Source organism: Chironomus tepperi, unplaced genomic scaffold (assembly GCF_022539635.2).
Source record: "Chironomus tepperi strain 1889 unplaced genomic scaffold, CSIRO-AGI_Ctep_v1 contig_163, whole genome shotgun sequence".
NCBI classification, from domain to species: Eukaryota; Metazoa; Arthropoda; class Insecta; order Diptera; family Chironomidae; genus Chironomus; species Chironomus tepperi.
The window spans coordinates 1,732,281-2,180,560 of record NW_027226285.1 but is presented as its reverse complement, the minus strand read 5'-3'; the positions used below and the strand labels follow the sequence as shown (position 1 = coordinate 2,180,560).

General features: G+C 31.6%; 46 protein-coding genes, 2 long non-coding RNA genes and 1 other non-coding gene across 81 annotated transcripts; 26 read left to right on the top strand and 23 right to left on the bottom strand.

The window, feature by feature from the left end:
* The first annotated feature begins 927 nt into the window (after positions 1–927).
* On the top strand, positions 928–72,140 carry cpx (synaptic transmission protein complexin). Its single transcript, XM_070637748.1, has 5 exons — positions 928–1,105; positions 3,938–4,155; positions 37,370–37,533; positions 47,406–47,538; positions 49,911–72,140. The coding sequence occupies exons 2-5, from the start codon at positions 4,101–4,103 to the stop codon at positions 49,982–49,984; spliced, it is 426 nt and encodes a 141-aa protein (XP_070493849.1). The 5' UTR covers positions 928–1,105; positions 3,938–4,100; the 3' UTR covers positions 49,985–72,140.
* Positions 72,141–81,260: 9,120 nt separating this feature from the next.
* Vps24 (vacuolar protein sorting 24) lies at positions 81,261–83,092 on the bottom strand. Its single transcript, XM_070637619.1, has 3 exons — positions 82,588–83,092; positions 82,277–82,517; positions 81,261–82,216 (listed from the first exon to the last, which is right to left on the bottom strand). Exons 1-3 carry the CDS (start codon positions 82,630–82,632, stop codon positions 81,846–81,848), a joined length of 657 nt encoding a protein of 218 aa, XP_070493720.1. The 5' UTR covers positions 82,633–83,092; the 3' UTR covers positions 81,261–81,845.
* Positions 83,093–83,389: 297 nt separating this feature from the next.
* On the bottom strand, positions 83,390–119,085 carry cher (filamin protein cher). 3 transcript variants are annotated; one of them, XM_070637568.1, is made up of 22 exons: positions 118,945–119,085; positions 114,993–115,238; positions 111,035–111,545; positions 110,688–110,964; positions 110,542–110,562; positions 109,858–109,949; positions 109,578–109,793; positions 108,287–109,517; positions 107,977–108,227; positions 105,512–106,580; positions 105,243–105,449; positions 105,041–105,173; positions 98,612–98,767; positions 98,322–98,550; positions 86,709–86,849; positions 86,481–86,650; positions 86,296–86,421; positions 86,124–86,237; positions 85,344–86,052; positions 84,760–85,284; positions 84,140–84,697; positions 83,390–84,076 (listed from the first exon to the last, which is right to left on the bottom strand). In XM_070637568.1, the coding sequence occupies exons 2-22, from the start codon at positions 115,047–115,049 to the stop codon at positions 83,892–83,894; spliced, it is 6,978 nt and encodes a 2,325-aa protein (XP_070493669.1). In that variant the 5' UTR covers positions 115,050–115,238; positions 118,945–119,085; the 3' UTR covers positions 83,390–83,891. The 3 variants fall into 3 exon arrangements, with proteins under 3 accessions (XP_070493669.1, XP_070493670.1, XP_070493671.1); XM_070637569.1 differs by lacking the exon at positions 110,542–110,562; XM_070637570.1 differs by lacking the exons at positions 114,993–115,238; positions 118,945–119,085 and adding an exon at positions 113,212–113,392.
* LOC139088373 (uncharacterized) lies at positions 111,634–112,240 on the top strand. Its single transcript, XR_011544212.1, has 2 exons — positions 111,634–111,826; positions 111,894–112,240. It is a non-coding gene; the product is annotated as an uncharacterized lncRNA (long non-coding RNA).
* LOC139088588 (zinc finger protein 25-like) lies at positions 117,556–121,870 on the top strand. The gene is made up of 6 exons (XM_070637856.1): positions 117,556–117,565; positions 117,699–117,732; positions 120,140–120,239; positions 120,294–120,393; positions 120,455–121,604; positions 121,666–121,870. The coding sequence occupies exons 1-6, from the start codon at positions 117,556–117,558 to the stop codon at positions 121,835–121,837; spliced, it is 1,566 nt and encodes a 521-aa protein (XP_070493957.1). The 3' UTR covers positions 121,838–121,870.
* A 1,320-nt stretch (positions 121,871–123,190) lies between these two features.
* Positions 123,191–124,325, bottom strand: LOC139088372 (uncharacterized). Its single transcript, XM_070637573.1, has 2 exons — positions 124,195–124,325; positions 123,191–124,134 (listed from the first exon to the last, which is right to left on the bottom strand). Exons 1-2 carry the CDS (start codon positions 124,197–124,199, stop codon positions 123,291–123,293), a joined length of 849 nt encoding a protein of 282 aa, XP_070493674.1. The 5' UTR covers positions 124,200–124,325; the 3' UTR covers positions 123,191–123,290.
* Positions 124,326–124,622: 297 nt separating this feature from the next.
* Positions 124,623–126,511, top strand: mEFTu1 (mitochondrial translation elongation factor Tu 1). Its single transcript, XM_070637618.1, has 4 exons — positions 124,623–124,802; positions 124,863–125,006; positions 125,065–125,307; positions 125,369–126,511. The coding sequence occupies exons 1-4, from the start codon at positions 124,763–124,765 to the stop codon at positions 126,340–126,342; spliced, it is 1,401 nt and encodes a 466-aa protein (XP_070493719.1). The 5' UTR covers positions 124,623–124,762; the 3' UTR covers positions 126,343–126,511.
* A 68-nt stretch (positions 126,512–126,579) lies between these two features.
* LOC139088518 (host cell factor 2-like) lies at positions 126,580–128,827 on the bottom strand. The gene is made up of 2 exons (XM_070637777.1): positions 128,710–128,827; positions 126,580–128,652 (listed from the first exon to the last, which is right to left on the bottom strand). Exon 2 carries the CDS (start codon positions 128,650–128,652, stop codon positions 126,622–126,624), a length of 2,031 nt encoding a protein of 676 aa, XP_070493878.1. The 5' UTR covers positions 128,710–128,827; the 3' UTR covers positions 126,580–126,621.
* Positions 128,828–128,990: 163 nt separating this feature from the next.
* On the top strand, positions 128,991–136,605 carry rin (ras GTPase-activating protein-binding protein 2). Of its 2 annotated transcripts, XM_070637829.1 has the most exons (4): positions 128,991–129,132; positions 129,753–129,883; positions 129,983–131,315; positions 131,376–136,605. In XM_070637829.1, exons 2-4 carry the CDS (start codon positions 129,786–129,788, stop codon positions 131,676–131,678), a joined length of 1,734 nt encoding a protein of 577 aa, XP_070493930.1. In that variant the 5' UTR covers positions 128,991–129,132; positions 129,753–129,785; the 3' UTR covers positions 131,679–136,605. The 2 variants fall into 2 exon arrangements, with proteins under 2 accessions (XP_070493930.1, XP_070493931.1); XM_070637830.1 differs by lacking the exon at positions 128,991–129,132 and having other exon boundaries at positions 129,636–129,883.
* A 663-nt stretch (positions 136,606–137,268) lies between these two features.
* On the bottom strand, positions 137,269–139,086 carry His2Av (Histone H2A variant). Its single transcript, XM_070637660.1, has 4 exons — positions 138,982–139,086; positions 138,742–138,819; positions 138,524–138,637; positions 137,269–138,202 (listed from the first exon to the last, which is right to left on the bottom strand). The coding sequence occupies exons 1-4, from the start codon at positions 138,982–138,984 to the stop codon at positions 138,017–138,019; spliced, it is 381 nt and encodes a 126-aa protein (XP_070493761.1). The 5' UTR covers positions 138,985–139,086; the 3' UTR covers positions 137,269–138,016.
* A 460-nt stretch (positions 139,087–139,546) lies between these two features.
* Positions 139,547–141,530, top strand: ball (nucleosomal histone kinase 1). Of its 2 annotated transcripts, XM_070637735.1 has the most exons (4): positions 139,547–139,775; positions 139,836–139,924; positions 139,988–141,241; positions 141,304–141,468. In XM_070637735.1, the coding sequence occupies exons 1-4, from the start codon at positions 139,640–139,642 to the stop codon at positions 141,322–141,324; spliced, it is 1,500 nt and encodes a 499-aa protein (XP_070493836.1). In that variant the 5' UTR covers positions 139,547–139,639; the 3' UTR covers positions 141,325–141,468. The 2 variants fall into 2 exon arrangements, with proteins under 2 accessions (XP_070493836.1, XP_070493835.1); XM_070637734.1 differs by having other exon boundaries at positions 139,988–141,530.
* A 74-nt stretch (positions 141,531–141,604) lies between these two features.
* Positions 141,605–145,429, top strand: Lerp (lysosomal enzyme receptor protein). Of its 2 annotated transcripts, XR_011544228.1 has the most exons (8): positions 141,605–141,855; positions 142,023–142,245; positions 142,304–144,016; positions 144,111–144,169; positions 144,234–144,411; positions 144,471–144,604; positions 144,671–144,808; positions 145,032–145,429. XR_011544228.1 is itself a non-coding variant. In XM_070637725.1 (7 exons), the coding sequence occupies exons 1-7, from the start codon at positions 141,784–141,786 to the stop codon at positions 145,116–145,118; spliced, it is 2,466 nt and encodes an 821-aa protein (XP_070493826.1). In that variant the 5' UTR covers positions 141,605–141,783; the 3' UTR covers positions 145,119–145,429. The 2 variants fall into 2 exon arrangements, 1 of the variants encoding a protein (XP_070493826.1); XM_070637725.1 differs by lacking the exon at positions 144,671–144,808.
* LOC139088490 (speckle-type POZ protein-like) lies at positions 145,427–146,719 on the bottom strand. The gene is made up of 3 exons (XM_070637736.1): positions 146,262–146,719; positions 145,714–146,204; positions 145,427–145,656 (listed from the first exon to the last, which is right to left on the bottom strand). The coding sequence occupies exons 1-3, from the start codon at positions 146,658–146,660 to the stop codon at positions 145,533–145,535; spliced, it is 1,014 nt and encodes a 337-aa protein (XP_070493837.1). The 5' UTR covers positions 146,661–146,719; the 3' UTR covers positions 145,427–145,532.
* Positions 146,720–146,798: 79 nt separating this feature from the next.
* On the top strand, positions 146,799–150,341 carry LOC139088485 (RNA-binding protein 25). 3 transcript variants are annotated; one of them, XR_011544229.1, is made up of 11 exons: positions 146,799–147,087; positions 147,163–147,295; positions 147,355–147,463; positions 147,527–147,789; positions 147,855–148,116; positions 148,177–148,413; positions 148,472–148,627; positions 148,699–149,692; positions 149,826–149,926; positions 150,030–150,115; positions 150,288–150,341. XR_011544229.1 is itself a non-coding variant. In XM_070637729.1 (10 exons), exons 1-9 carry the CDS (start codon positions 147,031–147,033, stop codon positions 149,913–149,915), a joined length of 2,298 nt encoding a protein of 765 aa, XP_070493830.1. In that variant the 5' UTR covers positions 146,799–147,030; the 3' UTR covers positions 149,916–149,926; positions 150,030–150,231. The 3 variants fall into 3 exon arrangements, 2 of the variants coding, with proteins under 2 accessions (XP_070493830.1, XP_070493827.1); XM_070637729.1 differs by lacking the exon at positions 150,288–150,341 and having other exon boundaries at positions 147,166–147,295; positions 150,030–150,231; XM_070637726.1 differs by lacking the exon at positions 150,288–150,341 and having other exon boundaries at positions 150,030–150,231.
* A 356-nt stretch (positions 150,342–150,697) lies between these two features.
* On the bottom strand, positions 150,698–154,050 carry jub (LIM domain-containing protein jub). Its single transcript, XM_070637732.1, has 10 exons — positions 153,393–154,050; positions 152,510–153,325; positions 152,389–152,433; positions 152,183–152,328; positions 152,003–152,119; positions 151,877–151,939; positions 151,790–151,805; positions 151,661–151,731; positions 151,526–151,604; positions 150,698–151,465 (listed from the first exon to the last, which is right to left on the bottom strand). Exons 1-10 carry the CDS (start codon positions 153,808–153,810, stop codon positions 151,230–151,232), a joined length of 2,007 nt encoding a protein of 668 aa, XP_070493833.1. The 5' UTR covers positions 153,811–154,050; the 3' UTR covers positions 150,698–151,229.
* Positions 151,190–153,894, top strand: LOC139088493 (uncharacterized). Its single transcript, XR_011544230.1, has 3 exons — positions 151,190–152,415; positions 152,519–152,560; positions 153,423–153,894. It is a non-coding gene; the product is annotated as an uncharacterized lncRNA (long non-coding RNA).
* Positions 154,051–154,329: 279 nt separating the features above from the next.
* Positions 154,330–155,592, top strand: Polr2M (RNA polymerase II subunit M). Its single transcript, XM_070637823.1, has 2 exons — positions 154,330–154,629; positions 154,687–155,592. The coding sequence occupies exons 1-2, from the start codon at positions 154,469–154,471 to the stop codon at positions 155,471–155,473; spliced, it is 948 nt and encodes a 315-aa protein (XP_070493924.1). The 5' UTR covers positions 154,330–154,468; the 3' UTR covers positions 155,474–155,592.
* On the bottom strand, positions 155,476–168,996 carry unc79 (UNC-79 domain-containing protein). 3 transcript variants are annotated; one of them, XM_070637820.1, is made up of 22 exons: positions 168,841–168,996; positions 168,503–168,632; positions 168,171–168,290; positions 167,900–168,024; positions 167,799–167,835; positions 167,290–167,739; positions 165,912–167,216; positions 165,569–165,852; positions 165,409–165,516; positions 165,209–165,353; positions 164,608–164,640; positions 163,245–163,300; positions 163,162–163,185; positions 162,965–163,018; positions 161,872–162,220; positions 161,700–161,808; positions 161,307–161,646; positions 160,490–160,889; positions 160,082–160,423; positions 158,036–159,569; positions 157,296–157,979; positions 155,476–157,238 (listed from the first exon to the last, which is right to left on the bottom strand). In XM_070637820.1, the coding sequence occupies exons 2-22, from the start codon at positions 168,549–168,551 to the stop codon at positions 155,546–155,548; spliced, it is 8,241 nt and encodes a 2,746-aa protein (XP_070493921.1). In that variant the 5' UTR covers positions 168,552–168,632; positions 168,841–168,996; the 3' UTR covers positions 155,476–155,545. The 3 variants fall into 3 exon arrangements, with proteins under 3 accessions (XP_070493921.1, XP_070493922.1, XP_070493923.1); XM_070637821.1 differs by having other exon boundaries at positions 165,409–165,507; XM_070637822.1 differs by lacking the exon at positions 162,965–163,018 and having other exon boundaries at positions 160,352–160,423; positions 165,409–165,507.
* A 680-nt stretch (positions 168,997–169,676) lies between these two features.
* On the bottom strand, positions 169,677–175,990 carry LOC139088488 (uncharacterized protein KIAA0513). Its single transcript, XM_070637733.1, has 6 exons — positions 175,599–175,990; positions 173,556–173,778; positions 172,328–172,839; positions 171,551–172,209; positions 171,283–171,377; positions 169,677–171,146 (listed from the first exon to the last, which is right to left on the bottom strand). The coding sequence occupies exons 1-6, from the start codon at positions 175,737–175,739 to the stop codon at positions 171,067–171,069; spliced, it is 1,710 nt and encodes a 569-aa protein (XP_070493834.1). The 5' UTR covers positions 175,740–175,990; the 3' UTR covers positions 169,677–171,066.
* A 2,591-nt stretch (positions 175,991–178,581) lies between these two features.
* LOC139088492 (uncharacterized) lies at positions 178,582–250,952 on the top strand. Of its 5 annotated transcripts, none has more exons than XM_070637737.1 (9): positions 178,582–179,113; positions 179,790–179,938; positions 183,699–184,071; positions 190,761–190,975; positions 194,319–194,454; positions 217,817–217,950; positions 243,860–243,937; positions 244,004–244,130; positions 249,415–250,952. In XM_070637737.1, exons 3-9 carry the CDS (start codon positions 184,005–184,007, stop codon positions 249,522–249,524), a joined length of 867 nt encoding a protein of 288 aa, XP_070493838.1. In that variant the 5' UTR covers positions 178,582–179,113; positions 179,790–179,938; positions 183,699–184,004; the 3' UTR covers positions 249,525–250,952. The 5 variants fall into 5 exon arrangements, with proteins under 5 accessions (XP_070493838.1, XP_070493841.1, XP_070493840.1 ...); XM_070637740.1 differs by having other exon boundaries at positions 183,636–184,071; XM_070637739.1 differs by having other exon boundaries at positions 179,790–180,005.
* Positions 202,314–210,027, bottom strand: LOC139088486 (uncharacterized). Of its 2 annotated transcripts, XM_070637730.1 has the most exons (8): positions 209,470–210,027; positions 208,935–209,364; positions 206,980–207,137; positions 206,237–206,305; positions 206,017–206,115; positions 205,444–205,604; positions 205,257–205,377; positions 202,314–204,130 (listed from the first exon to the last, which is right to left on the bottom strand). In XM_070637730.1, exons 2-8 carry the CDS (start codon positions 209,014–209,016, stop codon positions 202,592–202,594), a joined length of 2,229 nt encoding a protein of 742 aa, XP_070493831.1. In that variant the 5' UTR covers positions 209,017–209,364; positions 209,470–210,027; the 3' UTR covers positions 202,314–202,591. The 2 variants fall into 2 exon arrangements, with proteins under 2 accessions (XP_070493831.1, XP_070493832.1); XM_070637731.1 differs by lacking the exon at positions 209,470–210,027 and having other exon boundaries at positions 206,017–206,064; positions 208,935–209,368.
* LOC139088569 (uncharacterized) lies at positions 221,848–241,552 on the bottom strand. The gene is made up of 2 exons (XM_070637840.1): positions 241,523–241,552; positions 221,848–222,901 (listed from the first exon to the last, which is right to left on the bottom strand). Exons 1-2 carry the CDS (start codon positions 241,550–241,552, stop codon positions 222,260–222,262), a joined length of 672 nt encoding a protein of 223 aa, XP_070493941.1. The 3' UTR covers positions 221,848–222,259.
* A 7,652-nt stretch (positions 250,953–258,604) lies between the features above and the next one.
* On the top strand, positions 258,605–260,363 carry LOC139088501 (uncharacterized). 2 transcript variants are annotated; one of them, XM_070637754.1, is made up of 2 exons: positions 258,605–258,700; positions 259,300–260,363. In XM_070637754.1, the coding sequence occupies exon 2, from the start codon at positions 259,300–259,302 to the stop codon at positions 260,212–260,214; it is 915 nt and encodes a 304-aa protein (XP_070493855.1). In that variant the 5' UTR covers positions 258,605–258,700; the 3' UTR covers positions 260,215–260,363. The 2 variants fall into 2 exon arrangements, with proteins under 2 accessions (XP_070493855.1, XP_070493854.1); XM_070637753.1 differs by having other exon boundaries at positions 258,623–258,721.
* A 17,621-nt stretch (positions 260,364–277,984) lies between these two features.
* Positions 277,985–279,850, top strand: LOC139088414 (uncharacterized). The gene is made up of 4 exons (XM_070637631.1): positions 277,985–278,226; positions 278,286–278,755; positions 278,813–279,024; positions 279,082–279,850. The coding sequence occupies exons 1-4, from the start codon at positions 278,013–278,015 to the stop codon at positions 279,740–279,742; spliced, it is 1,557 nt and encodes a 518-aa protein (XP_070493732.1). The 5' UTR covers positions 277,985–278,012; the 3' UTR covers positions 279,743–279,850.
* Positions 279,851–290,222: 10,372 nt separating this feature from the next.
* LOC139088448 (nuclear envelope phosphatase-regulatory subunit 1 homolog) lies at positions 290,223–290,909 on the top strand. The gene is made up of 3 exons (XM_070637672.1): positions 290,223–290,457; positions 290,521–290,653; positions 290,712–290,909. The coding sequence occupies exons 1-3, from the start codon at positions 290,309–290,311 to the stop codon at positions 290,805–290,807; spliced, it is 378 nt and encodes a 125-aa protein (XP_070493773.1). The 5' UTR covers positions 290,223–290,308; the 3' UTR covers positions 290,808–290,909.
* Positions 290,910–290,934: 25 nt separating this feature from the next.
* MED4 (mediator complex subunit 4) lies at positions 290,935–291,940 on the top strand. Its single transcript, XM_070637671.1, has 2 exons — positions 290,935–291,139; positions 291,201–291,940. Exons 1-2 carry the CDS (start codon positions 291,072–291,074, stop codon positions 291,880–291,882), a joined length of 750 nt encoding a protein of 249 aa, XP_070493772.1. The 5' UTR covers positions 290,935–291,071; the 3' UTR covers positions 291,883–291,940.
* A 719-nt stretch (positions 291,941–292,659) lies between these two features.
* On the bottom strand, positions 292,660–300,774 carry LOC139088459 (uncharacterized). 6 transcript variants are annotated; one of them, XM_070637691.1, is made up of 5 exons: positions 300,524–300,774; positions 295,145–295,232; positions 295,021–295,089; positions 294,260–294,364; positions 292,660–293,492 (listed from the first exon to the last, which is right to left on the bottom strand). In XM_070637691.1, the coding sequence occupies exons 1-5, from the start codon at positions 300,530–300,532 to the stop codon at positions 293,437–293,439; spliced, it is 327 nt and encodes a 108-aa protein (XP_070493792.1). In that variant the 5' UTR covers positions 300,533–300,774; the 3' UTR covers positions 292,660–293,436. The 6 variants fall into 6 exon arrangements, with proteins under 6 accessions (XP_070493792.1, XP_070493795.1, XP_070493791.1 ...); XM_070637694.1 differs by having other exon boundaries at positions 292,660–293,291; positions 300,524–300,765; XM_070637690.1 differs by having other exon boundaries at positions 295,012–295,089; positions 300,524–300,757.
* Positions 300,775–305,879: 5,105 nt separating this feature from the next.
* Positions 305,880–307,017, bottom strand: LOC139088458 (globin CTT-IIIA-like). The gene is made up of 3 exons (XM_070637689.1): positions 306,547–307,017; positions 306,418–306,483; positions 305,880–306,163 (listed from the first exon to the last, which is right to left on the bottom strand). The coding sequence occupies exons 1-3, from the start codon at positions 306,877–306,879 to the stop codon at positions 306,095–306,097; spliced, it is 468 nt and encodes a 155-aa protein (XP_070493790.1). The 5' UTR covers positions 306,880–307,017; the 3' UTR covers positions 305,880–306,094.
* A 4,850-nt stretch (positions 307,018–311,867) lies between these two features.
* Positions 311,868–326,181, bottom strand: Lpin (phosphatidate phosphatase LPIN). 4 transcript variants are annotated; one of them, XM_070637766.1, is made up of 8 exons: positions 326,017–326,181; positions 317,834–318,154; positions 317,604–317,773; positions 316,557–317,536; positions 315,520–316,493; positions 315,135–315,455; positions 314,945–315,048; positions 311,868–312,979 (listed from the first exon to the last, which is right to left on the bottom strand). In XM_070637766.1, exons 2-8 carry the CDS (start codon positions 318,014–318,016, stop codon positions 312,769–312,771), a joined length of 2,943 nt encoding a protein of 980 aa, XP_070493867.1. In that variant the 5' UTR covers positions 318,017–318,154; positions 326,017–326,181; the 3' UTR covers positions 311,868–312,768. The 4 variants fall into 4 exon arrangements, with proteins under 4 accessions (XP_070493867.1, XP_070493864.1, XP_070493865.1 ...); XM_070637763.1 differs by having other exon boundaries at positions 315,520–317,536; positions 326,017–326,180; XM_070637764.1 differs by lacking the exon at positions 326,017–326,181 and adding an exon at positions 321,342–321,703 and having other exon boundaries at positions 315,520–317,536.
* Positions 326,182–326,433: 252 nt separating this feature from the next.
* Positions 326,434–328,817, bottom strand: RagC-D (Ras-related GTP binding C/D). The gene is made up of 5 exons (XM_070637768.1): positions 328,507–328,817; positions 328,414–328,442; positions 327,435–328,171; positions 326,864–327,372; positions 326,434–326,805 (listed from the first exon to the last, which is right to left on the bottom strand). Exons 1-4 carry the CDS (start codon positions 328,684–328,686, stop codon positions 327,224–327,226), a joined length of 1,095 nt encoding a protein of 364 aa, XP_070493869.1. The 5' UTR covers positions 328,687–328,817; the 3' UTR covers positions 326,434–326,805; positions 326,864–327,223.
* Positions 328,818–328,837: 20 nt separating this feature from the next.
* Exo84 (exocyst 84) lies at positions 328,838–331,255 on the top strand. Its single transcript, XM_070637767.1, has 3 exons — positions 328,838–329,094; positions 329,202–330,844; positions 330,943–331,255. The coding sequence occupies exons 1-3, from the start codon at positions 328,893–328,895 to the stop codon at positions 331,111–331,113; spliced, it is 2,016 nt and encodes a 671-aa protein (XP_070493868.1). The 5' UTR covers positions 328,838–328,892; the 3' UTR covers positions 331,114–331,255.
* LOC139088513 (mitochondrial import inner membrane translocase subunit TIM14) lies at positions 331,118–331,905 on the bottom strand. Its single transcript, XM_070637770.1, has 3 exons — positions 331,752–331,905; positions 331,625–331,655; positions 331,118–331,508 (listed from the first exon to the last, which is right to left on the bottom strand). The coding sequence occupies exons 1-3, from the start codon at positions 331,752–331,754 to the stop codon at positions 331,183–331,185; spliced, it is 360 nt and encodes a 119-aa protein (XP_070493871.1). The 5' UTR covers positions 331,755–331,905; the 3' UTR covers positions 331,118–331,182.
* Positions 331,906–331,935: 30 nt separating this feature from the next.
* On the top strand, positions 331,936–333,621 carry LOC139088512 (neuralized-like protein 2). Its single transcript, XM_070637769.1, has 4 exons — positions 331,936–332,092; positions 332,517–332,614; positions 332,750–333,076; positions 333,136–333,621. Exons 1-4 carry the CDS (start codon positions 332,061–332,063, stop codon positions 333,441–333,443), a joined length of 765 nt encoding a protein of 254 aa, XP_070493870.1. The 5' UTR covers positions 331,936–332,060; the 3' UTR covers positions 333,444–333,621.
* Positions 333,622–333,679: 58 nt separating this feature from the next.
* On the bottom strand, positions 333,680–337,943 carry LOC139088417 (uncharacterized). The gene is made up of 4 exons (XM_070637635.1): positions 337,671–337,943; positions 337,505–337,585; positions 335,290–337,445; positions 333,680–335,229 (listed from the first exon to the last, which is right to left on the bottom strand). Exons 1-4 carry the CDS (start codon positions 337,778–337,780, stop codon positions 333,764–333,766), a joined length of 3,813 nt encoding a protein of 1,270 aa, XP_070493736.1. The 5' UTR covers positions 337,781–337,943; the 3' UTR covers positions 333,680–333,763.
* An 89-nt stretch (positions 337,944–338,032) lies between these two features.
* aux (cyclin-G-associated kinase) lies at positions 338,033–342,329 on the top strand. Its single transcript, XM_070637659.1, has 5 exons — positions 338,033–338,216; positions 338,566–340,743; positions 340,801–341,717; positions 341,778–341,939; positions 342,007–342,329. The coding sequence occupies exons 1-5, from the start codon at positions 338,093–338,095 to the stop codon at positions 342,109–342,111; spliced, it is 3,486 nt and encodes a 1,161-aa protein (XP_070493760.1). The 5' UTR covers positions 338,033–338,092; the 3' UTR covers positions 342,112–342,329.
* An 833-nt stretch (positions 342,330–343,162) lies between these two features.
* On the top strand, positions 343,163–364,670 carry wts (serine/threonine-protein kinase warts). Of its 2 annotated transcripts, XM_070637577.1 has the most exons (11): positions 343,164–343,910; positions 351,458–352,915; positions 352,983–353,045; positions 359,896–359,985; positions 360,053–362,087; positions 362,157–362,277; positions 362,341–362,456; positions 362,517–362,598; positions 362,657–362,721; positions 362,784–362,914; positions 362,988–364,670. In XM_070637577.1, exons 2-11 carry the CDS (start codon positions 352,754–352,756, stop codon positions 363,411–363,413), a joined length of 3,291 nt encoding a protein of 1,096 aa, XP_070493678.1. In that variant the 5' UTR covers positions 343,164–343,910; positions 351,458–352,753; the 3' UTR covers positions 363,414–364,670. The 2 variants fall into 2 exon arrangements, with proteins under 2 accessions (XP_070493679.1, XP_070493678.1); XM_070637578.1 differs by lacking the exon at positions 359,896–359,985 and having other exon boundaries at positions 343,163–343,910.
* Positions 364,671–364,967: 297 nt separating this feature from the next.
* TRNAL-CAG (transfer RNA leucine (anticodon CAG)) lies at positions 364,968–365,065 on the bottom strand. The gene is given in 2 exon segments: positions 364,968–365,014; positions 365,028–365,065. It is a non-coding gene; the product is annotated as a tRNA-Leu (tRNA).
* A 194-nt stretch (positions 365,066–365,259) lies between these two features.
* On the bottom strand, positions 365,260–369,364 carry LOC139088461 (WD repeat-containing protein 44). Its single transcript, XM_070637698.1, has 5 exons — positions 369,193–369,364; positions 368,880–369,027; positions 368,655–368,747; positions 368,198–368,596; positions 365,260–368,126 (listed from the first exon to the last, which is right to left on the bottom strand). The coding sequence occupies exons 1-5, from the start codon at positions 369,255–369,257 to the stop codon at positions 365,589–365,591; spliced, it is 3,243 nt and encodes a 1,080-aa protein (XP_070493799.1). The 5' UTR covers positions 369,258–369,364; the 3' UTR covers positions 365,260–365,588.
* Positions 369,365–370,241: 877 nt separating this feature from the next.
* LOC139088505 (organic cation transporter-like protein) lies at positions 370,242–372,889 on the top strand. Of its 3 annotated transcripts, none has more exons than XM_070637759.1 (5): positions 370,242–370,259; positions 370,952–371,097; positions 371,163–371,175; positions 371,232–371,608; positions 371,666–372,889. In XM_070637759.1, exons 2-5 carry the CDS (start codon positions 370,997–370,999, stop codon positions 372,810–372,812), a joined length of 1,638 nt encoding a protein of 545 aa, XP_070493860.1. In that variant the 5' UTR covers positions 370,242–370,259; positions 370,952–370,996; the 3' UTR covers positions 372,813–372,889. The 3 variants fall into 3 exon arrangements, with proteins under 3 accessions (XP_070493860.1, XP_070493859.1, XP_070493858.1); XM_070637758.1 differs by lacking the exon at positions 370,242–370,259 and adding an exon at positions 370,377–370,603 and having other exon boundaries at positions 370,962–371,097; XM_070637757.1 differs by lacking the exon at positions 370,242–370,259 and adding an exon at positions 370,377–370,603.
* A 344-nt stretch (positions 372,890–373,233) lies between these two features.
* On the top strand, positions 373,234–376,087 carry LOC139088504 (alkylglycerone-phosphate synthase-like). Its single transcript, XM_070637756.1, has 7 exons — positions 373,234–373,453; positions 373,509–373,537; positions 373,594–374,244; positions 374,314–374,894; positions 375,220–375,249; positions 375,313–375,604; positions 375,663–376,087. The coding sequence occupies exons 1-7, from the start codon at positions 373,398–373,400 to the stop codon at positions 375,854–375,856; spliced, it is 1,833 nt and encodes a 610-aa protein (XP_070493857.1). The 5' UTR covers positions 373,234–373,397; the 3' UTR covers positions 375,857–376,087.
* Positions 376,088–376,503: 416 nt separating this feature from the next.
* Positions 376,504–385,359, bottom strand: nau (myogenic-determination protein nautilus). The gene is made up of 5 exons (XM_070637614.1): positions 384,827–385,359; positions 384,490–384,612; positions 384,330–384,410; positions 377,795–377,876; positions 376,504–377,733 (listed from the first exon to the last, which is right to left on the bottom strand). Exons 1-5 carry the CDS (start codon positions 385,175–385,177, stop codon positions 377,507–377,509), a joined length of 864 nt encoding a protein of 287 aa, XP_070493715.1. The 5' UTR covers positions 385,178–385,359; the 3' UTR covers positions 376,504–377,506.
* A 5,548-nt stretch (positions 385,360–390,907) lies between these two features.
* Positions 390,908–392,726, top strand: LOC139088474 (tubulin beta-1 chain-like). Of its 4 annotated transcripts, none has more exons than XM_070637712.1 (3): positions 390,908–391,078; positions 391,221–391,472; positions 391,547–392,726. In XM_070637712.1, the coding sequence occupies exons 1-3, from the start codon at positions 391,022–391,024 to the stop codon at positions 392,570–392,572; spliced, it is 1,335 nt and encodes a 444-aa protein (XP_070493813.1). In that variant the 5' UTR covers positions 390,908–391,021; the 3' UTR covers positions 392,573–392,726. The 4 variants fall into 4 exon arrangements, with proteins under 4 accessions (XP_070493813.1, XP_070493814.1, XP_070493815.1 ...); XM_070637713.1 differs by having other exon boundaries at positions 390,920–391,078; positions 391,149–391,472; XM_070637714.1 differs by having other exon boundaries at positions 390,934–391,078; positions 391,129–391,472.
* A 121-nt stretch (positions 392,727–392,847) lies between these two features.
* On the top strand, positions 392,848–395,508 carry LOC139088380 (protein lin-54 homolog). Of its 3 annotated transcripts, none has more exons than XM_070637581.1 (6): positions 392,848–392,995; positions 393,534–393,592; positions 393,658–393,771; positions 393,843–394,656; positions 394,841–394,974; positions 395,036–395,508. In XM_070637581.1, exons 2-6 carry the CDS (start codon positions 393,571–393,573, stop codon positions 395,365–395,367), a joined length of 1,416 nt encoding a protein of 471 aa, XP_070493682.1. In that variant the 5' UTR covers positions 392,848–392,995; positions 393,534–393,570; the 3' UTR covers positions 395,368–395,508. The 3 variants fall into 3 exon arrangements, with proteins under 3 accessions (XP_070493682.1, XP_070493685.1, XP_070493683.1); XM_070637584.1 differs by lacking the exon at positions 392,848–392,995 and adding an exon at positions 393,079–393,148; XM_070637582.1 differs by lacking the exon at positions 392,848–392,995 and adding an exon at positions 393,309–393,424.
* Positions 395,406–397,110, bottom strand: nclb (no child left behind). Its single transcript, XM_070637580.1, has 2 exons — positions 396,931–397,110; positions 395,406–396,865 (listed from the first exon to the last, which is right to left on the bottom strand). Exons 1-2 carry the CDS (start codon positions 397,033–397,035, stop codon positions 395,549–395,551), a joined length of 1,422 nt encoding a protein of 473 aa, XP_070493681.1. The 5' UTR covers positions 397,036–397,110; the 3' UTR covers positions 395,406–395,548.
* Positions 397,111–397,216: 106 nt separating this feature from the next.
* Positions 397,217–406,016, bottom strand: Myo95E (Myosin 95E). Its single transcript, XM_070637585.1, has 22 exons — positions 405,714–406,016; positions 405,460–405,590; positions 405,132–405,250; positions 403,862–404,891; positions 403,410–403,473; positions 403,278–403,291; positions 402,996–403,083; positions 402,332–402,574; positions 402,064–402,269; positions 401,753–401,989; positions 401,543–401,679; positions 401,064–401,200; positions 400,818–401,004; positions 400,273–400,642; positions 400,074–400,130; positions 399,536–399,760; positions 399,369–399,475; positions 399,170–399,305; positions 398,945–399,097; positions 398,733–398,792; positions 398,480–398,607; positions 397,217–398,417 (listed from the first exon to the last, which is right to left on the bottom strand). The coding sequence occupies exons 2-22, from the start codon at positions 405,565–405,567 to the stop codon at positions 398,291–398,293; spliced, it is 3,933 nt and encodes a 1,310-aa protein (XP_070493686.1). The 5' UTR covers positions 405,568–405,590; positions 405,714–406,016; the 3' UTR covers positions 397,217–398,290.
* A 240-nt stretch (positions 406,017–406,256) lies between these two features.
* LOC139088377 (ribosome biogenesis protein BOP1 homolog) lies at positions 406,257–409,021 on the top strand. The gene is made up of 3 exons (XM_070637579.1): positions 406,257–406,428; positions 406,513–408,719; positions 408,781–409,021. The coding sequence occupies exons 1-3, from the start codon at positions 406,315–406,317 to the stop codon at positions 408,932–408,934; spliced, it is 2,475 nt and encodes an 824-aa protein (XP_070493680.1). The 5' UTR covers positions 406,257–406,314; the 3' UTR covers positions 408,935–409,021.
* Positions 409,022–409,133: 112 nt separating this feature from the next.
* Positions 409,134–413,919, top strand: Nelf-A (Negative elongation factor A). 2 transcript variants are annotated; one of them, XM_070637566.1, is made up of 7 exons: positions 409,134–409,372; positions 409,475–409,623; positions 409,806–409,938; positions 410,013–411,860; positions 411,925–412,343; positions 412,404–412,559; positions 412,635–413,919. In XM_070637566.1, exons 1-7 carry the CDS (start codon positions 409,297–409,299, stop codon positions 412,812–412,814), a joined length of 2,961 nt encoding a protein of 986 aa, XP_070493667.1. In that variant the 5' UTR covers positions 409,134–409,296; the 3' UTR covers positions 412,815–413,919. The 2 variants fall into 2 exon arrangements, with proteins under 2 accessions (XP_070493667.1, XP_070493666.1); XM_070637565.1 differs by having other exon boundaries at positions 411,919–412,343.
* A 286-nt stretch (positions 413,920–414,205) lies between these two features.
* Positions 414,206–430,678, bottom strand: e (nonribosomal peptide synthetase ebony). Its single transcript, XM_070637567.1, has 7 exons — positions 430,361–430,678; positions 417,717–418,062; positions 417,466–417,542; positions 416,783–417,403; positions 415,947–416,721; positions 415,323–415,866; positions 414,206–415,227 (listed from the first exon to the last, which is right to left on the bottom strand). Exons 2-7 carry the CDS (start codon positions 418,039–418,041, stop codon positions 414,900–414,902), a joined length of 2,670 nt encoding a protein of 889 aa, XP_070493668.1. The 5' UTR covers positions 418,042–418,062; positions 430,361–430,678; the 3' UTR covers positions 414,206–414,899.
* A 3,934-nt stretch (positions 430,679–434,612) lies between these two features.
* Positions 434,613–437,578, top strand: LOC139088406 (microtubule-associated protein futsch). Its single transcript, XM_070637621.1, has 4 exons — positions 434,613–434,869; positions 434,929–435,012; positions 435,077–435,683; positions 435,750–437,578. The coding sequence occupies exons 1-4, from the start codon at positions 434,800–434,802 to the stop codon at positions 437,389–437,391; spliced, it is 2,403 nt and encodes an 800-aa protein (XP_070493722.1). The 5' UTR covers positions 434,613–434,799; the 3' UTR covers positions 437,392–437,578.
* The last annotated feature ends 10,702 nt before the right edge of the window (positions 437,579–448,280 follow it).

The window sequence follows — 448,280 nt, the reverse complement described above, 5'->3', positions numbered from 1 at the left end:
GAGTAATGTAACAAAGCAGTTCCTTGATATTATCATCTACAATTTCCTAGCGAGAAATTTTATGTTATGTAATATGCTTTGTAATTGAAACACGAGAAATGTGTCCAGAGACTTCTTCTTTCACTCTTTAAAATAAAATTGCTCTTAATAGAATTCCTACGAAAAAGGAAACGACACAATTTTACTAGGATTTATAAAAGCTTTTCTTTAAAAATGGAAATATTTCACATTTATAAAGCATTTCGCTTTTCCAAGAAGTAAATGTTGTTGCGAGATTTAATATTAAATGTTACGCTTTATTTAAGCCACTTGATTTAATATCAACGTCAATTTTGTTAAATTTTCAATTCATGTTTATAGGATTTGAATAAATTGATTTTTCTTTATCAAATTTTGTAATGTTGTTGACAATATGTCAACTGTCGTTTAACATTCAAATTGTATTTGCAACTAAAATGTGTTGATTTTCCCCGTTTATAGTTGTTGACCCCTTCATGTAAATATTAGTCTGATTGTGAAGTTCAAATAATAAACACATTTATTTTTAATTCCGTAAAGAAGTTCTTATAGTTAAAGTTATTGGGAGTCGTCCACTTATTGGATTCAGGAGGTAAATCTGATTAAAACAATGGGAATTGAATTCAAAATATTGAACACTTGAATTTATTAAAAACAAATTTCAATTCAAAGCTAATCTGATCGAAAATAGCATAAATATCTTGAAATTATAAAATTATAATAATCAGAACAGTTCTTTTTATGTAACGGCTAACAATGTAATGACTAGTAAATTCAATTCTCACATAAAGCATTCTCAAAAGAGAAAAAAAAAGAAAAAAATCAACGGCAAACGAAAAAAACATGCAACGTTGCCAAATTTCACGTTGTCTTTCTACACCCACAGAAGTATAAGTCAGAGTCATATCCAAAAAATATCTTCCGTATTGACAAAAACAAAAAAAATCACAAAAAACTGAGGAGAAGAGAAAAAATTTTTGCAACTCATGTAAATTGAAATTTAAAGCAATTAAAAAGTTGTGAAAGTGAATTAAGAAAGTTCTCAAGTGTATTAATATTCTAATTACTGAAATTCAACAAAGCAATTGTGAGTAATTTCAATGAAATATAAATACGTGCAGAAAAATTTATCGACAAATGAGACCATATAAACAATAAAAATCAATAAATATGGGAAGACTGCTCAATCTGCGGTGAATGATGAAGTTCATGCATGAGTCATGCTGAATAATTGATGATGCTAAATAGAATTAATTTTCAATGCTAAATTCCGCATATTTTTAGCTTCTGTAATGAAATTTCTTATTTACATGCAAACAGCATTACAACTTACATCAAAACAAAGAGAACAGAGTGATTTAGTGTATTCAGTAAAGGTTACAAGTCGCTGATAATCACCACGATCAATTAAAAATTTGTTGCAATTTCTTGCCATAAGTTAGTTCTACAATCGGATTTTATGCCTGCGGAAGGCTGTCATAAAAGAAAAAAGCGAGAAAGGAACATGTAAAATCCTCGCCTCGAATGTGAACGAAAAAAAGGAAGAAAAAAGGGAAAAATCGATAACTTTGAGGTTGAAAATGCTTTCTCGTGTGCTACTCGCCTTTCTTCACACGAGGATGGAAAGGAAAGGAGGCAATTTTTTCTCCCCCACAATACAGTAAAAAATTTATTTATAAAACTAGTTGTGAGGAGAGCTATGAGAACTTTTTTTTTGTTTTTGTTTTGGAACTTCCCTTCATATTCTTTTGAAAGTTTAATAACTGCTTAATAAACCAAAAACTTTCACTATACATTAATGCCATGTGTATACTTCTATGTATTGTATCATATCTATTACATTCACATGTTTATAAAAGAGAAAATTATACACTTATGACAGGTAAAGATGACATAGTGGTGATATTGAACTTTAAGTGTAACAAAGCGATGTGCATGAAAATTTTCCTATGTCGTAGCACGATTGATTTTTGTTCGTGTTCACGTGTGAACACCATAAATAATTCAAGCTATCATTCTTCCATATCTGGCTCAATTTCTATGAGACTACTAAAGCAGACCTACCTAGCATAACCTCAGCTATACTTTATTTATATCCTAGACAGGCAATAGAAGTTGATTGAAATATCAAGATTTACTTAGTTTGATGATAATGAACTAGTCACGAAAGTGTCTAAATGCCATTTGCAAAATTCTTCTTATTTTTAGAATTGTCACAGTCTAGACTGTAATCTGTGAATGGTTTCTGTACTGTGGAATTCTGTACCATATGTACGACTATTATAATAGCTCTAAAACAGTTGTGGGTAACCTGTGTGCCACGGTACACTAAAAATTCTTGAAAATGTTGTGAAGCGTATGCTGTGTGCAGTTTTGGTCGAGAATGGGCCGCGAAAAGTATTCGGTTGTCTACCACTGCTATACATTACCATTAAAGTTAATTAAATTTACAAGTTTTTTAATCTGAAACTTTTTCTTTTAGATTTAAATTAAAAAATGCAAACTGAACTTCGAATAGTTTTATGAATAGCTATAGAATTATTAAAAAGTATTTATAAACTTTTCTAAAAGCTATTGAAAAAATTCTTTTAATTTTTGCAAAAGATGTTTTAATTAAAGTTTTTCTTACTAGTAAATTGAAAATCATCATACAAAGTTATAAATTGCACCGACCTTATTTGATATAAATTTCTAGGTGCTCTTACAAAATTGAAAAATCAATTTTGTCAATATTTACTGATCGAGTGTTCGACAATAAAGAACGTGCTTCCATTCATTTCGGAAAAAATATCCCGCAGGTAAAACGAGAACGGAGACGGAAAAATTTACTAGTTTGCTACTTTATTATCAAGATTGCGTATTTTCATGAACCTTTAAGGAGTAAATCGAAAATCGATTGTCGAGCTTGTAAGTTTGAGGAAATATTGCTAAATAAGTGGTGAGCAGCGAAAAAACAGCAGTGGCGTAGTTGTTTAGAGTGTTGGCCAACTGACACTCACGAAGTTGGCTCGATTCTAGACTCTAGTGGGTTGTGTATTCGCGACTCTGGGTTGGAGCTGGATTTCATCGAATCTGACCTGGGGACAAAATCACGCTGACATGGGGTCAGATTTTTGGTCATTGTAACGCTGTGTACCTTCTAAGTAAATTGACCGACCCACTTTAAAATGTTCTAACAAATTTCAAAAGACGACACGAAATCAGCAATTGAAATATTTATAGAACTGATAAATTATGAATTCATGTAACTCTGAAAATTTTTTATTTGCGGAAATAACGAAACTAAATTAACAATTCGTTCTGAAATCATTCGACTTATTTGACTTTCTGATTTTATTTAAATTTTTTCGTCCTCCTACCAAATCATCTTCCATAAACATGGAAGAAAATGATGATTACGTAAGAAATTATGCTATCGTAATGGAAATTGTAAGAATAATTGGCATTACGGAGGGCTGATAGAACTAGAAGAACAAGTTTGAAAATTATTGAGGAATTAATGTCTATTATGGATGTTGATTTTAATAGAATTGAGTTTAAATTTTATGTCAACGTAGGCTTTCAATTTAAAAATTGAACATCAATTTAAAGCTGAACTATTATAGACATAGCTAAAACGTTAAGCAAATTGACAACAAATGCTTTCTTGTCACTCGAACTCTGTTCATAAAAGAATATTCCACAAATTGCTTATCTATGATCCCATTAAATTGGGTAAAAATCATAGCAAACTGAATTTTTTGTTGCAAAATCATCAAAAATTGTTATATTATTTAATGTTCATCAATAGCTGCGAGAATGATGACATAGGGAATATTTTAAAGGGTGCTAATGGCTGATCGATTTGATATTTTGTGTTATTTTCTACTCTTATTTTGAAAAATACCTAATTTTCTTCAATTTTATTTGTCTTTTTCAGATTCTATCACTTCTTCAAAACTGAATCTCTTCTCAACGTGCTACAAAACATAAGTTTTATATATAAAACGTGCATTTAATCCCAAAAACAAAATTCTACAAAAACAAAAAATCCAATTAGTTTTATTGTAAAGAAAGCAAAGTAAAAAAAGCAAGTCAGCAAAATGGCAGCATTCGTGGCTAAACAAATGGTCGGAAATAAGCTCAGCGCCGTTAAAGGTAAGAAAATGATTTTCTTGCAAATTTTTTTTGTGCTACTTGACAATTTTTGACAGAATAATTGAACAACGTGATAAGAAAATTCTATAAGCTATACAGCAAATAATCAGGAATCAAATTTGTTTGATTTCGTTTGAATTTTGTCTTCGTCGTAGTATCCAAAGTTACTTGAATATTGTATACTTGTGGTCTGTTGTGACTACGTATTTGTTAAAGTTTAATCGAATTTTTCAACAATTTTGATACAGAGACATTAACTTGTTACGTACACTCTTAAGAATGGGGGTGGTTGTTGAAATTTTGTTACGGAAAAGAAGCGTGGGGGGAAGGGGGCATGTTGTCGAAAATCCAATTCTTCGCGTTACGCAATAATCGAAAATTATCTACTCTTTATAAACTACTACAGCTCCAACTTTCGATGCTTTATAAGCCAAGTGAAAAGTGCTTTTCATTCAAAAAAGTTGGAAAGTTGATCATGCGAGAGTTTATTATGTCTAACTTTCTGACATAGAATAATGAACATTTTATAAATTAAAAGTGCATTAATTGAAGATTGTTTGCATTGCTATTGTTTACATTTTTTTAGGTTAAGTTATATAACCGAAATTCTGTTAGTTTGGGCTGCTAAAGAAGGAAATTGAAATTTTCTGCAAACAATTGATTTTAAAATAATGAAAATCATGCAGCTTTAATTATGACTAGTGCAATTGGCTATAAAAATGAAAATCATAAAACTTTCAGTTTTTTTCATTTCACTAAAATTATGAAATCGAGAATCATCCAACATAAAATAATTCCAGCAAAGCTTGTCTGTTCATTAATAATTTTTTTCAATCTAACTATAACAGAAACCAGTTTATAAAATTTTTAGTTTTTAATTTATCGGATACTCACGAGAAAATTAAACTTTTCTCATCTCTTAACCAAAAGTTTATGGAGCTAGTTTTGTATGCCCGAATAAATTTTTTTCGTATTTATAGATTTTTTTCTCATCTCTTATGGAAGATAAACAGTTGGAAATTCATTTCCAGAAAGTTTTCTTTATTTTTGTTGGAACTAAATTCAATTAAGAGAAATAAATTTTCGATAAACAAAAGAAAAATATCTTTTGGAATGCATCTGGCAGAAATTTATAGTGCAGGATAACGTCATGATTTATATTTTGGACACGAATAGTTTATAGAGTTGCCAAAAAATTAAGTTTTTAGAGCATGTTTTATTCACTTTGATCATCTAGATGTCAAGTGCGGAATCTCAGTAACCATACATCCATTAGAGCTTAGATTTGAAGCATTAGCTTCTGAACTGGAAGCTTATAACTATCTATAAATGCTTAAATTAATGATTTTTCTATGAATATTTCAATTTATTTACAAAACCACTCAAAAATTACCAATCGTTCAAAATTTGAAATTCTTTTGACCGTTAATTTTCCAAAAACATTGGCCGTTTTTCATACAATGCAAATCATATCCAAAAATATCTCGTCAAAACTCTTTTGACTGATATTCCTTTCATCAGTTCAATGACTTTTGAAAAGCACGAGTTATGAAATGAAAATAACCTCTTGACATTTCACAAAAATAAGAACATTTGGATTTTTTTTTTTGCTCTCTCTGCTGTTTTATTGAATTTGATATTTAAACTTTTCTTGCGTGTTTCTCAATATGCCCTTGATTTCCTTCTTCCGCTCATCACCCACGATGAGGATATTCTGAGAAATATTATCATCACAAAAATATCCTTCATTTTCACTGCTGTTATGAGCAGTGGCAAGCCGAAATGATTCTTATCTTGTTTTTTGGTCATGAAAACACGAAACAGTCGGCGGAAGGAAGCTCAAAATAGAAACAAAATTAAGACAATAAAATTTGATTTAACTAAAGTAAAAACGCAAAGACGCGCACACATTCTCAATTCATTACCATAATATTCAAATTTCAACCTTAGTCGCATGCTAAAATCGAAAAGTGTGTATATATCTTGGGTAGAACATCCTTGAAAGTTTCATAAAAACTTATGAGTATATGTCATTCAGTTCTTTCAATAAAAATGAACAAAAAATTCGGAATATATTTCATGATGAAGAGCAATAAAGATTGAGAAAGGAAAAGAATAAATTCTTTTATTGCCAGTTGGAAGGGATGTATGTTAATCATGAAAGAATAATACTACCAGCCAAATCTATTCTTCATGTTATATTCCAATGCGACATAATTTCATGAAAATTGGCAATACAAAGACTTATGAGCCTATCTTGAATTAACAAGAAATAAAGCTTATTATTGAATAGCAGGAAATCATACCCGAGCAACACAAATGAAGAAGTTTCAGCCACGGAGCTTTCAAGGCTTACATTTGACGTCCATGTGTCTGCCAAAAATAGACAGATTCCATTTGGTGCTAATAAAAGAGGCTTAGAGGAGCCTTCTTCATTTGTATCGCTCGGGTACAAATACCTGCATGCAAAAATAATCATTTACTACCATCAAAATATCATAAATTATATCTGATTAAAGCTCCTTTTAATTAACTCAACAACAACGTAATTAGTCAATTAGATTTTCTATAGAACTTCTAATTTATTCACTTGAGATTATGGAATTATAGATTTTGATAAACAATGTTTCCATAATATCAATTCAATTCTAGGAGATTTGGATTTTGGCACTTGGTAACGACACTGAAATTGCGTATTATTTTTATCTAGTACACGAGCCTCCTTTGAGGTATTCTTACATGGCATGGTAAATGTCAATATTATTGTATGCACACGATTTTTATATCCTTAATTTGTAAATCATAATCAATTGTTTTATGTGGCATGTGATTTTCATTTTCCACCGGAATACCTTTCTGTGTTTATTGAAATTATGCCATTTTTCAATTTCTTTTCTCTGTTGAATACTTGCAAAAAATAAATAGCTTAGCATATATCCTCGGATTTTATTATTTTCTATTAAATTTGGAGACATACATATATTCAGCATAACTTGAAGAGATCAGACATGGATGGTTTTGAAGCGCTTTTATAGACAATAACTTTTCCGAGCTCCGGAATGTACTGATTGAGTAGACTCATGAGCAGATTAATTGAGATTTAAATGTAGTTTGTCTATCCAAAATTAGATACATTCTTTCGGTATTACGAGTTAAGGTGATTATGTCCAATCTCTTTTTTTGCCATGATGTGCTTCCCAGAACAGAATACACACGAAACTTTGCTAAAAAATTGAATTTAAACTTTATTTAGATTCATTGAATGCTTTCATATTTCATCCTTTCCTTCTTTTTGTATGCCAATTTTAATAAAGTGAAGGAACATCAAAGCCAATAAAACAAACGAATGCGCATGAGTTTTCGTACTATGTATTAGGCATAATCCATGAATTTTAAACAAAAGGAAAAGCTTTATTAGATTATAGGCTCGATTCCTTCTACACAAAAGAAGTCTCAAAAGACATCAATGGAAATCTTTTGAAAATAAATAAAATTGATGATGCAAAATATATTTTATGTCATTCTACCCCACAAATAATGCCTACTCAACATTAGCACTCATCGTATCCAATCTTGGCAATATCTTATTATTTTTTCATGCCTCGTATTCGGTTACTTACTAGATTTCCCTCCTCGTATTTTCTTCGGCCTGTCAATTTAGCTCTATCTCTCTCTCTCTCTTCTTCTGCGTGAAGGTCTTGGATGCCATTAACAAAATGAAATTCTTTGGAAAAAAAAAACTTATTACTGTTTAAATACATATCCAACAAGGAGATAATAACACAAACAGACCCACAAAAAAATACGAATAAGATAAAACATTGGCGAGAAATTTCATTTTATTTTACAAGCATAAAGGAAGAATCATTGATCACATCTGATAGTAATGGAAGAAACTTTACCACATGAAATGTATTTATTTGTGGCTGACATTCAGTCTTAATTCTCTAAATCAGTTGTGGGGAACCTGTATTCTGTGACAAACTGGATGTGGCAAGAACTGTATGCTTTGTACGATGCCAGTCTAGGCTTAATACTAAAGTAAAACGCGGTTGTCAACCACTGCTCTAAATTCCCAATTTCGACACATAAAGACATTATTTTTCATAAGTTTAAGGAACTTCTCCTCGTGTCTTTAATTTTTCATTTATCGATCAATCAACTAAAGCAAGTTAAAATGTTATTTACATTGAGACAAATTGATTGATGAAAACTGAGCACCAGATATAATCCTTGGATCCTTCTGTAAATTTGATTTATGTCGAAAATTATTTTACTCAAAAAATAACTTTTTTTTTTGTGTCAAATATTTTTTTGTTTATCGACGTTTATTATTGAAAGATGCTGCAGACTCAGAGTATCTCTAAATTGATTGATTGACTTAGTAATTAAATAATGTTCAAAGTTTTTAAAAATTTCATTCTAAATTTAATTTTGTGCCAAGACTTTTTATAAGATTCAAAATTTTCATGCGTCATGCTTCATTGGAGGATTCTTATTTAATGGATATTTGAAATTATTGAACTTTTTTTCAATTAGAAATAATCATTCAAAAATAGATTCGTAATTTGAAAAATGGATTTTCATTATCCTAGCCACAGAGGCGTATTCAGGAGTGTCATACCCCTCAACCCCTTTTTCAAAACGCATCCCTTAAAAATATTTATCACAACGCCCCTGTCTAGCCATTAAATGAATATGGCTTTATTTCTCATTAAGCTATTTTGGTCGACAAATTAAATCGGTTTGTCATAATTGCCATATTTTTGCATAATTTGTCGTAAACTCCCACTCTTTTGTGTAAATGATTGATGATTTAGTTTTAGAAATTCAAAAATAAATCATAAATCCTCAAAATTTATGCATTAACCCATCACCAAACTAAAATATTTAATAATATGAAAATGTTTAACCAAACACAAAAATGATGTAAAACCCATGAAAATTAAAACGTGCAAACATACGAAATTGTAATTAATCAAAGTATAAGAGTAAATAGCGCCATAATATACATGAAAATGTCATTAAGATTATTCATTTACATCAGTCATGGTAGCGTACATGTATGTTGTAACTAAATAGCTAACATAAGTATTTCTGTCACTAATGACTGAATTTCAAGTGCAAAGCAAGTAGTTGGGGGGTATTTTCTGATAAATTTGTGGTAATCGTTAGTGCTGAAGTTGATGGAATTATTATTAACGAGGATAATGAGTTCTCTATCTACTACTGTATAAAATCGACTATTTATTGGGGGCACTTAAAGGTAAACCATCAAATTTATGGAAATTTATTTTAAAATACCCAAGTGGATGAAACCGCATCTCATGGTAAATATACAAAAGTTCAGTAAACTATGAAAGCACGTGCCATATATTTTTAATCAAGCACAACATTAAGCGACGGTTGTCATGTACACAATCAAGATAAACTTAATAAGAATATAAACATAAACAAACCAGATACTGATCCAAGCTTTAAGTAGACCAATTCCTGATTACTGTAAAATCTCTTTCTGATATTTTATACAGCAATGTTAAGCAATAGCATGTACTCGAAGAAAGCTGTAAAATTCTTTAATGTTTTATTGATCACCAATTTTCCAAATCATTTCCAAAAAGCTATTATTTACAGCTTTATGTGGATATATGTATAAAAATCTGCCCAAAACCAACATGAAACTTTACCATATGTTACATACATGAAAGGAGCATTTGTTTGGTAGTGAGAATGCTCAATTTCCCCTCGATTTGTAATTATTCAATTATTTTCCATCAAAAATATTCCACACATGTGCTCACATAAATCAATACTTGACGAGAATATAATTTTGAATAATAGTTTGACTCAATGTATAGAATTATTGCATATTAAACAATATAAAAAGCCAAAAATGCGCTACCTGCTTTCTCGTTATAGAAAAATACCCAACTTGACCATATCATGTAAGTATAGGAGTGCTGCAAATGATTGCTATTTTATTAAACTCAACTGCCATATAAATTCCAATTTCTTATGTATGTCTCTGTATTGTTGTGCTTTATTTTTATGTGTACGGGAGGGTCTAAAAGCATCATAAATTAAATGGCAACTTATGGTCGTGCTTTCATTCTTCCTTCTTCCATAATTGATGGATGTAAGGCTAATTGACTTTGTAATTTTTCCTTCCTTTCATCTACCCAATAACTGATCTTATGATTTTATTACTCATAGCTATGAAAAAATTTCCAAAAATTTAGGCCACAAAATTTAATGGTAGCTTCATTTCTCTCCTCGTGCCGTCATGATTTCTCGACTTTTTAAAAGATTTACTTCAATCTTTCTTGAAACAACATCAATTAGTAGGAATTTAAGAAGAAACTAAAACAAGGGTGGAACAAACACACATCCATTTAGCAATGTTGAATGTTTACATTGACCTTCATCCACATTTACTCTTCAAACTGTTTCAAGTATCTTTTTTTATCGTGCACGTGAATGTTATAATGGATTTTTCTAGTGCGAAAGTTTTTACTCACTGGTTAGCCAGTAGAAATGTTCTATGAACGTTGATGATACAGAAGAAGTATATTTGCGCTCGGTAAATTCATTTCTTCTTCCCTAAATCTAAATTATTAATTAAGTTTACTCTTTTCATAAGCTTTTTGAAGAAAGGAAATGTTACGGATCTTGAAAATTTATTATGCTCTTGAAAGGTCGCTTTTTTGGCAAAATTAAAGCATTTAAAATGTTATTTATGCCTCTTTATTTTTGGCAAATTTTAGGAAGTTCAAGGTATTTTTAACCTGCGAGTATATTTACGTCATTGAGTAGAAAAAGATTCTGAAAAAATATGAATTTAAAGCTGATAAAATCATGAAAAGTCAGTCATGCGACATTATCACAAAGCTTTCCCCACATCGATAAAAACCAACATTCGAATCATCTTGAGTAGAATGTTTTGATAAAATTTTATTTGCTTTCGCAAAACCGTCAGAATCTTCGAAAAGACAAATAACAAATATTATAAATAAAGCACGTTCTATGCTCTATAGACAACATTATAAGTATCACATTCTCCGCACAAATTTTCCTTTTTCTCAACAAAATATTTTTATTTTTTTTTACTTGTGTTTTGTACGCGGCACAAACAAAATCCCTAAAACAACAAAAGGAAACATTTGAGACTTAGCGATGCCACAGCACAAAAAAAAAAATAAAGATGTTTGCAATGAAAGTTTTTATCAGGTTTCGAATCCACTGTCATACTAACAAAATGCTTTAACATTTTTACGTTGAAGGGAGGCAGAAAAATAAACACACCGTAGGTTCTATTGCCTTTGCTATTCTTACGAATGGTTGTCATAATCACATGGTGTTTATACACAATCTCGTTCCTTTTACTACGTTGATTTTTGAAAATACAAAAAACAAAATCATATATAGGATTAACATTAGGCTTATTGGGTGTATTGTATACACCTATACGTTGTATGTTGTATGACTTCATTCATTTACTATCACAGCAGAGGCGTAGCCAGGAATTTTTGAAAAGTAGGAGGGAAGGGGATATGTAGGAGGGGGAATTCGACCCCCCCAAAATCCTCCCTAAATACGTGACTAAACCAAACTTAAGCACTTCACTTCCAATCAATCATTAAGAATGAATTCTAATCCAGTATAATCAAATCAAACAAAATAGGATTGTAATCCATTTAACCATCATCAAAAGGTTTTAAAAATACCACATAATAAGCATTACTTGCTTTACCTTCTGTTATTGCTTCATAAATAAATTTTATTGATTTTAATTCTGATGTTATGTACACAGAGTAATTCTACTAATCTTTTTTCATACTCACATTCTCTGTCTCTCCATCTCTTTATTCGCCTTTCATGTGGCTGTCTATGTATAAAACATGAAATTAAGTAAATACAAAAGAAAATGGCAAGGAGGCGAAAAATCGACTATAATGAAAAGGAATTAGGGATGGGCAACGGTGAAATGGAATGAAGAAACTTTTCTACGTGCAGTTTATATTTATATATCGGTAATCACACAGCATTAACCCATAAATTGAGGCACCTTAAAGCTTCCTTTACTTTCCGCATATATACCATGTAGATTAATGAAGTTATATATTTTATAGGCTTTAATTAAGGAAGGGAAAAATTTTTCCATTCTCTTCTTCTCTTAATTTTTACACAATATTCTTGTTCTCCATTTAAACAATTTGTGGTTGTAGGTGAAAATTAAAGCATGTTGGGTACAAATTTATTGAGGATTGTTAAAGAGGTTTTCCTTTTTCCAACACATTAACTTTCGATAGAAATTGAGCAAATGCTGTCACTTTGACTCACATTGTAATATCTACTCCAAAAAATCTGCTATTATGCCCAAGACATGTCGGTCTGGTGTCGGGTTCTGGATCGATTAACCAATAAGTGCTACTTAGGTTAGTCTTCTTCCGAACTTGACATACAACTAGTCCACTCCGGTATGCGCCACATTCTCTACTTGTAAAATGCTTCATTTTCAAGTTCACGACCATGAACTTTCCGGACTTACTGCTTTGAATAGGAAAATTAAGTAAATTTGAATACATCCTTTATAAAAGAATAAATAACATGAAGATGAGGAAAATTGAGAGTTTTTGAATTGTTTTGGGACTAAGTCTAATGTATGAGAATTTCATATGTGATGAAGATCTTTAGGATTTTCATATCTTCAACAATAATCATCATTATTTTCAGAAGAAGCTCTAAATGTGAATGATTAAAATTAATCCCATAGAATTAATATGATTATTATTTTAGAAAATTCAATTGTTTCTTTCCACACGAGGAAGATTAGACTGGAAAAATAGCAAAAAAAAAAAAAAGGAATTGACGATAAGCAAATTTTCTATAATCAAAAAATTTTAATTACGTGCAATTTTTTTTTAAAAGATAATAATTATTTTTTCAGTCGTGATAAAAATAGTACAATGTCTGGTGTCTAAGTTTGCTATCTATACAATTTCATCTAATTATAATATGTGCTTGAAATGTAAGCCTTTCAAACACGTAGATACACGGTTATTATAATTTTATGTTGCACGTTTTCTAAACCATAATTTTTTCAAGGTATAGGAAGTCTTGTGAATCAGCAATTTTCAGAAGGTCGATAGTTGGATAGTCGATGTAGAAATAATTATGTATGTCCTGTTATTAGTAAATAAAGAAGCTATAAATCACAATTAAATAGGGATATATGGACTTTTTCAATACGGGGGTAGTTCACTTAGGGGGAGGGGGGTCAAGTTTATATTACACCTCATACAAATAGAGTAGGGGTCAAAAAGTTGACAGAATACAACCAGACTAAAGACACGTGTTGGGTTGACTTCTTCTTGAAATGTAAGAAGTGTCATTGACCTTGAACTAAAGTAAGGATATATATTTCAGAAAAATCTATGAAAACTAATAAAATTAAATCAAAATTACACGCGAAAAGCTTTACAATGTTCATGTTACATTGTAATTACTTAATAGACAACAAAAAGCCAAAAAGGTCTTGTTAAAATGTAGGCTCACATGTGGAAAATTATCTGCTTTTGAGGCATGTAATTCAATATGATCTCATGTAAAATATATAGCGATTCAATTTTCATTTTAAAGCTTTTATTTTACAACAGAATCAATTTCAAAAGGCAACTCGAGCCTTAAAAAATGTTCAAATAATCACATTTTAATACAATGAGAGCTCATAAATTTCTTCTTTTTTATGTTGAGCTAGCAAAAGCATAACATTTATGTTCAGTCGAGCCATCACGAGGAAGAAAGCAATTTTTAGACAACTTCAGCTTCTTCTTCGCTAAATTATTCCTTCATTTATGCTTATTTGATCTTTTCTTCATATTCATCTCATGCTCTATGCTTTTATACTTACCAACTTGAAAGCTATGATAATGCAATATGTGTGTATTGCTGATGTGTATCTATATACATATTTCCAAAAATATTTTTGTATTCATGGTATTCTTTCACGCTTATGTGCTTCTTTCATATACATGTCTGTTCAGTATACACTAAGATTGGTAATATAAAACAAAGAAGAGAATAAGCACAACAATAAATAGATATCTTAAAGTGTAAATAGTCGAAGATGAGTCAGATGCATGGTTTAGATATATAAGCGCATTTCTATTTGATAGACAAAGAGAATGTTAGGCAGTCTTAGTATTTCTTTCAAATTGCTGTTTATCAAAGAGAAGTAATTTATAGAATTGATGACATGATGGAATGTTTATCACATACTACCGCAGTGGTGGACAACCTTTTATTTTTCGGGGTACACCTTTGTGGTAAGCCTAGAAACTGAACACAAAATATGGTTTATGACATTCTCATTCATAGTGTGCCGTAGAACACAAGTTGCCCACCACTGTTTTACCGAAACAGATGACAATTACTTGCGACCAAAAACAGAAGAATTTCTCTTTAACCACAAATTATTTAATGCTGAATCTTTGTCTGTTTTATGTGCTCACATTCATTCCTCTTCGTCTCTGCCATTCCTCTTTTTATAAATGGCCCGGGGCTTTCGTTGGAATTTTTACTGCAGGCGTATTTTTATTTTTTATGCTTTTTCTCGATCGCTCTCAAATATGCCAATGGATGTATTGATTTTGTCCCTTTTTCCATCTCCTTTATGCCAATGACGACAATTTTTCTTTTCCTCTCGAGCCTTTTTTTCAAATATCAATATACAAAGAATCAAATAACGAGCGTGGAATGTCGAAAAAAGTAGAAAAGAAGAACCACACACCAGCAAGCGAAACATTTTTCCTTCCTCTTTCCACCTCAAATGAATTAAAAATCATTCAACAATAGCTGCTGATTTCTTTTTTTCCTTTCTCTAATTTTATTTTTTTGTACAAGATTTGCAAGAAAGGGTTTTTTTTTTCGCTATGCTCAGCATGTCCTCAAATATTAAAAACTTTTTTTTTTTATTCGTAACAAAAGCAAAAGTTTTCTTTTTATTTCCTTTAAGCAAAAATTACTTCACTGCTTTGTCATTGAAATTTGATTAAATGGAAGTAAAAAAAAGAATGCTCTTAAACTTTGATAAGGGTTTGGGGAAGGGGCAGATATAGCATTCTTCTTGGCCAAAGCAATACACTTTTCAAATTAATGCAATTTCCTTAAATGAATAAAAGAATAAGAAAAGAAATTTCCTTTGAAATGATGGGGAAAATTTACATGTAATAAGTTGGAAATTGCTTTCTGTACGGAAGGGTTTATTTGAGGAGGACTGAACATTTCTTGTATTACGACATTATTGTTTCTAATTTTAAAGTTAAGGGCAGCATATGGTTCAGCAAACTTGATAGTGTGTATCACAGGCGCGTATTGATGGGATGGTGAAGGGAGGTCAAGCTATGCCAGACACTCCTGTATCTGGCTTTACTCCTCATCACCTCTTCATCATATTCCTCTTATCAATTAAATTATACTCAGACCAGTCAAATCATTCAACCTTTTATGTCCATTCCACTGTATAATTTCTTTAAAATATCAAATTATTCAAATTTACTATCTCCAATTCCATAGAATTTAATGAATTTGCAATCCTTTTTTGTAAGTATCTAATACAAGACTAATGTATGAAAACATGTTGAACCCTTTTCAAAATTGATCCCTTCTTCTTCCTTTAATTCTTTGTTTTTTTTCTTCTCTGGAACCTTTTTAATACATAAAGTTTGTCGCGTAAGAGATCCAATATCTACTTTTTACTTATGAATTTCCATAATTTTACATTTTGCTGATATTTGCAACTTTCTTTTTTTGGGGAAATGTGAGAAAAATGACTTTTAAATGCGACACTCAGGGGCCAGTTGAAGAAGAGAAGCTGAATAATAAACCTCAGATTTTATTTTATCTCTATACAACTGATACTCAATGCTCTATGGATATATAAAAAGAATTAGCAAAGAATATAATATACAGACCTTATGAAACAGAGATTTGAATGCATAATACTATGAGAAGAATTGTAATTTTGTGCAAGTTCCTTAGTTTAACGATCCATTCACTTGGAAGCTGAAATGAGGTTGATGAATGCACATATGTGCCATAAAAACACTTTTCATGCCTTTTATTCTTCTTTGTTTGCAGATTTTGCGTTTTTTTAGTAAAAAAATGAGAGCTATTGTGATAGTCTTAATGACTGCCCACATCTTTAATATACAAGCATGTAGTTCAAATTATGATGATTATTTTAATGAAAAATCTATTATTCGGAACTCTATGATGTCATTAAAAATAATAAGCGTCTAAAATAAAGCAAATCATATAGAAATTCAACTTGAATTTCCTTTAATCCTGCCATATTGTTTCATATAGCACTTTTTATGGAAAAAACAACAAGTGAGTTTATGGAGAAAATAAATTTCACTTATAATGAAAGAGACTGCTCGCATATAGTGCTCTGTATTCATTAGAATTATGCAAAATATCAAAGTAAATGTGCAGCATATTGTAAGGATGAATATGTTCGTTAAAAATGCAGTTTCAGGGCGTAATGAGGGTCGGATTGGTGGTTTTGGGGGTCCTACCCTCTCTCTTAGATCCATACAAAAATCATTTCAAACTCTCTCCCCCTTCAGAAAATTCTTTATACAACCCTGCACCCCTATGTAGTATAATACGCTCTTAATGTTGTACATTAATGTATTTATGCAAGAAAAGTGCATGATGTGTATTGTTAATATATTTTCCATTACCATGATTATAACTAATGCATTTTCGCAAATTACTCCTCAAATAAAGGCATTAAATTCTGTAAAGTACTTATGCTAATTCTAAAACTTACTGAACTGAGCGAATTTAATGAATGATAAAAAAATGACGATCATACAAATAGCTTAAAAATTATCACGTAGGTTGAGAAAAATCATTCCAGCTGAAGGTTTTAACGATCAAAATGTAAAGCTAGTCTCAATTTAATGGTGAAAAAAATTAAAAGTGTGGAAACAAAAGTAGGTAAAAAGAAGAAAGTTATGAATAATGAATGAAATCTTTCACTGCTCAACTTTTCATTCTCCCCATACTAATTTTCTTTTTTTCTTTGCCTTATTTAAAGCTATCCGAGTAGCAAAAAACAAACGAGCAAACAAGCAAATAAAGAAAGTTTTTTGTTTCCCAAAATGACCTGATTATTATTTTTATTGCCATTACTCTTAGTGATTTAAGTATGGACGAATAGATGCTCTTTTGTTGAAATAAAAATCACATTTTCAAAGAAACGAGGGCATGAAGTTCCCTCAATGGTAAACTTTTTTTTTCCTCCTTCTAATCTAAAATAACAGTTTTTCCTTCCTTTAACGACATCAAATGGAAATTTTTTGCCATATTTTTGAATAAGAAAGTTTCTTTGTGTTGTAGAAAAAAAAACGTAATCATATTTCTCTGCCAATGGGGTTGTTCTGTTATTTTGTCATGCTCTTCCCCACGATCCCTCCTATCTTTATAGTGATTTTGCTACGCATCAAGCAACTTAAAAAGCCATTTAATAGAGATTTTGTTACTAATGGATGGGAAGGGGACGGGGCGTTACCTAATAAGTGAACGGCCCCCGTTCTAGTGTATTTCTTTTTTTTATAATAATCTTATTTTGCGGTCCATCGTCTTTTATGGAAAAATATATTTTTATATTCCTTTATTCTCATTCTGTGTTTCAAAAAAAAACTGTTTGTACAATGCACAATACTGATAGAGTGGAACTAAGGTGATTACGATGGGAAAGAGGAAGAAAATCTTATCAAGACTTGATTGAATAATTTATCAAGGAATAACGTTGCAAAAAAATATTCAATAAGAGACTGAATTTGAGTCCCGAGTACTAAAAGTTTTATGAATATTGATGGCAAGTATCTATTCCAATTTTCGACATGATTCGTCGCTCATTGTTGACTTTTTGTGTCTTGATATACATCCTGAAAGTATATTAGCAATTCGAAAACATCCCTTGAAAATTCCACAAATGTTCTTCAATCAGATATAAGCAATATCGATATTAATGTTGCTGCAGTCATACCCTGCGGTGCATTATCTCAAAACATGTTTTATAACAATTTTTTGGAAAATTTGATCAAATATCTCAATCGAACTGTAGCAATAACTAGAGCTGAAAAGTTGCAATAAAAATGATGATAAAATAGAAAAATTGCTTAAAAAAACTTTCAAGTTAAAAAGGCAAACAACATAAAGATTAAATTGTATTACAACATATGGTTTTACATTTCTTACAAGAAAACAAAGAATTCAATAAAAAAGCTAAAAGCTTTTACAACGAACAACATAACAAGCTTGTAAGACGATATTTTCCTTTTTGTTTCCTTTCTTTATTTTTCCCCATGTTTAATGCTGCAAAATGCATTGTTTGAATACTTTTCCTTACACTTTTTTCTTTTGTGTACGGCATCTAGAGCTGGTATTGAAGTTATTGAAACTTTTCCATCATCATCCAAAGCAACGGATTCATTTGCATTTACATTATTTGATGGAGGAAATTATTTAAAAGCATTGTTGCTTAACATTAAAGTTAGATGGAATTGTTAAGTAAGCAGAAAAACTTTTAAGAATAGAAAAAGTTTATTTTAGTATTTTGAAGCACTATTATCCTTAAAATGTAGTTTTTAACTGGGTTGTTCGGAAATTATATTTAACAATACTTATTCTATATTCAGAATTCATTCCTGATGATCCTTAATGATTTTAGTCAATTTATGGATCCTTTATATAATTAAAATTATGATAATTTAGTCAAAATGAATGCCAAATTCCCCATTAATGTATGCTAACACAATGAGTAGCAAACATGCTCCTACACAGCAAGACCAAAAGACAAAGAATTCCATTAACAGAAAACACAATAGAAGCTTTTCGATTTATCATTTAACACAAACAAAATAATTCATTGCCAAAAAAATTATTGATATCACTACTCGTCGATTAAACACCCGCATGCGCCTGTAGCAAAAATAGTTTTTTATTCTTCCTCGTGCTTGACTTTGAGTAGGGAAAAAATCGTAGAAAAGAAGAAAAATTGTCTTGTGTGCCATCGTGACGCCAAGTGTGTGACTATGTTGCTTAGCAATAAGCTCATATTTAATGAGAATACTGTATTTTGTTGTTCGAGATTAGGCGTTGAATCACAAGATACGAGGAAAAAAATATAGTCAATATGTTCGATAATGACTAAAACAAGGAAGGGGAATGTTTCCAAATTAGCAGTAAATTATTCATTCAGGAGGGACTGTTGTTTACCGACAATTTTGTTTATCTTTCTCGGAATTAACTTTGACAAAGTTTCTGATATTATCGTCAACATAGGAACAAAAATCAATAAATTTTATGCGTTCTTATCAGAGCTCGAAGTTGACTCGGATTTTGTATGGAAAAGTCGACTCGTCTTCATACAAAATCCGAGTTGACTTCAAGCTTGATTCTTATAAATTATTACGAAAATTCTCCTAAGAATAGAAACAGTTATTAAGCAATTTAAATTGCTATGAACAGCTCTAGTTAAGAATTTATGTATGTAAATCGATATATCGACTCTCATGAGAATTCTCGTCAAAAGCTTTTGATGACTTTATACAAAACTTAAAAAAAAGAGAGGAAAAATTTTCTCACATAAATGATTTTGAAAATTTTTTACCCCTTCCACCCTTAATTCACAAATGCAATAATAGTACACAATTTCCTTCCAAAAGAGAAACCAAAAAAGCCATAAAAAAAATCTTGGCAACCGTCCGATTCTGTGTACTCATGGCAAATTATTGCGAGAGAGGAAAAATTTTTCATAATGGATTTTCTGGAAAGGAATGAAACAGTCGTGTTTTAGTTGTGAATGTCCGCAGTAGTGCTTTAGTGGGAGTGCAAATTACACTAAAAGCTTAAAAGTTCAACTTAAAATATGGAAAAATAATTCACAATAAAAATAATAATAAGTGCTTTTGGATATTTATAAGTGAGCTTATTGCCGAAAAATACAAAAAGTGTACAATTTTACAAAAGTTTTATTGTTTTAGAAATCCGAAATACCCTCCAAATAAAATAAACTTTTAATAATAATTGAAGGAGAAATAAAGAGAGCAAAAGTCATTAAAAGTTATTGTCGCAACAAAAGAATAAAAAAAAGAACTCTTGCCTTGTTTACTTTATTTAAGGTTCCGCAAATAATTTATATTATCGAGTGCTGCACGAAATAGGAAACCAATAAAATTATGGATTTCATGGGTATGAATAAGAACATAAAGTTTGAAGAAAAATAAATAAATAAATTATTCAATCCACAGTCAGTTTCTTGGGAATGAAATAAATAAATTTTATTGTTGGTGCTGTACGGAGTATCGTACATGATTATATTAATTAGAGTAAATTTGACTTTTACTAGTTTTATTAATTTATGCCTTATCGTTTATATTAATTCTTTTTGTGAAGGTCTCGGTGATATTAATGGTGTGAATAGCTATGGGAAAGTGACATATGGGAAAATTATTAATCGTGATTAGCTTGAAGTGAAACTACTTTAGATGAAATTTTGGTGAATTTCTCCGTCAACATAGTAAAACAACAGTTTTATGATGTAATAAAGTCTAAGTTTTGACGAATTTTCAAGACCGAAATCGAGACTAGGAAATCTTTGGATTCTGATTCAAACAATGTAAATTTAGAAAACTTCATGGTTTATTTTTGATTTTGTACCGTAACAACTGATCGATCCCATGGCAAAAATCTCAGTTTTTATGTTCTCCATAAACTTCATTTCATTATCCTCAACTATATACTATTTTCAACCAATTTCAAACTTTTCCTAACAGCTTGACTAGTGTTACATCGTAAACATTTGACTTTTTTCCGAAACTTATTTTGTTTTTGTATCAAATTTATTTTCACACGTTTTTTATGTGAAAAAATCTCGTAATTTAAAAGCAAACTTTCGAAGCTATTTTTTAGTGAAAAGAAAAGTTTCGCTAGAATGAAAAACTATAAATTTTCATTTTATGTGGATGCGCTGTTTCCTTGTAGCGTAGAATTTTATACTGCATTATTTACTCTACTGCATCGAATACACTCTATAAAAAGTAATGCGAAAGAAACAATTTATTTTGTGCTATTTGAGCTTTTAGAAGCAAAAAAAAATTTTGGAAGCATCATTAACTTAATAAATCTAAAAAGAACAAGAATTTATTTATCTTGAAAAAATATTTTTTCAACTCAGTGAACTCAAATTTAATTAATTAATTTAATTTTCAATATTTTACATTATTCCATTAATAATCTCCAATTTTTCTTAAATATCATCGAAATATTAAATAACATTAAGTGACTTAAATTTCTTTTTCTACCCAAATTCTCATGGTTAATTGGAGCACATTTTAATGGTTTAAATTTCTCGACTCAAGAATATATCATTGGCAATAGCAACGGATGAAATGTGAAAAAAACGTTTCCATAACTAAATCATATTACTGACAAATGAAAAGGAACAGAAGAAATATGACGACGAGAATTGTGACTGTATAATATTCTCAATTTTTTCTCTTTGGGTTTGTTCACTTATGACGTAACATGTTCACTTATCGAGTTTTTGAGAACCCCCCTCCCCATTCTTCGTTACAAAATCTCTTCAACCCCCTCCCCTTAAGAGCATTACTTAGTAAGTAAACGACCCCTTACACTGTATAAATGTGAAGGGGATGACGGAAAAATCGATGGAATATTAAATTTATTTTTTGGATTGTAAAAAAAATACTAGTAAACGGCAGAGTGAACGCTATTAAGTTGTAATCCGATTCATTGAAAGAAGAAAAATTGGAAATTCCTCTTGGTATTTTAAAAGGAAGTGGTGGGATGAGAAGCGGAACAATTTTTTTAAAGTAAAGATAATTTTTATATTTTCGATTTCAAAGTATAAATTTTTATTGGATTTATTTCTTCGTTTATGCAGCTAGCTTGTTGTTGATTTTATAAGATTTTTTCAAAAATCCTTAAATGAGATTGACTTAATAAGATTTACAATCAGAGATTTTTTAATTAAATTTATTGTGTTGAGATGATGACTAAGTGAGATAATAATTAATGTAGATGGATTATGCAAGAAGTAATTAAATTGTATGGCTTCAATCAGTTTCGATATTCATCTTTGTCTTGTAGGGGGGATGTGGGATGGATTGCAAAAATTTTCGGGCGATTTGGGGATTTTTTATGAAAAATCATAGCAAAAATGAAGAAAATTTCTCAAAAAATGAGGGTCAAACCCCCAAAAACTCCATGAATACGCCTCTGTCTCTCCTTAATATTTTGTCACTTCTTTAATTTTAAAGTTTCTTAAACAAACTTTTCCTTATTTCATTTAAGTTTCAAATTAAATTTTAGAAATCTCCAAACAGCATTGAATGTTTTTCTAAACAAGAAAGTTTATTTATTTATGTACTATCTTTATCTAAGTTTCAACAACATATTGCACATCCTGAAGCTTTTTTGTGTATTCATTGCGTCTTGTGACTTTATGAATGAAGAAAATTGTTCACAAAAAATTTCCTTTAATCTTCCTCCTGGCATCATAAATGCATTAAAATCTATAGATTCTACATGCTTCTTGCATTCTTGTTATCTTTCACATCACAATCAATAAACGGAGCTTTTATGGTGTGCCATTAAATTTCTTTCCATTTCTTCATCTCTCCATCTACATTTGCCATTTTCCCGTACATTTTAGAAGAATAAAAAAAATTTAGCTTTTTTTGATATTTTTATATTTGATAAAGAACAGCATAGAATTTTTTTAGATATGTAGTCGCTATGTATAAGAAAAGGAAGTGGCATTAATTTATCGTTCTGGAAAAGGAGAAACGAATTTTTTTTCTGTGTGCTTGCTTTGCTTATTTTCGTGAATGTATATATATGGGGGAATTCCTTAAAATATATATAAGTGATAGAAACATCAACATCAGCAGCAACATTAATAGTGGTGGTAAATACATACATACAAAAACATTTTTGGCATTAAAATGAATGGATTTTTTCTCTTCCTTAAATCGTACATACATATGTATGACGTCAGAGAGCAGAGAAAGAAACAGTCAGTGCAAGCTAATTCTTTTTAACAGGAAAAAGGAAAAGAATGAAAGAAATACGAACTGAATTTTAAATTTATTTATTATAAAACATTGTGCATGAAATGCTGCTAGATAAAACATTATAAATTACATTTGGTGTACTACCAAGGGTGTATTGAGTGGGGTGGGGGGTCATGAAAGGCATTTTTCCCATTTTTTTGGAAAAAAATCTTAATTTGCTCGAGTTTTTTGTGGCTCTTTTTACTATGCTCCTGTATGCTGCAATGCTGTTTATTGTTGTCATATTTCCCATTTCTCGGAAGTCTATTGAAGTTATAAGAAGAAATCAGAAACTTTTGAATGAAGATTATAAAGATTGAGTTTCATGAATTAATGTATTAAATAAATCATTATGGAATTCGAGGAACACCATTGGGAGCAAATAAAAGCAATTTATAAAGTCATAAAATTTGATACCATTTTTCCATCTTATTAAAATGAAGAGAAAATGAATTTATTCCAAAAAAATAAAGATCATGCCAAATTTTTTGACTGAAAAATCCAAAAAGCTTTCATGTATTTATCCAAGAATTTACATTTAAATCAATTCAATTGCAATGCTTTATAGCTTTTGCTGGAAAAGATTGCCTCAGCAAGTTTCCATTTCATATTTATTTTCATGAATCGAAATAAATCCGAATATATTTAAATTCACAATCCTATACAATTATATTATTTTCAATGATCCAATCTCAAACAAGGCATTGAAATGTCAAATTGGAAGACGAATATAGTAAAGAAGAAAAATTTCATTCATGATAAAAGAAAATTTTTAGCAAATTGAAAGCAAACATGAAAAGAACCAGCCTTGAATGCAATTTATCAGATGTGGATTATATATAGATTCAGGTTGGCAACGTCTTGATTTTCTCTATATTCATATGAAAATTAATTTAATTACAATATCTCAATTCCAATAAATCTTTTCTTGCTATTCATATGGATTTAGCATCTATGATGAACTTTTAACCCATTTAAATTCAATTGGATTTATTTGTTCTACATAAGAATATGATCTCAATAAGAGCATACGTATGTAAATCAAAGGAATGAGTTTTTTATGCACTCGTCAGCACAAAAACTATGCTTCGTTCACAAAAGAGAAAAACGATAAAGTTTTTATCATGAAAAAAACTGTGATAAGTGGAAAATGTTTTACCATCTGTTGTAGCTGTTTAAATTATATTCGTACGAGAAATTTTGTAGCTTACAATTGCATAATAAAGGTGTTGGGTAGAAGTTAATGAGCCACAAGAGATGACTGATTAAACTGCAGGTTTTCAATTCAAAAGTGTTTGTGGTTTTCATTGAGGGACTTAAGAGCATTTTTAATATAGAGCTAATGCTTCAGAGCAGAGTGATGTTTGGTTTCAGAGATATCCTACCTCACCTAACAACCCCTACCTGTCAAAGTGAAGTTACAAGCGTCATTTTCCTCAATAATTCTCTAAAAAGTCAGATTTATTTGATTCCTTTTTGAAATACACAAGGCTGTAATAATTCTGAGCAACATGCTTCATCATAAAACACCCCCCACAAGGCATATGTTCAACATACTCTCATAGAATCGCTTCGTAAATAAAAAAAAGTTGAAAAAAAGTGTAAAACAGCGATTAAGAGATTTCTGTTCTAAGCCATTTTTTATCTTTTTCTGTCTCTTTTGGACAAACAATAATCACACATAAAAAAAGCATGAAGTGCTTTTTTAGGGCTGAGTATAAAATTTTTTCATCTTTATTTATTTACCTTCGAGGTAGAAAGCTTAACTGCAATATAAGAAAATCCCCCCACGAAGGCACATTAAGGAAAAGAAGAAGAGCAATGAAGTTTAGACCTTCCTTTTTTTAAAGCTTTCCTTTTTTTGTTCATAATGTACACAACTTTGTACATATGTACTGAATTCAACAAACGCAAAAGAATAAGATGGAATTACTGTCAGCCATTACCTCCTTACAAGATGGATATGAATCCTTTCTCGCACAAAAAAAACTATACAATGTAAAAAAATGGAAGCAGTAAGAAGATAAGTTAATATTATTGTATATCATACTCATTTTCTCATCTGAATAAAATGAATGAATAGAACACAATGGAAGGAGCATGACATGCACTACATTATAGTGATAGTTGTACAACTACAACATAAATTATAGCTACTCTTTCACAAGAGGAATTCCTTTTTATGAAACCTAATTTTTCATCTTGTTCTTAAAATGTGAAGCTTTGTATTCAGTCTACAAGATTTGTTAGATCACAAAAGTTCTTCAGGGTTAAAAATTCTTTTTTTTTCTTGCGGTACCGCAGCAGTTCACAATTCATTCTTTCCCATTAGTTTCTACTCTACCTTCCCAAATGTTTCTGAAACATTTTTCAATGCCTTTCGTCTTTACCAACTTTTTTTAAAAAAAGGCTCTTCTACTTCCATCTTTTTCAAGCTTCAATTACAAGTACATAAAACAAGAATTTAATTATAACCGAAAGGAATACTTTGAAGTTTTGAGCTATTGAAAGGTATCTTTTTTGTTTTTCGTATATACAACTTAAAGCGGATTTATGTGCTTTAATGTTTTTTTTTTCTTCCTTTTGTTTTCTTACGAATTTTCTAAAACGGACACTGCCACTCATAATAAAGTCAACAGAGTGTGTGAGACATCAAGATAACTTTTTTTTATGAAACTTGAAATAAATATTTCATTGGTTGTTATCGGAAATTACGGTTTCGCTCAATGGGGGCTTATGTTGTTTACTGGCTATATCTCAGTTGTTTTCAAAAATTCTAATCCAAAGCATTAAATTGGAGTCTCAAACAAGCTACCGACGATTTGTGAATTTTAAAACGCTTATCCATAGACTTAGTGTGGATCTAACGGAAATAAGTATATTTCTGATCAATAATCTGAAATATCGTTCCACAAAATTTCATTCCAATACCAAGTATTAACTATTCAAAAGCTGATTCTCTTTTTCCAACTTATTAAACTATACAGCAGTAATTGAAGTTTTCAATACTTTTTCTATGTCAAATAAGTTTTAAACAAACCAAATATCAATCATGCCAAGCACTATAGTCATAATCATACAGAAACTTCAAACTTTGACTACGAAAAATTTATTAAATTATTCAATAAAGTTCACAACAAATTTTCATTCGCTTTAATGTTAATGAACGCCTATCAACATTAATCATTTATCACATTAATTACACTTTCATGCATAAGATAAATCAGATGATTAATAAGTATCAAGCATAATAATAAATATTTACTATCTCTTGCCACCCATTAATTTATTTTGTAAGATTTATGATAAATAGTTTATGAAAATCGTAAAAATTTACGAATAAATAAATCGACTAGCATTGCAAGTGACATGAACTGAAAATAAAATTAATATCACTTAAAATATAGTCAGAGAATACAAAAAAACATTAAGCTGAAGAGCTATGGCTTGTATAAAAGCTTTTAAGCGATATATATTAAAGTCCACAAACAATGGATGTGAATAAGAAAACATGAGAAATGATAGGATAGAATATTTACTGTGAACCGAGTCTCGCCATTCAATTTATTTTACCAAACACACCATAAGGTGATTTAATACTGTTAATAACTCGAAATAGATGAGTGCATTATACAAAACCATGGTATTCTTATTACTTCTTGGATTGAATTAATTTATTGCGTGTCTATTATCCTTTCTTTAGTGCTGCTTACTGCTTCATTGTTACATCAAATTAAAGGCTTTAAGTATGTGCAATTAGAAAATCATTGCTGACAATGGAAGTTGCTGCAGTAATTAGAAGTAGTAATAACGCTACGAACAAAAAGAAAGAGATGCATTGAATGACGAAATAGAAATAAAATGGAAAAGCTTTTAAAGGAAGAGATAAAGTGCGATAAAATTGGAATGAAAAAAGTTAAGCTTTAATGCTGAAAGTTCAAAGATTGAACATAAATCCATCATTTTCATAAAACTCTTTTATTGGATGTAGTAAAGATACCTTCAATAAAATTGAGAAATTGAGCATCCGGATTTACTTCCGAAAAGTAATACATTTAAATCCTAGAAATTCTTAATTGGCACCAAACTGTCAACAGTAATTTCGAAAGCTTTTAATTAATTCCCATTTCAATCCTATCAAAATATTGCAGATGAGAATTTCAATTAATCTCCCAAAAAAATAGCATCAAAAGTGGATGAGAGTTTGTTTGTGAAATACAAAGTGAAATAAACAAGCAGGATCGTCATTTGATTAATCGTGTGTTGAATTTTGTTGCCAAGTGCGTCATAAAAGAATTTTTATTGGTGTCCATATGCATTCGTATTCCCTCTTATCTCATCAACAGCTACTGTTGGTGTTGCCTTTTTTGACAATTTTCTTTTTTTACGATGCAGTGACGAATGTCAACAATGTGAAAAATGCTTGTCCGCTCCCCTATGTGAGCTTGTTTTCGTATCTGTTTGAATGTATAAAATATAAAAAATTTATTTAACATGGACAATGAAAATTCGATCATAAAAAAATGTAAATTGAAATGGACATAAAAAAGAGAGCTTTCCATTCTAGTTATTGTATGAGCGCGTCTCTATTTTAATACAAAATGTATAAAATGTCCATCAAATGGAATTGACCTGAATTATTTAAACTTTCTATCTATTCAGAATATTTGTTACGTCTTCTATCATGTATAAGGCATTGAAATATTCAATACTCTTGTAATAGCTCAAAAACAAAAGTATTTTTATTCAATTTTCATCCATTTCCAAATCCTTGTATTTTTTTTTTTTCACATTGTGCCAATTTAAATGGAATTTCATCGGATAAAATGTGGATATTTTATGTATTTTTGAGTGCTGAAAAAGTTTTGAATAAAAATTGCATAAAAACACAAAAGTTTTATCTTGTACCGAAAAACAGGAGTGTAGTTAGGAGGTTGGCCAAGAATTGCAGTGTTAAAGGTCCAAATTTAAAAGGGGAAGAGAAGCTCCCCGAAAAAAAAAAAAAAAAAAACGAAAAACACAAACAAATTGAATTTTTTTTAACAAGAAGAAGGGGGATGTTGGTAAGACTACCCACCTCTGAATAAGCCCCTGCCGAAAGGATATGATACTGTGGATTGTTGCTATATGAATCTCATTCGCAAAAAAAATTTTTAAAAATTGCACACAAAACACACAAAAATTGTCATACAAAAAATTTATTCATACGCATCGACACGGTGAAAAATTGAAGGAAACAGACATAACAGAAATGCATTTTTAGATAGTCTATGAATTATTGTCTACAGATAATTCGAATTAAGCTTTTGTTCAGTGCCAGTGTTAACTGTTCACAATTTCCTTCTTTTTTGTTAAACTGGCCAATTTTTTCATTTATTTTTCCCTTTTTAAATATTTATCGCATGCTGTGCTGCATATTTTACCAATTATTCAAATGCTACACAATAGAATGCAAACGCGGGAACACTAGACTCTCAACTTATAGAAGAAATAAAAATTGTATAAATTGAATGAAATGCTTGAAGACAACAACAGCTTGCCATAATAATTCTGTTTTCTGTTGCTGTGATTCAATCTCGAGAGAGAATGCGAATTATGATAAAAAAAAAGCAAGAAAAAATTCAATTGAATTTTGCATGTGAGGCATTAGCAATGAGCTTTTTATGAATAATACAGCATAGAAATAAGACATTGAGTGCAAACTAGTAATTGAATTTCTAGACATAAATCGATGGTTTGATGAGTAAAATAATATATTGAATTATTGCACAGACATAGTCAAGTGAAAATGACTGGGGTATTCAATTACATTGCCTTGTCTATCCGTATTGATTTTTATAGTAAATATACCGAGTGGAAATTTTTTCATGAAATACCAATAAGCTTACAAAATGAGCAGCATTTCTATAATTGAAAATCAATTAAATCGTCATTTAAATAATGATGCGCTATTAAGTATAAATTCAATTTGAACATGCACAGAACTTCAGATATAGCTCCAACATTTATTGATTCTTTCATCTGTCACTCAATGATGCTCATCATTAGCTATTTTTTTCCCATTAACTCCAACTTTTTTATGATGCATTCGATGATGAACTGAAGAAAAATAAGAGCTGTGATGGGATTTCAATTACATCGTCAACATTATCATCCATCCATTCCACTTCACTCTGTAAATTTTATGATGTTCAGAAATGGGGTTCAATGTGCAGATATTCTATTTACTGAATCCAATTATTGAGTGATAAATTTCCCATTAAAAAATGTCCATCTCTATATAAAATGGCACAAATGATGTTGATGTCGATGAGATTCTTATTTAGGCATACACTTGAAATTCTTTGTATAAAGTGAATCACTGCATGATGTCTACATATGTGGTATTGTACATTGTAATAAAATTGAGAATTTTATTCAGCTATCTACGGATTATTACTCATGAGAATATTTATATTGATCTATTTATCGTCTTTGTTGTATCTACATCAGTGGTGGGAAACCTCTGTGCCTCGGCACACTACTGTCATTTCGAAAAGCCATGATCCGGACACCGATTGCGTTTTCACTCGAGGCATATCATCAAGATGTGCCGTAAAAATAAATGGTTGCTCACCACTGTCTCTTTATTGAAAATTCTCTGTGTAATTCAATCATTTTATAATTGACATTTTCTCAAATTTCCTCAATTTCTGAACATAATAAAAAAATATATTTTGTGATCAAAATGGGACACAAAACCATAGCCAATGTAATAAAATGAAGATCTCATTGGATGATGTTGAAGGCATCCAATATACAATAATTAAATTTTCTTTTCGGAAAAGATAAATATTAAATTTTATATCCCATTAAATCCATTAAAATCTCATACCTTTTTTCATTATTATCCCCCATCAAGCTAATATAAGTTTTTTTATCCGTAAATGCTTGAAATATATTTCTACTTTACATAAAATTAAATTTTCATATAATACATGGATATCTCATCGTCGTCACCACCATCATTATCATCTCATATGGAGAATGAAATTGAAAGAAGAGAAAAAAATTACCAAATGAAATTCTATATTCCACATATCTTGGTAAGGAGTGTTAGGGGCTTCAAGCTATTGCACTTACTTACAGCTGGATGTTAACAAGATCGAAAAATGAGATTACCGTTGGGAAAAAAATGGCAATATATTTCAATAAACTCATCCTATATGACTGCATAACCATCACCATCATCATCATGAGCATCAGCAGTAAACTATATCACAGAAAGATGAAAGGGAAAATGAGAAAAGAGAAAAAAATTCAATTTGCTTTTGTCCATTACAGTTTGCATCCATAGCAAATGCATTTGTGTGGAATGTAATCGAAATTTCTCTTTTAGACATCTTGATTAAACCACATTGTAATAAATTTTGAGGCTGCATTTCAAGCATACCATATGCTGCCATTTTTGTATCACATACTTTTGACTATTTTTCATCCTATGAGCTACTTAAGAGCATCATGTGACAGACAGTTTTATGTAAATGCAATGATAAATTACATTATTCTTGGTGAACAATGAAATATTTTGTAATTTATAGAGACACTAAGTAATTTACTTATAATATAATCATTATGATGCAGTCGGAAAGGAGAATTTATCCTTTAATGTAGTGGTGGACAACTTTTTATTTTTTATGGTACCAACCCTCGGCGCATAGGTTGCACACCACTGCTTCTTCTCTTTTTTCCCATAAACATTCTTGATTATGCTGAGCTGCAAAAATTTTTAACGAATTTTAAATTAAATATTTTCAAGGAATAAGAATTAAACTTGCAATAATATCCCGAGGCTTAACACTCAAGTCTATGCTTTTTATCACATAATCTCATTTAATAAATGCAAATATTATCATGAGAATATGATTAATATTCTTCTCTAAAATTTAAAATAATTCTTACATGCTCTTACTCCTCACAATTTCGTACGCTACAAAATTTAGAAAATGTTTATTATATCTCACATTTACTTGCATGCATCCACGAATTATATTTCTACTTTTCCTACATGAACGATGATGAAAATTTTCATTTTTTTGTTTTTTCATCATTTCATTCTGAAAACAGGAATACGTAGAGGAAGTTTTGATGTTGCTATTTTTTTTATAACATTTTGTATGCAAATGTTGTAACTTGATAAAGAAAGAGAAGTTTCCGGCACTTATGAGAGAAATGTTTTAAATTTTTATTTCCTTGTGGATGTTGCGTTTTGCAATCATAATTTAAAACTATTTAGAAAATGCTGTATATGAATAATAATAAGCATTATCATGGGATTTGAATTACAGGACATGGTAAACATGTTTGCATGGATTGTAAAAGTTGTTGAGTACGAAAGGTTAAACTTGTATAATCCAATGAAATTTTCTGTCTACTTGATATTGTCTAGCACTTAAAACGAGAATCTATAAAAATTCTTTATGATTCCTAAAGGAGCGTAACCAGACATTTTTTGAGTGAGAATTTTGAAATTTTGTATCGGCCGCAATCCTAACAATTTAAAGAATTCTTTGACACCAAAACACCACTCAGGCTTTTACCACGAGAAGGTATACACTTAGCATTTGATCAGCTTCGGAGTCAGACTTCTGCTTCCCCAATTCTCCAACGTCCCTTACTACATACCCAAATATGTATGTATGAAGTAAAGTCATGGATAAAAATATCCTGCAGGCAATAAAAAGAAAAAAAAAAAATGTTTCTTAAATATTGAGTTCTTTATAGAATATACTGCAGAATGGCGCTTCATCAACTCATCATTGTATGATGAGTTCTTCCTTTTATGTCTCCATGTACTCACATGATGCTTTTATGTCATCAGCTTTGTGTCTTTTATTATTTTTTCCTTTGATTTAAAACTTAAGAGAAATTTTCCTTCTTCTTCTCCATATGAAAATTTTATAAAGTCTAATGATGGTAAAATGACTTTTCCAACTCAATTTTGTTCATATACCGTCATTTTATGAGATGCTTTTTGATCTTCTTAAAATATTCATTTACGCTCTTTTTTTCGGTGCGATTTTTCTGGGGAACAAATTATGTATTCCTTTTGTAAGTACACAACAGAACAGAAAATTGTACGTAAATAAAGGACTCAAGGTCACTTTCAATAGATCCTTTACTCAACAACATTTAGAATCAAATTAATTAATTAATTACCTTTTTCGTTAGGCTTCGCGATACCAAATTTAAAGCCTTTACTTTTTTATTTATTAAGAAGATCTTTAATAAAGGCAAAATTAAGGAACCGCTGAAGCAAAAAGCTAAAGTTGAATGTTTAAAAATAGACATGCGATAAATGAGTTTTTTTATGTTTGAGATAATGAAGAACGGAATTACAAAAAAGTTTGTAAATTTAAATATACCTACACGTGTTGAGACTGCCTATTTGCAAGCCTTCGAAATGATTTAAATTAATAATGATTTGCTACTCTTAAATTGGTCTTTATAAAGAAGTACAATAGTAGACAACCTTTTTGTGTCACGATGCACCTTGGTGATAAGGCATGAGCCGAGACACTTGGGTTGGCCACTAATGGTTTAAAGAGAAAGCAAGGGTAGAGAGATACTGGCCTGAAACTGAATTCTATTGAATCAGGCTTGTAGCCAGACTCAATCGACAAAAAAGCCTTGCTCCGAATATTCGGCCATTTTTACACAATTTGTCTTCCCGAATTACGCAAAATTCATCATGTCAAACTTTATTTACTTCACGTTTCCATTCGCAACATTGTATGTAGACGAATAATTTTATTGCCATACAACTTTTGACTCATTGAATATTTACAAAGCATAGTGAATACGTGAATATGACATTTATGTAAAAATTCAATTATTATTCCCTCATTTAATGAAACTTTCATAACCTTATGCTTCATAACAGCTTTAAAAATACATTTTCATTGTAGATGTTTCGTTACCTCTGAATTTCTCTTATTTTGTATCTATTGAAGATGAAATAAATTCAATTGGAATGAAAGAACACATCCTTCGACATTTAACCAAATAAAGGAGAATACGGAGAAGACAAATCTGAAAGAAGAAGAAGCACCAAATTTGAATTTTTCAATTTTTTTCCGCAACTCTTGTCTTTCTTCTTGATCTGTATTCGTGTTTGCAGAGCTTATTTCCTTGAATTGTCTCTCAACATTGTCTGATACTAACCGTAATCTGAATAATCCCTTCGATGATTGGATTTCGTGATGCACATTTGCTTGCTTTTATCCTTTTTATTGTTTCGATATTTGCTTGGCAATTTTTTCGATTCCAATTTTGAGATTTGAACTTATTACTTCTTTATAGTTTGAGGAATAATATTGTCCAATCTGGGATTATTGGTATTTGCTAAATAAGTGTTATCAATTGAGATTTTAAGTACATAGTTCAATAATCTGGCAAGCAATTCAATTTGAAATAACTTTAAAGAAATCTCATTTCAAATGTGTACCTTGTCAAGATGATTTCTCATCGGTAAACCTTTTGTTGTATTTTTTTAACAAATAAACTGACCACAAAGTCTGTTGAATGGAAATGTATTATGTCATTCAAATGTTTAAAAATTCTTTTTCTATCATCCCATTGAACCGTAACTGAATCACATTAAGTTACTCACTCATTTCATCCAATTCCTTCAAGACATTCTTATTATTTTCTCCCTCTCATGTATGTATGAGAATATTGGATTTGAAGGACAAAGAATAACGAAAATCCACAATTGAATAGACAAACAATATCAAATGTGAGTGTACACAATCATGTCGTTGTACTTCTTCCATGCGACACACAATGGGAAGAAAAAAAACATTACATAAATCATTGTTGACAAATTTAATGGAATAGATGATTGAAATGAATTTTTTCCTACATCTTATGATCTATTTTTTGTATTATTTATCAGTGAAAAGGAAGTGGAAAAGTGTTTTCTATTGAATTGGATAACTTGAGTCTTATTGATTCATACTATTGTTAAATACGGTCGGTCAGCATGTGATGAAGATAGTTTTAATTCATATTTAGTACTTTACTAGTCGATTTCGAAGAGGGATGGGAGGCGAGAGGTGCTCTATTTTTTGCATCCCATAATCAGTGAACATCTCCTTATTTACAAATTGTAAAATCAATATTTGCAAATATAATTAAATTATTATGCAAATATATTCGTACGAATTTGTCAATTTGCAAATATAAATCTAATTAAATAATAATTTTCAATATTTAAATTGCATCATAAATTAGAATTTTTTGATTACATATTCGATAATGAAATTATTTATGTCAATTTATGTAATCATAGATAATCAAATAAATCTAGTTTGTTGAAACTAATGACCATGATTGCTGAATTTTTGGTCATTGTAACATGTAAGGGATCATTCACTTATTACATAACACGAAAAATTAACTTTACCCCCTTTTCTAATTTGATTTGAATTGAACCGTAACAAAGCCTCAAGCCTGACTCTTTAAAGACAAATCAAAACTTTGAAGTCTCATGTACAAATGTCATTTTTGCACCACTTGTGTTTTCTTATGTGATCTAATTCTTTAACAAAAATAACATCAAAAACGTTCGAATTTTTTATTACACATGTTCAAGTTTATATCCATTTATGCCTTTAAGAGACTTGATGTATCCTTTCCCTCTTTCTTGGAATTCCTTTCATACATGCATACAACAGCAAGAGAGTATAAAAATAAATAAAAAATATGAAATCTAATAAAAACCGACTAAAGGATTGAAAGCTTCCGAGCGTTTGTAAACAAAATAAGTAAACGAAGAATGAGCATAGGCATTCCGGGTAGCGAAGGCATCAACAACAACAAAAAGCATTCTATCATACCGAACTCAATTTGTGTACTGTGATCATCTCATGAGAGATATAGAAAGAAACGGAAAGGAAAGTTTATTATGCCTGTTTATCAAAATAAGAAATAAGAGCGAGAGATACAAACGAGTTACAATAGACATAGTAACTTCCTGTCACTTACAGACGCTCTTCAATTTGATGTAAAGGTTGTTGACATAGAAAAAGGAAAATTGAGTGAAAACATTATAAACGAAACTGACTTGTTCCATAAATTTCAAATTCTCGCTTGCATTTTTAATGCAGCATAAATTCTCATAAAGCATAAATCACGCTAATGTGACATTAAATGCTTGTTTTGAATTACAGTCAACTGCAAATCAACTTGCTTCCTACTTTATGTCACTAACTAGAACACAATTTGTATGTATCCCTTTATGTCATAAAAGCCAGACAGGCAAAATGAGAATGAGTCGTAAAAAAATCTTGAAATTTTCTTGAATTTCGCAAAAAAATTTATTTCTTTCTGAGATATACGTTGAACATTATTGTATGCAAATCTTCATCGTATGTGATTTCCCTATGTGATACAAGTTTACACAAAAAAAAGGAAATGAAAAAGAGACAATTGATTTTGAGTGACTAATGCGCATTTCCAATGTCAATTTGAATCCCCCAAAAGCTCTTAAATAATCTAAGCATTCTGATACTGATTCAAAAAATATTCATGGTTGGTAATGATGTGAAACCACCATACCTTTAGTTAAATATGTCTGAATGTGAGAACATGCTGATAAATTGAAAGCTTAGCAATGATTTTGCACAAAAAGAAGATTGTGTGTTTTGGAAATATTTACTCAGATCTGTTAGATTGAAACAGAGTTGTTCAAACTGTTTGTCGTGGCACAATGGTGTGCTGCCAAAATTGAAACCACATGCCGTGTGCTGAACCGATAATGGCTTACAAAGCTTTGCTATGACACAAAAAGGTTGGACAACACTGTATTTAAATATAAATCTCATTGATCTTTGTACAGCATGTGCTTAAATTTGACGAAAAAATTTAATCATGCTGCTATTTTCATTGAGCACACGAACATTCTGCTAATCATCGTCTTATAAATAACATTAACATAAGAACTTCCATAAGAACAATCAGATACATTAAGAATTTTTTCTTGATTGACTGAGCACATGAAAGTTTGGTTGTTCAAAGCCGACATTAATCTTAACTCATTCGAACCCGTCCTTCAGAAATGAAACTTTTCCACCATAGAGCTGCTAATTCACTTGAATGATTAATGCTTATATCATAAGCTCTTTCTACATTTTTCCTCATTGAAAACAGAATCGATGAAGAAAATTGGAAAAATTTCCATATTCATTCGATACATGAATCTTCACATAATGTATACGCACACAATATTCGATTTGAAATGAGATGGGAAATACTGCGAAGAAGGCAAAAAAACAAGAAAAAAATTTGTATGCGAGTAATGTATTCGATTTATGCATGAGATACCGTGTGACACAATATTGGAATTGCCTCTGCGCCATTGCTCTTCCGCAATGATAGTTCATTAGATTCACATTTGTATATTCGGTTGTTTCCTGTTTCATTGGAAATTACTTATTTTGTGCGTGTGGATGTTTATTCATAAATTGCCTTACTTATTATTGATGTCATACATTTTCTCCCTACATTGTGGTTTACATTCAGGCAGGATATATCGATATGTTACTTATGCATTTCAATGAGAGTCAAATCGTAAAGTGTGGAGCTAAAAATTCATGAAATTGAGACTCAATTTACCAAATTTAAGGCACATACATTTCTTGAAAATATTTTAGAATAGAAGAACTAGAGCAAAGACAATATAGGCTATAAAAAACACAGTTACAGTAAAATTATGATGACTTTTATGTCATCCCGACACATATGTACGAATGATCAATGAATGTTTGTATAAATTTCAAAATATATTCTACAGGATGTTAACAGGCTGATTGAGGTTTTATAAACACTGATATATATCATATTATTACTACTATTTTTGTTTTATTGAGGCATTATGTCAAATGCGAATATTATTTTATGACTCTATATACATCCCAAGAGACATGCTGTATAGCTTACTACAGACAAACTAATGTTAAATTAATTCAAAAACATGAGAAATTTTAATTGCTTAATTTTCCATTTCTTGTTCATTGTTTCAGGAGCTGTTGGTGGTGATGATGCAAATGATGACGATAAGGAGAAAGCAGAAGAAGAGGAGAGAGAGCGACAAGAAGCAATTCGGGAAGCTGAAGAGCGCCGAAAAGAGAAGCATCGTAAAATGGAAGAAGAACGCGAAAAAATGCGTCAGGAGATAAGAGACAAAGTAAGTATGGGCAAATATATTGATGTACATGGGAATACCATTTATGTACAAACGTGGGTTTGCGTTAATGAACCATTTATTTTCATCTTCATATATTTTTTTATGGCACACATTTTTCTCCATCTCATAACTCATTGCCGAAAAAATGAATCTCTCATTCCTTAGTTGAGGAATAATGTACATAATAAAGAAGTCTTTTTTATCATCGGTATATGGCTCAATTTACTTGCCTCATAATGAAATGAAATTTTTCTGCATCAACTATATTATTTTGGGGGCCGATGCTAAGCATAGTATCCATTAGATCTTTGTTGTCCAAACTATATGCCACGGTACACATTGGTAGTAACATGGAATGGCTAAGGCTACACAGGTTAGACAACACTGCATTAGAATTTACTGCAGCCATATCATATGCCATTATTTCTCATTATTTTATCTCAAGATCCTTAAAAGAGATGTCCATAGAAGTGACTCAAGAATAAGTAGAACCGCTATTCAAAAGTAAAGAAAAGAAAATTATTAAACTGCGAAAAATTATCGTAAAGAAATCTTTTTACTGTATTTGTGGTAAATGCTGTGGTAGGAGGGACGGAGATTTCAATTTAGTTCTCTTGCTCATTTTATTGCCGCTTGAATATAAAGTTTGTTGTGCAAAATTGCCCTAAATTTAATGACTCAATTTCTATCGCTTGAGATAAGCTAACCAGGATTTTTATTTTTGCATACAAATGAAGCCAGATGTGATCCTGTAATAGGGTCTCGTATTCGAATATATTCGAATACAAATATTCGAATATTTTATGCATCCTTTATCTTGATATTATGACTCGCCTATGTGAATGAAAATGGAGGAAGGTTTAAAGAAATTCCATTGTACGGTGCCCTTTTTCTGGCAAATATTTTCAATTCAAAGTCTGTACAAAGCCAAACAATTTAACAAAAATGAGAGCAACAGCCATAACATTAAATTTATTCACGAAAATTTTCCATTTATACATGAATGTGAAGAATCTTTAAGTCGAGGAATGAAAAATTGTAAATCAAGAAACAATCATGAGGCATAAGCTAAAAAAATGATGATAAAAATGTAATTTTATTTCAAAACAGCTTTCATCGATCAAGTACAGACAAGCTTCCCCATCATTTCCATTTTCTTATGTAACATTTTTTCATTTTTTTTTCTCATTCTCATTCCACACATTCAACGTTATTATGAATTATTTTCATTCATTCATGGGTAGACATGTCACATAGAAATATATTATAAAGTTGCGTAATAGATGATTCATTATAATTCAACGCTTCAACTCTTCACTTATTCAAGTCACTTCTTCTCGCCTTCTTTAGAGCACTTGTTTCTATCCTTTTCAAAGATTTGAATAGTGAAAGTTTCTCAAACTATAGTTTAGAAAGCGCAGTTCCAATAAAAATATAAAAAGACATCCGTTTGTAAATCATAGTAAAATTCGAGTGGATAAACAGACATAGCAGTCGCAGTAAAGCTTTGCTAAGTTGGCATCTCACATAACGCCAGAAGCCTTTTAATATTTCACACCATAGTGGCACCATCTGAACATAGAAGTGACAATATAGTATGTGTGTATTGTGTATCAGCGATAAATGAAAATTGACGTGCCAAATACATTTTTTTTAGATTATCATTATTGCTGGGATGTTGCCCTCCACATGTACACATGAAAATGGGAATCAATATTGAAACATAGTTACATGATAGACATACAAACGCATTAAATATTCATTGCGAAATTGACAAGCTACGAAATGGAAATTTCAATGATACCTAAAGTCAGCCATAAAACCCATTCAATATTTTTCTGTACTTCCGTCCGCACACACATGACAAAAAAAATATTCTCTTTTTATATAATAAAAATGGATTAAAACTTCAATTTCATATGTCAAATGGTCTATATGTATGTATGTAGCTTGATATTCATCTCGGATATATTTGTGTATAAAAATAAATTGAATAGGAAGAGGATGAAAATGTTCTATAGTCATTGTCTTTTTCCTACCATTATGTGCCATTTTGTGCGTTGAGCTGAGCTTTCTTCCTCGCTCTGCTGACAGCTTTTCATTGTCACGTAGTGATTATTGATCGCCATTTTGCAATGTCATACTTGCTTCGTACGATGCTTTTATCATTCCAAATTTTTGTCTTCCTCATTTTTATATTTGACTTTACATCTACAATAAAACGTGAAAGAATTTTTAAAATTTACTAAGAATTTGTTTGAGTAATTTGAAAAATAAACCACAAAATAACTTTTATAGCCTCTTTAACCAAACATCTTTAACCCCTCCAGTTGGGCTGAGTGGTAAATTCTATTAGAGTTTCGAACATACCATGGCGCCTAGCGTATGTTCAAATCCTTTTAGAATTTTAAACTCAGGGTAACTAAGATCCTAAGAAAATAAGAACGTGAACGTAGCGGACGTTATATAAACATAATCCCTCTTCCAATCATATTCATCTGATGGGTCATTGGTTATCCTTTTTGTTGTCACCTTTTCTTGTGAAGTATATAATTTCTTACAAAATTCATTAAGTTTTGCTTTACTGCAAAACATATCTAAAATTGAAGCTACACAAAATACAGATTTACTTTGTTTTTGTAATTTTCATTAAAATTTCGTGAATCTTTTAATAAAAATATTTTCAAATTCATTTCCAAAATTGAAATCGCTTCCGTTATAGTCAAATATTATATTAAGTCTTCATTATATATTTCCACGAGCACATTAAGAATTTTCAAAATAAAGAGACAGAAAAATAAGTAAAGTATGAATGAATGAACATTTCCTGTGTACGAAAATAAAAAATAAAAGAAAACAATGAGAAAAACTTTTTTAATGAAAAAAGTCTCGCGATTTCGCAATTTCTTGATGAAAAATATGAATGTACAAAAACATGTCAGAAGTTATTTGTTACCAGGAAATATGATATTCAAATGATATGATACATGACAAAGGAAATTAAATTTCGTTTTCTCTGAATTATTTGTGTCATAAAAAGTTTGTGAAGAGCATAAATATGTCAACATTTCTTCATAGTTTTCTAATTCCAAATATTAATTTCCACATTAAAAATTAATGTAAAGTATCATCGCCTATAAGACTGCTGTCTCAAATTAAATTTATTCCTTAGTCTCCCTTAATTATTGTCACCATTGAAAGAAATACGATGCTTGACTTTACCTTTAGTTAAGGAAATTTTGATATGTTTCATAAGCATTTACCACAGGCTTGACTAAATTTGACTTTTTCACCCCTCAGCAACGACACTTTAATAAAAAGTTTCATATTTTGTGTCACTAATTGTGTAATAAAGTATGAAACGTAATAAATTTTCATGTCATCTGGTTGATTTTAAGCTTGTCACAATATAAATTCGAAATATTTGAGTTCTTACTTTGGAAACGTACGTTTTATCGAAACTAGGTCAAAATCTCCGAAAAATACTGTTCATATGAAGATGAAAACATGATAACGCGACAGACAGTCTCCAATAGTAAATAAAATCCAAACTTTTTCAAAACAGAAGCAATGTTATGATAAATTATGTATATAAAAAATAAAGTGAGGCTCCACAAGTCTTCAAGGACATTGCTGCACTAAAAAGTTCTTTTCTACCCGATCGACACAAATTATACATGGCGGCCATTTTTCATGTTAACTGCTACTTGGATTTCATGTGGCCGCCATTTGGTTGTCAGATCGGGCTAACACTTTTTTTGATTCACCAAGTTTAAAATAAAAATGTTTGTAAAGGATATTAGAATATACAATCCTAAACAGAATCAGCTAATTTTCTTTTCACAACCCGTAGTGCTTGTCAAAAAATAGAGCTTAAAAAAATCTCTGTGCATGCACGCGTTAATTCTTTTATTAATAAAAATTTCTGTTTTAGCTGTTGAAAAGCATATAATTTTCATTTTTTATTTCCTTCATGGCGTGACGCATAAAAACAATGGCACGCATATATACAGCTCAACTTGTGTAATTGCGTAGTTACTATGTAGTACATGTTAGAATCTTAGGCATAGACGCTTATCCTGAAGTCAACTGAGTTGGTTGAACTGAGAGTAAAGTTGTCAGGCATTCGTGTAGTGCTACATCCTATAAAAAAAGTGTCTGCAAAGGAAACCACATTGAAAAATGTGTCTGCCTTAATTTTACTATATTATCTCTTGAATGTAGATATGAAGAAGAAGCAAAAACAACAATGACACTAGTAAGGCTTTCTTTTTTCTATTACATACCATAGTGATTTCAATTTGTATATCGTTGCCCCAATTCTTTTCCCCTCACTTCTTCTTTTTCTTCATATTTATGTATATGTACACCATTTATACTTATTATACAACGATTTCATGCCACAGCCCCGTTTCGTCATTCGCTTTTATGGTTTTATATATATATACATAGATGAATATAAAGATATGGAATAGGAAAAAATGCCCGCAATCTTATTTTTTTCCTGAATAAAAGCTTTGCGGTTGATAAAGCATAGTAGAATGTTGTTAAATGAATATTAATAGAACTCATTTTTGAAAATTTCTGTTTGGTGCTTTCGACCACAATATTTTGAGATCATACACACGATTTCCTAGTTCACTTCTTTTTATTACATTTTTTTCCGCTCGTGCATTTTTTACTCGTATCGAAAAAAATGTGGTTTTCATGCTGAATACGTAATCAACGAGACGATATTGGGAAGATAAAGACAGCGAGTTTTAAATGGATAAGCATTGCTTTAGAATATTTTAAAAATTAATGAAAAGTTTACCAGACATTGTTTGTAATTGAAAACTTATTTTCATGGATTGTGCTTCATGTGAAGCTGTGCATAGCTTTTTGTCTTAAAAATGTTTTCATAAATAACCCCGATCGACACAAATTATTCATGCCAGGCATTTGGTGGCTATATGACATGTGACAAACATTTAACTGCGATTTAGGCGTCATTTGGCTGTCATGTGGGCGTCATTTGGCTCCCATGTGACCATCATATGACTGCCATAGACAACTTGTACCGATCGGGATCAAGATCAATTCATTAAGACTTAAATGCTCTTTAATGTAATTATTGTAAAAAGTAATGTAGGCAAGCAAATCTTATCTCAAGCATAAACAGTATGAGCAGCAAAAAATAGCATTAATTATGCATAAAATATCTAGATACGTAGAAAGCTTTAATTAATATATTATAGATTAAAGGTTCTGGTCAGTGACTCTAATTTTAAATCCTTAGCAGTTTCAGGAGGATTGAATAAAATGTAAAAGCTGTGATGTACTTTATATTTCATTTCCAAAGTGCTTACACAGGATGTGTAAAAAGAATGCGGAAACGAGGAACTCCCAAAAGTAAAATTAATTTTAAGAATTCATGCTGATACTTTTTGTCATGTAAAATTCTCTGCTGATAAAGAATGACAGATAAACTTTCGTACTCATGTTTCTCATTTCTGATTGATGATGCTGCAGGCATTTTTTGTAAACAATACACACAAGTTATTTTCAATTTTCGTAATTAATTATAGCCCGGGAAAAATTTAAAGAATTTTTTCTTATTTATTTGAATTTTTCTTGAACTTTTTTAATAAAAAAATTCAAACAAAGCAGAAAATTTTGAATAAAGTAAAGAAAGAAGTCTCTTATCATAAAAATTTTCTCATTACACACATATTTAAGATAATATACATATTTGCATGAATTTAAAAAGAAATCGTTTTGCATACTAGAAGAGAGGCTTCGTTGATATTGTGACTAGAAAGTAGGGTTCATCCAAATTGTTGGCTATAAAAAAAATATTACGTAACGCAAAGGGGGGAAGGTGTGAGATTTTATTAGGTCACTAGCAATCGTGCTCCATAATAAGTAAACAATCCACCAGCATGTTTCCAGTACTCTTGAAATATCAGCTCAAGGCTCGTTCTCATTAAAAAGACAATTCAAGATAATTTTCTCAACACTGCATCAGAATACATTAAGCTACACTCAAGTTTTGTTCTAACAATACCTCCTACACTCGTTTATTTTATTTTTACACTCGTATGCTTTCTCTCATGTATAAGATATCCCATATTCATAAATTAAGAACGCAAAAATTACTTTTTAAAAAGGGTAAAAAAACTGAAAAAGACAGATAAAATTAAAGCTATGGAATTAACATAAGGAAACTCTGATAAGAGGGAAGGAAAATTTGCGGTAGTGGTGTTTGGAATTAAAATAGGCAGGGGTGTAGTAAGGGGGTTTTGGGTGCCAAACTCACCTCCTTTTTTGAATTTCTTCAATTTGCTAAGGTTTTTTGTAAATAGAATCCTTTAGCCCTCCCTAAATTCGTGAATACCCCCAACCCCCATCAAAAAATGTCTGACTACATTCCTGACATGAGAAGATATGTAAGTGAAAACTTTACAAAATAATTAAAACGAAGAAATTCTCCCAGCCTTAAAAAAGATTAAAACACGATTTAATTGCCGGAAGATTTCCTTTATATTTTTGCGTCTTCTTTCTTGTGCTGCTTGTGCCAAATATTTTATATTTTTATTTTCTTATCATATAAACAGCTGAATGGTTTCGTTCTCATAATGATCAGTTTTTATGATTCTCGCCAGTGGAAATGAATTCAATCCTTGTTATATCCTTTTTTTCAGTAAAATTTGTGCCTTCGATTTTTATGTACCCGCTGGGTAAAAAAAAAAATCTTTTTAAAAAGAAATTTACTGTTCTTTTTGGAAGCACAAATTTTGTAGGAACATGAAGAAGAACAACATAAGCACCATTTTCTTCGTATGGCAGAGATAATTTGCCTTTTTTAATTAGATTTTTCATTACGATGTAATATTTACTCTGTCTTTATTGCAAATTTCCATTTTTTTGGCTCATTCCATTTTGTTCACCGTTTGACATTTCCGAGTAGCACACCGTGTTCGCTAGGGCTCCTTCAAATCTTTAAGTCAAGCAATCCTTATTTTAGTCAGACTTATTTCATGATTAAAAATATCAATAAGCACACCAGAAATATTTAGACACATTTAAGTCAATTAACTTCAATAAGTGGCTACTAATAAACAGTTATTACAACTAATTTTCTTATAAAATATAGTGTATGCGTGGCTAAAAGCCATAAAATTCATTTGCTCTATATTTTCTCAAAACTTCCGCTACATAAAGTGGACTTAACACTTGTTTATGTATATTAGCTAGGAGCTATTTATACTTTAGAAGTCAGAATAATTTCATTTAGTTTGTTCCTTTTCCTTCATTAGCTTTTCTACACAACGCAAAAAAGCCTTTTTTGAAAATTCTTAAAGGGCATTCAATGGTATATAATTGAGAGTGCAGAACTTTGCCATATAGGCGTGTAGCCCCCAAAAGCTACCACCAGCATTTGCTGTACATTCAAATGACTTGATTAAAAAGATGTCATCTCATCTTTTAAGAATATCAAATTTTATTTCCATTAGGGTTTGTTTCATCAATTCACATAAAACCTAAAGATTAATATCAGTATAAAAATATTCTATGAAGGCTCATGTCCCCCACTGAAGCAAAAATGTGATAAATGTGGACAGAGATTTATATGAAACATATAAAAAAGAAGCAGATTTGATATGTTCGATTGGCATTAACGCAGAGCATTGTGCTTTGGGCTTTGAGTAAAAAATAAACAGCTCATGTAGGTTGGAATTGATGGAGTATTTTTGATTAAGAATTCATTTTTCAAAAAATCATTTGCGTTGGTATTTATCTATGAGAATTCATAACTAAACATGCGTAAATCATGATTACTGATTGATGTATTATTTATAGTGATTAAGTCCGTTACAGCCATTATTCATATTTTCTTTTATTTACCTACCAATTAAATTCATTGTTAATTGATCAAGAGCTGAACATAATTAGACGACAAAATGTCCTCAACCTTTGTATTTCTATGCTTGAACTTCAATTGATTATATCCAATAAATTGACAAAATATGATCATATTTTTGAAAGGTTAAAAGCATGACTTTTGAGTTTGTGACAAGGCAAACCTTTTTTGATTCCAAATTGCATTTACTCCTCATCTTGTAAACAATTATGATTATTATTATGGGATAAAAAATGATATGGCTACATCTAACACATTAAAATGATCAAATGTCATTCAAAAAATACATCCTTCTGAGAATCGTTTACCTTCTTAAATGGCCCACATGTAAGACAACTGAAACAAGATCATTGAATAATGTCCAAGTACACTCCGCAAAATGTGGAAAATATTCATCCCACACAACATTCATCTGAGAAAAGAAAATTGAGTGAAATGAAAAGAAGATGCACATAGAGTTTGTGGAGAAAAAAAGGGAAAGAAAGTGAATGAAGCAAAGCGTTATGTTAACTGAAGTGTTAAAATGTACATATATATATGAAATAAGTCTGTGAAGCCCATTAAAAGCCTTTAAAGAACAGACCTGGCAAAAATATATGCATAACTTGATATGTTCATTGAGCTGTGAATTTCAAAAAAAAAGAACGTAAAATGTGTATCATAAAAAGTTCTATTTTAGCATAAATTTCATGATCAAAGGATGTGAAAATTGGTATTTTAAAAATAGGAGGCAATCGATAATATCAACATATTATGTGGTGGAAACTCAACCGAATGAATGCTGTCATCAAATACATTTTATCCGATTGGAGGTCAAATTGACTCTAGTAGGGAGTCTATTTACACATTGTAGTGACTCCCTAACGGAGTCAGATTGATTTCTGATGTCCGGACAATCATCTGTAAGCATTAAGAACAGTTACAAATATGAAAGCTGAGTAATGAGCACTGGATAGAGAAAGAAGGTTTAATTGCATTTTATGCCACGCTCCCTAACAACCCCCCGTTAGCTCATTGGAAGGAGAATTCAATTGGAAATAGTATTACGTGGGTTCGAGTCCCACTTACTCTATGTTGTGAGAAAATAGATCTAAAAGTGATAATAAAAGCAAGGATAAGTTCACACTGCAAAAACAGCTCGAATTCATTATGTATATATCTTCAATCTATGAAACTTTTATTTAAAGAAACTCATTCAACACTCTCTGAATAAAATGAAATGAAACATTTTTATTTGTTTCAGTTCTTCAAGTGAAATTCTAAAGCTATACTACATCTCTATATTTGTTCTCTTTCATTTTTATAACATTGAGAATATACTTTTTCAAGTTTATGCTTTTTGACATCGTAAACAGCAAAGTAAAGAGAAATGAGAAATGAAAAACTACATTCATCTCTCGCTCGGTAGATGAAGTGAAAAGTGCTCAAAGCCAATATCACCGAGAAAAGCTTTGAAAAGCAATACAAAATGAATAGAAGTGTTTCATTTTTAATGACACAAGTCCCTTTTTTCCCCATCGCAATGCGTAGTCAGTGAATAGCTATTCATACAGTCGTGCACTGTACTCGCTTTGATGAAAAAGCTTCGAATAATTGAAAAAAGGCTTCATGTTGACTTTCGGAATTGTAATTTACAGTATTATTTTTATGTATGGGAACTAAAATTATGGACGAATATTTTTTGAGTTATTCAGGCAATGATTGTGATCACAATTTTTAATAATGCAGATGCAAACTACTGAAATGCAATGTTGGTAGTGATATGAATACTTTACAGCAATATCAATATTCAGAATATTTTCATGATAATTTTATTATTAAAATAAAACCACAAGTTATAATATAATCATATTGTCAATTGGATTGATATCATGTGGTAAATTGATATTGCAGACAAAAAGCATTTGCATTCCATTTCCATGACTGGAATTTTTAATTAAAATTTTCCAATTTTTTTGTATCTTTACAGTACAACATTAAAAAGAAGGAAGAAGTTGTAGAACAACTACCCCAAGAAGAGCCGAATCCTCTGATGCGAAAGAAGAAGACTCCAGAAGAGCTGGCAGCTGAAGCCGAAGCTGAGGATCTGGACGACTTTACCAGTAAGTTTTTGTCACTAGATTTGTATTTCCGCTTTCTTTTCAGCTGTATTCTTTCCTATCTATCTAATCTATTCTATAAACTTACACATTTTTCTTTTGGTTATCTATTTAATTATTGTGGAATGGGGAGAATTGGGAACAGTTATAAAAAAATCGATATTTAATTACAGTTTTCAGTGACAATCATTCATATAATGTCAATAATTCAAACATATAGCTTATAGACTTATTATCCTGAAACATACTTAAATACAATCGAACCCACTTATTATTTAAATGCTCACCTTTAATGCCATCCTACCCACTTATTTATTCTGACATATGTAAATGTTCACGCACACATGTGCCACTATTAAAATGGTCTATTAATTTCATATTGATGTCAAAAATGTCAATTGACTAGTATAAGTAGTCATAAAAAATTTCCATTCGATGAATTAAGGTACTTTATTTCACATTATGACAAGTATTTAATGATGATCAGCCTTCCATACAATGGAAGGATTTACCATTCAATTAAAGCTGTAGATTACCATAGAAAATATGAAAAGTATTGACTATAGCTGAATGTTCTTCGAATTATATGAATACTTTTCATCGTACACAAGTCTTTATAATAATTCTTAGGTAAAGGCAATTGGATAATTCGATTTGTCTTAGAATTGTTGTGCAATATTGACAAATACTTGTAATTTATGTCTTATAGAAGTACTGAGAATTCCCGTTCATTGTTTATTTTTATTCGATACTCGATATAAATAAGCATTTCAAATTACATGCTATTTGATCATATAATCAAACTTCTCACAAATTTCAAACTAACACAGCAAATAAACTTTTATTTCTATTGATGTCCAATACCCAGTAATTTTGACGAATTGTTGTCGCATGAAAGAAATTAAAGTTAATTGATAAGATGTGACATCAATATGAAGTTATGTGTAGGAACGATATCATATGTCGAACAAATAGTTATATGGATGAGATATAATAACAGGATTCACATACATACCATGAATGACATTCTTTTCATTCTCGAATTTTTCATATAAAGTTTTTTATTATTTCTTTATTTTGTTGAGCTCATAATAAGCTTAAAGTGCATATATGCACATCTCTTTCAGTATATAAGACTAAGTTTATCCCATAATAATAATAATATTATATTTTGACTTTTTCATTTTATTTTGGGGCTGTTCACTTATCACGTAATCCAATCAAGTTTTTGAGACCCCCTCCTCCCCCCTTTCCTCCTTACTACTACTTCGCATACATCTATTGTGATCCATGACCTCTTATGATACCCCCTTCGCCCCTCCCTCCTTAAGTGTGCTACGAAATAAGTGAACGAACCCCTGTTTCTCTTTGTATGAGTTTGTTTAACCAACTTCCTAACTTTATGAGGAAAAATATTTTGAAAATATGGTAAAGCAAAAGATAAATTCATGATTGGGATATGAAAAATATTATTTTTAGTTCCAAACTTTTAACAATTTTTTTCTGTTTAATGACGAAAGTTCTTTGACTTTATTCTGTAAACAATTACATTTGTTATGAACAAGAACTTTCGTTTATTAACTTTATAATTTTCTTCTTTCAAGTGTTTTTTTTTATTTCTAAATGTCACAATGTTGGTGGATGAATGACCGTTTCGAGCAGATGTGACAAGAAGTTATAAGCATTGTTATGAGAAAATATTTATGAAACTTGATGCCACAAAGATTCGCCAAGTATTTCAATTAACTAGATATCTGTGACAAGCAGATGTAATTGTTGTTGCGAATCTGTGGTTAATGCGGTCACTAGCTTTATGATATGAAATTAGAGAAACAGTCATTCATCTGCCAAAGGGGTTGTTCGCTTAGGATGTTATGCAAGATGTCTTTCCAAGCGACAGAAATCGAGAAGGCTCCGCCATGGAGCTTTAAAGGTTTCGCTATACCCTCAAAATAGACCAGTGTTGAGCATCCTTTGAGACTTCAAAATTCCGTGTTTGAGCCTTCTACATTTGTGTCGCTCGGGCCTAAATTGCAAATGTACTACATGAACAGTCCTCAAGAAATGAAACTTTCTATTTTCATCTTGATCTGCTAACTTACTAACTATTCTACTCTATCCTACTTAGCTAACCAAACTTACTCACTTTACAAATATAACTATCATTAAAAGAAGATTAGGGTTCGTCGATATGCGCACATTGTACATTTTATGCGCGCATTTTAAACAAGTATTGTATGAAATACTTGTATAAAATGTGCGCATATCGCGTACAAGCGGCGAACCCTAAAAGAATCCTTATTTTAATTTACACTTTATTTTTATCAAACACATAACGAATCAAAAAATCCATTTTCTCTCTTCATATTTTACAGAATTGAAAAATTCAATAGAATCACAAGTGAACGAATTAAAAACACAAATCGAAAGCAAATGTGTTATGCAGTGATATGTTAATTGTTATTCATTCATATTATAATGTTTTTAACAATGATGATGAAAAAAAATGTTCATTAAAAAAATACAAAAAAAAAAATGATTGATAATGAGTTTAATTCACATGAAAAATATGCAAAAAAATTCACATAAAAAAATAAAGAAAAAAAAAAAAGTTGATTGAATTATATGATGAAAAATATATAAAAAAATTCATTAGCAATTAAATTAATTGATTGAGTAGAGTTGATTATTATATACACATACATGAGAAGAAATAATATTATTAAAAAAATTATATTTTCCAATAATTGGTTGAGGAAATTTACATTTACATTAATTCATAAGAGTGCATCTGTAGTTGAACTAACAAGAATAAAAAGTTAAATAAAATGAATTAAAAAAACCAAAAAAAAAAAAAAAATAACAAAAAATTATCTAAAATGTAGGAAAATTCATAAGAGTTGGATTGGTATATCGACTATATTCGTTGGAAGTGAAATTGCGGTGAAATCAAATGTTACTCTTGGGCGAATTTTTGAATCTTTAAATTTCTTAAACTTTTGAAATTCGCTGAAAGATTTCAATCTTAAGCTATAGATTTGAATAGTTTTAAGTTGAGTAATTTTCAACATTTCTCTAACTTAAAGCTTTCAAAAAGTAAGTTCGTTGATGAAAATTGTTAAATAATGATAAAGTTTGCTGAGCCTCACACTCATCAATGGTTAACCGTGGAAAGGAGGAAATCTCGTAACTCATTGAATTTCATGATGTCTTTTAAAGCCTGGTAAACCCAAAAAAAAATACACGCCAGATGGAAAAAAGGACACCAAAATCATGACATGCCGCATTTTGGTGAGTGCAAAAAATTATCAACTTTGGAACAATCCACGATGCAAACATAACAAGTTAATTAATTGAGTTGCCCAGCGGCATGAAAAAATGTCATTTCAACGTGATATCATAAGAAGAAGTCGGTACGGTTCGATAGTAGCCTAAGGTTCTTCATTTAATCTCATCAAAATGCGAGAAAAAAAAAATTGTTAATTTTTATCCTCTTTAAATATTTTATCATTTTGAGAATATACGTAGTGTAAAGTTTAGAGCAGAAATTCCTTAAAAAAATATAAAAAAAAACACTCGTACACACATGACATGACATACAAATACATCAGCCATAAATTCGACAATTTACATTGCATTGGTAATACAATGATCAATTCGATTGCAACATTTTTGTGTAATTGATGGAATTTAATACTATATGTGCTCAACTTTTGGTCATCATAGAAAGTTGACTCAATTTTACATTCAATCAATTGCACATTTTCAGATCACTCAGACTCTAAAAAAAAATTGAATACGACTGCTTAAAAAAAGATGATAAAATACACAAATAAGAACTACATGGTAAGTACATCAACATAAATACACACACATATAAGACATACCTATATAAATTCATAGGCCTGTGTACAAGCCTTAAAATGAATGATTCATCCACTGTTGAGAATTTTATATAGAAAATTTCATTATAAAAAAATATTAGATGATCGCGGTTATTAAAAAAATTAATGAAAAAAATGCAAATCTAATTCGTAGGTACGATTATAAGAGTATTTATTGTTATCAGACTTAAAAAAATAATATTTATGAAAAAACTGAACAAACGCAATAAGATTTATTATTAAAGTGGACAAAATAGAATATCAGATGTTGCTTATGGCTCCTTCAACTTGAACTCACACTAAATGCTGACCAATAATTCTATTAAAATTATACAATTATCCACATCCACAGATATTGACCATGCTTTAAAATTGCGTAATGTGTCCCACATTTGTGGAAAATTCAATTTATCCATAGCCTGTGTGGAACCAACTGATTAATTGCTTTATAGAAAACTTTTTAATTTGGAAAAAATCAATTAGGTTTCTCGCATAAAGCATTGCCTTTGATTCAACCAGAAAAAGTGGCATAGACCGAGCTACACAAATGAAGCCATATGGGCTCCTTTCGTGCTCGGGAGAAGATTTTATTGGAAATGGAAAAAGTTTAATAGTTTTCAGCTCATCTATGACTTTATTACAAATAAATTTCTCATACTTAAGAGTGCTTAAAACTCAATCGCTTGTTAGTACTGACTTGCAATTCTACAAACACGTATGTAGCGTATACGATAAAAACTTTTCCTCATCGTCTCTCATAAATTTCGATGAAAATTGTGCTCAAATTAAAGTCTTTCCAAAAAGCAGCAATGTGTTGAGCACGGAAAAATTCAATTTATGGTAAAAGTATGAACACACAAATGTTTCTGTTTCTCTATAGGTAGAAAGTGAGAGGAATGAAAGGCGAGGTAAATCAATAAATAATCTCACATTTTCTCAGTTCCATAGAGAATTTTTTAGGAAGTAGCCGTGAATGATAATATATTTCTCTAATGGCTTTAATAACCTGAATCTTGATATACAATATGCTATGCTGTGAATGTAGATATCATAAATAGTATGAATGTTAGATTTAATACCTAAATCGCAACAGGGAACTTCACTTTCGTACAATTTTTGAATTTTATATTCAAGTGGATTAACCCAAAAAGTCTGTCCAATCTACCCACAAAATCCAAGTGACTCTTTCTCTCTTTTTTAAATTTTAATATTATTCCTTATTTATGGAACTCACATAAAGTTTTCTTGTCATCTCCAGATGTCGTCGTTGGAAAATTTTCGATGTAAAATATTGACAAAAAATATACGGAAATTTCTTCGTGACCTCTTACAATAATAATGAAAATTCCACGACTTCATACTGTTAGGAAGGAATAAAAATCCAATTCAAATAAGAGAAAAATTGATTTCGAAAAGAGTCCTTGGATGAAAAATAGAAAAAAGGCAGATGTTGGCAGTGAAAGGAGGGAAAAAAATGACAATGAAAGCGTAAAAAATCCTAACGAAGTATCACTTGAATTCCACAACATCATCCTTGGGTCGTTTAAAAGTCATTTTTTAAATTAAGAGCCATCTCCATCTTTCTCTTTCCTACATTTATGCTTCTACATGTACATACACATATATATATGACCATGCCTATGCTAAGTTATGTAAGCAATGTGATGATTGCGAAAAAAAGAAGGAACGAGATGATGATGAGAGAGAATTAGAGTAGATGGGAAAATTTTAGGGCACACACATACACAGACATAGAGATGGGAATGGATGAAGAGGAAGAAAAAAATCATAAAGATTTTTAGAGAGATAAATGGGAGGACATAGCAAAAAGAGGATGGAAAGATTGGAATTTATGAAGAAAGACATGACCAACTACAAGCATTCTGAAGACGAACGTGTGGTAGGACTTAAAATGAGAGAAATAGAAATCTAGAAGGGTTGCAGACCGATCTGTGGATTAAAGTGAGACACGTTGATACCATTTTCAAAGAAGGTATAAATTGAATTGCAGCTGGAGACTGATTTGTTGATGAGCAAAACTTTGAGATGGATTCATACCTTTGAGGCATCAAGCTTATCTCAAAATGTGCTTTATTTAATAACTTTTCCACTTTCATATCATGCTATAAGGGAAATAAGATTTCATGTGCAAAGCTCAAGATTAAAATTCACAAATTCTCCGGAATCTCAAAACTTTTCATATTTCCTCCTTTTTTGTGAGGATGGAAATTGTCTTTCAAGTAAAAACTTTAATCCAATAAAATTTCCAACATTTTTTCTTCTATTCTGCTCTTAATGGCATAGAACAGTGCTGAACAACCTTGTATTTGTGCAGCATATCTTGGTGGTGAGCCTCAACTGAAACTGCTTACAGCAGACGGTTCATGGCATTTCACTAATGTACCGCGGCACACAGATTGTCAGCTACTGCCAAAGAATAAAAGGCAAAACATGAAAAATGCTAGATATTTCTTCTATATAGATAGGAATCAGACGAGAATGAGAAACGATTAATCTCTCATGGCTTTCCCATTTAAGCCTCATATTGTGCTTGATTTGATTTATGAATTTCATCAAATAGAAGAAAATTTAATAGCAAATCTTCTCTCAATCTCAAATTGTCCTTGTTTCTACATCAATTCACTGACATTCTGACATTTAATCCCCTTTCAAACACAATGATGATCCAATTAAGTCTAAAAGCATGAGCAAATTATTTTCGATGGATAAATAAATTTAGCAAATATTCAACAACTCTTGCACGACCGAGAGAGCAGCAGCAGCTTAAAAGAAGGCAAGGGAAAAGGTTTAATTGCAATGATTTTAAAATTATTTGCAAGAATCATGATCTTTTATTTTTTTGAAGATGTCCCCTTGAGGAGAATCACAGTAGATAAAAATAAATTGAGCAATCGTGAGCTTTTAGGGATTCTTAATCCCCATGTAACCAAAATATTCCATATATTTTCCTTCGACATTAAAGGAAAATAATATGTACTATCTATTTATATATCAAATTTTTTTTGTTGTCCTTTTATGTTCTAAAAGTATTCCATTGATGGACTACCGCAACTCGCGAAAGTTCGAATCTCAGTTTTTCACCATAGAAAAATTTTTTTGGCAAGAAAAATAAATTTTGTTCTAAATTTTGAATTCTATATACTTCACAAGAGCAAACAGAAATCACTTTTATAAGTCCGACCCAAATGTATATGGAACTTATAAATATTTAAGAATGTGTTCGAGACTTAACAGTCTGCAGCTTAATTAAATTAAGCATCTTTTGTCATTTTTTCATGGTGTTAGTGTACTATAATTAAGTGCACACTAATACTTTAACAATAAAAATACATAAATATTCATGGAAAAAATACAAAGAAAACATGTGAATATTTATATGCATTTTATTGTCCATCAATGTAATACTTTTGTATTACATTGGTTTTCCCTTTATGTTCTACATTGATGTCATATTGCATCTTCCCTATTATCTTCCTTTTCCTAACGACAAGGAACGTACATGGAATGTACAAAAGTATTATCCATGGAAGATTCTTATGTAATACACAATTCTTCCTTTTGGTTACATGGGTCAGATCCTTTAATCTTGAACAAGTTGTTGACGAATTTTTCAGACCGCTATCATATAAAAAGGGGGAGACATTTTGAGATACAAATATTGACGTTTATTATTTACCTTAAGAAAAAAGGAAGCGAATCAACTTTCAGTCATTTCTTATCGATATTTCATTGCTATGTACTTTGCTGTTTATGTACAATTGTTTATTGTAACATTACTGCAGGCTATACATTCCTTCTTACTTTCCTTACTCTGACTCAATCATTCAGTTTCCGCATTATCGGAATATAAATCGAAATTGAGAATATCCTCGGTAAGAGAAGTGAAATAATAACAAAAATAGCATTAATATTACATCAGTGGCTGTATAGCTTTCTGGCAATAATCATCCATTCACTTATTGAAAGCAGAAAGAAAACTTTTTTCTGTTTATTTGTGCCTTTGAGGAATTTTCCACTTCTTCTTTCTCTCATTCTTCCTTTATGTTGTGACTATAAATACTCAACTGTTTATTTACGTTTGATTACAGTTGATCAAACTAAAACACAAAAGAAAGGCTGTTAGCTTTTGTAGTATAATTACGACGTGCCTTTACTACTTCCCCTTCTAATCTGTTTAATTTTACCTCTAATTAACTTTCATTAAATACTCATGCTAGGATTATAAATCTAATGAAATTTATTGTCCTTCCATTACACATTTATCTTCATATCTCAAGCATTGCACGAGTGTTAATGCCATTTATCAATTCATTTCCATTCTGTTTTCCTTCAGGATATTGTCCATTGTTATTTCAATTGATGATTATTATCTACTTTGATGCAATGTCGATGTGATTTCAAATTTATAAGCTGAATGAGAATGCTTTGAGCACACTTAAATCCCATAAGTAGTTGTAGCGTGATGGACACGACCTTCAGTCATCCTACAATATTAAATATAGAAAACATCAACTGATTTCTATGGGAAAAAATATAAAATGGAAGAAGTTAGTAGAATTGATAAAATTCATGATTGATTAATTCGTATACCTATGTCAAACATGTGTAACATCCCAAAATATGAGAGGACCGTAAAAGCCATTGAACATTTTTAATCGAATGAATTGATTTTGGTGAATTGAATTAGAGCTGAAGGCTTAAAAGCTTCAATTAAGCTTGAAGCGTTTCAAGAAATTAGATCAGACTACAAAATCATAACAAAGTCATTGGAGTAGCAAGTAAACAGTTATCTAGAATGTTTGTTATAACTGCAAACAAGGACATGATTCTCGATCGGCACTGGCTTTTCATGGTAGCCAGGTGGTGGTCACATGACATCCATGTGTCAATTTTTAAAAAGCTTCTTCCTTTATATAAAAGGATATAAATTCAAGTCATGATATATTGCGCAATCCAACATGTTCCTACATTTTTCGCATACATAATGAATTAAAAGTGTAATTTACAATTAAAATGAACAGCAATTAGCACGACAATAACTCAGTCGCTTTTGCATTGACCTGAGTACTGCAGTGGCAACTATACACAAAAAAGTTCTCTTTGATGCTGCAATTTTTACATTTTCTTTTTCAGCAGCTCTCTATCTACTCGAATTTTCTGAATGACGGAATATTCTGATTTAAGTCAAGAGTATGTCAAGTATGAACGAGAACTTCAATTACACCGCAATTAGAGCGAAATATTTAAATGAATGCAATTCACTTCTTCCTTTACAGCACTTCTACAACTTTTCACAAGTGGTAAATTTTCACGGTTGATGGATTGCTATGCAGTAATTATTTGAAACTTTTGAAAGAAGTCTGACAAGAAATTTCAATATAATCTCAAAATAAGTGTTATGCTGCTCTTTCCAACCCTCAAAATAAATCTCAAGGAAATTTAAAATTCAACATCACGTATAGCTTATGCAGCCCCAATTTTTTCCCAAAACGAAAGTAAAAGGAATCAATCAATTATTCACCAATGTCGTAATTTTCTGCATGAAAACGTTTAAATTTTAAAGTCAATACATCAATATAAGCCTCACATACGACTGTTTGTGATACATTTTCAAAATGGAGCTTCCCCCTAAGAAATGATGAGATAAACAACATTCGACGATCTCACGTCGATGAAAATAAGTATATTTTTGTGTCTTTTTCTTTCTCCTAAAAATATCATACTAAAGAAATGTAAGCACAAAATGGCATGAACAAAGATATTTTTTCATATTATTGAAGTGTGTTTGGAAGCTCCGACTTGGCAATAAACTTTCCATTTTGCTTAACAGAATTCAATAAAAAATATAGAAGAAAAGCAGAAAAAATTCCTTTGACGAAGCATTAATGCTCTAGGCACAAGGCATTACTTTTAACAAGACATAGATACTTACTGGGATGTAGTCAGGAACAGAAAGAATACCACGTAGTATAGAGGGAGTCAGATTTTGTCACGAAAAGCCCGTTTTTCCAATTAAAAATTGAAGCAGCAGGAGTGGGAGTGGGGGTGTGTTAGCTTTGAACCCTAAAAGGGGATCATCCTCCTGAATACACTCCCCGATACTAACAACAATTGATTCCGAAAATGTGAGGAATTTCCAAACTAAAATCATTACAAAAGAGGAATTGTTTAAAGCTCAATAAACGATAAAAAGAAGTAAAGCAATAACATCAATGAAGGAAAGAAAGAAAAAAAAATTGATGAGATGAGATGGCGAGAGCATGTGTGCAGGAACAAAGAATAAGAAACTTAAGAAATACAAAAATAAAAGAAAATACGAAAAACTTTTTCAATAAAAACAAAGAGAAAATTTCTCAATTTGAAATGTTTTTCCTCAATTCTTATATTATGGCATACAGCACAGAAGGAAACAAAGAAAATTGGAATGCAATAGCAATGAAACCATAACAGAAAAGTAGCAGAACATGCGTATGGAAAAGTTTGGCTTATGCCTAACGTATGTTTAATGTATTTTTTATGGTATATCTTTGTTGTGCTTGTGAATTTCCAAAAGATTCTCTTTTGATTGTTTTCTGTCTTATAGACTTAACATGCTACACTGGATGTTCCTCATCATTTCTATCTATTATTGATTATTGAATGCGCGTTAACTCTAAACTTTATTGAACCTCAAACTTTGCACATCTTCTTACATCATTTGGAATAGAATAGAGATATAGACACCCAAGAGAAGTAAAATTCATTTCTATTTCATCGCCAAATGATGATGTGTTTCGGGGAAAATAAATTTTTTTCCTATCATTCTATGGGTTGGTGGATTATTGGCTTTACTACACCAACAAGATATTTCCGATATCATGCTATAAAAACTGATGATGATTATATCGGGGAAAAAATGTAAACGGCAGTGGCACCATGTTACGCTGTAAGCCTTGAAGTTACGCAGATGTTTCAATCTTTTGTGAGCATGTTACAAACACCATACGCTGTGGGAGGGAATGGAACGAAAAATAATGCCGAACATAATGTAGGCATCAGGATGAAAATTTTAAATATTCTATCCCTTATTTTGGGAATCATTACTCAATGTGAATATAAATAAATTCAAAGGATTTGCTAAGGACTGCTTTTCCCATTATCGACACTCTCAGCAGTTTAGATAAAGCATTCTTTCTGGACTGAACATTGAGAATCTGTTTCAAAATATGTCATGGCTTCATATCAAATACTCAAGGAAATTTTTAGCAGTAACATCATAACAATTTCTTGTGAACAATAGAAGCACACAATCAGCACGATTTTGAGTAAACGTTTCAGCACTCGTAGTGATGCTTTCAAAAGTCCCAACATCTTGACTCAAAAAAAGGAACAGAACATTCCCTCTGTCATTTTCAATTTCAACATAGTTGATTGAAAAAATTGCACCATGAAAAGCTATAAAATGAAAAATGTTTATTGCTATACGTGAGGGCTTCAAAATAGTAGTACAAATTGATTTCAAATCATCACTTTTGGAGCAATAGGAGACGAAGAAAATTTTCTAGTAAATTTTGAAAGCTTTGGAAAATGCATAAAGGAAGGAACATTTTATGGCAACCTTCTCGTCTGTCGATTTCTGACAGAATTTTTGATTTGATGCCCGATTGGCACAAGTCAAGTGTCTGCTATATGGAGTCGAGTTGGCAATTTTTAAGTCCACTTGAATGTCACGTGGCCGTATCTTGATACCAGATGGCCGTCATCTGAATACTACATAGTCACCATTTAGTTCGATGTGGTCACCATCTGACTGCCATGTGCCGATCGGGAAAATGCTTACGATAAATAAATTCCAAATTTGGTCAATTTATAATGCTTGGATGAATATTTTTTGAGGATGAAAAAATAAAAAATGCCAAATATCTGGTTTGAGTAACAATGAGATCCACAAAATTGAATATTCTATCAAGGGAGCATTACATCAAATCATTCAAAATCGTAACATGAATAATAAATTTATCTCAAAAAGCTATCATGAATATTATTCATGCGATATTGGATGAAAAAATCTAAATGTGTAAAGGCACAGATAAGTTTTAGATTCATAAGGCATAGAAAATTATCTTTCGGTCAATCTAAAACTCAAATAAAATTCAATCATATAATGAAATGAAGATGCTTGCTCATACATCTATGTAGGAACAAACAACAAATTCAATTTGGCTGCATCTGAGCTATGACCATCAATCTAATAGCCAGTTTTACCAGAACAAAAGAAATTCTTTATAAAACTATGGATATGCTGTAATGCCTGCCTTTTCGAGATTTCAGAAATGCATCTTTTCAATTTAAAAAGTCGGAAGTAGGAACAGAAAAGATGAAAAAAATCAATTTGTTCATCGCTTCTATCATATTTGCATATTTATGTTGATGTTTGAAAAATCCCCTCCTATTCAAAACTCTGAAGAAGCATGAAAAATTCCTACAATATGTCGGAGGAAATTTTTTTATCTATTCAATCGATAAGCATGAATCTTTCAAGCTCCATTCAATAATGAAAGGAATTTTTCCCTCAGTTAGAAGTCGAAGAGCGATGATGGAATGCAAGTCTATATATATACAGTTGATGATATTTTTCCACATGCAAAAGTTCAAAATGATGAATGAAAAATTGATTTGCCTTCAAGCATACACGACATCAATGGTAAAAGATTAAGGATGGATTTTTGCCTTTTACATCTCATTTCTTACTGTAAAATGCAAATTCTTCTTCCTTTTCGTAATTTTACGCTTCATTTAGATTCTTCATTAAAATTATGAGATTCTTACTGTCTCATTCATCTAATGCCTGATGCAGAGGAATTTGTACGACGAGGAAGTTTGCTTCTTTGCCGAGGCAAACGTGAATATATGCGAATTTACGGGATTTACGTATTCATGCTTCATTTGTAAAATGCTAAATGTTTAATTTCTTAGCATATGATCACTATATACATTGTTAGGGTTTCCCCTGCAGTTAAATGGCATCAGTTGCCTAAATGGTAGAATCTTACGTGTCATAGTTCCTAGGTTCAATGTCCCAGGTCATGTCTAATATCCAAAGCTCTTTTTCCATTTCGCCGTTCTAGTTACAGGCCAAAAGTTCGTCTTCTGACTACGCTCCAGACTTCCTGATTCAACGATTATAACATTCACGATTATCATAAGAATCGACAACTCCCCAACTCGTTTCCTTCTTGATCTAGCGATTACGACTTTGTAAGACAAATTCTGTTGTTTAAAACTTTTCCACCTTTCCATTCTTCTGGCAAGAAGCAACGACTTGTTCATCCATGGAACCAAAAAATTATCATCATTATCGTAAAGTTTAAGAATTTTCCCTTTCTATCTACCATCTTCTACTCCTTCCTCATACATTCTATTCTAATGCCATCTTTAGCCTCTGTTGAAAAGTTTTATCTTCTTTCTGGTGTTTCATGGCAATAAAAGCGAATTAGGCTCTACCTTACCGCTTTCAATTGCATCTTTAAAGTCTTTTTGTAATATACAATAATTTCCATAAAAGAGGTATAAAGAAATTTTTGCCTTGAAAAATTGAAAGAGGAACCGAAAGAAGAGCCAAAAGGTAGACTTTTTCTGTAGAAATTTATATTTCTTCTATTTATTCTCAAGATAATGCAAATACTTATCATACAATGAAAATAAAGTCGAGAAATTTGAAACAAACAATTTGAAATTAAAATCGAAAGAAGGCAGCAGCATAAAGATAAACGATCAATTAAAATGACATCAACATGAAGACACAATTAATTAAAGCTGTAATTGAAATGCAAATGAAATTGTCTACTGTGTTGTGAGAGGAACGAGAAATCATGATATTCAAATTATTGCACGCGACACGAGAACTTGTATAGGATATCGCTTAAAATTATGTATACCAAGATAATGTAGATTGAGGCTTTTGTTTAACTTACTATACCAAACAATATACAGTGGCAGAAATTAATGAGTCTATGTAATTGAAAACTCATGAGCATGTACGAAGAAAATAATGTATAATTGAATCATGAAATGCGCAATTTTATAGGAAAATCATAGGAACATTGTGAAAAACTCTCTATAATTTAAGCTATAACATAAAAATTATAAACACATTTGACATGCTATTGGGATTATGCTTTGCATGTTAATAACGCAGTATAATTTATGCGTTCTACTTGTATTTCCTGCATTCCATCCATTAGTCCAGTGGTGGACAAACTTTTATCACGGCATACCTTGATGGTAAGGCTCGATCAAAATTCCAGTACCGCAGCATTCAGGTTGCCCACCACTGTATTAGTCTAATAGCATTCTTCACATGAATTAGAGAATGAAAAAACTTTAAGGAACAAAAGAAACTTCCAACATGACTCGCTACATAATTTTTCATACATTATGCCGCTACACAACATTTTAATTATAGTTGAAAAGTCACATGATATATGAGAAAAGTTTCTTATACACACACACAAGTCTATAGAGTAGCTTATATGATGATATTAATTGCAAGACTTGGTGCTGCTGCTGCTGATAATTATTATAGGGCATCTAATAACTTCCAACATTTAATTATGATGGGGAAACATCCAAAATCAATTAAATTCTCAAAAAGGGTTAGTAAAGCTAAAAGATATAGGATTTAGATCTATTACAAAAGTTTCCAGTTCCAAGAAAAGCGCATTACATCCAACAAATTTGCTTTTGTCTACAAGCAAGAAGGAACTGACGACTGAAATTTCATCTCTTTAAACTCTGCGGAAAATTTTCCATCAAGTTAATGTATATCTAATAGAAAATACAAGAAAAGTAATTCTTTACTTCCATTCCAATTCATTTCTCTTTTTTTCCACAACGTCTATAAAACTTTTCGTTTCGCGATGTAAAGGAATTGAAAGAAGAAAAAGTTTGAGCATGAAAATTGAAATTGAAATACAAAAAAAAATGAGAGAAATGGGAAAAATTTTTATCACGTCTTGAATTAAAAGCAAGGAACTTTTTCATTCCACCAGTTTGTGAAATAATAAATAAATAATTAAAATTGAGATTCATGATTGAAGATAAAATGGAAAGGAGAAAAAAAAATAAATAATATAAGAAAGTTAATTGAGATAATGACTGTTTAACGAACAGCAATGAGTCATGATGATGAGAAACTTTAACATTAGAAAGGTGGAAGTGCTACCTGATTAAAATTTCTACTATCTGCACATAATTTCCTGATTGACAATTCGAATGAAAATTGTCACATAAAGGTCATATGGCAGCCACTTGGGTACCATGAATAATATTTGTGGATCGAAGTTGATTCATACGATCCTTTTTCGAATCAGATGAAGCAGAAACGTGCCCCACAGCCACTTGATGTCATCAATGAAGTGGATCGGATTGCATCACACTGAACCAGGATTTGTGGGATTCAATTATCGCACACAGAGACGCATAGAATGTGCAGATATGAATCTGAGAAGTTTGAATCGCTAAAGCATTACAAAAGTTAAGCATTTAGACCTCAAAAAGAACTTAACATCCAAAAAACTCATTTCTAAGAGCTTTCAGAAATAAAACATGGGCAATAACTGAACCATAATGTCATCCATAAATCATTTTTAGAATCTCCTTTTCCATTTATCTCTCTGTAATTCCTTCTGGGGTGGAAATTATCATACAGTTACAGACATAAAATCTCTTTTCACTAATTGATAAAAATAAATTTTGAGTAAACAGGTAAACAGCAAAGTAAAGTCATTACGCAATTTTAATGCCAGCATCGTCAAATAAAAGCCATAATTCAATTTTGAGGTAAAGGCAAATGTTGGAACGAGAATGAGAAAATGCGAAAAAAGTTTCATGTTATGATAAAATTATGTAAATTAATCTTCTCAGTTAGGATGCTTTATCTCAACAAATGTGTGTACGAATACGCATAATTAAGATGCGCTAAAAGTACTTAGCATATTTATGAATTTTCATACATGAATGTATGTTATGTTGAACGTTTAGCTTATGCCACTCATGTAAGCTCCCGCAAAGCCACACCTGGTTGAGATGAGATAAAACTTTTCTAAAATATTTGATGAGTTAGAAATGTTAAGAGCTTCAAAATCCATGAGTGGCGGTTAGTTAGCATTTTCATCTATAAGCATACTCGATTTTCAATTCACAGAAGACTTAAAACAATGTCTAGACAATGTCTGAACGTTTGAAGCTTACAAACATAATATTAATGTTATTGGTACACAATTAAAATAACCCCTAAGGTATCAAGTCATATATTTTGACTAAATAATTATGGAATTAGCATCTGTGAGTTCAAGTTGAATAACAAGAATGGAAACAACGATTATATGTAGCGTCAGAAATTTTAAATGAATAAATTTCTTTAATTTTGTAGGTAAATAGATTGCGTTTTTGTGTTACAAGCCCTAACAGGTACAAGACATGCTCTTGAGAGACTTGCTGACCTTACATATACTAGATGAGCATGCTCTCAGACTAAGACTGCTCTTTGCCTGTAAGGGATAATAATTATAATTTCCAAAGTGAATGCTTAAAGTGCCTCGGTAGTTCAACGAACTTCCGATGCTAGCTCTCCCAGCATTAGATCCTAGAAGACTCAAAACTTCTAGATTGAGCAGAATGTAGCGAAAATGATGGTGAAAAAAAAATTAATTTTATCGTAGTGTGTAAGAGACAGAAACAAAAAATCTGGTAGACTTAAAAATTAATATTCACGATGGACATAAGATGATGATGAAATATGTTAAAAGAATTAATTTATTAAGTCAAAAAAAGTGAATTTTAATGATGAGACAAAAAAAAATGTTGTTAAATTTCTAAATTAAACCCATTAAAAAGTTGTTAATCTTTGTATAATTAATAAAAAGGAAAAAAATACACACACAAATAAAAGAAGATATTCATAAGATGATGGAGACGTAGAAATAAGATAAAAATTAATAACGAGGAGGAAGATAGAATTTGATAGCGAAAAAGGAGGCTAGAAAAAAACATGAAATATTAATTAAAAGTGTATGGAGAAATTTTTTTTAGAATCAACTCACGAATTTCCAGTTGATGATGATGATGATGCTGATGGAATGGAGAAGAAAGTTTTGAGTGCTTTAGGATACCATTGAATGGATTATAAAAATTTCCGAGAAGGAAAAAATTAAGCTATGAACAAATTTACCGAGTTCGTTTCATAGCTCGAGAGAAATACAGCAATAAAGGTTTACAAATTGGCAGTCAAATGGTATCAGCTTTCCCGGATATCAAAGGTTTCACTTAAGTATCCAGAACTAAGGTTCGTCCTAAATTCCAGTTCTGAATCATTAGACAAACTCTAACATATAGTTGAAATCTGAAGAGATGCACATCAAAAATGCAGGAAATTCAGGCTTGCTAACCTAAAACGCAGAATGATGCCAATCACTTTGCTTCCAGTTTGATACAATTTGAAGTCACAACTTCATAGGACGAAGGATAAGTTTTTAATGGAGTTGGATGTAATATCAGTATTCATAGGAGACTACTAGATGCTGTATACTACATGCAACTTCCCATACGCAAAGACAATATAGTAAACTATTCGCAGAAGGTAGATCTACTTTCATGAGCTTTTTGTGCTTCATAACTATTAAAAGAATAAATGAGTGCTATTAATTCTTCTAGCTTCAGGGTAAAAGAAATCTATGAAAGCAATAATACTAAGAAAAAAGTTATTATTATTGAGACAAACAAAAAATACAACATAGAAACACAAACTTAATGTATATAATTAATAGAGATATTGCTAGAAGAAGGAGGACTACAATAAAGCATAAAAATAGAGTTGAAGTAATTGAAAATGGTGGGGGAAATAAGAGACAGAGAATTTCATCTGTTAATTAAATTACGCTGTATCATATCACCACCCTTCTCATTCCAATTAGCATCGTCATCATCTATATAGATGTATGTCTCCTTCCGTATTTCTTCCTAATTGAACACTTTTCTGTTAATTGTTTTTCATCTTTCTTCCTTACTTAATACCCTTGAGGAATTTTCATCAGATTTTAAGGGCAAATGCTTAATTTAGATGATAATAAAAACAGCCTTTAGTAGGCAGAGAGCATGCTCATTTACCCGATTGGCACAAGTTCTTCATGGCAGTCTCATGACATCCAATTGACATTTTACATGAAAATTGCCATTTGTATGCCATATGCCAGTCAATTGGATGCCATGAATAAATTCTTGAGATCATGCTCTTTGCCTGCTAAGGCAAGTATGTAACCAATAGCTATCTGAATAAAATAAATCAAGGATATTAATCTCTCCTTCAGTAACTTCAGCACCGCTAGCTATTTTTTTCCTTCTATTGCAATAACAAAAAAAGTAGAACTTACATGTGGAAGTAGCATATGATGATTGCTTTTCTTATAATAAGTAAAGAAGAATAGATATGAAACTTAATACGAAATTCTAAAATTAGAACATGAATACCGCAATACTTCCTAATAATGTTACTTGAATCCAATTTATTCTTCTTACATCCAAAACATAAATTATTGTAGAACAAAAAATCGAAAAAAAAAATTATAGCAGAAAAATAGAGCAACAAAAACTTTATAATTAAGCTTTTGTTACAAAAAAAAACTTTTCCTACTTCCTTCATTTTCACAACTTTTATCAGATCAACTTTATACTTGAAAGTGCTTGTCAGTGCTTATAGATAGTATAAAGGTAGTGATTTGTACAAACATCATTGAATAATTGTTAGGTGAAAATGGAAGTAAAAGTTGGAAAAGTCGAAATGGAAAGAGATAGGAACATAAAAAGTAACAACACACATTTGCTATCTTGAGATGATGATTATAATGATAAGAATAATAAGAAGAAAAAAGTTATGAATAAAGTGTTAATTGAATTTTGTGTTTTTTGCTATCGCTATCTATTCACGAATGTAGAGTGTCTCCCATTGTTCTTATGTGTGGGAGCATGATGGAATTTTGATAATTGTACCCAAATTTAATTCTGAGATTGATGATGATTTTAATGGAATCCCGATCGACACATGTTATTCATGGCAATCAAATGATGGCCACATGGCCAAGTAACAATTCTTATGAAAATTGTTACTAGGAAGTCATACGACAACCAATTGGATGCCATGAATAATGTGTACAGATCGGGAATCATTTTCGAAAATTTCTAATTGGATGGATTATGGAGCGAGTTAATTGAAAATTGCTGCTTCCTTTTCTCATTAACAAAATTTTGTTTTTTCTTTGAGGCAGTGGCTCATTTCCTGAATAGATTGTGATGAAACTTCCTTAAAGTGTTGAAATATAATAATTTTATTTGATTTAATTAAATAAAATGGAATAAGCTCATTTAAAGAGTCTTCAGAAATGGAACCAAAGGACTATTGCCAACCATTGATGACTGTTTTTGGAATTGGATTCCTGCAATGGTGTATCATTGGGAGTGCAGTAGTAAGGGTGATACAGAAAATGTATAATTCATGTATGACACTTTGCCATACAGTCGAATAATCCGCAAAAGCTCACTGATATGAGCAGGTAACCAGAAATCATACAACGTGGCTTCAAATCACCCACTCTGGATTCGGCATTATACTTTTTCTGGCATTGAAAATCCACTATACTAAATTGAAAATGAAGTTTTATGTCCAAAAATTGAAGGCTATAACCAAAATAATCCATTAAACCATCAGATTCTAATTTTAATTCGACATAAAACTTCTGTGACATAAATATTAAGCATTTAAATGAGCATAAAATTATTCATCTGTTTAACCATGCTATTCAAACATTCCATAATTAATGTTGACATGGAAAAGCTTATTCGGTAATTATTGAAAATTGAAATTTTATTGGGAAAATTAATGATAAAAAAAAATTCCAACATGCTTTCCACACAATATGTTAATAATATATTTTTAAAATCTGTTGACACTTTACATTTCACTGTGTATTACTACGCTATCTATCTCTATCTATCTATATCTATATCTATCCTTTCCAATATTTGCAAGTTTGTTGAACAAAAAATATATCTGTGTGTTTGCTAGTTTACTTGTGCTATTTTATTAATTTGTTCAGTCGTAATACCACCAAGCAAGAAAATGAACATAGAGTTGACCTATTCACTTATTCACATACTTAAAAGTTTTCTTAAAAAAATGCACTATGTATGTGTTCAGCACATTAACATCACGCATCAAGTATGTGGATAAATGAAATAACTGAAATCATAATATTACTAATAGTAATAATGATAATGGCAAGCAACAAAGAATAATTCATCTTCATGCCAGCCGCTCCATCCACAATATCATCGTACAAATGTGCGATGATCGATGACATATACATTAAGAGCATCACATCATAACACATTTTCCTTCTTTTGTTGTTGTTGGAATTTCCACTTTCTTATTTCACTTGCTAGCTCGCTGAGCTCAACTACCAAGTCATCGTATGCAGTTTGAAGTGAGGAAGGGATAATATATCTCGTAAAAATGTCACGAAAATAAAAGGTGAAATGTGAGCAATTCTACTTTATATATGTATACTCAGCACCTCTCAAATTTCCCCTACTTCTATCCACCACAAACACTTTACATCATCCATGCACATCACAATATTACAATTTTTTTATATCCTCAATTTAAAAAAAGATGCAAATTTAATTGAAAGGAACAAGTTACAATGTTAAAGTGAAATATGAGATCATTTGGATGTAAAAGCACTCAAATCTATTTCCACCCACAAATTTATTTTCATCAAATTTAATTCAATCAATAGAAAGCGCAATCCACTTGAATAACAAAAAAAAAAGAAAGCAAGAACTTGTTCCTTTCACAAAACAAAGTATTTCTTTTCTCTTACTTTTGTTGAACGATTGCATCATCAATCAATGAGACGGAGAAAAATAACAAGCAAAAAAAATGAAAAAGGGCCTCTCTGTTCATAAGGAAAAGAGATAAGAGCAAACATGGTAAGATGAATATTTATGGATGAATGTGAATGTAAAAAGGATGATAGTCATTGCTACTACAATTCATCAAGTTTTTGAAGATAACTTACAGCATATATGCTTTTGTATGTATATGTAAATAAGTGGCTTCCCCATGTGACAAGTAAGGGATGGAATATTGATCGAGGAATGGAAAGCAGCAAAGCTTTAAAGCATGTCAGGATTTGTTTAGAATATTTGCTTAACAAAAATTAATGAAAACAAGAATAACACATAAGTTTTATTACATCCATTCCGTATTATGTCGTAAAATATAGCATAATAAATTTTATGCTTTAATTAAACATAAGTCCATTATGAATGAACGTACATGAGTTTTTACGGTACATTTACGTGTGACATAATATGAAAACAAATTGACATACTGTTTCTTTCTTTCCATTCCTGAAAAATATTCCACCCCCGACGAAGCCTTAAATTATTTCTGTTCATGCCAACAATGAATATTATAGACAAAAGTATATAATCTATGAATGTTTATCATTTTCGCGACACTTTCAACAGCTGTGTCATTAAAGTAGGTGATAATACTAAATGATGATGGCGATTGAAAACTATATTAACTTATCTATGAGTCACAATCAGCAAAACAGCGCGGAATGAAAATCGATACAATTATTTTTTTCATGTATATTATGTATATCTATCTATATATGTCTATAATTTTATTTTATATCTCTTTTTTGATGTATATTGTCATTGTGTCTATCAAGAACACCTTACTATACTATACAAATCCGAATGTTTATAGCTTTTCATGTGTTGTTTATTCATAGTTTCTATTTTTAATCAACATCGTGTCTCTCAATGACTCAAGTTTTATATTATTCCATACTTTTCCTCTTTTATCTGTCGCTGAAAATGAGCAGGGCTTGAGAATTTGAAATTTATATGATTCATGTGTCACTTCATAGACATAAAATGTATAAGCAATCTAGAGACAAAACAAAAATTTAAGGAAAATCATGGATAAAAGTTTCAAGCCCGAGCAGCACAAATTTCTACCATTACGGTGCCGTCAGGGTAACCTCATGTCTTTCCGTCAATGCGGTGACAGACCCGAACTCACAAGGAGCATGCCCATTTAAGTGAGTATGCTCATTGTCTGTTAGAGAGAGCAGTGCCCTGTCGAACACTATGTGCTGTTCGGAATTCATTCAGCCCTGTCTCAAAATACTTCAAGCATTTCCTCTATCTATCAATCTAAAATGTTAAGTATATACTTTAATTTTCTGTCTAGTTCTATTTCCCTTCCCTTTTTTTTCATTATTTTATATTTCTGTATTTTATATGATGAATGGAAAGTAATAACAATGATGACATGATACACCACAAAAGTCTATATGTATACAGTATAAAATTTATATTGCTTTTCTTTTTTTCCATATTTATTATGTATGTTGTGGCATGGAAATGAAAAAAAAAAAACATATATTAAATGTTCAATAAGTTCAATGAAGTTCATATGACATAAAGTTTAATTTCGATAATACAAAATTGTGATATTGTTATTCTGATTATTGAAAAAAAGAAAGTCCAATTGAATTCCTGACCTTAAAAAATGTGAAATAATGAACAAAAGAATCTGGAAAAGATCAAAGGTTCAGTTAGGGAATAATAAATCAGAGAACAATGAAAGCCAAAGGTGAAATTGAAATGTGACATGGAATCGAAATACTAACTGTGCTCATGGAAGCACATTTCATTTGTAGATGTCAGTTCCATTCTTCTGGCATATATAATAATTGAACTTAATTCGAACAAAATGAAATTTTTTTCAGAGCTTTTGAATTTTACATTTTTAAGGGCAGGAACTATGAGCATAATTGAAAAAGGATTTGATATGAATTTTTTGTATCCATGACGAAAATTATTCACAAAATTCTGAATTGTGATATGAAATTCATTGAACTTGTTGAAATTGCCAACAAAAAAAAATATCATCAAAGATGAACAAAAAATTTAGAGAAATTTAAGCATATTTAAAAGATGAAATAAAGACAAATGCAACAGAGATTAGGGAATTTTACATTTTTGGTCAATGTCAATTCATATTATTGATATTGAAGTGCTTTTTAAGTTTAGATGAGATTTAAAGTGATTAGAATTAATGAAAAAAGATGATGAAAAATGCTATTTTAATCTCCTCTATTTACATTTAGTCGCTATTATATACTTGATGCTATATTAATTATATTAAATTTTAAATGGCTTTCAATCTCTCATAATTCTCATAAATAAGAAAGTAACAAGTAGAGGAAGTAAAAGACATGAAAATTAGAGATTCCAAGATATAAACCAGTGGTGGACTACCTGTGTGCCGCGGTACACCAACATGTGCCGTGGTACAAAAAAGGTTGCCCACCACTGCCATATCCTCAAGAACACTGGAAGAGAAAATTTAATTTAAACAACGATCAACACTTAGTAACTTAAATGACCGTCTAATTAATGGAAGCATTAAGTTGGGATGGCATTAAAATCTTTACTCATAGCTCTTTCAATGATGGAGATTAAATGTCATTTATTGCTTATAGCTATCCACATTAGATGTTACAAGTTTGAGCAACATACATTTTTGCACCACTTCCTTCTCATATCTTCACCATATACATACCTACCCTAACAACCTAATCTATTTATCTCAATATCTATCTTTCTGTCTGTCACTCTATCATTCTATCTATACATAACGAAAAACTTCAATAACCTTTATTATTAATTATTAAGATAGTAAAAGAAAATTTTATCGGACTGTCTTGGACAATTGTCCCTTGAGTGACAATCGACACATGACAATTATTTTTCTTTGTTGCCTATTGGATTTTATCGAATAGAACAGTGGTGGACAACCTGTGTGACATGGCACATTAGTATGGAAATGCCATGAATAATGACATACCACCAAAGTGTGCCGTGACATAAAAAAGGTTGTCCACCACTGGAATAGAGCATTACATGTCAAGGAAATTATCAAGTGACCATTACTTCTGTCAAACTTCGATAGTGGCTAGTTGACTTCTGATATTTTTTGAAATGTCAATAAATTTTAAGCCTAGATAAAAGACTACAGGGACATTTTTCCTTAATGGGAAAAATTTGTACCGATTCATGATTTTCAGCATATAAATGCCCACACTAAAGCCATGTCACTCAAGCTGTTATAACAATAAAAAATATTTCAAGACATTCGTCTAGACATGTCCATTAAGGCAATAATAATCAGAAAAAATTTAAGTTGATATGGTACGAGCGGAGGAAGCAGGAGTATTGTGAATATGGTATGAAGTTTAAATAGGAAGAAGTATTTAAAAATCATATATGAAAAAAAAATTATTGTACTAAATGTCGTTTTTCTCTATATTTAATCTCTCCCTTAATGAAAAAATTGAAGGCATCATTATATATTCAAAAGAAAAGTAAATCCAATAATATAAAAAAATCATGTTAAAAAAAATGGGAATCTAATAAAATAAAGTAAGAAAAAAAAAATGATAATGAAACAATAATTATGTAACAACATCCTTAACTTGTGAAATAAAAACAGAAAAAAGTATATAAACATAAATGAAATGAGATGAAAAAAAAAATGAAAAAGAAAAACATTAATAAAGATGATCATGATGATGATGGTAAGAAGTTTTTGTTGAAGTTTTTCTTTTTATTTTCTTTTGCTGTTTTAATGTTTGTTCTTTCAATCATAATATTGTCTTTATCCTTATCACCATGCTAATCTACCAACTTCCTCACACTCTTATTCCTTCCTATCATACAACACGCAGAGTCTTCTAATTCCAACTTCTTCTTCTTCTTCTTCGTTATCTCCAGCCAGCATTCACAATTTTTTATGTATAAAATATCAATTAATTTTCGTTTAGATGAAGATTTTGAATAATTGAAATTAGAAATACATTAAGCAAGCTTTTTAAGTGAAAAGAGCTTTTTTGGAGCTTTTATAGCTTTTTTAGAGGAAGGAGTCAAGATTTTGTTAAGCCTCAAAGAATGATAATTTGCTTGGAGATTTTGCTATGGAGGAGTGTAGGGTTGGCTCAAAAATGACGATTTTTTTGGTACCTAGCAAGTGAACGAACCCCAATGACTTTTTCGTTTTATAGATTCAATCTTATTTTGATTTGAATATTCAATTAAATTCCAAATCTAATTTCATCGTCAACCTCAAAGTCGACAATTTACAAAAAGTTTCAGGTTAATGCGATTATCCTGTGAAATTGGATGCTTTTATCAGTAAGTCTCAATCTTCAAGAGGATTTTATGGATATCAAAATAGATTCTTTTGAGAAAATATAATGTGAATTGTGATTTCCTGAACTTTTTCAATTTTGTTACAACGTTCATTTGAGATTTGAATAATATTTATGGTACTTACATAGTTGAAACCCCTTTTTCATATAAAATGTTCAGTCTGTTTTTGAACTTCAAAGAATAAACATCATTGTGAGTTTATTAATACACTAGGAAGTCATTTTAATTAAACTACACTGATCAGAAATACAAAAGGATTTTCTGTATCTACTAAACATTAAAAAAATTCTGAGATAATGAATAAAAAATCAAATATAAACTTTTCCAAAGCTTACTAATTCAACAAACTAATAGAGTCAATAAACACAATGTAAAATCATTGTATTAATCCGTCAATCAGTTAAGAGCTTTTAAAACAGCATCAAGTATCAAAACAAACAAAACTCAAATCCAATTTAAACACTAGCTATCCAAAGCACACATTGATACCATTTCAAATTTTAATTCCATTAAAATATCTTCAATCCAACACTTGCATCGACAATTAAATGAATGAACACAACACGCAATTCTTCTGCATTCAATAAAATTTTTTACATAAAATCAACATTAACGAATTAACATAGAAACATCATTGTTGTTGTTGATTCTTTTTTTTTTGTGCTATACTGTTCTGTGTCGATGTTCTTTATATTATCATGTCATGTTGACTGAATTAAATCTCGTTGTTTAAATATTTGATTTTAATTAATGTCAGAGGAAAATTGCTCAGTGCCTTGAAATAATAGGAAAGGATTTGAGAGAATCAGATCGATTAGCACAAAAAGTGCAAAATGAAGCAATTTTCTGTTTTCGAATGTGAAGCGCTTGAAGCGAAAAGGGTGATGAAAAAGGTTATCGGTAGAGCTGGAAAAAAAATGAAATGAAAGGAAGTTCTTAGTCAGGTAATTTTTTGTTCAGTGATATTTGTTTTTGGAGATTTACTTTTCAGCTTGCGTGATATATTTTATGTTTGGCAAGGTAGGACGAAAATCCAAATAACTAGCTGGATTATTGTGTGATTCTTAAAAATACATCCACTTTAACCTTTATTTTAAGTTCATGTCTGGAAAATTCTAACCCAGCTTTTAAAGACTCGACATCTTCCAAGTAAATCATTAAATTTTCTTGGAAGTTACATCATTTAGTTCTAAAATTTTGTTTCAGGAAAGCCTTGAAAATCACTTCCGATGAATGCATCACAAATTGAATCGTAAGTAATTCAATTAATTTTCAGACAATTTTTCTCTTTTTCCCTTTGTGCCTGTCTCCAAAGAAAATTTGATTATAATACATCATGTAACATTTACTGTGCTTACACTCCATGTCATTTTCTTATCATGTTACTTTCTATTTTCCACTTCGCTTTATTAAATGTTTATGGCTGTATATCGCTATTATACTCATAGTGATGAATTGAAATGGAAAGAAAGGAAAAGTTTTTCTTATTCTTCATTTCACTTCATGTCCTCTTCAAAAAAATAAAACTCTCACTGTTCATGAGGAGAAAAGATGTGACAGAGTAAGTGAGAAAGAGAAATTGATGCAATTTATTTTGCGGTTATCAATGAGACCAATATTTTTTGATGATTCTTCTTCTTCTGTTCTCGATAAAATGCCATCATTTATTTGCAATACATATACACAAAATCACTTTTATGCTTACGCAAAGGAAATGAAAAAAAAGTTTCTGTAACTTTCTGTAGATATTGAATGAGGATTCGTCCATGAGTAATGGAGATTGATTTTTCACAAAGCATTAACTATACTATACTTTGGAATCCACTTAGTTGATGCGACCGCTGGATTCTGCTTGTAAATTGCAGATACCATGTTCAATTCTGTCGAATATCAAGTCCTGTTGGAATGCTTTTACTTTCTTTGTACACAATGTGTGTGGAGATATATAAGATTGATTACTCTCTTGACTCTGGAGCTGCCACTCTTCAGGCAGGGTTGTTTGGATAGGCATTTAATCTATCCTTCTTCTCCTAGCAGGAGCTACACTGAGAAGGTGTACCATTCGAAACTTGGTCGTTTCAGTGTCGAACTTCAGCTTTCTCAATCCCTCAAGATATGTGAATCATAAGCCATACAAACAACACGTCTCTTCAAGCAATCATGACTATAACATTCGAACAAACCCTAAATACATGGTATCGACATTCGCTGCGTAAAGTTGTAATGATACAAAAGTTTCATAAACCATACCATAGCAGACACACTCGCATCGTACTCTCGAAGAATATTTTTTAACGATAATGAGAAGAGTTTCGATGAAATGCGAAGTGACCTAAAAGTAAATCATCCTCATTTTCAAGCTTCAATGAATAGAAAAAAGTCATTAAAGAGGATTTTCTTGTATACTTTCTCGCATCAATGGTCTGAACTCTTTTTCATCCTTTCTTTTTGTTTCAACTTTTTTTTAAAACATTTTTATGGGTCATGGTTCAATGCTGTTCGCCAAGATAAATACATGAGATGAATCTTTTAAGATTTGTGAATATTTTTTTTTTTTTGTTTTTGAAGATTTTTGTTAAAGGGAAATTGTTGAAAGAGTTCTTAAGCATGCTTCAAGAATTCATTGCTAGTCCAAGCTGAATAAGTGACTTGAGAGAAAATCGATAATTGAAAAGTCTTCACAAACAGTAAGTTTAGATTCTTCCCCTTTTTTTGTCATTTGTCATTAAGTTTGTCCTGATTTTGGTAAGATGAACAGTCACTGCTACTAAGTTTCCGCATTCTTCCTGCATTTTGAAATGTCGTGAACATTATCTTTAGCTGATTAAGAGCGTAATTTCGAGTATCGAGCTTGTTGTCTGATCACTCGGCCACAAAAGTCTTACTGTCTAAATGGAAGAGTCGCCAATATATGACTCGATACCCAAAATCTCTCTCATACTCTAACATAAAAGTAAAATCCAGTCTTAAAGTAGCTTTCTTAAAGTTCTAGTAATCAAGTCATTTGAAGCAGATTTGGTCGTCAAATCACCAAGAAGTCATCATCTCAAGTTCATTCACTCAAAAGTTCTGCTTACCTAATTAAGATAAAGATTTATGACATTAATTTTTCTTTATCATAACTCTATTATCTTTGCAAGAATGGAGGAAGCATATAAATCATAAAAGCAGACGTGATTAAACCTCACTGTGTTTTATTTTTGTATTATATGTATAATAACACGCCTCGCAAAGCGATGACTTTTTTACAATTCGCTGCCTCTTTTCATGAATTTACTTCTTATGTCTTTTTTTTCCTCAATTTTCTTCGAGCACTTTTCTTATTTAATTTTTCGCAAGATTTACTTGTGATTGTGAATTGAAATTTTTTTCATGTGAAATGTGCACACAAATATTTGCTCGAAAGCAAGTACATGGAATTGTATACATTCTATTAAACTACAGCAGCTACAGTACTCTGTTGTAAACAGTCTGTGTTATTATAGCAAGTCATTTGCTGAAATTGCCAATGACTTTTCTTAGACAGCGACCCCTTTTTCACAATTAAGTATCTTTATTTGTGTCAACACTTGTTTACAGTTATTTCAAAATTGCTTGAAGCCAAAAAAATATGCAGCAATGAGCTTTAATGTCATCTCATTAAAAACTATGGAAAAATTAAGTATTATTTATGCTTTACTATTTTGTCCCTTTTGGTATGGATACTTTGTAGTAAACAAGTTCCATCTTGTTCAGTGGTGGACAACCTGTGTGCCGGGGCACATTACTGGTGGTAATCCCCGACCGAAACCCCACATGGCATGGCATTTTCAATATTGTGCTGTGGCACACAGGTTGCCCATCACTAGATTGTAGTTCTTCCTGGAGTCCATAATCAGCAACCAACCAGAAATGGGATGTGAATTGAAAATTATTTTTCGAGATTTTTATCAGAAATTTAAAAACATGAAAAATTTAATTCAATTAAAATGTGAAAATTTTCCTTATTTTCTCTTCAGCCACAAGTAAAAACAGCATAAAAATACCCGAAAGAAATTTTACCATATTTAGCATTGCTCATTGAACAGTAAATTAATTGAAATTCCGTTTCCTTTTCAGATGGGAGAGATATTTTCATTTTTCGTGAGAGGGAAAGTGCTAACAAGACTGCTAAGAGATTGTAAATTTATGATGAATTATGTGCATGTTTAGAAAAGTTTAAAGAGAAATTTACGATGTTAGAATTTTTGAAATTCATAAATAAAAGATTTTTGCAACAGAAATATTTTCTAATTCAAGCCAATAATTTGGGAACGTGGGAAAAGGGTGTGAAAAGAGAAGATCATTAACAAATGTTTGGGTGGAATTTCAGGATCATTTATTAATTACGTCATACTTTAAATTTCAGACTATTGCTCTTTTTTTAGACGGATTTGCCCCTACTCCAACCTCTTGTTGGGTTCAACCTCTCTAATCAAACCACCCTGCTTACCATCTAATTGTGAATCTGATCTTTAACAGAACCTTTTATTCCATTCCCTGTGAATATCCAGTGAGACATCCTCCTATGACTTCGATTGGCCCAGTTCAAAACCTAGAAGTTTATCTTAGTCTTGTCAGACGCCAAAGTAAGTAGACCTGCATGAATAAAACTCCTCCTGACGTCATTTCCAAACGATTCCTTCGCAGTTCGTTGAAAGCTCATTGAATAAATTAGAGAGAAAACTTTACGGAATTTGTTACAAAAGAAGCTTAAAGAAATTACCATACACACAGACACCAGACAGGAATGAAACTGTCATATCAGATAGAATTTATGGATATACAAATGAAGCAATATACTCAAGAGCAATCGAACAAATTGATGACGAATAAGTCGTCAAGTTGATAAGTCATGTAACTCAAAATGTATTTCTCTAAATCTGGGGTGGGCAACCTGTCAGCTGCGGTACACTAGAGTGCTGCCAAAAATTCTTGGAAGTGCCATTAACCGTATGTCATGAGTGGTTAATGTAAAGGCTCATTAACAAGGTGTGTCGCGAAAAATAAAAGGTTGTCCACCACTGGTTTAGATTCTCTGAAAAGTAAGCTTTACGATTAATATGAAGAAGTCTTGAACATTTTGTAGCAATTTATGTTTACAAGAAAATTTATGAGCAAGATTTTATTTTTCGGAAAATTTACATTTTCTTGTAAGAAAATTTTTTAATCAAATCTGTATTGAGCAATATTATATAGCAAGTCAACAAGAAGACTTAATTTTTAAATGGAAAAGGTCACAATAAGTTCAAAAGGAGCGTGAACATTTCAATTAGAATCAAAAGTAGTATCTTTTTTTCGATTAAATTTCAAAACAAATTTAACCCCCCATATACACAGTTTTCCAAATTTTATTAGGTATGGAAGTTGAGAATGAATTGAAAATTAATTCTTCTTGCCCTGTCTCTTGTTTTAAAAATAGATGCGTATAATTTGATATATATATACATGTGAACATTTTTTCGATACTCCGTAGGCTTAAATTATTTCAAGACCTAAGATTACATTTGACATTTGCAGCAACTTTTTGTTCAATTCCTTAAAAGTACACATTCATTTGTGCTTTATCATTCCTTTAATTAATTGTTTAATGCAGTGTTGTTCAACCTTTGTTGCGCCACGGCGAACAATGGTCGTAACCCATGACCAAAATCGCACACAGCATGCGATTAAAGACATTTCCCAAAAAATTCGGCAATACACTATTGTGCACTGTAAAATGCCGCGGAACACAGTTTAGACAACACTGGATTATCGGATGGCATTCAGGTAATCTTCTTTAACCTTTTATAATAATCAAGATTAGGGAGGAAGGATGATGGATGGTAGCATATTTAGACAAAGTTCGGTTGCCTAGAAGTTACAAGAACTAGCCAAGTATCGAAAATTTGATTCTTGCTCAACGCAATTTTTTAACGATTTTCAAAAATCCAACATAAAATTTAATGAGTTTCATGAGTCATGACTTCATAAATTAGACGTAAAATGAAAATGAAAATTGATGAGCATTCAGACAGAGAATGATGAAAAATTTGTAGCATAAACATCTTCACTGATTAAATAGAACAGCAGGGTGGCTTTATTTTTAGTTTATAGTAAGGTTGTTCAAATATTCAGGCCAGAATAGTGTTGGACGAGCTAATACAGCCGATGATACAGCCAAAAACTTGTGGCTGGATATGCAGCACTGCGGTTCTTGACTGAACCTTAGTTTAAGCACACATCATTTCCATTCATATCAAGTTGTTTCGAGTTCGCTTTCATGTTCAATTCAATTGATTACTTTGAGAAGTTCCATCTTAACATCATCGACATCCTATTCAGCCTATTAGCGAAAATGGAAATATGAAAATAATATAATTAAGATAGTCAGTTACAGACCGAGAAGTTTTTACAGCAGTTCTCTATTACAAAATACAATTGATGGGTTTTTGATGAGCACAAACTTTCAGAATCAATTCAAACAACTTTCCCGTACTTGTCATGTAGACTTTTCTTCCAAGTCATGCATATTTAACGTGACAAAGGAACTTTTCTGGGGGGAAATATGGTAATTTTTTTTGTTAAATTCATTTGAAAACATGTAAATTGGAAGAAAGGAGGGCTCTACTTTTCAAAGAGAATGTTAATTTCCTCGACCAAAAAAACCTCACTAAAATGGGAAATCATTGTTGAATATTAAATATTCAATGTTTCATACAACCTTGAAACGTGAGTATCGATGGTGGATAGGAAGGTATATTTTACGGCTATGTTTGTTGAAGACAATTTCTAATTATCAACGAGTCCTATACCGTCATGTCTTTGTTCTTTGTTTTCAATACGTACCTTTTTGATCAGTAGAAATTATTCTGCGCTATATCAGGGGTCGATAACTCCGGTGGAAGGACACTCTGGCGTGATTTGTCTTTTTCCAACTCTGCACAATTACATGATCCAGGATATACCAATTTTCTTAATGTACCTTGCTACAATTTGTGTGCAGCGAGAACAAAAATCAAGTTAAAGTGACTAGAAACTCGGATTGAGCAAATATACGTATGAATGGGCTTACAAACGATATGTAATGGACAAAAAAAATTGAAAAAAATCTATATAGGTATCCAGGCATTAGTCAATATACAATAAAATTTAATTTAAATGGCTTTTCTTCCAAAACGTAAGCAAAGAACAGCAGTGGCGTAGTGGCGTAGTGGCGGAGAGACTAGACCATGTCGGCCAACCGACCCTAACGGCACAAGTTCGATCCTATCATTCGGATGCTTCCGTGTGTGTTTTATAGTTGAAACTGATTTTACTTATAATATACATTGGGGAGCATTCAAATGACAGGAACTAACGTGGTGCCGTTTAGGGTCGTTCAGCAGACTGACGTCTAGTCAACTCGTCACTTCGTCACTGCGCTACTGCTTTTCTTTTGCTATTTTTTGTACTGAAAATGATAATAATAAATAAACAATTGTAGGTAGTTCCAAATAATATTATTTTGCATAATGCAATGTCTGTAACGGACAAAAAAAATTTGAAAAATCTATGGTCAATTTACAATAAAATTCAATTTAAATGGATTTTCTTCCAAAACGTAAGCAAAGAACAGCAGTGGCGTAGTGGCGTAGTGGCGGAGAGACTAGACCATGTCGGCCAACCGACCCTAACGACACGAGTTCGATCCTATCATTCGGATGCTTCCGTGTGTGTTTTATAGTTGAAACTGATTTTACTTATAATATACATTGGGAAGCATTCAAATGACAGGAACTAACGTGGTGCCGTTTAGGGTCGTTCAGCAGACTGACGTCTAGTCAACGCGTCACTTCGCCACTGCGCTACTGCTTTTCTTTTGCTAATTTTTGTACTGAAAATGATAATAATAAATAAACAATTGTAGTTCCAAATTGATATTATTTTGCATAATGCAATGCCTGGATGGGAAATAAATTTAAATTGTATGTGTCAACATCTAATAATATTGTTGAAAATTAATGAAAAATTAATAGGAATTTCGATGACATTTAATTTTTTTTCTCTCTTTTGATTTATGAAAATTGGAAGCTGTGTATCAAAAAAAAAAAAAATAGCGCAAAACAGCACGATATTCGTCAATTTAGAGCATCCTATTAAATTAATTTTCACAGCGTTCATCGATTTTTTTCTCACTCTCTTATCAGATGATTGCATTTTTGGATGTTTTCGTTGCCTCGTTGCTTCCATTAATCATTTTTGAATTTTTTTTCAGCAATGATCGGAAGCAAAAGCAATCAGCAGAGTGAAGCATCAGGAGATATAGGTAAAAATGCATCAGATATACGTAATCAAAAGATATAAACGTTCAATTTTCGCAACCTAATTGCTGCAGCTTCCTTCGGGGTATCACATTTCATAACTCTAAAACTTCAAGCATTTAGTGTAGATGTAACTTAGTGAAGTATAAAGCAATTAGCAATAAAGAGTACTAAACCTTAATTAACAGCATTTACATGATGTAGCTTTTAATACTTTATTTTTAAGCACAAAAAATAATATTTAAAATTTTTAATCACTTTTTTGACATCATCATAAAAATAAATATATAGAATCTTAAGTTCTATGCTCTCAATAGTTTCGTGTTGCTTGATTTATAAATTATTGGATTAAAGGGATAATTTGTTAATTATTCATGTCATATCATCTATGTATGTATGTGAATAAAAAGGATATTATTAATAAAATATAAATTCATTTTTGAGTTTTTTTGTAATTTTAATATTTCATAATGTACATAAAGTGTATATGTACGGCTACAGTACATTAATATTGAATGTATGTATCAAAAATTTTCAAGCCACTTAAAGAAAGTTTTATGAGTTTTAAGAAAATAATTCTTGCTCGTTAGGCATACAAGGTCAATTTTTATGTAAAGTTAATGAAAATGAAGCACAGTTTGCGTACAATGCATTTCCTTTCCATTCACACGACAGGTGAGTTTGATTTCATTCCAAAAACGTGACGCAATAAAAAAATCTATTAGACAGTTGGGTAATTTTATGTATTATATAGTTATGAACGTATAAGTTAATGACTCATTTATGATCTTAAGGCTTCAAGCCTAGTTTTCATGTCCTCTAAATCTTCTTCCTCATCTTCTTCATGTGCAACTCTACTTGTTGAGGCTTCTGCAGGTGTTGTTGATGGAACAGATGGAGCTTCTCCTAATTTACCATCTGTTAGTTCCCATAGAACTTTATCGACTTCACCTTGAGCTTCTTCCTCAATTTCCTCTGAATCTTCCAGCGACTCCATTGTTTCCTCAATCATTTCCTCAAGAATGCCGGCTTTTGTCATTTCTCTTGACATATCTCGCATTGTATCAGCAATTTCAGGCAATCGAACAAGTTTCTGCATTGCAGCCATAACTTCTGTTGACTTTTGAAGCGATCCAGAAACCTTTATTGTAGCTATTTATGAAAAAATAAAGTAATTAAAAAGTCATGCCTCAGTTAAGATGCTCAACAAACCTAACTGCTGTGCCATTTGTAGTTGAACAGAGCTGAGTGTTGCTTTACTAGCATAAATTCTATTTACAGCCTTTCTGGATCTCACAACTTCCTTCGCTAGAATTGTACATACTTGCTTATCGTTTTTCTTAGCAGCCTCTTTAAGCGATTTCTTAATTTTATCTTCTTCGCGTTTAATAGATCTTATCTGTCGGTCGAGCGCGTAGCCCTCTTTGCGTAATTTCGCGTTCCACTCTTTTACCTAATCATAATTTATACACATTGAGTAATACATTTTCTTGTAACTTAATGATTTTCGTATAATTACATACCATTTCAGTTGGATTTTTCTGTTTACTCTGCCCAAATAATCCCATTTTGTATTGCAATCAATTCTTTTTTTAGAGCACTCAATAAATTAAAAGAATAGTGTAAAAAAATTTAGTTCCTCTGCTGTTTGTTTTCTTGTTTCTCAATTAAATATGAGTCATCCAGCTATTTTAAGTTTGATGTATTTTCACCACTTTTTCAACGTGATTGTATTTGATTCCAGAAGCAATCTTCACATAAAGACCTTTTTACTCCAATTTCAATCTATGCAAGTGTTAAAATCACTAAAGAATTAAGTAATTTGTAATTAACGAATAATTCCGACGAATTGTATCAATTTTATATTTTTCTGCAATAACAAATTGATTTTGTTTAAATCATCGAGCAGATTCACTATATTTTAGGATGTTCTATTTATTTTTGCCTCAAACACTTTAATTACTAAGCCAGAAACGCTTAAAATTTAATTAATTTAAGTGAATCCAAAATATAAACAAACTTTTGCAATCGAGGGGAAAACAACTGAAATGATGAATTTGGCAACGCAGCAATTTTGTATTTCATGCAATTGGCATGCTTTTACATACTTTCAAGCATGCGACTGCTCTGTATTTCCTTGCTTTCATACTCTTGTCATTTATGGTGAAATTTAGGGAATTAAATATTGTTTTTGACAATCAGAGATTACTAGTTAACAATATTTTTAAATTTAAATTTTCGACATTCACACGTGGAAAATTTGAAAAATGACCGTTAAATTAATCGACAGCATGTCCTGAAATCTCGAAGAATATCAAAGAAACATTAATTTTTGTACAATTTTATTGCAATTTTTTTTCAAGATTTTTCTCTTTTTCAAAAAAATACATGATTTCAAAAAAAAATATGAATGAATAACTAAAGGTAATAAAAACACAATAAAATGTATTGATAATTAATTAAGGAAAAATAGAATTGAATACATACATTATATGTTCGCTTTAATCATATGGCATAAAATTTTTATATAATAAAAGTGGAGAATGGGATAAAAACTCAATGACGCATAACTTCATAGTTTAAAACTTATTCAATTTTCGCTTACTAATAATGATAATAATGAAGAGATAAAATACAATGCAACTGATAACGAAGTTCAAAAATTAATAAAAAGTTCTCTCATGCAAATTTATAGAACACCATAGGATGAGGATAAACAATGTCTCTCACATCAGATCTGTTCTTCATATTTAATTCAATAAAAAAGAAATTTAATTGTCTTAATAACTGATGACTAATCTGCTAACATTTATTCCATCTTCATCGTTTAACATTCAACTCGATATGGACTGCCTGGAACATGTTCTTCTCCCCATTTAACCATCAAAACGTATTCGCCTTTTTCACGTACTACATAATTGATGCTGTAATTGTTACGACCTGTATGCTTGATATAACATTCCTCGCATGGTCCTTTAGGTCCGTACATTCCTACATAAAGTATATTGTTTCCTGTGGACAAAATAATTACATTAATATAGTTATTATTACATGACATAATGACGATGAACTTACCAGCATTACTACAATTAACAGTAAAATTGTTTTGTTTTCCTATGTAGGCTTTTTTAAGTGCTAAACCTTTAGCTTGAACTTTATTGGCATCCGAATTAAAAACAGGCACAAATGGACCAGTGCTCTTTCCAGTTTTAGCAAATTTAACGACTGTATCAACATTTACAGTTGTTGTTTCTTGTCCACCGCCATCAGCAAGTTGATCACCGCCAACAACAATTTTATATGGAGATCCAACAATATGACAATGATTATATTTGATAGTGCAATAATAATCTCCTGGAAGTAATGGCGTATAACGAACTTTGTATCCTTCTTCGATTTCAGTACAATCCATTGATACTTTTGATGGACCATCCATTGTTACTGACAACAAACCACATCCAGCATTGCATGTATCGATAATAAAAACTCCCTTTTGACCAGTTTTACCTTCGTGCAAACCATCACCGCTTGCATGAACGGCTGCTGGATCTGCATCATCTTTTCCTACCTTAATACGGAACGGCGAGCCAGGAATGTGAACGCCGTTGAACTTTGTATGGATTGCATGAATACCTGTGACATTAATTACCTCAATTAAGATCAATTACATAAAATCAGGAAAGTTAATAAATTACCATTTTCGCGTGGATAGAAACGAACTGAATAATTGTCAGGATCCATTAATTGAATAAAGCAGTCATCTTCTGTGTTTGATGGTGCAACGACCTTTGCATCTAAGGCACCTTGAGCACCATTCTTACGGACAATAAATTGAGCTGGTTTATCAGGTTGAACTGGACCGTCTGGAAATTGTGCAACTTCTAATTTGTGTGCTTCAATCATCGACGGTTGAATGTAGACTTTAAATGGTGAGTCAGGTATATGACGATCATTAAACTTAATTCCGACACGATAATCACCAAGTTCAGAGACAACATATGATACATCACATGATCCATCTTTACGATCTCTAAAATCAATTTCAGCTTTACTTGGTCCCTCAACAGAAATTGCTAAAGTTCCACCGCCAGCTTCACGGGTCCAAACATTGAATTCATTCTTTTCACCAACTTCACCATGATCTAAGCCAGGTCCACCAGCTTTGACCAAATGAGAACCAGTGTCACGGAGAGGACCGACGGTAAATTGGAAAGGCGAGCCTATATAGACAGTCATGATCAATGATTTAGTTTGAAATATTCAAAACTGAAAATCTTACCTGGAATATGCATTTCCTTGTAACGAACTGATACTGTATGAATTCCCAATTCTTTCGGGACGAAGAAGACTGAATACAATCCATCCTCAATTTCTTGCATTTCAGCATCTTCCGTTACATTGCCAGGAGATGTGACTTGAGCCGATAAATCAAATGATGTGATTCCGGGCAATTTAAATGACAATCTGCACTGACTTCCAACTTCTGTAACTGGAACTGCTTCACGTTGACGTTGAATCTTTTCTCGCTTTCTATTAGTTCCATCTCCACCAACTTTAACGGTAAATGGAGATCCTTCGACATGATGATCAGCGAATTTCAAATTGACAACATAATAACCAGGTTCAGTTGGTTTGTAGGAGATATTTAAAGTTCCATCTTCCTTGTCTTGACAAACAATTTCAGCTTTACTTGGTCCTTCAATTGACAATGACAATCCACCATAACCAGCATTGCGTGTATCAACAGTAAAGAAGTTCTCTGCATGCGTTACACCCTCTTCTAATGCTGCGCCTGATACTTTAACTTTTTTCGCATCACCGACTTCTCGTTCAGCTACATTAACTTTAAATGGAGAATTATTAATGTGCTTTCCCATACGCTTAACAGACACAATATGTTCGCCTGCTTCACGTGGTGTAAATGAAATGCCAATGTTTCCTGATGGCATACGTTTCAAGAAGCAAGGTTCTTCCAAGCCTGATGGTGACTGTGTGTGAAAATTTTAAAATAAATTTATGATAATCTCTTCTTAAAAGCTATTAACCGCTCATTATTTACCTGAATGGAAGCATTAAGAGAACGAAGATCATTATCAGAAATTTTGCCAGGGAAAGTTACTTCCGAGCATGATCCGACTGAAATTTGATTACGTTTACGTCCTTCGCCAGTAATCTATACAATTTAATTCCATTAAAATCTTCTATTGATAAATGTTTCGGATCTTAATTACCTTAGCAAAGAATGGAGAACCTTTAATGTTCTTGTCACCAAAACGGACAGAAATTTTATATTCTCCTGGTGCTGTTGGTAAGTAACTAACTGATACAGTTCCATCCTTGTTGTCCTTGTAGCTTATCTATATAATTAATTAAAATATTAAGTCTTGAAAATCTAGGTTTGAAGTAATTTTTGTACCTCAGCTTTGCTTGGTCCCTCGACTGCCATTGAAAGACCTCCAGCGCCTGCTCCCTTTGTTGAGATTGTAAAGAATACAGATTCGCCAGTAACGCCATGAGTTAATCCAGGTCCGTAAGCAGTGACAAAACCAGATGAAATGGAATCAACGTAAAATTTGAATGGTGAACCTGTGGATAAAAATATATTAATGAAGTTTCTCCTGAACAGGCACGTAAGTGAAATTACCTTGAACATTTTCACCGTTATACTTAAGAGTTAGTTCGTGAGCACCCTCCTCGCGTGGATCATAACGAATGGATACTGTTCCATCGCGATTATCTTCAATTGTTGGTTTATCAATATTTCCACTAGGCATTGTAACGTCAGCTGAAAGAATAATAATAATCATTTAATTATGACATTCTTAATTAATATGATGAAGGATATTGAGCAAATCTTCTCATAATAATAAGTCATCACCATTTGTCGAAATGAATATTAGATTCGAAAACCATAAAAAGGAGATTTTTAAAAAATTAATTTGCATTTTCATTGCTCCCGCTTCCTTTCACATAGTAACAGTTAGGAATTAATTAAGCCACGAGATTACAAAGCGTCTTCATTTCCCAAAACGTTTATTATTTTTCCCATTAAAAATATTTATTTCATTTTGTACAATAATTTTCATTTAATTGAAACACTTTTCCTTCCTTTTGTCGTGAAGCATCCCGTAGCAGCCAGCAATGTCACTAACCACAATCTTTTTAATAAAAGAAAAAAGTACGCGAGCAGTGAGAACCCAGAAAGACAGATCATAAACATTAATTTTACAACTTTTAATAGTCACGAAAAGAATTAATTTTCCTCTGTGGAAAAATTGCAGCGATAAAGAGACAGAGAGAAGAAAAAGGAAGTAATACCAAGAATGTTGATTGGATGAGAGACGAAATGAACGAATTTTTTATCCAGTATTCAGTAGGTGCGAAGAGCAAATTGTATATTTTGTAATTGATATAATTTATTGCTTATGATACGCCATTCATTGGAGACTTGTTTGAATATTTAACACATGTACAGTCGGTCAGGATGTGATTTAATAATTTTATTTTCTTCGCTCATTCACGATCAAGTCGTAATAAATATAATAATTTTGTAATTAGATAACTTATGATGTGCCGACAATATTTTTGACTCAAACAAATTTAATTCATCCCAAAAGATTGACTTCATACAGAACCTCAAACATCAGCAGAAATACTTTTTTACAATCGATTTACTTCAAATCATGTGAAAAAAATTAATTATATTTGTGAACAAAGAAAAAGGAGAACAAAAATCATTAAAACTAGTTCAAACGGATGTGGATTTTTATGATATATAAAACAATTTCTGTAGCCTGTATCATTAATGGATTTAATGACTTTCTAAATAATGCGTTTAGGAAAATTTCTTTTCAAAGAAAAAATGACTGTCACATTTTGAGGGATAGTCCGTAAATGACATATACTCAAAAATTGTCATTAGCCATTGAATACTGAGCTTTTATCCTATAGGACTGAACAATTTAATAACTTAATTCAAGTATAAATCAGTAGTGATATAATTGACCCATAAAGCTTCATGCTTGTAACTGAAAATTGAAGCAAATGAAGCAAATTATTATCCGTTCACAATCATTAAATTTCTCGCTTACAATAACAAAAATGTACGTACTATTAATTCTTTGCTTTCCTTTTTTTCTCCCATTCCATTTAATGAGCAGATATCTGCGGTTGTAAAATTTTCACATTATACTATTAACAATTAAGAGAAAAAATATTTTTATTGTGGCAAGTATCATGCGCAGTTATTTATTTTCTTATTCATTTAATTGTGAAAATGTTGCTGATTTTGATAAAAGTTGATGGCCCATATGTTGCGGATAACGTTGCGTTATTCGAGTAAATCGCGTTGTTACATAACAAAAGAAGAACAAAGGAAGTGTGAAAATATTAAAGTTTTTCGTACAACCGTATAAGGATGTGATAATTTATTGCTGTTCTCCTTTTTTCGCTTATTCATAGTACAAGATAGAAATATCTCGCAACATAAATGGGCTTGTGTACTTATGACGTCAAGCAATCATTTGGGAAAAGATTATTTAAGGGATGCAATCCTGCATTCATTGAAGTAATTTTTGAACTACCCCATAACTAAATTCATATCATGATTTATTAAATGTATGACCAATAAATTAATTTTCATATTAGCACATTTTTAAGCCATGCATGGAATCTTCCATATTTCATGGCACTTTTTCCCATCCCTACGGATTAAGCTCTACATATATATTTTGAGTAGCAACCAGCATCTTCCAAAATATTCAATTTATTTTGTATAATAAATCAGAAAATGTATGACACTTAAAATTTTGTATCCACCATCCATCACACATTCCATTTGAATTCATCCATAAACTAACTTGTTCCTGAAACATTTCATTTCAATTTTCTTTTTACCATTTGTTCTATCGCGATAGAGAATAGTGAGAAATTCATATATCATAAATATGCAGAACTATGCATGAAATTTTTGTAAAATAAAACAGAACTTGATATCGACTTGGATTTTGTATGGAAAAGACTACTCGAATCTAAGGACTTCATAGAGGGATGGGACTCTAGTCGAGTAAATTTCCCCACACAATATCCAAGTCAATTTCGAGCTCTGGCAATAATAGTTGGGAAAATATTTCACGAACAATAAATCAAACTGTTACCTTTATGAGTATGTAAGAAAAGACTTGATATGAAATTTAATGGTACAAAGTCGAGTTCAATTGCACCACCATAAGTTGGAACATCCTGTTCTAAATAGAAGTAACTTGCTTTTTCTTCCTGATCAAATTCAGAAAATGTTAATGAACGAAATATTTCCTTATGAAATGAATTAAATTCCTCCCAGGTTGCTTCAATTGGTGGTTCTATATAATATGAATCGTCCGCATCAAACCACATAACTTAGCAGAGGTAAATTTGGTTTAATTGAAGTTTTGTTTTATGTAAAATTCTTTTTCACTCGTTAAAAACAAAAAAGTAAAGTTTTAGGTCAACATTAAGATATTAAATTATAATTTCTTGAAACAGCTTTTGCTAATTAATTTAATTAAAAAGCCATTTGTTCCTTTGCAGCACACAAATTAATATTATTTTTTTTTTAATCTGAATCCAAAAGCCTTCATACAACCAAATTAACTTTCAATATCCTCAACTTTATACACTTTTCATATTCTTTTTAAGGAAATGTAAAACTTTTTGGATATCCCTAATGCACTATTTTGTTCCACAATAAGCACGCGACTGACACAACCGCTCTACACCATGAACGATCTGTGAGTGACACGAAACGTTTTCAAATGAGATCAGATTCTATTGATTCCACATTTAACTCCTGCCTCCCCTACTAGCATATTCGGTTCGGTTCCTCCTATATACTTTATAATCTTAACATATACATCAGTTTGTAAGCAATAGCGAAAAATATTTTAAAAAGCGACTAAATGAAAAAAAAAATCTTAAAGATCATCATAATCGAATCAAGTAATAAGCACATCCATCCACAAATACATCACGATCCAGCTAAAAAATGTGAAGAGAAAATATAAAATTCGGAAAAAATAAATGAATGTTTTGGCAGCACAGAAAATATACAGCAATGAGAAAAATATTCGGATATGATGTTTAGAAAAAATGACAACAGCTGTACTTGCAAAATAATGAAATTTTTCAACCAATCTGCTCGTTTTGAAATAGCAATGAAGAAGATAAAAGAACTGAGCGGTCAACAAATATTTTTACGATTCTAAGCTGTGCTTTTAAAAAGCAATTCAATCTGGCGAAAGAAAAATTCTCAAACAATAAATGTCATTGGAATCAACAAGAGAATTTTTAAAATTTCATGGGGGCAATGAAATATTTAAAAAGCCATGATCAGCATAACAGCTAGCCTGTCAGCACGAGAGAAATCAGAAAAATATAAAAATATTTTCCACAAAGTGAATGTTCTGAATATTTCATTCAAATATCTATGAGATGAAGTTAATAAACTTAGTTGAAAGAAGAAGGAAGGCAATAAAAGTCATCATGTCCATCATTTGGACGAAATCGAAATCATTCATCAGGATTGATGATAACATTTTTCATCAATTTAATTCTCACTAAACATTTGATTTATAATTGAGGGTTAATGGCCGTTTTTACATCACCTACCATAAAATTGTGTGACTATGAGTCAAGAAGAAAATTGGTTGCTATCTCAGGAAATGCTTGGCGACTTAAATAATCTACAAATTAAGTTTGAATAATATTTTCCAGAAGAAGCAACAAATTAATCGAAAACTCCTGTAAGAGCCACCTGTATACGATTTATCAAGACATCACAAACTTCACATGTTGTGAGCAAATAGCTTAAGAAAGTATTTCCATCGCATTTAATATTCATCGTATACATAATCTCTAATTTTCCAATGTGTCATGTAGTAATTATTTGGAGAAAAATCTTATGTGTGTCTATAGAAAAAGAAATACATAAGCATGTACATGAAAGAAATATAAGAAGCAGTCATAAGATGATCATGAAAAAATAATTTATTGAATTCCAAACATTTCATATTTCATGTATACACGAATTTTTCCGCTATTTATTAAGCACTCGAGCATATAACAAGAAATTAAAGATGAAAACAGGAATAGATAAATGTATGAATGTGTTGTAATGGATCGTCTGTAGAATAATAAATTGAACATAAGATGCGACAGACAGTAACGTACAACATACACAACTCTGGAATGTCGAACTACACAAAAATATTTATTTTCAATGTTCCGAAGATTTTTCCAGCCAGAACGTCCAACTTTTTTTTCATGCATGTAGAGAATGAAAAAACATCCAATTTCTTTCCTTTTTCCACATTTCACATGACATGAATTGATACAACAAGAGAGGACGGCATGAAACTACTATAGGATATTCAGTCATATGATGCTTATTGCGGTTTCGAAATGAATTAGAGCATACATAATGTTATATGCGGTTATTTTTGTTGTGTGTGCGGGATAAATTAAAATTGTGTAATGTCACTGAACCGGAAGTTGCACTTTCCCATTCACTCACTCATGCCTGCCATTTTTTTACAAACACAATTGCAGATTTTTCCCTCTAATTTAGTTAGTCACTATGCGGCAGCATTGTGGCACGAAGTAAAAATCTAATTATAAATGAATTTGCTTAGGATATACTGGATACTACGATGTATTGCATTACAAAATTAATGGCTAAAATTAATATTTTTAGTTACATTCATTATGATTTTAATTAGTACATCTTCCGTCTTAATTATGAAGATAGAATTGTAAAATGGAGCTATTAAACATTTTTTAATTTCCTAGCTTTCCTCACTTTTTCTGTGAGAAGATGCTTTTCAGCTTTTTCTATCATTCGTGAAGTCACCGAATATTTTGAGAATTTCTAATTCAGGCTACCATTTGGTTGGGGCTAAGCTACAACAGTGTTGTCCCAACTTTTTTACGCCACGGCATATGTTGGTGGTATGCCTCGACCGAAACCACACACGGCATACGGTTCATTTGTAATAAATTTTGACAGAACAAAGTTTGAACAAAACTGTTAAAAAGATAATTTATATTATTTATCGCAGTCTAAGTTGTTATCGCTTCCTTTTATAACTAAATTGCTTCATAGTCTTCACCATATAATAATATTATCAACACGTGTGTTAAAGTTATGAAGCATCATCGTTCAGCCATGAAGTGAAAAATTGATATAATTATAAAAATAGTTTGCTGCTAATTTTTTGTGTTTATAGTGTCACACACCATCAAGATTATGTTGTACGAGAGCTTGACTACAAGCTACAAGATATTTTCCACATTTTATTTTTTTGACGAGTGGAGGAAGGAATAAAAAAAAATATTTTAAAAGATTGAGACAATTTATAGTTTTCAACCATAAAATATAAACATTTCCCATGAGTATCCATCGTACATCATGTTAGCCTTCCTTTCATACCAATCAAGTTGATTCATAGGAATAAAAATATGAAAACTTTTTCTAGTTGTTTTAACAAGACAAGACGATGTGAAGAAGTCAAACAATCAACAAAAAAATTTGTTGGGAAAATTTATGAATCGCTTTAGAAAGGAGATTTTTTATCGAGTCAGCACAGATGGGTAGCATGAAAAAGTGAAAAATAATTTTTTTAAAATTTTGGAAAATAAATTTTTTCTCATCACATTTTATTTATTTGTTGAAGGAACGAGAAGATAAAATATTTTATGAATGAGAAACAGCATAAAATATGAAATTCTAGGTCGAAAGTGGCTCGTTTAGACATTTTACAGCACAAAATTAATTGTCTTTATGTGTGGTCGCTAAATCCACAAAGATTTTGATTGTCAAGTTCACTGATCTCATGGATAATAAAGAAATCCATCTCATATTCATTATTTTCTGGTCAAATTTTCTTTTCAATTCCTCATTTTTCTTTTCAGTCTTGACTAATAGCATCATCTAACATTCATGAAATGCCATTCATATGGAACGAGGAATTTTCATATTTTATTTCTACATTTTCATCTCTCTTTCAAATGCGACTGGATTTGACGTCATTTAATCTGTTCGTGATGTTGGCAATAGTAAAAAGGCGACAGTTGGACGAATTTTTTTTAAAGAAGAAAATTGCTTAAAATTTAATATTTTAAGATTTACTAGAAAGAGATGAATTTTTAAAGTTATAATAAGCTTAACTGAAATGGTTCAAATACTTCGGTATCGTAAGGGAGGTCAAGGATCGCAATTGAACTGTACGACCAGCAAAGTAAGTAAATAATTCGGTATCGTAAATTGATAAGATCTAGACAGTTGTAGTTAATAATAAATTCTAGAAAGAGAATCTACGAAAACATACTGATTCCAACCAGAATTTCTTAAAAACTACTCGTTTCCTTCCTTGATATTACTTCCTTTCTTCGTGACTGAATTTATAGCTTTTCCTTGTTTTAATCATTCACGCTCATTGCTTTTCAACAGGATTTAACATGTAGATAGAGAAAAACATGACCCTCAAAATTGAGAGATCCAGTTAATTTTAAATTCTACCGTAGGGATTGTTACGTCTAGTTACGATTCCGGCTCTAGAAAATTTAATTCTCAGAAAGTTAATTTGGTTCATTGAGCCTTACTTTGTGAATATGAAATAGTCTTTGTTAAAAGATTACTGTATCCTTCAATCAACGCTTGGCTTTGTGCCGTTTTGTGGATACTAAGATCATATAAATATATTACTCAGTGTTATCAAAAAAGGATTAATTTCATGTTGCGCTATACACAGCAAGTATTGTGTTATCAATGTTATGAACAAACGCAGCAAGATTTAGCACAACAATAAAATGTTCTATAGCATTAAAAGCTGCTAACTAACTTTAAGAGTTTTATTCTTATCAAAATATTTCACTTCTTAAAATCCAGCCAGTTGACGCATTGCTTATGTCATCACGAGCATATGGCATATAATAGCATTTTTTATGAAAGAAAAATGTTAGGAAGAGAAAAAAAGATTGGAAGCAGAAGAATGAAAGTCTTTTCACTATGCATTCCCTCGCAATAAAGCTGCTTCATGCCGCGATACTTTTGTACATACATATACATATTGCGTGAAAAGAAGATTATCGTAGACATTTCTCGCTAGGCATTGAACAGAAGAGGGAGGAAAAAAATGACAAATTTCATAACATTTTCACACTTCCTTACATCGAATGTACATTTTTCCTTCTTCCTCGTTTTCATGACTACAAGTTGTCGCTAACTGAAAAATGAAATATAAAAGCGTAATGATATAGGATAAAAAATGAATATTTTTTTCACTATGTTAATCTGACTGGAAATTTAATTTTCTCATGGAGCATTTTCGGTATTTTACTTCTTATTCTTTTTTATAGCCAAAAAAAATGGTGAAAAAGTGAAAATTTTCCATTTGCAAGGTAATGATGAGGAATCAAATGGAATTATATTTTAAAGGAAATGAGGAAGATCAGTGATAAGAACAGCCTCAAGCATTAAAGACAGAAATCTTTAAAATCCTACACTTGACATTAAGAATTCCCAGAGAAATTAAATAAAAATCTTTAAACATTTCATCACATGTAAATCATTCTTTAACTTCAATGTGTTAAGCTTCTTATAAAGCATCTCATTAATCTTCCCGCGTTTTAATTCCATGTATTGCTTAAAAGCAAAAATTTTATTTTTATCTCTCATCCTTTTGCCGCAAATTATTTGCACAGCAGAAACGTGATAATACAAAAAAAGCAGCAGTAACAGCAACAAAAAGGCAATCAATCTCATTATAAAGCAGCATAAAAAGAAGAGTTTTTTTTACATTAGATGGGATAGAAAAATAAAAAAAGCACTTTAATTAGCACAAACGAAATCTAATTAAGCTATGTTTTAATTAAATTTGAAGTTCCCTGTAGGTCATCGTTTTAATTGAAAAGTAAATCGAATTCAATGGATTAATCCAGAAAAGGGGAAATATTAACCACCAACACATTTTCACAGGAAAACTACTAAACTCATAAACTACTAGTCATTTAGGTTATTATGTATTCTCTTTAATTCAATTATATTCTTCTTGATTTTTAATTTTAGAAAAAGCAAGCACCAAGCTTTTATGTTTGTGTCTCTTCTTTTTAGTACTATGTAATATATATATATATATATATATGAAGCAGAAAGTTTTCAATCTCTCATATTTTAAAATGGTGAAAAAAGATGTACAGAAGGGAAATTAAAGCGACAGGTGCTGCAAAATGAACATATTTAAGAAGTATCGTTTATGTCATTCCGCTGAATCTATGACTTAGTACAAATTACTTTTTAACTCTACACATGTATGGGAAGAAGTGTGTCTTGTTGGGATATAAAATTTCTCTTTTAAAATCAAGTCATTTAGTGATGATTTTTAGAACTTTTTTAAGTTCTCATAAATTAATTTTTTAATGTTTACGCATCACTATGCTCATTATGGATTATTAAAAATTATTATTTCCTACAGCATTTAACAATTTTAATTTAATTCAACAAAAATTTTGCATAATATTCATGAAAATTTCTGTTAATGTATGATGCCCTATATTCAATGGAGAACGAGTACTTAAAGCACGGCTTATTCTCATCATTTGTGGACTAGTCCGAATTGGCCTTGCAACAAAAATATTTAAAACCACAGGAACAACTTTTTTTTGGGTAAAATAAAAAAAATCTGTGACCAAAATGGAAATTCAGTAAGTGTTTTCAATTTACTCATCCATTAAGCAATTCACAGTAATGTTATTGCATGTGATGAAATTAATTTCGCTAATGGAGGAAAAATTGGTATTAAAATTAAACTCTCCCGGACATGAAAAAAAAGTTTTTCAATATGAATAAAAAAGCAGCTTTTTGATGTTTCTCATTTCATGTGGTTTTCGTGAATGTTTCAGTGAAAAAAAGAAATCCGCATTCATAGTCATTATCCGAATGTTACTTTATATGTAATTTTTTAATCTCATGCATACATATGAACTGAAATATGTGCGGATTTTTTTGTAATTTTAATATCTTTGTTATTCTTTAAATTCAATGAACATGAATGCAAGTTTGGAACTGCTGGTATGCTTTTGTAGACTGAATGGAATCTGTATAAAAATATTCCGCTTTGGAAATTCCATTTTTTCAAAAACATTCATCAGCATGGATAAGTTGCAAGAGAGAGTCAAAAAAAAAAGAATTTAATTTTAAATTATTTAGTCAAAAAATTTCATCCTTCTACATTTACATTTTTATCTCTTATTTTATGTGTATCCTCTCATATCAAGATGTTAGCAGAACCAGGTTATAAAAACCAGGAAGCAAAAAAGTCGAACAAAAAGTTTCTTTAAAGAATGTATATGAAGTTTTCTCATACATATTCGGTTTATATCTAGTTGAAAAAAAAGTATTATAAAATTATAGCTGGAAGCAAGAAAAGTTTGAGAAAGAGAAATAAAAAGGCTAATGATACTATAAAGGAGATAATTTTTTTGACAATTGTCTGCAACATGTTTGCTCCTTTTTAAAAGAAAATCTTGATTATAAAGAGTTTTTAGGTAAAGGAATAACTTTTTCTATGTAAAAGAAATTGTACATTTTAATTAAAATGTCGTTCACTTAAAGAAGGGCTTTCCTTTCATATCGTTTTGAGTCGTATTTTGAAGAACTGAGAGAAGCAATTCAATTCAAAATAATGAAATGCTAATTGATGAAAAGGATTTAAACACTCAAAAAAACGAAGAACTCAAGATTGATATTTAAAGAAACAAAAAGTTGTTCAGGTAGACATACTTCCAAAATTAGTATGCAAATAAAGCCCATTATGAATTATTCGCAAAATATTTAAATTTTTAAAGGAGAATAATTACTAAATTTATGATTAAATACAGCAGTAGACAGCAAACAAATGGAAAATAATCAACACTCCATGATACTAAAAGCTTTGAAATCTACATAATCGTTAAAAGCTTTTCTTTTAACATGACAAAAGCATTTTTAATTCTTTTCAAACTCAACAATAAATTTCTGACTCGCGACACGAACGAGATGAATTAAAAGAAAGTGTAAGTTCTGTCATATTCATTAAGTGACAAAATGAAATGAAAAAGGAGTCACACGTTCCGTGTCGCATTCGTATAAAGTTAATAATCAGAACGTGTAAATTCTTATTAGTGAAATGCATGGCAGTGTTTCATAAAATGACAAGCTTTTTACATGACGCTTTATTACAATAAAGCAAATTGCAATGTATATAAATTTTCATCAAGTACGGTTGGAGATTAACTTATTAATACCACATAATCCGGATATTTTTACCCAAAAACAATTTCATTAAGAGCATAACAGGCATTTGAAAAGTGGAAACATCATTTATGATATTTTGTTAATTATCATTTTCTCATATTGTTTAATGTCCAACGCTGAACACTGCGATGTAGCATTAGTTTAATGACAAATGTTTTACCTCTTTACAATCCTCGAAAAACATTTAAAATTATTGCTCACCATCTGCTAATAATTTAAACAATTTCGCACAAGCCTCCAATTACTTTTTTCAAGACACGAGTAATGGATGCTCTTTTATTTAGAATAGAGTAAGGTATGAGGAATAACTCAAGTCAGAATTATATTTTTGAATTGTTTTGCACACGTAAAAACTTCAATTTAATAATGCAAAAATTAAACGTTGAGATTTTCGGGAATAATCCAATTTTAATCGAGTACTCTGTAGCTTTAAGTTTAACGCTATAATAATTTAATAAGCAAAAAGCCCCAATTATTTACAGTTTTCACAATCATGTTCATATCGATCAATCTAGTGGTGATTAAGGCAGACAAAAAACAAACTAAATGGAATGTTCTTTAACCACAGAATTGCAATTAAGTATCCCCTCAGATAATAATAAAAAAAATGTTTAAACATATTTAATGACCGTATATTTTATCGAGATATGAAACATCATATTTCTCCCCTTATTGTACACAAGAGATTTGGATGAAATATTTTTAAGGCATAAAGAAAATTAGCCAGAAAGACAAGCTAGCTTTAAAATGTCTCAAAGTAAATATATGTACTAAATTGTCCGACTCTTTTTACTTTGTAGTTTTAAAAAAATATTATTTTACATCTCCACACAACATTAATCTATTAAACGTGCGGTATCGAATCGAAGCATAATCTTTGACGTACTAAAGACTTAAAATTTGCTCAATTTAAATAGTTTAAAGACTTACCTTCAATATTATGAGTTAGGGAATTAACTGAATTTGATATTACAAGTTTATCAAGCGTGAAACTGCGGAAACTGTGTTCTTCTTCCTTATGTGAACTATGAAGAGTCTCTACAACTTCTTGTCTGAACTCTTCTTCCTCTTGTTTACCGTTTGTATAATGATGGTGTCCGTTTTTCTTTGTTTCACCGTTTGATGTTATATACTGATTTGTATGATCTCTTTCAGTATCCTACAAATTTATTTGTATATAAATTATATGGAATCACACTAACATCACACTTATTACTCACCAGGAACTGATCTAATGAAGATTGGATTTGAGTATATTTGTTTGTTTCTGTTACAGTTGATTCAGTGTACTCTTGCTTTGTATAGCTGACTTTTGTATGCTTTTCGATGGCAGTCACTTCTTGTAGCTCTTCACTCGATGATAGACTTTCTACAGCCTATAATTGAAATAAAGTAGACGATTTTGATATGAAATAACTGTATGCAGGTAAAATCTTGTTATAAGACTAGACGACACCACGTGTTTACGGTGATACATGTAGATATTTGCGTATATTGCGCCAACATGAACTCTAAATTTCCTTATCACATTCAATCATGATCAACTTTTCATCATTTGTACTATTAACATCTTTTTCACAATGTCTATATACTACATCTCAAAACAAGCTAGGTTGGCCTTGTTTTTTCTATACACGAATGTATAGGCTTATATAAGCATATAAGAAAATTGAAAAAAAAAACCGAAAATTAAGTGTGTGATGAAAAGGATGAACAGGAGATATCTTTGGTATCTAATAATTTACTCCACACATCATAAGAGTATGATTTTATTGAGATTCAAATGATTTATGATAGCTTATCTGAGATATACGAAAAAAGAAGACATAGCTAAGGTATAGAGATAAAAGTGACTACCTGCAGTTTAATTGTAATTTATCTCTTACATCAATAGTAAACAGAACCTTACATCGTTGTAAAAACTTCATATTAATTATGTCTAGCAGCTGTTTGAAGTAATTACAGCTGATTACTTGAAAAATACGCCTTAATCAAGTCACTAATCGTTTAAACAGCAAGATAGCAACACATATGATATATTTAATAATTTTTTTTGAAGAAAATCACATATAAATCCTTTTAATGTAGCCAAATTAATCCACAATTTAAGCCATTAATCAACTCTAGTGCTGATTTTCTCGTTTCATATTTTTTTCTCACATAAAAAAATTTTCACGATTTTTTAAAACCACGATATTAATTATCGTATATACTTTAGTGATAAAAAATAAGTTTATGCCTTTACAATAATAATTTGAGGGATTGTTGTTGATCCATTAATTCCATAAATTCCAATTATTTTATTTATTTTGTGAGATAATGATAATAAATCTATTTTGGAATGATATCAACAAAAACATCGAGATCGGTCCTTGCTAATAATAATTAGCACTTAGGATGTGGAGAAAGAAGTAAACGAGATGAAAGAAGATGTTTGCGGATTATTAAAGAAAAAATCAATCTCGTGCGAATTTTATAAGCATTTAAAAATTCTTATAGGCATTTTGTTGATCAAACAAATTTAAATTATGAATAATGGCTCAATAATTTTGGCATATTTTCCACAAAATATGATTTGTGTGCTTATAATCATCAAGATTTTATATAAAAATGAATCATACGATGAAAATGTGTGTGCTATAAAATCACTCTAAATTTTACATCGTCAAAAATATGTCGCTTCCATTCTTCGCGCTAGGAAAATTCTTTCAACTTTTATTATATTTTTCACATGTTTTTCGCTAAACGTATAAATGGAAAGAAGAATAAAAATACTTTTGTTTATCACTCCTTCTCAATCTTTTAGCTGTCAAAGTCATTTTTATAATAATTTCCATCGTGAGTCACATGGACGCGAATCATTGAGAAATATCAAAAAAGTTTGGAATTTTTACGATCACGGATTTTTACAGCATTTTATAATTAACTGAAGGTCTAGAGCTCTAACTCTAAAAAAGAGTCAAATATTAATTTCTTCTGTCCGAGTCATTTTTAAATTAAATGCTTGATGACATAGTTATGGAAGCATAATTCACGTCTGTCGACTATAACGGACTAAAACGCAAGAAAAGGTTCCACTCCTAGAAATTACTTGACTCAGGGTAGATGCTTTAATAAAAATAAATCAAAGGCATATAAAAATGCGAATGTTGCATGCAAGTTGCAAATGCAATGATGTAAACGAATGCGTGCATAAAGTGCACTTCCTCAATAATATTTTACACTCATATTCATCATTCCTTTCAAATTCTAAGCGAAAGAAAATGTGAATTAAATATTATTACAATATTTATTGCCTTACAACTGAAATTTCATGCTTAATGTTCCGAAATTTTATGACAAACATCATTCATCTTAAATTGTATCTGGGAGTTTTTTACGAATGAAGGAGAAAAATTTATCAAAATGAAAAAAAAAAAAATGAAATGAAATGAGTTGAAAAATTCTTTTCAATCTAAAATTATAATTCCCTACCGAGAAATATGCCTCATATTTCTGTGCTCCTCTATAAAGTGTGATATGTACGACATACTGAATTAATAATGAACACTTTTATGCTTTCTCATCATTTCAATTTTTTCTTTTGGATCCACTTAAGCACTTCGGAACTGTAGTTTTTCTTTCTATTTAATTGATATATAAATTTTGTTCTCAGCAAAAGCAAAACTCAACAAGTCGCTTCACATATATTTGTTTGAACAGAAAGGAAATTTCATTAATAAAAAAAGTAATTTTCACAATTTAATAAGCTACTCAAATGAGTGTAGCGTTAATTTTTTTCAATCTAAATTCTTATACCTTCAGAGTACAGAAGGAAAATAGAGAAATTCTCATCTAACGCGATCGATGTTGAAGTGAGGAAAAGGGGGGATTTAAGAGCAAAAAGAAAAACATGACAGAAAATTTCAATAAAAATTCCAAAATGATGTAAAACAGAAAAATTATATCAAGCGGGTAAAAAAATGTCTCATCCCAGGTTGTATAGCTTACTGCTTGAATGCAAATTCATAAATTAAAACATAATAATTTAATTAAAGTAGACTTCAAATATATTAAATTCTTTAGAGAAGTTTTCAACACCTTTTAAAAGCTCTGTAGTTTAATCCAGATGAGCTGTTGTGGATTTGTCACGTATTTAGATCTGTGAAATAATTTTATAGCATTCTCTACGTCAGAGTCTGTCACATGATCAAATGAAACAATTCTAAGAATGCTATACTCTATCCAAAATCGACTAAAAAGAGAAAGCTCATTTTCAGATCAACCAACTCTTTTAAATCGTGCATAGATACAAGACAACATGTTCCTGCCTTAGACCAACAAATCAAGCGGAAATTATCAAAATATTATTACAGAAGCTTAAGCGATTTTATTTGAACACATGTTCAAATCATTCGGACATGATTCTCAAGAATTTTGTTCAAGTCATATAATTTATAACATTCAAATGAGTCCAATTACTATAAAATTATTGATTATTATAGTATGTTGTGTCAAACAAGCAATTACTCATAATAATAACTAGATGTTGAAAAGGAACAAGAATTAAACTTTCTAAATCTTTTCGTTCATCCTCTAATCCCAAAAGTATATCGAGTTTCCAAAAGAAAAAATGAAAAATGAAAATTATTAATAATAAAATAATAAGAAAACTCCGAAAATTTGTAACATTTAAATGTTTCACTTTTTCCGGTGATGAAAATATTTCATTCATATTTTGTCATGTATATTTAAAAGACGATATTGCCGACGATTTAACCATCAACGATTAATAAATCATAATTTTCATCATGATCGTGTGTTTCTTAATTTTTGAATATTATTAAAGAAATTATATTTCATAAATTTGCTTTTCGTAAAATTTATTAGGAATAAAAACGAGGGATCTGGAGAAAATATCTGCATGTTTTACATCTTAATTTAATATCTTTTAATCAAAATGTTATAGACTTGCAAGATGAAATGAAATGAAATTATAGCATTGGTGATAAATTAGCGGATATTTGTTTATAAATAATCTCAATATCTCTTTTCTATACCCAGATTATGACGTTCAATAAAGACTATTAAGAGAAACCGTATCCCTTTGCAAGTCAACAACAGATATGGTGTGATATCATCACATACCACTTCCATCATCCAAAGCATCGGATCATAAATTTTCAAAAATAAACATTTTCATTCAGAGTGGCCCTGTCAAAATATATGATTGTACTGGATGAAAGATATTTCAAATCTTTACGATATCCATGATGATGTGGTAAGTTGGAAACGAGCACGTAGAAATATAAAAAAATATTTAGGACTATACACTTCACGCATGTATGGCATTTCAAGTTAGACCACATGGCATGATTAATTAGGAAAAGGTATTTGACGTAAGAAGATAGACATCGATTTGAAAGGTGTAGCATGTCCTTTTTCATAATCTGATTTTATAAATATTTCAATCGTCTATAAATAGTCAATCTCATAATAGCTTATCATGTGTATAATTGTATATTTTTATAGTTTCAAGAATATAGATCCTTCAGACGGAGCTCGAAATCGAATCAGATTTTAAATGGAATCGAGTCGATTTTTCCACACGATAATTTTAGCGATAATTCTTGTTAAGAAATTATTCAATTTGCATTCCATAACCCGAACAGACAAGAAGCGTGCTCACAAAATTGAGTATTCTAATTGTCTGTTAGGGTAAGGCAGAACATAAAAAAGATAGTGGGATATCAATTTCATCCTTAATTGTAAGGTAATTCTATTCCACGTCTAATTATGAAAATTATCATTTAATAAATTATTCAATAGAATCTCCACGATCTTAAATAGCAAGAATTTCTACATTAATTATTCATGAAAATTGTAGCAAAATTATATCAGCTTCACGGAAGTTTTATTTTCCGTCTTGCTCCTTAACTTCCTTCAAAGACTTTTTCACAAAGAGAAAATCTTCTTTTTATGCCTCTTTTAAAAAACTTTCCTGTTTAATTAATTGCTCACTTCTTTCAATCATCCGTTATTAATTAAGATTTTAATTAATAATTAACAAAATACTAATTTTAAGAATAAGAAGACGAGGAGAAAATGTTCCTGCAACAATATTTCAATTTCCATTTCCACAATCTTTTTAAAAATATTTTTTTTTTTCATCGTCGCATCACTGAAAATTTCAGCATGAAAGCATAAGCTAATTTTATAAAAATTTATCTCGATGTACTCAAGGTAGATTGACATTTTTTAAGGATTTTTCTCTTACTACTACTACTGGCTGCTTCGGAAGAAATGATATTTCATAAATAATGAAGTGTGGAATTGAGTATGAATTGCTTAATATGACTAACGATCAATGAATTTGTAGAATTTTTTCAAAAAAATAATTTTAATTAATGCATCGACTATTAAAAATTCCAGAAAATCATATTGAATTTCCTAATGAATTAATCACAATTGTTGAATATCTCACTAATTGAATTTTCCACTCAATTACTTGACTAATTGTTCAAAATTTTAGCACTTTGATTGATTGATCATTTCGCTAATCCTTTTCATCACAGTATTAACACTTGTTGCTTATTTATAATAAGAAGCCCATTAGTCCCATTAAAATAATCAGAAACATACTTAAAAGAGCACTTAAAACTTGCGAATAAAAGAGTATATTTTTCTATTTTCCAGAGGAAAATTTTCCAAATTGATTTCTTCTCGTCACAAGCAAACAACCAACTAACCGATCTTCGTGAAAATCAACAATATACTTCACTGAGTGATCACAATTTTTGCCTCGAGATCAATTTTCATTTCAGTTTTTTTTTTTTTTTTTTTTGAGAGGGAAATCAAAACCGTGCTTGTGACTTTTCACGGGAAGATGACGCTACGTGTCGGAAAATCGGAAAACTAGAAAATTTTTCTTGTTTTTCCTTCCGCAAGAAGATGCTTTCAGAGCTTAAATCTTTTCTTCGCTGAAACTTAAATTTTCATTTTTCAAAAGTCGTTAAAAATTTCACAAAAAGCGCTTCCGATTAAAAAAAGCATGAAACTTTGCAAAAAGAAAATCAATTTTTCTACAAATGATTTAAGTTTGGTGATGAATGTTAATGTCTGATTTTAAGTTATTAGTAGAGCACAAATAAAAAACACAAAAATGTTAATTTAAGTAAAACATTAAAAAAGAATAAGCCACGAAAAATAATAGCAAATTTACCACAATTTCACACGCATGCAGATAAAGTTCGAACAAGATTGGCTGTTTTATTGCAATAAAATAAATATTTAATATTTTCCTTTTTATCATTCACCATTTAACATATCTTGTGTGTGTATATGAATAAATAAATAATTTTGTGTAAATATGTGTTTGTGTATATTTTCCAAAAAGAATTTCAGAACAACCATCACCAATCAGTAGAAACGTTAATTTTTTTTATTACAAAGTTCATGAATTTTTTTGATGAAAAACATTTTTATGACATTTTTTATAAATTAAATAAATATACCAACACCGAGAATAAATAAAGAGGTATGCGACTTCATGAGAAAAATGAAGATATTAGAGACGTCGTGGGACCAAAAAACAACTTGTTATGACTCTTCAGTCGATAATATAATAGTAATAAACGAAGACTTTTAAAAAAGTTTAAAAATTATTTTACCGTCATTCGCATCAAGCCATTTGGAACTTGCTTTCCTCCAAACTTGACATCAACATCGTATGTGCCTGGTTCTGTGAGCATGTAGAAAATATCGAAGAATCCGTCTTTCTCGACAATCTCTGTATCAATTGCTCTGCAAACAAACACAAAATGGTTAGCATAAAAATTCTAGCAATCTTCTTTACAATTTATAAAGTCTTACTTTCCGTCAGAAGATTTATTGATTCTGCAAGTGACATTTCCTGCACCTGCTTCTCTTGCGTCGACTGTCAATCGATTTTTCTTGCCAAAAATAACTTTTTCTGCAGCATTGTTAACAAACTTGCATTTGTTGGCATCTCCTGATGAATTTGATTCTAAAATAAACGGTGAACCTTCAATTTCCTTACCAGCGTACAAAACGGAAACACTAGATGTAAAAAATACATTGTAAAATTAAAAGGTTAATAAATTAATAAACATTGTAATTACTTGTATGGACCCAATTCATCGGGAACGAAGCTAACTGTATATTTTCCGTCAGGTCCACGTTCCAATCTTGGTACCAATGGCTTGCCTTGTGGACTAGCGATAACAACACGAATTTCACCATTTCCAGCTTTGCTCGTATCGACTTGGAAGGATGCAGGAACTGAAGCTGGTAAACTTTTCTTTGAAATATCTCCAGACATGACCAAATTTCCACTCTTAATTGCAACTGGGGGTAAAACACGCATAACAAATGGTGAATGAGGAACATTGTGCTTTGCAAATGAGACTTTAGCAGTGATTGTTGTATTTTGTTTTGGTGGGATGAAAGTTACTAAATAATTGCCATCTCCACGTTCTTCTACTTCGTAATTTTCAACAGCACCTCCTTCGCTTGAAACCATTTCAACTCCAATTAAACCAGCACCAGCATTTTCGACATTGATGAAGAAACTAGCTGGAATTCCTTCGTAAACTTGAAGAGTTTCAACAGCTGGTCCATAAAGCTTAACGCTACGATAATCACCAGTTGAAACTTGTTGTGGTCCGTCAATAGTAACTTTGAATGGAGATCCCGGAATGTGTTTATCAGCAAAACGAACTGAAATATCATATACACCGGGTTCAGTTGGTAAAAATTCAACATCGCATGAGCCATCGCGATTATCAACACATGACATTTTTGCTTCTGATGGTCCTTCAATTGCAAATGATAAACCCCCAATACCAGCTTCACGAGTTGATACTGTAAATTTAGCTTTTTGATTAATTTGTCCTCCTTGTAATCCAGCTCCAAATGCTTTGCAACGGCTTGGATCGCATCCACTTTTAACATGAATAACAAATGGTGAGCCAGGAATTGGAACATTATCATAGCTCAATTCAATTGTATGACGACCAGCTTCAAATGGAGTATAAAGGATTTTAAATACTTCATTTTGGGATATGACTTTGCTTGGAACATTTTTGCCACTTGGTGCTGTGATTGAGCATGTCAATTTGCTGGTATCAATTTTTTGTCCCAATTTTGCCATATCTACTTGGAATTCAGTCTTTCCATTCATTACGACACCTACGAGAAATAAATAAAAATCAAACTTTTTAATGCCTGTATGATATGGGATTAATTCACTAAAGATAAGAATGGTTATGACGAGTTACGAATCAATAATGAAGAAAAAAATATGTTATGGTAAAACAGCAAAGTCCAATAAAATGTGAAACAACGAAGCAGAATGGAATGTTAAGAAAAATGAAAAAATAAAAATGAATCGTCAAAAAATGGTTCTAGTAAAAGCACGGCATTGTCTTGAATCGTATTATTGCCAGTAGTAGTTAATAGAGATAATAATAAAAATAAGGGAAACAACAGCAAAAATTATCCATGCTGGAAAATCACATCGCAAAAAAAACGACAAACTCAAAAACTACAATACACAACTGCCGAATTGGATTTACCGTGCATTTCAATTCCCGTGCCACAGACGGTAACGCGCTCTAAATTTGGTACGGGATAAATCATAACTTGAAACGGAGATCCTGTTATGTGATAATCATTAAATGTAACATTGACTGTATAATGTCCACATTCTGTTGGCCAATATGCAATATTGCATGTTCCATCACCATTATCTCTACAATTTAAGTGACATTCGCTTGGTCCTTCAACAGTCACGCCTAGAGCTCCTTGTCCAGCAGCTCTTGTATCAATAATAAATTCGGCAGGTTTATTTACTATTCCGGAATGAAGGCCAGGTCCAGTGGCAAATACTTTTTTGGGATCACTTTCTTTTAGGCAGTGTAATAAATATGGTTCAGTCAATAATGGAATTCCTCCAAATGTAATAAATAATAAATACTGTCCCACTTGAGTCGGTGTAAAGTTTACTAAAAATCCATCTTCTGTATTGATTATGTGGGCTTTTAATCTATTGCCCGACGGACTTGTTATCGTCACTTGTAAATCTGCTGCCTTTACATCATTTGTCACAATACGAAATTGTTGTAGACTATTCACTGGTGCAGCTATTTGTATTTATAGTGAATTCATTAAAATATCATGTCAATTGAGAGACATTGTTACTTTTTCATTCATCTTCTTTTTTTTAGGTTTAACAGAAAGCGACAATTAAGATCAGAAAAAAAGGAATTCTGGCAATAATAAATGAATGATGGGAAATGATGCATAATGCTTTTGAAAAATTTTTCTTCAATTTATAAAAAATAAATTGAGACTTTTTAAAGACCGATCAATCTGAAATCCATCATGAAATCCCATCATGTTGCTGAATATTATGTAAACAATATTAACATTAGATAATGACTAGTAAAAAAGGCACCAAGGCTTCAAAAGAAAATTTCGAATGTTCTTTTTAAAAATGATTTGTTTGTCATCTAGCAAATGAATGTCTCATATATCTATGCATAAAAGTTATTGATAAAAAACAACTAAACAGTTTTATACTTACTTTGTTCCAATCCTTCAACTTGAACTTTTGAGACATCGACTGTGCTAGTTTGAGCACTTGTAATGACTGTTTTCTTATTGAATGGCACTTTTAATCCTCCATAGTTCAAATTTGTTGTATAAGTTCCTGGAGCTTCAGGTGTGATTTCAACTGTATAAGTGTTATCTTCATTGTCGATCAAATTAATTGGCACTGCTTGTTTTGTGGCATCATTGACTACACTGACTTCCAAATCGCCATTTCCAGCCTCACTGTTGAATTATATTTATTTTTATATAAATCATTAATAAAATTAAAAAGTAGAACTTACGATGCATCGATAATGAAATGAGTTGCTTGATTAGGCTTGACGTCTGGGTTATCAATGAATGGTCCAAATACTTGAACTTTTGATGGATCTAAAGGAGCATTAGCATAAACACGGAAAGGAGAATTAGGAACTGCAACTCCTCCGTAATTGACTTCAACAGTTAATGGCTTTGTGGTTGTAGCTGTATAATAGACTTGCTTAACATTCTCAGATGTTTCTACTACTTGTACTGGTACTGGACGTCCAATGCTGTCACTGACTTTAACTTCCAAAGGTGCAACACCTGCTTGTTTATGATCAATAGTAAATTGAGTCTTTTTACCGATATCAACGCTATTTGGTTCAATTCCTTGACCATAAACTTTAATATTTTCAGGATGAATATCAGATGGAGAAACAATAACTTGTGACATAAATGGACTCTTTGGAATATCCTCTTCATCGCACAAAATGTGAACAGCATATTCACCAGGAGCTGTTGGATGATACGTAACTAAAGCACTTCCATCACCATTATCATGGCATTCAATCTTAGCTTGACTTGGACCGGCAACTGAAAAACCTAAAGCACCAGTTTCGCCATTTGTTTCAACTACAAAACGTGCTGGTTTGTTAACAATTCCACTGTGAAGACCAGGACCGAAGGCTTTAATTGATGATTCCTTCTTTGGTCCAACAACAACATCAAATGGTGATTTTGGAATTTCTTGACCAGCAAAAGTAATCATAACACGATATCTTCCTTCCTTTGTAGGTTTATAAAATCCATCAAATGTTGAGTTGTTAATAGCTTTAAGCTCAAATTGTGTATTTTGACCTCCTGGTCCAAGAATTTGAACATGTGGAACTCCATCTCCTGCTCCTTCAGTTGAAATTCTAAAATCAGCAACATCTCCAACTCTAACACCTGTTGGTTGTAAACCACGTCCGAAAGCACGAACTTTCTTAGAATCTGATGTTGGTGAAACACGAACGCCAAATGGTGAATTTGGAATTGCCTTTCCAGCATAAAATACATTAACAGAATGTAAGCCAACGGCACCGGGTGTGTAATCGCATCGCCATAAGTTATTTTCAATTTGACGAACTTTAGCTGCAACAGATGTCTTATGACCTTGAGGATCTAAGATAATAACTTCAGGCACGCCTTTTCCAGCATCCTTTGTGTGGATATCGAAGTATGTTGGACGTTTGACCATAACTCCATCAGCTTGTAAGCCAGGTCCGCTAGCTGCATAAAATTATATAATAACAATTTCTGGAAATTTGAAATAGTTTTAGTCAAATTTACCTGTTACTAATTCGGCATTGCCAGCAACTCCCTCAACTTTAACATCGAAAGGACTTTTTGGTACATCACGTCCATTAAAGTTGACAACAACTTTATGTTGACCTTCCATTTTAGGGATGTATGAAACAGAATATGTCAATGCCTTGTCATTATTGAAACGACAATCAACTTGTTCTGGTAAACCATTTGGATTCAAGACTGTTACTTCCACAGTTCCTTTATAATACAGAAAGTAATGTTACAAAAGTGTCTATAGAATTTAGAATTAGGAAATCCTTACCCTTTCCAGCAGAGAAAGTTTCGACAGTAAAGTTAGCTGGAGCGCCAACGATTGGTCCTGAAGGCTCAATTCCTGGTCCATAGCAACGTACTCTATAATTTTTTAGCAAATATTTTTAATATGCAAAAAACATCAAAACACAAAACGTGCATAAATTAAGATGAAACTCTGACTATGATTACCACTACTGAATTAGTTAGTCCATTTTCATAACATTTATAGAGAAGCAATTAGAAATAAAAAGTAATTTTGAGAGAGTTAGGTTTAACAACAAGAGAATCCGAATGAGAGAAAAAAAGAGTTCAATCTTCATGCGAACATCAGACAATTAGTTGCCTTCTTCTTCTTTCCTTCTTAAAATAAATTTTAACATCAATTTGTATTTTTTATTCACGGCCATTCAATATCAATAAAGGGAGAAAAAAATCAATTCATGAACCAACAAATAACGTCATTTAAGCAGACTGCATGGAATTAGTAAACGTCAATGAACCTCATACTTATTACCATAAAAAAATAATAATAATAATTCTTGGCATCAATATTAATTAACTTAATATACCAATAAATTAGAGAATATTAAAGATGTAAATAATTATAAATGAATATAGCAATTAAACGCAAAAAAGCATTCGCATATCATTCGCCTAGGTTGTCCACTTTGTTTCTAAAAACTTTACTCACCGCATAGCCGGCGGTGGAACACTATGTGTTTGATAATAAGGATTGAGATAAGAGAAAGATGAATAGATGGAAAGTATGTGAATGTAATGAATTACTAAGTTTTCTTTCAATGATCATTTGAGGATTGTAGGGATATTAAGCCTTACCTATTTGGATTAGTGCGTTGTCTAATTGGAGCACCTGGCTTCAATTTAGAACTTGGATATTGTGAAAGATATGTCATCATTGACTGTTCGTCAATATTTGGATTTGTCATTTCATCAGGTTTAATAAGTTGACGAACACCGAGCCAGTCATCAGCTAATCCCATTGCTTCGGTTGCATTTTGAAGAGCATCCTTTGGATCCCATGAAGCCCAATCAGGACACAAGCCAGGAGCGACATTGTCAACAAGGGCACCGATAGCTTTACCGTCATTCCAGTCTATAGTTTTATAGACACGACAAAATTTGTAAGAAAACATTAAAAAAATGATAATAAAATTTTTAATTACCCGTTGTAAAGTTATGAATGGGCAAATCAGGAACTCTATTTTTAACCCAATTAAGTAAACGTTGTTTTGGTGTTTGTTTGTCATTTGGTGCCTCAGTGTCACTCTCCCACATTGGCATTGAAATTGAATAGTGAAGAATCAAAAGCCAGATAAGACCAAGGATCAATTTCAATTTGCAATCAACAATATCAGTGGAATCGATATTGATGATCTTAATTCCTTCACGTTCAAGGAACTTCAATGCAACAGAGACATTCTCCAATTTTTGTGAGCGAAAGGTTGGTCGTTTATTGTGCTTGCTCATTTTCTTCTGTGACAAGACTTCAATGAGTGCAATGAGCGCAAGACCATCAGATAAATCAGTCTCCAAACTCATAAGAGTCTTATCGATGATTTTCAAGTGTTCATTTGCCCATCTTGTAAATGTATTTTGTTGGATGCGTTTCCATTCAGCATCTTCTGCTAAATCACGTTCAGCTTCAATCATTTCGTCTTCTTGATCGCAATAGTCCTATGAACAACAAAAAAATTAGTAAATTTACTAATAAATGAGTCACACATTTAAAAAGCTATTTCTCGACTCAATTGTTTAACACATTTTCACCTGCTCGCCTGAAATATTTCAAGTACATACATACACAAAATATTTTTCTGTTGATAAACAAAACGCCAAGCAATAAAAAAATTTATTTGTACAATAGAGCTCAATTTGTTTTGGTCTATTATGGAATGATTAAACGACGATGCGTGAAACTTATTAATTTTTGTGTTCATGGCGAGTAAGTACGAAAGGTAATTGTTTTATTATACATCCCCAATATTTTTGCTTTATTGGTCTTTTATGTCTCACGCTAAAAAGTATCATCGGCTGATTCACATGGAATATTTTTGGTGCAAAGCCGACACTAAAATTAATAGACATTAAACGAAGAAGAGCAAGAAGAATTCACCTAATTAAATTCTTTGCATCCACCAATAATGAAATATTTGATCTTATTATTTAATGCTATGTTAAATAATGAAATTTTTTGACTCTAAACTCAACACACACTTTAAGCATGGAATATTACTGAACACAGAATGATGTTCCATTGTTTCCCAACTTTTTCATTCTGTTAATTACAATTGGGAATGAAAGAAAAGAATGGAATTGAATTGAATAAATTAAGTAAGCATATTAATATGCATACAGTTTTGGATCGTGTACGATTAATGTCGCTATTCATTTATTTTTTTTAGTGCTATTTTTACAAGCATTTGACAAAAGAGAATCACTTCCAGCTACAACTTTAATGTTGTTTTCTTCTTTTTACACAGAAAATGAGATCATAAAAATGACGTAGTTGAGTGTGCTTGTGTCTGCATGCTTAACTCAAAAGAATCTATAGAAATACTTTGGAATAATGATGAAGCAAGAAAGAAGCACTAAAATGAATTTGAGGATTAAACACAAAAAATACGTAAAATAAAAATCGCATCATTGTCAGTGTGAGTTTAGGCAACTAATATTTTCGGTTCCATCTAAAAACAAGTTATTGTTGCATTAATAAATGAACGGCGGGATAAGGAAAGGAAAGGATGAAAACAAAGTATAAAGATTCTAAGAAAAAATACTTTTCACGGGTGTGGATATTATTAGCATATACAGGTATATCTGAATATTTCACGGTCAGATGCAAAGATAGAGTAAGCTTGAACAGCACAATATATTGAATTAATATTTCACATTCACTTTCATTCGATATGACGAATGCTTAAAGAAAATAAAGAATCGCGATTGCTTGAACGTGATGTCAGCGACAAGTTATTTTTAAAACACCAAACCAATCGTTCTTAAAAAAGCAATTAAAGCTGAACGATGTTGTTGCTTGTTATTTTATTGTTTTATTTACATTGTATGTCACATACGATTTATTTCATCATACTGCATTGGACATGAAGCAAAAAAATGATCGTGCTGATGAAAAGGTATTATTCATGGGAAAACGATTCAATGTCAAAATAAAAAGAAATCAAAATTAAATGTTCCTTCCTTCTTATTCTCTTCGTATACATATTTTAATAAAATGGAACAACACGCAGCCTTTCTTACTGTAAGTATATCAGAAAGGTTTGAGAATCACACCGGTATTTTTTTCTCGCAATTTATTTTGACTAATAAACATACATATACTCACAAACAAAAATCAAGCTGCACTTTATATACTTCGTTTATCGCTATTGGAATGTTACTGGATGTTTTTTTATTAAATGTCTAGAATAATTTTGTAATTCAATTTTCTTTTTAAAACTGTTGCTTATAGCCAAGATTTCAATACACCGATATATTAAAAGATTATTCCTTATCACGACTGCAATAAAATTTTTATATTTAAGCTAATAAATCCACACAAACATGCGATAAAACACTTTTTAACTTAATTTTGTTTTGATATCAAAACCGTATAATTTCCATCAAGTTTTCAAATGTTTTCAATTTGAAATTGAAGGGTTCTCACAAAATTATTTAAATTCAAAAAATTAATTAACGGTAAAGAACTGTAATTTGAGAATTAAAAACCAATTAACAAGTGGGCACTTCAAAGATAAGTTATCACACTCGCGTTTTTAATGTTAATGCACTTTAGTATTTGCGAAAAAAATCAACGGAACAATTTTTCATCAATATATTTTTTGAATGTGATGGAAACACGTTTGCTTAAGAACTGACTATTTGAAGTATAAAATTCTACTGCTTTAGTTGCAAAAAGGCACTTTTTATGTCTTTCATTTATTTTTCTCCAAAAAAGAGCACGACTTGAGCACGACACAAACATTCAAAAAAATTGAGAGAGGTATCGCGGTATTGATTGTTATGTTATAACTTCTTTTTTTCACAAATATATATTCCATAAACATTTACTCTTTTTGCACATATAATTTGAGATTAATGTATTTACACATTTATACAATTTCATTCTATCTTTGTTGGATACAAGACGCAAATTTCTAAAGAGAAGCTCTTTTATAAGAAAAAAATCGTACATCCAGAAATGTGTATTAAACAGGTTTCAAATTAAAAAAATTTCCGAAAAGGAATAGTTGTTGTTGCTTATTTTATCTTTTTTGAGGAATACAATGAAACGAAGAGGAATTCTCAAATAATTCTCACAATGATAATTGAATTGCATGGGCCTTGCCATTTAAAAAATATATATAAGGGCATGGCCGTTTAGAAATTCACACTCAGTAATTTGAAGTTAAAGGCATTTTTCTCCTTAGTTGGACTTTTTAGGATCACTTTTGATAGTTATAATTGTAGAAATTCATAAAACCAACATTTTGGCATATAATTTGCTATGATTAGTGCTTTAATTAATGCAAAAATTCAAAAAATATCTCAATTACTGAGTGTGAATTTTTGTTCCATTTTTTAAAATTTTTCAGAAAAATTAATAAAAAACCCTAAATTTATGTGTTTATTATGATTTAAATTGTGGGAGCATAAAGATTTTATGTTCCTTTTTAAGATTAGATTACTCTACGGAAGCAAATCATGCTTTAAAATAGTTTAATTAACATAATTAGTATTCTGTTTTTGAAAAAAATTATTTTTTTCCGTTGAAATTTTGAAAAAATGGAACGTTATTTGTAAGCCCATAAATATGAAGACGATAAAAGATGATGTCATTAAAACGTTGATTCAGTTGAATCAATAATAAGGAACTTGATGATTCAAGCAGTATTCACAATTTCAATTTTTAATTGATTCACTCAACAATAAAATAAAAACCGTTTAAATTAATCACAGTAGCTACTTTTAAAACCATTTTAAGCTCAATAAGAATGACATCATCACACACTTCCAACAAACACAATACAAATTGCTTTACTATTTCAATCAATTCCAATTAGAAGCCGAGAAACAAAAACTAAAAATCATATAAATTTATTAGTAACTTAAAAAAGATGTGCTTACACGAGGCTGTATAGATTGACTCTGAAGAAAATCGCCTAATGCTTGTGCTTGTGCCATTTTGCCGGTTGAACTTTATTCTCTCCCTCTTTTTACTTCTACTTCAAACTAACTTTATTTTCTCACAAATCCCCGGTCTGTCTCTTCTTTCTGAGTAGATGTACTCCTCTCAGTACACACAGTCTGATGTTGTTTATGCTTATTTATGTGTAAATTGTTGATTGTGTAGTAAATCAGAAGTCTCGCTCTCTAAAATTTGTCCAGAAAGAAGAAAATAAAAAGAAATAAAAATTAATAACTTCAGTTTCAATTTGAAAACATTGTCGCTGCGATGACCATATATAGATTCAAATAGTCAGCATGTATGCATGAATGTGAGAAAGTCATGATCGAGATGCTTATACGCTTCAATATAATCAATGTACGCATAAAAATAGAGGAGGATGAATAAAGTCTTTTAAAATTAAAGATTATGTCAATGAAATATGCTTTTGGAAAGTACAAAAGTGATCACGCCTTACACATTAATTGCTTGATGTATTTACAAAATGGGTTGGAGAATTATACACTATTAAAAATTAGAACTAGGTAGTAAATTTGGAATCTTTCAACGCTTAATTACTCAATTTATGATCATTGTTCAAATATTGCATTGAGTGCTATGATTAATCATAAATTTCATATGAACCAACTTCAAAACTTGAAAGTAATTTCCTCAAATTTCATATGACGTTGCCTATAACACCGTCTTACACATAGCAAAAAATGATTCAGTACCGACTGATTTCTCGCTCATTCGATCATTGAACTTTATTACAAATAAGAACATTATTATGTTTCCTTTGTAAAAATGACGTAATACCCCAATCTACATTATCAATGGAAGAAATTGTTTCCCAATGTCCATAAATTCGAGACAGCACGTTTAGCCAATTCAATTTTTTAAATTGATTTCAGAATTCAATCATCGATGAATTTATAATCAAATTGTCAATCATCATTTTGACACTTTAAGGTATCCGTTCACGTCTGTGGAGTAAATAAATTTATTTTTTTGACATGAGAGGAAGTTCGTGCTGTGTCCGAAAGATTCATGATAGTGGAAATAAAGTTGTCGGCACAAAAAAGTCAGCCAATGTGAAATCTTGTAATGGATTTTGATAACGGCAAAAGATCATAGAATTTGCGACTCTAGCAACTAATTTTTAAAATACAGTAACTGTATGGAGAAATTAAATTTAGAAACATTGACCTATCAAGAAAGCATATTATATATTCCATAAGTACAATAAGTATCAGAAATCTCGACTCGACCTATTACTCGCATTTCAATATTTCTGATGTCTCAACAAGCGTTCCAAATTTTGTTATTAATTTTTTTTTTCATATCACGTTTTACACTCTCGACTCAAAAGAGAGCGCATATGTTCGAATATCTTTCTCTGAGAGGTCTGTTAAGACATACACTTGCGAAAATGTTCGTTCGTTCGCTCAACAGGTAAGTAAGTAAATTGAATGAGTTAGAAAAAAGAAGACAAAAAAGATTTAACTATAGTGTGCAGGCATCAAAAGGAATTTTTTCATATAGTTCATGAATTTTTATGACACATATTATATACTATGAAGCCGCGATTACGAAATAAGCAAATGGTAATAAAAAAGAACTTATCATCCACGTTCTATTAGTTATTTCATTACTACCAAGAATTGAGCACGTCGTTAATATTAATTCTAATGATGTTTACATCAATAAGTCTATATAAATCATAATCACGTAAATATTTCTCTGATGAAATCATACTTGACATTTAATGTCATCATTAACGGCTGAATGAAGTTTTTTTTACCGTTTGTTTGTGATCTAATTATAGAAATTTATTAAAAAGATTTTATCATCACAGATTTGCACACTTGTTAAAGTGGAGAATGAAGAAGAAGATTAATGTTATTTTAATCACAAAGAAGCTGTCATCAGGCACTAAACTTGACACTTAAAATTTTCAGATTCACTGACGCCACATGATTCGTTTCAATAGATTTCTTAATGTTCCTTTCCCAAAGCATTCAAAGATGATCCGCAAAAATTTCATTCATGCTATTTCTCTAATCTAGACTAGAGTATGTATATACGAACAGTTTCATTATACAGACATAAATGCCCCATTATTTACAGATGAAACGAGTGAAAGATCAAACGATAAAAGTAATCTGATCGTCCACCACCCATTGACTTTTGTCAAATGTGCAGAAGGAATGAAATTTATTATGGACGGACTTTCATAGTTGGAAAATTTTGATGAACATAGTTTTTATAAAGTTGATTTAAGATTTAAATAATATTTATCAGACATAGTTGAAAACCCCTTTTCATACAAAAGACCAGTCTGTTTTTGAACTCCGAAGAATAAACATTATTGTGAAATTATAAATTTGTAAGGAATTCGTTTATTTAAACTACATTTACAAGAGTAGCAGTTTTGATCCTCGAACTTGAAATCATTTAAGTCTTTATAAATACAATTATAGATTCTATAGCTACCTTGAATTGAAAATATAAATCGTGATAATGATTGAGGGTATCGCTAGAATCATTATATGAATATAAATTAAGCAGATAGCAAAGTAATATCTGCAAGCAAACTACAATCTTATAGAAATTTCACACATCAGCTCTGGATGAAAAAGAAAGAAATGAATGAAAAATTGGAGAAAATTATTCGAGGTCATGCAAAGGACAAGACAGGTGTGTGAAAATTTTATCATAAAGTCTTCTATTATCTGAATCATCGAAGATATCTAAATTAAAGATTTTTCATCCAAAAGACTACTTTGTCTTCGTCAGGTGTATATTTATAGCACCTTCTTAATTAAAATCGTCACCAATTTAATTTTCTTGGTTTAGTCACACTTATTATTGTCAAGAATGTGACTGACTAAAAAATAGTTTTAGTAAAATTAAATAAGTGAATAATCTTACATATGGCGTCTCAAATTTTAATTCACTTGCTAAAATAAAAGTTTGTCGTAAAGTTCGTGCATGAATATTGATTTTTGGTGAAATAAATTGTTCGCGATCATTCATTTTAAATTTGAAGCGAAAAAGTTAGTTGCTGAATAAAGTAAATATTTATGTGAAAGAATTTATAGAATGTGGATTGCCCGAGCGACACAAATTAAGAAGGATCCAAAAAGGAGCTTTTAAGGCTTCGCTAAACCAATTTTATCAGCACCAAATGGAAGTCGCCTTCGTTATTTGACTGGGAGCCTTAAAAGGTCCGTTGCGGATAATTTTTCATTTGATTCGCTCGGGTAGTCAGTGATCACATTTCTCGTACAACTTATTGGGTATCTAAGTCTGATAAAAATTAATCACTTTCAAATTTGTTTATAATTGCCATGACCAAATGAAATATTTTACAGAAAAATATGTAAACATGGGCAGCAATAAAATATTTCCTAAAAAAAGAGTTTGAGTACGTCTTCTTGATGTGATAGAATCACATGATCTATAAATAACTTTTATGAATTTTTTTTTTTATTTTTAAAAGGAAAAGTCATGCTGTTTTGTCAATAGCGTCCACGCTTTTCCTAATACTCTACGATCACTCATGAAAATGTATGCAGCACATCACTTAGACTTTAGCCCCGATATTCTCCAACCTCACACTTTTATTTTTTTTTTTGCATGCACGGATCTCACGAAACAGAAGAAAAACACATTAAAAAGAAAATTATGAAAATGAAGACGAAGAATTTTTCTTAAATAATTACACGAAAGAAAGATGAGAATGGATTTTAAAAATAAATATTTTTTCTTCCTCCGTGTGAGATCTTTATGGCCACTTTTCTAATATCACATAAAGTGTATGAAGAAAATTATAAAAATTTCCATCCTATCCACTTTCTTATTTAATTAATCGACTTAATATCAAAATTTCCCTTATTGACTACTTACGATTTATTAAGCACTTAAATTATAGTTTTTCAAATGTGCTAAACAAATTAAAGATTAAAGAATAAAATTTCCAAAGATGATGAAAATTTGAAAAGAAAAGTCTTTTCGCTCTTAATTTTTTAGACCGTTCAGAGCGAAGTTTTCCCGACGACTGAATTTTCGAAAATTCACTTTTCATTTCTCTTTTCTTATTTTCACACACAATCTTGGCGAAAATCCTCGAAAGCATGTATTGACGATATTGTACGCACGATTGCATTCGATCGTGTCTTATTGTTTTCAAACATTTTTTTTCGACTCTTTTCTCTTTTGTGGCTGGCGCTTAAACAATATTTTTGTTGATGCCGACTTTATAGTCAGACATGTGATTTTTTTATATCTCGTCTAATGCGACATTTTTCATGTTTTTCCTTCACATGTGCTGCTTTATTGCAGTTTTATTTGTTTTCAAGGATATAAAGTATCAACATGCCAATCGTCTGACTGTTATGCAATTGCCTTTATTGAATTAAATAATCAGGGCTGCTATAAAGTATCTCTACATAGAATTGAACGCAATAATCAAGTGACCGTACCAATCAAAACGTCTGAAAATTGCGGTGAAAAAAATGATGTTAAGTAACAACAAAAGTACAATCGTAAAAGACAAATATGGATATAGGCATGTGAACCATTATTTTTAACCATTTAAGGAATTATTTTTAAACTCGAAAATTTCACAACAAATTGTTATTGCTCAGCCTCAGACACTTTAAGTTATTGTTGTCATTTTTGTAAAATCAAATACGACATCAATTAATCTTTATTGATTGATGCTATCATAAATTTGCACTCAAAATGATCATGCTGTATAGATCAAGAACGACCGTTAAAAAATTACCGGGAGAAATTTTTGAAAATCCCGGTAAAACCAAGTTTTCAGTCAATAAAAGTATATTTTAAGTATGTCTGTTTGTCATAATTACTCCATTTTAAATTAATTTATTGCAATTATCTGACAGTATACTTACCTTTTTTGATAGTATATAATATTTTTTGAATTTGGATTGGCATATTTCTATCAAATAAATCATAATTGACTGCAATGCGCTTTAGTTGATTTCAAGTTACAAAACACTTTGTTTACTATTTACAAAACAAAAAAATGAGATATTCGGATAAACTTAATAATGTCGCTTTTCTTTGAATTGTGCAGGCTATGCTTAACAAATTGTAGTTCTAATTGCAATGGTGTAATAATTTACGAGAATGACGAGATCCGGCGACAAAAAATCAAAGATTGCTTGTCTATAATTGTAAGTTTTATTTCTCACAAAAATAAAAGAAATCAAATTAATTTTTCTCTTTAGATTCCAGATATATTTCAAATATGCAGTAATTGTGATGGTAAGCTGAATTGCTTCTATCAGTTTAGATCAGATTCAGTGCGATGTCAGCATGAATTTAATGGTAAATCTAGAAATTGCAATTGTCTTCCAGTTCCAATTTATTAACTTAAATTTTCCATTAGATATCATTAAATCAGTTCAACCGCCACAGAATGTCCAGTATGAACAAGAATATTACATTCCAATGAATGAACAAAACATGTATATTCAACATCCAGCACAAACAAATGAGCTACAGGAAGATTATCATTATATGGCACATGAATTACATTTGGCATTAGAAGATAATCAAAATGATAACAACTCACTGATTAGTATGCCGACTAATAATGAGCATATTTATGAGCAAATGCAAACACCGACTGCAACACATCATCATATTCATAGTGAGGAAGTTGAACAGACTTCACAGATAATAGATCATCAGCCTCAAGATATTATTGAAGTTCCAAAAATTGAAAGTCCTGAAAATTGTGCAATATCAATTGAGCAACAAATCAATGATCAGCCAGAAAATATTCTACAGAATGACGATTTTACATATGATGATTTTGACGAATCCTGTCAATCATTTCCAAGTGATCGGAATAATATAGATAATGCTATTGAAAAGAAGATAGAAGAATTTATTCAAAATAAGAGAAATAAGGCAAATCCAAAAATCTGTACAGTGTGCAATAAATTGTTTAGGACCAACTATAAATTAAGAGAGCACATGCAAACGCATGAAAATAATCCAAAATTTGTTTGCGACTCTCCAGGTTGTAATAAAAGCTTTAAATCCAAAATTGGTCTTAAGGAGCATACTGCGAAACATACTGGACAATATAGTTATTCCTGCGAAATCTGTGATAAAAAGTTCCTACTTCGTTCTTACTACTTAGCTCATCAAAAAATTCATTCGAATGTCAAGAACTTTGCATGCACGATGTGCTCTAAAACCTTTAAAAATAAGCAGAACCTTGTAAATCACGAGAATTATCATTACGGACTTAAATTATTCGCGTGCGAGGTCTGTCAAAAAACCTTTACTACAAAAACCAATTTAGACGTACATGTCAAATCATCGCATACTCAAGTCGAGCAGTTTGAATGCGAAGTCTGTAAGAAATATTTCAAGACAAAAGCGTATCTCAAAGTTCATCAAAAAACCCACTTCAAAGAGCTTCAAAATTATGCCTGTACAACTTGTTCTAAAACTTTCATTCAGCTTTGTGATCTCAAAATTCATGAAAAAACTCATACAAATCAAAAGGACTTTGTCTGTGAAGTGTAAGTCTATCATATATCCAAATTCTTAATTACAATCTTAAGTTATCTCTATTTTATACAGATGCGGCGAAGCATTTACAAGAAAAGATTCGTTGAAGCTTCATGTATCGTCCGTTCACACTAAAGACAGCATTTTTAGTTGCAAGTTATGTCAAAAGACTTTTACAAGAAAGAACTCACTTAATCAGCATCGAAAGAAATGTATTAATAGCGCAAGTGCTGTGAAATTTTAGAATAAAGAATCTCATTTATTCAATGCAATTTAATTACAATGGACAGGATTTAATAAGGTTCGTCAAAGAAATCATTTTTGTAATGAAATTCTCCTTTTCAGTTTCCTTTTCACTTGCCGTCATCTCTAATTTAGACAGCATTTGAACTTTTAAGATTTCATCTAAATATCCATTAGCGACGAATCTTTCAACGGTACAAGTTTCAGCTCCATCAGTAGTAATTTGAAGCTTCATTTGTTCTTTCGTTTCTCTCATTATATCATCACATCTAGTTCCACGTGATCCTGCAGCTTGGATCATATTTTTACTAAACCCATATTGATTATGCTTAAGGATGTTATTGTCTCCGAGATATTTTCTCAGACAGTACTCGAAATCAACAGTTAATTGTTCACTTTTCTTTTGCTCATAAAAGGAATCGAAAAATTCTCCATACTTCTTCCTTCCTTGGCAGTTTATTAGCCCATTATTTTCATATTCGATTGCCTTATTCTGATTATTTTGGATGTACTTATTTTTATCACCAGATTTCCAAAATTTCAATCCAACACCTTTCATCTCGGCAGCAAGTGCTGCTAAACGATAATTTTCAAACTGGCTTTCAGCTCTAACTTCCTTAACCACACAATCAGCATATTCCTTTCGAGCTATATGATTAGCAAATTTTGTACGGACTTCATTATAAAAGTTTTCATTTTGCGATCTTATATCATTGGTGCAATCTGTAGGATTTCCAATATACTTATCAATCGATGAAAAATAATCAGTGTCAAAATGCTTGAATTTAAGGTAGTCCACAATGCATTCGACCGAAAGTTTTGCTTCAGATTTGTGTAGAATGAAGATTAATATAATTTGTATCAAAAATAACCTACGCCTATAAAACAAAATATATTTATATTTTTGATGATAATGATTCATTTGTTTATATTTATAAATCAGCTTTACTGCTGATAATATTAGAACTAAGCATATAAATTTGAAAGTAGAGGCATATAATTATATTTTCAACGGTCAAATATGATTCAAAATTTATGCTTTTTATTTAAATCCTTTTTGAATTCTTAAAAAACCGTTAAATTTTGAAGAAAAATAAACTTACATCATGTTGAGTATTGCCAGTGAACTTGCTCTTAAAAGAGACGCAAAACAACTAACAAGAATTAAAATTAATTTATTCCTTTATACTATATTCCTAGAATTTTTTTCTTCTCTCATAAAAGCTCTCTCCCGAAAAATCATTTGGATTAACATTGTCAGCTGGATTAAACTGTGTATTTAGAGTTGTTCGGGCGGAAGCGTGTCAAGGTCGAAATTAAAGAGCAGCTGATAAGAAAATTTTAATAATAGCAATTAAATAGAAATTTATTTTATTTACGATTTGTAAGTCAGATTACATGTCAATTTATAATGATCTCATGTTAGGTATGATAAAAGAAATTTCCTATTGTATTCAGCAGTTCTTTGTATCAATGGAAATATCAACCATAGCATTGATGAAATTCTGCTTTTCCTTTGACTTGTCTGATCTGGTTAGTGTCAATTTTGAAAGAACTTCTGCTTTGAAAATATTCTCAGCATATCCATTTTTGATGTATGCTTGAATGAAGCAATCATTAAGATTCTTTGAATTTTTCAAATCTTCATAAAAACTGTCTTTGAGGCCCTTAAATATTTTCTCGCAATTAAGAACTTCTTTGACATTTCTTGGATTTTCACGGAAATTGTAGAATGATGGATTTAACAAAGTTTGATTGACGAGGATTTTACGGATACAAAATTCTTGTTCTCCAGTTCTCTCAAATACAATATGCTGTTCATTTATGTTGGTAAACAAGTCACCGAATTCTCTATGACCTTTGCACTTCAGTAATGATTTCTTAATCATATCGTCTGCCTTAGCTCTTAAACTCTCCAACGTTGACTTTTTGTCAAAATATTTCCAAAATCTCCAATTACTAATCATTTCAATTGCTACTTCCTGTAATATGATATTCTCATAACGCTCAAATTCATCTTCTTCCTCAATATCCTTCATAACACATTCAGCATGGGGTCTCGATTTTCTATCACTTTTCAATTTATCCCTCAAATCCTCATTAAGACTTGCAATTTTCGTCCTTACTGAACTTTCACAGTCACTTACTGCACCAACATAACCGTCTACATAATCGAGTATGCTGTCATATGCTCCGGCTTTTTGTAGATGGTATTTCAGACATTCATGAGTCAATGGTAAGGTACTCGCATAGCATAACGTAAGCAGTGCAGTAGAGTATAAAAATAAAGTCAATCCTCTAAAAACAAAAAAATTTAAGAAATGCAACTGATAAGACACACATAACTTTAACTCTTACTTCATTTCTGTCTATTTTTGTGGACTTCCCTCAATTCCCGACTTAATCACTCTGAGATTTCAAGTTATACTGAGCATAGAATGATTTACTAAATTAATTTTTTACTCTAAAAATTCATAAGCAGACTGATAAGGCTGAGTTAATTGTTTTTATTTCATTTCACTCTCTCTTTCTCTCACTTAATCATATTCTTTAACTAATATTTTATGATTTCTGTTATTTGATGTCAAAACGGAAAGCAAGGGTATTATTAATCAATTTAAATGATGTAGGCAGCATGAACATTTAGTTGACATAAATTTCCGTTAAAAATAAATTTAAAATTTGTTTTATAGAAATGTGTCTCGACTAAAAAAATCAGAGGTCTTCGATTTGAATAATTTTGATTTGGACTGAATATTTCTATTAACAAAACAATTTTTTAAATCGAGGACCTCTTGTGATTTTCCTTCGAAAAAATTCAATAATTTAAAAATTTTCTAATAATTACTTAATAACAACTAAGGATAATATTGTCATCGTTTGCAGCAGTCGCCAATTTCCTAGTTTTTAATAAAATACATCTAAAATGTCGGCTTTTGTAGCTGCAAAACATATTTTATCGTCTTGTAAGTAAATTTTTGGTTATTTTCTTTTCACTATTATTCAATATTTTTCATCATTTTTAGCTCTCAATACGACATTTAGAAGCATAGTTCTTAATAGTACAATTAAATCACCTGCATCATTGTCTGTTTCACCATTTTTGATTTCAAAGAGATTTTATGCAGAAAAGGAAGTGTTTCAGCGAACTAAACCGCACTGTAACATCGGTAAGATCCATATTAATATTAAGTATATAATTTAAATTAAATGAATTTTAATGTTTAGGAACAATTGGCCATGTTGATCACGGTAAAACGACACTTACTGCAGCAATTACAAAAGTTCTAGCCGAAAAGGATCTTGCAGAGAGCAAGGATTATGCTGATATCGATAATGCTCCTGAAGAAAAGGCTAGAGGAATCACAATCAACGTAGCTCATATTGAGTATCAAACTGATAACAGACATTATGGACATACCGATTGTCCTGGACATGCTGATTACATTAAAAATATGATCACTGGTGCCGGTAAGTATTAGTTCAAATATATTTATACAGTTTTATTAATCGAATGTAAATTTTTGTGCAGCTCAAATGGACGGAGCTATTCTCGTCGTCGCAGCAACTGACGGAGCTATGCCACAGACAAGAGAGCATCTTTTGCTTGCAAAACAAATTGGAGTAGATCATATTGTAGTCTTTATTAATAAAGTTGATGCTGCTGATGCTGAAATGGTAGAATTAGTCGAGATGGAAATTCGTGAATTATTAACTGAAATGGGATATGACGGTGACAATGTTCCTATTGTAAAAGGCTCTGCATTGTCTGCATTAGAAGGCAAGGACCCAGAAATTGGATCTAAAGCAATTTCTGCTCTTCTCGAACAAGTCGACAAAACTATTCCAACACCAGAAAGAAGCTTAGACAAGCCATTCTTGTTGCCAGTAGAAAATGTTTATAGTATTCAAGGTCGCGGTACTGTTGTTACAGGGAGATTAGAGCGTGGAGTTTTGAAAAAGGGCCAAGAATGTGAATTTGTTGGATATAACAAAGTCATCAAATCAACAATCACTGGTGTTGAAATGTTCCACAAAATTCTCGATGAAGCACAAGCAGGAGATCAACTTGGTGCCTTAGTAAGAGGTATTAAGCGTGATGATATCAAGAGAGGAATGGTTATGTGCAAACCAGGAACATGTAAAGCAAATGATCACTTTGAAGCTAAAGTTTATATTTTAAGTAAAGAAGAAGGTGGAAGACACAAGCCATTCACGAGCTTCATTCAACTTCAAATGTTCTCAAGAACATGGGATTGTGCTACACAAGTCGTTATTCCAAATAAGGATATGGTTATGCCTGGAGAAGATACACCTCTTCAATTGAGACTTTTCAGACCAATGGTTTTAGAACAAGGTCAACGATTCACACTCAGAGATGGCTCAATCACATTAGGAACAGGAGTTGTCACCAAAATCCTAGCTCCATTATCAGAACACGACAGATTAGACCTTACTGAAGGTAAGAAAGGACGAGAAAAGAAAGAGAAGACAAAGAAAAATTAATAGTATAGCTTAGTAAACATTAGTGATACAAAAATAATCTACCTTAACAGAACATTTTGAGAACACAACTTCTGTATCATAAAATTGCAATTATCTTGAAGTACTGCTATTTTCATTTGTAAGAAAAGAAACTGGATTTAATTTGAAAATAAAACTTGATTAAAATTAACTGTTGTTTGGTTTTAAATCATATCATTTATAAGTTTTCGAGACATTATTTTACAATTGAAAGGTTCTTAAATTCAAATATCGTTCCTTTAATTTCACATCACAGTAAGATTAAATGCTGCATTGTAATTCAGTTTCATGAAGAATATGCCCATCAGTAGAAATTGCACGAATATTGATTGTAAATTCATTAGATATTCTTGTCTTTTCTAACAAATTTTTCGAAATCTCACATTGGTTGGCAGTTCCTTTATATATAGTCACAGAGTTTACGTACTGTTCTGTATTAATTTCGAAAGAAACTAAAAATTCGACATCTGTAAAAGTTGAATTCCACTTTAAGATATAAAAGTCAAGGTAGCTTAACAATTCTAAATTGTATATCGGCTCATCCTCTTTTGTTTTAACTTTAACCATTTCACTCATTTCTGAAAGTCCTATTGAATTCAATGCGCTAACACGAACACAGTATGTTCTTCCGGATTCAATAGGAACTAATTTTGAACCAATTAAATTAGGAATGCAGTCAGATGAAATTGTTTGTTTGTTAAGAATATGAGAGTTGTAGTTCTTGATTTTACAGGAGTTATTCTTGAAAATTCCAACAAGATACCAACAATTTTTTCGGATATTTTTATTCTTGCTCGATGATGCCAAAAATGTTTCCAATTCAGAGTCTGTGGTTTCTGACTCAATCTGTTCAATCTCAACATCTGTTGCTCCATCCAATTGATCAATTTTAGTTGACTGATTATCAGACACAATATTAATGATTTCACAGCCATGAGATGATGAATTATTAAATAGGTGCTCAGTGTCTATTGTATTTGGTGGAGTTAACAAGATATTTTCATGAATTATAATTTTGGGCTTTGTGCTTGTTACTTTATCATGTTTTTCAGCCTTAGCAACTACAATATTTGCTGGATGATCCTCAAGGATTATTATTTCTTCTTCTTCTACAATCATCGCCTCAATTTTAGTTTCCATTTTCGGCTCTTCAATTTCCTTTAATTCAACAACATACAGTATTGCATTAGTTGACGGTGACCATTCAAGTCTGAATGATTTTCTGTCTTGTTTTATAACCTTTAAGTCAGTTACTCTTAACGGTTTTCTTGTCTCAAAATACCAAACATCATTATGGCATTTTATGGGTTGTGTCTCATCAAATTCACTATCATCTCTTCCTGACCAAATATGGATTCTTCCATAATTCTCGATTGCAACATGACCCGCTCGTGCATTGGGTCGATTCGAAGACGGAAAATTTTTCCATTTGTACGTTTCCAAATCTAAGCATTGAATGCTACTTGTACACTTCCAGCTTTTCGATCTTTCATGAATAAAGCCTCCAAAAATATACATTTCATTATGAACAAGTGTTGCTGTATGCATTGATCGGGCCAGTGGAATAGTCCCAGTTGTATTCAATTTTATCCATGTATATGTATTCAAATCTAACATCCAGAGATCATTTAATCGCTTTTTTCCATTCATTCCACCATAAATGATCAATTTATTTTTATAAAGAACTGTTGAATGTGATTCTCTTCCACATGGTTCCTCAAAATTCTGTTGTTTAATTTTTTCCCAACGATAATAGCTTTCATTGATATGCAGGATATATATATCATTCAAGAATTTTGGAATAATTTCATAGCGAACGTTGCATGTATTTTCTACGCCTCCAAATAAAACAATTTTCTTCTCATTAACTTTTGTGAATGTGTGACCTATTCGCGGGCTAGGAGCATCACCAATTGTCTGGATGATTTCTAAATCGGCATAATTCTCGAGCACATATAGTGTGTCTGAAAAGCCATTTTCTCCTGTGATTCCTCCATAAATCAAAACTGTATTATCTTTCTCTATATAAGCCATATCAAAAGCTGCTAAGCCGGAAAATTGATTTTCCTCAACATAACTCTCCGTGTAATCAAAATTAAACTGTTCCTTATTTAACGCAAATTTTTGGTAAGAATTCTTCGGAATGTTATAAATAACAACTGAATCTCGAAATTTATTGCATCCACCGCCGAAGAACAGCACATTATCATCCTTAATTTTGACAGCTTTCGAGCCATAATTTGGAGTCAAAAATACTAATGAAGGAGAAAACGGAGCTCTTAGAAAAGACATCTGGAAAATTGCATTTGGTTATAATACATGAAAAATGAAGTAAATTAGTTTCATTACCTGCGTTTTAATTAATTAATTTAATTTTAATAAAAATGTTCTAAACCTGTTATTCTCTAACTTTTGGTCCGCTACGATCTTGCACAAATCATCTGAATTTTTACAGCATTTCACTGTAATTAACTATTGATATACATAATTTGAATCATAATTAATGTAAAAATTGCTATTATTAATGAATTAACAATCTAAGTGGCCTTAGAAAAGTTTGAGAATCACTGAATTGAGACCAAAAATATTAACGGTTAAATGAAATTTGAAAATTTGACAAGGCGATAGAAGCTACGAAGAGAAGGGCAAAATAACTACGAGAAATTTTTCAATAGAAAAAAGTGACTAAAAATTTATTAATTTTAGTGAAAAAGCACGATTAAGAACTTGTCTTTCAGTGAATTAAACTTTATATTTTGATTTTCCCCTGCCGTAAGTATTGAAATAAATTGAATTAAATGTGAAAATAGTACAGTTTAAACAAAAGAAAAAAATCTCCATTTACACGCATTTTTAAGTTATTTTTGTGAATTCGTTAAGTTAATTTCATAAAAATCGGTAATTTATAACTAGTAAGTCATATTAATACAATTTCCAAGCTAAAAAAGCATCAATTTGAAGGTAAAAACTAAAATTGTACTTTTTGCAAATTTTGACGCGCTTACTGTGAGATCCATCCAACATGCGTTTTGAATCAATTAAATTTTATTTACTATCGTCCTTTTACCTCGAAAGTAGCTAAATAGTCATTAACCTTACAAGATAAATAAGTCGCTTAATATAAAAACTGATTAATCTATCAATTTTTTAATCATATTTCTGCGAATTCGCATATTTTTATTACATTACAAAAGTATAAAGGCACGAAACAGAACCTTTTTTCTTCATATTTCTTCTGCTAGCTAGTGTCTCGGAGAGAGCGAAAGTTTTTTTTTTCTTTGTTGGTATTGTTTTGCGACGCATTAATTTTTCTTCATTTTCAAAAATGTTTGATAAGTTAAAATGCACTTAATAAATCCATACTGTATCTTTATTTAATGGCATTTATTTAGGCATAAAATTCTGAGATCACGACGAATCACAATATGGTAATGGAGGCCAAACCATCTCCTTTAGTTGTTGGACGCGAATTTGTTCGTCAATATTATACTCTTCTTCATAACTCTCCTGATCATCTTCATCGGTAAGTATTATAAATATAAATATGTATGTTTATATATGCTCTTATCTCTCAAATTTAGAATAGCTTATAATGTAATATTATTGAAATTATTTTCTTTAGCTTCTACAATCAACATTCAAGCTTTTCTCATAGCGGATTGGTTCCAGACAAAGATGATGGATTGGTTATTGGCCAAAAGAACATCCATGATAAGATTCAGCAGATGAATTTCCGCGATTGTCATGCCAAGATTTCCCATGTTGATGCGCAAGCAACTTTGGGTGACGGCGTTGTCGTGCAAGTTTTTGGTGAGCTCTCTAATGATGGCCATCAAATGCGCCGCTTTACGCAAACTTTCGTACTTGCTTGTCAATCGCCCAAGAAGTACTATGTCCATAACGACATTTTCCGTTATCATGACATTTACAGCGAAGAAGATGAAATCCGTGAAGATCAAGCTCCAATCGATGTTGTTGAGCCAATTGTTGTCGCTTCACCCAACAACGTTGCTAATAATTCGAGCAACAATTCGGAAACTTCGCCTACAACTACAACAATGATCGTTCAACCAAACGTATACTATCCAGCACCTGCCAACGTTATTCCTGTTAATCCAACGCAAATCGTTGCAGCAACTTTCGTTCAAGCTCCGCAAGTTAATGGTGTTATGCACGAGGAAATGCTTAAGAATATGGCTACTCAGACGTCTCAAACACCACAAATTTTGCCGCCAGCTCAAGTTCAACCTCAAGTTATGACGATTCCGATCGCACCGGCACCAACTGCTTTGCCAATTCCCGTCGAACCTGTTGCCCAACCTCAACAGCCACAAATTCCAGTTACAGCAGAAGTAATTCCCATCGTTCAATCAGCACCAGCAGTCATTGAAGCCGTTAATCAATATGATGCTGATCAATCGAATGGAGAGGAATCTGATACATTGGATAATAGTAAAGAAACTGATCCAACCTCTTCAGAAGAACCAATTCAACAAAAACCAACGGCGATCTCTCCAATTCCACCAACTACAACTCAATTACCACCAAAGAATTGGGCAAATTTGGTTAAAGCTGGACCACAAATTGGATATGCTCAACCAGAAATTCCCGTCAATCCACAACCTCAATCATTTGTTTCCATCACTCAGCAACAACAACAACAAGCTCAGCAACAGAAACAAGCTGAAGTTTATCCTGAACGTCGTCCAATGCGCGATCAACGGGAACGTCGTGTAAGCAATAACAACGATGGAAGCTGTCAATTGTTCTTGGGAAATTTACCAACAAATGCTACTGAAGATGAACTTAAACAATTGTTCAGCGTTTTTGGAAAGATTGCAGACTTACGTATTCACGCAAAACCGGCACAAAAAGGCGGCAATCGACCAGTTCCAAACTATGGTTTCATCACCTTCGACGATCCAGCCAGCGCTCAACGATTGCAAGATGCACAGGTAGATTATTATTACTATTTTTTTTTTTGTTTTGTTTGCCTAATGAGAATTTTTCTTTAGCCTATTTACTATCCGGTTCTAAACGACAAGAGCGGCCAGAAATTGAACATTGAACAGAAGATTCGTAAGAATGTTGATGGACAAAATACCGGCGGCATGAATCGATCATCGACCAATGGACAAAACATGGATCGCGGACGAAATAATAATCCTTCTTCAGGTATGAATCGTAATGGCTCTGGCGGAAGATCAGATAGACGTGATGATCGCGGTGGAAATCGTCAGTTTAATCGCTCAGACAGAATGGGACCGAGACCTACAAATGGAAATTCTGGCACAACATTCACTAATTCACGTCGTTAAGATTGGAGAAGCATCTCAAATGAAGGGATGCAGTAAAAGACAAACAAAAACACACACACACAGAATAATTATAATAATCGGTAAATTATGGGGGAAAAATCAAACAGAATGAGGAGAAAGATGGTCCTCATAAATTAAAGTAAATATTTTAATGAAGAAATTTTATAAAAAAAATGCGCAGGGGAAGTAACATAAAATGAATATGACAACAACAGAAAGTAGAGAAAACGAAAATCGCGGGGGAATTTTCAACATTTTTTTTTAAAGAATCGTCGTGCTTTAAAAAATCCTAAAAGAATATAAAAGAAAATTTTGTGAAAGTGAGATTGATAATGTAATAATGTTTTTTTTAAGCAAGGAAAGTGGATTTTTTATTAGAAAAAAGGTAGTTTCAGAAACGAAAATAATTTTTTACTTAATTATTTCATAATAATTACGATATGTAGCAGAATTTATATTTTTCCTGGAAATGAAAGACGCGACTCAACACGAATTTATTTTTGATTAAATAATTGAACAAAAAACGCAAACAATAAAAGTGGAAAATTTAATCGGATCTTCATCATTCCTCTCTTTAGTGCATTTCTTCTGTCCACTGTCTGGTCGTCTGTCTAATAATCTCTATACTAATTCAACAAGGTTTGATGGGAAACTTCTAGTGTTTCAACATAAAGTCCGTTTTTCAATATTTCGAAAATTTGGATAGAAAGATGCGATTTCAATCACGTACCGAGAGAATGATGAATTTTTAATATGTTTATTTCGACTTTATAAACAATTAGGATGTATGTTGTTTTTAAATGTGAGTCGTGTATTTTTTTCATGGGCGTAAGTCTTTCGACTGTTAATTTATATAAAAAAAAGATATATGATGTGAATGTAAAGGAAAAACAAAAATATGAAATTGGAAGCTAAGAATCTATTGAATCCTTTTTGTTTCAAGAACCAAAACAAACTTTTTCGTGTGTGCTAGAAATTTGAAAAATTTCTTTCGTAAAATTATGATAGTTGCTTATCAAACAACAACCTTTTTAGCTACTTTTAAAAGTATTTTTTTAGAAAATTTAAAATGCATGGAAAAACCCCATCATCAAAAAATTACTTCTCGTCATATCTTCAAAGATTAATTTTAATAGATTTTTTTTGCATTCTTACAAAACTTGCATTTTCAGTAATGCGCTAAAACTTTTTTCTGAATCAGCTGGCTCATGAACAATTTTTTGTTTTCAATTTTATAGCTTATAATTTCTTTCAAATTATCTCGGACGATACAAAACTTATTTCTTGATGTCTTAAATATCACAATCATCTTATTCTTTGTATCACTTTTTTAGTTTGTTTTGTACACATTATTATTATTATTATTTGTTTTTCGCATATTATTATTCTCTCATCTTTAAATCTATCAAGCTGTTACTGAAAAAAAAAATGAAAAATAAGTTCGCTATCAGGAACTCTCTGACTGTAAATCTTGAATTAAAAGAAAAAAAATAAAGAAAAGATACACAATGATGGAAAATTAATTTTATAAGAAGAAAAAAAAAACAAGAAAAACCTATATGGAAAAACAGTTTTCAGTTCTATTATGATTTCAAAAGTAACAACACAAAAGAAAAATTGTGTAATGTGAATATGGACGATCATTCATTGATGAGAAATTGTATGCTGATGAACGTTTGTCCATTTTCCAAGTATATCTAGTTGTATGATAATTTTATACTTAATGAAACCTTCTAAAAATTAGGAACAGAAAAAATACAAAAAAATTGTAAAATATTAAACAAAAAAAATCCCAAAAAAAAAAATGAAATAAGATTTAATGAAACTACAACTTAGGATCGTAAAGAACTTTGATGCTTAACTTTTTTCAACATTAAAATTCACATTAATGAAGTAATTAAAAGAAATTCGAAACATAAAGTTCAGCATCAAACTTCAAAATAATGTTAATTTAAAGAAAAAAAAAACTTTTTTGTTAATTTTTTTTATGAATTTTTTGTTTCCTTCTTAATTTTATCAAAACGAGTTCAACCAGAAGATTACAAACCGTAAAAATAACATCCTTGAATGTTTATTATCCCAAATACTTCCAAATTAACAAGAATGAAAAGCTCAAAGCTTTATAACTCGTAAATAACTAGTTTATGTAAGAGTAAATGACTGATTTCGGTCATTTTACTATCTTTCTAGCATAATAATTTCAAATCCAATAGTAGGTATTTAATTTAATGTGTCAAAAAAGTCTCTTCACTTTGTTCATTCTGACTTTAGTTCTATAGGTTTTCAATATATGGATTAGTAATCTTCAAATAAACATTTTCAGTTGTAAAATCTAAATTGACTTTTTTTTCTTAAAAATTCTATTTCCCAATACAAATTATTAGAATTTGTAGTGTTTTGGAATTATATGGTTCTCCAACACAGACTTCTAGCATTTATATGGTTTTGAAAAACTTTAAAACTATGTAAATGTTAAACTATTGTACGGTTTTAAAAATTTTGGTTCAATTATTATTTTAATTAAACTAAATTTAAAGTAAAATGAAATGAAATATAAAGAAGTGCTAAATAGTTTCTTTTTATAAAAATGAAATATAAAAAATCGGTGGTAACATAACTTCTAAATTTATTGAGAATATATAAGGAGAATGATGAGGTGAGCTTAATAAGCCAGGAAGATATCGATGAAGTGGGGCATTCAAACATAATGATGCTTCGTTTCGTTCAAGAACTCTCTGGCTGATTAAGATCAGTTAATCCAGATAATATAATACTAATGAATAATACTGATTGAAATCGATGTCAGATACACACTTTATAATTGAGAAAAGAAACAGAAAGATTAGGAATACAAAAAAAAAATTTAATGATTTAGAAATTTATTCATAAAAAAGAGTTCATTTGTGACCAAGGAGTAAGAATGTGCATGAACGTATAAAAGGAAGTAAAAAGCTGTCGAAACCCGAATTGAATGAGACATGATCGCAAATGAATTTAAATTTACTAATGAGAATAGAAAATATGTGTCCTTTTTGTATGTAAAAGTTTTTAGGAATGAAAAATATGAGAATTAATCTTCAAGGAAAAATTTCAGTAAATTAATCAAAAAATTTACATACATTAATATTATAGTTGTAGAAGCTCATGGCATCTCCAAGCTCATTGTATTGTCCATTGTGATTGGAGATGACTTGAGAGAAATACATAAATTTCTTTTGTGTGCTTAAAAGCTTTTATTACTCTCTATTTCTGGAAATAGCCACGTCAAGAGCATGGGAATCTACTGAGTTATATGCAATAGATTAAATCTTGAGAGGATGTGCAAGGAACAGCCAACCTATCATCATTTAGAGTAAAAAGGTTCTTTAAGCACACAAGCAGCTTCTTATCGTAATCTTCAATTTACACTGCAAAAACTTTCTTACTCTTAAGTTTATGCTCTATTATTTCAAGAAGAAAAAAAGATTAATTAAGATTAAAAAATCATCATTAGGTAAAAAAACAATATTAAGCTAGAAATTTTTTCAAATTCACTGACAATTTTTGAAAATTTCCAGCACAAATTGTTGAAAAAAAAAAAATAAAAAAGTGAATTAAATTGATGCTAATATTAAGAAACAAAAAATAGATAATGATTAAATGCAAAAAAGTAATAAATTAATTAAATTCATTTTTGTGATAACCAAGGAAGTAAAAAATGAAAAAAAAAAAAATCACTTTTGTGAAGCGAACAGAAAAAAAAACTTTGAAAGAAGCATAATCAATGGTAAAAATACATTTTATTTTGAGTATGATTAATCAGAATACGAAATTATCATTAAATACACTAACTTAGTGATTTGCGGTTCATAATTTTTATGTTAATCAATCAGACATAACACAAACACACACAGATACACAACATACATACATGAAGAAATCTAGGAAAACATAAATAATGAATAGATAAAAATTTAATTATTTTGCAATATTTTCCAACGAGTGTATTTTTTGACAGAATGACTGTTTAGGCACTGCCGAGAAATATGCAAAAATGGATGTTTTCGTCTTTGTTTCTTTAAGTTTTTAAATTAATCTTAAAAAAAATTAATTAAATCTAAAATTAATATGTGTATTCAATAACGTGAATTCAACAAAAATGGAATTGGAAGTGATTGAAATTTAATTTTAATACTAAAGCCATATAATTGTTGTGGAAAACATTTGTAAGGTTTTACTTAAAGTATTCGGAATTTGTAATGTTTTATAAGAGAGTAAATGTCTGTTGTATGGTTTTATAAGAGAGAAAAAAAATGAAAATTGTATGGTTTTCAGAGACGTCAAACCATACAAATCCTAATTACGTCAAATGAGATTAAATTTTAATCACTTTCAATGCCACAACATCAATAATGAACTTTCAGTCACAAATAATTTTTAATAGTGATTTTCCATAATAAAAAACTGATTTTTGTGTATTGAATAATAAGAAGTAATGTGAAATCATATAAGAATTTTTTTAGTAGATTTCAAAAACAAGGAATAACCTGACTAGTAAATCCTTTTCACACATTATTACATAATTTGTGCTTCGTTTAACCATCGTTCATAATTATTTTTATCATGCTTAACACACATTAGATTATAAAAAAAACTAAATAAATCACAACAATGCGGATAGTTTTCGTTTTTTTCATGATTTTTCTTTATAAAAAGCAATCCCCCAACTCACAATTTTTTTTTATTTTGAAATAAAGTTTTTATTTTTATTTAAACATTTATTTCGAGATGAAGAAGAAAAAAATTCTATGAAAATCATAATAAACTGAAGAAGGTAGTGGATAGCGATTGTGTAATGGAGAAAAGTCTACAGATAAATGAGAAACTACAATAATTTAATAATTATTAAAAATTAAAATAAAAACAGACTTTATTTAAAACCAAGAAACATATATGCCTAATTATTTAATTGATTTTTTCAGTGGTTAAGGAACAGCTGTTGTAGGGTTTTAAGCATCACCAAGTCATCTGTGCGTCAAAACAAATGCATGCATGCAATTATATGGAAAGCAGTTACAAAAAGCATAACGTACCGAAAAATGCGTTAGAAGATTACAAAGCGCAAGCATGCATGCATGCATTGTCTTTCCTAAACATTTCCTTATTGGTGCAATATTTCATTTTGATAAACTGTTTCATACATTCCTGTACATTTATTTTACATTTTCACCCCTCAAGGAACATTATTGTAAGGCTTCTGCTCCTCGAATAAGCAAGAAAAGGACAAAGGACGTTTATTGCTTTTATCTAATACTTTTCTTTCAAAACTTTTTCCCCTAATCGTGTGAATTGTCTTTTAAGGCACATTTGTGACAATTTTAATGAGGATGAAATCTGTAAGTTAAACGGAATTGAATGCGATTGGATGTGTATTTTACTTATTTTTTAAATTTTTATTTATTTTTTACATCATTTTTATCAATTATCATTATCTAATAAAAGAAAAGTTTATTCAAACTTTGCTTATATCTCTCATCATTTGAAACTGTGTCTAGAAAATAACTCAAAAAACATTTTAGACAATTTTGACAGAAAAAAATAGTAAGTAGGGTAAGAAAAGAACAAAAAGCAAAACTTTCTGTGACAAAAAAGGCAATTTTAAATGAACTCATGTACTTAATAATCTATTTATTCTATTAAGCATCTAAATTAATAATTAATCGTGAGGAAAAACGTATTACTTTTCAATATTAATGAATTTTATGTATTTTTTTCTTTTTTGAACCTCTCTCTTTTTATATTTTCTCTCATTAAAATGCATTTAAAGAAATATCGATATACATAAAGTTGCATATGGCAAGGAATCAAAGAAAGGATATTTAATTATATTTTTTTTATATAAAAAATGAATGATGTTTAAACTTAAATCGTCAATAACTCAATATTATTATAATTCAACTTATCGTTTCTCTGATTCCATTGTCTGTCTCTGTGTATATATTTTTATGTATAATATTATGTTGAGAAAAAATTAAATCTAAGTTTCTCTATGATTCTCAGTTTAAACTTAAAGATTTTTTTTATAATTTGTAATTAAATTTAATGGTCGTAGAAAAATAAGAACTGTTTGAAAAAAAGAGGACCTATCCTTAAAGTCCTTAAAATATGTATATATAGTTAATGTGAATGTTATGGTTTCCTTTGAACATATTATTTTTTCGTTTTCTTTTCATCATCTGATGTTGTTAAGTTTACTGCTGATAAAATTGGATTTAGGATAATCTATTGTTTTGGTGGTTGTTGTATATTCAAATTATAAATGAATAGTAAAAAGGCGTCATTTATGCAGCTATAAATTATTATTCTGGACCTCCTTTCTTGCCAATGAGCGACTTATGGATGTGTGGAATAACACCACCACCAGCAATAGTTGCTTTGATCAAGGAATCGAGTTCTTCGTCTCCACGGATGGCTAATTGAAGATGACGTGGTGTGATACGTTTGACTTTCAAATCTTTTGATGCATTTCCTGCCAATTCGAGGACCTATAAAATAAATCATAAATAAGTATATGTATTGTAACGGATGAAAAGAAGTAAATATTATTTTACAGAATCTTAATTTTCATAAATTTTGCAAATAAATGGGGAATTGATTTATGCTGAAAACATTTTAGATGTAAAATAAATCAATTGAAAAGTCAATAACATACAGAACATGTAAAGAAACAGAATGAGAAATCGGAGAGAATGTTTATGGAAAGAAAGGAACAGAAGAATAGAGTGAAAACAAAATGGCGTTGTTTGGCGCGCGTCGGTTTGTATTTTTAAGATCCAGTAAATTTAATATGAATGAATGATAATTACCTCAGCGGTCAAATATTCCAAGATAGCAGCGGAATATACAGCAGCAGTAGCTCCAACTCGTCCATGGCTAGTAGTGCGGTTCTTCAAATGTCTATGAATACGTCCAACGGGAAACTAGACGAAAATTGACAACAAATAATTTTTTATGTGTTAAAATTTTTGTTTTGTACCGCCAAAATTGATGCTTTTAAAAAATTTCATCATTTTTCTTTAATTACCTGCAAACCAGCACGTGCGGAACGGGAAACTGCCTTAGCTTTAGCTTTTCCTGAATCTTTTCCAGCTTTACCACCAGCCTATTTTTGGGCAAAAGATGTTTAATTATAGTGATGAGTTGAAGGTTAGAATGATTTGTTTAAAAAATTCGAGAAAAATCAAGAAAATCCTGATTTTTGATATATACTTGTGTAGTTTTGGCTCTTAGCCATCAGTTAATGTATTTAACAACACTCTCTTACCATTTTTAATATTTATTTTCTGCTTTAAAACTTTAAATTTAGAAAGCTTGACTACTTTTCGCTTTGAATTCTTCTTCTATAATGAGCGACGTTCAGAACATTAAATTTTTTTTCTTTTAATTTTAGCATATTTTTCCAAATAATCGACATTTACCTGCACTTTGTCTGACTGTCACATATGATTAAATATTCTTAATTAGAGTTATTGTCTGGCAGTTATTAACTTAATTAAGCAAGTTATTAATAGTTTATAGTTGTTAATAGATAGTTATTCATAATCGCATATTCGCTTCTGTCAAGAAGAGTATTATAATTTTTAAACTTGCTTGGAGTGCGTTCAGAAGAGATTTTTAATTTTCGTTCAGTTTGTGATTGTGCAATTTTTTCCACTTTTCTAAATGAAATTTCGCATAATATATAACAAAATTTATATAATATCTGTCAATACATGTATAAATTAATTAATTAAGCAGTATCATAGCGTGACAATTTATGAAAAATAGAAAAATATTTTGGCGCGAAAATTCAAAATTAATTTTTCCGTTTTCAACGGCTTCCTGTTATTTTTGAATACAAACATTGTTTTTGTTAATTTTCATAAAAAAGTTAAAAATTTAGTTAAATATATTAAATACAGTTAAATTTCTATTAAATAACAATGGCTTCTAAAGATAAGCCAGTGGCTAAGAAGGCTAGCAAGAAGAAGAATGCATATGAACAGCCAAAACATCTAAAAACCGGATCGATCATAGTCGACAATTATAAAAAGCAATGGAAAATTGGCGTTTCGATTGGTAAATTTCTTAATTATACTAATTAAATGACTAAATATAACATATAAAAATGATTTATAGGAATGGGTGGCTTTGGTGAGATTTATTCAGCATGTGATGCATCTTCAGGAACTAAGAAAGTTGATGACTACCCATATGTTGTTAAAATTGTAAATATTCAGCATAAACTCTTTGAATTTCATAAGATTAAGAAATTTGTATCAATTCTTTAGGAACCACATACCAATGGACCACTATTCGTAGAGATGCACTTTTATATGCGAAATGCAAAAAAGGATGATATTGACAAGTTCGCAAAGGACAATAAAATTAAATCATTGGGAATGCCAATATTTATTGGTAGTGGATCACATGAAATTGAAAGCATTAAACATCGATTTCTCGTAATGCCTCGTTATGGCAAGGATATTTGGAAGATATTTCTTGAACAGAATCGAAAATTTCCATTACATACAGTCTATAGACTTGGTTTACAACTCATAAATGTGCTAGAATATATTCATCAAAGAGAATACGTTCATATGGACATCAAAGGAACCAATATTTTACTTGGCTTTGGATCAAATGATCATGTATTTTTACTAGATTTTGGCTTGGCATGTCATTACAGTACAAAAGAATATAAAGTTGATCCGAAAAAGGCTCATAATGGTACTATTGAATATACTAGTCGAGATGCACATAACGGAGTTCCAACAATGCGTGGAGATATTGAAATTCTTGCATATAATTTGATTGAATGGGCAGGAGCAAAACTTCCCTGGACGACATCCAATCAAATCCTTCAAAAACCAGTAGAAGTTCAAAAACTAAAAGAAAGTTTTATGAAAGACACAGAAAAGTCATTAAAATCAGCCTTTGGATCGATTCCAGTTCCATCACAATTGACAGCATTTATGAAGTATGTTGAGTCAATGAAACATAATGACGTTCCTGACTATAAAAAGATTCGTAGCATATTTGAAAGTGGATTAAAAGAGTTGAAACAATCAAATAGTGGAAAATTAGATTTTGTAAGTAAATCAAAAGACAATGAAAAGGCTGCAAAATCGCCGATAAAGAGAGCTCCAACTAAGGAATTAGAGAAAGCTGCTAAATCGCCAGTCAAACGGGCTCACACATTGACAAAAGATCCTGCTGAGAAAGCTCCAAAACAACCTAAAGTTTTAGCATCAGCAACTACAGAAAGTACAGACGATGATCGACCATTGAGATCAAAGCGTATTAATGACAGAAAGCGATATGCTGAATTGAATAGTGATGATGAGGTAGAAGCTACTGTTACTAAAAAGACTGATAAGAAGAAAGAAGAAAAGTCCAAGCCGACTCCTGAAAAGAGTGAAAATAAAACCGATAATAAGTCACCTCGCCAAAAGAAAGCTAAGGATGACAAAAACGAAAAGGTGGCAGCTGGTGCAAAAGGCAAAGTAATCTTAAAGTCGTCGGCTGGATCTACTAAGAAAACGGTACAATTAAATTTTGATCTTGATATATCTTTTGATTCTGATTTAATTGTTACGGTTAATAGAAAAGACAAAAAGAAAAATAATAGCGACGAAAAGGTACAGAAGGAAGAGGAGAGCAACAAGAATGAAGCTGGGTATTATAAAGGAAAATATGCGAAATAGTAACGATATTAATGTTTAAGATCTAATCATTTACCTCAATTATAATTTGTATTGTTTTGTTATCTACAACAGACTTAACATAATTAATAAGCAACATTTTGGCCATTTAATAAAGTTTTTTTTGATAAGAAAATATTAACGATTTTTGTAATTTCAAATCAATGCGCTTATTTCGCAAGTATTTTTTGAAAGTGATTTTTTTACTGGCATTGAAAATAGAGTGAATCATTGCTCACAAAAATTAATTGTTTTAATATAATATAGGGCATACAAAGTATCCAGAATATTTTTATACATTATTTATTCATTAAGGAGCACCCGTACTTGATAGTTGGATAGATTAACAGACGGAACTAGTGAAATTTTTAAAGCAAATAGAAATGACGAAATTATTACTTGTAATTTCGATTCTATTAATGAATTTATGCAATCTAATTGCATTAGATATCAAAGTGAGTAATACGCACATAAATAAATACGTATTAATTAGTTCATATTAACAAATAAATTGAGGCGAAACTGATCAATTCTGTTGATACGGTTATCTCTTCTATTATTAATTGTTTTTCTTTGTTTTCGTTTTGCCATGTAATACATATATTAATCCTGATAAAAATAGAAAGACATACAAGGTGAAAAGTGTGCAGTTATTGAACCTGTTAGAAATTTCACTTTCGATTTCACCGAAATTGTTAGTGAATTGGGATATCACATAAATGGAGATGATGATGATCTCGGGCAGTATTTCTTCAACTTATGCAAACCATTAAATAGAAAATGTAAAAATCAAACAGTTGCGGCTTGCCTTATCAAGCATAGATCAAAGGAGGAAGTTATCATCGGTATGTAGTGAATTTATTTGATTGATTTGTTCTCAATAAAACATAATATTAATTATAGGATATGATAGCAAGTTATACTGGAACGATGGACAATTGAGATTTAGTTATGTAGGCGAATCGTGTAAAGACAAGACTAACTACACCTTGAATGTGATGCTACACTGTGATTATCAAAATAATAAGAATGATTTTCTTGGAGTTTTCCACCTTGAAGATCAATGTGAAGTCAATATATTCATGAAATCTCCTAAAGCATGCTTGCCGGTTCCTGAAAATATAAAAAGTGCTAAAATGTTTGTAAAAACACCATCAAACAAGACACTTAATTTTAATGCTTTAAAATCATCAAATCATATCGCTAGTGCAAAAGAGGGTTCCTTTGTTATCGGATTTCCAATTTTATATTCTCACGACGTAATGTGTGAAGCAGGTTCTACTGTTTGCTTTGTTAATAATACAGAGACTGATATAAATAAGAAATTTAAGAATGTTGGTATGATGACGTCTGATATCAAGTTTGAAAATGATCATCCCATACTTGTACTGACGAGTAATGAAGAATGCAAAGGAACTAAGAAATATTCATCAAAAATTACGTTCATTTGCGATAAATTTATTAATGAAGGCTCGCCAAAATTCATAAAAGAGGATGATTGTACAAATTATTTCGAATGGGAAACAAAGTATGCCTGTCTCGATGAGAAATCTTGCCAAATTTCTGGTCCAAATGGAGAGCTTTATGATTTTAGTACACTTGTTGGATTACAATATTCTGTTCCTCGATCAAATAAAAGCAACGAAGTAATACATTTCTCTTTGTGTTCACCGGCTAAGGAATGTGACAATGAAAATTGGGGAAGTTGTATTGTCAAAACAGACGAGAATGGCGTTAAACAAACAACTAATATTGGAGATTTCAATACAAAATTGCAAATTGATAGCAAAAATGTTTTTCTCAAGTACGATGGCTCCAAATGCAACGGAAAAGGAGATTTATTTTCAACAAGAATTGAGTTTATTGTCGCAGACGAGGCAAAAGATGAGGAGGTTGTGCTAATTGAAGACAAATGTGAAGTTGTATTACATTTAAAGACACTTCTCGTTAATCAAAATGTCAAAAATTGTGTCGTTAAGAATCGCTATGATGTCGAATTTGATTTGAGGCCATTGATTGATTACAATGGAAATTACGAGGCGACGATCGATACAAAGGAATCAACTGATGCACGTTATTTTATCAATGTTTGTCGTCCACTAAACTCAAAATATTCACTTGATTGTCATGGAAATAGTGCAGCATGTAGAACAGTTGTTAAAGACGGTAAACATGAAGAGGAATTGAGTTTGGGACATTTTGAGTATGCAATGTCTACAGAACTTGGAAAAGATAGAACAACAAATGTCTTGATGAAATATTTCCATGGTTCTAAATGTCCAACAGACAATGAAGAACAGATTACGACAACAATCACATTCTTTTGCGACGCTTTAGCTGGTTTGGGAAATCCAATTCTAAAATCAACGGAACATTGCGAATATAACTTTGATTTCCCCACAAATATTCTGTGCAAGGAACAACATTTAACATTAAAAAGCAGTGATTCATGCGAGCTACTGAATGATATAGCAAAGAAAAGCATAAATTTAAAAACGTTTGGCATTTTTGAGAGCGATAATGTGAAAGTTGATATTTGCGATAACGTCACCAAATTCTACACGCTAAACTATAAAGACTCGTTGGTTGTCATAGAATATGCTAGTAAAGATAAGGGTAATTAAATTTTTTTTTTTCTAATTTGATTAGAGCTTTTTAACTTTAAAAAATGTTATTCTCATGTCTATTACTGATTATCTCTTTTGAATAGATATCCAAGTTCAATTGAAATGTGGCGTAAAAAATAACACGAAAATTTATGTCGGCCAAGTGAGTCAAAACTAATTGCTTAGATTAATAGTTTGTTTAATACGTATTTATATTTTATTTGTAGGATGAAATATTAGTCATGCATGAGTCGAATTTGATTTGTCCGTTTATGAACATATCGCCTAGAATGATGGAGTTTGATGCAAAACCAAAGAGTGAGTCTGAAGTAAAAACCGTTACAGATGCTCCCACTAAAGATGAACAAAAGAAGCACGACGACAATACTGCTGGATTTTCTATGGGTAAGTTGTGCCTTGATTGATTTAACTTTATGTAAATAATTAAATAATTATTATTTTAGGATACGTTTTCCTGATAATATGTTTGGTTGTTGCATTCGGAGCATTCTACCTAGTAATACGACATCCAGAAAGACGTGAAATAATTATGAATATGGTTAAATTCAGATCGCGACGTAATATCAGATACGCTCGGGTAAGATCGACGTTGATTTTTGATAAATTTATTATTTCACATGATTTTTTTATTGAACTTTTTCAGAATCTAGATGATGATTTAATTTTAAACTAGTTGAATTGAAAGACTTAATAGATTTTCACACAAAAAAGTTCCTGTAGAAAAATCAATGTGTGCTTATAATCCTTTTTGTTGTTTAATTCCTAAAATCAATTTGTAATCGTAAGACTTTTATAAATTTTATTCTTTGTGGTGATGGACATATGTAGACATTTCTATCTTTGACTAATCGTATGCTTTCAGTTACTATTCATAAACCAAATTAACACTTTTGAGATTGCCATCTAATTAATAACTTGCTTCTGTTCTACCCAATTCCCTAAATGTATTAATTTTTGAATGTTCATTATCTAGACTTAACTGTTTATTTTTTTCTCATTCGCAGGTAAATTTAAATGAGGAATCAGCTCTTCTAACAGATAACAACGACTTAATAGCGTCGGACAGTGATGATGAAAACATTTTACTTTAAGTTTAAAAGATTATTAATTATTTATTAAATTTAATTTATACCTAACCGTGAAGTAATAATGTGATTTTGAAAGCCGTACTTAAGTGCTACCTTTCTGCTGGTTCTAAGTCATTAAAGTTTGTTTTTTAATTTAACATAATTTATATAAAAATTGCTTTAGTAGATAGAAAAAATGCCAAGCTATTTAGTTTCAATCAAAGACACAACACCATAAATTGTACTTATATCCGTAGATTTTCTAAATAAGATATCCCAAAAAGAATTGTATTTTTTATAATCGAGAATAAAGATTGTTAATTTTTTGTAGTTAATTTTGAGCAATAAGAAACAATTGAGACTAGAACTTTATTACTTAATAATGATATTAATTGATAAACAGGACAAATTATAACTAATTTTTTAGACTATAGATACCTAATTTAAAGAGTTTTTCATTTCGATATTGATTGGATTCCTTTCCATGGAGTCCATTATTTTCAAAGCTTGTCTCATATTCAACTTTGTCCAATCTTCAGAATCTTTGAGCTGATGGAACTTCCTAAAAGTTAATAATCATTAGTAAAGTTTCAGTCATGTAATGCTTAAAAAATCTTACATTTTAATGAAGCCAATGCAATTTTCTTCCAAAATCTTGTCATCGTAATGATCAGCTAAGATGAGTGTTTCCAAGACATTTTGAAGGTTGATATAATCAGACAGGCAGGAAATACAGACAGTTTTCAAGTTGTTCAATTTGAACTTTTCAGCAACATACAAAAGTCTTGAAGACAGATTTTGATTTTTGTCTATAAATCCGGTGTATAGGTATAACAAAAGAGCTTTCATGGTTTTAGGATCAATATCGTTAAGCTTAATTGTGTCGGTTCCTTGGTCAGCAGTTTCGTTATCAATCAATTCCATTAATACTGGACATTTTAATGCTATTACAAATTTATGAGCTGGAATTTCTTCTAAATTTGAACAAACTATTGTTACATCACTCAAGTTTTCAATTCCGCGGATTTTTTCATAATCCGTAAAACTTAAAAATTTATCATCCTGACAGTATCTTAATGATGTTTCTGAACCTAATTTTTGAATTTCCAACTAAAATTGTGATATAAAATTAATATTTTATAAATCTTAAAATATATAACAGCTTACCTCAATAACAAACGTCAATGTGTTATCTTTAAGGAATCTGTTCTCTGTAAGCATGTCTTGTGGTCTAAACATGTTTGAAAAAGAAAATCCTTCATTTTCATCAAATTCGAAAGAATTTCCTTGGTCAGCATCAAGGAGTTGCATAGAACCATCGAATTTTTCAACATACAGGCGTGCCTTAATTGATATATTATCGTTATCTATACGCCATTTGAATAAATAGAATCCACAAGGATCAGTTTTTGGATAAAACTCAAGGATCCATTTACTTTTATTGTCCTGAATATTTATAGAAATAATTCTGCTAACATTCTTATTTTTAGTGCACCTAGTTAAGGATTCTCTAGTAATGTTTTCAATCTTCCAATTTATTTTACGATACACAATTAAATTTGACATTTTAGTACTTTAACTTAACTTTTAAACGTAGAACAAAAGACTATCACAGAGCAATGCGGTAGAAAATATTAACGGTCAAATTTTTTTCAAAAATTTAATTTTCATAAACTTTACAAAATTTAGGGTTTTTAAATTTCTTAAAAACGAGAAAAACAATAATTTCAAAAAATATAGTGTATTTAAGGATTTTCTGTAAACTTAATGTATTTAAAGCGATAGATAAGAAATTGTTGAGTGCAAAAAACAACAAAGTAACTTGAAAACAAGTCAAGTTTAAAGAAAAAGCTAAAGATAAAATTCTGAAATTTAGTTTCCTTATTTTTAATTCATTTTTATATAAAGAAATAGAGCAATATTTTAACAAATAGCTATGTACAGTAACAATCAGACTCGACATCCTCCACCTCATCAAATGTACACATCCAGTGTAAGAAAAACATAGATTTTTGTGTCATAAAAATTTCATCAAATAATGTCATTTCTTTTTCTTCTTTTAATCCAGCAGCAACCGCCTCGAAATGATTACAATAAATCTATTGGATCAGGACCTCAATTTTATACAAAACCTCCATCAAATCTTCCGTCTAATCAAACAATCGAGTTCGATGAAGGTCCCAAAATTACAGTTTTCATCGGTGAGTTATATTAAGTCGGCATTATTCAATTTTATGCTAATTTCTGTTTACTCAATCAGGCAATATAAGTGAAAAAGTCCCAGACGCTATGATTAAGAAAATTGTTGCTGCTTGTGGACCTGTCGCGAATTGGAAAAGAGTTTCAACATTTGGGTTCTGTGAATTTGAGTAAGTCATTATTCATTTGATAAAAAGTGTGTATGAGTAATCAGTATGTGTTTCATTTTATAGTGGTCCAAAATCTGGAGCCAGAGCTGTGAGATTATTACATGGATTTGAAGTTGATGGAAAGAAGCTAGTGGCAAAAGTTGATGCCAAAAATCAACAGTTACTTGATACGGCAAAAGATGAAGAAAATAAAAAATCCGATGCAAATAATACAAGAAATTCAGATGCGGCAAATGAAAAGAAAAATGACGAAATGACAATTGAGAGATTAAGTCAGATAGTTGACGAACATAAAGAGGAATTAAAGGCAGCCAATTCTGGTGAAAGTAAGTTTATCTATTACATCGAGTAATATAATTTCAAATTTATAATGCAAAATAATACATTATAGATCAGCAACATCATCCAAGGAGTAAACAGACAGTGCCATCAATAGAAATTGAGGAGGGAAAGAGAGATTTGATTAATAAAGAAATTGGTCGATTTCGTAAAAATGCTGAGGAAGAAGAAGCTAAAAAGGAAAAAGATAAAAAGAAACGTGAAGAACGCGTAGAAAAAGATCGTTCCGAAAAGAGACATACTCCATCACCAGACCGAAAAAGACGTCGTTCAAGATCCAGGTCCAGAGATAGAAATCGTGAAGTCGCAGCAAGGTAAAATTAATAATGTAAATACACAACTTTTTTTGATAGTAATATTATTAATTTGTTTAGGGAAAGGGAGAGAGAGCGAGAGAGGGAAAGAGAACGACGTGAGGTTGATAGACGTCGTGAACAGGAAATGAGAGAAAAGGAATCAAGGGATCGTGATAGATTTCGAGAGGAACCAAAGGTAATGAAAAATCCAAAAGAAATTCAACGGGAAAAAGAGATTGCTGAAGAGGAGTATGAACGTCGTCGAGCACAAAAACGTGCCAGAGACAAACATGAAGACTATCTAGCTCGATTAGAGTAAGTTATACATCAATTATATATCATCAAAACAGATTCTTTTATTAAATATTTTTAGAGCATGGGAAAGCAGAGAACGTAAAAAAGCTAAAGAATATGAAAAACAACGAGAAAAGGAACTAAAACGGGAAGAAAAACGAGAACGGGAAGCTAAAATCATGAAGGAGTTCCTTGAGGATTACGATGACGAACGAGACGATCCTAAATATTACAAGTAAGATCTACATTTTAATACTTAAATTTACTTTGACTTAAATTTCAATACTTAACGATTATTAATTACAGAGGAAAGGCTTACAAAACTCGTATGGCAGATAGATTGGCTGAAGCAGATGCTGACTTAAAGGATCGTGAAGATGAACGAGAGGAATTAGATAAATTAAAGGCTGAAATTTTCAGTGGAAAATATGACAATCCAACTCAAGAATTTGAACGACAGAAACAAGAGATGGAGGATAGGTATAAACCGAAAATTTTGATTGACGTAAATCTTGAGGAAAATCAACAACGTGAACAAGAATATCAGAGGGAAAAAGCAAGGGAGCAAGATCGTATAAGAGCAAAAGAACGTCGGTTGCAACAAAAGGAACGTTATGTGAAAGAAAAATCAGCACGAGAACTTTCAACTATTGATGTCGAACCAATTGACTCCGATTCGAGCGGTGCTCATAATTTCTCGCCATCAAATGACAGGGAACAATCAAATTCACGTGATGGAATGGACGATGAGTTATCAAGAAATTCACTTTTATCAAATTCAAATACGCCAACAACACCCAATAGTCCTGGACAAAATAATTCATCAGGTGGTAATTCAACAGGAATCGGAATGGGCTTTAGCTTAAGTTTAAATAAGAAGCGCAAAATCGATCCTAAAAGTGCTTTCAGCATGGATGATGATGGCGAGGAAGCAAATGGACCAGCCAAGAAAAAATTGGTACCTTTAGATTATGAAGATCCAGCTGCAAATAACAAGAAATCGAAACGTGACGGTGATGCACAAAAGAAATCGGAAGCAGACATAGTTCGATCACAAGAAGAGAAACGAAAATTGCATAAACAAATTATTGACAAAATTCCCATAGATAAGGAAGATCTCTTTAATCATCCACTTGACCGTACCGAAATTGATGGAACTATTAAGAAGAAGGTTCAATCATGGATCAATAAGAAAATTATTGAATATATTGGTGAGCCCGAGCCAACTTTAGTCGATTTTATATGCTCCAAATTATTAGCAGGAAGTTCTCCGCAATCAATTTTGGACGATGTAAAAATGGTAAGTTTAATTACATTTCTATAAAGGTATTGACCTCGATTTGAATAGGAACAAAACAATAATTCAAGTCAATGACTGCCTGTACCATAATATTGAATAGTTTGTTTAATCTAAAATTGTTTTATGTCGACAGATATTAGACGAGGAGGCAGATATATTCGTGGTGAAGATGTGGCGCTTGATTATCTTCGAGGTGGAGGCAAAGAAACTTGGAATAAAATAATAAGTCATATTGTAAGAATAAATACCTACTAACATATTTTTTGCGTACATTAGAAATAAAAGAAAAATCATCTTTTTTCATACAACTTATCAAACCAACTGATTCGAAATAAAGGACATTAATTAAAGAATGGAAAGTCTGGTTACTGTGTAAATCAATCGAGTGTGCATGATCGTCGATGACTTGTTATCATTTTTTGGGTAAATATTCAATTCTAAGTATTTGATATCAGAACATAATATGCTATTTGGAATTTTTAAGAAAGATTAAAACTTACTTATTATAAACAACAACAAAACAAACAAAAAATTATTAGTAACTTTAAGTCATTAATTGATTATTCCTTCATCTTAATCTTAATTATTATTGAAGAGATGAAAAAAGAATGAAAAATAAAGAAATAATTTTGATGGAATTTGACACGGATTTTGGCTTCGTCGTGGGATTCATTACCATATCGATCATTTTCTTTGGTAAGTTTAACTTAAACCATGCTTTATTGATTGTTCGTTTTCATCCTTTTCGTTTTTTACAAGTAGGCAACTAGTCCTAAATGTATCACTAAATTTAGTTAGGACTCTAGTTCATGAAGACTTTAACGTTCATTTAAAATTTGAATTCTAAAACCATACAATTGTTTTTACTGAAAACTTTTGTATGGTTTCATAATTTAAAATTGAAATGAACGTTAGATTTTCAATAATTTTGTGCTAGACATCCACTCGCGTTTGTCTCTTTGCAAAGCATTAAAGAAAGTCAATAAAAACATTTAGTTTCAAATATTCTTTTGTTAATATATTTTTATTCATACTCATAGATAGATAATCGCTGCTTAGCTCACACTTATTAAATGCATTTAATAATACTTCAATTTAAATTTATTCCACCTCGTCTTATCAATCTTAAGATGTATGTACTACAATCATGTACGTTTGAGAGAAAAATGTCGTAAAAAAAGTATTTGATATAGATAGATTAAAAAATGGAATGTTTGAAATTGCAGTTTGATTTCAAAATAATTGCCATTAAAATACACCATAACTCGTTATGATGTTCATATTAATACTCATATCACAAATCATATCTATGTATAAGAGTTTTCTTTATAATACTTGGTATAATAGAAACTTATAAGAACTTCATTAGATATTCTGAAGTTGTCATTTTAGCAATCATAGATAATTACACATATATGCAGATGAAAAGGTTTTTTGTTGATTACTATAAAAATTACTTTTACTATTTCTAAAGATTATTCCCGAAAAAATTATTTAGAGTTTTTGGATTACCTGAAAATCATCTCCTGAAATTCATTTAATTCATAAACTGATAGCTAATTGAAGCCGGCTCAATCATGCGACCGTGTGTATTGATTCGTTGCAAATGACAATTGCGACATAACAAGTGCCCGTCGAGGGGATAACAGCGTTTATCCGGTTCATCTGTCAATTGCATCTGACATGCTTCGCATTTGTAACAGTCAACATGATAATCCTTATCCATTGAAACAACGCGTACTGTTTCCTCACTATCTGATAATGGCGTTATACCTAGAAAATGTGTAAACATTTAAACTTTTATACTCAATTTTTCTTGATTGTTGTACTTACTCTTTTTACAAGCATGACATTTAGGTGCATATAAAAAATGATAATCATTCACACAATAAATTTTATTGTCCACGTCCACCTAAATTAAAATGAGAAAGTTTTTATTATGCCATGAATTATGAATGTAAAACTTACTGTAAAAGGAACTCCATCCAAGCATTCATTGCATACACAACATCTAAAGCAGCCAGGATGATAAGATTTACCTTGAAAGAAATTGCACTTTTAGTGCCTTGAATTATTTATAAACAGTTTATAGCTTACCCATAGCATGCAAAATCTGTAAATCATAAATGAAAAGATAAAGATTAATATATCAGTAAATGGATATACGTGAATAATATTCATTACCATTTCCATAATTAAATGTCCACAAATATTACATTTTTCTGATGTCTGTTGGAATCCAGAATACTGTTAAATGATTAATATTTTTATTGACTAATTTAATACTTTGCAAGATTGAGTCTGACTTACCAAATAATCTTCTTCACAATAGACACGACCTAAAACATTATAAAAGGCCTTTCCACGTAAGGCTCTTCCACATTGGCAGCAAATGAAACATGCTGTATGATACAAATTACCCATTGCCTATAAAATGAAAATTAAATTACTTCCAGTCGTAACTAAAAAACTTTTTTTTGAGCCTCATACCTGACAAGCTTGTCCTGCTCCAGTGACCTTTAGCTTGCACGTATGACAAATTCCAAAATATTCTCCTTGCTCCTCATTCTTCTCCATCTCCTCTTCTAATGCACGCGTTAACTCTTCAATCTTTCTTTCAGCATCCGTTTTGCCAGCTATAGAAAAGCCAAAGATCCATGACGAATTATTTCATGACAAAATATCCCATAACTTACCTGGACGTGATGTGACACTATATGGAAGTAAGTTTTTAAATTTAACTGTTGAAATAGGATAATAATTATTAATAAAATAAAAAAGAGGTTCCAACAGAATTATTTGTAAATGACATTTCACCTTTTCCAGATGAGCCAATTGATGGTGTTGGCGACGATGTTTTATTGACTGGTGAGTTTGATGATATTTTATTTAAATTAACAGACTGCTTGGCAGCAGCAATCGAGTCAATTTGTTGATTGGCTGCAGTTGAGTATTGTGCTTGTGGAAGCTCATTCGCTGGCGTTGTATAGTTAGTCTTTAAGTCTATATTTGAGAGAGGCGGAATAACAGGAGAACGTTGGATAACAACTTGAGAAGCCGGAATTTGGTTTGACGCTGTCTGTTTACCATTTCCATTGCTGCTTCCCTGTAGTTTCTTTGAGAGAGTTCCACTGTTCATGCATACATAGTCAGATCCATTAATATCATCCATTGCTGTACGAGATCCAGCGCTTCCGATTGATTTTGTTGGCGATGAGTGTTGGTATGAACGAGTGAGTGATTTTGATGGTGAAGCGCTTTGGGGTGGTTGTTGCTGCTGCTGTTGTTGTTGTTGCTGAATTTGATTCGAATAATTAATTGGCGGATTGATTTGGACATAATCCTTATTTGGAGACTGAATGATTTTAAGCTGCTGCTGTTGATGCTGTAATATTGTTTTCGGTGGCAAACTTTTTTGTGCTGGCAATGACGCTGAAGCGGCATGATAAATAGCATTGCCACCACTCGCAATATTAATATATTTTGAGCTAGCAGACGTATTGAGAACTAATGAATCAGACGCAAGATGTTCTCGTTGTAAATGATATGGAATTTGTGGACTATTAGAGCCACTTCGTTCATAGTAATAAATTTGTTTATTAGCTGGTGATGCTTGAGGTTGTGCTTGTTGTCCTAAATGAAAAAATATTATTTACATTATTATGACATTAATATGTATTAAATTTAATTAGTTACTAACCTGAAATAACTTGCAAATTCTCATAAATAGGTTGCGGTTCAACTTCCGAAGGTTGTGGTGTATGAGCATATCGTAAATTCTCATGTTCCTGACTAAAACTCATCTTGTTTCCATTAGAAGGACGTAATTGAGGTTGTGCTTTTGCGTTACTGGATTCAAAGTTTTGATCAATTGCGTCTAGATCTGTGACTTGTAACTTTGATCCATACTCAACATTCTCATAGATTCCTTGACTTGAAGCTTCCTCTGGCATATAATGATAAATTGGTTGAGAATAATTTACGGATTGTGGATTCGCCCTACGATTAAGCGAAGAATTCGGAGAAAATCGTTGATAATCAGATGACCCATTGTTCAGGTTCATTTGTTGTAAGCGATACAGTAATGCATCATTCTGATTGTTAGTATTATTCGACATGATTTTTATGTTTTTTAATGATTATTACTCATCAGAAGAAATAATTGTGTACAAGATTACTAATAAAAAAATTACTGCCTGCTATTTTCTTATTTTCACTGATTAATTCGTTATTAAACTTTCTTAATTTACTATTAGGGGGAACTACAGAACCTACTATAAAATATTATTAACTAACTTATCACATTAGTGAAGAATTTATTGCATAAAATTTAAAATAATCAAAAATTCTAATGTCCTTCCCTTAAAAATCACAATTTTTTTTGTTCTGTATATGAATGGAACGGAACAGCACTGAATATGAATTTTTTGAGATCGACTGTTTTGACGGTTAAAATTGCGCAAGTATTTTTACATGAAATTAGATTCTACTTAGAATGAATTCTGCTCATATTAAATCTCAGTACACGCTCTTTGCTCATCGTAGACGGTTTAGTGAAATATTCATAAATCAATTGTGGCTTTAATCTGAGAAAAATTGATTCGCCAAAAAGCCCTTATAAAATTTGAATTCAAATTAAGCCGCACTTACAATCATCACAACAGCACTCACATTTGTTTTCGCAATTTTTTAAAAAAAAGTTTGTTGAGACGAATATTATTTAATTACGTATTAATAAGCCAGTGAATTAGTAAAATACAACCATCAATAAGAATCATGACGGAAAATCCATTCAATTTTCATCAACCGCCGATTCATCGAGTGCCAGGAGAAACAAAGATCAAAAATCAGTATGCTTTAAATGATGATTTAACAAAATTAACAAGAAGAGAGTTGTTGGATATTGAAAGTAGACAGCTAAAATTACTACAAAACAAGTAAGGCAGTTAATACTTTAAATTAGATCCAATTTCATAATCTTGCGAATTTTCTAGATCATGGCTGAATAAACTTCCGGACAAAGGTAAAAAGATCCAGGACTTGTATGATCGCGTCGTTAAAGCATTAGAATTCAAAAATGAGGTACAAAATGCAGCTTATCTGTTGTCATCGTTGAGTTTAGGATCAAATAATCTGAATAATCTTGAATGGGAAGGATCAACAGAGCCGCAAAAGAAGCCACAAGTTATTGATAGTGATGACGATGAAGTGGAAAATCCATTAGAAATTCTTGTATCTTCAAATTCAGTATATTCCAATAAGAAAATCATTAAGCAAAAAACAGATGAAAATTCTAAGCCATTAATAACAGAACAGGATATCAAGGAAGCAAAGGAAATACAGAATGGTGAACTTCATTTAGATCCAGTAATAGAGAAAATTTGTAATTATGATAAGAAAGAAATACCATTTAGATTTTTACCTCATAAAAGTACAGAACAACCATGTCCGTTGAAGAAAAAAGACATGAGTCCAAATACAAAGACAGTCAATAAACATGATAACAAAGGTTGTGAACAAATTCCACTTAAAGAATCGATAGTCATGGAACATAAATGTCGAAAAAATAGGCAGGAATCATTAGAGAAGCAAGCTATGGAAAGGCTCGAAGCAAAGAAAAAGGAATTGGAAGCTGCTGGATTGAAGCTATCGGAACCTCCAACAATTATTCCTTCTATGACAAAATATCGATTGCCACCAGACGAATATGATGAAATTATTTTAAGAGATGATGAGGATGATTTGAGTGAAGATACTTTATCAGATGAAGAAGACAAATAAGCTTGTTTTAAACAATTATCTATTTTTATTAACATCAACCAGTAATATATATTTTTTGTTCTACAAAATAATTTATAATGAATAAAATTGAGTCGTTGCCTGACTCGACTGTAACTCAATCTGTGCCATCTTAAATTGTAATCTTTGAAGCCACTTTAATAATGCGTCATTTGCTTTAATATCCACTTCTTCGGGATTAGGTGCAATATCTCGACAATTTTGAAGTCTTACTTGAAGTGTTCCTGACAAATTATTGCAGGACAACAATGGACTCCAAAGTGGAAGTAATTTCGATAAAATTGTTGATCGCGTTTCTTTTAATGCTTCCAAAAGACTCAAAAAGTGCAAATTTACCATCTCGTTAAGTTTTGAATGAGAAATTAAGTAGAAAATGGTTGGAGTTACTTTTACCCAAAATTCAAACAGAATAGATGTAGCTATTGTATCATTTGTATGATGCGATATCTGTTCTAAATAAACAGTCCACAATTGGCACAAAGTAAATGCATGAAATAGAGAAGACATATGAAGGATTGATGTCTTAGATTGTTCCAAAAATCCTGCAAAAATAGTCTGTATATAATCAGCAATGTGACAGGATGCATCTTGTGGAACAGGCTGTGAAAAACTATTGTTCTGTTGTGTCATGTGGAAGTGAGTTTGATGATTATGATGATGATCACGTAGATTTCCTGTTTGTGCTGTATGAGTTAAACTTCCCATTAAAAGCCATGACAATAATCTCATGTGACTAACACATTCTGTAAATTCTTTAGGACCTTGTTGTAAAGTTGTCGGTGCATTATAAAGCCATGGAAGGTATCTAGCAACTGCTCTGTTTTCTTTAGAATTTCCTCTTGACATTTCTAATGCAAGGTACTGTGAAATTGCACCTTTTAAAGCGCCTCCTAATGTATCTTCCGTTAATCCCATTGCACCTGATGACATCGTCGATCCATTCTTAAAGTTCTTGATTTTACTCAAAGTATGAAAATCTGCCAAGAATTCAAGTATATCGTTGAGATATTGACGCATACAATCAGCAGTATTGTTTGAAAACATTGGTGGATTTTCTGGTAAGCCTGCGAATACTTCTTTCGGCAAGTTTCCACCCAAATCTTGTATGATCATTCCAATAAGAAGTAACAAGTTATGATCGGGTATCATTGTCTTAAATTTCAAGCATTGTGCTAGTTCAAAAGCAATTTGTCTAGCAAGTTGATACTTGTCTCGTTCTTTGGTATATGCTCGACTATTTAGACAACATAGTTCATGTACTGTCTTGTGATTAAGGTGAAGATTTTGAACAGCATAACTGAATATTTTAGAAAATGGTTCAAGGATGCTTTTTGGTAGTCCGGGCATTTTAAATACTGATACCATAATACTTAGTAAACTTTCAATTTCGTCCATGCTAGGTAGCATAAACACGATGCGTCTAAATAGAGAGTCAATACCCTGAATTGCTGTTGTCCATATGACTGGTGCATTTAAGCTCTCGATTTGTAAGCACAGCAAATATTCATTCAGGTTTCTCATTATGATTGGCAAATCCAATGGTAATGTCTTCTTATTATTCAATGATTCCATCAGTAAGTTTACTGGACTTGCAGGATGTAATTCAGCAAAATCAAGAAGAGCTAATGCTACACACTTGAAGAATCTTTGACGAACATTTTCTGGATTCTGAGTCAGGAAGATCTGGTAGAAAATACCGTTTGGTGCTAATTGATGAAGAACACATCGAATGAACTGATGAGCAACACTAAAAATTGAAATCATGTTAAGTATGTTCAATAGATCATTAACTATATCAACTTACGCTTGAGAAGCACCAGGCAAGTGTGTTGATGACTCATATTGCCATGAGAAGGTATGGGAATGTGCCATTTTAGAGACAAAGACTAAAATATCCGGCAAGAATGGACATGCTAAAGCAGGTTCACGATGAATGAACGTTCCTAAAAGGACTATAAAGAGTCCAAGTTCTTCATCTGTATATTCTTCCTTTAGTGCGCCACATTCGCTGCATCTATCGGCAGTACACTCATCTCCAATACGGAATACACTTTGTTTTGTCTCTGGATTAGGACAACTTGTTCTATTTGATCCCTCATCTTCATCATCACTGCCTTCATTTAAGAACTGAGGTGCCCAAGATCCTGCATATCTCAAGCGACTGTCTCCACTCTTCCCTAAACCAGCTCTTTTTGTTGTAACTCTTCGTTGATGCTCATCATGACACTTTCCATGTGCCTTTTTAAATGAAGGTGGATGTTCAGGATCATGCATGTGTACATGCGGAGGAGATTCGACGAGAGCAACTTGTTTAATAAGCCTTCGTGGTGAAGTAGCACGTGATGAGTTTGGTGGACTATCAGTTGTCGATTTATCAAGATGATCTTGGGATCTCAAATGACTGATGTCAGGAATGGCGAGACCTTCACGAACTCTATCACACAGAGTATTGACATTTTCCTTGACCATATTTCCGATTGGCAGCAATCTAAGGATTAAATTTTATTAATTCCAATAAGTCATACTGATTTTATTTAGACCTACCTTTCTGGAGTTGGAAATTCCAATTTCACGCTTGTTGGAGTTAAAACTGGTGTTTCAGTTCCATCTGTAGAAATATCGGCATCAGTTTCCGGTGGACTAAGTGGTAAAACATCCATTCTTGATAGAGGACTTTCAGGGGATCCAAAAAGATTACGTCTTTCTGTTGTCTTAATATGTGAAGCAACAAATTTCTTCTGATCATCGGCAGATATTGATGATTGATGTGAGATTCCATTAGTGTCAATAATTCTTTGTTGTCTTCCTAATGCTCGAATTGGAGAGTTGGTCCTTCTCACTGAACTAGTTCCATATCCATTGCTTGTAGTAGTCGGCTGAACAACAGTTGCACGTTGTTGTTTTTCTCCAACAACAGCCGATACTGTACGCAATTGTGATGTTGTTGCTGATGCAATTATATGATGAGCTGTAGATGAATCCTTGCATGTAGTTTGAACAACTTTAGAAGATGGAGGTTGAGTAACTACAATAGCCTTCTGTACATTGACGGGAGGACTTAATATAGCAGATGAGAACATCATTCTCATTCCCTCGGATACACTTTTTGCTGCCAATTCATTTGATGTTGATTTTACCATTGTTTTAGATGCTTTCTTTTTGTCCTCTACTGGCTCAACGATCTTCTTTTTACTTTCAATCTTAAGAGCAGTTGCATGATGATCATCAGACATTCCATCGTCAATACTTTCACCATGAATAGTGCTATCTGATAAATCAGATTCTGGAATAGCGACAAGTTCCGATTCTGTTTCATCACATTCAATGCTTGAATCCTGTGGCTTTCTTATCTGTGCCGTAGCTGTTGGCTTTATTTGTGAATGAGCAGATGGTTCTCTATCATCTGCTTCCATCGTTGGCTCCTTTATTTCCGGACGTCTTAAACTATCTTGAACAAGAATAGTTGTGGGAATCCGTTTACATTGATGAAATTGTGATTGAGATTCAAGTGACATCATGATAATACGAATGAGACTGCTTAATAATGGCTCGGGTATATTATTCAAATTGTATTTATAGAGAATAACGAGTACAGCCATTAACCAATTTTTACGCACTTGTGGCTCAAGAAACCATAAAGAATAAGATGTATTTTGCATAACGTCAAATGTAGCTGGTATAGAGTTATTCGGATAAGGCGAATAAATCAAGAGATGTATAATGAAATTGAATAATGAATCTGACGATCCCATTTCGACATTTTGATCTAAAAATTGTGGTAGATTAGCCATGAAGCTGTTGAATACTGATGAGCATCTTATTCTTGACGAGCTGAATTGGAACATTTTCTCATTTTGGTTAAATCCCATCAATAAATAAACATGTTTCAATACAATAGACATTAATCTGCATGTTGGCTTCTCTTCTGTTGGAAATGCCAAGTCTGGACGTGACATGAATTGCATCAAAAGATGTGTAAGTAGATGTATTGTTTCTTTATCCGTTGATTCCTCTAAATCTATGACTCTGAAGAGACTGCCAGAGAAATTAACCTCGTCATAACCGCTTATGTGACCGTCTACATTTGAAGCATTTAAAAATAGATTTATATTTACTTGCAAAAATGTATTAAGCATAGCTTTGCATAAAACTACAAAGCACGAAACAGGAAAATGATAGATGAGGATGAGTTTTCTACAGTATAATCTAAGGTAATACTACTTGCTTACAGAGTTTATAGTTTATTCATACACGTACTGTGGTTCTCTGACTTAATATTATTGTTTTTGATAAAGTGATCTTATGATAGATAGAATAATCAAGTCTTTCTAGGTCAAATAATAAGTTTCTTTTTTTGAGAACAATTCAATTTGTTAGTTTTGTATTAAGAAAAATAAAGGAATGAACAAAAGGATATAACAAAGGTCCGATATGACAAAAATCACAAGATTTTTGAAAAGATTTTTGTCACTCGGACAACACACAAAGACTAAAGGAAATAGAAAGAGCCAATGGGAAAATTTTGGTCAACATCGAATAGAATCAAATTCGTGTCTTAAATCTTAGAAACAATCATGCTCTAAGACTTACCTGAAGAACCACCATGTTGAGTTGAATAAGACGGTTGATGAAAATGAAAATGAACATTGGTTGGTGAATGTGGAGTTAAAGCGGGTGAGGATGGTGGATAAGGAGATAAGTGATGATGATTGTATTTAGTTGGATGTAAATGATTAAGATTATTGCCGCTATGAGCGGGGGATGGAGACATGGGGGATTGATGGGAATGAGTATGATGCGGAGATGTAGCTAAGTTATGATGATTATGAGCATGATTAGTATTTCCATGTAAAAACTGACCCAGTCCAAAACGAGATGTCTTTCGTTTTAATAATGGCGCCGATATTTGGCGATTGTAAATTTTTTCTTTTTCTGGAACCGAACAAAATGCTATAAATTAATATCATTGTAAGTGCCGTCAATAAATCAAGTTCTCACCAATTTTTGATTCTTGTCGTGGCGTAAAGTTTGCCGGCGCAGACATTGTTCTCTTATATTGCCATTTACCAAACGATGCACTCAATGTTTTTGACATTTTTCGTGACTCTGTCGAGTCTGATGATTGGCTTAATGCTTCACGTGCTTTACAAATCTTATTTGTTAGTATTTCACTTCCATTTTCGGAATTTCTCAAGTCACGAAGGTATGATAAGTCACCATTTTTCTCAAGATTGACTTGTGCCTCGATGAATAATGTATCGAAACGTGACAGGAAAAAGTCCCATGTTAAAATTTTTCGATCAGACAGTGAATTCAACAATTGGTATACTGATTGCAATACAACAGGACGATCAATAATAAATGTGTCAAATTGTGATTCCAGACAGAATAGAAGTGACTGTTGAATAAATTCGATTTAAATTATTTGAAGCTTTTTGTCAGACTGTGGAAATCTGAGTGTCGAAATCCTTCGACATTGAATGTCGAAGGATTCAAAAAACGTCGAAGTGAGTCGAAATTTTAAATTTATTTTGACCGTTATAAAAATCAATGTAAAAGTCTGTAAATTTTCGACTTAAACTGTCACATGAAGCTTGATTTGTTGTTACACAACCTAAATATGATTCAAAGTTTAAGAAAAAAATGAATTTCGTAATAAATTTTCGATTTTCGTGATAAAAATAAATTGGAATTTTTATAACGGTCTTTCTAAATTCAAAAATAAACGGCCATTTATATTTTTGAAAATAAAAATAACTGTCAACTTCGACATTTCCACAGTCTGCTTATTGCCTTTTTAGTATGCGTTACTCACCCTTATGGCTGTGTCGTGAATAGTTCCAAGATAAAGAGTAGCTCGTTGTGCAACATATACATTGATGTCATCCATACTAGCGATCAAGTGGCAGAATGCATTTGCTAGTGCTGTCTGTAAATTTATTTCGCTTCTCAACGGCGTCGAGTCCATAAATCTAGCAATAACTGTTACACGTTCCACTGCTTGAAAACGAACACGCCAATCGGAATGCTGGAAAAATTCTTGTAGGATTTTCCAAAATGCATCACTTCCAACTGGCAAAGTAATGCAATGAAGTAGAACTGGAACGCTCACTTGCGAAATGTTGGAATTTTCAGCATTGCAGAGCTCCCATAAGCTGTAAATTAAAATAATTGATTAAACTGGATATGAAAAGGTCACAAAAATTACTTTTTGATCAGCAAATTTTCCTGGCACCAAATAAAGAACCCTCGATGATCTCTAGCTGCTTTTGTGAATGCATCTCCGTGAAGCACCAATGTATTTAAACATCTCGTTACTGTGAAATTTAATAAACATTTATTAAGGCTTGAAAACATCAAACAACTATAAATCAACTCACATTCATAAAGTATTTCCGGCTTATCGATACTTGGCAATTCAGTCAATAATTGATGAATAAATTGCAAAGTTTGTGGCAATTGCTCAATACAGAATTTAAATTTTCCGACACTGGTGTGCCAAAAGTCACCATCAGAGCTATCATCTGAACTGATATTAGCAATTTCAGCTGAATCTTGTTCAGCACCAACAATTGAAGGCTTTGCTATTTGCACTGTAGCTTGTGCCACATCAGCATCAGATAGAGTAACCGAACGAGCAACAGCAGTTACAATTTTTTCACTTGGGAGCATTGTTGCCAGATCCAAATCGAGTGGGTCAGATACAGTTTCAACTGTTGCAGTCATTATCTATAAATTGAAATTTGATTTGGAAGAATAATGATAAAATGTGCTGTGCATAAATATAGGAACTTTAGATTGACATCATTCAGACTTATCACAAAAAGGATCTTTAATCAAACTAAATGAGTGCCATCGAAAAAAAAGCGAAAAAAATTTTTACGCAACAAAAGCAGTTCCTTTTTAAGGAAATCATATAAGATCAATTATTGGTTAACAAATAAGATAAGTATACAGTCATAAACATTAACAAATTTAAAAATCAAAACAAATGGAGTATTTACATTGAATTACGAAATTGGACAAATTTATCTTCCAAAATTATGTATGCTGCTTTTAGCTTTTGTGTATTTACATTATAGAATACCATCGATAATATGATATATATACATTTTATCATCCGCAAGTATGAATATCACACAAAATTTTGATTGATTAAACGAAGAATATATATAGAGAATATATATGCCATATATATATATACAAAAGGAGGAAACAGCGGAAAGAGAGAGAAAATAGAAAGTAGAGTAGATAGATTTATGATTTAAAGGATGAATATCCTTATCATTTGACTCAAAAAAATTACAGATTTACAACATTCATAAATGTATTTATAGATTATTATTTTTAAAAGGTTTAAGGTATGTTCATGATTATTTTTTAGATATTTAGATATTTATATCCATCAATTATAAAACACATATTAATTAACGTTCATAATCATTCTGTTTGATTAGATTTTAATATTTCTACCTCATCTGTCGCTTGAACTATTTTCGCAATGTCCTTATCGTTATTATCATTCATCTATAAATTTAATCAATTAAAAGAAAAATTTAAGAATTTGCAACTAAGGAATATCTAAGAGATTTTTGTTTGTTTTTTATCGTAAAATTAAGAAAATCAAACGATAACGCATGAAAGATTCAGGTATAAATTTAGTCACTTACAGAGCACACATGTGGCATTTGCATCTGTAAAATAAAGGAACTCTAAAGATCAGAAATTTGAGAGATTTAATGTTTTTACATACCAAAACATTCCCAATCGAAAATGGTTGTTGCTCTGGAACCTGCACAGCGACGGGTCCTGAAAAGTTTAATTTGTGCGTCATTAGTAATTTTGTGTCTGTAATCCAATTTTTTGTATCATTTGGTGTCTCAAAAAAAAATCAAATTTTACTTTAATCAGCTCTAATTTATCTTTACTTTAATGCAAAAATCTCAAACTTTAGAAAAAGAATTTTTTTTATTAAGTTAAGTAAAAACAGATGAATAATGGAACTAAATATTGAGCAATGTTTCTTCATCAATTAATTAGTGTACTAAGTATGTAAATGAGAAATCAAAATGTTTCAAATCTAATATTTAAATGAATGATTTATCTTTTTTTATTTTATATGTTTTAATGACAGGAAGCTTAACTTAAAATCAGAGCTGGAAGTCGATCCGGATTTTGTATTGAAAAGTCGACTTAAGTTGACTCAACTTCATACAAAATTCAAATTGATTTCAAAGTTGACTAGGATTTCGTTTGAAAAAGTCAATTCAAGTTGATATGACTCGATACAAAATTCAAGTCGATTTCGAGCTCTGCTGATAATTTACAGATAAAAAAGAGATAGGAAAAAGTAAAAAATAAGGACAAAAATAGTTAAAAAAAAAAAACATAAAAAAGAAGTAAAAATATTAAAGAAAATCTCAAAGGCTCCAAATTTTGTTATAAAAAAGTAAGCTTTTGGCAAAATATTCAATTTGCAAAGCACCATTCAAGCCATTTTGATTTGGATATAGCTAGTTATCAAATACTATTACTGGCAATCGACGTTATTAGAAGTCATAGAATCTTAAGTTTTGCAAATTAGTGATAATCTCATGAATCCTAGACTACAAAATTCTCATTAAAATCAGACTATAATTGCATGTCGTTTCTAGACAGACCCTCAATAAATGTGAAAAAGTTATTCAAAAGGCTTCATCATTGGAACCTTCAGTGATTGATATACAAATTAATAGACATATATAAACAAACGACAGCAGACTCAGAATCATGCACGGCAAGATATGATTGTCAACAAATAAAATATATGAAATGTAAAGCTTGACATGAAGAACAGAATATGTCGAAACAAAAATTCTTTACAATAAATTCGAATATCATGCGAGACTTGCTATATATATACTTATATCCACATATTTAATAAAATAATTAAGCATAAACAGATTAAGAATGAAACAAAGTTAATCAACAATTTCACAAACATTGGAAATTTCATCAAATTATTATTATTTTTTTTTTGTCTGTAAAACTTTGTTCTTCATTTTTATACCAAAAAATTCTTAAAAATTTCTTTTTTTTATATCTTAATTTGCAATTTGTTTTGATGAAAAATTCACCTGCGAAGATTAGTAAATGATTGCCACCTCCATCTAATTCATCACAATTATTTTTGTTGGGGGGATATTTTTAGTAGTGGTAGTGGTAATAAATAGTAGAAGTAATCACATTATATATAAAAGAACACACATAAAATATACACATTATATATATATAGAGAAGATTAAAAAAATATATTTTTTATGTATATTTGAGGAATTTGAAAAAGAAAATTTTCATATTTTAGTAAATTTTTTAAGAGAGTTTTCATTTAATTTTTTGAGTCTAAAAATCATACGAATGTGAATGAGGGTTGGGTTGGGTATTTCTTATGAGCAATTTAGTGTGCATTGTTTTGGTATCAAAAATAAATATATGTAAGGGTTGGCTATTCATCTATGAGTGTGTATTTTGTGACCTCCTCGGAAGCAGTTCTTGAAGCAATTTACTTGTGTATTTAACTATTCTAATGTCTTTTTACTTCCAACCAATTTTAAAAAAAAGTTTGTGGAAATTTATTCTGTTTGTTTGTGTCTTTGACTGTGTAATGTGGAATGTTTCTATTTGAACTTAACTATCCAAATTGAAAATGTGCCTGAATAATTAAATTCAATTACAAACCTGCAAGTGATGTTATACCACCGAGAGGTCCGAGTGGAATTGGCAGTGCTGCCATGCTGAATGACACATCTCGATCTCGTTTATTATGATCTTTATCAGTATCTACGAGCTTTTCATCATCAAATGTTTCAATGACTGGAGGCGGCTGTATAACAAAAATATTTTTAATGTCAAGCTGTATATGGTTGAATATTACTTACATCTGGCTGTCTAATTGGATCTTTTGGAGCCAAAAATTGAATAATTTTAGTGGCTAGCTGATGCCACATGATGAACGCCTCGCATATCAAACAATCGGTCTGTAGATACTTATTTAATAAATACAGTTCACAATAAATGGAACTAAATTAATTAACTTACTTTTTCACTACAAACGTGACTTCCTGGTCCCATTGTTTTCACGCCAGCTGTTGCTGTTATCATACATTTTAATAATCGACATACATTATCGCACATGTGCGTATTGATCCCTTGATATTGTTCAATATCTTGGAGTTCCATTTGTTTTAATAAAATATCAAGCATAAGAATGCAACAAGTGAGATTATTTTCGGAATCGGTTGAGAATTCTTGTGGACGATTTGTTGGTGCTTCATCATCGGATATTGCTGAATCGGAAATTGAATCGTCTTCAACAACAGGTGCTGTAAAGGATAGAATAATAAGTAATATAAATTGATTATCAATAATATTAATAGCTTACATATTGAACTCCTTCGAGGAGCAGCTCCTTGTGCCAAATGATCTTTATCTCTGACATTCTGCTTATCTCCTTTAAGATTCTTGTCCTTCATTGCCTCATGTTGAACACCATGTTTCATAATCCTTACTCCATCCCCAAACATTGTGAATAATTGGTTAAGTGGAATTAAAATTTCTAATCTTGTCAGAACTTGAAGCCAATGCAGTGCTTGCATTTGAACCTTTGCTGTTGTTTTCTCAAATCTTATTGTAATAAAATTATACATTTTATTGGCATCAAAGCCAAGTGGATCGAGAATTTTCCTTAAAACTATTTTTAATTCCGATAATTCCTTTTCTGGCACGTCATTTGTTACACTTTCCATCCAATGCGGCATAACAGTTTCCCAAATTTCTTGTGTTATTATTTCATACGGAACTAGGCATATAAGTCTTTGAAGTCCTTCCTTTAAATGCTGAGTTCTTGAGGCCAAAGTATCCCAATGACCTCCAACTCGAGCATATTCTGGTGGATGTGGAAGTAAGCAATTGATGAAGACTTTGTCGTGGGTTTTCAAAATTTCCTTTAAAAATCCACAGACATGATCAATTTTTAATTTCTCTAAAGTGCTTTCAACACCAACTTCATTGGTATATGCTGTTATATGGAACCAATGGAACAGCATATTCAACAATCTACCCAAAATTTCGATGGGTGTATCAACAGTTGGAGAACATCTTCCAACTAAAAGCCAAATTCCATATTTTCCTAATTGTTGTCTGTCTTCATTGGAAATATTATCATGTGCCCTTCCTTCAATCGTTAAAATTGAATCCTTAGATAAATCTAAATTCAGTGGCTTTGCTTCGCGCAATAAACTAACAATTGCCTCAATCATATACCCTGTACATTCTAAATCCATTTGCCATGTTGGAAGTAGAGAACGATGATAAATGTGATCGACTCCACGTTTTGCATTATGCCTGTTTGTATGACATTGATTGCAATACCTTATTGGGTGATTTCCATTATAGCTAATGCACTCTGTTGAGAAGCAAATAGAAAATGCTGACTTATCCGATGAACGACAGTTTTTGTTTTCGCATATCATTGAGACTTGTGCCATCGGATGTACAATATCTTTGAAAGCTATACTTGGATGTTCACGATGTATTGAATTGGCACATTCAATACAGCAATATAATGGTGGTGGATTTTCATTCGAATGAAGTATTGAGACATTATGATCATAGCACACTTTCGAAGCTTCTGCATTTCCAGTCGAAGTACAATTGTCACGTTGACATACAAATGGTATTAAATCATCTGTGGAAAAAGCAAAATTGCATTTGGTATATTGAAAAAGTTGACTCAATGACTTTATAAGCTAATCACTTACTATTGTATTTCACAAGAAGAACTTTCCTGTCAAATAAGTTGGCATCAAAAGCTGGCCAATAATAGAATAACAATTTAGCTGCTACAGATCTAGCAGTAGATGTTCCATAAGCAATAACACATAATATATCTCTAACTACATTGTGTTTTAAGGACATCAAACATTCAAGTAGTTGACAATGATGTGCTGGATTATTAGAATAATGGAAAACAAACATTATGACAGATGATACAGATGCTGAAGATTGGCATATTAATGACTCTTGATCTCCTTGACGTGTTATTGTAAATGGTAGAATATAGTAGCATAGATAGTTGATAATGTCTTGATATAAAAGATGTGGTAATACTGAGAATAATGATGCACATAAATATGGTAAGTTGTCTATTACATCTCGATCTAAGAATGGCAAAATACATCCCATAACTTGAAGAATGGCTTTGCCAAACACTGTGAAATAGATTTATTGTTTTAGAAGCATTCCTATGTCGAAAGACATGTAGACTTACGTGATATTCCATATTGTATATTAGGTGTAACATCAATCTATATTCAAGGATGAGATATAGTTAGTTCCTGACATCAAGATCAAGTAGATGTTTATACTCACCAACATACAGATAGCATTATAGAGATTAGAATATTCTAGATTAGGATAGGACGCCATTCGGGTTTGATCCATTTCAGGATCTTTAATCATAACTAGCGGTGAATTACGAACATCTTTCAGAACAGCTGAAATGTGAAATTCAATTTATCAAACTTCTGTTATCAATCCTCTCATATTGGAAACTGCTTATCATGAATCATTCAACAGGTTGTTGAATATCCACGTGCTTTCGCAGCTTCCAAGAGAGAAAGTTTCATTTGTTGATACTCACTGAGCAAGGTTTGAGAGAAATATTTGAGAGTGTTTGCTATATCAGAGCCTGAAGGAAGTGGAACAGTATTGTGTAGGAGACGTTGATGATAGTCATGAAGGCAACGAAGCTTTGCCTGAACTATAATTTGAGGAATGAATTGATGAATTAGATATTTTAAGTTTGGAAGAGATTTTCGATGGATTTTAATTTACATGCTGCTTAAAAAACTTCAACAAAGCATTCAATTCAAACTTGTCATAGGAAAAATTTTCAAGTCACAGAATCATGTCCGCCATTTTTGATATTTTTCATCTTCATCAGAATCAATTTTTTGAAAGTTTAATACTTACAGGCAGCGGCTCTCGTACCCATATTGATGAGTTGTACTCTAAATGACATTTATTTTAGTTTCATATAATCCACTTCCACTTATCATTAAACTTTATCAGCCGTAAACAGCTCAAAATATTTTCCATTAAGCTTTCGAGATAAGAAATGGAAAAAAAAATCAATTTTTTGGATTTCCTGACTGCTTTTTGTGTGGATTAATTTGTAGTATAATAAAAATTAATGGAACAATCAACAAAAGAAAGGAATTAAGTAGTCAAATAGCAGAACTAATATTGAAAAAAATTCAGAACTCCATCAATTTTTATTACGTAATAAAAGTCACACCCAATGAACGCACCAAAAATTGCTTCATCGACACTTAATCACTCACTTTCCACTCAATTCATTTCAATAGTTTGAAATGCTTCTATTTATAGCCACAAAAATTCACCAAACAAGCTTTAAAATTTGAAAATTTAATAAAATCTTTTTTCACATTTTTTCTTTCATCCGTTCCAGATGAAAGAAAAATGGAAAATGTCTGAATAAATCTTTATGTACGAGAAGTAAGAATGAAAAAAAATCCCTGATTTTCTCTCTCTCTTTTGTGCGTCTTCCATCTGCCATGGAACTCCACAATATCTAATTGACCTGAAAACAATGTTTTTTTACTCACTTTTCTCCCAGAGAAAATGTTTTTGTTGTGCTTTTCAGCACATGCACATGTGAAAAATCATCTGTATGAAAACAAATTGGCAAGTGGAGAGAAAGAAAATTGAGGGCAGATGTGGATGTGGATGAGTTTGAGTGTAAACAGAGAGGAAAATTGACATTACGCAGATGCGGGGATAATCAGCTGTGAAAGCACGTGCATAAAATTATGCATAGTTGTGATTTGATGTGAGAGCATTCAGTGTTGAATTATTTCCAGTGCTGTCTTGCTTCTAATGCTGTAAAGGCAGTGTTGTTTAAATTTTATTGTGCCACGACACACCTTGATCGCACAATTTCATGCAGTTCATGTCCAAATTTTTGAGACACACAGGGCCGCGACACAAAGTTTGAGCAACACTGTTTTAGGGATAATAACAAAATTTAAAAATTTTCAAAGTCTACTATGTTTTTTTTTTTTTTGATAAATAAAATCAACAACTTCATTTATTCAAACTAAATTCATTTCATTTACAACATAAAAATGCCTACTGTGGCATTAAATTCCTCAAAAATAAGTAATTACAGTTTTTCCATTCTCAATAAATATTTTTGTTGAATTATTTGTAAATAAATAAATAAATTGTCTATTATAATGGATTGGAGAAGTTTTACGACTCGCTTCATCATTCTTCATAAAATTACCTTTTCTATAAAAGCTAAGTTTTCGACTTTTTTCTAATCTTTTGAGTAAATACTTCTTCGAAATTATCGTCCAAATTGCAATGCTTATTGGATACTTATTTTGTAAGCTTTTTATCCATTCAATATTATTCCCATCAATCAATTTACTGTTTTCCGGATCATTTAAGGCTGGCAATGAAAACAGAATAACCGTACCAGTAGATTGATTGCATTGGGAATTTCCATTGCTTTTGCTTCATGCTTTATCTAAAAATGTAAGTTAGTTTTAAAATTCTTTAAAATGCAAAGAAGTGTTGCTTCAATTTATATGAACAATTTCTGGATTCTTTTAAAAAGTAAGGGTCGAGGGTATCTCTTCGATCTGGGTTTTGTAAGAGGTATTACTATGAATCCTATGTTGTACAATATTGCTTATCTTTTATTATTAAAAAAGGGATTTTCTTGAAATACTTGCAATTATTTCTGTAACTTATAAAAGCAGGAATTTAAAAGCCTTTAACTGGATATAGAATTGAATTGAATTGTAATTAGACTTAATTATGATCTTAATTGTTTGAAGATTGTAAACAAACTAAGAAATCTTCAATAGAGGGTATTAACCACCATAAAAAGGGGAAAATCAACTAATAAAAGTTGCATAGATAATTCAAATCTAAAATAACCGTTCACATATTCTCAACACATTTATTGTTCACATGAATTTGGATACAACACTAGAAAAGTTTTGAAATTTGTTTTGTATATAGGTAGTGTATGCAAATAGACTAAGAGACAAGAATGAGAAAGGAAAGAAAAATAGTTTTTTTTTCATTAAAAAGTTGGAAAGTTGGATTTACAGATCAAAAAACTTGATGAAAATTTATCAATCGAAAATTCATTTTCTAAGCTTAAGGTCCGTAAAATTTATTATCATTTCTAAAGTTCTCGGTTGATTTATAAAATATTTTTTTTTTATTGTTTCATTTCTGGAAGTTTTGTGAAGTTTTTGATTTTGCTTCCCTGCCATGCATAGAAGAGTAATAATAATAAATTTTGAGAGGAGTTTTAGATGATAAGCTTCAAAAATTAATCTAGTTGGATAGTCTGTTAATAAATATATAGTTTGTTCCAATAAATACAAATAATTCAATTGCTTTAAATTCAACAACATAAATTGAAATTGTACACAACTTTTTGTCTTGTTTGAGTTCACTTCTGCTTGTTATTTTTGTTATTCACTACTGGCTTGTTATTTATGAACTTGTTCTCTCCATGGATCAGTTTCTCTATACAATCGATTAACATTATCATGCAACAATTTTTCCTGTTCTGTGAATAAAAAAGTATTGGAATAAAATTACAAGCTACAAGTCACAGTGCAATAAAAATTCATGATTTATGCTATAGATGGATATTTATCGACATGAAATTGATTTGGATGTTGTACACAAATAAATATTATTACCTTTTGATATATTCAAAATATGGCTTTGCTTTTTAAGAAAGTCACAGCATAGGTCACGACTTAAACCAAATGCGTGCATGTTGCACGTTAAACTACTGCTTGACATAAATAAAAGTTAATGTTGATTGAATTAGTGCTTTTTGAATTGCTATTTAACAAGCTTTAGTGATCTGAGTTATAGGAAAAATGTCCTTCTTACTAACTTGTTGAGACATAACTTCCAATTTTTCAAACTTAGATCACTATGCTTACTATCTTTGTGACTCACCCTAACTGTGTAAATGCTACGTTCGTGCTTTCCTGTAATTTTTTCTCATTTACATCAAAACTATTGTCTTTACCGCCAGCATTTGTTGAGCTTTTCGAACGATTTATTTTGCGTATATTTCGCAATCGTAAACTATCACTAGATCTTGTGGTATTTGTGTGTTGTGTATCACTACTCGAACTAGATGTGCTCGATGTAAGAGACGTTTCAGAAATTGAACGCGATGGCTGAGTCTTGCGTTCATCACGCTGTAATAAGGCATCTTTTGCATCTTCCATTGCATTTGATTGCAAGGTACGTGAAGCTTCATTATTAGCTGATGCAGATAGTGCAGTTGTTTTTGGAACTCTATCTTTCTGTAAGGCATAGAAAAGTGCTGCATTCCAAAAGCGTAATGTGTGCCATATTGGTTGATCGCGCAAATAGTTAAATAAATATTCACGATAAGGATCACAGCCTGGTACTTCTACCTCTTGATAGAACGTAAAGCACAATGACATAATATGTTTTGCTGGTAGAAAATCTTCACATTCTTTGCATTCAAATAGAACTATGGCAAAATATTGTATTAAAGCATAAAATGTCGTCTCACTCACTCGCTTTGTCTTTGTCCTTTGTGCACTAACAAAGCGTGCGAACCACATTCTACCCGATCCGACCTGTTTTGTCGTTGAATTATTCATTTTGTAAATTAAAATAAAATAAAGATTTAGTGACGCTAACTTTATGTTTTCTATTACATTTCGCACACACAAATTGATATTTTCTTTTACTTACCCTCGCGTATTGCCCAAATTGATGCTTCAATTCTAACGTTATTGCCAATGAATCAGTAAATAATATCGACACAAATCGCCTCATAAATTCAAAAACAGCTTCGTCAGCAGAACAATCCATGCTTATCGATGAACAAGACGGTCCAACTGACTCCGATTCAGACTTATGCCACATTTTAACTTCTAACGAATCAATGCTATTCCCGTCGCAGAGACTCAAATTGTCTCCGCTCTCGCTAGTTATCGTCGAGCAACTGTTTGCCGGAATTGCTAACAAATTATTTTCTTTTGTAGTTAGCGTTTTAGAACTCGCAACTTTTGCGGTAGTATTATTGTTATTAATAATATTATTACTATTGCTAGCATTTATAGGATGATGACTGATTGCTGAAACGTTATTTTCGATCGATTCATGTTTAATATGATTCGCAACATTATCAACAACGACAATGGGCGATGATGATGATGGTGATGGGACAACTGGATCTTTCGTACTTACTACATTAATGCTATCTGCAAAATTTGCATGACAATTTTTTTCTATGTGACTCAAATATACTTTTTTATGTGATTTTTTTTTTTATATCTGATTTCGATTTTTCATATTCGTAACAATGTAATTTTTTTTATTTTCATGCAACTGACAATTCAGCCGGTGGTGGTAATGAATGATTAATAGCAATGATGATTGATGATAAATTTCCTTCTATTTTGAATTTATTTCCGATTGAATTTTCATTAACTTTTTTTTATTTTTTTTTTTATCAAAAATGCCAAAAGAAAAAGAAAGAAAAAAAAATTTGCCAAAGAAAATTTAAAACGAATTCAGATCATGTCTAGTAATATTCTACATATGTGAGGGTAATTTAATGTCGATTTGATAAATTGTGTAATATAAAACTAAGCAGGAAGATGTTATGTGCATTTTTCCTTAAAATGTTAGCATTTTTGACCTAGCGATTATACAATATTTGTAACGGTTATTTGAAATTCAAATTCAAATTCATTCGTAGCCAACTTCAGGTATGTTTACAAATTAAATTTCATTAAATATCGAATTTAGGAATGATTACAAGATTTAAGACTATGTGATGAGGCAATAACTCAATAAAACTGATCTATACAATGTCTTAGCAGCCAACCGGACAAAATGTTTCATAAAGTTCCATTTCTTTCAAAAATGCTCTTAAAAATCAGAAAAATGCACAGCAAAATGTAATCCAACTTACTGGCTATAAAGGCAGGCTGACGATATCTGCCAGACAGAATTTCTTCGTGAGCTCGACGCTCCTTAACTCGTCGCAGCTCATAATCAATTATGTGGTCGTTGAGTGAATATTCAGTGTTTGTTGTTTTTTCATGCTGCTCTCTCAACTTTTTCCTTAATTTTGCTTCATTAACATTTTCAGGTGTTTCCGTCGATGTTGAAGCGAAACTTAGTGCCGCATCAATCTAAAGTTTGCGTGAATCATAAATGAAAAATAAAGGAATGAAAATTGCTGTTGAGCATTCAAAAAAGTTTTAACTGTATTTTTTCGGAAGTTTAATATTGTTGTACTTTAAATTAGTGTGCTTATTATTCGCAGGAGGTTTTAATTGTAAAAATATAAAAAGAAACTTTTTTGGACTATTTTTGTTTAATAAATATTGTAGTCTGACAGGTGCCTTGTACTTTTTTGATTGTATATACGCAATTCATCAGAATCAAAATATTTTTATTTTCAACATTTTAAGTCTGAAACTTTATTGTCTATCTCCCCGTAATTGCGTTCTAAATTCATCGCTGAGTTCTTTTTTGTTGATTCAAGTCACTAAAGCGTACGAAAATGTTCATCAATATTTTGGTTTATTTGAAATAAATGAAAAATATTTGAATATTGGCAAATAGCAATTTTAGGATAATTATTTCATCATAAATATTTTCGGAACTCGATTTTGACATGCCGTCTTCAGTCTCTTTTTTGTAATAACATTAAAGTATCGAAATAGCTGAATGTTTGACTTTAATGCTGTTTTTCTTTTTAGACATTTAGAATAAAATAACAACTTGAATAGGATTTTGGCAATTTTTTGGAGTGGTTCTCAATCAGAAACAACAGCTTTAGAGGATAGGATTAGAAGTTTGTGCTTCGAACTTAAGAAGAGGTCGTTTTCTTTTTAAGAGGAGGCTGACTAGGGAAGAGTGGGTCATTGACATCCAGAGCTGGACTATGACGATTCGCGACTAATAATTGTTTAATGAGTGACGGAGAGCCACGATCTTAGGTCCGAATAATTAGGTACCGAAGTACCACAGCATTCTCCCACCGAGTCACTTCGACTCACCAACCTTACTGAACTTCCCCATACCAAATTCTTGGAAAATCAACTCAAACCTGTAGATGATATTAAGTATGACTAATAATCATCCTTTCCAATTAATACTAAATATATAATTATTAATTTTGTAGATTCTCCCCAAAAAGAACTTCCTAGCTTTGATTAATGATTGTTGATGCTGTGGATATATTTTTCTTTGGTAATAAAATCATTTACAACTCGGCCTTGCTAGAGCTTCATAAGTATTTGCAAACAGTATTAGGCTTTCAGATCAAGTTGATTTTATTTTGATTGCTGTATTGACAGAAAGGCTATTGCTGTTTCTGCAAAAACAGCTTCGATCAATATTCTTAATAAATATAGGGTAATGACTTTCTGATGGTTGCTGCTAGGTTGGGAGGTATAAAACTCGTATTTTAGTCTTCCTTATTGAATGACCCATAAAAGGTCCTAAATAGAATTCTATATTGGGGTCAAAACTTGAAATTGTTTGAATTCAAGCCAAAAAACTCTAACCGCATCACTAGTAAATTTGTAAGAAGTTCCAAATATATTGATTTATGTAGTCTTATTGGCATTCCAGTCACAAAAATTGAATCTTAATTTTCATTTATCGAGAGCATCCTAAAGTCTATTCATTCATAAAAATGTTGTGTATTTTTCAATTAGGATGGAAATAATAATTATGCTACACATATCATGCTCGTCTATGATATATCCATACGATAAAATAAATAAAATGTTAATTAAGAATTCATATCAAGTTCAAATGAACGCTCGCACACTCGTGTATATTTTTCAATTATCGATTTTAAAATTTTTTCTTCTCTCTCTTCCTTCTTCTTCCGTTTCAGTTCCGAAAAATACGCCTTACATAATCAAAATATATGCACAATACGGATGAGGAATTAAGGGAAAGTTAGTCACTTGTCTTGATAACATATCACACAAACCTTATTGGATATTCCTGAAATGAATTGCTTCTTATATTCGGAGCTAGTGCCAAGGACAGAGAAGAATTTCTGTTTTAAATTTTTCGGTGTCTGTCCCATAAATGCTCGTACTTTTGAGCTTCCTTTTCCTTCACCACTCATGATTATTTGCTATTATTTGATAATATTATAATTTTTCATAGCATTTCCTATCTAAATGAACTACAATAATTCACAATTCACAGGTTGCAAAAAAAATCCGAAATTAATCATTTTTATCACGCAAAAACTATCTACTCGAGTGCTCACTACTATTGCGACATTTGCTTCCTTTCTTTTTTTAATTTTTTCTCCGTGCAATACGGTCGAATTGAGGATTCTCGCTTTCCTGATGAAAAAATTGCAGTCGCGTTGGCGCTTTTCCTTCTGGAATGAATGTTATGGATTTTTATGGAAGTATTCATTGTCCTGTTCATGATGAGATTATTTGAATTTTTGTATGAAAAGCTTGATGTTGCTTTATAAACATAGAATTCTGTGGAAGTCATGCTTAATTGTGTTAGTTTTGTTTTGGTTCCAATGGAATATTTCACGCTAGAATTTTTGATGTAAGAAGCATGAGAATTTCCTGCGACATTTCCAATCATCAGCTGTTCATGAACTAATGGAATGATATTGATGGAACTTACATATGCGTACCTAAGTGTAATTTTTTTAATCTTTCTAATTTTCATTGAAATAAGTGTCCTGAAATATAGCATTGAAAATTTATAGCACTTGATATAAGCATGTAATTAAGAACATGTAAATTTGCCGAGTTTGCAACACTGACCTAGCTGAAGTAATTATTTCTTGAGTAGAGTAGAATCTGGGATGTCGAGCTGATGTGAAGACCAAAATGTGAGTGGCTAGACAACTGACTAGAGACTTTTGTTATGTAATAACAAATCTGGAAGACATACAACGCACCAAAGCAGTGTTCCTGTGGCGCCAAGTCAGATTCAATGAAATCTAATCTCAAGTCACAGTCAAGCCGGCCAAGGTCGGATTTTAGGCCATCTCTGTACCGTTTGCTTTTCAGAATACATTGTTGTCATGCCTTCCACAGTCATCATGTCATTGCCATAAAGAACCACAACAATGCTATAAAATTTACATGTGTGATTTCATTATTAGTCTCACAAAATCAGCAGTTAGCATTGATGACAGTTCCCCAGAGTTTTGCAAGCTCATCCAAAAAAGCTTTTGAATTTTATTGCCAAAATTTATTCATCGTTCTCATCACAATCACTGATTAATGTTGACTAGACTCTCCTTCACCCATCCATGATCATACTGTCAAGAAGATTATTAATAAATAATTCCAAAAGTTTATCAAAAGTCAACCATCTCCTCAATAAACTTTCCACACAACAATGTATGTCTAAAAGTTTATTGATGATGTATAAGATTGCGAGTTACGACCTTTTTAACAATAAGACTTATCAAAAACTCAAACAGAAAGAAAGAAAATTTGTTTTCCGTGCAACGTAATGATTTCGTAGACGAATATAAATGACTGTAAGTTGGAGATAAAATCTAAAATAATATGGAAATAAGTTTTATAAGTCCTTTTGTTACTGGATGAATAAGTGTGAATGAAAAGGTCTGAATGCTGAATGGATTTCATTTTATAACTAACACGAGAATTAAGAAGCTTTTGTGAAGATTTAAATTTTAATCAAAATGTCTGCAGTGGATCAAATGCCGTCCATAAAAATGTCACGTAATAAAAATCAATATTTATGAAAATTATCATAATAATCAAATTAATGGATTAATGTTCCTTCTTACATTTGAATTATACTAATTTACCCTTAATAACGCACAGTTATGCATATTAATTCCTTACTTCCTCACATTCAGTCAATACAATAATTCATTTTGTTAAATTTATTTTATCATTCCTCAAATAGCTCTAGATCTAACAAGCTTTACGTAACACATTTCCCTCAATTTATACAATTTTCTTTGTGTCACGTTGAGTCAACTTTACCTGCCTACATGTCATCAACCTTAGACTTTCATTCATTATTTTATGAAACAAAAATAGAAATATGAATTAAGGAAAGAAGAAGTGGAATGCTAAGTTGAATATATAATGATTTGAAGCTCGATTTGGACGCATTTTAGGTGCATCGGTTACTTTATTTTTGAATGCTTATGAGGTGAGTAGCATTTGTGGTCTAGACTGGATGTCTAAAGACCTTACGCATTTTAAGGTTCTAGAGAAAAAAAATCACATTTTTTAACAACATAGCTCGAATGGGACTTGAACCTACGTCCAATAATTTCCGTCGCATGCTCCTAGCACTGTGCTACCGGGGGTTACTATGAAGCATGGCACAAAGCACACTTAAGAATTCTTTCTTTATCCAATGCTAATTACACAATTCTTATCGTTATATTGGACCCCAGTCCAAATGCAACAATGAAAGTGACAAAAAAGGAAAACCTCTAACATCTCATATTTCGTAAATCCCTCAATGATATACCAAAAGTTAAAACTGTTGCTATACAAAAGCTCAAAATTCATCAAAAACTACGCGTAAATAAATTATTTCAATTAATATATTGTTGTGTACGGTATGCGACAGGAATATAAATAGGCGCTAGTTTCTTTGCTATTACCATAAATAAAAATTGGTATTTTATTGTAACATGGATATTACTTTTCCATAATCAATAGTACCTGCTATGGTATAGAAATTTTATTTGATTGATATTCATAAGGAAAACTAGGCACGTTCGCGTGCTTTTTTATATAAAATATAAATTCAAAACCAATTATTGGAAACTGTGCATGTAATGCCTAATTAATGAGGACATGCTTGAAAAATATTTGTGTCTAAATAAATTAATTTCCAGTTCCAAAAGCACGTGCTCATTGAAATTTCCACAAATGCACATTAAAAGATGCATTTTCCAGTTTGGAGCTTCCAGTGATAGCGCAGCATCATCAATGTTTTTTTGAGAATTGCGTGAATTTTGAGAGAGAGGAAGGAAAATTGGGAAGAGAAGAAAGAAAAAAATCCCTGAGCATCATCCAATCCACAAGAGCTAACAGAAAATATCGTTCATCATCAAAATCAGTTTGTCGGCAAAGTTTGATCGGAACGTGCGAAAATAAAAGCACAAGAATATTGTGTCTATTGGGTCGAGTAGTAATAAAAATAAAATAAATATCAAGATATGTTGAAACGTTCGAATTTGACGAAAGGAGTAATGCTTTTTGAATTATAAGTGCGTGCTGCGAGTGCTAAATATATCAAGTCGGATTATGAAAAAAAGCATTTAAATAAATAAATGATAAGTCGCAATGATAACAAATGAATTCGACACTTGCTATATGAATTATGTGCTTCATGTTCTCTCGTTGTTGCTATTCCTATCTGTGTTTGGAAAGAAATAATAAATAAATAAATAAAAAAAGTTTTGCTTGCTGCGATTTTTTGGAGGGTGTCTCATAGCAAAAAAATTCTTCATTTTAAATAATTGTAAGTTGCTCGAAGCATCAATTTGGAAATGGCAAATATCATAGATCAGTGGTGGGCAACCTTTTATTTTTCACAAGATACTTTTGTGGGAAGCCTCACACATGACATGCAGTTCATGAAAATTCCAAAAATATAGAACAGCACACAGGTTGTCCACCACTGTCATTGATCCAACTATTGTTAAATTAACATAAAAACATGTAAATTTCATAAAAAAGGACATAAAATTAAGACGTGTCTGAGATCTCACTTTTGTATTTCTGTAGAGTGAGGCAAAAAGGGACGATATTTAAAAATCAAATTTAAAGATGTTTTAGGATATGCTAATAAACTATCCTTAAACTTTCTATAGTGCTCCTGAAGAGCAGTAAAATATTCAGCAATATTTCATAATTGATGTGTGAAAATATGTTGAATAGCCACATGAAATTACATCCATCATAGTCCTATCATAGCAGGAGGGTATTGGGGGTCAACCCCATCTGCCCCTCTTTGGGAAAATTCTTCAATTTTCTAGGGTTTTTAGTGATAAAAATCCTTAAAATTTTCTCTAAATTTGGGCTCAAATTTCTGGTTCCACCCCTGCAAAAAAGTCCTTTGAACCCCCAGCATCCAAAATGAAAATAACTTTAAAATGAAGAATTTTTTTGCTTCTGACTCACCCTTTATTTTATAGACCAAAAAAAGACAGCAAACAAGTCGTGTAACAAATATTCTTATCAGTGTTATTTGTGGATATAAATAAAGTAGTTGTGACAGGCAATAACACATTTTATTCTTGACTAAAATAAAGTTTCGTGAGACTTCAGAAACAATAATATTAAGGTGATACTCACAATACTAAATTGTACAGCAATGAATCTAGCAGTCATTTGAAAGAATCATACACAATGTGGTGTTACTTATTACTCTTTTGTTATCTATGAGTTTACTTTAGTTTCATTCTTTTCTATATCACATGATTTTTTGTATGGGAATATTTAATACGGGTTGTAAGGCAGAGCAGCAAAGATAAAGCATACAAACGTTGGAATGGGACAAAAGAAGAGAGAATAATGAGTGAAAAATTTTCTAATTAACCTCATGCCTCTCGTTAATCATTTGAAATAAAGCTTCTAAAGTTTAGGAACGCTTGAGCATTCCGAGAATTCCTTTTAATTCAGGTTAATGTTAATTAGTTGCTTTGATTTGTGTACTGAGACACGGAATTTCTAAGAAAAAGACTTTGAGATAATTACCTTTTGTTTTAATCCTGTGTTGTCCAAATGTTTTTTGTGGCATGGCACACCTTGGTGGGAAGCCACGATCGCAGTCATGTACACAGTTTAGATAATACTGGAAGAAGGGCTAGGTTGATGTCTCTGGACCAACTTCTCTTTATACAATATTCATCAATTTTCCAAGGTTTCTGTGACAAAAATCTCAAATAATCCAAAATTACACCTTCCAAATGGGACCTCCACCCTTCCCTTAACCTAAAAACTCAGTCTAAAATCTAGATCACTGTGGATTACAGATCATCTATGCTTGATGATTACGAAAATTTGCTTTCTAAAAATGTAATCTTAAACCCTACTGTGACTCCTAATATCATGTCTGCTTTCAATTACAAAGCATCAAACCAAGATGCTCATTAATTCTATAAAAATAAATTCATTGCTGATTTCATCAGAAATGCCAACCAAAAAAAGAAACATTCAAGGTCTCATGCCGAATCCAAAATAATTTTCAACTTCTCACATCACAAAGTAAAGCAATGAAATTCTCATTCTATGATTTTTCCAAATAATCCTTTCGTTAGGTATGTGAGTAAATAGGGGATTTAAAGAATTTCTAATTAAGACATGAAGGGGAAATTTGCTTCTTTTACCTTTCACGGTATAATGTTCCTTTCGAATGAATTATGAAACATAGACATAAAGTAAGAGGGAAATTAGAATAACATGTGTTATGTCACACATATTTAAAAAAGTGCTTGCTATTTCCATCGAAAAGGAACGATGTCATATACTTATGTGTCTTTTATTTCTCATTTACATCCTTTACCATTTTAAATGAGAAATGAATTTTCATAAAGAGGTGTTAAATATCTTGCAAGATTAATTAAAATCTTACATCTATGCTCAGTGCTTTTTTTTTTTTTAATTTCGTGGGAAGCAGATTAAAAAATATTTTAATTAAAGATCCTCTACATACTCTTTTTAATTGACGAAATATAATTGACTGAGGTAAAGTCACAGACGAAAGCTCATTTGTAAACGAAAATCCAAGTTGAATAGAAGTTGAAAGCTCGTGATTGATTCGTTCATTATTTCCATTATCAGAGATTGTTCTCAAAAATTATTTCAGATGGAATAAGAATGCGAATTGGAATTGCTTTTCATTTTCGTTTCAAAACAACGACTTCTGCTATTTTTTGACATAATAATGATAAGGATTATATTATACTTCAGAAAAGCTTATTATATTCAATATTTTTAAACATCATTCTTTCATTCTTCTTTGGAATTTTTTTGCTTTGTAGCTGATTTTTTTTTTGCATAGAAAGTACTTTATGTCGATGAATCTTAAATTAATGGTAGAACGAAAAAAAGTTTAATTTCCAGAATATATTTTTAAAGATTTATGGCAGATAGAAGTAAAGCTTCAAATGATTTGAAGGCAAGACAGCCGTTCTGGAATGATGTGTTAGGATGTATTCAGGATTGACTCCTTATGACCCCTCCTCGTTTTGTTATTCAAGATTATTGTTATTCTTACAATTTTTATGGCCACCTCCATTTAAATATGCACTTAAAAACAACACAAAATCTACAGATCCGCCTTATTACTCCCTAGAATTATCTGTTATCCTTACAATTTTTACGGCCACCCCCATATAGATATGCCCTTAAAAACAACAGAAAATCTTCAAGCCCGCCTTAATTATCAGATTTTTCTAAAATTCCCAATAAATTTTTGCTATCCTTACAATTTTTACGGCCACCCCCATTAATATGCTTAAAAACAACAGAAAATCTTCAAGCCCGCCTTAATTATCAGATTTTTCTAAAATTCCCAATAAATTTTTGCTATCCTTACAATTTTTACGGCCACCCCCATCTTACACATGCCCTTTAAAAACAACAGATAAGCTGCATACCCACCTAAATACACCCTAGAATTCACAGAAGAACTGCAAATGACGCAAAAAGAAATTGAATGAAAGAAAATTTTTAATTTCAACATCTTCTGACATTTTTCATGATTTAATTATTGTCGTTTATGAAAGGTTTTCCTTCCTTTTTCTGTACTTTATGTACTCATTCCACTTTTCATAGACGAATCCAATGATTACTGAAAAATAAATATTACCGTAATTAAGATACTCACACACTCTTAAAGTTTGCCATGTTGAAAATGAGGAAAAAGCAGACTTTGTGGATGAGGGAGAATGAATAAAGTCAAGTACATAAGTAATTAAGGAAATGGGAGTGGCGCATTCAACGATATAATTAAGAATTTTGTTTGTAACCCGAAAAGTTTTTATAACTTTCTGAAGATAATTGATGAAAATGGATGAAAATTCCAGGAATATGAGTGAATAAACAAACTGACACAGATTACCGAATTCTATGGATGCATACTGAGAATGGGGAATAAGATGATATAGCTTTATGACTTTTCTCTCACTCACATTTGCTCATTTTATTTTTAAGAATATGAAAAAAAAAGTTATTTTCTTCTGACATCTTCAATATTGCTATTTAATGCTATGCCTGTCTAAGATGAAGAAGAAATATAAAGGAGGCAGCAGTAGAAATAAAAAGTCAAAGTTTAATTAGAAGCGAAGGATTTTCCATTCGAGTCGTAGTCGAAGAATTCTAATTAAATTCTTTTTCAATAATCCCTATAATGTTTCTATTTCTATGCTTTGTCAAGTATTAAGCCTATTGAATGCTTTAAGTAGGAACTAACCCGAGCGACACAAATTAAGCTCTAAAGAGTTTGGTAAACGTCTTTTATTACAATAATTCGAAGTCGTCTTTGGTAGTGAAATAGCAGCCATGGCGTAGTGGTTAGAGTGTTGGCCTACCGACCCTAACGACCTCGGTTCGATCCCAGGAAAACTCGATCCCGATTATTCGGGTGTTTTTTCGTTGTTTCTAGTCTCATTACCTTGATTTATCACGAATTGTGGCTGGGTACATTGCATTGGTATGTCCAGGGGCATGCAACTGTGCAGAGTTGGAAAAAAGCAAAACGTCACTTTTGAAAAGCTGCTGTTAAAAAAAAAAAGAAGCAGCGCCTCCACGTGACATCTAAATGACTGCCATATAGACCCCTCTTAATTTGTATTGCTCGGGCAATAAGTAGCGTTAGATGGAGTGTGGAGGGAGTCAATATAATAATTGGAAATAGAAAGAGAACTTTCTCTTGCCGTAAGAAGCAACAAAAAATTGTGTGATATAAAAAAGTTTTTATATTTTCTTGTGCTTAAATTTTGAGAGCTTTTTGTGATTATTTTACCTACCATTCTGAGTTTTGCCTATGGCTTATTCCGATGATGAAAAAAAATGAAAGGTTTTGTTGAAAATCATTTCAGTGAGAATTTTTTTGCCTATTGACGTGATTGTTGAAAAAAAGGGTATATGAAAAATGAAAATGTGAAGATTATTAAACAGAACTCAAGTGAATTGAAAATTGAAGAAGTGATAAAAAATGCTCAAAAATAAGAAAATTATTTAATCTCTTAAGAATTTCTCAAATATCTTTATCTTATACATCTCAAAATCATATATACATACATAAACGTGTAAACTTACCTTACTCGAATATCAAATAAAGATCAGTGAAGTAGATTTGTTTGTAGAAAGGCACACAGCAGTAAAAAAACGTAAATTTACCAATCATGACGGAAATAGATAAAATCATCTTTAAGAATTCAGTTGTTATGCTGCTGTTATTTACATTCACAAGTAAGTATTGAGTCGCATCCGTTTTTTGATTACTTTTTGTTCTTTATGAACGTGATTTTCACGTAAATTCTCGTTTCTCATCTCTTTGTGAATTTTAAATTTGGATGATTAATGTTAATGTTCGAGCTAAAACGCGACATCATTCTGTTGATGCTGTAGATCCAGTGGTGGGCAATCTGTGTTCCTTGACACCCGTGTTTGTCTCCAAAACTATTTGGAAATGTAACGTCGTTTACGGTTTCAATCGAAGTTTATAACTAAGATGTGCCACGGCACACAGGTTACCCACCACTGCTTAAAATGGAAATGCTACTGAAAAAAACTTTTTTTCATGGTGTACTATGATCTGTGTAATTAACATAAATGTGTATATAAATTCTAATCCAAGTAATCTGCTGTAAAATTCAACTCTTCCGTAATTCTGGAAAACTTAAAAGATTTAGGTACCTGATTTATGTTTATCAAGTGATTAAAACTTTTTCACTTAATTTTCCGACGATATTTCAAAATATTTTTGTCGATTTTAAGGCATGTCAAAATTGTGGCTTTAAAATTATCAAGTTAAATGCTTTGCATAATATTTGAGCTTGTTCGAGGTACTAAATTTTCAAAACCAACATCATAAAACAGCGATTAAAACTTTTTTTTTCTGTTTGTGAATGAACATTATCACCTCGATAAGCACGATATTATGTGAAATTTATAGATGATGTTTTCATAATCATCATCAGTTTTTTTTATGGATGTATTTCAATAGGAAAATTTTTGTGAAAAATGACACTCATTTTCATATTTAAACATTTTATTGGGTCATTTGCATTCAGGCATTTTTTAGAATTTTTATGCTGATTATCAAATTTATTTTAGTTATTTTTTGAAAACGTCGCAAATTTGATTTGGCCGCAGTGTCTGATCAATCAAATCATATAAAAATAGCTCACATTTAAAATGAAAAATTACCGACTGTGATAAAAACAAATTTTTGAATGTCTGGTCTGGGTGGAACTTCGGTTTCCGTTCACCATTAATCGCGTTATCGATCGTCACAAGATATATTTGGTAATATATTTCACCCATTTCTCAATGTGATATATAACAAAATAGTGGAAATCGCTGATAGACAGCATACATATATACATCTACGCCTGAGTTGATAACCGACGTCAACATTTCATTCTATAACAATGATGCGGGTAGTTTACATAGGCATAGATGGAGAAAAATAAAGAAAAAACGGAGGAAAATGAAAGAAGAACTGGAAAGAAAGAGAAAAAGTACAAAAAAATAGAAGCGGCATTGAAAGTCATGAATCACAATAGCACATGATTCTCTTCCTCTTGTCTCCTGATAAAATCGAGTTATTTGCTGTGATATAAATTTCTGTTCGATCGTATAAATCCCGAGAAGCACAATGCTACGAACCATCAAGTCGCAGTCAGGAACAATTCATGTCTTCACGATGATATAGCGAGGTAGTGAATACGTTTTGCTGCTCGTGAAAGACACAAGTCTGAGACTCATCATCGATTCTACATTGAAGGCACAACTGACCTTCAAGTTTGTATACTCAGAATTGGTACGCTTTAGTGACCCAGCAAAGCTGACCATTTGATCACTAATAAATTCCACAGAACTGATGGAAAAAAGGAAGGAGGGAGTAAAGTTTATGAAACGGGAAACAAAAAAAGTCATTCGAAGCCAAAAGGCACGAATAAAATAAAATGAAGTGAGGAATGAAAGGAAGGCAAAAGGCATGGAGAAAAATGGAAAATAGAAATGAATGAAAAGAAAAATAAATCAAATTCTATTATGAATGTATATATGCCTCAGAGAGCATGTTGAATGCCTGAATATTTGAATACGCTCGGGGAGCATTAAAAAAGCGTATAACAGATAAATTGTCAAGCAATCAAAATTAATGGTTCACTTCTGTATAAAGTTAATGATGAATTTATTAAGGATGACGATATTTTCATCATTCATTTCTGTACATTAGAAGTAAACAAACATCCAACCTTCCTTCCTCTTACATTCTTCATCATCATCTTCTTCTTCTTCGTGTGTGTACAAATAAACATCTATATGAAGATACATACAATGAGGATGCCTATTGCTTGGATTTAAAAGGAGAGAAATTGAGGGAAAATCGTACCCAAAAGAGGATATGTGTTGAGAAAACTACAACAATAGAAAAAGGACCGAAAATTCAAAAAGTCAATGGATTTCCCTTTCGATTCCATTGCTTTTATTTAAAGTTTGTTCAGTGGTTCCTTAAAGGAAGTGCGCAAAGATGAATAATATTCAGTAGAATGTAAATTTAAAATAAGATTAGTTATTCATAAATCATGAAGGCATAAGAATATGATTTTTTTGTAGTCAGTTCATTTATCAACATTAAAGTCGAGCTTTAACCCTCTTGGGCAGTGGTGGTCAACCTTTGTGACTCGGCACACCAATAAAATGTCTTGAATCATCTGCCATGTACAATTTTGTCGAGATTTACCTAGATCCAAAGTGTGCCGCAGCTCACAGGTCGCCCACCCCTGCCCTAGCTTGAACTTTCCTGCAGAAATGTCTGTGCAGCTGATAGTGTCGTCACATACAAAAAAAGTTGTTTTTTAGTTTGTTTGAAAATTATTCTCATCAAATAAAGCAAAAGGTTTTCTATTTTTTATGCTATTGTATCCACTGCTAGCGCTTGCTTGACAAAAAAAAAAAAAACTTTATGAGGAAGGGATGACAATTTTTTCCGGAGATTATCTTTCATCTTCATAAAAATAATAATAATAATAATTTTGTGGTAACATTTTGCAGCACAAAAAGGGGCTGCTTTTTTATGATGATGATGTTTTTGCTATTGTTGCTGTAATTCTTGCTGTAATTGTTCATCTTTAGTGTGATAATCTGTAAAAGGGCAATTTTCGGATTTCCTTCAGTTCTTTTTTGCTTAGTCTTGAATGTATCAAAATTGTTATTGGATATTAAAAAGCATAAATTTTCATGATGAATTGGGAAATAATTCAAAGCTTTGGTTTATGGTTTATTTTATAATTCCAAAATATTGGGTTACACTTATGTCCAACATTCAGTTTCTCTTCTATTTAATAATTCTGGGTATTTCTTGAAGCTTAGTCCAGTGGTGGGCCACCTTTTTTTGTAGCAAACATTTTAGTAAGTCTCGACCAAATCAGGTAAAGGCCACTATGATTTATGAAATTTCCACATGAATTTTCACAATAGTGTGTCGTGACACAAAGATTGTCCACCACTGTCGTTGCCAAAAGGAGGGTAGGGGGTAGTTAGGGTCGATTTTGACACTTTTTCATGAAAACCCTTATCAAATTCAAGAATTTGTTTTTCCATAAAGGAATGGAGGGGAGGAGGGAGTTTGGCAAGCCCTTCCTTAATTCACCCCTAGGTAAGAATATGAACCTTATGAATAGGAAAATATATTTATGTTCATTATAATTCAAAGTAATCTAGCAATAAAATGGACTTAAAATTTAAAGCACATCTTAAATTTCATACATAATTTTCCAAGAAAATGCTCATGCTTTTTTACATCTCTATACCTTAGTAAAATGTTCAAAATATATATGTGTAGGCAAATACTCAAATGAATTTATCAGATATAATAACATATGCATGCCACAAGCTAGAAAATTTTATGTTTTACAATAAATTAGTAATCAAACATTTTCAAATAAAATTTTGACACTTAGGAAGACCATAAGCACTTAATATGTAAATCTGTTTGTCGAAAATAACATAAAATTGTATTCATTCTACTGAATAATTGCTTGCCATTCCGAATATTTTATTATTTCACTTCTCTTTTTCTCTGTTCCTTCTCCTAGTCATTAAATGATTCATGATAAAGATGTTATGGTTCATTTCCAAGTAACTCATATTCAATAAAAATCGTACAGACAGAAATAAATGTGAGAAAAATTATTCATTAAAAATATGCTACCCATTTGCGGCTGGTGAGGAAGCATTTGTTGATTTACAAGAGCTTATCACCGAAATACACTCAATAATTCAATTTAGAAATTTTGTGGGGAAAAAATGATTTTGGTACTTTATGATGATAATGAAATAAGGCAGTGGTGGGCAACCTATGTGTCGCGGGACATCTTCGTGGTAAGCCTCGACCGAATCCGCACACGTCATACGGGTCATGTTCATACAATTTCGACAACACACTGCCGTGACACACATGTTGTCCACCACTGACCTAACCGTCCTCTTACTTTACCCCAGTGCTGTTCAAGCTATGGACTAAAAAGTATTTACTTAAAATACGTGAAATGATTTTAAAAAATTTATGAATATTTTTATCAAGAGTAGATCGCAGTCCATAGTGTAGGTGGTTCTGTTCAACAAGCACAAAATAAATTTATTTCATAAAATATGAGCAAAAAAAAAGATGAGGAAAACTTTTTTCCTGACAAGGAAAATGTATTATTCATTAATTTGTTGCCAGTATTATAACAGAGAGATTCTTTTCCTCACAAAATATACATTCCAGTATGAGAGAAAATAAGAGAATGAAATGAAGTGGCTATAGTGTTTGCATATTTTATTTGATGACAATCGGAGGCATTTTCAATGATCTTGAAAAAATTCTAATTTTAGTAAGCTTTGTTTTAGTTATGTCCAAGTTAGACGTTATCGTGTGGTGATCTTTTGTTGAGTCACAAAGTTCACGAGATGACTAAGATTAGAATAAATATTTTGGAACTCTATATTAACTAGCTGATCAAGTCTAAAAAGTATTTACAATACGATGATATGAAATCAGTGGCTTAAATAATAGATCGTTTGCCTTGCATGTCAAAAGTCCTGGTTTCAATTTGTGATTCTAGTTCATCAGTCTGATTCCTTCAAGCAGTCAGCATGTCCCATCGATGTCAAATTGTTGTCAATTTGGATCTTGATATTTAGACGTCATTCATGAACAATCTCCCACATGATTAGAAATCAAATATCTTTGCTATTGACTGCCATCCAGCATTCGAGTTTCTAATACAAACAGAATCAATTTTGCATTATGGGAAAAAATTATTTTATGCAAATACTCAAGCCAGATTCACTTTTTCAAAAAGTATATGCGCTCACGCTACACGCCTTCATGCATTTACAGACAAAGTTATATCTTTTAAGATTCTCATTTTTTTCAGCAATCTCCTTTTCTATTTACAGAATTACTTATTCCAAATTTCAGTTACACATTTCTCTCTTCCCTTGTTCAAGTCTCTCCTTTTCACTTCTTCGTCTATCTTCTTTTTTTAGTGATATCAACAAAAATCCAAAGAAATGTAAACGAAGTTGCAAAGAAATATAAAAAAAGCTGTCAAAAGTAAATACTTTCTTTCGTCTTATCGGTTGTACGATGAGAACATGCTGATGATGATGGAGAAGATGAAGAGAAGAAGCGATTAAAGATTTAAAATGATAAAAAAGGGAATCGATTCTTTTGCTACTCATGATCTGAAACAGCGAAAAATATAAAAATCAAGCTACTCTAGCAAGTGAATGCTGAACAATTTCTACAAAAGTCGGTGCTCTTCCTTTTTATTCCAATTCAAGGAGCTTATTCATGAGTTGAAAAGAATAAATTTCTTCTTTATTCATATTTTCTCAATTCCTTGATATGATTGAATTTTATTTTTTCAAGACTTCCTTTTTTCGTTCGTAAAAATTTCGGAATGGATTCATAATATTACTGTAAGATTAGGAATTTTTGTGATTCAAATTTTTCATTACTTTTCTAGATATTTATATCAAGTTCAATAGTTGAATTGAGAAAATGTTATTGACTAAGCAGCTTAATTTGAATTTTAAATGCTGAAGTTTAATTTTTTTGGATGATAAGAACTTTTGTTCCTTTATGATTTTGAGTATTTTGAGTATAAAGCTGATATTCCTTTATTATCTCCAAAGCTTTAATGCAGTAGCGGGTTATTTGTGTTCTGCGGTACACTTGATAGTAAACATCGATTGAAATCAAATTTGAAGGCACAAAGGTTGCCCGCTACTGCTTTAATGTATTCGTCTGTCATGTCACGACACACTAGTCTTGTTAAGCTTCCAGACGAGTACATTAAGACAGTGGTTGGCAACCTGTGTGCCGCAACACTAGAGTGTGATACCAAAAATTCTTAAAAATTCCATGAACAGCATTCCATGTGCGATTTTAGTTTTGCCTTACCAACAAGGCGTTTCCCGTAGCACACAGGTTGGTTACCGCTTACCTTAAAGTATTCCAACAAAATCCATTGGAATTCCAAGGCTGTTTTCCTTATTTCATTTCTCAATTTTAATAAATATTTCATCACTTACAATAAAACTCATCATTACCATCATCCTCTTTTTATGATGTTGAACAATTTGAATGTCTGTTAATTTGGTTACTTCCGTGAAGCACTCTAAACTTTTCTTTCCTTTTTTCTTTCCTCACTCAACAAACTTCACATTGAGATTTTTCTCTTTACGGTGGTGAAAGCAAGCCAGCAAGGAAAGAAAAAGGAAATTTTTCACACTTCCTCAAGTTCTTTTGGATTGTAGGGAATATAAAATTTTATTGAAAAGCTCATAGAGGATGAGAAGCAAATTTACATGCAGAAAACGTTTCCAAAAAAAAATTTTCATTCTGTATCTTATCTCATTTCTTTTTTCTCATACAGATGCAAGTAAAGGATTACGAAATCTCACGTTATCCGTATATCCGGAAGTTATAAGACGAGGCCAGAGTGCACAGTTACACTGCAATTACGAAGTATTTGATGTGCCGTTATATTCAGTAAAGTGGTATAGAGGAATATTTGAGTTTTATCGTTATACACCATTCGAGCATCCGCCTGGAAAGACTTTTTTCTTCAACACTGGCATCAAAGTTGATGTAAGTATACTCATATGAATAATGAACGGATATCCTATTTTTTTTTATTATTATATGCTGCATTTCTCCCAACTGATTATCTGGATGGGAGAAAATTTGCATCATTTAATAAAATCTATTTACACAGAAAATTTGATTCCATGTACCATGCGATGCGACGGGAATATAAGAACATTATTTGTTAACTGGAACAGAATAATTGACTTTTTGAAAAGTTGAATTCAATTGCATTTTACCTGCTGTAATGCTTTAATTGAATATACGAAAAATTGTTTTTCATTTTATTTTGTTGTACCTCGATTCCTGTCACATTGTCTTCCTTGATAAAATAACAAATTGGATGGAATAATTTATCGACATCAGGGATTGTTACTCTTATTAAATACTCAATGTTTGAAATATGTTAACGGCTATTTTATATTCAAATTATTTGAATTTCCCCTTTTGTGGTTGTTAGTCCCCTCAGGACTCGAACAGCAAACAAAGGTTGCTTAAATGCGTCCAAAAAAGCACACATATTATGAAATTTCTAATACTTTCATGTCCAATCTCAAATATGAAGCAAGACTTAATGAAATTCTCAGGAAATATTTTTATAGAATAAAAAATATGTCAATTATTCTAACAAACAATATATTACATCTCAGAGGGTATTTTTTTTGTTGTTGCAAAAATTGAAAGTATATTAAATTTTCTACAGGGAATTCTTTATTGATGACTTTATTTCTTTATTGTGTATCCAATAAAAATACTCATATATGACAAATTGAAACATCTTTTAAAAATATTTCTTAGGTAGCTTGAAGGCAAATAATGATGTGAGGGAATGTTTGGAGCTTATGTAGCGTTTAAGAGCGGAAGGGACAAAGCTCTGCAAGGGGTAGGATGGGGTCTATAAGCGTTCTCTAAGGAACAGTTCAGTCATTAACATTTGGACCATCTTCCTTCTTAGTTGTGGTCCCCCTTCCTAAGAACATATCTCCCCCCTACCCCCCTCAAAAGCGTTACGCAATAAATGTACTTCCCTGACAGAATCCTTGAAATTTCTGCAACAGAAATAAATATTTTTATTTGACAAAGCTTAAATTTAAGGCAAATACAGACAAGATTTGTTAAAAATTGTTTGCAGGCTCGCTCGAATATAACAAAATTTTGAAAACAGTTGATCTTTCGACACCCACATAAAGGTAGGATGTGCAAAAAATATTTATATTAAAGTTTAGGTCCTTAAAGCATTGAAGTATCAAAACAATAAGTACAGTGCTGGGCAACGTTTTATTTTTCACGGCACACTTTGGTAGTTTACGTCACCTGAATGTTTACGCCACATTCATGCCACGACCTATTGTTCATGGTATTTTAACAGCACATTAGGACCGCAGCACATACGTTGCTTATCACTGATTTTAGTATTAAAAGCTATGCTTTTACGTCAACTTAAACAATAAAAATGGAAATTTCACATTTAATTCCTTCGCACATCGTAAATACTGCATTTTATGTCTTCACATTTACCTTCAATAAAATGCTTTTTAGCTTTTATAATGAATTATATTTTGGAGAGCTTACGATCTAGATTCTCATATGAAATCCTTTTTGCTACAAAGCACTTGTTGCAAGAACCTTACACGGTATTTTTTCTTCCTTCCATAAAATTAATTTTGATTCAAATTTTGTTTTCTTGCTTCTTTTCCTTCAAGCTGAACATGAAAGCATTCTCATCATGTAATTAAAATTTCTCTCTTTACATTCAATTTAATGCTGAAAAGCTGAGAAATTACTTTTTAATTTATTCTCCATCTTAATGTGTAATAAATATGAGCAGCCAAAGAAATGAAAAACATTTTTATGTTATCACATTGGGAGTTCAAGAAGCTCATTAAAAGCTTACTAATTGGCGTGATGTGTATTTAAAGTTGATATTTGAATATATTATGAGGTTGATGTTCATGTGTGCTTTATGGACTCATGTTGGATATTTTAAAGTATATTAAAGCTCTTGAAGATGTTTTGATTCATATCAGCCTACATTGATTTTCATTATTAAGCGTGTGGGCAATGATTTTTGATTTTTATGGCATATTGAAAAGTTTTTCTAATTTTAGAATTTGTAATGTCTCAAAACTTCTTACGAATCCCGAAAGCTACATCATAACAACGCAACAATGTAAAAGCTTTTGTCTTGACAACTGTCGTTTGACAGTCACGAGGGGCAAACAACTTAGGTGACAAGTGACAAAATTTGTTGCTTGAGTTGTCTGCCCTTTGGACAGCCATATGACACGTGTCGTCAACACGTTGTTACAACTGCTTCTACAACGTCATTTCTGTGTCGCGTCACTCGGAATCCCTGTAATAGTTAAACAATGTGTAATCAAAATGGCAATCTTAATTTATTCGTTAACAATCAAAAATGATGATGAGACATTAAACAGCCTTAAATTCTTTTTGTTAACTTTAATTACAATTTATTTAGTGGAAATTTGTTTTTTTCCACGAAATTCTTGTCTGAGACAAAGACTAATTCTCAAAGCGTGCAAGAGATTTTCTCGTTGTTTCTGATAGGGACCGTTCATTTGTTACGTCACTAATGAGTTTTCAAGTCCCCATCCTTGTTGGCTCCAAAACTTCCCTTTGTTTGAATTAATGATGGGCAGTCATGAACCGAATGTCATGTGCGGCTTCAGTTTTAGCTTTCTACCAAGGTATGGCACATAAAAGGTTGTCCACTACTGGCTGCCAATCAACTGTTACAAAATCGTAGACACTTCCTCCCCTGTCCCGTAATAAGTGAACAGCCCCTAATTCGATCAAAGAGAAAATATTTCCTCACTTGAAGAATTTCATCAGTCAAGAGGAAAGCAAATGAATAGGTTTTAATGCCCATACTAAAAATAAAAAATTTTTGGAAATATTTTCTCAGCACTCAGCCGACAATTTCATATTAATTTAATTATAGAAAGGCCAAAATCTTCAATTCATTTGCATTCATTTGTAAGAGGAAATTGTGGAAAATGTTTTTGTTGCTAATGAAAAGTACCTCTTAAGCTGCTTAATCCAATTTGCAGCTGAGAGCATTTCTGTGCTACTAAAAAATTCCATCCATTTTGCCGGCGTGAAGGATAATGAATGACAAGACGGGAAAAAGTCTCACTTATTTTTAAGACAAAAATAAATTAACACGCCCATCACAGGCTTGATCGCATGGTACAAATCTCCTTCGTAGAATTGAAGGCAACAAACACAAAAAATTTTAATTGCATTTTTCCCTTCCTTTCTTTTTTCTTCCTTTTTTTTATATCTCAAATTTATACACAAATAAAATTTATTTCTCATAACAAAGCTGTCAGTGTCAAATGCAAGCCATGTTACACTCCGTAATGTGGATTTTAATCTCAACGGAAACGTCTCATGCGAAGTGACGACAGAGTCTCCAAGTTTCTATACAGCAACAGCCACAAGCGTTTTGCAAGTTGTGGGTAAGTATTATATTGTGTTATGATCCATTTTACTTGTAAGCGTACATTCCATGAAAGATTTTGTTTGGAACTGTTACGATTTGGTATGCCTGCTTTGCGCTTCCATCAACTTTTGGGAGTGTGCTTACTTGTCCTTATTCGATTTTGAAAAACCAAAAGTGATATTAAAAAATGTTATTAAATGTTAATATTCCGGTATGTACAAATGTGCTGCTGCCGCTGCCATTACATCTCTTCTCCATATATATATACTTACAAATTTTATTCCATTGAAAATGACATTAGATTCAAAATAGAATAAAGAAGTATAGCATAAAATCATTTACCCTCGAGTGTTACTACGGATGTATTCATTGTTGATGCAGCATCATGCCAGAATTCCTTTTTCCTTTTATGAACATTTTTTTACTTCTCTTCTTTGTTTTCATTCTCTCAGAATGTTTCAACTTGATGATGATGATGATTTTCCTTTACCTTGCGGTTATTTGAATGTTTTTTTATTCTCATAATAATAATGGTCGTAGCTGCTCCAGTTTATTTATTTAAAATAAAATAAAAATGTAAAGAATTGTTGGGAAGGAAGAGCTTGGTGCAAAAAAGAAAATCTCCTGATTTTCCAAGCATTACAATTTCGGAGCCTGAAGCAACACATGATTTTTGCATTGCAAGGATTAGCCACTTGACTTTTTGATGGGAATTATGACAGGCAATCTTAAAATGTCTTAATGAGTTCAGGACATGTGAAAGTTCTTAAGGAGTTGTTCATTTATTAAGTTCATGGAGTTCATCCCCCTCTTCTGGAGGGTCTTGATATGAATTTAGAGCAGAACCACTGTGGTTCTTAAATATTTTAGCAATATAAGTATGATATTGACTTGGTTCCAGATTTGGTTTATATCCGGGACCATACTCAGACTCATGTCGACCTGGATCCTGATTTTGGATCGATTACTTGTGCTTTTCGAAAGTGTGTCGCGATATATAGTTTGAATAATATTAAATTAGAGGCTAAATTGCCAGTTCCAAAGTCACCAGCTATGAGTCTCAGGTCGGAAGGAGAGGTTGGAGTCAACCCCCTCCCTCCCATTTTGGACAATATTCTTCATTTGCATCATTCATTTTGCATAAATTCTTCATTGCACACTAGATATAAATCTCACCTTAATAAAGTAATTTGTGCCTTAAAAATGAACATTCCTGATCTTATCTAGTATCCCATAACTGATTCCATTTTATTCCACCAACTTAAGCGACGTTTCACTATCCATTATTTTCCTATATTACCGTAATTTTTCAGGCGAGATGAAAATAAATTAATATGAGAAGCCACCAAGCGTGATCATGGGAATATCCAAGTGTTCAACGGATGTTACAAAAAATAAAAAAAAATTTAAAACAAGTTCACGAGGACGAGGAGGTGTTAGATTTATATTGAAATGTTTTGCTAGACGGCTATGAAAGCTTTTCAATTTTTATCTGGATTTTTACATCTTAAAATGATGAAAATCTGCTTAATTAATTTGAAGAGACACTTAACAGAGCAGTCAAGCATTAATGCATTTAAAAAAGGAAGTCTAATGATCCCTCAGTATCATTTAACAATTAGACAGAATTTATTACTTTCCGTAATTAAAAGATTCTTTTTTTTTTCTTTCGATTCCTTCATCTTGGGTTGCTTAATATTGCTAATTGGGTGCTTGAAAGTTAAACAATTGTAATGCTCAATGGAGCAATTAATATTCAATGAACTAGCAATTAAAACGCTTCATTATGATGGTCAAAGTATTTCTATTGGTAAGGTTAAGTGATTTTCAATGACTTATTAGCATAATAATGGGATGATGATGGATGCTCATTTAGAAGAAACACCTTAAGCTATTCAGATCATTGAGATCCAGAGATACACAAGGGCGATTCTTAATTAATGATTGACTAACTAGTGAGTGTGGGCCAGACCTCTGCACTCAGTAGACCTATAGTTTAAAGTGGGAGCAGACCCACTCCTTTGATGGCATTATTGTCTGTAACCTACAAAGAATGGCTACATTTGATTCAAATGAGGACAAATGAAAATTTCTCCTACCGAGTCTCGATCACAAGGTCGGTATTGCAACAATTAGGTACGGAAGTACTGAACCATTCAGCCACTGAGCCACTCCGATTCACGAAATTCTGAGAACCTTTGAAATTTCATTAAAAACATCCCAAGGTTTAAACTTGACATCCTGCCTGCTGCCTCATAGCGTTATTGTCTGAATGATATATGGAATAAAGTTAATGCCTATGTAATCTTATGTAATCGTTGTAAGGAATAAAAGTCTTTAAGATTAAATTCAATTTGAATGTAATTCTTTTGATATAAAATGTTATAAAAGCTGACATCGAAGGATTTACATCGTCATGACTAATATATAAAAATTTTTGCTCAATGAATTTATTTCGCTTTGTATTTAGAAAGGTTGTGGAACATTGGAGTGATGGGAAGTGAAAGCTAATAGCATCATCTGTCTTGTATTTTCAACACGTATACATTATGGAATTATACTGTAAAAAAAGGAAACATAAAATGGATTTTTCTGATGAGCTTTTCAATTTTGTTTAATCAAGTGCTTACGAGAAGCATTGAGAACCCTTCTAGTGGACAATAATTTATCTTCTGTTGGAGTTAAACTCTAAAAATGCTTTCCAATTTAGCTAATAGTAATTTAGCCCAATATGAATCGTTTCATTATCTGATCATCTTTCAATATGCAGCAGACCCTCATTCTAGCATAAAGCAAGGCAAATTGAAAGTTGAAAATGCTCCAATCAGCTGGTTTTATGGATTTTATAAACATTAACTGTTATAGCTTCTGAAAAAAAGCAGTATGAGAATGTTTAGAGAACTTTTATGAGTTTCTTTAATGTACTCACGTTCTCGTCCAAGTTTTTGAGCAAAATTTTTAGTGCTGCATACATGACTCTTAGGTACCATCGACAAAATGGCTTTAATAAAGTTATTGCTGTAAGAGAACTTGATTGATTCTGAAGGCTTTATGAATATTAAGAGTTATAAACTTTATGGCGGGTCGAACGTTATAAATTGGATATCCCGGTATATTGCCTAGCCATTCGACCTTAATATTTCACTCGCAGATCCAGCTAAAAAGCTTGTGTATACTAATCTATTGTACCACACTCATTGGATCTAAAGTTCATAATAGGACCTACTATCACTTGAAAGCTCTGTATATTGAGAGGACACGAGTATGTCATAATGATACGAACCGATCTTCGTAACTAGAATAGTGAAATAAAAAAAATACATTTTTTGGGATCGAACCCGGGACCTTCTACATTGTAAGGCAAACGCATCTACCAAATAGGTTACTGATTCCATTTTAATTTGCCATATTAACAAAACTGAACGCATGATTGATATTGGAAAGATACAAACTTCTGTTAGGAATCGAACCATATAAAGAACCACAGAAGCTTTACTGTCGCACTCTCAGATTTACTAGTAATTCGACTAAAGACACATCATAACCATATAGACGTCATTTTCCAATACTTATCCCCCTCAACTTAATCCACTTTTAATGACTTCTTTAACTTGTTGAGACGATTACAATTTAGTAAATTTAGAAGAATGAAGAAAACAATTGAAAAAGTTGTTACAGCATACAACACAAAGGAATTCTCTTCCATCCAATCTCTTGTTATTGAAAAATTTAAAATTGAAAAGAAAACTTTTTTGTTTTCTGCAAAATGGACAAAAAATAAAATTGCACTTAATCCTATACCAAAAACTGTATTGCATAATAAATAAATGCACTGCTGTAGAAATACCTTCAATGCAACTTGTTTATTTTCATAGTTCTCAGAGCTTTTTATTGTAGTCTGAATAAATACATACATTGAGACATATAAGGGAGGAGAGTGAGGAGACGTAGAAGAAAATTTGAAATTCTAATGTCTTAAGCACAAAATGCATCTTAATTTTTCAAAGATACGCTCCGGGATACTTTACGAAGATGCTTTTTCTATGCTTTATTTTCTGCTTTTATTATTTCTCAAAATGCTAAATTGATTTTCTGAAAAAATATCAAGTGCATAGGTGCATACTTGTTTATGCATAAGTAGAAAAATCTACACTTTGAAGTCTATTTTCACAATAATGATAATTGCTTGTTCGCTGAAGGATATGAATGCAGCATAACATCTAGAGCAGCTTTATATTGTAGATATGCTAAGCTTACTGGATGGAATAACTTGAAAATTGCCTCAAAAAAGTTTATTGAAAATAAAAATTGAGAATATATGTCCTCAATCCATTCCGAAAGGCATTTAAAACCTCAAATCTATAGTCATGTATATGTTATCACCAGCTAGAATAAATAAAAGCATAAAAAAACTTGCACATTGCGAAGGCAACTGACAATTCCAACAAAATATTTTTCACAGACATTTGACAACTTGAAAACTCATATTTATTCTCATTCATAGTTGGGTATATTGGAAAATGTGTTGCTTCGCACAGCTTGACTCGATTGATGTCTCATAAAATTAAAATGTGATCTTTTTCTGAGAAAATATTCATGGATTATTGCATATGAATAATAATCTCCATAGATGTTATCATAATAATGACCAAAGATATTGATAAAGTTAATTTCATTCCATATGCCACAATCATATCCATGTGAAATTCAATGTACTTTTAATCCAAATGTCCACTCGTATTTCTTTCAATATACAGTGTTTATTATAGAAGAAAAACTATAAAAACAAGTAGAATATATACGAGTGGGTGAATGAGATGCAAGCTAAGTGTACACAAAAGCTGAGGAGAGGAAAATTGTTGGAAGTATTCTTGTTATTTAGATGCTAAAGCGCATTTTTGTCTCATCGATTAACGATTTTTGGCAATTTAAATTTTCTAACGGCTTTAAAAAATTTGAAAACTTTATTGAACAAACGGTCATTCGAAATTCAAATTTCAGAGTAACTTTGTTCATTTGCAGCCAACTTCAGGTATATTTACAAATGAAATTTTTGAAGGATTTTAAACTTTAAGACTGTGTGATGTGCCAATAACTCAATAAAACTGAACAAAGACTTATTTAGGCTTTCTACAATGTGTAGCGTAACGGATCTGGACAAACTGTTTTATTAAGTTGCATTTTCCTTCAAATTTGCGCAAAAAAAAATTGCACAGAAGTGAAAAAGAGGAAATTGTTCATGCTGCTTGTGATACAGTCGAACCTCTACAAGATTTATGATAGTTTAAAGCATAAAAAAGTGGATTTAAGAATTTAAAAAATGAAACCATATAAATTTTCAGTATTTCTTGTAAACCTCTGCACCAAACCACTAGTATTCTTGTAAAGTTTTCGAAGTAATCAGGCACCAGCATAACAAAACTTTTCAAAAAAAATAAAATCATTTGTTTCAAAAAGTTTTACAAAATAATACTAACTGGATGCAGTGTGTGTATCAGGATCTTTATTCTCACGAAATGTTTGATAAACTAACCTATCAATTTACATGGAATAAGGTTCTGAATATAAAGGAGCTTGAAAAATAGAAATTTTCATCTTTTCCACTCACTCTCTTAATATTGATTCATGCAATTTATTATGTTTGAGTATTAAACTTTATTGAATGTTATGTTCAGAACTTAAACTACAAGTTTCTATTGTCATGAATTGTGAAATGGAGAAAAGAGAAAGAAAAAAAAGCTTTTATCATTCTTCATTGCACAATTGTTTTGTTCATTCCCATACCCTACACCCCCATCGTCCCTCCCACCTTATAGTTTTCTTTCTCATGTCTACATATTTCTATGTTGGGAAATATGTTTCGTGAAGTTATTATTAGAAGATTATTTGCCACAAGAAGATGATGTGCAAAAGGATTCGCTCTTGCTTGCTTTCAATTTATCACACAGAGAAGAGAGAAATTTTCTTCTAGACGACGTGAGATGAATTGAAATTACATGCAAATGCTGTCTTCTCTCCTTTTTTTCGTGCACACAAAAAAAATTGTACTTTCTCTCGTTGAATAGAATAAAAAATTGTTTTTTTATACATAAGTTGAACGGAAGGAGCATAGATATAAGTGAGGGGTTTTATTAAATTACCCGAACGATGAAAAAATTCTTTGACATTTTTTAAGGCTGGCTCATTTTTCGTCAAATATGAGGCAATTAGCTTTATTTTGTCGAGTCATGTATACTGAGAGGATTATAACCGTAGATGATGCAAAGCATCCCTAATTTGGTAAACGAAAATATTATGATGAGCTCATGATGATCCTTGTTATATCGACAGCATTCTATGTAATGATTGAGAGAGATCGGTCTCTAGTGGGAATCGAACACGTATCTTGTATATATACGTGAGAATAAGTGACACAGAATTCAGTCTGTTGTCTAAACACACAGCCATAATGGCCTTACTACTGTCTCGATACCCAAATTTTAGTATTAACCAAAAAAAAAGTATGCCAATGGCTAGTCTTGATTCAAAATGTACCACCAAACTCAATACTTCTGAATACGTCCCCCAAACCCTCTATTCCTGAATATGTGTCCCAAACCGGACCCGCCCATTAACGGCCGATTGGGCACAATCATGAACACATTAGTGAGTAGATTCAGATAAGAATGCTACGATTCATGGCTAGTAACCAAAAGAACTAAATGGATGACACAAATTTTATATGAGCTCACATCAGCCTGCTCAGCGAAAATTTGAACATGCCTTTAGTGTGTTTGGCAATTTGATCCATATCGTATGCCTTTCGTACTTGTTTCAGCATGTATCTTCTATTTAAGATTTTTATTTATTTATCTCGAGTGATACGGAATGTTAAAGCTGTCGTCTTTTAGGAATTCGAAATCAATGCTGGCGAGTACACAAAGAAGTCAAAGATTAAAAGAACACAGAATAAAAATAAAAATATTGAAATTCTTGACATGCCAAAAAGTTTTCATTTGAAATTTAATCATCAAATTCCTCAACATTATTATTATTTCTATTCATAAATCAAATTTTAAGGGTAATAAATGAATGCTTGACATAAATTTTTGTGGGTTTGTGAATTCTTAACAATTCTTTAGTTGCTTTTATGGAAATAAATTCAATAGGTAATTAGGAAAAGGCCTTGACAAGAAAAAAGTCTTCTTCATCCTTTATTCTATTGAATCATTAGAATATTTTTCATCAATAAATTCAATTAGAAAAATTCGTCTACCTTTTTGGTCCATTTTTGAAAGAAAGGAAGCTTAATGAAACATTTTGTCCTATCGGCCGGTCGACTGACTAAATTAGATAATTTATGATCACATATTTAATTTGAAACATTTCTAAGTTGATACGAATGATTTTAAATATTTGTATTTACCTGAAGTTGGCCGTTGGAAAAATTTTGAATTTTCAAAAACCGTTAATTATTCAATTTATGATGCGCTCGAGTTTCTCGATAGTAACTAGAACTTATTTTAATTTTACCTTTTCAGACTTTTACTCTACCTCCGCATTAAGCTTCCCAAAAAAGAATATTTCATCAAAAATTCATGACACCTTTCATTAGTCTATGAGATATTTTAAAATATTTCCTTGATATACACAAAAAAAGGAAAGTTTTAGAGAATATTGAATGAAAAGTTTGTACATTCAGATTTTTCCTACAGCTAAAAGATGCTTAAATTACCTTTTGCCTGTCGCTCTCGAACACAGATTTCTATGTTTGTGCTCAAATTTCTAATACATTCAAGCTTGTTATGAATAGAAGGAAAAAAATGTATATTTTTAGACTGATTCGGTGAAGGACAGCTTAACAAATTTCATGAAAAGACATGTCAATCTACAGTCTAGGCAATTGAAAATCAAGTATGTTGGCGTTTAATTGCTTCCAAATAACAAGTTCAAATGAAAAACGCCCACAACTTTGTTTTCATTTCATCATCTATTTTAATTAAATTTTGTCAGTTCCTAAAAACACACAAATTTTATCTCTCGACACCAAAAAAAAAAGAGATTCTCGTTCCTTTCGTTAATAAGCCATAAAGTGTAAAAAGATTTGGTTTTTTTTAATGCTGATTCATCATCCTTCCCATCGAGCATCGACACTTGTCTTCTTCGTTTTTAATTTAATTTTCTATCAAACTTGGGCAATCATCTTCAAGAAAATTCCTTGGATACACAAAACCGCCTTGCTGAAATGATCGATGAGTTATGAATTTAAGAATTTTATCAATTCGTTCATCACTAAGTCGTGCTCCGATGCCAGGTAATTTTGGTATTTTACATGTAAATGGTTGACGCTCTTCAATAAATGTTGCTGATTTACGTTGTCCACTTGTCATACGGCTCTCATGTATACGCTCTTGATATGACATCGTTTGCGTGTCCTTTTCACGTGTCACATTAATATTCTCTTTCATTTTAACTGTCTCGGCGTTGCTGAGTGACGATATGGAAGCATTTGATGATGCAGCATCAGATATATTATCGACATCACTTTGTGTTTTATCAACAAGACCAAGTATCATACGCTCTGATACTTTTGCATCGAGTAGCTTATTATCGACCTCAATTCCACTTTCACCAAATATTGAAACAACATTTTTACCATCAGCAGTAACATTTTCATTATTTTTCACTGCTTCCGTTTCCTTCCGCTTATGCTTTTTTCCAGCACTTAATGATGTTGATGATAAAATTAAATTTTCTGTTTCCGCATCCCCATCGACATCCTTTTGACGTTGCTTCATGTAAAGCTCACGTGATGATTCTTGTATAAAGTAATTATATAGTTCATTAAGATCATTAAAAACTAGTCCATTCTCCATAGCACGATCAATAAACTTCTTAAGGCGTTCATAGTCAACAGTTTCAAGTTGCTTCTTTTCATGTTGTGCATCAAGCACTGATGCTATAGAAGATGTTTCCCGGATAATACAATCACCACATTCTATTGCTTCACTTAAATTACAAATTGTATCAACAAGTACTTTATGCTCATTCGATGGGGAACTTGTTAGTGTACTAGTCTCTTGTGTTACAGATACACCCGATGTTGACGATTGTACATCGTCAAAAAATGATGTTGCTGATGGTGGTAGTTGCTTCTCTGTAACTTGCATCTCAGACATGTTTAAACTTTCATCGGTACTTTCAACATTATCATCATCATCTAATGTCATGTCCGATGTGATAGAAATTTGCTCAATAAAATTGTACGACTTATTGTAACAATTATGAGATGTAAAATTATGAAGCCAATTCCATGGTGGACCAATATCACTCATTAGTCTCCAACACTCACGTTCCAATGAATTTTTTGCATCATCCTCTAATGATTGTGCTGCATTTTGTCGCATTTCATTGACTTTTGCATCACGTTTTGAAATTTTTTCATAATCATCGGCAATTTCACCATCCTCATCGTCACATTTTAGTTGCTTAACAACCATAATAACATCATTAAAGCTGTTTGTGCCTTTAATGACATTCATTGGATCTTTGTATTCACCCGTTAAACGAAAATCACTACCGCAACGTAATGTTGATGGAATTGAGCATAAATTGCAAACTTTATCGGAATTTAAGTTATCTTTTTCGTATATTGCTGGTGTAGATGGTTGCGATGATGCTCCTGCTATATCCTTCTCTTGTCGTGATTTTACCTGTAGAAAGATTGTTTTGGAATTTTTATTATAACATGTTAGATAATAAAAAGGAGGAGAAGCTGCAATGGAATTGCATTATAATGTAATATCAATATGCCATTTAAGAGTGTTCACTATAAGCATTATAGGAATTGAATGGCATTTTTAAGTGCACTTCTAAAGCAGATGTTTAAAATGCGATAGGCAAAAAGAGTCTGAGAGTAGCACAAGTTATGAAAAAACATTTGAGGATGGACATTACAAGCATGCATATGATTACATAAAGAGGACTGGTTGACTCTGGATGTTAGAATGACAGAAGGACCTCGGGATAGTATGGTATGTTACGGTATAGGAACACTACTGTTATGGTAAAATGGTACATCTGGTATGCCAAGGAGGTATACCTACACTGTACGATATTGACACACCAATGGTTCGGTGCAGCATCAATACCATACCGTACCGTGCCGTTATTCTACTAAAAAGGCATGTAACTCTCATTAAGGATTCGTTCACTTAGTATGTAATGCTCTGAGAGGGGGATGGTGCTTTAAAAAGTAGATTTTTTGCATCACTTTATAATTGAACGATCCCTAATGAGAAAGCAGAATCTCAAAACTATCTGAACCTTTAACCTTAATTATGAGGAAGTAGTTATGTCATTTAATTTTCTGGAAAAAGAATAATTAATCCCATTTAAATACTTTACTTTTTTTCAAAAAACTAACGAAACAATGTAAAGAAAAAATGTCATATACAGCATATGATGAACAAGCATAGGGAAATTTCTCCATATGATAAACAAATTTATCATGTAAAGCAGAGAATGAGAAGGAACAAAAAAAAAACTTTTCCATCACATTTTCATTTCTCATGATTTTATTTTTATGTTCGGTAAAGGAAGAAATGATTGTGCTGAACAGAAGCAAGTTGTATATGAATGAAGCATGCACCATATGTAAGTTCATGTCATTTAAGTAACTGTATGACATCCACCTATGTATCTGCTTATCTTTCAAAACTCATACTTTATATTTTTTGTTTTGATCACGACACAGAACAATATTCAGTGCTGTGTGCTGCACTGCACTGCACTTATGTGTGAACTATCAAAGTGATAAAAATTCATGTTTTACATTACCTTCTCGTCGTTCTCAATACGATACTTCCAATAATCGATAACTGCATTACGAAATGAAGTCGATGACAATTTCTGTGGTATTTGTGGCATTTTTAATTCATCTTCCAATGCATTTCCAGCACTGCTTTTTTTACAAAACAATGAAGCTGAGTGAAAAGTTCATTAAACAAAAATGAAAATTACTTACAGCACTTTACGACCATCAAAGTATGTTTGTTCCTCAGTACAATCCATTACAGCGAGATATTTAAAGCATTCACGTATACTCCATAATGGAACTGGAGATGAACCGCCTTCGGGCTCATCCGTTAATAGTTCAAAGAGCATCATTAATGTCTCTTGAAAGCTCTGCGAATGAGAAAGTCATTTTGTTACTTAATGAATTGCTTTTGTGGTTGTGTGCTGTTGACAGTTGAGATTAGTGGCTGGTTTAGAGCACATAGGGGGAGCTAGTAGGGATTTTGGTTGCCATACCCTCAACAACCCTTAATATGGTCTGGAAACAGACTATATACTCAAAAGTGCGCTTTAAAAAGCAAATTTTAAGTCCAATCAAGACATTCCATCTTGTAAAATTATTATCATTCCATCATCATCATCATCATTGTCACCAGTAGCGATGAAAATGATTTTTTTTCAATGAAAATGAAAATGAAAATTTATACGATGATGAAATAGATTAAGGGCAATTTAAATTAAAAAAAGTATATAGCATATATAGGAATGGAAATGTAAATTAAGTCATGAACGTATAGCTTACTTGATTAATTGATCCCACCATCACAGACATCAATTTGAGCCAATGTACCTGAGGCCAATAAAGCATTCGGGTCAGGGACAAAAATTTCAGCAATTCATCCTTTTTATCACATGATGAGGAGGGTGTGGAATGGCGTCATAAGATGAAAATTGTAGAAATTAAAGTTGATGCTTTAATGGGATATAAACGATAAATCGTTTAGACGTAAAAGAGCACTTACCTCCGGCAAACACAATTCATTCCAACGATGATCTAAAATTTCTCGTTGCACATAAAATCCCTTCCCAACCTGTCAATTGTCATTGAATGTGAAAATTATAGTTATAGTGTAAATATGATACATGCATGTAATATGAAACGTTCATGAATCTCAATTAATTGTTGAAGACATGAAATTTATACCAATTTTTGAGTACAGCACATAAAGTGATATGGTTTGTTGGTTTCAAAGAAATTTTAATTTAGAAAATGTTTGGAATTGTTTACGAATTGTCCCTCAATACCCTTTTGTGATCAAGTTAGTCGGAAAAATGGTAATGAAAATGTTTTCAGTCCATCCAACAAATTTTTATGTCACTCGCTTGTTTCTAGGTGAAATTTTGTACTCGTTACCATATGCACACATTTTATGGGTGTATTGTATGGGGTCCGTTCACACATTACGTCATGGTCAGATTTTTTACGCGATTCAAACAATGAAAAGGACCGAGGACCGGGGACTGTGAGCCGGAAGGGGGTTGGAGGGTCAACATTCCACGTTACATAATATGTCAACGACCCCATTTTGAACACACACTAAACATAATGTAAAGGTATGATGATAATAAAATAGAGATAGAAATGTGAAATATAACACTTCTATTGCTAATGCTGTCGTTGCTATAGTAGCGTACAACATTTCATAAAGGGACCATCACACTTATGCATATACATCTCCACAGTTATTATAAATATATAGCGTACCTGATTCAACAGAACTTTTATGTATCCTTTCGTCAGACATCCAAGCATATTCTCTTGTTCATAACGTAGCTTTACTGGTGGCATTATATCCATTGATAAGCATCGAAAATAGGCAGCTGACCATCGTAATAAATCGTATGGCTGAGTTTTCAGTGCAGCTTCAAAAGAAAGGAAAAAAAAAGTTAGAAATTTTTTACACATGAATTGACGAATGAAGCGCAACTGTTAAAGATATAGTTCAACATCCATTATGTCTAATAAACGAAAAAGGATTCTAGACTAGCTACAGCTACATGATGAAAGGGAGAATTTTTTTTGTTTTTGCAATCATAAATTTTCATTACTAAAAGCGGAGATACGGAATGGACAATGAGTGAATGGATGCATGAGCAAGGATATTTCTCACGGAAAAAACATCCACATATACGTATTTTGCTTGTCATTTCGTCATCATCATGTCCTAATTTTTTTTTGTAGCTTTCATTTTTCAACATTTGATTTTACATCCAATGAATGCTGAAATGATAGCTTTTAGAAAGGAATAGAAAATGATTTATTGAGGAATGGAGGATAGACGGCGAGTGTTTTGCTAGAATTTATCGATTGAAAATAAGAATTGGATGTATTCTTTGACATGATTAGTGTAACTGTAATCATGGTTTGTTGACTTCATGAATTTTTCTTGGTAAATCTAATGGTTCTATTTGTAAACAGCATATCTAATGTGGACATAACTCTTCAATTTCTGTTCTGATTTCATTTAATTGTAGCATGCTAGTATTCAGAACCTTACTATTACTGCTTGAATAGGATTCGAACCCAAGCATGATGATTTTAAGTGTCATGTTTCTACCACCGAACTTCCAGGTTTATTAGGGATCGTACCATAAAGCAAACTTAAACCTTATTTCTGCATCCAATGTTTATTACACAGTGCTTATTGGTGTAAAGGACCATAAATTAATTCCAACAGTTTTCTGTCAGTTCTTTCTGATTATTTTATGAGATGCTGTAACTCATCGTGAAATGTAAAGCTAATGTGGAAGTAAACTATATTTTTGCTGATTCTCTTTATGATTTTTCATTTTTCATACATCTGGTTGAATTCCCTTTAATTTCAAAATTAAACAGAAAAACCTATTCCAAGTCATGAATTGAATATAAACCATGTTGCTTGATGCACATATACTGACTAGTTTGACGTATAAATAAATAAAGTTTTGTCCAAAAAAAAATCCTTTCGATTCATTTTTTAAGCATTCATCATTCGCTCAATTTCTCTCTAGAGGATTAATTCATAATGAAAAACTTTTTTTTTATTATTTGCAATATTTTTATACAGCCTTAAATATTTGCATAATAATCAATTCTATAGGATATGCACGTGTATCGGTGTATATAGTTTTCCTTGAATGTCTGACAAATTCGAAATTCTATACGCATTTGTTCATCAACTGTCCCCGAAAGGCTTAACCTGTTCCAACTCGGGACCAATTCATGGCTACTCCCCTGAATGCCTCTTTAGAGCTAATGCGAGCTTATGTGAAGCCTTTAGCAATGTCTTTAAAATGACACTGAACGAGTATGACTCTTGACCAACCTTGAGGTCCAAAACCAAAACTTGAGTAGGGGTAGATGAAGATGTAGGTGAATATCGAGAAGTCGGCCTCCGAGCTCGAATTCGACCCTGATTGTGTACGAAAAATCAACAATAGTCAACTTCATATAAAAACTAGAGTTGAGTCCAATTTCTGGTAAACCCTTTTAAATAATACCATAAAAAATCATTACACCCATTCAAACCAGTCCAATTCTAGTATTTGCATGCATTTATAGGCAAATGCAAAAGAGAGAACCTTTTTGTTCTCAATGTATTGTTGCAATCATAATACAGAATGAAAATAATATAAAAATGGAAATAAAAGAGGGTAAAGCATATAAAAAAATTCACATACCTTTCGCATATGTTTTCAATAAATTTGAAATTTTTTCTGGAATAACTATTTGTTCAGAACAATACATTTTGGACAAAACCATTTTCAGCACTAAAAAGTTTTTTTTTATCTCCTTTCTCGTTCTCCGATTTTGGCAGACGTTCTTTTTTTTGTGTGTGTTTTTTCAATGATTTACGATTCTTTGAGGCGAAAGACGTTTTTTTCTGTTCATGCACGAACCAAGTAGCTCAACCGCAGAGTTTGACAGAGGAAAATAGTGTTTGCGGAATCGACAGAAAAGAGCTTTTAATAAATTTTTTTTCTCTCTATTCTCTTCTTTTTTTGTGTGTTTTGTGCTTCAAAACTTTACTTGCAATATGTAAACTTTGTTTTTTCAAGTGTAAAGCAAAACTTCCCTGCAGCTATGTTCTTTCCTCCTTCTTTTTTATACCTTAGATACACAGGAACACAAAAACAAACAAAATTATCACTTAAAAGGGAAGCACAAGAAAAAATAAAAAATTAAAATAAAATGTTACTATGATTTTTGTTTCACCTGTAAAAAGGGGGAAGCTTTTTACAGCTCAGAGCATTTAGAAAAGCTCAACTGGAAAATAAACTTTCTCTATGAATTTTTAAAATGTTTGCTTAAAATATTAGGTATGAGATGGATTTTAAAATAAAAAAGAGTTTTTAGAGTCTCAAAAAATGAAAATTCATGATAATGTCAAAGGCATTGGTAGGGAATTTCAGGATTTTTGTTGCTAACTTCAAACGAGTAGCTTATTTGTTGATCAATTTTAACGTTCTTTATACGTTATGCCCAATCAGGCAAACAGTATAGAAAAGCGAAAAATCCAGCACCAGCCAGATGTGATTCTAGCATATGACCAGATTCATAATAATCCGATCTCAATCAACAGTCACACCTGCCATAAAACCAATTTACCACCTTTTCTACACCGTGTGCCTTCCGGGTATGTGCGGATTTCTCCATGAATTTTACATCAAATCCTGTTTGCTTTATTCTCACTGAATCTGAACTTAACCGAAGCATAGAAAAAATTCTTTTGTACTATAATCCATAGAAGAGATAAATCCAGAAAACACCCAATACACATATGTGTGGTTCACCGCAAATACCTATGGATTTTAATTCCATTTATTGCTACTGTTGTATGTAGTCGCTATGCTGTCTGTCCATTTCATTATAAAACTGTAATAAATATTTACGACTATAATTTGAAATTTTTCTATATAGATCAGCTGAATTTCAAAGTTTTTCTAATATCACAGGCTATGGATGTGTATCTATTTTATAGGATCTACGATATATGGCGTCGATGTCACATAAAAAATTTTTATCACATTCTTTCTCATTTTCTACAAAATATGCTTTTTGGATTTATTTTTTATATCTCCTTAAAGACTTAAATGGACATTGAGAAATATGCTTTTAATCAATCCTGAAACTAAGCTTTATGATACACGATATGAGTGGGATTATGTGGGATTTGATTAGAAAATAATGAACGGATTAGAACATAATCATAGCCCGAGTGACACATGTTTTATATGGCTGTCAAATAGTGACCAAATGACATCTCAGCCATGACAGTTAATATGAACATTGCCACTTAGATGCCATATGACATCCAATTGGTTTCCATGAATAATTTGTGCTGACCGGGCAACTGGAAGTTTTTGGAATTAAAATCACGAATCACACATTAATATCAAATATAGCTGATTCCAATCGAGTGATAAATCATTGAGCTTCAAGTCACAATTTTTGAGATCGTCCTTGATTTGCTACAAATGCACAACATCACAAAGACACAGAACTAAATGCAAACATTTGCATAAAAATTTTCAAATATTGGCATTAATATTGATTCCAATGCATTAGTTGAAATGGAAACTGTCTATAGCACACAATATGTCTAACTCACACTCGATCCTTATCTATTCCCATCAAGTTTATTGAAGGGATATTCCCCAAAAACTGAACTGCCTCTTGTGTATTTGAGAGTTAAATCCTATTTCAATAGAATGAAAAACGGAAATAGGATTAAATGCGTACGATTTGTGTGACACAATCGGCTATCTTTTTTTATGTTGGAGATCCTTGAAAAACGTTTTACTTCACCCGCTTGAAGTGAACTAAACTGCTCATCGAGACTTTTATTTTTCGGTAGCTTCAAATTCAATATTGGAAATATTGTCGTCGTTGTTGTTTCATCAAAAAAAGCGACTGAATTTGTTTGTTTATTATTTTAACGTTGCTATAGTGAACAACAAACTTCACCATGGCACTGCTCATCTTTTGTTTGCTTTCCTGCCATATTTCCTCTTTAGCACATTTTTATCTGAGTGAATAGGAACAAAAAAATTACAAATTAACATTGTTTGTCCATAATTTGTGGATTCATCACCTCAAAAACATTCGAAGGAAGTTCTATCATCCAAAAAAATTATGTTGGAACTGAACTTTCGTGTTGTTTTTAGAGTGCAGCTAATGCAGTGATGGACAACCTAGTAACTGCGACACATAATCGTAAGAAATGCTAAAAGTCGTATGTGTTGCGATTTTGTTCAAGGCTCACATCAAGGTGTGCCGCGAGAAGCAAAAGTTTGAGCAGTACTGAGCTAACAAACTTGCATACAAAAACTTTCATACTTTTATCGTCGTCGCTATTTTGGCTCAAAATTCTCAGAATAAATTTAATATTCAAATTTAAGGGTTTCGTTTTCAATGAATATGCATGCGATAGTGATGCAAAATTTATTCGACTGGAATTTTATTACATCTTCATTTTTATGCATAAAACATACAAATGGTTGCTTTTTTTTGTTGAATATTATTACAGTTATTGAAGATTTTATAGATGTATTGTGACCTTGGATATATTCATGGTGAGGTGAATTCAAGATTTTTCTTTTTGATGCGCAATTGGAGCGTCTATTTCAGTTATTTGAATAAGTCATGCATATTGTTGGCGATGAGAAAGTTCTTTGGAAATTTTTCACATTTTTCTCAAATTGTATTTATTGAAAAAATATCTGATATTTACGTATTGGAATGCGATTTTATGTTTGATGCTGAATGCTTTGTGTTTATAATGATATACTTGAATGGTGACATTATATAAAGCTACGACCTAGAAGTGTCTAGATCTAATCATGATCTACAGTAGAGTTAAGCAGTTAACGACTGCTTAATCTACAAGATCAAGTCATGATTCAGCCTCTGGGCAAAGTTAATTTAAGGAACGGGCCAGGAATTTGAAGTTTAGTAGCTACAAGTAAAGACGAGAGCTACACGATATTGTCAGAACGGACCTGAATGTATCACGGCATGCCTTTCATCAGTTGAAGAGTTCCAGGAAAATCAGTAATCCCCAAAGATCACACAGTAAATGTGCCATGAGTCCCAAATAATCCTCGATATTCTTAGAAAACTGAATTTTACACTCCAAAATTGAGGATGATCCAATTCAGTGAAATCCATCCGATTACATTCGCGTTTCAAGAGTAAAAGTGAGGTGAGCATCTAGATTGCGTAAAGTAAACATCATTATTTAATATACTGCAGTCAACGTCCGTTCTATTTTCTTGCAATTCGACGCAAGTATCAGTTTTCACATAATTAATGATCTGTAGTTCTGTGGCGCCATTCAGGATAGTCATAGATAAATTATTTTCGGATTATTAAGTTAACCACACAAAACGTTTTTATTGTTGTATTAGGATATTACTGTTGTTGCGTGTCTGGGGTCAATGGAATAATTCTCGTGTGGGAATTCAGTTCATTTAAATGAAAAAAAAAGCTTGAGTGCTATTTGAATTTTGACTAATTAATGCGTGTGGAAATTTGAAAAAATAATGAAGCGTTAATGTAGTAAGAAATATGATAATTTGAGTAGTAATAATGCTTAATCCAATAAACACATTTCACGAGGAAAATTCTAATTCGATTTATCAGCACATAAAAATCACCCTTATAAAGCATATAAATTCCTGCAACCTAATACAATTTCCTTAACGTTCACATTAAATCTTATCAAAAAAACATAGCATTTTTATGAACATCGAAGCTTCTAAGAATAGAATCATGATAAGCGCGAGAGAGAGACGAAAATCTCAACAGCATCAAAATTAATCTAACATGAGAAACAAAAAAATGAAAGAGAGAGGAAATAATGGGAATTGAAATGCCACCACATCATTACATTTATTTCATTTTTATTTTCACAACTAACAAGGCACAAGTTTGTGAATAAGCGTTCTGAAGAAGAACAAGCGTTCAAGCAAGGAACAAGAAGAAGAAAATGAGAAGGAAATGTCTATACATATATTTTTATTCAACGACGCTTATCATTAATCTCATCAATTTAGCATTATTCAACAATGGGCCTGAAAGGCAAAATCGTTTCATGGTAGAGAAACTTTTTCAATCGTGCACATAAAAACTTATGGCCATGAGAATGGTGTTGATGGTGATGATACTTTAAGAATAAGAATGCATTTGGGAATTATGGGAACGTCTTAATTTAAATTGAATTAATGCTCAAGAGGAGTGGATGTGGAACAAAACCAAAATCTCTTCCATCACTAGCAAATGAGGCTTAGAAACTTTTTTGTTTACGGAATGAGAGGCATTGGGGAAAGGCAAGGGGCAATTTATTTATAAAGTCACCTAACTAACGGACGGCATGCCATTAATATAAACTGTTTTGAAATGAAAAGAGCACAAAATGGCATGAAACACTAAATGGAATTAAACGGTACACTAAATGGGGGTCGTTCACTTGTTACGTAATCAAAGTGCCTTTTTAAACCAAGACAGTTGGACAACACTGCCATAAAGAAACGATAAAGTTTAAGAATCTACTAATTACGACTGAATAACACGCATAAATTGGGAAAAATGGGCAACTTGTTATCACCTCCAACTCTGACTAACAACAATCAAAACTAAAACTTTCTTCCGGAAACTTCACAGCACAGGAAAAGACGAGCAAATGTAAATTTGCGTAAAGCGATAATTTTCACAAGTCGTCAACTTTCGTCGTTCTTTCCGTCAAGAGTCATTGTCTATTTTTTATGGACTTTCTCGCACTTGTCCTCAATTGCCTATCTCATGATTGCTCTTCTTGCTCGCCTAATTTGAACGAAAAGTTTGAATGAATTTTCTCTTATCCATTTCCATGAGATAAAGTGACGACGATAAAAATCTTCATCATTTTTATGTTCCTAAATCATTTCTCATTGTATCAATTGTATGCCGATTTCGATTGTGTCGTTGCTAATGTTTCATTCAATTTTTTTTTTTTGTTGGTAGCCTTAAGCTTTGAATCTGTACGATTTTGCTGTTTCTCATTTATTTCTCGTCTCAGATTGATTCAAACTGACGAATAAAAAAGTGCTGATAATTTACTTCACATGCCTCCTTTTCTATTCCATTCATCGTGCCTCTATTTTGGTGAATATATAAAAAATTTAGTGACAATAGAATCAGCAATAGAGAAAGAAGAAGGAAATGGAAATAGACACAAAAAAATGGAAGAAAAAGGCGTAATTAATCCAAAGATTTATTACAAGGACATGTTTTGTTATTCATGAAATATCGTCGTCGATATCAAAATGAATTGTCGCATAATAATACGGCAATGGTATAGAAGGAGAGGAGAAAAAAAGGCATTAAATATGTGACTTTTTTTTAAAACCTATATCTCTTGGTAGAGATAACATCAATCTATTGGATTTAGGTCACTTTTATAGTCCCGGGGATTTGTGAGAACAAAAAAAGGATAAAAAGGGACGAGATTTGAAAAATTTAGTGAAGTTTCCTTCTTTTTTTTTTTAAATTGAAGAAAATGGATAGCAAGAAGAAGATTTAAGGTGCTTAATAATTGAAATGTGGAGTGTTGGATATGGATTTAGAGACTTAAGGAGATTTCTGAGAATTTAGAAAATGTTCTTTTTTTAATTTATTGAAAAGTGGATGGCAGTCCCTATGGATTGGCTTGTTTTGAGTACTTACTTGAATTGGAATTAGCAGAAGACGAACCAGCAGCATCTTTGTCTGTTGCTTGTTTAAAAGTATTTTCTTTAGTTTGTGTTAAAGTTTCTCATTTTTTAGCATTCTGTTGCTGAAAAAACCATTTGTGTACGATGATTGCTTTTTCGATGCTGATTATTATCTTTTTCCTTCATTTACCTTCCTGTAGATGTTTTTTCCTTGAGTTTTTTCTCCAAAAAATTGCAACTTTTATACTAAAACATTTCCGCCAAAAATTCCCGATGTTCAAACTTTGACCTTTCTTTTTGAATTTTGAACATCCGTTACTTTTTTAAATCCTGAATGATCGTTATTTACAGATGAATTTCAGTTAGTCAGAGAAGACAAAGAGATAAATTTCAAGATTCAACTAAAATTTTATTTAAAAAGTAAGCATTGAAAAATTGCAGAAAAACATTTTTCCAGTAGTAAATTTCAGCATTAAACTTAATATTTATATTCTGTGTTATTTGCATACAGCATTATAAAGGTAAAGTTTAATCAAAAATTACTTCCACCTACGAAAACATAACTTAATTAATGTGAAAACTAAATTTATCATCGTCTTAATCTACAGTGACGCACATTCGGTGTAAAAAATTTCTTAATTTATTTTTTCCACATAGGTATCTATGGATATACATACGGATCCTTCATTCTTTTTTCGCATAATTACACCCTACATCTTTTGGGGTGGAATAAAGCATCAAGAAAAAAATTTATAATGAACATGTAATGAATCTATGTGGTGTAAAACTTTTTCCTTTCTCTTCTTTTTCCGTCTCATAATTCTCATTTGAATTTTTATCAAAAAAATTACCCATGACGGTTCCTTAATTAAATTTATGCATAAGCATATAAAAAAAACTACACAAAAAAATTGCTGCTTGCTTAATAGCTACCAGGAAAAAAATAAATGGAAGTAGAGAAAAATGTTACAGCAGCAGTGGCATTATCAGTAAGTTGAGCATCAAGAATCATCTATGATAAGGAAGAGAGGGCATGACAACAACAACAATGACGACAGTCGCAGCAGTAGCAACAAAAACTAACAACTTTTTCAATTCATAACCAGCACAAGCTTAAAGCGTATTCAGGAAAAATGAAATCTCGTCGCTGTATATATGCTTAAAATTCAGTGAAACTTTTGTAAGATATCAAGCTATGAAACTTAGTTCTTGTAACATTTCGAAAACAGTAGCGGAAAAATAAGAGAGCTGTAAAGGAAATGAAAACTTATTGAAATCCTTCATCTTCAGGAATTTCCGGGAACTAAAACTTGTAGTGAATTGCTGTGGATGTATTCGATATTAAATGTATTCTGGGTAAGCAACTATAGGAAGATTTGCAGTTTTAAAGAGAAATAGGTTTTATTTATAGTTTAAATGCTCTCGTACTCGAAGCTATTAAGTTGATTGTTTGTGAATTGCTCGCAAATGACGTCCATAAAAAAATACATTTTATATCCACAAACTTACTTGTTTCTTCGTAAGTCGTGTAGGATAATTGTAATCCATGGCACTGCTAGAAGGAATGTCCTTGTATATCTTCGAGATCATACTCTCCACAAAATCTGGTAATGCTACCTTGACTACCGAAGCATCCTGTGGTCATCAAGCACTGTTTGGACAACACTGCTTTAAAGTATCATACGAAGGTATCACTAGCCCTCGTTTGCATTAAAGCATAATCTGTCATATTCAATTTTAAGACTTGAACCGATTTGTTGAGGGATATAAAAATAGAATAAATGAGCATGAGAACGAGAGATTAAATAAAAAAAATGGAATAAGATGGAGGTCTCCTCACTGAACTGTATGTTGTAATAGTTACAACAAAAAAACATAAAAGAACAAACTTTTATACGTTTATGCAATAAGCAATAGTTTATCTACACTATACACATATAAGGGATTTGATTAATATGGGGCGGATGCATGATTTATGACTTTTATGTAACATTTATGTAATCTCTTCTCCTCCTCACCTTTCTGCCCCCACATCTCTCCATCTTTTCATAATAAAACACAGAATAAAGGAACAAAAAAAAAGCTCAGTCAAATAATTTTTCTACCATTTATCGAGCTCATAAGCTAGTTGTGTAATAGAACTGTGGATGAATTTTTGAATGCATGGAATGGAAGCGCATTTTTTAGTTAATTGGGTTATTGAGTTGGTTATAGATTTGAGGTTACTAACTATAGACTACTGGAGCGTATCCAGAGGGTGCCTATGGATGTTCGAGGCTTTCTGGCTACATACCTAATAGACTAGCTTAGAGATCGTTTACAACGGTCTGTTTACTCTTCATTTAGACTAACTTAAAGCTTGTCCACTTAGCACATTGTTGTCCAAACTCTGCACCGCGCTACACTACTGACTTGGACCAAATGCCATGTGTGGTTTCAGTCGTGGCTTTCCTCCAACATTAGTCGTGGCACAAAAAAGTTTGGACAGCACTAACTTAACATATCCAACATTATCGAAACAGCAATAACTTCTCAAACAAAATTACAGCAGCTTACCACTCTTCACAAAATAGCAGTTCCACTTAATCTTTCAATTTCAATATAAGCAAAAAACAAATTTTCTCATTCCTGAATCAGAGCACACAAAAAAAGAAACGAATGAGAGAAATGAGCAACCGAGAACTTTTTTTTTTCTTCCTCATCGTGTCCTCATATTTATCTCCATACATGAACTCATTGTACTGTGAATATAAAACTGAATATTTATGATCGTTGTTGCTATGTATCTCTGTGAGAATATGAGACATAACTTACACTTGCTTTATTCACAGAAGCTAATTTTTTTTTCTCTGCCTTCATTATCATTCCAGAACTGCCACATTTGCCACCAACGCTTTGGACGGAGTTTACAAAATATGATCCAGGCGACATACTTCGGGCGAATTGTTCGACACAACCATCAAAACCCAGTGCTACAATAACTTTTCTACTTAATCAATATGCGGTGAGTTGTTTGACTTCTTTTTATTTAGCCTTTTGCTTTTCCTTTTTTTTTGGCTTCTAGCAAACATCACAAGCTTTTAATGAAGTTGTGAATGGTAAAAAAGAACAAAGAAGGAAAAAACATATTTTTTCGTCTTATTAATTTTTCGTGTGCGACATTGAAGCTAAAAAGAAATTTATTTGAACTGAAGGCTTAACGTTTTTATTACTGTGATATATCAGTTGCTAAGAGGAAATGATATATTTTTTTGTGTCATTCTTGAAGGTACAAAAGGTTGTTTTTAAGGCATCAAATTACTTTTCATATAGATGAATACTCGTGAATCACAATTATGATTGAAATATGCTCGATATCAGATTATTCAGGCTTTGTTGCCATGAAAGCTTTTTAATGCAGAGAGCTTTTGGTCCATCACATAGTCTTAAAGCTTGTAATCATTCCTCAATTCGATAATTAAAGATTTTAATTTCATTTGTAAACATACCTGAAGTTAGCTGCGAATGAAAAATTTTAAATTCAAATTCTTCAAAACTGTTAGAAATTTTAAATTACCAAAAACCGTTAATGGATCAATTTAAGATAGCTCAGATAAAAATGCGCTTAAGTCTCTCGACAATACGAGAACTTCCAAAATATTTTCAAAAACAATATAGCAATGCAACAGTAATTTGGATTTACTGAATGAAAATCTAATGAATAATTTTGCATGCAAATTTTTGATGATTGAAGTTATTGTAAAAGTTTGTAAGTTTTCAATTTAAATTAAATAGATTTAAATATTCATATTGTAGAAATATTTACATTAGAATGACGAAGTTTATCTCAGATATTTTGATGAACTGATATTTTGTCGTCTGTTCAGGATATCATCGTTGAAGTCGGGTGTTTGTGTAATCTAAATGAGGGTTATTGACAAGTTATGTCCTGTTACTCCTCAGCATACGCATCCCATCTCTTGGACGCAATAAGTGTATGCCCTCTTGCTTACTTACTTCGCTTTCCTTTCAAATCAATTGTGATCTACATGCTTCTTTCAGATGGCCTGACTCCATCTCAATCCCGAGCGACACACCATATCGATATGAGGGTCATGACATATCGTGATCGCTCGGTGCAATACTTTCAGTAATTATTAAACCACACGATAATTGTTCTCCATATGGATTCCTTCAAGAATTCTTCATCTACTCATGTATCCCTCGGGTTCTTCCTTCATGAATATTTTCACCTTTTCAATCTAAAAAGAGAACAAATTACGAAATTTACCGTCCCAAAAAAAGTCCCTCGATACTTGACAAAAAGATCTCAATGGTAACGAGACAAATTTTATTAATTATATGAATTTAAAATTCAAGCAGTGGGCTGAAAAACTGTCTCTGTTGAGGAAAATAAAAAGGAAAAGCTGATACAATATTATTAAAAATATCAAAAGCTTTACGCACAACATGGGAAACTTTTTTTTTTGTCCTTTTTGTGTATCCTCATTTTTCTTTTATTCTTTTGTGAGCTGGATTTTTGAGGAAAAGTGTCTAGACTTGATCATTATGACAAAATTCACGAATATTGACAATTTGTACTGCACCTTTACATTGGCATTCGTAAGAAATTCTATTTAGGCAGTCGTGGACAACCTTTTATAGCCAAGCACATCTTGTTGGTAAGCCTCGATCGAAACCACACATGACATATGATTCATGGCATTTTTACTAGTGTGCCGCAGCACACAGGTTGTCCACCACTGTATTAAGACAATAAATCGACATTCATATGAAAAAATAGAACCAAGGCAAAAAACATTTTGCAAAAGACATTAAAATTCTACTCGAATACGCCTCCCTCTTCTTCTTTTAAATGTCGAATTGATATTTTTGCTCCCTGCCTGCCTGCTTTGCCATGCCTACTTACAAAGTGCAAAGAAAAGTTTTTGCTTCAATTGCTACTTCCACAGCCTCTTTTTTTATTGTGTATAAATGTTATTTTGTGAGAAGCTTATTTTTTTTGTGTGTATCTAGCTAGCTATACCCCCTCCTAGTTTGCTTGCTGTGCTGGATATTATACAACTTTTTTATGTTGTCTCAGTCATTTTAACAATTATATTTCAATGACAAAGTTTGACTCTCATACTTTCTGTATACATGCTCGCTTCTCGTTGTTTTCGTGTTACTGTATCAGACCCGATTTACTTTAATTTAAGGCATGGCATGAGAGAGTAGAAAAAAAGGATGTGAAAATGAAGAACAGAAATTAATGATTAAAACTTCTGTTTAGATAGCAGCTCATTGAAGGAAGATTAATGCATAAAAATATATAAGGATGAGTGGATAAATATGAAGAATTAAGTCTGCAGGTTATTTTCATTTGTCACTTTGAGTTTGCTCAGTGCATGATTAATTTGATACATTATTATTTTGTCGGGGGAATTATGTTGTTTACTTTGCTGTAGAGTATAGAGTGGTGAATCGATGTGGGTTGGTGGCGTAGTGGTTTTGTATATTGGGACTTAATCATTGCACACCGACCCAGTAGTCATGGGTTCGAGACTCGGTATGAGAACCCTTTTTCGAATCAAATGCACTGGAAATGCGACTAACGCCGTCCTTTGTAGGCTAAAGGCAATTTAGGCAGTATAAGTCGTCAAAGGTGCTTGTCGGATCCAACTGTAAACTGTGGAGTCTAGGTTTGAGCGCGTTGATTTTGCGAACCCTCACTGCCTAAGCTACCCATCTCTTACAGCAATTAAGCCTTGAAAATCCATCATAATCAGACTGATTCACATTCGGAATTCAATGTCCTTGGGCTATTCATCTGTTGGTCTTTTCAGTTACATATTTGAAGAGGACATCTTCTTTAGAAACAAACCTGAAACTTTCAAATCACAAACAGATAGAAAATTTTCTCCATTGAAACTTCGTCAATGGATGTCGAGAACATAAAACCATTTAAACAAAAGAGACTTAATGCTTTCAAGCTATTTAAAAATAAAATTCCTTCATGATTGGAAGCAAGCAGCAACAAAAAAGTTTCCAATCAATTGAAAGTATTTTTCCTTAATTTGTTAAAGCTCGTAAAAGCTTACAAAAAATTTTTATTCACGAAAGTAAACAGCTCATTATTTTATTTATTTTATGTAAACAAATTTTGCTTCTTGTAAATATCTTTGAGCAATTATCTTTACTTCCTTTATTTAACAACACGTCTAATTAAAATAGTTTCATAACAAGTATATACAGAAGGTGGCGGAATAGGTAAATTTTGGGGTTAGAAATGTAAATTGTTGAGAATTTGTAGCTGCTGTTGAAGTTTGATCCCTTACAATTTCAATTATTGGAACTGATGGTGTTGGAAGATGTAGAAAATTGATTGGATATGATTGTTTTGCGTTTATTTTTAATTTTGACTCACAAATTTATATTAAAAGCATTTATTAGGTAGTAGAGCTAGAAGTCGTTGGTATTGGCAATTGGCTGCCAGAAGCCGGCGATAGAACAAGCTTTAGGCGACATTTGAGGGAGGCTAAAGTTTATAGATCACAGTTTATCTGTACGGCCTTCTGAAGAGCTTGCGGTATTTCTGTTCAGTTTTACATGCCTTGCTTACTCTCAGTTGAAGTTTAAAACTGGATCTATCGCTGGCTTACGTCTTTTCCAACTTACCCTATGCCAGGCTTATATGTGTACTTGTCAAACCAGTAAGCCATTATACTCGTATCCAAACATAAACTCAACACTAATAATTCCTAATAAGAATGCAAATAAAGCAATTTCCGAAAAGAAAATCCAAGAACATCTTATTTCTTCATTATAACACAGCACATCCATTAAATAAAACACCAACAAAAAATCTATTAAAATTCATGAAATTTCCATTAATTGTATTACTTTTTTTATTGAGGTACTTTTTTCTTTACAATAACGACAGCTAATTTCTTGCGCATATAAATTAATTGAGCATTTTTCTTGTAAGTTCCCGATATTTTTCACTTAATTATTGCGCTAAAACAATTTATTGAAGAGTGAGGATGTACTTCCTTATGATAAACAGTCCCCCAAGAAGAGAACACGAAAAAATACATGAAAAATTTACCAGTTCAACATAATCATCGTTGTGCCATGTACTACAATTAACTGTCATGTTAAATTAAAATAATTATTTTTCCTTTGTATTTATGGTCGGTCCGCGATAAAAATTATGGTTGTTTTGACCATTAAAATATTTTTTGTATTTTTTTTTTTACGTAACTAACAACTTAATTGCTACAAAATGCACGTAGTCATGAGAATTCTCGCTTGAAAGTTTTCATTAATTGTAATTAAAATGATGGCGCACCATAGTCACCATTTGGTGGTGATGGTGGACCATATTCAGGTTTTGGTGGAGGTGATGGAGGTCCATATCCTTGGGCTGGCTTATTCTCTTGTGCTTTATATTTAATGAAATATACTTCAGGCTTGGATGGCTCGGTTGGTGCGACACTTGGCAACTCAATTTGTGGTTGTTCTTCGGGCTTTTTGACTAAGACATAAACAAGTGTTTTATGTTCATCTTGTGGCGTTGGTGGAATAATTGGTGCTGTATATTTTGGTGGTTCTGGTGCCTTAATGAAGATCAATTTGTAATGTTTTCTTGGTGCTTGTGGTTGAATGACTTGTGGCTGACGATAATCATCTTCATCATCTGGTGGCAAGTGGACGTAAACATTTTTAGTAATAATAGGCTGTTGAGGTGGTGGACCATAACTTTGTGCTGGAGTTCCATAACTATCTTGAGGTGCAACTATCTTTGATGGTGGTGGAAATGCCAATGGTATTGGTGGTGGACCATTTTGTGCAATTTGTCTCGGTAATTGTTGAAGTAATGCTGGTGGTGGTGGTGGTGGATATGGAAGTGATTGACGGGCTCTCACTGGTGGTTCGGGATTTGCAGTTACAACCGCAAAGGCAACTGACAAAATCTGGGAAAAGACAAGCAGTGAAAATTAAAATTTATTATTCATGAAAGTCGGGGAATTTCCATTAACTTCCGGATCAGCAGTTATTGATGAATTAGTAATGAAATTTATGATATAATACACTACTGACACATGCTTATCGTAGTTCATTAATAATCGTAATTCATTCATCGCATTGTGTATTGAAATCTAGTTTAGGAAATGCTTTTTTGCTGTCAAAAGGAACTGGATTTTTAAATTTTGATAAATTGACAATATTATGACAATTAAGACCAATCAACACTCATTTCCATATCAAACAGTGATGACAAAAAAAATTGGAAATAAAAATCACATTTGCATCCCCACAAATATGCTGCAAAAAATAATTTAATGATGCAAATAATTAAATTTCCATAAATTAATTTTTGATATGATATTTTATGTCGGTAGAGAAAAATCTGTGGTTTTGGTTAATTGCATTTGGTACAGCAATATGCGTATATCCTTTTCCATCAATAAATCACAATATGTATTTATGTACATTTATGCTTAAACTTTTAATATTTTAATACGAAATAATGATGAAATTTTTTTAGAGTTAATTGTACACATCAGTTAATAAGGTGCGAGAACAAATGTTGGGCATTTTTTATTTTATTAAATAATGCGTTAATTATATGTGGAAATGATTCCATCTGAATAAAGTTATTAAAAGCTTATTATAAAATAAATTATTGTTTGGTTCAACAATGGATAATGATGAAATCTCATTAAAACAGATCAAATAAATTTATACTTCAAGTGATGATCCATAAAGTGTAATGAATTGTCATTGGATTGATATTATTATTATAGAGGCATAGCCATAGGTAAGTCAAAGTGAGAGTTGGATGCGTAGCCAGATTGGAAGAGATTTTAGCCCATTGTTTAAAGGAAAAAGGGAAGGGGGTATAGTGCAAAAATTAATGGTTTAAAGATAAGCACGATAAGCACGATTGGGCAAACCGAAGTCTGATTCTGCAGCTAACCAAATGTCAAATGTATATCTTCTCGTGATATTCCCTAATATCGCAAAATTCAGTGTTGGCTCCCGAGATATATATCGGAATAAATGCATTAATGGATAGAATAAAAGCCTATCTAATACATCTTGTCTGAAGTGTGACAGTACTACAATCAGACTAGGGATGATAAGACTAACAACCTTTCGAAACCATTTCTGAAATCAACTTGTACAAAGAAAGCAACTTCAGCTTAGTGTGACTTTGATGTGGGGGATGCAGAGCTCAAAATTTACAGCTAGATTGTCAGCACTCCAGAGAATGAGAGATCGACTATTTGACCGATTCATATGTCTTGATATCCGAGATCAATATCATCACTACACACCTTCATTCGTCTACAAATGCCTGTACTCCAATTTCCATATCCAAATTTCCAATTAATCATTGTCCTTAATCAAAAATTCCCTGAGATAAGCACACACAAGCGAAAGGATCGTGATAATAAATTTAAAATTCATTCAATTAAGAGAATTTAATGCTTAAATTCACTGATTGACGAGAATTTTTTTCTCCCCGAATGTGAAAAAGAGCCAAAAAGGAATTTTTCATTTTCCATTTCATTTCAATTCCGAAAAAGGTTCATCAAATTTTAATTCTTATTCCATTTCACAATCATCACGCACATTTGTTTCCTCAGACGAGAGATCGTCTGCCTCTCTCACTCACTCTTTTTAATTTCAATTAAGTGCCTCAGCATGATCGAAAAAAAACGAGAAGCATATAAAAATTTATGCACACACAATATGTACACTCACCAAAATCAATTTCATCTCACTGTTATTTTTATGTATATACTTTTTTTATATAGAAAAGCTCTTTGAAGCTTTAGTTCCTTTTTTTCATAAAACAGTCAGTAGCTGTAGCGGAAAAATGTCCGTATTTGAATAAAAAAAGTGACAACAAAACTAATGAAAAGCACTTTCAAAAATAATTCTTTTTTATCATCGCACGACAAAACAGACACGGCAAAAAGAAAGGGAATTAAAAACTATATATTTTTTTTTTTTTTACTAAAGTCCCTTCCGCTTGAATTTTTTATTGATTGCGGCTCTCGAAAAAATAAATTTGCGACTGATATACAATGTGACAAGTGCTTTTGTTTTTATATACCGCACGCATTGAAGCTGATACCACTCTTCCCCCATAACACCGTTGAGTGAGGGCTTGTGAGGCAATTTTTGTTGTCTGCATATTCGAATGAATTTTTTTGTTTGTTTTTGTTTTCGTCTCGTAAGTCCAATAAATTCATAACGCATTCATTTTTCGCTGCTGCTGCTACTGCTCTTCTTGAATATTTATGGGACAAACTAGCCTTGAATGATTTTGATGTATTTTAAAGGATATGGATATAAAAAAAATGTTCCAGAATAATGAACTTACTATGCCCGAGGGACAGAAATTTAGGAAGGTCCGCGGCAGAGCTTCTAATGATCTGTTAAACCTCTTTTATTGACACCAAATGGAAGTCGACAACGTTTATTACGAGCGACACAAGGGAATCCATATGACGGCCAAAAATAGGCGGCCGCGATTTGGTGTTAATACAGCAAGTGTAGCAGACCCATATAAGCTCCGTGGAAGAGCCTTCTTCATTTGTGTCGCACGGGATACCCAAATTGAACTTGATTGTTATGTAAATTATAGACCATAATCCATAAAATTCCATTTCATATGAACCATTATTCAGTTGTTGTATCCATAAACAACACAAATAAACAATCATATACAGCCATTTATAGGTTAGTCGCGAAAATGCATAAAACAAATCAAAAAACAAACAGATATTGCTTGTGTCACACAATATAACGCATGAATAATCCATAAATGAGTCAATTTGAAGTTTAAATAAAAGCAAGTGCGGAATTGAATAAGTTTGGTCACTGACAAATATCCAGCTTTAAGCTTAAATCACAAACATCAAATTTAATTATGCTTAATTTTTCCACTAATTTTACCTTCTTGTGAAGCATTTTCATGGCTTTTATGCCTCAACTTTCTGCTCAATTAATGAACCTCATTTTTCTTCTTTTCTCAATGTCCTCAATGTTTTAATAGAAGCTAGTCCAAAAAAAATATGTGCCTCTCAATGACTACGACAATGTCCATCATTATCATTTACTTCATTGTCCTTTTTTTTGTTTCGTCCCTCATTAATTTAATTAATACGATATAATACCTTCAACGATACTTAATTATATACATCTAGTGTTCCTGAATTACATGGATCTTACAGTGTTACACACCTTGAGTAAATGGATGCTTTAATTCCTATGAGATATAGAAAAGAAAAGAAGGAAATCCTTCTACAATTTAATGCCAACAGTTTGAGAAATTGAAAAGAAGATAGCAGTGACATCAGTCTACAGTGCAGTGGTGGGCAACCTTTGTGCCGCGGCACTCTATTGTGTCTCAAAATGTCATGAATCGTATACCATTTGTGGTTTTGATCAAGACTTAATCCTAAGGTGTGCCGTGCAAATCGAAAGGTTGCCCACCACTGGTCTAGATGCTTCTTAATGCATAAGAAATTGTATAAGTGTACTGCACATTTCTGAGAAGGAGATTATGCTTTAATTCAATTTATTCTACCATGAAGCATACATTATTAATTGTAATTTGAAGATGTCGAGAAACAAGACTTTTAGGGAGTAAGAGTTATGTCTGTGTCTGCTTCTTTAAGAATGTCGTCGACATAAAATTTGAGTATCAAAATGTCAAATCAACAATCTGTAAAATTTATTCAGTTACATCTAAAATCAATATACTTCACAAACATCTTGGGCTCATCATATGTCATAGAGGCAGTCACGAATAAAAAATACATGCATTGAAACAGAAAATATGAAAATATTTTTTTTTTATCGACACGCATCAAAAGCACCGAGCAAGCTCAATTTATTGAAACAAAATAAAATTGCTTGATGCGCGACACAACATTTCGACTGTCAAATGAATTTTTATTTTTTGGCAAGACACTTCAATGTCAGTGGAGCAACATTGCGTCACTATAATCAACGTATGTGGATTGAATTAAACTGTTTTAAACTAGTTATTTTATTGTGGTTTTGTTGGCAATTCATGTAAATTTTTATTGTCTTGTAATGGAGGAAGTAATTGTCTGGATTGGTGTTAATGGATTCGTTCTGAAACGTTTGGTAGCTTAATTAGAAAGTGGAAATTGGTGAAGTTTAGATGCATCTTTTAAGTTGCTTAAGATGAGAAAGTCGTGAAAAAGACGTCCAGAAGATGCCTCAGAATTGACAGCATGGGAGGAGAGGAAGAAGGGGACTGTCCCCCAAACAACATTCGTAATATTCTTATTGCGTTTTTGCAATCATAATAAGCATCATAATAATATCAATAATCATAATAAGCATCGATTGCAATTTTGCATCACAAAATTGCAATCGATGCTTAATTGAAAAATATAAATCAGCAATTTAATTGAAAATTTTTGTCTCCTTACCTTCAATTATTTTTTTCATTCATAGCGTTTGTAGATGAAATGAAATTTTAGAGCACGTTTGATACTTAAATTTTTTTCGATCTGAGGTTGGTGACGCTTATTTGGGTCTGGTTAGACCACTCCGACACTAAAATTATTTGAATTGACCCTGATTGTTCAAATTGCCAGTTAGATGCCAAAACTGTGATTCGGCCAGCAATTGAATCAGATAGGAGGCCTTTTGTTGCAACCCAGGGTCCAAGACAGAGCATGTTACAGTTAGTAAGCGTATTTAAGGAGGGTTTTGGGAGTCAAATCCAGGTCTCGTGAAAAAATCCTAAACACCCCTGAATTTTTTGCGATCCATTCAAACACATTCTCACCCCCTCCCCTCTGTAACACAGAACTCTAAAATAAACAGCTTTAATTTACCTTGAAGTGATAAAAAAATGTTCCAAAAAAGCCTCTTTGATCTCTCAAAAAAGCAGGACAATTTGCCCTTTTGAATTTTCACACGGTTCCCAAAAAAAAAGTTGTGGACACGAAAAATATAATTTATGTGAGTGAACTCAAATTGTGAGAGGAAAAGACAATTTGCAGGCAAATATTTTGGGACAAATATTTAAATTAGAATTGTCTATGCACACTCATAAATGAATTTTCTATTCAGAATGGGGGAAAAACGAATGACAATTTTTAGTGACTCTGTGTATATATGTGTTTATGACAGATTCGGGTATCATATGCAGGAGGTGAAAAGCTTAATAATTATGACCATTTTCAGTGATTTGTTTCTATTAATTAACATGGAAATAAATTATATTCAAGGCATGGGAACTGAGCTGTTAAGTGAGATGAGAATATTAATTAATTTTTTTTTGTGCCTCAACGAACAGAAGTGATGTGTTTCGCAATACATTAGTAAGCATAAGGAAAGCATTTATTAACCCCTGTAGACAGGAAGTTAACACTTGATATGTCATGGTTACTAAACCTCAGATTGTAGTGGTCATTTTACCATTGGGAGCTTTACAGGCATTTACATAATTTTCCTCTCAAGCCACACTTCGTCTAGACTTTCATGAAAAAGGCTGGCTGTCGTCGTCATGCGATAATTTGTAATCCAACCATACAATCATACATTTACCATGATTATGATGTATCACCTGAGAATATTTTTTTTTTGTTCCTATAGCTTGAGGTGATTTAATGTAATTTTAAGTTAGTGTGCTTTTGGGGTTCAAAATTAGCTCGTGTATAATTATAATCAAATAACAACTGTTACTGTAAATTATTCCACAGCGAATAAGGGATGCCCGAAATTTGGAATAAATATCCAATTAATAATATTTTTTTACATGCTTTGTGGCTAGAGAACCCAAAAATTATTACAAAATAGACAAATAGATAATTAGGAACCAAGAGATGTTTCTATTGACTTTTAATTATAAAATGACGCAAATTTTATAAAAATATTATTATGCTTCCTATCAGAATTTACATTTCATCACGACAACTTATTTCGACATGAAAACAAATAAATTTTCATATTTAAAATGGTAAATATATTCTAATTAATGTTTTATGTGACAAGGGATCCTCGAATAAATTTTCCCTTTGGGGGTCGTTTATGAATTACGTCTTTTATGATTGTTGGGTTTGTAAAGCGATAAGATCTTTGTAATGAGTGCTGGGTAGTAGAGAAAGGAGGTTCAAATGTGCTTTTTGTCGTTCTAATTAATAACCCCCAGTAGCTCAGTGGTAGAAGCATGTAACCCGGAATCGTAGGACGTGGGTTCGAGTCCTATTCGGGCTGTGTTAAGGGGAAGTGTCCTTTTACTCTAGAATTTTAGAGGAGTAATGTTTTTGAACAGATTGTTGGTTCAGATCGCATTCTCCAGATCTTTTCAAGTTCCGCATATAGATATAGTGCATGATTTGTCGTTGACAAGACTTAGGTGTTGGGTTTTCCAAAGCAAAGTCTCCAAGGTTAACATCAGGACAATTTATGCAATCAGAATTCGTAAGACATTGGTTCGAATCCCACTCGGATTTGTTCTTCTAGAATCTTAGAATTAGTTCCGAACAGTAACTACAAAGCTAGATCTTCACACTTAATTAACAACTTCTTCTCTAGAATGCCATACAATGTCTCATTATAAGCTATTGACTGTCATACGTTTACAGCTTCACATCACCATTTTCACATCATTAATAATCAACTCCACACCTATCTCTTTATTAACATAACTAAAAAAGCATGAAAATGAAAAAGCATTTCTGGCTCTAAATAAACTCAATTACGAAAAGTTATCATCAATTAGTAGGAAAATTCGCTATAAATTTATCTACCGAGTCCCCTCTACTAATGGAATCATTTTAGTCATTATCAAAACATATTTCACAAGCTAACAGAAATGAGCATAAGCATCATTAAATTTGCTAATTAGTTTTTTCCCTTCTCCCAAGTCCAATATCATTTGTGTGAATTTGGCATGAATTTTAATTGGTATTTTATCAAGCAGCACGCAATCATTTTTCAAATTTTATCATTAAAATGAGGAATAATTTCAGACGAGTGGACCCCAATATTCATACATTATGCATTAAATATTCAATATTTCATGATTTTTCACTATAAATTAGGTAAATAATATGAAAAAAAAAATTATCACACTGTACGAGTTAATCAGTTTAAAAGCATTGGTGTGCAGTGATTTTTGGTTCAGCTCTCCGACAATGCATTTATTGAGTACGAAATACAGTTTTTTTCAATATTAAGTTGTGTCGACTATAGCTCATGAAAATTTTAAAATAATTTTAAAAATATAAATAAATGCACACCAGAGATAATGAGATGGAATGAAGGATGCTTGAATAAATTTAACATGCTTTTGATTTTATGTTGTTTATAAGCTGAATATGTATACATTGAGTCCAATAATATATTTTATGTATAATGTAGACGACATGCAGCAGCAGCAGCAGCACAAGAAAATTGTTAATATCGTTTAATGAGAGTTTATGGAAAATTTTATCAATATTTAAACATTATGACCGAGAAATTCTCATCGGAGAATATTTTGTTGGAAATGAAAAAGCTTTTTTGATTACTGTTCGTGGTCAGGTGGTTTTGGTCATCGATCATTATGGAAATTTGTTTTCTGATATATTAATACATCCAATTTTGATGACATATGTGAATCTCTTGAATACAATTAATGCTTATCAAGTAGCTTATTGTGGATTATATTTCCAATATTTGGTCAGTCTCTTACATACATCGTAATGGATGTCAATCAAGAATGATATAGGAACATTTCTGTCATTTAGTTGCCGACCTGAGGTACCACAATATTATCCCATTTGTCGGGATAAATATTTTTGGGATTTCTGGGGTACCAAAAAATTATCCCATTGGTCGGGATAAATATTTTTGGGATTTCTGTTCGGATACATGACTTCTCGGATAAATCTATCCTTAAGCTTGCTAGTTTCTATTGCATCATTGCTTCCATCAACAGCTCTTTTATAGAAAAATATGAGAAAAAAGCTGAGCAAAAATCCAATCTGTCCTTTAACGGATATAAATTTATTATCCATGTCCCAATAATTAGTCAACAAGCTGTAGATAAATTTTTGATTATGTCATGCTGCTAAAAAGATTTTTTTATTTATTCATTCCCCAGCGAGATTTATTCATATTTATAATATTAAATTAATGATTACATAATTCATTTGAATGAAAGGTTAATGAAAGCACCAGAACAACTTTTCGGTCTGAAAAAAAAATACCGGAACCTAAAATACCTTAGAAATTCTTTTAGCATTCCCATGAGTCATGCCCTAAATCATTTCTTTTTCACATTCAATAGAATGTAAAATAAGAAGCAATGGAACGAGGAAAATAATCTTTTTATAATTTGTTGGCTTTTTGTTGCTCTCTTTTCTACACAATTTCACATTTTTTTGTGTTGTTGCTGTTTCAGCCACATTCGATTAAAGATCTTTGTGAAATTTAAGAAGTCGAGCTTTTTGCTCCCTTCAAGCGCTTTACTGCCAGTAATTGAATTTGCGATCTTTTCTTTCTCTTTTCTTAAACTAAATTTTTGTTGACGTCCAATTTTCCTTTCCTTTCCTTTTTACTCGCCATCCATTTTCATGCGAGGTCTCTGTGAATGAGATATTCTGTGTAACGGTAATAAGACGATAAAATAATGTCATACTATTCACGACAAAGTCGCCAAATTAAATTACTATAAAAATGCTTTTATCGAATATTCTCATTCTCTTTCTGGGGGGCTGTTCACCAATTACGTAACTCTCTTAGTAGGGGAGCGGTCCGAGTTATTGCTCCTGTTTATCTACTGAACGAAGTGGTAAAGAGGAGGAGATTGGTCAACAAAACCAATTTCTTGCGTTCCGTAACACGTGAACGACCCCCCATTCCAGCTTCTAATTTCATTCTGTGCTTATTCGTATGCTGAACACACAAAGAAAATTTTATTTTTCATTACCGAAATTCTCATCTCATTCTCAAAGAAAATGAAATGGATCTTTGAACTTTAATCGATTAAATGATCCGTTATCGTTGACTTTAAATTTTATTGGAATTAAAAAAATTATTCGTTCAATTTCATTCATTTCCAAATACCATAATTTATTGGTAATTTATGACGGCATTCCAATATTTGAATGACATTTTAAGTTACAATTTTTAATGTGTGTTTGCTGTTGTGATTAATGGGCAAAGGGTTATTCACTTGTTCGTTCTGTGGTCTAATACGACAATAAGAGCTGTTTAATGAGCACTGAATAGAGAAAGAACATTCAAGTATCCTTTAAGCAATGATCCCTAGCAACCCCCGGTAGCTCAGTGGTAGGAGCATGCGAACAGAAATTGTTAGACGTTGGTTCGAATCCTACTCGGGCTATGATATTGGGAAGTAAGTCAATTGACCCCCAAACATTCCCAACCTCTAAATAAGTCCCTCATCACAACCAAACAATCCTTAAAAAAAAACTCCCAAATTGTTCAACATTCTTTAAGTTTGAGCAAGAAATCATGCAAGACAGCATCAGATTGCAATATTTCTTGTGCCAAGCTATTATTCTATCGGAAACACACTTTAAGTAATAAAATATGTTTTATGATAAAAATATTTACAGTTGTTAAAGTTTCAAGTATAATTTCCACTCGATAAATTGACTCTCTCCTATGTGTGTAGAGACTAAGGAATCCATGCATATCAATTTATGCATAAATCACCGATTCAGTTGGAAGTAAAAACTATAAGTTTCATCCATATCAATAAAAAAAAGTTCATTCTTCTTTCCAATGGACTCTTCAATACTCAATATTGCGCAGTTCCCATTAATGCAAAGTTTATGCAGGTAGACAGCGACAAGATAGGGAAATAAGCACAATTCATTGAACGATGAGTTTATTTCTTTTGCATTTGGAACTGTACTAAAATGAAGCTAAGAAAATTGAAACAATATTGGCACTGAATCAATTTAAATTCTCCGTCTTTTATTTCCTTTTCATTCTTCATATTCCTCCTTATGTTGTCTCTCATACTCTGTTTTGCAATGTGTATTGGAGTGCAATTTAATATTTACGGATGATTAAATATTATTTAATATCATCATCATCATCATCGACATTATTGGTATTGTACGTGAACGTATAATGCATGCATGTGAAATTTATCAAAGAAGAAGGAGAATGCAAACAGACTTTAAATTCCATTCCTGAATGTGTTTTGTTTTTGAGTGATTTGTTATGAAATGGAATTTTGAGTCGTTTATTGAGTAAGCTTTTCTCGGATTTGGCAATATTTTGTAAGCTGCAAGCTTTGTAGGTGGAATTTACGGAGAATATTCATCACTTACTCAAGGGTTTAAATATGAGTAACAACAAACATAACCTCAGACTTTTATCACAAAGCAAAACATTGACATGTTGAAAATAAACAATTCCGATATACACAAGATATTCATGGCAGCTACATGGCGACCACTTTGCATACACGTTGCATACTCGTTGCATCCACATGGCATCAAAGTAACATCCAAGTGGCATAGAAGTATCATGTACGAAGTATTCAAGTAGCATGAATGTGGCATTTACGTTGCATCCACGTGGCATGCAAATGTTATTCATTTGACATGAAAGTGACATCAATATGACATGGAAGTGACATCTATGTGACATGGAAATGACTTGTACGCCATATATTCATGGCAACCAATTGATTGCCATGAATAATTTGTGCTGATCGTGAATCCATTTGACTGTGATACTTCCGATCAACATACCAAAAAATATAAACCAAACTGACTGTCACGTTTTGCAATATTATTCAATACTGTTTAAAAGAAGAAAAAAAAGAGTATCAAGTGCCACATATGTACTCCACAAATAACTGATTTATGCATGGCATGGCACACTATATATGCAATAATAATAGTATCAAGTAACAATTTCAACCATCCATTTAATTCGTTCAACCGAGAAAGTAATCACAATATTATTTTTGGAATTCCCACTCAAACATGATTGCCGTTCCTTTCTGACACACTATATGTATGTCTCTATCTCATCTCTTTTGAAGTGTATTAACAATGACATATGTGAATATCAATTACAAATTGATATCGAAAATGTTTCACATTTAAAATTGCATCATCAAATGATTGTGCATGAGACAGTCTGTATGTCGCGTTCATTATTTTTGAATTTATTTTGAATTTTTGACTGTAAATTATGGCATTTGGAAGCAAAAACAACAATATTTTTTATGTGATATAAATCTGATTTAATGTCAATTTTATCAGCAAATCCAAACATTTCCTCTACCATCTATAATTATTTGGAAGAAGAGATAAAAAAAAGTTACATCAGCCATGAATATAAAAGCTTTAAATTATCATACGTGACTGAGAATACTTTCAATTTTTCTTGCGCGTCGAGAAAAACCATTGCGTCATATGCCAGAGACAAAATTCTCATTAAGGCTGATGACAGATTTTCCTCCTGATCGTGGTATTGTCAGAAATTTATGGGAGCATGTCCTTAATCTTTAATCATTTTGTATCATTGAATATTAGTCACAAGAGGCTTAATAATACATCCATAAACGGTACTTAAAGGGCCATTGACTTGTGAATCACAAGTAGTGATGTTATGGAGGTGATGTTATTGAAGGTGCTTGTATGGAATCGGTATGAAATCTCTATTACACCCGGTGCATCTATACCGTACCCTGTACATCTTTACCGTACCCCAGTGCACATGTACCGTACCCAGTGATCCTGTATCGTATCCTGTGCAACTTTACAGAGCCCAGTTCAACTTTACTGTACCGTACGCTGTACAAATTTACTGTACCCGGTGCAACTGTCCCGTTCTTCGTAGTACATATATACCGTACCCAGTACACTGTATCGTATCGTATCATGCCGTACTGTTTCATAACACCATCGGAGGAATCAACTCCTGACTGTGTCGCCCGGGGTAAAATGCGTTCAAACAACTATTTTCGATTGATAATCCCCAACTAGATTTAGTTAGAGTTAGTGACATAAAATTATAGAAATTTCTGAAGCTTTAAAAATGATTTTTTTCCAACAAAATTTCAAGCCATACAAAGAATGATAAACTTTTTCAACCAAACAATCCTTAATCGTTGGTTGCTGAATAAATTGAAACCTAAAAAAAATTTAATAGCATACACAAATTCAAGAAATCACGATAAACAATTTTTGTTTGCTGTACAGTCGGTCGAGAGAAAATATTAATTATATACAGCAAACAAAACAACAAAATAAAAACACACAAGAGGATCAAAAAAATAAAAATTGAGCATGAAAACTTTGTTATTTATGTATAGAAAACAACTCCTTTCAATACCCTTGGCCACTAGCATTGCACAGACATTATTTATGTAATACTTCTCCTATACATATGAAGTACGTGTGCGATAAAAAAATATGGAAAATAAATTTCTTTTTTTATACAAATTGTATTGATAACGGGACGTGATTAAAATAGTAACAAAGGCAGAATGAAACAAACGCTGACATCGGCTACCTGTGTGCATGCGTGCTACTTTTCTTGCCTCCACTCATATCAAATTATCGTCGAAAATGTGAATAGGAGAGAATAAGAAGAAGAAAATAAGAAGAAGACCTAAAACTATCGACATAAATAAATGTATTATTTCCTATAAGGAAAGATGCTGCTGTGTGATGGCCTGATGGGGAGAATGGCGCATAGTGCATAGATTTACAAATTGAGTGCTAATTGCTTCAGACTTATCTTAAATGTTAATGCACTCTAGGAAAACAGGTTACGAAGAAGAGGTAGGAACAAGGTTGACCCCTAAGTCCCCGTCAATTGAATATGCTCCTGCCTAGTTATAATATTTAAGAAGACATATAGTCGAGTAACCCTCGATAGCTCAGTGGCAAGGGCTTGCGATCGGAAATCATAGGGTGTGGGTTCGAGTCTCACTTGGAATTCGTTATTCAGAATCATCCCTTTTCTGTCAGATCACAAATTTGTGGTCCCTAATGGTTGATAAACTCACTCATGTTGTTCATCACTACGATTTGCAAAACCCTGAACATCCTGTTAATTAAAGGAAATAATTAATTAATGTGACGACCATCCACAAGACAATAATGTCTGACATCCACAGAAATAATAAATGCTTGACAATGACCTTCTTGACTTAATAACTAAACAAACTCCAGTTAGTAGTTCACATGATTATTTCCTGCATAATAAGACTCACTTCTTAAATAGACATGACACCATAAACAGCTTATGTTCAGCATAAAACTAGCTAAAATGCTTATTTTTATGTAAGAGCTTAATTTTGTTTCCCATCTCCTGACATATTTTCATGGAACGCAATAATGCCATGAGATGCTTACATAATGAGGATTCAGATATAAAAGCTTTTAGTTGGAGGTATTTCCTTAAGCAAAAATGGTGTGTGTGTGTGTACAAGAGAGAGAGCACGAGAGGATGAAAATAAAAAAAAAAATCACAAAAAAGTTTCAGTATCCTTGTCAACTCCAGTTAATTTAATTTGCATGCTGCTATAAATAAAATTTGTGTTGGCTTTTGTTACTTTATGCATTTCTTCTTTTTTTTTACGTTGAAATGGATTTAAAATTCAATTAATTTAATTCCAACGAGCGAATAGCTTCCTCGAATTATTGTGCAATGTTGACAATGTTTAAATTTGCAATTCGTATGTACTGAATTACATTACATACCTCCAACAATCGGGTTAACAAAACTCAAATTTGTTTCTGATCGAAAAAGCTTAAAATAAATATGGTCAATGTCGTTCCATATTTCAAAATCATTGTGACTGAATTATCAGCAAAAAAACCGCTATCTAAATGACTGTCCATGTCATTTTAATACCTTTGGGATTTCCATTCAAATTTTTATTTAAAACCAATAATTTTTTTTTTCATCGTCATCGTCGATAAATTGGACATGAAATTCCGCCAAATTTTAATCATGCTATACTCATCATTGGTTTTTAAATGTCAAACAGAAAAGCCATGCTAATATTGCAATTGTTAAGCTTCAATTCAAATTTATTATATTGACGAGGAGTCATTCATTTGTTACGTGATGTAAATGTAGAGTTTGTTGACCTGTCTCATTGATCCAGTAGATTCTTATTCGATCGACTTTCCATGAGAATTTTTCATTTAACGGTTTTTGAAAATTTGAACTGATTCAAAGTTCATTGTTCAATAATTGAACTTCAATTTGAATTTCATTTGACTGTTAATTTTCAAAATAAAAATGATCGTTATTTTTCACAAAGCATTTGTAACAATAATGTTAGATTGCTGAGTCGTAATATACGAACAGACCCCCAAAAAAATAACATCACACAGCGGTTAAAAATAGTTCATCGAATACGGAATAGGAAGTGGAAAAAATATGTTTGTAAATGATATTGATTACCATTTTATATAAATATGAATAATTGGATATTTTAGTGATTGTGCAATTGACATCTAATGGGACATAACACAGACATGAAAAAGATGATATAATGAACTAAATATTTTTTATGGCAACATTTCGTGCTCTTTATCGTTATTCGTAATGATTATTTTTATTATTGAATTATTATGAGCGATTCTATATGGGAATCCATAAATTTAACTTGAGGATTATTGAAGATATTTCCTTATCAATAATGGGATCTGATGTTGCATTAATCACTGAGTCGTTCAAGTCACATAACAGTATCGAAAATGTCTCTCAAGGCTGACGGTACTTAAAACTTTTCCTCATAAATTATGTCATTGTCCTCTAGTTGTTCTCAAGTGTTATTTTTGGCAGATTTAGTAGTTTCTCATGTGCTATCACGATGTTTTATGGATTATTGTTGGGAAAGTCAAATGCATGCATTTACACTTGTGTGATCATTGGTCATTGCTATTATCAGCTTGTAAGAGTCAAGAACTTTCTGAAATTTTGGAACTTCGCAATCTTAACAATTGAATGAAGACATGACGTGGGCTCAAGTCCCACTCGAAATAGTAAGGTTCTGAACAACTTCCTTTATTCTTCTTATGGTGAAAAACATTAAATTTAAGTCTATTGAATTGAAATCCATAAGAAATCTATTAAAAGCTAAAAATGGTTTATAGCTAACAATGAACAACAAAAGGCAGTTAGGATGTTGAAAAGATTAAGAGCCATTTCTTGGAATAACGATCGAGATATTTAGGATTCTTGAATGTTTTTCTAGTGAAAAACAGCTCAGAGAATTGAAACAAACTTTTCAACTTAGAAATCGGATTTGATTTATTGGCCATCAGAGTCAGATTGATCTAATACCTTTATTGAACTTCTTAGAATATACTTCAACAGAAGTGAATGTTCTTAAATCTAAATCCATTCAGATTGCATAACATCACGTCTTTCCAAAAAAAACCTTTAAAGCCACAATCCATTATTCGCAAATATAAACGCATTACTCGTGGTAACAGACGTACTAAAACGGGATAAAATAGGGAAGCTGTCAAGATGACACAAGAAGAAGAAGAAGAACTTTTGGGAAGGAGAAAGTCACGAATGGTGCTTAGCGAATGAAAAATTCGGATGAAAAGACAAAGAGATAAAAAATAAATCTTGTAACTTTTTTCATTTTATTTTTATTGCTTTTATAATGCGTTTTTTGAGTCGTTAGAGCGACATTGTAATATATCATGATATTGTGTTAAATAAGGCTGAAGATAGTTGCTTAGATTGGGGTCTATTAAGGAGGTACTCAAGGGGATGGAGTGGGTTTGGGTGTCAAACCTCATCTACCCCCTCATTCAAATTAATGGTTCATTTCTATGTCAATTTTGTCACGGGGAGAGGAATAGATGGGTTACAGCGTGACAGACAAAGTGTCCAAAATCACCACAAATCTTCAAAATCTCAGCTAACTCAAGAGAACATAATAAAAAACCATATATTAAATCAATAACGACTTCACTGCATTTTGTGTCTCACGCTTATCCTTCATCATTACTTCCATCAACATTTCAGATTGTTCCTTTAAAGATGGCATAAATAATGTCGGCCACAGATGATGCCATATATACAACAATTGAAATTACTTCCACAAAAATGATTTCTAACAATAAAAAGAGATGACGATGAGCAACGAAAAAAAAATGAAGGAAGAAAGGAAAATATCGACAATCATATTCTGCGAATCGAATTGTATTGAATGTTGTTGAGGACTGAGCATTCATTCAATTTGTGCGAAAACACACATATAGGAAGCCAGAACAATAAAAAGAAAAAGAAATGCCACAAAATTCAAAAGGAATCAAAAAATATGATTGAAACTTTTTTTTTTGCTTGCTTCCTTCATCCTACTCATCATTCCTCTTATGGGTTTTTATTTTTATTTTCATTTGTTTCCTTAATTCTGCTTTCATGACATTTTTATGATTTTTTCCCATTTTTTATCTCTCTCTTATGCTGCTCAAACTATGATTGTTTCTATTGGCACACACATATGGCGATATCTATTTGTGGATGGGGTCGTTCACTTATTATGTACCGGTATAGGGGTAGGCGCTCTGGGAAAGGATGACATGAGGAAACGCGCCCTTGGGAAAGGCGCCGTGGAGGGAGCGTCCTGGGGAAAGGATGACATGGGAAGAGGAAGTTTGAGATATTGTTACGTAACAAGTGAACGACCCCTAATGTAAATGCGCTTTTCTTTAATTGAGAATCTCTCTGTAAGCAATTACATTGAACAATTTTTAATCAACGAATTTCCTTAACTTATGCAATACGATTCCAATTATTCTTCCTTCTCTCTGGATTGTTTTATGATATTTTTCCTGACTACGAAGCACTTTTTATGCCAAGGTTTATTCATGAATCAATCATTAGTTCGATAACTCTTTACATGGTGTAGTTTTTATTACATTATTTCCCGGAAATTTTCCTAATAATACAAGTTGCTGCTAGCTATGCATTTTACATGCTTCAATATATAATGTGAATATTAATTTGATTTTCTACTGATTTTATAGGATATTGATTAAATGGTTTTAAGATTTATTACATCACATGTGTTCCTGAGTGTCTTCTGGTGAAAATATTCATCTTAATTTATGGGAGAAATACGAATTTCAATTATCATTTAACGGTTTTTAAAATTTAAATTTTCTAACGGATTCTACAAATTTAAATTTATTGAAGCAACGCTTTAAGAAAATTTTCATTTTTTTATGAAATGAAATTTCATCAGACCAATCGGTAAAGGAATAGCTCGATGGCATAGAACTAATGATTTAAACGTGAGCTTTCTACGAGATCTGGTTGCCAATATTTCATCCCTTATCCAGGCAGTCAATCATCCACCCGATAATTATTGAAAAATCACTAATTGTCAAACTTTTCGCAAATAATCTCTGAAACCACATGCGATTTTATAAAGTTCCAGTTCATTCTTATATCTATTGTTGTCTCTTAATGTCAGACAACAAAAAAATAGAAAAGGAAATAAATAAAATCAGTCACAAATTGTTTTGCAATCTTCGATACACAAAACGGAAACAAGAAGAAGTTTTTCATTTCAAAAAAACAATTTTTCAAATCTGTGTGGATTAAGGAATATACAATAGAAGTGCTGAGGAATTAAAATATATACTTTTTTTGTTAAAATAATGAAAATTGTTTTATGTTTTGTTTGTGTCCTTTAATCAGGATAAATAAAGATGCAACATAGAGGTAAACATAGAAGAACCGCACGTAAAATGCATTACACATAGCAACATTTCATTCAACCTTAATTACCATAGAATTATCATTCACAAAGCGAGAACAATGTGCATTTAATGAAAAGCTTGTCGGTGAGGTTTTTATGGGTATTAAAGAATGAAAAACAAATGGCAATATGGGAAAGCAATCTCATTTTTGAGTGATTGCGGTCGTAAATAAATTAAATATTTTGTTGAGATCTTTCTCTGTGGTTAACATGTTATTAATTAGTTAGAGCATATTATTTATTATTATAAAGTCATGTCATTCAACTGAGATTGTAACGTTTTACAAATGGAATTAATTGTTTCATGGTGGATATAAATTATGGTGGTAAATGTGGAACAGATTTTGTCATATGCTATTGTCAATTGATGGCTTTTTGGGAGTTCATTTGACTAGAATTAATTTTTTAAATAAAGGCTTTTCATCAAGCTGCTCGTTGAATATTTTTCAAAAATTGAATAATATTCCCTGAACAGACAATTAGTATGCTCATGTATTGTGTGTTAGGTCTCATAGTGATTCGAGTGGCAAGTTGACCGGCTGATTAGGGTACCCGAGATGAATTTGAGGTCATCATATATGGAAGTATACTGTTTAGTTTAAATTATAACAAAATCTTACCATGTTGCTGGATCTGTCACTTAATTTGTCTGAATCTTACTTCTCAGTGGAATCACTCCTGTCTAGCATGATCTTTCACTGTCCTAGCGCCATTACTCTAGCGACAATACAATCCAGTATAGGTACACCACTGGATGGGTACAGTGGAACACCTGATACAGTTGTATACCTGTAGCGTACTATACCATGCTAGGTGTACCACTGTATCGTGCCATTGTTGTACTTTTACAGTGCATAACATAATAAAACAGGAAAAATCGACTCCCTGACGTTAACATTCCTATAAAAAAAATCAGTTCCTTTACTTTTAAACACAAACTCATCGCATTCCATTTTATTCCATTTTCTCATTTCATTTTGGCTGTAAAGTAATTTGTAAAGTCAATGACCTTCCATTTACATCCATTAAACTCGTTATGAAACTTCGAGGCACTTGAAAACTTTTTCACACAATGAAGTAGTCGAAAAATGTTCCATAAAGAGCATCTAATAAATTTATGTAAGCAGGAACAAATTGATTTCATAATTTTACCTCCCATCATTCATCATTCCTGTCATTTTTATGACTATACATATTGTTATTTATTCCTGCGATCTTAAGAACTTCTTCTTGCATTCAGTTTTAAGTGCTTTTAAAATGCAAGAAAGAAACATAATAAATGAATCCTTTCCACATTGGAAAGGAAATAGAAGCAGCACACATTTTTTTTCTTTCATTATACTCGAACATAGGTACGAATGTATGTATTAAAATAAGATTTATGTTAAACACATTATGCTACGTCATATAAATCACATAAGCTTTTTTTCTTCTACAATCTCTTCTTATTTTCCTTAGTACATCACTATATACTTCAAGTATGAGAATTTTCCACAGATTGCGCGCATTATTTGATTAAAATCTGTCAAATATTATGTATCAGGTGCTACATCCGGCATCAAATTCAATTGTTTAATCCAGTGGTGTGAATCTTATGTGTCAAGACACATCTTAGTGATTAAAATCGATAGGAACCGACACGACAAACTATGTCCTGCCATATCCCAAAAAAAAATAGTCTGCACAATGATGCTGCGGCACAGGCTGTCCACCATAGCTCAAACCAGAGATGGCATACAGGTTGCTCAACTCGTATTTAAGTGTTGAGTGTACCGCAACCATTTTGGCATTGCCGAAGTTGATGCTTGCTGCTAAGTTGCGCCCTGACACAAAAAAGGTTGTCTACAATTGTTTAAAGCTACATTGAATAGGAGATTAATTGATATTCTATCTACTGCTTTAATTTATAAGATCATATAGTCAAACACCCACGACGATGCCTATCTATTGCAGATTTTTGCTAACAATAAATCGAGTAGGTGTAGGATGTAAGATGAAAATTGTATAAAATGAAAAAAAGCACATAAAATATCAGATGAAATATTTCTAAAATGTCCTTGAATATGGCGAGAAAGAACGAGATAAAGCCAACTGGATACGCCGTTCTATGTATCGAAGACATAGATAGACATATGTAGGAAGAAGAACAAAAAAACAAAAAAAAAATCCATTTTTCATTGTGTGAAATTGTGCAGAAATAGAATTTTTTTTTAAAAAAAAATAGGACATAAGCTTTGACAGCAGCAAGTGATTCAGCTTAAGGAGATAAAAGAAGGATCATAAAATCTTTTTGGTACAACATTTAGTGATATAATATATGTGGAATGCTTAGTAATTGGGTAATTTTCGTAAAATCGATTTTCATATAAAATTGAGACAATTTTAAAAATAGAATTGGGTCAGGATGATGCCGTAAGGCAGTGGTGGACAACCTTTCTTCCACGGCACAGCTTGATGGCAAGCTATTATCGAAACGGCAGACAGCATGAAGTTCATTGAAAAACACCCAGCACACTGGTATGTCACGACAAACAGGTTGTCCACCACTGCCATAAAGTGTCTTACTTTCCATACAATATTAAGCACAGACCAATTCAACTCTTTATAACTGTTCATAATAAGTCTAGTCACAACAGCATGGTGCTTAAGGACGACACCATTAAAATACTCTAAATTATTTACGTTCTACGACTAGATAAAATTTAATGGACATTCCAAAAATATTTCTGTGCCATGGCACACAACATGAAAGGACCCACCAGAAAATAATTTACAGTCCTTTTTTTTCTTATTCACGTTTAAAGTTGTCTCAATATTAGACAAACAAATTTTTCGATCCTTTTCATATCCAATTGCTCTTTATATTTAAATGTCTATAAAATGTCTCCAGATACCTTTTGAAAAGTTGCTATGAGCAATGCTTGCTATGTTCAAAAAATATAAATTTTGTCTTTTACGATACATAACATATAAGGAACTAAATAAAAAAGCCTTTCCGCTCCGACGTTTATGCGCCGCACACGAAAATTTATAGCTTTCCTGAACATAATAGCATAGTTGAACTAGTTTAAGAGGAATAATCGTCTTTGCCTCCTTTTTTTGTTGTATCTCAAATTTTTCTTCTTCTTGCTTTCTATTGCAGGTTGGAAATGAACCAACAATGTACCATCCAACAGCAGACAACAATCTGTTTTGGTCATCAAAAAATCTTTTGATTCAGGTAAGACTTGTCAAAGCAATTGTTCCTTAAAAATGCAGCACATTGACATATTTCCATTCAATTTAGATTCTTCCTTCACATTATCAAAATGGACATCTAATATTGCGTTGTACAGCAGAAGTGGGGACATTTTATGCTGATTATACTGAAGCATTCTTGGAAACAACACGAAAGGAACCAATTCCTGAGAGAGGTATGTGTATCATCTAAGGATATAAAATATTTTATTGTCTTTTTCGGCTTCACTGATCAATCCGGTAGATAAATAATGGAAGGAGTTTTATTGAGACAAAGAATATTTGAATATATTTTTTTGGGCTGCTTCCTATTCGGACTATTTTACTGCTTTACGGTTGACTAATCATTCATTCATAAGAGACTGCCGATTTACGAGGCTGCTGGATGTGCTTTTTGTTAGAATATCTAAAACTATCAGGTTAATGAATGTGCTACATAAATCCCTACTCGACTTTAATGCTAGATTATGAAAATCTACTCTTAGGTCAATACTCAGAAGCTAAATTTAATTAATCAAATATGAATACTAAGAAGATTAATTTTAATCCATCATTTTTATCAAAAGAAGCTTCTAAGCTGCTTTATATTCACCATTTTAAAAGCTCCACTGATGCTTAGCAAACAAAGAAATTTAAGAAATTCATTTTTTGCTCATTAGCATTAATAACTTTCATTTAGCTCAATTCAATAAGCTTTATTCCAGTGCTGTCAAACCTTTGTGTCGCGACACTTTGATGTGACGATGAAAATCGATTGTGAATGCTATGAATCGTATGTAGTCCGCGATTTTGAATAAAGCTCATCATCAAGAGGTACCGCGGGACACAGTTCGGGCAGATCTGTCTTATTCCGTCGTTACAACTTGCAAGATCATCCTCCATTGAGATCATATCATAAACTAATTTCCCCATCATTTGTGTCAGCTTCACATTAAACGACCATGAGCTAAACTGTACAGCAAATGGCTTTATTCAAACGGAGAACAAAGAAAATTTCAATTTCAAAAGAGAATCTAATCTCCATTAATATTTTATAGCTTCATTTTCCAATTATGACAACAGAAAAATAGCGCTTTTTGAAGCAGACCTTAAGGGAGAATTTGAAACTTTTTACCAATTTCTTTCATGAATTTTTGACAAGATTTTAATGAAATTTGAACCTACGCAGTCTAGACTAAGGCATGAAATTACTTTTATGATTAAAGCTTACTAGACTTCAAGACACTTTGAAATTTAAAATTAGAAAAAGTAAATTTTCCTTTTTAGAAAAAATGTCCTACGGCAATCAAAGATATCCATTTACTGCTGGACACTCCTACGCGCAGTTCCTTTGAAATCTGATTTACAGATTTAAGAGATATACCGCGTTAAAGTTGACCCAAAAAAGTAAGGCAAACTTCCACCTTATTTCATTTGCTTTGGGGCTGGTCACTTTTTACGTAATGCAGTGGTGGACAACCTTTATACGGCACACATTGGTGGTATGCTTTCTCGATATCAGGTAATCCCGGGAAAGTCTGATTTCAGGAAAGCATATTTGGTGATAAACCTCGACCAAAATCGACTGCAGACTGAACACTTGAATGCCATGACACAGAGGTTGCCCATCACTGACGTAACGCAACAAATCGACTTCTATACCCCAAAAATCTCCCCACCCCCTAATAGCGTTATGTACTAAATGAACGACTCGACATGTTCACCTCCACCTTCCTTAATTTACTTTTCTTTGACTTTTGTCAAAATGTTATGCAACATGTAGCATCCATTCCCTCGATCCACTCCCTCCACCCCACACATTTCATTGCAATTATGAGTTTCCCATTGTATTGTTATTATTATTATCATTATCATCATGATATTTTTCTCTTCTTTCCTTCCAATTGTATGTTATATCTTAGCTACCATTAACATTTAAATTGCACACAATTCATCGTGTTGTTTGACTTTAATTAGAAAATCTCGTGCTTGCAGTTCTTTTCATTACCCATAATTTCCCTCCCCTTTCACTCCTTAAACTCTTTGTGGATGCACATACATATAATATACAAAGATTTTGTTGCTGAGAGCTTGAACTCTAGCTTTCTACATCCATTGTGTGAATGCTTTCAACGATATCGTCATTAATTTTTTTTCCTCCTCACCTTCCGTTTTTTTTTTCTGCGCGAAAGTTCTTCATTCTTTTTTTAAATCTACTTCTTTTGTTTTATAATAGTATAACAGTTACATCAGTGGGATTTCTGTGAAACAGGAAAAGAGAAAAAATGTTGGAACAAAAAAAGAAGCGACTGGGGAATGTTCTTTGAAGATAAAGAAGACAATGGCGCATTTTCTTTTTGAATGAATCATATGTGCATGTATGGCAGGGATTTAAACAGAAAAATTCAATTGATGTTTTGAATCCTTTACACTAGAGGTCTTTAAATCATTTGCAGCATGACACACTAAGGATCCAAGTCAGATTTTATAGTTTTATACCATTTGTTCTCGTTTATATCTTCTATAGATTATAATGACAGGTCGATTCCAATTGCAAGACAGTCTTATAGCTTTGCTACGCTTCAAGTTTATGATACATTCCCTAATCTTAAAGCCCCAAATGATCAAATTTTGTTCAGATTTTATACATTGAGTCGAAGTGGCTCGGTGGCGAAGTGACTTTATTCTTTGGGACTTAGTCATTGTACTACCGATCAAGCGATCATGAGTTCAAGACTAGGCAAAAGAATTTTTGTTTAGGATCTTTTTTAGGGTTGGGCAAATATTCGAATATGCATTCGAATATATTCGCATAAAATATTCGAATATTTGTATTCGAATATATTCGAATACGATTCTGCCCAACCTAGTCTTATTCGAGTCTTATACAGTAGAAACGTGTCCCAACCTAGAATACATGCAGTAAAACAATCTAAGGAGGTGATTTGGCAATCATAAATTTGGGAATAGTAGAATTTGAATTGATGACCTTAGAGCTACCAACCCGAGTTTGAGTCTCTGACAAAAGTTGTCACCCAAAAGATGTAGTTCAAGGGCGTTTAACCCCCAATCTTCCTTCCTCTCTTGCAATGAATAGCTATTGTAATTAAATCTAACCATGGAGACAAGCCTCATTTCTTATAATTCCCCTAGACCATAGGATAAGATACATAGGGACCCTGTACAGATACGAAAAGCTATTTACAGATTCCATGTTCCTTGAATATTCTATCAAGATTAATCTCATGCCAAACTGTAAAACCAAACCATCCACAAAATAAGATTCAGCTTTAATAATATTTTTTTATTAAAATGAAAATGCACTGTGCAGCAAGGACATGACGCAGTACTGCATGGATCTTCTTAGCTAAATCTCCTCTATTCATAACATTTGTCTTTACTCTCTCTCTCCCTTTCGGGGTTATTTTTAATGATATACCATTGTGAATAAACTACGTGAACAGAAAAACTTTTTGTGTATATATTTTTAAAGTGTCGCCCCTTTCAGCTATTTTTTTCCAAACATTATTTTTTTTTTTGTGTATGATCTCATGGAGAGATTGTTATCTCCAATAGCTCTGCTTTTATTTTATTTCATTTTTCTTTTCCTTTATTTTATTTTTTCGTAGAGATTTTTTTTTTGATTCAAGTCAAATGCAGACAAAAGCAATGAAATTAATTACAGAAAGGAGAGAGAGTCAGCGTTATCTAAATGAGACACTTTTACTTTACTTTCCTTTTTAATCTCTGTTCTTTTTGCTTGTTATGACTTTACATTATCCCATCCCTATTGTAGGACTTTTTTTTTTCATCATTTCCTTCAAACATTACTTGCCGTTTTTCTTCCCATCACTTTAAATTCACGATTTCTAATGATCACCATTAGTGCGGTTGGTGAATGTAAAGGAGGTGATGATAATGATTCCAATTATAATGGCAACGATTTTCTCGTAATTAAAAATTCATGATTGAAATTTATGATTAATAAGAACAAAAGGAGGAACTCGGTTTAAATTGTGAATTTAAGGCTTTAATAGCTTTATGATACAATGGATGAATGAATGTTTATGGATATAATGACTTCTTGGAATATTTTTAATTGGTATAATAACTTTGTTTGGTCTATAGGAGCTATCGCATTTTGGAGATCATGAATGACAGTTGACTACGGAACTGACTCAACTACTTCTCAAGATTGTACATAGCCACCGGGTGTTGTTAGGGAACAATACACAAAGCACACATAAACTTTCTTTCTATATCCAGTGCTCATAACCTAGCTCATATCCTTGGATTGGATCACACAGCTGAAATCCAACAAATTGATCTGCAAAGTCAGTTAAGATTCAATTTGAACAGAGTTCTCAAAAAATCCATATATCCAATAGACATCATTTCAACATAACCTCAAAAAAAAATTATAGATGTCCGCAATTGCAATAAAAAATATCATGCTCAGTATTTGCTGAACAAACGATCCAAAACTTACTTTGTAACCAAGCAATTTTCATTCACGACCAAACTCAGCAGCAAGAATCATTTTTTAAACTGAAATAAAACCACGCTGTAGAGAGCAATAAAAGGATGAGTAAGCACTCATAACTGAGGAATAAAAAATGAAGTCCATATATAGCTATACATATAAAAAAAACGTCATATTGTTACAATTGACTTCAATATTCCCCCAAAGTGCTTTCTATCCATATATTTTTCATTAAAAAATATTCAATAACATAAAAAATCATAAAAAGAAGACCGCAAATAGAAGAGGATTCATGTTTATTGCAAATTCAATTTCGATTCACAAAGAAAAGAAACTTTTTTGTTTGTAAGGAATGACTTTGTTTGTCATTTTGTTTGACTAGATGAAGAATTGCAGATGGAACATGAAGGTCAAAGTTGATTTGCTCTCTTAAGAGTTATACTCAATGACAAGTAGAGCAACTAGAAGTTGTCTAGAGAAGTTTGGTTTGAATTGCAAATTCTTCAGTAATATGCAGTAATATTTGCTCTATTTACTTCGTTGGATTTGTAGATTAGTGGCGTCTTAGGAACGTCTTAAGTGCGCACTGAGAGAACGTCTTAAGTGCGCACTGAGAGAACGTCTTGAGTGCGCACTGAGAGAACGTCTTAAGTGCGCACTGAGAGAACGTCTTAAGTGCGCACTGGGAGAACGTCTTAAGTGCGCACTGAGGGAACGTCTTAAGAGTGCTCTGGGATTTTAAACACAATGTATTTGAGCTTGTATATAAATAATATATGTAGATTCAAGAAACACTGTAAAATAAAAAAAAGCCTATCCCACTTCAAACCATGATCAATCAATGAAGTCACAAATGCTCAATAATCTCATAATACCCAACCTAACTTGATTACTACTTCATTTTTTATTAATAAAATTTTTCTTTTCTTTTTCTTCCATTTATATTCCATCGACTTGTGCAACAATGTTATTACTACTCTTCATCTCTCGCCATACAGTGACATCATTCAGCAAAGGTCATGCAGTCAAAAGTTCCTGCGAGAAAAGGATTTATGTTGTTTGTGTACTCCTCTCAATGTGGATTTTCATGTTTGTAAATTCAAGATAGTTAGTGAATTTAAACAACATTTATTGAAGTGAGATATAAACATGGAAGTTAGTAGGATGCAATGTCAAATAGAACTGGACATAAAAAAAAGTATATAAAAAAGTTCTCTTATTTTGCAGAATAAATAATTATGTAAATAAGAAAATATAAAATTGTGTAAAAACATTTGTCATTTGCATTTCATTAAAACCACACCGAATGGTATGATGGATACTTGTCCCTCTCAGAAAATATGAGGAGATAGAAGACACAAAAAAAAAATATTAATTTTATGTAGAAGAGTTGAAGAGTCGATGTTGTCAGCAGTTCATTTTTCTTCATCCATCAACCATGCGAAATAAGGGAAGTTGTGAAATAAAAAGTTTTAATTAGATCGGATGAGGATTGCACAGCAGTTTATGAACATATACTTATTCCTAGATTGCTGCAGCATGATGCTTATTTTCAGTATTATTTTGGAATTTTAATATGCAAAAATAAGAGCAAATTCTCATAGATAAAGGAAGAAAAATTGTTTTTTCATCTCTTTTTTGACGATAAAAATTCATTTTTCATGAGTTGGGAATTTTTTTTTGTAGTTTTTTTAATAAGCAATTCAATTTGTTTGCTTTCAGACGATGAGAACTGTATTTAATTTCTAACATTTAAGAGAAATGACGATTGAAATAATGTTGGAATTAAAAACTTTAATGACAAAAAATTTGATACGAAAATTTAATCATATTCATACCAATTTAGGATTGAAATGAAGTCATATCTAGGACAAGTTTGTTTAATGTGGAATGAAATGTTCATTCTGTACTGAAAATCATACAGATATGTGGTGTTTGGGGCTTGGTTCCAGTCGATTCGACATCGAACTCTGGGATCAACCTAAATCAAGGTAGTGGGGAATGACAAAACATCCAACTACCAACTGGATAGGCGTGAACCCCAAGTGCATAATTTATCACAATATTATGTGTACAAAAGAGAGATTGAAATAGATTCAGCATAAATCACACAAGTCCTGATTTTGAATTACAATTCAATTCTATTAATTAACTAAAATACGACAAATCATCATCATCATTTGCTTTATAGCAGCACAATGATGATAATCAACCATTAAATTTTCAAATCTATTTTCAATCAACTCTTGTTAATTTATTTCTAAAACTATCAAGAGAAATGCAAATTTATAGTCTATCCAAAATTATTTCAATTAAAATTTTTCCAATTGAAAATAAATAGAAAATTAAACTTTTTTAGCGCATTTTTGAATGAAAAGCACACTTCATTCTGTCGGTCGGTTGGTCGGCTACCACATCGCAAGTCTTAAATATTGATATTGAATATTGAATAATCTTAAATCACTCGTGAAGTTGGCTGCGAGTGAAAAATTTTAATCGGAAATTTTAATTTCAAATAACCGTTACAAATATTATTTTCTACCACTACACTATGATCTAGATTTGAAAATTTTGTTCAAAATTCAATTATTTATTATCATGTTTGATCATCAATCAAAAATACAACAAAGGCTGCATCATTTCAAAATATCAGACTTCAAATCATAGTCTAACTCTAGAAAATTGACTCCAAAGTATGGTATTTTTTGTTTACATTTTTCAACCCAAATTATTTCTCTTAAATTCTCGTTATTTATACACTAAAATTAATCAGTTTATCTATCTTTAGCAATTTTAAAGTTGCTATTTACGATTTGATCGTCGAAATGCATCAAAAAATGCCTTTAAAGTTGTTAAAAGTATGATTGAAAATGTCCTAATTTTCAAATTTTTAATTGTGGATAAGTTAAAAATCTCATCAGATCTCATCGCGAGATATAGATGAATCGAAAGATCGAATAGAGATTTACCTTATGTATTAATGCCACTATGCCGATCGACGCCGATTTTGAGATATTTGATGTTGAAAATTGTTTAATTTTGGCTTTTTCACTCTTGTCGTGCAACATAATTTGGTGTAAACTTCAAAATTTTTCACATTTTTCAACGTTATTTCCATTTTTTCAGCTGATATTTTATTTGTTTATTAGGGACTGTGAATTTAATTAAGTTTGAAGCATTTAAATGTGTTTAAAATACCAAAAAATTGCAAATTTAGTCATCATCAGAAAAACGGTCATTTGGATTTTGAAAATTTTAGGTATCTTCCGGAAAATACTGCACGTTGAATTTTTGAACAAAATTTTCAAATCTAGATCATAGTGCACTATCTTTAAAAAATTTCAAATTTTTCTAAACCGTTAGAAAATTCAAATTGTCAAAAACCGTTAAATAATCAAATTCTGATCGCTGAAACAAAAATGCGCTGAAGTCACTAGATAGGAACGAGCACATTTTTCAATCATCAGAAATTAAATTTTCTAAATTTTATCAATTTTAAAATTGGATTAAGCCGTGCTAATTATCATTAAACCAACATAAATTTATTCATTAATTCTCGATCAATTTTTAATTTCAACAAAAAAAAAATTTTTGCTGCATGCTCAATTAATATTTCATTCATTTAGGATATTTTATTGGAATAATAAACACTAAATTAGATTTTTTGTCCACTCCATATTAAATGAACACATTTTATGTTCATCAGAGATGAGAAAACATAACTGCTGGAAAATTAAATGTGCAATTCAACAAATTGTCATGGGAATCAATGCTGGAAATGTTTAAATTATCATTTTATAAAATCAACCCCACATGATTTTCAGCATAAATGATGTAATAGTAAAAAATAAGGAATTCACTTCAATGAGAATGTATAGGAATTAAAATTAAATCGAATCTACTTCTTCAAATGGAATTGAAAATTTGAGGAAATATGAAAATCAATTAAAATTAGTAAATGAAGTAATAATGAAATTGTTTATGGACAGTAGATCATCGACTGTTTAGTCTTTATGATGAATGACTATATAGTACTATTCGATATCATAAAGACTGTGCTGTTAGAATAGCTATTGACCATAAATATGTGAATAGTATAAATTGCTTATCAAAAAAGCTTATTTGATTCCAATTCCTGATGAGACGGTTTTATCATGAAGGAATCGCCATTGATCTAGTGTATCCATATTTAATAAACAAAATTTCCCCTAAAAATCAACCCCAATTCTATTATTTTCAAAATTTGATTCTAACCTCAAAAAATTATAATAATCTCCAAATCCAATTCTCATCTCAGTCAGTCTGGAATCCACAAAAGCTTTTTTGAACATTGAATGAAAAAAATTTTTTTAAGAGATAAGAAAAAAAAGAGAAAAAAATTCAAAGCTTAATTTTTAAGAAGAAAAAATAAAGTTTGTCAAAGGAAGAAGTTGTGTAAAGTCAGGATCAGTTGAAAGTTATGAATATGAGGAAATAAAGAACAGAATGAAAATGATAACAAAAAAAGGCAATTTTATTTTTAATTTTAATGCTTTCAGAAGAAAATTCCATTACGTAAAAATTCATTTTTTGGTAAACATTTACGTCTGTATTTATAACGTGAGAGTAATTCCTTCGAGTATGTGTGTTTTCACGCGTTGGCGGGAGCTGGATATCAAACAAAAACTCAGGACAGCAAGTTGGAATGTAACATTTCAAGTTTGATATTATATTGTTTATTTTCAGAAGCTACTGGATCATCAGAACATTTTAGTGAAAATCTTAATGTTTTGCTTACTGGATTTGGTTTTCCTGACTCATTTACATCTAATACCTAAGAAAAAACACATCCAGTGCACCTGTAACTAACAATATTGAAGATTTCGACATCAATAAAAGATCCAGCAGACAAACCGAAGCAGTTTTTCGATAAAATTCAATTGAAAAAGTTCAAAAACACAACATTGTGGTTGGGAACAAAAGTACACAAGAGAAAATTCCTCAAGCCGAAGAAAAATGGAAAATAAATCATGGATTTTGTTGTTATTTATTACCGTTTTGTTTCATTTTCGCTTTTCCTCAACTTTCCTTTTTTTCTTAAAGCTTCTTATTCTATTTCTTTTATTTTCACAAGTTCTTTACCATCGCTAAAACTTTTCTTCGTCTTGATTTTGTTTTTACTCGACTTCTCATCCTTACTCATTTTCCACTTCAGCAATCAAAAATGTATTTCGAGTGAAAATTGAGAAAATTTGAAGATAAAAATTTAATATTATGAGAATTTAATAATTTGCAGAGAACGAGATAAGTTCTGACCAGGAGTGTAGCCAGAAAGGATGACCCCTACGCCCACCGGAGGAGTATTTGCTAATATAAGGTGGACTTTTAGGATTTGTTCACGAAAAACTCTGACAAAATTGGAATATTGTCACAAAGAGTGATTGACCCCTAAATCCCCCTCTTTCCCCTGTATACCTCCTGCATTTTGACTGTCAACTACCTACTTTAAAATGGATTGAACTCAACATTATGAACTCAAAAATCAACCAACATTAACAAATTTCATTTTAATTCCATCCCATTTCAAAAAGTAATCCGGACATTGACCTTTTGTGAAGACTTACCATTCTTGTTATGCAAAACAATCACAGCAAGACATTATAATACATCCACAAGAGTTACAAAGTTGAAGAAGAAAGTCAATAAACGATAATATCTATAAACAATGTTCAAACCTTTCCTATACAAAATTAAATTGATTTCTTCAGATAGAAAACCTCATTTTTATCACATCATTTAATATTAGGTTTAGTTCCTTTTTTAGATTTCCAATATTATTGTTAAGTTGAGATGAATTTCTATTCTTAGACTAAGTAGGCTTTGAATTTTGTATTTTGAACTTTTTGAATTTGATTCAAATTTGGTTTTTCACATAAATTCCTCAAATTTGATATCTTCAAGATCAACCAGCAAGGTAAGTGATTTAATATTCTCAAAGAAACTAGTTTCACTATCAAATTGAAAACTTATTGATTGAATTTACTAAATTGTGAATTTAATGGCAAATTAAAGCAAAAACTTTTTCAATGCATTCTGTGCAAAAAAAAAGTAATTAAATTTCATAACTAATAAACTTTAAAATAACGTGCGCATAGGTTAAACACAAGTGCATCTGATGCTCATTAAAAGCAATTAAAACTGTAACTTACACAGCTTGAATGGAAGTAATTTTAAGAGCTTTCAATATTGGTTTATGAATATTAAATTTTACAATGTTACATAGTGCTTTCCAATATTTACTCGTTGTGGGGATTGTTAGAGGAAGCATGATAGCGTTCTGTGACTTGGGACTATTTGAAATTTTACACTATAATGCACACAATTGTGAATTTACTATTGAACAGATCGCCATTCGTTGAAATTGAATTGTTGTCATTTCAGTTCGAAAACTTTGAATTTTTCGAAAATAATTTCGAAATTTCAAATTTTTAATCTAATAGTCTGATTAAAATATTGTCTTTTCAACATTCTCAACCTTAAAGCACCGAATGATTGGCAAAACAGTCAATAATAATCCCCATAAAGGAATTAATGATAAAAGCTTCAATTACCATCCTAGATGACCTTTTTACATCTTGTTCATCGTGTCTAAAGTTAATGCTAGTCCTTGAATGAATCAATTAATCACGAAAGCTTCACTGCATCATAGTCATCCTCTATCTACATTTTCATTTATATATACTTTTTACCTGCGTTCCTTTCTACCTTAATAATTTTTTTTTTTTTTAATTTAAATCCTCTTTTAATCTATTCCACTCATCACATCGCATAAATTTCCATTTAAATTGAAACAGTGCAGCAGTCGATGGTAATAATATATTAACAGATGGGAATCCGTGGAAGTTTTATAATGAATTAATAACAAGGAATGTTCCCCGAGCGGTACAATGTGAGGTCACATTGCTGTCGTCAGGGCAACTAAGTCTTGCTGTTAACAAGACTCCTAACTATCAAAGGGACCAGTTTTTTTTTCAGATCTCCTCGTTGGCTCTTGCTAGGGGTAACGTAGCACACTGTACTGGTTGGGTCATCCCACCATTTATATGATTTATAAAACTACCCAAATTTTATTTGGTGTCCCTACACAAGGGTCTTTCTTAATTTATATCTCGTTTCCATTCCTATTGTATTTCATTCCGAAAACTTAATTTTCTTAACAAACTTTCGTCTTATGTTGTTCTTCTTCTATTCATTTCTATCTTATTCAGCATCTTTCTCTCATTTATTTCCTTTCATTTGATAAAGTTAATTAGAACATCATTGAATTAAAAATGTCCAAAAAGGAACTTTTGTTGCCTAATTTTCATTTCACCATGCCTTTAATTAATGTTGATATGCCAAGATAAGTTCAAATCTCAATAGATTCTTCATCTTACTCACATAAAAATGTGATTTACTGGTTTCTGTGGCTTCTGTTTCCTACTTCATTATATTGCTTTATATCTTCAACAATTTAAAGCATAGTTGATGTTGGGATATCCATAGTGACAGGATTGTAGATTAATTTTGTTTTAAATTTCACATCCAGTAACCAAAGGCTGGTTCATTCCCAATTTAAATTTGTGTAATTTGAGGAATCACAGTTGGCATGTCGGTAGAAATAATCGGAAAAAGCTTGCTGAATCACGAACATTTGTATCTAAAAGACCAATGCTGTTCCTTGAGCTAGACATTGGGTCGATCACTAGTACAAAATTTTCCTTCTTTGGTTTTGAAAGCCTATTTTCATCCTTAAACTTTGAAAAACAGCATTGTTACATGCTCAACAATATATTCACAAAGATATTTTCATAATATACTTGACCCTTGACCACAAAATTAGCAATAGTTTTCAAAATTACACTTCTTTTATGTCAAAGACTTAATTATTCCTCTTGTTCTTTCCGTTTTTAGCCCATTTTCCTGAAACGAGAGGTCGTTATTGTTTGAACATTGTTTGTCTGTCTGTCCATCTGCCGCTTAATTACTCCTCCAGTTTAAGCTTTTTTGCTTACCTATAAAAGGGCAAAAAATGCGCTTCCGTCGACCACAAGTAACCACATCTATACTATTTTTTTTGGATGTCCAACTTACATCTTCATTATTTCCGTTTTTTGCTTTGCTAGTTCTATTCTTAATTTTCCCATTTCAGTCATTTTTTTGTTGATAAAGTGATGTCTATTGTTTTGCCACAGAAAATGTGTGGATAAAGACCCTTCGTCTCCTATTCATCCATTCTATGTAAATGAAAATGTAGAACATTTAAAGCCCACGCAACGGGAAAAAACATGTTTTAATGATTTCGCAATGTTATGGATTTTAAAGCGCATATCCAGGCTTACATCATTTACCATTTAACGATTTTCTGAATTTCAAATTTTTAAACGGTTTTGAAAATTTTAAATTTTTTTCGCAAAAAGTTGTTTACGTTTTATATTGAAATCAAAAATTCATTAATTATCGTATTTATAGATTAATTTAACCTAATTGAAATCAATAGCGGCCAATAGCATGATGGAATGGAACTAATACAACAGATCCAAGCCCTCTAAGATGTCCGGTTTTAAAGTTTTGCTGTATTTCTATAAAGATTCACTAAAACTTGTATCAAAGACAAGCGTGCGACTTAGGCATAGCACTGCTAAACATCAAGACAGATGGTGAATCTCAACAAACAGTTTATCTTCCAAATATGCCCATAAAATGATGTGAAAAGTTAACAACAACAAAAATCTCCATTTTCTCCTCTAATGTGGTGACCATAAAGGAATGTTCAAGGATTGAAGCAAAAGAAGAATCAAGCATACACAAAAAAAGGGTAAGATGTTCATTAAGAGCCATTTTTGATTGTTATCGTAAAATAAATTGTAGTAAATTTTGATAAAGACTTAGAACGAAGAGAAGAAAGGATGGAAAATGGAAGAATCTAAAAAAAGATACAAGAGAAATTGAGGATAAAAAAAATCAAACGTTTCCTACACTGTTTCATGTCTTCAAAGGCGTAAGTTTTATCAGACAAAAAGTGTGGGACACAAAAAAAGTTCGGGAAGGCAGGAAATTTTGTTTTTGTGCTTCGTCATCTTTTAATATTGCGCGAACATCTTTTCTGCGTATCATGAAATTAAATTTTTCCAACCACAAAAAAGGAACCAGCAGAAAACTCAACTTTAATTACAATCTGAAAATTTCCCAAAGGCTTTAGTTTTATCAAAGTTCCCTCCTTTTTTTGCTATGCCTTGTATTTGACAATGAATCAATCTGATATTCATAAATTTATTGCTTCTTGCTCTACAAGTAAAACTTTTGTTATAGACTTACAGTCTCTGCAGATGATAAGCATGTTTTCTTGTTTTTCTTGTAAGTAATTTCGGAAGTGAGTGAAAATGAAGGGAAAAGTTATTCGTAATTGTATTTTCAGTTCTCTTGTCTTGTCTTGTTTATGTGTATGTATCTCCTAATTTCACAAGCTCTAAACTCAATTTTTTTTTATATTTAGATCATTTTGATGTTGTTTATGTCATTTGCTGTTACGGAAGGTTACATGATCTTCTTATTGTTTTTTAAGTAATTAGATTGATAGCTTCTGTTGAAATTTGAATGAAAATATTCAATTCTTTGAAATTTATTTGTGGATTTTGAGGTAAGGAAGTATTTTTGAATTAAAAAGTAACATAAGTTCTCGTTCCTATCGAGTGACTTTAGCGCATTTTGATTAATTAATTTTTGCATTTCAAATTTTCTTTTGTAACGGTTTTTCAAAATTTAAATTTCCTAGTAAATTTTTCATTCGCAGCCAACTTCAAGTATGCTTAAAAATGAAATATGAATGAAATTAAAATCATTATTTATCAAATTTAGGAATGATTACAGGATTTAAGGCTATGTGATACGGCAATAACTCAATATAACTGATATAACCATACTTAATTAGGCTGCTTAACGAGTTTTTAACGAGACCGACCGGTCAAAATGTTTCACTAAGCTGATTCCTTGAATTCTATTCATGGAAGTTAATTTATAGAGTTCGGAATAAGCAATTTATGTTCATAGGAAAAAAGTTTAGATTTTCAAATGATGATGAAATTCATAAAGCAAATACAATTACATCTATAGTAAGAACATGCACACAGAGAAACTCTTGATAATTTCTCTCTGTTGTTATACATTCTCGAATCAGTCGTGTTTTGTATTTCAAAGTGATTTGTTTACTTGACAATTAAACCGGGATTTAAGTAATTCTGTGAAGTATTTAGAAATAGTTAAAAGGTGGAATTATTAATAAACAATGTAATTATTTTCTATGAAAACTAATGAGTATTAAAATCAGATTTATTTTGCGTGGTTATAACTCCAAGAATAAGATTCGATGAAAATCTGAAACATTTTATTCAATAGAAAAACTTTACATTTTTCAATCTTAAGTCATGGACAAACTTCAAAAAGTTTTAAATCCTTTCATCACAATATCATAGATTTTGAATTGCAAAATTTTTAATAAATTCTTCAAAAGTTGACAATTTTCATTAAACTTTTTAATTATTTGAATTATTTGGAAGTCAATTTGAGTTTAAAGCTGATTCAATGTTCAGCACAACTTTGTCAACAGGGACCGATTTCTCCCGGTATGTCAACCATGTATCAGGGATACCGTGACATTTTGAGAAGTCTTTTATGGATTTTTTTATGATTCATCACTTCCTTTTCAATTCATAAAAATCTCTTTAAATTTCTGATTTTCACAACCACAACAAATAACTGATACTCATACTTACTCAATTATCAAGCACATGCTAGTTTATAAATGTATTAAAGTACATCAACGTCATTAATATGAATATTATTCTCACTGAAAATTTCAAATCCAGATGGCGCATGGATCAGGAAATGTACCAAATCTAAAAGTATATTATCAAAATGTGGAGGGCTTGCGGACAGCCTATAAACAGGAGCAATTGAAAAATTCATTGAAAAATTGCGAAACAATCAATTTGATTGTCTTTGTGGAAACGAATTTCGATAAGGAAATCGAAACTGCTGAGATATTTGATAACGATTTCATTGTTATAAGAAGAGATCGACAAGAGCATGCTGTACGAGGTCATGGTGGTGGGTTGCTCCTTGCCTACCCAAAAAGTTCCGCAATCAAAAGTGTGAAAATTTGCGATGATTTTTCATCCGGCGTTGATGACAAGAAAGAAGTTGAAGATCTCTGGTTGACAATCAACTTGACAAATGGCGAAAATTTACATCTCTGCATTGTCTATCTTCGTCCCCAATGTAGGAAAGAATATTTTGAGCAATTTTTCATGAAACTTAAAACAAATGTCGAGAATCGTAAATCCGAGCGATTCTTAATTGTTGGTGATTTTAATTTCGATGACTATAGACAATTTAAAGCTAAAGTTATAACAAGCAAGAAGAAAGGAACAAAATTGGATGTAATGGACAAATGTACACAAGGACTTAAACAAATTAATCGAATACATAACAAAGACGATAAAGTTCTCGATATGATTTTCACAAACATAAAAGGATCTGTAGAATTAAGTACATATCAATTAGTAAAAGCCCAAGACAAACATCCCCCACTCATTGTCAACTTGAATGTACATAAAGCCGAAGAGACGAAAATCGATAAAAATACAAGACTTGAGGACGAGCTTAAAAGTCTAAAGAAAAGTTTTGAGAAATTTAAAATATCTCATGATGAGGACATTAAGGAATTGAAGAATGAAATAAGAATTCTTAGAGGAATTTTAGATGATGAAGGAATTCTTTAGAGTGTCACATTTATGGCTGGCTTGAAATGAGATAATTTATTCACATGAAAGTTTTTTTTATTATGAAAATGTATTATAGACTAATTTATGTTAAGGAGAAAGTTTCATGCTGAGAAAATATAATAAAGACTTGATGTGATAATTTTTTGTATGCAGCTTCTGCTGAAATTGTACTTTTTTGTTACTCGATTGGCTTTCTGGCTGAAGTTTATTAAAATTTATTTATTTCAATGGTTGCTCAGATCAACAGTGATTAATAAGCTTTGTTGTTAAAGCTTGCTGCTTGCCAGGCCACTATGCCACCGTCTCTACCCCAATATTTGGCCTAACTATGTAGCACAAAGCTAATTATATACTTTCAACGGTAAACATTCAAAATCTTTTAACGGACAAAAAATTAAACTGTCAAAAAATATTCAAATATTTTTTTTAACGGTCAAAAAATTATTTGAACTTCAATTTTTTCGCGAACAGAAAAAAATGAAATCATAACTTGCGATACTCATAAATGAACATCATTTTCATAATGTTATTCCAACTTTTACTCAACGTATTAATATCCTGTCTAACTGCACAGTCTGCACTATCTCTCTCGCATATAATTTAATTGCTAAAACCAAAAACCAACCTGTTTCACATCATAAAATTAAATCACTTAGCAGCATTTAACATGGAAATTTGTCTTTTGTTTCATTTAGTGCAGCTCATTAACATTTCTCAAGGATCATCAAACGACAACAAAATTTGCAAATTTTAACCTTTCCACCTACATAATCATTGCACTCCTCCCTTCAATCACACAATATGCATTTAATTGAACTTTAAATTTAATTTATTTCTAGATACACATTTGCATGTGATCATTAACATGAATTCTATTTGTCTTAATTGCCACAATACGTATGCATCTATACGAAAAGTTATTGTTTCAGCTTGGCATATAGTGAGTGAGTGAGATGAAAAATCAATTTAATGATGCATTTATGCTTGTACCGAAATAATGAATCTGCATAGATATGCATAAAATGTTGAGAACAGGCATATGGCTTTAAGATTCCTTAGACATGTACAAAATATGCAGGCAATGTGAAGTGAATAATGCATTCATTTGTAGACATGAAGTGAATGTCAGACAAGTGTTGTTGTAAAATGTATGTAAGGAAGTTGTTGAAGGATTTTTCTACCTGACTAACTTTACATCAATCAATTATGTGGGATATCCATATGAGGTTTTGTTGGAGCACTACGGAGGACACTTGTTTAGCTGTTCCTATTCGTAAGGGGTCGTCCCTGATACTCAGACAGAATTAAATTCGTCTACATCTTTAAACTTTATCCTTATAGTAACGGAAGTATCAAAACTTTACCATACGATTTTCAAAACACCCCCAGCATAAGCATCGACCCGAACAATTCTCATATGGACATCCCAACACGATAATTTTCTCTCTCGAGTGATTTTAACTTCAAGTATAAAATGTTTATGCTTGAACAATTTTAAAGAATTTTTAAGAAATTTAAATAGTTTTACAAATGCATTGGAAGTAAATGTATGTATGACGTGGATACACATAAATAACGCATACTAGCATAAATCACTAATGAATAATGGAATCTAATAGAAATGTTAAGTGGGTAAATTATAAGGAGCACACAAAATATGTTGAAACATATATGAATGAGTGATGTTAGACTATGACATGCAAACAATGTGAAAGGATGAAGTAAAAATAGTAGTTGAAATGTACGCGACAATGACGAACAAAGGAGAAACTTCCTGCGAGATAATCGTAAAGCATAAATCACGTTTTTTTTTATTTAAATTGTCGGGAATGTGTCATGACATTATATAGAATCTTTAGACTGTTACAACACATAAAAATGAAAGAGAAACATATCATCAACATCCAACATCATCATTCAATTTCTATGTATAATCATCACATTATAAAAATAAATTTTTCAAGATTAAATGAGAATAGACGAGATGTGAAAGTAGCTGAAATGGATAGGAATTGAATAAGATGTATTCGTTTAATGCTTGTGAATAACAATGACGATAAAAATTTATAATGTTCTTCGAGCAGCAGCAGCAGCACCAACAAAGAAGATGTAAATTTTTTTTTTTCGTTGAGAAAAGCTATTTTAATGTACACGCATAATTTAGTGACGATAAGAATTGTCGTAATCAATTTTTAGCTCAAGGACATGACACTTTTTGATATGATTAAGCAGAAAGTATAAGAATTGTTCAACGGAATCGTTCAGATATTGCGTCATGCTTCAAATAGAACTATTTGTGCATTTTGCAGGATCATGGCATGTTGAATGTACAACTTTGTGCTGTATGTCAACAAAAGATCAATAATATGACAAGCAATCATGTCCAGAAAAGCTAAATTTTGAAAAACAAATGAAATTTCATAATGTAAACAAAACTTTGAATTTCGGAATTTTGAGCTTTTTTGACAGAAACATCACCCAAGAGCAGTTAGGATAGAGTCAATTTACAATTGATTAGAGAATAAAAGTTAGAATGCACAAGAATGACCATTCACCGTAACATCCAAACAACCCCAAAGATATTTTATATTCTTCGGATAATGTCATTGGAAACTTGTGCATTTTGGCTCAGACATTTCTCAAGATTATTGGATTTCGACGAATTTAATGATTTTTTCTTCTGTTCTTATCGAGGACTTTGACATTTGAGAGTTCATCACAAAAGGTTTTAGTTCAAGAAGTCTCGGTCTTGTAATTCAATACTTTGATTTTTCGGACATTCTTGATGAAATGAATTTCCTTCTTAATGAACCTTGAACTTTTGTCTTTTGGTACTTAAAGCATTACATAATCATTCTGTATATTGATTCTACTATACATTTTTCATGAATATTGTCACCAATTCTATAAACTTCAATAATTACAACATTATTAATGGATGTACTGGTAATTTTGTTAAAATTTCATTATTGAAAGCTATAAACTGAATCATTAACCAAGAACATCTTTTAAAATATTCTCTAATGAAGCATAACAAAGCATATTAGATACTATTTTACCAACATATCTAGCTACAGACAATGAAAACAGATTAAACATTAAGTATTTATAAACAAAGCTTCTCACTAGAGAACTGAATTGAATTAAACATTAATGAATGTTTTGAATAAAATTTGAGGTGAATACAATCCTCATGTTTTGCTTGAATTTGCTGGTAATATGAAGCCTTAGGGAGATCTTTGTATACAAAGCTTGCTTCCAAGTCTCTGTGATAATTTAAGCATTTCAATAATATTAATTGAATTTGTATTCTGTTGTTATTTAAGAAGGAAGGACTTTAATTTTGTGATCAAGTATGGATTTTGTGTCTCTTGAGAATATGTCAACGGTTATTTTATATTCAAATTATAGATGCAACTACAATTAGTTGGATTTTTGTTTGTTATTCCCCTGAATGTTTAGTCTGTTTTCGATTTTTAAACAATAAAGATTTTAATTACAAATATTAATATTAATAAGTTACAGTTTCATTCAGTTCCTATAAGTGCAATTGTAAGGAAATGCATAAAGAGCCTGCAAGTTACTTTGTTGCATCAAAAAGGCACAATGAAGTTCTCATCATCAAACATATTTAAAATTTCTTTATTTATGCATTCTCTTTATATTATTATAATATTGTATTATAATTTCACAATGTTTGCATAACCGAAAATTTTCTACATGAATGCATGGATCAGTTCTATCTTTTGTGAAGAGAGATTTTTATTTTTCTATACCTTTTAAAATTTTCTCACTCAACATCTATTTTGCATAAATTATGTTTGCATACCTTCACTATACAAAAGCTTAGTATTATTATGCAAAATCATACAATGAGAACATAACAATGAGCTTATGTTTTCATGCATATATTGCCACTTGATACATACATTTTACCTATTTAGTTCATTTTATAACATTTTCAAAATCTCCTATATGCATGCATATGCTCATCATTTTACTAGAACTGAGGAATGAAATTTCCTAAATTTGCTGTTGAACAAAAAGCTTTTAAACATCCTCGATGTACTGTTGTACAATAAAAAGAGAGACTCAAAATCGAAGTCTATGACTACATTGTTAAAATTGCAATATTTACCATTAGTTTTTGTTAGGGGAGCAACAACAATGTGCTGAAAACTCAAAATGCGTGTGTTTTAAAGTCAATTGATGGAAAAAATATAGTCGAGGATATTTTGCCAGAGGAATTGAAATGAAAAGCGCACTTCCAAATTTCTAATTCATAAACTAAAATGCCAACTATTATGTGCGTTGTTCCTTTGTACATGTACTTGATTACTTTAAAGTGAGAAATGCATTAAATTTTCTGGAATTGAAATCATCAAGTTGAACAATGGAACTCTTAACTATTGAAGTGTGGCTTTGCAAGTGGAATCCTGCAATTTGATTCACATGTGTGCGGTCACGGTAGCAATTACTGTTAAATTTTGAAAAATTGTTGATTTAACGATTTTTTCAGTTTTGAATTTTTCAATTATTTTTGAATTTTGGTCAATGGGTTTTTGAGAGTCAAACTCCCTTTCTGGCTTTGTCTCTGACGCAACAGTTTATACAGATCATGTGAGTTTCCGAGAAAATCAAGAAATTCAATAGTAAGCTTTGAAATGCATTTAGGTATTCTCAATATCAATCTAAATATAGCAAAGTTGAACTTTTCAAAACTCAATTTCCATTCAATGGATATAAAAGGCTTTCAGTTTTGAAATGGAATCCAATAGGAAAATCAAAAAGCCAACAAACTTTGAATGAATTTATTTTTGCCGAAACGGCATTCTATATCGATTTCCTGCTCGTGTAATCTACACAAACCAATTTATTTTGCTACCTATTACGGTGCTTCCTCTCTTGTAAGTACGTAACTTACTTGTTTACGTAAAAGTCTTGCAACAACTTCAATGTATTGCTTTGTTAAATTTTAAATATGATATTTTTTTGATAAATAAGTTTCAAATGCTCTTGTGGGAAATTGTGGCTATTGAATCGTAAAAAGATAAAGTTTTAGGTATGCATCTTGTGGGTCGAATCATTTCTGATAAACAAAGCCATTAAAAGTTACCAAAATTCAGAATCTTGATACTTTTTCACAGTTCCAAATCAAAAATGACTTAAATCCATATTCAGGCTTTAAAGCTCATCATTCTAAAAATATTTCAATCCACGCCATATCCTTTAAAGTAGTAAATAATGCATAACTAAACCCAAACACTTTCCTTAAAGTTTCTTTTGAAAAATATCGCGAACATTTTCTCAGTGCTTCCTGTAACATTGAGAAATGACAAGAAAGTGTAAAATGAAACGGCACAGGAAAAAAAGGTGCTTCATAAAACCACATGTGAAAAATGAAAATTTATATTCCATTCATGTTCATTTGCGCTGTATTCACACCGTGCTCTTAAGACTTCAAAGGATTTAATCATTCCATTTTTGTGGCATTTAAAGTGATCTGGATGTGGCTTTAGCGTAAAGTGAATGGTTTTGAAGTGAAAGTCATTAAGCTGTGACATTCGATCTTTTAATGTAGAGCAGACAGTAACAGGGTTAGGTAAGGATGAAGAATTTTATCAAAAAAGTAGAACGGATGTTCCTGTTTGACAGGATAAAGTCATGGATCCCAATTAATCTGAATCTAAGTTACCATTCTACCGAATCGGGAATCCAGATGGTTTAAGCTACTCCAGATAACTTAGCACTATCCAATCTTTGTACCGCGACTATAAAGAATATCCAGTAACTTCAGTCTAGTTGACGGTTCGAACAAACGCTCAGATATTCACTAAACATCAAATTCGTTCTTTACATTTGTAACCCTTTTTTTCTTAGTATTCACATTTAACTTGATGCTTCATACATTCCATCCTTATGGCTTTAGAAAAAAAAAATATTCTGCATACGATTTGAATGCCTTTTATGTTGTCAAGCTTTCTTATATTCACATCTACTCACCTCAAAAAGATGAGTGAAAATGTACATTAAATCGCGCATTTCAGTAAAACAAAAAACATCAAAATGCTCGCATCTCTTTGACGTTAAGCACATAAACATCTTTTTTTATATAGAGCATATGTTGACAGCTATATTATGAGTGAAATGGGAAACATATCATAAGTTTGAAAATTAAAGCTGACTTTTTGTATAGTTTGTAAAACGCATAACAGCATGAGAAATCTTGATAACAATTAGACAACCTGTTGGCATTGCCAACATGAACATGTTCAGTAAGTGCTACAAGTATTGCATTAAAATTCATAAGAGGCTTCATATGAGATCTTCAAATTGAAATTAAAAACCATTAGCATTTTCCAAGTTTTTATTAGAAAATGTAAGGCTTTGATGATGACTGAGAGCATGTCAAGTGAGGTTCTTATTTCTTTGAGCTTTGTGTGCTATTAACATTCGCAAAAATTTGAGTGATTCGCTTTAAAACATGAAGCTTTTGCTGCTGCTTCTTCCACACTAATCTTCTAATTTAGTCAGAGAAGCTTAATGCTATTCAAATCTCGTGCCTTATTTTCTTCAACTTCAATGGAATTATCTAAAAAAAATGTCAATATCCGTCGCAATAGTCATAAATCTCTTCTCGTTGTCAACATTTTCTAGTTGAATGAGGATTAAATTTCCATTAAAAATTAATTATCTTGCTAATCTTTTGAAATGCCAGCTTTCTTTTCTTGTCCATAAAACATTTTGCATGAAAAGCGCCAAAAGGAATTTATCCGTTCCTTCTGTCTCAGAATTTGATATAGGTAAAAAGCTATAAGGAACTGAACAAAGAAGAAGTCGAAGAAAAAAAGGGATTTTCTGATTGTTCTTTAAATTAAATGGATAGATTCATTAACCGAAATACAATTGGAAATGGACTCTGTTCTGAGATTCCTTTAACATTGGAATTTGCTGTAAGTCTGCTTTCATGTCTATTTAGATTGATAATTAAAGCTCTTTTTAAATTAAAATACTGTCTTTTTTTGTCCATTAAAAATTATCTTTTATAGAATCACACTACTCACTTTGATTGGTTGGCTAGCTGATTTTCAGGGTGACTGTTTGGATATCTGCTAGCTGGATGAGTGCGGATCGTCATCTCATCATCCAGATGTCGTAAAGAGATGAAATGTAGTTCTCCTTTTCCATAAAAAATGAATTAAAGTTAAATATGGATCTTATCTTGTTGTTGAACCTTGAATCATACCTGAAAACAATAAAACTTAAAATGTGTGACAAAACAACAAAATTCCACAAAAATAAATTATTTTTGGAACACGAGAAGTCGTCAAAAAAAAAATCCAATAAAATGTCAAAAAAAGCCTCAAAAAAATTCCCCGTGTGCCGCGTAAAGTTCATTCAATCATCATCACGAAAGCTCAAAGATACAAAAGATGTCTGTGGGCTTTTGACTTCCAATCCAATTTCAGATGGAAATGTCAAGTCTGTCAACAATGAAAGAAAACATTTAAACTTTTTATTCGCTCTTAAATTGACTGTAATTTAATATCAGTGGTTCCTATATTTATTAATGTCATGTTATTTTGTTAGGCTTCGCGAAGAATTTTTCCCTACGATGATTGATAAACAGCGTGGAGAATTGAAAGATTTTTGTAGATGAATAATATTAAATTTCAACTTCTTGGAAAATGAAATGTTTTTCTTATACTTCATAATTTATTCCTTAAAAATGGTAACATCATCGCGTATATACGTTTTACGTTACTTTTATAAAGTCATGAACATTTATTTTGACATAAAAGAGCGAGCGTGCAGAAGGCACTGAGAATTTTTGATGAAGGAAATTTATATTTTCTCTTGTGCGTATCGTTTAAATTTTGTGAAAATTGTGACATGAAAAAACAGAGCGACACAAAAAATTAATCAAATGCCATTAGTGGGTACTTTACATGGGACACGAAGTCTATATGTCAAAAAAAGTTTGATGAATGAAAAATATTGTGGCATACGAGGATTGAATTGACAATAATTTGACAATTGATGCATAACAGAATGAGGATTGCTATCTTTATCAAGGCAGACCTGATAATCCTTGCTTTTATGTTTAACGGTTTTCAATTATTCAAATTTCAACGGTTAAAATAAATTTTAATTTTTGTTTTGATTTATCGAAACTTTGAAACTGAACAATTCTTTCGAATTATTGATTTATTTGCCATTGTTGAAATGTCATTTACTACTTACTTATTTCGTTGCCCTCCATTGCTGCTTATTTATTAATAAGTTAAATTAAAGATTCCTCACGAATTTGATAAAACGATGTTTACTCTTTAATGATCAGAAACAGACTAAATATCTGCATAAAGGGGACTATCAACTATGAAAGGGGAAAGCAACTACTTGTGGTTCCATACAGTTTAAATTTAAAATAACCGTTAGTATATTCCCAAAAGCTTAAAGCTACAAAACTAAGATTTTTTTTAGCAGTACATTTTAATGCATTCAAAATCCAATTTAGCAAAAATTCTCACAACCAAGCAATAAATAAACACAAAAATCATGCGGATTTCCACATCTCCACTCTAGTAATATCAGATATTGCTCTAAAAAACAGAACGAAATGGAAATAAAATTTACAACATCAAGTGATTACAAAATCATGATTCTTTTGAAGTATCGACATAATTTTTTATGAACTCTGCCTTTTTGGAATGAATAAGTCATTGATGTTGAACATTTTTTTATAGCCATAATACTGGGAAACTGTATAATTAAAAAATATTTCATCTGCAGGCATTTGACATTAAAATTATGTCAGTTGAAGAGTTCTTAGAAAATGAAAATTACATGATGATAAGGACTTCAAGGAAGTAACTGGTGCTGTTAAAGGTCATTATGGTTCACTAATTCACACCAAACTGCATCTTGTTAAAAATCTGTTGTAAATGGATGAAAAGAAGTCATTGAAAGGAATTAAGCATTCTTCTTTTCTACAGAAAATGTTGAGAATGACTTGTAGATAATAAGGATTCAGTGACTTTTTCTTCTTGTAGAAAAAAGGAATTTTTTAGTGGCATTTAAATTTCGTTCAGCAATTCATTTTTCATCTTCAAAAATGGCAATTCAAGATTGGCTCTTTATCCTCCATCCCGACTTGTGCCTGTTACATTAAACTTTTTTTTATGCTCATTTTATTCCTTTTTTCCCTTTTTTATTCTACCCTTAATGGTGGCTGACGTAAAGCGATTTATTGTATATCCAGTCAGTCAGTAAATGAAAGAATAACGAGTAAATGAACGGAATGTTAAAGCACAGCAATGTTCAAAATCCACGTAATTAATCACATCGGAGAGAGTGTTATGAAGAGATGCTTAAAAATGCATTAATCTAGTTAACAACTCTCTCTCACTAAGCTATTCCACATGAACATATATAGACATTTTGAATCCATCCTTGTTGTTCTTCTTGTATATCCCTTCCCATTCTCATTAAAGATTAATTGAAGCTTTTATTTTATGTGTGCGTCGGTGAATAATCGATGGTAAAACATCAGTTAGCTGAATGGGGGAAATTTGTTGGAAATATCTTAGATTGAACTTTAATGCTTCATTTATAAGAGCGGTGGTTAAGTGCTTAGGTACGGTAACAACCTGGTTTTGAAGCCTAGGGAATGTGTAGCTGGATTCTAAAGAATTTTTACAGAACTAAGCTGAAAACTTGGACGAATTATAAGGTACAGGTCTCCGCATCTAAAATACAGGAAATGCAACTCTGCGGATCATGATCGAACACTCCTCTACTGCCAGACATTCAAAAGTAAACTCTAAATATTTACTACAGAACACAAATCGTAACATACTTTAATCTATGTCCTTCAAATATCATACAGCCACTGTAGAACAAGAACATGAAGCCATTTCTCCGTCTTTCTCAGAAGTCAGTCTATCAACCATTCAGTAAAATCTCCATAATTTATCAACACAGCATACGCAGCAAACTCCAAGCGTAAATGATTTCAATATTTCCACCAACATGAACTTATTTGTAATTTACAGTAACAATGAGCTTATAATAATTTATATCTGCAGCATATCCCAATTAATCATATCCAATTAGAATGTTATATTGTTGCTGTTTCTCTTTTTTCTTCTTGTTCACAGTCTTTTAACCATAATTCCTTCCTACGCGCCTTGAAGAAAACACACAAAAAAAATCATCTCTTCTACTTGCTTCATACTTTTTCATTTTCTCTAATTGCTTGCCATTTTTACACTTCATTAATTGCATTCACGGATTTCTCATTTCAGCTCTCCACATAGTAAGATGACGAAAAAAAATTATGCGAGGGAGGAAAAAGTTTTCGTAGTGCTTTATTAAATTAATTTTGTACTGATTGAGAATGCGAAAATAATGTAAGGAACAAAAAAAATTTTTTTTGGATAGAACATGAGCAGAAACTAAGTAGAAAAGTTTTTTCATTCATTTATTCATTTCAAGAAGTCTGTGAGATAATTTAATTTATGAAATAAGTAAGTATGAGGATGCATTACAAGTGGGTGGGTTCTAGGTGGGGTGCGTCGTCTAGGATATTAGTTTGGAGATGTTTTTCAAATCATTTGCGTTTGGTCCTGACTGATAATGAAGTTTTTGATTCGTGTTAATTTAAATAAGACAGCTTAATGGAACTGATGTGAATTTATGGCAATTATTCACGAATGAAAGTTACAGATTAGTAAATGGAACTGAAAGAGTAAATTTGAGAAAACTGTACCCAAAAATTTGAGAATTCTTATTAGTTTTAGTTGAGTTATATCCAGTGCTTAATGAACTGTCAGCTGCAAGTTTATATGCCATTCCGATAGGCACAAATTATTCATAATTGAGTCCCAAAACTGACCTGAAAACATAACATTAGTTCCACCAATTGTGATCCGCTCATATCCATCCGAATAACTACATTGTTTGGATTAATGAATAGAAGTGAAAACTTCTTGTATTAAAAAGAGCACAATGGCAAATAAAATATAAAGAAGAGCAGCACAAAATCAAATGAAGTGTCTGAACATAAAAGTTTTAGTTTTTTATTGAATTTGTAGGAATGATAAAGTTGGAATTATTTGACTATGAAATAAAAGAGAATAACATGAAGCTGCTCTATTATGCCGAATAGAGATGAAATGAAGAACAGGAAGAAACGAAAATTTCGCTGACTGTTTCTAATCATGCATATTGTAGAGATATTCAAGGAACTGCATATCAATAAAATTCATTCTATTCAGCACAGCTGTGTAAAAATCCATATCTAGAATTTTAAAATCTCCAAAACAATAAAATGTTCAATTAAAAAGTTAATGCCTGCTTGTTAATAAATTATCCAAAAGATTTACCTGCAATTTAAGGTGCCTAAGATTACAAAATAGAATAAATTTTTTTTATTTATTTTACAAGTTTCGCAATTTATTTCAATTTGAAAAAGCCTTTCCTTTCACCATAAATCTTTTTAGGTGTTTCTTGAGTTCTTGTTATTCAAATGAAATTTTGTTCACATTTCATAACATTTTGGCAGAGACGCAAATGGAAATGTTATTTCCTGTAACATTGCTTATGTCGAGAAATTTTCTTTTGCATTCGTGATGGATTTGTCTAGAAGATGGAATATTAATAGGAACTAGGTACTCATATTCATAAATTATACTTGGTTTGACAGTGAAGGTTTAAGCTGTAATATAGCATCTTTAGGAATGTCGAGAAGTACAAGGATAGGGATATGACTAGCTATCTACCCATGTACCCAGGTTAATGTATCCATACCCATTTCCATGCCTTTGAACATCAACCCATACCCTTGCATTAACCTCCCGTCCTACCCCATCCAAGAATTTCTGGTTACGTCCCTTGGTCAGCCTTTATATTGGAACAATTTTGAAGTTATTCAAATAGCAAATGACTTCTATCAGCAGGTACTAAAGCATATATCTTCATGTCTAGTATCTTGTAAAATTGAAAAAATACATTAACCCTAATAGGATCGTCCTTCATACTGCATTCTTGTGGTGATGATATAATGGCTGCATTCTCCAAACTCCACAGTTATTCAACTATACACCAACCTCTTCTTTTCTCGACCTTTAACACAGAAACAGAGAAGAATATTATGCATATAAAATGTACAGCATATACAGTATATGTATATAGATCAACAAGAAACATGAGAGCGTATCTGTTGTGTGTGGTGTAGAGGAAAGCAAGCGAAAAGAATATATGTAAATCTTAATGATGGTTTATGTAAGTAAAATAAGCATGAATAGAATATAAATTTTCATTTTTCACCATACATGGAGCTTTATGAGCACTTCATGATGCTTTTATGAATATTCTTTTTTAGCATGCATGAACCTGAAAAGAAAAACAAAAAAAAAAACTAGTAAAAATACAGTCACCGAAGGCGAGATGCTCGATTGCTTCGTTGACCTGGATGATGAATTTTTATGGATCTGGTGGATATTGGCATTTGCATTGAAGGTATTTGGACGGAATGTCGTCCTTTTACAGTCAACATAATCTGCATGTGTTAGTAAGGCTATTATTCAGGCATATCTGAACTCATGGTACAAACCTTATCATCCTTTTCCATCCCTTCCGTCACTAAATCAATGTGAATTATTCAGTTCCACATTTTTTTGCGAAAATTTCAATAATATTTCAAAAAGTAACATTAAACATTCCATATGCTCAAATAAAGTAAGTCAGAAGACAAAAAACAGCACAAAATTTCATTCAGATGCTGCCAAGTATCTGTTCTATATCAATGATATTTCAATGCCTACATAATTTCCACCCCTCTATTCATGCTCGTTATGTGCATTTCATTAGCCATTGATTTCTTGAAATTTGTAATATAATGTTCCTGAATGCCTTTCATCGCGTTAAGCTTTTGTGAATATGCTTGTGTGTGTAAATAAGGAGATAAAAAATTTTTCACATCCAGTCTTATACGCAAATCCCCAAAGTCATTTTCATTGACGTATTTTATTGAGAAGTATAAAAAAAGGAAGAAGAATTTTAGTCAATAAATATGAAGCACTTGACGCTTGTTAAACAATAAAAGACTGAGAAAGAATGTATCATGGTAGGGATTCCAGGAATGTCGAAACATTTTGTAAAATTATGCTTCGTTGAGAAAGTTCAATTTTGTTTAAAATTTGAACTTTATTTTTGAATTTTTGAACTTCCAATACTTTTTCAAATCCTAAATGACCGTTATTTTCTTTTACCTTGAATTTCAATTCTCAACAGATTATTTAGATCTCTCAAAGAATCAGTATAAGTTCTGCAATATCCAATTCCACGAAAATTATTCATAAATCGAACAGAAGCTCAACTTCAAAACTTTACGAATCGAAAGCCCATCTCATGAATGCAAAAAGCTAAATAAATTTATTTTCAATCAAATTTCCTCAAAGGAACATTCAAATGGCAATAAATTTTCACATGAATACACATAAATGGATTTTTTTTCTCCATTTCACTTTATTATTTGTGTGCATTGGAAGTGAAATTAATGATCCGCGACTTCTTAACGATACCGTCATAAAATTCAAAAAAGATTTTTTCCTTCATTTTAATTACTTCTTGATTTTTATGATGCTGTTGAGAGCTATTTTTATGAACATCTTCTTCTTTTCAAACCAAAGCCTCCTTCATCCTCAAAAATAAATAAATAGAAGGATTCATTGGAGAGAATAATTGGTTTTTTCGAGGGAAATTAATGTTAGTCTTCTGTTGAATTGGAAAATTTTTATTGCAATTTCCTTTTTAACGATGATTTTTTGGATATTTGTCTCAGAGATATCGGTATATCATTGAATGTGCAGTAATGAGGAGGACAAAAAGACTGTGTAGTTAATATATGCCACTTTGTTAAATTGCCGACCTACAATCAGTATGTCAGGGGTAGGAGTAACCGACCGGAAATCATAGGACGTGGGTTCGAATCCCACTCTAGATCCGTTATTCGGAATTATACTCCTTCTGTAAGATCAACACTTTCCTTCCTCGAATAAGTCGCGTGATCTGCGTCATGTCTTAAAACAATAATTAATTCTATTCTTAGAATACTGAAAAGAGTTACCAGTCCATTTAATACTTTCCAGCTATTTAAGTTGCACAATGCAAACACCTTGTCTTCTAATAAAATCAAATAAAAAGTGAAATAATCGCAGCAAGAGTCAATATTCATCTTCTTATAACTTAAAGAAATTTCATCAAAAGAAAGAAAAATTTTCCTTTTAAAACTTTGTTCAATTACTTCCACCCCTCTAACTTTCTCACTTGATTCTTTACACTGTAAAAAGTGAAATAAAAATAAAAAGAAAATGTTTTTCATGAATTTCGTGAGAAAAATTTATAGTCAATTTTTTATATTCGCAGTTTTTTTTTCTCATTTTCAACTTTCTTTATTGTCCAACAAAAAAAATTGAGAATAAGAAGAAGAAGGAGGAGGAGGAAGGAAAGAAGGAAACTTTAATTGGGTTTTTAGCAAAAGAAGTAGGAGGATCGTCAACTTGGAGATAAAAAGTTTAAATTAAAGCGTCTTTAAAGTTATTTTTGTGATATTTTCTAGGGGTTGGCTCGCGGGAAGGCGGGCATCTCAAGGAGGGAAGTCGGATATCCCAGGGAAGGTAAATACACCTGGGAAAATGGATACTCCTGGGAAGGTCGATGATCTGGAAAAGGTTAATACTCCTGGAAAAGAGGACAATCCGGGGAAGGTGGATTATCCGAGAAAGGAGGATACCCCAGGATATTCCGCGGGAATGTTGGTCAAAAAGTCAATTTTTCGCGTTACGTATTAAGCAAATGATGCCTAAGAGAAACAAGTTCTGACGTCTGTTGATCAAATATGTCAAAAATGTTTCTTGTTATTCATAATTTTAGAATTCATGTGGTTTGAAATCATTTAGAGCCTTATATAGCTTATTATAAATCCATGTGATGTAAGCTTTGATTGACTTCGATATCAAAGTTCATAAGGAAATCCCTAGAATGTTAAATTTAGAATATTCTGTGTAAAAAGCATGTTAGTGACAAAATCTGAGGAAAAATGTGTTCTTTGAAAAATAAAGTCATGACATTGACTAGTGACGTCAATGTCCCCAATTCACATAATTTACTTCAGGCAACAACATAAAGCGTGTGAGTCGACTTCAAGCTCTGCATGCACCTTAAAGTTTAAAGAAATTCAGCATTGATAACATCAGATCGAAGTATCAACAGACAAAATAGCAACAAAATCTTATCAAAATTTACTAAGAAGGACAGAATAAATAAGAGGATCATTTAAAAAAAATATTACAGTCGCTGAACTTTCTTGGTCTTTTAAAGAAAAATAAAATGGAAAGTAAATGAGTATAATATACAGCAGTAGAAGGCAAATTTACGCCCCCAGACACGATAAATAACGAAAAATCGAAATATATCTCCGATAATGCTGTATCAATAGCCTTACAAGAGGAATAGATAGAGAGAAAAATACCATTTGATGAAAGTGATTTGCATTATTCATGAATCACCAAACGATCTGCTGCCTTTTTCTCACTCATCGCCTCGACTATAAGCTAACTTTGAATATTTGATCAGTCATGATTTTCATCTTTCTTTTTCCGTTCTTTATTCCTTTCAATACACATACTGCATATTTTGAATTAACCGATTCTCTTTCTTCAATCGCCTTCGATTCTTCTGTCATTATTTCAATAGAAAGGCACAAAATGATGATAGATGAAATTATTCCGTTTGATTACCGCATAATTTTTGCATCAAGTTGAGTTTTCTTATCACAAAAGGAACATCATGAGGATAGTTTAGTTAATGTGATCAATTTTATAGATTTATGGGACATTTTGGTGACGAAATGTAAGCCGGCATTGAATTTGAGGATATTTCTTAATACAAGTTTTAAAGAAGTGACTTTATGCGTGTAAATATGTCGCAAACTCAGTGTTCAACGGAACGATTTAATTTAAATTCCAACGTATTTCTGTAATTCAAATTCCAAAACCTTACATTTTTTTTGAATTTCGTAGTTGTAGCCCCCGATTTTCTTAATTGAACTAGAATTAGTCGAGCTTTATTCCTTAAAGTCGTCACACATGTATACATTGTGTGCTAAACGACTCCGCGCTATAGAAAAACCATTCGAAAGCATCCGATCAGAATTAAAATTCTTGACCATTCACCCAAGTTTCCATAAAACAGCACAAAGTTAATTAAATTTTATTAATCCATTGATTTAATTATACGATGTACAAGACCATATACTTTTATTTCCTTACTCAATCATTTCAAATTAATCTACTCAGCATCTAACATATGCGAATGTAAGAGTAAAATTACACTTTTTCCTTTACTTCCATTCAACTTCCTTTTTTCGCACACAAAACTGTGGCTCTTTTTTATTTTCATAAAATTGTAATCCCTTCCACTCAATAAAGTTTTAGTTTTTTGCACCATTTAATTCATCAATTCGGGTTGGATGTGGTATGAAGAGGAGCAGCATTTTTCGAAATAAGTATGTACTCCCGAGTCTCTCACTCTAATCGGATTGGGGCGCACGAAAATGAAAGAGCTTTTCGGCAATTTGGTTTTGTATTTGTTGGCAGATTCATTCAGCAACTTGTCCAATGTTTATCATCACTCAGTGGGAATAGTCGATACGTTAATTTAAGTGCTACGTGAAACTACTTGATATACATTAAGCATTAAACTACCGATACATCACATTCATTTTCGCTTTCAATTTGTATAAAATTGTACTGATATTTGAACGTGATGAAAATTGCAATTAAATATTGATGAACGTCCCGCGCTCCATCCTTTTGCTCTTACTATCTTTCGTCTGAAATGAAATAAAACAGAAAGAAAAATTGTGTGTTGATGATGTGGATGCTGTATATTGACCAATATTGTTATATTATGTTTATTGTTTGCTATATAAAAACAAATGATTATGTTTATTGATTCGATTATTTTAGTGGAAATAGTTTTTTGTGGTTTTTTTTTTTTGTGATGCTATGAATGGAAATGAAAGTTTGTATAAATGCGTGTGCGGTGATGAACAAATGCTGTTACAATGAATTATATTTGATAGCTTTTTCGAGGTGCTTCAATGTGATTTCTATTGCGGTGTGTTTTGAACTGGAAAATTGTTTTCTTTTTCTTGAAAATATGAGAAGTTGTATTTGCCATTTGTTTTTAATCCTTTTGAATGACTTTGTTGAGTAGATAAAGCAACAATACTTACTTATTGATAAGTATAATTAAAGAACTTTTTTAAGAATTTAAGACACATTAAAATATTTACATGAAGGGGTCAACAACTATGAAAGGGGAAAATCAACTAATTCTATATAATTTGTATATAAATATATATAATTTGAATGTTAAATGACAGTTGTAACGTAAATTTTTATTTCAAAATAAATCAGAGCTCCAATTCTTCAAATAAAGTTATAAAGATCACGTCATTAAATAAAATTAGAGAATACTCTTGAATTATCACTTTTTAAAATGACACTAATCTTAAAAATTGGGGGATTCCCATGAATGATTTGCTTTCTTTTTATAGAACACAATATGCTCAGCAACAACAACTACATATTCTCAATAATTCTTAAACTTACAACTCCGAAAGAACAACTTCTCCAATACTCTCTCGAATTTGCTTTGTAAAATCTTGTTTTACTGGTCTCTCACCGTTAATTATCAGTCACTTAAAGGCTATTGAGTTGTAAAGAATGAATATTTTTGCACTGTTATTATTTACTTTTAACTGTTTACTGTTATCGTTAGGACAAGAATGTGGACAAGTTAGGTATGGTACAGGTCTAATTATAAATGGTACTGAAGTTAAACGAGGAGAATTTCCATTTTTGGTCGGAATTAAGACAAAAGAAGATCAAGCATATATTTGTGGAGGTAGCTTAATAACAAAATCGCATGCATTGACTGGTGAGATAAGAACGATTATCACTAAATATTCTTAGAATTCTACATATTTTTCTTGACAGCAAGTCACTGTATACATGAGAAATACAGAACAACAAGACGCCGACCTGACGATATTGTTGCTGTAGTTGGTAAATATGATCTTCGACAAGCAAATGAAAATGGTGCATTTGAAATGAGAATCATTGAAATTATTGTACATGAGGATTGGGACCCTAATGTTGAAAGATATGATGCTGATATTGCTATTTTGGTATTTGAAAAAGAAGTACAGATTAGCAATTTTATCAACATAGTGTGCCTACCAAAATATTTCCGATCAAATTCATTAGAATCAGGAGAAGTAGTTGGTTGGGGTGTATCAGAACGAACAAGAATTTCTGAGAATGAAGTTATTCCAAGAAAAGTAAAAATTGGCAAACCTCCATCGAATGAAAATTGTTTCTATGATGAATCATATCTTGCACAACTTTCATCAGAACGTACATACTGTGCTGGTGGAAAGAATGCTGGTCCATGCTTTGGTGACAGTGTAAGACAGTTGTATTTCATTTTTCAAGGACAATTTCAAATTACTTCCAATTTTTAGGGCGGTGGATTTTATGTTCGCACAAGTTCCGGCTGGCATATTCAAGGGCTTGTTTCCGCAACTGTTTTGACAACTAATTATACTTGCGATAGCGGAAAGTATGCATTGTATACAAACGTTGCCAAATTTTATGACTGGATATGGGGAAAAATTACCAAGATAAATTTCATCCAACTTCCGTGTTACTTTGATGTTGCCGAAAAGCTTAAAGAGTATGAATTATTATGTTATTAATATAGTCTATGAATTCATCTATTTTCATTTAACAGCAAGCCATATAAATGCACTGGGCAAATAAGTATTCTGTCTGACGATAACAATATCATATCAACAATTGGAAATCATCTACCAGACAAATCAAACAATGATGTGGGTCTACTGGATCTTAACAGCAAGCACAATAAAAAAGTCGGAGATATACTTTACATCCCAGACGGATTGGGTAAATTATTTCCCAAACTAAAAATTCTTTATATTCAAAATTGCAAGTTGAAGTCATTGGCTAGGAAGAACTTTAAGAACATGGATCAATTAAGTACAATCAGCTTGAGTAAGAATCAAATTGAGCATATTGATCCTGATACATTCTATGATGTGCCGATGCTATTTTCACTCAGACTAAATGGTAATAAACTTAGGAGCTTACAAAATGACTTATTCTTACTGACACCAAGGCTTCAGTATGTTATATTAAGCAACAATCTACTTGAGATTTTTGATAGCATCATTATTGGGAGGAGCAAAGGCATGAAGAGCTTGGATTTGTCTTATAATGAGCTAAAGACTATCTTTATTGAATTTTCTGAATTTAAAGATATTCAGTTGGTTGATTTAAGAGGTAATCAGTGCATTAATGAAATTTACTTTACCTCTAAATCATTGAAGGATTTCCAAGATTCCATAAAGAAGAATTGCTCTAAAAATTTCTGATTTATGAATGAATTTCTGTACAAATGACGATTGTATACATAACTGCAATAGTTGCAGGAAGTTATTAATGAAAATTGTTAAATAAAAAGTTTTCACATGCTGTACAAAAAAAAATCCAACCAAAATGTATTATATTACAGGTATAATAACGTAAACAAAAATTTACCACAAGGCTTGATACTATAAATTTAGCTCAAATCACGTAAAGTTACCATGCTATCACGTAAAATACAATGATAGTTGTGGAAAAAGTTTATTTTTTATTTGTTGTTGTTGGTGCTGCTGCTTTTTAGATTTACGACACAAACATTTTTTCCATTTCTCCTTACATTCGGACGTTTTTCTATGATTTCATTTCAACTTTATGCTACATATATTTTTTTATGTTTTTATCATGTAACCAATGTCTTGTTTATGATTATGTGGTTAAGTTCAGATTGTATAAAATGAAAAATAGAAGAACTAGAAGAACAAGTATCCACATGAGTTTTCAAAAGCGATTAGATATAGCAGAACCTTGAGATAAATAAAAAATTAATCAATTTACATCCAAAACATCGTTGTCAACGATTATTGTAGATTTAAACTGTATGCAACTGCATTTAGTTGATTTTCCCCTTTTATAGTTGCAAACCCCTTGGAATATTTTAGTTTTTGAATTCAAAAACATTAAAATCGCAATTATTATTTACAATCTGTAAAAAGTTCTTAATTACTATTACATTACAGATACAATGTTAGCAAAAGAAGTCGAAAATCACTATCAATTCCACCAAATCGTAAGCCTTCACGAAAGCTTTTTTAATTGAAGCTCACAGCTCTTCAACAATAATTAAATAAATCCTTTTGGCTTTGCACAAGTAACAATGATGGAATTAATTCTCAATCAAATTAAATCTTCCATTAATTCTGTGACTGCATCTACAAAGTTTTTTTTTTATATTGTGTCACTTCAAACAAAAAAAGGAGGGAAGTAGAAAAAGTGCAATGAAAATTAAATTAAAAACCATTTCTAAACTGCTTCTTACCTTCAAACCGTCATGATGTTGCAACTGGAGCGAATCTTTTGAGTGAAATTATCGGGTAAGGAAGTAAGTGGTGTTTTTGGATTTACTTGAGCGCAGGATTATGAGTTTGTTGTTTATTATGATTGCTGTGTTTAATTCATGTGGAGTTTAAGATTTGGTTCTAAGATTACTATGGTCACTGAACATATACAAAAACAATTTGCAGCCTTGACAGTCAACCAAAATGATCAAACTGATCTCTTCTGTCCAATCAATCCACAACAGCTCCGTAAATAGCATCTCCAAGGTGTCGATGTGAAGTTTTTTCTTAAAAAGTTTTCACAACAATTTTGTTATAAAGATCACGTCATTAAATAAAACTTGCAATCATTCTCAAGAAGCGAGGAACTAAGAAAGGTTTTTGGATATAGAAGAAGGAAAGAAAAAAATTAAAAGTTAATTCCACAGACCGAAAAGACTACACAGAGTGAAGTTTTTAAGTGACATAGAAATAAAATCCAATAAATAAAATTCTGAAGTTGAAGTGGAAAAGAAAAACATATTTTTGCAATTTTAAGGAAGAACGAAAGTTTTTTCATATAATTTTTTGGCACCAACAAATGCATTTTGCAATTGAGAGTCGAAGCGAAATTCGAGAATATATTTTATTTCCTTCTTGTTTTACTTTTTTCTCGCCTTTTGCTTGCTATAGGACTGAAAAGATTTTATCAAGTATGGAGAAATTGTGGATTTATTTTGGAAAAAGTTTTCAATCATAAGTGTGAAAAAAGCTGAGAAAATTGATTTCGAAATGCTCTCTCGATGAAATATGTCTAAAGAAACATTCACATGCATTTTAAGTAGATGCTGAAGATGTTTGGATTGATTTTCACTTTGGAATTAGATAACGGTCATTTTTAATTTAAATAATTTTAGCAAACCAGAAATTGTAGTTGGTTTCCCCTTTCGTTGTTTTTTTTCGGAAAATTTAGTTTTATCTGTACTTCAAATAGTAAACACGTCATAAATAAGTAAGTATTGCACTTAATTGAACAAAACATCGTCATAATCATCAGTAATTGGTTATAAAGTCAGCAATGTCACAAAAAATTATCAAAATATAACAAAAAAGTGCTTACTAAGATTTCAAAAAGTTCCAAATTTTTAAAACAACCATGAGATTATCCCATTAAAATAAATCATATTAGACAGAAACTTCAAAGGAAGCAATCGTAATAAAAAGTTGAAAATATCCCACGTAACATACTATTAAATCAAAAGATCTGGATTCGAGGAAACGAATAAAAAGAAGAAACGACAGATTACCACTGTAATCTTACAGCATCGTAAACTTTTAGATCAACATATTTTATCAAGCACACCTGGATTCGAAAACATAAAAAATTACCAACCAAAGACGATGAAAACTTCTTTATGTATTCTCATCACTTTTTTTTTATTTCTGAATCTTAAAAAAAAGCACCTGAAAAATTTTTAGATCAAAAAAGAAGAAGAAATTTCTTTTGAAGAATTCCCATTCACCTCAACAACTCTGAAAAATTAAGAGAACCGAGAGATTGCAAACATAAAAACTTTCCTCTTATGTCATCATCATTTTTATTCCTTCTCATCGTTCAGTCCTCACATTATCAAATGTTGTGGTGGTCAAAGTCGTTGGAGCATAGATCAAATGGAAAGGAAGGACAAAAAAAAGTTTTCCCTTTAGCCACATATAGCCTATGGATGTAAAGCTGCACAAATAAAGATCGTAAAATTGATACTGTAATTTATTATGAATTTGACAGCGCATTTTTCGAATAGTTTTGATTCTTAATTCTGCTGGTTCCACTGTAAATAATACCTTCAGTAAGATTTGAGAATCATACGGAATATGATGCATATAGACGTGAATTTGATAAAGGAACTTGATTTTAACAGAACCCGAATAGCACCACGTGATTGCTAGTCGGCAAAACAAGGAGGTAATATTTCCGAACATAGCACCTTTGGTACATTAATCAGCTTACGACATCATGCGTAACGAATCGTGAACAGCCACTATCCAATCAAATATCCTAATTAAAATTTTTAATGTATCTAATGAAATTGGACATTGAAGAAACTAAATTTCACATTCCATTAATCGAGAACTGTACTAAAAATTCATTAAAAAATGTGTTGGGTGTGGATATCCTCATAAAACAAACATTACAATTTTCTATGTGTGTGCATATATCTGTGTAATTTGATGCTTCTTTTCCTTTCAATGTGAAAGAGCAAATTAAGATTGAATGAAAAACCTAAAGCATATAGAATTTTATTTTAGTGGTTTTAATCAACTTAAGACACAGATCTACACACGAGTGTCCATAAAAAGGTTTAATTTTAGATGATTCCATTGTCCATGAATGAGCAGAAATTTATTTTCTATTACAATTTCCTTTTACGATAGTAATTTTCGAACCAAAACCGCAGGATTGTAGTCACCGAAATGGATGTTCAAACATTAATACACACAAAAAGCTGGACAAAATAAAAGATACAAAAAGAAAGTTCTTTTCTTTAATTATAGGGTGGCTTTAACATAGCATAAGAATTTCTTTCTTCTTTGTTCACCCCCAAGAGATGAATAAAACTTGTATTGGGGTCCATATGTATGAAATACTTTTTTTTTTGGAGATAGATAGAATAATGTTCAAGGTTAACACATACGACATCATTCAGATGCTAACACAAAAAAGTAATGAAGATTAGGGATAAGATACAGATTCGGTTGTGAGAATGCTTTATTTCAGCATAAATTGAATGGAGATAAAAAAAATAAGTGGTTATTGCTGATGAAATCTATTTTGATAAGGGGAGGTCATCCATTAGTAATGTCTGCTATTGAAGAGGCATACATAGTTCATGTGGAACGGTACACATGTATTACTTTGCCAAATTAGGTACCGTACCAGTGATTTACCCATAATATACCGTACCTTACTGAGCCACCACCAGAGAAATCAGCCCCTGATGCCTACAGCAATCCTTCCAGGCAAAATGAACTTCTTACTAAAGAATGTCATGGACGTCATTAAAGAATAACCTTATCGGATATAGAAGAAAATAATAAAAATCAGTTTGCTTAAAGGCATTCTGTTCAATGCATTATGTGGATTTAATGATTATGCTTTTCTACATTATACAACATCTAAGGAACTTGTATTGAAATCATACATCATATTCATGTAATGTAGAAAATTTAATGCTGGTAATAAATTTTAGATAACTTGTTATTATGTTAAAAGTGATGCTTACTAATACTTGATGTAAGTGAAATGCATGTATGAACATCAGTGCTGATTTTGAATCTTGATGAAATTAGTAACAAATTTTGCAGTGTAAGCTTTAGTGATGTTTTTGGACAAGACATACATAATCTCTTCAATGTCTAAATCATTAGGTATGCTCTTTATGTTTTGTCCGTATACGATTTTCAAGTTCACTTTGCATCTACAAAGTATGGTAGGGCAACATGTGTGTCATGAATCGGATGCCGTTCGGATTAGAACCAGATTAGACCCAAATGCCGTCCGTTTGGGAGTACCTAAAACCAAGTCCCAAATGACCCTTAGCTTAGTGTAAATTGAACTATCCACCTGGTTGCCATGAGGACAAATTAAGTAGGGCTGTTAGCAACACTTGTTGATATTAAGTTCACATCACATCAATTTCAAGGAAGTCAACCTAAAATCCTATCGAAAAATCAAACAATTATCGAGGAAAACATGAAGTTTTAATCAGCTTAAACTCCTGAAACTTTTTCCCACTGCCTGATTAGTAAAAAGTTCATTCCCAGCAAAACCGCAACTTTGCAATTTAAATACTTTCTAATTTATTGTCTTAACAGCATTTTGTGGAAATAAATTATTCATCAAAAATTGTTGTTACTTACATCATTGTAAGTAGTTGTCTTAAATTAAATGAACCCATATATCACATAATGTGCAGTTACATAATAATTTATGAACCAAAAAAGGCAATTTAATTCATATCGTTCTTTGTCATTTGACAGAGAAAAGAAAATAAAGTAATTAACGGTACGGGCTCAAGCATGAACAGTGCCATATAATATTTAAGCAGAAATTGGATTTTTTTTATCATGCTGACTACCTCTTTGTACTCTGTTAAAGCCATGAAAATCACAAACGTTTGATATCAGAATGATTGAAATGCATATAAAATCAAATATTGAGCCATTATCATGCTAGATTTACTTTACATATTACATATGTTAGCATAGCATGTGAAAATACATTTGACAGTGGCTATAACTACTTCAAGTATTTTCAGTATGCGAAATTGCATCTCGCATTTGACAATAAAATCAATTTATGCTGTATAAATATTTGAACATATCTCAATAAAATGTTCATAAAATACAAACTTGGAGTTAAATAAATGTGAATGTTAAGCAAGTTAGGGAAAATTAGGGTTTCGCGTGAATGATGAGCATATGATCCTGTTGATGGGTGTCTACCGTGAAGTACACTGTGGTCGTTAGGTTACCGCAGAACCTTGATGACATCAATATGGTTGTTTTGAACTGAAAATGGAGGTGGATGGGAGGGAAGACCCTGAATACGTCCTTAAGGTAAATCAATCATTACAGCCCTGTCATCAAAATCTGAGAATTGTGCAGCATTACACCTCAAAATAAGAATTTCAATAATTTCCATCATGTCATACTGCTAAAACATCACTAAATCATTTCATCAAAAGTGTGTGTGGGAACATTTATTTATAACCGTAACGGATATTGAATGGCAACGAAACTGCTTTTACAGGAACAATCTATGGAAACTTTGTAAATGAACAAATACATATATTGTAATTAAATTTCAAGGTTTGAAAGCTGTTTATTTTGTTTGTGGTATGTGCTTGAGCAGACGTCTCTTAATTCTATTCCTGATGTGAAAAATATCTACGGAACATGTCTCTTGATGTATGTACTTATGTATAAAACTTGTCAATATAACTCGTACACCAAATAGATGTTTCATTAATGAATCCACGAATAACAAAATTCTAAACATGTATAAATTTACGAAATGATACACAAGTACACCGTGCATTTCAAAATGCAAATTTTCCCATGAATATTTGCATGAACGATTTTAAGGACGTGTAATGTATCCTAAATTCAGTGACAGAAATCATTTTCATTTCATCACATTTATTTGGAATGTTGTAAAAGATTTATGATTTGCATATTGAAATTTCAAGCTTAAGGAAGGGATGATTAGTGCTATGAATTAGAATTGCCAGTTAAAATTCCAAGCACAACATTCATATTTCCACAATTCATAAAAATTAATGGATATCCTGAGAAAAAATAAAAGATTCAACAAACTCACTTTAAAGTATGTGACAAACTCTCGACATGAAAGCTTCCTTAATCATTTTCACATTGATCACACAGCTCACAAAAAAGGGGAAATACACAAGACGATGACAAAGATTATATAGCAATTTTTGCTATTTGCACTTGATTTATTGCACTGTGTTTGTTTATGTGCCAAAAGTGGAACGCAGGAGAGAGCTCCAGTGGTAATAAAAAGAATGAAAAAAGATGAAATGAAGACATTTTTATTCCTACAGAAATTTATTTAAGATTACGATCTTGAGAATGTCGTGTATTTTGTTGTTCATACACGTTTTATGAGTTTATGCTTACATCACTTAATGGTAAATTATATGGTGTCACTGTTAGAATCAATTTGTGAATGGAATCAGGTCAAACGAATCATTTCGATGATGGGTGTGAAGCTATAGAACACTGTTATCGTTGCCTGTCAAGGAAACACCAAGAATACCTATATGTTAGGAACCTGACTCCTTTTAAGGTTCTAGAGATAAATGAACACATCCACGCAATTTAGCCCGAGTGGGACTCAAATCCACATCATGCGATATTCGAATGCTTTCTCCTACCACTGAGGTACCTGGGATTGTTGAGGACTACTATAGCACAAATCCAACACTAGACTTTTATGGAATTAGTTTTTTAATAAAATTCAAAATATGAGAAATAACATCCAACTGCTCATCAGTCCTCTAGGTAGTAAAAGCGTAAAAGCACTGAGACTTCCCTAAAGTTTTATATTTAAATGTGAAATGACTAGTTCCAGACATAAAGTTTACACTAATAATAAATGTTCAAAATAATAATCACAAATAATGTGTTTCTGTGTAGTCTCATTCATGCTATTCAAAATTGTAAATGTCTGTGAGTTAAGGGGTGGAATGAAATGTTTGTAAACACTTCCTTAACTTTTCAAAAAAGAAGTTCTCATTTTACTTAACTTTATTAGCATTTTACGCAAATTTATTTTGCCATTTTTAGTAAAAGTATGAATCTACTACAGCAGCTATTGTGAGAGCGACTTGGCAGGCAAACAAGCATTTTCTTAATCTTATTGTTGAATGATATATGATTCTTGATTCATTCCATTTTCATTCACTCAAACGTCTTTTGCTATTTCATCTTTATTTCTCTGTCTGAATTCAAAATGAAAATGCTTTTTATTTTCCTTGAATGTATGTAAATTCGTCTCTCACGCGTCCTACATGTGTATAAGTATCTGAAATAGATGGAATAAAGTAGCAGTAACAGGCATTGAATCACATCAAAAGACTTATTTTCTCTCTTATCCTTTTTATTATGCCTTAACATTCAAATCCTTTTACAAAAAAAAAGGAGTCTCAGAATACAGAAAATGCTTTTGACGCATTTTCGTTAAATATTTTATGAAGGAATTTTGGAACGGATAAGTTATAAATCCTTGATACTCTTTGAACTTTTGTATAAAGGACATGAGACCTTTTATTTTTCTTGATAGAAAAGTAATCAAATTAATGATGTTCACAACAATCAAACAAATCTCAGTAATCAATTGAAATAAAATCAAATTTTGATCCAAAGATCGTTGGAAACAATTCTGTAACTAGTAAATGAAGGAGCTTAAATGCTTTTAAAACATGATCTTTATGGTCTGAAGATCGAAAACAAACTAAACATTTCTAATGAGGGGAATAACAACCATAAAAGGGGGAACCAACTAGTTCTAGTTTGAATATAAAAAAGCCGTTGAAATATTCACACCCAATATTGATATGAGGATGAAGAGCAACCTAGAAGCTATGCTTTAATCTTTGAAAATATGCCTTGCTTTAAAGACCTTTATTAAGCTCAAACTCAAACAATTCTCAAATGAAGTTTTTTTATTTCATAACACAAAAAAGCGTGCATGCAACCCTCAAGCAGCATGAATAAATCTGAGTAAAAATAGAAATTATATTGAGATGAAATAAATTTCATGCATTATGAGCTCATTTGATAAGAAATGAAATAAAATGAGGATGAATTTTGATTTCAAATTAACAAAGGAAGAACATGCAAGAAAAAAAGAGAACTTTCGCAGATGTTCCTTAGAAAATGAAATCATCTTCATTCTGATATTATTTCTCATCTTTATAATTTCTTATTCTTTTTCTTCTTTCAGTTCTTGTTCATCACAAATTAAATTGAATCAGCTGAAAATTTTATTAATGAAGTTTTTATGATTTTTTTTGTTGACTTCTCTTTTGAAGCAGTTAACAATAAGGAAAGCTTTCTGTTCATATAATGCAACATATTTTCTTGTGAATATTCCAGATGAACTGCTGAAATGGCTTTTAACTTACGATGATTCTTAACTCAATCGAAATTGTAGATATACTGTCAACTGTCGTTTAATATTCAAATTATATTTGCACCCACAATTAGTTGATTTTCCCCTTTTATAGTTGTTGACCCCTTCATAGGATTATTTTATTCTGATTTAGAATTTCAAAGAATAAACATCCTTCTTATTTTCCTTTTGTAGGAACCTCGGCCAGACATTTACCAAAGTTCTTGCAACTCAGTAACTTGAAGCGGACCAAATTTATAAGCTCCATAAGTTAATAGATTCAAAACTATGAACAACCAAAGACAAAAGTCATAAAAGATTGCCAACTTTTATGTTGTGATGAGTCGCATGGGATAGATTACTTTCCTTCACACCCTAATGACAAAGAAGAAATATCATAACATAAGCTAGCTACTCACATATCTACCCAAAGAAAGTCATCGTCATTGTATAACAGATTATTCATTCAATAATTTCTTATAAAGGAAGAGTTGAAGGCACAATGTCAAGTTGTGGGAGCAAAAAAGATGAGTTTCCTGTAAAAGAAATTGGAAGCAGTTTTTAAGGATATAAAGAAACTTTCTTCGTGTCATCATTTTATCCCAAAACATATGATTATAAAGCATGTAGACATGATTCTTCAAAAATCAATTAATCATTGTTGAACATAATGATTCTTTAATAAAGCATAAAAATTTTGAGGCTTTTGCTGTATTAAGTGGATTTCTTTATGTTTCCTTTAAGACTTTAATGTGACAAATTAGGATTTTTAAAGGAATTAACTTTAAAAATTAATGATTTGAGTATCTGAATCAGTGCTGGTACACCTTGAGGGCAAGGGTAAGCACAAAACTGGAAACGACATACGGTTCATGGCCTTAAAATTCAACGACACTAGTGTGCCGAAGGATAAAGTTTGGACAACACTGATCTACAGTGAGAGAAGCCATAGGAAGGAACAACACGAATTTACGTAAGACTAATTTAAATTCAAAAGTTACTAAGGGTTAGATGAAATATTTTGTGCTTCATACAATGCTTTAATAAACAAAAAATGTAAATTCAATTCAAATTGAATTCTTGTGAACATTGAGGTGTCTAGGAACGTTTAAAAATGCCTTTTTTATTCAAACGACTTGAAAACAATTAGAGTTAACGATATACGCCAAAAATAATGATACTTTTATGCTACATGTGAAGAAGAAATACTTCAAAAAGAATTAATCCCCTCTCAAAAAAAAAAGAAAAAGAACAAAAATGCAAAGAAAAAGTTTATCTTCATTGTCATACGTATGCTATACACTTCATTGAGTAATTGAGTTTTCCCACAAAAGCAGAAAAGCATGTAAAAGAAAATTATATAATGAGCTTTTTTACATTGTCATAAATACACACGACAAAAAAAGGTCCCTTTGTCACTCATCAACAGTGAAAACGTGAACAACTTTCTGCATTTTTTCTGACTTTACGGAAGTTACTCTTATGGGATAAAATTAGACCTAAATATGCCAATATTGAGATTTCTTCGTTTTCTTTCTTAATTTGATCATACTTTCTGAAAATTTTCGACAGGAGGAAAGGGTGTGGAGCTTAAAGAGTTTTAAGTCGAATGTCTTGATATTTAGTCAACAAGTATGGAACTTTAATCAAAAACTAGAAATTAAATTTCAAATGACCCGGCAATTTCAGTAAGAAGAAAGCATAACGGTCATAATTTATTTGAATTGCTCAGTTTGCTCAGTCTCGGTTTTTCACTAACACTAACACAATCACAAAAATATTTACCAAATAATAAATAGAATAATAATTTTGCGAAAATCAGAAGTGCTGATTAATTAATTAAGATGTCATTGGAATCAACAACTTGTGAAGATCTTAAAGCATTTGAAAGACGATTAACAGAAGTTCTTGCATCGCTCCAGCCTGCATGTATAAGATGGAGAATTATTTTAGGATTTTGTTCATTAACAACAGGAGTTTCTGCTTTCTTCTGGTAAGTTTGATTACAGGAACTGGGTCATCAATTTGTAACATTGTTTTATGTTTTATTTTACAGGCTCAAAGATCCTCAAACTAGCTTCTTGCCATTATTAGATTCATTGTTTCACCATTGGATTTTCTTCCTGTCTGCACTAGCTTTAATTGCACTATTCTGCTATGGGATTCATAAATTAGTCATTTCACCACAAGTAAGTTAATAAGAAGTCAGTGCCTAATGATCAATTAACTACAATTAATACTTTCCAGATAATTATTTCACGAACAAGGACTGTCCTTAATGAATTTAATATGTCATGCAACGAAAAGGGAATGCTGATACTAAAGGGTTTTCAGAAAGAATAGAAGAGAAAACGGTTATGACATTTAAGGAAGAATAAATTAAGACTTAAAAGATATTAATTAAAGTATGAATAAACGATCACTTAAATTTCAAATAACTATAAATGGCAGTTTCCAGCAAAAAAATTAGAAATTTCTGCATCATTTACAGTGGATTAATAGTAAACAAAGCGGTCAGGAAAACAAAAACTTTAATTTATACTATAATTAAGGATTGTAGAAGGATAAAAAGTTATTTGTGATACTTAATAAAGTTAGTTTGAAATAATGGCACACAATTTAAGTACGAGAGACCGATTGCTGTCTGTCATTGATGACATCGAAATAATTTCAAAGTAAGTCAGAAACAAAATTCCAATTTTCACAAAATTCTACTATAATTAATCAATTTTACAGAGAAATAATCGAAAATCTCATGGCACCAAAACATCAAAAGACACACGATTATCTTCAGTTAGTAGATTTATTAGTAGTTAAGGATAATGAATTAAAACAACTCATGAAACTGGCTGCGGAACAAGAGAAAATTGATGAAAAGATTAATATGCTGAAAGAACAAGTAGCAAAATATGACAATGAAATTAATCAGCTTCAAAAGCAGCTGAAAGAGGCTGAACAAATACTTTCGACAGCAATCTTTCAAGCAAAACAGAAATTGGCAAGTATTGCAAAGGCAAATGACAATCCAATCCATTCCGAAGAACTGATAAAATATGCTTACCGTATAAGTGCATCTCATGCTGTATCTGCTCCACTATCATGGCAACAAGGAGATTTAAGACGACCATATCCAACAGATCTTGAAATGCGATTAGGATTGCTTGGAAAGACTGACTTAAATATGAATGGCCACAGCTTACCATCACAAAATAATGTTAATAATGATGCAGTTCGTCCTGCAACAGGCGAAATTCCAGCATCAGCTCAAAATCAATTTGCATGGTTCCCAACCGGTGAGCTTCACATGATGACTGGTCATCAATCGATTTCTTTGGAGACTAATCGAACACATAAAGATGCTTCTCAGGATGACGCTTCATCTGATAGCTCCAGTTCTAGTTCTAGCGATTCTCAGTAATTTTTAATGTTTTTTCCTATGAAATCATAATAAAAGTAATTAAGTCCATACACAATAAGGAGGTAATCTTTTATTTCCTTTGAATTTGAACAAAGTATTCAGGTGTGCGAATGTAATATCTGTTGTTAAAGATAAATAGTTCAGGCCTTGCTTTAAATCGTACATACTTTTTCATGTTCTTGAATTTAAATCCTGCAATTTACGTAGAAAGACAAAAAAAGTTGAATAAAGTCATTAAATTGTTTCCCATTGCATAAATTCTCCAATCCAAATGATGTGCATACAATAGCGACTTGAGTTATATTTTGTCTCGTGCTCTGAATAATCTGTACATTGTCGCATACTAATATAATTTGTAACAAGAATGCAGCCTCCAAAAAAATGCCTCGACATTCTTGACGTTCATAGGAGAACAAGTAATGCAGCTAACCGCGCATTTTACATCCATTATAAATATTCATAAGAATCTTGAATCAAGGACGGAAATGTGAAAATATCCTCGATTCCACTTAGGGCAGTTAAAATTATAATTTAGAAGAAATTTGTTGTGCTGTGTCAGTGATGTCTAAACTGTGTGTCGCGGTATGAACCACAAACAAGTTTGGACAATACTGTGTACCGTGACACTAACAAGTTTGACAAACTGTGTATGTGCATGAAACATGATCCGCAGATGTGAATGTTGTCCAAACTGTGTGACGCGGATCAAAATAGTTTGGACAACACTGTGCAATGTGCTGGAAAGTATCTAGTGTACGTAAATAAAACACAAACCAATTTGTTTTCAGACATACTTTTTACATACATTTTTATTGTTTAAGTATTTACAAGAAATTTTATGTCAATTGCTATTCTGGTTGAGACACCAAAGTTTAATTCTTTATACAAAATTTTTATCCTTTGAACATGCATAATTGTCAATTTCAAAAAAATGAATAAAGAAGTGTGGCACTTGTTCAGGGACTTGTTGCACTCACATCTGTATGCTTATCTGTTGGCGTAGGTTATTGACTATTTTTTTTACAAAGCAGCATAAATTAACAAGTTTTGTTTTGCATGTCCCTGAGTAGCAAATTCTTTTATAATAATTTAATCTTATTCTATCTCTATGGATGTTCTACTTAACATCACGTCTTTCTTTTAAATTATGTATGTACATTTAAATTAAGTTTTGATTGACTTTAACAAGGTTGTAATCATAGATGCCTCTTTAGATTGTTCTCTCTCAAAATTACATCTAAGAATTTGAAAAATTTAGAATGGATGCCTTAATGACCAGGACATGATTTCAAAGTTTTTGTCATTAAGATTGGAAGATTGCTACTTTATGGACGGATATAATAAATTATTAAATATCATCAAAGTGCAAAAATTTTAATAATATCTTCTTGCTGGATATTGAAAACCTCCTGGAATGAAGAAAATAGGTTTGAAGGAAATGAGACAGGTTGTCTTGTGATAGAAGTAACTGAAAATAGGCTCATAAGAGGTGCATTACAAAGTCATTCTTTAAAGGTGCTCGCTCTACATACTAATTAATGCTCCATCAATTTTCTAGTGAATCATATTAGCCATTCTACTAGCCATAATCATTTTAAGGAATTCTAAATCTAGAAAAAGTATAAATTTACATATTTATATACAAGAAAAGAGAGTTTTTTGAGTGTTAGTTAAAGCAGGAAGGATAATAGTAGTTGAGGTGAAGGATATAATAATAATTTGTGCATCCTCAATATCACATGAGGCTAGGTCAAGTCCAATGTCCAGGAAAGGAATTCTTTTTTTTTACAATTCTGTGATAGAAAAGAATAAATTTTGTAATTATAAATTTTTCATTGCAATTTTATATACATAAATTGATCTATAATTAACCACATCCAATTCTTAACCAATTAAAGCTATTTCTATCATTATTATTGATCTCAGTTTCTGTTGTACATTTTATTGCTATATCTTTAAGGCATCTAAATTTGCGTGTTTATATTATTCAAGTAGCTAGCATAAATTGAGGGGTCATTTACATGTCACGTCTATAATAAATAGCTAGTCTATACCATATTGAGACAAGGAAAGGTAAGACAGTGTTCGGAACACAGAGGATTGTACAAATCCCTGTCATATTGATCAAAATACTCTAAACCAGTTTCGGGGCTTATCACTATGATGTGCTGAGGCACATAGTTTTGACAGCACTGCTATATACAATGAATATCGGGAACAGAACCCACTGACAGTTTTGACTGCCATATGACAAGAAGTAACTAAATGAATTTCTCCACAAAGCAATAAATTAGTCCAAAAGAAACTGATCAAAGCAAACAACACTAAGAATAGGAAATCAACAAGGAAATCAGTTAGTATAGTTGCAAAAACTTACTTGCACCAGCTGATGGCGGCACGAAACCAAAGCCTGAAGCTCCAATAACAACGCCAGATGATTCCATTGGTCCGTCTGTTGGTGGCATTGGGAAGACTACTGGACCTGAATGTCATTAAATGGTAAAGTTGCTTTATTCAATTAATTTTATTAATGTGTTGATTTTAATTCACAAATGGCACTTTACATCTTTATGACTGTTTATTGTTAATATTGCCGTCGATGAAGTCAATGTAAAATTAACATGATTCATGAAAAAAATTTGATCAGCAATGAACATGATAATTAAGACATATAAAATTTGTAACTAACAAGTGTAGTTAGTAAGCAAGTAAAGGCTAAATTGCACGAAAAAGTAGATCATTTATTGTTTGCCTTCCATACAGCACAATTTATATTCGGTCAATGGGGAATTTAATTAATTAATTAATGAAAAAATCTTTTATTGCAGACTAAGTGCTGCTTAAAACGATTAAGATTTAATTTAGCTTATGTGCCGTTGGTTATTGGAAGCGCATAGTTGCACAAGGTCAAGTGCAATTTGCTAAAAATTTGTAATTTTTGCTTCAATTATTTTCACTTTTTCGTGAATTTAAGTGAAGTATAAGGAATTAAGCTGAGAGTTTCGAGCAATTAGCTTTACACACAAAAGCACAAAAGATGAATTTCCGATTAAGTAAAGATAGATAGATAATGGAAGTTAAAAAGTGCAATAAGTGATAATGAAAAGATGAGATGCGGTGAAATACAACCTTGGTTACCTCTGTTGCTTCTATTGTCTTGTATGAGGGATGCACTTGGGAATGCACCACCGAATGCAGATGGTCCACCTATAAAACATCATTAATATCATTTTATATCAATAGTAAGGAATGTCTAACTTACCGAAATCTCCAGTAAACGTACTGTATGTGTTATATGGGAAAGCAGTTGCAATGACAACGAAGAAAAGAAGTGATGAAAGTGCTACTAACTGAAATAATCACAAGAAAACGAAAACATTTTACTATTGCAGCTATTAGCAATTGCTGTTGAGTAATTTATGATTTGATTATTTAATGTGTCTTCTCGTGTACATGCACGTACATATGCATTATGATAGTAAGTACTCAATTTTCATTTCATTCATAAGACTTGCTACCGATATTAAGCGTAATTTAATTCCAACCGAGTTCAAACACTTTAATTCTACAAGTATGTCTTACAAATTAATCAACAAGACTTTCTAGCATTTATGAAATTTATTGCTGTTAAATAGCTCCATATCATTATTACTTCTTCCTTCCTTCCTAAGCTTCATGGACTGTTGGATTTATGAGAAAATAAAGATTCCACACATGCTTTAATAAGCGTTCAGTCTTTGTTCCACATAAGATTATATCTAAAATCACTATTAATTGACCTCATGCTTGTTGCACATTGAAATAAGATGCTTCTGTTTTTATTGTTTTCTCTTTCATTTTAAAAGTGTTAAGTTGTCGGTGAGGTAACAAAATCATCAATGCTTAATGATTAATGTAGTTAGCAGCAACTTTTTTTTGTGCAAATTTATCAGGTTAAATGAAGAAAAATCACATTAGGTACGGAATTTGTGCAATTGAATAGGATTATTTGCTGCTTTCTTGGTATATGCTTGCTATAATGTACTATATTTTAGTAATAAACTCTTTACCGATTAATATTATTCGATGTTTATAATTTGATGCTTAAAAACAGACTGAACTTTTGTATGAAAAAGGGGTTGCAACTGTGCACAATAAATATAATTCAAATTTCAAATAACCGTTATTATGAAAAAGGGTTTTCAACTGTAGACAGTAAATGTTATTCAAATCTCAAATGAGATCTACGTTATAATATTCTATAGTAGATGTAGTCTACAGCTATGCCAATCAATGAGCTTAAATCAATAAATAATGAGAAATAACCCAGTCACATTGAAGTTAGCAATGACAAAAAATATATATGTTTATGGCACAGAAGACGATGATTGCAACATCAACGATATATTGCACTTGCAAAAAAGGTCTGACAATGTTTATGCTCAATAGCAAAAGGATTGCAAAAGAAATTGAGCACATTCCTTTGAATGAATTGAGTTTATTTGTTATGAGTCACGCTAATAGTGTCAGCAAAATATGCAGCATGAATCTCCAACTGTGTAGTCTTTAATCTAAACATTAATAGCAATTAAACACACATGAATTTTTGCATATTAAGCACATAAATCTTTCTATTATAAATATTAATATGTGTTAATAAACTGGCACGTAACCAAGTAGCTCATGTCGTGTATGTAGTCACCTTTATCCATGGCACCAAAAACAGCTGTAATCTGATATTGTCAATTTGCAAATATTATATTCATAACAAAGCATTTGTTGGATTTAGAAATCGAAATTAATGATTCCGATTTGTTTACATTAATTAATGAGAAATTGGCAATAAAATGGCTATGTCTTAAGCACATTTGAGGATTCAATTGACTTTTCAATTGAACACAATATTGCAATAGATATTTGACTCTATGGCAAGTGCCATAACTTTAAAAATTTAATAGCTTAAACTTGACTTTAAATTGACACAGAAAAAAAATGCTCGCAGTAATCATGCCAATAGCATTGCATGTAAAACCATAATGCATGCATTTTTTTTGTGTGCTTAGCGGAAACCAATTTTGAATTAATTCGAAAAAATTATTCGAGTCATATAAAGCATGCAAAGAAAAATTACGAGAACATTGAAATGAGAAATGCAAACAATTCACATGTGCTGATTTTTTTTCCTCTTAGCGGCCTTGACTTTCATTTTCTTTATCGTAAAACTGTTGCTATTTTTCATTTCATGCCAGATATTATTACATAACAACTAGCTTATTCACCCCACAAAGTTTGAATAAATTAATAATTCGAGTCAGCTGTTAATGGATATATTTGTTTTGTGGACTTTAAAAGCTATTAAGTCAATTTTTAGCACAGTGTCAGGTAGAGAATATTTCCACGTCGGTCGATTGTATTCAAAATGATTGTATTGAAATATTTGTTATAAAACTGATTACATGTGAGAAAAATCAGCACAAGTAGGAACTAGTTGTTGTAGATTTATGGCATCAGCTGTTGGTCAGATCACAAGGTAGTCGAGAATGTTCTTTTGGTTATTTAATCTATTGTCAAAAGGAGGGGAGATGGGTGATTTAAAAATCATATCTAGCACCAAGGAATGTGCTGATTGTTGGAATTGAATTGTCTTTCAATGACATAGCATATGATCGGAAATCTTAGAACGTGGGCTCGAGTCCCCTTCGGAATCCGTTGTCTATTTGATCAGCATTGATCTATGTGATGTCATATTTTGGAAACCAGGAAGTACTCAACACGTAATTTTTGTAATGACCCCAAAAATTAATTAATGATAGATTGCTACTCGATACCTTAAACAAAGGTTCTGATTGAAATCCGGATAGAGCAACAGCTTCGAATAATTTAATAAATGATTGTATGATTAACCCACAGGCATAATTATACATAAATTAAACCTGATTGTGCATCTTATGTTATATTGAATAGCGTGTTATATCAGTTGTCAACGAGCTACTCAGCATGATCAAACGTTCGATTACGTTGTCTAATGTTATGTCGCTATAGCATGAGAATTTATTTCTACTTCCTGGACATCTTACATGATATTGACTAATGATGTTCTTAAATGGAAATCTACGGCGTAGCAGTTTCGCCTTTAGTAATTCTTATGCTATATTTTATAATGTACGACATTGCCTACAATTAATAACTCAACTATGTCTATAGCTATTAGATGTCGCATGTCCATTTTTCATCTACTGAGTATAAAAAAATTTGAAATTCAATTCCACGCGTAACATAAAGTTGATTCTCTTCCTGATCTTTTTTTTCAATGCAAAAAGCTCGCATTAGAATTGCATTTCTTTCCTTTATCAATGTCACAAAATGTTACTTCCACTAATTAGTTGCATTAATCAACTTAGTGTAACAGTTAACATCATCCCCTATGCATTATATCAAATCCAATTAATTTAATTGCGTGAAAATGTACATTTAAGAGATTAATGACTTTTGACAGTACTCGGGCATTTTTAGAGTTCATTATTTATTAACTGTACATGCTTTTTCTCAACATTTTTATAGTCATCATTTATTTATAGTTTTTAAAGATTCCATATAGTCAATGCACTATAAAAAAATAGTTCAATTTATTATATTCCGTGCTTCATTTTAGGTTGCAATGCACGATAATTAATTTTTATTGCAAATTCTTTTTGTGTATTTAAAGGCGTTGGTCATAACTATCGAAAAATTGTTAATAAATCAATTACTTCTTTCTGACAAATCACGAATCTACTTCTAAACTGCTGGGCTGACTAGATATTGGGCAGAGAATTTGAAGCTTTAGACATTCGAAAGGATAGCATCCAGTAGATAGCATAGACCAAAAGCTTCAATGAATAGCCAGCCTCAAATTATGTGGAAATGAAGTGATGAAGTCTAAGATGAAGTTGATTGATGATTGATAAAATTTGGCAGGTAAATTGTTTTAATGATTGCTAAAATATGCTTGAGCAATTGGAAGCAGAGCAGCAAGTTTTTTATGAAAGGTCGTTTAAACTGTTGCTGCCAACCACGTCTATATACAATTACAACTAGTTCATACAAGTTCTAAAATTCCTTGAACCAATTCTTCAATCAGAATTGAAACAAGAAATAATTAATTTTTATTCTCATTAAGTTCCTGTTAAGAACAAAGAAGTTTATAGCTTTTTAATGAAAGGATATGAAAAAAATAATTCTAGTCCAATCAAGCTTAATTGCTTAATCATATTAATAATTATTATTCACATATGCTAAAGCACTAAGTACATACTATAGAATAAATAGATTTTGTTGCTACATCATTCATTTAAATCTTGATTATACAGGAGAATAAAGCTAATAATGGAATTAAAATTCAGTAAGAGGAAAAACTTGTCTGGATCTAGGAAGAATAAATTCTCAAGCTACTTAATCGAATCATAATTCTCAATGCCAATATAAATTAACATATTATGACAATTATCATGCTGTATATTTAGTCAAACTTCCCATTATGCTATGCGTTAGTAATGATCGCTATAATTATCAAAGATTTCGGAAATTAAAATTCTTTCAGGAAATATTTAAATGATCGAATAAAAATTTCAAGTTCATTTACGTATTAAATCAGAAGAAGTTTCGGATGTAGGCAGAACTAGCTTCCAGTTAGATCTTATTTCACGTGGGACATTGAGATAACTTAGTAATTCCAAACATTTAAGTTATTTCATCATTTTTGCACGTTGTTGCAGTACGGAACTGGGTTAATGTCAAGAAAGATAAAAATGCTAGTTTTTGGACATATTTGGAAGAAAGTTATGGTTGAGAATATGTCAACTGTCGTATAGTATTCAAATTATATTTGCAACTAAAATTGGTTGATTTTCCACTTTTGTAGTTGTTGACCCTTTCATATGAATTTTTTAGTTTGATTTTAAACTCCAAAGAATAAACATTTCATTTATCAAATCCCTAAGGAAGTTCTTCCTTTTATACTTATCAATAATTAATATTGTGATTTTCACTTCAACAGTTACAGAACGAAAGCGATCTTTACGATCAATAAAGTTTTTAGACACATATTTTAGAAATTTGAGAGATTCGAGACTCTTTGGAGAAGCCATTTGGAAGCTCTTGTTCTCAACAAAATTTGTGTCGCTTAGGATAGAACTATTACTAAAATAGGTTATACTCAAATACTAGAGAAAATTTAAATAACTTTACCTCAATAGTGCAAATTCTAGTAATTATGAACTTTATTGATCCTATCTTCCTACAAAACACAAGCCCTATTCTAACACTAGACGAGATCACCCTACACTTGACTTTATTTTATAAAATTCCACTGAACTTAAGCACTAACTAACTAATTTTTAAATTTTTAATTAATATTGTTCAACTTTCATCACAAATATTTTTATAAAATGCATAAAAAGCTTAATCTCAGACATATTTATAGCTGCGATTATGAATTTTCAACTCAAATTTCACTAAGATCTTATCATTGAAGAAATTTACACAAAGATGTTTTGTATTTTGTTAAGTAATTCTCTTATGAATGAAATGAACAACTTGTTACTAGTAGCACTGATGATAAAATTACACACTGAAGCACATACGCATGCTTTAATCAAAACAAAAAATGAAAATTATAACTTACGAATTTCATTTTAATGTATGATAATTTAGGAGATAACACAAAGTATTCACAATAACTTTATAAGAAGCGTGAAGAAAATTTTATTAAATTTTTAATGCTTTAAGGAACTTGAAGTATGTTTTCACGTTGAAAAGCTTCAATTGAATGATTTAAATTTCTTTATTGTGTGTTTATTTTATACAGAAAGAGGGAGAAGTTGTGTTTCCTTGCAAACAAAACGGAGAACTCAACAACAGCTGCTCAAAAAGATTCCAATAAACTCACACAACACAGTTACAAAGAGTTTTACATTTGAATCTCACGTAGTCAGTTTTTATTTCTTCTTTTTCTTTCCTATGCTTTTGGATACTTTATGGAACACGAGAATTCTTTTAGAAGTTACTTAGACTGTACTAAAGCTCTCTGGTGGTTTTTTAAGAAGCTCAGTAAAGTAAATTTATTCAATGTCTTTGAGTTCACGGTACTAAAACAATACGTCGGATAGAGCTGTATAGGCTATAAGACTCGTGAGAGATAATAAGTTACCAAGAATTGAGAGAAATCGCATAGACTGTGCGTATCATTTTCACAAGCAATTTTATGAGCATTCGGAAATATGTTTATATGTCGATTTAGGGTTGTTCAAGCATATAATAAGAAAGAAATTCAGCCTTCTGCAATATTGGCCGGTATAAACCTTGACAAATAAAAACTGTAATTGAATACATGATTCTTTTTTTTAGTTTTTCCTTTGTGCTTTATGTGATTTTTTTTATTATTTTTTGCATATTCATGTTGGAAAAAAATATATCATGGGGTCATATAAAATGCATATAAAATAATGCACATATGCAGTTACTCAAAAATGAATTTATTTCTTACATTTTTTTTAGTAAGTTGTCGGTTTGAATTAAGGCACAACGAAATAAATAATAATTTTCCTGTATACTTCTAGACCTTTTCGAGTAACTTTTTGCGAAACTTAATGCATTTGAGGTCGATTTGACATATTTGATGTCTGCAGTTCAGTGTCTGTTTGAACTATTTTGTGGGCGGTGCTCTGGGGCGAAGCTTGAAATGTTTTGAATAAATCGCAATTTTTTTTTTTCACGAAAAATCCTAGCAAAAGGAGGGTTTTAGACCCAAAAACCCCACTCCATAGGGAAAATAAGTAGCTTAAGGTCAAACCCCATCTTTCCCAAAACCCTAATGATTTGAAGAATTTTGTCTTAAAAGCAAATAGCATCGAGGGTTCTTAACCTTAAATTGCTTGAAGTTCAAACCATTCCCCTGTGTAGTTCAATCCTTCCCTCTTTGAGGTTCAACCTCTCCCTCTCTGGAGATTCCATCAATCTCTCCTTTGAGGTTCATCCTCTTTTGAGGTTTAACTACTGCCTCTTCCTAATTGAACAAAATTCTTTACTCCATTGGGCTTTTCCGAGACAAAATTTGCTAAACCCCTTTAAATTTCTATGTCGCATACCAAAAATTCCTGGCAATGTCCCTGGGTACAGCAACTATTAAACACAAAGCATAAATTTTAATTGTCATGAAAAATTCGACTTTTCGTATTTGACTGCCAAAATATTAAAAACGTGTAAATTAATGAGCAAGTTAAATTGTAATTAAATCACAAAGGTCGTCGATTTTACGGGTCTATTTTATGCCGCGACACGTGGACCATACGCCAAAAAATTGCAATGTTATGAGTTTTGTTATGTTATGTTGTAACATACATCCATTGAATATGGCCAGAAATAATTTCAAATAAGTGTGAAAATTAAATTGGATGAGAAAGGCAAGAAGAGTTCAGGTGACAGAAATGTGGCAATAGCTTCGAGTTGGTGAAGTTCCAAATGCATTTAAAAATGGCATTTGAAGCAACAAAATTGTAGAAATCATTACAATAGTCTAATAAACCCAGGAAAAGTCAGTAGGCAGACAATTTTGTTGCTACTTGCTTAACTAACAGCTTTGGCTAAGTCTACGTGATTATGCTTGCAACATTGATGCAAGAACAAAATTGTAAATTGAACTTAATAGCCAATAAGTTTCATTCCTTCCTTAAATTTACCTCAGGTGAGTCATAAACATAAATATATACTTAAGTATATCAAAAGAGACAAATCGGTAACCGTCATGATTAATCTATTAAAGGTTGTTGTAATGTATAGCAGAGCTAATTTCCGATTCTTATTTCTGTGGCTAATTAAGAACCTTCCGAACAATTAGTAGTCATATTTTATGTTCCATGTGCATTTCCTGAATCGCGTAAATGTGTAAAGTATTTTTATATATTTCGCGAACCGCAATATTTTTTGTGTCGTTCCGTTTTTAGCCCTCGCTCACCTTGAGAAAATCATAACGGTTGCTACACTTTGTACATAGTTAGTCACAGACATATTATAAAAAAAATTGACAATTCTTATTCCCAAGAATTATAAAAGCTCATTAAGACTTCCCTCAGTTCCTTTTACTCTCGTCTAATTGGTCCGCACGTGTTGTTAAAAAATGATTTGCAACTATTTAGAATTTAAATTACGTTCCGCATAAAGCTTAATGACTTTCACGACAAAAAGCGTGAAAAGTACTTTCAATTAACATAATAATTTAAGATTATCATTAACATTCAATGACTCACTTTCGTTAATATCTGCTGCTTACGCTGATCGCATCATAAAACTGTACATTTCACTCTCATTTTCTGCTGCGAGAAAAAAAAAACAAACAAAAAATGTATGAGGAAGTCAGAAAAGATCATTAAAATTAATAGACTTAAACGCACTTTTATGGCAGGTGATTAGATGTATTGATGAAGGTACTGATTGCTATGTTCTAAAGGGATATAAACCTTGTTGAAATATGGTGCTAATTAAATAATTGAAACGTTTAATTGAACTTATTGTATGTTTAAAGAAATTTTGCAATGCTTACTTGATTTATGAACTGTCTAGAATAATTAAATGTTGATTGTGGTGTTAGAGCTTAGTGAAATCTGGGGTATCACACAACATGCTGACGAGGGTAAGGCCAAATGCTTAAGCTTTTGTGAAGACGTGAGTTCTGTTCCTTACAGAGGTCTATATCTTAATATGGTGTCGATATCAGAGGGGTGGTGGTACGATATGGCCAGAAACAAGGTATAGGTACAATGGTACAGCATCGCCCCAGGATCTGAATAAAGCTTCAGAGTGTCTTAGGTATATCAAATCAGCAACTGGAAAGTGAACCCAACCATGGAAGTATTAAATCTGCAAGTTGACGTTCATTCCATGCCAAAGTCACTAAGCATGGAATTTAGCTTTTACGACTATTGTTGCCCAAAACGCTTAAAACCATTTAAACTGCATCATTAAAAGTATGCTGAAAATTAATTTTTTATGACAGCATGTGACCTTGAAAACAGGTTGTTAAATATATCTATTTTTTCCATTACTTAGCGTACATATAATAAATATTTTTTGCACTAGACGCACATGTGACTCGCATTTTTTTAGTGGTAGGAGGACATGACGGACGATTGGCGAATGCTTTTGACAATTTCCTTATTGCCAATTTCTTTCCTGTAAGTCCAAAAGAAGAAATAAAAGGTAATATAGAGCAGTGTATGCTGTACGAACAAGTTCAACGAACTATAAAAAAAGCTATGCATGAAGAATTTACTGTCTTTGAGTGATCTAGAAACATGACCAATGCAAAAAATATAAATTTACAGCTTAATTCACATTGACATTCAATTTTTATTGAAAAAGATTTTTTTTTGGAGCTAGTTCAAGGTCGGTGCTATTGTTTCCGAAAAAAAAATATATACAGTTTCGTAATGTTTTTAATTCGAAGTATTTTCAAGTCTCATTAATTATTTTTATGTAAAAACTTTTCCACATGCAACCTTTAAATCGCACTAAATCATGATTTTAATCGTAATCCTTAAAACGATTTGTGAATTTCATAATTGCTTTATAAAACTTTTTCAAAAGATTTAATGAAATTAAAAGCAAATAAATCTAGCGATTAAACTTGCACAATTTGCAGCAATCTGTTTGAATGAAGACGATTTCATGAATGAATCAGCATTATAGATGTAGATATGATTGTAGTAATGCGTAAAGAGACCATAATAAGCATGAGAACTTACATCAAAACTGGATGATTACATGTAACAGTTATGCAGTTAATTTGATGTCTGAGTAGCTGGAATCTCTTCTAAAGTGATCACAATGTCATGAAGACATGATCTTATGTCTAAGTCCCATCAGCAATCACTTCCAATCAATAAATCCGTTAACAGTTGATTATTTTTTTACTCTATATGATTCTCTTTCTCTCTTTCTTTGAATATCTGCACGTACAAATGCATCATTTGTCTCTGAATGGACAGTTATGATCATTTCTAATACACTCGCCTTTCAGCACTCTTGATACAGTGCTTCATTTGTCTATTTATTTTCTTACGATGATAATATTTTACTTTTAAATAAAGGAAGTGCGATGATATTGAATTGCCAGCATGTGGGCTGTGTGATTGGTGCTATAAAATGTTTCAATATAGCTGATTAAACGTCTTAGTAAAGATATTCTAATTTATTTTTAAACGAATATAAATGGAAGCATTTTTTGACATAATTGGATATAACGTGTGAATTCAAGGACTTCAGAAAGTCTAATAAATCTGCATATCATTGCTCAGAGTATATCAACTGTCATTAATTATTTGAATTTTATCATAAAATACATAGTTGATTTCCCCTGTCATAGTTGAAAACTCTTTCCAAACAAATATTTAGTCTGTTTTCAATCATCAAACAATAAACATCACTTAATAATTCATTTATTAAAGTAATTTGTACAGCATTTATCAGCTGCATTCCCTCTGATAATCTTAGCTAATCATAAATCACCTGTACCATAAAATTGATTTATCTTTCATATTAATCATTTTAAGAATAACATAAAAGGAATTTCATTTTGGAATCAATTCAAGTTTATTAGATCATCATGCTTGATCTACTGAATTACGTGTATAAAGTGTCAGCATCACGATTCCATTATTCATAAATTTTACGATGATTTTGTCACAATCACGTCAGTATCAATAAAAATATTATTTCTACGATAGCATTTTTATCCCACATTACGTTTGTTTTTCATCTTGCTGCTTCTTCCCCAATTTTCCCAACTGAGCTTATGGTGTGAAAAATAGGAAAAATTTCTCTTTTAAAAATAATATTTTAAACAATTTCAACGATGAAAAACATTTTTGAAGGAAAATTCATTCGAATTAAAATATTTTGATGATCCATAATGGACATAATCACATAGAAAAATATTTACAGCTCTCAAAGGGCCTGATGGGTGATTGAGAAAATTTATGGTGTCATTTAATTTTCATTTATTTTTTATTTTTATTCATACATTTACATAATTAAGGTAATACATTTTTTTGGGTGATTTTTGTCATATTTCTAACCAGCAATTGATTTTTAATGTCTGTTCATGCTGAGAATTTTGCAAGACTTTTGATAGAATGAACAGATATGGCACTCGTTGATTGCAAACAAAACAAAACAATTAAGATTAAAGAATTATATTAATTTAGACTGGATTTCCTTCAAGATTGTTATAGATGATGTGGTACATGCAGTCGATAGCATCAGTCCAGGCCTGTTAAGAAAGGTTGGAAGGAATTTTAAACAGACATTAAGTAAACAGTTTGGATTGCATAATATTTTGAGTTCCTAACAATCATGACTATTAAATCGTTAAATTGAAGCCATGGAAGTGCTTCATTAAAACAAAAGCTCGAAGCCGACTAGGATTTTGAATTAATTTAATAGAGCACTTTGAGAATTTCGTAGTTGGAATCATTTAAAATTCACAGATTCCTCAATAATTCACTTTTCGACTATTCTACATACCTGCATTCCATCATAAGAGCTACCAACATTGAAACGTAAAAATTCCATCAAAGCTTCACGGAATTCCTGTGTTGATTGAAATTTCCTTAATCATCTTGATCCTTACAATATTAATTTTAGTGGACTTACCAAAAATGCGAATCTAGATGTACCTCTAGCTTTATGATTGTTACCCATTTCATTGAGAATCTTCTTAATTCCTTCAATATCCTTTCCTAAGAGATCAATGACCTGACCAAAAACTCCGAGAATTTTCTCAGCATGAGCAGCAAATTCGGGTGTATCCTTAAGGTCATCTAAGTCTTTGCCAGCAAAGGCTTTGAAATGCTTCATATTGCCAGGATATTTCTCGAAGAAATTGTAAAGGATTTCAACGGCTTGGGTTCTGACATAATCCCAGTCAGTTTGAACGAGCTTGGCTTGCTCTTCTGTCAAGATCTTTAGTGGTGGAATTCTTGCCATTTTATTATTATTTTTTCACACTAAAAGTAGGAAGGCACTTGAGATGCGTGTTGAACTGTCCGCGGTTGGTTTCAATCTGGAGCAATTTTTAGCATAAGCCGAACTTTTTTGTGATGCCAGTCAGATTTTTTCTTTTTCCACCTCACTTTCTTTTTTCTCCTCAAGCTGTCCGGCTTTGCCTTGTTGCTGTAATTCTTCTCATTGGAAATATTCCTTTTTATTTTTAGTAACAAATAACAGAGATAAGAATGTTGAAATGAAAATTGTAGCATTTATAAAGCAAATTTTGTGTGTATGCAGTATTATGATGAGGAGAAAATAGAGGGAGAAGTGTGAATGTAGGAGTCTATCTATTTGTTCCAATATAGAGGCTTAGTGGAAAAATTGAAAATTTCATTTTTTGTTTTTCTTTCTTTATTTACAAAGAAGCGGCAGCGTACGTGATTTTTGACTCTGTGAACTGATCATGTAGTCAGATTAACATGAATTATTACTTAATTGAGTAATTTTATGGCCTGAAGCAGGTTTTTAATCCTTTATCCTTATTTGTCAATAATGTTTATTCTTTGAAGTTCAAATACAGACTGGACTTTTGTATGAAGAGCGGTTTCCAGCTATGTGCAATAAATATTATTCAAATCTCAAATGAACGTTAAAAAACAGAAATTACCATAGTCGTCCCCTTCGGTATATCCAATAAACTCAACCCAGAACATTATTTTTTTCTCTGGGTTTATTAATGGATGCAAATGCAAATGTAATATTTGAGAAAATATAAATATGAAAATCTGGCATTTTAATGGCCTGTTTGTATAAAAATATATCAAGCATCATTGGAGGTGCATTAAAAACGTTACTTCATTCCTAGAAAATGGACTATGATTTTCTTCCCAAGAGTCAACACATAAATTATCGAATTATTCTTTGATCAGGTCATTGATCATCAGTAGGTGGTGATTCTGGATGTATCCAGTTTAATTAATATCATTAAGTTAACTTTTGATGTCCGTTATGACATTAGTAATGGACATAATTTATAAAAGGCCTCACAGATGCTTGCGATAGATAGGAATATTTAATGATTAACTGTCCAATGATAATTTTTCATTTCCATTAATAACAATCTCGTCCTCAAAAATAAACAGAACGAGAAAAGTCTTTATTTACATTTTCAATATTATTTTCGCAAGACTTTTCTTCGGGTCAAATTGTTTAGTCATCTACCAAATGTCCACTAAGTCCCAAGTCATTTTAAAATTGTATTTTCTTCGTGACACTTATCAAGTCATCACTCAAAACTTCAGAATTTATTGTCATTACATAAATTTTCACTCAACTGACATAATCGACGACGCCCACCGTTGTGTATTGAATCTTTTGTGAATTGGCATAAACATGGTATGCAGGATGATGACTTGTTGTGTGCTATAAATTTAAAGACATTCTTACTAAATACCCAAATTTATTGAATGAACATTTTTGCTGTTGTTCAAGAAAAACAAATAAGACAGATGAGGTAGTCGCACGCGTGAACGCTTCAGGGATATATGAAAATGTTAAGAAATTGAAAGGAGAGATCCAGACAGTGAATTATGTCAAATATTGATATTGATCATTTTGACTTGAACTTGACGATGTCGTCAAGAAATGATTAATTCAAAGGATCATGTGACATCAGAACTGAATGATCCGCATCGTTTATACAAAATTGCATTAAAATACACAAAAGAAGTAAGTGCGAGAAATGAGAAAATTCTGCAGGTTGTTGTTTGTATTTCATTAAGTTACTTTGTTCGAATTATTTGTTTAAAATTAAAATAATTGGAACAGTTCCAGCCCCCCAAGTCACTGCTTTTCTATCCATACACACAAACGATTATCAAACAAGTGCGGGATATAAACATTAAAGAAAAGCTATCAAATTTCAATGCGGATGATATTTTTATCATACGATTATTTTATGACAAACGACGCAAATAGAATGAGAGAAATAGCACAAGCAACAAAGTTAAGCGGTCGAAAATGAAAATTTTCTTTTATGATTCAGGCTAGATTTAATGTCTTCTATATTTTTAGCCACATTTTCCAAACATTACACTTTACAGCGACGTTTCTGTTTATTTTTGTTCCTGTAACGAGCAATAAATTGTCTGATTTTTATTATAGGAAATTAAGAGGCATTCAATAATATTGATTGCCGCATTCGAACTTGCTATAATTAAGGTAGTCTAGATCTAGACATAAATTAATTTTTCAAGCTTTTTTATCGCCTTTTTGTGTATTTATAAAAAACTGAGGAGGCAACAAATGGGGTACTTACTCAAGGCGTATGCTAAAATGACATGATGGGTTTGGAGGATACCCTGACGATACAGAGCTTCAATAACATTCTTCCTTTGCCATTCGTGTTAGAACATTAGAAATTTGAATAATAAAGACAATTATGTTCGATCATGACAGTTTTGTTACTTATCTTTGATCTTCTAGAAGCTATTTACTTTCAAAGTATTTAAAGAAGCTGTGAATTTGTCAATTTGATTGACTTGTGGCAGAGATGAAAATGAGGAAAAAAATAAAATCATTCTCATCATTTCCTCTTTGAATTAAGTTTGAAATTTTCAATTTAAATTCTTCCTTTAATTTAATGCATAATAAAGTGTTACGCATTCGTTTAGCCGAGACAAGTTTTTTTAGAATTTCTTCTTTTCTATTAATTTTAACGAAACAACTTTTTTACTATATTAAATCTTATTAAAAATGTCAAATAACAAGCATAAGTTAAAGACTGTTAAGTTAGGATTTTCACGGAAAACTGAAAAAAATTGAAAATTACAACAACAACAATACGCATTCGTTTAGCCGAGCTTCCAATTAAATTTTGATGAAATTGCATAATCTAACTAACGTTTTATATTCTTAAACACTAACTATGAATACAACAATGCTTAATCATACTTAATACTATAGCAAAACTACGTAGTTATGTTAAAAATTTAAATTTCAAAATGGCGGCAAGAACCTCATGATTTTTCAAGATTTTGGCACGATAACTGTATATTTTCTTGAGTTTCTTCAATAAATCTTACTGCGTTTTCATTAATCTTTCAGATAATATATAACTTGTTACTATTTACGTGAGGATTTGATTGACTTGTGGCAGAGATGAAAATGAGGAAAAAAATAAAATCATTCTCATCATTTCCTCTTTGAATTAAGTTTGAAATTTTCAATTTAAATTCTTCCTTTAATTTAATGCATAATATATCTTGACCCAATCATCAATTTACGATGAAGCACATGAAAATGATTTTATCTTTAGGCAGCGACTAAAAATTCAAAATTTTTAATAAGATTTAATATAGTAAAAAAGTTGTTTCGTTAAAATTAATAGAAAAGAAGAAATTCTAAAAAAAACTTATGCGTAGCACTTTATATCTTGACCCAATCATCAATTTACGATGAAGCACATGAAAATGATTTTATCTTTAGGCAGCGACTAAAAATTCAAAATTTATGAGGAATTTCAATTATTGTGATGATGCTGAGCTTGAGAAAGTTGTGATGCCTGCGTTTGGATTGTTTTGCCAATTTTTATTGCGTATTCCTTGCTTGTTGTGATGACAGATAAGCAAAATTCATTTTGCTTGCTTAATCCAAATTTATGTTATAAAATGCGCAAATTGGCAGACTTTCGTGGTTTGCTGATCAGATGACTATTACTTACTGACTTCACTGGCGCTACAAATCAATCGTAAACAGCAGATGACTCAGGAAAATTGAAATTGATGAAGAATTTCTGTTGATGAAAATTTATTCTACAATAAAACCTTACAAATGTTTTCGAACCGCGGAATTTGAAATGTTTCTAAAGATTACTGGTTAAATTTTGAATTCAGAACCATACAAATGTTTCGTTAAAATTTATTTAACGAACAATTTGAATATTTCTCTAACGGACAATTCCACAATTTCCTTTAAATCATGTCACATGACCATTCATGAAAATTTCCGTACATATTCTACAGGAAATCATTTCCCTAAAGCAATCAACATCTAAGCTTTGACTTTAATGTACGATACTTAATGAAAACTAAATTGCGTATTTTCGTGTATTCCCCACGTGCCTGTGATTTGTTGTTTATAAAAATAACAGAAGTAAAACTTTATAATTCAAACAACTTAATGAAATCTTTGAACCGGCATTTCTATTTATTTTGAAAATCTTTTTCTTATTTTTCTCGCAGATTGTTGAAATTCAATACGCAAAATATTGGCAAGTTATCAGCACAAAAATGTGTTTTAAAATTCCAAAATATTCTTTTATGTTTTAAAATTGTTTAATAATAACATGCATAAATATTTTGAATGGGATGTATCGTGATCTGGAATTTAAAGAAAATTTATAAACACTTGAGTCAATTGATCATAATTCTGTAACCGCAGAGGCTGTTGAAAATGTGTGAAAAATTAATATTTTCATTTTTATTGCTCAAGTGGAAAAGCAATAAAGTTTAAGCTAGCTAGGTGGGGGCTGTTTCGAAAATTCGTGAGCTAGAAGATAATTCTGCAATAATGAATGAAATCCGAAATGCCAAATGAAAAACAAATCACGACGAGGATTTTCATTCACTTTCTTAACATCACAAAAAATCGTGGGATTAATTATAGCATGAATAAGCAATTTACTTTGTTTTGCATGTTCAGTTCTTAAATTAATCAAAAACTACAAAGTACTTTTGTAAACAAATTTCATTAAAATACGTTAAACAGGTGTTGTTTGGGTGAAACAGGATACTGAGTCATGTGTCAATGTGGACGAAGACACCTTTGTGGGAAACTGATGCCAAAAACAACACACAGTATGCAGTTCATTACATTTCCACAGTATAGACAACATTGAGATAGGACATTGAGTCATGTACCAATTTGGACGAAGACCTAAACACGTCCTGAAATTCCAAAAAATCTAAAAAAATCTAAAATTAATGTTCACATTTTTCCAAATTGTTTATTATCATATCTATTAAGCATAAAAAATAATTTGTAACATAAGTAAGATTTGTTTTGAACTAAAGAATCACCTAAATGAATCACGCCACAAAGCATATTTGTGACTTTATAAATAGCCGAGAAATCAAAAGAATGAAAAAAAAAAAATATCACAAAAAATTATTTCTTATTTTTTAAAGGCAACAAAGATTACTTCATGATCCATAAATATAATCTAAGTTTAGATAAGGTTGAGAGAGGAACTGCCAAACCTGTATATGAACTAAAAGTCACTAAAGCCTAAATTTAACATATATTTTGTGTGTTGCATTGGAACATTAAGTGAACAATAACTATCAATGGACATTAAATGCTTAATTGAAGATTTCGTTCTTAAAATGCAGCTTTAGATTTTTAAAAGTTTGAAATAAAAGCTTATTCTTAAAGGCTAGCCTGATATATATTTCTATGAAAAAGACACTTTTTAGAACTCGTTGCTAAATAACATTTCCTAACATCCTTAATCTTGTATATAGCTTCTATGCATTCTTGCAAAAAAATTAGTGAGCAATTTTGTGCACTTTAAGTGACTGGCTAGATTATCTCGATAGAGAGCAATCCAAGCAAAAAGCATTAAGTTATAATAAAAAATATCCTTGCAGGTCATTTAACATCTCATATGTGAACTAAGCTCAAAAATTAAGTTTACTGATTGATAATTGTTGCAAAATATGCTCCATCAATCTATTGATTGACATTTAAATTTGATAAAATTCCATAAAGCATCCTATATGAATATATTATTGATAGATATTTCAATTATGTCAATGTTAAATCTAATTCCTGGTAATCTTTTATCATTTATGTTATTATGTTAATAGCTAGCTTATTCTCATATCCTCAATTTTCAGGAATTGTTGCCAATGGCTTCGATTGAACATCTTTAAGTGATGAATTTGTTGGTGTTGAATTTCCAGAAACATCAAAGTCATCAACATCCGTAACAGGATCACGCCAAAAGTTGAATGCTGTATACTCAATGTCATCATCATCATCCGTGAATTTAATTGGTGGAAATAGTTGATCAACAATGTATGTCATTGAGCAATAACTAAAATGAAATAAAAACAGAAAGTAGAATCCACAATTAGTTATTGATTATTGATTAGCACAAACGTAATTCGATAATGAATTTTAATAAGACAGACGTAATGTTATGCAAAGAAAAGCGAAATCGAGGAAATAGTAATAAACAAACAAGCCCCCATGACGTAAAACAATGTGATCGACTTAAATACACAGTTTGTAAATAGGCAAGTTGAAGAGAAAATGTTCAAGGTCAAATTACCGGTTAAAGATCAGGGATGGACACTAAATTGTGGGTAGAGAAAAAAATTTATAGACGACAAATGTAGAAGATTAGTGAAGATCAATCACACAGTGAGGTGCTGTGAGACACTTTATATCTCGTATGCTTAGATATAGAGACTGTGAAGCTTTATTAATGGACATCATTTGCGAATGAGCCCTTCGAAAATGACGTCAATCATAAATTAGAGTCTTCACACTCTGTGCTATATACATATTGGATATCATAAGTGAACGATAAGCATAGTCTGAAAAACAATAATAAACCGACATTGAAGGAATTTAGAGAGAATCAGAGTAACGACTAAATCCGCAAAATAGTAAGCAAAACATATAAACCGGACGTAGAACATAAAATCACGAGATACGCTGGAATTACAAAAAAATATAATTTCATGAACAACTTTATTGCTTTATGTTTATTATTTTTTGTTCCTTATAAATAATAATTAGCTATCAGTGCATCGCTTAATGCATCGCAGGATGTATTTAAATAAATTAAGACCAAAATAATAAATTATTCACATAAAGAATAACTATAAAATTGGATTATGAAGACTTTGTATATATCTATTAAGCACTTAGAATCGATTGTCATTAATTATACATTCGTAAAAGTAATTTTTGCCATTTTTTTCCATTCCTTAATTCTCTATTTATCATCAAAAAAGGACAAATTTAGCCTAAATTTCCTATTAATAATATAACTATAGAGAGATCACATGTTGACTTATTATAAGTAGCATAACTGCAATAATTAATCTATTCTTTGTAAAAAATTCCTTTTTTTGTTAGTCTGTATTCAGAGTTGATATTTGGTATTTAAATCTGAGGATGTATCTCCATTTCGTGACGTGAGATGACATTTGTATGGCCACTCGACCATTAAATCATTAAATTTATGTCTTGATCAAGACACAGCAAACTAAAGTTCAATATCACCAAACTGTAAATCATCACCATCATCTTCTGTGAAGCATGAGTCATCGTCCTCATTTTTAGTATCCATACAACTGATTTTAATCATTATTGTGTGTTCATCAGGCATTACGGATGACTTTGGAAGACTTGGGAAAATATCATGAACTGCCAATGACTGTTGCTCATAACTAATTACAGATACATTTATTTTTATCGGTCAAAGACAATAGCAAGCGACGAAAATAATAAAAAATAATTTTAAGGACAAAAATAAAGTCACGCGTGCATCATGACGAATGTTGAAAGGTTCAAAAATAGACGAAAAGAAAAAAAAGAAAGAAAAAAATTATAACGATAAGAATTAAGCAGTCATCATATTAGTTAATATGCTTTATGAGAAGTAGATTTTTGGGGAAATTTGCGACTCAACGGCTGACTGAGGAGGAACGATATGAATGAAAGCGAAATTAAGTGACGAAAATATGAAACTGACACCGTCCACATACTCGTAAAAATTTTGACAACATCCATTAATGCATACATCTAGGTGTGTGATATAGCGGTTCCAAACATTTTAAAAATATTAATGATCACAGCACGAAACATTAATTAAGAACATTTTATCTATTTTTCGTGTAGAATGTGTCATAAAGTCAATGGCCCATTAATATTGTTTTTGTTTTGGAACCTCTACATCACCTGATACATTCAAAAAATACATCCAGCTCATCTCAAGAGTAAAAAATGCAAATGACGAAAACAGAAAGTCAATATGAAGAATACTTACGATGATTGGAATGTTTGCGTCAATTCGTGTTTAAGTTCGCCACGTGGATTAATTGTATAAATTCTCATGATTGGAATTCCGACAGCACGATATGCCCAAACATCCTATAAGAGCACACAAAAGAAAAAGTTTGTAAACAAGAAATTAGTTTCAATTAATTAGGACACTCAATTTAATCAAAATAACATACATTTATACGATTTCCGTAACCAGCGTAGAATGGATTCTTATCGCCAAATAAACTTTTGATATCACTCAAGCACTCAATTTTGAATTGCTCTGGTTTGCGTTCAATGACTTCACGATGAAATGCGGAAATGAGGGAAGTTGGATTAAGAAGAAGAGGACCGTCTGGTAATTTTACGTCTCCTTGACGAATTGATCTCAAATATTCTCGTGTAGCACGAGATTGACCTATGGCACGAGCTGATAAATAGAGCATCTTATAGCCATTCTCTTCGATCTTCGAGAACAATTGAGCAACGCCGATTTGTGCCCAGTCTTTTCCAACCTACATTGCAAAAAAATATTATTAATAAGACTGCATTTATAGCCATAAAATGTTTGTTCCTTACCATTGGCAAAATGTGACCCAAAACATCGCTCTTCGTGATGGTTCCATCAATATCAGAAATGACAACTTTATCACTATGTTTCCATTTAAAGAGGTAGCATTTGCATCTTGATGTTCCTTGATAGGCAGTCGTAACACTAAATTCGACTTCATTTACACCATTCTTCAAGTTCAAACATTCAATTTGTTGTGAACTGAGACGCAGTGTTTTCCTGAATTTTTCTGTTGCTAATGTCATTTGGCCTTTAATGGTAAGCTCATTTTCATTACTTTCAGATAATGGCACATAGTCAGCCTCCTTAATAGAGTTAATCAATTCCTGAGAGATTGTTGATGCCGAAGTTGGAATTGGGATGGTTGGAGTTTCTTCCTTTACAGGAGATTTCTTCTGCTCTTGAACTGAACCAGCACCAGATCGTCTCCATGAAAACCAGCTACGACGATTTCCTGGTTCTTGTGGTTGTTGCTGATCTTCCTTTGTTGGAGTCTCTTCTTTTTCAGGCGTTTTGCTTGGTGGCAATAACTTGTCACAAACTTCTTGTGGCAATGGCTTTTGATAAGCTAATAATGTCATGACATAAGGACAAGCTGTTGCCCAACTGTAATATTTGCTATTAATACGAACAACTAGATTTGGTGATGCAAAAAGTGCTGGATTATGGCAAATATCAGAATATTGGACAATGTTGCTTTCAAATTCCTCTTCACTTGGTCCACCTTTTTCCATTCCACCACATAATGATAATGCAACAAAGTTCAATGAAGAATCTGGATTACCAGCAGATTTATTACATTCATAATCGGAGTCTGATTTGATCATCTCCATGCTGGTTGAATTACTATGTGGTAAACTTGTTCCATTGCCACTTTCACGATCTTCTTCACGTCCACGTTGAACATCTTCATTTGGTTTACTATTAGTTGGTGGAAAATAAAGTGCAGCAACTTCTGGGTCCATACCTTCAGCATCAAGTTCTGATAAATACATTCCATCTTGTTGATTAGTCTTACGTTTATGTTTCATAAAGCTCAACATACCACTTAGCATTGAATTTCTCTTATTTGTATCCGAGACATTCTGATCAACAACGATATCTTCAGTTTGGACAATTGGATCACCCCATTTCCAGCTTGCTGAATTTGTCATAACATTGTCGCTCTTTTCGCGCTGTGATACTTCAAATTCTGTATCACTTTGAACTGGTGATGCTGGACGTGATGGGTGTTGACTAATTGTTCCTAACTCTCCATCACTGAAGAAATGAATGTCTGATAAAAGATCACGATGACTATCAAGCTGAAGGGCGAAATCTGACTTGCTTCTTTGGCCATCATCTTTGATCATTGTAGATGATTCTTCATCTCTTGGTAACTCTTTTGTTATATCATTCTCAGTATTTGGTGATGTATCATTTGATAAGCTAATTATTGAAATATTATTATCCGTTCCTTCATTTTCGATTTGATCGGAATTGCTACCTGCTGAGCTACTTGTACTACCTTTTCTTTGTGAATTTTTCTTCTTTATCATTGACTTCTTCCTTCTCTTTTTCTTTGATTGTTGTGATGCTGCTGATTTATCCTGTTGCTCTTTATCTTTGACTAGACCTTTATCATCAGACTTTTCTTTAAGAGCATCAGTTTTTATTGCGAGATCAATTTCTGGTGAGTCTTTATTATTAATATTATTATTATCACTATCGTCTTTTGAATCTTCATTAATAGGACAAAATTGATGACTTTCATCCATTTGACGTAAATTGAATTTCTCCTTTATCTCATCATATAATTGATCTTGCTCTTCTGAAAACTCCTGACGTAGCTTTTGTGTTGTAAATTCTAATTTATTTGTCGTTAAATCACGTCTTTCGAGATCATTATCAGTATGACGACGCTGTGAAAAATCTGATGTTTGATTTTCAAATTTACTTGAGCTACGCTCATTTTCTGAAATATCTTTTGATACATCCACTGAATTTCGGCGTGGGAGAGGAATTTTTATGTCATTTTGTGTTGCACTATAGAGTCAAAGAAAGTCCCAATTAGATATCGATTGTTTAAAAGGTATAAAATATAGTTACTTACTTTAAACTATTTTCGAAGCTTGTCAATTCATTTGTGGGTATTGGTGATGTTGCTAAATTCGGTAACTCATCTAAATCACCTTCTGAACATTCTTCAACAAAAAATGCTTCACCTGATTCTCCTAATTTCATATGAATATCTACTGCTTCGCCATTTATCTCAATATCAACCTAGATATACGAAAATAAACATTATCAACATGCCACATTTTATTTATGTCAACAACTCACGATCTTCTCCCTGCTCCTTAATACGCCAAGCTTTCCGAAGCGCACATGAAATGGCGAGCATAAATACGTTCCATCTTGTTGTTCTACAACAATTACATCTATTGCTCCAGTCAATGTCGCCGCATTTATTTCATTATAGAATTCCTTAAAATCACGAAATACTTTATTTGCAATGCTCAGCATCTTCTTGCCTTTTTTCTCTTTTTAAGATATTTGTCTAAAATTCCTAAAACTATCACACTTCCTTGGAATATTATAAATGTCTTATATTTATGAAGCAACTAGCTTTAATTTTTTTAAAATTGTAGTTTAATTCACTTCCTGCAATAAAACAAAAAAAAAAAAGAAAATTAGATGAAAAATCATTTTCATTCCTTCTATTTTTATCAAAAAAAAGCAAAATTTTTCTCTTCTTAATGATGATTTTGCGACTTTGGCAAGCACTTACTAGCTTGATGAGTCAGATAAGTCTCAATTGTTTACTACTTTATGTTTTTGTAGGGAATTAAAAGAAATATTCAACTTGTGTTTATAGTCGAATTCCCAAAAATTGCTTTGCCAAACTAATTAATTTGTTGTGAGGAAATAGATTACAAATTCATACATGTTGGAAATAGCTTTCGCATCAACTTTAAAATATCCAATTCGAGGAAACACGAAAAGTGACAATTTGAGAATTGAGATCATGTGAAAAATGTATTCACCGAATGTTTTAACGATAAACAGAAACCTATAAAAATTGAGGAACTTATATTTAGGTTAATATATACAGTAAGTCACTCAAAAAATTCTAGACTAATGGAAAACATTGTGCCTAACAAAATCATTAAGAAAGACTGTATAAACAGTAAATAAAACTGCATAATTGTTTCGTAACTATAGAAATAATCGCGTGACAAACGAATGTTTTCATTTCATCTGCCTAATGTGACAATAATAACAAGCTGATAAGGCAGTGAACATGAAAACGTGACTACAAAGAACCACAGCGAAGCTACTCATAAATTCTTATCAATTTCGTGCCTTTTCCAGTCACAAATGTATTGCGATCATTCATAATATTTCGGTCACTAGAAACATATGATTTTGTACAAACACAAATGTCTGTGTGTAGCTGTATATAGACTCAACAATGTTTCATTTTCTGTCTCGCTCAAGTCAACTTATGCAGCAATCAACACGATCATGACGTCATTATATCGTACGTTATTTTCTCTATCGATCATCCGACTGTTATGACTTTGAATGAAATTGTTGTGCAAATATCTACACAAATACTACATATTCTGTGTTTGTAGCATGGAAAATAAGAGATGATGATGATGATTGTTATTATTATGAAACTCATTCAATTGTAACGTAAAGAATGTTAAGTGAAATTTCATATTTTTATGCATGTTGCTTCTGCAAATTTACAAAAACAGAAGGGAAATCTTGCAAAAAGCAACAAACGTGTCTGGTTGCAATAATTCTGACAATTTGCAAACTTCCTTATTTAGATATTCAAAAATAATATGCAATACAATTGCACCTTGCACTTTTGTAATGTCTTACATTATTTTAACAATTGCTTGCAAGCTCTTTGTCTACTTTAATTATATCATTAATGTCAGTAATATGTGTATTAATTGGTGTAAGACACTGAACTTTTTGGTATCGCATTGAAGCTTGTTAATGAACAATGATTTTCATCAGGTGATGTTTATGTTCTGCGTGTGAAGAGAAATATATGTGGGGATAGTCTTTTTTTGACTGTATTAATCATATTTCAAGGAAATAGTGCTTGGTATTAAAAAGTTGAAGTGCTGACTGTAAATAAGGTATATAAAACTATAACGGAGTTCCTTTGGAGTTAGACGACCCCAAATGATTATATTTAATTAGTATAAAAATTGTGATCAACAAATAACAAAGAAAGTTGAGAACATTTTAATTATTAAAATGAACAGTCTTTGACCTAACTATACAGCAGTCTATGCACTATATTCCTTTGAAAATTAGCAATCAAGTAAACATATTAATATTAATTTTGAGGAAGCGAATTACTAATAAATTTAAATAGCTAATTCGTTATAATTTCACCTCGACAAAGAAGCACATGTAATGTCACGCTAGTCTCTAGCATATAACAAAAAAATCAATTAAAACCTTCTTATTTCTACGTAAAGAAGAGCCAAAAAGAAAAGTAAAAAAAAAAAAGTGCAAGTGCAAAGTTGTTTCTCAATTTTGTTCAAGGTTGGCAGTTTTTCAGCTTTTGAAAATTGCTTTTTCTGGCTGTTCACAGGGAAGTGCGGCAGAAAGAGATGGAATGTGTTTATTTGATATATAATTAAAGACTCAAATTTCTTAAAATGATTTATAATTAGCAATAATGACTGCTCTATTAAGATCAGATGTTAATTTTCCATTGGATAAAAAGAGATCAAAAGAAGGGGAACTTGATACTATGCTTTTGATCTGACGTTGTTCTTGATTGCTTGATTAATTAAAGTTGAGAGAAATCTGTGTTCTTGTTAGCCTTATTAAAATGAATTTTAATTAGATAATTTCAGATCTACAGCTGTCATGCAATGTATGCTTTCATATCCTTAAATGGATGTAATTGAATATGCATAGTCAGCATGTCAAACGAGTGAAAAGCATTATCAGTAATTTGATAAATTAAGTGGATAAAAAATAGAATTAAATTGAAAATTACAAAGCCCCAAGGGATTACTATCATCACCTGCTTAGACGTCATGTCTCCCAGTTATAAACCTTTGTTCCATGCTATCTAATCTTATCGTCACAACTGGGGAAATTTTACGATATTTCTTTAGATGTCAAGAGCTTTTGGACATACAAAATTCAGCATATAAGGTCATTTTGATTAAAGCAATTTTGAATCTCACTAAAGTTCCCAGACGAGCTCAGATGAATCTTTAGTTTTTGAGTGAAGTACACGACATTGAATAAACGTATAGCCTCAAATTACAGGAAAATTTACCGCAATATAAATATAATTAAGTTCCTCGTCATTCATTCATTTACGATAATTTCTGATGAAGAAGAAACGACAGGAAAATTCCTTGCCTACGCTCGCTAATGACCGTATGAGTAACGGCTTTATAGAAAGAATTTGCCTCTCAATGCTGAGTGAATGTATATAAAGGAAAAATATGGGAAAGTCTAGATACATCTACTTTTTCCTCGACAGCATTTGTCACGCGATAAACGTGAATGTTGCGTGAAATTTAAATTTTTGCGAGAAATGAGTGACTAGGAGAGAAGAATATACAGTTCTGTGCTGTCGAGGATTGAAAATTTGTGCCAAAAATAAATAAATTTAATCATCTTTCGTCTCATTCACTCATTTCTATCATCGAGGTACAAAGTACAAAGTTTCGAATTTCATATTCAAGAGTTGTGTAGACATGAAATATGAAATCGGAATCAGCAAATATATATTAAGCTTTACGAAAGAATTTTCTATGCGTAACAATGGAAAAAAAGAAGTTTAATAATTTACCTTATTTCTGTGCCTTAATAATAGCTTGTGAACTTTTTTAACCGTAAACTATCAATCAGTCTCAACAAAAAACTATTTCTGTGCTTGCTTAGTTAATGTCTTTTTTGAAATTTCGCAACAGCATCAATACTTTTTTTGTTGCGGAGCTGGTAAAAAGCTCCAATTGTGGCCTAATGCACCTTGAAAGCTTTATTATTTTTTTACAGTCAATTCTCAAATTATTTTATTGTTTTGCTTCTCTTCTATTCCACTCTATGCGAGTCTTTATATTATTTTTTTTCTTCTTTTTTTTTTTTTTGAAGACTTTCCTTTTTTCTTCCAAACGTCTTGTTTGGCCGGCTTTTTAACTTAAACTGAATTCACGTTGAGCACTCAACTCACGATATATTTTGTTATTTTACTTCATGCGCGAGTATTTGTGAGCTGTTGTTATTTGTGTATTATGTATGTGCTCAGGCATTATTGAAATAAATATATGAAAAAATACATATACAGGATCTATAATCTCTCATTATTAATAGTATATAGTACTCGCGGGCACTTTTAAATATGATTTTTAATTACAGCCATTGATTGACACTTGTTATGATCAAAACAAATTTATTTCTTTGCAAATATTTACTAATGACGCATTTGATAGCTTCAATTGACAGTTTGTTCTTGGTCAATTGGAAAACAAGACGATTACGAGCCCACAAATAAAAACAAGAGAAAAATCTGTGTCAACATCCTGATTCTATAGTCTTATATACTCAATTTTGTGGATCGAAGAGACTTTGACGATTTCTTTAATGCTCAGCAGTCACGTTGAATGTGACATGGTTAGAGGAATTTAAGTATAAAATCAATTTAAAACCGCAATAAATTGTGACAAAATCAAATAAATTCCCACATTTTTTTTTCTTTATCAGAGTCTCTTGTAAATAAGCTTGTCGATATTCTGTTTTTCCATTTCTGTCGTCATACATTAGATGTTTACTAGATATAGTAATGAAAAATAATGTAAGATATTATTGTAAAATTCTCAGAATATTCCGCAGTGTATGAATTTGCATCCCAAAAAAGCCATAATTCAGTAGTAATTAATAAGGACTGACTGTTATGTCAACAAAATTTGTTCAGTATAATTAGCATCTGTTGGCTCATTAAATGCCAAATTGTCTAGATTAATTACTCGACTCGAAATTTATATGCAGTAGAGTCAACAAAAGTCGACTTTTCCATTCGACTTTGAGCTCTGATTAAAACTTTCCGTGCACATTTACTTGAACTTGTCAATTTTACTTAAACACGCGCTTGCGAAGGTCAGAAAGTATGTCAACAATTAGAAATGATTATCAAAGGTATGAAAATAAAGTTCTTATCAAAATCACTAATGTACGCGGAAAGAGAAATAGCTTTATGTACTTAGAGTATTTGCAAACTCAATGAAAAAATAAATAAAATGCGTAGATGAAGATCAGGTGAGTATGATGAGTCTACATCTGAAAATTTTTTAGCTAATCATTATGCAAATTTTATACAATTCATGCTAATTTGGAGATATTTTCAAGGCCAATCGAAAAAGTCACGTTCTGTTGGATATATAGATGTTATGATTTTACTAAGGGCTATAGGCGTTCAATATTGTGTAAGTCATTCACTCATGACATTCGCATCTTAAAAGTTTAACAAAACAAAAACAGATTCGAACCACAGTTTGTTGTGATATTAAGAATCAGGTTTCAGCATAGACATGTGTGATCTTGAATGCCAAAGACTTAATCAAACAGAGCTTAATTTAAATAAGTCAACATTGCTAAAACACATAAAATCTCAAGTCTCAGAAGTAAATAACTCTGAAACAGATGTCGATTAAAATCTAAACTACATGTGCTCCCTCATTAACATTGTTGCTAAATCTCATTACAGGCAAATATGTCGTATTACTTCTGTTTCAACTCTCTAATCATGGTTTTATGACCAATCATGCATATTGTGTACATCGTACGATAAACATTGCATAATATGTAATATTCCTTTAATGGCATTTTCTACTGATTTCCTTTCATTTCTCATTCTTCGTACTCGTCATTTATGCATTTCAGAAATTTTGGCAACGCCTCTGAATTATCACGGAGTGAGTCCAAAATATAAAATAAATATTAATAGGTATATCGCCATGAACCAAATCGTTAAAGATCGCAATTTTTAATGTATGACAAGAAATTTATTGTGATTTAATGCCGTAACATTTGAGATTATTTTCGTACACATATGAAAGTGAGTGTCGATTTGATTGCCTTGAAGAATATCTGCAAAATTCTGGATTTGCGTACACATACTACTGACATACATTCTTCTATTGAAAATGAAATCGAGTCTAAATATTTTTTACGTCGTAATTTTTTCTACTCCCAAAAGAATGTCTTTCATTCACACCGAATATTATTATCAGACAAGCGACTTATAATATTAGAAATGTTCGTATGTGATCGTGGTTCGGGCCTCTTTTTTATCAAAAATATTTTTCTGTGTTTTTCAAGGACTTCATACATTTTTGTATGTTTTGAAAGAGCTGTACATAATGTTATTCTCTTAGCTTATAGCTCTACATCGCAATATGAGCGCTAGACTCGTGTATATAGAAAAACAAAACTTATATACAATTTATATTCATTGATGAAAAGTGTTTAGAGGTAAACAAGATCATGTGTTGATTAATATTGTGTGCGAACGATTCGAGCCTTTAAAATTAAACCAATCACAGAGCTCGAGATCGTAAATAGTTGCTTACATCACAGTGTCTACTACCCAGAACTTGTTTTGTTGTTCGTTTCCTCATTGTTGTAAATCTATTACGCCATTACAATTTTGTTATTTTCCATTAATTCAAATTATTTCATTAGAAATGTTTATCCTATATTTTGAGTGTACATGTAGACAAAAACAAAATTCCTAAGCTAGTATCATTATAAGTAAACACGATCGATATAGAGTTTTCACACATTTCTTAAATATCGTAATAAATACGACGAATAGTAAATGAAAAGCAGGAATAATTATTAATAATGTTGTTTACAAACAGCTCTGAGAGTCTGAATTTGAAATTAAGTAACAATGTATGGATAATCTGTATTTGGTTAGAGTATATCAAGGTCAAACAAACAAAGTTCTCTATTTTGGGTGACGTACATCTATTGAAAGTGATAATGTTTATTAATTCAGCATTGTCTCTCTTACTCTCTATATTTTATGAAGTGGAACTAGCAACGTTAAGTTAAAAACATTTTTATAAAGTTTACAAATAAAGGATAGCTTGATGAACTGATAACATGATGGGTTATTTGTTTTCTATAAACAATTAAATATGCACTTAGATTGAACGTGACTAATTCTGTATAACACTATTAGAAGGGTTCATATCAGTTCAAATTCTTGATTTGACAGCCTTGAAGGTTCAAAAACAGAGTTCGGATTTTGGATGGATAAGTCGACTTCAGTCTACTACAGATGATATCTAGCTCTGGCTCAAAACTTTCTAACGAAAGTCCAAACAATATGCAAATGTGTGAACATCAAAGATCCATATCACACAAAAATAGATAATCGATTTTCAAACTTTTCACAAGTTCAACGCAAATATTTAAATACTAATTTGAGGCAATTTTCGACGTTCTGATAAGTAAATTTGAATCATTAGTAACTTTTTTTCCCTGAGCAAATCAACTCCAATTTTTCCATGACAAAAATAACTCTCGGTATATTATTGGATATGAGGGAAATTATTTTGGCTCGTGATCAAAATTATAGTGTACGTAAAAGGCATAATAACGTTAAATGCTTGAGTAAAAAGTAAAATTATTCTGATTTCAGTTCATAAACCGGTTTCAATGTGCACAATAAGGAATAAATTTAAGGGCTTTTAAAAATTACTTTTGTATCAAGGATAAATCTCACGAACGCATTTCACAAAATAATAATCTCAAAATCTCATTCATGTGCACATACCTTCAACTTAACTACTTTCCTTTATTATCATAATGCATCATGCCATATGCGATCTGGTGACTTGATCGATCCAATCAATGAGCAACGAATCAGAGTAGAAAAGACAGACGGAAACGCACATGTGTACAACAAGCATGCACTCTCAAGGCACAAAAAAATCACCTGATTCTTGTTTGTGTGTATTTGTGCGTGCGTCGAGTTGTAAAGAAAAGAATGAGTGAAAAAACCGGAAAAAATTTACTCGCAATTTCTTTTATGCTATGTTTTCCAGATATGAGTCATTGTATATTTTTTATTTCAGTAAATTGGACTTTGTACTATCTCACGATTATTCTGAATGACATTTAATATTGCGAATTAAGTTCTGATTAAAATGAATCAGAGAATCTTTGTTTGAAATCCGCATGATATTAAAACACTTTTTCAGGGTGCATCCCTTCTTTTAAAAAATAAGATATTTCTCGAATTTCATGCAGCTGATTTTATGTTATTGGATACCTGTTTATAGCATAAGCAACAAATAGAAGAAAACTAACATAATATTTAATCAATATATTTAGGAACGACCACATTTTTCAAAAGGAGTTGTCTAGACGAAAAATCGATTCATTTATATCCTCGGAAAATTTGGAAGAGAAAAATTTTCACGGATGTCACAAAAAATTATGAAATTTCTAATATTTACCTTTTTTCTCACTTTTCACTATATGTTTATCACTTAACTTGAACTAATTCACAATCACAAACCACTTAACTACACACTTATGCACGAAAAAGTCTTATTAAGTAGACGACAACTAGGATTTTCACGATTTTTTCCTTCTTATGCTCTTTTTTCCCGAATCGCGAATAAAAAACTGATCCAGTGTTGTACAACCTTTTGTATCTTAAGGAACTTTTATGGACACATGAAAAGTTTGCGTCAGAATATTTTAATTGAATAATTTTCAGCTTTAATTTATTTGAGTCTTTCCAATAAAACTTTTATTATGATTAAACATTCCTGGTGATCTTTCGAGAAACAAAGTTTGACCATCACTGAATCAATGACGTCGGATTATCGTTTAATGATGAAAATTAGTCAAGGATGAATGCGTCGAGACTTTTTATTGAAAATATGTTGATAATTTTATTAGAAACAAATATAAAAAGCTTACTTTTCGAGATTCAAATTGAAAATATTCCAAATTTAAAAACTTTATGCTTTACATTTTTGCACGGAAATTTGAGCTTTGAAAAAATATGAACCGTTAAATTTATGCTGCTTATTACACACTGGTTGATACTAATGCTAGTCGCAGCATAAATTTATAGAGCATACTGGAGTAAATTTCCGCTTGCCGCGTTATTCGCTGGTGGAATATTTGAAGGCGGCTGGGACTGGACGGGTTGAATAGGCTGAGCTGGAGCTGGAGCTGGAAGTACTGAAGACTGCTGAGTCGAAGGAAGTTGAGAGAATTTGAGATTCTGCTGCCTGTTGTTGAAATAACTTTAATTAATTACAGCTAATTATTAGGAAAAACAGATAATACCCTTCAACACTCTTCACATTATATGATATCAGGAATAGAAAATTTACAAAAAGGACGGCCGAATAATAAAACATTACGGTCAAGTTCTATTATACTTCTGGAAAGAATTTATATCTAGTCAATCAATTTATATAATCAAACTCAATTTGGTAATTTTGGACCTCTAAAATTAATTTTTTTAACAAAAAAAGGCATATAATAAATTTAACTTCTTTTTCATTCATATACTATGCGCACTAATGCGCACGTCATATAAAAACGTTACTGTTTGACAAATTATTTTACTTTTTTATATAAATAAAAAACAATATTAATATTTTCGTCAGATAAACAGGTCAGGGGCGATAATGTAACTTATTGCTAAACAGAATCGGTAACAGATGAAGGTTGTTGAAGATTATCATACTCATCACTTAAATCATCATTATTATGTTCTAATTTCTTTGATCGCAATTCGAACACTCGGCTGATTCCTTCGCGAAAAACCAAAAAATTGTAGTCGATAACACCTGTTGGAATTAACAAAAAATTATACCTTTGTACACACATGTGTATAAAAAAAATTGATTACCTTGCTTTGTAAAATTTTCCTCGCGTAGAATGCAGACTAAGGCTAAAAATCTATTAACTTCTTTGAGATACAAAATTGTACTGTTGTTTAACTTGATAAGGGATGAACTTTTGTTGTCGAAGGCTGATTGCTCTTGATTTTGTCGTTCTTCTACAGATAATCCATAAATATCACTTAAATCGATAACGACATCAATCATGTCGCAGCATAATTCATAAGTTTGCATGTCAACTGGTGCTGAATCCGTAGCTATATAAATTTTTGAAACAACGTCAAAAAGAAACGCTTTTTCAATGCCTGAATTTGTAATAAGAATATTGAGTAAATTTTCAAGTGTCGGAAGTTGTGGAATTAATTTTTGGACCACTTTAGAGAATGCCTCAAAAATTGAGTGATCATAAATCGATGTTAAATGAAAGCTCAAATGAATGTCATGAAATCCTGCATCTTGTAAATCATCCGTAGCTCTTTGATGAATGTCTCGTTGTGATTCAATTTTAAAATCATCCGATACGCCATCGACTTTATGTATGAAAACTTCAAATTTTATTCGAGAGTTTACTTTGTAGGCCTTTGTAACAGTTTGATTGAGTTTCGTCAATGCATCCAAGTAATCATCCTGAGCATCTATAACAAAAACAAGTGCTCCACAATCTCCAAAAATCAATTCGCTATCGAATGTCGGATCAAAGAAATCAATTTGACCAGGAAAATCCCAAATTTGGAACTGAACGAAGCTGGAAATAGACAATGAAATGCACTTTGAAATTCATCCAATATGAAATGAATTGCTGATAACAAATTATATGTCTACAAGCATAAAGTCTTATCAATAATGTCTACCATGTAATGCTTGGATTAATTTTGAAAAGACTTTAATTCTGAGATTAATTTTTGATTAGTAACTTTAATGTTGTTTGATTCCTAAAAGTTACAAACATCTACAGCTGTGTATATAAACTTTTGGAAGTTCACTGACCTTGAATTATTGATATCTTCTTTGACAATCTAGTTAAATGAAAGTAAACTCATTATTGAAAGTATAATGTGATACAAGAGATCCAGTACATACCTTATTGGTGCTTTCAAGAAAAAGTGTTTCATTCGGTGACATCTTATGGAAAACGACTTTTTGAATTGACGATTTTCCACTTCTTCTAAGTCCAAACAGAATGATTTTAGGTTTTAAATATTCAGGATTTTCATTGTTGTAAAAGTTCTCATCCTCGTCATTTTCATTAAAACTCGACATTCTTATGTCTTCTAATGGCCTTCGTGACTAGTTAATGCTGAATATTTGGTTCTAAACTACTTTAAATGATTTTATTTTAATTATTTACTGATAAAAAATAAAGAAAAAATTTGACAAGTAAATAATATTTTTTCGAACTCGAATTTCGAAGATTCCTTTGATCGTTTTGTTTACATTCAGAAATATTCATAAAATTATTAATAACAATGGATCTAGAGAAATTTGCGAGTGAAAAGTTCAATGGAGATGACTATGTCAAGCATCTCGTCAAGGAAATGGTTGCAGGATCTGAATTGAGTGAGTTTAGAAAGCAATTGACGACGGAAAAGGAAGGTGTCTCAAATATATTGAAGAAAAAGGTTTTTGAGAATTATTCACAATTTATCGAGACAGCTAGAGAGATTTCACGTAAGTCATCTAAGTCACTTATAGATGTCATTACTTCTTTGTTCAAAAATCCATAGAATATCACTTTTTGATATCCGCCCATAAAATTCTCCACTGTATCTTTACAGATCTCGAGTCTGAAATGTACCAGTTGTCACATCTGTTAGTAGATCAGCGTAACTTGATTGAACAGATTAAAGAAGAAAGTCTACTGGATGATCAGAAAAATATAATTGGAGATAATACAGAAAGTAATGATAACGACCAGGATCAGAACAAAAAAGCACTTTCAATAATTAAAGATGCATTAATTGGATATAATAAAAGTCTGGATGATAAAGTATTTCTTCATGAAGGCTCATTAATTGAGTTAGATCCGAATGATTATCGTCCCATTTGCCGATCTCACTTGTTCCTGTTTAATGACATACTTATTATAGCAAAAATTAAGCATGACAAGAAATTAGAATTCATGAATGAGTATGAGACGAAAAAAATCGCAGTTGTAAATATTAGAGAGTTGACCGGCGTTAAAAATGCCATTAATATCATTACAAGTGAAGGAAATCGCATTTATCAAACAATTAATGCCGCTGCTCGTACAGAATGGATGGAAAAATTTGAAGCTACTTTAAAATTTAATCAATCTTCATCAGTTCCAGCAAAATCTAAAAAAGGTCCTGCACCTCAACCTCCGAAAATTCTTCAAAAACAAAGATCAGAAACTCAGTCAATTTGCAGTGACATGACATTAAGTCCTACAGCCTCGATTGCTACTGAAAATCTTGCACCTGAATGGTTAATATCAGCTCCAGAAGAGATTCAAGCCGAAATCGCTCAAAGACATTTTGAAGATTCACTTCATTTGATTCAAAAGTGTGAGGATTATATCCAAAAAAATCCATCATTCTATAATATTAACGAGATCCAGGAAAAGATTAAAAATTTGAAAACAATTCTTTCGTCAGTTCTCTTGCATGAATTATCAATTGCAGAATGCCGTGATCTTCAATCAGTATTGAGGTCTTCTCGTCGCCTCCTGAAATTGCTAATTGAAATGGGAAAAAGTCGAGAATCATCTACTATATTCCTTAAAGTATGTACAACGACAATAAGAACATCTCAAAGACAGGCAAGAAGAAACAATCTTCCAGTATCAGAATTATTTTTCTGTGATTTAGCACAAGTTGCAAGTGATTTTCTTCGAGGATTCCAGAAACAAGCAGCATGTACAGCTGCACTTACAGTTTGGTGCAATGATGAATTGCAATATTTTTCGCAGCAACTAATTAAGCATTATTTAACAAAAGGAACAAATTTAGAGACAATTGCAAAAGTTATTGAGAGCGTTCGAGAACCATGTTCCGAATTGACTAAAATTGGTCTCGATTTATCATCACACATGGAAGGACTGTGGCGAGTAACATTAGAACAACTAATTGATGAATCAAGGCATCGTTTGATTGAGAACATTGGAAGAACTGAAGAAATTTGGCAACCTTATAATCTTGTTTCCAAAAGTAATTTAAGAGTTCTGTTGAAAGAAATTAATTCTTTGGGCATCGATATGAATGAACATGTCACAGGCGATACCTTCATTAATTTAACGCAATCAACTGTTAATTTCTGTCGACATTTTCTTAGTGTAACTGAAAGCTGTGCAATAATTGGAAAGAATAGTGTTTTGAAGCCTGACTGTGAAAAATTGTTACGAGATCTTTTTGTAACACAGCATAACATCAAGCCGTTAGCGACTCAACAAAATGTTGATGTAAGTTTAAAACCATACAAATTATTAAAAACTGTTGAATGGATTTATAACATTTATATGAATCTTGAGCACTAACATAACATTTCTCTCGGTTGCAGCTAAATTTTGTTGCCAAAAATAAGGCATGGTTGGTTGACGTTCTTCTGGAGAAAGCTATAAGCGATTTTGAGGCGAAGAGTGAACACAAATGCATTTTATTAACAGAACTTAAGAATCAATTAAAAGCACCAACACCTAAACCAAGAAATGTGTACACAGTACAACTGTAAAATATATTGTTTTATGTTAAAATTATGTTAAATTTATTATCGGTACCTATATGACATTTATTATACACACTACTTTGATGCTTGATCCAATAAATCTTTTGCTTCATTAATTTTAGCCGCTAAATATGGGCTACCTCCTCTATCTGGATGATTAAGTAACATAATCTTTTTGTGTGCATCTTTGACTTTTAGTTTTGATGCTGATGGACTGACTCCTAATATCAGAGATGCTTCCCTTTTACTCATTTTAGGCTCAAATCCGCCTCGATAGTATTTTGAACTCGCTAATGACTCTGAATCGAATTTTGGAAGGTTTTTCATAGCATCTGCCATTTTTTGCGATGCATTTGGAACTTGTCTGAGGAAGTATCGACCTCCAAATCCAACTGCTGCCGCTGTAATTAAAAGTTTATGATGTAATTTGCGTTTTAATTTTTTAATTGTGAAAGTTCTCGAAACCTTCACTGGATGAAGTAATTTCATAACAATTTGGATTTTTAGTCAAGCTTACCTGCTAATCCAGCCAGAATAATTCCTCCAGTCTAAAAAATTAACGAAATGCATGTGAGATAAAGAATTTTCGAGAATCAAGATAAAATTGATATTGACGAGTGCAGTGAGATATTTATGCTTCTTACCATTGTATTTATCTGTTGTTTATTGTATCCTAAACTGTCTAAACATGCGTATACAAAGATATTAATATTTTTAATAAATTGAAGAATTTTTGTTATTGCTGTAAATTTTTCAAATTTAAATTGTACGTTATTATTATGTTTTGAAAAAAATTCCGATCTGTCCCCTCCAGAACAGTTGATTTCCCCCTTAAAATTTTTTTTAAGCTTTGAAAACAATTCAGAATATAACAAAAATTTAATATAATTAAATAATCCCAACGTTTGTGAAGCTTAAAATTTGTTAATAATATAGTAATTTAATCAATAAACATGAAAAGCTTACTAAATACACGATTTCACAGGTAAATTGCAAATTTTACTTAAATTTTTTTTAATGTTTTTAATAAAAACAGTAAATAAATGAATTAATCAAGTTATCTATGACAACAACAGCAATCATCAGAAGCTAACAAAACAAAAGAAATTGTTATCAAAGTGAATTTATTTAATGCGACGCAAATATCACTAAATAATGCAAATTAAACATAAATCTTTGCAAAACAAGCATAAATAGAAAGTCTTGAATAATGTACATGTCGATTAAATAATATCCATAGTGTCGAATTAAATAATAAACCTTGAAACATTTTCTTTCGTTAACAATCTCAAAAATGCTGCCGATTGTTCAATGTCGTTGTTTTATGTCTATTTTCTCTCCTTCTTATTAATGTCTTACTTTATATATTTTACATATTCATTCATTTATTCATACTTTTTTTTCTGAAGTTGTCATGGATCTAATATAATTTTGTGTGGAGAAAAAACGACAGCACTAAGAAAACAATCTTTCGCAAATGGAATATGCTTCTCACAGGAACCGCTAAGTAATGATTGCTAATTAATAATTTATGGAAATGATCAATTTAGATTTCAGCATCCAAGTCTAATAACATTTAATTGGTTATTTTCATTAACAATAATGACGTGATTTATATCTGACTCATTTAAATTATTTTTAGAACCTGGCGAATTATTTCTCATTGAAATTGGTATGAAGGAAGTCGGTTGGAGTGGTCATTTGAGACTTGGTCTCACACAAATTAATCCATTAGATGCTTTTTCTGATGGGAATCTTCTTCCACAATATGCATTGCCTGATCTCGCTAATTTAAACCTTGGAACATCATGGATATTTCCAATAAGTAAAACCGCACCAATGCAGTCGCAAAATAGTATAATTGGAAATTCAAAGTCACCTTTCATAAAGACATCATGCGGAAATGTTCATAGAGGACTTTTACAGCCAACAACGAGCAATAAAAATTCATCAGAAATGCTCGCAACAGGTACAAGTAATGTTAAATTAATCTGTAATGTTAGTAATTAATCAATTTGATTAACGTAGATACTGGCTCGAGAATCGGCGTACTATTTATACCAACAAAAGAAAACAAAGACTTGGCAGAAATGCACTTTATTGTGAATGGTGATGATTATCTTCAGGCAGTTGACATTCCATACAAAGAATCAAACCTATTTGTCGTAGTAGATGTTTATGGAACAACAAAGCAAGTTAAAATAATTCAAGTGTACGGAATCAACACACTTCAGTCGTTATCAAAGGACGTTATACTTAATTCTGTAGATAAGTCATTAGTAAGCCAACTTCCACTTCCAGAAAGTCTCAAAGATTACCTTCATTCTTACTCGTAAAGGATGAAACAAAATATAAAGTATTAAAATTAAGTTGATGATTGTTAAGATGCTAAACAATGAACGATAATGTGTGTAATGTTCAAGATGTATGATAAAAATTAAATTCCAAGTTAAATGTTTTATTAAGATGAATTATGATTCAAATAAAGTAAGACTACGTGTTATTACATGAAAATTCTTTTCCATGCTCATTCTTATAAGGTTTTCAAGTTGATCTAAAAATGCGCTTAGAATTCAGTACTTTAATTTTTGCATAACTTTATTAAATATTTTTTACTTAATATTTATGTACATACGATATTTCATGATTATTTCGATCATTTATATCTCCTTGTTGCCACACGTGCTGGTCTCCTTTGTTGATTTCCTCCCGTTCCAATATTAAACAAATTCGAGCCCGCTGGTGAAGGTTGTGGTGGAAGTGCTGTCTGTTGTCCTTGGAAATTGAAATTTCCTGGAACTGCTCCTGTTCCTGAACTTCCAAAATTAAACATTTGTGCATTTGATTGAGGCGTTTGAGCTGGAACAGGTGCCGACGCAGATCCAGAGAATGAAAATGATGCTGAGACATTATTTCCAATTGCAGCAGTTGATCCAAATTGATATGGTGGCGGAGCTGAGCTTTGTTGTCCAAATGGACTTGTTGGCTGTGCTGATTGCTGTGTATTTGAGACATTTCCAGTTGAAGGATTGAATGTGAATGATGCAGAAACATTTTGACCAGGATTATTATTACTACTGGCACCTCCGAAGATGCTATTTGATGACAATGGATTAACTTGATTAGTATTACTATTATTATTGTTGCTGCTACTTCCACCAAAATTAAACATTCCCGAAGACTGTTGATTATTAGTATTATTGTTATTATTAGTAGCTGTAGATGGAGCGCCACCAAATGCGAATAGATTTCCTCCTGACTGCTGATTATTATTAGTATTATTATTTTGTGATGAAACAGCTCCAAATGGCGAATTTGTTGCTTGATTATTGGAGGAGAAAAGATTTCCTGTGCTATTATTCCCTCCAAGAACTGGAGTTTGTCCAAAAACAGATCCTGAATTCGTTGATGGTGCGGCTGGCGAAGATCCGAAAATGTTTGGAGCACTTGCCGTAGATCCTAAAACAGAATTCGTAGTGCCAAAGGTTGAACTTGGTTGTTGCATATTGTTTGTATTATTTCCACCAAATGAGAATGCCTTATTTTCAGGCTGTTTATCGCCTAATCTAGCAAATATTCCAGAAGGTTTATTCTCAGTATTATTTGTAGGAGCTGATTGTCCAAAGCTGAATGCCGACGATTGTGATGGTTGTGCTGATAATGCAGTTGTTGCTGTATTCATTGTATTTCCAAATCCAAATCCTGAATTTGTCGTAACTGGTGCAGTTTGTGGCTTTTGTCCAAATGAAAACATTGATGGAGCTTCTGTTTTTGGAACTGTTGGATTTACTGAGCCAAATCCAGTGAATGCAGAATTAGCCGTATTGGTTGTATTGACTGTATTTGAATTGAAAGAAAATGAAGGTGCAGAAGTTGTAGTTGCATTTGACGAAAAAATGCCAGTAGATTGTGCTGTTGTAGCTGTTTGACCGAATCCAGTAAATGTTGAACTAGCAGTAGTTGTTGGAGCTGGAGATCCGAATGAAAAACCACTGGTTGTTGACTTATTTGTGCTTCCGAAACTAAATCCTACACCACTTGCTACTGTTGTTTCTGGTGCTTTATTGAATGACGGCGCATTTGACGATATTGATGATGTGATTCCCATTGCAGGAGATTGACCTGAATATAAGAAAATATATTTATTAAACTATATAATTAAAATGTCTCAAAATTACTTACCAAAACCGGCGACAGTTGTTTGAACAGTAGACTGACCAAATGTTGGAGCAGATGATTGAATTCCAGCAAAAGTACTAGGTGCTGTAGAATTTCCACCGAAAGAAAACATCCCTGTACTAGCGGATGCAGTTGTAGTTGTAGTTGGACTTTGAAAGCCTATAGCAGGAGTTTGAGATGTAGTAGACGCCTGAATAGACGGCAATAATGGAGAAGCAGTTGGGAGTTTTGGAAGGGCTTGATTAGATCCAAACGAAAATGATGGGGTGCTTGAAGTTGCAGTGCTTTGAGCAGTCGTGCTACTTGCTCCAAAACTAAATCCTCCCAAAGCTTTTGGAGGTTCAACTTTCTCAGTTTGAGCTGGAGTGTTTCCAAATCCAAAGCTTGCTAATGGCTTGTTATCATTTTTAGGCGCTGCTGACTCGCCAAATTTAAATCCAGTACTACCTGCTGATCCAAAAACGGGTAATGACGAAGCTGTTGAAGTTACGGTTGAAGTTTGTAAGGAAATTGAAGGCTGGACAGTTTCAGTCGGTTTAATTGGTGTGAATGAAATTAGCGATTTACTTGGGTCTACAGCACTTGCATCCGATTTTGGATTACTAAAAAGTGCTAAAGGAGAAAGAGGCTTAGATTGAATTCCTTTTGGCGATGCAATAGACGTACTTGAAGCTGTTGAAATAATACTTGGTGTGCTTTTAGCAATTTCACTTTGTGTAGTCGCAGCATTAAAGCCACCAAATGAAAATCCACCAATGCTGGGTTTTGGAATCGTCGATTCTGAAGAAGTTAAACTCGAACTTGATGACGCGACTGATGAAGCTATTGAAGTGGATATTAAAGAAGGTATTGTAGATGTTTTAGTAGCACTAGATTCGGCATCTTTCTTTTCACTAACCAAATTACTTAATATTGATGATGGGTTAGTAGAGATAACAGCATTTGACGTAGATGCAGGCGTTGAAATTGGAGCTACTGTTGAGCTCGTAGTGCTTGTTGTGAATGAAATTGATGCAACAGGATTCTTTTTTTCAGTCGTAACTGTTGTCAATTTTGAATCTATTGTATCTTTGCCTTTTTCTTGGCTGTCTTTTACTGGAGATTTTATTCCTTGACTTAATCCCTTCAGCATTTTATTAAGCTTGTCTTTTTCAACATAATTAATGACTTCATAATTTTCCAAAACCTTCTCTTTCGGCTTTACGAATCTAATTTTCAATTCATCATCATCCTCGTCTGCATTATCCTCGAAAGCCTTTAATTTTGCACGATTTATAGCAGCATTAGGATCTGGTCGTGTATTAAATAATTGAAGCCTTTTCGATGGCTGTTCAATTTCCTTTTGTTGTTGTTTTGGTTCATTAACTGCTGTGTCTACAATTTTCACTTTATTAACTTCCTCATTAATAATCTCAACTTCCTTTTGTTTAGAAGTCAAAACTTTAGGTGATGAAGGATTTGATGAGATTCTTGAATTATTATGGAAAGTCGAATTAACTGCTGGTAATTCATAATGGCTTGAACTCAACGAACTCAATAATGCATTATTTTTAGTCTTTACTCGTTTCGATTGTTGATTATTTATGCTATCTAAAACAGTCCTTGGATATGAGTTCTTGTCTGGTGATAATTCTTCCCGATTTCTCTTTGCTGATTGTGGAATTGGCATAAATTCTTTTGGAGAATCAACAACTTCAGACATAACCGGTGCACAAACTTTCTTGCTTCTATCTAATATCAATTCCTCGTTATTAATTCTCTTTCTACAATTCTTTTCGAGAGCATCCAAGACACTTTTTGAAGAGACTGGATAGTTAGGATCAGTAATTGGCTCATGATTTGTAATTATTTTGTGTGAATCATCTCTCGCTCTCATTTTTGTTGGAACTATTTTCGGCAATCCACTATTTAGCTGAAACGAGCTACTCCTCATAATTGCGGCTCTTAAATTTGGATTCATGACAGTTTTATTTGGCGGTGCAATCCTAACTGATGTTGACCGAATTATTGGCCTTTTTAATTCCGTTTTCTTTAATTGGACTATTGGGAAATCCCCAAATTTGCTATACACAGTCCTACTTTTCTCTGGCTCATTTGACTGATCATAATACTTGACTAATCTTGATACAATGCCGTTACTTTGCGCATCAGTCAAAACACTGGAAATTAAAAAAAATATTCAATAAATTGTAATTATTGCAATAATTTATTTACTTACTGTGGATCTATTTTTACACCTGGTCTCAGCTTGGTCGCATTTGTATTGGCTATTGGGGATATTGATTTTCGCTTTGTGTTCCTGTATCGGAATTTCGCGGATTGATGAAATTGGTTAAATTAAGATTTTCATAATTATTACAAAATTTTTGTATATTTAGACTTACCCTTGATATTGTTTAGCTAATGGACTGCCAATTGCTGTTGATTCTGCTAATGGAGTGTTAATTTTTGAAGAATTTGGAGAAAAGTTTAAAAATCTCAAGCTTGAATTCATTTTTTTTCGATTTTAACTTGTTTTTCGATCGTCACGATATCAAAACCCACAGAAATGTGAAGTAATTTAAATAAACTAGATAATCAAATGTTATTAAAAATTTAAATCACTGTATTTTCTTATATTTAATTAATTTTCAATTCAAGCACATTTGTAAACAAATCTTTCAAAAAAAACGCGTTTCATTCCCTTTCAAATTCAAAAAAATCAGTAACGGTTGTCAAAAATTCAAATTTAAGAAAAACAGGAGAAAGAGAGCAAAAAATTGTAAATTTGTCAGATTCACTATAAAAATATTTAAATTCGGCCAGAATGGAGGATCTATTTAAGAAAACGATGAATTACTTCAATACAGGATCAGTGGATGATGACTTTGTTGGACAAATCGTGGAGGTGGGAACGATGAAATTAAAGATAATTCGAAAAATCGCAGAAGGTGAGAAAATCAAAGAAAATTTTTCTTATCGCTCGCATAAATCCTACATAAAAAACATGATTTTTATGCAATTTGAGACAAGAGATATTTGAGAAGGATATAATGTGTAGGAGGATGCTAAATATAGGCGTAAATCGTTTTCCGAAGGATATTTGTATTACAGTCAAGATACAGTTAATTTTCACTTGTAATACATTATGAGTAATATGAAGCAATTAGATACAGCTGTATGTAACACGAAAATTGCCCTTTCTTTGTAAATACAAAATTACTCCGTACAAAAGAAATTATCTCCTTTATATTCATATAAAGTGAATAATTCTAAACAATTTTAATTCATTCTTTTTAGGTGGCTTTGCGATAGTTTATGTGGCAAAAGACATTCAGAATGGGAACGAATATGCACTCAAACGTCTATTTGGATCAGATAAGGATGAGTGCAATAATATTATTAAAGAAATCAATATACATAAGCAAGTATCTGGACATATAAACATAGTTAAATTTATAACAGCTTCATTTATCGATCGGACGAAAAATAGTGGGCGTGCAGAATATCTCTTAGTCACAGAATTGTGTCAGGGAGGTTCTTTATATGATTGTCTTGATCAGTCTTTGGATCCTGCTATTGTTCTTAAAATCATGTATCAAGCCACGAAGGCAGTTGCACATTTACATTCACAAAATATCAATCATCGTGATATAAAAATAGAAAATTTCCTTATCGGAAGTGATGGAATGTTAAAGCTGTGTGATTTTGGTTCATCCACATTAGAAAGTCATTCGCCCGATTTGACATGGTCAGCACAACAGAGAAATAATCTAGAAGAATTTCTTCAGAAATTTACAACGCCTATGTATCGAGCACCAGAACAACTTGATACATGGAATAATTATCAAATTGGAGTTAAAACAGATGTTTGGGCCTTAGGCTGTATTTTATTTTGTTTATGTTATAAGAAACATCCGTTCGAGGACGGCGCAAAATTAAGAATAATCAACGGAAATTATACAATACCAAATGACTCGAGATTTGGATGCTTTAATGATATTATCAAGGGCTGTTTTGTCGTTGATCCGAATAATCGTTTCGATGTGACTGTTATTCTTGAGCGTCTCGGTGCAATTTCTGAAACAAAAGGATGGCCACTTAAAGGAGAATTAGGCATAAAGGGAAAGCCTTTAAATTCCCCAACACATGAAATTAACAATGGAAATAATCAAAATTCTAATAATAATAATCACACGCCTCCAGCTCGTCCAGCACCTCCAAGACCTGTTAATCCACAAGTTCAGCAGCAAGTTAGACAAGAAATAAGACAACCGCCGACAGTTCCACCGCCCCCACAAATTAGTCATACTGCACCGCAAGCATCTTCAAGTGGATTATTTTCGTCTATAAAAGGAGGTGCTGGAAGTTTCTTGAAAAATCTTAAAGACACTTCATCGAAGGTAATGCAAACGGTTCAACAAACAATGTCAAAAACTGATATGGATATAAGCTTTATTTCACAAAGAATTATTGTTATGCCTTGTCCGAGTGAAGGACTCGAGGGTGCATATAAGACGAATCATATTGAGGATGTAAAAATGTTTATAGAACAGCGTTATCAACCATCTAAAGTTAGTGTCTATAATCTTGGACCGCGATGTGCACGACTTCCACCGCCAATTCGAACTGTTGAATGTGGATTTATTTATGCCCCAAATCCTCCAAAAGCTCCAATTCTATCGCATATGTATGCATTAGCTGAAGATATGTATGGATTTTTAAATAATGATCCCAAAAATGTAATAATCATTCAAAGTCCCGATAATGGAAAAGGAACTTCTGCAACTATGGTATGTGCTTTAATGCTTTATGCTCAATTAATTCGTGAGCCAGAAGATGCAATGCAAATGTTTGCTGTCAAAAGAACTCCACCAAATATGAGACCTTCAGAATTAAGATATTCTTATTATATGGCCGACATCATTCGTTCCCATTTCCCACACAATAAGCCAATTACATTAGTTTCAATTAATTTTAGCCCAATTCCAAGAATGACAAAAGCAAGAGATGGATGTCGATTATTCATTGAAGTTACTGCAAATGATCGAGTTGCAATTAGCACTTTGCAAGAATATGATAGAATGCGCTTATACCATGCATCTGAAGGCAAAGCTAATCTTCCATTAAATATTACTTTATGCGGCGATATTACTGTTACACTGTATCATGCGAGAAATGCAATTGCAGGAATTGGAAAGCCACAAAGTTTAAAAATTTGTCAGCTTCAATTCCACAGTGGTTTCATTCCTGAAGAAGAAACTCTTTTGTCTTTTAATCGATCTGAACTTGACGACATTCCAGACGCCGAACATGTCCCAACTAATTTTAATTTAAGTCTGTCTGTTTTCGTTGGCGATGATGATAGAGCTCCTGTAAGTCAGCCTCCATGGCTATCACAAAATCAGCAAAAGCAACGTGATCCAAAAATCATATTCTCATCACAACTTGAATACGAGGAAAATGTTGATAACTTCAGTAAGTCATGACTTCTCTTTTATTTAAATCATTTTAAAATATAAACTTTATTTTTAGTAACGAAACCAACGAGTAATAATAGCACAGGAAATGCACACATTCCGCCACCACGACCAGCGCCTCCAAAAAGACCTGATCCTCCATTGGTTTCTGATTCTCCTCCTTCTGCGAAATTTTACCAAGAGGAAGGAAACACCATTGAATCGAATATTCATGACAAATCGGAACCTCCGATAGTTGAATTTGACTTTTTGAATCTTAACAATGAAGAAACATCAAAAGCTCCAGAACAACCAAAAGTAGTGCCGAAAGTTAAGGAGCCAAGCTTTGATTTATTGGGTGGATTTGATACAAACTTCAGTGATCCATTCCCAGATATTATTGGTAGTGCTTTGAATAAGCCAACTGAACCTGTAATTGTTAATTCTGGTAGCAATAGTAATTTAGATGATATTTTTGGTAATTTACCATCATCTTCAGCACCACCAATTGTTCCAAGCAAATCTAGCAATGATTTGAACGGACTTAACTTTAATTCTGGCAGTTCTTTCCCAAATATTAACACCACTAATAATGTGAAGAAACAGGAAGAAGTCAAAAAAGATCCATTTGCAGATCTGACACAACTTGGCGGTGGATTATTCAATAAATCAGCAACTAATTCGTTCTCAACAACTCCACAAAATTCGTCAACAAATGCATCTCCAAGGAATAATCCATCAACTCCAATTCATCAAATGAAAAGTCCTAGCAATGAACCATCAAGGCCCGATTATAGTCGATCACACTTTCAGGAACCAACACAAGCTCAATCATCACAAAAATCAAAATCTACTGATATTTTCGGTGACATTTTAGGACAACAAGGATACAGTTTTGGTAAGACAACTCAAGGACCGAAATCGATTAACGAAATGAGGAAAGTTGAACTGTCTCAAACAATGGATCCGGAAAAGCTTAAAGTCGTAGAATGGGTAAATTGATATTAATTTATTTAAATAATATGTAGACATGCTAACTTATTTGAATTTTAGATTGAAGGAAAAAGAGGAAATATTCGAGCTCTTCTTTGTACGGTCGATACGATATTATGGGATAATGCAAAGTGGACGAAATGCGAAATGTCATCGCTCATGTCTGCAAATGATGTAAAGAAAGCGTACAGGAGATGTTGCCTGGCTGTTCATCCTGATAAGGTATATTTAATTGATTTTTAAATCAAATTAACATTTAAACTTTAATTATTGCTGTTGTTGTTTTTAGCATACTGGAACCGAGAACGAAAACTTAGCTAAATTAATCTTTATGGAATTGAATAATGCATTTTCGGACTTTGAAAATGACGCGTCTAAACAAAATCTATTTTAATTATCCTTCCTGCTTTCCAATATTATACGCATTTGTTAAAACTTTTAAGTCTTAGTGGACATGTTTTACTGCATTGACAGACACTCGTCTACAGATCATTCATCCAGCTCATCATTCAAGTTTTTTGTCTGCTGAAAGAAAAGTTATTCCTTCATACTTATTGCTTTAAATATTTTAAAACGTACATTTCATAAACTTTTCTTTATGTTCAAGATTTATATATATTTTTTTTATTTTACTCTTATCATTTTGCTCAATATATTAGAAAATAACAGGAGATTACTGATAAATATTATATTATAAAATAATAATTCGGCTTATACAATTTAAAAAGCATAAAAAAACTGTGATTTTATGTTTATATAGATTGAAAATGAGTATTCTATGAATTTACCAGAGAGTGAAAACAAAAAAAGGAGGAACTTTAAGTTGATTCTTAAAAAAAAATTAATTGAGAAATCCAAAATATTCACAATATATTGATAGCAAATGAAAAAGAAAATATTTATTGTTATATTCTTATTCTATGTAAAGCAAATATATTTAACTTTCATTCCATACATTTTAATGTTGAATTTATTGTGTCTTAATTTTTTCTTAGGTTTGTAATTCTTCAAAAAAAAAGTGTTGGAAATAATAATGTTTGAAATTTTCATGAATTTTGAGATTTGAACTCAAATTTTCTACAAGTTAGAACTTCTCTTTGCAATCTTTTCGTCCTAGTCATCGACTTGTTTATTTAATTCATATTCTAACAACATAACGACTTATTGTTAACTAGATTAGGGTCAAATAAAATTCTTCAAACCAACTTCCTTAAAAATAAGCACGATAATCACTAGAAATTTGAGAAAAATTACTTATTGACATTGCAAAACAAAAATATTATTGAGGAAGTTCAGAAACAAAGGAATGCGGCGGGGTCGTTTACTTCGTTTGCTTCTTTGTACAATATTCAGCGCTTATGTTATGTGCTGTATTATGCGCTATATTTCAACGCGAGACTTTTACTATATTTTTTTCTTAAACTCAATTTTTATTTTATTTTTTGTTAAATAATTTAGTTGCTCTTTAGCAAATTGTCTTAGTTTAAACGATATCGTAAATGTTAGTCGCGTTAAAGAAAGTTGAAAATTACAAGATATCGTTAGTGAAATTATTAAAATTGTAAAATTTGCCTTAATCCAACAAAAAAAATTTTTTTTTTGATTCAATGACGAGAGAGAAAATTTTATTATATGTGTTACCCAATTCACATTCGAAAAAAGGATCCAAAGGATTGATCTAATCTAGAAAAAATGTAAACATCGTCTTTTTACACATTTTTTGCACACAAATTTCATATCTGGATATATTAAAAGTTAAAATAAATAGTGAAATTAAGTGAGAAAAAATTGGAATGGACGACTGAAGTGAAGTGAAATGGGAAATTTTTTTTAAATGCCTTTTATTCTTGATTTTTAAATAAGGAAATTTTTTGCTGTGAGAAAGTTAATATTTGATTCATAAATCATCCAAAAATGGATTTTTTACATAAAATTTCAAGAAAGTTTGAATGTTTAGTGAATAGAAACTAAATGATAAGAATTTATGAAAGTGTTCTTATAATAAAAGAAAAAAAAGTCAATAGAAGTGAAATATTTTTTTGAAGAAAAAAAAGAGAGAAAAAAATCACAGAGACGCAATCAGCAAGTTAAAAATTTATTTTTTTGTGCTCACTTTTGGATACATATTTTATATTTAAAAATCTCTTCGCTCTTTGGATATATATATTTTTTTTTCATTTATTTAAATTAAAGGTGAGTTTAAATTCGCAAAAAATTAAGATGAAATGAGGAAATTCCTTTAGTGATAATCTTTTAACATCATCAACGTGATTCCTTATCATCACATTCTGTTCGATTAATGTTATTATAACAATTAATTTGCTGACAGTAGCTGCACTGAATATTAATCTCTAAAGATTCTTTCTTCTGATTAATTCTGAGCTTCGAGAAAAGTAATTTGCATATAATAAGAATTTTGAGCTTGGTGAACTAGTAGGGGAATGTATGGTTGGATCATAAAATAGTGAAACATTTGTGTGCTAAAAAATCAGGAATGAAATTTCGTTCATATTCTTAATTTTATAATAATTAGTACAATAGCGTTTAATGAAGAATGATACGAGCTCCTGAATTTATAAATTAGGGATTTTACTGGAATGGTCCTGAATACGGACTGATAAATTCGAACGAGACTTGGTATGAACTCAAGTTCAAAGATCTAAAGTTTTTAATTAACTTTTGGACTCACAAAATAGTACTATTGGAGATTATGCTGTGTGTATCTGGGTTTATACATCATAATATAGTTTTAAGTTAAAATTGTAGCGTTTTAAGGTGAAAAACATAGTTGCACAATTTAAGATAAACAATGCAGCATTTAGGAAGTTGGAATGGGTCTCCTCAATCTCTTTTAATATATATTAGGACAAGATTTCGATTCCTCATTCTTAAAATTAAATGATACAGATTATTCGAAATTTGGAGGATGCTACCTTCAATATACACATTGACTAAAGACTTCACAGATCAGGACTTACTTTACTTCTCACTATGAATTTGTAAGTTCTTCAGAATACGTCCCTGTTCATCAGTTGTTCCAACAAATCAACTGATTAAGTTCTTCCTTCAATAAATTGACAATAATATCTTTATGATAACTTCAATATGTGATCATGGTTTCAAGCTGGAGTTACCTTAAAATCCATTTTCATATGAACTCAGTTTACCCAAAATTTATGTTGAAAAGGAGAAAAAAAAATTTCGATAAAGTTAGTCAAAATATTTCTTTTGCAACACACGAAAGCATGTATTAATGTATTTTCTACATATACACGAAAAAAAAGAGTCAAAATACCAATGAAATCTACACATTCTCACAGCAATTATTTTAAATATAAAAAAGAAACTTCGTATATACATATATTGAAAAAGACAAGCATTCATAGCTAGCAAGTAATTGCAATTTTTCATAGGAAAATCTTTCTATCGAAAAAATTTGATCTTGAAATGAAAAAAAAAAGAAAGAAAAGAAAAATTTCTTCAGGATAATAAGAAGTGCAGAGCGAGAGAAAAGAAGGAATGAAAGAAGAAAGAACGAAAAAAAAAAAAATTGCACCAGAGAATAAAGAAAAATTCCAATGGAATTTCCTATAGACACTTAAACTTTTATACACAACATTCAGTCTCAGTTATTCATGAAGATGATGATGATGATGATGAGGAAAAAAGAGGTACATATTTGTATGTACTTTGATACTCTGCTGGCATGATCATCAAGAAACATCACACATAGCTTTGATAATAATAAAAAAAAATGTAGTAAAAATTTTCTGCTGGAGGGAAGTTTTTTTTGCTTTTTTTAATATAACTTGTGTACGCAAAGGAAGGAAAATATATTTGAAAATAAATGAGGAATGCTTCATAAAGAGTAAAGAAAATGAAGAAGAAAAAATGTGAGATTCCAATCGAAATTCTTTAGTTTATTTTTAGATTTTTGGTTGCAGAGAGAAGAGATGATTTTTGTTTATTTACAATTATCGGCGCGCATATGTGTGTATGAAAAATCGAAGGAAAAAATTAATTTCTTTCTTGCTAAAAAAAATTGAATTTATTTTAGAACAAATAAATCCCCATGTTTACCTTCCTTTATAATTTATTCTTTTTTGATGCAGTTCAAACGAAGATAAATCTTATTGCCTCATTCAATTAATCGAAACTTAATCGTCAAAAACGCAGGTGTTGCATACAATATTTTAATGGGATGGCTATGAATGCTTCATTGATCCTCGAACTAGCACTAATAAATTTTAAAATTGTGAACTTTTTTGAACTCCCAGATTACTATCTGCAAATTTCCAAATCCAAATGCAATATTGTTTCTATCAATAGTCTCATTCCAAGACTCAGATTGGCTTTGACAAGATTATACTTTAAAGCCTAACCTAAGCTCCATATAGAAATATGGCTACAGTAAGGTACAGTAAGGTGACCCATTCGATTTCGAGCGACACAAATTAGAATTGCTCTGTCATGGATTCTTTTAGTCTCGATTACAAACATTTATTAATACCAAATGGATGTTGCCGCTAAATTTGAAAATTGCTTTTATTCACATCTATCAAACCATCTGCTGCCTAACATGTATCTGCTCACAAGTCTTTGTTAGGACAATAGAAATTCTGAGTAGTAAATTCATAATTCTTTTTTGAGAGAAATTCCTATTTTTAGAACATAATAAGTAGACAGTCCCGGATTCCTTGTAAGCGCGGTTTACTTATTAAGATAGCTAGATGAATGTCTAAATAATGCAAATCCACATATTTTTTATGAATCATAAACTTCTATCCTCACAATTAATTAATAAATTAATAAATTAAAAAGATTCTAGACCTCCATGACAAAAAGTAGCACGGAATGCAAACCGCATTTATAAAATTGACAAACAACAACGGCGTTATGAAGAACAAAAAGAAAATTACAAAAGTGCAATTTTGCAAGTAAAATTTTTTTTTCTTTCTTTTCATGCAAATATTTGTGTTCATGTGACAAAATGTAATGAAATGTGAATATGCATAAAGAAATTTATATTTCAAATAATAAGAAGAAGGTTAAGCACTGACTGGTGGCATTATATCACGTAAAATTGCGTAAAAAAAATATCAGACATTAACAATGTCAGTGTGTAATGCGAAGAGGTCGATACATTATTATAAATAAAAATAAGAAACAGAGCTACTCTTGTCTTGCATATTACAAATTCATATCGTAAAGCTGACAACATTCCTTAACTGCTATAAAAATTGCTGAATGAAAATAAAACTCCATTATGATTGATTGATTTCTGATCTTTTTTACCCACGCTCTTTTATACAATAACTGCAATGTGTATAATGTGCACTTAATGTTACTATATTTTACATATATTACAGTCTGTAAAGAGAGAAAAGGCAGATGAAGCATTCTTTTTAAAGATAGATAAAAAAAAAGAGAAATGGATTTTAATCGATGAGACACAGACAAAATGAGAGATTTGACTTTTCTTCCTTCCACTCACTCACATCAATTTCTTCTTCATCATATTCATCAACATTCGTCTTTATTTCTCTAAAAAAGATCAGATAAAACATTTTCTTTATTGAAATTCTTTGATTATCACACAAGTATGTACACACGCGTGCTTGATAGGATTAAAATTTTTCTCATCTTTTTTTTCCTTCAACTTCATCTGACAAAAAAAATGTGAGCATCATGAGATCTTTTTTTTTTTCTTATATATGTATGTACATATGTTTATATACACAATAGTCTTTATATTTCGAAAAGGAACGTCTTTAAATATGGTCATCATCTTTTATACATTTTATACATTCTTCCGCATTTTTCAAATATTTATTTTTGTAGTTTTTTATTTAAAAAAAGCTTTGTTTTCAATAAATTTATTTTAATAATATAAGATATTCGATTGTTGATAATGATTCTCATTTTTTATGCTTCACATTTAAGAGTATCATTCAGTTTTTTCAAATGTCATAAGCCACAGTTATTAATTGAATTATAATTTTCTCATCATCCATTAATAATAATTCTGTGAAAATTTGTCAGCAAGAATCTAACGCATTTCATACTTCATCTCTAATGCCTCCAACATTCTTTTTATCAAGGAAACATTTCAAGAATTTATATTCTCCTAGATCCGACGTGAAATGAAAGAAGAACAAAGAAAATATATTAATATAACTCTTTAGGTTGACATTAATCGGCAGAAAAGAGGCTTTAATGAAAGCGAAGAAAATTATTGGCGATACTATATGACATAAGAAGAAGAAGAGAAACTGACATTTGTACTGCTTAAGCGGATGGGGTCATTTGGAGTTGATGTCCATTTAAGGATGAGAATCCCACTTGGATCCTTATAAGATTTTTCGATTGATTTTCACATCGGTTCTTACTCAAATTCCTCTAAAATATTCGGTACGTCATTCCTTAATTCGCTAAGATCAGGATCTGAGAGGACCCTTTTACATCATCCAGGCGTTTTTCCGGATGTGACTTATCGTTATTAAAACACTGATGAATACAAATGGAAAAGGCTCCGACACAGCACTTTCCATATAGTTCGTTCATATGGCTGCCAAACTTAAGCGGCTTCCATTTGAAATTAATAAAAGAGGTTTAGCGGAACCATTAAAGTTGCGAAGCAGATCCTTCTTCATTTGTGTCATTCGGAAATGATCATATTGATCTACTCGGTATTATTGAATGACATAATTCCTAATTGTACAATGCCTTATCAGTTCTGAAAAAATTTATAAGAATATCCAGATAACAAACAGTAAATGAACTGCAGTAACATCTGAAATAAAAAAAAAAACTTAATCAAATATTTACAAAAAGAATTGCATTTGCGAGGAGAGAAAAATATGCCGTAAAGACACCGCTTCAATATGGCATGTGAGGCAAAATGTGCAAAATATTTAAACATCTAAACAACTGTGAAAATATATATATACTTCTCCTTTTTCTTTCGTTACTCTGTGTAATTTTTGCTCTCGACACGAGAAAATTTCACTAGATTCTTTTTTGCTGCTCATCAATCAACAAATATCAAACATGTGTGCGACTCACGTTGCTGCTGTGATTCTTTTATCATCAATAAAATATGATTGTGACTTAAAAAGGATTGGATTGTTTCATAGCAAAGAGTCAGTAATAAATAGACATTCCCAAAAGAATGTGAAAAATGAATGGCAATTAAAACTGAATTTTGAACAGAAGTAAGAATAGCCTGAGAAGTTGAAATTTGAAAAAAAAATCCGAATATAAACAAACTCGTGCGATTTTTCCTTGAAAAAGAACGCCAAAAAAAGATTTTTTTTTTTTGAAGAGAAGAATATTAATGCACATAAAGAGATTGAGAAGAAACCCGTTTTAAATGGAAGTAGACTGAAGTGTTGTCTTCTCGGCACGTAATTTTTAGCGCATTTTGAAAATGATTTTTCAGATGAAATTTGTGAAAATTTGGTTTTTCCCCATCAGCACTAGTTTTTCGTGGCAGCTACATAGGATCCATACCCGCCATAGACAAACCAATTGACTTCAATGAATAATTTGTGTCGATCGGGTGCTTCTATTAGACTTCTAGTGCGTTCATCTCTTTTATTAATCTACAATCTGAGACATGCTTTCGAAGTTCAGCAGAATTTTCTTTTAGAATTCCAACAGGCAAACCAGATTGAGCTATTATTCTTTGAGAGATACTGATGATCGTAAAAGGCAAATGCATCATTAATATAAATTTATCATCTTTATATATATTTTCATTTAATTTTGAGAAACGTGCAAAACTTTATAGCAAGATCTCAAATTCCTGTTTATTGAAAAAAATATGAAACTTTATCTATTTTTATATGGACAGAGATGTGACTTTAAATGAAAATTTAAGGCTTGTCTTAGGCAGACTGACTGTAGTTTAATTAAAAGCTACTTCCTCGCGGATTTATTAATAAATGAGATGTTTATTTATCTGAGTTCAAAAACAGACTGAACTTTTGTATTAAAAGGGGGTTTCAACTATGTACAGTAAATATTTTTCAAATCTCAAATGAACGTTAGACCGAAAAATTCTTAAAATTTAGAATTTAAAATTTTTTTCAAAAAGGGGGAGTAGGGAAGGGGTTTTGATGTTAATACCTGAAGGTTTTGGGTGAATACGCTCCTAGTTCATAGATTGCTTATTGATTAAACAAGATCTTGTGCCTAAAAGTTAATAAAACTCAACTTTAAAGTTTTTCAAAATACTTATTCTTTAAGTTTGTAGCGAAACATGTAGACTCAAAAATAATCAATTCATCACATTACTCACGTATCATACATGTAATAGCTGATATCATTGGAATGTCGTTTAATGAATTATCAATCAAGAATTTTTATGTTAATTTATTAGTAGAGTCAAAGTGTAAATTTCATCATTTATCGAATATCTTGTATAAGTAAGCAGCTGTGCTAAAATTATATAAAAATTTCATCATATGCCGAAAATTATCATTCAAAAAAAAAAAAAAAAACTTTAAAGATCTAATGCATGCGAGAGATATTAAAAATTATATACGATATCCCTACTCACATTCTTTTTTTTGTTCCTCTGTCTCATTTGTGAAGAAGAGTTGAATAAATATAAGATAAGGCAGGTTGTGTATATATATTCTTCTCTTCTTTCTCATCCCATTCGTTGACTGCTTCAAATCTTGTCTTTTTTTTCTGCAATAAACGGGAATTCTTCTGAAATTAATGTGATGAATTTTATTTTTAATTTTTTTTTCCTTTCCTAAAACAACGAAAAAAAAAGTTAAAGAATAAGAAGTCATGGGTAAAAATAAAAAAGTTCAAAAAAAAAAAATTCCATGTGATGAAATAAAATATATGTGTGTCTGTGGATGAGCGATAGAAATCTATTTACTGCTACTTAAACTTTTTTTTTTCAAATATCGTTCTTTAAAGTCAATATGCAAATATGAATTCATACAACAAAATTTTATCTGCTTGAATACATAATGACTGAAATACTTTAAAATTGCTCAGAACTTCTTCTTCAACATTTGTCATATTGGTTCTCGTGAACTCGGACTTTTGAGAGAACTAACTGCGTCTTTAAAATATATATTTTGAGAATTAGATTCCTTAGAACTAGTTTAACTCTTGATATGACTAATCTTGGTGATTACTCATCGAATGGTTTAACTATGGAGGGATACAAAGCTGTGCATATGAACTGTGGTGGGCAATCAGTGTGCTGGGAAGTAACCCAAACAGTATCCTGTGTTCGCTAAGGCATCGCTATATTAATAGTGGATGCCGATCCATTTTTTAATAATCAGAACTAATGTTATTTTCTCCGAAACCTTCAATTAAATGTGCCAATAGTCGACCGTAGGTCTAGTTATTCATAAGACATTATGTCAAGTTGTCAACTCGGGATGAGATCACCTTATGCGTAGAATGATCTGAATTCATTCAATTTTACTAAAAAAGAAAAGATTTCATTGATCATAGTAACCTGAGAAATCAGGAAATGATTCAAATTTAGTTTATTTATACATTCCCTAAATAACTGATCACTATCTATTCAGATGCAGATTAATAGTTCATTATTTATAATTTCCCTTGTTGATCATATCAAGCAATTTGTATAAGTTCAAATGTGTACAAATTGATTTAAATATTTCCTTCATTTCATCTCATCATGTTTCACAATATTGATTCTTAACTAATATCCATTTATATATTTTTGTTTCTTTTTATAGAACAACATTCTAGCATAACAAACATCCAATCAAATATATATATATATACACACGTGAAGAGTAAAAGAGAGAGAATTAAAATAAATAAATATATATTTTTGCGATATTAAGTGTCATCAAGCGCGAGTCATATACAAAGAAGGCAAAAAGAATTAAACAAACTTTATTATTATATTTTGTTGCCCCGTAGAGTCTTCATGATCATCGACATAATACAAAACAACAAAAGAAGAAGAGGGAATAAAGAGAAGAAAAGAAGTGTAATCATAAAACAATAAAAAGAGTGCGAAATGTAAAAATATCTCTTTTGTTATATTCTTACTTCTTCTCTCTCTTTCTCTCTCCCTCCGTCCTTCTATCTTCATCTTCGTCTCTCTCACTCACTCATTCATTCTCTCTCTCTACTCGCATAATCATGAAGGAGGAAGGAAAAATAATACTAGAAAATTGAATGATGATACCGACGACTAAAAAGAAGACAATTCTTATGTCATGTCACACAGAGCTAAGAGAATGGAACACAAAATTAGCAATTGATGGATGATTAAGAAAACTTAAAAAAAAATTGTGAAAATAGTAAAAAAAGAAGAGAAGAAGTGATTAATTGGATGTGAATTACAATTCAAGAAAAGAATCTTCAATTTACCGGTCATTATCATAAAATAAAAGAAAAGAAAATAAATGTGAATAGAATGGGGCAATAAAAAGTTCTAATAAGTGCCGAAAAGTGATTACAATTAACATAAAAAAAAAGAAAATTCCTCAAAATCATACCCAGAGAACTAAGAGTTCTTTGTTATGTTATAGCATATTGTGTGAGAGAGAAATAAGAGCTTAGGCAACAGTTTGAAGAAAAAAAATTGTGTATTATTGCATTGATTCATATTTTAGTCATGAATCATGGTGAGGTTGAACTGAAATACTAATAACAATAAAAACAGTAGAAAACGTTAAAAAGCAATAAAGGAAATGCAAGACCACATTTGTATATTGACAAGATATATAACAACATTAAGGTTCAAAGAAATATTATCATAAAATTTATGTTCTTTCTTTCGTTGTTTAGTGCAATTAATCAATATATACATATAGTGAAATTATGGATAAACTAAAACAAAGAAAGTAAATCCGTTTAAAATAATTAAACAATAGTGAATAGTAAAAGGAAGTAAAGTGAAAAAAGTGAAGTTTTTAAGGAGATTTCTCCTCATTATTATTAAATTTAAAGAAGCTGTGTCTTAATCTTTCTGATCGGAGTGGTCCGTGATATGACCCACATTATAAACAACATCAGCGATGAACCCTTCAGGCGGAAAAACGCCCTCGTCGGCGAGACACTCCGCCTACAATGCAAATGCAATGGCAATGATAAGAAACGAATTGTCACAATTTGCCAATTCAGGAGACACTTCTTCGACAGGACAGCAGTCACCCCAACCACCACAAAATCATCAACAGGTACCTTTTGAGAAAATTTCTTCCAATTTTGAGGAAATAAAACTCATTCATGGTTTCAATTTTACAGCAATCAAATGTCGATCGCGATGTTCTTTTGATCCGTCAAATGCTCACTCAAGTTGGATTTGATGTAAGTTCATTTGCATTCCTTTTTGTCTCTAAAAGAGTAAAATGTGTTATTGATCTGAATTTAGTTATGAATGACTTTTGTAAACGGATTACTTGCAGCTTCATTGTGAACAATGGAATTCACTTCCAACCGTGTGTCACTGAATGTTGACATTATGACCATAAGTTGCAGGTCATGTTCTCAAATTTCTCAATAATTCACATCTTTTGTTATTGAGTAAACGCGCTATTGATTAATCAATCGATTCTCCATGAAATAAAGTATTTACTTAATCCTATATGAGAAATTTCCTTTGTAGCCATACCATGTATAGTCTTCTGCCGTGGGTGTTAATGCCGATATAAATTATACACACATCTCCTTGATGAAGATAAAAGTGTTATTGATGAAGCAATAATTACATGTAAAAATGTGAAAAGATGCTCGAGTAGCTTCTTTAGCTTGATATTAAATAAGCAAACCTTTTGTTAATATCTCACAATAATGGCAATAATATTCAATATATCAAATTAGAATGCCTTACAGTAGCTATTTTATAGGAGTAGCTATGATTTAAAAGTCATGTGTGGAACTTGCAAGGGATGGTCTTGTTATAATGTCATGAAGCATTGTGCGAATCCTTGTCATATCGACAGATTCTAATACAATGATTTAAGAGACCGGTCTTTCGTGGGAATCGAACCCACGTACTCATTACAGAGTGATACAGATTTCTGGTCTGTTGACTAACAAATCGACCAAAAATGCTCTATTCTAACTCTGACAGATTTGTCTATATATAACTCGATACACCAGATTCCACTCTACTCAGACACCAATGATGCATAGACCTTAGTTTAGTCTTTCACATAAATCCACGACCAAAAAGTAGAAAGTCATCAAACATCTCAATTTTTTACCTTAGTTCCATCAAAACACAAGCATATTTGATGAATTAATTCAAGGTCTCTAAAAATTTCCACATTTGAATTAATTATTTCAATAATTAAAGCCAACCGCAATCATAGAGAGCGTAGAGATGATGACGATTATCTTTGAAGATTGTAAAGATATATAAAATATAAAATTGCTACTGTATGTCTCGCAATCTACATTCACTCTTGTTTATTGCAATCGTAAATCATAAAGACTTGTCATAAAATTATCTACTTATTATTATTATTATTATTATTATTTTTTGAATGAAGGAGGCTAAAAAAATAAAAATCAAAACACGTGCTTTGTTCCTCTCACTCACTCTCTTAAATGTGTAGAGTATATATTCTTATTTGTAACACATTGTAATGCATCGTACTATGTGAATGCATTCGTAGTGATATTGATAACATTATGAAACTTGAAAAAATGTGGAATTTCTGTTGTTTTTGTTTTTAAAAAGTCTCTTGCAAAATAATTCATTCATTCAAGGCACTCGAATGTATTGTTAAATATCTACGACAGTCACATATATGTGAAGATTATTGCTTTATATATTTTAATACAGTTTTTTTTTGGCGGGCATTGAATTTCATATTTTTTTTTACTACGAGTCGACATCACCGTAATGACTGACCATCACGGCGACGTCAATGGAGATTTGTTTGACAAAACAAAAAAAAAATTATAATTTGTTTGTGGATTTTTTCATGACTTTTTTATGAGGTATAGTTTTGGGTTGCGTCAAGACATATTTTTAAAACAGCCCAAATGATTGTTTGACTTTTTTATTTTAAAAATCGAATATTTTACTTTATTTTATTAATATTCTGATAATCTGAACATTCCACTTATTAGTCACGAGTAGGCGGATTATTAATTTTATAGGACCACTATAGGCATCGGCTGTGTCATATTAAATATATTAATTTTATCAGCATCACGAATTTGAAATCAAGAAGCTTTTCGTGCGACTTTTGTTGGGATATCATCTTCATGATTTTAGGTTATTGTCTTACATTTCTCAATATTGGGGTATATTGAGGACAGTTCGGGTTAGTTTTCGTATCTTTAAACTTGCTAAACTCTAGTCATTTCACAGAACGTGGGCTCAAATCTCACTCCGGGCTATGTTGTGGGGAAGTGTGATACTGATCAAAATTGCGGAACATTTCAGTTCCGCTATCCAGAATTTAGTTCTCGAAGTAGACTATTAGCTAACTTAGGTTAGGTAAATTCGCGCTTTCCTCTAAACTCTGCTCTCAAGTATTCCTTATGAACTCCCTAGCTTTTGACATATAACCTAGGTTCTATCTGAAAGCATCAAGTAAAATTCCAAAAGAATTCGAAAAAGCGTCGTCAAGACAAAGCATGAAGTCATTTTTATGCTTATATCTTCAAAATTTAATTCCTTCTGTTTCCATTCATCCATTCCAATTCATTCGACGACATAAAAATTTATATATTTTTGGCAATATCTCAAAAATGACCATTTAGGGAATAATGAAAAATTATAACGTGCATAAATTCGAAGCGAATAATTATACAAATTATCATGAGCCTGACAGCTTAACTTGATTTTTTTTTCTTGAAAAATGTGGCCATACATATCACTTTTAAAAACGCCTACGAAAATAGCATTTTTTCAAGTTTCTTTTTCCCTCTCTGTTTCTTTTATTTTGTAACTCCAACTTCTCCTCAAATATTTTATCTAAAGGAATTTGGATTTGGCATATATAGAAAAAAGATTGAAATAAAAAAAGAATTGAATGTGAAAGAAGAAATAAAAAAAATCCTGAAACGCAATGAAATCCAACTATTTTTGTAGCAAGTGGATGTGAAGAAAAGAATATTTTGTGTATACATATTTTGCACACCTGGTCTTATTTCTCCTTTTTGTGTATATTCTCTTCTTTCTTCTTCAAACTTTATTCTTTTCTTCTTACTCGACTCATTCATTTTCGTATTTTTTCATCTTTAGGATGTTTAAATTCTTTTATTTTGAGACTCAAGGAAGAATAACCAGTAGTAATGAAATTGGAGTAATAATGATAGGCTTATGATTGAATCTATGTTTTTGTTTTGCTTCATAGATTCACACGATAACAAGCATCTGCTTGATTTGTTGTATAATATAGTGAGAATATTCACAAATGACGTTTGGAACTCCTTACTTCAGTCAATAATTCATTAGTTAATGAACTATGACATGCTAAATAGTTAAGTACATGTAAGCAAGGTCTAAGCTAGCGTACATGATTTCAGCTTGGCTACAAGTGCTATAAATAAGCAAATGATGTGCAGTACAAGAGCAATGAAGTTGATTTTAACAAACAGATGTTTATTATTTGACAATTGAAAATTAACTATGATAGGGGAAAAGCAACCGTTAAAAAATTTAAATTTGAAAAAACCGTTATAAAACAAAATCCTTTAAAATTTATAAATGTATTGTAAAGTGATATTTAGAGTTACTGGATCTTATTTTTGTTATGTTACGGACATGTCATCTTAAAAAGTAGCTCTCACTCTTTCATAAAAAAATCAAAACACAAATCAAGGTCGTCTGCATGGAGCAAACGAGCAAAGTAAAGGCAGTAAGCACACAAAAATTTATATATATTGTTGTATGATCAAGAAAGAGAGGAACGTAAAGTTGAAAGGAATCAGCAAAGAATCAGTTGCTTCAAGAAATATCTTGGAAAGAAAGAATTCTTCAATAATTTGTACCTTTGAGTCAAATTGCTTTTCATATTTTTTTTATTATTTCATATTCTTCTTTTTTTATGATATGACGATCAAGAGAAGGAAAAGAATAATGTGTGTATGATAGACATGACCTTCGAAGGTTCTTCATAAAATGCTTCTTGCTCATTTTTTTGTGCTTAATATTTTTTTTTTCTTTCTTTCCTTCTTTCTCTCATGCCTCATTTAATGAATGTTGCATAAAGTGAATGCTCCTATCAAATGAATGACTTAATGCGTTACACGCTGCAAATATAAAAATTATTATAATCATAATATGCATAAATTAGTTCAGTACACGATAGTCACATCCCTGTGTGAACAACTCGATTCTATTTTAATCAATAATTTTAACGGTTCTGATGCTTCTTTTTTTTATTGTGCTACTCTCTATTTTTTCATACCTTAAAGATGCTATTGGCATATAATCATATAACAAGTGGTAGAAGCGACATCATTTCCGTTTGCAATTATGTTCAAACTACAACTCGTTATAATATTACGCAAATTATTGTGATAAGAACTTGTTTCCACGCATATTTCTGTCAAAACAAAAACACTTACGTAAATTCTGTCCTTGTGAGTGTCATGAACAGCTAGATTATTTTATTTCTGACATTCTGAAACAGCTGATTTATTATCTGTAGGAAATACTTGATATCCGAAATTGTAACAATCCCGATCGACACAAACTATTCATGGAAGTCAAGTGGCTGCCATATGGTATCCAAGAGGAATTTCATGTTGACAGACATTAAAATTGTCACTTGATCCATGTGGTCGTCACTTGGATGTCATGAAAAGCTTTTGCCGATCGGGAATGTAAAAATATATCTAGCTGGCCTTTAAACTCAATCAAAAATAGACCACAGTTCATCATGCATGTAAATCAACATTAATTTAATATAATTTCAAAGAAAGACTAAACCAGAAAGTAAATGTCACTGAAATCAGTCGGTGGAATCCTTCAAAAATGACGTCAACAACTAATCAGATCAATGTTTCTGAGAGTGTAGAACAGGCAAGGGGCAATCTTAAATTATATTGATTGAGCATTCTCATTTAGGGAGATTCAGCAATTTCCCGGAAGCTCAGTGATAGGACCTTCCGACCGGAATCCGTAGCACGTGGGTTCGAGTCTCGGGTTATGTTGTTAGGAGCTTTGTTGTAAGTTTCCGAGCAACCTCAAGCTGACTCAAAATGTCCATTAAAAAAATCATAATTGAGTGTCACACAGCTTCGAGATTTAGACGTCATTTGAAAACAATTTGAACCTGAATGAGAATGACAGAAACTCATTGGGTAGTAAAGAGAGCGAGACAGAAATTTGAGTATTTTTTAAAGAGCTCATGATGAGTTATTTGTAATTAGTTTTGTTTGACATAATGATGAACAGCGCAAGATTCACGAATTCAGGAATGTGATAAAAATATTGTGTATTTTTTTTTTATTCAACATAATGACCGACCTTAAGCATTTTTGTGTATGTTTCTTTCCTCTCTTTCCTTTTCACTTCCATTAAACCGGTTTTCTTATCATACCAAAACAATTCCACGTTGCCTGAGTGCGTCGCTTTAAACGTGTATGAATTCACATGCTTTCCTGCGTAATTTCAGTAAAAGCTAATTTTTTTTCAAAAAAATTTGCACGCAAAAGCTAAAAAAACTAAAAATTTTTTTTAAATGGATATCCACAATCTTGCTACGTTGCATGACTTCCTTGCCTCAATATTATATGTATGTATATATAAATTTTTAATTCATTTTCGAATGTGTTTGTATATCATCAAACATTGAAATGCACCAATACAAAACTTTTGTTGTATTAACTTGAGATTCCACATGAAAATTCCAACGCGAATTATTTAGTTTCAAAACTTGATTTTTTTTTTATATTTCTTGAAAATTATTCGAAAAAAAATAAACAAAAAATTGCTCTTGAAAAAATGTTTGGCAACTCATGTGCTTCTTCTTTTAAATTTGTAAGTAGATTAAAAATTTCACACTTCGTCTTCTTCTTGTTCATTTGTGCTGTGTCTCTATATGTTTTGATGAAAAAACAAATAATTATTGGACGGCGGATGACCAAAGAGAATTTTAACAGGAATTATAAATTTTTTTCCGCCAATCCTTTCCATACCAATAAGATTTTACGACATTTACTTTGATGTTTATATGAGTATTTCGCTTTTAATGTCATAGACATTTTTGGAATCAACATTGTTGTTTCTTTTTTTTTCTTCAACTACATATGATAAATCTTCTATGGCATTGAGACGAGTTGTTGCTAAAAATCTTTGAATATAAATTCCATTTTAAGATGTTGACATGTAATACGTGAAAATATTTAAATGCCTTAAAGTACGGTATACATACATTGTATCGCAATTGAGTCACAAATAAAATTTATTTTGGTCCATTTATTATCTCGTTCAATTTCCTTATGGAATTATTTATTTTTGGATTCCAAATGTGTATGCGAGCAGTGTGTCATACTCCTTGACAGCCTCAGTTTATTTATTAATAAGTTTAATTAAAGAAGAGTCTTTAATTTAATAACAACGATGTTTATTTTTCCGTAATCTGAAGCAAACTAAAATATTTACATGAAGGGGACTAACAACTATGTAGAGGGTAATCAACTAATATTGTAGTTGCAAATATAATTTAAATATTCAATGACAGTTAACATATTCTTAACAACTATACAACATTTCAGCAAATTCAAGCTTGTTGCACTTCTATGGACATAAATAAACAATGTAGAAATTCGCACTTCTCAAAACTATTTGATTCCAATGAGTCTAGCGAATATCCGCTATTAATTCTAACTGCATATTGACAATTCATATCGGACACCATTGAATCACTCTATTGTGCTATATAAAGCTGTTTGTTATCATTTGTTTATATTTAATTTCCATTTCAATGTTTGAATTATGAAAAAAGATATCGTCAAGTTCATATTTGCACTGTTTAACCGGGACAATCATTATGACTCAATAGTCATACCACTTTCCTTACATGTAAATATTTTGATTAACTTCAGAGCTGTTGACGATTAGTAATAAGTACAACATCAAGTAGCAATTCCATTATGTTATCCGTTTACAAAAGTCAATACATCAATTTTGATTACCTGATTTGGACCACAAAAATTCAATAACAATTTATTCTTTTCCCATCTTCAGGATGTACATAGATTGAAACTACCAAATGGACGTCCTGAAGTAATTGCTGAATTATTAAAACAAACTGAACAGCATTTAGCAAATTCAAAAGTAAGGCGGTGAACCAAAAAAAGAACTAATAATTATAGTCAGTAATTTAATAATTAATTTATTTTAGGCACCTGCATTAGCTCCAAAATTAATTCGTAAACCTAGTATTGAACGTGAAATACCGACATCAAATCTTCATTTGCCAAGACAGAGTCCTGCATTAGACTCAAATACATCGGGCGCTGGAAGTCGCTCAGATAGTCCACATTCTAATCAACAATTACTTGGAAATAGTAGCAGAGCTACAAGTACAACAGCACCATATTCCCCATCGCCATGTCCATCACATTCTAGCTATAATGAAATTCCTCCAGTTCCGCCTAGAACAAATGCAACACCATCACCATTTCATCAACAGTTGATGAAACAAAGAATGTCACCGGCAACAGCTCCTTCAAGTCGGAATGGAATTCAATCACAAAGTCCTGCATCACCTGTCACGACAAATGGAAATTTAAGGCAAGGAATGCTTGTACAAGGAAGAACTCCGGCGACGCCTCAGCAGCAACTTCAAGCGTTGTCGCTTTATCAAAATGGAACTTCAATAACAGAACCACCCCCACCTTATCCAATAAATCCCCTTACACCAATGGCACCGCCAAGTTATACAGCGTCAATTCATAGTCGGCAAAGTCCAACACAAGATTATCGAAAGAGTCCAAGTTCTGGAATTTATTCAGGAACATCTGTAGGCTCAGCCAGCTCTCCAAGTCCAATAACTGTGTCTCAAGGATCTGCAACTCATTCGTCCATCTCAAGACCAATACCATTACCTGCAACGTGGACATCATCGCGGCAAGCGAAAACTCAGCATCCAATCATAATGCATTCTGTAAAGTCAACGCAAGTTCAAAAACCAATACTTCAAACTGCCGTAGCACCTGCAGCTCCAAATTCAGCTACTCCAAATTCATTGCCTCAAGCACCGCCATCATATGCGACATCATGGCAACAGAAACAGGCTACACTTCATACACCTCCTCAAACGCCTCCAATAATCGTTGCTAGCTCCGGAAGTAGTACAAAATCACTTACGCCTCCATCAACGCCTGGATTGACGGCATCAAACAGTAGTAATAATGGAGGAACTAGTGGAAATAACTCACCAACTATTCATAATGCTGAGCCGCCTTCCTATGCTACAACCATGATGGCTTTAAGGGCTCAACAACCTATGGTCCAACAACAACAACAGCAAGGACCTTTGCCTGGAAATCCAACTTCTAGAAATCCACCGCCACCTTACTCAAATAATAATAATAATAGTAATAATAACAATAATTGTAATAATAATAATAATAATTTCACATCATCAAGTTCATCTGAGATTCTATCAAATAGCAATAACATGACGACAAGCGGAAATACCGGAATTAATAATAATTTATTGACAACGCCACCACTACCGAAATCTGCTAAAAATATTCAAAGTACATTGCACAAAACGACATCAGGTCCAAGTGCCAATAATACATTAAGTATCAATGGAAGTAATAGCAGTAATAATAGTGCGAATGATTCAAATCCAGGCAGTGAAATGAATTCACTTCGTAAGATTAAGCATCAATCACCAATACCGGAGCGAAAGAATTTAAGTAAGGAGAAAGAGGAGGAAAGGTTTGAATGTAAAGTACGGCATTATTCACCGCAAGCCTATAAATTCTTCATGGAGCAACACATTGAGAATGTCTTAAAGTCACATAAGCAAAGGCTTTATAGACGAAATCAATTGGAACGTGAAATGGCCAAAATGAAAATGCCAGATGAGACAAAAATCGAAATGAGAAAGCTTTTAAATCAAAAAGAATCAAATTACATTCGATTGAAACGTGCTAAAATGGATAAATCGATGTTTGTTAAAATAAAGCCAATAGGCGTGGGTGCATTTGGCGAAGTGAATTTAGTGCAAAAGATTGATACACCAAATCATCTATATGCGATGAAGACACTTCGGAAGGCAGATGTATTGAAACGTAATCAAGTTGCACACGTTAAAGCTGAGAGAGATATTTTAGCAGAGGCTGATAATGAATGGGTTGTTAAACTATATTACAGCTTTCAAGATAAGGATAATTTGTACTTTGTTATGGATTATATTCCTGGTAATTTAAATCAATTTTCACTCAGACTTTAATTAACATACTAATTTGCATACTCACTTTTATCCATAGGTGGAGACTTAATGTCGCTGTTAATCAAAAAGGGAATCTTCGAAGAGGAACTTGCTAGATTTTATATAGCCGAACTTACCTGTGCCATTGATAGCGTTCATAAAATGGGTTTTATTCATAGGTATATTTATCATTATTACCGTACTTACTGGATATTATATTAATTATCTTATTTATTCCACAGAGATATTAAACCAGACAATATACTAATTGATAGGAAGGGACATATTAAATTAACAGACTTTGGACTGTGTACGGGCTTCCGATGGACGCATGACTCGAAATACTATCAAAAGAATGGTAATTAAGCTGATTATTATTTTATAGAAATAGGGGAACTAAACCTTTCTGTATTCACAGGTGATCATGGTCGACAAGACTCGATGGAAGCTTGGAATAAGAATGGAATTTCAGATATGCAAATACCACCACCCTTAGAAAGGTATGAATGTCTAATAATATGATGAATTAGTAGATTAATAATTGAATTTTCCTTTCAGGAGGAAATTCCGAGAGAAAAACCGTGCTAAAGCTCATTCAATTGTTGGTACCCCCAACTATATAGGTACGATAAACAAACATTATAATCTATAGACACAATGAACTTACAAGTTTAATTTCTTATAGCACCGGAAGTTTTATTAAGAAGTGGTTATACACAACTATGTGATTGGTGGAGTGTGGGTGTTATCCTCTATGAGATGTTAGTCGGCCAACCACCGTTTTTGGCAAACACAGCGGAAGAAACGCAATATAAAGTATGATGAATGATGGCTTATAATCAATTATGATTTTTATTGATTTTGTGTTCATTTTTCTAAATTAAAATAGGTCATTCATTGGAGGCAAACACTGAAGATTCCACCGCAAGCAAAACTTAGTAGTGAATCATCTGATATTATTCAACGACTATGTCGTAATGAAGATGAGCGACTTGGCAAGAATGTCGATGAAATTAAGAATCATCCATTTTTGAAACAAATTGACTGGACGAAGGAATTGAGAAGTCAACAAGCGCCATTTGAACCGAAAATAGTACATGCAATGGACACATCTAACTTTGACCCCATTGATCCAGACAAGCTGAGAGATAGTACGAGCGAAGACTCGTTTGGAAATGAGTTAATTGATAGCAGTAAACCTTGGCATCATGGCTTCTTTGAATTCACATTTAGACGATTTTTTGACGATGAAGCCGATTACAAGATTACACTGGATGGCAATGAGAATAATCAAACAAATGCAATCTACGTTTAAAGTTTCTCATTAGTTCTTTTTTTTATATATATGAAAGTCATTATTTCATCTGTTTTGCCATTTTTGCTCACCCACCGTATTCTTTCTTTAGACGAGAAAAATGAAATATTTTTTGACAAATCATTTGAATTTTCAACTTTATAATATAAAAGAATGTCTCGAGAGACTTGAGGGCATTTTTGAGCAACGATCAGTAATTGATTAACAAATCAACGTATTTTTGAAATTCATATTATTACCGGATTTGAAAAATTAAAATTCATTGTTGCAAAATTAACGGTCAAATTTTATTTTGGAAATTTAACGGTCAAAAATAATTCAAACCTTTGACGAGGGGAAATATTTGAAACGTTTTGTAAATGAATTGAAAAATTCTGAGAAAAATCAATAATTAAAGCATTAAGAGGTAGTTTCAAGCTACCAGACCAAGCGTAAAGCCACTTACTCCAGTCAGCCGATCAAAGTAAAATTATAAGCATCAAAAATGTACTAAAAATTAGCCAAACAATCACCAGATCAATTCTGTGCTACCTTACTTTCAAGCTATCAAGTCAGCCAAAAGTGTACAACGATGTACACAGAGAATTAAGAAATCGAAAATCAAAGTTTTTCACATAATTTTTTTCGTTTCCGCACTAGTCACTTTTATCAATCTTCATTTGAAAATAATTAATGGAAAAATATGTAGAAAATTTAATGAAAATTTCTGCGGGGAGGAAAAATTTTATTTAATATGTAGAAATTACTCTTTGTGACTTAAATAAGTAAAAAAAAAATGTAAAATTTTCGGTTAAAGGATGGATTTCAATTTATTTTTTGTATATTCACTACCCCAGTTCATTTAGATAGGATCATCTTATAAACCTTTTTTTAAAAAAATGGATATGAATTTTCTTTTTGTCAATTAAAAAACAAGTAAGAGACATCATTTTTTATACAAGTCGCAACTATTTTGCGGTAAAAAATACGAAATGCCTTAAAAATTGTGCCTATCACATATTTTTTATTGAAATGGACCTAAAATGGTCAACCTTTTTTTTTCTTAAATGTGTAATTACGTTAATATTATCAGAAAGGATGAAGAAATGGAGATTTACTGTTAGATAAAGTAAAGGAAATATGATGATGGATGGATTTTTGTAAGATTTACAATGAAAATGGAAAATGTTGATTTTTTGTAGGTTAATTTTGTGAAATATAAAAAGGAAAATGTTAAATTATGTACATAATAAACCTTTAAAATTCTTTTAAATACGATTCCTTTGCTATTTTTAATTATTCCTGCAAAAATTGACTTTTTATAATTTTTACCGGACAAATCCAATTTGAATTTTGCTTACTTTTTTTTCTCAAAAAAATCAAGACTTTTTGGAAAAGTTTATATTACCGAGAATTGCAGCTATTTGGACACTCTGGATACTTTTATTGATTACTTAGTGATAAGAACAAGCTATGCAGCTTCAAGTACGATAAAGAAAATCAACAAAAACAATTTTTCAACAATTTTAAGAAAAAACGTGAAAAAAAGGAAAAAGCAACCAGAGTAGGACTTTTTGTCAGAAGTGGGATTCGAACCCACGCCCCATTAGATGGGACTGCGATATTCAAGATGTTCCTGAACGCAGCGTCTTAGACCACTCGACCATCCTGACTTTTTAACTGCTTATCAAGGACCTGGAAAATTTTCAATATAATTCAAGGAACTGCTATCGTCTTCAAAAATTTTACGTAAATTCCCACACGCAAACTATTGACACATCATTCAGGAAGAATGTTCAACGCGCAGTTACGATAATATCGAATCAAACCTGAAAGAAAAATAATTTTCAAGAAGCAACACAGGCAATGCAGTTAAATTCAGTATGTTATTTAACTTTATTATCTATATAAAATTTTAATAAATATGAATGTAGTTTAAATAGTCCAGACTACATTCGGATATCTACATAGAGCTAAAAAACATTAAATTGCAACATAAACCCTTTTTTTAAAACAGAAAACAATTTAAAATACGTAGATTAAAGGATAATGGATATATTAATGGTTGGTATGTAGGTAAATGAAAGTAATTTTCATATTCTAGTTATCATCAATATCCATCATGGATTACACAAGTTAGTTTGATGAGTTTCGCTAAGGAAAATGCGGCAAGATGTTCGACTGATCGGCTAACCATCAATCGGGCGTTGTATAAGCTGTATACGGAAGGCTCGAGTGTTTAGGCTTTGTCTTGTTAACAAAGACTTTAATGCATCCAGTGAAATCAACACTGACCATAACATAGCCTCCACATCCTTTTGTTCTTTGCTCGACTAATGGATCTACTTTCTCTTTTTCGGTAATCTCAGAATCAATTTCCGGCTTAATAATTGTCTCTGGATGTGGCGAAAATATGGCACATGTAACTGTCGCATTATGAGCTTTAATTCCTTCCCAAAAATCACTACGATCACGTCGTACGGAACTCAATTTTGTAAAATCGTGATGTGTCTTCCATAAATAGATGCTTTGATTCTCTGATCCACTAATAATATATTTGCCATCGTGACTAAATGATGCCTTTATTTGCTGTGAATCATTCACATATCCTTTGTATTTGCAGCTCAAGCCTAAATCACGTAAATCATACAATCGAATACGACTGTCATTTGATGTCACTAAAATTTTATCTTCATTCGGCATTGGCTCAATTCCTGTAATTTTTCTGCCTGTTGCATTCTTTCCTCTCGTCGAACGTACATGAATTTGTGTATGATATTTAAGTTGCTCGGTATTATAGAATAAACATCTGCCATCGTATGTTCCAATCACAGCAAATTTGCCATTTTGACAGAAATTAACAGCTGTAATTAACTGTCTACGTCCATCGATCTCATTCCATAGGAAAACTTTTTTATTTGGAATATTCCATAATCTTAAACGTCCATCAAGTGAACCACTAAGAAAGAATGAATCATCTTGTGGATGAAATGCAATTGCGGTGACAAATTCAATATGTTGGAAACAGCATAAACATTCACGACGAGAAATGTGCCATAATCGAACAGTCTTGTCCATTGAGCTTGATAAAATGAAATGGGATTTAGACCATGATACGTCTAATAAATCGGAAGTATGTCCATAATATGTTCTATAAGGAATTGAAATAAAAGGACCTGTTGAATTTGCTACTGCCTGTAAAATTTGTGCTGTTTCTTCAAACGATTGATGTGAAACTAAAGATTCTTGAGATGGTGTCGGAGATGACTTTTGGTCAGCATTAAACTTCTTAATCAATTCCTCAAAATGATGGTAAGCATCTTTCAATACCCAAATTCTAAGCACTTTGTCTTGACCACCAGTAGCTAACATTCGTCCACAAGGTGAAAATTTCATACACCAAACAGCACCTGATTGTTCTCCAGACAAATCCTGTAAATGTTGGACTTTCGAGAATTCATACGGACCAGTATTTGTCTTGCTTGCTTTTATCTTTATAGTATTTTCAGGATTAGCTACGTCTGGAATGTCTGCAATATCTTCCTTATGTCTTGCATGCGATACTTCAGATGCAATTGATTTTGCTTTGTTTGCAGCCTTTTGTGCTGTCGCTTTGAAGAATTTCTTTATTCTTGCTGTTTTTCTTCTTAAACGACCTTCTTCCTCCTCATTTTCTTCTTCTTCTTGTGGAATTTCCGAGCCAATTGTAGCACCGCCAACTGATTCCTCATCAGATTCACGAATATGTGAAGCATATTGCATAATGTAAAATGATAAAGGATTAATACATTGCTCGGTCTTTTCATCGGCAATGGACAATGGAAAATGTTCACCAGTATCTAAATTTTTTACAGGAACTTGATCGAGAATTTCTTTGTCAGTCAATCGTTGACCAGAATCAGAACGCATTCTAACGCTCACATTCAATTGCTTAAAAACTTCTTCATCACCTGCTGACTTCCTTCTTTCTTTCGAGTCTTGAATTGATTCTGGTCTATAACGTGTATCATTTCCTAAACTATTAGAGCCAATTCCTGGCCATTTGAGTCTTTCACCACCAGATATTTCAGTGCGCATCTTTTGTAGCCTCTCAATGTCTTCCATTGTAGCCATTGACTTTTTATGCTCACCTTCAGTCAATTTACTTTCGCCACGATTTACTATTTCATCTTGTGGCTTAACACAGAAATTTCCTTGCGTAACTTTATGAATGCTCATTGTAAAATTTGGATCCATTGATGTTACGCGACCAGGTGCTGAATTACTTTTTACACTATTTGATGGACTACTAGCCTTATTAAATGTAAATTGTGAACATGAAATTTTGTTTAATGAGCCTGTAAATCTTGATATATTTGATGGAGAACCAATTGTTGCTGTTGGTGATTCCAATGATGAGGATTCCTTAAATGAATTTTCAATTTCTCTAGTTATAGCATTTAGAGTAGCAGGACTTGGAAGAATTCTAGGAGTTGAATTATCGTCACTTTTTACTTTACTAATTTTCGTCTCATTTGTAGTCGTTGACATTGAAACAGTTAGGCTATTTGTTGTTATAGTTGTCGATGTTGATGGCTGCTGTAAGGCATCTGATAATTTATCAATAGGCGTTAATTTCAATGAGGCATCTATAATAATTGACTGATGTTCTGATGACGATGAAATTTTACGATTCTTGTTACGTTTACGACGTGGTGGTGCAACTGGTTGTTGTGCAGAACCAGTTGACGTAATCTATAATTAAGAATACATTATTTAATTTAAATAAATGACTCATTATAAGCATGTAACTTTTTATGTCTTACACTATCAGTTGTTTTTGAATGTGACAATTTTGTGCTTGCAATTACATCGGGTTCTTGTAGCATTGTAGGATTACGACTAATTGTTAAGGAATAATTACTTGACTGTGAATGACTATCAGATGGCTGTACATTTGAGCTTGTTGGCATTTCAGCATTATTTGTTGGAGATTCCATTAGTGGACTTTGTTGTTGCTGTTGTTGTGCTTGTTGCGGCTGTTCTCGACTAACACTTAAAACATTTGGTTCTAAACTTCCTGAAAGTATTCGTCCAACTCTCCCAAGTGATTGCATTGAATGAATTGATAATCCATCGTTGTCAATAACTCGAAATGGATGTGACGATTGAACGGTATTTCTCGATGCTGCATCGATACTTCTAGCTGAACTATTTGATGGATCCTAAAATTAAAATAAATTTGTTATCATATGTTTATATGCTGTAATATCATGTATTTACTTGAGAATCATTGTTGATTGTATTAACATTATCATCGCCATCATCATCATTATTTAAGCAGGACTTTAGTTCTTTAAAGCGTTGTCTGTGCTTCTATGTGTAATACAATAATAAAATATTTATTAGATTGAGTCATCAATTTTTTTTCGTTCATTTGTCGTAGATTAACACATACACGCACAAAATATCTTTAATTCCATGTCATTCTGATGTAATTATACTTACAGATCTTGGCTCAACAAATTGAAAGTCATTATTTGGCTTAGTCTCTTGACTTTCCTGTTGCTGTCTTTGAAGTTCCAGTATTTCGTCTTTTATTGAGCTGGATGTTTTATTAAAATCAAAAGGCAGCTGATCTTCTTTTGAATTTCGTCTAAATGAATAAAATTATTGTCGATAAATACATAATTCTTCGTTTATCAAGTGTAAATACTTTGCAATAAATAGATAAGAATGATATTTGTTTTTTTCAGGTAGAAACTCGACAATTTAATTGCAAAATGATAACTTATTTTATAGATAATCCATAAAAACTCACTTTGTAGATAATTTAGAAGGACTTTCGCATTCAAAGAACTCGTCGCTATCGTCACTTGTCGTCATATCTGATTTTACTTAATTATATTATCCAGATATAAATTTTAATGATATAATCTTTGAAATTGAAAATTGATTTGTTTTCTTCTGATCAATGCGTGGACACTAATGATGTTGTGCAAGCGTTTTACTAAGAAAAATTGGAAATATCACCTAAAATGATGTGGAGACATGAAAACTATTGTAATTCACTGGATAATGCTATATTAATCAGATTATATGAATGCTAAGTTTTTAAGAAAAATTCGAAATCATTTTGTAGACTCATTAGTATCCATGCCTTGCTTAAGGAGAGGTTTGAAATCCAGACGGCCGTTGGAAAATGATAAAAAATTTCAAGTTTCTAAATTAAATCAGGATATTGCTAAAGATAAGCACACTAATTGCTATAATAATTATTTTAAATCAAAGAAAACATTGAAAATACTCAAAAAAATTGAATTAAATTTTTTCAACTTTGTTATGCAACAATACTCTAATCTAAATTTCAAATTTTAAAAAGTAACGGATATTTACAGAATGACCACGTGGTAGATGTTATTGAAAACGGATTGATCCTAATTTGCAAGACCAACTGAATTAAAATGACAAATAATTTTGACCAAATCACATTTTGCTATGCAAACAAACAAATAGCATGCTAAGTTCATTCATAAAATTGTGCAATTAATTTAATTCCCTTATCAATTAGTTGATAAAACTGTATATTATGCCTGGATATCCACGTGAATTTTTACATCATTCATATCTAATTTAATCCATTTATTTACTTCATTTGTAGCTGGTCGTCATTATTCAAACAATTATTTTATCAATTTATGAATGATAACAATCAGACAATAAAGTCCATCCACTGACTGACAACGAAGTAATTAATTGAATATCAAATGCTCTGCGAGAAACAAATTCATTTAAATTAATAAGAAGCTCTTGTATCGTGTCGATTGAAAATATTGCTTAGTCTTGCTTTAGTTTCTGTAATTGAAAGTGATGAAAATATTGCTTCAGGTCAGTTTAAGAATTGATTTTTGTGGCTTAATGGAAAATAGAATTTTTTGGGGATTTTTAAATTCATGCTCTTAATAACTGATAATTAATCGAGTAAACAGCCCTGGAGAGTGATAAATTTTTAGCATGTTCTATTTATGTTAAATTGGCTTGTTAATTTACTTAAATGATACATATCAAATAATTAGAACCTTTTTTGACTGGCTGTATACATTTTTATCGGCTCTTCATTGTCAGTTCTGATTTAGACTCGGACAAGATAAAACATACAGTCCTCAAAAGCACGCGACAAACAGAAAATCAGCAGACCGCTTTTTATTTTTAGCAAATCATCTGAAATTGCTGTAAGTGCCAAAAAATTTCCTCATGACGTAGAAAGGCAGCGGAAGAAATTCTGTACATTTAGTGACAATATAGTCATGCGATGAATATTCTCTTCTGGTTAAGCATACAATAAAGAAAATATATTGATTAAGGAAAGAACCTTGATAAGTCTCAAGGCCGGGCATCAATCTAAGTCAGTGTTGACCAACCTTTTTGTGTTACGGCACACTTAAGTTGAAATCCACGTCCGTAATCGCATACGGCATGTGATTCATAACATCTTCAAAAAGTGTACTAGTGTGCCACGACACACAGGTTGGACAGCACTGATCCAAGTAATAGAAACAGTCTTGACTAACAATTTTCAGATTGACGTAGGTTTAGAACTGTGATGATTGAGAAATTTGAGAGAAATGGCTGATAATGATGTAATTTCCATTTTTCTTGGACCTTTTGGAAAGTTTCAACTTCGGTCGACTTTGCTGATTTTTCTTGTCAAAATTCCATCAGCATGGTAAGTAACTGAAGACATTTGAGGATGTGACATTCATTAAAATTGAGATTATTTTCCAATTGCAGGTTTATGGCATGTGTAAGTGACATCAACATCGAAAATACTCAAAAATTATTTAAAGACTTGATTTTCAGTTGATCTACACAGCAAAGACCCCACCGGCAGGAGAAATATTTTGTAAACCACCTATCGACATTCCAAGTAATGCTACATCTTTGTGGATTAAAGCAGCTCATAAGGAAAGATACAATCGTATTGAAGATGAAGCATCTTACGACTTTTGCAATAAGTATAACAATTCACTGGAACGATACCTAACCAGCTCGTATGATGCACCGGATTACTTATTACCATGTACTGAATTCAGTCATATCCTTGATCGTACTTACATCTCAATAATCAATCAATATGAACTTTTCTGTTCACGTGATGCACTTCTTGCTCTCACCCAAAGTTTTCACTTGTTGGGTGTGCTAATTGGCGGTATAATTGCTAATTATATGCTAAAGACGTAAGTTCATTAACATTCTGATTATATACTTTTCTTAATTTTCCTTAATTTAATTAGCATAAGTCCACGAAGAACAATGCTTGCCGGAATGATATCTCAGATCTTTTTAGGGATAGCAACAGGCTATGCACCAACTTATCTTCTTCACATTTTCTTTCGATGTGCTGTTGCCGCAACGTGTAGTTTACAATGTATTGGTATCATGACGTTGTCTGACATAACTAGTGGAAAATATCGAGTTGCAGTTGTATGCTTATTTGAACAATTCTGGTCAATTGGAGTGATTCTACTTCCACTTGCAAGTACTTGGTGGAGTAGTTGGTCGATTGTTTATATTGCTATCACATTGCCGACATTCATTTTAATATTTTTATATCCATGGATTCCTGACTCACCAAGGTGGCTTATTAAGCATGGAAAAGTTGATGAGGCAATGAAAGTCCTCCTAATGGCAGCAAAAGTTAATGGCAAGAAAGATTTCAAAAAGGATGACTTGGAAAGAGAATTGAAAAGCTTAGCTATACAGGCAGAAAATGCACCGCCAGAGCCTTCATGGTGGAGTATTTGGGACGGAGGATTTACTTTAAAGCTCAAATTGTTTGTTGCTCATATTGGATGGTCAGTATTTCTAATGCTCTATTTCGCATACTTACTTCATGTCAGAGCTATGGGAAGGGTATATCTCAATATTAATACTGTCATAGCTGGAATAAGTCAGATAATTGGAACCTTTATCGGTCTACACTTAATCTTGAACACCTCAAAGAAATGGCTATGGACTAGTCTCTTAAATATTGCAGCATCATTAGTAGCTTTCTCTGCGAACTTTGTACCTGACAGTATCCCTCATTTTGAGCGAATGGTCATTTATATGGCGACTGCAATGACTGCAACAGCTACAGTATCCACTACATTATCAATATTTATAACATGCACTACCGAAATTGTCTCAAAAGATAAGAAACGAATCTGCAATTATTCTGGAGTCTCCACATCAAGAACATTAGTCATGATCGCACCATTTATTGGATTTTGTGGTAAATTTGGTCAGCTTGTCCCTCAAAACATTATGGTTGCTATGAATATAGCAATGTCAGTATTAATCATGATATGCATCAGGACACCAAGAACGATTCCGAAAAACAGAGGCTATATCCCCGAAGAAATAAGTGCTGTTAATGGAAAAGATGTCACACGGCTGTAAATAAATAAATTATAGAAGTATTCTGTATGAAATTATTGTTGGATATTGAAATAAAGTATTCTTTTAGTTGATTTTAATGTTATTGACTTCTTTATTTAGTTCTGCACTGTTCTAACGTTCATTTGAGATTTGAATAATATTTATCGTACTTAGTTGAAACCCCCTTTTCATATAAAAGTTCAGTCTGTTTTTGAACTCGGATAAATAACCATCATTGTGAAATAATAAATCATTTTGTGCTTTAGTGTCAAAATTGTGCTGCTCGGGTAAGAATTTTAAGTGTCACCTTCTGCAGCCGTTACCTCATTAAATGCTTTTGTTTTATATTTCTACCAAATATTAATAAACTTACCTTTCGCATGATTGATATTCATCTGTCGGATTAAGCTTCAAATACATCCATACATAATGTGTATATCATTATATATTGTCGATTAAGCTTCAATACTTCATAACTTGTAATAATTACTAACATTACTACGCAGTATATTTATCATTTCACATCAGTAAGAGCAAACAAAATTTTTAGCAATTCCAGTCAGTTTATGCAAAGCTGTTGTAGCGTAAAGAGGTAAATAAATAAAGATGAGTGGTCATATTTTGCAAAATATAGAAATCAAAAGTGTTGTTCCAAAAAAGAGGTAAGCTAAATATCCATATTTTATTCATCAATCATGAAGTTTTTTGCTCTTTCAGACAGGATCTTATCAAATGGCATGGATGGGGTAAGTTAAAGGTTATGAAGAATGACATATAAATTAATAAATTAATCATTATTTAGGCTACAGAGATTCTGAATTTAGACTTAGAGATCGCAAGATGTTTTTCACAAGTCCTCGATACTTGGTCAGCGCAAACGCGACACTTGACAGCTTTAAAAAGTACATAGATTCCTTATTCGATGTCGAAATGCAACATGTTTTGGACCTTCCATTTACAGAAATCAGACTCAAGCCAGTAGAATATGCGAAGCCAACTTTGGTTGACGATTTTATAATTGGATTGGATAATTTAAAAATAGATTATTCACTGGACGGTGAAGATCGTCTGGTGAGATCACATGGTCAAACAATTAACGAAATTTATGATTTACGATATGGAAATTTTAAACGAATTCCCGATTTAGTTCTATGGCCAACAAGTAATGACGAGGTTATTAAAATCGTTAAACTTGCTCACGATAATAATGTAGTGTTGATTGTTTTTGGTGGTGGAACAAGTGTAAGTGGTGCTATACAATGTCCACAAGATGAAAGAAGATCAATTGCAATTTTGGATACATCCCAAATGAATAAACTCTTGTGGCTTAACAAGGAAAATTTAACAGCATGTTTTGAATCAGGAGTTGTTGGACAGGATCTTGAAAGAGTTCTTAATGAACATAATTATACTTTGGGACATGAGCCTGACAGTATTGAATTCTCAACTTTAGGTATGTTTTGTTACTTCTTTCCATTTAAATGTATCAATTGCTTACTTAATTGTTTGTGTGTTTATACAGGTGGTTGGGTTGCAACTAGAGCATCAGGAATGAAGAAGAACTTGTATGGGAATATTGAAGACATAGTATTAAATGTAAAGGTTGTGACATGTACAGGAGTATATGATCAAAAATATTCAGGAGCTCATAAAAATGTCGGTCCGAGTTTGGATAACATGATATTTGGAAGTGAAGGTACATTGGGAGTCATCACAGAAGTTGAGGTTAAAATTCGTCCATTCCCTAAAGTCAGACGTTATGGATCAATTGTATTCCCAAACTTCTCACATGGAATACAATACTTACGAGAGATAGCCAAAAGACGATGTCAACCAGCAAGTATCAGATTAATAGACAACGATCAATTCCAGTTTGGTCAAGCATTAAAAACTGATGAAGGAGCGCTAGCAAATTTTACAAACGAGCTTAAAAAGTTTTTGTTGACAAGGGTCAAAGGTTATGACTGGAACGAAATCGCCATCGCGACAATTTTATTTGAAGGGAATCAAGAAGATGTGGATAGACAAGAGAAATTGATTTATTCTATCGCAAAGCAGTTTTACGGTATTAGTGGTGGAGCGAAGAATGGAGAAAAAGGATATGTAATTATCATTGAATTTTGAACTTTGGGGTCAATTCACATATTACGTTCCTAATTTTATGAGGGAGCAATCTGCTGTTTCTTGGTGCTTTCCTACATAGCACAAATCGGTTAATCGATCATAGTTTAATTCGATGTGACTCTAGATTGGTGTCGGATGCTAATTAAGTTCGATATCATGCCGGACTCACGCCGGTTTAAAACTCACGCCGGTGGATTGTTGATCGATTTGTCAAAAAATCTTATACTTTGGAAATGTAATAAGTGAACGACCCTGGATTTATTTTTTTGTCTTTGCTCATATTTTTTTTTTTGTTAATCAACAGGTTTTGACCTACGTTATTGCATATATTAGAGTAAGAAACAATAACAGCAACTGCTTTTAAATGTATTTACATCTTTTTCTTAATTACTTAAAGGACTTTGGACTTGGTGCTGGATTAGTTGCAGAATCATTTGAGACGTCTGTTCCATGGACGAAATGTGAACTTTTGTGTGATAATGTAAAGCTTACAATTCGCGAGGAATGCAGAAAATACAAAGTCAAGTACTTTTATACCAGTACACGTGTAACTCAAACGTATGATGCCGGTGCATGTGTGTACATTTATTTTGGCTTCCAATTCAGTGCTCCTGGATATAAGATTGATAATCCAATTGAGATTTATCATAAAATAGAAGAAGCAGCTCGTGACATAATTTTGGCATCAGGTATGTTTTAAGGCAAAAAATGGATTGCTCGATGTTATTAACATGACTGTCTTTATAGGTGGTTCCATATCTCATCATCATGGAGTCGGTAAACTTCGTAAAAAGTGGTACAAGCAATCAGTGTCACCAGTTGGAATTAACTTATACAAAGCCATTAAACAAGAACTTGACCCGAAAAATATTTTCGCATGTGATAATTTCCTAATGCCGGAAGATAAGATTGATTTTGTTGAACTTACGTCAAAATTGTAAATTCTTTTGTGCATTATAAATTAATCGGTAGCTTTTTTTTGTGTGATTTTGTTTGAACTTTTATTATTAAATTTAACGATGCAAAAGCTTTAGCCATGAAATGGCACTTATTATTGATTGATGATTATTGTCATGAGAAATAGTTTGCACAGTTTAAATTTGTTTAGTTTTTTGCACTGATGAGTTTTAAATAAAGACTTTAATATGGTTGTTGTGTTAGTATTTATGATATCCGTACGTATCTGAAATTAATAATATTTGAATCCATATTTCAGTATTGTTCAACCTGTTTTGCACCTCGGCACACCTCGGTGGTAATCCTCGACTGGAACTGCACGGCATTTTCCTAAAAATTTTGATTGAACCTCAATGTGCTACGACACACAGATGTGCCTATCCTGCAATAATCGATAATATATTGCTCGTCGGTGCTGTTTCGGAAGTCCGTTTGAACTAGAAAGCACGTACAATATTTTAAATGATTCTCAAAACATTGACATCCGATACTCTTATCCATAGAAGTCCCCAAATGTTTTTAAGTAGCTATATCAGCATAACATAAAACGGAAACAACAATATTTAAATGAAGTGTAAAATTACATTGGCTTGTTGTGCTGTAAGAAATGTGTTGAAAAGGATCCTCTCTGTTAAAAATAAATAAATCATGGTTTCTTTTATTGCTTATATCCATTTCTCACATATATTTATTTACATGTTTATCTATGTGAATGAAGTTATGTTTTTAAGTACGATTGATTTACATTTTTGTCTGTGTACAAAAATTTTTGAAAATAACAGCTTTAAATTTCTCATCTGCAAATTTATGTCTTGAAATTCTTTTGGGGTTTGCTTACAAATGAAGTCTGAATTTTGAGGAGGAAGAGTGTCTGGGAATATTGTTGAAAATTATTAAGAGTAAAAGGAAATATGTTATGCATGACCTATAGAAGCCCCGTTAGACAAGGTCTGCAATTCCGACTTTGCAGATGGGAAATGATCACATGGGTGACCAAAGGACTCATGGAAGAAAGTTGTGGATAGAGACAGTAATGAGCTTAGTATTGGAAATTGGCTATGGGTTAAGATTGATTTGTATGACTAGCGAAGTAAGTAAGCGGACCTGGATGTTGAATCGGATTTCATATGGGAAAGTCAAAGCCGACTTGATAACATATTAAATACAAGCCTACTTTGAAATACCTCATTTCTGACCGACCCCTTAAGCAAATTATTTGGCATGCAGGTTTTCGTGTTGCCCAAAAATTCAGAATAACAAGAGCTGATTGAAAGACTCGACCTGATAATGAAAATTTATTACAAAGTCAACAGAACTAAGTGCTCTTATAAGAATCTTCATTTCGTTTTTCCGATAAAAATAGACTTAAATATAAAATCTGATCTTTTCACTTTCCTTCCTTTCATTCATCAGATGAACAATAAATTTTAATTACACATAATGATGTGAATAAATCTCTTTTTTTTCTCTTACTTTTTTTTCTATAATTAACCCGAGTTTATATTTTGAATTAATACTAAAAGCTTCACTAATTTATTTACATAAAAAAATCATAATTTTTCTTCTCTATTTCGTCGACTTATGCTGACACGTTTTCAAGATTAAATGTACAAACTGCATTTACTTCTTATTTTTTACACTTTTGCATCAAATTCACACTTGAAGTGATGCTGTATGCTCATACCATTTGTACTATTACTGTGATGATGACCCATTGTTGATTGATTACTTTGCTGTTGCTGCATACGATTATTTGCATTAGGTGAGTTTTGAGGTGTGTCACTGGAATCGGGTGAACTAATACTTTGAACTATGAGACTAAGACAGTCGAGACTGGAGCCATTAATGGGTGAGTTGAATGCTAAAAGATTAAAATTGCAATTTAATTAACGGAAATAATTAGTGACGATGAGTATGCTTACTTGTAATTGGAGTAAATTTTTCACTATCCTTGCCCAGATGGTGGAGACGTTCTTTGAGGTAATTTCCAGCAGCATAGCAATTCTGACGAATAAAAAATCACAAGCATATAAATCAGTTGAATTAAATTGTGAGGTACTAATTAATATTTAAAATTAACAAACTATCAAGTCGTTCTCTAATATACATCCATTAGTCGGCAGTGAGAGAAAAGTAAGCTTCACATTTAAATTTTCTTGGCAAATTTCCACGAGCATTTTTCTTCTTTATTTCTGTTTTCTTTCCTGATCAAAATATTATTGAAACATAAATGATTTCTCTTTCAACGATCATTTTATATTCAAATTATGTTCACGACTACAATTAGTTGATTCTCCCTTTTATGGTTGTTAATCCCCTCAGTCAAAATATTTAGTTTGTTTTCGATCTTCAATCAATTAAGATTTAACTATTGTCTAACAATACAACACAGTGAGCATATTCTTTTTATTATGCTGAAAGGTAGCACATCCAGATTCTTTTGTCTTCACAGTCAACACATAATAAAAGATCACATCCGAGAAATATGAAAATAATTAACCTTATTGTGCAGAACAACTAAAAAAATTATAACTGTGCCTCGCGCAGATGTTCATCTGTTCTCAATGTCATTTGATCTCAAAGTGAGTAAGCGCCTTATATGTTTACCATACAACAAAAAGTATGTAAATGATAACACTATGTGAATATTGCGATTAATTACCATTCATAAAATAATTATTTTCATCATTAATTACTGCACCACAACAGAACATTTCGTCTCTTCTATTGCTTTGATGTTGCTACTGTGAGACGATAATTAAACGATACACTTAGGGTAAATGAGTGCGATGACAAGTGAGAAGAGCAAAGAGACACACTATAGTTGTTACATCTAAAAGGAATAAATGATTTTTAAAATGTTTCATGACGTGTCGTTATATTTTTCCAAAGAACCACAAAAAAAAAACATCTGAGACATTTTTGCTTTGAATCATCATCCATTTCCAAACATGATATGATGTCACGAGTGTTTTCATAAGCAAAGAAGAAGATGAGATCCTCACAAAACAAGAATTTGCTGCTCTTCTTTTTCAGAAGAAATTTGTATGCAATTAGCGAATTGCTTCTTGTGCCATGCAGATTTAATTAAATGTAATTGGCTCCGTTTGTTTTGTTTAAATTACTTTGTGGGATACAAATTACAGAATATGAAGATCAAAGGCAAATTAGGATCAAGAAATGAACAATTTGCATTATTTCAAGTTTGACTTTTGCATACCTAAGTACAATAGGAACTGCTAAAAGCTAATTAATTATTGGAAATGGCGTGCTAGTGATAACAAAAGCTAACTATGTGCAAATACATTTAGTTCTAGTTCTTATGTGTTAATTAATGGACCGAATTTAAAGACGTACGTAAATAAAATTAGGTATCATTATCACCTTAAGCTTGTGGAGTTTTTAGGTAAGTTACTTTATTTTTCGAACAAGAAGTATGTGGCACGTGCCTCGAATCAATGTAATAATGACCTTCGAATCACACTCGGATTAGGTTAACTGTGTCGGTATCTGTCATACATATATTAAGCAGTACCTCAAGTAGCCGATCATTTAGTCCACAAATTCTTCTGAATTCAACTTGTGTTAAGATTTTCAGGACCCCAAGTCCTCATATACTGCATTGAGTTCACAAGCAGATGCAAATCAGACCAATAAATCCAGAAATGCCACATATTATACCTCATCTCTTGATTCTTAAGTCACAAAAAGTTTTATTTACAGTAAACTTCTACAAATGAGCGGTGATCAAGATGATGAAGGAAAAAAATTCATGTAAAGCATGAAAATAAATTTTTAATTATACAAGTTATAAATGTCATGTTTTTACGCCTTTTTGTACATTTATATTCGAGGCTTTTATACAGTTTGTTATTATTTCTTCATTATTTATCGAATGTATGAAATTCAACATAAATGAGATGTTTTAAAATACTTGCAGACTACTCGACTTTAATGGTTATGAAAAGCTGTAAAATTAGCTTTAATCCTTTATAAAATATACTTTTTCCTCCCTCATTTTTATTAGATGATTTCGTGCCTTTAAACTAAAAATTACTCAACTAATACGTGAAGGAACAACTTTTATGATGATAGAGTGGAAAATCGTAAAATGGCATTAATTATTCTCAAAACGTGAAGGAATTTAAGAAGTGTTGATGATCAACTCAGTAGTTTCATTTCATTTTTATTAAGGATGTGGAAATTTTAGTGAAAAATTCCCAGACAGGCTATTTGCCTCATTTATTCTCGATCATCTGATTTTCTAGCTCAATGAAATTTCATGGTACAAATCTATGAATCAAATTGGTTGCGTAGCTCTATATTGATTTCATTATATTGAGTATGGCTCATGAGTCACAAGCCTCGGTGTGTATGGCATAATTTTGATTTGATGCAGAGTCACGCAACCCTGTTGCCAAATTTTGAATTAATCAACCGACTTGGATTACTCGGGAAGATATTCAAATGGCATTTCATAAGATCCATTAATTACTCTATGCATAGTCACATCAATTTTGTCAAATATAAATATATAGCCACATATCATCCACACGTCAACAACGATTTTCGGACTAAATTTCAGAAACGCGTGGAAAGCCATAAAAAAATTTAAAATTTATTTAACTGATGTAGTTGAGTAACAAAGAATCCTGCATAAATCATAGTCAAAGATCAAGAAAATATCTCGACTCTGTCAAAGATGAAATAAATTTTGCTTTATTGATTGTTGAAGTTAATCAAACGTAAAGTTAAAGACTTTAACCGAAATTAATTTTTATTGTCATCAGCATTATCATTGCCATGAAATCAAGATTTCAAAGCAAATTTTCTTGACAGCTAATAAATTAACGTTGAAATTTCTCTCTTTTGTATTTCCTTCATGCTCAACGATTTTCTTCAAGACATTTAATTTGCCTTCATGCACTTTAAGTAGCGCCAAAAAATCACTGAGGATCACATTTTTTGCGGAAACATCTGTATGACAATTAAATGCAGATTTAAAGAACCCAGAAGGACATAGCGACACCAAATGCCGCCTCTTCATGAGTTCCATATGACAATCATATTTAAGTTTTGTGTCGCTCGGGTTAAGTTAATTTCTAAAACGAGACTTGAAACTTAACAGACAGCCAATTGTCTCTATTTTTACAAAAATGATTTTTTAAAGACTTTACAAAAGTAGAAAATATTTTCTTGAAATTGTCATCCAATGTTGACCTGAACAAATTACCATTATCAATCACAACAAAGAATGAGTTGAGATCATGAACATTTAATATGAATATTTAGAGCGCATATTTATGACAGTATAAGTCATAAAACTCTATATAACGATTGAGAGATCGGTCTCTGATGGGAATCGAACCTTCGTACTCACATAAGGGTGATACAGATGTCCGGTCTATTGCCAAGTATGTTGTCTAACCACTCGGTGACAGAGACCTTACTCTCGAACTGGCAAATTCGCCTATATATGACTCGATACCATAGACTCCAATCTGCACAGACACAGTTAAGGTATCCTCATCGTTTTGTGCTTTTGGTAACAACATCGGTACTAATTTAAATATTTCTATCCATTTCTATATGACCTCAAATCGCTATGTATAAGATTAGGAAATCTAACAAAGAATGCTTAATTCTTCTGACAAAATGAATAATTTGTCCATATAATCTTCTAAAAATTTCAAATTCTTAAAAGAAAATAGAGAAAGAAGATGAAAAATCTTGTGTGGCCTCATCGGAAACTCATCTCATTTGTTAAGTTGCACCTTATTATAACACTTTCCACATTTTCATGACAGAGATTTTGACACTCTCATGATATTTACTGTCATGACATGCAATGTGTGTCTCACTGCAACAACCATCCCGTCATTTAGTCAAATGGCTTATTATTACATAAAATAAGAACAGGAGATAGAAAATAATAAAATAGCGACATTAATAAAATGTTGTCATAAATTTGTCATTTTTCATGTTAATAAAGGCAGCGAGTAGTTAAATTTAAAGATAATTTAATTTGTTTTAAAGAGATGAAACCTTCTTTTATGACTCTAATGTGAAAAGTGATATCTTCTCATCCTAAATCGTTTAATAATTGATGGTGGTCTTTAGCAAATATGAATTTTACATCTACAAACTTTTTTCTTGGTAATCACGGGTAATTTATACGTTTTGCAAGTTTTTAACAAGTCAGTTAAACGCCTCACTTACTGGATTTATGTTCATGGATCCAAAGAATTTATTAATGTCATTAACAAGTCTGCGGGGACAAATTTTTCTTCTCTCATTTTCATCTCATAAAAGATCATTCGTAAGTGACGTCTTTTGAGGAATTAAGGTTTTGGACTGAGAGCAGTAGGGCGTATTAAGGTGGTCAATCCCCCTCTCCCTCCTTATACTTTCTCTCCTCTTCAGGATCGTAGTTCGGGATGGGGTTGACTTAAAATGAGTGACTCTAGTCTCCTCAAGTCGTGTTGCCTAAGACCACTTTAATACCTCAATACCCCTTTTGCTAAGAGGACTGAAATCTAACCAGAAACAAATGGACCCTCAATAATGATCAAGTCTGAAGGGAATTAAAATTTTTCAATATTTACTCATCCACGATATTGTGTATCAACGACTACATATTTTTAAAAAAGACCGGATTAAATTGTGTCAACTGTAATGGAATCGTTGAAAATTGAAATTTTCCTTCTCGTTTCCCCTTGATGCATGTAGGTATATATATATATACATTTTTCGTTTCCATCCCAAAACATTAAAATTCTCGCGTGTCATCGTAAAAAATCTTTAAATGATGATCCCCTTAACAAAAATTGAAAGAAGAGAAAAAAAAAAAATACTTACGATCACATTTCAAGTGGGGAAATGCATATCTGATGTATTAGCATACAATGTATATCACGTAAGAGTGACACGATTCTATAATTTAATCCTCACTATTTCTCTATATATTAATTTATCATTGAATGAGTCAAAAGTAAAGTCAAATGAAAATCTCTGATTTTTCTAGCCAGCAACAACAAAAAAATTTCATCGTTTGCATGTTTGAGCGTTTTGAGATTTTGTTTTGACATCAACATATTGTGTTTGAATTAAAAGGAAAGAAACTTTATGTGCTTGTGACGGTGAAAAATTATCGCTAAGAGTATTTTCCTTGTATATTTCCTTCTTATTTATTCATATGATATAAAATGTTGCGACTTTCAGTTTATTTAAGAGTTACCCGAAAAAAATTTAGGAACTGTTGATCATCAGAGAATTAAAAATCAAAATATTGTTGTATAGTAAGCATCATGGGCGTTTTGTTTATTGGAAGAATATTCCACTAAATTTATTGGAATTACTGTTTGATAACGATATGTATGTGCTTGGATTTAAACTTGAAATTTTAAAAATAAACTAATATGGATTAAGTCTTTTTTAGAGAATATATGAACGATTGTAGGATGTGTTGAGCAATTACTAAGGTTGTATAAATCATTTTCTGAGTTTCTCTAACTATATCTAAAGCAAAATTAGATGATCATTCATGTCACAAAGCCAGGTATATCTTTCCTTGACTGCATATCACTCAGTTTCATTGCCATTTGAGCGATTCTGTTTAAATATGCCAACTGTCGTTGAGTATTCAAATTATATTTGCAACTTCAATTAGTTGATTTTCCCCTTTCATAGTTGTTTACCCTTTCATTCATCAATATTTTAGTCTGTTTTCTAACTTCAAACAATAAACATCATCCTTTAATCTGTAAGGAAGTCCTTAATTATACTTATTTCTGAATATACATTATGTCGGAATTTGTTGATGATAGTTGAGATAAACATCAACAAATTTCATTCTTTTTCAATCCACAAAACTAAGACATAAATGCAAAAAAAAATGCAAAAAAAAATCCCAAATTTTGCATACAGTTCATCATTCCAAATTAATTAACCTTAATTACTCAATTTCATTTTCATATTTATCATTTCACATTTTTGACTATTTGACTCCATTAAGTCTGTAATAATTCATTATTCATGTTTTTAAAAAGGAGATAGCTGGATGTAAAATGATGCGATTTTTTGTCACCCACTCGGTTTGCACACACGCATTAATGAAGATCAACTTTCGTGGATCGTTTAAAATGTTATTATTGGAATAAAAAAAGTGAAAATTTACTTGAATTTCCCGAGGAAAAAGTATATCCAATGTTTGTTTATTTCACTCATATGAAAATTCCCTCAAGTATTAAAAATGACAAAAAAAGATATGATTTATATCCGAAAGTTTATCATTTTGTCAAATCAAACGAGACATGATCAAGAAGTAACTCGATAGGAAAAGACTAACAATGTATTTGAAACAGGCACAGAAGAAGAAGTACATAAGAATTTGACGTGGAAATTTGTTAAATCGTTGTGCATCATTTCCCAAGCACACATAAATCAAAATTAACTTACCATGTAATCTTGAACAGTCGGTCGTCCACTTGAATGTTCGCTGAAGCAATCTGGACTTTGTCGTAAAGGTGGCGGCGTTTCCTGTTGTTTTATTTAATGGAAATTTTTCATTTTAGAAAAATATTGTCAAAATAAATTTTGGTAACTTTTTTGACATCACCTGCAATAAGTCTTCCAATGACTCAATATATTCAATCGCATTTCGAAGGATTTCCACTTTTGGTAGTCTTTGGTTTGGGTTTGTGCTTGTTCGTCTCTTTAACAACTCAAAGGCTTCGTTCACCTTAAAAATGATTTTTCTTGTTGATGAAAAATGTCCGTCGGGAAAATTTTTGTGAATCTCGAGCATTGTGGGATCTTTGGAAGCATCAAATAATTCTCAGCTAATTAAGGAACCAGGATTTACTTTTTAATGCAAGAGACCATCTAGCATACCTAGATTATCTTAAAAATCTCTTAATACCCAAGATTCCACTCTGCTCAGACACAACACCTACCTTTCTCAGTCTTCTTCTTTCCCTCAAGGTAGCAGCTCTACGACGATCAACAGCGACACTCTTCTTTTTGCAAGCTTTACAAGCCCATGTTAGACATGGTCTTGACTTTCCCGAAATACATTTTGGTGCCAATATATGTTCTTCCATTGATGCAATAGAACTCATACTGCTACTGTCATCGATCATGTCGATATGTTGCGATAATAATCCACTCATTTTTGATTCAAGCATGCTTGATATATTTTCATTGAAATCATGTGAATTTATGTGATCATAGCTCGATTTATGTTTTGCACTGATTTGATTATTTGATTGATCTTTTCTATTTGTACACTGATTATATTTTGTCATTTTGACAACCTTATTTTGTAATCTTAGATATTGCACAATAAATCCCGGCACAGACGCGATAGAATTTTCTACAGACAATAATAAAATAAATTATTTTAATTTTCTTGTCAACTTTTCAAACAAGAATCCAACCGTAATCGTCAAATTTCGTCAATCGACTGAATGTAGATCTCCTCTAGGAATGAAAATCTTCCTCAAGTCAGACATTTACATAAAATAATATTTAAATATAAGTATCTACAAATATATTTGTATGATGATACATTTTTCTTCATGTCTTGTGTCTTAAAAGTAAGTAGATGATCAAGAAAGAACTGAGAATCACACATATGTGACAGAAAAAAATTGTCTCTCTCATTTTTCATACGGTTGGAAAAATCTTCTCGAGATAGTTTTTCATGTCAACAAAAAAATTATTCCTTCTTTTTTATGCTCAAGAGACTGTGAAAGATATTGTTGATAATTTATCTAAGGAAAATATTCATGTAATGTCCAAAAGGAATTGCAAAAATGTCTCAAAATTTCCGGTATTAAACTTAATGTTTTTAGTTATTTGATCATCATCATAAATGATGCGGTCATGCTTCTGTTGAAGTGTAGGTGGAGCTTCATCTTATGCTCTCATCTATTTCCTTTACTCTCTTCTCTTTTGAGGATCCTCATCTGTTTGATCTTCTCGCCTACTTTTTTTTATGATTTTTTTTGCCTATGATTTATTCTTGGTTAATAGACATGCTTGCTAGATTTGATTGTCAAGTCACAAATTTTTCACTTTTTCAAAGCCTACTTTAATCAAAAAACACCTTTTAAAAATTTGAAATTTTTAAATTTTTTGAGATTTGATCAAAGATTGTTTGGTTTTCAACAATTTTTTAACATTTTTTGATCAGAGTAAACTCTAAATTTTGACCAAAATTCAGGAATTCCGTGAAAAATGCGCCTAATAAAAGTATATCCAACTTAAACTCTTCATCAGGCTGAGTCACTTATCTACACGATTTAAAATTAAAGATCAGTTTAGAATAATTCATATAAAATAATCTCTACCATATGTCTCCTTTTCGACGCATTGCTCAGAAATATGAATTCTCGGATGAGATGTAAAATTCGCATATTTTCAAACTAAATCATGTGAAAATCCATCCAACAGTGTCTGGCGAGGACTGCGACATAATAAATGTTGATAAATGTTTGTATACATCACAAATTTTCATACGGAAATTTCTAATCTAGAATCGTCATCATGTGTGTGTGGCATGAGAATGAGTATTATTCATGATGCATGAGATTAAGAGATCGCACACAATAAATTTGTGATTTTATAGCGCGTTGTAAATGATTGTCATTTATATGCAGTAGGTTGTATGACATTTTAATGATTTTTATTTTCATGTTGCAACGTCAAAATGGAAAGAATAAGTATGAATTTTTTTTGCTCCTAAGGATGATGAATGTGATGTGACTTAATCTCTCTTAATTTTAACAAATTTTCTGTTTAAATCATCGTAATGCACAACGTCTAACATGATGTTCATTTGCAACAGATTCACTGTCTAGTACCTGTCTTTGAATTTTGTTTGCAGCCATGATCTTAATTTCTGTTCTTCTTGCTTCTCTTGAGGCTTGTTTGTTCGTGATGTTACTCATAACGTTCATATGAGATTTGAATAATATTTATTGTACATAGTCGTAAACCCCTTTTCATACAAAAGTTCAGTCTATATTTGAACTCTGAAGAATAAACATCTCATTTATAAATAAATCTATTAGAAATCAAACTGTAAATAGAGCTGATAACTAGACATCATTGCCAAACTTCCTCAAAATTGGATTCCGTTGAGGAAAACCGAATAATAGCTTCTGGGAATTGAAATCCCTACTAAATTAAAATTTCAAGGTGGAAAATGAACCGTAAACAGACAATTTTCCTCAGCATATCCACATCCATGTGAATTAAAACCTGCAGATGTGTATAAGTGCAGCATTAAATTTTTGCGTGTTAATTGGCACTGCAAATTTTTCAAATATGACAAATTCTAGGAAAAGTTTCGCATTTTTCATTTACTGAAAATTTAAAATTTTACGCTTTATTAATGCAGAAAGAGAATTGTCTCATAAATTACAGCGCAATGAATTTATCTAAGGTATTTAAATGAATATGAGATTTTTCTCTTAGATCCTCTGATCTCAACGATGCGTGATGATGCTATAAAGGAAATGGATTCCATAAAATCTTATTAAATTATGACATCAATTGAATCACAACGACAATATGCTATCTGAAGAAAAGAAATCATAAATCGTGCTGTATAATGAGCCATGAATCGTGTCACTAGTCGGCACAAGAATTTTCAACAAGCCATCTTCTTCCCATATCAATTTTGTCCCCTCAAAAGAAAATTTATTGATGAACGAAAATTCACTGACTGCCTTTTTTTCTCACTTTCAATCTTGCAGAATAAAAAATATGTTGATGAAAAATTAAGCTGAAATTTTGCACACTTTCTCGGGTTTTTTGATTTCAACTGTCATCATTTAAGGTGAAATTTATTGATAATCTTCTTTTTATGTAGTCGCATTTTACATTTATTTTCTACGAACATTTTCATTGTTGTCTGCGATCTACGTAAGAGAAAATATAGATTCGGCATTTTATTGAGTAAGATTCCGACGACAGAAGAAATGAAAATTGCGAAAAAAGTTGGCACACGATCAGTGGGTTGAATTATTATTATTGAGAATGTTTTGTTTTTAAGGAGTCGACTACAAATGATGTTAAACTTTCAAACACCTTTCTGATCTTTGAGTTACCTGATTTCCCATTAAATATTATTTATAAGCTTGTTCTAAGCTTGTTTTGAGTTTTAAGAATTTGAAAGTTACTGGATCTCATCAAATAGTTTATAATATGCCAAAATGTTACTGTATCTGTGTATTTTGATGGACATAACTTTTGATCAACCCCCAAAATCACAGTCATTCATTGAAATATTTTTTGAGACAATTTCACTGCATCTTGTAATAAAAAGTCATACAATAGTAGTTCGCAACGTCTCATTTGAGCCTTTCTTCTCCAATCTGCCGCAATTCCCTTACTTATTTATATATCTCGTCTCGAAAATTTCAAGAATTCAAGAGTTTATGCTTGAAATCAGCTTCATGTCATGTTGCATATAACAAATTTCTTCATTTTTGGCGTCATACTCCTTGACTTTGTTCTGTTATTCAACCCAAAATAACACACAAAGAATTTAAATGCCACATAATTAACATCAACATTTATCGCAATAATTATTTCTCTTGCTTAAGCCTTTAACAACATTTATTGCCATTAGAAAGAATTTTCTTTCGTTGTTAAAAATTTTTATAAATTATTTTAATTAACATGTTTGTCTGCCTGTGCAAATTTCTTAATTCTTGATTATTTGTGGATGCTTTAGACACAACAATATGAATACATAATAATGTAACTTGATCAGATGTGGTTTTGTCTACTGGATCTTTGAATAGAGCTTGAAGCTGGATTTATCTCTGACTTCCGTTTCTCAATTGACAAGTCCGATGCCTCTTTAAGCACAATCCATTGAAAAATCCCTCAACTACTTAGTTAATTTATGATTATTCCCTTAGGAAATATCAAAACTCGGAAACAATGTAAAATATTACCAAAAATAAGAGGATATGACACTTATGATTCTCTCTTAAAAATTACATCATTTTGTTGTGGAAGGATGCAGCTACTTAAGAGATCATATCGGAAAAACTTCTATATTTTACAAATCTTAATGCATTAAATGTGTTAACGTAGGCAATAGATAAACATAACTTGTTTTCTAAATAACATCTGACAAAAATATTCGGCATCGTGCTATAGAGAATGCCGACTTTATTCCTTTCAGAAGATTTAACGCTGTTGAAACGGTGTTGTTTTCTTAGGGATTATTAAGATAGAAAACATGAAATTTATGATTTATTATGTATGATTTAGGAAAATTGTATCTTATTTAGTACTCGAATTGCTATTGATTTTGTATAATGTAATTTTTGGCAAAAACACTAAAGGCATTTACATTAAAATCAAAATCACTCAAGCGTATAATTGGAATCAAGCGTGTTAGACAGCAGTTTCAAGTTCCGCTTTGTTCTAGTTGGAATGTTAATTACTATGCTTATTTATTGATAAGAAGAACTTGATTTGATGAATGAAATGTTTATTCTTTGGAGTTTAAAATCAAACTAAAATATTCATATGAAGGGGTCAACAACTGTGAAAGGGGAGAATCGACTAATTGCAGTTGCAAATATAATTTGAATATTAGACGGCAGTTGATCTCAACAATTCGGACAGCATTTCAGTGTGAGTAAAAATTAATAGGAGCTAGATCATCAGTAAGTAATGCTACTACAGTACACCCGTCAGTCTCTTACATTGTGACAGACTGTAAGGAAACCCAATAGAGATATCAAATTTTTCGCCATTTGACTTTGGTCTTTATGACTATTTTGTCGCATAGAAAAACATCTTTATGTGATACATATATTCCAAGTGTCATGTTACATTACATCCATTCATAAATATTTAAGATACATATTTAATATGCATGTTGTCTCTTCATCTCAAACAGATTGGTAATTAGTCGTGTAACATTCGAAACGCCTGAACATTATTTTAATTTTATTTTCCTATTTTTTTCGTGTTTCATGACTGCAAGGGAGGAACAAGAAGAAGTTCTTTTACGACTATTTATATATTTTCCATGTAAAAATGTTGTCGAATGTTTTGAAAGATGACTTTTGTTAGAATATTTTATTCGCCTTATTGAGAATTGAAGTAATAAGACAGAATTGGTACCAAAGAATAAAGGAAAGGAGGAACGACAGTCACGCTACATAAAAATTTATTCCTTCTTTTTTTAGATTTTTAATTGCTCAATTAAAATTTTACGCGTGTTGCAATTAAAGAAAGTAATTCAGAGTTTTCCTTTTTTATTGTGCATCATCATCATGAGCATCAACAGTTTCAAGCATCTACATTTTCTTCTTCATTTGTAGAATTAATTGATGTTTTCAGAAAAATCATGAGAAACGGAAAAAAAATCGTCATAAAAACCCAAAAGGTCATGATAAGTATTGACTTTATCCATCCGGTGAAGATGTAGAAAATTTTCAAAGGCCATAAATTTGTCACAAATCCACAAAGAATCTAAACTGAACAACAACATTCTTCAGTAAGCTAAAAAGAGGGTGAAACTCTTTTCTATCCATTCATCACATGCGTGAATGAAACAAATTCCCAATTGACCAATTTATTTGAAAATAATAATACATCCAATTCCGTTAATCAGATCAAATTTATGGCTCATTTTTATTACTCATACTGACTCATACATTTGAATATTTTTGTGATGTTATAAAATGAGAGAAAAGAAAATGTAGCATCAAAACCGTTAGACATGTGATGGTATTTTTCAAAAATTATAACGTCTTTGAAAAAATCAAAAAATTATTGATTTTTATGAGAAAGGGATCGTTGATCTTAAAAAAGTTGACTTTGATTGAAATTGACTAATTTTATAAAATTCAAGTGTTAAAGAAATGTTCTATTAAACGAGAATGTGTGTCAATAGGTCAATAACAATCCGTTACTAATGGACACAAAAATAATTTTCTAACATTGAGAAGCTTCTAGAAGGTTTTAAGATCTAATAAGAATTTCTATCACAGTCAACTCTTTTAAGATCACAAATCCCCCTGAGCATACGCAGTTATAACTAGCAGAAGAAATATTGTCAAAATTTTATTAATATAAATTAAGAGAGAAATCTAAAGTTTAAATCAGTGAAAATGCGTGAAATAGTACATGTACAAGTTGGACAATGTGGTAATCAAATCGGTTCAAAGGTAAATTATAATTAAATTATTGATTTTTTTGAAAACGCATTTTTCTTTAGAAAATTTTAATTTAACATAGTTAAATGTCGTAATGTGTCTTCAGGAAGCACTTTAAGATTTATTTCAAGTTGTTAATACATTATCCCAATAGTTTTGGGAAGTAATATCTGATGAACATGGAATTGATGCAACTGGATGTTATCATGGAGACTCAGATCTCCAACTCGAACGCATAAATGTTTATTACAATGAAGCGTCGGGTGGAAAATACGTTCCAAGATCTGTACTTGTTGACTTGGAATGTGGAACAATGGATTCGGTCCGTGCTGGACCGTTTGGACAGCTATTCAGACCAGATAACTTTGTATTTGGTCAGTCAGGAGCTGGTAACAACTGGGCAAAGGTAATTAATTAATAATTTTAGAAAGTTGATTGACTTTATCTACCTACGCTTTTTTTTCAACATTACCATATTAGGGCCATTATACAGAAGGTGCCGAATTGGTAGATTCTGTTTTGGATATTGTCCGTAAAGAATCTGAAGGATGTGATTGCTTACAAGGATTCCAATTGACACATTCCCTTGGTGGTGGAACTGGAAGTGGAATGGGAACTTTATTGATCTCAAAAATACGTGAAGAATATCCAGATCGTATTATGAATACGTATTCAGTTGTTCCATCACCAAAAGTATCTGATACGGTCGTTGAACCGTACAATGCAACTTTATCAGTCCATCAATTGGTTGAGAATACAGATGAGACATACTGTATTGACAATGAAGCACTTTATGATATTTGTTTCCGCACATTAAAGCTAACAACGCCAACATATGGCGATTTAAATCATCTCGTCTCATGCACAATGTCTGGAGTTACTACATGCTTACGTTTCCCAGGTCAATTGAATGCAGATTTACGCAAATTAGCTGTAAATATGGTTCCATTCCCACGTTTGCATTTCTTCATTACTGGATTTGCACCGTTAACATCTCGTGGATCTCAATCATATCGAGCATTAACTGTTCCAGAACTAACTCAACAAATGTTTGACGCGAAAAATATGATGGCAGCTTGTGATCCACGTCATGGACGATATTTAACTGTCGCAACCATCTTCCGTGGACGAATGTCTATGAAAGAAGTTGATGAACAAATGATCAATATTCAGAACAAAAATAACAGTTATTTCGTTGAATGGATACCTAATAATGTTAAGGTAGCAGTTTGTGACATTCCACCAAGAGGACTCAAGATGAGTGGTACATTTATTGGTAACTCGACAGCAATTCAAGAACTGTTTAAGAGAGTCTCAGAACAATTTACTGCGATGTTCCGTCGTAAAGCTTTCTTACATTGGTATACTGGCGAAGGAATGGACGAAATGGAATTTACAGAAGCCGAGAGCAACATGAATGACTTAATATCAGAATATCAACAATACCAAGAAGCAACAGCTGACGAGGACATTGAAGCCGATTTTGAGGAAGAAGAGGAGCAATAAATTTATTTTTCAGGCATGACATTCTTCCTTTTTGTTTCCAAATTATTTGATGTAAGGGATTTGTGTATCGTCATAAGCAAAGTTATGATCATAATTCATGTTTAATAAATTATTAATAGTTGACGCTTGCTTGGCTTCACCACAGCACTTAAAATTTGTTTTCATTTTAAAATTTTCAGTATGACAGCAAAATATTCGTTAAGAAACGTCAATCACATGGAAGTCAAAACTACCGCACAAATTTCAAAAATGACAGATGTAGACGTAAGGTTTCACGCGGAACATTTGAAAGGTTTTGAAATTTTCAATATAACGCCGTTTACAGTTGTGAATAATTTTCGATTATTTCGCTTTAATTTCACACTATAACTAATTTAAACTATATGAAAAGTGCTTATTGAGTTTTCTTGACATCTAAGATAGGTAAAATGAGTGATATTTCGTGGAAATTGATATGAAAATTTGAAATTTTAAAATTCGTGAGGTCTGTTAAATTACTGGATGTTTTGTTAAATCATGAATATTTATTTTCCCAGCTATCTTGCGTATGTTTTTATGCTTGAAATGCGTTTTCATGTGAGTAATCTCTAGTTAAAGTGATCTAATTATGTAAAACATACAGTTTGTTATTAAATGAGATTTTGATAATGTGAAAAATGAAAACGCTAGGAAAATTTTCGATTTTTTTATTCAATCAAGGACGTTGAGGCGTTCTATAAGATTTATACTTGATAAATAGACGTAACTAATTTATTAATGTCAAAAAAGACACATCCAGCAGCGAATAACATAATAAAATTAAAAGTTTCTAAACAAGATTAAGTTTAATTAAACAAAACTGAGAATCAAAATGTAAACAACATCCATAAACTTATCAGATATATTCAAAATTTCAAATTAAATTTGTTCAGTTCCTAATTGTCTTTCCTAAAAGTTGTAATCATTCATTTCTAATCATCAGGTGAATGAAAATAGGACATTAATTAAAGAAAGAAAGTATGGCATCAACACAGAAAATTGGTTAGTAAAATTAATTTATTCATTTTGTGCATATTGATAAGAAAAATTGTATTTTTTTGTTGCAGTAACTAAGGAGGATGGACGATACGTTGTTATTAGTCAGGACGGAAGATCAATTCCATTGAAAGTAATGAATATACAGAAAGAAGCTCCTGAGCCTAAAAAATATATAGTCAAGAGTAAGTAGATAAGCATTTTCCAATTGGATTCTGTCAAGAAGCTAACGACTATTTTTCTATGATTATTTTAGCAAGTTCAGGTCAAGTTGTTTCAGTCACATCACCTACATCTGGTGTAAAAATGGAAAAAACACAAGGACCGATGACTGTAAAAACAATCGGTCCAGCATCAAGCATAACAATCGGTCGAAAGTCTATTGAACCTTCAACAAGTGGGAATGTTATTAAAATTGTCTCACCAACAGCATCCACATCGTCAGGAAATGTGAAAGTTGTCCGTGTAGTCAGTTCAAGTGGAGGTACTCAAAAAGTCATTCAAGTTCAAAACAACAAACCACAACAACAAGCACCTCGTATATTAAATCAATCATGGCATCCAGACATAAAATCCGAACCATCACAATCTCGTGCAATTACTGTTGTTCGTAAATCGGAAATAAATGTTGAACCACCTAATAAGAAAACTAAATATATTACACTGACCTCATCACAAATAAACCAAATTGAAGGAGCTACCATAATTACTGATGGAGAAAAGAAACGAGTTGTGCTGCCAACGAATTACAAAGAACAGCTTGAAAAACTCTCACCATCACCCACTAAGAGTAGTACTGGTCAAGTTTTTAAAATTGTACAAGAAGTGAAAAAGCAACCTGATCTTGAGATAGATCCATTAGATTTCAACAAAAGCTATCCAGGCATGAAAAAACCCAAAAGACCATGTAACTGTACAAAATCGCAATGCTTGAAATTCTATTGTGACTGCTTTGCTGCTGGAGAGTTCTGCGTAGGATGTAATTGTAAAGATTGCTTGAATGAGCACGACAGTGAAGAACGCGAAAAAGCAGTCAAATTGTGTATGGAAAGGAATCCATTTGCATTTAAGTGAGTATTTTTAACGGCTTTTCTGCATTTGAATATCATAAAATTCAAATTTTCAAACTTCGTTTACTAAACCAAAGTAATCATTGAAATCAAAATTTCTTCTAATCAGAGTTAAGATTTCACTGCGAAAGCATAAAATTTAAAAAAATAATTAAATTAACTAGAATCAATCATTTTTCTACAGATCAAAAGAAGCTACTGAGGAACAACAACGTCTCCATCAACGTGGTTGCAATTGTAAACGTTCAGGCTGCTTAAAAAATTATTGCGAGTGCTACGAGGCAAAAATTTCTTGTTCCGCAAATTGTCGTTGTTTAGGTAAGTTAATTTTAATTATTTCTTTAAGTAACAAGATTATTAATGACATGGATAATTTTAGGCTGCAAGAACGTTGATGATATAGATGAAAAAATGGAAATGGAGTTGCAATACTTGAAACAATGCGGGAAGCGAGGTCAATTTAGCGAGGAAATTTATGAGAAGAACTTGGCAGCACTAAAGAAAGTAACCGACTTAAATGAGCTGGTGAAGAAGCCGTACAATTTCATGACTCAGGATGTCATCGAGGCGACTGTACAGTGTATGATTGCACAAGCTGAAGAGTGCGAGAAAATGAGTGTGTCCAAAAAAGAATCTGAAAAAATGATTCTCGAGGAATTTAGTCGATGTCTTCAGGAAATTATCGAGTTTTCAGCTAAAAATGTTGACTAAAACAAATAGAATTAAGTATAATAATAGTTCATTATGGATTCTCTTCTTATTTTGCTTTTCTTTATTATAATTCTTTTTAATTCGCGGTTTTTCCTTCCTTATTACTTAAAAAAGGAAACAAATGTTTATTATGGACTTGTATGAAATATATATATAAAAACAATAATAATAATAAAATGTTTTAATCCTCATCATCTGCTTCCATTTTCGTCCCTTGATTTGATACAGGTTCACCTGTAAATGCTTGTCTGATGTCATCATAGTCAAGAAGATTCGCTACATTAAAATTCTTCTTCCTTTTATCACCGCCAACAGCAAGAAGAAATCCATTTTCTGGACATCCATCAAGGGAATGAACTTTACCAACTTTACAGTGTTGACTGTGTACAACATTGCATGATGTGTCATTGAAATTCCATACTTTCAAGTAATTGTCTGTTGAGGATGTTGTCAAGAAATTTGGAACTTTTGGATTAAATGAAAAATCTGTTACTTCCTTCTCATGAGCTTCTATTACCCATAATGGATCTGTTGCTCTTGAATCAAAGTAATACATTTTACCACCGTTAGTTCCTGCCACAAAATGATATTTTTGTGTTGGATTCCATTTGATCTTTTCTACTTCTCCTTCTACTATCCATTTTTTATATTGTGCATTCTCATCGTTGCTTTGTCTACAGTCAAATAATTTTACTGTATTATCGCTACACCCGGTAAGTAAATATTCAGCTTCTGATGCATTGAACTCAATCGTCTGTACTTTTTCTGCGAAATCTTTAAGAATTGTTGATGGTGTTGTATGTTCAAGATCCCAAAGAATGACTGTTTGATCAACAGAAGCACTAGCCATTATATGTTGATAATTTGTGTTCCAAGCTAAATCTAAAACTGCATCTTTATGTCCAACTCTCTTTATCCCCTTCTTTTTACTTCCTTTTTTGCCTAAAGTTACTACAGGTTCTAATGGATGGTGAATATCTAAATCATAAACATGAATGATTGGTTCCATCCCACCTATAGCACATAGGTTTCCAGGTGTTTCACTTCCAGCATCATAACTAAACCACTCAACACAGAGAATATGGAATGGTAATAAAAAGTCATGATGGACGTAAAGAGAATTCTCTTCTTCATTAAATACATAAACTTCCATTGATGAGCAATCAGCCTCAACACGTCCAACAAGGACTAAATTATCTGTTGGCTTAATTGTATCATCTTCTGCCTCAGAATCATTCTCATCGTCAGCTATTTCATCATTTTCTGTCACTTCAACAATATCTGACATTTTAAGTGCTGGCTCTGCATGTTCCTTATCATAATCATCAAAGTTGAACTCATCATTCTGATCTTTTACTGGTGGAAGTTCTTCATCGTCCGCATTATTTGCATTTTCTTCATCAGATCCACTTTCTTCGTCATCAATATCTTGTTGACTTCCTGATGGTCCACCCATCAATTCTTGAAACACTTGTGGATTGACATTAGGCTTAACTCCCTGAAAAAATTAATTAAGACTTAAAACTTATTGCATGCTTTCCCAAAATAAATAAATTATCTTACATCTGCTATATTCCTTGCACTAGCAACTCCACGCTTAACAAATTTAACACATGGAACAAAGTTAATTTCAGATAATTGATCTTCAAGTTCGTCAGCTACTTCCATGATAATTTAATAAAATTTTTCAATTTTCACCGAATATGTTTCCTGCTGATTGATTATAAACAATGACATGTGCTTCGAATTTGAATTTTTTGTGACCGTTATTTTTTCACATATCCTGAAAATAATAGAATTAAGTAAAAGAAGTGGTTTTGGAAACGTCTCAGTCAATTATAGTCTAGAGATTTCTTTATTCTGTAATTTTCTAAAATTATTATTTTTTTTGTTCATCGTTAAAACATCTGAATCGGCAGTGAGTTAATGTAACTATGTCTTCTTGTATCTAAAAATTAATTAAATTAAGTTTTAATAATACATAGGTCATTTACTTCATAAATAGAATGATTATTAAAATAAGACTAAAATCTAACGCGACAGAAACTAACAAGTCGTAAACTTATTTGGACTTAAAATTTTTAAAAATACACGAATTTCGGTGTGAATCACTTTCTATTAAAGATATGTTCCATATCTATTGATTTTTCTAAGGTCCAATTTTTTATCATCTGATTATAGAGGTTTATTAAAATTACTTTAAGTTAAACATTAGAAATAAATTATCTCATATAAACTATTTCAATTAAACATAGTATTACTTTAAAATGTTATAGGTAGTTCCTCTTAAAACGCTATGAAATGATCTGTTAATGAGTAGTGAGTGCTTTGATGATATGTTGGTGTGTAACTTAAATGAGTCATTGAGAGACAAATGACTTCAAATTTGGAAAAATAACGTTTTTATGAAATTTGAAATTTAACATAAAATTTGAATTTTTAATGATCGTTAAACATTTGAATTTTAATTGACCGTTAAAAATTCAAATTTCGTTGAACCAAAAAGGTCGTTGATTTTCAAAATTAGAAGTCAAGCCCTCAATAAATGTGTTTAACTATAGTATTATTAAAAGTTGATTCAAGTTTAAAATTGAAACTTAAACAGTATTAATCGTTCATCTTATAGAAATATTATTCATCTTTCGTATTAATTACTTCATTGTTGCTTGTAAATATCCTTTTTCTTATAATTTGATTCATTTTATCATTTCTCAAAAGAGCACTTTAGTATTATTAAGTAACAACAATAACTAAAGGAAATTTTTTTATTTTTCATCTAAACGACACTTGTTTTTCTCTAGAAATTAATTAATTTTCCTCTAATTTTTTGAATTTCTCATTATTGCTATATTTTTTTTTGCTATTTTCGTGAAATTTAATATTTCTTAATGTTCAACATCTGCTTCCCAATAAACTGTTAACGCTAAACAATAATTTCCATCCGATTCCCCTTTCGTGATACTCTCGTTAGCTGTTGATTATTTGAATCTGTCATCAGTTGTTGCTTAAAGCTCATTATTACCGTTTGTTGTCCAAAATTTGCTTCAAATCTGTGAATTTAGAGATTATTCGTAAAGTACATCAAGTGACACTTAATAATCGAATGACTTACTCAGGATTAACTTGAATTTCTGGAGGTTTATTTGTTGCATTTTGAATTACGAGAAACATTTTAGTCACGATTTCAATGACATGACCAGTTTGAAATATAAAGTCTCCCTTTTTCCTGCCTAGTTCCGACTGTAAAAAAAAATCAATAATTAATTGAAATTATTTTGATGATAATCATGCACGACTTGGCAACTCGAACTAGTTCTAAGTGGATTTTTAATCTAAATTCTAATGCAAAGAAGCAGTTCCCTTACCTGAAACAGACAACCACCGTTGGTGTCTGACGTTGTTGAAATATTTGACGAACATTCCTCCTGAAAAGTTTAAATACATTTAGCTATCTACTTTATTCTAGCTGTTGTGGACACTAATCAGGTAATAGTATTTTATGGATTACTCAAGAATCACGTCCACCAAATTACGAGACAATGATCCCCAAGTAAATCTTGAGATTAATTAAACTTACAGCTTTGACATGAAAGACAGCAATATCGTCCAAATAAGGACTGAGTGACATCCTGTAAATTTCCGATGCCGGAACACGATATTTTATTTGGAGAGTTCGTTGATCCAATAACAACATTGAAGACGTCGACAATACCAATAAGATTGGAACGAACTGTGAGAATAGAAAGAAATCAATTAGCTTAACACAATAAATTATAATGGAATTGAAATCTGTTGATATTACTTTTCCACTAGAACGAGCTATTTTGTTGATTATATCAGCAAATACTACGTATTGATCATTATTTTCAATACATATCTTCTTCCACTGCACGTTTTGTCTAAGTCGAACATAATCACCAAGAAATGGATGTGATACACTAAGAGAATATACGATTAGAACGAGTGAGAACATTAATACATATTATAGCACAAATTATTACCTCTTCAAATACGAAGCTTTTCGTTCCTTAAATAAAATGCTTGCTGTGACTTTTTCTCGCATCCGATTTCGAGCTGTTTGATCAAACATTTTTCGATATCTGTTGCACTGTAGAGTATTTTTTAAATGTCAAACTTTTAATTTATGGACATTAAAAAGAAAGTTTACCCTCCATCGATGAAAAATAGTCTTCAGCAGTTGTGAAGTTTCAACTAGAAATTTTGGCGACGATGGCCATTCTGTGGATATTGGACTGAGGCTATTTGCTTGCAATCTTATTGGGAGTGTGATTAAAAAATGTCGTTTCTTCCATAAGATGTAGTTTCTCTGTATCATGCTGACCGCCCATTCGATTTGCTTTCGATATTTTATGAAGCGATATTCCTCTCTGGCCTGTAAAAGTCACACCACAAAATAATTAAGATACAATTTAATGAAAGGAGTGATTGTGGATTATTAAGGTGGTACTTTGAACAGTTTGTGGTCATTTATAAGTGAATTAAAGAAAAAAATTTTTAACGGCTTTTTCAAATTTAAATCAGTAAAATATTTCGTTAAAAAACTTAACGAAGAATTTGATCCATTAAATTCAAATCAAAAAAGGTCGTTAAAAGTTAATCACGTGTTTAAACGATGTGAAATGGTCCGCAAAAACATTGCGATTTATGAAAGGCAAAATAAATAAATGAAAAATAAGCATAATTACCACTCTATATAAACCCCATAAATGCTTCCTTTCCGAAACAGGAATAGCCCAACACTCCTTCAAACATAAAGTAAATGAAATGAAATGAAAATAAATAAGGAACAAAATTCATGCAAATCTCATGCAGAAGAAGTAAAAGTGAAATGAGAGAAGAAAAAAAAAATATGTAGGAAAACATAAAAAAGTGTACTTTACTCACTCTCCATGTTCTCCATGCACTTGATATAATAATTTGACTTCTTCTCATTTTAAGGAAATGACTGCGCTGTGAATAGCGTCTAAAAGCTTTTTGGATTATTGTTGCTAAAGAATTAAGTCGATGATTACGAAATTCATTCAATTCGTATAAAGTTCTTGGACTTCGGATAAAGACTTTGGTTAATCCTATGGCAAATTCAGCAGCTGGCAAAGGGACACTTCGTATAATTTGAGCAATTGATTCGACGACTGAATTCGAATGAAAATGAGGCCATGTGAATGGACTCAGTATTTTATAACGATTTAAGAACTTCATGTGATTGAAATTAAAATAAAATCCATTCCTCCAAAGAGCAACAACTGGCATCAAGCTAAATAAATGAAGGGGAAAAAATAGAATAATAAAATAAACGGAAATGAGAATGAGAAACCTGTTGATATTATTGATATAAATTGGTTATTTTGATGTCGCTGCTGTTTTTTTTTTCTCACTCGTACACCACCCTTAACAGTCTCTTATTTATCTACCCCATTCCCAAAACTCACCTCATAAATCGCACTTGATGTTGTATAATTGGTACCTCAAACATTTTCGGCAATCGTTTATCGTTTGACTTTATGCAGAATACATAATGACATTTACGTTGTTCTATTTTCGACAAGAGATTTTGAAGTGAGGAACGAAGAATTGAACTAGAATTTGTTGGTTTTTTAGAAGCTCGTTTTGGATTTCCTGTTGAAGTATTTAATTTAAGTGCCATAATATTTGATTGATACAATGAGTGATATTACCTTCCGGAAATAAATTTTGTACTATTGACAATTTGCTTTGGAAGAGACTAGAGCTTAAATGTTTTGGTATTCTATCAGTATTTTTCTCTATAAAACCGTCTATATTGTAATCTAAGGCTCCGGCAAAATGACGTATTCTGTAAAATAAATGAAAATACGCGTGTAAAAAAAGGAAAAACAAAACTGTTAAACTTTTCGAAAATCTTTATGGGATTTTCTCGACGCTTTATGGGATTTTTAGAATATCTAAGCAATTTCCTCTCGACAATAATGTTATTGAAATTGAGTGGGCTTTATGTGATATTGTATGAATACTTTGAATTATATTTTGGCAGAGTTGGGACAAATGGATCTTAATATTAATGCGTCGAGTACAGTTGAATCTGAGAAGGGTATATGCTCGAACTGAATATCTTAAGGATACATCCTTCTTAGACACATCCCTAACCCTCATAAACAATTTAACAATTTATACTCACTGAAAACATCGAGGCGGCACATGATCTTGAGTTGAAAAACTCACATGACCAGACCAACATTGTCCAAGTCGTTGCAATAAAATCTCATCGCTAACAACCTTAGGCTCCTCCATTAAATAGTAGATGCCATGTGGAGGCTGCGATGACGGAGAATACTGATTAATTCATTAAAAATTCAAATTACAATTCTATAAATATCTACAGATATACCTTATCGATCAGATCACAAACGGGCTGATTATCATAAAAATCGATTTTGGTCCAATCTAATCCTTCCCTCAAGTATAAATCTTGTTGAGATTTGAGTACGATTTTTATGTAGGATTGATGAATACGCTCATTACAATAATTGATGTTAAATTGCTCGAAGCCATTCTTCTCAAGCGACTCGAATCCAAATAAATCTAAAATACCTAAATTACGTCCTCGATTTGTTAGATTTTTTATCTGGAATTAATTCAGTCAATTCACCCCCCATTGATTAGTACATCTTAATAAATCTCAATTTACATCTCATTTACCTTTAATGAATCATTAATTCGACTAACAACGTAAGTAAATAAACGTCCGTAAAGTGTTCGACATAAAGCTTTATTTATGAGTGCCGCATTTATTGCATCTAGTTCCGATCCATTTTCTAATTGCATCCACGATGATCCTGATTTTGTTAGACAATTGAGCAAAATTTGTTCATCTATATCTAGTAATTGTGATATATCTCTAATTTCTGTGAATTGAATTAAACCATAAATATAGGATGTTTACATATATGCTGAATTGAAAAATTACCATAATCATTGGAAATTTCGCAACCCTCACTGCCATCAATATTCGTAATTGGTATAAAATTTAAATTGCCTAATTTTAAAATAACAGCGATGATTTTAAAAATCGAAACAATTTCCTCGCCCGAGAATCCAAGAATCTCTAAGGACTTTCTCGTAAATGCAAATTGAAATTTATCATCGTCATCAGAGTTTGTGTCCTTGAGTATATCATACTTGTTGATATTCCTTTGTAGTTTCAAGGATTCTAAACAAAATGAAGGGGGTGGTGGTGGCAGCAGCAGCAGCAGTACAACAGCAAGCAATAGAATAGGACGAGAATGAAAAAGGAAATGATGATAATATATGTTTCATTTAAATGAACATGATAGTTTATGCTTAGTATACATCTCAATGCATCCTCAACGTCTTGGATGACTGTGTATGTAGGGAATAAAAAGTTGTTAATCCAATTCATAGATCAAACATGACGCATTTTAAGTATTCCCATGACATTGTTCAAGAAACAATAAAGAATGTCAAAAATATGAGCACAATGTCAGGAATGTATTCAGATTATGATTTCAAGGGATTTCAAATATGTAATATGTTTTCTGGATGCATCCCTGAACCACAGACAATCCCGAAATTCTTTCAATCGAATAAAATTAATCTTTATGTCGACTTACTCAGAAAATGTATATCAGCTCCAGCCAAGAGTTGGTAGAATATATGAAAATTTCTTTCCCGCTCCAATTGCTGCTTAGTCACACGACTCTATTATATGTAAATGAGAAGAGAGACAGAAAGCATACATGAGAGACATATTCACATAAAATGTGATGAGAAAAAGAAAGTTTTTTTCTTCCTTTAAATTGAATTTTATATTGTATAGCTATAGAACTTTATTTTTATTTTCTATCTCATTTCCTGTGTCTCTTATATGTTACACATTAGGAAGAAAGTATTACCTTCTCCAATAAAACTACGATTGCATGAACATAATAAAATAAAATGAAATATTGAAAAGGATATGAATATCATGATGTCTTTGTATATATCATTCTAGTCTAGTATTAGTTCTTTTTTGATATCATACTCACAATGCATTATGTGTCCTCCTATTAAATCACCACGATAATCGATTTCTAAATCAAAATATTTTCCCTAGTTTTCCATTTTTTTGATAGCAGGAAAAAGAAGAAATAAGAACAAATGATGAGGAATTAAATCGATATTATCTAGCAACACACTTCGCAAATTTAAAATTAATTTGACAACATGCTTTTCGCCCCAAAAAGGAGCGACACTCGATAAATCAAAATTGGGTATCGATGTACACTTTTTAACAGATAAAAATATTTTGAATTTTATGCTAATTTTTCACTAACACAAGTGAAGAAATTCAAAATTTAAAAAACCGTTATAAATTGGGTCGATTTTATACTGACATTCAAAAAGATCCAGTGTGCAAGCCTTGCAACGAGACCCAATTTCAATTTTACGCAAAAAAAGTCTATGATTAACGGCTAATAGATGATTGTGAATGACTTACGTATCGACTAGAATCACGATTTTTGAATGTTAAAGCATTGCCCATGGCTTCGAGGAAAATTTCTGCTTGTGCGATTCGTTCTTTCATGGTTTGGATTTCTAGATTTGTTAATTGGAAATTTCTGAGATTTTTGATTGGCACTTTTCGTTTGGCACTCTTAAAATTATCCAAATTTATTTTACTGCGATTATAGGATGAGTCTCTAACATGTGACAACGATGATGATGATGAGTTCTTATCAGACGACGAACGTAATTTTGATAACTGCTGAATCGTCTCATCAAATGAACTGCTTAAATCTGTCAATTTAATCTTATCCGAATGATTGTTAATTTTAATTACATCCAAACTCTCACATCTCGCAGATTCCTTTACCGTTGGATTACTCTGATAATGATCAAGACAATTTGGCACCTTTTTACTATTATGAACACGATTCATAGTCTCATATATTGTAAAACTTTTTGAAATAGCTGGAAGTTCATTTGTATGGTGATGCGAATGATGATGATGCGGGTGATAATTGGAAGTTGTTTTATTTCGTCTTGGCAACGGTATATCAATTGGATTCGATGTGGTCGACGATGATGACGATACATTACAACAATTATGTTTTGGACAATATTTTATCAGATCGTGCCTATCTTCTGTTATATCGTTTGTATCGCCACTGCTTCCTTTTGAAAAATCGAATTCTACTCGAGATATTTTCTTATTTCTTCCACTTCCGTCTATTGTTTTAAAACAACTACTCGTTGATTTCTCGTGTGAATGTTGAAGTGTTGATGTTGATGATTTATGTTTAGGTGTTGAACATGAAGACTTTGGAGAGCAACTCTTGTAGCTTCCTATAGAATTTGAGCTTCGTTGACGTTGAAGTGGCATGAATCTACCCGATATTTTCGATAAAAATCTTATAATCATACGACAATTTTCTGTCTTTCCACTTGACGATTCACCCAACATGACAATGCATTGATCCTCATTATTATCTTGTAACGATTTATAAACATTATTTGTCAACGAATATCTGACAGAATAATGGAAAAAACAGAGTGAATGAATAGGAATGAGACATAAGGGAAAAAAGAAAGAAGAAGAAAAAAAAAATGATTAAGGAGGTTTGCGTGGACCACTTGAAACGATTAATGACTATCAATTATTTTTTGCTTCTGTACACACGAAATCCGCATCAAACATAAGAGCAACATCAGTGACAGCAAAAAATAGCAGCAGTCAAACGCAATGCCATAAGTCATATGATACTCACATGTGAGGAGGCAATTGAAATAAACTTTTTTCCGCATATGAATTAATTAAATCTGGAGAAAATATTGTCGATGGCTTACAAAACGGATTTAGGGATATTAGATGTGATCCAACATAAGTCTGAGCATACAGACACATAACACAGAACACAGAGAAATAATGGAAAAGAAATAATTGAATATTAATTAAAAATTGGCACACAAAATATATTTCACTGCATATTATTGCTTTTGTTGTAATTTTTTCTCTGTCCACTTTTCCAATTTTCTTATATCGATAGGAAAAGTCACAGAAATGAAAAATTCATTTTCACATTTTTCGTCCCTTACATATATAAAATCCCGTTTAAATCTCTGCTGTAAGTTTGAGATGAAACAATTTTCCGACTCATTCTCTAATAACACCGAGTCCCAACAACCAACATTTTGATGATCCATTTTCACGAGTGTAAACTTTTCGTCTTAATTAATTAAAGCACGGCACGTCGAGTGGAGATAAGAAATATAATTATAATTAGTAAAAAAAAGTCTTTTAAGTATGCACTTCAATGAAAAATCTTCATTCACTGTATATAACTATTTACTTTGACTAATTAATGTGACTTTAACTTCCTATTAGAAAATATTGTGTTTCTATTCTTAATTCGGCACTATTTAAACTAATTAAATATTTCATTTCTTAATAATTTCTTTTGATTATTCTAATTTTTAAAAATTTTCCTTTATATCAATTTTCCACGCATTTTCTCCAAACCACTGTCACTGCGCTAATTCTGTCAAACTTTCTGGAAACCTTTTTGTTTATGTCCACTAACTGTATACTTTTTATTACTTTAACTTGTTTAATTACTTTATAATTTCACATTTTTCAGAATTTAATTAAAACTGGTAACTTTGTTATAGAAACTTGACGAAATTAACGGTTAAAAATATAAAATAATTTGATTTTCGTTAAAAATTTCAAATTCTCAGTAACCGTTCAAATTTAAATGATTTTTGGTCGTTACTTAATCAAGTTAAATTCCTTCAGTAAAGCACAAATGCGTCTACACAACTTTCATTCACAATAATATTCTTCTTTATAACAGTTTTGTTGTTCTAACTGTTATATACAGGTCGTGCGCCATATTTTTCAAAAACAGTGAAACATTATTCGAGAAAATTGCATTTAATTTTTAAAAAATAATGTCTGGAAAGCTAAAAAGAAAGGTAACTGAAGATAAAAATGCTTCAGAGGAAAAAGAAGTTGAAAAGAAGCCAGAGGAATCTGAAGAAGACGAGGATTATGAGTCAGATGAGGTAAAAATTAACTAAAATATATACCATGTGCTTTTATTTACATTTTCCACTTGATCGGCAATTTTGTTGTTTATGTCCATGCAGGATCTTTTAGTCGAAATTAATAATGAGGAACAAGATCAGGAGGGAAGTGATGACGAGAGCGACGATGGAAGTGACAATTCTGATGATATTTTAAGTTTTGAGAGCTTTGATAGTGATGAGGAAGGAAGTGAGAAATTAGAAGAGAATGAGACCTCCGAGGCAGAAAGTTCAGAAATCGAGGAGGAACCGCCATCAGATGATGAAGATGCTGTTGACAAAGAAAAAGCAAAATTAGAAGAACAACAAAGATTAGCTGAACTAAGAGAATTTCGTAAAAAGGAACGCGTTGAACAGAAAAAAGCTAGTGAAATAATTAAAGAACAATTGAGACAGCCTGATAATGAGACATTCTTAAGTGCACGTGAGAATACAGATCGTCCAACAGCTTCAACTGATGAGAATGACAAAACTGATGAGAATGGGAAGAAATTCGTAGAATATGAGGACGATGGAGATACTTCAGATGAAGAAGATATAAGAAATACAGTTGGCAACATACCATTACATTGGTATGATGATTATAAGCATATTGGATACGACTGGGAAGGTAAAAAGATTATTAAACCACCAGTTCAAGATCAACTTGATACTTTCTTAAGGAAAATGGAAGATCCAGACTTTTGGAGAACTGTAAAGGATCCACAAACTGGACAAGATGTAGTTTTAACGGAAGAGGATATTCAAATTATTAAGCAAATCAAGAATCAAAAGAATCCAGATGTTAATTTCGATTCTTATGAGCCTTGGATTGAATGGTTTACATCGGAAGTTGAGAAATTGCCAATTAGAAATATCCCGGACAGCAAACAATCATTTTTACCATCAAAAACAGAACGCAAGCAAATTGGACGAATTGTTCATTCATTGAAAATGGGCTGGAAGAAGACAAAAGCTGAACAGGATAAAATAGAAGCTGAGAAAAAGATACCAAAATTCTTTATGCTTTGGGATTCAGATACAGGACGTGATAAAATGCGTCGTATTCATGATCATGTTACAGCACCAAAAAGAGCTTTGCCTGGACATGCTGAATCTTATAATCCACCACCAGAATATCTTTTTAATGAGAAAGAAAAGAAGGAATGGGAGGATCTTAAGGAGGAACCGCATAAACGAAAACTTCACTATGTACCACAAAAATATAAAAGCTTGCGACATGTTCCATATTATCAGAATTATATTCGTGAAAGATTTATTCGTTGCTTAGATCTTTACTTGTGTCCAAGAGCTAAACGTATGAAGGCAACAGTCCAACCTGAAGATTTGATTCCAAAATTGCCATCATCAAAAGATCTTCAGCCTTTCCCAACGACTCAAAGTATGGTTTATACTGGACATACAAATATAGTAAGAACAATGAGCATGGAACCAATGGGACAATACTTTGTCTCTGGATCAGACGATCATACAATTAAGATTTGGGAGGTATCGACTGGACGTTGTATTAAAACTATTGATACAAAAGGAGTTGTTCGTTCAGTTGCTTGGTGTCCAAATCCAAAGATTTCTCTTATTGCTGTTGCATCCGATAAAAGATGCTTACTTATTAATCCTCACGTTGGTGACATTAAGTTGATTGCTAAGAAGACAGATGATATTTTAAGTGACGCACCAGTTATTGAGGAAATTGAGAATGAAAGAATTAAAACAGCAGTTCAATGGAGCTCAGAAATAGATCCTAATGAATATAAAGATGGTGTGAGAATTGTAATTAATCATTTCCAAGAAGTTTCACAAGTAACATGGCATGGAAAAGGAGATTATTTCGCTACAGTTATGCCAAATGGATTAAGTCGTGCAGTTCTTGTTCATCAATTGTCAAAGCGCCGTTCACAGACATCATTTTCAAAGTCTCATGGAATGGTTCAATGTGTTCTGTTCCATCCAATCAAGCCATGTCTTTTTGTTGCATCACAACAGCATATTAGAATTTATGATTTAGTCAAGCAAGAAATGATTAAGAAATTGTTACCGTCATGCAAATGGATTGCTAAAATTGCTATTCATCCTAAAGGTGACAACTTGTTGGTATCAACTTATGACAAAAAAGTTATGTGGTTTGACTTGGATTTGTCCACAAAACCTTATCAGACATTAAAGTTACATCAATCAGCTGTTCGAAGTGTCGCTTATCATTCAAGGTATCCAATGTTTGCTAGCGGAAGTGACGATAGAGGTGTTATCGTTTGTCATGGAATGGTCTACAAGTAAGAAATTTCCGTTTTTGTGTCATAAGCGCATTTTTTAATTAAATTTAATTTATTCCAGTGATTTGCTTCAGAATGCATTAATTGTACCTTTGAAACGCTTGGAGTATCACGAAAAAGTCAGCGATTATGGAATTTTTGAAGTTTTGTTCCATTCAACACAACCTTGGTTGCTTTCTTCAGGCTCAGACTATACAATTCGTTTGTATACATAAAATTATTATATCCAATTAATGTATCAGCGATACAATTTATTTTTGATGAAATAAAATTAATCTAAGGATTGTTCAATAATTCAAAAATCAGTTTAATTAGTTTAAATTTATTAAATAAAAATTCATAGAAGGCTTTCTGATTGGAAAAAATTTTGTGTAACGGTTTTTTGAAATTTGAATTTATTGGTTTGGAAAAAAAATCTGTGACATTCTGTAAAACTAACTCGGTAAAAAAACATAAAAATTAACTCGATTAAGTCGGTATTTCTTAATTAAAGCTGTTCCATTTTGTTAAGGAACAGTCAAAATATCGGGGAAAAGTGGAGAACAATTGAAATTAGAAGGTTTAAAAGCAAATTAAGATGCAAGATAAAGCACTAAAAAATTCTATGTCTTCAAACATAAGCGTTTGGCTTTCAAATAAACTTTCAGGAAATGGTATGTAATTAATATCGTCAACAATCAAGTGTATTGCACAAAATCATTAAGATTGGATAGAAATTGATCAAGTTCTGATGTGAAAAAAATATTTTTTTGTAGATTTATGGATAAATGGTGGATCAATTTGTTCACAATTAAATAAGGAAGCTTTAAGGAATATTAAGGAAATATTTACTGATCTTCAAACACAAGTGAAACTCAAGCTATTATTAAGCTTTTTTCACATTCCACGAAGACTTATTGATGAGGTATGTACTTTTTAATTTGTGGCTTGCATTTTTTTGGAAGTAGTATATTATCAATGGCCACATCCGTGAAAAAACGACTCATGCATCGCTCATGTATGTTATGTTTTTTTTCTACATATAGAAAAATCATTAAAAGTTATTTTCTTATTAGATAAATTTATGCGCTCTTTTTGTGTTTTTAGTGGAAAGCTGAATTGGATGAGATTCTTGAGGTAGCAGCACAAGATCAAGAATTATGGGTGTCAATGCTGTCAGAATCAATGAAAACTTATCCTGCAACTGGATCTTTAAATACAGAAATAAGTGACTATGAGAGTACGTAAAAAAGACATTTCGCAATAAGTAGTAACAACCAGTATTGACAAATATTTGTTATACTTCTTTTTTAGAAATTTTTACTGATATGGTTTCGGAGTTGAAACGTTTAGTGAATAAAACAAATGATCTTCGAATGCTTCCATTAGAATGTCAATATTTAAATAAGCCAGCATTAACGGCGTTAGTTGGTAATCAGCCGACACAGATGCGACATTTTGTTCTTAAACGTAAACCAAAAAGTACGATATTAAGGACTGAATTGATGCAAAAATCAGCAGATGCTCAATCGAGTCTTAAAAAGACATCTGCTCCCACTGTGCCTTTACGATCTCGAGGATTGCCGAGAAAAATGACCGATACAACTCCTCTCAAAGGAATTCCTTCACGCGTACCTTCTGGCGGATTTAAAACACCAATTTCTGCTCAATCTAAAAATGCAACTGGAATTAATAGAACAACACCTGCTGGTCGTAAAGATGGAGGTGTTAAGTTTCTTGAAATTGAAGATCAACCTTTAGGCTATGCAGCAGCAAAGAAGCGTAAGCGACAACAAGAATTAGAAGAGCAACAGAAACGTGCAGCTGAAAATGAGCAAAATGTTAAAGTTGGAGATGGAATTACTAATCAAGCAACCGTACAAACTCCTACAACAACACCTGATTATGCTGCTGGATTGGCTCCCGTTGTCGCATATACTCAACCAGCAACTCCAATGCCTTCATCGACTGATTCCCCTATGGTCAGTACACCTCTTTTTACGACTACAACACAATCTATCACTACTACGTCTTCTTCATTAATTGATTCATCGCCAACTTCTGTGACAACATCGAGGGAATTAAAGAAAGAGAACTCAATGATCTCACCAAAACGTATGAAATTCGAGGATGATATTGAAGAAGTGAAAGCTGTATCGCCAACAAAACAAGAACTTCCAGTCAAATCAGTCGTTATGACATCGACTAAAGACAGCACAATTAAAGGAGAAACGAAAATTGTTAAAGTTACTCGAACTCTACCAACGCTTATATCAAATACAAATATTCAGCCTCAACAGCAACAAAAATCAATTGTTTTAACACCGACGACGACTCCTGTCAGTTCATCGTATGTGACAATTAAAGCAGTTTCAGCACCAAATAATAGTCAACCATCACCTTTATCACATCTTAATATTCCAAGTAATACAATTGTACGGACGGTTCAATATGTGACAACGCAGGCACAACAAAATGCAACTAATAATATAATAACAACAAAATCGCCAACAGCTGTGACTATACAAAAGCCAACGCTTATTGCAAAAACGAACGCTTCTGGAAAGCCAACTATTTTATCGAATATTGTTTTGACACCAAATACAATTCGTACTGCCGTTCCAAGTCAACAACAGCAATTGCCAACATCGAGCAGTGGCACATATGTAATATCACCAAATAATAAAATTGTTCAACGTGTCGTAGTTTCATCTGGTCAAAGTCTTAATATTCCAACATTAACGACCCGTACTGCTCAACCAACAATCATTCAACCGATGCAGCAAGGTACGCCAACGAAAATTGTTCAAATCAAAACGACACCAACTATTTTGGGCGTTGCACAAAATCAAAATTCAACAGTGCAAAACATTCCTCCTCTTATTTCGACTCAACAGCCGACATTATTGAATATTCAAAACATACAAAATCCGGCTAGAAAAACTGTTACATTGACTGCACCGCAACAAAATCAACAAGGCACGCAGTCCATACAAGGACAAAAACTTAATCAAATTATCATGCCTGGTGGTGTTGTCAAAGGCAAAACTATTATTGTATCAAATCAAAATCAAAATTTGAATTTAGGATCGAGAAATGTTATTCTTCAGAATGTCGGCGGTGCTGGTGGAACAATTTATCAGCAAATTCCTATTTCATCAGGTAATATTAATTATATTAAACAGTTAATAAAACAGTTCAAATAAAAAATTTCTTTTAGCTTTAGTGCCAACAAATAATATGACACAAAATGTTCCACAATTGGTGCTTTCGACTAATGCTCAACAGAATCAAATTCAGCAACAGACAGTGCCACGATTAATTACGAATATATCTACGTTGCAGCCTCAGCAACAGACAAATCATGTACAAATTAGACCAGTGTTAACAGCTGTTCCACAGGGCGGACAATTGACTCTAATTCAACGTCCCGGACAACAAGCACAATTAGTTCAGGCTTCTCAAATCGTTCAGCCACAAACTATTCAGAAGACTATAATAACTCGTCCTCAAGTTGTTCAAGTTCAGCAGCAAACTGCTACACAAACTCAACAAGTGACTTCTCAGGCAGCTACAGGAACGACCATTAAAGTCAGTGCGGCTGGCGCGAACGCAACTGGTCAAAGAAGAGGTCTCTCGTTATCTGTAAGTCTATTATTTATTAACAACCAGTTCTTTGAGTATTAAATGTTACTTCATTTGCAGTCAAAACACGTCGCAGTGGCTAGTGAAATGTTTAAGAAGGCAAATCGTGTCACTAGGTTAGATAAAGCTTTAATTCTCGGCTTCATGGCTGGTTATAGAGATAATCCTCGACCGAATGCAGAGAATGTCATAACAATTAAGTTGAATGAAAGCAAGGTAATCATCCTTACTATTCTTATTAATAAAATTTGCATATTAACTTAATTATTATTATTAAATTAAATGTAATAGGAACAAGTCAAGCAGCCTGATAATACAGTTGTTCCAATGCTAGTCGATACATTTATTCGATTGGATTATAATAGTGGTGATTGGAAGACGTTCCGTACTTTCCGAAAAATAACCCAACAACAGGCAGAAGCAGCGTCAGCAACGCAGCAACAGCAATCGCAAAGCTCCGTAGTTATATGAAAAATGGTTAAAAAATCATAACCATGATAATCTCTCCGTATATAAGCTGATCATAAACTAACTGATAAGTATGTTAATTTTTATTGGATAGGTTCTGACATTTACTTCTTCAATCAGATACCTTTTCATCCTTATTACCGACTTTCATTTCGTCTTTTTATTAAGAATCATACTTATTGTAAGAAACAAAAAAATAAAGTATATAATTATGTCACGATATGTTTTATGAGGCACACAAAACAATCCTTTATTTCTGTGTGCAGTTTATCTCCTTATAATGTCTAATCTTGAATCCATACATTTATAGTTAATAAAAGTAATGAAGCATAGATTCTTTTTCCTTGTCTCTTCTCCCATATAAGAAATAGCTGAGTATTAAGATTGATCTTTAAGAATCTTTGAGTTCCTCTAATGCTGAATAATTTTTGACTTGTGACTTTGAGACTAGGCATTAAAACTTTTCGGTTACATGTCATGTAATTATGACCTAATCATTATTTTTGTAATTAGTCCTTGTTATGCTAGATATTAGTCATTTACTAATTAGACATTAAATGTCTTACTTGTTTCTTACTGGAATAAGATTCAATCTCTAAAGACTGTATTTATCAAAGTTAAAGGGTGGATTGCCTATGACGTACTCTACTAGTTACTGCTAGGGTTTTCAATAGATTGTTAAAATTTCAATCCCGGGTATTGACAACTCTAAATCCAAAGAAGCCATCAATGTCAGAAAAATTCAGCATTAATGCGTAACTCAATTTTCCCATGAGCAGCTTAATACCAATTCCCATTCTTGTAAATTTAGTTCTTTTAACAAATGAAATATAATCTAAAGAAATTGATGAAAAATGATCATGAATGCTAACATATAAAGGAACATTAAGGAACTGAATGAATGCATGATAAAAGTGTGATATGACATTAACAAAAACATGAAAGAATGAAGGAAAAGAAAAGTTTTTTTCTGTACGCTTTTCGGAACTAAAAACTAATAATATTAATGTTAATTAAGGATGAATGTGGAATAGAATTTATTGTAAATAGCTTAACAATGTTGGATCAGTGACTGAGTGAAGAAAATAAAAAAAATATATAGCTTGAATTTCACATAACGTTTATATATAAATATACACAAGGAATCCACAACACGTTGAACGCTTTAATATGAGCATAGAAATTGTAACTTTATAAGCATATAGAGGATTTATGCCATTTTGCTTACACTTGCAAAAGGAAAAATAACATTCATGTTAGTACTATAGACGACTATTCGCTCTTGAGTACAAATTGTAGACATACTGAACTTTTCATAGATTTAAAGGCAAACGGAAGTAACTTTCACTGCTGAAAAGTCTAGTAAGAGATGAAAAATCAATAAAAAAAGTGCATAGAATTCAATAAAATATATTTTTATTCATCATCATCATGAACAATTTGAGTGATATCCACTTCAATACTTTTTCAGTTATACGATATGAATACAATCAATAAGTGAACTTTGAGAGCATAATTATGGTAGTGTACGTAGGGAAAGAAAAAATAATTAACAAATAACTTTATTTTTTTTTGTGTATGTCCCCAAGAGGTTCCAATTGCTTGTTAATATACTTTGTGTACGCAATTTTAATGAACATCCAGTTATAACAAAATTGCTTGATTTTTTTTTGTGATCAGTCGCACGGCGACTGTAAATTATTTAAATGACTATTTCTATGAAATACAAGATTTGTGGTCACAGTGTTGCTTAATATTGGATGCTGGACCTGTTTATATTATTCGTTGGATATAGACTGCGTTTATAGTCGAATCACGTACTCGGTAGTTGATTCTATATCTTAGGGATATCATTGAAGGATGTGTTAGAAGGACTAGATGCCCCACTCCTTCCAGTTAGCAACACTGTCTATAAAATGTACAGTAGAAATAAGCTTGAATTACTTGATATGGTTAGTATTAATCTCAATTGGAATCTCTACAGACAATTATTGGTCGTAAATTCGTGTTTACATCACTTAACTATATAATATCATACAAGTTTATAAATATGTGTATAAATTAACAAATATGTCTGTGTGTATGCAACTAGTTTCGTATATCCTTCCAATGAACAACAACTGTTTTTGAGTCGGGAGCTTTTCCAAATGGTCTGCTATTATCATGATAAACATATTGATTGATGGGATATTCGAGCATTGTTTTATATCCATAAACATTTGATCCAAGCTGTTGTGTCAGGGGTGATGTATTTGTTGTCAAAATGCCAGCAAATTGCTTTCGCATGGCCAATTTCAAAACTTCATTCTCCATGAAATGCATTACGGCAATATTTTCGCGTGCATCTAAATCAGCACTTGTTGCCATCATAAAACTATGGAGTATTTGATTGATTCCTTTTGGCAGTTGATTATCTCTGAATTTTTAATGAAAAATTAAATATTAATGAATTTAAATTAACATAATTAGTTATGCCTACTATAATAGATTTTGATTGGAATCATAATTTACCTAATTGGACCTTCTAAATATTCAAGAAACTCAAAAATAACAATAAGCTTCGAATTAACTTGAACTTCCGGCTCATCACGAGCATCAAAGTTCAGAGCAACACCAACACTACGTCCATTTGAATCTTTAATTATAAAACTTAAATCTTTGGCTACAAGAACTTCCCAAATCATCTCTAAAATATCAGCATAGTCTGTTCTTAATATATCATCTTTAATGTACTGTTCAATGTCAGCTTTTTCATAGAAACTCGTTGTAATTATTTCAATTGTATCATCTTTATGCTCTAATGCTAATGGAAGACAACTTAGTTCCATATCGCATTCAATGTGGAGATCTGATTTAGAATAATTTGAACAGCATGAATCGTCTTCCTGATCTTCATCATTTGAATTTTGTGTTCTTAATTTGTCAATAATATCGCCTAAGTTTGATGCTGTAATAAAGTCTGTGATTGATATGAAATATCCCTTATTTCTGAGCTGCGTAACTGTAAATATTGAGTTCAATGAGTTGCCACCAAGTTCATAGAAGTTTGCTCCAACTAGAAGAGATAACGAAGAAGTAATAAAAAGAATATGAAGAGAATCAATTAAAATTTATTGCGATTTAATGTTTACGTACTTGAAAGCTTTGACCTGATTGAACGTCCAATTGCATTTGCGACAGTTTCAAAAAGTATTTTGGCCTTGAGCATTTTGTTTTCATCGTTAATTCCGCAAAAATCCATTTCAAATTCAATTTCCGTATCTTCATTGTTATTTGTATTTTCATACATTTTGAGTAGTGACTGTCGATCAACTTTGCCATTAACAAGGAGGGGAATATTGTCTAGAGCAATAACTTGAGGCACCATATAGTTAGCCAATTTTAATTTGAGGTCATTTTCAATCTGAATTCCTGTTTTTGCAATGTATTTATTAAGATTGTTAGATTTAGCAACACAAAATGCAACGAGTGCTTGATCAATCTCCCCAGCATGGTAGCATAAAACGACTCCTTTCTCAACATATTCAAGCGAGTTCAAATGCTTCTCAACTTCTGACAAATCAACACGATGTCCTCGAATTTTAATTTGACTGTCAGTTCTGCCTTCATAGTAAATCATTCCTTTGTGCAATGATGCATAATCCCCAGTTCTGTATATTTTTGAGTGCATTAGATCAATCGCAAGTGGATTGTCAATGAAACGATTTGCATCACGTCCATTACAATAGCCCGAGGCTAAATTAGCACCTGACACAAAGAGCTCACCGATCTCTCCAATGTTGACAGGTCGGAAATTTGAATCTAACAAGTAAATTACAGTATTGTCCAACACCTGTCCAATTGGAACACGTTCGATTGAATCAAGTTGCTTTTTTGATTCACATACATAGTATGTTACATCCCCCATTACCTGCGAGTGCATATATGGATATTGAGAAATATGAATAATTAATTTTTATTGTTTAATTTACCTCTGTTGATCCATAAAAGTTACAGAGCACGTGAGTTCCTTCCTCGAAGTAATCGAAAAATTCTTTAGCAAGCTGTAATGAGAGTGGTTCTCCGGAACATACCCATATTTTGAGATTGTACAGTAATCGTTCATTATTTTCTTGTAATGGAAGATACATCAATAAGGAACGAAGTAATGTTGGAACAAGAACAAGTCTTTCAATCTTATATTCTTCAAGAATATCAACAAGACTGCTTGGATTCTTTGTTACTTCTTTTGGTACAACGACCAATGTCATTCCATTAAGCAATGGTCCCCAAATTTCTGTTACAGAATCAACAAATGTCAATGCTGTCTTGAAAATACCATAAATTTCTGTTGCTGAATATGGGAATCGTCTCCATTGCCATTCTAAACGATTTTGAACAATGCAGTGACGCAATCGAACACCTTTTGGTATGCCAGTCGAGCCAGATGTGTAAAGCACTAGACCAAGATCGGAAATTCCCTTTGTCAATGTATTACTTTCGTCAATATTTGCATTGCTGTACAGTTTTGAATGTTCTTTAAGCTCATTGAATTTAATTGATGCGACAGAACCGAACACTTCTGGTCTATTGAAATCATCGTCATAAATAATCTAATAGGAGATGACAAGCATTAGTGTTAATGATTTAATGCTCTTTGAGATTATTAACTTACAATAACAGGTTTTGCTTCATTCAATATATGGTTGATTCTGTTTTCAGGGAATGTCACATCAAGTGGTAAATATGCAGCTATAAAAAAAAGAATGCACAGTTTAAATATCTGAAAATATCACATGAATTCATAAATGCATGTCATATGCTTAATGCTATGTTCTACATTGCATAAACTACACAGCAAGCTATAATCCTAATAATTATGATTTAATTAAATGAAAAACATGAGTATAGCTCATTATTGCTTACCACCGCACTTCCAAATGCTTAATAATGTTGTTATTAAGTTGTCTGACGGCTTCATGCAAACACAAATTATCCAGTCCCCATCATTATTCGCCTTCAAATTGTTTGATTGAATTTTTTCCAATAATGCTGAAGCAATTCGATTTGACATGGAATTTAAGGTATTGTAGTTTGTCAATCTTTTTTCTCCATTCTCGTCCGTAAAAATGAGGGCTGTTTTTTCACCAAACTTTTTATCGACAAGCTCTTCGAATGCTTTGTGAAGCAATTTTGGATAAAGAGGCACCTGTTGCCCCTTTATGATTGAAAATTGTGGAAGTGATCCCATGACGAATCAATTGTGTGGCAGCTACAAGTAGAATATACGACATTTAAATTAATTTATTTTCTGTTTTGTGTATAATTTAAAATAATCATAAAATATATGCGATGTAGAGCTTATTATAGCCCTATTTGTTGATTTTTAGAATGCATTTTTGAATGGAACTGTTGAGAGCAATTATCTGTGCTGTCTAAAAAATATGCTAAATCATCTTCCCGTTACGTCAAAGTAAACATTTGAAAAGTGATTCAATTACGTTTTTCCCAGTGCACCAGTGCACAAAAAGGTTTTCCGAATAGAATAACAAACAGCAATAAAATTTACAATTTTTGCATCACATCGTGCATGGCTGTAATAATGAAATTCAATAAATTGTAAATAAAGATTGACGACTGACGTGAGTCGGGAGCTTGAAATCGAGATATTTATTATTGAAATGACTTTATTTGTCAACTGATGTCGGGCATATATTGACATAAGAATATTTTGAATCTGCAAAGAGACGCGTCATTACTTTTGTCTGAATGAATGAATTGAAATAAACGGCATGAGCCTTCAATTCATGATATTTAAGCAGCATGATCATCATAGGTGTTGTAACGTTCATTTGAGATTTGAATAATATTTATTTTACATAGTTGTGTACCCTTTTTCATACAAAAAGGTCAATCTGTATTTAAACTCTGAAGAATAAACATCATAAATCCGTAAGGAAGTCGTTTTAATTAAACTACATATTTACAATTACAAAAATAGGAACAACTTGATCATATTATTTCATGCTTAGAATTCAAATAGTCGGAATTATGACTTAATTAAAAGATTCGGAAGTTTCGAAAAAAATCAAGCTTGATTCAGCATTATTCCTTTAAATTCCAAAATAGCACTCTTAAGTATTCCAAGAAATCCAAAATACTAAGTCATGTTTATCCATCAATCAATCTCAATGATCAATTTACTACCTGAAATTTTGTTTACACCTAAGAAATATCTCAATAATAACAAAAATATCGGAAGTATAACAAACTTGCATGCTTTCAACTTAACGCCAGTTTAAATCTATTTTTTTTTTATTGTATGATTCATGACGAAAAGTCCCGGCAGCTATTAAAGAAAAAAAAAAAATAACTGACCTTAGCAAAATATTTCTTATTTTTTTATAGTAATATATTTATATGTAGGCCAATACTTATTTGAAGGCTCGTTTCATTGTGATTGATATGATCTCTCTCTTGTAATTTCCGAATCTATCATCAGGAACAAACAACGGTAATAAATTTATATTTAGAATAGAATAAGTCACATCTTTAGGTTTTGAAATTTCCCCGAGATTCATGATTCATCCTAAAGAATTTGAACTTCAGATCATGTAAATATCAATCCCGAGTGACGCAATGCGGGGAACCACATTTTTTGCTGTAAAAATGGGTCGAGAGCAGTCGTCACCTTATCATCAGGGAAACTTCACCTTTTCCCGTTAGTACGATGACGTAGCGATGTCCTACCGAACAAATTGTGTAGTTCGGGAATATCATGGATAAATGACTCTTTAATAGTCTTACTACCTAAGTGTATTACGTTGTATTATTTAAGATTATCGCCAAAAAATGTTGAGTATGTAAGAATCCCATAAATATAATAAAGTTCATATCAAAATCTTGACTTTCACGGTAAGATATTAGCATTTAAGTTAATTTGATCAATAACTCAAAAACACCTGGAAAATTCTATTACATAACAATAATCTAATCTTATTCAATTTGTTTAAGTTTTCATATCAAAATTTATTGCTTGATTATTATCGCGAAATTGTATTGAAATGGGAGTTTAATTATTCCAATTTATGTTAATTGATTCTAAAATATTATAAAATAGGTAGTGTGAAAAGATTTAATCAATTGAAAATAAATCATTTTATAATAATGGCTGTCTTATTTCTAGGTGCTTGCATATATACTTTAATTGGACTTAGTACGATTTTGATTTAAGGTTATCTAGATTTGATGATCTTCTTGTATATATCCTTGCATGCGTACAATGTATTAATAACCATTTTTTAGTTAGTTGAAGTAGAAATTCATCTATGATATTGGAATAAATTGGAATAATATTAAACGAGTTTTGAAATAATATGCGAGGACAAAGGTCGGACTTTGACAGTTACTTTCGGATGAAAAGTAGAAAAATATCAAAAAATCCTATCATTGTAGGAAACGTTCTGAATGAAATCCCGAGTGTCAAGTCATTCAAAGGCGAATCTGGAGTGAAAGATTGAGCAGAGTGGTTAGGCAATAGACCGGAAACCTATGCCACCCTCAATCCTCCGCGACTCTGGAATGGTGCCGAAATTGATCTCAATTCGTAACCAAATCAGAGTCCCATCGGCCTTAAACCAGATTTTTGATCGATTAGACTGAATTAGCCAATTTGTGCTATTCTGAATCTCTCAGCCATTATATAGATTGCTGTCGATATGACTATGATTCGCACAATGCTCACGAGTGGAATAAGTAGTGAAACTCCCGTAGATTATATCTAACATCTTGTTAATTGTAAAACAATTACTAATCGACCCTTTATAGCCAATATCTATTTCAATATATTATTCATACATATTTTTTGTCCTTAAGATATTGAAATCGACTTCTTGTAATACATAAATTAATAAAATTAGCTTGTAAACAACTTTGTATGAATAATAATTGATCTGTGAAGTTATTGTAATTAATAAGTCTATTATGACTAAAAATAAACATCGGGTAATTCTTTTTTTGATTGTAACTACGTCTAATTTTAGATTCAAAATTCTTCTTCATAACAAGCAACAAATTAATCCGCTTAGAATATTCATCAATTCAATTACCTCCAAATCGACAGTATGAATTATGTGTATCCAGTCAATAACTTTGTTAACAATAATAAAATACCAATCATTCCAAGGCGCTAATACTAACCGAAGAATGTGAAAATATGATAATATGATTCGACCGCCAAAGAAGCAAAGAATAAAAAGCATGAAAAATCGAGATACAAGGCTGTTGGATAGACACACTTAATTTTTATTTAAAAGTATAATTAAAATAATAATAATAAAAAATAGTGCTAATATACCGCAAATAAAGGCATCGAATGCCATATTCAATTCATGGACTGATTTTCTTTTCAATTTATCGGTTCCATTCTAAAACAATGGAAGGGCTAATAATTTATTAATGCTGTAATTTCAATAATAATCATAATTGTTAAGTACCGACGTAGAACGTTTAATATCATTCGTCCCATTCCGCATATAATTCAATTAAATTTGTCAAAAATAGCAATCTAAATGAATGTAAATTGGATGTACATTTTTGATTCATAACTTTTAGTCAATTGGAAAATTGGACATACAACTCGCAGCATGAACCACATTTTTTATCATAATTTTTTTAATGTTTTTATTATGTTTTTCCTATTCCACTTTATATTCCGTACCAAACGTGGGTACTTTATGACTGTTGTTCATGTTTTTTGAAATCGTTTGAATAATAACTTTATTAAAGAAATTAATTAGGCAGTTATTTGCTTGGGTGAGCATGTACTGTTATTACTGTGTTGACCACACTGTATGTCGAGGTACACTAGAATGTCTGCAAAGGTTTTGGTATGAAATGCTACAATATGTAACACTAGACAAACATACATGGTTTCGTGACTTATCAGCTTATCAGCTTATTATAAGTTACGTTAGTCTGGCCTGATTTTCGACCATTTCCACGCCATGTGCCTTCCGAAAATTAGTCTTCAAATCAACTATCTGGTTGATTGAAGCATTACTGCATGACTCTCTAAATTCATGGCATTATATCCTAAACTAGGATTGACATGTACACATAGTTAATAATAGATATTAATCAACAATTCGCGGAGTTCCTGCTTTAATTAATTTTAAAAACTTCTATAATTAAACTCTAATAAAATGTCACCCACTCAAGTATAATGAGACCTACCGCCATTTAATAATTAGGTAGCCTCACTCTGTCATTTTGATTACTAGATAGCTACTGCACTTAAAACCATTTGCATAATTTGTCCAACAAAAAAATTACAATTCTAAAAATTTATGGATGAAAATGACCATAAATTTTCCTAATACATCCAAGTTTATAGCTGTCATAAATTTAATATTTATGTTTGTAATTCTATGCAATTGTATAATCCTTAACTGTGTTAAATTAATGACTACATGTTCATATTAATTATAGATTAAAATCTCACAAAAAGATTCACATTAAATGAACATTTCCAGTAATAATCGATGCATTTCAGCATGATTTTCACAATTCGAAACCAGTGAGAAACTGTGGAAATTTTCAGAATGCTGATTGCTTAAGTATTTAAACTAGATCATTTAATTACAAGCTTTTGAATTAGCTGCTTTGTAATGCGATATCATTAACGTCAGAAAATAGAAATATAAGCTAAAATATTCGAATAAAATTGTGAAAAGCCTCAATTTTATTTCAATTTAGTAAAAAATCTCACGCTTAGTCATGCACGAGAGATATCGAAATCATATTTATAGATTTTTAATACCAATCAGAGTTGATTAGTTGTTCTGACAGAATATGTACGGGCGTTTGGAAATATTGAATTGATGAAAATTGAGTTCCATAAAGGATTAAAGAGGATTATTCATAAATTATGGCTAGGATGATAGATTCTATTGATTCTGGGTGTAGTGGGGTTTTGAAAAAGTGATTCAATTAAGCTTTCTGCTTAAATTTATTTTTGAGAACATTCTAACTGTCATTTAATATTCAAATTATATTTGCAAATACAACTGGTTGATTTTCCCCTTTTATAGTTGTTGGCCCCTTGTTGTGAATAATTTAGTTTGATTTTAAACTCCAAAGAATAAACAATTCATTTATCAAATCCGTAAGGATGTTCTTCATATTATACTTATCAATAAATAAGCATTATTGATTTACACTTCAACAATCTGTTGGATTTTGAGATTCCTAAACAATGAAAGTCTTTTTGCAAACAGAGATTCATTTTGAGCTTCAGATTAGCTAGCTAGATCCTTTAAGACTCTTGCCATTGATCCGGAGCTTTAGAATGTTTTGATTGAACCAAAAGAATCCAAAAAACAATAATAATTCCTCAATTGATGTTATTGTATCATCATTTGCGAGAATTGAATTTACGTGACTGTCAGAGCATATATCAAAGCTTTGTTCATTACTGCCAGCAATGCGCAGTTTTCAATGAAGTTTAGGATAATTAAATAATGAGTTTTGAATTCAAACATATTTTTTATTTATTAGCTTATTAGAAATAAAGTAATTAAATTCCACTTTAAAATTGCATTAATTTTTAATGAGTTTCAATTTGTAAAAATTCCAATTAAATAATGCAGAATACAATAGAAAATCATAAGCTTGATGTAATTATGATTTAGAATTTTTGTTGATTAATTTTTTAAATGCAGAGTGGCATGTTCACCTAATTATTATTGACTAATACCACTTCTAACTTAATTTAATATAATGCACACCAGTAATTAACTAGAAAAATTGCTTCGAATGTTAATGTAGAAAATTGACGATTTGGTAATGTGATTTATGTATCCGTCGTTTGTCGTATGAGAATTAGATTAAATACTAATTGACATTAACTATAATTTGTGATACTTAAAAATGCTTTTTAATCTAAAATTCAATCTAAATTCATCTCTATAAAACCAGATTTTTATAATAAAATTAATACATAAATACAGTGTTTTACATCGGATCGTGCTTAAATTAATTGATCTGTCTAGAACAGATATATATGATAAATTATGTTTAAAGTTGTCAAACAGCCCACTATTAATGTAAATCAATAAGTAATTATTACTATCCATTTTTTGTCAATATTTAGAATATTAATTAGGTATTAATACAGCTAAATATTAAAACAATTAATTAAAATTTCAAATGTTCACATTAAAATTTGTTATGTTCAATATTCGCGTGCCTTGTAAAATAAATCAAATGTCCCTTAGAATTTTGATATAGAACAAAGTGAGAAGATTGAAAACTATAGAAGGCTCCTTCCGTCGCCTTGAAGTTAACACCGAATCCTTCGAACCACAAGGCGCTGGCAGCCGGATTACACCTTGGAGAGTTAGAACCCCCAAAAGCCCTTCTCACAATCCCCTCCCCCCTGTCAACACACTTACTACCCATTGCAGAAGATATTTGGCTTCCGACTTCTACCAATACTGAAAATAAGTAAATCAAGAGTAAGGAAGTAAATGCGTAAATATTCAAACCAGCTGGATAGACTAAGGAAAACATAAAAAATTATGAACCAATTATAGGACTTCCATATAGAACGTAAAAATTTTAATTAGTTTAATAAGCATCTCATTACATTAATTAAATATTTTAATCCATAAATAAAATTTATAGAGGAAGTCCAACCTCTCAATTCCATCTATTATACGTAAACTTAAATCAAGGAAAGTGTCAAAAACTGTGCAAATTAGTTATACATATAGCACATAAATTCGATATAGTTTAATGAAAATTTGCTCGGTTCTTTAAAAGATTAATGACCGAACAAAGTGCTGTGCTACACGTGAGTCATGAAACTATTTCATTTATTTCTCGATTAACATTTCAGGGGCTTTATTGTCTAGCTAATGAGTTTACAAACAGTCATAATAGAACTTTCATTGATTTGTCATAGAATTGCACTTTTTAAGTACTAAATCTCATTCTAAGAATCATAACTATGACTGCTTATGATTAATAAGAACATCACTCTCAATGTGGCAAGAAACTAGACGCGTGTCATGTCATGACTTGAAAAAATAGATTAATTTGATTTTAAACTTATATTTTAAATTTTTCATGCCAAGCGGCTATAGAAACTTGTTTAATTAGATGTTGTCCTTAGCTCTAGATTAATTTTAATTTTTAACGACTGTACAAGTCTACTTATGCTTAATGTTCACATATGATTGTGTCCTACTTGATTAGATATTAGATCTGCGAAGTAATTAAAGGAAATGTGAATGAATGTCATAAATCATGTATCAGTAAGTTGTATCCTGAATTTGTCAATCATACGGATATATCTAAAAGCTTTAACTTCCATAAATGTACAACGAATTATGGTAAATAGGACAATTTTATAGCTTTTTTATGATTTGTAAAGCGTTTCTGATTAGTTTTTTGCGTGCGTGCATGCTTGCTTGCTTATGCTCGTGGCAAAATCGTGGACGACCAAAGATCTCTTGGAAGGAAGCTGACGATAGAGACAGTATTGCACTTGGTATTGGAAATCGGCAGACGTAAGTCAGCGTTGAAACCAACTATAGGCGTCAGTTATATGAAGCCATGAATCACAATTAATCTGTATAGACAATGAAGTAAAGCAAGTAAGTTCTGTATTAAGAACCAGAAAAACTGCAACATTTTAATTCCCAAGAACATTGTAGCTGACAAGAAATTAGCATGTTGCCATTAAGATTTAATGTTAACTATCAATTAAACACAAAATTCAACACTTGTCTCTAATCTTTGGTGCCTTACGGCATACTTTGTTTTATCGACTTTTACTAATACTTAATAATAATTATATCAAATACCTCATTATCAACAACATCAAAGTCGACATGTCTATTGACATTTTTATAATTCAAGTGAAAGGAGAATTCGTTTATGGAACTTTTTCTACTACTATACCTACATCTAAGTTTGAAAAAATAAAATAATTTAAGTAATTGATATTATAAAGCAATAAAAAATGAAGAAAATTGCGACTCTCAAAATGAATCTGTCATGTCGATGCATATAAATCTTCATTTCAATCTGCAGTGGCTGATATTATACGATGCATAGGTCAGTCAATAAATGGAAATATATGGGAAATATTTACATTGTACCCGAACGGCACAAAATAGTCGATAAAGCACCATATAAGAAGTGGTTTGACGGCGATACTCCTAACAGACAAAGAGTATACCTAAAATCATTCTCCATGACTGTAACGATAACTTTAACCATTTTGACTATAAAATGCATTATGACTAATTAAAGTGCATTAATTGTAATTCACAAATATTGCTTATTAAGGATTATAGATTTTGAGATCTGAAACTTATCTTCTGGAATCTAGATCGATAAATTGTTAATGCTTATTTTATGCGATACTTCAATCTTAGGGATTAAACTTTAGACTTGAATGCAAATTGAATGACTATTTGAATGATTATGACGTTGGGAAACAGCATCTATGATTTTCAGTTTGGTCCCTATACAAAGCAATTGAGAGTGCGTGGGTTCGAAACCCAATCGTACTATTGAATGAATAACTTTGAGAATATGATCTAAATTTCAAATGTGACTATGAAAGTTCAATCCAGTTTTAATTTATTACTGAATATTTAATTTGTGGGTGTGAACTACTCCCATATTAATTATAATTTGTACTTTTGAGAAGTTGAAATTCCACAGGAATAAAAATAGATGTTGAGTACAGCTGATCCAATTTTCAAATATATGTATATGAATTCTCAATGCAAAATTTGCAAAACTATTGATCTAACCGACAACAAATACTATTCTGAATACCGGATCTTGAATGCGACTCGAACCTACGTCCTACGATTTTTGGTCGCAAGCTCCCGCCACTGAGCTTTTGAGTTGGCTCAGTGGCAAAGTGCCATACAGTCTGTATCTCGATTACTGCTGTATTCCCAATGGCAAACCGTTGGAAGTCTATAAAAGGAATCTAATTCCATCATAAACTGACAACTGAAATTTGACCTCAGAGCTTAAGTTTAACGTCACACAAAAAAAGGTTGCTCACAACTGATTTAAAATAATGAATTCACTTACTTGAAATATGAGCGGCAGATAACTTAATTATTAACATCTTAATTTGCATAACTAAGAATAATTAAACTCGAAAATTCGCACGCGTCACTGTTTAATGACTTCAATGTCAAGAAGATAAGCTGGATAAACATTGAATAATCTGATCTGATTTCCTCATCGAGACCCTATTGATGACGAAGTTTGTCTTTAGAATCTATTGTTGTCTAACATGTTTGTCATATACTTTATGCTAATTTTTCAGCAATAAAAAATAATTTGCAACTATTTTGGAAAAATCGAAGATTTTTATTGCTAACTTGTACTTGAGTGCTTGCGCTGTGAATCGGCTATTTGTTTAATAATGCGATCATAACTTTAAGTGTTTTGACTGAGAAAAATTGCATAATTATCTCAACTAAATGCGTTTGCATCTGATCAAAATAATTAATGTAGATTTGATGTAAATGACAGGTGCTGGTTTTTCAAGCATCTGATTTTAATAGATTCAAATGGAATTTGAAAAGGTGTTTATTTAATTTAAGATGAATATTATTATTACATCTAATAATAATTTTTAATTCTGACAACTTTCACTTATTATCAGTAGTTGTGCATCTATATGACTCAATTAGTGCAACAGACATTATCATTTAAAAGCTTTTTGAAATAATTCTAGAAGTCTTATAAGAATTGAGGTTAAGAATAATGTTCTATATAGAATAACGGAACTCTGAGTGGCTGTTCGGTATCTAAAGCCGTGTGATAGATAAAAAGGAGTTGCTTATAATTAGCTCTCAATTTATCACTTAATTTTCATTAGAACTAGCCATAAAACTGGTAAAATGAAAACTTGTCCATTAGAGTTTGGATTCTAACTTTTTGTCTCAAACTGTCTTTTGATAACAGCTGTTACAGTTCTGTCAACAAGTCATCGATCGCAATTAATCAGTACGACCAGTACAGTAAGTAAGTAGAACAGTACCGGTTAGGCATTTTGATAAATTGTCATCAAGACACCCAATAGGATGTGATTAGTCAACTTCTTGTAAGAAAATTGACAGTTCATGATAAGTTACAAATATGACAAGTTTATATCTAGATGAATGGTCATTGAAGCCTGTTCAACTCGAGAAGGAAATGTTGTTACTTTGTTCTGCCCTTCGACTGATTTACATTATTTTATACTGGTTTTATAGATTTATTAGAAGTTCAATTATATTCCTTAATATTTCTTGTTGATTTAGTTACCAAAAATCCATAACAGGGGCTTGAAGATTCGGAAATCAAGTAAGGGGTCATTCACTTATTATGTATTTTGAAAAAGTGATTCTTCTTCCTAAGGGACGACTCAAGCAGAATCAATGAGGAGAGCAGTAACTCTATAAATCCCTAGTAAGAACAGCTGATTCAAATCTGAAGTATTAAGTTCTAAATATAAATCTTTGAGACATTTACTACTTGTACTTGCTTAGAATTAATTTTTACGATACCAATAATATTAATAACAATTGAGTAGACATGCCGTAAACAAACCCACTTTATGTGTCTAATAAAGAAAGACTTTACATGAACGAGAAGGATGAAATAAGATCGACAATGCACCTATGTATATAATTATTATACCCTACAAAAATCAGTGTTATTTGCTTAATTTATTCCTAATAGAAATATTAAGTTCAAATTAATTAATTCTACAAAGTTGAAAAATACGATTAAATAATAACTTCATCATTCTGATTCATTTTCACTTTCATTATTACGGTAATTACATAATTGATTTCAAACAATAAAATAACAGCAAAAATAACTACAGCCACGGTCAATGTATTATTTTACGCATTCTGAAAAAGAAATATAAAAGAAACGTAAATTTGGCCTTGACCTTGTTAAGCCATTAAAGTGCAGTTTTTATAAGAAAGTATAGAGCAGGTGTGGACAACCTGTTATCTTTTCGGGTACGACTTGATGGTGAGATTGACTCGAGTTGCACATGAAGTACGGTTCATGGTATTTAGTGTGCCGCAGCACAAAGGTTGTCCAGTACTGAGGTTTTAATAACAAATTGGCAGGTTTCCTACTTCTTCGCAATTTAATCGGACAAAATAATTTTTTTAATGTTTTTTCTATGCACAAAAAAAAAATTGTCTTGTCTTTATGTATGGTCATATTTTCTAGGCCAAACACTTTTCAAAGCTGTTATTGCGAAAAAAGAACAGCAACAACAAACAGGCGATTTCATGTGGTAATTGACAATTTATGGGATTTTTTTTTTATATTTTACTACCAATTGGAGTCATTAACATTTTGAGATATATGCTTTGCGAATATTATTTGTTGTCATGTTGCTGTAAATACACGAAGAATTAATCGAACCAACTTCCCGATTTGTACGACTTATTATTATTAATATCAAAAATTGCGCGCAACTATAAATAATTTACATGTGTTGATTTTTTATGCATGAATTAACTTTTAAAAGAGATGCCTGTCAAAGGTCAATTGAGTGATAATTCAATTGCTTCATATTATTGGAAATTCTTGATATTTTTTGAATACTTTATATTGAATATTCTTGATTACTTTGTTGACATAGATCATGTTTTGTGTCTGATTTTGAGGTATATTCAGCGGGTTTGAGTATTCTGGAAGTGACCAAAAATTTAGCCTCAGATCGACTTGAATCTAACCTGAGGCCAAAAACCCTCAAATTTGTCCTGAAGCTAGAGTTAACCTAACATGAATCGGATTTTCAACCTTTCTAAGTCGTGTGCCTTCCGAGTTCACTTTTCAGGCACAAATCTTCAATTGCCTAGAATTTTTCAATTTGAAACCCCCAAAAAAAAACTTCTTAAATTTTATGCATTACAAAGTATTTCTGGCTACGTGACTGATTAGTCTGACTAGTTTGACTAGTCAGAATGATTCTAGAATAGTCATATAAAATTTATTTTCTAAAATGCACTCAAAAATTCAAATCTTGGTTGATAAAGTTGCTCTCATTATCAAAAATCACTTTTGGGATGTTCACAAATGGCGTTTGAAAAATACTAAAAATACTAGAAAGACTTGATAGAAATAGCTTGTAGCTTACATATGTAGCTTACATATGATTTCTATTTCCCAGGATGGAGGATATAGAGTGCCCGATTTTAGTCTCCAGTGGTGGCAACGTAGGGAATAGATACACTTTTGGAACAGTACAGTGGTACACTTGTCATGGTATCAACGATAAACCAATAGCACCAGTATAACCAGTGTAGGACTGTATCGCACCTGTTGAAGCACTGCTGAAGTAGACACGTTTAAGAACAACTAATTTGAAATCATGTTTTCCAGACATTTGAACTATCTAATTACTCAATTAGTACACCACCGAGTCTCAAAATTCTAATATTCACTAGACGTCATTTGCGAACAATCCCATTAACACTTAACATCTCATTAAAAATTTTAAATGACATTTTCATTACCTTAATATTAGCACAATTAATTTTCACAATATTTTCCTTTTTAAGTTCGTTCACTTTTACTTCCAGGTAAATGTTCTAATTATAGTCAGTACTTTGTTGTGACAATAAGAATGTCAAATTATTATTCTTTCCTTAATATAGCCTTTTAACTACACTTATTGAATTTTCGCGATGAAAATTTTCAACCAAAATTTTTCCTTATTTTTCACTTTGCAAAATTTTTCCAATTCACAAAAGATTTTTTTGGAACTAAAAAAAATTATTTCAAGAAATGTTTGGGGGTTGAACTAATCACGCGAAATGTTTATGATGCAGCGTTTGAGAAAGAACTAAAGCTTACGAATAGGAACAACAAGCTTTTATATAGTCAGACATCTCAAACAATATTTTTCTATGCTTAAACTCACATCTCTTAAAGCTTATTACTTATTTTACTCTCCATTACTCTCGCACGTGAGTATAGTACTTTTTTATCTTTCATACAGAATTATGTACGTTCCAGTAGTCAATTTGAATGATAGATAGAGGATAGATCGTTGACCCAACTTACTGGTTTTCCTTTAAATTATTCAAAAATAAATATTGAAAGCTAGTCGTAATTAATCAGATTTTTTAATTAGCATAGTGATCGGTAAGCTGTGCCCCGCGGTACACTACTTACTTCCTTCCTTACTTGGCTGGGGCGCACTTGACGCCATGCGGATGAGAACGTCTAAAACCGACTCTATCCTTTGAGAACACTAGTGTCATGATAAATGCCTGGCCGTCTGCGGTTTTGGTCCTGACATACCACTAAGGTGTGCAGTAGCACTAAAAAAGTTGCTCACCACTGAACAAGCATATAATAGACAGCTAGAAGTGGAAACTAATTAATTCATATATTGTTGATTATTAATATTATGACTAAGCAGATCATATGGCTAGAGGGATGAAGAATTTAATGAATTTTGAATTTTTGCATAAACCGAAAATAAACGTCAGTAAAATTTATTACTGAATTTGAGCATGTAATTGTTCTAATATTTTTTGATCCTATTTAATAAAGTCATTCTAAGTCACTGTGACTTTGAAAAACAATCATGAAAATAAATACTAAGATCTTCAATTTGCAAATAATCCCAATGAATTTTGAGAATTATTATTTCTGCCTAACACCATACAATTGCTTTTCATAATCCCTGCTACGCGTTCTGAATCTAATGCGAAAAAATGAAACAATAAAAATATTCATAGATGAAGAAGTATTATATTTATGAAAAAGGCTTTAGAGGCTGTTCAGATGATGTTTTGATGATGTCTGTCAAAAAAAGGATATTTTCGGATCCTCCTTCTCTGGCTTGCAAATTTAAGCTAGCAGAGCTCATTGCTTTCGATCAGTGCTTCTAAAATTAGCATAAGCAGACAGTGATTGAATTAGACATTAACTGGACATTTTCTGTATTGGAAAGGCGTAGCTATACATTTGAGGAAGGAGGGGCAAAGGGAGATGCCCTCTACAGAGGTGCCGTGTATACCCCGGGAGTCATTTGCTAATTAATCCAAATGCTTCCTGAAAATCAACATAACGTGATTAGTCTCAAGCCATGAAAACTCCCAAATATCTGAGCACTTCCTGATATGCCGCTTACTTCAGTTGAAGCTTAGTTTAGGGATTTGCAAAAACCATATTAGGAATTGCCGGGATTCCTTTGGGATTTTGGTAAGTTTTCATGCCTTAATTGATCATGTTCTTTGATCATAATCAATTGGATTCGCTTCTTCCAAGCTTCTTCATTAAATATTTTTCTTTTCAAAAAATATAAATCTGCTGCTGAATATGTTTCAACTATTTTTTTTTCGAGTTGTTCGAGTTAATAAAATGAAAAAAAAAAAGAATATATCTCAACTACCCCAAGCTTTCAGCTCTAATGTAATTAATATGTTTTCTGTCATAAACAGAATAATATTCATTTTTCACATGCTTTGAGTTTTTAAAACACATTTGTATGAGATGCCTACGGTATGAAGAAAAATTAAATTTAATCCATTTGAAAATATTATTCAGTTACTGTTTTTTTTTTGTATTTAATGCATTGAGGATTTTAACAATTTGATTCTTCTGTGACAATGTTGGAATTGGGTTCCTGTAATAGCGTTTCAACGGTATATCATTGGAAGTAAAGTAGTAAGGAAAATACAGTAAATGTATAATTTATATGTGACACTTTGTAATATTATCGAATAGCTTCCAATAGCTCAGTGGTAGGAATATGCGACTGAGAATTGTAGGACGTGGGTTCTAATCCCACTCAGGATCCGTCAATTGATCAAATCATACGATCACGATCATGATTTTCAAAGCTTTTGTCTTCAATAAACAGCGTAATTCAGATGCCTAATCAGCTTGGAATATGCCTTTGTTGACATGAATAAAGTAATAATAATAGCATAATGAGTTGATCAAAAACCAAACAGCCTTGTAGATTCGCTTTTGTTCTTATTCTTTACAAATTAGAATAAAATATTCACGAATTTAAAACTCTATATTTGATAATCAGAGACATAATTCTAAGCAACATTTTAACGGCTTTACGATTTGCTTTATAATTGGAATGCGGGATTTCCGATCAGAAGTGTAGTACAAAAAATAATTAGATTATTTACCTTATTCGTATAGAACGAATAGTATTGATTATTTTGATTAATGCAGTGATGACCAAACTTTTTTGGGTCAAGACACATGTTGATGCGAAGCCACTACCAAAACCACACACGCCATTCGGGCTTATACCATTTCCTAGTGTACCGCGGCCCGCAGTTTGGACAACAATGTATTAATGTGTGTCATTGATTGAACAAATAATCAAATAAAAACGAAAAGTTCATTGCAATAATCTGGGAGAAATTACTTCCCCAGATTACTCATAGAAAATGTTCAATGAGATTCCCATCGCTTGAGTATTCTGCTTGTCATTCTAATGAGAAATGACTTACATTATCACATAATCTTGAATTATTAGAAACTAAAAGCAGAGAGAAATACTCACTTAATAACATCTATTGCAGTTACATGAGAGAGAGGTTAATGTACATACGCATGAGAAAATGAACTGAATTGAGTAAAAATGAGCTTGATGTACAGTCGAATTTTATGCTTTATATGATAACATACATGCATAATAGTAACATAATTTAGAATTGAGAGTTTCTCTTTGAGTTTGTTAGCTCAGCAACACGTGGGGTTTTGTGATGCCGGATAGTTGACTGTTATGTTTAAAGGAGTGTTCATTAATGGTTGTAAAACAGAACAATGTAGCGAAAATCAGCTGAAATCAAGGCAACCTCAAGGCACGCAACATGGCAGCTACTTAACATACAATGAATGATTTGGATCGATTAGGATGACAACTGATTAGAATAGAATCAATGTATATAATACATACATACATGAGACTAATAAGTATGATTCTGATAAGAATCCAAATTCTCAAGCTTCAATAAATCAGAAAAAGTTATTTTTCAATCAGTTCCACCAAGATATATAGATGTGTTCATACAAAAAGTTGGTCGTTTTTAACGGTCAAAAATTTGAATTTTTTGTAAACACTAACACTATGAAAGAAAATTTATAAAATTTACAAAAATTTGATTTGCAAAATTTTCCACTTTTAAATGAGTTTTGTTAGTACAGAAGCATTGTAAATGCTTTATTATATGCTAATCTAGCTAGTTAAAGCTCAAAAATAATGTTTCTCTTTATATTTGTTTGAAAATTTTTGAATGTAATTTTACAATATTTTTCAAATGTTATTGTTTACATTAGTATACGAAAATCCGTATGGTCGAGTATGGTCGAGTGTACTTTGTATGTACACATCTATATATCTTGAGTTCCACAGATAATAAGTAAACCGCAATAACAAACAATCATTAAAAGTTTCGTAATACCTAATATAATTTTGATCTTCATAGTTTAAAATTTTTACATCTTTCTGAAGGTCTTTTAAATAATTTCTAGTAGAAAATCTCGAATTTGCTTAATGTTTTGTTTATTTTCGCATGCTCTTATTTATTGAAATTTAATTCAAGAATTATGAATCAATCAACATTAATCCATAAAGTATCGTATTAGTCACATTTTCATTCTGTACCAGATTTCCATTTGTTTTGAAAAAATATTCAAATTTTCGCGCCGAGGGCTTCAGCTGCCGCATAGCCGATGTATGAAAACATAAATTTTTGTAGATGATTATTTTCATCTAAAATTTTATTTTTCATAAAATTCAACTTAAAATAGTGAAAATATTGAATATATTTGTGTATATTAATGTACAATCAAGTCACTTAAGTAGTTTAAACTTCCGCAACAAGCATATTACCATTGAAAACTATAAGAATTTCAATAAAAAGTAAAACTTAATTAGTTGATAAATTTTAGGGTTGATAAGTGCTCCAGAACTATGGAGAGATTTCAAAAAATTAGAAATAATAGACGAAAATTTGATATTTCATCAATATGCAGGTTTTGTGGTAAGAACAACAGACTTAATATTGTTATTTTCATGATAATAAAGAATCCATTCTGACAGGTCTCGAAAATGAGGAAAGGTACAATATTCTACAGCTGAATGAAGATGGTGTAGAATTTGCCACAAAAGTCTCAAGCATGATAGGTAATTTCAATTGCTTAATAATCCACATCAATCTAAATTCCATAATTTTGTATACTTTTTGTAGGAATAAAAGTTCATGGAACTGATAAGATGCCACAAAATGTTTGTTTCATCTGCATGGATAAAATCAATGACTTTTATGAATTTCGATTAATGGCACTTAACACTGAAAAACAGACGAGAGATGCACTTGGTTTACCATTAGAAGAGGAACCGCCAAAACCCCAAGTCAAACCACAAATTATCACAAAACCGGCAATTGTTAGATTAATTGATCTCAAACATTCAACTAAAGATAGTTATCTCATACAAAGAGCACTTGAGAGGTTGAATCAGAAGCAAGCAGAACAAAACATTCCGTCAACATCTGGCTTTAAGCGAGAAACAACACCCGCCGCAACAATAACACAACCACCAGTCAAGAAGACTCGGAAGGATATATCATGTCCAATATGTGTTGACACATACTTTTCATATATTAATGATTTACAAGATCATCAAATGAAAGAACACTTACCTCTAATCTCTAAGTATGCATGTGGATCATGTCGTGAGACTTTTGATCAACTTTCGGACTTTAAGGCACATGAAAATATGCATACACAACGAAAACTTCCATATATCTGCTATTTCTGTAAGTCAAAATACTCAAAACTTCGAGATTTTCAAAGGTAAGTCCAATAAGATTAATCTTCATCCATTTCTGTTACTTATGATAATGTCGTTTGTCAATTTAGGCATATGCTGAACTTCAACTGTCCTATGAAGAAGAAACTTCCACTTCTTGTGGAAGACATCAAATGTTTCCAGTGCAAAAAGAAATTCTTGACACAAAATTTATTCGAATGGCATGGATGCTTCTTAAAAACGAGAGGTACATGCATAAAATGTGGTTTATATGTACAAAAGAAGAAGACTTTGTTGAAACATTACGTACTATGTAAAGAGAAGTTTGTGACACCGCTTGCTGCACGAGATCCGAATGAAGACAAGATTAAATCCGAGCAAATTTCACCTACACGTGGTTCTGTCATAAATATCTCAACTGTATCAAGCGTCAAATCCAAAGGTGTTCGTAAAAAAACTGTGCCACAAAGACGAACGACTGTATTTAAAGCTGAGAAGGAAGTTAATCTATCAACGGCGACAGTCGTACAACAAGATGAAGAGGATGATGAATATGCCAACTATGAAGAAGATATAACGTATGACAATTTTGGAAGTGACGAGGAAGACGAAGATCAAACAATCACAAATTTAGAACCAGTCGTTCAACTCCAAGAGCAACCAGTACCAAGAATAATTGATATTAAGGCAGAAAAATCAAATGACTTTGAGGCCATTAAACAACTTACAATCCCTGCTAATAATCCTTCAATAGATACTCCTATAATTAGAAATATAAAGAGAGAGCAAGCAAGTAAACAAGCCATTGTGTCAACAAATAAACAAAAGAGTGTACCAGGACTGAATATAAAAGCAGAAAAGGCCGCTAATGAGCAATCTGTTGTTCAAGTATTAAATCCACTAGCAGTTTCCAAAGTGAAACCGTCACAAATGACGGCACGCAAGAAAGTCTTCAAATTACCACAAGAACTTGCAATGAAAATTAAGAAAGAGAGATTGAATCCTGCATATGATGATAATATGCATGAGATGAGAGATGAAGCAGAGCCAGATCCAGAAGAGGAAGCACAAATGGAACAATCTCAACAATCACCAAATTTAATTAAGCAAGAGAAGCTTGAATCCGAGTCAAATGCAATTAAAGTCATATCGAATCCATCCAGACCTCCCAAACAGTTTATTAATCCAATAGCACTCGCAATGATGCGCGAGAAAAATGCACAAAAAGCTTTAGAAGCTTCTAAAAATGGAAGTGGTTCATTGATTATTTCAGCAGTCACAAGTATGAGCGACACTCCTCTAAATGGTGAAAGTAAAGAAGACACAAATGAAATTTCGTCGGAAAGTGTTGAAACTCCAATAAAATCCCATGTGAATGCCGTTGATGAGAATGCTCAGAACGATAAATTAAATGAAATTAATAGTAGCAATGAGAAAAGTACTCCAGAGTCTAATCCAGTAATGATTGAAATCCCAGCTGAATTTAGTAAACCAACAGAAGAACATCATTATTCACCTGGAGTGGAAACAACACAACCTGATAACAAAGAGCTGTCACCAATTGTTGAGCCAGAAATGGAGAAGACAAATGAAGTGGAAACGAGTATATCAGATAGTACTGTAAAGGAAACACAAGCAATAAATAATAACGACGATGATGAACTTGATCAATTGCTACAAAAGTATGGTGATATCGATGACACTAATGATTTACACGATAGCGATCTACAAGATCTGTTGAAATTCGATTAGCATCAGGAGAGAAAGGAGCAATCTCCTAACACATAAATTGTATAGTAATGATGAAATTAATTAACAATTAAACTTATCTTAAGTGAATTTAAGGAGAAAAGAGTAAAAGGACAATTATTTTATGTCGGAACTAATGTAAGAGAAGTGAAAGTCTAGGAAGGAAAATAAAAAAAGATTTTATATAAAATGTCAATGTATATAAACTGCATGCTTTTCTTTATTCGTTGCCAATTTTTAATTAGTTGCTTGTTTTTGGATCTAGCAACCTTAGTTTTCAGGGATGTAACCGAGTAGCACAGCTTGTTTCCTATCGTAACGGTAGGCCGACGTATCAACTGTAAGACGCGAAGTTGTCCCAACAGCACCATCACGGATGATTTCGGAAAAGTACGGCTAGTCGCATTGTGCTGCTCCGGCTAGTTTTGCTTCTGAACAAATTTCCAAACAAGTCTTTCGAAAGCGCAAAAACTTCACAACTCAGCCAGCCGCCTTATACCCGCTTTTCTACTTGTTTTGTTTATATTATCAAGCACATGCGCATGTGAACTGTATTTACCGAAAAAGTGCATTTTCTTCACACATATATCATAATAGAATATAACGCTGCATGCTCCCGCTCTCTTTCTTACTCGTTTCATTGATAGAATTGAATATGTATACAGTTTCACATGCATACACGAAAGATTTTCTGCTTTGAGGTGGCAAGTGCCTTCAAATGGGACATCAAAAGAGAAAAAAAGTGTTTTTTTGAAAAAGACATCAGAGGCATTGCGGCTTTAAATGATTTGCATGAGATGGCGAAAAATCTAAATTCTACCATCTAAAGAACTAAAAATAATAACAGAAAAGGAATGAACGGTACACACATGCAAAACATAAAAGAGAATATTATATACGAACAGTGCCAGTGAGAGGAAAAGAGAGTCATAGTTCGATCGATTTTATTCATTTGACTCAATGTATACGATGTGAATGGATGGTTGGATGACTTCCGCATTGGGATGGAGACCGTAAATTAAAAAAAAATATTATAAATTTTCAGGCTACCTCCCCTCACACTTGCTACACGTTCTCTCGTTCTGCTAGCGATGTGAAATGGATGATTGTGAAAGAATTTTTGATTAATTTTCAATTTTTTATGATGCTGGAAGAAAGAAACAACAGGAACATGAAAGCAAAACGGTATGCTTTGTAGCAATAAAGTAGCAGATTCTATTTGCTGATGAATATTTTGCGGCTGTAAAGGAAGACTGAGGGTTTTTTATTTTGAAAAATGTGCTTTTTTATTGTCGGTTTTCTTTGGAAATTTGGTGCGAAATCGATAAGGACTTTGTTGATGTTGAGGATATAAATAAGTAAGATTATTCAGATATTGCTCGATACATCAAGGACATCGAAATCCTTCTTAGAACAGATGAGTATTGACATGCAGAAATTCTTATTTTTTTTGGGTCATTCATACTTCTTTAAACATCCCCAAGCAAATAGGATTTTATTTGACTAGCTTGTCTATTCTTAGTAATGGGACGTCGATAAATGTCTAGTTCTAAGGGCAGTCTTTGTCATCGTCATGTTAATTGTTGTCCCTAGAATTAGACAGCTGATTTTGACTCAATTATAATGCGTATTGTGTCGCTGGAGATATAAACTGTCATTTTATATTCAAATAATACTTTCGACTAAAATAAGTTGACATTCCCCTTTTATAGTTGTCGACCCCTTCATACGAATTTTAAGTTTGTTTTTAAACTCCAAAGAATAAACATTATTTTGAACAATTAAATCAATTTGGAAGCAATTTTATTAAACTCATTAAGGCTAAATCCTACACGTCATTGATGAACACCCCCACTAATCCATCACATCGTTCCACTTCCTAGAATTCATCCTAAATAAATTCAAATGCATTCAATATCCCGCAGAAAAATGGTAAATTTGCAGTGCACACAAATGAAATGTATAGTGACATAGACAAACCATCAATAGACGACATCTGAAAAGCCTAAAATAGAACGAAAAATTTTCAAATAAAATGAATTTTTTGTTCCTTTTGCTTATCATTTTATTTTTCATCTTTTTCACTTAAATTGAATCATTTTTCAATAATTTTTTTTCATTTTTATATAATTTTTATCTTTGATTCATCATCATGCTCCAAAAAATGGCTTGTTAATTGTCTGTAATACAGTTTTTCATTATTTTTCCTCTTTATCTTATGTAAAAACATTATCATTCGATGCTTTGGAATTTTTATGTTGATTCATTCATTCTTCACTTAAAATACTTCTTTATTATTTCATTTTTTTAAGGAAGGAAATTGTCTCATGTTTATGACTTGTGTGTGTATTCTTATTTCCATTATAATGTTGTATAATTTGCCTATATTCATCTTAAATCTTAAATTATAATAAAAACTTAAACGTAGGCCAACTTCGATCTTTATCTCAATTCATCCTTTTTGTCTTTTATATATAAATATGCAGTAAAAGTGCATTCATGCTATATATTAATAATTTATTTCAATTTTTCTTATTTTTCTAATTTTTTTATCTCCTAAAAATTTTTCTTTCTTCCTTCATCTCCTTCATCTTTGAACTAAAAATTGATTTTCCCCATATTTCATCAATTGCTTCTACACTTTGTACACAATAATAACAAAAATTTAATAAGAGTAGCTTCAATAATAATGATAATAATAATAATAGAAAAACACTTTCGAAAGCTTCTCGTCTCTCGCAAAATTTTTTTTCTTCCTCTGCTTATGAATTTTTATGCATTTTATTTTTCCATTCCTGTGCTCGTAAGAAGCAGCAGCATTCTTATCTTTATATTTGGATAATTCTTAGCACTTTTGTCGTAAGTCAGTTTGAGGTATTCAACAAATCATAGTTAATATATGTCACATAATTTCTATCACAAACTATATATTTTATTATTTTGGGCTATATGAATCCGCCATTCTTTTGAATCGGTTATATCGGTTTTCTATCGTAAACAATTGCTTATAACTTTTGAATGGATTTATGAAAATTGAAAATTCTTTTTGATTTTAAAAGCCTATAAAAATCAACAGAGCTTTTTGAAGTTTTCAATTTTTTTCAATGAACGTTACATCATTTTTGACGACCCCAAGTTTCAAGATTCAAGTGCTTATAACTCGATAACTACAACAGATAATGAAATAATTATTTTACCAATTGATTTCATTTTTTATGTAGTTTAATTAATTGGGAACAAATTTGGGGTTAATTTATAAATAATGTCACAAAAAACATAATTTGTGATTTGTCAAAATTTCTTTCACTTTTTTCACTTATTATTTGCAACTTTATGCAAATTCTTTAAGCATATTCCTAAAGTACATAAAATTATCTTTAAAATAATGTATAACATGTTTGGGGTTTGTACAAAAATTAGGTCAAAATATAATTTTTATTTTTTTGACAAAATTTATGAATGGTTCTTAAAGTTGTGATAACGGAATCAAATAGCTCACGACCTTTTCAGCAATATATAGTTTGTAAAGGTTTACTTGCCTTAGTTTTGAGAAAAATTAAGATTACCGATTCATGGTTGTTGTTGTTGTAAAAAAATTTTAAAATATTTTTTAATTTTTCTCAAAACTATCGCAAGTAAACCTATACAAACTATATATTGCTGAAAAGACCCGTTATCACAACTTTAAGAACCATTCATAAATTTTGTCAAAAAAATAAAAATTATATTTTGAGACCCGAATTGAGCAGCGTTTGCTGTCATTATTTATAAATTAACCCCAAATTTGTTCCCAATTGAAATCAATTGGTAAAATAATTATTTCATTATGAGTTATCGATGCACTTGAAATTGGTAATGATGTCAGGCATGGATTTTTATAGGCTTTTAAAATCTAAACGGACATAAACCGAATCCGAAAAAGTTCCAAAAATGGCGGATTCATATAGCCAAAATAAGTTAAAAATATATAGTGTCATATATTAACGCCGTTGTGAGGTGTGTGTATGTATCTCATTATTATTTTATTTCTTTCTTATTTTTGGTGTAGTACTGTCAACTGTCGCATGGTTAGGAGAATTGCAGACAATTGTGGTAAATTCCAGAGATCGAAGTCGACTCGAAGTCGGCCTCCGTGACCGAGTGGTTAACCAACAGACCGGATATCTGCATTCCTTTTTAATGAATACTTGGGTTCGATTCCCAACAGAGACCCGATTTCTTTAAAAGAGACCCAAATTGAGCAGCGTTTGCTGTCGATTGAGATGGTGATGCACTTGAAATTGGTAATTGTCAGCCATGGATCTAAACGGACATAAAACGAATCCGACACCAAGTTAGTGTCACGCCATTGTGAGGCTGGATGGTCGATTCATTAGCCGATTAGTGTTATTCGAGTAAATCGCACAAAAATATCCATTTTCACAAAATATCCTCAAAGCCTATGTATCTGCAACACATATCAAGTCACAATTTAGAAAGTCTCTTTCGAGGAAATGGATTAAAAGTATCCATAGAGATTTCAGCTTAAATTTTATGTCCAAAGCTCGTTGAAACTTTCAAATGAAAAACGATAAACCGAGTGACATTATCAACATCAAGCACAATGTGTCGCTAACAGTGACTCACGTAATCCTCAGATAATCGTAAATTGACAGACTGGCAACTAAAAATTTGACATCAAATAGTAAAAAGAAATCAAAATTGTATTCTTAAAGAATCTTTCTTCCTTTTCCCTCATTTTTATTTCCAACGTCATCATAATCTTCGTCTTGTTGTCATACATACATTGTGAAAAATGCTTTCCTTCTTTCCTTATTCTTAACGGAAATAGAGGAAAAATGGAGTATTTACCACTCTCTGTGTCGTAGACTATGATAGAACCAGAAGCAGTTGAAAGAGAGAAGGAAAAGGTTGGCAATAAAAAGAAAAACTTGACTGCATTCTCAAAAGAGCTCTTCGGACGAATAAGAATATCAGAATAAAAAAAACTTTGTCATTGCTACGCTTGTTAATAAATTTTTAATCAATATTGTTCTTTGAGCATCCATTTCCATCTCAAGTAGAGTGGAAGCTAAATACCTTTAAGGGTGAAATGAGGAAAATAATAAAACGATTTTGCCTTCTTATGCTTCCGTCACTTTTTTTTCTGCTCAGATAGAGATCGAGTCGATGGATATCTGTTTACTTGAATAGAAAAAAAAAAGTTACGACGAGTTCTCTTTTTCATTATTTAAGATGCGATGTAATGTTGGGGCAGGTTTTTCTTTTCAATTTATGTTGGTGCTCATCATATTTTTATTAAAAGCTGATGTTCTATTAATACAATTTTCTTTAGCTCATGCTGATGATTGATTCTGGTCAGTGAACTTGAACGTCTTTTTCTTATTAAGAGTGTTGAGACTATGACAACGGCTATTTTGGATTTGAATTGTTTTAGTAGTTTGAAGATTTGATTTTCCCCTTAGTGGTTGTTGTCCCCTGTTTAGTTTTCTTTGTGATTTTAAAGAGTAAACATTGAAATTTAAGTAGAACGGCATAATTAATTAAATATTAAGTATCTACATTGAATGGAACATTATTTCACTGATGACTAGATTGCTGAAGTAGAGCAAATAAGTAAGAATATCTAAGTTTTGGAGGATTTCAAGAAAAATCAAGTTTTAAGGAAAATCAAGACAGAATCTCATAATTTAGTTCCTTTAGATATTTCAACCAATTACTTAATTATAAGAACACAAAGACATACCTAAATGAAATAACATCATTTCATTTTCTCATTTAATTAATTCCCTCAGTTTCTTTTTTTTTTTCAAGAACAGAAATGGAATTAAATGTGATGAAAAACTTTGCTGGAGGAGACTTTTTCTTCTTGCTTATTCAATTTTAAATATTCATTTCAACATTTTATCAATAGCTATACAAAAAAGAAGAGATAGAATAATCAATGGGATTCTTTTATTTTTTACACTTTCCATTTGCTGCTCTCTTCTTTTTTGTGTTCGTAAAATTTCTTTCTAAAATATCACGGATGAGATAATAGGCTACAAGTACTATCACTTGAAAGAGGGGCAGGAAATTTAATTTCTCATATTTTTTTTCAGCATGAAACAAGACACGACAAGGGAGGAATAAGGAATAAAAATACTCGTTTCTCCCAAGTGACTTCAGCGCATTTTTGGTCGCAGTAAGCAGAAATATTGAAAATAAACGGTAATTCAAAATTCAAATTTCCTAAGCAAATTCATCATTCATATCCAACTTCAGGTATGTTTTTAAATGAAATTATCGAATTTATGAATGATTACAAGATTTAAGACTATGTGATGAGCAAACGACTCAATAAAAACGTCAGCCAATCAGACATAGTGTTATATTAGGCTTCCTTTCTTTCAAAAATGTCCCTAAATAACGAAAAGTTTCAAGTTTAAAATGAGAGAAATTAACAAAAGGAATTTTTTATTTCCTTCTATTTTTCTTCGGTCTTTCTTCTGCCTGAACAAAAAAGCTTGAAATATACAACAAAAAATTGTTCATACTTTGACTATCAAATGTAAATTTTCTCTTGTCTCTTGTTCCTTTTATTTGTGGCATGGGGAAAAAATTTTTGTTCCATACACTTTTTCATTCATTATGCTTTGCTCTGGTCTCTTACGGATCAACGTTAATTTTTCAAAAGAAAACAATGCGCTTAATGCATGAAGCTGTCGCCACTAAAGACTAAAATGAGCAATAAAGGGATCTCATTTTGCCAAGTAATGTGAATTTATTGTTGCTGTACATTCAAGGCTTTTTTTGTGAATGGGGGATTATTATTTTGTATAGAATATGGAAATCGATTGAATCAATCGATATAGATTAAGGATGAAGAAGAATTTTTTAAGAATGAAGGAAATATTGTTATTCAAAAATCTATTGAGATTCAGATTTTTGGCTGTGATGGCCTAGTTAACTGAGATTTGGATCAAATATCTAGGATGAGGAGGTGGGGATTATACTAAAATTCATAGTAAATTGATAGACATAAACAACAAAATTCATTGATTCCATTGAACTTTGAACTAATTAGATTCAAGTAATTAATTGTATTATATATCCCCAAAAAGAAAAGACCGAGCTAATTTGTTAAGCTTTACCATCAAAATATAGCAAATTAAGGAAGCTCAGACATAACATAAAAAAAATCACTTTTCATGGATATTCAAAGCGGAATTTTAATTTCATTATATCCAAGCTTCTCTTTTATGTTTAATTTATTGATCGCAAAGCAGTCAATTTTCATCATCCTGATGGCGTTGCCGAATACACAATGAAAATATATTCATGCCCGCATTTATTGAATTCATTTGCTCTTCATTGTTAAATAATAGTATAATTTATATCGTAATGCGACTCGTTTTAATCAACAATTGCCACAAAATTATATCCTTTTTTAATATCCAAATATAATCAATAACACATTCTCAAATTACGGAATGAAAATGATGAAGCACAAAGTGAAATTAAGTTCAACAAAAAATAAATTATAAATAAAGTATCTGATGCTTCATTGCTTCATCAAACAAGTGTAGTGTCTGTAGCGCAGTTCAAAAGGTTAACTGACCTGATTTAAATTGGATTATAAAATTTTGTGCTGTAGCGGACAAAAAAGTTTTTTAAGCTCATAAACTTGCCACTGAAACTTATTGTTCCATAAAATGGCTTTCCAAACAGTCAAAACAAATACATAACCTCAATATCACTTGCAAAAAGCGCACCATTGTGGAACAGCATAAAAAAAAGACAGCGAAGATAATGTGAGCGAAAAAAGGACTATCGAAATGTTAATTAACTTAATGTTAATGGATGAAAATTAAATTCATTTTTGTTTTGGGGTGGAAGACACTGGCATTCTCTTGCTTAATTTTTATTTTATTCAGCACAGCTCGTTTGTGTAAATTTTTTCCGACTTTTCTTTTCCTCATTTATTCTCTGTTTAAGTAATTGGCGTTTTAAATTTCAATTGTATCATTTTTGCTTCTTATTCCTTTTTCTACTTATAAATGCTAATCACATTACGTGTGTGTCTTCATGTATATCCATGTGCTTGTTGGATTTTAATGTGACTATTTCTCCCTTAGTGTTGGATAATGAAATGCTATATGGCATTATTAGTGGTTTTACTTCTAGAAAATCTCGTCTGCTTTTTGTGACATTATTTCATGGAAAGTTCATCTTATGAACTTTTTTAACTGCTCCTCATCTCAATCTGCTTTGAATTGAATTAAGTTCTTTTTCATGAGGTTTTTTGAAAAAACTTTGAGAATAATTTGTAACTTATAATAATTTTTTTTGGGGATGTTCATAAATGATGTCTATGCAGGAGTGTATTCAGGGATGGGGTGAGTTTGAGGGTGGTGGGTTTGGTTGTTCTGGCTACTCGAGTGGGACTCGAACGTACACAGTAGCTACAAATACTGAGCTATAGTGTTTTTCATCCCCAATACTACCCCAAGCCCCAATTCCAGTGTTCTACCTAATCCTTTGTGAACCTTAAACTATGCTCCAAGACATAGGCCTTCATAAATGCTTGAGGATATTGCGTTAAACAGTCCCAATGTACACTCAGCATTACTACTGAACGACCAACATGCCATATTTGCTCCTCATCCCCTCAATCATGATGATTTTTTCACTCACATAATAACTTTACATACTTTATGATTCTTCTTAATTCTGTGTTCCTTATTTTTTGCAAGCTCTTTGTTGCTACGATCGTTTAACTTCCATCCAAAGCAAATCAGTTGAGGTTATCCACACAGAACACATTTTCTTGACATTTTTGCTATGCTTTTATGAGAAGTTTTCAGGCAAGTGGTCGACGTCTAGGAGAAAGTAAAGACTTTGGTAGACAGGAATGCGCCATTGCTGTCCTTTTTTACCGTAATTACCCAACTCGATGTTGTTCTCCTCGGCTTTGCTTTTATTTTTTTCCACCCCGTCATATTTTTTGAACTCATTAAGAATTCATGTAAAAAGCATTTACATAAATTATCATGCTCGGTAACATAAACACACATATATGGAGGTATTCATGAAAAAAAGGAAGGAGGTAATATATGTGAGGAGACATTGTAAAGTGGAAATATTGTTGCTTTTATGTGTGTTTCATTAACAAATATATTGCATGTGTTAAATAGTTTTATGCAAATAAATCGTCATACTTGCTGTCGTTCGATCGAAACACAAACGTACTTACGTTACCCGTCTATGTCATTTTGTGCTAGCTATATGGCATCGCAAATATAATTAATATTTAATAAACTAAATAAATATCATCATACTCCAAACTAATAATATGCTTTACTTTGATCATTTCAATCAGAAATTTTTGCCTCCACTGACTGACTGGCATTGGCAAATGGCGGAATGTTATCGTCATCAACAAAAATGTTCATCAGAGGGAAAATTATGTTATTGAAAATTTGTTATAAATATATAGAAGCATTTTATCATGATGAAAAATAATATTTTTCATGATTTTAATTAATTTTGATGTTGAAAAGTAAATACATCTTTATCTCCATTCATTTCTGATTGATTAAATTGTTCAGTCGTTGCGTGTTTTCTCTCATTTTTTCCCATTGTTGCTTATTATTATTTCATTGTTTTCATTATGTACACAAAATTTTTTGGAATGGCTTTAAACATGTAAATTATTAATATGTTGTTTATTCTTCATGCGGGAAGCGACTGTGAAGTTCTTTGCATGATGAGCTTTCTTTTCTTTAGAAATTTTTAACGATAACAAATTTTTTTCTACAAAATTTCAACAATAAAATTGCTAGAAAATATAAAAATTTAACAAATTTTGTGATTGTTTTTATTGCTTTTAAATGAGAATTGTCAACGAGTTTCAAATTTCAACAATATTTGCTATGCTTCTTTTTCCATAATTTTCCTGCTGACTGAGAATTGCTGTTTTAGAATCCGAACTGTACGATTCGAAATGACTTCAATGTGCTGCTTAGGGAATGGTCTATAATGATATTCATTTAGCTTATTTTCTAAGAAATTGTTCGTTAATTAACGGAAAAATTTAAATTTGATTCGAAAATTTTGAATTATTTCAGTTATTTAACGGAAAAATCTGAATTTTGCTTAGAAAATTATGAATTATTTCTGTTAATTAACGGTCAAATTTGAAAATTTTCTTTTTTTTGAATTTTTTGAATTTTTTCCGTTATTTAACGAACATTTTAGTCATTATTCATAGTGACGCAATCAAAGCTTGTTGCGAATCCCCCTACACATATGACAACCTCAATAATGATGAAAACCACTCAAAATAATCATCAACTGCTCTTAAAAATTTCTCATTTTTTCAAATCAGTACAGTCCTCTTCTTCCTATGTTGCTATAGTTTTAGACCACTTCTCTACTGAGTTCAAGCCTAATTAATGATAGAGTAAATGACACAAGAGGACTTATGGGACTACATCGTTATAAATTATTCGCCATTATTCGCTGCTCACAGTCTGTAGTCGAGTGTAAAAATATCCATTTACTTTAAGGTAAAAATTGGTTAGTCATAAAAAAAGTTGGCAAAATTCTTCATGCTGAAGTGGGTAAAGTCTTTAATTTGATGAATGCAATATCGTAAATTGATATCATTCATCGACATAAGTTGTAATATTATTGCATATCCATCATTAACCCAGTTAGAATGTATCTTTAATAAAAGCTCACTCACTTTATGAATGGAATTAATTATATACCATGAACTACGAGTCGAATGCATAACAATATTATTATGTGTAATATTCAAAGTAGAGTCGAGGAATTTCTTTGGCGGATTTGGTTTCATTTTCTCCATTTCACCTTCGTCCATAGTTCCTTTTATTTTATAAAGCTTC

Excerpts from the sequence above, each read along its gene's own strand:
- LOC139088459 (XM_070637690.1), bottom strand. Across the intron at positions 294,365-295,011 it reads AAGCAACAGAGGTAACCAAG|GTCCAGTAGTCTTCCCAATG; the intron begins GTTGTATTTCAC and ends AATGACATTCAG. Across the intron at positions 293,493-294,259 it reads GCCGCCATCAGCTGGTGCAA|ATTTAGAATTCCTTAAAATG; the intron begins GTAAGTTTTTGC and ends TACTTTTTCTAG.
- rin (XM_070637829.1), top strand. The coding sequence starts at position 129,786 with ATGGTAATGGAGGCCAAACCATCTCCTTTAGTTGTTGGACGCGAATTT. Across the intron at positions 129,884-129,982 it reads TCTCCTGATCATCTTCATCG|CTTCTACAATCAACATTCAA; the intron begins GTAAGTATTATA and ends TATTTTCTTTAG. Across the intron at positions 131,316-131,375 it reads AACGATTGCAAGATGCACAG|CCTATTTACTATCCGGTTCT; the intron begins GTAGATTATTAT and ends ATTTTTCTTTAG.
- cpx (XM_070637748.1), top strand. The coding sequence starts at position 4,101 with ATGGCAGCATTCGTGGCTAAACAAATGGTCGGAAATAAGCTCAGCGCC. Across the intron at positions 4,156-37,369 it reads TAAGCTCAGCGCCGTTAAAG|GAGCTGTTGGTGGTGATGAT; the intron begins GTAAGAAAATGA and ends TCATTGTTTCAG. Across the intron at positions 37,534-47,405 it reads GTCAGGAGATAAGAGACAAA|TACAACATTAAAAAGAAGGA; the intron begins GTAAGTATGGGC and ends GTATCTTTACAG.
- wts (XM_070637577.1), top strand. The coding sequence starts at position 352,754 with ATGAACCCTTCAGGCGGAAAAACGCCCTCGTCGGCGAGACACTCCGCC. Across the intron at positions 362,278-362,340 it reads AAAATGGGTTTTATTCATAG|AGATATTAAACCAGACAATA; the intron begins GTATATTTATCA and ends TTTATTCCACAG. Across the intron at positions 362,915-362,987 it reads CGGAAGAAACGCAATATAAA|GTCATTCATTGGAGGCAAAC; the intron begins GTATGATGAATG and ends AAATTAAAATAG.
- LOC139088518 (XM_070637777.1), bottom strand. The coding sequence starts at position 128,652 with ATGTCTTTTCTAAGAGCTCCGTTTTCTCCTTCATTAGTATTTTTGACT.
- cher (XM_070637568.1), bottom strand. The coding sequence starts at position 115,049 with ATGGCACAAGCACAAGCATTAGGCGATTTTCTTCAGAGTCAATCTATA. Across the intron at positions 105,174-105,242 it reads AATAAATCTTCTGACGGAAA|AGCAATTGATACAGAGATTG; the intron begins GTAAGACTTTAT and ends GTTTGTTTGCAG. Across the intron at positions 86,238-86,295 it reads GTTCTCCATTCTTTGCTAAG|ATTACTGGCGAAGGACGTAA; the intron begins GTAATTAAGATC and ends TAAATTGTATAG.
- LOC139088406 (XM_070637621.1), top strand. The coding sequence starts at position 434,800 with ATGGAGAGATTTCAAAAAATTAGAAATAATAGACGAAAATTTGATATT. Across the intron at positions 435,013-435,076 it reads AAAAGTCTCAAGCATGATAG|GAATAAAAGTTCATGGAACT; the intron begins GTAATTTCAATT and ends TACTTTTTGTAG. Across the intron at positions 435,684-435,749 it reads AAACTTCGAGATTTTCAAAG|GCATATGCTGAACTTCAACT; the intron begins GTAAGTCCAATA and ends TTGTCAATTTAG.
- ball (XM_070637734.1), top strand. The coding sequence starts at position 139,640 with ATGGCTTCTAAAGATAAGCCAGTGGCTAAGAAGGCTAGCAAGAAGAAG. Across the intron at positions 139,776-139,835 it reads GAAAATTGGCGTTTCGATTG|GAATGGGTGGCTTTGGTGAG; the intron begins GTAAATTTCTTA and ends AATGATTTATAG. Across the intron at positions 139,925-139,987 it reads ACCCATATGTTGTTAAAATT|GAACCACATACCAATGGACC; the intron begins GTAAATATTCAG and ends TCAATTCTTTAG.
- LOC139088513 (XM_070637770.1), bottom strand. Across the intron at positions 331,509-331,624 it reads TATTCTGGCTGGATTAGCAG|CGGCAGCAGTTGGATTTGGA; the intron begins GTAAGCTTGACT and ends TTTTAATTACAG.
- Lpin (XM_070637763.1), bottom strand. The coding sequence starts at position 318,016 with ATGCTGAGCATTGCAAATAAAGTATTTCGTGATTTTAAGGAATTCTAT. Across the intron at positions 317,537-317,603 it reads AGCTTCGAAAATAGTTTAAA|TGCAACACAAAATGACATAA; the intron begins GTAAGTAACTAT and ends TTGACTCTATAG. Across the intron at positions 312,980-314,944 it reads ACGCAAACATTCCAATCATC|TTATTGCTCAATGACATACA; the intron begins GTAAGTATTCTT and ends ATTTCATTTTAG.
- LOC139088461 (XM_070637698.1), bottom strand. The coding sequence starts at position 369,257 with ATGACGACAAGTGACGATAGCGACGAGTTCTTTGAATGCGAAAGTCCT. Across the intron at positions 368,748-368,879 it reads AATTTGTTGAGCCAAGATCT|AAGCACAGACAACGCTTTAA; the intron begins GTAAGTATAATT and ends TATTACACATAG. Across the intron at positions 368,597-368,654 it reads CAATCAACAATGATTCTCAA|GATCCATCAAATAGTTCAGC; the intron begins GTAAATACATGA and ends TTTTAATTTTAG.
- LOC139088488 (XM_070637733.1), bottom strand. The coding sequence starts at position 175,739 with ATGAGTGGTGAAGGAAAAGGAAGCTCAAAAGTACGAGCATTTATGGGA. Across the intron at positions 173,779-175,598 it reads TTTCAGGAATATCCAATAAG|ATTGATGCGGCACTAAGTTT; the intron begins GTTTGTGTGATA and ends CGCAAACTTTAG. Across the intron at positions 172,840-173,555 it reads TCAGCCTGCCTTTATAGCCA|ATAGCATTAATGTAGTAAGT; the intron begins GTAAGTTGGATT and ends CAAATTTTGCAG.
- RagC-D (XM_070637768.1), bottom strand. The coding sequence starts at position 328,686 with ATGTCGAGTTTTAATGAAAATGACGAGGATGAGAACTTTTACAACAAT. Across the intron at positions 328,443-328,506 it reads TTCTTGAAAGCACCAATAAG|ATTGTCAAAGAAGATATCAA; the intron begins GTATGTACTGGA and ends TCATTTAACTAG. Across the intron at positions 327,373-327,434 it reads GGAAAATTTTACAAAGCAAG|GTGTTATCGACTACAATTTT; the intron begins GTAATCAATTTT and ends TAATTCCAACAG.
- jub (XM_070637732.1), bottom strand. The coding sequence starts at position 153,810 with ATGTCGAATAATACTAACAATCAGAATGATGCATTACTGTATCGCTTA. Across the intron at positions 153,326-153,392 it reads GAATTTGCAAGTTATTTCAG|GACAACAAGCACAACCTCAA; the intron begins GTTAGTAACTAA and ends TTTTTCATTTAG. Across the intron at positions 152,120-152,182 it reads GAGCAGGACAAGCTTGTCAG|GCAATGGGTAATTTGTATCA; the intron begins GTATGAGGCTCA and ends TTCATTTTATAG.
- Nelf-A (XM_070637565.1), top strand. The coding sequence starts at position 409,297 with ATGCAAGATAAAGCACTAAAAAATTCTATGTCTTCAAACATAAGCGTT. Across the intron at positions 409,373-409,474 it reads AAATAAACTTTCAGGAAATG|ATTTATGGATAAATGGTGGA; the intron begins GTATGTAATTAA and ends ATTTTTTTGTAG. Across the intron at positions 412,344-412,403 it reads GAAGAGGTCTCTCGTTATCT|TCAAAACACGTCGCAGTGGC; the intron begins GTAAGTCTATTA and ends CTTCATTTGCAG.
- LOC139088414 (XM_070637631.1), top strand. The coding sequence starts at position 278,013 with ATGAATATTTTTGCACTGTTATTATTTACTTTTAACTGTTTACTGTTA. Across the intron at positions 278,227-278,285 it reads AAAATCGCATGCATTGACTG|CAAGTCACTGTATACATGAG; the intron begins GTGAGATAAGAA and ends TTTTCTTGACAG. Across the intron at positions 278,756-278,812 it reads GTCCATGCTTTGGTGACAGT|GGCGGTGGATTTTATGTTCG; the intron begins GTAAGACAGTTG and ends TCCAATTTTTAG.
- Myo95E (XM_070637585.1), bottom strand. The coding sequence starts at position 405,567 with ATGGATCATCAAAATGTTGGTTGTTGGGACTCGGTGTTATTAGAGAAT. Across the intron at positions 401,201-401,542 it reads GTGCCGCCTCGATGTTTTCA|AATACGTCATTTTGCCGGAG; the intron begins GTGAGTATAAAT and ends TTTATTTTACAG. Across the intron at positions 400,643-400,817 it reads CATCAAGTGCGATTTATGAG|CTTGATGCCAGTTGTTGCTC; the intron begins GTGAGTTTTGGG and ends TCATTTATTTAG.
- Exo84 (XM_070637767.1), top strand. The coding sequence starts at position 328,893 with ATGGATCTAGAGAAATTTGCGAGTGAAAAGTTCAATGGAGATGACTAT. Across the intron at positions 329,095-329,201 it reads GACAGCTAGAGAGATTTCAC|ATCTCGAGTCTGAAATGTAC; the intron begins GTAAGTCATCTA and ends GTATCTTTACAG. Across the intron at positions 330,845-330,942 it reads CGACTCAACAAAATGTTGAT|CTAAATTTTGTTGCCAAAAA; the intron begins GTAAGTTTAAAA and ends TCTCGGTTGCAG.
- Vps24 (XM_070637619.1), bottom strand. The coding sequence starts at position 82,632 with ATGGGATTATTTGGGCAGAGTAAACAGAAAAATCCAACTGAAATG. Across the intron at positions 82,518-82,587 it reads AGAAAAATCCAACTGAAATG|GTAAAAGAGTGGAACGCGAA; the intron begins GTATGTAATTAT and ends AATTATGATTAG. Across the intron at positions 82,217-82,276 it reads ACAAATGGCACAGCAGTTAG|CTACAATAAAGGTTTCTGGA; the intron begins GTTTGTTGAGCA and ends TTTCATAAATAG.
- LOC139088380 (XM_070637581.1), top strand. The coding sequence starts at position 393,571 with ATGGCATCAACACAGAAAATTG. Across the intron at positions 393,772-393,842 it reads TAAAAAATATATAGTCAAGA|CAAGTTCAGGTCAAGTTGTT; the intron begins GTAAGTAGATAA and ends TGATTATTTTAG. Across the intron at positions 394,975-395,035 it reads CGCAAATTGTCGTTGTTTAG|GCTGCAAGAACGTTGATGAT; the intron begins GTAAGTTAATTT and ends GGATAATTTTAG.
- nau (XM_070637614.1), bottom strand. The coding sequence starts at position 385,177 with ATGACAAAATATAATCAGTGTACAAATAGAAAAGATCAATCAAATAAT. Across the intron at positions 377,877-384,329 it reads CGACTGTTCAAGATTACATG|AATTGCTATGCTGCTGGAAA; the intron begins GTAAGTTAATTT and ends TTTATTCGTCAG. Across the intron at positions 377,734-377,794 it reads AAAATTTACTCCAATTACAA|CATTCAACTCACCCATTAAT; the intron begins GTAAGCATACTC and ends TTAATCTTTTAG.
- LOC139088492 (XM_070637742.1), top strand. The coding sequence starts at position 184,005 with ATGACGGAAATAGATAAAATCATCTTTAAGAATTCAGTTGTTATGCTG. Across the intron at positions 194,455-217,816 it reads AAGCGTTTTGCAAGTTGTGG|AACTGCCACATTTGCCACCA; the intron begins GTAAGTATTATA and ends TTATCATTCCAG. Across the intron at positions 243,938-244,003 it reads CAAAAAATCTTTTGATTCAG|ATTCTTCCTTCACATTATCA; the intron begins GTAAGACTTGTC and ends CATTCAATTTAG.
- LOC139088505 (XM_070637759.1), top strand. The coding sequence starts at position 370,997 with ATGGCTGATAATGATGTAATTTCCATTTTTCTTGGACCTTTTGGAAAG. Across the intron at positions 371,609-371,665 it reads GCTAATTATATGCTAAAGAC|CATAAGTCCACGAAGAACAA; the intron begins GTAAGTTCATTA and ends TAATTTAATTAG.
- Lerp (XM_070637725.1), top strand. The coding sequence starts at position 141,784 with ATGACGAAATTATTACTTGTAATTTCGATTCTATTAATGAATTTATGC. Across the intron at positions 142,246-142,303 it reads AAAGGAGGAAGTTATCATCG|GATATGATAGCAAGTTATAC; the intron begins GTATGTAGTGAA and ends TATTAATTATAG. Across the intron at positions 144,412-144,470 it reads TACTGCTGGATTTTCTATGG|GATACGTTTTCCTGATAATA; the intron begins GTAAGTTGTGCC and ends TTATTATTTTAG.
- unc79 (XM_070637820.1), bottom strand. The coding sequence starts at position 168,551 with ATGTCATTTAGAGTACAACTCATCAATATGGGTACGAGAGCCGCTGCC. Across the intron at positions 168,291-168,502 it reads GGGTACGAGAGCCGCTGCCT|TTCAGGCAAAGCTTCGTTGC; the intron begins GTAAGTATTAAA and ends CTCAAATTATAG. Across the intron at positions 161,809-161,871 it reads GCCGGAAATACTTTATGAAT|TAACGAGATGTTTAAATACA; the intron begins GTGAGTTGATTT and ends TAAATTTCACAG.
- LOC139088569 (XM_070637840.1), bottom strand. The coding sequence starts at position 241,552 with ATGGCACGATACAGTGGTACACCTAGCATG. Across the intron at positions 222,902-241,522 it reads ACAGTGGTACACCTAGCATG|ATTTTGTCAGTTGCCTTTGC; the intron begins GTATAGTACGCT and ends GTCTTTTCCCAG.
- LOC139088448 (XM_070637672.1), top strand. The coding sequence starts at position 290,309 with ATGTCATTGGAATCAACAACTTGTGAAGATCTTAAAGCATTTGAAAGA. Across the intron at positions 290,458-290,520 it reads GGAGTTTCTGCTTTCTTCTG|GCTCAAAGATCCTCAAACTA; the intron begins GTAAGTTTGATT and ends TTTATTTTACAG. Across the intron at positions 290,654-290,711 it reads AATTAGTCATTTCACCACAA|ATAATTATTTCACGAACAAG; the intron begins GTAAGTTAATAA and ends AATACTTTCCAG.
- LOC139088504 (XM_070637756.1), top strand. The coding sequence starts at position 373,398 with ATGAGTGGTCATATTTTGCAAAATATAGAAATCAAAAGTGTTGTTCCA. Across the intron at positions 374,245-374,313 it reads TATTGAATTCTCAACTTTAG|GTGGTTGGGTTGCAACTAGA; the intron begins GTATGTTTTGTT and ends GTGTTTATACAG. Across the intron at positions 375,605-375,662 it reads TGACATAATTTTGGCATCAG|GTGGTTCCATATCTCATCAT; the intron begins GTATGTTTTAAG and ends CTGTCTTTATAG.
- LOC139088485 (XM_070637726.1), top strand. The coding sequence starts at position 147,031 with ATGTACAGTAACAATCAGACTCGACATCCTCCACCTCATCAAATGTAC. Across the intron at positions 148,117-148,176 it reads AATCGTGAAGTCGCAGCAAG|GGAAAGGGAGAGAGAGCGAG; the intron begins GTAAAATTAATA and ends TAATTTGTTTAG. Across the intron at positions 148,414-148,471 it reads GACTATCTAGCTCGATTAGA|AGCATGGGAAAGCAGAGAAC; the intron begins GTAAGTTATACA and ends AAATATTTTTAG.
- LOC139088377 (XM_070637579.1), top strand. The coding sequence starts at position 406,315 with ATGTCTGGAAAGCTAAAAAGAAAGGTAACTGAAGATAAAAATGCTTCA. Across the intron at positions 406,429-406,512 it reads AGGATTATGAGTCAGATGAG|GATCTTTTAGTCGAAATTAA; the intron begins GTAAAAATTAAC and ends ATGTCCATGCAG. Across the intron at positions 408,720-408,780 it reads TGTCATGGAATGGTCTACAA|TGATTTGCTTCAGAATGCAT; the intron begins GTAAGAAATTTC and ends AATTTATTCCAG.
- LOC139088490 (XM_070637736.1), bottom strand. The coding sequence starts at position 146,660 with ATGTCAAATTTAATTGTGTATCGTAAAATAAATTGGAAGATTGAAAAC. Across the intron at positions 146,205-146,261 it reads CATTGACGTTTGTTATTGAG|TTGGAAATTCAAAAATTAGG; the intron begins GTAAGCTGTTAT and ends TCACAATTTTAG. Across the intron at positions 145,657-145,713 it reads TGCATTGGCTTCATTAAAAT|GAAGTTCCATCAGCTCAAAG; the intron begins GTAAGATTTTTT and ends ATTAACTTTTAG.
- His2Av (XM_070637660.1), bottom strand. Across the intron at positions 138,638-138,741 it reads CCGCACGTGCTGGTTTGCAG|TTTCCCGTTGGACGTATTCA; the intron begins GTAATTAAAGAA and ends ATTTTCGTCTAG. Across the intron at positions 138,203-138,523 it reads TGGAATATTTGACCGCTGAG|GTCCTCGAATTGGCAGGAAA; the intron begins GTAATTATCATT and ends TTTATTTTATAG.
- nclb (XM_070637580.1), bottom strand. The coding sequence starts at position 397,035 with ATGGAAGTAGCTGACGAACTTGAAGATCAATTATCTGAAATTAACTTT. Across the intron at positions 396,866-396,930 it reads GTGCAAGGAATATAGCAGAT|GGAGTTAAGCCTAATGTCAA; the intron begins GTAAGATAATTT and ends TAATTTTTTCAG.
- Polr2M (XM_070637823.1), top strand. The coding sequence starts at position 154,469 with ATGACGGAAAATCCATTCAATTTTCATCAACCGCCGATTCATCGAGTG. Across the intron at positions 154,630-154,686 it reads CTAAAATTACTACAAAACAA|ATCATGGCTGAATAAACTTC; the intron begins GTAAGGCAGTTA and ends CGAATTTTCTAG.
- e (XM_070637567.1), bottom strand. The coding sequence starts at position 418,041 with ATGGGATCACTTCCACAATTTTCAATCATAAAGGGGCAACAGGTGCCT. Across the intron at positions 415,867-415,946 it reads AATCAGGTCAAAGCTTTCAA|TTGGAGCAAACTTCTATGAA; the intron begins GTACGTAAACAT and ends TATCTCTTCTAG. Across the intron at positions 415,228-415,322 it reads TATTTAGAAGGTCCAATTAG|AGATAATCAACTGCCAAAAG; the intron begins GTAAATTATGAT and ends TTAAAAATTCAG.
- mEFTu1 (XM_070637618.1), top strand. The coding sequence starts at position 124,763 with ATGTCGGCTTTTGTAGCTGCAAAACATATTTTATCGTCTT. Across the intron at positions 124,803-124,862 it reads AAAACATATTTTATCGTCTT|CTCTCAATACGACATTTAGA; the intron begins GTAAGTAAATTT and ends CATCATTTTTAG. Across the intron at positions 125,308-125,368 it reads AAATATGATCACTGGTGCCG|CTCAAATGGACGGAGCTATT; the intron begins GTAAGTATTAGT and ends ATTTTTGTGCAG.
- MED4 (XM_070637671.1), top strand. The coding sequence starts at position 291,072 with ATGGCACACAATTTAAGTACGAGAGACCGATTGCTGTCTGTCATTGAT. Across the intron at positions 291,140-291,200 it reads GACATCGAAATAATTTCAAA|AGAAATAATCGAAAATCTCA; the intron begins GTAAGTCAGAAA and ends TCAATTTTACAG.
- LOC139088588 (XM_070637856.1), top strand. Across the intron at positions 117,733-120,139 it reads TCATGCAAAGGACAAGACAG|GCTATGCTTAACAAATTGTA; the intron begins GTGTGTGAAAAT and ends TGAATTGTGCAG. Across the intron at positions 121,605-121,665 it reads AAGGACTTTGTCTGTGAAGT|ATGCGGCGAAGCATTTACAA; the intron begins GTAAGTCTATCA and ends TATTTTATACAG.
- LOC139088486 (XM_070637730.1), bottom strand. The coding sequence starts at position 209,016 with ATGGTTTTGTCCAAAATGTATTGTTCTGAACAAATAGTTATTCCAGAA. Across the intron at positions 205,605-206,016 it reads TGGTGGGATCAATTAATCAA|AGCTTTCAAGAGACATTAAT; the intron begins GTAAGCTATACG and ends TCTCATTCGCAG. Across the intron at positions 205,378-205,443 it reads TTTGATGGTCGTAAAGTGCT|TGCTGGAAATGCATTGGAAG; the intron begins GTAAGTAATTTT and ends TAAAAAAAGCAG.
- LOC139088474 (XM_070637712.1), top strand. The coding sequence starts at position 391,022 with ATGCGTGAAATAGTACATGTACAAGTTGGACAATGTGGTAATCAAATC. Across the intron at positions 391,079-391,220 it reads GTAATCAAATCGGTTCAAAG|TTTTGGGAAGTAATATCTGA; the intron begins GTAAATTATAAT and ends TTATCCCAATAG. Across the intron at positions 391,473-391,546 it reads CTGGTAACAACTGGGCAAAG|GGCCATTATACAGAAGGTGC; the intron begins GTAATTAATTAA and ends TTACCATATTAG.
- LOC139088417 (XM_070637635.1), bottom strand. The coding sequence starts at position 337,780 with ATGAATTCAAGCTTGAGATTTTTAAACTTTTCTCCAAATTCTTCAAAA. Across the intron at positions 337,586-337,670 it reads TTAGCTAAACAATATCAAGG|GAACACAAAGCGAAAATCAA; the intron begins GTAAGTCTAAAT and ends ATTCCGATACAG. Across the intron at positions 337,446-337,504 it reads GGTGTAAAAATAGATCCACA|TGTTTTGACTGATGCGCAAA; the intron begins GTAAGTAAATAA and ends TTTAATTTCCAG.
- LOC139088458 (XM_070637689.1), bottom strand. The coding sequence starts at position 306,879 with ATGGCAAGAATTCCACCACTAAAGATCTTGACAGAAGAGCAAGCCAAG. Across the intron at positions 306,484-306,546 it reads CATCTAGATTCGCATTTTTG|GAATTCCGTGAAGCTTTGAT; the intron begins GTAAGTCCACTA and ends CAATCAACACAG. Across the intron at positions 306,164-306,417 it reads GCTCTTATGATGGAATGCAG|GCCTGGACTGATGCTATCGA; the intron begins GTATGTAGAATA and ends CTTTCTTAACAG.
- LOC139088512 (XM_070637769.1), top strand. The coding sequence starts at position 332,061 with ATGAAAAGCTTACTAAATACACGATTTCACAG. Across the intron at positions 332,093-332,516 it reads CTAAATACACGATTTCACAG|TTGTCATGGATCTAATATAA; the intron begins GTAAATTGCAAA and ends TTTTTTCTGAAG. Across the intron at positions 333,077-333,135 it reads ATCAGAAATGCTCGCAACAG|ATACTGGCTCGAGAATCGGC; the intron begins GTACAAGTAATG and ends TGATTAACGTAG.
- LOC139088501 (XM_070637754.1), top strand. The coding sequence starts at position 259,300 with ATGGCGCATGGATCAGGAAATGTACCAAATCTAAAAGTATATTATCAA.
- aux (XM_070637659.1), top strand. The coding sequence starts at position 338,093 with ATGGAGGATCTATTTAAGAAAACGATGAATTACTTCAATACAGGATCA. Across the intron at positions 338,217-338,565 it reads AATTCGAAAAATCGCAGAAG|GTGGCTTTGCGATAGTTTAT; the intron begins GTGAGAAAATCA and ends CATTCTTTTTAG. Across the intron at positions 341,940-342,006 it reads TGGCTGTTCATCCTGATAAG|CATACTGGAACCGAGAACGA; the intron begins GTATATTTAATT and ends TGTTGTTTTTAG.